Consider the following 576716-nt stretch of genomic DNA (forward strand, 5'->3'; position numbering starts at 1 on the left):
CAAAAAATGACCGACACTTAATATAAAATTTATTCATTTTGAATACCTTGCACAATGACTAAGTCATTCCGAAAGAATCATTCTTTTGTATCCCAGTGTGCTTTGCTGAAAAACATATTTTCACCCTTGGTTGAAGCACCCTGTATTTATTCCAGACTCCTCTTTTTGAGGAGCTTCTTCCCTTCTCTACCGGATTCTCTCTCTTTGTTGACCGACTTCGTATAAAAGAGTATTCTAGTCTGCACATAGAACTTCAATAAATTCGCAGTGGTCAACTTACTGTGCGCAACACAGCCAACGCGGTCAAATGAAAGGTTCTAAAGGATAAAAACGACACTGGAACAGTGCAACTCGTTGCGGCTGAGAAAAACAGTGAAAGCGTTTTTCAACGCAGTCACAAAGTCCGACAAGGTTTCAGCAAGGGTAAAGTAGACCGCCATGGTCAAAAGCTTTTGTGAAGCAAGACCTAGGGTTTTGCTCGGCCTGCAGCGGGAGCACACTGAGTTCTGCAGCACACTCAGAGCATTTTTTTTATCATTTTACGTGCAACAGAGTTAGCAATGTAATAGATCAGCGTACTGTCACTTTTTCCATTCACTAAGCTTCAGTGCTTCCCTATTGATGCTGCTTCTTTTGATGGGGCAGTGCGGGCAGGACATTGATTGTCGTGCCCTGTGGCTGTGATTATCGTGTCAGCGCCTCCCAAGTTGCCGCCATCTAGGAGTTCATCCATAAGACTTGAAATGTGGGTCTTATCTTGGCCTGAGGTCTCAGCCGACCTAAAGTGGCAGTTAACAGCTCTGGGGAAGAGTTCCCTGAGTTTAGGGGCTTTGCCAAGTTGTAAAAACTCTGGCAGTTTACAATCAGCAAAAACTTCTCCGGCGTAGGATGGTCATCGCACCCAGGATTTTCTCACGATAGAAAAAAAATTATTCATTTTCTCTTGACTTATGTTTGCAGTGAGAAGGTAGTCATACCCCAGTACAGACGTCTAGAAGGGAAAGCGTACTGCTTATCGTCAAACGCAGGCCCAAGGCTGTGCTTGCACTAATGAAACCACCGTTGTGCCCCCCCCCCCCCCCCTTGTTGGCATACATTTCCCACTCATTAGGGTAGATTAAAAAATCTGCTAAGAATGCAGCACGCCACTTCTGTGGTTTCAACGTTTTGGAGGGGATTCGAGCCGTCATAGCTAAAATAAGCCTCTCCATTAGCCTCCCAAAGTTCTCTGTTGGTGTGACGGATCTAAATGCCATATTATTCTTGCAAAAAAACAGGCCCTTGAGCACCTCCTTACTGAAAAGCTTGAAGGCCAAGTTGACCTTCGTCTTTTCGAAAGGATTAGGATAAAATTGTGCTTTCGTTTCGGTGGGCATAACCTTGAGTCTCACGTTTGCCTCATAATATTTCCACGCCCCCTCAACATGCTTCATGCGGACATGCCTATCAGGAGTGTGCACACCACTTGACACTGCAGTGCTTCAGATGCATTTGATAAGATGCGGGAAGTAGGAAAGAAAGTGTAAACTTCTCTTTCTGTCGACGAGATGATGCACCGTGCCGCGGATCTCCTTTGCGGATGCTAAAAGAAACATATGTATGTGCTTACACTTATAACAAAAAAGTATGAAGATATATTGAGCACTACTCTTGTCAGATTAAAACATGCATACCTTTTATGCCAAAAAATTTCCGCATACTTTGATTTCAGTAAGCTCCATCGCAGGTAACGAAGTCGACGAAAAGGCCAGCCTGCTCGGCGAGGAGAGTAGCCTCTAGAAGGATCTTTGAGACGGTGCCTGCCTTCACATTGCTCCAAGAAGCAAATGTTCCAAGGCCTTGAGCCCAGTCGCCTACAGAAGCAGTGAATATACATGCATAAAAATGAGGCTTGAATTAAAAATGATATTAATCAAAATAACGTTATGGCCGATCAATATCGTTACCGACCGCGACATCAACCTAGGTCAGTAATAAAGTATTTTTCAAGCGCCCTACTTTAAAAAAAAAAAATATTTTAACATTTAAAGAAAACATTGTATAAAACAAAGGAGGTAAATCCTACCTCCTTCACATCTGAAAAATAGATTAAGCAAATGAAATGCTCACCATCAAAGGGCTGGAACATCACGACCACGCCGTGGTTGCACGTCGTTGTTTTCTGGTCCCCAGGAGTAAATGAACCAAGGTCAACGAAACCTTCCAGTGCTCCCGATGACTTGACGCTCACATGCTCCGACAACTTCATTTCGTCGAACACAATGCCCCTGTGAAGACGGAATTCATCCACTTCTTTTGTTTTCAGTGACAAAGCAGAAAACGCGTTTGGATTGAAACCAAATGCGCTTTTAAAGCCATTTATGTAGGTCTGCAGGCAAGATTTCGAAAGCAACGCGAGAATGTTCTGCTTGCGGATGCGCTCACAGAGTTTTGGGCTTCTCATTCGCATGAGGATACGTTCTAGTATCAAAGACTTGTCGTATTTCATCCCTTGACGTGATTTCCTTGAAGCATCGTCGAAACAGCAAGTGACAGCAGCTCGCTATTTTGGTGGCAAGCCCGCCAACCGCTCTTGGATGATTGTTGAGGGCAGCGAATCGTTTTGAGCCTGAAGCTGTTCAATCGTCTTCCTTGCAACAACTAGCTTTTTTTTCGCCTTGAACACAGCATCTCTTCGTTTCGATTGCTCTTTGGTGGAGCTAGAGGTCTTCTTCCTTTTTCTTGACATCTGGTTTTGGATAATCTTTTTGAGGTACCTGCAACGTAAGCACGGCTGTTCATCCTGTGGACGGCCAGTGCAGTCCTTCGAAAAGTGTATGTTGCCAAAGGTCACATAGTTTTCCCCACAAGTGGCTTGAGTGTTGTTCTTGTGCACATGGCTGAGCTTTGAGTATTCATCAGCTCAGCTTCAGCTTTAGCTGTGGTGTGCACCTCTATGTCGCTGGTTTTCACAGCGCGTAGGTACACGCAGCAGCGCGCTGTACTCTCACCACTCAGGGAAGAGAACGTAACCAACTGTGTAGTCTTCACATGGCTGTTGCTTCCTGGTTTACACCATGCGTAGCGTACCGACAACGGGTCCTCTTCGAATACAATCTTCGAGAAGTAGGAGGTTGGCAAATGCAGGTTGCTGTAGAACTGGGATATACCAGACGGCTGAGTCGCTGTTGAGCTTCTCTCTTCGTCTTGAATATGCAGGGCTCCGTGCGCCCATGTTGAGCTTGTCTCTTCGTCTGGAATATGTACGGCTTCGCAGACTTCTTCCGGCTATTTTCGTTTACGAGGGGCCAACAGTTGGTGGCACAAATCTCTTGTTGTTGTTTTTCTTTGGTAGGAGGCTTCGGGTGAAATAACTTGGCGCGCCCGGAAAAATGGTGGGAACAGCATCGTCCCTCAGAAGAGGTCTGTCGCACTGGATCTGGACGAGCTCACCGTTTGCGATGTGCTTAAACGTCTTTTCGATGTATTGTTCTTCAAAGTGTTTAGCACACACCACAAACGTACTGTCGAGGGTTCTGTCCGCACGCTTGACGTTCCGGGGCCATGCGTCCAAGCGCTCGGCGTCTTTAGTTCGGCACAAAGCAAAATTTGGCCCTTTTAGACGGCATTGCAAGCCAATCTACAGCTTAAAATTAAAAAAAGGAAAACGGCTACGCGCCCCGCGGTTGTCGAAGCTCGGCCGCACAGAAAAGCGACCGGCGGCACGTTGTTGCCAGCGGCGGTAGCAGGACTCCTGGATCGAGCGCCCCCCTAGGACTCGTCATGCGCTTGCGTCGCTTCCGTGCCCATAGAAGATACCTCCGCTCATAACACTAGTCAGTATTTCAGCCTCTGTACTTCCGGTGTGTCTCTTCTATTTGGCTTGAATTGGGCATTTTGGCGCCGAAACATATTGCCACGCTCGTCAGCGAGCGACCGCGCGCGTGCCCGAGTTGTTACCGTGCTTGACTGTTGTGCAGAAAGTCTGGGTTCGATTCCAGTCAGTGGAATGCTCTTTTACTTGTTCTTTCATTGCGTTCTCGTGAGTTCGAGAACATTCTCGTCAGATCAAGTTCTGAATGTTCCAGTCGCCGAACAATCTAGGCCGATTGTTCCAGAACCCAACGCGCGTACATAAGGGACTCCGCGTGCTGATCTGCAGTCAGTTTTCGCCCAGCGATCGCCGTGATCTCAGAAGACGCCTCTCCGACGCAAAACAAAACAAAATAAAAAAGAACGATAAACTAAAGAGTCTTTTGGAGCACATAAGGTCCACAGACCTATCGAGCGTAGTACGGCTTCAGGCGCACGACGTGGACGACCTCAGGTCGTGGTGGGCGGCGTGACGATGTTCGTGTTCCGTCGGGCATCACCTCGTAGTTCAGCTCGCCGAGGCGACGAAGTACCTTGTATGGTCCAAAGTACCGTTTCAGCAGTTTCTCACTGAGGTCGCGGCGACGGATGGGCGTCCAAACCCACACCCGGTCTCCGGGTTGAAAGTGGGCGTCACGCCGGCGAAGATTGTAGCGGCCGGCGTCGACACGTTGCTGGTCTTGAATTCGTAGTCTGGCTAGCTGGCGGACCTCTTCTCCCGTTGAGCAACCACCTGGGCGTCATCGCTCCCGTCGTCGACTGACTCGTGCGGCAACATAGAGTCCAGCATAGTCGTCACCGCCCGGCCGTACACCAGCTGGAAGGGTATCACTCCTGTGGTCTCTTGCACTGCTGTGTTGTAGGCGAACGTGACGTAGGGCAGCACTTCGTCCCAGGTCTTGTGCTCCACGTCGACGTACATAGAGACCATGTCGGCGATTGTTTTGTTGAGCCGCTCCGTCAACCCATTGGTCTGCGGATGGTATGCCGTTGTTCGACGGTGTTCCGTGTGGCTTAGACGAAGGATCTCTTGGGTCAACTGTGCCATGAACGATGACCCTCGGTCTGTGATCAGTACTTCGGGGGCGCCATGCCGGAGGACGATGGACTCGATGAAGAACTTGGCGACTTCGACCGCAGTCCCCGACGGAAGGGCTTTCGTCTCGGCGTAACGAGTAAGATAATCGGTGGCGACGATTATCCAGCGGTTCCCTATCGTTGACGGTGGAAAAGGACCCAGCAAATCCATTCCAATTTGCTGGAAGGGCTTGGTTGGCGGGGTAATCGGCTGGAGGAGACCTGCTGGCTTTGACGGCGGTTTCTTGCGTCGCTGGCACTCATGGCACGATCGTGTGTAGAGATGGACGGTCTTCGGAAGCTTTGGCCAGTAGTACTTGTCACGAATCCGGGCAAGGGTCCTGCTGTAGCCGAGATGTCCGGCCGTTGGGTCGTCGTGGCACGCTTGAAAAATTTCTTCTCGGAGGTTGGCGGGGACAACCAGTAGCCAAGGAGTTTCGCTGGTTCCGAAATTCTTTCTGAAGAGCACGCCTCCCCGTAGGACAAAGCTTCCGAAGACCGTCCATCTCTACACACGATCGTGCCATGAGTGCCAGCGACGCCAGAAACCGCCGTCAAAGCCAGCAGGTCTCCTCCAGCCGATTACCCCGCCAAACAAGCCCTTCCAGCAAATTGGAATGGATTTGCTGGGTCCTTTTCCACCGTCAACGATAGGGAACCGCTGGATAATCGTCGCCACCGATTATCTTACTCGTTACGCCGAGACGAAAGCCCTTCCGTCGGGGACTGCGGTCGAAGTCGCCAAGTTCTTCATCGAGTCCATCGTCCTCCGGCATGGCGACCCCGAAGTACTGATCACAGACCGAGGGTCATCGTTCATGGCACAGTTGACCCAAGAGATCCTTCGTCTAAGCCACACGGAACACCGTCGAACAACGGCATACCATCCGCAGACCAATGGGTTGACGGAGCGGCTCAACAAAACAATCGCCGACATGGTCTCTATGTACGTCGACGTGGAGCACAAGACCTGGGACGAAGTGCTGCCCTACGTCACGTTCGCCTACAACACAGCAGTGCAAGAGACCACAGGAGTGACACCCTTCCAGCTGGTGTACGGCCGGGCGGTGACGACTATGCTGGACTCTATGTTGCCGCACGAGTCAGTCGACGACGGGAGCGATGACGCCCAGGTGGTTGCTCAACGGGCAGAAGAGGTCCGCCAGCTAGCCAGACTACGAATTCAAGACCAGCAACGTGTCGACGCCGGCCGCTACAATCTTCGCCGGCGTGACGCCGACTTTCAACCCGGAGACCGGGTGTGGGTTTGGACGCCCATCCGTCGCCGCGGCCTCAGTGAGAAACTGCTGAAACGGTACTTTGGACCATACAAGGTACTTCGTCGCCTCGGCGAGCTGAACTACGAGGTGATGCCCGACGGAACACGAACATCGTCACGCCGCCCACCACGACCTGAGGTCGTCCACGTCGTGCGCCTGAAGCCGTACTACGCTCAATAGGACTGTGGACCTTATGTGCTCCAAAAGACTCTTTAGTTTATCGTTCTTTTTTATTTTGTTTTGTTTTACACTGCATCGGGGCGATGCACTTTTAAAGAGGGGAGGAATGCCGCGCGCAGGGCTGAGAAAGCAACGCTCGGTCACGGACCTCCAGAAAGTTCCCGTTTATTCATGTAGCGCACGTAACTTCTATTATTTATATCCATGTATCTTCTGCTTTTGTTTTCTAGAAAGTGCGTGTTCATTCTCGCCCGATCGCACGACGCTCGAGCCGCTTTCGCCGAATCTTCGAGATAGCGACGCACTCTAGATAAGAGGCCGCCCGCGACCTTGTCGAGTCAGTCTCGCCTCAGCGTGTGATCGTGCTGCTTCGCCGCCTTCGACGCCCGCGACGCTCTGTTGTTATCTTTCTTTCTGCTTTTACTTCTTGGGCACAAGTTCGCCCGATTAAACGTTCAGTTTACTCCGTTATTCGCCGCCTCATCACTTGTCCTTCGTGACAATATACGGTGCAAGGGGTTTGAAGGTTACCAACCCCCGCCTCTCAAGGGGACGTGCCGCGAATTATACCGAAGTTAGGACGCACCCAAGTCGGGACGCACTACCTTAAATCACAGTTAAGACATGGTTGTATAAAAACAATATTAATTGTGCCCCGAAACCTTGTAAACTAGAAATTTGAGAAACCATCACGCGCTTGTCACTTTGTACTAATCTCCAATTAAACCCTTTCGTTGTTTACCCTGAGACTGGGGTTTTTTTTTGAAGAGCAGAAGTAACAGAAAAAAACAGACAGGTCTCAGAGACCTGTCTGTTTTTTTTCTGTTACTTCTGCTCTTCAAAAAAAAACCCAGTCTCAGGGTAAACGACGAAATGGTTGACTTCCACCAGCTAGCCTGTACTTTCACTCTTTTCTCCAATTAAAGTTCTTAAAAAAAAAAGCTTCTGTTTCTTTTTACGCAAAAGCATGGTTTATAAAAGCTCATGGTGACCGCAGTAAAGAAACAAGATTGAGCCGCCATCTTGGCACCTCGAGCCTGGGAGTTTCGGTACTTTGGGAACATTCAGTGACTGTAGCAGTAGCCACATAAAGCAACTGCCAAGTTTCAACTCGTCGCTAAAGGGTGGCGCTGTTTTCATATTTAGCTCGTTCTCGGTAGACGGACGCCAGCGACTCGGGTTTCAAAGGTTAGTCTCCCAACTGAGTTTTTTAGTAACGTTTGTGGGAACCTCCCAGGGAAATCGTTTTTCGTCGTCGTTCTCAAGGTGACGTCATCAATGACATGATGGCAACCAGCCGTTGCCGCCACCCCTGATGTTCTAAGAAACGAATATTACCCCCCGTCTAGCCGCGTTCAAAAAAAGCGACCTATGAGTGGAACAAATTGTTTTCTTTTTAGTCAATTTTTCTACTAATTGCAGTGTTGGGAAATACTTTAAGTACACTGTACTTAAAGTACTACTTCAAGTAGGTTTAGGAAACTTGTACCTTACTTGAAGTACATTCTCTGAGTATGTACTTGTACTTTACTTTAAAAAAAATTTTTTGGTACTTTCCGAGGAAAGTACAACTCCCGACTTCAGAGTACATTATCCAAATTTGGTTTTGTTAAATTAGTATCACGAAATGATGCTTCGTTAACTCCAAAGATGTACTGGGAGAAATATTCTACCCTTACCAGAAACCTGAGTAGACGACGCATCGCTCCGTTTGTTCTGGGGGCGGCTCTCCCGCAGCTTTTTGAACTCTCGCTACTTCTCGGTCGGTCAGTGCGAGCGAGAAGGTTTAAAATATTAGGCGAGCAAAGTAAGCATAATGTAACACCTGAGACGGTGGTGCGGAAAAATTAAACTTTCGAGTCGAAGAAAAAGACAACCGAGGAGAAGCTCGGAATGTTTTGAGACATTCTCCTTTGTCTTTTCCTTCGATTTGAAAGTTCATTAACTTTTTTCGCACCCCAATCTCAGGTGTCACATTATGATTAATTATCACCAGCTCGCTCGCACACTCGCCTTTTTTTCAACACTCCTCTACGAGGGGATTGCTTGCGGAAGCTACAGGGCTGACGCGATGCTCTCTCCTAGTACATTCAACCTTCTTGGGTGGAACAATTCAGTGAAAGAAAATGACTATACAATGATTTTCAGGAATTTGATTGACTTCCTGAAAATAAGTTCTCTGTGGCCACTTTATCAAATATTCGCCGCTGTTTTTGAAAATAGGTCATGCAGCCCTGATTTCCCCTGGGCAATACATACCAGTTGAAAAATAACACTGTAGGGGAATTAAGGCCTGTTCCCACATGCAGCGGAGCGCTACAAGCATAGCGCTTACCTCGCGCTAAGCGCGTGCTGATGGGAGCGTACACCAGCTTTGTATCGCACCGTCAAAACTGTTGCACATCCCTTACAAAAAATTTATATCTGGCCAGATCTGAAGATTTCAGATATGGCCATATAAAAAATTGGCCACATATAACCTGATATGGTATATCTGCCAGATATAGCCTCATAACGCCAGATATAACCTGATACCCCTGGCCAGATATGGAAATCCCAGATCTGGCTAAGTAAGGAAATTCCAGATCTGGCCAGGCATTTCAAAAGTACAAAAGCCTGAAATCAGCACTTTATATATTTTTATTTTCTACAATTCTCCCAAGTGCCCCGGCCCGCACTCGAGGAGTTATGGAAACGATGGTCCTTCAGCTCCTTAGTGATCGCTACTTTTGACCAATTCCATGATTACACAGTTTCGAGTGTAATTCGTAGTCACCGTGAACAAGCGTCCCATAGGGCTCAAGTACCTATCATATCACTTTTAAGTTTTTCGTCAATGGCAGCGTTCAGGATATTGTGCATTTTGGCCAAACTTCAACCAGGCTGAGCCGCCGAAATCTCTTAACATATTATCATTCTCGTGATTGTTGTTTTAGCAGGAATTACTTAAAAGCTGAAAAATCACAACAACCAAAACCGGGATTTAGCTCGGATTCCGCGGAGCTGTTTATGAGATTTTTAGCGTTTCTAACTTAATATCAGCGTTTTTGAAGTTGTACGAGAATGATAATAATGTAAGAGATATGTCTGCAGCTCACCCAGCTTGAAGGTTGGACGGAATGCACAGTACTGACACTGGCGGGACATTTTAAAAGTGGTATGGCAGGTATTTGGGTTCTGTACAGCACGTGTTCAGGGCGACTCCGAATTACACTCAAATCTGTGTAACCATAGAATTGCTCAAAATTTTCGATCACTAGGCAGCTGAAGAAACACCGTCCCCATGATTCCTCGAGTACAGGCCGAGGCACTTACGGGATTTAGCAAATTGTCTATTCGGGCGTAATGTTAACACTTTGAAATAATTAAGCTACATTGAAATCCTTCGAAAACTAGCACAAATAATCTTAAACTTAAGCTTGTCGAAGCTGAAGTTTGGAATTATTCGTGCTAACATTTAGGTCGCGAACAATAAGTCATTCAGAGTTTTCTAACAAAGAATTTTTTTTACTTGTTTTAACTTTTTAATATATTGAAAACCGACCGCCAGATAAGTCTGTATATACGCCAGATAAGTCTATATATACGCCATATCAGGCTGTATATATGCCAGATAAGACTTTATATACGCCAGATAAGTCTGTATATACGCCATATCAGGCTGTATATACGCCAGATAAGTCTGTACATACGCCAGATAAGACTGTATATAGGCCGTATATAATCATATAATATTTGATATGGTCAGATATGGCCCAGATATAAGATTTCCATACGGGATGGCAGACGATAAGTAGCTGACGGCACGTGAGGAGCGCTACATCAGCGCTTCGCTGCATGTGAGAACCGGCCTTTAAAGGGCATCATGAACAATGCGGGCTTTTAGCTCCGATTCCCTTCCACACAGCGTCATAGGGACGTCGTCGTACAGGGTCGTCGTCCGGTCCGTTAGTCGAGTCCACAGCTCAACGTCTTGCCCGCACTTTCCCCGCGCCATCGTCCGTCTCCCGCCGCGTCTTCCTCTACTCTCACCGCTGCACGCCTCCTTCGTTCCGTTCGAGAGAGCCGCCGTCCGAGAGACCTCTCTTCGCCCCGCATCCCCTTTTCAAGCCTTGGCTCCTTTGTCCTGGGAACCCAGTCGGGTGACGTCAGTCGGCCTAGGGGAGCGCCGCACCCGGATCTTGTGGTACGCGAGGCCATGGCCGCTCCCCCGAGGCATGACGGATCTTGCAAGCACCTTTTTACTGGTTTTGAATTTGCACCGAACCTGAGCGCACTGAAAGTAGTAACTTAGTGAAACATTTCTTTTCCAGAATTTCGCTTCATTTTAAAAGTTATAGGCAAATTAAAATTACAAAAAGAAGCAAAAACTAACCTCCTTCATGACGTCCTTCGTTGCTTGAGTGGCCGTGAACTAGAGGAGGGGTAGTGAGCTCAGCGAGCACTCACGGCTGCCGCACTCCGTGCCGACGGCGCGTGAGGGCGCCACTAAAGCATGTTCTGGATAGGCTGTATTAGCCCCGAGAGCGAACACAAGCGTCGCTGCGGTCGCCGCGCCCTGATTGAATGTGCCGTGACGTCAGGGCGAAGACTCGGCTTCGCGATCTCGCATCGGCTCGCTTCCCAGCACCGGTTTCCTGGTTTGGCGTTGTGTGCCGCAAGCTCTTCGAGGATCTCGACTTTGTTTACCCGGTGTACAAGACGTTGGGTTAAGGGCCGCCCACACTAGCGAGAAAACGTGCGCGGCGCGCCGATCGCGTTGAAAACGTGTTCCACAAAATCGGTTGAGCGGGAAGATTTTCCTGCCGCGAGGTTTCCATCCGCGAACCATACTTTCGCTCGAATGCTTCAAGAGCGCGCGAGGCCTCCTGTGCTGTCACGTGACATTCGCGGCGGCAGAACTCTATCTAGTGTGGTCTTCAGGATGCGGGACGCGTCTTCCCGCGATCGGCGTGCCACGCGCGTTTTCTCGCTAGTGGGGGCGGCCCTATAGGCCGATATTGACGTGTTTCCGTACATTTTGTAAGCATACTTGTCTATTTTACTTTTAAGATTGGGTTACAAATCCCGAAAGCTATCGGCGGAGGCAATTCTGGCGATGAACCTCTCCGTCCGTCCACACGTACGACACAAGGCAATTTCGCGAGGGATCGGTGAAGCGGTGGCGCAAGTGTTTCAGACGCTGGAATTCTGTTCCTTGCATGTTCATGATTTAGGACGATATTACATCCAGCTTTCAAGGCATTTGAAGTGGCATTTATATCATGGGCCTTTGGCATGGTCGGCAAATTAGCTCGCTACCCCGACTTTGCGCTGCCACTCTGCATGCGCTGGTTCGCTGATGTTTTAAAGCTCTGTGTCTGATTATCTTTGAGGTGCCCGTGGAACAGGGTTGTTTTACATAAATGTAGCTTCTTCGTGAATTAATTATATAACTTATACACGTATGCAGGCATATTTCTTAGAAGATGCACAATTACTGGAAATTAGTTTGTATGGTAGCAGCAAAAACGGCCGAATTGCCCCCAGTTGCCTATATGTATTGAACTGCCTAAAATGTGCACAGCAATAGTGCCGTAATTTGGAATGTTTATACTTTTTCCTGGCATTTTTATTCCAGCCTTGGGTATTCGCAAAATACACCGTTTAGTCTGAATTGTCATTTCCAAATAAAAGGGACACTGCTGCAGGTCTCCAAAAGCTTCCTCAGCCTCCAAACTCCCTACAACTGGACGATCTGACAACAGAGGAAAACAGGAGTAAAAGCAAGCATCCGAACGTCTGTCCAGCGGTAAATGCAGTGCTAGTAGCAGAAAATATGGAACCTGTGAAGGGCGACGGTCTGCGTGAGAAAAGGTTTTGGTATTTTAGCTTCACAGTTCGATTTAAGTAAAATCTCAATTTTAGGGCTTAAGAGACTAATAACGAGCTAGACACCTTCGTTTACGGTTGTTATACATTACTTGAGTTGATATAAACAAGTCCACAGATACCACCCGTGTAGTCCATTGAAATACTATCCGAATCCAGCAAAGGACAAATGCGAGCAATGTATATAACAAATGTTCCTTGTTTTTTTACTTTGCCCCTGCACTTGGGCTGTCTTACTTGTGATTCTCTCCCAATGGCCCAGACTGTATTTAGCATGTTGCTCGACCAGCATGCAGCTGTTCTGCTTCGGTGATGTTTGTTTAAAAAGAAAGGTACAAAACAAATAGTATACATAACCTGCCAATTCATTCAGACCATCAGCAGCATTTATTGTGCGAGATGTAAATCTATAGTGATGCTCCTGCAATTGTGGCCATATTTCTTTATTTTCATATACCAGCTGCGACTCATGCGTTGCCTGCCCTGTCAACCATGCTTGAAATGTTGCTTATTTTCCCACGATGTACCAACTGGCCCATCTAAGCATTTTATTGAAGATTCGCCTGTAGCTACAGGCCATAGCTCAATAAAGGCACATATAAAAATTTACACTTCCTACGAAAAACAAGCCAAAAAAAATTAAATAGAAACGAGCGCGCCGACAGCTAGTGTCGTCACAGCCTCCACAGGGCGAACGGGCTGAGTCGGGGGAAAATTCTCTCCTCGCCGTGACGTCACCCCGGTTTGCCGTAAGGGGGCGCCACGCGAACTTCTCGGGGCTAATACAGCGAGCAATCAAAGCGGCTCACATTGCACTTGCTGCGCGATCGCGCAGCAAGTGCAATGTGAGCCGCTCTGGCTGCCGACGAAGCGGCCGACGAAGTTTTCGAATACATGGGCCTCTGCGGCACCAGAAACCGAAAACGGGAAAAAGTGGGCTCCATTTTCCCATTGAAATTTTGAGAAAATCAGTTATAACTTTTGAATAACGTATCGGATCAGGCTGAAACTTTGGCATCTGGTTGTGACTTCTAATGCTACCTTTGGGCGGATAATGGGCGTTCGGCGATGCCTAGTTTTGTGTTTGCGGTAAAAAAACCTGTAATTTTTTTTATACGCATTCTGAAGTTTTATTTAGAGTCCACTGTCGTAGAATTTGATGGTTCTATTTTTATTCATAAAGAGGGAGTCTGTACCGGGTCGTAAATTGCTCCAGTGGTGTCCGAGATCTTTTTAAGCGAAATTGATGTTCACGTTGACAGGATTGTGCGGTCCTTGTCGAGTGTACCGCACAACCGTGCGGTCGCAACAGTCGAATTCAGTACTTAGACCTCTTGCTGCACACAAAAAAAGGGCCTGTGCAGGAGGTACGGCAAGGAATCAGTAAAGCCTCTGTTGGCAGCTGACAGCTGTCACTTGAAAATAGTTAAGAGTGGTGTAATTGCGTCTGTGATTATAACGCATGTAAAGAATCCCGTATGCTTTGGGTTGGAGACGTAGTTGAGTTGCAAAAGATGCGTCGTTTGGAAGAGGGCCATCACCACGATGTAATTTCTAGAGTTGTGCTCAAAGTGCTAGGAAGGTTTAATTCGGCTCCTGTGGAAAAACCGGTTGTGAAGAATGTTTTGTGTGTGTGCCTTACTACAATGGAATCTCTCATGATTTTATATCAGTGGCAAAGAGGTTCGGTGTAAATTTAGTCTTCAAAGCTCAGCACAAATTAGAAAGGTTAACCCCCTACCTGGTGGTCCTCTGGGGTGCCAGAGAAAAAAAACATAAGAACCTAGATATAACTTGTCAGACAGGAGTGGTGTACGGGACCCTCTCATATCGTTCAAACTCGTTTCGTGGAATTACGTATCGTGGACAACTTTTCATGGACACACGTTTCACGGAAACACGTTTAGTCGATACAGTCGTTTCATCGACACCCGTTACGCGAACTGCACGCTGTAGGGACATCTTGGACATCTCGTCACGCGTGCATCATTAAAGTGCACGTTAACTACCCCCCTCCCCCCCCCCCCCCCCCCCCCGGCTTACGTTCACGCCACTCTGCGGCGACAGTCTGCGGAGGCTCATTAGAAAAATGTTAACTCGCTTGATCGACGCGTAGAAGCCGCTTCGCGGCAACACTCTCATGCAGCTTATTACAGAAAAAAAAAAACTAATTTGTAAACGTCGTTTGATAGACTGACTGCCGCCGGTAATGCACGACATTCCGTTGCGGTGTGGATTGTCTTATGTTGGGCAAACTGTTCGTTGAATAAATAAAAGGCTCTGGAACATAAAAGGGAAATAGAAGCCTGTCAGCGGATAGCGAGGTTTTGCACAAAGAGAAAGAAAATGGTACGAGAGTTCTGAGGGAGACCGTGCGTATTTTGACCTCTGGCTTGTGTATAGCGCTGTCCTTTGCATTAGACAGTGATATGAAGCGTTTTTTTCTGCCTGTAAGATCTTGTTTTGTGGGTTTTCCAAGAATAGTAAGGGTTGTGATGGAGTTGCCTGTTATCGCATCTGGCTGGTCCGTCATCAAGTGAGGTCGTCTGGGTGGATGGTGGGTGTGACCATGATTCATTTGGATCTGTCTGAGCGTCCGGCTTTCAGTGACCTAGTGGAGTGATTCTTTTTTGGTGGTGAGTGTCTTGACGTATATATAAGAGCGTTCGTTGTTCAAATAAACTATACCCGTTTTCTGAAGAAAATAGCAAGTTTTGTGCCATGTTCATACGCGACGCGAAGTAGTTCTTACGAGATTTAGTTGTTGGAGGAAAAAGGGATGATTTTATTTTTTTTATTTTCAAAATACTGCCAATCCCCATTGAGAGATTATAGCAGGTATGGTACAAATAAAAACAACACACAAGATTTTTGAGGCGCGCGAAAAACAGCAATTTTTAGAAATCGTCACTTCCTTTTATATTGAAACAACAAAACAAAATTTAACAGAAAGAACTAATTCATGAACTTGTTAAGAAGGTCTTGTTCAAGAGCTTGAATGAGTGCATACACATTTGTGCTGTTAAATATAGCGGATCAAGGCTGTTCCAATCTCTTACAGCTGAAGGAAAGAAACAGTACCTAAAAGTATTATTATTGAAAGAGTATTCGGTTAATGTATTGCAGTGTTTATGTCTTGTTGTTCTTGCCTGGGAAAAAATCACATACTTGTTCTTGCTTCTTTTAAAGGCGTCGTTTAAAAGGAGATACAAAAATTTGAGTCTTCCTAATTTTGCGCTATCAGGAATGGTCAGTAGGCTGGAACTTTTCAGCAATTTTGTAGGGGAATCAAAGCGACCATACTTGTGGTGAACAAATTTTATCGCTTTGCTCTGAACACTTTCTAAGATGTTGGCATTGGTTTGTGTAAGCGGGAACCAGGCAATGAGTGCGTGTTCTAATACCGGGCGAACGAGTGTGGTGTATGCGAACAACTTGGTTTCACGACTAGGATTTTAGCGTTCTTTTTAGAAAAAATAATTTGACGAGCGCTTTACTAGATACGTATTTGACATGCGCATTCCAGTTTAAGTTAGACGTTAACACGACACCTAGATATTTGTATTCAGAGACTCTGCGCAAAATTTTACCGTCTAAGCTGCAAGGAAATTCAAGAAAAATATTTTTTTCTTATTGGTCAAGCAAATGCAAACCGTATTTTCAGTGTTTAAAACCATCTGCCATTCACTGCACCAGTCTGCTGCCTTTTTTAGAGATCTGTTTAATATTGCTTAAACATCTTGGCATGAGATATCGCGATAAATAATGCAGTCATCTGCAAATAACATTATGTTTGCGTCAGTGCCATCAACCGAGAAATAAGAGTGGGGCTAGGACAGAGCCCTGTGGAACTCCCGACTCCACTGCAACTGGTTTTGAAACCTGTGCTTCGTAATAAACAAACTGAAAACGATTTCTTAAGTACGCCTCTATCCACTTTATTATCGGTCCCTCCCCCATAATGTGTTTAACTTTTTCACAAGTTTGACGTGCGAAACACGGTCGAAGGCTTTGATAAGTCTAAGTAAATTACGTCAATTTGTCTTCTATTGTTTATACCCACCGAAAAGTCATGGAGTGTCTCGATCAGCTGTGAAGTCGTTGACAAACCTCTCCTAAAGCCGTGCTGGTGTGAATTTAGTATTGGCCTCGAGATCGACCTAGAGGTAGCGCTACGGTCGCGCTATCATCATCATCAAAGCGGGGATAGGAGAACGGCCGCCCCATAGGCTCTCCACGTTCGCGCGCCAGGCGGTGTAGATTCTTGCGTTTATTTTGTCGCATACTATCGGTGGGAAAACAATTCTAGCGGAAAAGGATGCGGTACTGTTCGGTGCTTCAGTGAAGATCGAATTGTGTTGCCAGCGTGCGGCCTAAATTTATATAATCGCTTCTGTGGGTGCGTCGTCTGCTCTAAGCAGACGTTGGAAATCATGGATCACCACGACTGATGCCTGTCTCCGGCTGAACTTAAATATTTATGTTAAATATTTGTTTCTTTTAAAATAGATGTATCGGTTGATCAACGTGGGAATAAAAAAAAAAAAAAAAAAACAATAAATTCCAACTCAGATAACATAATACTGGTACTGTGGGCTGTGAAATCGCAGCTTCTATGTTTTTTTTGTTTGTTTTTTTTTTTTTTTACTTTTGGCTTTTGCAGTAATATAAATATTTAGAATGAAGATAAGTTAGCGCTGTATTGGAAATCACCATGCTATTGAGTTCCTCTGCCGTTTACTGTGCCATAGTGTGGGTAAGTTTTTTGGAGTCTGAAACAGTGGTCTGAACAAATCTACTGCGTTGCGATGAGGAGATTGTGTCTTTTCTAGTTAAGATCTGCAAACCGCACGGTTGGTAGGACAACTGAAGCAAGTAAAACAAACTGTTCTAATATATCTGCCGTGACTGTAATAAACAAGTGTAACCAAACAGCGCAGCAATGTTCCTGTTATTAAATGCTTTTCTCGGGAGTGTGGGTTCACCCGCTTCAATTTTCTTGGTGAGGGCCGCGGATGTCAAGAGGCTAATACTACAAATTTCTGGCTAAATAATCTTGTATTCAAACACAGTAGACTCTGCAACCCCAACAAACGACGCGCACCACGACACAGACAGCATCGGCCGCAGTGATACTCTTTTACTGATGAGGGCTAGCGACCTTCACGAGACTTTCCGATCACCCTCCGCCCTCACCTAACGTATATCGGGACTGGGCAGTTCATCGATTAACTTTCAGAGTATTCAAGGAATGCTTTAATTGCATTTTTTTTTGCCGGTTAATTGGAGTCTTGTGCTGGAGAAAGTCAACAAGGAGTAAAAAATGCCTGCTTTGATATTTTTGACGTCTTTATTTCTTTTGTGACACAGGCTTGCACGGTAAACCACTTCAGCGTGCTTGTCATTTCACCGAGGGTGATTATACTGTTTAAATGCAAACTTAAAAAATACTTCATTTTAAAAGGCTTCCCGTGCGTGTTCCTACTTATAAAGGACTCACAACGTGAAGTTTAGAATGGGAATGCAATATGCCATTTATGGCATAGTAGAACCAGTAAAAATGTGCAGTTTTAGCGTCTTTCACGCAAGATGACCGGCGAAAAATCAACATACGGATTTATTGATTGATTAGTCTATTAAATGATAGCGATCAGTCGGGTTAATTTTCTAATCAAACTACAGACCCACTCAACACTCAATGCTTTATGAAAGCCACGGATTTTGCGAGATAACAAAAATACGCGGGACCAGCGATTGTATACAAACCAACACACTAAGATTATGGAAGCTTCCGACTTAATAATAATCGCTTTGCTGAATTTCTACGCATGGGAAACAATACAACACAACCCTTAGTAAGAAGAAACGGCAACAAAAACATAAAACATTTAATAAGAATGTCAAGCTCAGCCTGAAACGGGCTTGCGTCGTCGAGATCCAAGCTTCTGAGCCTGCGCCCGTAGCAGACGACGCACGGCGGTATCCCCGCTTTCGCGCGTTTCCAATTTCGGCCGCACGGTGGCGACACGGTTCGATCTCGAGGCGAATATTATGTTTCTCAGTGAATACCACTGATCTCTATGTCTATTTGCTGGATCGCGTTTGACCAGCTCCGCCTATGGACCGAAATGCGGTCACTGGCGGCCATCTTTAGGTAGAGTTATATCATCTCTAGCCATCATAGTAATATGGCGGACAGCGCAATGGCGGCCGGGTGCCATAAAATAGCCGTGGATCTAGTACACTGTACCGTGGGAGATATTTCGTGCTTGATTCAAGTTGTTCGACGACGCAGACTCTTGAAACCCGGCGTGAACGGTAGCCCGATCTTTGAGGACCCGGAGAAAGTTCTACGAAAGCGCAGCACCGGGGGAAAGCAGCGCAGCTCGCATCAAAAGCAGACTCCGTAAAGGCGTCTGCTTTTGATGCTAATTTTGATGCGACTTTCGATGCGAGCTGTGCTGCTTTTCCCCCGGTGCTGCGATTTCGTGAAACTTTCACCAGGTCCTCAAAGATCGGGCTACCGTTCACGCTGGGTTTCAAAAACATGTTTCGTCAAACAATTTCAATCAAGCACGAAATATCATTCACCCTATTTTGACGGCAGCCTGCCACCACACCTGCCAAAACGCTGCCTGCCATGAATGGATTACAGTGACTGCAGGAGCTGTACCTTGGCTAGAGGTAATATAACTCTACCTAAAGATGACCGCCAGTGACCGCATTCGCAGAGCGGGCAAACGCGATCCAGCAATTGTCATTGAGATCAGTGGTGACTACTGTCATAAATTTCAAAATTATGTGTTCCATTATCTTGCAGCAAGTACACGTTAGGGATATAGGTCTGTAGTTGGAAGTTAAGAGGGCATAGTACCTCCAAGCGCCATAGAGAATGCATGTAGATTTTTGACGTTTTCAAAACATTCCTACATGAGAACCGCTCTTTGTATTTGCTTGAAACTTTTACGATAAAGAGATTAATACTTAATTGTTTCATTGGCGTAAATCATATCTTTCAGTATTTAGTACAAATATATATTTTTAAATCATGAAATTGACTCAAAACGGTACTTTTGACACTTTTGGGTTTAATGACGTTTTACATAATCTACCAATTTTTAGAAAACAGTTGTGTTTGCGTAAGTGCCTCTAAATTTTAATACGAAATCGATTGGTATCGAAATAATTAGTGTAGGTTAATCCGTTTCGGAACCACAGCGATATTTCCGAAAACGAGTTTCTTTCTTTCGGAAAAGAAAACAAAAAAAATTTTGGTGTGTTTTGCATTTTGTTCTTCTCCCGCTAGATGGCGGTCTCTGTCCGTAGTTTGCGTAGTTCGGTGCACACACTTTTCTGTATTCATACGCGATATTCTTTCGTTCGAGCGATAGCGAACAGGGTTGCCAGGTTGGGCTATAAATAACCAAATTGGGCTAGTTTTATTTGCAGTTGGCGGGAAAAAATGGTAGTTGGCTATTTGGCTAGTATTGGGCTATTTCTAACTTGAGCATTGGGCTATTTCTGACCAGTGCACTGGGCAATTTCTGACCTGTGCTGGAACCAAAATGCCTGAAAGCACTTGGGTTTATAAGCTCGAATGTATTTTTAGCAGTGTGTCGAACCGAAAAAAAAAAAAAAACGGGTTCGGTTACGGTTCAGGTTCAGGTAAATTTATTTTGTTCCGGTTCAGTTCCGGTTCGATTAATTCGATCCGCGAACCGGTTCGCGAACCGGTTCGGAAATTATAAATGACAAATTGCAACATCAAAATAAATTACAAATAAAACATCTGAAATCAGCACATACGAAACGGGATACATCGTAGTGTAAGGCTCAGGTATTTCTACCAGAAATGGTTTCTTTATGTGCACTCAAAGGTTACCTCACCGACGTTTACGCATTCGGACTTCATCTAATTGGGTCCGACGCAGTAGCTGTAAAATCCGCGACCTCCTTACAAACCCACTTACAAGTAGAACTCGCTAACTATACCGCCACCTCGGCGTGTAAGCAATTGAAGGAACAGTGGGGAGAAAATACAGCTTTCTTTATTTGAACTAGCCTTCGGTAACTCAAATTAGACCCTTAAAGAAGTTTTCATTAAAGGAGCTGTGCAACGATTTTAACGTTGAAAGAATTGGCATTTTCTGCTTTTGATATTGTTCACTGTGTCACAAATGGCAGAAAACACACCTCCTTTCATCGCAATGTTGCGATTCCGCCGCGTAATAGCGAGGCAAAACTTGGAATATTTCCCGACCTGCAGCCACGAGCGGCGGCCATGAGAAACAAGCGGCGTGACGTCACTTGGGTCGTTGTAAGAAAGATAGCAAGTTGTGCGAATACCTGCTCGATAAAAGGTAACTTTTTTATAAATCTTGTCGTTCCAACATATATATAAATGCGTCAACACCCTGGTATCATCCACAAAACTTTTATTATACGGAGTTTTAGTGGCGCCATCTATCCTAGGTCCACAAAACCGCGAACAGCCGCCAGAAGCCGGAGGGGGAGGGGGACAGCGCCGGACGGGCAAGGACGGGTGGTCACGCGGTCGGCAGCGGATGAGTTCTCGCTGCTCGCTGATGGTCTAAAGAGAGAACTTTTCCGGAACTCCGCGCCTACTCTAGTGACGTCACTGTGCACGTGACCCGGAAGACGATGCACGAGTTGAGAGGCGGCGAAAACCTGGATCTTTTTCATTTTTTTAAGTAAAAACTAGGGTATCCAGGCAAAATCTGTTTTCTGTAGTTCACTGCAGAAGTGTCAGGCATCAACTTCCACAATTATTTAAGCAAAGCCCTGAAATTGTTGCACAGCTCCTTTAAACAAGATACGGAATATAAAAAACACTTCACCGAACGCAACGCCAGAAGGACGTAATAGGATAAATATTAAAATAGAAGAGTTCGCTGTCTCTCAAATATGTTAGCTTCTAAATGCCTATACGAAACCGGATGCATTATTATCAAACTCCACAGCCTTTTCTTTTCTCATTCCGATGGAAGCAAGCTTTAAGAACTCGCGCGTTCTAGAAACGTGTTATGAAATGAGCACACAGCAGCATTTAGGATTTACGAGATTGTAGGAAAATAAAATCCCGTGACGCGATTTTTTTTTTTTTTTGCACAGCCTTTCAATTATTTTGCTTCCGTGCAAGCCGCGACCAGCGCAATACTGGTTCCTCTGTCAAGATTCATGGATGCAGCGTTTGTCAAGATTCATGGATGCAGCGTTTATATTCCTAAGACTGAGTGGAGAAGAAAAATATGTAAGCGAGGTGTGTGTCAGTTAACGGCACTTAAAAAACAAATGGCATTGATAGCACATTCATTGTCAACAGCGCGTGGCCGAACCGTTTTGACATGAGCCGGTAACCGTTATTTTTTTTTTCCGGTTCAGTTCCGGTTCGGGTTCATCGCGATAACAATATAACGGTTCGGGTTCGGGTTCAGTTCCGGAAAAAATACCGATTCGGTTCCGGTTTTCGGTTCGGTTCGGTTCCGGTTCGACACCCTGTTTTTTAGAGTAAGTTACGTGAACATTTGGTGCTTCAGTCCCTAAACCCTGATAAGTTTGCGACAGCAAACAAATTCTTCTTTTTGCGCGCCTTGTGTAATTGTTTACCTCCGAATGCAAGCATGTGCTGTTATTCCTCCATCTCAACAAGTGACGGCGCGATTCCTTGCGGCCTTAACAACACCTGTTCTGCGCATTCTTTAGGTTGTCTGAATTCTGCATAGTTCTCCCTGGACGTCATTCTGGTCACCAAGCACAGTGTTCTAGAGGGTGTAGTGGCAAGAGCGGCGCCCGCTTACAATGAAGCGCGTGAAGACGGTCGACGTAGATACCGCGAGTGGCGCTGGAGTTGTGCCCTAGGAGAATTAATGGCACGTGTGCGATGAACGAAGAAGACGACGAGGGTGACGTGGTACGCCTCTCCAAAATGTAGCACCGTAGAACTTCTTTCGCAGCTATTAAGCCTGCAGCCCAAGTGATAGCGTTGCTGAACGATGTGTCAGTACTGGGAAGGGGGGCGAGTCGATATTAATTAAATAATCTCCCTCAAAACACGCGAATATTTCAAGTAAGCACACACTCTAAGGCATTGGTCCAAAGGCAGAACTACAATTTACTATACTTCGTTTCACCTTATGTTGTACCGCAGCGAAGGCTAGAAGCGCGAGCTCAAAGCGTTGGCAGCTGCTCTTAATTCACGAGAGCTTGTGCCGCCGAGATGTGCCCCAGAGCAAGGAGCTCGCGCTTGTAGCCTTTCCTGCAGTACATCATAAGGTGAAGCAGAGTATACAGAGCAACATTAGCAGTTGTTTCGCACCGCGAAAAGCTCCAGTCAAACCACAGTAGTAAGCGCCGAACAGCGCTGATGATGGGGGTGACGGGGGCGCGCTCCTAGGGCACAGAACAGCAGCGCCATGGTGCCGTCTACGCGCAAAATCTTCACAAAGCGGCCGGCGCTCTTGCCACTACAACCCCCTCTAGAACAAATGGAAGGTATGTTGTCATGCGCTTGTACGAGCGTTTGAGGAAGTTCGCCGAACGTGCAAGGGACGCCATTTCTGGGGCATTTGATGGATAAAAATGTATTATGTGTCTTTTCTGCTCAAAATAAACGTTTCAAATGATAAGTTTTTTTGGGGCTATTTTTGGGCTATTTTTCTGGATCGACATTCGGCTATTTTTGGGCTAGATCTCGTAGACGTTTGGCGGGTTGGAGTTCAAACACCTGGCAACCCTGATAGCGAACGCGATTCAGTCGTTCAGTTCAACGCTGCGGCGCTTGGCGTTCGTTGCGTTCGGATTTTTGCCGTTCGGAAGTGTTGCGTTCGCCTCTGGCGTCATGGGTCGAAAGCAGGCTTCCTACGGCAAGCGAAAGCTAAAGAAGTCCCTGATTGAGAATACCCGTAAGCGACAGTGTGTGGAAGCTTCGCACGTTGAGGTTCTTGGTGAGATCAAGCCATCGTGTTCCAGCCCGGATGGTTTTGTTAGCGAGAGGAGTGAAGGTGGTCCTCAAGCCGCGACCGTGCGAGGCTCGCCGTAAGGTTTTCTTCTGCGGCCGTACTCCGCGCCCGTATCCTGTTTCATTGTGCACGCCGCGGCGTCAGTGTGCGTGTCTCGCTTTCCTGGTTCTCAGTGGATAGGTCTCCGTGTTTTCGCACGTGGCAAATTCACCTTGGAGCTATGGCAAGCGGACCGCGAGGTGTTCCACAGCCTCCTGGTCCGTCAATGCGTTCTGCTTGTTTCTACTTTTTTTTTCTGACGCAAAGTTTTATTTTGTTGTTATCTTTCATTGAAACGTCCTTCCGCCTTGGGGTCGTGGAATTCGGGGATGAAACGCGCACAGAGTAGATCGTTCTTTGCCTCCTTTATATTTTTCACGGACGTTCTGTGAGCTCCGTACGGTTCGTGTCCACCGCAATCTGACGCGGGGAAAAGCGGGTCGCCTGCTCTGTAGTCAGGGTATTCCTAGGGGAGGGTGATAACTCGCTTTTCTTCTGGAAATTCACATATCACCCAAAAAGGTGACATGGGTAATGATTACGGCATGTTTTTTCCGGTGTTCATTTTTGAGCAAAAAGTCGGTGCATGTTTTTCGGTGCTTATTTTTTTAAACACCAGTTTATTATGATTGAACGTCTCGTGATGACGCTAAAAAGCGTTGATAACTGAGGAAGAAAAATGCGATTGCACAAGAACATTTCAAATTTCCAATTTTATTCACATATCTCATACGCTCTTCGTCTCGTGGGAGCATCTATCCCGACGAAAAACGCCTAAGTCATGTAGCTGTGAACGCATAATCAGTGTACAATCTTTTGGCCTAGAGAGCTGTAGGCAACCTGCAATGCTGTTTGGTTTGGCGCCATCTAGCGACTGAAGCAAGAAATATTGGGTACCCCTTTTTCTTCTATGCTGAAAGCAGTCCGAACAGGGGTACCTCAAGGTAGTGTCTTGGGGCCACTGCTTTTTAATTTATTTATAAATGATGTAGTCGCTATTGCCCCGCAGGGGGCACCTGTGAAAGCAGGTGTTTGGAGAGTGGCGTCTCCACGGACCCCGAGCCATGCGGGTTCGCCCGCCCACGTATGGCTGTGCGTGGCTTTCCCGTGTCTGGGGAAAAGGGCATCCTGGTGGTTGAGCCGAGCCCGGGGTAGATTTGGACCCTTCGGGGCCCCCCGGGCGAGGCAATACACCACTTCGGCCCCCGCTTCTCATAGACGGGAGTCCTGGTAAGGCCCGGCCAGGATGATTCAGTCTAGTCGCCACTTCTACTATCCCCTCCCTTCCTTCACCCTTGTCTTCTCCTTCTTTTCACTCTTCTCATTTCTCTTCTTTCCTTTTTCAACTCTTTTGGCGGCAAGGGCTAACCCTGGGTGGCTACAGACACCTTGTCTAGAACCACACTTGGTTATAGAAACTGGGCAGCACTAATAGAGTAACGTCTTCAGCCAAGCCATTCTTGTTATGGAGCGTTACCTATTCCCTTGTTGGGCTCGGTGGTGGGCGGTGCACCACAGTTTCCGAAAACCCTCCCCCTTCATATGGGTTCCAAACTTAAACCTTTTGATCGACCCCCCAAAAGGGGCCGCACCGAAGCAGTGAACACGATGAAAGAATCTTTCGTACTGCAGAAATTCCCGAAATTCCTTGTAATACACTCGGAAGGTGACAAGCCACTTGGCAAACTTTCTCCCTTTCTGGTCTCCAAAGTTCTTGAAGGTGTTATTGGCGCCAATTACAGTGCAAAAAAGATGGCTTCTGATGATCTCCTTGTCGAGGTCAACACAAAGCAGCAGAGTGATGCCCTTCTCAAACTCAACCTTGTCTCCGACTACAAGGTAAGCGTCAGTCCTCACCGCAAACTGAACAGTGTTCAAGGAGTCATCTCTGAGGATGACTTGCTTGACTCACCTGAGCCAGAGATAATTGAGGGCCTCTCTAGTCAAGGAGTTACAGATGCACGACGAATCACTATCCGCCGTGATGGTGTGGAACGGAAGACAAAACACATCATTTTGACTTTCAATTCAACCACTCTGCCACAGACTGTAAAAGCAGGTTACCTTCAGCGCCATGTCCGACCTTATGTGCCGAACCCTCAACGGTGCTTTAAGTGCCAGAGGTTCGGCCATGGGTCACGGAACTGTCGGGGAAGGGACACCTGTGCAAAGTGCTCCAGCAAGGAGCACGTCGCAGATGCGTGCAATAATGAGCTCCATTGCGCAAACTGTGGTGGCAACCACCCGGCATACTCCCGCTCTTGCCCTGTGTGGAAAGACGAGAAAGAAGTTGTTACATTAAAAGTCACTGAAAACATCACGTATACTGAGGCAAAGAAGCGTTTTGCCTTTGTTTCAAAAGGCACTTATGCCGAGGCCGTGCTGAGGGGACCAGCTCGGCCAATGGTTTCGATGGGAACGCAGACGTCTCCGGACGACCTGCATCTCCCATCACGGTCCCCCTCGAAACCCCCGGGAGCGGCGCCAGTGGCACCGCCTCCGAACCGCAAGGTGAATGCTGCCTTGCCAGCATCCACCCCAGAACAGGAGATGACGTCTCCTGCTCAACCAGCTGCTTCGACCTCTCGGGGTCGGGGCCTACCTCCCCACACCTCTGCTCCCCAGAGGAAGCCTGGGGAAGTGCCAAAGCAGTCGACCTCCAAGGGCCAGCTGCCAGCAACTGCAGACGAGCCCATGGATGAGGGTGGGTCGAGATCTGATGAGGAGGCTCTCCTCTCAAGATCAGAGTCCACCCCCTCTGCCTCCGGTGACTCTAATCGGAGGCAGAATAACCCCCCCCCCCCCCCCAAAAAAAAACAAAGTGCACCGCGTGTAAAAATAGATTTAAACCGTAAGGAATATAGCTTTTTAGTAGAATTTGTATGTTATACTTATTTTGTTTTAAATGGTTAAAAATATAGGTATAATGCAGTGGAACTGCCGCGGCTTTTTTCGAAATATTGACGATGTCAACTTTTTTCTCGATGAGCTCCAGCCTGTTGCCATCTGTTTACAAGAGACTCATCTTAATGAAACACATACACAGGTACTACAGCGACATCAGGTTTTTAGAAAGGACCGTGTTTCTTGCAACAGCTCTTCTGGTGGAGTAGCTGTGGTTGTGCAGAGTGGTATTGCCTGTGCTCCTGTCCCTCTCGCGACCCACTTAGAGGCAGTAGCAGTTCGTGTTCTGCTTGACCGCCTAATTACAATTGTCTCGCTTTACCTTCCACCAAACCTTCCAGTGCATGTACATGACCTGCAAGGACTTGTGGGCTAACTCCCGCAACCTTTTTTAATCTTAGGAGATTTTAATGCACACCACCCCATGTGGGGCAGTGGTCGTCAAGACTCCCGTGGTGGTGTCGTAGAACGTTTTTTACTGTCATCTGGCCTTTGCCTTTTAAACAAGAGACAACCGACTTTTTTTAGTGCACCTCATAATACTTTTACTTCCATTGATCTTTCCATATCATCACCTGCTTTACTTCCTTGTTTTTCTTGGAAGGTTTTAGAAAATCCTTTTGGTAGTGACCATTTTCCTGTAATTTTAGAAAGTTCAGTATCCCTTCCTTCTCTTCGAGCTTGTGCTCCCAAGTGGAAATTAGATAAAGCCGATTGGGCTTTATTTTCTTTGGAGGCAGCCGTCGATCCCGCTGTTTTTTTTAGCTATGTCTCCTGAGGAAGCGACTCTTTACCTTACTGAAAAAATTATAAATGCTGCTTCTCTGTCAGTTCCCCGAACTTCTGGAAATATTCCCAAGAAATGCAAGCCTTGGTGGAACAAGGACTGTACGACCACCATAAAAGCTCAGAATAAGGCTTGGAGAAGGTTTCGGCGGTACCCGACTGTTCAGAACAAGATTAAATTCAAACAGTGCAAAGCAAAAGCTCGTTGGACACGAAAACAAGCCAAGAGGACCTCATGGGTAAAATATGTATCCTCTCTGAACAGTTTTGTTCCTGCAAAAGAGGTATGGGATCGTGTTCGGAAAATTCGGGGTACTTACCACTCCTTCAGTATTCCCCTTTTTCCTTCATCATCCCCATCACTAAAAGATCAGGCTGACATTCTTGCTGATCATTTTCGAGAGGTCTCCAGTTCTTCAAATTACAGTACTAAATTTAAAAAGTTCAGGTCTTTGGCAGAAAAACAGCCAATTGATTTCTCTGGAAGTGATACTGGTTACAACCGGCCGTTCACAATGTATGAACTTGAAATAGCCCTTGTAGTAAGGAAGCAGTCAGCACCTGGTTCAGATATGATGCATTATGAACTGCTGAGGCACTTGTCGGCTGAATCCTTGATGAATTTGTTGTCTTTCTTTAATCATTTATGGGCAGCTTCTTGTTTTCCACAGTGCTGGAAGCAAGCACACATCATTCCCATCTTGAAGCCTGGCAAAGACCCTTCCCTACCAGCAAGTTATCGGCCTATCGCTTTGACTAGTTGTCTAGGAAAAACTTATGAACGGCTTATAAACAGAAGGCTAGTATACATTCTAGAACAAAAGAAAATTTTTGATAAAAACCAGTGTGGTTTTAGAAGAGGTCGCTCAACCTTGGATCACCTTGTCCGGTTGGAGACTTTTGTTCGTGAGGCTTTTGTGAACCGGCAGCATTGCCTTTCTGTCTTTTTTGATTTACAGAAAGCTTATGATACGGCATGGCGGTACGGAATACTTCAGGACCTGTATAGGTGCGGTGTTCGAGGTCGCATGCTGCGTTGCATAAAGGACTTCTTGACAGACCGTTGTTTTCAGGTCCGCCTGGGATCCACGCTCTCGGATGTTTTTACACAGGAAAACGGCGTCCCACAGGGAGGTGTCTTGAGTGTTACCTTGTTCGCAATTAAGATCAACAGCCTCGCTGCAGTTATACCATCATCAGTTTTTTATTCATTGTACGTAGACGATGTCCAGATTGCTTTCTCCTCATGCAACTTGTCAATTTGTGAGCGCCAATTGCAGATAGCAATAAATAGGATGAGTAAGTGGGCTGATGAAAATGGTTTTCGGTTTGCACCAGAAAAAACAGTGTGCGTGCCTTTTTCATTACGTCGGGGGTTGTCGCTAGATCCCAGCTTGCAGATGAACGGCACTGACATAACCGTTAGGCATGAACACAAGTTTTTGGGTGTTATTTTTGATAAGAAGCTCACTTTTCAGCCCCGTCTAAAGGAACTGAAGCGAAAGTGTCTTAAATCTGCCAATGTTCTCAAGGTACTTGCACACGTGTCCTGGGGTTCTGACAGGAGATGCCTCCTGCGACTCTACAACTCGCTGGTTCGTTCCCGTCTCGATTATGGTGCAGTTGTATATGGCTCGGCACGACCGTCATCTTTAAAAATGCTGGATCCTGTGCATCACCTTGGGCTTCGACTTGCCACGGGGGCCTTCCGAACGTCGCCTGTTCCGAGTTTGTATGCAGAGACGCACCAAATGCCACTAGAAAAGCGAAGACAGTTCCTCAGCCTATGCTATAGTTATAAAGTCAAATCTGATCCTGAACACCCATCCTATCGTTGCTTGCAGGTATCTCCTTTTTCACGTCTTTTTGAGAACAAGCCGAGTATAGTACGGCCTTTAAGCCTCCGCATTCAATGCATGTCTACATCCCTGCAACTTGCGCTCCCTGAGCGTAGCTTGATGACGAGAGTTCGAAGCATTGCTCCTTGGAAGGCGGTTCACTATACCTGTGACTGGTAGCTAGCGAAATACAATAAGCGATCTGTTGCACCACTAGTTCTTCAGCAAGAGTTTATGGCCTTGCAAGCTAAGTATAAGGACTATGCACAATTCTTCACTGATGGTGCAAAAACTCCACACTTTGTCGGTTCAGCTGTATATTCAGAACACTTTGTAAAAGCTCGACGGCTTCACTCTGTTGCCAGCATTTTTACTGCAGAACTTTATGGTGTACTCATGGTTATTGAATATATATTAGGCAACAACATTAAAAAAGCTATTTTGTTTGTGGACTCCCAGAGTGCTATCCTCTCTCTCTGTTCCCTCAATGATTCTAAGAATCTGCTCGTGCAACAAGTACAGGCAGAGTTAAACCTGGCTTCCCAAATGGGATAGAATATCAAGCTGTGCTGGGTACCAAGCCATGTGGGAATTTCAGGTAATGAAAAGGCGGATAGGCTAGCAGCCTCCGTTAAGGATGCTCTGGAAACACCTGTTCAGCTGCCTCAAGAAGATTTTAAACCGGTTCTCAAAAAAGCAGTTTATTATGCCTGGCAGCAAGACTGGGACAAAGAAATAAATAATAAGCTACATGTTATCAAACCACGTTTGGAGTTATGGGAGAGTTCGCACCATAGAGACCGTCGCCATGAAGTCTTAATGTTTCGCTTGAGAATTGGACATTCACGTATCACCCATCGACATCTTCTTTGTGGTGAGGACACCCCAGTCTATGAGCATTGCGGTGAATCGCTAACTATACTGCATATTCTATGGCACTGCAAATTCTTTGATCAGGAACGCCGGACGAGTTTTCCTTTACTTTCTGGATATCTTCCATTTCATCCAGTCTTCTTACTGGGAGATGAACCTTTAGTTCCTTTTGGTCACATTTTAGATTTTCTTAAAAAAACTGGCTACCTGCACCAGTTATAGATCCTCTGCATAGTGCATTGCATAGTAATTCCTTCCTTCTACTATAGAGTCTTTTAATTATCTCTTTGGCGCAGCATGGCCTATGTTGCTTTTTGCGCCATTAAACACCTAATAATCAATCAATCAATGTAGTCGCTATTGCAAGTAACGCCTCATTTGTCATGTATGCCGACGATACTAGTATATTTTTTTCAGGGAACAATATTGATATAATGATAGCCGATGCAAACATATGTCTGCAAAAGCTTAGTTCGTGGACTGTCTCAAATTCCCTAAAAATAAATGAAACCAAAACAAAAGCCGTTATCTTTAAATCAAAAGGTAGAGTGTGCAATCCTAATGTAAAGTTAATGTTGAATTCTTCGGAAATTGAATTTGCAAGCACTGTTAAAACTTTAGGCATAATGTTTCATGAACACATGTTATGGGACTCCTATATTCAAAATCTTACACTTAAGCTTTCAAATATCGTTGGAACGCTATATAAGCATCGCCATACATTACCATCTAGTATTAAACTCTTAATTTATAATGCATTGTTCAATTCTTGTATATCCTACTGTAACCTGGTGTGGGCAACCACGACCAGTACAAACCTAAATAAACTTTTTTTATTGCAGAAGAGAGCAATTCGAGTCGTAGCCAATGCGTCGTATTACGCACACACCGATCCACTTTTCTATAAACATAAAGTAATAAAAATACAAGAATATTACAAATATAAGCTTGGGACAGTATACGCGGCATCCCTTAAGTATTTTAATCACCCATTACTGCGGTTTTCTAGACTAAGTGTTAAAAATACGGTATACGGAGTACGTAGCGCCGGGTCCCTGAGAGTACCTCGTCCTAGAACAAATTATGGGCTTCAAATGTTACAGCATACATTGCCAACATTACTGAACTTTTTAAGAGACCACCATGTCTCTCTTGATGCACTAAATAAGAAAACAATACGCACAATATTCACTTCTAACTTTTAAACTTTTTTCTCCTGCATAGAACTGCCTGTTTTGTTTTTTCGCCTTTAAAATGTTTCTGTTAACGTTTCCTGTCTGCCGATCTGCCGATGGGGGCAGGGGCTTTGTCAAGCTGCACATTTTGCAGCTTTTTTCCCTGTCTCCGTCACCCATATGTACAAATGGGAGTAAATAAATGAATTGAATTGAACTGAGTGGCGGCTGCATTGTTCAAACGTGAGCTATTACTCTGGTGGCGCTGCTGAGCCTAGTGTCTGAAGCAAGAAATACTGGGTATCCCAGGAAGCCGTGATCGCGTAACGTGCCAGTAGAGCGGAAGCTACGGCCCTGGTGGGCCAATCGGAACGTGTCTGCGTATCACCGGAGGGGGCCTCAACTCCGAAGAAGTATCAGTCTTTTCGCTGCGTCATGTTGCAATATGTGTGCGTTGCGCTCGTATACGCCGCGCATTTCGAAGCCTTCGGCACGCAATGTGGGGCTTATCGTTCACCCTTTGCCAAGTAACAGTGAGACAGGGTATAACCGTGCGCTCTCACCCTGCTGGCGCCACTTGGCCGTTGCCGGCTGGCTATTGCACACGCTCGAACGCGCTTTACAGCCCAGTTGACGAAGTTGGTGGCACCCAGAAGGCGAGTTTTTGAATGGTCTGTTGCAGGTAAAAGAAACAAATAACAATCAACGCATCTCAGTTCCCCAAGCGAAGAGGCGCGTTTCTAAGGTCAATGATTCCGGACGACATTAATGTTGTTGACGTTGTCTTCCAAGAACCACACCGACCTATGAATAGGCACTGGAAGCAGTGTTGCCAGATGGTCCCACCAAAAAACTGCCAAACGACTGGAAGGTATAGCCCAAATATAGCCAAAGCCGTAAAAAAAATATAGCCCAAAATAGCCAAGACTAAAAACAATGATTTGAAGCCCTATATAGACGATTTCTCACACTCATACAATACACGTTATAATCTCTGTTTCAACCCTCAGATGCATTTCCTTTTGTGTACATTATGTTACTTGTGGATTTTTCAAAAAAAGCTTCAATAGAATGAAAATCCGTACAAAAGTGGACCTTCCTTCGTGGGTTTTCAGAAGAAAAAAACAGACAGACAGCTTTATTGTGAAGCCCGGGAGACATGATCGTACAGTAAAAGAACACAATATAGACGCAGAACAGTCAGAGCACTATGTATTTCAAACCAGAACCCCAATATCTGAGGTCCTTACTGATATCCCACCCGTCTCTTTTTCTTTGTGAAGAATATTAGTGTCACCCATTCATGTTCACGCTATTTTTGATTGTGTTGTCCTTTGTTTGGGTGGACAACGACTGGAAGGTAGTCAATTGTTTCGCAGTAAAACTGCGGACTTCTCATTTTTACAAACTTGGGTGCCTAAAAATTCTCACAATGGGCACCAAAGCAGCTTGGAGAGTTCAGTCTACGTTCGGGCAGAGCCATATGCGTCCGGGTTGAAGGCACGCTACCGGGCCTAAGGTAATAGTGCAATCTGTTTAGTTTGCTCCACTGCACTGTAGGGAGGTCGCATGAACTCAGCAAGCATTGCTTCACTGCGCATTGTGAAAACCCCGAAGTTTGTAGAAGTTTGAAGCCTTTCTCCTTCCTCTCTTTCCTCTCGACTAGACGAAAGAGAAACAATTTTTTTTCTAAACTGATTAAAAGTTCGAAAATTAACTAGCCGAACAAAAAAGTTCGGCGTCGAACTTGAGGTTCGACAAAAGTTCGCCGCATTCTTAGAAATAGCCCGAAATAGCCACATAGCCAACTACAAAATTTTGACGCCAACTAGAAATATTTAGCCCAATTTGGCTATATATTGCCCAATCTGGCAACACTGAAGTCTGGAAGGATGGAGGATTGACGAGATAAAATGTTTTACAAACTTCTACAGAGGGGGCGTTTCGAAGAAACTAGCCGTCGCTAGGGCGGGAACAGTCACCGACTGGAGTGTTTTGGTTTTACCCAGGCCGAATAGAATATTTCGAATTACCTGAGTTTTTCGGTTGTAACCAATTTAGTATTTTCGTCACCGGCGGATGTTTATCAACTCAGAATAATAAAGTTTGTCCTGAAAATTTTGTGGTTTTTTTTTTTTCTTGGTGAATAGAGGTGATTTGTTGAGTTCAAAACTTCGCATTATCAAAATTACAAACATCGAAACGCTGAACACCGGATAATGAAGTTGCTAATTGTTTCAATCGTTTTCACTGTGCAGAGAAAATAGAAGAGGGGGCGGAATACTTATGTTTGTTAAAAGTTCTTGGTTCTGTGAACCAGTAACCACATCTCTCACTCAAGCTGAAGTGCTGGTCACTGCTATCTCAAGACAGGACATTTCATTCGTCATTGGCGCTTTTTACAGGCCGCCAAGTTCGAATATTACCTTATTTTTTGACGAGTTAGCAGGATTACTAAACACGTTTGGCAATGATAGCCAGCTAGTGTTCGCGGGCGATTTTAACATCGATGTAATGAAAGTTGCGAACAATGGAGTTGCAAATTATCTGAACCTGTTATCAGGTTTTGGATTAGAAAACTTGACCACGAATTTCACAAGAGAAGAGTTTCTTGGTAATCGGTTTACACGTACGGCGATTGATCATGTAGTTGTGAGACTAAATAAAGCAAAATTTGCCTCTGGAGTAATTAAGCAAAAAATTGCAGACCACTATTTTGTATCCTTTATAGCATTTTGTGGCGCGCCGCAAGATGACATGGTTGATCAATACAGCGTGATTCTAGACAGAAGAAAAATAGATAATTTTATTAAGCAATTTGACTGGAGTAGTTTACTCACCATGGATCATATCACTGCATATCAAACAATGGTGGCTCAATTTGAATATATATATAACAACAGTAAGAAAAAAATAAAAATAAAACAAAGAAAAAGCAGAAATGCGTGGATTACTGTGGAAATAATGGAATTGTGCCATGAAAAGAATATACTATGGAATCGAGTGAAAGCTAACCCAGCAAACAGCGCACTGAAAGCGGAGTTTAGAACCTTACGGAATAAAATAACTGCTGAAATAAGGCTAGCAAAGAAAAGGCACTATAGCACTCGTTTGCAGCAAAACCAAAAAAATCAGAAGAAAACGTGGCAAACTGTGCAGGAACTAACTGGCCACAAGAAAAAAGAAAGCATAGATGAAACAATTAAGAAAGCGTTTAGTGATACTGATTTGAATTCACTAAGTAACAAATTTAATACTGCTTTTGTGCGTAGCGTGTCAGATCTTCACTCCCAAATGAGGGGTGTTCCGGACTTTGCATCCAGCCCCGTTAGTAAGTGCGGAGACTCGGCTTATTTAACACAGATGACAGAGGATGACTTCGTGAAGATTATCAAGAATATGGTTCCAGGCAAATCACCAGGAGCTGATAGGATTCGCCTAAGAGATATATCGGCAAATTTTGAGCACCTAAAGCACGTACTTCTGAAGATAATCAATTCGTGCCTTTCTACTGGTCAGATCCCCAACGGCCTGAAGATCGCGGTCGTGCGGCCCATCTATAAGAAAGGTAGCCGTACAGTCATATCGAACTACAGAACAATTTCTATCCTGCCCGTGATTTCATTGATACTGGAAAAGTTCGTTTTCAACATAATGACTTCATTCTGTGAGAAATACTCCCTGTTATACCCGTCCCAGTATGGGTTTCGAAAAAATAGAGGAACAATTACGTTATTGGAAGATCTCTCTGACCATATCCACAAGAACACAGATAACAACAACTTTGTGTTAGCTCTCTTTCTGGATCTAACAAAGGCATTTGATTCAATTAACCACAAAATACTGATAAAGAAATTACTACGCATTGGCTTTAGGGGCCCTTTTATTGAATTTTTAACTGACTACCTCTCGGCCCGTCACCAAATGGTAAGCATTTGTGACGTTAAAAGCGATTTATTGCCAATTAGTACGGGCGTCCCTCAAGGTTCCATTCTCGGTCCTCTTCTTTTTAATATTTATGTAAATGACCTCGGCAGTCTACCATTTTCTTCGACGGTATATCAGTACGCGGATGACACTGTTCTGGTTTTTGCAAGTAATGACGAAGCCACAGCGTTATCGTATTTTCAACGCGATATACATGGGTTGATGGCTTGGTTCAGAGCTAACCAAATCTTAGTTAACGCGGACAAAACGAAACTAATGCATTTTCATAATCCTCACAAAGTATTAAATTTGTCTACGCCGTTAATGCTACATGAGTCTGACTCCAGAGACTGTGAATGCACACCTTTAGAATATGTGTCATCTGTAAAGTATTTAGGTCTTTTTTTCGACAAATTTTTAAACTGGGGCACTCACATAGACTACCTTGCGAAGCGTCTTCGCGTGGTTTCCGCATACTTGTTTCATCTGCGTATGGTATCTGACGTAAGTTTACGGATGAAGGTGTACCAAGCGTTAGGTGAATCGGTGCTCCGTTATGGTATAACGATATATGGAGCATGTTCAAATTACAAGAAAACAAAATTAGATAATATTCTACACAATGTGTCCAAAAATATTGCGTACAGAACAAGGTGGAGCGGTGTAGATCCTGATTTAAGAATGAGGTCTCTTCTAATTCTTTCCATTGAACGACTGTACATCTATGTAGTTTGTCTAAAACATTATTATAACGACACATTCAAGGTACCATTAAAAAAGCAAAGAACACTAAGGAAAACAGAGCGGTTTGTTCAGCCTAGGATTTTTACGAATTACGGAAAAAGAGTAAGATCATTTTATGTCCCATACTTTTTTAATAAATTACCTGACGATCTATTTTGTTTACAGTCATTCAGTGTTGTTAAAAGATGCCTAAAATATTGGTGTCATACTCATACTAACTAGCTCAGTGCGTGCGTCTCAGTGCAGACTTTGTTATGTTTTAATATGTGTGCGGTTGCATGTGCAGTTGCATTTTGATATTGTATAATTTTGACTTCTGTTGGCTGTCGGGACCCGCCCACAAGCACCCTCGTGCTTTTGCGGGCCCGTACGTATCTGTATGTTTTTGTTCAGAAATAAATAAATAATAATAATAAAAAAAAGGCCCGAAGCGCCGGAAGGCAACCCTGAACTGCAACAATATCTATTTACTTCGACTTCGAAACGAATTTTTGTAAGGCAAACTGGACGAGGGCAAGAAAGAAGGGAGAATGAAAGGGCCGGGAAGGGAAAGGTAGTTCGGAAGAATAGAGTGAGGAGAATAGGGAGTTTCAGCAGATCGTTTCCGCAACCCGCTAAGTGCCAGTTTAGCTCTGCGTCATCCGCCACGAGACCTTGAACTATGCAGAAAACACTGAAGGCGTGCATGCTCAGTTGCGGCGCCTTCTTTGAGGATACCGATACGGAGGAGAAAAACGGCCAGCTAAATCTCGCTATCTCCAAAGCTGACTGGTAACGTCACGCAAAGGAAACGGCGGCCAAACGTTCCGGGCGTTGAAAATCAACCTACCTTCGAGATATGCTCATGAAGGTGGTGCATATGCGCATAGTAAACGCCTCAACGATCGCGATTCCTTTCAAAGCCTGGACCACGCAAATGATAATCTACAACACGGTCAAAAGCGATTTCTTGGGCACCCCGATAAGTCGTTTTTGTTCGCACTGCGGATTATCAGTTTCCCGAAGTTAGCACAAAGAAGTTCAAAGTGGGGAGTTCCAGTGTGCCTAACAGAAAACGAAGCACCCTAAACATTCCATAGCTTCGCTTAGTGAAGTGGCCTACTAATCCTTGGGGTCTCGTGCCTGTTCTAAAAACGGGGGGGGGGGGGGGGGGGGGGGGGGAGAGAAACTCTTGAACGCTTTTGTTTAGACCAGGGGTCTCAAACACGCGGCCCGCAGGTAACCGCGCTACGAGTCCCGGTTCCCATGTCCCGAGCACTAAAAATGGCATGCGCCATAGTGACTTCATCTCGTCGATTCATTTTCGCTCGAAAAGTAGCTCTGCTTTTTCCACATTCACATCTGCGAATATGTGAAGAGGTGATCAGTGATATTTTTCTCTTTGTTTCGATTTATTTTTGGCTTCCCAGCTTTTTGTAATGCACAACAGTTCCGCTACTGGGCCGCAAGCCCGAGCTATTCGTTGAAGGATGCATCTCGACTGCGCAAACTCTCGATCAGCACGAGCACTCCCAAATATAAATGTAATAAAAATCGTCAGGAAAGTAAGAACTGTCAAATTAAGTCATTGTTTTTAGGGACATGTTGTTGGTTAATTCGTAAGTGAATTGAGAAACGAACGACGGTGTATTTGCTTGTTCTATTAATATCGCCAGCACGTTGGCGGTGCGTGTCATCTAATTCATGTTATCACATCTGGCCAGGGCCCAAAGTAGTCATATAAACAAATCAAATCTGAAGACGTCACTGGCAAACCACAGCGAGTTTCCAAAAAGCATAATGCACGAGGTCTGCTCTCTTTAAAAATCTTCTGAAGGACCCCTCCCCCTCCTTCCTCTCATGCCTTTCAGGCGCGGGATATCTGGCCCCCACGCTCAAATGAGTTTGAGACCACTGGTTTAGACCTAAGTGACACACCCAACCCCTCTCGTAACAAGAGTCGTAGCAAGTTTCTACCTCTCTCTAGACCGTTCCATTAGGGTCATAGCAGAGAGGGTAAAAGAGAAAAAAATGCACTCCCCCTCTCACCCCGTATGTCTTCCGCTCCGCCGAGTGGGCTGTAGCTAGCGTCCGGCTGGCGTGCAAACTCTGTTTAAAATCGCGTCATTTTGGAACTTTCAAGCGCAGATGCGCAGATTTTGGTATGCCAGTTGTCGTGTTATACTATGCTAGACAAAAAGACTCACAGGGTTCAATTGCGCTGTTACCTGCGTGCAAATAACAAAAAAAAATAGGAAAAACTGTGTCAGCTTGGCCGGTCTCTTTGGCGAAAAGTAAATTCGGTTGCTGTACCATTTTTACTATACAAAGTTCGTACTTGTGTAGGCCTTTAGCGACTATGAGTGGAAGTCTGAAATAATAAATAAAACGTGCTCTCCTGCCGCAATACACGCAGTAGTTGAGGGTAGTACTGCCGGCTGACTCAACTGCTATTTAAGTAACAGAAAAAAGATATGCTAGTTGATCATTTAGCAAAATAGAACAACAGAGAGCTATAGGCTGATTTTGGAGTAGCCACAACTATTCTAAGAACGCGAACCACTTCATAAAGGCAGCCACGAACGAGAGTTCGATGTTCGGTAGAGCCCGCCGATACAGCCCAAAGATGGAGAACGGCAACCTCCCGGCTTGTCGTCTGCTAGCGGAGTCGGGCGCGTGCCCTCTCTCTCGTTTTACCCCGCCGAACCCGCTGAACTTCCCGGATGTGTGGAGAGGGCGCTGCGGTTGAACAAAATGGTGCCGCCCAGAGAGCACAAAATGGAATGGTCCGCTTCACGTTTCACTAGGAGGAGCGGAGAGAGAAAAAAATGCCCTCCCCCTCTCACCCCGCACATCGTCTGCTCCGCCGCGTGGAGTGTACCTAGCATCCAGCTGGCGCTCAAACTCGGTTTAAAATCGCGTCATTTTGGAAATTTGAAGCTCGAATACGCGGATTTTTATGTGTAATGTGTAATGCTATGCTCGATAAAAAGACTAGCCGAGCCTAATTGCAACGAAGAGTAAATCCGGCTGCTGTAGCGATACGAAGTTCGTACTGGCGTAGGCGTTTAGCGACAATGAGTGGAAGTCTGGAATAATAGATAAAAACGTGCTCTCCTGGCGCAATAGACCATTCCATTTAGCGCTTTCTGGGCGGCACCCTTTTATTCGACAGCAGCGCCCTCTCCATACATCCGGGAAATTCAGCGGGTTCGGCGGGGTAAAACGAGAAAGAGGGCACGCGCCCGACTCCGCTAGCAGACGACAAACCGGGAGGATCGTTTTCGCCGTCCCGCAAGGCCCTCCGCAACCCGCTACGATAGGGGGAACTCCACAGTCAGGGCTATCGGCGCACAGGCGCAGTTTCAACTTCTTCGTTGCGGAACGCTTAGCGGAAGGGGCAGCGCGGTCTACGAAAACTCCCTATTCTCCATCTTTGTGCTGTACCGGCGGGCTGTACGGAACATCGAACTCTCGCACGTGGCTGCCGTCGTGAAGTGGTTCGCGTTCTTAGAATAGTTATGGCTACTCCAAAATCAGCCTAGAGCTCTCTGTTGTTCTATTTCGGTCTCAACTACTGCGTGTATTGCGGCAGGAGAGCACGTTTTATTTATTATTTCAGACTTCCACTCATGGTCGCTAAAGGCCTACACCAGTACGAACTTGGTATTCGCAACTCCAGCGCGCCGCTCGCCCTCCCGCGGACGAACGGAGAACCAGAGGAACGGGGACGGTAGCGGCGGCGGCGGTGCGGAAACGGTGGCAGGGACTGTCGGCCTTCATGCGTGAAGCCGTTTTAACGGAAAAAGTGAGCGCGTTAAAAAAAGAATTCTTGTACTCCGCCATGCAACAGCATTGCACGAAGGACCGGTATGTCTAATTTCATTAGGGACTTTTCGTGTATCGCATACGCTGCAGATTTCAGGTCTTGTGCATGGCCGCCAGCTCAATCTGTGCTCAACGTGCGGAAAACGCTCCCGCTAATAATGAAGGACTATATAGTACGGTCCACGGAAAGTCTATTCTTTGCCATAAGTAGGAGAAAACTCGTCGCGCAACGGTATGTCGACCAATAAAAATCGGGAATGGGTTCGCGTTTTAAGGCCGTTAAAGGAACATGACCATTTATTCCAAGCAAATTAAAAAGACAGAATACCCGTACTCGTTTTCAGGGAATTACGAAGCAAATAAAGAAATGCTCGAAGCATTTTAAGAGCGTCTGTGTTAGCCAGCCGTTCGTGACGAGAGCTTAGAACACGCAGTTTTGGCCAGAGCGACCGCAATGTTGCAAATAACACGGCACAAAAATATACGGTATATTAAACTTCAGCTGGACATGACTGACGTTCAACCGGCGCTACCAACGTTCACGAGCGGCTTGATAGCCGAGTTGTGCAACTTATTAAAATAGCTTAGGTAAGTGTAAATGACTGTAAAGAAAAAAGTAATACGGTCTTTTTTAATCCTACTGCAAAACCTGTGCGTTTTTTTTTTCTTTATGGTACGTACTTCAGCTGTTTAATATCTTATTGCGCCGTCATCAAGCCTCTCGTAAAAGTTGGGGCCGTCAGTTTGACGTCAGTGGGCTGCACGGCGAACTGAAGTTTTGTAGTGTCGTATATGTGACAAGAAATGTAAAAACTACATTTTTTTTTTTTTTAGAGAAGAGCACGGTAACGCTCCTGGCGCGCACTGAACACTAGGGAATTGTAGTAGATCGTTTTTCTCCTCCGCTACGGTTATCCCCGAAGAAAACGGCGCAGCTGCGCATGTGCGCTGCCAGCCTTCTCTTCATAGTTCAAGGTCTTGTGGCGGATTACGGAGCGCTATCCGGGTGCTTTGCGGGCTGCGGGAACGGTCTACTACAATTCCCTATTGTGCTTCAAATGCACAGCGCGAGCTTGCAGTTGTAATGCTACACCGCACGCTAGCCTGCGGTAACGGACTTTCTATCAGTAACCATAGAGCAGTTTGATTACGTGTTGCAATACACTAAAACCGAGACGGTCAGCAGCGAGTTGTGAGACTGTGACGCGAAGACGCCAATACTGTGAACGCCGCTCTTCCGAAGCTTGACGGTCACCGTTCGCGGCTCTCTTTTTAGAGCACTAATGGCCAGGCAAAGCGCAAACATATCTTCATCACCCTCAAAAATATTCTGCCACAAACAGTAACGTGGCCGGTGCCTAAAACGCGCTTACCTTTTTCAGAGTTTGGCCACGATCGTGGCGCGCCCTCGCGGGAATCGCTGGAAACACTTTTGGTGGCTCCGGGAACGTTTCTCCGTCATCCGCGCCAGGCCAGCCTTGTCTCCCGGTCCATGTGTTTGCGTGTGTTCTGTGGCGGTGTTGTTCCGTCCTTCACCAATCTGAAAATATGAACGCTTCGCGTGCATATTTTCTTCGAAATGGCTGAGAACGACCCGGAGGATTAACAAAAGTCAATGTCTAGGATACAAAGGACCTGGTTCGTTTTTATACCTTCAGGGATGGATAGGCCGCCGACGCCGCATCGGTTCTTACCATCGACTCGGAGTCACTTCATCGTCACTTCGGTGTCGCGTCTTGCAAGCAACTAAAAAAGGGGTCTGCTTTCAAAGCAGAGTCGCAGAGTGTTATGTATGAAAAGTAATGGTGACCAGCTTGAATACCGACCCAACCATCCACCTTGTGCGGAGCTTGTCAGCTCTGTTTATGAGGCCCGGCCACTACGAACAGCTGATTTTACTTTCCTTGATCGCTGAAGTAATTCAAGCTTATCGCATCCGTCACTTCGCCGTCCTGTGTACCGCGAGAGGGCACGGGACATTGCCGTATTCGGAAATGTCTAAACACGGATGGGGCGAAATCCGGGCCGTCTTTATATCGCGAAGGATTGCTTGCACCGTCAAAAAGTAAGGAACGGTATGTTAGAAACAATCCATCTTTGAATTTGGCACGTTCACGAACCTTCGACAAAGTGGGCCCAGCGAACAGGGGGGTTCACGGTTGGTTGCCAAGAAATTTCATCAAGAGTCTGTCTCCGTAAGGCTTAAATTCGTTTCGCTCGCTTTAAATGTTTTGTCAGTTTTCTTTTTTTTCTTTTTTTTTTTTTTTTAACGTGGCAAGACGCGAATGTGTATAGCGCACGCCTGAAAAACGGAAAGCGTTATGCTGTTATTTTTAATTGAATACCGGATACGGCATGATTACGTCACACAACTTCGTTTGCACGTTTACTGTTAACAAAAAATGGTATGAGTGCAGACGAGCTGGAGTAAGTTTAATATGATAGAAAACTTGATATATGAATACATGAAAGCTTGATGGAACCTCGTGGACAGGGACGGAAAGAGTACTTTTTTCAAGAAGTCTTGTATCCGTACCCGTCCTTGGTGTTTTATACTTTCATGTATTCGTATCTATTCACCAACACGCTCATTTTCAATTATTAAAACTGGGACTGAGGAAAGGAAAGGAAAACGCAAAGCAAAAACGGGCAACGTCTCAAGCGACGTTGCCTGTTCTTTTTCTGTGTCCTTTTGCATTTTCCTTTTCCTACCCCAATTTCAGGTATATCATCATGTTCACATTTACTGTATTTTAGTTAAAAGCAGAATGTTCCGCCGTCACATTGATGATCCAGCCACCTGACACGGGGGACTCTCGTCATAGGCTTTTGAAAGCAGGGCAAAAAGGGCGGGGTGTTTGACATCGGGTGCTTTCGTGGACCACCCGCCAAAGGCTACAAGAACTTTATAAAATTTGGCATTTTAACAATGTTTGCTTCTATTTGTGCAACCTTCTGCTGCGCGCTGGTGAGGCATGACGACTATGAAGCAAAGCCGCGAGAATACCGGAGGAGTCAAGCATAACCAGCACTGTCTGAGCGACCGAGCGGGCGAGAGAGCCACCAAAAATGGCGCCTTTCCCTTTCCTGTCCTCTCTCAAAGTCGGCGCATGCGCCCAGCGATCTCTGAAAAAGGTCAATTTAAGGTTTCTGCAACTTCTAAATAACAGCATGCTCGTTTTCCTAACGTGCATCAGCATCTCCGTCACCCGTGATATGATCCCTCGCTAACCGCTTCGCATTTGTAGACAAATAAATTATTTTTAGTGCGCTGAACAGCGTCAGCGAGCAGGTACACGGGATATCCTGGAGAATCTATCCCCGTCTCCTCCGCCATCTTGGAACTATCGCCCCGCCACCTATAGGGCGTTGGAGTTGCAAATAGTAAAAAAGGTACAGCAGCAAAGTAAATAAAAATAAAAAAAAAAACGGATTTACTTTTCGCCGGAGAGACTTGCCAATCTGACGCAGTTTCCCCTATTTTTTTTTTTTTTATTTGCACGCAGATAACAGCGCAATTGGACCCTGTTAGTTTTTTTTATCTAGCATAGTATTACACGATAACTGGAATACCAAAATCTGCGCATCTGCGCTTGAAATTTTTAAAATGACGCGATTTTAAACAGAGTTTGCACGCCAGCCGGATGCTAGGTACAGCCCACTCGGCGGAGCGGACGACGTGGGGGTGAGAGGGAAAGGGCATTTTGTTTTCTCTTTTTTACCCTCTCTGCTATGACCCTAATGCTGAAAGAGGGCGAGAGAGAAAAAGAGAAAGGGCTACCGGCGCTTTCCCCCTTTCTGATTGTGTAGAAAGAGTGAAAGTCCCGGATGAGAGGCTTCGCCGGAGTTGGGTGTCTGCTGTGCCCCAACTTCGTTCGCGCTTTCTTTCCTGTTTTAAACTCGCAGACTTAATTAGAGTAACGGGCTTCGATGGCAACAGTTCCCCGGTCATCGGGACACCATTGCTGGGTCATAGGGTGCACGAATAAAAACAGAAAGCATAGAATAGACTTTTGTCCGGAAGTGCTCTTTTTAGCCTCGACCGCAAGGAGCAAAAGCGAACAATAATCTCGAACCCAGACGCTCACGGGGAGGGGGGGCTGCGTCGGCCTGCGCCGCCGCTTCCCGTTGAGGGCTTCTTCGCTTGTGTGCCGACTGCCGTTTCGCCGGCATCGGTCCTGTTTACCGCGGTATGTGAGTATAGTGCCCGTAATGTGAGAGCCGTGTGTCCATACGCCACTTTGCCGTTGTTGGTTTTCATCTAGCCGAGCCAGAAAACATCTCGCGACGAACTGACCGCGCCGCGAGTGACGAAGAAGAAGCAAACATGGCGACGGTTTGTGCGATTGCTTTGGTGGCTCCGGTGTTGAGTGTCTTCAACGTCCTCGTGAGAAGGTTCCCCTGCCCTTCGCAGTTATTGCAAGCACCACGAAAGATGTGGAATCATCGTCTCAACTACAAATAAGCAGGCCTTCACGAGCAACGGTGCCGAGCAGGCGCTCGGCACATTTGTGTCAGGCTCACGCAGCCAGCGGCACAGTTGTGTTGGTTGTGTCGTCAGATGTTCGACAACGCCGAGGTATTTTCATTTATCATTTGGAATGGCTTCAAGACTGGGAAATTAACCTATTTCGCGGATTGTTAACGCCGAGGCGAGTGCCCTCCGTTGCAGTGCCGTCGTCGCGCAAAGTGCAGAGAAAACCGGGTGGCGATGGCGGCGGTGCTCTTTGATCTTGCGCCGTCGGGTTCATGAAGTCCGGAGTAAACGTACGTACGTGCGTCTGCTGGATCGGTGTTTTGGACTTCCTCAAAACTCTTTCTCACGCGCATTTTCCTTGTGAAGCTTAGTAGCTCATTACACCTCATCGTCGACTGCGCTCATTTGACTACGACGGACGAGCCTGCGTGATGTGAATTTCACTGCCTCAGATCCTTGGTGTGCTCTAACGAGGGCTAATAAAATATCACCGCGGACTTCTGAACAAACGAGTAGAAGTTTCGTCTGCTATCATAACTGATCGCCTGTTACAATATTAATCAGTAGCGTTCCTAGACTCCGCCCCCACAGGCACCGTGCTTCGTTGTCCGATAGTAAGTGTCTCCTGGTACCTCGTAGAATTCCAGCTCCCACTTCAAGTAAGTACCATCCTTTAGAACTGGCATTTAATAGTTTCGAACCCAGACGCTCGCAGTGTGTGTTTGTGTGTGTGTGTGTGGGGGGGGGGGGGGGGGCGGGCATTCGCTAGTTATTCGATGAAACGTCGTGGTCTCGTTTTCATTCGCTAAAACGGCGTTCGATCAAGTGAACGCCTCCCACTTATTTCGGCTCGGCAGAGCCGCGCTGCCGCAGAAAGGCAAGCAGATCGCGAAAATCGGTCTCAAACGTGTCACGAATGTAATGTCGTATACCAGAAGCTCACAATCAAGCATTTGAAAGCTACAAGAAAGCGGTAGCGAAATATTTACTACGCAATGAACCCGGACTGAAACGCGGATGTCAAGGGTCAGCAGACACCGAGAACATTTAAGACAAGAAAGGTTTTCTCTTGTTTTTTTTGATCGAGATGGGTTCTCGAATGTTCACGACATCTTATCTGTTGAAGAACGGGTCGCGGAGGCTTCTGGTGAAGACATCGTTCACGATGTGCCGGTGCATTCGGACAGCCTGCCGCATCCAGCTCCCCAAAGCAACGCCGCCGACGCAGCCCCCCCCTCCTGCCTGCCAGTTCTCTCCGCGTGGTGGCGCGAGCGTAGATAAACATGGCGGCGCCCTGGAATTGACGCGGACACTGGTCTATACTGTCCGAGGACATATGTAGCTTGCAAGGAACCCGGCAAGGCGAGAGCGGCTGCAATGTCTTTGAGTTCCATCGCTTTCCACATGACCCCTGTCTCCGGCGGCAGTGGATTGCGTCCGTAAACCGAAAAGGCGTTTCCTCAACGCCATCCTCTCGACTTCGCTCGGAACATTTCGTGAACGGAGCGCGCACCGAACGCTGTACCGCCGATGAACATGGGGTACGCTCGCAATGCGCGTGCGAGTTTTCTCATGATAACTGCTGCTTCAGCTTGTAAAATTCCGTAGCTGAATTTATCTTAATAGTGATAATTTGCAGTGCTGACTGACTCGATTTTATCATCTACAGCACTTAGTTGAAGGCTCATTTCCGCCGCCGGGTGAGGCTGGAAATTGTTGAAAACGTAGTTCTATTGTTTGTTTGTTTGTTTTTCAATCGCGATCTCCTGCGCGATACCAGAGAGCCGGCAAAAGTGCTCCTTGAAGTGCCGCTGGTGGGTTGTTTCCGTTGACTAAGGCGCTTTGAGGCGCTAGATAGTCGCTGCAGGAACGTTTCGTGTGTTGCGATCTGCGTTTTCGAGCCCAGTGTGCACGTTTCTTTGTTTGAGTCGTGGCATCCGCCAGTGTGGCGACGGGGGGAACAGCGGCAGCGAACGTGCCAGCGATAAAAATTGGAGGTGAGAACTCAAAATATTGCATCAAATAGTAAAATAATTCGTGGCTGCTTCGAGGCTTTCTGCGGTTCGATAAAAGTACGTCTAGAGCGCCTTCGTCGTTCATTCACAAGGAGATATAAGAACAGGGACACGAAGATAAAAACAGCACAGCAAGACGATATGTAGCAGCTCCGGGCGTTTACAAAGGTAATTGAGGTTCCCGTTTCGTGTATCGCTTGCTGATTACAACTAAAAGCGGCTACGTTAGCAAAAATGTATAAATGGTTCATCATTTCCAGTCATGCGGAAAGCAATGGAGCTTAAAAACATTCCAGCCGTACTTGCCTTGCCGGATTCCATACAAGCTACATAGGTCCTCGGACAGTATTCGACGCTTTCTGTCGTTATTCGTGCACCCTGTCACTTAGCAATGGTGTCCCGATGACCGGGGGACTGTCGCCATCGAAGACCATTGCTCTGATTAAGTTTGGGAGTTTGAAACGTAGAAGAAAGCGCGAACGAAGTTGGGGCACTGCACACGCCCAACACCGGCCAAGCCTCTCATCCGGGACTTTCACTCTTTCTACACAATCAGAAAGGGGGAAAGCGCCGGTAGCCCTTTCCCCTTTTCTCTCTCGCTCTCAAAATGGCGCTACCCACGATAAAATTCCATTTATCGCTCTCTGGGCGGCACCATTTTGTTCGGCCGCAGCGCCCTCTCCACACATCCGGGAAGTTCCGCAGGGTTCGGCGGGGTAAAACGAGAGAGAGGGCACGCGCCGACTTCGCTAGCAGACGACAAACCGGGACGTTGCCGTTCTCCATCTTTGGGCTGTATCGGCGGGCAGTACGGAACATCGAACTCTCGCTCGTGGCTGCCGTTGTGAAGTGGTTTGCGTTCTTAGAATAGTTGTGGCTACTCCAAAATCAGCCTATAGCTCTCTGTTGTTCTATTTCGCTAAATGATCAACCAGCATATCTTTTTTCCGTTACTTAAATAGCAGTTGAGTCAGCCGGCAGTACTACCCTCAACTACTGCGTGTATTGCGGCAGGAGAGCACGTTTTATTTATTATTTCAGACTTCCACTCATAGTCGCTAAAGGCCTACACAAGTACGAACTTTGTATAGTAAAAATGGTACAGCAACCGAATTTACTTTTTGCCAAAGAGACCGGCCAAGCTGACACAGTTTTTCCTATTTTTTTTTTTTTGTTATTTGCACGCAGGTAACAGCGCAATTGGACCCTGTGAGTCTTTTTGTCTAGCATAGTATAACACGACAACTGGCATACCAAAATCTGCGCATCTGCGCTTGAAAGTTCCAAAATGACGCGATTTTAAACAGAGTTTGCTCGCCAGCCGGACGCTAGCTACAGCCCACTCGGCGGAGCGGCGACGCGCGGGGTGAGAGGGGCAGTGCATTTTTTTTCTCTTTTAGCCTCTCTGCTATGACCCTACAAAACGGAGCGCCCGGAGCGCCCCTAGCGGACGCCACCGGCGCCGCGCATGCGCGATGGGGGTGTGAGCAAGAAGCTCGCCGTCGCCCATAAACAAACCATTGAAATGCGATGTTGTCGGCGTCGGTGTGGGTCCCCGCGCTCTTTTTCACGTTCGAATTGTTGATTCTACGTCCTCCTAACGATCTCTGACTACTTGAGCGGCGTCAGCGAAATTAACGATGCTCGTTACACCGCAAAACGGATGTGTGGAGAGGGTGCTGCGGTCTAACAAAATGGCGCCGTCCTGAGAGCTCTAAATTGAATGGTCTATATATATGGCCTCGGAGGACCGCCGAGCTCGTCAAATAACCCCAGCGAAGCACAAGAGATCGCTCTCTTGCGGCACCACAAAAATATTCCGTAATATAATTAGTACATTCGTTACTTTCACAACACCATGGTGCCTTGTATTTTATCTTTTCCTCGTTCATATTTCTTTCTGCGCATTATGGTTGTTATGGCGACAGGTGCGACTTCACTCTTGATTTTGAACGTTAGCTGAGAGCAGATACCCATAAATTGGGGTGGGTAATGACTCAGGATATTGCAGTGCGTCCGAGATTTATGTTTTTATATAGTAAATAGATTTGTTTTGTGGAGTTAGCAACGCACCGCAGTTCTCCAGCCGTGATGTATTTGGAAGGCTGCGATGCAGTGAGGGAAAAATTTGACTTCGGTTACCGCGTCTAGTTCGAGGTCAGCGGGGGTGCGGGGCCAAGACAGCAGCGGAGAGTGGGGAATGGGCTACTTCCAAAACCGACGCGCCCCATCGCGGCGAAATACCACGCAATGCACTCTGGGAACTAGTTGGCCATTTAGTTTCGGTTTCGACTGAGCAGCTTCATCTCATGCTATCACGCCGCGACCGAACGCGCTGCTTGCGTTTTCGATTATCTGACTTTTCGCGAACACTCATTCTGGAGCGATACAAAACGAAGACCAGGGCACTTTCCTTGGTTCCTGAAACACCGGATATTGTGCGTTCGTATGCGAACGTAGTAAGTCGTGTCTTAAGTCACTTCACCCCACGAGAGCATGTTTGAGCTCGATTTCAATAATCTCGTCTACTACCAGTGAACTAGAACTGAAATTTGTTCATCTGGAGCCTTACACGTATTTTGTTTGCCAAACGTCCGTTTCTTGTTACTTCATTGGGCGAAAAGCAAGCCGCATCCTCACAGGGTATCAAAGTTGAGCCCAGCATTTATGCATGAACTTTTAAGCAAACGCAATAAATTCGACCTCACTACTGCACCAAAGTTACTATGATGTCTTCCTCGTGTCATCATATATCTCCCACTCAAATTTCATGCTGATAAATAATTAACTTATCGCAAACGCTGAGATCGGCTAGCTACGACGGAGGCCCTAACAAGCGTCCCCTACTCCTCGCTAAGCCTTTTTGCACGAGTTTTTACTGACGCCCAAGATCTCTGCCTGAACGGTGTGTCTGAAATTATCTCGGCATACTCAGGCAGGAAGAAAACAAACACATAACAAATATTATGGCTATTAGCAACCGTCAAACGCGCTTTGAATTCGTTCAAGCACTTGTGTGAAGAATGTCGCACCGTGCGCCGGACGGGCATGAACCCCTATGAGGTGCGCATAGGGGTTCATGCCCGTCCGGCGCATTTCCGGCGAATGGTGCGACATTCTTCACACAAGTGCTCGACTTTTGCTTTCTTAAAACGGTCTGTATGTGCGAATTTGCCTATATGATTGCAGGATAACTTTATGCGCATACGCGATGTTGAATATTAGTGGAATGCAAGCAGGTGGGGACTTCACTTCGTGCAGTGCTGCGGGTCAGTACAGATAAGAGATAAGAAGTGTGTTAAAACTGAGCTTTTCAATGACGCCTCCGAGTTTTACCTCGCATACTCAGGATTATTAAGTAAAACAGTAATAGCGAAAAGTAATATTTCGTCTATGGACGCACGAAACAAAGTTAATAATCAACAACACTAATGTAAATGTGCAAGCTCGATGTACGTGTACTTATTGGTTGCAACAGTTTGTTGATTCGTACACGAACAAGATCCCCGAGCTTCGCAGCGTCGAGATTCCCAGCACTGGCTCGTCCACATACCTCGATTGGAAAGCTAACAGGAAGGCTCAAGTACAAAAATACAACAAGCATGTGTTAAGACAAGTTATACGTCTCAGGCTTGTGCTAAAGCTTCAAGGCCTGCCCATTTAGGTTAGTTTAGAGACCACAAATGACGCTCTCGTGACCAGAAAACAATCTCTTGTCGACGTGCCGATCGAAACCGAAACCATGCCACCCTCCTCCCTGGCCAACTAGTTCCCAGAGTGCAACGCGCGCCGTGTTGCATGCAGGGCTTTATGGAAGTAGTCTATTGCGGGCGCTGACATCGTCCGTCCCGAGATACAGAACGAGGCGATCGAAGCGCGTTCCCTTTGCATCTACGCTTTGCCTTTGTTCAACTGGTCGTCAGGGTGAGTTGTTTCTGATGCAGTGACTTTCGCCGGTTGTTTCTGCGGAAATAAAGCAAAAGAACACTAAATATTGTCATTGCAAATGATGTTTACCAGCTTTTGTGTTTATGACAGAGAAAACTTGCTATTTTGTCTCACCGGGACCGGCAATGTCTGCTTCTGTGCATTGCCATTTCGAGGCGACTGCAAAGCATGGGAAGATGCTGGACCTTTTCCTCCATATTATTATATTATCTCTATGTTCCATGTAGACCATCGCGATGCTCGTAAGAGCCATCCATGCAAAGTCCTACTTTTGTCTCCCGCCCGACTCTGTACAACCACAGAGCTCGTCAAACACCACAAACAAATTGGGAGCGTTCGCGCTTTTGCAGCAGCATCAGTTCTTCCGAAAAAGCTCCTTCAATAGATCTAGAAGGCTTGTCTATGCTTTATTATTTTCAACCGCATATAAACGCGACGTTCTACTTGTAAAACGTCCAACAAGTGAAAAATGTTCGATGGCATCCGTCGTATATTCATTACTTCCACAACATCGTGGCACCTCGTATCCTAATCTTCCCCTGACATCACGGTACACCTCACCCAATCAGGGCGCGGCGACCGCAGCGACGCTTGTGTTCAGTTTTGCAACTTTGGAAAGCATCGGAATGACTCAGGATAACTGCGGAGTTGATACTCGGGGAAGATAAGACGGGGACTTTGGTACCTGGGGGAAACAGACCGTGGCATTTCAGACAAGGGAACAGCCGGGGAACAAACGTGCTACAATCGCATACCCTTCCAAGGTCATCGCTTGGGCGACCACAGGCGCCCAAAAAACCTTTTTTTTCTTCTTTTTTTTTAGGGGGGGGGGGGGGGGAGAAGGGGGTTGTTTAGGCGCTGATTGTCTTCCTCCTTTGTGGCTTTTGACAGACGCACAACGAGACTGGCAGAAGAAGCGCATGATTCATTTATTTTGATGGAGGCGTTCTGTCTGTGTATGCGAACATGATTTTTTTTTTTTTTTTTTCATTTTAGTAGTTAGTTGTTCTTGCCCTGACTCGGGTCCCAGTGGGTGCGTTGTCGTTGTATGTCCACTATCTTTTTTTTCAGTTTATGTTAGCTTTTGCGTTGATGGGGTGGGGTATCAAGGTAGACGAAAAGAAAAAAAAATTATGCCTTGACAAAAAAAAAAAACTAAGAAGTTGTTGTTGCGATTATGAGCGTTTTCAAAGCCCGGAGCACCTCGCCTTCGTTCCTGTGACGTACGTGTCGCTGGCTTTCGCGTAGCACCCCTCAATGGACCTCTTGGCGAATATGTGCTGCCACCTAGACACGCGACTGGGGTCGAGGCTAAGTGGCGAGAAAACAACGCGCGCGCGAGGCCTCTCCCACCCGTTGCACTCCCAAAACGTCAGCTACATCCTGTTCACCCATTGAGACGCTGTGACCTAGATACGGCTCTCCCAAACTCGCCTTTGTCCCCATCGTGCGTAATCTTCCGCCCCGAAGTCGACACAACGAAACCATCTTCCCTCTCTGCTCGGCCAGAAGGAAGAGAGAGAGGGTACTGGAACCAGTTACTCTCGAACCGATGTTTCTGCAAAAGGTCCATTCTGAAAGCCACTGTGTCCTTCAGGGAAGACGATTTTAGGAGCCTGCAGTGTTACCACAGGTGCAGGATTGAGAGCGTAACCCATGCACTTGAAGAGAAGGGGAAGCTCTCTTCTTATCGGGACTCTCTTTTATGGGTTTCCACGTCGCGATTGTCCTACGAAATAAACTGTCACTTATTTCTCGCTCGTGGCTTCCAAGCACTGCGCGCAACTAGTGAGATAGGGTATAGTCATAGCTGATTAACACGATGCATATCTCTAACGCACAATAGTTTTGCGAAATCAAGGTTTCGCTGAAATGGATAACTCACACGTACAGTTCGACGCGCAATACCTTTGACGTATTGACTCGCGAGAGATGCCCCCGACACGGCTAAGTCTGGCGGTGTTTGAGACCTAACATCTAAATTTTGTTGCCTTACCTGTTATTATTTCGCGCGCATTTTGCACCATATCGAAATTAAAGCGCATGATGAAAGTGACGCTCGTTTTCCGCTCGATGGGAATTTCATGCCAGCTCGTTGCCTTTGCTGGTACGTTGAGCGTTTTCCAGCGATGAGGAGCGTTCATCAAGAAAAAAAAAACGTACGATTTTATCCTTCGTGCACTCATCACTTCTATAACACCGAGCCGCCTCGTACTCTTTTGTTTTTCTTTCATGGTACTAATTTCTTTCTGCGCATTATGGCTGTTACGACGCTAAGTCTGTCTGTACCTTTGAATTTCAACTTAGGCTCAGATCAGGGACGAACCAGTTTAAATCAGGAAAATATAATTAACACGGTAGCAAACTAAATCCATCATATCGATCGGAAATACGATTTGGCACATTCTACCTGAACACATATTGTGCACAGCGAACGCAATAGCAAGTCAGCGTGCAAAACGCCGCCACACTACGCTACCATAACATCTAAGCGATTTTTGCATAGCACCGAGCACGGAAAAGAAAAAAAAAACAGTTATTAATTCAGATAAACGATGCAAATTTATTTAAAGCCCGTACACTCCGCACGTTCAGTCTGCCTAAGATTATCAATAGACTCGACCATGTCATTTGTCGAAACAAATAAAAGACGTTGGCAGAAATGATTACACTGAATAAGTGAATCTAACGCACGTATTTTCCCAATCGACGGTCGCGCGCCTTCAATACCCTTTCCAATTGTCACTGCGCACCTTGGACACACTTTGGGGAGCAACACATATTTACATCGCCGCCCGAGGTCTTTATTGAACGTGTAGTGCTGACAAAAATAAAATGCTAACCTGTCTCTCAATCGCTCACGGCAAAATGCGATTTCGAAAACACGGTATTGCCCATCACTCGAGATAAAAACCCAAGCTATAGAAACGAGCGTCGTAAAAAAGGGGACCTACATTTTTATTCCTACCTCAGAACAGAAACGAGCGCCACCCACTGCATCACCCAGCGCAGAGGCCGGACTCAGCCACCGCGCGTATTATCACTGACGTCCGATGCAACGCACACCGCATCCTGAGCTGACTGACCAGAGACGACATACCAAGCGCGCGCGCGCGAGGGAGGGAGAAACGTCCTCCGCCGAGAGAACACGGCACATTTCGGGGATCTATTTCACGCAGCAGATAACGCAGGCCTTTTCACACTTCGATACTGGCGCCATCTAGAAGTCGAGCGTTCAACCACTTCACGAGCCGCGCGCCACCTGGTGTCTGAAACGGACGAAAAAATAGAGGTACCGCGCCCTCCAATGTTTTACCTATGGATCCAATTTGTATTGATTACGAGGGTATTGTTAGTATTATTAAGTCACTGAAAATGTCCTCTTCCTGTGGTGTCGACGGCATAAATTCTAAGGTTTTACAAAGCACTAAATATTCCTCAAGCCTAATTCTAACAAAAATGTTTCAACAATCATTAGATGCGGCGGCGGTTCCTGACGATTGGAGAATTGGCAAGGTCATCCCAGTCCACAAGCGGTGATAAATCTTCTCCTTTAAATTATAGGCCAATATCTCTAACTTCTGTACTTTCTAAAATACTGGAGCACGTAATCCACAAGCAACTATCTATTCACCTTGATTCTATCTCCTTCTTTAACAACGCTCAGCACGGCTTCCGTCGAAACTACTCCTGCGAAACCCAACTTTTCTGCTTAACAAACGACCTGTTCGCAAACCTTGATTCTGGCTACCCCACTGACGCTGTATTTCTCGACTTCGCTAAAGCTTTTCACAAAGTTCCGCATAACAGACTGCTTCTAAAACTATCGTCGTGAAACCTTGATAATAATGTTCTCTCCTGGATTCAATCTTTTCACTCTCAGCGTCATCAGTTTGTTCATGTTAATAATTGTCCTTCTACTTTAGCCCCCGTAACATCTGGCGTGCCTCAGGGAACGGTGCTTGGTCCGTTACTTTTCCTCATCTACATCAACGATCTTCCTCTTCAGGTATCTTCACCCATGTGCCTATTTCCCGACGACTGTGTCCTTTACCGAAAAATAACATCCCCTCATGGCTCTTCAACCCTACAAAACGACCTCGACCTAGTTCAGAGCTGGTGTACTAACTGGCAGACGACGCTTAACGTCAGTAAATGTAAATGCATGCGCTTCTCTCGTTCCTTTTTTCAAACCTCTCCTGCTCATTTTCTCAATGGCATCCCTCTTCAACCCACGGATATGTATAAATACCCTCGGCGTTCTTCTAACTTTAAACCTCTCCTGGGAAAACCATATTAATTCAGTTGTGAGTTCCGCTAACAAAAGCTTGGGTTTCCTTTGTCGCAATTTCAGATCCGCCCCTTCTCAACTAAAACGTCTCCTCTATCTTGCCCTAGTCCGGTCTAAATTAAAATACGCAATCTGGCACCCTCATCAAGCTACATTAACAGAGTACATTGAATCTGTTCAAAACCGTGCTGCGCGTTTTATTCAGTCTGATACTCCAGTTTTTCTAGTGTTTCCCTCATTAAATCAAATCTCTCTCTCCCATTGCTTTTCATCCGTCGAAAAATATCCCGTCTCTGCCTTCTGCATAAAGTTTTTTATTCACCACTTTTAAATCAGTCTCTTCTTTCCCCACCAGCTTGTTTATCTTTCCTCCAGACTCGATCATTGCAATAAAATAGCCCGGCCAAAGTGTTTTTTTCCACAGCACATCAGCACGCCCCTCTTCCTGATGCAATTGTGGACTGTAATGACCTTCCCGAAGACATCGTCACCATTCAGGATCCCATCAGATTCCGAGAAGCTCTATCAACCATTGTACTAAACACTCACTCCCCTCTCTAACGCCTTATGGCCCTGAGGGTATTGTAAATAAATAAATAAGTAAATAAATAAATAAATCCAGCACGTCCTTGTCGAGTGCTCGAACGCCTACTTGTTCTGGGACGAGATGAGGACGTGCTTCCGCCTTAGGTCGGTTTTTGACGTTGAGTGGGGTACTTTCAAGTACCTCCTTCTCGGCGACGGAGAAGGGACGGAGGTGACGAGCATGTTGGTGTTGCTGGGACTACACGCCATCTGGCAGTCGCGCACAGCAATGGTGCAGTGCCACTTGGATGCGCGTCCAACCTGGGACTACTTCCTGGCTAAACTGGACTGGGTGGTCCCGGTGACCGGCAGGGGGGGCAACGGGAGGGGCGGACGAGTGGCAGCATGGAGAATAGAAGGGTAGGAGAGGGCATGACGTCAGCCACGTAGCCTCCACAAGCCATGCTCCCTTGACGCCTCGCCTCTTTCTCATTTTCCTCCTTACTCTCACCACATCACGTGACCGTAGCTAGCCTTCGTCTAGCCTTCGATCTGATACAACCTACCGGACGGAGCGCGCGCAAGCCTGCAAGGATTCCTCCTACAATCAACCACCCATCTCGCACGTGACATGTCACGCGCACCAATCGCCAGACAGATCTGCGGTCACGCTGGGCACAAAATCGTTTAAACTTTTTATGTCTAGGCTTCACCAATATTACAACGTGCCCCCTCCTAGTACTTCTAACCTCCTTGAGTGGCAGGGCCTGAGGAGGCAGCTCGAGTCCGGAGGTTATGGACAACGATAACACTACGTGCGACGCGACTGGCGCGCCGCCGCGCGGCCGGTACCGAAGGTAGGCTGTGAGAACCCCAGAGAAAACGAAACCGAAACCACGCCGCGTACGTTGGTACGCATTGAAGTCGGAGTGGTGCGGTTGCGCTGGGTTCACAGCATGAAGTGCTGCCCGTGCTGCGTCATTAAGTGCTTCAATAGTTATGCGTCGTATCTCGTGGAGACAAAGTTTCACAGTTCTTCACCTCGCCGATGTTTTGTGGGACAGCGACAACGATGGAGCCGTGCCGTACGACGCGAGAAATTTGGTCTCCCGATTATGTCTGCCACTGTGTCGGCATGGCTGACATATTCTACACTGCCGCTTTGCGCTCTGCGTTTGTTTTCCTACCAGTAACGCCTACATGTGTCAGCGCCGATGGGACGAACTGAAATGCCATCCCACACTCGCGGGTATGCAGTGCCAATTTCGTTGGAGGAATGCCCTCCAAAGAAGTTTCGTCCCCATCGTACGTGTCGATGATATTTCCAGACAAGGAACGATTCAGGAATTCTAGTTCGGAAAAAGTTGGGCGTCGATTGTCACGACTGTTTTCGGAAAGTCGCCAACGGCAAATGAAGACAAGCGGAAGCTTTAAACAAGGAATAAAGTAATTGTCTCCACTTTCACCGTGTTTGTCGGCGCGTTTGATGCCCAAAGAGCAAAACAAGAAAACCGTGTCGAAATACTCTGTTTGTCTCTGTATTTTGAAGTGTTTTGTTGACAACTCCAGTTCCACTAGGAAACAAGTTTCCTTGTCCCCGTGTTCTGCGTCGTGTCTGCCAGGTGGGACAGCGGACTCCGCTAAACAGGCTGTTTGTCGGTGTCGTATGTCGCTCATTGTAGTCTGTCGCTGTCGTTTGTTGCTGTTGCTCTAGTGGGACACGGCTATTAGGGACTCGGCCTGGGGCATGTAAGGGGTGTGTGCATACAAGTCGCTGGTCGCAAGAACCAGCAGCATTGCATTCGTTGTGGTCAGTGTCCTGGATCTTGTCTGGATCTGCCTGTAATTTATGGGGCCTTTAGAACTTCAGCATTACACAGTGATAACATCAGCAGCTGGAAATTGATGGGACCGAAATAAAGATGACAAAACTAGACTGTAGCTGGAGTCTATCGCTAGCATGGAGAAGCTATCAATAGCATGGACTTCAGATTCACACAAGAATGTCCCGTGGGTAACAGGATTTGATGCACAAGTAATTTTGAAGTTGGCTCTAATGCTTCCGTTCTAATCCCCATGGACCTCCACAGGCTGAAAGGGCAGGTGAGATTTTATGTAACTGAACAGGTCACATACCTGTGTATCAAGTGCAGAGAAGGGAACAGTGAACAAAAAGGCACTGCAGGACAAGGTCCCAATATTTTTAAACCAAGTTCTGCATGGGTTTTTATATCATACTTCATTCTCTGCTCCTTGGAGTTAAAGAGACATATTGGAGCAGTCTTAGCTCACCTCCAGTGCTGATCAAAGTAACACAATGTGAAAATATGATAGGCGTAAGAAACACACAGCTTGAAACCAATTCGCGTCCTTTTATATTTCACAAAACTTGGTATGCGCAAAATAGCCTAAAGCTGGTACAAATCGAAGGAGTCTGTGCGATAAAACGTGAAAATACGGCAGAAAAAGTGAACACTTGCGGGGCGTAAAACCGCGGAAGAAAATCCGTTCATGGCAATCTTGTTCAGCGACAAACAAGTGTTTATTCAGCTGCGAAGCATTGAAGTGGATTTAAAGTCTGCATTGCGTTTCAGAGCAAGAAAAACAGCCAAATAATTGAGCATGAGCAGTACGATTGACAGCATTGCGGACGGTACGCGGGCGCGTAGGAAGGCGACAAGCCTTACTTTGACAAGAGCCACACGGAAACCGTAGACACAATCCACACACGCTGTGCAGGGCTGTGGACATCGGCATGCTGCGTAACTTCTGCTACCGACTTTTATGCGCGTGATATGCGGAATAACTCAGTGGGTATGCACTGGCAGATGAAACAATGCGTAATCTACACAACAACGCGTCCACCAAGTCACCACGGCACCGAAGCATCCGCCGGACTGTAGCAGACGCTCCTGCCGGCGACCGGCACCGCATGTGCGTCGCCGTCAAAATTTTGTGCGGCGGTGATCTGGCCAATCAGAGCACGCCGCTCCGCGGCAGATCTGGAATGGCCAGGTTTTGGAAATACGCTCACACCACTGGAGAGCGCGCGGAAATTTTAATGTTTGTTTCAGCATCACCTTTATTTACGGTTTTCTTAATAGCTACTTTGAATTTCGAGACAATAAATAGCGTACCGTGAAGACTAAAGTCCGGGTATCCAGAAATTGTAATTTAGTCAAGTGCAACGTTGAGTTCCACGGCTCCAGGGGTTCAACTGTGTTGTGACACACTGAAGTGGGAGAGCTAACATTCCTGCAGATGCTCTTAGCAGGAGTCCTGCCTCACCCGTGGCCGATGCTCCTGCGGGGGCGGAAGGAGGGGGAAATGCTTCCCGATCGACGTCCAGAAGCCGAACCACCAGATCCGCTTTAAAAAAACAGCTTTGGTACAGGACTTGAACCTCACCCAGCAGAACAGCATCACCAAGCTGGTCAAGAAACAGTGCAGAGACCCACAGCTGGCCAAAGTGATTTGCTACCTAGGAGATGGAACACTTGCACCAAATCGAACAAAAGCCCGCCAGGTGCAGTGCTCGGCTGAGGGAAGTGAACTTTACCCAGAGGGACTGCAGCACCACATGGCGGGGAAGAGACCACAGGCATGAATTCTACTGCAACCTGGGGCAGGCAGTGCTCCAACTGTGCCATAACCATTTCCTAAGCGGTCACTTGGGCTACTTCAAAACACTGAGACAAATACAGGAGTGTTATAACTAACTTGGCATACGCTCGGATATCTCTCGTTATGTTCGCTCGTGCAAGTCCCGTCAGCTGCTGAAGCCACGTCGCCGGAAACATGGAGGTGTTATGGACAGCACATGGGCTGGGGAGCCCATGGCCGAACTGAGTGTGGAATAAGGTGAGCTGGCGGGCTAGTTGGTCGTTCTTCATCAGTAAAATAGCGCAAAACAACAAGGAAAGGAAGGACGAGGTAGACAGAAAGGGCGCTGAACTGACAACTGACATTTAATAGACTTTAAAGGAGGAGAAGAAAGAAGCAAGAAGTTACTGATGTTGTTGCTTAAAAGAAAAGAAACGTACACCCTCAAAGTTGTTATACATAAAAGTTTAAAATAAAATGTATGAAAAAAGGTGAGTTGCTGATGATATCTGCGACTGAAAAAACCCCATCTATCGCCTTATCTCCAAAGGAACTTTACTACCTTAATCGTATGACTTGACGACAAGTATTCAGCCTGCAACCTCAGGTTCCTTTTTGGTCTCAAACTTCATCTTTTTTTATCATCTACGATTTCCGATGGTGTACCTCGGAAATTTTCTAATTTTGTTTCAAAATTATTGTTTCCTTCTCTCTTATTTTTTACGGTTTTTTCAGTCACAGATATCATCAGCAACTCACCTTTTTCATACATTTTAATTTAAAATTTTTACGTATACCAACTTTGAGGGTGTAGAGAGAGAAAATGCTTTATTTGTGGAACCGAGTGTGGGGGATGCCTGTCGCCCTTGAAACTAGACATTGGTGACAGGAGGAAGGGGAGGAAGGTGAAGGGAGTTATATACAATGTACAAGCCCTGCCGACTTTATGTAGTCGATCAGGGAATCTAATATTGCCTTCCGGCGTTCGGGGCAGCCGACCGGGAGGATCCATTCTAGCAGGCAGCTTGGTCTCACAGGCTGGGAGAGCGACTCCAAAGCATTCTTTCTTTCTTCTGCACTACTTGGACAATCCCAGAATATATGCTGTGTATCCGCGGGCACAAGGCATTCTTCGCATAATCCGGCTTGTGGGTCTTCTTCGTTGTCTTTCCATTTAAACTTGTTTATTCTGGCTGGGGTCATGGCTGTTCCCGTGCGTAGTCTTCGCAGGCACACCCTCTCCCATCGGCTGTACGACGTCGAGGGAAGCGGGTGTTCGTCTTGTTGCAGCTGTTCGTTGAGACGTCTTCTTCTCTCTTCGCGTTCTTGTGCTTTCAGATCAGCCGGATCGGTCTCTTCGATTGTGTCATTTCTGTCGACGAGGCGAATCGAGCCTTGGCCGGGCAGGGATGCCTGTAGCTGTTCCCGTGCGGCTGCATGCGCCTCGTCGTTCCCTTGGATACTTTGGTGACCAGGGATCCATCGAATTTTAATGTAATGTCCTTGGATTCGAAGTTGTTTGGCCGTCGTCTTGATTGTTCGGACGGTCTTGCTGCGACTGTCGTGTTTGCTGCATTCTTGAACAGCTTCTTTGCAGTCTGTGTAGATATAAAGTTTACGTTTTAGTTTGACGTCTTTGAATTCTATGATGGCCTTCTCAATAGCTTGAAGTTCAGCTTCCTTGACGTTGGTTTCGCTGCATAGTGTAGCGGCGAAGCGTTTGTGGGTGTTAGCACAGTAGTACGCGATGGCTGTGCCGCTTTCGTCTTTTGTTGCGTCCGTGTATATAATAGCGTTCTCGTCGTCTTCGAGAAGTGCTAGCACCTCGTCTAGGTGTTTACTTGCAGCGTGCTTTCTTCTCTTCATTTCATTCTTTCCTTGATTTTGTGGAGTGGGTCTAGTGTCAACCACTATTTCGTCTACCCAGGGTGGGGGAGGTTCCGTAAACACCGGGTAGGTTTCTTTACAGCAGGGTGTCGAACCGGAACCGAACCGAACCGAAAACCGGAACAGAACCGTTATTTTTAGCCGAACCGGAACTGAACCGAAACGAAAGCTTCGGCGCCATCTTGGAACTGAACCGGAACCTAACCGAAAAAAAAAATATAACGGTAACCGGTTCAAAACGGTTCAAGGTAATTTATTTTTTTATTTTTTGTTAGTATCACAATATGAACATATCAGAATAAAAAATTGGCGGCTGTATTTCTATCTATTGATGAAATTGTCATATAAATAATTGCAACGTGGGGTAGATTGTGGGTTCTCGTGGTGCTTTTGTATTGGCGCTATGATTAACCATGTGTCACGTTGTCACGTGATCTCATGGTGTCAATACATACTGGCAAGTAATGTCACGTGACCTCGTGACGTCACGTGACTCGCTGCATCAACTCGATTTAATTTGAGGAAGTCACTAGATTTATTAGCCTTGTTGACAGCATGATGTAACATGACATCACGATTTTGCACCGAGAGTCACGTGACACCGTGACGTAAGCGATTTTCATAACCCCTAGTCGAGTGCTCGGGTTCATGACAATCAGCATCGGAAATATTCGGATAACGGCTCATGTCAAATAAATATGATAATTAATAGCCCAACTCTAACAATATCTGAAGCTCAGCCCAAGCCTTTGCTTTCCAAACCCTAGCCGCCTAGGGCATGACTATGATGAACACTGACGGCATATAATTAGTGTCAGATCACGTAGTCGCTTGTTCAAATTGCGAGTTGAGGAGGGGACAGACAGCTGTCTCTTTCCTTTAATTTTTCTGCATCTGCTATTGCGCGGAGGGGAAAACTAATGGATGTTTTCGCAAGCTATCAACGTCAGTGGTTACTTCTTAACAGTATTTATTGAAAGTACAAAAAAATGTTGCAAGACCAATTTTACATCGTTGACCTAGGCAGCCAAAAATGTGTTTGTTGTTGCTGAACTGCATCCGAAAGATGTCACCGAGAATAGAAGTATTTAAATGACTAAATGCGACTTATCAACATGACGTTACATATAACTACACGTGTGTACGGAAGGAATACCTAAAAAAAAAGAAAGAAGATTTTAGTGACCTCAGAGGGACAGCCGAACGTTGGCAGTCGCTGTAAGTCTCACACGAGCGTGGTTCTCAAGTTATTGCCCAAGTTTCGATCCCCATTATATTCTGCTTAAAGAAGCTATAAAAAAGATTTATATGCATCACTAAATTCTACTCAGGATCACTCCCTAACATTAATAACTGATTGAACTTGGCTTCGCTCTTTTTTCTAAGAAATGGCAGTCGCCAAAAAATTAGAGAAATATGAGCATCATTCATTCCCTCAACTCAGACTAGAAGCGGCCACGTGGCCTGGTGCCTGTCATATGCCGCCAACGTTAATCATACCCCCGCGCTGGGGTTGGAAAGGAAGAAAATACGTGTTGAGCTCCAGGCATTGTTAGTGTTCGGCCATTCTCATTACCGCTGTGGTTGGACACGAGCCACTACCCAAGTGTCGGCCGAGGCATTGCTTGTTACGAGCCGATGCACAGTGCTCACACAGTTCTATCCAATCCATGAGCCGCGCTCGCCTGTCGTCAGGCGGGTGGGTTAGATCCCACAATTACGACATCAATCTTTGCGAAGGCAAGACTAAAAGACATAGTCTGATTTTAGCCTCGCGATTTCACCGCGACAAAGAAGCTTCTGAATCAGTGGCGGCCTGTGCGAGTATACTTGGGTCAGACTAGGACCAGTACGCCTAGGAAAAGTCATGAACATTCCAACCCGATATCGCTTTATGACCCCTTTAAACCTTCACAGAGTGCAAAATAAAAGCAATGAAGTGACCAATAAAATTGTCGAATTAGCACACACAAACAGAGGAGGCAATCCCTCAGGAATACTTTCAGCCTTTTCACTCTGGTGATGAAGGAAGACCAGCGAAGCTGTACTATGGTGGGAATGAAGTAATGGCTGGCCGCAAGTCGGCAAGACAGAGTGGAAAGGCTGGAGAGGTTGCAGCAATCTATGCGCGACGGCGGCAACCAGACAATCGGCAAGTCGGTTGTCTGGTTGCCGTCGTCCCTTATAGATGGCGGTAGCTGTCCAGAGTTTAGTGTCATCATTTGTTTGTTAACGGACACGATACCGGGGAAGCGATCCCTTAACAGCTCCGCCGTAAAAAGAAGTGTGTGTGCGTGTGTGTGTGGGGGGGGGGGGGGAGGGGTTTTAATTTTAAAAACCTGCTGTGTTGTAAAGGTTTCTCTTCCCCGCATCTTTGGCACAGACCAAAAAGCGTGACTCCGGAAACTACGTTGTGTGCAAAAACGCTCTTGCCAAATAGCACGTTTTGTCGTTCCAGACGCTCGCGCCGTTCCTCACGACTATGCACTAAGAATGGCAATATGTGCGTTTCAAATACTTGGCTTTCACTCAGGTTGAACCTCCTGCAGCTTCATTTTGCACCATTGAATTTGATTTTCTCAGCAAGAAGCGATCGCAGTGACCACCACCATATAGTGTGATGATGTCACGTGCATACCATGCTAAACAGTTGAGCTTTCTGGTGAAATGCGATGTTCGCAACACTGGCAATAGATGTCCTAATTGTAAAGTTGTGCAGTATTCATAGAAGTCTCGCGATGATATATGGCAGCCCAGAAAAAGTTTAGAGCGCATGACTATTCAAGCATATAGTGTTGTAAAGTGAGGGCCCAAAACAAGTGCAGGTAAAACCGAATATAACATTAGCCTCCCGAGGCAGTATTTCGCGAAGTTTCGAGCTCATGCAAGCTGATGAAATTCGATTTATACTGAGATTTTAAGAATCTTTGTTTGTCCTTCGCCCTTTTTATGTAAAATTATGAATTTCATTTCATGCATCTTTACGCATCTCTTTTTGCGGTAAGGCGTTCTGTAAGGGGTTATTTAGAAAAGTAACATGACTTATCTCTCTCTTTTTGCCACATTTCGTGTATTTGACTTCCAATATATCATGTAAGCACAGAGTCCTTTTTGGCATACCCTGCAACTCGATGTTTCACACTGCCAATCAGCCAAACAGAAAAACACTTTTACGCAGACTCCACAGCTCGCGTAGTTGCAAGTATCGTCCTTCCGCGTCGGTCTCATGCGGTCATGTGAACTTTGTGAAGTAAAATTTATTTATCATTATAAAAATATATTTAATTACTAACTGAATATTTGACAACATAAATAAAGGGCCGACCACCCTAAAGCAATGCCCCCCAAATTATCTGAAAGGTGTTGTGCCAATCTTTTCCGGCGTTTTTATCCTCGACAGGCACGTTGTAAGTGACATGGGACAGCCTTATACATATTTCGGATTTTGAAGCTAATTTAAATAACTATGTGTTCCTCACACATATAACTTCTCAGAAATGTAGAAGTCTTTTATTGACTCTTTTATGCGGTGAACATTACTTTTATGCGTCTACAGGCTGGACGAAAACAAAGTAAACAAGGGCGCGCGGCGGAACTATGAATTACGCACGCAAACCGTCAGAAAGTGTCTAATTAAGTCGCTGACATGTCGAGTAGAACGTGAAATACTACTTCGTTTTATTTAACAAAAAAAAAGAATCTTGGAGGACGCTCAAGCTTCGCCTTTAAAAGTGGAACGCGATAGCGTTAACGGGCCTCGTTTGCATCGCATTCTCATTTGCCGCGCAAGCGTGCCTCGCGTGGCCTAGTAAAAAGCGTCTGACTCGATACCGAGAGGTCGTGGGTTCAAATCCCGCCTAAAACTCTTAATTTTCTTTTCCTTTAAGGCAAAGGAAGTACTTTGAAAAGTGAAATCATTTGAGACATACGGCGACCTTTAATTTGCATTACATGTCATGTTTTAATCACTCTCATTCCACGCGTGATATCACGTTTCCCGTGAGCATTCTGGGTTGTTTGAAATTCTTGCGGGAGGGCATGTAGCTCTGACGTCATAACCCTATCGACCAATCAGGATTTTGCAGTCACGCCACCGACATCGGCTTTTTTGCGACATTAGCTCCTTAACGCTGACGCGTTGAAATCATCAATTAGCAAGGGTGATGCTCATTTGCAAATCAAACTGACCGGCATCTTGTCAAAAACAAACCTCAACAGCTATTCTATGCCGGCTTATCCTGTATAAGAAAATGTTCACTTGGGCAAGCGCTATCTTAGGCCAGGTTCGATCTGAGTGTGAAGTTGTTTATTGATTAGAGTGAGCAATTGCGATTACTTGCTGCATGATTAGTCGCATGCATGCGGTGCTCACTGTAAAGAATGTTTGGTTTGAACAACAAGCATCTTGATTTGCCACTCTGTGTTTCTTTAAAAATAGACTGAAAAGAATTATCCTAAAACTTTTGTGACATTTTGCGAATTTCATTGCTTTTAGCTCAGTCGTGTCGTCGTCATATACATATATATATTGTGAAGCGTATTTCGTAAACCATATTTCATGATATATATGGCCACCGAGGTACTCATTTCATAATTTTATGTGTTTTAATTATTTCCCTAGTTTAAGGACACAATCACGATTTCACTTTTAATACTGCGACACAAAGTTTTACCAATCAAGCGTATTTTAGCCCACCTACCAGACTTCGCGACAACATTTTATACCGTGTAGATCGATCAACTTGAACTTTAGAATTTTGCTTTAGCATGAAGAAAGGACAAGCAAATGCAAAAAGTTCTCAATTTCAAGCCGATCTATTTACTGGTATGTACCAACAAGCTCAACGCTTTACTGTTGTACTTAAACATTTGGATTCAGGTAAAATATATGTTACTCGTAAACAAAGGGATATTGAGTCGTATGAACACGACGTTATGTACGTTAATGTGGATTTTCCTCTACTCCTGCGTCGAAATTAAATAACTGAATTTCACAATTTTCGTACCTAAAAACAAAAGTAAATTGCACGGACGATCGAAGAAATTATATAGTTTATCGTTGTGCGGCGTAGATAGTGTATACTGCCTGAGCAACGCGAAAAATATATTCTCAGTTTATCGGTTCAAACCGGTTCGAACCGGTTTGAACCGTTATTTTTTGCTCCCCGGAACTGAACCGGAACCGAACCGAAAGCCGTGAACCCGAGCCAGAACCGAACCGGTAACAATTTCGGTTCGACACTCTGCTTTACAGTACCCGAGATCTTTGAGGATCTCCCGTCCCGGTTTGGTTTTCTGGAGCCTAAGCACTTGGCCTGTTTTGTTTTCTTTCGCGATCTCCTCGATGGTGTTGAGACCTGCTATTTGGTAAAGTGTTTCGATTTTGGTGCACTTGGGAAGTCCGGTGATAACTCTTAAGGCTTCCCTGTTTAGTGCCTCTAGTCCGTTCTTCTGTGCTTGGGTGAGATTAAGGTAATTGATCCCATAAGTTGCTTTAGGCACAAGGAGGGCCTTGACCATGGTCTTGAGGGTCTGATTTTGGGCTCCCCAAGCTTTTCCGGTGGTGCGTTTGATTAGGTTAAGCGCCTCTTTTCATTGGCTTCTAACTTGCTTATACCAACTTCCCGCTTTCCCGTTCTCATCGATCGGGATACCAAGAATCTTGATGGTCGGTTGTTGACGAATTTGTGTGCCGTTGACAAAAAGTTTGATTTTACTTCCCACATTTTCTTTTCGCCCCCTTCGGTCAGAAATGGCGATGTAATTCGTTTTTTCGGGTGAGAGTTGAAGTCCTGTTCGTTCGGAAAAATCTTGTATGTCGTCGAGTGCTTTTTGCAGCGTGACACTTTGTTTGGAAACGCTGCCGCCCTTCATCCAGATGGTAATGTCGTCAGCGTAAATTGTGTATCCCAAATCTGGGAATAGCTCGAGTGAGAGTGCAAGATCCGCCATCACCATATTAAAAAGTGTCGGCGAGATCACGGCTCCTAGCGGGACTCCGTCCTCGGTCCTCGGGATTGTCCAATGGCCGTCTCGAATTTCCTTTCATCCAAGAAGGACCGAATAAACTTCAAAGTTTTCCCCTTGATTCCTCTCTTTACTGCGCCACGTAAGACTGCGTCGTGTGGTACGGAATCAAAGGCTTTCTTAATGTCGATCGCGACGATCAGCCGGGGATTGTAGCAGGGTCGTTTTGAGGTGACGTCTTTGTGAATCATTGCCAAACTGTCTTGCGTTGAAAGACCCGGCCTGAAGCCGGTCTGTCTGGCGCAATATGCCTGGCTGTTGATTTCGAGGAGCCACGTGATTCTCGCCAGAACCATTCTCTCCATAGTCTTACATAGATTCGAAGTGAGAGAGATGGGTCGTAGGTTCTGAATCGAGTCAGTGAGCTTGCCTGGTTTGGGAATAGGAATTACGGTGGAGAGCTTCCACGCTTCTGGTAGCTGTCCTCTTTCCCACACTTCGTTGAACCACTTTAGTAGTTCTGTCTTCTTTTCCTCCGGTAAATTCTTGAGGGCTGTAATTGTGATCCTGTCCGGCCCCGGCGCGGTGTTGTTTGCCGAAGCCAGAGCTGCCATTAGTTCCCCCATGTTAAATGGCGCGTCAGCTGGTGACGGATGGTCGAGTTCAGGGATCACTTCTGTGTAGCGGTGTTGCAGCTGTTGCGGTGTTGGTTGCGGAAAGAAGTGTTCGCCTGCCCTTACGGCAAGTTCTTCCTCCGCGATTCCTAGTCTGATGGCGAGGTTTTGAGCAGTGCACTTGTTTCGTTTCTTGCCGGACATACCTTTGTATGTCCGCCACATTCTCCTCAAGCCAGTCTTTTCGTTGAACGAGTTGCAGTGCCGTCTCCAGATTTGCCGCTTGAGCTCCTTTGTGTAATATTTGGCTTTGGCCGTGGCGATGTTGAGTTTAATCTTGAAACGAATGTTATGTTTTGCCTTTCTGTATCGCTGTTGAGCCTGGAGTCTAGCAGCCCAAAGGTTGAGCAAATGTAGGTCAGGGTTAGGGGTGCCTTCTTTAACTTTGTAGGTCTTTGTTGCCGCTTTAATTGCTAATTGGATTTGTTGGTCTAGGGGGAGTGAGGAAGTGGCCGTCTGGATAGTTTCGCGAAACTTATCCCATCTGATGAAGGGTGCGTCTCGTTTGTACCGATCTTTGGTCGGTAGCTCGATTTTGATGGGCAGGTGATCGCTGCCCATTGCGTCTTGCATAGTTCTCCAGTTCGCCTTAACATTCTTGGTTGCCCACGTGAGGTCTGGCGTGGTATCTGCTTGCTTCGCGTGAAGTCCGATTCTCGTGGGCGTGCCGGGTTCGTTGATTAAAACGAAACCTAGCTCCTTTGACTTGCTCTTCAGCGCCTCGCCTCGAAGGTGTGAGCGTTTGTAGCCCCATTGCTCGTGTGGAGCGTTGAAATCTCCTCCTATTATTATGGCTTCCTTTTTATGTCGAGGTTTCATTTGTGCAAGCCAGCTCATATCATCTCCTCTTTTGACGGCGGGCCTTATATAGGTCGAAGCCACCGTAAGAGTCGTTTTGTTGTGTTTGATCTATACTACGACTACCTCTCTCGCTTCGTTGCACAGGTCTGTCGATTCCCTTTGCGCGTGCGGAACGTGCTCGTCGAATAAAATGGCCACCTGTCCTAAGATCACAGTTTCTTCTCTATCCGTGCCCTTTTTGTGCGGGATCGCTCTCGGTATGGATGGTGCGCTGTATGTCTTGTAGCCACTAAGCTTAACACTTTCGGAGTTGGTCTCTTGGAGGAGAATGACCGCCGGTCTTTTCTTGCCCATTCTTTGAAGTCGTAGTTGCAGCTCCGCTGCTTTGTTTGCGAATCCTCTACAATTCCATTGAAGAATCCAGGGGCGAGGGCTTGCGTCTTTGCTTTGCGAATCGTCCGGTTTCACATTTCTTTTCTGGCTATCATTCATTGGTGGGTACCGGGTATCTGTCTATTTTTTCCCCGATGGATTTCATTCTGGTGAGGATCTCAGTTGCTAGATACTCGAATCTTTCAATTCTTCTAGTGTTGGATTGAATAGAGGCCAGGCCTTCCTCAACCTTTTGGCACATGGCAGAAAGCTTTGCTTCCCAAGCGGAGGGGTCTCTCGGTAGGATGTCTGCAGGTTGTTCTGCTGGAATCTGTTGCCCCAGTCTCAATTGTTGCTTGTCCGCGGCTGTCGTTGAAGCCATAGGGTGGCGTGGACGTACGGGGTTGAATGCTCCTTGATTCATTCTTACTCTATCTGCCCATGAAACGTCCGGCCGAGCCGACAAAGGCAGGAAAGGCGACGGCGTCAAAACAATTATATCATCTTGGAGGTCTTCGTCAACTCGCGGTGCGGGCTTCTTTTGTCGCTTCTGGTGCGAGTCGCTTCTCGGCGGAATTTTCCTTTTAGGGCACTCGTTGCTTGTGGCGACGTGTGCTCCGTTGCAGTTGACGCACTTTGGTGCAGCCTGGCAATCCTCCACCTCTCCGTGTTCTTGTCCGCATGATCCGCACCTCCGGATGTTATTGGGGCACACATCAGCCTTGTGACCAATTTGGTGACATCCGAAACAAACCAGCGGCCTTGGTCTGTATTCTGCGACCCTGTAGACTTCGAAAACGTAGCGAACGTGCCGGGGCAACGTTCGTCCCTCGAATGTAATTAGAATGGTCCTTTTCTTGATGCCCAGGGCTCTGGCCGCGATGATCTTGTGTGTGTTGCAGCTAAGTTCATTTACGAGAGTTTCGGGTTCTTCATGTGGAGAGTGAAGGTAGATGACACCTCTCACCTCGTTGGAGCCTAGTGCCTTGTAGGGCTGCACTTCTTGTGGGCCTTGTCGCTCGGTAGGAATTTCCCTGATTTGGAGAAATTTTTCCGCGAGCAAGCTGTTCCTGGTTGTAATGGCGATGGTATTCGCTTTTTCGTGTCTATGCACGGTGAAGTCACTCATGTGTCTTTACGCCGGTTTTCTCGATGGCGGCGCGAATCTCCTTGGTTGAGAAGTCCTCGACGTTCATTTTACACACTGGTCGGAGAACAACCGTCTGCGTGAGGGGCTTCTGGGTCCTTTCATCAGAAGACTCACGTTGCTGCGTTGAAATCAGGTCGTATTTACGTTTCCCTCGTACCGCCTGTCGGCCATCCTCGTTACTGTCCATCATGACAGGGCTGTGTTGTTCGTCAAGTTTAGGGTTTTTTTCATAGGTTGTCATCGGCAGATCTCTGGGCGAGCTACTCGCGAGCATGGGAAAGTCTTCGTACACAGCAGAAACTTGACTGCAGGGTGGTGATCTTGCGTCGATGTTTTCTCTGGAACCGTCGTCGCATTTCAGAGCTGACAGAAAGGGTTGAAGTCTCTCTCGCTGGTCTATGCATTGCTGAATAAATGCTTGATTCGCCATGCAGGTGCTTACCCATTTCTTGTTGGCGGTGCACGTCCGGAAGTAGTCAAAGTCAATTACGAGGCTGCGTTGTGGAGCTGCGGCCGGTATTGCAGCGTTGCCGCTGTTCATTTGAACTGCCTGCGCGAGAGCGGCGTTAGGCTTCGGCGTTCCGCTTCCATTGTTTATCCTCGGACCCTTGAAAATCCCCTTTCGAGGAGGTCCAAGGATTCCTTGGCTTGTCGGTTGGTTAGGCGAGGTCTCCGCGTCGGTCCTCGGTGTCCAGGGCGGCAACGAGGGGGTGCTGAGACCCCCTCGGATTGGGGCAATGGTTAAGCCTGAAGCGGGAGCTCAGGAACGTGCGTCTGGTCTCCTCGAGAGCTGAGGCCAGAATCCTTGAGGGTGTACGTTTCTTATCTTTTAAGTAACAACATCAGTAACTTCTTGCTTCTTTCTTCTCCTCCTTTAAAGTCTATTAAATGTCAGTTGTCAGTTTAGCGCCCTTTCTGTCTACCTCGTCCTTCCTTTCCTTGTTGTTTTGCACTATTTTACTAATGATGAGTGTGGAACTAACCGGACCCTTGCCCTGCCCCCCCCCCCTCCCCCCCCCCCCCCCCGACAGCATAGACGCCTGCTGGTGGTGGTGGACAAGTTCACCAAGATTGTTGAGCTTTTATCCTTGCGCACTCTCACCAACAAGGTTATCGTGGAACACACAATGGAGGTGTTCTGTCGACACGGGTTCCCCAGAAGCATTTCGAGCGACAACGGCAGCGTCTTCGTCAGCAAACTGTGGAAGTCAGTCATGGCGCACATAAGGATCAAGGACAGGCACACTGTGCCATACCGACCAGCGGGAAACTGGTTGAGCGCCACAATGCCACGGTGAAGCAATGCCTCATGGCATACTGCTCGGCTACCAGGGATTGGGACAGGAGGGCGGACGTGCAAGAGTGTCAGCACAGGCCATACCCCAGCACTAATGCACGTGCTATGGATGGGAACTCTGGATGCCAGGGGAGTCAGACGTCTAAAGGAGTGGTGTCGCCATGCACTGCAGCGCTGCCCCTGCCTCTGTGGCCGACTTGACTCAGAGGATGCAAGATGCTCGAGATTTGCAATGGAGCACCAGGAGAAAACCAAGGAGCTTCAGTGCAAGCGCTACAACCAGCTTCGGCAACCTGTGGAGTATTGTATAGGGGACATGGTGCTCAATGGACCTCGACACCCTGAGCGATGCATAGGCATAGCCCCAAATCAGCAGCTCGAAGGTCGGGGCCATACGGGATCACAGAGAAGGTCGGCCGGGACGACTACAAGCTCAAGGACTGCCAAACCGTAAAGCCAGCAGGGATAGCGCATGTGGACCAGCTGATGAGGTACCATGACTGGACGGGAAGAGAGGGGGAGAAGCCATCGATTGCGAGGGTCACGCATGATTTTTTGTTGAAGTTGAAGTCCTGGGTTGAAGTCGCGCATGATTTTTCTGAAGTACTGAACTGTAAAGGCCAGGTTGATGTTATTTTTTAGATTAAAAAAAAAGCATTTAAGATTAACCACAGGAAATTATTACTGAAATTAAAATATATTCTGAAAAACCCAGGTCTCATCAGATGGATAGAGATGTTTTTGTACAGAAGACAATTTGTAGAAATTAAAGATAAACATTCCGATTTGATCGATGTAAAATCAGGTGTACCTCAAGGAGCAGTGCTCAGTCCTTTGTTTTTTTAAAATATTTATTAATGATATACTCTTCAATTTAACTGTTAAGGCTAGGTAGACTCTTTGCCGACAACTGTATCTTATATACAGAGGTTAAGGAGCCCACCGATCAAATTAATCTTAACACGTGTTGGTCAGTGGTGAAATACTTGGCAAATGTCACTGAACTTAGATAAAACCGTTTGTATGACTATTGCACATAAAACAAAGCCCATTGAATTCGCGTTTGCCATCGAAGGGTATCCACTAGTAAGGATAAGCAGTTACAAATATCTGGGTGTCATTATTTCTCATGAACTCCGTTGGAGTTGATAGTATTGTAAAAAAAGCAAATTATAAATTGTGGTATTTAAGGCGGTCTTTGAAACTAAGTTCAATTAACACAAAACTTTTGGCTTATCAAGCACTCGTTCGTCCATTGATGGAATACGCATGCGAAATTTGGGATCCTCATATTGTTAAAGATGTGCTAAAGCTAGAAAAGGTGCAACGACTTGCTTTGCGTTTTATTTTTTCCAAATATCGTCGACTGGATTCACCTACGGCACTGTATTCAAAAGCCAACATTCCATTACATAAGGCCACGGTCCCACTGAATGTGGCAGTTTAGGTACTTTTTCGCAGGTCATTACTCATCCCCTTTTAAATACTGTTTTCTGGGATTGATGTCATTCGAAAAACAATGCACTCCTCTTTCTTTTTATATTATGTATGTGTTGGTTTTTACTGTACATGCGCATTTGTAGTATTGAGAATATGATGGCGTGGACCCTCACTTGCTCCGCTAGTTCATGTTTTATGAATGATCCATTAAAGGTAGCACGGTTCCAATATAGCAGTTTTGTTAAGATGATGTCGGAGCAGAATGTAACGATACACGTTTTTGATATTTGCACTACTTTGTTTTTTTCATCCCTCCAAATATTGCCCTAAAATTGACATTTTACAGCACAAATATGTTTTTAATCACAAGCGCTAGGGTAATGAAATTAGCTACAGATGTAGTGCTTATTAATTGGTAATATGCAGAAAAAAATTTAATGTTGTGTAAAATTTTTTTGTTTAGATATTTTATATCAAACGTAGCACTTTTTTGTGCTTCGAGTCATGGTACTTCAGATGCCGCTGAGCAAATAATTAAACTATGATAAAATCTTTTATAACGTTTAGAGCTACAATGGTTGCCCAAGAGGTGGACGATGGCTTTTTTTTTTTTCATTTTCAAAGTCATAACGCTCCAGAAGCACTTCAAACTTACCTGTTTTTGACGCATATCTTGTTTGGACATCGAACAGATTTATTGGCATCTAATAACATTTATTGGTTGGAATAGATATGCATTGCGATGTATTACATTTTCACACTGATCTTGCTTTGGTTTCTTAATAGGTGTAGAGCTTAGCTAATTTTAAAAGCATTAAAACACTGTTCGGGTGTTTTGTTGCGCGACCTGGCGGATGGCAGACAAACTGCTGATTTCTAATGTTCAAAAAATTTCCTAGGGCGGCGTTGGCGTCTGTATAGGAACCGTGCGCATCTAATTCAAGCCCCGACCAGGGCGCCCCTAGCGGCAAACGGGTCCATTGCACCGGGAAGCATCTGCCAGTCGCTGCGTTGGTTGTGCGTTGTAGTGGGTTAGCGCTGTTATTTCTGAGGTGGCTATTCCGCACCAAGAAAGCCGTAACAATTGCTGCGGAAAGTGCTTCCTCCGACGGGCGTCGGAGGAGTGGGCCCTGTGTGCAAATCGTTCCTCCGACGCCGGAAGTGACGTAGTCGCGTCGGAGGAAAGACGGCTGTGTGGAAATCGTTCCTTCGACGCCGGAAGTAACGTATCATCCCCGGCCCCGGATGTTGCCTTTGTTATGACATGTGGCCGACCATGTGCGTCTGCCGCTGTAGTCTTCTGTGGTCGGGTCCTGGCCGCGCTGCTGTCGGCTCCGGTCACGCAAGCTATTTTGACTGATTTTTCGCACTCTTTGAAGCGTTTTGTTTAGCATTGTCTTGTTCTTTTTAGCAATACATTTTTCCGTATCTAGTGCTACTCTTTGTATTTTGGCTTTGATCGCACCCCCAACGTGCCTCGAGTTTTGGTAGCCGGCGATTCGATGGTGAAGTACTTGCCATTGAATAGTCGGTTGGCTGTTGAGGTTGCGCCGTTTAGTGGTATTAGAATCGAGCACTTGTTTTCCCAGGTGTCTGAGAAGCTACCCGATTTTGATGTCATCCTACACGTTGGCACTAATAATTCCCATATTAGTGCCAGCGTGTACATCGACAAATATCGTCGTCTAGCTGCCCAGATCTGTGAACGCAATCCAATGATGCAGATCGCCTTTTCTGCCGTTCTTCCGAGACGGGAGAATAGGTTCTGCTCATTGGAATGGCAGCGTAGTCACGCTGCAGAGATCGAGGCTTCGAATGACCGTTACCGAGAGGTGAACTCGCTGCTGCGAGAGTTGTGTCGCAGGGAAGGGTTCACGTTCCTTGACGGGCTAGCTGACGAGTGGCACCAGTGGATCCACCGCGACGGCGTCCACCCAAACCGGATCGGCAACAAGGTATGCACACGTGCGTTAAGTCGCTGCACTAAAGAGCGCGAATATAGGGCGGCTACGATTGCAAGGCTCACCGTAAAAAAGGGGAACTGAAAATTGACCTGCGCACGTGGCGAGCTAAATTACTGGTTGGATTCAACTGGTTGACAGAACGGTGCCAACTCCAGCAACGAAACACGGCACAACTTGGAAGGTTGACCAGTCTTTATTGTCAAAAACCGAGAATGAAAATAAATAGGTTCGGTGACGTTCACGTTTCCGGATTGAAGGAAGCACAGCGTAGCTCTAAGGACCGCTTCAGTTGCCTCGTTAGCTAATTGCGACGATTGAATCGCCCTTTCAGAGCGAGTATTTGTGCGAGGTGAAAGATTAGCCGCTGGCGTCTGTCAGCATCCGTGACGACGTCCCTAGCTTCTCTCCATCGCGTGAAGAAAGGTGCTCACCCGTGTTTCCGCGTTGCGCAGGTGAAGTCCTGATAGGATGCGGTTGCGCTCCCACCTTACAATCAAACAATTCCAATTGCTTGTGTCACAACAGCTGCCAGTTCGGGTAGACTTTCCGCCATTTTTACCATTGTGCTCTCCGCGGCTGTTTTCTCTTCCGTCTGGTTTCTCCCTGGGTGCCCTCCGGTCGTTGAACTGCATCTTTCTGCCCTCGAAGTTCACCGTTGGGTCGCAAGAAGCGCAGATATGGTTTTGACATTTTCATAACGACACGTTTATCAATACACCAACTTTGGCGATGGTTTCCCTTCTCTACCGACCACTGGATGGACGGATGGATGAATCCGGCTGAGCCCTTTGGATCGGGCGGTAGCTTACGCCAGCTAGCCATTCTGTTTTACCATTTAAGCTTAGAATATTTAAAGGTGAAAGCTATATTCACTCCGCACTGCAAAGAAAGTGAGGCTATAAAACACCCTTGCCATCAGTTAATAAGAAAATACCTAGTTTTCTCTTGCCTTCTGCCACCATTCACTTAATATTTGCTTGGTAATCTCTACTGTCTTGAAATCCACTGTTCCTTCGCTGTTTCTAAAACCCAATGACTTTATTAAATCTATGTTCTCTTCGTATCAAGTATCAAGTGCTCAGCCGTCTCGTCCTCCTCTCCACAAGCAGTGCACACTGTATCCATTTCCTGGTACTTCGCTCTGTGTGTTCTGGTTTGCAGTACACCCGTCCTCGCCTCGAACAACAATGAGCTTCCCCTAGATTGGTCATAAATGCTTTCTTTGGCAATAACTGTTTTGTTTAATTTATAGTTTTCCAGAGCCGTCTTTGTCTGCATTCTCTCTAGCCACCAATCTCTTTCTGTGGCCTTAACTGACACCTGCTCTTCCTAAGTCCACTTAGCCTTAAAAACTGTCCTCCTAACTCCCTAGTGCACTGTCTCCAGTTTGTATCTATACTCCTCATGTATAAATAGCTGAAAACCTTTTGTGCCCATTGCCACCCATCCATTTGCCTCAACCAATCCTCAAATTCTATCTTGCTCACCGCTTCCCTGCTCTCAGATGACGCCCATCCCATGTCTCCTTGTACTAGCTCCCTGGTTTGGTGTTTTGCAATGTGTCCCCAAAGCCAGCCTACCTACTCTGCACTGTTTTATTTCTAGTCTCGCATGCACTTCGGATTTCACACATAGCACTGCATTTCCAAAAGTCAAGCCAGGCACCATGACCCCTTTCCAAATCTCTCTCACCACCTCATACCTGTTGTAATTTCAAAGTGCTCTATTTTTCATTACAGCTGCATTTCTGTTGCCCTTACCTATTATATACTTTTCATGCTCACTGAGATATTCTGCACCATCACATATCCATGCTCCTAGGTACTTGTATTTACTAGCTTTCTCAACTGTAATATTCTGTACCTTCAGCCTCTCAACTTCATCATCGTTAAAAATCATGATTGGTGATTTTTCACTGCGTCACATGTGCCATCTGTCGACAACACGCAAAACTAATCCGTATGCGTGTCACAACGGCCTGCTGGGTCCGATATAAAAAAAAAAGGGAGTAGGTCTTTGCTTCAATGTTTAATACATTTTATACATGTACATAAATGTTGATTTAAGTAAATATTTTTTATGCCACTAATTATATTGCAATTTATAAAAGGATATGTACATTAAAATTTGGCATATTTTTTTAAATACATAAATGTATACCTAGTAATTAAAGGTTTATCCATTTCTGTAAATCTATATATTTAAGTTTTTTTTCCTTCACTAGCAAAGATCAATACACCCCCATCTTGTCGAAATGGACACGGCATGTGAACCCTAACAGGGAATGGGAAAACAATTGAAACTTCCCCTGGGAATCCCTCCAACCAGTTAACTCCTTAACTGGTCCCAGTTACCCCTACCCGTTCCCCATCTGGGCATAGTCAAGCCAGTTGACCCCCTCAGCTAGTCCCAGTTGCACTCCTATTGATAACAGCCAATTCCAACTTGGGACCAGTTAGTTCCAGTTGTAACCAGTCGAGATGCCAACCGGTCCCAGTTAGACATTTTGGCATAGGTGCCTTGTATGTAAAGCTAAAGCTTTCTGTGAAATCTTCAAGGCAACATCTTTAACAATTTGAACGAGTGAGGTGACTGCAGCTGACAATCAGCTTTGGTGCTAATGTCAAGTAGCGTGTGCAGGTCCTCGCTGGGTTCATGGGCCAGCAAGTATGGAGCATCCTGGAGAAGATGGCCAGGGCCAAGATCCAGCAGGACCACAAGGAGGCAATGCCAGGGACCCTCTCGTGGGACGGCTGGACCATCAAGGGTGCCCTATTGACCGCGCCATGTTGTCTCTTCAGAATTCTCCGACTTTTCCAGCAAAGTTTTGTTAATCTGACGACATAGTCTTTCTAAGAGGCTGGGGAAATTATAGCAAAAAGTTTGTGGGCCTCACATCTGGTAACAAGAAGGCTCCAAAAACAAGGCCCCTTGAAAACTGAGCAAGTTGCTACTTGTGTAAATTGGCTCTGAAGAAACCAACAACTAGGCGCTGCACAGTCCGATGATTCTTTCCGAGTCTGAAGTGCTTCGAGGGAATCGGAATTTTGTGTTATAATGTGAATAAACTGTTCTGCATTGCAAATCGAGTTTGATGTTGTTTACTTACATTTGGGGGGGTGCCGATTTGTCTTATACCTTAGTAGTTACATCAACACACTGCATTTGATATCAATCCTGCCCCAACAATAGCTAGTGCACATGGGCCCCTTTTTTCCTTTCTGATCACTCCACAAATAATGCCCGGTGCTTCTCTGCGTGCACCAGAGCAACGTACGAAAGCTAACTGCGAGAGCACTGGCTTTTCTCCGCAGCGTGGAGAAGGTTACCAAAAAAGAGCTGGTGCTTTTCACATGCACCGGTGCGATGTGGGAAAACTTACAGCGAGAGCACGAGTGCTTCTCCGCGTGTACTGGTGCAACAAGGAAAAGCTTAACACGAGAGCATTGTCGCAAAGTATTAAGCTTGATACTAGCATTGTATTGAGAACACCACAGTTTGCAGAGACGTGGTTCATTACTCCGACAAGCTGGAAGTGTGCTGCGGAGGCATTTGTTTACAGCATTTTCAAAAAAATTTGTTTTACTGTCGAAGGATGTATGGCCATATCAGTAGATTATACAAAAACTTTCCAACACAAAGAATGGAAAGAAACTACAGTGGACTGCTTCCTTCAACCAGCAATGACAGTGATGAATTTTGTTGCTGGTTGAAATAAGTAGTAGTCGTCTGGAGTTAGTATTCTATTCCTTTTATGTCCAAAAGTTTGAAACCAACACTTTATTCTTATTTTCCTGCTAATCCTTAAATGAATGCTTTTCAGAGGCTGCTGGCCCAGATAGCTAACAATTTCTTTGTTTGCATTGTTCGGCCAAGCATCACAGCTACCAGATAACTGGGTTCTAGTTGCCTGGTAGAAAAGCTGTTTTTCTACCAGGCAACTGCAAGTGCCGTCTCAATTTTCTTTCTTGAATGGCATGGGATTGGGCCTGGGTGCCATACTGCAGGAAACAAATGATCCGGAGCCCAGGTACCACTTCCACAAGATGCAAGGAAATTCCTTTTATTGGGAGTGACAATAATAAGACATTAATATTTGGCTCACAAATTCATTGCCTTGGTCGACACGGGAGCCACAAATTCCTGCACATCACATGCAGAGTAATTACTACGGGCAACGAACACCTATTGCACATGGGTAATAGCAAATAGTTACAGCCTATGCGATGTGGAATGATGTTACTGCTTCTTGCAGGCATGTCCACCCTATTTAAAGAAGGAGTCTGTGAAGATGTCCACCGATGCCTTTCTAAACAACTACAGGCAAACTAGAGCAGAACTGTTTCATGTTCCTTCATGTGTAACCAGACATTTTGTATGCTTTTATGTGTGCTCACTGTGAATACCTCACGTCTCTCGGATTCAGTCATTGATGCCATCGCTCCACCTCGCCTTTATATATCTGCATCTGTTGCAATGTACCGTCGCCATTTGGATAATCTTACATTTATTTGTTTGTTAACTTTATAAGTGTGTTTAGGATTTTTTTTGTTTGCTGGTTTTATTGTTTGTTTTGGTGCACCACGGGGCATCCAAGATAAAGACTGATGACACCAAAATAAAGATGATTATTATAATAAACCTGTTGCTGACCCTCCTAATTCGAGGGCCACAAATGACAGCCCTTTTTTGCCAGCACTATCTACTATCGCTGTAGCGCTGCCAAATCATTATTTGCAAAGAAAAGTGGTGTAAGATAATTCCTTGTGTCTCTGCGGTACAAGGCAGCGTTTGCCTTTGCCTGATTGACACCTACACAGAGTCGCAAATACTTTTCCAGAAGCTCTTGTCTCCGCTATAATCAACTATATAAAGAACATGACATTGCCACTCTTTCTGAGCATTTGTGCTACCCACTTATCTACACACTTGAAGCATAAAAGCAGCAATATTACAATATTAGTAAGTTAGCAATAAAAAAATTAAACAGTTTGGTTCCTGCATGGGACATCCTGATTCAATCGACTTATAGATTCAGTGTCCATCCGATCGATTCCAGAAAAGCAGACCGTACCGAATTTCACCTGCAGGATGCAAAGTTATCTAATAGTATATCAACAAAATGTTGGAAAAAAATTGTTCAGCCCATCTTCATCCCTTGGCCATCCCCCATTGCCCTCGTATAAAGAATTGAGGGCTCAGTGTCGCATGCTGCAAATGAAATGATTGGCAGTGGTCATGCACTGACACACGTATACACAGGGTGGAGGATAAAAATCAAGTTGATTTAAATCGAAATCATGATTTAGACCACAGCTTTAATCATACAGGTAAATTACTTTTAAAATGTAATTTAATTACAATTACTTTGCTCCAAAAGTAGTTTAACTACAGTTACAATTAGTACTACCTGAGAAATAACTCATTGCAATTACAAATTACTTTGCTGATGACATCATCAGTGATGATGACAATGCTAATGTCGGTGACGTCATCAGTGACGTCACTGATGTTATCATCAGTGTTGATGATGCAAGGATTTCCGGTTGGCACCGGAAATCCTTGCAAAAGTAGTTGTAAATGTGCCTCAAAGTTTGTAATTACTGATGCTAAAAAGCAAATAAAGTACAATTGCAGCTCCCTTTAGCAGGAAGTGATGAATTACAAATTACCAGAAAAGTATTTAAATTACAGTAATTTAATTACTGTAATTAAATGACTACCCAAGTATGATTTGAATACCGATGTTTCAAATCAAACATTTTGATATATTAAAAAAAAAAACATTAATTTTACCACTGGAACCTCAACTATTTTATTGTTTTCAGGTGTATTTATATTTTCATTCCATGTAAAATAATTATCAAGTAATATTGATATGGGGATAACGAGCAAATATAAGACTTCTTCGAGGCACAAGTAAATTGTAGGATTGAACGCTCTCTCTACTTTTCAGCTCGTTCTTCAGGTATAGCAAGACAAGGGAAAGGGTAGAGTCAACAAAAGAACTGCGTGCGTGAACAAGCATACAAACTCAAATACCAGCAGAGAGAGGTATACAATCAGGCAGACAGACTAAAGTATATGTCTCTGGTTGATCTTGCATATTCTAGTGTATTTATTATTTTCAGAGAAATTATATTTCAAAAAATTATTTTGAGAAAACAGTTTAAATCTAATCAATGATTTTTTTCTTTTTTTAATTTCGCCAGTGAGAAATTTGTAATTTGGTTATTTGTAAAGTCATGTTCAGTCAATCAATGTGGCCTATTGCCATAAGTGCTCTTCGGAGGATGAGATTCGCGCATGGATTTCTTGCAATAAATGAGAAGTATTTCTAGGTCGCTTTTTCGCAGTACACAACTTCGTAAGGTGAAGCGCACTTGCGGGTTTTTTGCTTTCCTGCAAAACTCGGTGTTTAAGGGAGAAGCACGCTTATGGAACGTTAGGTCTACTGCTTTCCCATCTTACTGCAACTGACAAGTACATTTGCTGGTTCTGCGCTTTCCCACAAGGAAAATACGTGCAAGGGGAAGCGCACTTGCGAGTTACTTGGTCCGCCGCTTTCCCGCCGTACAGCAAATAGAAGGGGGAAACCCTCCTTCCAGGGTACAAGCTCTTTTCTGAGTTTCAAACTGTTCCACAAGGCACATTCTCGTAGGAAGAACCGCTTTTGCGGGTCGCGCTATTCTGGATAGCGTGCGTTTTTAATTAGAAGCACGCTTGTGGGCTTTTTACTGCACAGATGTCATAGAAAAATGTCCTTCCACTGGCAAGCAGACTTCCAAGTTAATTGTATTTGTTCCTTGAAACCTCTACTTCAGCAATGTTGCTATTGTGAGGAAGCACATGTTTCCTCCCAATTATAAGGTTAGTACAAATAAATGGTGTACAAAACACGTCTTAGCTTCAGCCAAAACTCTGTACTCAGCATACAATGTGTATGTAAAAGAAAGCACATGGTGGTATAGATTTGAATGATTAAATCAATATAAAACAGTAATAATAATAAAACTTTGTGGTGGAGGAACACTTCAAATGTTAAAATGTAAAGTTGCATAAGTAACGATGTACTAGAATAATGCTTTCTTTTTATTTCTTGCCTGTTTAATAGTTCCTACACTTGGAGAGTTCCTTTAATAATTAATAATCGCCACAATTCAGTACCATCTAACCTCTGAAACAATAATTACATTCAGGAAGTCATCTCCAGCTATCCCATACTCACCAGTTCAATCGATCATTCCCTTCCACAGACACATAAGCTACCCTAGCCTCGCATAGGACTCCAGCTCGACTGACTCAGGCTTTGCCCTTTCATACATAATTTTTTCTGAATAATCATACAAAATTTAAGGTTTCATCAGCAAATTTTAATGAGAAGGAGATGGTGGTCTTTGTGTGAAATATGATCAATAAATGAAAGATTGTGGAGGGAAGGTAAAAAGAAAGGATCAACCAATCTATGGGGGGATAGAAGTAAAAGAGATGGAAGAATAAGCAGAGAAGGTGCTTGGCCCCACAGCTTCATGAATTCTTTCAGAGGGGTCAAATGATGGTGTTCCCTTCGGTCATAATCTCAGACATAATCTCCTACACCCGCTGTAAATGGTTTGGCTCTTTGCCTATCATCTGTGTATTGCTTGCTGTGCTTCTGGTAATCAGCAATGCATTGGCGGAGTTGCTGCATCTCGATGTGAACGGGCTCGTCAAAACTTGGGAAGCCTCAGATGTCCATACGGGTACGCATTTTACGTCCGTGGATGAGCTCAGCGGGGGAGAGCTTCGTCGCTGCATGTGGTGTACTTCGGTAGACACCCGGAAACTCAAGGCCTGTACGAACGTTGGTTTGTTCCTGCAGGATAGTTTGGACGTACTGCTTAAGCACTCGGTTGAAGCGCTCAACCTGACCATTGGCTTGTGGATGGTATGTCGGAGACCGATGGTGGTAAATCCCTCTGGACTTCAGGAACTCCTGGAATATGCGGGATTCAAACTATGGGCCATGATCAGAAACAATCACCTTTGCATACCATTCTCGGTTGAAGATTCTAATGAGGAATTCACATACAGCTTCAGCAGTAACTTGGTTACAAAGAGCTACCTCTGGCCACTTACTGAAGTAGCCGACTAGGGCGACTGCAAATCTGAATTGCGATGGAAGTTTGTAAAAAGGTCCGATAATGTCTATTCCTATTTGTTTCCATGCACCCGATAGGAATGGAACTGGTTGTAGGGGTGCCGCTGCCGTTACAGCTGTCTTGTCGTTCGTCTGACAGGTGTTGCAGTCTCTAATGTAGGTGTCGACCTCGATGTCGACTCTGGGCCAACAGAAGTGCTCATGTAGACGCTGCTTCGTCCGCACAATTCCAGGGCGTGACTCATGAGCTAGATCAATGAGTCTATGCCGTAGCCAAATAGGTGGAACCAACACTTCACCACGTAGTAGTAAGTCATCCACGGAGGAAAGCTCTTCTTGCAACTTGTAGTATGTAGATAGTACTTTATCACATTGTTCCTCGTGACCCCATTCAGTGCAGATACACTGGATTACTCGAGGCAAATTAGGGTCTTGCCTGGTTTCTTTCTTGATCTCTTCTTGATCGATTGTGCATAGATTGCGTACCGGCAAATGAATTCTTCCTTGTCGTCACTAAACTTGCTGCAATCCAAAGGATTCGGAGTAGGCAGGCGTGACAGTGCGTCTGCTACGACACTCTTGTTTCCTTTCTGGTAATGTACCTCGTAGTCATACCTGAGGAGTCTCATAGTCCACCTGGTTATCCTCATTGGTTGTCGACCGGATCCTCGTGTAGAAAGCAAAGTAACGAGAGCCTGATGATCTGTCTTGAGCGTGAAATGGCGCCCGAAGAGAAAAAAGCGCCATTTCTCGCAGGCCCAAAGGCACGCCAATGCCTCTTTCTCCCCTGCAGAGTAGTTGCGTTCGACGCTTGAAAGTTTTCACGATGCGAACGACACCGTTCGAATTCCTTCCGGATGTACTTGCTGCAGAACCACGCTTAATCCGTAATTAGATGCATCGGTTGTGACGACGGTGGGCAGCACCACGTCAAAGTCAGTGGATTGCTGTTTCGTATCAGATCCTTTACAGCAGTGAATGCCTCTTTTTGTGCCTTTTTTCATTAAAAGGGAACATCCTTCCGCAGGAGCACGTGCAGAGGCTCCACGATGGTCGCAAAGTTTGGTACAAACTTGACGTAATATGCGAGCAGGCTGAGTAATGATAGTAGTGATGTTATGTTTGTGGGGGGTGAAGCCTGCATGATAGCCTCAATATTATCTTCGCATTGCTTGATTCCCTGCGGTGTCAGCTCGTGTCCTAGGAATTGAAGCTGCTGGACTGCAAAAAAAAACATTTGTGCTAGTTTAGTTTCAAGCCTGCATCTTGAAGGCGTGAAAGAACTTGCCTCAGGCGGGCATCATGCTCTTCTCTTGTGCGCCCGAAAATAAGTACATCATCCAGGTAGACGATGGTACCTGGAGTACCTCAGAGTATGCAGTCCATCATTTTTGAAAGGCAGGGGCGGCGGATGCCAGCCTGAAACATACTCTGGTGAACCTGAAGAGACATTTATGTGCCACAAATGCCGTTAGGTCTCTGCTTTCCTCTGCCAGGTCCAACTGGTGATATGCCAATGAGAGGTCTAGCTTGCTGAAGATGTGGGCACCGCAAAGCTGATGAAAAAGTTTGTCGGGGCACGGTAGAGGGTGGGAATCCAAAACTATTGCAGTGTTCGGCTTGCATAGGCCTACACAGAGCCGGATCTGCCCATTCTTTTTGCGGGCCACTACGATGGGAGACACCCACTCCGAAGCATCGATGCGCTCGATAACCCCGGAGTGTTCCAGCTTCACCAGTTCCTCAGAAACTTTCTCCCGCACTGCGAAAGGTAGTCTTGGTAGCTTTTGTTGGAAAGGAGCGACGGAATCTTTTGTCTTTACCTTATGTACAAATCCTTTCGCATGACCTAATCCCTCGGAGAACAGATGGGGGAAGTCTTGTGTGATCTCTGGAAGGTTTCTCGCGGAGACCGTTGCCACCTGTCCTCCGGTGGGAGGAGCAAAGTTTAGTTGGATGTCCAATGCACAAAAGGCGTTTAGGCCCATGACAGCCACACCTGTTCGTACGACGTGAAATGTGCAGGTGCTGCGTCTTTGAGCAAACTGTACCGGTGCGTCGAATTTCCCCAGAACGGGAATGTCTTTTCCGGAGTAGTCCAGAAGTGTTGTACTCAAACATTCCAACTTGTAAGAGTGGAAGTGTCTTCGGTAGACGTCTTTTGGCAGGATTGAAACGGATGAACTTGTGTCGACTAAACGTTTGGTGGGAACATGTGCCAGATGTATCTCGCACGTAACCGATTGTTTGGTAAAGCTGGTAGTTAGCACCTGGACTTGGTCGTGCGCTTGTTCCACTCTTCGTACATGGGATTTTGCTTGTGAAACACCCTGCTTGCAAACGGAGGCGAAGTGTCCCTTCTTGTTGCATTTTCTGCAAGCTTCATTCTTTGCCAACACTTAGGATGGTCCGCCATGTGGTGCGGTGATCCACATCTGTAACAAGTGCCGGACGACTTGCTGGGACTTGCCCTCGAATTTTTGGCTTTTATTTTTGCCACTTGTGAACTGGATCCCTCTTCCGTCAAGAGCTTGGCCTCCTTCATCGCTTGCTCAACTGGAGAGGCGATGGCAAGAGCAGATTTTAGGGAAAGTTCAGACTCATGTAGGAGTCCTAGAGTCCTGTCGACTGCACCAATTGTGTTTTTAATACGAACGCCTATGTCAGACAGTACAGAAAAACCAGCTGCTCCATCTCGTGCTCCGTTCGTAGCCCCCTTCCTCTTCGTCCTCGTCTACCAGCAGCCAGGATCAGCTTGTAGACACAACAGAGAGTATACGCTGCTATTTAATAGAGTTGCAGGACGGTGAGGGCGACGCGCTCACTGAATGAGTCGAGTATCACATTCATACATTCGTCCCCTTCTGTGTTCCTGGGTCTCGGGTTTTATTACCATGTATCACATTCTACTCTGATAACACTCTACGCATTCTACTGCAGTGACAGGGCCAGGCAACATATGTGACCGAGTGGTCCGGTCAGCTTTAACCGTGAGTGTGTCATATGGTGGGCACACCTTTTCAGTACTGCTCGGTTTGATCGAAGGCGCAAGTGTCAACACCTACACAAAAATCAGCCTCAGAAGAAAAAACTAAATCTGGTTCTATATAAAAACAAACACAAAGAACAAATGCATAATATGTAAAATTAATATGCATGATTACAAATTGAGTTAAATCTGCAGTTACAATTCTTTGCTTCAAGTTGATTCCCAGTTAGGTCTCCATTGGTTCCCAACTGGAACCGGCATATCTCAGTAGTAGTGAATCCAAGTGGACCCAGTTTTAAATCTAACTGGCGTACCCGCAACGACCCCCCTCCCACCCCCGTTCCCTCCCGGGGTTCCGCGGGAGGTCCCGGGGGTCGCTCCTATCCGTTCAACCTTTTTGCAGCTGGGTTACGCACACTTACCACCTGTAGCTGAGAACCTTAACGTAACTCAGCTGTTGGCTCGTTGAAAACTACTCATTAGGTGCGATAATCAATGATAAGGTCTTTGCAACAGCGAACACCCATCTAAGCGCGCGGGCGCACTCGGCCGGCCGTCACTACCGCCGGTCACGCCGGTGCAAGAAAGCATTGAGCGTCGTGCTATGTTCCGCTCGCTGGCAGTGTAACGAAGGCTACGGGCACGAGATCAGCTGCGAGACGTTTTTTTCACAGGACGAGCGCCCGGGCTGGAGGAGCGTGCAATGTACAATGCAAGGGACAGCCGATTCGGAGCACACTACCGCACGCGACGCACGCGCTAGGGCCACGGCAGCCACGCCCACGATAATAACGTCACGTGACACAAAGAGAATAAAAATGTATTTATATGCATTAATACTATTTTTATAACTCACAACTTTTGTCAGGCTGCGTTTAAAAAGTTGTAAATAAACAAATGTTGTGACAAAAATGTTTAGTCACGTGACCTTTTACTGTAAAGCTACATTGAAATCGAACGGGTTTATTTTTATTTGTACTTATTTTCAAAGGCGCATTATATTCTGTATGTAGTAATGATTTATATTAGTTATTAATAATTAACAAGGTGACGTCACTTCCGTTACGTCACTTTCGGCGTCGGAGGAGTGATTTGCACACAGATGTCACTCCTTCGACGGGCGTCGGAGGAAGTGCGGCCATTGCTGCGTGGTCGGCTGCAACAGTAGGTCGAAGATCGCGCACGGCACGTAGTACTACATCGTCCCTTCGAAGCCGTACGAGGCGGAGTACTGCGCGACCTGGGTGCGACTTGTGCATCCATTCAGATTAGTGGCGTTTCTTACCTTCCAGTTCACGCTTTGTTTAAGCTGCTGACGAATAATACAATTAACTCTTTTTCTATTCTAGCGACGATGGAACAGCATCGACACCGACGGCAAACTCTAAAGTATGCAGCTAATACTTCACCGGAATCGAGAAGCGGAGCGGTCGCCCACCTAAGCCTACCCTTGGATTTTTCCATCAGCCTACAGTGGGAATCGCGGAACGGCGCGAAAAATATCGCCCTGTTATGGTCAAGCTGATTCAGAAATAAACGTACAGAATTATCACAGTCCACTCAACGCCTACTACATTTTTTGAGGGCGCGCTTAATTTTGTTAGAGGAGTACGGCGCTCCGTGACATCCACTTGTCCGTCGAAACGGACCTCCTTCACGTCGTACACGCGGCCAGATTCACGAAGGAGTTTTCCCTTCTTCATATTGGTACCACGGAAGAAGCTTTCTGGATTCGTAACCGCTTTAAACCCCGTCGTAATCACCCCGGGAACACTGTCCGCTGTGCTGCTCATCGCCATTGCTTCCCCCCGATGATTCTGCACCGGCTACCGAAGAAGCTTTCCGAATTCGTAATCGCCCACTGTCCTCTGTGGTGTTCCTTGCTATTACTTCCCGATGATTCTGCGCCGACGGCACCGGCTACCGAAGGAACTTTCCGAATTCGTAACTGCCTTGAATTCCTTCGTAATCACGACGGGGACACTGCCCGCGTGCTGTTCGTCGCCATTGCTCCCCGATGCTCCTGCGGCGGCTACCGCTAGGTTGACTTAGTGCCACTAAATAAGCTACGCTTCAGAGTGACGACTAGGGGTGTCGCGAACTTTTGTCGAACCAGATTTTTCGGTCGAACTTCCGGGGTTCGACTGAGTCGAACCGGTTCGACGAACCTTCGAACTTTTCACCAGATTCGACCGGTTCGACTTTATGGACAGTGTGGCCAGACCTTAATACAAGCATGTCTAGGTTTGGAGAATTTTTTTTTTATGCAAGGGGTTATTTTATTTTGTGAACAGCTGCAATTAAAAGAAACTAATTATAATCACTGAAGAAGTTAATAACTTAATTTTTAGTACTGTATTGACTGAAATAGCCAATCAGCTCTGCACTTAATTCATCTCTTAGCCATTATCATCCAATCCGAAGCCAATCGGCCTGCATGTGGCGCATGCGCACACGAGTCGAACCTCAATACAAGGTTCGTCGAATTTTTCATTAAAAGTTCGAAAAAGTCGAACCTGGTCGAACTCGAACCGCGACCGGTTCGCGACACCCCTAGTAACGACACTTGGTCATATTGTGGCTTAAAATCATGGTTGCCAGTTATCTGAAGCTTTATCTGAAATCACGGGAAATGCTTTTCCGCCCTCCACAAATGTTTAAACCGTTCGCGACAGAGCAAAGCAATATTACATGACCTTCCTAACACCGAATCTAATGCTGAGGAAGTCGCACTTTTGAATCATGACGATCGGCCGTTGCGTCTGTTCTGCATACGAGCCAAAATGGCGGCGCCCACAACAATGTCGGGGAACAGAGTGCCGATACTCCAAGCGCAGCTTATTTAGTGGCTCTAGGTTGACTAGGTCGCGGCGAACAATAGGCGACCGCCGCGACACGGCCGGCTTGCTCGCTTCCTATCATCATCAATCTCCGTGTCTTTTTACCTTCACATTTAAAAAATATATTGAAAGATTTAATATCGATAAATGAATGGTTTAAGTACTGGGTCAGGTTAATAAATCTAAAAAAAATAATTACACAAGCGTAGCATGACATAATGTGTTCAATATTCGATATGGTTGAAATCAATAAACAATAAAGACGAAGAGGAAAAGAATACACCCACTGATAATACACCCGAGTTAACTTCATGCCTAGAGTCAATGAATGAGCTTTAAAGTATCGGCACTCCGTTCCCCAAAATTGTTTTGGGCGCCGCCATTTTGGGTCTTGTTCAGAGCAAGCACAACTGCCAATCGTCATGATCCAAAAGTACGACTTCCTCAGCATTAGATGCGGTGCTAGGAAGCTGATGCACTAGTGCAATGCTCTGTCGTGGGTTGTTTAAACATTTGTGGGAGACGGAAAAGCATTTCCTGTGATTTTAGATAAAGCTTCAGATAACTGGTAACCATGATTTTAAGCCACAATATGGCCAAGTGTCGTTATTCTGAACCGTAGCTAATTTACTGGCACAAGCGGGAACAATGAGGAAGAGGCAGGTGTCAAAAGGTAGTGGCTTGTGGAATCCACGGGGCTTACTTCATGGCCCCTACAGGTTATACAAGGCTTTTGAACAAGAGCATGAATAGAGTCATTAAATAAGCTACGCTTCAGAGTAGCGACACTTGGCCATATTGTGGCTTAAAATCATGGTTGCCAGTTATTTGAAGCTTTATCTGAAATCACAAGAAACGCTTTTCCGTCCTCCAATTTAAACAGTTTGCGACAAAGCAAAGCAACATTACATGAGCTTCCTAACACCGACTCTAATGCTGAGGATGCCGCACTTTTGAATCATGACGATCGGCAGTTGCACCTGCTCTGCACAAGCACCAAAATGGCGGCGTTCACAACCCTGTCGGGGAAGAGAGTGCCGATACTCTAAGCGCAGCTCATTTATTGGCTCTAGTTCCCGCGAAACTCCTTTTCCCTGACTGAAACTAAAAGTAAATATGAATAATACACCATTATTATAGCTTATTTAGTTATAACGGTTATAACCAATTCCACATAATGAGACGAGGAAGCGGCCGGGTAGGAGAAACGCGGGTTTTATGTGCGACCGTTCTAACTTCTAACCAGGGTGTCGAACCGGAACCGAACCGAACCGAAAACCGGAACAGAACCGTTATTTTTAGCCGAACCGGAACTGAACCGAACCGAAATCTTCGCCGCCATCTTGGAACTGAACCGGAACCGAACCGAAAAAAATATAACGGTAACCGGTTCAGAACGGTTCAAGGTAATATTTTTTTTTTTGTTTTTTGTTAGTATCACAAAATGAACATATGGGAATAGAAAATTGGCGGCTGTATTTCTATCTATTGATCAAATCGTCATATACAGAATTGCAATGTATGATAAATTGTAGGTTTTTGTGGCACCTTTGTATTGGCACTATAATTAACCAAGTGTCACGTGGTCACGTGACGTCATGGTGTCACTACACGTTGTCGAGTAATGTCACGTGGCCTCGTGACATCACGTGACTCACTGCGTCAACTCGATTTAATTTAAGAAAGTCATTAGATGTATTGACCTTGTTGACAGCATGACGTAAATTGACATTACGATTTCGCACAGAGAGTCACGTGACACCGTGACGTAAGCGAGTTTCATAACCCCTACTCGAGTGCTCGGGCTCATGACAATCAGCATCGCCAAACATTCGGGTAACGGCTCATGTCAATTAAATATGATAATTAATAGCCCAACTCTAAGAATATCTGAAGCTCAGAACAAGCTTTTGCTTTCCAAACCCTATCCGCCTAGGGCATGACTGTGATGAACACTGGCGGCATATAATTAGCGTCAGATCACGTGGTCGCTTGTTAAATTGCGAGTTGGGGAGATATCGACAGCTGTCTCTGTCCTTTATTTTTTCTGCATCTGTTGTTAGGGAAAACTAATGAATGTTTCCGGAAGCTATCAATGTCAGGGGTTATGTCTGAACACTATTTATTGAAAGTACAAAAAAAAAAGTTGCAAGACCAATTTTACATTATTGAGGCACCGAAACATTTTTTCGTTGTTGCTGAACTGCATCTGAAAGATGTCTCTGAGAATCGTTCTTAAATGACTAAATGCGACTTAATATTATGACGTTACGTAGAACACGTGTTTACGGAAGGAATACATAAAAAACAATGTTTTAGTGACCTCAGAGGAACAGCCGAACGTTGGCAGTCGCTGTAAGTCTCACACGAGCATCGTTGTCAATTTATTGCCTAAGTTTCGACCCCCTCTGTACTTTGCTGAAATGAGCTATAAAAATACTTGTATAAATTACTAAATACTACTCAGGACCACTCTCTAACGTTAATAACTGATTGAACTTGACTTTGCTCTATTTTTCTAGGCGGTCGCCAAAAAATTAGAGAAATATGAGCATTGTTCATCCCCTCAGCTCGGAGCCAGAAGCGGCCACGTGGCCTGGTGCCTGTCTTATGCCGCCAACTTTAATCATACCCCCGCGCTGGGGTTTTAAAGGAAGAAAACGCGTGCTGGAGCCAGACATGTACAAATTACTCAAAAAAGGTAGTTAAGTTACTGAGTATCGACGCAAAAAGTAATTGGAGTAGAGTAGAAATTATGCATTTGTAATAGTAATTGAGTAAACTACTAACTACTCTAAAAAGTAGCGAGTTACTTTGAAGTTACTCTCGAAGTTACTTTTTTATATTTTTGTGGTAGAAAAATGAACAGCAGTTTTGATCCGTGAAAAACACTGCGAGCCTAAAATAAGTGCAGTCATTTTAAGGCTTACGTTTTCACCAAAATAGCTAATTCGTTCGCAGAAGCAATTGACTTTTAAAGTTCTTGATAGGAGAATTTTTCATTTTTCCTCCTAAAGACGTCCCCCAGTCAAGCTAAAAAGACGCTCCACCGACGCGCTGGACGGAATGGCAGCGTTGAATTTGAGAAAGAAGCTGTGCAGGGTCGGGTAATCGATTGTCGGCATCTTAGGTGTCCATGACGAAACATGTGAGGTTTGCCTCGGGTAGGGGGTCTTTTATAACAAACTCCTCCTTTTTTGTTTCTTTTTTTGGCAAGTTGAGATTGTTATGACTGGCCCCTCTTCATTCCTTCGACGTTCTGAGAGTAGGCTGAGCGAGTGCACCTGACCGTCAAGGGTTCAAGTCTCGCGCCACCACGATGAGAGCATCCGGACGACTGCGCGTCTCGTTGCAATGCTAGTGCTACGCTACTAAAAAAAAAATTGTTTTGGTCTAACAGAAGATGAACCGAAATATACTTCGCCGCTGACGTCGGGTCCAACAAAAGGATCTCCCAAGGGCAGCTCACAATCCTCGCCGTCGACTATGGTATCCTGACGCGCCTGACAAGTAAATCGTTTTCGACAAAGAGGAGGTCTCCCTGGCATGGAAGGTCGGACGCGAAGGATTACGTCAACAAGCATCGTCGCTCGTACAGTTGCAGCTGGAAGCGAGAACGTGCACCCATGAACGGATTATCCGTGTCTGGATTTGTGTGCGGGGGAGTCCGGCTTTGCAAAGGCATATGCACTGACGACGAGGCGACCATGGGAACAGGCGCCCAGCTGCGAGGTCATTCCAGTGATGCCTCCCGTGGAATCCCCAAACCGCTTGAGGCAGATCGCACTAAAGGCAGACAACATAAAAACAACAACGACGCTCGGAATGTCCCCGTCTTTCATGGTTGCAGCAGGAGGCGCTACACCTGCATGCATTACCGGATTAGGTCAATACCCGTCCAGGGCTTGTTAAGCATTTCTTTCTGCGTTCATGCGCGCCGGTGTTATGTTTTGGCTGCTCGTCACCACCTTGGCGCAACGACGCCTGTGATGAAGTTCCTACAGCTGCCGAATATAACTGCGTGGGAACGGAATGTGAGGGGGCCCCTTGTTCAGGAATGCCACTATATCTGCCAGCGTCTTATTTATTTCTGCGCTCAAACTTTCGTCATGAGCAAAATTAGCACTAGATTTCGAAAGTAGTTAGTAATTTGAGTAGAAGTTACCTGAAAAAGGTATTTAAATTAAACTACTAATTACCCAAATCAAGTTGTAATTGAAAGTCACCAAGTTAGTCGGAAAAGTAGTTAAACTACAGTAGTTTGAGTAGAGTAGTTAAAGGGACACTGACACCCCCCAAAATTTTTTTTTTATTTTTTCCCAGGCGCTTCATTATGGTGTCGGAGGACTACCCAATTAATATTTTGCAACAGAGTAGCGTATTTTTTTAATAAAGCCAAAAGACGCAACTGCTCGAAACCGAAACCGAAACCCGACGGAGGTCGGAGAAGTGGAGAGAAGAGTGTGAGTGGCGGAAGTCACGTGGCTACACGCGACTGTGTTTTTTTTTTTTTTTTTTCCTTCTTCCCGTAGCAGACGACATGCGGCGTACCGGAACTGTTCACCGAGCGATTCTTTTGCAGTTATGTATGTTCCGCTCGTTGTTCTGTACTCCAAGATGAGTTGTTTTGTACATTGAGGAGTTGGAGATGAGTAGTGAGTGCCCGTGGTGAATTTTGATCGGCTCCGAAAAGAATACACCCAAGATGTTGCGTGAAGAGCTGGCTCACATGCCCTGCGTCCGAAACAGAAGTGGCATTGTGCGACAGAGTGTCCGAAAGATCAAAGAGGTCGGGACCAATGGCTGGCTGCAATTCCTGTAGACCATTTACGGGCACCTCGGAAAGCGGACGCTACCTGATTTATATGCTCCTTGCATTTTGTGGAAAGTGATTACATTGAGTTCGCAGGTGTCAAAAAGGAAATCCCGTACCATTTAATTCAGCGACGTGTCGTCCACAACATTTGTTTCTTATTTTTTGTTTCTTCAGTGATAATTGTTTAAAAAGAAAAAGAAATGTAGACATCAAAAAATATTTTAAAAAAAGAAAAAAAAAAAAAGGCTTCACGGGGGATCGAACCCGGTCCTACCGCGTGTGAAGCGGACGTCTTTCCCACTGAGCTACTGGGCCTTTTTTTTTTTTTTTTTTTTTTTTTTTTTTTGTATTTATTGCATGGAAAGGTGACAGGACAAACGGCAAACATACAGTTCGACAAAGTTATTACTTATAAGAATAACAATACAAACAATTAAACGGTTCTTGATCACATCAAAATATTGTTATCTGTTTACGCTCGGGAAACGAAGAAAGGATTCAAAATAAATGACATAACTAAAAATCAGGAAGATGGAGACATCGATGAATGAGAGCATACCAGTCTGGGCGTTCCTTAAGATGATCTAACACATTTCTCACGTGAGATACAGTTTCTATGAAGTTTGATTTTGTAGTCCGGGGTGGATCGGCGTTTCTGTCGATCATTCTCGTCTTCCAGAGACTATGCAAACCCATGAGCGTGAACAAATCATAAGGAAAACTATCGTTGGGTTTTAAAGGTAAAAACCGGATTGTGTAGGCGTTGACGTCCAAATCTTTTTTCAGTGTTCTCTGTAGGACGTCCCAGAAGAGGTAGGCATCAGTGCAGAAGATAAAACAATGTTCTATAGTTTCTGGTTGGTTACAAAGACGGCAATTCACTGACCAGGGTACAAAAATTCCTCGTTCGCGAAGCCAGGGTTTCACGGGCAACGTTGAAGTGTGAAGTTTAAAGAAAAATGACTTCGCGGTAGGTGAGACGCACAATTTTCGGACACGCGTTAGAACATCTTGTCCTGGTCCATGGTTGAATATACTTCGATACAAAGGTACAGGAAAAGTTATGTCAAGAAGATCGGCATATAATGCTTTGCGTGATATTGTAAATAAATATTCCAAAGAAAAACGGGCTCTTAGAAACTCTATTGCGCTTACTACTTCTCTGAGGAATCCCAAGGGACGTGATGTTCCCGCCGATACCGATGAAACCACCAAATAAGGTAAAGCATCTGAGAGTTCTGCCTGTAGGTAAGTACGAAGGAAGTGATGTGATGTTGTTCTGAAGAATAGAAAACGAGTTATTATTTGTTTTAAAAAGATGTGTAATAGACCGAGACCACCGACATCAACAGGGCGAAAAAGATTGTCTCGTCGCATAGGTTCCCAGGTGGAGTTCCACACGAAAGTAGCAAAAACCCTGTGAAACTTTTGAATGTGGGTTCTGGCACAGCAAATAACCTGAAGAACATACCAAAGTTTCGCTGCAAGAAAAATATTACACGCTTTTGTTCGCCCAAAAACGGACCACTGATTTGTTTTCATAATGTTAGCTTGACTTTTGATCTTTGCCACTCGTTCTGTCCAGTAGTGGCCATTGTTCCGAATACAATTGAGGGGCACACCTAAGTACTGGGGAGCAACGCAAGTCCACGATATGCCAGCATATTCTGAGGGTGTTGTGGCCCATTGCCCGCACCAGAAGCCAACGCATTTCGTCTTATTGATGAGAGCACCGGTAGCATCACAGAAGTTTTGAGCTAAAGTGAAGACATTGTCTATGCTTCGCTTATCAGCGCAAAAAAAGGCAATATCGTCGGCGTATGCTAACACCTTAACCTCTGTGGAGTAGAAATGATAACCTTCCACGGTAGGGTTTCTGAGCACGCTTAAGCACAAAGGTTCCAGATATAGAGAAAATAAAAGAGGGGATAAGGGGCATCCTTGTTTGACCGATGATTCTAGTCGAATTGGACTTGAAAGCGATCCATTGATTATAAGCCTCGTGGCACAGTTGCGGTAACACATCTCAATGCCCTTCAAGATTGTGGATCCTGGGTTTACATGACGAAGAATATTGAAGAGGAAAGCGTGGGAGACCCGGTCGAATGCCTTCGCCAAGTCTACTTGCACCATGGCAACTTGTCCAGCATGCAAAACGCAGGTTTCTATTACCGCACGTGCCACGTGTATGTTGGTTTGTATGCATCGCCGCTTAATTCCGCAGGTCTGGTGATCCCCAACGAGACTGGACGTAACAAACTGAAGTCTTTTGGTCAGAATTTTTGCAAAAATCTTATAGTCTACATTGCATAAAGTAATTGGCCGGTAGCTTTCAGCGTGAATGAGCTTATCTGGATCTTTACTTTTTGGAATCAGGACCGTGTGGCTGTTATAAAATGTAGGCGGCAAGGCTCCCACTTCATAAGCCTCCAAGAAGACCTCGAGTAGAAAAGGGCATAGCTGCTCTTTGTACTTTTTGTAAAACTCGGATGGGAGTCCATCAGGTCCTGGTGTTTTAGAGTTTGGTAGATGATCTACCGCCCATCGAACCTCTTCTAGCGTTATTGGTCCGCTAAGCAGGTCGCGTTGAAGCTGATCAACCTGGGGCATCAAAGAAACCAAGGGCTTGGCTAATTGATTGTCTACGGGTTGTTTGTGCCCAAAGAGGTTTTGGTAATGAAATTCAAACGTTTTCATAATGTCGTCTTCGTCTGTTGAGAGCGTCCCATTACAATTTAAAAGTTTAATTTTCTTTGAAAGTCCGTTTCGCATCTCGTCGTCGATTGCGCGGCGCGAAGGTGTTTCAGAGGATAGAAAACGCTTGCACCTAGACCGTACTAGTGCACCATGGTAACGGTTTTGTTCATAACGCTGTATCTGACATTTAACGCGTGTAATTTCTTCCTGAAACAAGCCGGGTGTTTCACACTCCAGCTCATAAAGAATGTGTAAATTTTTCAAAAGGGTAGATTCTTCTTTCTTTGCATGAAACGATGCAATGCACGCGCATTCAATTGCCTCGTTTTTAACCTCCTGCTTGAAAGAGTCCCATTGAGCAAAAATGCCGATATTATGATTTGTTGCTGCTTTGTTGAAGCATTCGCGCACACGCTCTTCGAAATCTGTGTTCTCTAAAAGTCTCGTGTTAAATTTCCACAAAGCCCATTTTGGTTTTGCCTTACGTTGCGTGTCTGTTCCGATACGGACGCTTACAAGACAATGATCTGAAAACGAAACTGGTTTCACGTCATATGCAGTCACACGTGAAAAAAGTGAACTTGAAACGTAAATACGATCAAGCCTGGCATTACATGAAGCTTGGAGGTGGGTGTATCGGAAAGTTGTACTTCGAGAAGCTCCAACATCAAATAGGTGATACTCATATGTGAGAGTGTTGAGAGCGTCAGCACTTCTATCAGGTCGAGAAGGGGGTGTTGACCTATCGTTTATATTACACACACAGTTAAAGTCGCCGAATAAAATTATTTGTTTGTCGGTATCTAAGTATGGGGCAAGGTTTTCAAAGAAAGAGCATCGCTGTCGAACGTCGTTATGAGCATAAATACAAATTAATCGCCAGTATGTGCCATGCAACGAGAAATCGCAACATATCAACCTTCCGTCGTCATCGACGGCGTGTGAGAGTGACGTATATCCTAGCCTTTTCCTTAAAAACAAAAGGCACCCTCCCGACAACCCATCAGCATGACTAACACATACCTCATAATTTGAGAGGAAAGGGTCCAGTGCACGAGCCGTGTCCTCATCAGACGATATTTTTGTCTCCTGGACGGCAACAAAATCGATCTGTTCTTTTGAGAAGAGCCTATACAATTGCGATTGTCGTGCACGAGAACACAGTCCTCTAACGTTCATGGTAGCGAAGCTGAGGGGAGGAAATGCCAGAGAGATGTTAGTTAGGGTGGCAGTGCATCGCCGTCTTTCACCAGGTGGTCAGGCTGTGGGGTCTTGCTGTGCGGCTGTTCCCGCACCGTGGTCGGCTTGCGTTTCACGTCACCTCTCTCGTCGTTCTTGTCTTCTGAGTCACCTGCTGTAGATGACTGGGACGTAGTCGCTGTTGAAGGAGCGGGTCGCTTGACGGGTGCTCCGCTGTATGGGGTGGGACGTTCTCGTCGTGGTAGCAGCTGTTGGAGAGAAAGCTCCGGAGTCGTGTTTAAGGGAGGAAATTCGCTATTTGGCCAATCTTCCTTTGTTGCCTTGATTGTGTTCCCTTGCGTTACCGGGCCTAGCCCTGCGTTAGGTGTCGTCTTCTCAGGGCTGACGGACTGTGACTGCTGTGTCAAAATTTCCAGCTCAGTTTTCGCTGTCGAGGAAGTGGGAGCGATCACCTCTCCTGTGGCGTCGACAACCTCGCTGATGTCCATGAGGTGTTCCTGGACAATGTCGTCCGTCGGGCTTCTTGATTGGCCTAGCTTGTCTGCGTAGGTCATCACACACTCACTCGTAGCGTGGCCATAACGGCGGCACTCCCCGCATCGTGGGGTTCTACACTCACGACGGATGTGACCTATGCGATTACATCGAAGGCATAGTGGAGGACGGCCCGGCACGAGCACCAAGCTTCGGCAGCCAAAGACTGTGAGCTGGTGCGGAATTTGGCTCGCGTTCATCCCTTCTCGAAGCGTCAAGGTCACCTCTTTGTTGAGCGTCTCCATCTGTTCCATTCCGGCGCATCTCCACTTTTCCTTCACGATGGAACGAACTGTACCGAATGGTGCCAGTGCTTCCTCGATACGTTGACTTTCCATGTGGACGGGAAGCCATAGTAGCTTCAGTTTTACATCTCTGGTGTCCGGGTCGATAATCAGGCACCTGCGTCCCTTTACGCGTAGTTCAGCTTTGTTGACGAGTTTGGCCTTCGCGTGTGCACTTGCGCAAGTCACCATCCATACGTGACTCATCTGGAATTGGCCTATCCCGATGATTTCCTGGCTATCGACCACGTCTCGTAAGGCGTCTCGGAAGTCCGGTGCTCTGTATGGCCTCGCTGCCAGATCTCCGTGCAAAAATACCGAATTGAGGCTCAAATTACCTGTAGGTAGGCGGGGTAGGACGGTCCGGTACTCTTCAGTCGTCATGTCAGTGGTTCTGGCCGAAGCCTCAGCAATTCCCCGGCCTGTGGCCGGTGTATTTTCACTGGAGAGCATCGAAAAGCGACCGTTTCGAACGGCGTCTTCTTCTTTCTCCAGCTACTGGGCCTTACCGAAGTTGCGCAATCTCTTTCCTTAGTAATAATTCAGCCAATAAACTGTAAGTTGGAAAGTTTGCTGCCGATTTTCCTCTAGCAAAAGCACTCCCGGGTCGAAGTCGGGATGCACCGCGCATTGGCGACATTCTCACGTAGTAAAGAAATCGTACGCGTGCATACTCAACTCGAAGTAGACACGTCGTGCTTGACGTTTGCGCGAGCGATGTCTTCAGCCACGAGAAGGGAGCGACGGCTCGGCGACGTCTTCGTGCAAATCGGCTTGGTGATCGGGCGTGTCGTACGGGATGAATACCAGTTCTTTTGATCAGTCCCAAATTTCTCTTTTAAAGGCAGACAAAATTCGCCGGTACCGCGAACGACAGTTCTGAAATAGAGGTCCCACGCCCGTCGTCCGCTGCCATCGCCGTCCCTGCGAGTCCCACGATACGCGAAACGACGCACGCACAGATTGCTTCCGGTTGTCTGTGGAACTTTTTTTTCAATCAACGTATTTGCAGCTTTTTAGAAGCCACAAAAAATGGGTTTCATATTTTTTTTCTATTTTTAATATTGAGTGTGTGCCTTCAGTGACCCACGACTTTGATTAAATTTGGTGGTCGCATCGATACCTTAGACAACGGCCCGTGACCGCGGAAAAGAGAGTGAGCGAGACTCGAACCGGCCAGTTCTTGATCGGCGGTTTTCGGGCGGTAAGAAACCGAATTTCGAGCCGTAAATTCTGTTCTGGGTAGTTGAGCTCTCATATGTCACGTACAACTAAAAACCTCGGCGAGCATAAATACCCTGTCAGTGTCCCTTTAAACTACGTCCAAGTCTGGCTGGAGCTCCAGGCATTGTTAAAGTTCGACTGTTCTCATCACCGCAGTGATGAGAATAGTCGAACTTGGGTAGTGGCACACGCAGTGATGAGATTAGTCGAACTTGGGTAGTGGCACACGCAGTGATGAGATTAGTCGAACTTGGGTAGTGGCACACGAGCCGCTACCCAAGTGTCCGCCGAGGCATTGATTGTTACGATCCGATGTACGGTGCTCACGCAGTTCTCCTGTCCAATCTATGAGCCGCGCTCGACTGTCGACAGGCGGGTGGTTTTGATCCCACAAATACGATATCAATCTTTGGGAAGGCAAGACTAAAAGAAATAGTCTCGTTTAATACTCGCCATTTCAACGCGACAAAGAAGCTTCTGAGCCAGTGGCGGCCTATGCGAGTACACTTGAGCCAGAGGACCAGTACGCCTCGAAAAAGTCATGAACATTCGAACCCGATATCGTTTCATGACCCCTTTAAACTTCACGGGGTGTAAAATAAAAGCACTGAAGGGTTGCGGTTAACAAGTGTCAAATAAAATTGTCGAATTAACAGACACAAAATGAAGGAGGCAATCCCTCAGAAATACGTTCAGCCTTTCCACTCTGGTGAAGAAGGAAGACCAGAAAAGCTGTACTATGGTGGGAATGAAGTAATGGCCGGCCGCAAGTCGGCAAGTCAGAGTGGAAAGGCTGGATAGGTTGCCGCCATCTATGAGCGACGGCGGCAACCAGACAACCGGCAAGCCGGTTGTCTGGTTGCTGTCGTCATTTATAGATGGCGGTAGCTCTTCGGGGTTTAGTGTCATCATTTGTTTTCTGACGGACACGACACTGGGGAAACTTTATCCCTTAAAGGGGTACTCCACCGATTTTTTGAGCTACCTCAACTAACTATATTTTCCGACTCCCCGGCCTTTACTCTCTCCGGTATGCTATTTAGAATCGCGAAATTCATAATAGTTATTGCGAAATCGGCAAATGAAAATGATGAAAAAACCAACATTCAAATATACGCGCGCTTTTCAGGGCCGTGACGTCAGTGGCAGGCAGGCTTGCCAGTCGAGCAAGCAGCCAAAAAATAGAATCATAGAGATCATACATACTAACTCTAGAGGAAAAGGTCCGCCATTTTCCCATGCATTCTGGCTGCCGCAAGCGGCGGAGCATGCAGGCAGACCCTCTGGGTCCCACATGGTTACCAACTGCCTTCGATTTCACAAATATATCATCAGAGCAGTGTCTTGAACTTCAACAATCCACGAACTTACGGTGGAAAGATATTCGCGCTCCTTTGGAAGCTTTCTTTTTGCATAGTACGCAGATTTACGGCCTCCCGTCAACACTAAACTAAACCAGAGAACCGGCTCCGGTTATCTGGTTTAGTTTCGTATTTCCGGGCGTGGTTGGCCGCGCCCGGAAATAAGAAACCGGGCAACTACCACATTATCGAGATTTTAACAGAAGGGAAGTTAATGCAGCGTAATGAGTATGCTGCTTTTTATAAACCTTAGAATAGCTCAGAATTTAGTTTGAAACGTTAAATCATCACTGTTTATATTGCTGAGAGTTTTCAGTCTTCGCGATTACCATTGCGACTGTCGTCCTTCAGCTGGCAACATTGGTTTCTTTCTCTCGTGTTCTGTCGCTCTCTTTCGCGATCTTTCATTCGGGACCCAGGATGTCGGCGCGCAAGATTAGCCACTCCTCCTCACCCACCTTTACCCCCCTGAATAGAATATGCCAATCATTTGTTCCGTGCTGGAGCGCGGGTACTGCAGCGAGCTTCCCAAGCATTCATTTGACACCATGAAACTGCTTCGAATCAGTTTAAAACAAAATCTACAGCCCAAAGAGTGAACCCCTGCCTTCCACTGACGCCACTTTTTCATTGTTGCCAGTAGAGACTTCGAGCTTGAAAAACACAGTGAGGACCAAAATTGTAAATTCAATAACTTCGCGAAAAAACAATATTTTGGCCTAATATTTGGGATACTATTTTCGCGATGTTTGTTATTTAGCTTAGCAAAATTTCAAGCAAATCGGAGACAATGAAAAAATCGGTGGAGTAGCCCTTTAACAGCACCGCTGTATAAAGGAGTGTGTCTGTGTGTGTGTGTGGGGGGGGGGGGGGAGGGGGGAGTTTTAAAAACATTTTGTGTTGTAAAGGTTCCTCTTCCCTGCATCTTTGGCGCAGACCAAAAAGCGTCACCCCGGAAACTACTTTGGTTGCAAAAAGGCTCTTGCCAAAAAGCACGTTTTTGTCGTGCCAGACGCTCGCGCCGTTCCTCACGACGATGCACTAAGAATAATAATACGTGCCTTTCAAATACTTGGCTTTCACCCCCCATTCACACTGGAAGCGGATCCGCGTTCGCGAAGCGGTTGCGAACGCGGTTGTATAAAGATCCAGTGCAATTGCACGCGCATTTGATGTCATCAAATGCGCGTGCAATTGTACTGAATTCTTATACAACCGCGTTCGCAACCGCTTTGCGAACGCGGATCCGCTTCCAGTGTGAATGAGCCCTCACTGAGCTTAAACCTCCTGCAGCGTGCCTTTTGCACCGGCGAATTCGATTTTCTCAGCAAGAAGGCAGTATGACCCCCAGCCTATAGTGTGATGACGTCACGTGCATACCGTGCTAAATAGTTCAGCTTTCAGGTGAAATGTGATGTTCGCAACACTAGCAATAGATGTCCTAATTGTAAAGTTGTGCAGTATTTGTAGCAGTCTCGCGATGAAATATCGCAGCCTTGAGAAATGTTAGAGCGCATGACTACTTTAGCATAGTGTTGTAAAATGAGGGCCCAAAACGAGTGCAGGTAAAACCGATTATAACATTAGCCTCCCGAGGCAGTATTTCGCGAAGTTTCGAGCTCACGCAAGCTGATGAAATGTAATTTATACTACGATTTTAAGAATCTGTGTCTGTCTTTCGCACTATTTATGTAAAATCATGAATTTCCTTTCGTGCATCTTTACGCATCTCTTTTTGCAGTAAGGCGTTCTGCAAGGGATTATTTGAAAAAGTAACATTAATTATCTCTCTCTATTTGAACATTTCGTGTATTTGACTTCCAGTCCATCATGTGAGCACAGAGTCTTTTGAGCGTACCCTGCAACCCGATGTTTCACACTGCCAATCAGCAAACAGAGAAACACTTTTACGCAGACTCTACAGCTCGTGTAGTTTCGAGTATCGTCCTTCCGCGTCGGTCTCAAGTGGTTATGCGAACTTTGTAAAGTAAAATTTATTGATAAATATAAAATATATTTAATAACCCTTAGCAAAAAGAGACCGTACTTCAAACGAAGTTGAAATATATTGAATACGGATATTCATTTTGTATTTATTCTGTATTATTTTGGCCGCATCGAAATACGCGCGTAAGGTATTCCAAATACATTATAAATATGAATAAAAATATTTTAGATATACCAAAAATATTATCCCTTCACACTCAAGGTGCCATTTGTGCATTAAAAACCGGTTACACAATTTTTTTTTATTTTCGATTTTGTCAGCTAATGGTGTCCCTGTGGTATTTAAAGGCACTACTAAATACATCCCACAAAGCTACATTAGAAACGAACACAAACACAAACACCATGACGCACTGAACAGCTCATTCACAGTCCCGTTGACTGCTCTAGAGCCTTATATAGCCTACATACTGAAGGTAATCATTTTTTCGGTGACCGCCTCTGCGCTTAAGGTTCCAAGTATTCGATCTTCTCCTCGGGAGTCTGTCAAAGGGGAAACAGTGTTTTGAAGTTCGTGGACGATATCTCTTACTAAAAAGCATTGGTACAACTAATAACAATTCGGCGCAGTCCCTAAAACAATACCCACACAAACGGCTCATAAAATACATGTTATTGCTTCTCTGCGTAGCACCACTCAGGACGAAGCGAATCAAGGCAGTTTCTTCACTTTAAAATACTGTAAACGACTTTATTTTCGTGAGGACCTAATTCTCGCAAAGTTCGCGAATCGCCTGCAATTCCGAAAAATAGGTCCCGTGAACAATTCCGGCAAAATGTAAAAACATTAATATCTATATTGCGATCCCAGCGCGTCGCGAAAATTAGAATTTACGAATTATTCCAAAACTCCAGCTTAGACCTAGATCGCAAAATATTGAGCCCGCGAAAAATAAGTATTTTACAGTAGTTATTTTGCCTTTCCTTTTTAGTAGTAGACTATTTAATATGGTAGTTAATGCCACTATATTAAAGTCACTATTCACATCACGTACAATGGTGAGTATACACGTTCAGTGAACTAACATTGTGCTAACAAAACCACGCCAAACGTACCTGTTCACAGCACCTGCTGAAGCTTTCCAGCATCAGCAAATGTTGTGGTTGTATTTCCCGAACCCCGTTTGTGATTGGAGTGCAAGGAACTGATCAGGCGTGTTCTTGATAGAAAAAAGGAAACAATAACATAAACTGGGCTGATTTATCAGTGCGATGCTGCGCAATTCAGTTGACAAACTAATCAAATGTTGTATTTAGGCGCTTCAGTGTACTCCATATCTGCTTGAAGTGAACTTCTAGAAGGGGAGCTTTTCAATATTTTGGTAGTTTAAGTCAAATTACCAAAGTATTGCAGTCAAAAGGTATTTTGAGTATAACACAACAGTATTTACGATTTTTATGTATTTTAAGAGTATTCTGCACGTATTTTTGATTGCTCCATTTTTTTAGGGTTGGAGTATATTTTGCACGAATTAAAGAAATATTTCAAAAAATATATGTGAAAGGTATTTTGTTCCTATTAATTTAGTATTTACATATTTCAAAACGCATGAAGGGGACTTCAAATGTAATTTAAGTGAAGGTATCTTAAAATGATTTTTATCAGTAGATTTTAGTACTAAGTAAAAAAAAAAGAAGTTTATATTTTCGGTCTATTTTTCATGTACTTACAATTATGAACTGCATTTCAAATACATTCAAATTAGAATGTGGTATATTTCAAACGTATTAGTTTTCGCTAAGGGATAGTAACTGAATAATTCACAACATTAATAGAGGGCCGACCACCCTAAAGCAATGCCCCCCCCCCCCCCAAATTATTTGAAAGGTGTTCTGCCAATCTTTTCCGGCGTTTTTACCCGGACAGGCACGTTGTAAGTGATATCGGACGGCCTTACATACATTTCTGATTTTGAAGCTAATTTAAATAACTATGTGTTCCTCACACATATAACTTCTCAAACATACAGAAGTCTGTTATTGCCTCTTTTATGTGGTGAACATTACTTTCATGTGTCTGTGGGCTGGACAAATACAAAGCAAACAGGGGCGCGCGGCGGAACTATGACGACTACGCATGCAAACCGTCAGAAAGTGTACAATTAAATAGCTGCCATGTGGAGTAGAACCTGAAATACTACTTCGTTTTACTTAACAAAAAAGAACCTTGAAGGACGCTTAAGCTTCGCCTTTAAATGTGGAACGCGATAGCGTCAACGGGCCTCGTTTGCATCGCATTCTCATTTGCCGCTCAGGCGTGCCTCGCGTGGCCTAGTGAAAAGCGTCTGACTCGCAACTAAAGGGTTGTGGGTTCGAATCCCGCCTAAACTTTAAGGCGAAGAAATCACTTTCCAAAGTGAAATAATTTGAAACATACGGCGACCTATAATTCGCATTACATGTCATGTTTTAATCACTCTCATTCCTTGCGTGATGTCACGTATCAGGTAAGCATTGTGGGTTGTTTGAAATTCTTGCGCAAGGGTATATAGCTCTGACGTCATGAACCTATCGACCAATCAGGATTTTCCAGTCACGCCACCGACATCGGCTTTTGTGCGACATGAGCTCCTTAACGCTATCGTGTTAAAATCATCAATTAGCAAGGGTGATGCTCATTTGCAAATTAAACTGTCCGGCGTCTTGTCAAGCACAAACCTCAAGAGCCAGGCTGTGCCAGTTTATTTTGTATAAGAAAATGGTCACTTGGGCAAGCACTATTTTGGGCCAGATTCGATCTGAGTCCGAAGGCGCGTATATATTAGAGTGGACAATTGCGATTACTCCTTGCTCCATGATTAGTCGCATGCATGCGGTGCTCAGCGTAAACAATATTTGGTTATAACAACAGACACTTGGATTGGCACTCGGTGTTTCTATAAAAAATAGTCTGAAAGGAATTATCCTAAAACTTTTGTTACATTTTGAAATTTTCATGGCTTTTAGCTCAGTTGGGTCGTTATCATATACATATATATTGTGAAGTGTATTTCGCAAACCTTATTTCATGATATATATGGCCACGAGGTGCTCACTTGATAATTTTATGAGATGTAATTAATTCTTCAGTTCAAGGACACCATTTCACTTTTAATACTGCGACACAAAGTTGTACCGATCACGGGTATTTCAGACGACCTATCACACTTCGTTACAAAATTTTTTACCGTATAAATAGATCAGCTTGAACTTTAGAATTTTACTTAAACACGAAGAAAGAACAAGGAAATACAGTATAGTTCTAAATTAGAAGCTGATCTATTTACAGGTATGTACCAACAAGCTCAACTCTTTACTCTTGTACTTAGGTAGAATATATTTTATTGGTAAACAAAGGGATGTTGAGTCGTATGAACACGACGTTATGTATGTTAATGTAGATCTTCTACTCTTGCGTTGAAATTAAATAACTAAATTTAATAGTTTTGGTACCTAAAAACAAAAGTAAATTGCACGGACGGTCGAAGAAATTATAAAGTTAATTGTTTCACGGCGTAAATAGCGTATATTGCCAGAACAACGCGGAAAATATATTCTTAATCGAGCGGTTCAAACCGGTTCGAACCGGTTTGAACCGTTATTTTTTGCTCCCCGGAACTGAACCGGAACCGAACCGAAAGCCGTGAACCCGAACCGGAACCGAACCGATAAAAATTTCGGTTCGACACCCTGGTTCTAACCGTCTCAAAAGAGAGAACGCGCGAGCTTGAGCTGGTTTAAAAAAAAAGGCATCCAAAGAAAAGAGGCGGCACGCTGTGTTCTTTGTTATTATGCGTCTAATTTAAAGTGACCATATTCCTTGGGCCCCAAAGCGGGACGCGTATCGGGGGGGGGGGGGGGGAAGGGGGGGTTATTGTAATCATACCTTTCATTATTTCGTATACACCGTGTGCATTTCTTTTTCTTGCTATTTGCGTACTTTGTGGCTTGCAGCTATCTAATACATTTGGTTGGAATATTCCTTTGGTATTAATGTATTTATTTTTATGTACTATGTCCATAGTACTGTTCACATGTCATACGCCAATTAATCTTCAGCATCTTCTCTGTCGAGCATATCTTGTTCCTTGATCAGAGGAAGCACCCTCTCACCGGTGCGATCCTTTCGTTTAACCGAATCTTTCACCTATCCGCGGTTCGAGGAGCAAAAGCGGGACAAACGGCGTCCCACAAGCACGCTGGTGGGACAGCGGGACCCCGGCCGGAAAAGCGAGACCTGTCCCGCCTAAATCGGGACGTCTGGTCACTTTAGTCTAATTGCAAATTGTTGTGCGTATGTTTATACAGCCGGAAGTTAGTCTGCCTTAGTGGGCGTTTGGTGTCTCAGCTGTAGATGATCAATTTAGCAAGTGCGGTACAACAGCAAAGCTGGGGTCTTTAACGTGCACCACGCGGTAGTTATACACGACCGCACGCCGGTACGATGCTCTTCCAGATCGAAACGGGCAGGGGCGGGATGGTTTCTGCAGCGCGAGCTTTCGCTCCACGTGCTCCAAGCTGGTGTGTGCTAGACCATGCACGCGGCCACCGACCTCTCCCCCCCCCCTTGTGCGCCTAATTTATATACAGGTATAAGTATTTGAAGATCGACGATGGACGTCGATCTTCAAATACTCGAGGTAATGTAACGTAATAACATTATATAAATAATAAACTTGTTGAAGCACTGAAAGACTCAATTTTTCAAATCTTGGATGGTAATATGGCGGTAGCCTATTACATTTACTGTTGGATTGTAATATGGCGGTAGCCTATTGTACTTACTGTTGATGAAGAGCAATATCAGGTGACGAGGTAATGATTAAATGATGAGGCTCTATAAGGACGACGACATTAGTGGGTGTCGAACCACAACATACAGTGCCAGACTTGTTTCAAGTCTCGTGTACCCAAAGACTTTCCTCACCCGCAACAGAATACGGTAGAATCAATGAGGATGCTGCTTTACAACTGTACGTGGAACAGGAAAACTACACTGTGCAGAAGTGCGGCTTATTCGTTAGTATGAGGGACGAATTTCTAGCAGCATTCCCTGATTGACTACTTGGAATATGGCCTCGTTGACGTAAAGTGTCCCCGTTCCAAAAGATTCTTGAAGCATACTTAAACCACAAAGGAGTATGAGGCGAAAAATAAGAAAAAGGAGCCTAGTGTGAAAGGTCCAAATCACCACCATAGCTTCTACTATCAAATACAAGGGCAGTTACACAATACACAAAGAGAGTTTTGTGATTTAGTTATAATTACACTCAAGGGCATTGATATCCAACGTATTCAGAGGGATGACACCTTTTGGTCAACCAACATAGAAGCCTTTTCTACTCAAGTTTTACATGGAAGGCCCGACTTTCGCTGAAATTCCTCACGTAGACAAGTTGTCTGACCGAATAAACTGCCATTACTCCCGATCTGGGAATCTCTCGATCTTCGTTCGTAGGCCATAGTATCATGAGATTGAGTGGTGCGGCTCTTCGTCCGCCGAATATTGCTTCGGCGGGTGTTTTTGGCGAGTAAAACGAGACCGTTGCGTGCTGCTGGAACAAGAACCTGGCGATTCTTCACTAAACTGCTCCTTCCATAAGCTTCAAAAGGGCTTTTTTCCGTTTCGCACACCATCTGTTCTGCTAGCCCGTTAGCTGCAGGATGCTATAGTGCACTAATTTGATGCCTGATGCCGGTTTTTTTTCTTCAAACACTTGTTTATTTTATTTGAAGCAAGATTTGGCGCGTTTTCAGAGAAAAGTATTTTTGGTAGGGCAAAAGTAGGCAAGAGAGACCGTAGAACGTCAATACGTGTTTGGACATCGTGGCAGGCATCGTGTAAACTTCCAGCCACTTAGAGTACGTAACAACCATGACTCCGCAGATGCGGATACGTTTCGCCACCCGTCGACTGTATAGTGGATAGTTTTCAGTTATTGTTCATGATGGCGTTGGACTCAAGGAAGTCTTCGAGTCTTTCCACAAAGTTAGCCCAGGTGCCAGGACTTTTGTCGAAAGCGGTAAGTGTTCGAAACGTCGACAACGTCAGTAGCCACGTGTTGTGCTTGACAGTGGACACTTACCATTCCCTGAGAAGAAACTTGCTTGTTCGTCTGCCACGAGTCGTTCGATATCAGGTCATCACCGCAACACCATCTCCCGACAAAACTGGTCTTCATTGTCCGCATGTCCATAGTTAGCAATCACGTGAACTTTAAATTCCCGAACGCTCATAACTTGCCGTCGCTAAACGCCATTCATTCATAGCATCTTCATTGCAAATACACGTCTTCCAATTTCTTCTGATGGTTTTCATCATATTCCTCATAACCTGTACTTACAACATTATGTGTGTGGTACTTCCGAAAATATTTCAACGGCGTTTGTTTTCTGGGAACTATAATGTAACAACCTTTACAACATCTTCCGGACCTCGCGAAACACAATATTTCGTGACGTTATTTTAGTCTTCATTAAAATGGTGAGGTAAGTACCGTAAATCGCGAAGCAGTTTACGTGACGTTTGCTTCCACTGGTGTCTTGGAAGGTTGAGTCTACTGAGCGTGCATTCCTGCAGAAGAAATTTTCATTGATATAGTATTAACACGTCAATCAACATTTGATTCCTTCTTGGTAAGGTTTATTGCAAAAACCTGTTTCAACTGCGGAATCGCATCTCCCTATATCAGAGAACAATTTATACCCAGCCTGACATTCTCGCATACATCTGTTCGCTGGGCCGCTACTTGAGCCAGCTGAGCACAGCTGGCGGCGGCGCGAGCAAGGCCACGAGGGGAACGTGATGGTGCTCGAGCCATCCCACTGTGAACCAATGTCTCGGCCACCCCACGGGTGCGTATCGCCATCTATTGGTTGAACTAACGCCTTGTTCAAGATGGCTGCCTTGGGACCGCAGCCTTAAGATGAGGCGTAAAGAAAAAAGATTGAAATTTTTATATATGATTAATAATGGCTCATTGCAGATAGATAAAGCAGCCTACCTAGTTCCTGACGAGTCGAGAATAACTCGGAACAAACACAGTCGCGCACTTCATCAGCCCCAGTTCTTCAAGGACTGTTTCAGATACTCATTCTTTCCACAAACCATAAGTGACTGGAATCCTCTTTCGGAGCAAGCCGTGGTATGCCAATCACTTGAAGCTTTTTCTTCTTGTATAGCATCTTGCAAAATGTGAAATAAAATGAGTTTTTTTTTATCGTTTCCCACCAACGCATCATAGCCCATGACGGATCTAATTTTTTATCTTTCATTGTCAAAGCATTTTTTGTGATTATTTGGTGATATCTTTTATAGTACCTTTTCAAGTGTGTGCTGCTCTTGTTGTTGTTATTTTCTTTGTACACTTGTATACCCACCCTATCATAGTCTCAATAGAGACTGGGGGGGGGGAAGGAATCTGGAGAGCCTGGAGCTAGGGAAGTGCAGTGGCTAGGGAAAAGAGGGAATTGAAGAAGCAGGACCAAGAGATGGGAAAACGCGGGACTGTGTGTATGTGGAGGATAGCGATTAGATGTGGCTTTGGATGTGGTGACCAATAAACGGAGTGTTAACCCTAACAGTCTTCAATATTAGAGTTGGTCACAACACTTCTACGGATCTTATAGTGCATTTATTAGAATTCTCTATATCAAAAAACAAATATTCACACACAAGTACACTGTAGCTCGTCATACCACAGGCAAGCAATGGTCATACACGCATGGTGTCAATAAATGCAGAAGGAAACACATCTCAGATACCAAGAAAAAATGACTCGCATATCACAGATCCTGACATACAGAAAAAAAAAATCCAACTCGTAACACATAGACAGTGTGCTAACTAATAAGTGCTAAAAAATAAGCTCTCTATATAAAAAGGTTTTTCACTCCAACAAATAAAAATTTCCCGAGCAATAAAAAGAAACTGCACCACCATATCCCTCCCAGTAAACATCTGCAAGTTAGTATCCGCTGATATAGGAGAATCAAATAATGCCGAGATAAAAATGTACAGAACATCTAAAAGACAACAGCATCAATAGGATGCTCCTCACCACTAAAACAATGAAGATTCGAACCTGCAATGACGTTAACAAAGAAAAAATCCCCAATACTTCAAAATAAAATCAAACCAGCTCGGATCACTTCTTTTCTACCATGCTGGTGCTGCTGAAAGCAGTATACAATTCTGAATGTACCACCGCAAAACATGAAATGACACACGATAATTGATGCATGCACGCAAACACACTCCAGTGTAAAAATGTACATACACATGGCATCCCTGTGCAGAATCAACATGGGAATGAGCAGATCAGAACAGTCATACAGCCTATAGCAACATGAACTTGCATGAGCCGGGCACTTGGCGTTGCTGGAGGCTGCGCACACCTTTGTACTCGAGGGAAACAATCACCAGCCTGGTTTAGAGCCATGTCAGTCCGCCAATGCACAAATTGACCTTTCATTCCATGAGCTTTTGTAACAGCATGGTCTTCAATGAACGAAGGGTCAATTCTTCCCTCATATGCATGTTTTACCCAAATTGCACGCGTTTCTGAACAAGGATTTCAAACCTGCCATTCAATTTTAGTTACCTCTTCCGGCACAAAGGAGGCTAAATGATTAGTGGCCCAGTTCTTCCGGGTCATTAGGATGGTCCTCACTGAAAAAGGCCTTCCACCTATCTGAGGATTTCTCAAGATTCACAATATTTCCAAAAGCTAATGGAATGCTTAGAAAACTAGCTGTTAATCAGCAACTGGAAAAAGAAAAAAAACAAAACAATATGGGAGTATAATAAACCGAGGTACAGCTAATTAAAATTATTTTTCATAGACCTAGTTTAGAGGAAGCTTTAACCCCTTGCCTACTCATTTTTTTTCTTTAAAGATTGTACAGAAAGCTTTATTTAAATCAAGCGATTTGCGTCAAAATAAAGAAAAACGTTTCCTTGGCTTTCAGGCGTAGTCCCGTGCTCTATACCAGGACTTCTGGTCGTCTCCTCTTCTTCAGTAGTTCTTCACAGTATGATAGAAATCGAGAGATTAGCAGAAACCTCACATAGGACATCGTTTTGCCGAAAATTGGGGTCTCCACTATGGACCTCTTGGACCAGTTCATTTTTACTGTGTGTTTTTTCACTTGCGTCATAATGATGCTCAAGGCAAAGTATGCCTTTATCTCATTCGGAGTGGTGTCAAACCATTGCTCCTCATAGCATTTCTTGGGACGATCCTCGTCACCCATCTTTTGTTCAGCGTAGCGATTTGTCTCAGCAGAGACAGACGCCCAAAAATCATGACTTGCAAACACTGAAAAGGTCGACAAGGCGCTTGTCTTCTCACCAAGACTGCGTTGAACCCTTGCTGACACACCTGCGGTTTCTACAAAGGTGAACTGAGCAGGCTGGTTGTCCCTCTACTCCCAGTTCCACTGACGTGCAGACGCCGAAGTCGATGAAATGCTTCCAGGATTCGCATCGTTTTCAACACTTTTCTCACTGTCCGTTGAACTCTCATCGGATTCCGAGTAATCGGAAAGGCAGCAGGATTCGTCATCAGAAATACTGGCGCATTCATCACTTTCAAAAAGAAGTCTTTGTATATCTTCGTCCGCCAAAGCAGACCTCCGCGCCGAAGACATGTTTTTGGCGCGCTTGCTTACATTAGCGCACTTTTTTTTTGTCAATGGAGCGTCCTCTCTCTGTCAAAAGGCAAAGCAAACAAGAAAAGAACCCAAGGTAAACAGGAGCAACAGGGGTAGTGCTGCCATCTGCCGCAGAGCTCACAAAACAAGCTCTGAAACCGAAACACGAGTCGCACTCGTGGTCGGGTCTTATGGTCCGTAAATGGCGGCACGAGTGACACTCGCTATTAGTAGGCAAGGGGTTAATGGGGGACGTGGCCTTGGAAATCAGAATTTTCAGAAAAAGCTTTTTTTTCAAAAATGATATGTTTATTAACTTCAAAAGAATGGTTTCAAAAACTTTTATTTATAAACATGCAGGATTTATCTCGCAATAAATTGTTGGGAATGCCGGCAGCCCTCTGAGTCGGCAGGAAACAAGTTTTTTATGTTTTTGATATACCGTTCTGCTCCATACTCGTAGCCAGAACATCTCACCCCCATTGGAAACACCATTTACTCTAGATTTAGCCTGTAGAAGCTTTCCAAGGTTAAAAGTATTAATGAGAACATAAAAGAATGCGGAAAATTTGGCATGAGCTATCTTATTGGTTGAGAAGGGATTGATCCTGCTCAATGACGTGATATTGTGCCACCTTCACTAACACGCTTTTGACACTATCTTCAGATCATATTACTGCTTTGCTCTTCTTCCTTAGAATGACGTGCATCTTAGTTGTCAGCAGTTTATTTGTCGAGGAAAGCCTGCTACCAAACTTAGCGCGCCTACGAACGACACAAACTGGTAGCCATTTCCAGGGGAACACCAAAGTCTTAAAGAGGAAAGTGCTAACAATGCTTCAGGTGAATTTTGTGTATCTGGGACTTGAAATGCATTTTTTTCAGTTTCACTTTTTGGCTAAAAAGGTGGTATGAGGAAATATACAATTTGACATTTTGAAAGTTTAAAGACATCTATTAGTGGGGTCCTGGACTCAACTTTCTAGGAACAAGTTAAGCTACTCATCATCTGAAAGAGCTGACTTTTCCGTGATGAAAAATAAATGTTTTAAAATACCAAAACTTGCAAAACATTTTTTCTTTTGGATGGTATTGTTTTTCTAGAGAATTGCATTTTCCACAATTAAATTTTACCTTAACTTGCACTATGGGTATTCTACTTTACATTAGAACAAAAATCTTGCGAATTGCTATTATTTATTTATTTTAATACATTTTACAACAAAGTAATTTTTTACTGAAGCTTATTAAGCATAGCATGTTGTAGAATTGGCCTACAAGACTAAAAGTTTAGATGTCATCATTCCTAATGGGGGTTCAATTCACCCTGAAAGTTTGAATCAATTTGCAGGAACAATTCAAAAGTTGACCCTCCCAGGCCATGTCCCCCCTTAAGGTGTCGTACAGTTTCTGTTAAAACACAATATCAAGTTTGTTGAAATCCATGCCACGACTTACACTTTTAACGCACATCGGGAGACCAAATTCTATTCTGTGAAGAGGGTTAACTTCAAAATAATAGTTTTCAAAAAGATCCGCCTTACATTTCCTAATCCCGAGAAAAATACCAAAGACCCAGTTGCCATGCCAAAACTGCTCAACCCATCGACGAGACAGAGGAATACAGGGGCTTCTGAAATACACAGTCAAACCTGAGGTTTTCAAAGCGTCCACTAGCATACCGTGCACTTTTACCACAATAAAATAACGCAACATAATAACAGCATCCCCATGTCGTGCACATGCTCCTCACTTTCGCAGCACAAAACTTTGTAAGGACACCCAACCAGACAGCAAAGCCTCTCCCATCAAAACACATTGCACGGGTTCTTGCTTCTCAAGATGAAACAAACAAGCGACCATAGCGTAGAAAGGCAGAATCATCAAAATACTGGCTACTCTAGAGCATCCACAACTAAATGACTTGCATCAAATAAAAATCAGCTAGAAAGAGCCGTAGAAACCAACTAGACTAGAAAATCAAAATGCTACAACCAGCCCGAGGAGCCGGTTTCCATGAGCACGGCGAGCGGAGCTCCAGCCAAAACCTCCATGGTTTGGCTGGAGGCGTGCAGGCTCCGAGCAGCTGGAGGAGCGCAGAGAACCCTGGCACCGCCCCACCAAAAGTGCCCCACAAGTGTCCAGTGGAAAAGTTCTCTACCGCGACTACAACCGACGTGCATAGAGTGCGTGCCCCGAGGTCCATATGGGACCGGGGACGGTACGTGTCCAAACTTGGCCCACTGAGCATCCTCCGAATAAGAGAAAAACAACATCTCCCCGCATTTCCTCGCAAGCTCAATACCCGAGAACGAAAACACTATGTGTCTCCTAGTTTCTTAAAGCTCAGGAATCACTGACTAATGCTACGAGCCCTCTTCGGAGGGCCGTTCTGTCCAGATGCGGGTTCGGTGGAAGCTCCACAGAGCCCTGGCGAGGCAAACGAGGTTTGGTGCTTGCGAGGTGTCCAACGAAGAATGGAATTGGAGGAGACGGGACAAACTGCACCTTTCAAATGGCATTCCAGTTCACCTTCGGCCCTCGCGAGAAGGAATGTTTAGTTGGCATCCCAAGAAGCGTCAGGTCCGAGGTCCCATTGTCTCCCAGTCCCCAGTTTGGGTATGCCTGCTCCCCTTCTCTTCCGAGCGCTTTGTCTCCTCGGAGGCAGGAGCGTCCGTTTGTCCCATATCTCAACGACAGTCAATCGTCAGATCTGCGCCAACGTGCGGCGGCAAACAACACGGCGATGGCGGCAAACAATCAGAATTGCCGCTAAGGCTCTCGAGGTCGCACAATCGCCTAGGAGATGAAACCCTCAAAAATCAAACAATTTGTAAAAAGGAACACAAAAACAGCCATTCAATTTTAGTGTGTTCCTTCTAAAAAGAAGCCATATACGAAACAAAAAAGGCCAATTTTCCGCGATTGATTTCCATTTTGGTCAACAAAGCAAACGCGAGGTTTCGAATGCTCGTAGCATAGACACAAGGACGACGGATGAGTGCGGAGTCGACTCGAGCGAAATGCACCGAGAAGGAATGCAGTGTCCAAAGCCTCGCTTCCGCGACCCACAATTTGTGGTCGTTGCGGGAGATGGACCTTGGCCGTACCCGACTTTGCCCCCCTTCCCCGCTATGAAACAGTTGCCACCGACGCCGGCGGCACGTGCATGGTGCGACCCGCTGAGCGGACGTGCGGGCCCCAAACCCTTCGGAGCGGGAAGGAAGGGTGCGGGAGCGCCGCGGAGGTCTCAGGCGACGACGAGCGGTTCGTCATCCGAGAAGCCCCGGATGATGGGGTCGTCGTCGTCCTCGTCATCCGCCAGCCCCCCGTTGTCTGCACCCGTGCTGAAGGTGGTAGCTCCTGACCGGGTGTCGTAGTGGGTGTTGGCAAATGAGACGAAGCTGCGCTGCAGCCGCCGGTGGCGCACCACCAGAAATGCTAGGACCAGGCCCAGGGCCACCAGCACTGCCAGTGCACCGACCACCGCCCCCACCAGGCCACCTGTGCCCACGGACAGCGGCCCTGTGGACAGCCAGGACGGCACATGGTTCGCACGCAGCTCCTCCAAGGTAAAGTTGACGCGTCTCCGGGGGGCCATTTTCGCAAAGGCATTGAAAGCCCGCATACTACTAGCTCCAAAAGTGCAGATGGGACCACCAGCAATGGAAGTGGCATTTGACTTTTTCTAGCATGCAACACGTTGATTTAAAGCAGCCAGTGACTCTTTTGAAGCAGATCCCAACACGCGTTAGCGCATCGCTCAAAAATTTAACGATTGCATCGCTAAATGAGTCAATTTTGGATAAAAATTGACGGTTCATCTTTGATTTTGAAGTTTATTAGTTTTTATCTTCCGCAGTTACAATACATATAAATAATCGTAATCGTACATATAAATAATTGGAATGCAGCCACGGGCATCGTCCGCTTAGCCGACCAAGGTTAACATTCCTCATTTATAATTTATTGTGTATCCAGTTATAAATATTGGATATACAAAAATATGTTAAATTTAGCTCGAGTTGAAATTTCCTGGCAGCTCTACTAATTGCGAAGTTGCGACAAATGGGAGCCCGCCAAATAGAACACCCTAGAGCTGCTAAATACAGCATAGTTGGCGGAGACCGCAATCACCGCCGCACTTACAGACGCGCCTGCATGGGACCTCTACACAGCATAAGCGATACAACACAAAAATAAAAAAGAAGAAATGAAAAAAAAAACCCAGAAATGTGAGATGCATAAAAAAAATCATAAAAAAGTTAAGCAAGCAACAAAAAAAAAAAAGCTCACTAAATTCAGACAACAAAAAAGAAAGGCAAAAAAAAAAAACGAAAAGAAAAAACGGGCAAAGCAATAACGGCAAAAGAAAAAGGTAAACAAACATAAAGCATTCGAAGTAAGATTGCACAACCGTTGTCGACGCACTCAACTTGCTGAAGACTTTTTTTTTAAACTTTATTTTGGGGCAAGGAGTCGCGCAGCATCAGCAGTGTTCAGGGAAAGGGCGCAGGCTACCATTCTGACAGCGAGCACTCCCTCCTCTCTCTACGCGTGCCCACGTGCCCTTCACTTGCTTTTGCTATCTTCCACTTTTTAGGGGCGAAGCTCCTTAGGGTCTAGCCTTGTCCATTTGTCCGGCATCCGTGCTCACATCGATTGCACTGCAACCAAGATCGGCCCACTTTAAAAAAAAAAAAAAAAGTATGCCCGCACGGCGGTTTGAACTCAGGACCGCTTGCTTACAAGGCAGACGTCTTAACCACTACGCTACACTCCAACGTTGCATGTAGCCGCTCAGCGTCTATACAGGAGAGGGTGCTGCGACCACGATCCATACCACACATTCTCTTTCTGACATGGACCGTTGACTTAGGCGGTTCAGATGCGTTCCCACGGCTTCTAGCGGATCCAAGATGATCTGTTAGAAGAACCACTGGCTCTGCATTTCACCGACCATAAAGCAGCAATAATGAAGTCGAAACGCAACCCGGAACTCAGCACTACCTATGAGCAATAAAAAAAAAAAATCAGCACCATCAGCACTACCTATGAACAATAAAATCAGTACCATCAGTACCCACCAGAGCTTCGCCCCAATCAACATCATTCACCACGTGGAGATGCGGCCCCTTTCTTTTTTTGACGGTTCATTGTATTTTTTTTTCCACAACTGCTCTTTCGTTGTGTATCTTCCAGCCTGGATGCTGGTTTGGAGGTCTGCTAGCCATGTAAGGCAAGCGATGTGATGTGCTTGCCACTGGCGCAATCGGATCGTGGGAAAAGCAACGGGCGGCCGGGCTTCGTTCGCTATATCGAGTGTCCCTGCCACGAGAGTTGGATACAAAAAGACAACGCTCCTGTACTATTACACTTGATTTTCAAGGGGATGTTTGGACTGTTCGATATAAACAATATTTTGAAATGCCCGAGTGTGATATAACCGGACTCAACTGTATATTGCTAATATGCCCGTCCTGTCACCATATGAAAATGACCCCATCGTGCATCCTTACGAGGCTAAAAACATTCTACACTTAAAGAATAAAGTATGTGGGCTATGAAAGGTGTTTTTTCTATTATATTTTCTACGCGGGCAGCTTTTATCGGGCACTTGTTCTCTGGCGTCTCCTTATTTTCAAAGGTTTCGAGCCTTTGGGTGATGTATTGAACGCAGAACAAGGATCTTCGCACATATTTATGAGCACAAAGAATAAAGCGGTACTTATCCCAGCTCAAAATTCTCATTAGATCCAATTGAATTTTTAACTTTTTTTAACTGGAACAAATGGGTTTTATTGGGTTCCAATTGGAAGATGCACTAGCCAATGGGTCTCACCAATTGGAATAATTTTTCTAGTTGGAACCTGAAGGGGTTCCGATTGGTTCCTATTGGTTTCCATTGGCAGTGACTAATTGGTTGTCCGAAAACCTAATTGGTGCCAATTGGAAATTCCAATTGGAATCTAACAGGAATTTTTAACAGGGATTTATTGCAAATTGGATTATATAACGTGGCTTTCAATTTATTTTGATTGTCTATATGCACAGGGAGTTACTGATCCAGTGTTACTGCATAGTTCTTGCCATCTCTCTTGGTTTTCCACATATCCTTCGTTCGTTTGGCATGAATATCCCTCACGCTAAAAAGCGCCGGCGTCGTATTCGCGCTAACAATGTCCGACAGTGCACATAGACACATGTGCAAAGTCGTTTTAGAACTGTTTTTAATAAAATGAATTTGAAAAAAGGACGCTGTCACTGACCAATTACCTTGTCTGCGTGATTGAGAAACATTCCAAGCTACCTAGTATGTACAAACTGTTAGCGATATTTGCTCTTATAACCAAGCGCAGGGGGAAACTACAATAACTTTTTACCATAGAAATATATTACTGGAAGTAAATTTTTGACTGGTTGCTGTCCACTTCAATTTGTAACAGTATACTAGCACCAGATGAACCTCTAGCATACATTATGATAACTCTACGAAGTCAACCACCAGGGTGTGAACATATTACCTGAGAGATATACAGTAATCCCTCGTCCTAACAAACTCTTTCTTTCAAATTATCGCTTTTATCGAAGTACAACGTTGTCTTGACCGAAATGCAGGCATTTTGAACACGATTATTCGAAGTGTATCGGCGGCCAACCACGAAAGCACGCAAGCGTACACGGAGGTGCATGCAGAGCTTTTCGTTCCCTTCTCCGCCGAGGTAAAGGGCAAACTGGGAAAATGGCAAACAAGCAAGGGGCTCACCGGCCAGAACTCCCACCGACAGCTGGGCAGACAGGGCACTCTGGAAGCCGTGCTCGTCCGTCATTCGCACGGCCACGTGGTAGGTGTGGCCCCCGGGCACGCTGGGGATCGTCAGGGGCGGCTGCGACGCATTGTACGCCTCCGCCTCGGCCATGTCCTCCCGCCTTGACAGCAGCACCATGTAAGCCACCCTGCACGGGAGGGGCCCCGACTCCTCCGCACACTCGCCGGTACCCTTGCACTACAACTATAGGCAGTTCTTGCCCCCGTTACGATGCAGACGAGCTACAATAAGACTCACTCTTATATTTCTACGCCGCCGATATTCGGCTCATATTTGAGCCCCCCAAAAGGCGGCTCAAAGTTATCTTTTATCCCCTTAAAGACCGACGACCAGTTCGGGCTTTCCATGTTTCCCCGCTTCCCCCTCTCCCCCTTCTACACTGTCCACCATTACCTGTTTCCTCCTCCCCCATAGTGAGGGGGATCTCAAATCTGGTGGTTGGCCTTAAAAGGGGTTAGACCAAACATAAAATGTGAGATAACTATACTGCTAGGACCCATTGTACGTTCCTATATATTTTCGCTAAAATTTGTTCAGTAAATGGCACGAAAGTTTCGCAGATAAATCGATTCATGTGCGGAGCCCTCGGATCCACCGCATTTGCAGAGGCGGCAACGTTTGCCGGGTTGGTGACGCACCTCGCCCAGTGCGCGGCATCCCCTCACACTCCCAGACGAGGCTCTCTTGGCGCCTCACGCCTCAGCTTTCTCGTTAGCGTAGCAGCTTGGGCGTGTTGGTTGCACATGATTACACACACCACAGCGCACTATAACAAACAACACTCGCACCTTACGCACGAAAAATAAAGCAAAATTCAAACAAACCGCGCTGACTGACAACTCTTTTTATATAACTTTGTCTTCTTCAACCTCTAGCACCACCGATTTTCCCAAATCACGCGGCTTGTTTGAATTTTGCTTCATTTTTCGTGCGTAAGGTGCGAGCGTTGTTTGTTATAGTGCGCTGTGGTGTGTGTAATCAGCTTTCTCGTTTGCCTTTTGCGTTTCGAGCGTGCGCTTTTGAGAAGACGACGTATTCGGTATTGCCCGCTTCGTTGGAGTCTTAGAGACCGATTGCAGCGGCAACGAGTGATTGTCATCGAGAGATGCTGAAAGCTGGTCATTTTGACTTGGACCCCGCAGGCAATCAGCTCCAACGACAACGAGATTGTAACGGACAAACTAGCTGTCATCCGCGACAATTTCGCACATGCATGCAGGGTGGAAGGGGGCAAGAGCAGCGTTGGAGTAGCCGAGTTGCGTGAGAGGGCGCTATCCTACCCTAATGAAAAAGCCTTCTACTACAGATCACCATGGATGGATGTTAATGGCCCTTTGTAACGGGCGCAGTAGCCTGTGCCACCTAGAATGAGTCTAAAGAGACAAACATGCGATGGTGTGACCAACTTGGGCAGTGTTGCCTGGTCGCCAGATAAAAATGATCGACATTAGTGAACTGATTATTGCAATTACTAATTTACTAGAGCTCTAACAATCGCGAAGCTTTGTGCATATCTAAGTGGCCAATACCACCTAGAAGAGACAAGGCCCGCGCATGACGTTAGTAGATCCCGCCCCAAGCGGCAAACAGCCCTGACGAGAGGAGGGGCGGAGCACGGGAGAAAAGGGATCGCAGCGTGGCGAGCTCGGAGCCTCCGCTAGCAGACCAATTCCCCGCAACGCATTCCTTTTGCCTATTTCCGTGCGAGGTGACCAATGAAATGTCACAGGCTGATTGGAATGTTCATAAATAGGTGCCACCTCACAAGTGAAGGACATTTTCTTCGCATGGGAAAGATGTTAGAGCTTTCAGGTTGCAATTTCGGGGCTCTCCTGAAGAAAACACCCTGTCACAACTTATGTAAGCGAGACAAAACGCGAATGTATCTTTGCATTGTCTTTTGAAAAAAGGGCAATGTACCAAAATTTTAGAACGTAGCTACATTTCAACTTTACTGTTATTATCAGTCAATTTGTTTCGTTGTTGCAGTTCCCATTTCTCCTTGCTTATAACCGTTTTGTCAAATAGACGAAGAGGATGAAGAAGCAAAACAATTTCGAACCACGTACGTTATTGCGATCTCAGTATGCTCTGGAAGAAGTTGATTGTGCACATGCAAATTTGACGCTATCACTGAAATTAATAAAAACGGAGTCACAAAAACAGCAGACTTCTTGCGCGTCCAAAAAAAGAAAAAAACAAGAACAGCGTCGTAGTGCAAAAAAACAACAAAAGGATTGTCAGCGCCCGGGCGACTAACGTCTTCATCGCCTTCTACGCTAAGAGTTGGCACCCTCTGGACCGCCGTCAGCAACTCTTTCCATTTTTCAGTCCACTTTCTTTTTTATTTTTGAGGAGCAGCTTCGACGTGTTCGACATCGCATTCTTTCTTCCTCCTGTTTTTTTTTTCTATTTTTTATTGTGTGTGTGTATGTTTTTGTTTACTTGACGTTCGGACCATCGCGCATTTTGTTTTGCCCTGTTTGGACCTAGTTTTTGCTCTCTTCACTTGGGGGCGCTTCCTACCGCCAGTCCGTCTGCTACGCTGCTCCCGGACATTTTGAGGGCCGTCTGCAACTTTGTTGTTGTTTTCTTCTACTCTCGTCTGCGATAACCTCCTATTTTCGCCTTCGATGGAGTTTCTAATCCAAAATCTACATACATGCTTTTTGGCATTTATTATATATATTAAAAAGTGCAAGCTCATTATACATTTATATTTGAATTTTATTTGTCTACGCCGGAACGTCTGCTATGGGTCATCGTTTGTTGATCAACCGGCCGCCTTCGGGCATACACCAGCGCATACTTGGAGATGGCAGGCATGTCATGTGCGATGTGTTAGAAAATCCTTCTTCCGCTTCCCGAAGCTCGAAAAAACGTGAGTAATTAAGCTGCTGCAACATTAAAATAAAGCTAAAACAAACCACTAAAAAAAATAAAGAGTTTTTTTTTTTTATGCTGCTCCTTTCTATTTTTTTTCTTTTTTCCCTAAGCGCCGCTATGATCGTCGTCGTTGAAGGAGTTTTTTGCTGGGTGATTTGTATCTTTCTATCGTCTGCTAACGTTTTGTTTTATTCGCCGTTGTTTGCTACTTGTTCCACATTTCTCTTTATTTTCGCCTGAGAAGGGGACCCCATCTTTCCTGCAAAGTTTGGAAAGCGTTTGCACGGTCATTTTTTCGCTACTTTTTTTGTTTTTGTCATGCTGCAGCGGCTGGTTCACTTACTCTGGTAATCTTAACATGTTGTTTGTGTACGTTGTAATGATCACCTATTTAGTTAAGAAGCTGTGACAACAAAGTCTGTAATGGATCAACAGTGTAACCTCTAATGACGTAGTTCGAGTAGCTAAACGCCTTTCTTCCGCTTCCCAGATGCACTCCAAACTCTTGTGATCCCCTGAGTGGCGTTTGAGACCTCTAAATAGACTGCTTTATCTTTGTTTATACGTGCGTTGTTATTTGATTGTCATTGCAGTTCCGATCAGTGAATTCCGCTTCGCAAGCAAAGTGACCGTAATGAATTGTTTCAGCTGTTAGTGTTACGAAACGGGGATTGCAAAGCGTCTGCTTACGTAGACTCCGAGTCCTCAAGAGGCGTTCGCCGCTGCGCTCCCGTGGGTTTTCGGAGGAACTACGCCGCATTTTCTGGCCGCCACAGCTAAGTGCACGACTGCTTAGCGCGAGCTAATAGCGAGCTACCACAGTTCACTAGCAACGTGCATGCGACACCATTAAGATTGCCGATCTTAGCAATGTAAGCTCGTTCTGAGCACGACCACTGAAGCAGGCGATGGAGTAGACGATGTAGCAGACGATGGTGCTCATCCGGGCTACCTAGGGGGTGCTGAGGGGATCTACTAGTGATGACGTTTAGAGGAGGAAATGCGCAGGCCTTGTGTTCTAGGTGGTATTGAAGCAGCCTATGAGCATTTCATTTCAAGCATAATCTACCCATTTATTTTTGTGTCTTAACCCTTTAATACAGTTTGCAATACCTAATTGCCGAGTTTAATAACGAATTTAATTTTTATATTACAAAAACCAAATAACGAATTTATCTTTAATCCAAAGTAAATATCTTGAGATGCCCCACCCCGGTAAAGGTAACCCGCCCCCTATGTTTGGCCTGATTTGCTATTTTTTCAAAAACACCAAAAGAGAACCCACTTTTAGTGATTGCAGGTCTTTGCCCAATGATAACCTCGGCAGAAATGGTGCTACTTAACCATGGCGGGAGATATGCGAACACTGCTCACTGGGCAGTCGTCTTTGGTTCGTTGCCCCTCCCTGCAATCGCAAGTTGCGCAGGTCACAAAATCTAAAACCGAGTCTCATTTTTACAGCAGAGCTGTTAAGGGCTAGTTTCCCCAGTATCGTGTCTGCGGGCAAACAATTGTCAGCACAAAACTCTGGACAACTACCGCCACTTATGAGCGACAGTGGAAACCAGACAACCAGCTTGCCGGTTGTCCGATTACCGCCATCGCTCATAGATGGCGGCAACCTTTCGAGCCTTTCCACTCTGGCTTGCCGACTTGTGGCCGTCCATTACTTCATTCCCAGCATAGTACAGCTTCGCTGGTCTTCCTTCTTCACCAGAGTGGAAGGGCTGGAAGTTTTTTCAACTTTTTTCATTGCACACCTAAAGTTAGCATACTCTTTATTTTCAGCCAATTTGCTCTCGATTTTAGGTGAGTAACCTCTTGCGATATTGCAGTAATCATATTCTCACGAAGACGTCCTCCGAAGGATAGCATTTCTCTCTGGAAATTGTGAATTTTCAAACAACAAACAAATACGCTAAAGAGTGATTGGTGCAAAAATTGAAAAAAGAATCGGGGCCCAGGGGCCCAAGATTTTGAGCCCAATGTTCAACCGCTGTGCCGAGAGGCATCAAGCGACGGGTGTTCAATGCTATAGCGTTTCTTTTGCTGCACCGCGAAACGTGCTTCGACTTTTGCTCCTACCACTCAAGGGCTCGTACAGTCGAGGCACCAACGAATGCAAGGAGCTTGTGTCTGCCATTGTGCAAGGATTCCTTTCAACAGAGAGCGAGCCTTCGAAAGTTGTCTAGGAGAGAAGTCATACGCTTGCTCGAACTCGCCAGAATGCCCCGCAAGCGAAAGGAGCGCAGTGACGAGGACATCGCTGGAAAGGAGTAGGGGGCTGCGCGGGACGAGACGGCGGAAAAAAACGCCTAAGGTATAGACATTTTCTGTTTCCCGTCGTTTTCAGTCATATGGGTTCTGTATCTGGTAGGTAAGACGAAAAAATAAAATATTTCAACCCGGAATGTGTGAGAAAACATAGGTGAGACAAAACAAGAATGCGCAACAATCGCACAATTTTCGTAAACACATTCCAGCGGTGTGGAGAGATCAAAACAATGTTGTACCGCACTGACATTCAAGATGGCTGCGCCCTCGCGGAAAAAGTGTAAACTCACGTTCCGCTACGAACGAGTGCCCATCAGCGGACTATGGCCGAAGGGCCGAGCCTTTTTTAAATACCGCGGGCTTTTTTCGGGTTTCGGCGAGATATACGAGGAACAAGGCTCCGTTTCTGTGGTGCTTCGATGCAGGCTGGGTCAAAATGCAATATTATTTGGACCCATCTTGTACGAAGGCCGTATTCCTCCGATCAAAGTGAAATGAAATTAAGGTGGCCGAGCGTGTTAGCGCACTGCAGAAGCCAATCCTTGCTCATTTCCATTTAAACGAGCACTACCGCATGCTGCACCATAAAAAGATCCCAGGCTAGCGGTTGTACTTCTACAGCCGAGTCGCCAGATGCCCATTGGCGTTGCGTAAATGTATGCACGCCCCAATTATTCGTCAATAACTGGGTTCCCTCACTCCCCCTCAGTCCTAGTGGAACGAACCCACCTCGATTCCCTGCCCCGAGCGCCGTTCACTTTTCTCTGGTATCTCAATGGCACGGCAAGCAGATTGAGCCTCGAAGCATCGACGGTTCTGTTCGGCGATGTCCTCGTCGCTCCTTTCTCTTACGAGGCATTCCGAAGAGTTCCCCTTTGACTTCTATCCTAGACAACTTTAGAAGGCATGCCCTCTGTTGGAAGAATCCCCGCACGACGAAGGACGTAAGCTCGCATTCGATTACCCCCCTGCTCCTCGAGTCCTCGTGTGGCGGGAGAAGTAGTCCCAGCTACTTGCTCGCGCCACTTGCACCCTCTGCCGTGTCCTTTTGCGAAAGATGCGTCGATGCATCCAGAAACCGCCGCTTCGACCCTCGACTTGATGGATCGGCGTTGAGCTCGCTGCCTTCGGGTTTCATTTCCCTCGGAGGATGTTCGGAATTTTCCTCTTTCTTCTTGTGCACTCGTCACTGTCCTGTGCATGCGCATTCGTTTTGTCTTACAAATCCCGATTTTCTCGAGGGAGGAAAAGGGAGCGACATGGTGGGAATAGAGAAACGTCTAAGTAAAGGTGTCGACCGGTTAGCCCAGAAACAGTGAGGGGGAGCTTCCAGACACGTAGACAGGATTCTAGGACCCAGAGAAAGATCCGAACCTGTGGCCGGCCAGGGTCGGGGGCAGGCGGGGTTCCTTCCAGTGGACGAAAAGGCTGCCGTTCATCTCGGGCACCACGGCCAGCTGGAGGGGCGCCGGCATCTCGGGGCCCGCAAACTCGGCCGGGGCGCTGAGCAGAGCCCCCGGCCGGTCCGTCGACACCCGCACCGAGTAGGCGCCCCCAGGGTGGACCCCCAGGGTGGCCGACAGCACGGCCGAGGAGGTGGGGGGCACTGCCGTCACCGTCCTCGACCCCGTCTGCTTCTCCTCCACAAAGACCTGCGAGCCGGTCCCCGCCCGAGCATGTTCTTGACCGGACGTTACTTAAAGTGGCCTTCTCAGGCTTGCCCTCATTGGCAAGCCTCCAGCCGTGACAGTCGGCCTAGTTGCTAGGCCTTCCGTTGCAGGACGTACAATACCGTTTCGTTTCAATTAGAGGTGCAAGTTTCGTTACTAAGCAGGTATGTTAAGTTCTGCACTCATATATCACCTTCTTAAATGACATTCCTAGGGACACTCAACTACAGCTCTGCACAGGCCGGGCCAAACCAAAAGAGGCCCGTCCCGGCTCGCGGGCCGGACCTGGGCTGGGTGGCACGGATTGCTCTGGGCCCAGGCCAGGCTCGGGAAATGGTGCAGCATTTCTGAAATGTTGAGAAGAAAATGCTAACACATCGATCATTTAGATTTGAAAGAAATGAAAAAGCCGAAATGAAATATACTAAGACGCCACTAAAAAAATCTTAAAAAGCTGTCTTGGACTAAGAGAGCCCACTAATGGCTTGCATCCCAGCCAGAAGCACCAGCAGTGAAAAAAAATTCAGCACAGCTAGTAGATTTGTCCCGAATGAAAGAAGCTTGAAGCAAGAGGCTCTGGACGATCTCTTGTTTCTACGTAAAAACACATAAATACTAAAAATTTGTAAGCCATCGCGGCTCGAGTTCATACTGGACTGTGTAGAATCTGCGAGTCTTATATGCTAAGGAATGTCTCGAAACTTTCCTACATCTTTTAATTGAGTGCTATTAAAATCTCTACATTGACGTTCACATTTTTATGCCAACACGTAACCTCTCGACAGCTTCTTTTCCATAAATTAGGCTAAATGAATCAAATGCACCAACATCATCCCTAGGCAGCATTAAATTTAAGAGACTAGGCACGGTTCCTGACTGGCAAGCAATCGGCTCGCAAAAGCTGTCGGACGTCGTCATCCCGCTCGTGGAACATAAGAGGAAAGCAGCGCGAGTAATTCGAGCGTCCTTGCGTCGTCCCGACTCCTGGCTGCCCAAGCTTCCTTGTCAAGCTGGACAGCAATCTGCAGTAGAACGGGCCCTTTTCATCACCGCCGCTGCGACGCCGCCAGACTCATGGTCGGCGATAGCGCGACACTCGCACCACGTGTCAACAGGTGAAAATTGACTTTAAAAGGAGACGAGGAATGTGGTGGTCGGAAATGCGCACCTCGGCAGAGCGAGACGGCAGAGCCTCACCTTGTAGCCCGTGGGGCGGGGCAGGCGGGGGCAGGAGGCCTCCCAGCGCACCAGGGCATGGTCCTCTTGCAGCGCGGCGGAGACTGCCCTGGGAGCCGCCACAGGGCTGAACTCCGTCCGGGCCGTCGCGGGCTCGCTCGGCGGGCCTGGCAGGGGCCCCCCAGGGGAAGCCACTGCCACGCGCACCTGCACGCCAAGCGCAGGCTCACTCCTTCCGGCCAGACTCGGGCACCACGAGTGCCGGGGGCGAGCGAATGCTCGTACCATCCACCTCAAACAAAGTTTACCCGACCGCAAATGTTTTTGTGAATCCGCGAAAGAGAACCTTTACGGCCTCGAGTAATCTGTCCCGTCGAGCACGCTCGTTACTTATCGCGAATAATACCGCATCGTTCCCGGTCGACCTCGACCCCGCTTTCTAGATAATTAAAGCCGATTTCCTAAAACCCCGGAGAAATTGCCCGTCTCTACAAAAGTCCAGACTGTGGACCTTGCAATCTGCAACAACAATCTGCGACAGAAAAAAACGAAGGAGGTAACAAATTAGTGGACGATTGTTGCGCGTGACTCTCACTCGGTGGTCATGTCGACTCACTCGCATTGCAGTGTCACGTGACATCGCGTGACATCACCAGATGTCAGTTTCGAGTGACAATGATATTGTGGCGTCATCCAAGTTATGTGGTCGATAAAGAGTTACATAATCACATGACACTGAAGTTGAGTTATCTGGTATTGTCACAACGGTACGTCGCACGATCATATAACCCACAGCTGCACCATCCATCTGACCATGTGCCCCATAGTGGCGCCAATCGCAGCATCAATCGAGTCATCCACACGCGTCCTTACGCGCCACTGCACTGCTCCGCGACAGCGTGTGAGTACACCTGCCGAAGATGCTTCGAGCCCACTTATGGAAGGCGGCAGTTTCTTTTCTGTTCGTTGGCCTGCAAGTGCAGACTTCGTGCAAATGTGTTTCAATCCTAACAAAAAATGTTACTGGCATGTTCATTCTAGCAAATGCGATAAAATGTGGTAGCTTTACAGGAACCTAGTTAGTAAAAACAATTAGGAAAGGAAAGGAAAAGGATAAGATGTCCTTAGTAAGTGTGAGACGTAGAAGACAATAAAAAAGCTGACCAAAAAATGAAGTCGCTACATCTTTCTTCACAAGGATAAGATGGTTGTAATGTGCCGTGCACACATCGAAGACAATCTCAAGAACGATGTCAATGACGACGTCAAGGACTGCGTTTAGAACGACCTCTACAACAACCTGTAGGACGACCTTGAAGATGACATCAAGGACGTCAGCCTCAGTACCGACGCTTATGCAACCGGCACATCCGCGAACAGAGCTCACGCAACTGGCACTTACATGACTTTATGTACGCAACCTTGCACTTCAGCCACGGGCATTACGTAACCTTGATTAAGCGACCTTGAGGACATGACCTTCAGGACATGACCTTGTGGACAAGGACATGGCTTTGAGTGTGGTTGGGCCTAGGAAGCGACCACTTTAAAATAAATTTAGGTTATATGCTTTGGTCATGCCTCACGCACCGGCCATGCTTCGGCTTCGGACATGAGTGGGCGAGGCAGCTTTTCAACCATGCGGACGTCGTCTAATCCTGTCGTTTTCATACTGCAGATCTTCGCCTTGTTCACGCTGTCAGTGAACTATACCGGCCCGCCTGGATTACAGGGATACAAGCAACACCAGCAAACGCAGATTGTGTCCGCCCCCAGTGAAGTCGGTGGACATTCCGTGCCTCACCAAGAATTTCTTCTGGTTTCGCCTACGTTTCATCGTGCCACCGGATCGACATCGTCATCATCGGAATCTTCACAAACCGCCCCCCTGCTTGGCGCGGAATTCGTCAGTGGGCGAGGCAGCTTTTCAACCATGCGGACGTCGTCTAATCCTGTCGTTTTCATACTGCAGATCTTCGCCTTGTTCACGCTGTCAGTGAACTATACCGGCCCGCCTGGATTACAGGGATACAAGCAACACCAGCAAACGCAGATTGTGTCCGCCCCCAGTGAAGTCGGTGGACATTCCGTGCCTCACCAAGAATTTCTTCTGGTTTCGCCTACGTTTCATCGTGCCACCGGATCGACATCGTCATCATCGGAATCTTCACAAACCGCCCCCCTGCTTGGCGCGGAATTCGTCAGTGGGCGAGGCAGCTTTTCAACCATGCGGACGTCGTCTAATCCTGTCGTTTTCATACTGCAGGTGGGTAGTCGTAATTACTATTCGAAAGTGAAAAGCGACTATTTGTGTCTCGTAGTGCTGCCTCGCCCGGAAGCATTGTGTCTTTGTGTTTCCGACTGTGTTGATGCATTGTGTTCTTTGATTCTTCTTTTGAGCGGGGATATTGAGTCCAACCCGGGACCTAGGACTGAGAGCCAAGGCAAGCAGCTTGACGAAATGCTGAAGCTTCTTCATGAAGTGAATGCTCGTACCCTTAAGTTTGAGGAGGGCCAGAATGGTCTTATGGCATCCGTTAACGAGATAAAAAGCAACCAACAATCGATTGAAAAACAACTCGTTGAAGTAAACAATAGACTAACTGTGGTTGAAAACAAGGCCTTAATGTCCGACGAGTGGCAGAATGAACTGCGGGTAGCACAGCTGATCGCCAATGACACAAAGAAAGAAAATACGCTCCTACGCGCCCGAGTGGATGAAATGGAGGACAGGTCGAGACGGGACAACTTAATTTTCCATGGAATCGTTGACACTCCATCTGAGACATGGGCCCTCTCCCAAGAGAAAGTACGGGAGGTGCTCCATCGGGAAGCTAACATGCAGATTGCTGAAGACGGCATAGCTCGGGCTCATAGACTCGGCGCCTTTGTCGCGGGAAAATGTCGCCCAATAGTCGTTAAGTTTGCGTCTTACAAGCTTCGAGAAAACGTGCTGGTGGGTAGATCAAAATTAAAGGGCAGCAGTGTGTCTGTCAGCGAGGACTTTTCGCCAGCTACGCGTCACGCGCGAAAGGTTTTGATTGAATTTGCGAAGGCGAGAAGCCCGGACAAGTACTTTAGCTTACGGTACAATAAACTTCACCTTGATAAAAAGATTTTTATGTACTGCTCAGACAGTGACAATGTGATTGAAGTTGGTGATCGTTTTGTACCACGCCGCGCAAATCCTGATAATAGCGCGGCTGCTGAGTCAGTGCCTTCTGCTAGCTCCTCGTAGCAACCCATAAATAAGCAAAGTCGGCAAAGGCCTTGTCAATCATTTGCTAATCTTTCAATGTTTTTCGCCAATGTAAGAAGTGTCATGAACAAGCGTGATGAATTGTGTGCGATTATTGACTCTTCATCATCTGATATCGTAGTACTAACAGAAACTTGGCTTTCGTCTCGAATCCGTGACAGTGAAATATTTGCCTGCGAAAAAAAGTTTAATATCTATCGATACGACAGGGAGTATAGATCAGGGGGAGGAGTATTGATTGGAATTAACGAGACAATTGAATCATTTTATGTAAATATTGTAACTGAGCTTGAGTTTATCTGTGTTTGCTTCCACGCGGGAAATAGGCGAATTGTACTTTGTGCTTGTTATAGACCACCTAACTGTTCCACTGGCTTTGTCAATGACTTACATGATGCGCTAAATATGGTTACTGCAAGATTCCCAGATTCTCCGATATTTTTATTAGGCGATTTTAATTATCCGAATATTGATTGGTCAGATACGTGCCCTTCTCTCAGTTGTCATTCCTCTGAGTGTTCCAATTTCTTAAGCTTGTGTGCTGATTTCAATCTTTTACAACTCGTCACTGAACCCACACGAGTCGCAGCTACGTCAGCCAATATCCTTGATCTTGTTTTAACTAATACGCCGGATCTTGTTTCTTTAGTGTCTCATTTACCAGGTGTCAGTGATCATAGTTCATTATACATATCTCTGACGGTTCCTAAGCACAACTCCTCTAAAGTGACTAAATGCATTCGCGACTATAGCAAAGCGAACTTTGAAGCTATTAATGACCACTTAGCCCTTTTTCTAGATGTATTTATAATTAACTTTTCTGAACGCACCATTCAGGAAAACTGGACCCTGTTTAAGAATCAAGTGGCGCTGCTCACGGATAAATTCATTCCTCTCCGTTCGATAAGATCATACACTCATTCACCCTGGTTTAATGTGACACTAAAAAGGCTTTCTAATAAAAAGAAAAGATTGTTTCGCTCTGCAAATGAAACAGGCTGTTCAAAACGTTGGGAGACTTATCAGAACGCGTATGAGGCTTACAAATCTGCTATTCACGATGCGAAGCTTGTGTATTTTAATCAGACTTTGCCGAATATGTTGTCTACTAATCCTAAGCAGTTCTGGAACATTATTGGTGATAACAATTCGAACGAAATCTCAATCAGGGTGGATGATTCTGTTATACCTAGTGAAGACTGTGCTGAAATTTTAAACGCGGCTTTTGTTAAATCTTTTTCCAGTGCATGTAACATGTTACCTTTTTCATTACCTCAGTGCAGCTTCATGCCTATGGAACATTTCGAAATTGATCCCATTGGCATTGTTCGAATAATCGATAATCTTAAACTATCATCCAGTGCTGGTGTCGATAATATTAACTCCAAATTTTTAAAAAACACAAGTGTATATTCTTCCATCATACTGTCAAAAATATTCACCCAATCGCTAGATCTCGGAGTCCTCCCAGACGATTGGAAAGTTGGGAAGGTGGTTCCATTGCACAAAGGAGGTGATAAACATTCCCCTAACAACTATAGACCAATTTCTCTCACTAGCATACCATGTAAGATACTTGAACATGTCATTTATTCTCAGCTTGTTAATTTTTTGGAGTCTAACATGTTTTTCAACGCCTCTCAACATGGATTCCGAAAATCATTTTCCTGCGAGACCCAGCTTTTATTATTTACTAACGACTTGCATTCTGTTCTTGATAGAGGGTCCCAGATCGACTGCGTATTTTTGGATTTCTCGAAGGCGTTCGATAAAGTCTCACACGAGTTGCTTTTGTTGAAACTAAATAACCTTCGCATTGATGCTAACGTTATGGCTTGGGTCCAGTGCTTTCTTACTAACCGATTCCAGTTTGTTACGGCAAATAACCATACATCTCCTCTCGCGTCAGTGACCTCCGGCGTGCCTCAGGGTTCTGTACTAGGCCCACTTCTGTTTTTAATCTTCATTAATGACCTGCCGAATAACATTTCTTCCTCAATCAACCTTTTTGCGGATGATTGTGTCATTCACCGTGAAATTATTGATGATTCAGATGTTATCAAACTCCAGACAGACATTGACGTTATTCTTCATTGGTGTGAAACTTGGCATATGGCGCTTAACACAACTAAGTGCAAAGTAATGAGAGTGTCTCGTAATCATTCTGTTTCTCCCTGCTACTGTCTTAACAATGTTCCTTTACTTTCTGTATCGTCTTACAAGTACCTGGGTGTACACATAACATCTGATCTTTCCTGGAAAATACATATTGGTTACGTTATTAGTAATGCTAATCGCATGCTTGGCTATTTAAGACGTAATTTTTCCTTAGCTCCCTCCTCTCTGAAATTAACTCTTTATAAAACACTTGTGCGCTCAAAGCTTGAATACGCGTCGTCTATCTGGGACCCGAGCCTTTTAAATTTGGTTAACCCCCTAGAAGCTGTTCAAAATCGTTCCGCTCGTTTTATCCTCAGTAATTATCAACGCACTGCAAGTGTCACCTCTATGAAGTCTAACTTATCCTTGCCTAGTCTTGCCTCACGCCGAAAGGTAGCCCGTTTGTCTCTCTTCCATAAAGTATTTCACACTAACTCATTCCTCCGTCAACGTCTCCTCACACCACCTTTCTATGTTTCATCCCGTCTTGATCATCCTCATAAAGTAGGTGTACCACTATGTAGCACAAACACATTTCAACAATCTTTCATTCCCAAAACGTCTTTGGATTGGAACCGCCTTCCCACCTCCATCGCCATAATCCAGGCGGATGATTTGTTTAAAACTGCTATTTCTAACTTGTATTGTTCATAACTAATTTGTGCTTTGCCTTTAAGCTATTCATTGTATAATATTTCTTGTTGAATACAACCCACTCCCCTCTGTAATGCCGTTGGCCCTGAGGGTATTGAAATAAATAAATAAATAAATAAATAAATAAATTAGTCATTTGACGTGACAGACGTCAAGAACGTCAGTTCACGTCAGTTTCAGCTGCCGGCGCTCATGAGCTTACGCGAACGGCGCTTACACGAACGAAGCTTATGCCTCACTATATCCACGGGCGGTATGACCTTGATAACGCGACCCTGAGCGTCATTGGTCTCTCTCTCCCTTCCTTTCTCTCTCTCCTTTTTTCGCCCTCTTTCTCTCGTGCTTGCACGAGCGATCGAGCGGAGCTTGTGCAACCGGCGCTCCCTACCTGCCTTCCTCTTTCTCTCTCGTGCGCGCATGAAGCTGGTGCAACTGGCGCTAACGCTACAGCCACCATCGCTTCAGCCACAGGCGTTATGTAGCCTTTCAAAAGGCAACCTTGAGCTTCAGTCACGGGCAATACACAACCTCGAGGACGAGGACGTGACATTGGGCGTGGTTGGGCCTCTAAAGCTACTGCTTTAAAAACAGTGCAACAGAATGTGTGCATTGCAAATGATGACTACTGACTCACTCGTGGTTAATGAAGCCAGCAAGTTCAAGTGCCCTTCGTGCATGTAACGCCGGGACTTGTCCGAAGCTAATGTTGGCTCGCCCATTTCCACCTAAGGAATGGCACAGACTGGTCCACCCAACAGCCAGTCGTGAGTCGTCTGTCATGGAGGCTGACCTTTGTGGGGCCGCTGCCCTATTGTGCAGCAAAATTGAAGAGTTGGCGACGGTCGGAAAAAACATTAGAACGGATGACAGATCTATCGGCGTTCATCTTTCACGAAATTTAGACAGCACCGCAAAGTGCGCACACCGTTAAAAGTGCCCGGAATGCTGCCAACAAGCCCGTCGAAAACTCTGCAGCTGCTCTGAAGCCCACAACAAAAGGTTCTGCGACGTAGACACTGCCAACGGCAGGAATTGAGCACCTGAAACTCTTAGAATTGAAAATGAGCGTGCTGGTGAATAGTTACGAATACTTGAAAGGATAAAACATCTAGGACAGGGATGAAAACAGAACTTCTTCGAGTGAAAGAACTTCTGTTTACGTCCCCGTCCTAGATGTTTTATCCTTTCAAGTATTTGAACCCCTTCCTCTCTGGGCAAGTTTGCGTTTGGCAACTTCTGCCCAACCAGAGTTAACAGGGCCGTTTTGAACGACAGTTTACCTTCCGTCCCAAGGAAAACAAGAACTAAACCTGCCAAGCGAAAGAACACTGACAAATCAACTGAAGAGCGTGTTGGTAAAATTGACTGACCACAGAAAAAATAAAACTCAAGACGAAGGACGACCAACATTTGTTTCAACTAGTAATGACATGAATGAGCTTAAAAGCACTCCCTGTAATTCAGGCCCGTCAAAGAAAAGGAGAAAAAGGGAAGCAGAAAGAGAGAAAGGAAAGTGTAAAGATAAAATTGTAAAGAAACAAGAAAAAAAGGGAAGTAACAGCATGAGCAGCACGAAATTTGGATGTTGAATGAGAACAGTTTTGACAGAAATCCGTCTGGTTGGGGAAAGATTAGGTTTCGACGGAAGAGCTCCAACCAAAAACCAAAGAAGGGTTCAGCCCAACGTACGCAAGGACATACGCAAGCTCGACTGCGAGCGCAGCGCTGTCGCGCAACACTGCGATGTCCACGACCATCCAATTGACTTCACGAATGTGCAAGTGATTGAAACTGAGCCACAATTTCGAAAAAGACTCTTCCTAGAGTCGTGGCACATACAAAAAACACCGGGAAACATAAACAGGTCCCTGGGTGCTTTGCCAACGGTGTATGTCCATGGATTGCACCAGCTGACCACAGCAAAGAACAAGAAACCATCTGTATAAAAGAAGAAGAAAACTCGAGTTGAAAACAACTAAGAAGAAGATGAAAACTGCTGCTGCTCCTCGCGATTTAGTCACCCCTGATGAACAAACCGGGCAGGTTTTGAAACGTCGGGCTGAACCCTTTTTTTGCTGTTGGTTGGAGCTCTTCCGTCTAAACAAAATTTGGATGGGGTGGGGAGCGGTTATAAGGTACGCTAATTCCGGAGTCAAGTAGGTTATCTCTTCGTTGGAAAGAAAAAAGAGAAGGTGCTGACCCATTATTGTCAACGGTGTTTACGGAGAATGATTCAATGATTTCCCTTCCAAATCTGTTATGCCCTCTGTTAGTCGTGGATGAGCTCAAGAATAAGCAATATTAATTGAAACTCAACGATTTAATGCGGATTAAAATGGATTACAATTCGTCGTGACGACATGACGTGCGCGAGTTCTCCCCGCGATGCTCCTCCTCTCTCTCTGCCCCTCCACAGACGCCGCTAGGTGTCCGTCGTTGTGGAGCTCTCTCCGCTAACACACCCGCACTCAAAATCAAAATACTGCGTCCTTGCAGTCTGTCCCAAAGCCTTTGAGCCATGCGGGGCGTCCACGCTGCCTCTGTGAAGATCTTGTTGGAAGTTCGATGCCGTCTCGGCTAAAGTAACGTTGGGCTCGGCCATGGTCACTCTGTCCTCATTGTCGTTTGAGATGCTAGATAGGACTGTTGCTTCTGCTTCCTCATCCGCAGCGTCCTGGCCAGCTGAATCGATCGTGGATGTGCTTCAGTTGGCGTACGGTTGCTGTCCGGGATTGTTTGATTTTGAAGGTTGCGAGATATGGTGTACGTTTGTTTGTCGTAGTCAATGATCGTGTACGGCCCTTCGTACACAGGCGCAAATTTTTCCTTGTCTGATGCCTTGTTATACCAGACCTTTTCTCCGATATCGTAGGTGGCTGGCGGATGTTTTCTGTCGTGTGTCCGCTTCATGCCTTGAAGGTATTCGGTTAGGCTCTCAAATGCCTCTTGTCGGAGAGCATTGATGTCTGCTTGTTCAATGTCTGGGTCGATAGATGGTTGGTTGTCGATGACTCTTCGCGGCGTGAACTTGAATAAGAGATCGAACGGTGACATTTTAAGTCTGGCAAGAAACTGCGTGTTCACTTCGAAGGTAGCCTTTTGAAGATAGTCGCCCCAGTGATCCACGTCTCCATTCACATTCTTGCGTAGTGGTGGGAGAATCCTGCCGTTGGCTCTTTCGACTAGTCCAGGGGTGGAAGCAAGCTTCAGCCTTTTAGAGCAGGTCTGGGAGCCCCTTTGGAGCAGCTTTGGAGCAGGAAAAGTTCAGCTTTGGAGCAGCTCAGGAGCAACAAAATCGAGTTTCGTAGCAGTATAAGCAAATCGTGGAGCTGGTAACCCGAGTCAAACTTGGTGCTATAAGCCCAGATGTGCTTTTCGAAATACAAAAAGAAATATAAATAAAAAAGCCGCTCCATGCGGTGGTGCTTTTCGGCTTGATGTCAACTTGGGCGTCATTTGAGCGTTCTCGCTGTTATGTCAGTCGATGACATAACTGTCGAGGTGACCTGGTGCGTTGTATCGTAGTGCCGTCGTCAGGTCGTCCGTGGGCCACTTGCACGTGTCTTTTTTAGGTAGTCGTCGGTCGCTTCATACCAAATTTTCGCTGCTTGCCCGTCCGCGTAGTCTTCGTTAGTGAGTCCTTGCCGCCATGTTAGTCGTGGATGAGCTCAAGAATAAGCGATATTAATTGAAACAACGATTTAATGCGGATTAAAATGGATAACAATTCGTCGTGACGACATGACGTGCGCGAGTTCTCCCCGCGATGGTCCTCCTCTCTCTCCACCCTCCACAGGCGCCGCTAGGTGTCCGTCGTTGTGGAGCTCTCTCCGCTAACACCTCCCAAAACTTGCGTATTCTTGAAACGGGAACGCAGTCAGCGCATCTGCGGGCATACACGACAATGGGGTGAAAGCATCCGCTGACGACCGTGACCTTCCAGATGATGCTCTACGAGTCTGTGGTTAACACACCTCCCTGTCGGCCTAATACAGTAAACTCTCACATGAGCAAACGTCAGTTTAACAAAGATTTCAGAATAATGAACTTTAAAAAAATCGCCGGCGGTTTTCCTATGCATTCTACACAAAGATATTTCAGTTAAACGAAAAACAAATTTCGGAAGAGCGAGTATTTCAGTTCAACGAACTTGATCGGTGGACCCAGGATACATGGTGCGTCTGTTTTTTCTTTGTCATCGGTCCCATTCGGCCATCTTAGTTTTAGGTAACAATGGCAGGACGGCAGTTTATGGGCCCACTTTCGTAATAAGTACAACGAAACGGAAGCAGTTGTCTCTATCAGACAAGCTCAAAAGCTTTGAGCGTCTGGACAACGATCAAAGGCAAGTGGATGTTGAGAAGGACTATGGGACTCCACCGTCAACATTGTCAATGATAGTGAAGCAAAATTTGAAGCTCAAAGGGGAAATTGCATTCAATCCCAACAGGAAACGACTCTGCATGGGATATTTCCAGCCAGTGGACGATGCCATTGCGGTATGGCTTCATTACAGCAACAAGCTATGCCAGAAAAAGTGCAAAAATGACCGCATCTCCACGTGGTGAATGATGTTGATTGGGGCGAAGCTCCGGTGGTGCTGATGATACTGATATTGTTCATAGGTAGTGCTGATGGTGCTGAGCTTTTTTATCGCTCAAAGGCAGGGCTCCGTATTTTCGGATAAATCCGAAAAACTCAGAAAAACACTCGCCGGTAAAGTTTTTGACAATTCAGATTTATTCGATAACCCCCCCCCCCCCCCCCCCCCACCCAACAAAAAAAAAAAAAGTATTTTTTTTTTTTTTTTTACAATTTGGGCAATGCAGGATTAATGGTTCTGGGAAATTATACCATAATTATCTTTCAAGCCTCGAACCATTGTCAAAAGAGGTCTTACGGCTTGTGTCATCAAGTTTGGTTCAGGGAAACGGGTCATCGCACCATCCATGTCACGACCAAAGCCACTCTTTTGGTTTCCAGTTTGGGCCATGGGATTTGGGATTTAGAGAAAGGAGAGGGTATGTTTCTGGGGGTAACAGTGAAGGCTATGGACCAGAGTGATTGTACAAAATAGGGAAGAGGGGCAGTTGAAACTTCTCTATTACATCCTTAAGCACTCCACCTCGCGTGGCCCCGGGACAGATCGATGGGATGACTACGAGCTTCCTTGCGACTACCTCCGGCAGTTCGTTAATTTTAAGGTAACGACGTTTATCGAAGCTACACTTGTGTGCGACTTTTATCGCGGGAAAAATTAGCAGCGCCAATGACACCAACGCTAAATTCAACTGAAGAAATCTTAATTGATACAAGCGCGTTTTAAGTTCCGAATAATACACTATTCGATATTCGCTTCGAGAAGAACTGCACTATTTGCGTTTTTCGAAGTGTTGATTGCCGCCGGTTGGCCCCGTTGAGGGCGCTTCTTACCACAGCACCGGTGCGCTGAGGAGAAGCAATACTCGCGAAAGCGAGCTTCACGGGTGTTGCTTCTCCGCAGCGCACCGGTGCTTGGTAAGAAGCGCACTCAACGGGGTAACCAGCCGCGATAAACTTTGAAAAGTATGAATATCGTAATTGTGTGCTTGGAAGTAAAGTAAACATTCAAAGCGGAATGGTGCACCTGTGCCGACTGTATTTGAAAATAAATGAAAACTTTGTGAATGTGTATATCTACATTGCAGTAAAAATTTTATAATTAAACTGCTATGCAAGAGTATACTATGTTAGGCAGAGATGCCCTTACAACCTGCGTTCATCATGCGCGATTCATTCGTTTTTAACTCGAGATTAAAGAAAGAATATTTTATATAGCAAGATTTGTAACTTAACTCCATTGGGTATAGTCGGACATCTCTACAGGATTCATTTTATATAAGATCCGTCATTTACTTGCCATCCCAAGACACCAGACCTTCTGAGGTCACAGTTCATAAATATAGATAGATTAAACTTAGCTTATAAATGAACAAGTGGAACAACCTTCACAAGTTTAGCTGGGTTTTCCTCTAAGCATTATGCAATGGTAGTGAAAGGCGTGGAAAAACTATTCGATATTCGAATCGAAAATATTCGGCTAAAACCACTATTCGCTTCGAACTCAAACTCCACTATTCGCACAAGACTAAAATTCTGATAAACACCGAAATTTTGCTAAAAAATAAGCTCCGAAAAACACCCTCCGAATTTCACGAAAAATAAACTCTGAAAACACTGAGCCCTACTCATAGGTAGTGCGGAGTTCCGAATTGCGTTTCGACTTCATTATTACTGCTTTATGGTCGGTGAAATGCAGAGCCAGTGGTTCTTCTAGCGGATCAGCTTGGATCCGCTAGAAGCCGTAGGAATGCATCTCTACCGCTTAAGTCAACGGTCCATGTCAGAAAGAGAATGTGTGGTATGGATTGTGGTTATATACGCAGTTGAGCATTTGACCGCAGCGCCCTCTCGTCTATAAACGTTGAGTCAATGCATGCAAAGTTTAACGCGATTATATACGCATTTGACAGCAGCGCCCTCTCCTGTATAGACGTTGAGCGGCTACATGCAACGTTTCATCCATGACATCCCCAGCTCTTCAGTTACTACCACATCTCGGAGCCCCCTACTCGTTCCGCAGTCGTAGCCGAGTGGTTAAGGCGATGGACTAGAAATCCACTGGGGTCTCCCCGCACAGGTTCGAATCCTGTCGACTGCGCAAACATTTTTTTCTTTTTTTAAGAAGACAGATCAGATAGCAATCGACGTGACCCCGGACGCCAGACAAGGCTAGACCCTAAGGAACTTCACCCCTAAAAACATAAACGCTCTGGACAGCTTTGTTACTGTATGCGCTTTAAAGGGGTAGTGAAACGAAATTTTAGCGCCAATCTTTTTGCATAAATATGGGCTAGGGACAAGCACCACCTCGGAAATATAAATATAGCGCTGTAAAACACAGGAGAACTAATTTTAAACATAATTAAACGATTTCAAATTCTCATCTGGTGGATGGGGGGAAGTTCTCGTGACATCACTTGTGCCAAAATAGCAGCGCCGTTCTGCGGCAATACGGCGTGCCGGCAGAATTCGCCTAGGCCTGAACGCGTTTGCAAAGCCTTGGCGGGGAAAGCCAAAGCGTAGTTGGCCACAGTGAGCTCGTTCTTGTTGAGGCTCTTTGCACGACACGGCCCGAGCATGCTTCTGGCACGGCCGGTATTAGTTGCTGCGAGTCGCGAGCTGCAAGCCGACGTTAAAAAGGATATGTTTGAACTACGAGGCTGTCAGCAAGAGCCACGCAAATGCCAAATACCTGTTCACACTCGGAGCGGACACGCGCGTTTGATCGAAGTGCTGGATTCGCTCTGTTAGACCACGTTTCGGTAAGCGCTTCTGGACCGATCTTTTACGATTGCAACTCGATACTGACATGACACTCGGCAAAGAAAGGTTAGACCGACATCGCGTAGCTCCCACAAACTGCTATAGCTTGACACTGACGTAGCGTCGAGTCAGAATAAAAATGGCATACTAATAACATAGTGTACATACCGAGTTGCCAAGGTAATCCGTATGGCGTTTATTTGAGCTCTATATCACACAAAACAAGGAGATAGAATCAATGAGAGTCCCTTTTCGACGACAGCGTTCGTCACCGCTGTCTCGGAAAACAAGGAGATCGAGAAGACAAGGGGAAAATATTGACCTCTGAAATTTAGTTCAGGGATCAAACTACTCATCCGGTAAGGGTCCACAAGGGTCGAGCGGGCATATTCCATTCAGCAGGCCAGCCGGTCATGGACAGACGGTCTTGGCCAAGGACCGCCGGAGCAACGGTGCGCCGAGTCGATGTTGCTGCTCCTACTATATTCTGCCGAGCTCGCTCGGTCGGCAGAATCGTGGCTGTTGTAGCTCTTCTCGTGTGTTTGTGGATCCTGCGTTCTTGATCGTCGTGGTCTGTTTTAAGTATTCCTTCCTTTTTTCTTGCTGGTTGAAGTCGGGACGCACGAGAAGAGCACAAAGAAAAATAAATGTCCGTTGGTGGCCGATACCAAGTAACTGAGCGACGCTGTCGGCCTTGTTGATTTGATCGTAAAAAGTGCGTAAGACAGCTTCGGAGCTGTCGTAGGATTCTGTCGTAACCTGCGCAAAGGTTACGGCAATTTCGTTTCGAGAGCACGGGTTTTCTCTCAAATTTGTCGTACGCACTTTTTTCGTCGTGAATTCGCTTCGAGAATCCGGCCTCAGAGCTGGTTTTGTCAGTGCTGCCGTGGTTGCCGACTTGCCGTGGTCCCGTGGTGCAACGTGCGTGCAGCCCTTGCACATCTCAAACGGCCACGTTGTCACAGGTCGTAAATCGTCAACGCGCCACCAAGTGGCAACGCTCGTAACCACAACATTCACGCCGTAGCCTTTCCCGACTGGCACAAGTGACGTCACGAATGCGCCCAATATCCCAAGACGCATCGCGCTCTCCGATGGCCGATTTTTGAGCGCGCGCCCAATCGGGCCAATTAGGGTGAAAAATATAGCCATCCGTTCAAAATACAAACGCGCGATTATGATTTATGAATATCATTGATCATATTGAACCTATTTCTGACCATAATAGGTGTATTTCAAGTTTCACTTCAGTATCCCTTTAAGAGCACCGGTGCAAATAAAAATTACAGATTTTTGTTTCAAGATGAGAAAGGCAGCAAAATAACTGTTATGCACTTTGTACATATCTATGTATGTGACGCCATAGATTGGATTTCACACTTTTGACTTGATATATGCTGTGCTTTATGCTGTTCCATGTTCTAGTGAATATATTCAGTTTAGTGAACTTTCAGCTAAGTGAACCACAGTCAAAACTCGATTTAACGAACCCGGTCCTAACAAACAAATCATGTTTCCCCCCATGTTTCCCACAGGGCTTAAGAACTCGAAATAACGAAGTAAATTGACCCTCAAACCCAAATTATTGAAGTATTAAAAACCAAATATATGCAAAAAGATAATTATTCTCCACTTATTTGGCCAAGTGCACACGGCACCAGCTGGAGTTCTCCACTGTTGTATGGAATTCTATGGGCACATGCACCGAGAGATGATTAAAAATGTCCAGAAGCGTTTCTTCTGAATTTTGTATGATCAATATTTCGGTTGCACAGTTTACTAGAACGTACAAGACTCTTAGAACAATGTTCTGCCATGAGCGCTAAACGCCGTGAAAGAGATCTTATATTTCTTGTTTTAATGCCTTCATAAAGAAACTCGGGGGTTCTCAAACTCGGTTCCGCGAGCTGGTCTCACGGGTTCCGCGAATGCCCAAATTGCACCTCCCCTCCACTCCACTCCACTCCCCCACCCCCTCCCCTCCCCCCTCCCCCTCCTCCTCCTCCCCTCCCCCTCCCCCCCTCCCCCCCCCCCCCCCCGCTGTGGGCTGCATAGCAGGACCCTGCAAAGTGCCTTTATCTCACTTTGTTCTGACATCGCAATTGATATGGTGGGGATATATGAGAAGCAACGCAAGCAAAATTGCCTGCGATTGTACTTATGTCGCCTCTTGACCGGCAAATATGGGGTGGGGGGGTTCCACAGCAATATTTCAGGCTTCCTGGGGTTCTGTGGGAGCAGAAAGTTTGAGAACCCTTGAAGTAACTGATTGCCCTGACCTAACTTCAGCGAGTAATATTCATCTGCCGAGACGATTTTGTAAATTTTTCTTACATTTTATGTCACCAATCTTCCAAACTTGCCCCATGACGCACATTCAGAACTTGTATAATACCATAGACTTAAGCATCATTTATCGCATTCAAGTTTTTTCTCAATAAACTCTGCAAGTATTATTCCCCCTTTTTGCTGTACTGTATTTACAAAGGCAAAGCTGTTCATGAGCACAAAAAATAAGCAAATGAATGGTGATTGCCCGAGTGGTGCGTGATCTGGGAATTTTCGTTGAAACTAAAAGTGCACAATCCCCCACCCTCGAATTTTTGTTGACTCAGCATTGAACTTTAATCACCATGTACCAACAATTTGTAACACCTCACTTAAGACTCTTGGTGCAATATCTAATTTTACGAGGCAATTTTCTTTGCCTGCATGTTTCGAGGGTTTATTTCGTTGCTTCGTGCGCATCAAACTAGGAATTACATTTGCCATATTGTGTCATTCTCTATCGAACATGTTTAAACGTGTTTCGTAAGTGTTATTTACAGCAGGTCCTCTTCTTCGCTAGTAGATGACATTTACTCGATTTATTGTTTTTATGCAAGAAAAGTTTGATTCCATTCTTCCTTCCAGCTCAGTCATTCTCAGTGCCCTTTTTACCCGGTGGTTTTTTACCACAGTATATCGACAATCACAAGAATACAACTCGAATATAATAAGCTAATAGACATTTTTTGTGACACAAGCACTTTTCAACGAAGAATCGAGCCAATCATGTGCGTATAATTGTAACTTGTCCCGTTTTTTCTTGCTTTGTACGAGATTCCTTTCTTTTCCTAGTGTACACACACTTTTACAGCGAAGCTGTCTATGGCCAGGGTTCCGTGGATTTTTCGTGTGCGAGATGAAAAACCCTACACTCGAATTGCTGGACGCGCATGTGTTCCCAGTGTGGGGATTGTGATCCCTGAACATTCTGTTGCGTCAGCGGTTTGGTACGCCGTGGCGGCCGCGCTGACGTAGCGAGAGGTGGCGCGGCTTACCACTGTGAGTGGCTTCCTTCTCTCCCCCTTTGGGGCGATTTTTCGTAACGAACCCCCGCAGAGAGGAGATCGACGTGTCGCTCCTTGATTGGCCACTTCGCCCCCGCCGTTATCTTAAAACCAGCGAACAGCAGTATCTCGCTCTCTCTTCTCCCTGGGATTCGGCGGCGGCAACAACGGGGAACCGTCCGGCGCACCGGTAAGCGTTTACCCCGTCCTTTGTAGCTTTGTGAACGACCGTTCGGCGGTGGGCGATCTCCACACCGACGGCGTTCACCAGCTTATAGCCGCTGTTTTCTTCTTTATGTTTCATTGTAAATAAACAGTTTATCACCGTTACCAACGTGACTGGTGTCTGTTTTCGCTCAACGAGCACCATAACACGCGAGTACGAACCCGCTTCGCGGTAGAGCGTCTCGCCGCGAACGTGGTACTCCCAAAGGCAGTGGCCCCAAGGAGAACCACACCGTATAAATGATTCGAAGTAAATAACCAACATAAAGCGTTGATGAACGTGCGTGCAAGATGTTTGCACGTGCGTTCCTAAACATATTTTGATTCAGAACAGTTAATGCTGCAAACGCTGGCACGTGCGGCGCAAGGAACACCATTCCCTGCATTCTCCTCGATGCTTGGGTATTCGCAATAGGTCTATTTCTCTTCTCTCGTCGTGATGGGCCGCGTACAGTCCGGGCTCCCGAAGAGCAACGCGCCTATGGAGAGCAGTGGCGGGAACGGCACGAGAATGTCATTGGCGGCGGCGGGCGGCAAACACCTCCGACGAAGATTGCGCCGAAAACGCCAAGTGCAAGTGGCAAACCACACAAGACGACGAAAGTCGTAGGGCGGAGAAGGCATAAAAAATATGCTGGTACCATGCTGTGAAATTAGACAACTTTAATGGAGCATAAGCTAAATTCTGCGTCACGTCTGTGTAGTGTACTAAACAGCTTTGCTGGTCATCCACCTTTGCAGAGTGGAATGGCTCATGATTATTTTTTGGCTTAGGTTGAGTGCAGAAAGAGGCAAGAGGCCTGAAGAGGGAACCAGCTAAGTTGTATGGTTATGAGGCGGAGGTCTCCCCTATGATCATTGCCAGGACCCGACAGGTTGAAGAAACGTTGCAAGGTGTGAGGCACTCCCCAGCGAGCCCTCCCAGAGACCCACCTGGAAGCTGTAGGACCGACAGGGCTCCAGGGGCTGCTCCACGACGTAGGACGGAGTCTCCGTGTCACCCAGGCGGTCTGGTCGGTCGCGAGCAAAACAAGGCAAGTTAGCCACTGCTGCCAGACACTTCTCAGTCTCCAGTCTCGACACCTCGGCCAGTAAAGACACAATGTTCCAACTTCGTCTACTGGCAGTTAGAACCGATTCTACTTGAGACTGACCCTGCCTAGTGGTACACTGGGATTCTAAAAACACCACTTCTTAAAGTAGCTTCAAATTGTCCCTAAAAGACAAAAAATATACAGTCGAGCCTGGTTATATCACAGACCAAACATCCCCTTGAAAATCACATGTAATAGTATAGGAGCGTTGTCTTTATGTATCCAACGCCCATGGCGGGGACACTCGATATAGCGAACGAATCCCAGCTGCCTGTTTGTTTTTCCGCAATCCAACAGACAATATGTAGATGTTAGGGCGGGTGCCCTAACATGCACCTGATGCTCGCTAAATAAAGATTTATTCATCATCATCCCAAGCGCCCCGGCCTGCGAGCGAGGAGTTGTGGGAGAGACTGTCCCTCGCCTGGCCATCCTGCCTTGAGATCGCATTGCCTTGTCGCTTGCCTCCTCTTAATCCTCTATTTTTCGATTCCATTACCTATTTTTATCTAATCTAGTGTATTTTTTATTGCTTTTAAGTGTTTCTATTCTCTTCTGCGCACAATATTTCTTGTATATATATGTTATCTATGTCTTTATTTCGTCTTTTTCAATGGGAGTGCCGACGGACAACACTCCGCTTCGCGCGTCGTTCCCCAGGTGAGAACTACCGTTGCTACCGATTCCTATCATGCTGTTAGCTGTTCATTTTGGTTCATTTGACCTGTGTGCAGTCGAGAGGAGCCGTTTATGAACACCCGCGCACATGTCATAGGGAGGCAGAGTTCCGAATCAACAATCGCAACGCGAGAGCTGAGTGCGCTGCAAACACCCTTGGAAAAGGGTGTTTGCAACTGACAACTGCTTAGCAGATAGATTAAGAAGGCATACCATAACCGCATACAAGTTGCGACGTTGGGCCACCGGTGCTTGCAAAGGGCTCGCGCCGCTGCGCGCAGTTTGTCAGGCACCGCAGCGTTAGATATGACGAACGGTGTTACGGCTTCACGGGCATTAGGACAAATGATTCGCGGCAACACATCTCTGCACTTGAAAAAGGGCGTTGGCAACTGACAACCGCTTAGCAGATAGATTACGAAGGCATGCCATAGGCGCATTCAAGCCGAGACATTGAGCGATCAGCGTTTGCGAAGGGATTGCGCCGCAGATCGCAGTTGTCAGGCGCCGCAGCGTTGCATATGCCTCAGCTTCGGAAACATTCGGACAAATGGTTCGCGGCGACAAAATGGAGTGCTTTATCTTGGTCAAGTTAGCGGCACTCGAAGGCATACGCTACAGCGCGAGTCAACGAAGCGAGCACGGGCGGCCAAATCACAGCGCACTCGGCTATCGCGTCGCGATTATTGATTCAGAGCTCTGCCTACCCCTATGACATGTGCGCAGATGTTCATAAACGGCTCCTCTCGACTGCACGCGGGTCAAATTGAAGCAAAATGAACAGCTAACAGCGCGATAGGAATCAGTAGCAACGATAGTACTCACCCGGGGAACGACGCCCGAAGTGGCGTGTTGTCCGTCGGAACTCCCGTCGAAAAAGGCGAAATAAAGACACAAATACAATATATATACAAGAAATATTGCGCGCAGAAGAGAATGGAAACACTTAGAAGCAATAGAAAATACAGTGGAATAGATTAAAATAGACAATGAAATCGAAAAACAGGATTAAGAGGAGGCAAGCGACAAGGCAATGCGATCTCAAGGCAGGGCGGCCAGGCGAGGGACAATCTCTACCACAATTCCTCGTGCGGGGCGGGGCGCTTAGGGAATTTCGCAAAAGGTCTATTGCGCAGGTGGCAGGCACATCGCTTGCATTGCGTTGCGGGGCTGGCAGACCACCAAGCCAGCATCAAGGCTGGAAGATACACAACACAACAAAAAGGAAGTGTAAAACAAACAAACAATGAAGCTTAAAAAAAAAAAGTGGAGGATGGCAATAGCAAAGGGAAGGGCACGCGCGTGCAAGTAGGGAGAGCAGGGAGTGCCCGCTGTCAGAAATATTAGCCTGCGCCTTTTTCCCGAACACTGCTGATACTGCGTAACTCCCTAGCCCCAAAATAAAATAAGAAAAAAGTCTTTGGCAAGTTGAGTGTGTAGACAACAACGGTTGTGCAATCACACTTTGAATGCCTTATCATTGTTTACCTTTTTCATTTGCCGTTTTGCTTTGGCCGTTTGTTTTTACAGCGCAGCTCTTAGGCGCTTGTTTCCGGCTTCAGCGTTACCGTTGGCGTAACCGGGCGGTGCATTATGAAACGCATGACATCACTGGTGACGATGACGTCACCAGTGACATCATTGTGATGACGTGATCACGATGACGTCATCGTCATAGCGATGACGATGAGGGAGGGGTAGCACGCAGGATGAGGAGGTGAGGAGAAGGGAGGAGCGGTGTACCCTCCCCTCAGTACCCTTCCCCTCCTCTTCCTCAAGAGCTGCACTCTAATTCGGTGTTAAAGGGGGTTGTAAGCGACTTTCATCTTTTCTTGAGTTTCTTTTTTTGTTACTTGAATTTAAAGAGTTTTCTTTTTTGCTCGCTTAACTTTTTCTATGAATAAAAATATTTTTTTTATGCGTCTCGCTTTTCCTGTTTTCTTTCATTTTTTTTAAATTATTTTTGTGCTTTGTTGCTTATGCTGTGTGGAGGCCCCGCCAGGTGCGCGTGTAACCGCGGCGGTGTTTGCAGTCTGCGCCAACTATGCTCCACTGTATTTAGCGGCTCTTAAATGCTCTATTTGGAAAACTCCTGTTTGTCACGACCTTCGGTATACATGGCTTGCATTGACATCACGTCAGCCGCCATTGCTCCATACCATGTTCGAGTGCCCATACCTTCTGCGGCATACATTTGGTACCATTGATTCTGTTCTTCTCCCCAAGGCTTGGCAAGAAGAACAAACTCGATTTCATTTGCAAAGTGGATTATTTCATTGGATGACGCTGCCGACGTGCTTCTAGAATGTAGCAGTGATGACGATGGGACTGACATCACCAGTGCGGGTGAGTCGTAGTCTAGTCGCAGACGGAGCGAGAGCGACAGGGAGCAGCTTCAGTTGTCCTGCCTCCAGCGTGATCTTCCTAATTCCGACAACGCCTCGGCACCTCATGCACCTTGCACGTGCATGCGCAGCCAAAGCATGCCAGAAGGCATCGATCGCGCGTTGGAGGCTGGGCTTTCGAAACAGATACTTTGCTATTCTCACGGATTTGCAATAAAATGTGCATCTAAACATTTTTTTTTTGCTGATGTGCAATGTGGGGAGTCGACTTGCAATCGAGTTGACTTACAATCACATACATATGGCACAGTCGCCAACCGATTTTTAGGACGCCGATTTTCTGGACATGTTCCATTATTCGCACGTTTTCGCCGAACCGTCACTCACCCCATAGAGTTAATGTATAACATTGACCGAAATTTTGAACGCCATAAAGCTTATTCCTCGAAATTTCCGATATAATATGCGCGATTTCCTCAGTTTACAGCCACAAAACAGCCACCGCGATAGCGCCGCAAGCTTAGTCGCCGTCATTCTGGTTGTTTCGATTTTGCCGTCTAGCCTCGATGCCACGTCCTACGCAACAAACAAGCTGGGCTGAGGCTATAGATGGGTTTTCCGGTTCCACTAAAGCCAACCCAGCCACTGTCTTCCCATTCTTATGGTTCTTCCAGTTGTTCTCGTGGTCTGTGTTTTTCGGGTCCAACCGCGAGAAGAGCAGCCGTCTGCCGTCTTTGTGGTCTTTGAGCGAGAAGGTTTTTTGCCAATAGGCTTAGTATTGAAGCGAGCTTGGTGGTCTAAACGTTGTCTTCAAATAGTGCCAAATGGTGCCAACTTCAACTTCGCTGTTTGTGCCGACAAAGGCGCCGACGAAGTGCGGCACCAAGAACAAACAGATAAACAAACAAGCAAAAAGTTAACAATAAAAAGTGGAAGTTGCACGAGAACTTAAACTTGACATTGAGCAAGTGGGAAGTGGCCAATATGCAGCAGAATATGTGCGGAAATTTGATAATTTGGCGCTGAAATCGATTTTTCGGAGCGATTGATTATTTAGACAATTTCGGGGTCCCCTCAGAATCCGAAAAATCAATTGGCGACTGTATATTGCCTTTAATCCACTCAAATTTGCTCCATCGATAGCTCGATTGATAGAGCGATTCACTGCTCTCATCCACAGGCGGCTAATCGAAATCTGGCTCAACACATTGAAATTTTTGTTGTCTCATAAACTCTACGGCGGCGGCGAGTGCAGCCCAAAGTCCCAGGCGTCGCAACTGAGACCGAATGATGACGTAGCTGACAACGTCGCCAGGAGCTTGTGCGGCGGACGACCGTGCAATTCCCCGGGCAGGTTCCCACTGCAGTGGACTCTCAATAATTTAAACTCGGATATTTCGTCAAGATTACTAATTGGGGGGGGGGGCTACTAGTTGGTTGAACATCTAGACGGAGATTTAAAAAGCGCAAATGACTAAGAAGAGAAGAAGGGGACAGGACAGAGCATGTCAGGGACTGCAAATGCTCACCATCATTCAACCACACCAAAGTTCTGAACCGGTTCCGAGACAAAAACACTAGAGAAGTGTACGAGGCTCAAGTCATCCTCACCAGTGGTGAAAAGTGCATAAGTGCTCCATCAGTAACCCTAACACAAAAATAACTTCAGTTTTTTCGGTGTTTTCCTAGAAGACTTGAAACACAAAAAGAACTTCAGTTCCAGCGGTGTTTACCTTGAAATGTTTTATAGTAGTTTGCTCAATGTCCTTTTTTTTTTATTCTTCTTTTCTTCTTGTATTATAGACAACGTTTTTGTGACAAGTACTCTGTCTTTAGGTGAAGTTGAAGTAATTTTTATATCGATTTCTAAAACTAAATATGTTGTCTTAGTAGCAGCAGTGAGCTTATTTCAATCTTTCTCTTCTCCTTTTTCACTTCCACCTTGTCTTTCTCTAGATGCTCTACTAAATTGACAGTTGTAAGTAAGTACTCCTGTCCTGTCCTCTTCTTCTTAGTAATTTGCGCTCTCTAAATCAGCGTCTACAGTGTAGACCGCATATAACGCATGTCACAGGAGTCGCGAAAATCCGCACTATAAGCGGTACCGCGTTATAACCAAAACATCAATTTTTCAGGCCAAAATACATGCCATGAGACAACTTACCTTTGTAAAACAATTTATTTTATGTTAGACGAAGAGGAGTCTTTATTTCACCAGACTAGTACACTTCTCTTTTAAGTGTGTCAATTTTGAAAGAAATGAGCGACTTTTGCCTGGCGCAGCCTTTTAACGGCATCGCTGGTTGCGGACGGACATTGCGAGCGTTCAGGATTGCTAACCCTAATCACTTTTCTCCGGTGATGAAGACGCGTGAAAATTCGCATCCTTTATACGGTACGCGCCAGTAATACCTTTAACTTTAGCACAGGCGTGAAATGCTCCAAATAAGAAATCCGGGCGATGTTCGAAAACACAAATGCTTCGAAAGCACCACTGTAGTCGAAGTAAACAAACACGACGACACGGGTGTTTCTGCCATCTTGAGAGTGCCGCCACGACATTGCCGCACGAGTAGGTGGATCTCCCCTTCTCCACCGAGGCAAACAGCAAACTGAAAACGGAGTAAATAGATGACGGAGCGCGCACAGATGGCAGAGCGCTGCTTCTGATGCGCCGACGCCTAACGCGAGCAGGGAGCAGCATCAACGTTCCAATGCTACGTACGGTGCACGCGGTCAACGCTGCCCAACTCCTGTCGGCATCGGGTCAAGAGAGCGATGGAGCCCGGAGTAGATCATCCCTTTGGGAGCCCCCGACGTGCGTGCCTGTGGCGTACCACACGCACATGTGCGTTGTACGGGAGGAGTGTTTACCGAAAGTTGCTGGAGGTTAAAAAAAGCAACTGGCCCAAGTGCGAAATCGCTAAAAAATTTGACATTCCGGCATCGGCTGTTCGACAGCCGATGCGGAAAAAGCGAGGCATATTGGACGGGTTCGAGAAGTCTACCGTGCAGGAGAAAGTGCGCTCGCAACTTGGAGACGAAAGGTTGCCAACTACTTAGCGCACGTCAGATTTTCTCTCGCGAGCATGCTTGCTGAGCCAGTGCACGATTCCCAGAGCTGCAATGGTCTCTACAAGAGTGTGTGAAAACATGTTGGCCGAGCCACCAAGCACAACTTTGATTCGTTTGCGCTTGTCGATGCGGATGTTCCCGTCGTTGCCACGAATGCTGCGACCGTAGACCATGCGTGTGGCCAGGGTAAACACAAGGCGGCGTCGGAAAGGTACTTTGAGAAACGCCGACGACTGCGGAGACGTGAAACATCCCACCGCTGCTTCGGAGCAAAGTGGAGTGCAGGGGTGGCGACAGTGTTCTTGCGATGCCTGGAGCAGTTCAAGGAGAACTGATGCTCGGATGAAATTATCGGAAAACTCCAGCGTTCCGCAGTGTTCCCATCCCCCCTTCAGGCTGCTGGCACTGTTTTTCGGGCTCTATCACTTTTATCGAATTACCCCTTGTATCAAATTTTTTACTGTCCTGTTGACTTTGTTAAAATGAGGGATTACTTATATTCAAACTAACTGGCCTTAGAAGTGGACAAGAGGATGGTTGAGAACAAGTTTAGCTGAATTTTTGTGTAAGCACGGTTCAACGGAAATAAGAGGCCCGGAGAAACTATTCGATATTTGAATAGAAAATATTCAGCCGAAACCCCTATTCCCTTTGAACTTCACCAATGTTTTATACCTCTGCCTGCTTAAGATATCCCTGTGTAAGGGAAACTGTAAAAAATCTGCTTGGTATGTGTGGCTATTCCTATTGCAAATCGCTACTTTGTCTCACATCACATTTAGATAAATATCTGATAAGTGAAACTTGCGATATTTCCAACTATTGTATTTACTCGCAGAATGAACACACTTTTTTCCCGAAAAATCAATGCAAAGTTGGGGGTTCATTACGCGAAGTAAAATTTTTGCGTCCGTATTTACTCGCATAATGAACGGACCTTTTATCCCGAAAAATCGACGTAACTTCTTATCTCTTTGCATGCGGCGCGCAACTCAAAAACCAAACTGCGATGTGCAAAAAAAAAATGCTCCTCTCCATGTTTTTTTTCTTGCTTCCGTTTTTTTTTGTTATTTTTTACCACCTTTCGCAAGTTGTTTTGTTTGCCCACGCTGCCCATGCATTCGCGACCTCGCTGCACTAGGATAGAAAAGTGCGTTCATTTCGAGGGCTCCTCGCTTCTCTTTCCAAAGTGTGAGGGCAGGATGCCTTCATTATGCATGCTTTGCTTAGGCGAGGGCTTCTCCGCTTCTCTTTCTTATCTCTTTCCGCGCGGCGTGCGACCCAAAATCCGGACTGCGCTGTGCACAAAAAAAAAAAAAAGAAGCTCCTCTCAATGTTTTTTTTTTTGCTTCGGTTGGATATTTTCTTATTTTTTTAACGCCTTTCGCGAGGCATTTTGTTCGCCCACGCTGTTCATGCATTCGGGACCTCGCTGCACCAGGATAGAAAAGTGTGTTCATTTCGCGCGCGTAGGGAAAGGGGGGGGGGTCAAAATTTTGACTTCCCAGTTGGGGTGCATTTAATACGAGAGTCAAAAAAAAAGTTGAAATTTTGAGAGCCGACTTGGGGGGTGCGTTCATTATGCAAGTAAATACGGTAAAGTCTTTGGCTTCCCCGAGTTTGAATTAATGAGAGTCATCCGCAACAGCTGTTGGCATAAAGAAATGGGCAGTCTTTGGCATTTCCCGAAGGTCTTTGTAGGGCCTCTCCACGCTCCTCCTTTAGCAGGCACAGTAAGGAGGCCGCCAAAGGGCACGCGGGGCTTTGACGGACATAGAAAGCCACTGCAGCGCACCGCGACGCCCCAACGTCACGTCACGGTGTCGCGCCACGTCGCGTGACATCACATCACGTGACAGCGCGATGCCATAGAGGCTTTTACGTCCCAGTGAGGACGTAAAAGCCCCGAGCGATGGCCCCATTAATGCCGGGCATATAAGACTGCAAATGGCTCCCGGGGCACTCGTTAGAGGCGGCGTCTTTCCCAAATGGCTCGTGCCGAGCAACTCCAAGGGCGGCCCCCGAGAGAACAAAGGCGGAGCTCACGGGGTGCGGAGTGTGTCCCGATCATGTAGACTGCGTAGGCCCACCGGGGGCCCAGGGACGCGTCGGGGGTCACGGCGTTCCAGCTCAGGAAGATCCTCGTGCCGTTGACGGAAGACGCCAGCTTCTGCGGCTTTGGCAGAGGCTTGCCTGCAGGGAGGGGAAGGCGGTCGACGCACATTCTTTTCCAAGCCGGACTCTATGCACCACAATGAGAGGGACCGTCCCACAAAGGAGGAGGACTCGCCCGTTCGCTGCAACACCGGCCACGCGACGAGACATCTCCCGGCGACATCGCGAGTGACGCCTACACTCGCCGGTGCGGAAATAGCAAGCGCAACGGGCGAGCCGGTCTCGCTGTCCCAGAGACGTGGAGAGACTTCCGTTACCTTGTGTGACAAAGTAGACCATCTCGTCGGGGCTGTGGAACTCGTCCTTGAAAGCAAACACCTTGGCAGTACATTTTGCACCCGGTGGAAGCCACGTCACTGAAAAGATATTACGGGAGGACACTCGAGACTGCTTACGTGTAGGAGGGCGAAAGCATTATAGCCACGCAGGAAAAAAGTTTTCGATTAATGTTTCAACGTGTATTAAAGTTTAAGACGACGTATAGGACGTTGCCTAGAGATAGACGCCAAGTACGACCTCTAGGACAACGTCCAAGACGACGTCAAGGATGGCGCCTACGACAACGCCGAGGAGAATCTCTCGGAACATCTCAAAGACGACGCCGAGGACGACATCTATGACGACGTTGCCTAGAGGAGGACACTTAAGGATCTATGGAGCCAAAACATTCTAAAATTTCATTCTTTTGCAAATGGCAATTTTGACCTCTAGAGCTGCTGCTGTTCCTCTGAATTAGCCAGGTTACAATTTTATAAATGAATATTTGACCTATAAATCAATTTACAATGTCCATGCGGGCTGAATGTGCATTGAAAATGACTCTAAAACACCGTTTTCAAAAAATACAATTTGTTGACTCATTGAAAATTTGCAGGTGGGACATCCCAGCATTTAGGGAAGATATAACAATGAACGTTCCTCAAATGTGTAGCTAAATCTCTGAAGCATACAGTGTTGAGAGCAGACTTCTTAGTATAGCTGTCATTTTTCAATTGATCTTTTGTTTCATTACTTGTTAGCCAGATATTGAGCAGTTAACTTCAATGAGTGATAAAATCACTAATAATGGGTTAACCTTAGAAGTAGAGGTGTGCAAATATCAAAACCTTTCGAAGCGAATCAAATCGAATAATAAAGGTTACGAATCAAATCAAATCAATTATTTTCAAATACGAATAGTATTATGCTACCCCAAAAACGCTCTTGTCTGTTTACTTCCTCGTCCTTGTGTTTTTTTGTGGTTCTTTAGGTGTGCGAATAGTAGTTTCAAATAAGGACATTTTTAAAAACAAATAGCAGTTTCTTTTTGATGTGAATTAAACAAGAATGCTCAATCAAAACACAACTGTAATTTCTTTTTTTTTTTCGACAAACACTCATTAAATGGTTACTTTTATTGTAATACAGTTGAACCTTGATTTAGCGAAGTCTCTGGGACCCCCTAATAGACCCTTTTAGAAATTCAGCGCCATCTATTGGAACGGTGGCGAAGCTTGGCAGATGGGCGTGGCGCGGCGTGCATCCGCCATAAGCATGTATGGCCGCGTCGGCGCTTGCTCAAGGTGCGCTACACCACCGACACCACTGCGGCCACAGAAGGTGTTGCGTGGCTGATACTTCGCCACACGCTGCTTCTGCGATGCCTTTTCATTGCCGTGTGCCGCTGTGTAAGCAAAAAGGACTCAAGGATGCCTCTGGCTCGCGGTTGGGCGGTGCACGCACGCGACCGCTGCGACAATCGAAACTGAAGAGACCCCGCCAGATTAGAAGCATGGAATGATATAAGCCGTCTCGTGCTGCTTCTCAAGCGCTAGCGTGACGGAAGGGAGCATGCACCTGCACCCTTTTCTTTTTGTAAACAGAAGCGACGTTGCTAGGCGAGATAACGTTAACATTCGGGCATTTCGTGTGACCTCTCGCGAATTTGTATACTTTTTTCTGTACGGGTGTCTTTGTTCGCCATCCCATCCGACCCCGAAAAAAATGGGTTGCTGCAATAAAACGTGACGAAGGCAAGCACTTCTCTATTACGAAGTACACTAAGATTTGCTCAGGGCACTTTCGAGAGGGCGACTACATTCCGAACGTCGCTAGTAAACGTCGCTACCTCAGACAGGAAGCAGTGCCAAGCATCTTCGCTTCCAACGTCGCGAAAAGGCCGCCCAGAAAGAAACCACGAGTACGACAGGCGCCGCCGTCAACGCCGAAGTTTTCCGCCGCTGATGCCGGTGTGACGAATGACGCAATCGCCGATCCGAGCAGTCAAGACGCGGTGAGCGAACCCACTAGTGAAGAGGCAAGCTACGCATTCGCCGATCTGACCGGTGGACACGCTGCACCTGGGGCGTCGAGCCAGAAGAATGCAAGCGGCGAAATCGTCCCTATCAATGCTATGGAAGACTTCACCGCTGACTTCATGTGCCACGCAGTCGCAACTGAGGACAGCGTAGTGAACGATTGTAACATCGACGACTGCGTTAATGCTGCCACAGGCGCAGTCCTCGATTGGGCTGAAAGTCTGAAATGGGCGACAAACGTGTAATCCACGATACTGTTAGACTGCCAGCAGCAGCAGTGCTCGTACTCGCGATGCCGTACATGCTCATGGCGGCGTTGGCGCCGTCTCCCTCGTACAATGAGGCCAGCCGCACTTTTGAGCACCGTCAAGATGACAATGATGATAGCTATTGAAGTGGCCAGACTGAATTTCGGAAAGGGTCTATTATTTCGTTAAATTGGGAACTTCGTAAAGTCGAGAAAGACATTCTTCGGGATAGGCTGCGCGGGGAATCCAAATTTGTTCGTTAAATCGGGAAACTCGTAAAATCGGGTTTCGTTAAGTTGAGGTTCAACTGTACAAAAAACGTCACACGAGACTGATAGAAAAACAGACGAAATAAAAGATCAGTTAGTAAAACGGGTGGTTCCCGTTTCGACCCATTCCCAATACAACCTTCCCGTTTGAACCTTCCCGTTTCGACCCGGCTCAAAACGACCTTCTCGTTTCATCCTTTCCCGTTTCGCCCTTACCCGAAACAACCTTCCCGCTTCGGCCATCGTTCGGTTAGTTTATATTGTTCGTTAACAGTTGATTAGGTTCAAGTGTCCAGTGTCTGTTCTCCTTGCTCACATCACTTCTCCCTCTCGCGAAACAACCTCGGAGACATGGCACCGTAAGATAAACGCTGTGTCAGGGAGGGCTCACCTGAACATTTACAAGTTCATTGACCTGCAAACGAGATGAGGCCTTGACAAGGATATCGCTGCAGCAGCTTGCAAATGGTGGTGCCGTGCGGGCCAGGTGACCACCGCGAACTATCACAATTGGAGTGTCGCTTTTCTGATGGCGCGACTTTCCTGCTCGACTTTATCAACCAAGGCGATAGCATTTTGTGGTTTATGATTTTTGCCTGTGTACGCGACGGTTCTGTGTTTGAACTTGTAAAAAATGAAGTCGCAATCATACGCCCGTCAGCCTGTCTGATTTATCACTTTTAAAAATATCCCGTCCGCTATAAGGAAGTTTTAGAATAAAGTACGCAAGCGCTTTGGGTAACCTAAAAATAGCGTCGCGATATAAAAACTTAGGCAACGCTAATTTTTGCTTACTCAAAGTGCTTGCCTGCGTTACTCTAAGACCTTATTGGGGAGTTTTCGTAGACCGCGTTTTCCCCTCCGCTAAGCCCTCCGCAACGAAGACGCAGCTATACTGTGCCTGCGCGCCGATGGCCTTGACTGTAGAGTTCTGGGTATCGTAGCGAATTGCGGAGAGCGTCGCGTTACGTCGAAAACGGTCTACGAAAGCTCCCTGTTATTGTACAGAGCGCGAAACCGTTAGCGCGAACAAGCGATTGTTGGTTTTAGCTGTTTGTGTCAAAAAAATCAGAAGACTGCCATCAATATTATTAGTGTGTTTGAAAGCGCTCATCTGGTCCACTAACCTAAGCGGCAAAATGTGGTAACTTCTATTACTAGTAATAACAGTAAGAAAGCACAAAACAAACAGAGGGACAAAAACAGACATGTTTTGTGCTTTCTTACTGTTACATCTGTCCCAACACGCTCGTCAAAGTCTTCTATTACTATTTCGAGGTAAAATTCGAAAAAACGCCAACATTGTGTTCGTGATAACGTTGTCGCGCAGTGTACATAGTCCATTTCGCAGTAACACATTTTGGGGGCCATCTTCAAAGAAACATGTGGTTCAAGTAGAAATATATTTCGTTGAAGCTCGTCTGAAAGTATTGCATATTTTAAGAATACGTTTACAAGCAAAAATATTTCACAACATAACAGGATTGCTCGCCTGCACCTTTGCATTAATTGCATTAACATGATTTCGGGACATATTCTTAAGCAGAAAAACTGCACAAACCCGGATTAGAACGATGGACACTTTTCGCGAAGAGGTTGAGATGTGTAGGGCTTTATACCAACGGGTTCAAACGCGACGAATTCAAACGTAAAATATGTCTTGGCTACGGGTTCAAATATGAAGGGCGTTTTGGGAACGGGTTGAAACGGGACAGGTTCAAACGGGAAGGTTATTTCGGGAATGGGTCGAAACTGGACGGGTTCAAACGGGAAGGTCGTTTCGGGAATGGGTCGAAACGGGACGGGTTCAAACGGGAATGGGTTGTTTCGGGCTACACCCAGTAAAACACCATTGAAGGTGTGAAGTTACAGGATGTAAGTGAAGCACACAACCTGAGGGAGGTCGACAAGCCACAACACAGTCAGAAATTTTGCGATCGCGCCACGCAGCTGCACTGACTTTGTGCTATCTCTTTCCGTGTACAATAGTTTTGTTGATAGAGGGCGCCACGAGGAAGCAATAAATTAAAAATACGCCGGGTTTTTTTTTTGGTGGAGGGAGCAAGTCACGCTTTTACCAGTGAAAACAGGTAGAAATAAGTAACAAAAGGAATATTGTAACTGATGAACCGGAAAATCAAGCAGAAAATAACACGAGCCGAATATCGCCGATAGCTGAGGTCAGCCGTGAATCCATATCCGAATCCATAGCACCTTGGCTGCTGTAGGGACTAGGGGTGTCGCGAACTTTTGTCGAACCAGATTTTTAGGTCGAACTTTTGGGGTTCGACTGGGTCGAACCGGTTCGACGAACCTTCGAAACTTTTCACCAGGTTCGACCGGTTCGACTTTGCGGACAGTGTGGCCAGACTTTGATAGACGCATGTCTAGGTTTGGAGAATTTATTTTTATGCAAAGGGTTATTTTATTTTATGAACAGTTGGAATTAAAAGAAACCACTTATAATCATTGAAGACGTTAATAACTTAATTTTTGTTGTACTGTATTAACTGAAATAACCAATCAGCGGTGCCCTTAATTCATCCCTTAGCCATTACCATCCAATCCGAAGCCAACTGGCCAGCCTGTTGCGCATGCGCACACGAGTCGAACCTCAATCCAAGGTTCGTCGAATTTCCACGGAAAGTTCGAAAAAGTCGAACCTGGTCGAACTCGAACCTCGGCCGGTTCGCGACACCCCTAGTAGGGACTGTAGGAAGGACTGTAACGAGTGTGGTCCATTGCATTTGTGCTCACGACGATGCATGTGCCATTGCAAATCGAAGTCCATCAAATCTATCGCTGCGTTTGCGCCACGACCACTTCGCCAACTCCGCAATCCAGATATCATGGCAAGCAAAGGACAGATTGCGCTACTGCATGCAAATAACTTTCCTGCATTAAGACAGAGGCTCCCCACGCTTGTTTTGGGCAAGTTGAGGTGGCAGTTTGCATATCTGTGGCAGAACGCGGTCGGAATGGGGACCTCCCCAAGGGGCTCACGATTGAAGGCGGCCCGAGGGGTGTCCGCCCTTTCCCAAGGCAGGGGGTAGGCATCTTCCGTGTGCAGGCCCCAGGACACCCGGTAGCCGTCCACGCCCGGGAGGGCGTCCCAGGACAAGGCCACGGCCGAGAGCCCCAGGGGGGTCGCCCGCAGGTGTCCCAGCGCAGGCAGCACATCCGTCTTGGCAAACGGCAGCACGGCCGGAGCCGAAGGAGGGCTTTCCAGCTGGCCACGGGCGCACGACGCCACCTGCCGTACAGTTCTCACCTAGAGGGTCCCGCTCGTTCCTGTAGTCACGGTGGGGGGTCCCGACGGGCCCATATCGCCGGTCACGCCTTCATTTATGCCAAAAGGCAGCCACCCATAAGGTCCGGCTTTTTTTCTAGCTTGCTTCGCAAGAAAACACAGCATCGCACATTGTATAAAATTATACAGGCTCCATCATACTGACAAACAACAGGGCGCACAGGATGCGTCCTGCACAGACCACACTCTGCGTGTGGTTACTACATTTTTCATTCTTTTACAGCTGAGCTGTTAAGGGCTAGGTTCCCCAGGATCGTGTCCGGTATGTCGACACAAGCCTACCTGGACAGCTACCGCCATCTACAAGCGACGGCGGCAAGCACACAACCAGTCTGGTTTCCGCCCTCGCTCATAGATGGCGGCAACCTTTCGAGCTATCATAGAAGAATTTATAGTTGGGCGCGTTGGTGGGAATTCATCGTAGGAAACAGCGTGAAAAACAGACGACGACGAAGAAGAAGCACACAGTGTATCAAGTACAGGTCCGCTGGTCTTCCTTCTTCACGAGAGTGGAAAGACTGAATGATTTTTTATTATTTATTTACAGTAAAACCTGGGAAATTCAACCCCCACTAATTCGGAAATTCAGATAATTTTAAGTGCCGATCCGGTCCCGTCAATGCGTGTATTAGTCAATGGCACCAAACGCTCATTAATTCGGAAGTAACAGGGCATTCTACGGTTAATTTGGACGAATTTGGCAGGTGGCGAGAGCTACCGTCCGTTCCAAAGGGTATGACCGCTATCCATCCGAGGTGCATACGTGGTTTTTCAGGTTTTCCCATGGTTCTTCGCTCTTCCGGTTCTTCGTGTTCAGCACCAGTTTTGCTCTGGATTGCCGTGCGTTAGTGCGCTACTCTCCTGGCATGGAAACGGCAGAGGCATAGCTGCGGAAAAAGAGTAGCACAAGCGACCGATAACCGGAGCGGCAAAATCGCGACACACGGTGCTATTGTTATCGAGCACGCCGATAGCGAGAGTGACAGTCATGTTCATGCCTCAACGCGGGGTGGCCGGCAGAAATCAGCCCATCCTAAAGCCCGCAATTTTAACAGCTATCTTATCTCTCAATATTTCACCGGCCACCTCCGCTTTGAAACTTGAGGACGAGATCCTACAGGCTTTCGAGAGCGAGAAGTTCAACGCGAGAAGAAGGCGACTGTGGAAGGTGGTGCACCCGAAACTAGATGAGGCGTTGCTGCGCTAAATCGTCGGCGCACGGGATGCGTAGCTCCGACAGTGCGAGTGCGGTGGAGCACTCGACTGCACAAAGGAAAGTTGCCGTCTCCGCCGAAATGTCGTCTAGAAAGCAGGCGGCAATAACAGATTTCTTCTCAAAATAAAGGTATGTCACAGGGAAACATTTTCGCGCTGTTTTCCTCGTCCTTTCGATATTTCGAGTCGCGGATAATTCTGACATTTTTGCCGGTCCCATGAGATCCGAATTAACGAGGTTTTACTGTATTACAAGTACCCTCAGGGCCTTTGGCATTGAAAAGAGGAGTGGCTGCAAAAATAAACGATCAAGTAAAAGAAAGCGGTTAGTAGAAGTACAAAAAAATGGCACCTATTTATACGATATTGGTCAAGGCGTTCTTGAACAGTTGGAGGTCTCGTATCGAAGCTGCTGGTACGGGAAGGCGATTCCACTCTTCTAATGTGCTGGGGACAAACGACTCAAAAAAAAAAGCATTAGTCCTGCACATGGGGACACCGACCTTATGGACATGTCTAATCGAGATGAAATGTACTGGGGAGGAAAAATAAGTCTGGCACGGAGATGGAGCTGATAAACAACTTGTGCAAGAGGCAAAGACAAAACTCTTTACGACGAGATGCCAAAGACGGTGAGTCGAGGCTGGATTTCATTGTGGTAATGTTTGCAGTTTTGTTATAGTTGGACAAAATAAAATGAACAAAGTTATTCTGAATTATTTCGAGTGAGTGAATTCAATTTTCGTGACAAGGATCCTCGACTGAAATGACATATTCAATTTTTGGACGAATTAGTGCTTTGCAAAGTAGAAGTTTTAGAGATGAGGGAACTTTTGCAAAATTACGTCCAAGATATCCCAACATGGGGTTAGCGTTATTAATCATATATGTTATATGAACTGCCCAAGTGAGATTTGATGTGATGTGAATACCAAGATATTTATAACTGGTCACAGTGTCCAGGGGCAAGTTATGAAGATGGTAAACAGGTAGATTATGAACTGTCCTGGACACGCATATAAATTTGCATTTGTCAATACGTATTCAATTCCATGCACATGTTTGCACCAAACAGCAATAGCGTTAGGATCAGACTGGAGTGTGTTAGTGTCATCTTCACAAGTTATTTCCCTGAATACAACACAATCATCGGCAAACAAATGAATATGGGAAGGGAGGGTAGATCATTAATATACGTAAGAAAAAGAGGAGCTCCGAGCACAGAGGCTTGCGGCACGTCAGAGTGAATGCAACTCGGCTAAGAGAGGTGATAATTAGCTACAATGAACTGCAAGCGGTTAACCAAAAAACACTGAAACCAGATAAGAAGTTTTGGATTCAGGTTGAGTAGGTGCAATTTATAAAGAGGAATAGCTTATGGCATACCTTGTCAAAGGCTTTCAAAAAGTCTAAAAAGATGCAATCGGATAATCAGGAATGGTCAAGAATGACATCTAGCTTATGAAGGACTGATACCAACTGTGTTTTACACAAGTAGGTTTTTCGAAAGTCATGTTGTGACGAAGTGAAAAAATTGACCGCATCTCCACGTGGTGAATGATGTTGATTGGGCGAAGCTCTGGTGGTGCTTGTCTGCGTAGACGCTGAGCCACAGCATGCCGAGCCTTTAGTTAGTTTCCATCCATGTCAGAAAGAGAATGTGTGGTATGGAACGTGGTTATATACGCATTTGAGCATTTGACCGCAGCGCCCTCTCGTCTATAAACGTTGAGCCAATGCATGCAAAGTTTAACGCGATTATATATGCATTTGACCGCAGCGCCCTCTCGTGTATAGACGTTGAGCGGCTACATTTAACGTTTCATCCATGACATCCCCAGCTCTTGAGTTGCTATCACATCTCAGAGCCCCCTACTCGTTCCGCAGTTGTGGCCGAGTGGTTAAAGCGGCCCAAACTGTCGCCATGGTACCGCATTTTCCCAAATGCGCAATGCAATTCAAAATGGCGAGGTCACTATGGGAGGGGCTGCAATGATTCCTCGATGGTGCGCAGCAAGTTGGTGACATCTCTAATAAGAGGTTCTCCCTTACCCCAGAGGCAATATTCACCGGTAAGCATCTAAACTTTCAGGAAAGACATTTGCAAGTATGATCATAGAGCCTACCATGACCATATTATCTTCTCTCGCACTCCTAGGAAACTTGTTCACTCTGCACACCATGCATCAGTGTGAAGATTTCCATGTCTGAGTGTCTGAGCGATACGAATCCAAAGAGCCCGGTCCCAAAAGTCGCTCTGCAGAGGGGAGGAGTGGGTGGGCGGCCACTCACCGTGAAGGTGTAGGTGACGCCCGGCTGGAAGGGGAAGTCCACCACCGCTGAGCTGACCGACCCGGCCAGGGTGACCACAAAGGCCGGGTAGGGTGGGCTGAAGCGCACCTGGGCGGGCACGGCACCGGTCAGGAAAGGCCACAAACCCACATCTAACAGTTCGCACACAGAACAACTTACATTGTAAAGGTCCAGCGAAAATGCTTAGAAAAATGTATGGTTACATCGAACGAAAATTGCAGCTGCACCGGTACAGGAAATATTGGGTAGCATCCCATTAAAGGGGGACGCAGAAAAAAAAAAATTCTGCAAAAAAAGTTGATATTAAAAAATGCCATATTTACATTCACCAAAGTTCCCCTTGTTCACACTGCATAGTTATCCTTTTAGATATTATTTTTTTGCCACCGATGCTAAAAAAAAGGTTGTGGTTTGAGCACTTTGAATGCATTCTTCTCAGTTCCAGTTTCTGGCATAAATTTCAATTTAGGAGAACTATTGTTTGGTAGCGGAACAAAAGGAAAGGCTCACTCACTGTTTTTCCTATCTGGAATTTAATGACCACTGCAACATTGGCATTGCTTTTATTACTTTGAGGATGTCCTTAATGAAACATATTAGGATTTTGCCAACAAAAAAAGCAAAAAATTTATTGAAATTGTAAGCGTCGTGTTAGCATAAAATTAATTACTTTTGTTTAAAAATTTTGTTTTCAGTTGCACTTGCCAGGCATTCTGCTGTGTATCTAGTGTAGAAAAATGTTGGGTATTAGATTAGTTTTCAAACAATAGTTTTCTTAAACAATGTCAGTGTGTTCCTGATAAAAACAACTATAATTTCATTCACAATTCATGTACACAGATAAAACTCTGCCTTACATTCTGCCTCCCAACTGCCAGTATATACTGTCGCAATTGTTTGTAACAATGTCGCTTATAACGAAATGGCGGCTTTAGCGAAGCAATCTCGATTTTCCATTCCCATTTAAACTTTTTCAATGTGCTTCTGTCTGTTTTTAGCGAAGAAAATTCAGCAGCTCCTGCAGATATAGCGTAAAGAAATTGTTCGATGATTTAAAAAAATGATCAAATTCTGGAAGTTTACAGAATTGCAGACCTCCGCACTTTGCTGCTGAGCAGGCGCCCAGAGCGAGCCGCAGATGCGCTGCAAAAACAGCCCGCGGCAGCCTCCGCATCATCGTCCGCTCACTGCTTCTTATCTGGGAAGCGGCTTTTAAGCATTGCACGCGGAGAAGCCGTCGTGGCATGCCGATAGGAGCGTTCGGAGCACCAGTGACAACGTGCCTATGAATATACCGACGGAGACGATGCAAAGAACCTAGATTTGAGAGGGGGATCAACTCCAATTTAATAGAGGACGCCTCCTGGGCGGATGGGCTCAAGTGTGCCTGCATTTGGTTGTCTCGTGGCCAGAGTGGCAAGAAAACCGGGTGGAGAGGCAGATACGTTCGCAGATGATGAACGCTTTTGACTCCTTGAGGCTGCAGCTCGTTGTGCAAACGCGGCCCACAAACCATGCGACTCCGATCGAGCAGTTGCCCCCTCTTTTAAATCTAGGCTCTTTATACCGACGAAACACAAACTTGAGTGCGAACTCGGAGTGGGCGCGCTTTGTTTGCTTTGTGCTTCCTGTGGGCATCACTAGTCGGTGTGGTCGCTCTCTACGCGAAAGTCTAGCTTCACTCAAGCACCATTTCGGCGAATCATCGCCACTGAACAATGGCGAGTCCCGGCACCGCCGGCACCTTGACAGGGACGACAAAGGCAATCTTTTCGAAACAAAAGCATGCTGCCATCCTCGATAAAGTGCGCATCGACGTAAAAAATGCCGTCCACCGTCGGCGTCCGCCGCGGCTGTCGACAGGACTCTGGACGAGGTCAATATGTAGCTCGCAGTATTTTCTTTCCATCGGAGCTTCTCACAGTTGGCGAGAAGCGGCTAAGATCTAGCAGAGAAAGTGTGCAGGGAAGCCTCAACCGCTTTCTGTACGCATGATAAACATGTGCCCCTGACAGCCTGTATTTATTTTTTGTTGGTTTTTTGCACGTTGCTTCTATGGAGGCCAGGCATAATGAAGAAGCGGATATAGCGAAGCAATTTCAGTCTTGTAGACTTCATTATAACCGGTCTGGACTGTACTGTAAATTTTATTCGTACGAAGCTAAGGGTATAAAAGTTGACCTTATGAATGGTGTCCTTCCTTAACACAAGGTTTCACCTACCGAAAGGAGTCGTCGTCTCTTTTCCCGCCGACGTAAGATGCACCATGAGCAAATGCGAGGGACCAACGTCCTTATGACGTAGATCGCCAAAGAGCCCACAAATGCTCTCCCACTTGAACATGGTTCCAGTTGTAAGCAACTGCAACTACGTTCAACGTATACCCAACTCGCCCAACCGTCTTCATTACTACTCTCCTATTTCCTCGCCTCTTTCCTGGGCGTGGAGCGCTGGCACTCGGCAGTTCCGAGGCAGCCCACCCATCGTGGTGACCGCGTCGCAACGTCCCAGTATCGCGACCACATCACCACGCGACTCCGTGGAAACTCACGTTATGCTTTTGTGCCAACTTTTCACGAAGCTCCAGACTCATAAGCTAGAGAGTCAAAGCGTCAAGCTGGAAACCTGCGAGCGAGCCCTTGGATGAATGTACCTTGAAGAAGTCGACGGGCGGAAGGGCTGCGGACACGGGCAGCCTCCAGCTGAGTTCCACCTTGCGCCCCACCAGCTGCCTCGCCACAACGTCCTCGGGGGCAGGGGGAGCTGCACCAAGCGAGGGATAAAAAAATTTTTAACCGATATAAAACATCCGGTCATTTTCTCAGTCGGGGTAATTAATGACAACGAATTCGGGTAAAAAATTGAATATGTGGCTACCAAGCAATAGCTATCGAGCAAAACTACCAAGTTCAGTTAAAATATTTTTAAGATCCAGATTGAAGAATTCGCTCTCAACATTGTACGCTTTGCGCATTTAGCTACAAATTGCAAAAAAAGTCATATTTCAATTTTCCCTAAGCGCCGAGACATCCCTCCCGAAAATAAGCAAAGTCTGAAATTTGTGTTTTCAGAAAATGCCGCTTAAGAACTTGAATGCAATTTTAGCCCGCACACATATTATAACTCGATAATATACTCGAATATAGACCCACAATATTAGGAACTTGACAGATGAGGAGAGCTTTAGATTGCAAAAGCCCAAATTCCGAAACAACAATTTGTCCAGACTATCTAGCACCCAAGAACCCTGTCTCCAGCCATCCCTTCCGGTCTGGAGTCCACCAAGCACTCTTACGGACCGCAAGAAGCTACTAACCAGTAGTGTTGACGATTGGGCTAGTTGGTCATTCATATTAGCGGAAAACAAACAGCGCAAGGACAAGGACAGAGTAGAAGGCGGTAGAAGGCAGCGCTGTGTGTGTCTACCGCCTTCTACTCTGTCCTTGTCCTTGCGCTGTTTGTTTTCCGCTACTACTAACCAGTGTTGCGGAGTTGCCACTCTGGAGTTGGTATAATTCCGGAATCATTCCGCATTTTCGCGACCCCGGAATAGAATGGGAATGGAATGGCGGCAACATTGAGGGGAATGGAATGGGAATGGAATTAGATGCCTTTTGCCCGGAATAGAATGGGAATGGAATGGCGGCAACATTGAGGGGAATGGAATGGGAATGGAATTAGATGCCTTTTGCCCGGAATGATATGGGAATGGAATGGGCCCTGGTTCTTTATATTTTTTTTATTTATTTATTTATTATTATTTATTTATTTATTTATGTGTGTGTGGGGGGGGGGGGTTACGTTCAGCTATACCAAGCCAGTCAGCGAGTCAGTTGTTCAGAAATAAAATGAATACAAAAAAAGTGAAGGCCGTTTACAATTCCCTGTAACGCTGAATTGGAGCGCAGCTCTTGAGGAGGAGGAGTGAAGTGTACTGAGGGGAGGGTAGACCCCTCCTCCTTCCCTCATTCTTTAATATGCTCCGGGGGGTCACGTGACCTCGGGAAGGGGGAGTCACGTGACTTCGGGGAGGGGGAGTCACGCGACCTCGGGGAGGCGTGATCTAGAAGTCACGTGACCTTGGGAGGGGTTATGTGACCTCGGGGGGTCACATCACCTGGGGTGGCCTTGGGGGTCACGTGACCTTGGGAGGGGTCACATGACCTCGGGGAGTCACGTGACCTCGGGGGGTCACGTGACCTTGGGGAGGGGGCCACGTGACCTCGGGTCACGTGACCTTGGAGGGGTCACATGACCTTGGGGTGACCTCGGGGTCATGTGACCTTCAGGGGGTCACGTGGGGGTCACCTTGGCGGCCACGTGACCTTGAGGGGTCACGCCACCTTGGGGGTCACGTGACCTTGGGAGGGGTCACGTGACCTCGGGGGGTCACGTGACCTTGAGGTGACCTTGGGAGGGGTCACGTGACCTTGGGGAGTCACGTGGCCTGGAGCTTGGAGGGGTCACGTGACCCCTCCAGGTCACGTGAATTTGGGAGGGGTCACGTGACTTCGGGGGGTCACGTGACCTTGGGGAGCGGGCCACGTGATCTCGGGGTCACGTGACCTTGGAGGGGTCACCTGACCTGAGGGTCCCGTGACCTTGGGGTGACCTCGGGGTCACGTGCCCTTCAGGGGGTCACGTGACCTTGAGGTGACCTTAGGAGGGGTCACATGACCTTGGGGGTCACGTGATCTGGAGGTCACGTGACCTTGAGGGTCCCGTGACCTTGAGATGACCTTGGTTACGCTGACGGCGACAACGACGCCGCTCAAGCCGGAAACGGGCCCCTAAGAGCTGCGCTCTAAAAGCAAGCGTCAAAGCAAAGAGCAGAGGGGGAAGGGGGGGGGGTGGCAGTGGCACCTTTCACGGACGCGCTGGCGACGGACTTCATTGGTGTTACACGAAAGCGAAACAAGAAACCAAACAAAGCAAAAAAAACGAAGGGTGCAGCAAAGAAAGAATCCGCCATGCACGGCTGCTCATCGCCCTTCTTGTCTTGCTTTTTATTTTATTTTTGCGACGGCATGGAAAAGCGCGCGCGCGCAAAGACTGAGATTTGGGAGCGAAGAATGACTCATAACTCGCAGAGCTCTGATAACTCGTTGACTCGCGCGCCACTGAAAGATGATCAGTTCTTGTTTTCTTATAGTTCAAGGAGCATTGTTTAGCAGATGGCCAACCCTGCCGCCTTCCACGTTCATTCGCGCGCACTCCTTTGAAGTGCAAAATCTGGGTTTGTTTCGGCATTAAAAAAAAAGTGAGATTCACTTCACTCTTCCTCTTGCGCTTTGCTCTGATGCTTGTTTTTTATACTGCATTTTTACATGTAAGTCCGCCTTTTACTTGGTCTTCATTCCGACGCTTGTTTTCCGTGTTATATGTTTTACATTCAGGTGGGTTAGGATTACAAGCAAGCTAGCGGATTCCCGCTCATTTCCTCTGACTATAGTCTCTACATACTTTGTTTCACCTTGCGATGGACCACTGTAGACGCTACGAGTCACCCCAGGCAATGCAGCACCCTGAGCTTAGTAAGATCAGTGCTTTTTTGAGGAATTCAGCATTTTTTTTGCAATTGTCTATGCGTTTGATACTGTCAGCTTTCAGCTGCTTATGCCGGCAACACAACAAGGTTGGGCAGTATTGTATTTCAGCAATACATTTCGTATCTGTAATTCAGTATCGCAATACATTTTTTTTACCAGTATCTCTATTCCCGTATCAAACACATGTGGAGTTGAACATGATTGTAAACCTGAGACTGGGGCAGAAAAGAGAACACAACAGAAGGTAGAAAAAGGGGAGGCAACGTCTCAAAGACGTTGCCTCCTCTTTTTCAGTGTTTTTAGTGTTTTTTTTTTTATCGCGATACAATTAGGGTGAAATGTATTTGGTTACATTTTCTGAGAAATAACCCTCCCCCTTCCCCCCCCTCCCCTCTCTCTCTCTCCCTCCCTCCCTCCCTCCCTCCCTCCCTCCCCCTCCCCATCCCCTTCCCCCCTTTTTGCGTAATGAGTCGCCACGAACTGACTTATAAAAAGGACTTGGTTTAATATTTACATGACCGCGGTGAGATCCATCCCGACAATTGCCCTGCTTTTTCGTCGCCCCAAAAACCAGAATGTCTCTTCACGCGCCATCCTTTCTTCCTCGTCCTCAGTCCCAGACACGATCTCGTTCACCAAAAAATGTCACAGGCGCGAGACAGAATCGCCCTCCACTAGTCAATTTCCAACACATTCCCCCCAAAATGAGCGCGAGGGAATCGCTCATTCACTATGCAGTTCTAATGGGTATCTAATGGGTGCAAAAGCTGAAGTGGTCTTTTCAATACTTGTCCCCTCGGCATGTTCACAGCACAGGATCGCACAATTCCATCCCGGCCGTGGTAAACTTCTCGGATCCGACCAGTCCGACATAGATGCCTTGGAGTCTTGTTGTCCTCGACGAGAACGAGGTCTCCTTCCTTAACTTGACTGTCTTTACGACAATGCATTTCATGTGCTGACCGGAGTTGAAGTAAGTAGTCTTTACGCCACCTCTGCCAAAAGTGGTCTAGTAGCCGCTGCCGATGCCTCCAGCGCCGAGTGACTTCACTCCTAGTAGGTGGCTGAAGGTCCTCCATAGCTGAGGTTGGAAGAGCTGTCAGCCGTTTTCCTGTCAGAAAATGTGCCGGAGTTAACGCTTCTGGTTCGTCGGGAGACACATGTAGGAATGAGAGAGGTCTTGAATTAACGACCGCCTCGATTCCGTGGAGAATGGTGGTAAGTTCTTCAAATTCGTAGCTGTTCCTTCCTAGAACCTTTCGAAGACTTGTTTTCACGGTGCGCACTAGGCGTTCCCAAAATCCGCCCCACCAGGCGGCTCGCTCTACGATAAATTTCCACTGTATCCTATGCTCGGAGTAGTGTTCGTGCACTTTCTTGTCATTGAGCACGTACCAGATGTCGCAAATTTCCTTGGAGGCTTTCTTGAAAGTTAAGGCGTTGTCACTGTACACCACCCGAGGTATTCCTCGCCTGGCTGTGAACCTCTGGAAGGCCATGAGGAAGGCTGGAGTAGCCAGGCATGTGACCAACTCTAGATGTACGGCGCGCGTAACTGCACAGGTAAATAGTGCGATGTACGCCTTTTCCATGCCGTGTCCAGACTTGACCAAGAGGGGCCCGGCAAAGTCCACTCCTACTATTTCAAACGGTCCTGCTTCATTTACGCGCTCTGCTGGAAGCGGAGCAGTTGGTGCTGATGCCTTTTGGGCTCTTGACCGAGCACAGACGTTGCAGCGGTTAATAACCCTCTTCACCGTCTGCCGAGCTCTGGGAACCCAATAACGTTCTCTTAACTGGGTTACAGTGTCTTGTATTCCTCCATGGAATGTAAGTCGATGCATGCTGTCTATCAGAAGTTCTGTGAAGCGATGCCCAGAGGGTAACAGTAGTGGGTGCTTGACTTCTACTGGTTCGTGTCTGTTTTGGAGTCGTCCTCCGAGTCGCAGTTGCCGGTTGGCATCGAGGTAAGGACTGAGAGCAATAATGCTGGATTGCGCGTTCAAACTTCTGTCTTCTACTAGTTCGTTGATCTCATTGGTGTAGGATTCCTCTTGGGTTCGTTTAGTCCAAAACAGTTCTGCTTTCTCAAGTTCATCTGTGGCCAGAGGACCCCCCGTTTTACTTGGTGGTGTTCTGCAGTTCTTACAGAACCTCATGATCCACGCTGAAACTCGAAGAACACGTTCTAGTTTGCTGTATCGCTCTAACTCCAAGAGCGGTGTCGTTTCCTCGGTTAGTATATGTAGCACGTGAGGTTTACACCTTCGTTCTTCTGCTACTTCGGTCGACATCTTTTCGGTTGTATTTGTACTTGGCCAAGTTGTTCGGTCTTCTGAGAACCAACTAGGGCCCTTTCACCATAGTTGTTTCGTTTTTAGGCCCTCTACCGTGGTTCCTCGTGTTGTTAAATCAGCTGGGTTTTCTGGTCCAGGGCAGTGGTTCCAACTTGTTGGTTCCCCTCCTGATTGAATTTCAGTCACCCTATTAGCAACGAAAGGTTTCCACTTGGAGGCCGAGCCCTTGATCCAATGGAAAGCGATTGTGCTGTCGGTCCAGAAGAATGTCTCCTGAAACTCCAGTATCCTTCTAAGGAATTTGCCAATTCGATTACCGATCACGGCCGCCATAAGCTCGAGACGAGGAAGTGTCAACCGCTTTATAGGAGCTACTCGTGTTTTGGCGAACACCAGACTGACGTTTATGTTTCCATCCATGTAGTCAACCCTCAGGTATGCACAGGTTCCATAAGCGAGAGGGCTAGCGTCACAGAAGACATGGAGTTGAACAGTATTGGGATGCTGTTTTCGTGTGCTCATGATGCACCGGTTCGTCACTATGTCTTCTATCTGTGGAAGCTCCTTACACCATTTTTGCCAGTCCCCCGAGAGGTCTTCAGGAAGTTCACTGTCCCAATCGAGTCCGCGTTCCCATAGGCGCTGGAACAAAATCTTCACTCTTATCACAAAGGGTGCTACGAGCCCGAGTGGGTCGAAAACCCTTGCTGCAGCCCGTAGCATTCCCCGCTTCCATTTCAAACCAAGGACCCCTCTTGGTCAAGTCTGGACACGGCATGGAAAAGGCGTACATCGCACTATTTACCTGTGCAGTTACGCGCGCCGTACATCTAGAGTTGGTCACATGCCTGGCTACTCCAGCCTTCCTCATGGCCTTCCAGAGGTTCACAGCCAGGCGAGGAATACCTCGGGTGGTGTACAGTGACAACGCCTTAACTTTCAAGAAAGCCTCTTTCTTCGTTGTGGGAGCCAATTGCTGATGCTGATGGGCATGGCGGTTCATTTGAGCGAAGTTGCGTCGCTCGACTCCGAAGCAGACTCAAAACGGAAGTTGTCTGTTCTTCGTGTTAGGTGCAAGCCCACGTACGAGGTCTTCGAGGGCTTGGAGTCGCACCTAACACGTATTCGACCATGCTGACAGATATTGTCATAAGTGCACTCCCGTCCGACATCGTGGTCGACTATTACCGACGTGCTGGTCACTCCGAAAGGAAGGCGGTCTTCCAGGATGGAGGAAACATGGCCTCGACACTATTTCTGCCAACGTCACTGGAAGAAGGGTCTTCCTCATCCGGTACTGCAAGCACTGCGGCGCCGGCCGCGACACCAACATTACGAGCTGAAGATATTCCAACAGGACGACGTCTTCCGGAAGGCGAATTAGAAACCCTGCTGGAATACCTACTCATCGAGATCGAGAGCAGAGAACGATCGGGAGTCATCGATGATCGCCCGCAGAAGAGGAATAGCAGAGAGCAACAGAAACGAGCTTTCTTACCATCCTCTTCGGTTCTGCATGCCAAGGCACATGACACAAAGAAGTGCTTCTTTTGCGGAGCCACGAACCACGATACAGAGCTCTGTTCCAGTGACATCTTTCTGAAGGAGAAGAAAGCGAAGCTTTCTGGAGAAATGCGATGTTTCCGGTGCACACTAAGAGGACACAGATCAAAAAATGTCACAGGCGCGAGACAGAATCGCCCTCCACTAGTCAATTTCCAACACCCCTTCCCCCCTCCCTCCCTCCTTCCCTCCCTCCCTCCCTTCCCGAAAAACCAAAGGCAGTTTGATACTTTAGACCCATGTTACGGATAAAAAAAACAGGACGCGGGATGGCCAAAAAAACACGTTTTTCGTCAGGAACAAAGCAGCATAGAAAGAGTGCCCTGCAAACGACAATACTAATAATTATTAAAAACTGCCGGACCTTCGCTGGAAAATCTGAGGCATGGTGGAGTAGTGGTTGCGATAAAAGTCTAAAGAAACAAAATAAACAGCCCAACGGTCGTCGGCGGCGTCCTGAGGCCTTGCCGAGTGCGGAGTATAACTGTCTTGCAATACGGTATATACTGTGCATTCTTACTTTTCTTTTCTTTTCAAGAATTCTGACACCAAGACTCCCTCCCTCCTTCGTTCCAATGCGTTGTTTGTTATTGAATTAACAAATCAGCTTCAAATAAGGGTCGTGGCATCCTCTAGGGTAAAAGAACAAAAAAGAAAACAAACAAGTAACATTGCGAGCAACACCTCTCATCAAAGAACACGCCGCCCGAGAACGGCTCCCTTCTTATTTTTTTTAAAATTCACTTTGTTACTTTATTTTGTTGTTGGGTCCGACTGTTCTCCTCTTTGTTTCGATGCCGACCGTGGCAACAGTTCTGGTCATATGACTGGCATTTGTTTTGTCGCGCGCTGACATGCTCTGACCAATTAACCAATGAGTTTGTTAGAATAGTGTCACAAGGTATAAAATGGCGGATCAAATAAAAATAACAAGTAAATGCAAAGAAGCGCGCAGTTCTGCTTTTTTATCCTTCTCGGCGCTTTATTCTTCCAGAGGCGAGCGTCACAGTGCCATGGCATTTAACTTGTGCTGTCTTCATGACGCCATGAAAGACCCTCTTGAAGCAATTAACTTGCTTCAAGGCATGGGCCTGCTCCTTGTTCTCTTGCGTTCCCAGAGTGCGCAGCTGCGATGACGCTGCAAGTCCGCGCTAGATCTGCGGATAGCTATTCGTGCAGATGCAGTGTGTAGATGACTCGTGAGGTGCCCAAGAGGAAGCGGGTCTAGGTTCAGTGCCGGGGCGAGGTCTCGGTACAGAGCAGTTCCTTTTTCGAGGGATCGCACCTGACGCTTCCCCAACTCATGAAGATCATCTACCTCTGGTGCCAGAACCTACCGTGCGCCGTCATTCAACAAGAGACTGATGTCGCAAGAGACAATAACTGATTGGACGAGCCTTTGTCGGGAGGTTGTGGTAAATGCCGTCTTTACGCATTCAGAGGTGATTGACGGCGAAGGCGTGACTGTAGAACTAGACGAGAGTATGTTCGGGCGGCGCAAGTACCATCGCGGGTATTTAAGGCCTGGCCAGTGGGTTTTCGGCGGTGTGGAGCGTGGCAGCGGGTGCTGCTTTCTTGTTCCCGTGGAGACCCATGACGCTAAAACCCTGCTAGGGCTAATAGCCGAGTGGGTCCGCCCTGGAACAAGAATAATCACCGATTGTTGGGCTGGCTATCGCAAGCTTGCAGATGACACTCGCTTCACGCACCTCACCATTAACTGCATGCTGCACTTTGTCGACCCGAACACTGGTGCGCACACCAATACGGTGGAGGGCACTTGGGCCCACGTGAAAAACTATCTTCCATCTGGATGGCGCGAGAGCCACCATTTCACTGGTCACCTTGCAAAGTTCATGTTTTGGAGGAGAGAGAAGGCGCGCGGAAACACTGGCAGATTCCAGTCGTTCATCGCCACGGCCGCCAAAATCTACAGCCCCGACGCAGACAGGAGCCTTCCCTATAGTGCGGAGGACGAGGATTCTGACGGCCCCGGTGACTTCGAGTGACCCACTGCACTGCGCCCGTCGCCCCCCTGCGTGCATAAAGACGACTTATACGCCAACCGCTTGTCAAGTGCTCGTTTCGTCAGTTATAAGTTCTGGCAGTGGTCTAAACGGCCCTTTTCAGGGCCCCCATATTTTGCAAACGGAGCTGTATTTTGAATGCGGCACCCCGTGTCTCTGTAAAAAGTTCACAGGAAAGACCCAGCAAAGGTATGTGGTCCCCAACTTGGATATCGCATGTTTTGATTGAAATGAAAATTGCTCTGGCTTATTTCGCGCCTTTAATCCCAATAAATGCTGCCGTTGCAGTCGTCCCGCGGTGCTGTTGCTCGCCCATTCGCCGTCGGCGTGCCTCAGCTTCGTCGTCTTTGCTAGCGGCGCACCGGCGGAGGCGGTTGATCTGACAAACTGCGTTCGGCTTTGGCTAGCAGACGGCATTCGTGAAATGGCGTCAGCTGTTGCTGGCTTCACGCGGTGGTACCGTGCGTGCTTCTATCCATTCGGCATTCGTTGCCATGGTGACAGCGAGGAAAGCAGACAAACTTTATGTTGCGGAAGAACGCTGCGGCGCAGCGGTACCAGGCACATTCTAAGACCCTTCCCGCAAGCTTTTCAATGGGCGGAAGGCGAACAAAAAGAGTTTGAAATAAGGACTTAACGCAGAAGGCTGCATTTCTCCAGCGCCTCATAATTTGACGAGCCTTGCACGAAAAGCATGCTTTTAGACCGGAGTTTGGAGATAGTTTTTTTTACAACAACATCGGTCTAAAGTATCAATGTGCGAAACAAAATACAAGTTTAAACACCTTTTTTTTTTTTTCTGAGGTCATTAGGGTCAAGGAGAAGTTGGCGCATTGTTACTATGCTGAGCGAGGTTCTTTCCGATTTTCCAAATTATTTTTCTCTTCCGAGAAATGTTGCATAGTCGGGACTCGAAACAGGAAGCGTGCCAGAAGTTGAGTCGGAGCATCTTCTACTGCAAGTCCCTAGGTAGGGGTTTTATGAGTCATTGTTTACTGGCATCCAATGCTCGCTGCTAGTTAGAGCCTTGAGAAACAGGAAATCAAAGGAAGTGTTGCTTGGCCTGTGGCCGAGTAGCTCAGTCACAGTCCGTTGCAGCACGAGTCTGGCAGAGGTTGACTTGAAACAGTAGGATGACCGATGCAGTGAAATTCAACACATATTCGAATGCGTCTGCACCTGTAATATTGAACTGCTCATGGGTACGTCATCACTCATCAGTCGACACGAACGTGACCCGCTGCTCTGGTGATCCGATAACCAGGAAGGAGGCCAGACTTGGCCTCGCTGTGCCGACCAAGACTTCGTACCCCTGCGACTCGTCTCGAGCGTGCTGTTTCTCGGAGAGCTCGCACCTGTGCCGGGGTTTACTACGGTTGATCGAATGCCATTTCATCGAAGCATGTTTTAGAGAATGGGCATGTTTTATCGCAGCATGGTTTCGAGAAAGCAGAGCCTCAGTTTAGAGAAACGCCGTTTATCGAAAAGGGGCTTTTCCTACTTCTCGTGTGTAACACTGGTGCACCTGTTAAGCCATATCCCTCGCTGCGCTACCGCCCTTTTGCGGCGGCAGTCTGCGGCGGCTCATTACAAGAAAAGACTGCATCTCCACGTGGTGAATGATGTCGACTGGGGCGAAGCTCTGCTAGTACTGATGATACTAATTTTATTGTTCATAGGTAGTGCTGATGGTGCTGATTTTTTTATTGCTCATAGGTAGTGCTGAGTTCTGGGTTGCGTTTTGACTTCAATATTACTGCTTTATGGTCAATGAAATGCAAAGCCAGTGGTTCTTCTAATGGATCAGCTTGGATCCGCTAGAAGCCGTGGGAACGCATCTCCACGTCTTAAGACAACGGTCCATGTCAGAAAGAGAATGTGTGGCATGGATCGTGGTTATATACGCATTTGAGCATTTGACCGCAGCGCCCTCTCGTCTATAAACGTTGAGCCAATGCATGCAAAGTTTAACGCGATTATATACGCATTTGACTGCAGCGCCCTCTCCTGTATAGACGTTGAGTGCTACATGCAAGAAGACGTCTGCCTCGTAAGCAAGCAATCCTGAGTTCAAACCCCCGTGCGGGCGTACATTTTTTTTTTTTTTTTGAAGTGGGCCGATCTCGGAGGCAGTGCAATCGGTGTGAGCACGGACGCCGGACGGATGGACAAGGCTAGAACCTAAGGAGCTTCGCCCCTAAAATGTTCACTCACCTGATTTACCCGTACACGCCGCTTTGTGGCGGCCGAATTCGCTAAAAGGAGGCTCATCGCCATTTTCTCTAAACTGGGTTCTCTATAAAGGCATTCAATAAACCGGGGTCGGTAAAACAGCGTTCACTAAAATGAGCTTCCCTAAACCGCATGTGGGTCGGCCATCTCAGGTCGCAATCCACAAGGTCTCTGTTTGGATGATGCTAGGCGAAACTTGAGGACTGCCATTCATGCGTTGGAGGTGGAGGGTCGGCAGGAAGGACAGTCACAACAGGGATGCCACCGTATCGATTTTTCAACCGTAACCGAAGATAACATGTGCTCCTGGATGCTCCAGGTGGTCCACTATTCTCAAAAATTCCAAATGCAACTGCCTGCATGATCTTCAACGAGGTCACCTACATCGAAAGTATGTATTGTCCTTTCGTACAGCAGCGTGGAGAGAGTTTCATGTTCAAAGCAACACCTACAGATACAAGAATACTAGGTCATTCCACCGTGACGTCATGTGATCAGAGTTCATAGGGGTGCCCTTATTGGGCAGGGGAGTGGTGACGTTATGATGGAATGTATTCAGAGGTCAAAGTCTTTTCGCATCCCTCGTCAGACAGGCCAAGGAAGGGACCGCGGTCAATCCATGATGAAACGTTTTCTTGAACCCATTGAAGACTCTCTCCGTCTGGAATTAATACCTTCAAGGCGAAGTGCCATGCCTGCGGGATAGTAATTTTGGGATAAAAAAACTGCCATTTCATACTTAAAGCCTCATCTCAGTTGGCGTCTCAAATAAATTTGAAAAATGTATTGCATTATCAGTATTCATACTTCTGCCCTCCCTAATATTCTTCTTGTATTTGTATTTCCAAAGACTTTTTGCTTCTTTTTAAAATGTATTTCCGATACGTATCGCAATGCATTTTTACAGATATATTTGAGAATTTGTATTTTTGCTACTATTTCCAGCTGTCCCAGTATTTGTATTTCCAAATACATTTTTGAGTATTTCCGCCCAACTCTGCAACCCAATGTAGCTGTCAAGAGCCTTTTTTATGTTTAAGAATTAGAGGAATGAAACGGAACGATTCAGCTATTCCAGGAGTGGGAATGGGCCCACTGTTCCTAGGAGTTGAAAGGAATTGAATAATCGAAAACTCTAAATCCCTGGAATGGAATTGGAATGGAACGGGGGTGCCCATTCCGCAACACTGCTACTAACTAGGGAGGGGTCATAGTTATGCTCAACCCTGCTCAAAGACTTGTCAAACCATCCAGGGAGCAGATGCTCTGGGGCACCCCTGACAAACTGTTTTCTAAGCAACAATCTACCAGGTGTCTCAAGCAGCGGACAGGCTCTTTCAATCAACCGCAAATTTCGGTTTCTTAAATTATCGCGCTACGATTTTGTGCAGCGTTGCCCACAGGTGGTGCATTTTTTACAGCGGAGCTGTTAAGGGCTAGGTTACCCAGGATCGTGTCCGGTATGTCGACACAAACCTACCTGAACAGCTACCGCCACCTATAAGCGACGGCGGCAAGCACACAACCAGTCTGGTTTCCACCGTGGCTCGTAGATGGCGGCAACCTTTCCAGCTATCGTAGGAGAATGAATAGTTGGGCGCGTTGGTGGGAATTCATCATAGAAAACAGCGCGAAAAACAGACGACGACAAACAGGAAAGACACGTAACGAGCGCAGCACTCGTCACGTGTGTTTCTTCGTCCTCGTCTGTTTTGCGCGCTGTCTCCTACGCTCTTATCAGTTTCGGTTTGGACTTAGGACGGGTCGGCCGCGCGCCCTTTCGGGAAAAGAAGACTGGGGAGCGGCGACGTACGCAGCAGCACGAATGGGGCCACAACCGCCGCAAAGCCGCTCTCGCCTCGACTTCTACTGCGTCGAGCGCTTCAGATTCTCTTGCCAAGGAAGAGCACATCGCTCGCCTGGAAAGCCTCCGCCGAGAACAGGACCAGCAATGTAAACGGCGCCGGCAAGCCAAAGCCACGAACAACGATCGTGCCACAGAGGCCAAATGCAAGCGCGAGGCCCGGCGACGACTGCACTCCATGCCGGCTGAACAGTTCCCGGGCGCGACGGCGAGGACCCGGAGGGAGTTTGTGGATTACCCGTTTAGCATCACGTGCACTGTGTGCGCTTCATGGGACTCTGGTTCGCCGGAGACGTATCCACGATCGGCGGCGTGTCGGACGAGGAGAAACGAGAAACGGGCGCGTGCCCGTTGCGGCAGTGTATCGAGTACAGCTCCGCTGATCCTCCTTCTTCACGAGAGTGGAAAGGCTGAACGTTTTTTCTATAAAATTTGCAAAGAGCCAACTTACCTGAGGAAAAAGTAAACAAAGAAAAAGGCTTAACTCCTATGTAAATGCAGTGAAGCCAGCGGTCTTAATAGGCTGCCCTATTGTTTGAAGACCAGTGGCTTGGCCGCATTTTGCAATTTTGAAAAGAAGAAGAATCTAGTCGCGTTGTGACGGTCAACATCGGTTCACGGCTCTCTGGCATCACGCAGGAGATCGCGATTCAGGAAAACCGATCAAACTACCTTTTCAACAATTTCCAGCCACACCTGGTGGCAGAAATGAGCCAACTAAATGTTGTAGATGATAAAAAAGAGTCAGTGTCACCACTTCAAAATATTAATATTAAAATAAGTTCAGTTACAAAAATGTTACAAGCTGAAACAGCACTTATCACAAGACGACTTGCACGCACCTTGTGAGCGTACCCCATGTTCATCGACGGTAGAGCATTAAGTGCGGTGCACACTCCATTCACAAAATGTTCCGAGCACAGTCGAGAGGATGGTGTTGGGGAAAAGTCTTTTCGGTTACGGACACAACCCACTGCCGCCTGAGATTGGGGTCATGTGGAAAGCGATGAAGCTTGAAGACACTGCGGCCGAACTCGCCCTGCCAGATTCCGTGCAACCTACATAGGTCTTCAGACAGTATTCGACGCTTTCTGTCGTTACTCGTGCACCGTACAACCAAGCAATGGTGTCCCAATGACCGAGGGACTGTCGCCATCCAAGCCCGTGGCTCTAACTAAGTTTGGGAGTTTAAAACAAAGAAAGCGCAAACGAAGTTCGAGCAATGCATACACCCAACACCCGCGAAGCCTCTCATCTGGGAGTTCCAATTTCTAACGTTCCAGCAAGGGGAAAGCGCTACCGGCGCTTTTCCCCTTTTCTCTCACCCTCTTTCAGTAGGACGGTCTATATTCAACCCATTCCTGATGCAAGAATCACATTTCATTAAAGTTTTGAGGGAGAGTGCAGCGCCATTTCGGCGGATGCTGTACATCTGCGAAGCGCCCCATCCCCTGCGGCAAGCGAGCGGGTCGGCTGGAACTTACCGGCACTCAGGGTGGCAGCCACGACGTACTCCAGGGGCCTGGACACGTGGCTGTGGTTGCGTGCCAGGCGCACGTAGACGCCGAAGCGGTAGCGCGAACCGGGGCTCAGCCGGGCAAAGACCCAACTCAGGCCGGGGGTCCAGCTCTCGTTGCGCCAGCTCTGGTCCTTCAGCATCCTTCGGCGCAAGCAGAACACACTCCCTTCATTGCCAGGCCAGCTTTCTATTTGCTCCCTCCCAACTGGGCTGCCAATTTTTACACAATCTTTTGTCTCGTAATAGCACCCGTTGTCAGCACGTCAAAGGATTTTTTTCTTCAGGGACTTCTGTCTCAGTTTGATCTTTTCCCTGTTCCAGAAGGACAAATCTATGCCATTTAAGCTCGCGCTTTATGGCCAACACTGAAATCTAGAAATTGGTAATAAAAAGTGAAAGCCGTTTACAACTCCCTGTAACGCCGAATTAGAGCGCAGCTCTTGAGGAGGAGGAGGGAAGGGTACTGGGGGGGTCAAGTGGCCTTGGGGGCGGGGTCACGTGACCTGGGGGGTCACGTGACCTGGGGGGTCACGTGACGATGGCGTCATCAGTAACGATGACGATGCGGATACCGATGACGTTATCAGTGACGTCACTGATGATGACGTCATCAGTGATGATGACGATGACGATGCCGGTGACGTCATCAGTGATGATGACGATGACGATGCCGGTGACATCATCAGTGATGAAGGCGTCATCGCATCGTCATCGTCATCAGTGATGATGACGATAACGATGCAGATGCCGGTGACGTCATCAGTGACGTCACTGATGAGTCACGTGACTTCGGGTGTCACGTGACCTCGGGAAGTCACGTGGCCTTGGGGTGACCTTGGGGGGTCACATGACGACCTCAGGAAGTCACGTGACCTTGGGGTGACCTTGGTTACGTTGACGCAGACGTTGCAACGGTTTTTGTAAGATGCAACAGGTTGCATGCAACTTGTTGCATCTTCTCCGAGCTGCATGCAACAAGTTGCACAGAATGCAACAGGTTGCACGCAATATGTTGCATGCATCCTCTTGCATCTTCTCTGAGCTGCATGCAACAGATTGCACAGGATGCAACAGGTTGCATGCAACCTGTTGCATGCAACGCACAGTAACGCCGACGGCGACGGCGACGCCGCTCAGGCTGGAAACGGGCCCCTAAGAGCTGCGCTCTAAAACAAATTTAGTAGGGTTGCGCGAATATTCCAATTTTCGAGTAGTAATTTCATATAACACTCTATTCAATGTTCGGATCGAAATGAACTGCGATATTCCTATTTTTCCAAGTCCTGATGCGACGGGTGAGCCCCGCTGAGTGTGCTTCTCACCGGTGCACTGTGAAGACGCAATTCACCCACGAAACTGAGCTTTGCGGGTGTCTTTGGAGCGCACCGGTGCTTGGTAAGCACGCTCAGCAGGGCTAAGCCACCGTGATCAACACTTACAACAGTAAAATATTGCAGTCATATGCTTAGAATAACACTTGCCAAGCAGGATGGTACACATGCACCAAGTGTATCTAGAAACAAACAAAAACTTTGTAAGTGTTCATATCTAGACTACTGTAAACTTCTCAAAATTAAAATGTTGCTATTATGTGAGAGTATATCCCAAGAGAAAATCAGTCCCCTTGCAGATGGAACTTATCCTAGTTGGATCCAGCTGGAAATGAGACGATTCAGCTGGATCCAGCTGGACTGTCTACCCTCCAGCTGGATCCAACTGCGATAAGTTCCATCCGCAAGTGGACTGATTTTCTCCTGGGATGTTAGGCAGAATAACAACTGGGGTTGTGTGGATATTTAAAGAGCGTGTAGTTGGTCAGCCAATGTTAGGCAGGGATGTCCCGGTAACCTGTGTTTATCACTTAATGGTTGTCTTTCTTTTTCTGTTTTCTTAAATTTGAGATTTAAAAAAGGATATTTGCATATAGTGAGAAGATTTATAAATCCCCTAGATTTTGTATAGCTGTTTCTCTCTATAGGTTTAAAGGTACGTCAAATGTGTCGTTTATGTACTTGCCACACTAATGTAGGCCTTCATCTTTCTCAGGCCACAGTTCATAAATATTGTTAGAGTAAAACTACCTAGCTTAGCTCAGAAATGGACAGGCGGAACCTCAGGAACAACCGTCACGAGTTCAGCTGGATTTATGCTCGATGCAGTAGTGAAACACTGATGAACTTTTCTATATTCAATAAGAAATATTCAAACAAAGCTGCTATTCACTTCGAACTCAAAATCCATTATTCGCGTCCCGAAAAGCAGAATTGAAGGAAAATATCCTTGCTCCGAGGCATGCCCACAGATCAGTGTGCCTTTTCATAAATAAATATACCTCATAAAGCACGCTACCGTTTTTCTGTGGCAGGACCAAAATTTGAGTTCAATTTGCGGAAAAAAACCTGGCACTCAAAGGTTTAAACCTTTGAGTGCCAGGTTTTTTGTCCAAGACAAACTTGGAAATCTAAAAAAAAAAAAATTCGCAAATCTATTGTAACAATTTGTACATGTGGTGTACTTTTAAAAAAAAAACAATTTCGGGCTTCAGAAAGGGGGTGAGTAAATTATAATCAAATTTCTGGGGAAAAAAAAAATTGAGGCCGTGTTCATGTTTTGAGGTTTCTTTTCTGAAAGCCGTATTGCCCCGATTGGGTGATAGGAGCCCAGCTTGCTTGTCTGCCTCTAGCCAAATGCTTGCCTTTACGCCCTCTCATTTGCATGACGCCCTAAAAGCCCCGAGGCAATCTGAACCATCGTTCCTGCTAGGGAGCATACATGGGTAAATTACTTTCAAAATGTAATTTAATTACAATTACAATTACTTAGCCCCCAAAGTAGTTTAACTACAATTACAATTACTACTACGCGAAAGTAGTTCATTGCAATTACAAATTACTTTTTAAAAGTAATGCAATTACTTTACAATTACTTATTTCTGAGAGTTACCCACCTTGGGCCATATAACTGTAAACGAGTTATATGGCCGCTGTATAAATGTCACGCATTGTACTTTTCTTTTATGAAATTTGTTAAATGGATTATAGAACTTAATAGTTTGGAGTAATGAACTTCTGATTTCTTATATTCTCAAAAAATAAAAATAAATGGCGACAAAATTCACAGGTGCGAGGTGAATCTCTTTAGAGCTTGTGCAAATGGTATCCAAGTCAAACCAACAAAAAATAAACTTAAAAATAATACAAGGAAACAAATATGCGACAGTACTGGTATCATAAAACTCGGTGATTCGCTGCCTCTCCCTGTCTGTGGACTTGTAACATGTCAGATGTGGGTAACCGTAGCACGCGAACTGCGGTCGCTTCCACAAAACTAGTGTCACAATAGCAGCAACTCTCTTGCCAGGATTCTGGGTTAATTCAGTGCACGGTAACACCAAAAAAAAAAAAAGCTCCTGAGATATATAATAAATTTAGGATCGTCATGTCAGGCGAAGAAGCAAAGCAGCAGGTCTAATTAACACGACTCACCCTGCCTTACTTCCAACTGTTGTTGCTAAACTGCGCTTCTTCGCCTCGATATTAGAGTAGCACGACCCTCTGTTAGTGGTACCAACATACGAGATAGAGGAGAAAGACGTGAAAACTCATAAAGAAAAGAGAATAATTACATGAACAAAAAAGTCCCCAAACTTGACTGAAATATGTAAGCGAATATGCTAGCGGCGAAGACGCGTAAGGAAAACTTCGAACCTCCCCGCCTCGACCGGATGATGTGATCGGAGCCAACCAGCTCGACTTCGACCCCCATACCCCCGTGTGGGAATGAGAAATAAGAAAGACCCCTAGAAACAGGAGCAACAGGAAGCGAACGAGACGAAGAGTCAGATTCAACTACGACAGGAACGAAAACGGACGCGAATGAAGCCCTCATTTATCAAATTATTTCTGAAATTCTTCATTAAATCGTTTTGCAGTCTACAAAATCCTTCATTCCGTTCTATCCCAGCCTCCCTTTTCCCTTTTTTTGAGCAGGTTGGGAGACTCTCTCTTTTATTGCTTCGGTTGTGCTCTCGTCGCCGTGGCCAGGGGGGAAAAGCGCCACCGCCGCAAAATCTTGCAAAAGTAATTGTAATTGTGCCTGAAATTTAGCAATTACTGATGCTAGAAAGTAATTAAATTACAATTACAATTCCTTTCAGCCAAAAGTAAATATTACAATTACAAATTACTAGGAAAAGTAATTAAATTACAGTAATTTAATTACTGTAATTGAATTACTACCCAAGTATGCTAGGGAGCAACTCCTTTCTCTCGCGAGGCATTCTAAAAAATGACCGGAGCAATTCCAGGATGCTGCTATCAGACTCCTCTGAATGGAAGCGTGCTCCTTGCCTTCCACTGCGCCTCGGCTACACAACCCCTTGTGCAGCAAAACCTGAAGCTACTTGCTCGCGCCGTTTGCACCTTCCACAATGCCAGTTGGCCAAAGAAATATTCCATTTAAAGTGATGCGATGGGTCCGAGTTGTCTCGGAGCAGCTCTTGACGCAGTCGAAAGTTAATTTCAGACAAGCAATAATAATTTAATTTTCATTCCTACCACTGCAAAGATTACGTTAAGATGCATGTTTCGACCTGCCCAACTAGGCAACTCTACTTTGCCTCGTTACTTATGTGCAACCTTTTGTTAGCATCAATTGCGCAGCAGGAGCAATTCCCTCAAACATGCAACTAGCTGTTTAGTTGCATCTAGAACCACCACACACGGCAAAAAGACAATGACTGACAAAGGACAGCACGAACTGCGGGGAATGGTTGCTCTAGGTATGAAATCCGAGTGAAGTAATGTTTGAATGCAATAATTTTTGACTACCTATATCTATAATTCCTTCCAGCTCTAGGCACAATAAAACTGCAGTTCTTAATTCACGTAAAAAAACAAAGCTCTCGTTATTTCCTGATGAAATGTCAATTACATTTTATACGTTGAACTTAATAACAAACATTGGCTCATCAACGATTAAAACGCTTCTTAAAGAGACACTGACCCCCCCCCCCCCCCCAAAAAGTTTTTTTAATTTTTTTCCAGGCGATTTAATATGGTGCCAGGAAACTACCCAATCAATATTTTGCTGCAGTCACGTATATTTTTGATTAAGTAAAACAACTCCAACTACTCAAAACTGAAACACAAGCACGGTAGCTCACGGCCAGAAGTCACGTGGCTACACCCGACCGAGTTTTTTTCCTTTCCTACGCTTCTCCAGCCTCTGAAGCAGACGACAACAAAATTGCGTCAACGGTTTGTTGCGCGACTGTCTTACACTTGAAGCTTTTCCGCTCCATCTTCCGCACTTGAAGATTGATTGGCCACACAAGATGGTTTCAAAGTGGCAGCCCCAGGTCCGTCGCAACGTTAGTCAATCGCGTGCCACCATCGCGTCGTCCAGCCACATCGCGATATTGACAATGATGTGCACATATAATCAATGTGATCCGTGCAACATTTCTTTGTCAATCAAAGCATTTGCAGCATCATGGATGCCACAAAAAATGGGGTTTGTATTATTTTTTACTTCTAGCGAATGTGCGTCTTAGATAACCCACGACTGTGAATACATTTGGTAAGCATCGTTTAAATGCCACGTGACCATAGAAACGAGAGTGAGTGCGACTGGAGCCAGCCAATTCTCAAACGGCTGTTTTCGGGTGGAAAGAAAATTGATTTCGAGCAGCCGATTGTGTTCTGGTTAGTTGGGCTCTTATAGGTCCCATTAAAATTAAAACCTTCCACGAGCATAAATACCTCGTCACTGTCCTCCTAAAAACAATCCCGCCAAACTCATTAAGGTTCTTCCCAAGCTTCCATCCACTACTCCCGCTAATTTAGTTAGGATTTACTTGGACGTAAATAAAACTGACAACGAAACAAAAAGTTGGCATAAAACATAAACCCTAAGAAAGAATTCATATAAATCTTCTCGCAATACCAAAGTATCCTCGTTAAAATCTAGAATTGTGAAAAGATACTGCCAGGATATCGCAGTCAGTCTATTATATATACGAGCCGAAGGTTTGTTCAAAAATTACCTCGTCTCGCTCTGGAGGAGTGCTTTCCCTTTAGCACGCATCTGCACTGTGGCAAAGCAGGACATGAAAATCGCGACGCTTACTTGGCAGTTGTCGGGTCACCAGAGTACGCTGGTGTGCGGTGAGAGGCACACTCGACAAAACTAATAGCGAGTTGGTTTAACCGCACTCGCACCCACGCGTGACCATTCGCACCGTAGAGTGGGCTCGTTTTAGCCACCACTGCACGAGTGGCTGCACTTTCCGAGCTTGTTTCGGCGCTCCACGCGTGCATGCACTCGCTGCACCGAGAAAATCCAGTGTGCACCAAAATTAAATTCCCTCATGCCTCGCTCAGGCGAGGAGCGACAGCACGGGGTTTGTCGGCTACAATGCGTCATTCGCACGGCAAAACCAAAAGAAAAAAAAAAGTTAATTTTCCGCTGGAAATTGCGCCTTGCGGGCAAGGGGATCAAACGCCCAGAGTTTGAATTGTGAGCGTCTGCTATTTCATGAAGGAAGCAATCCAGAACCCGCGCTCTATTTGCAAGTTTTGAATTGCTCTGTTACCGTACAGACGCTGAAATCTACCAGTGTGTAAAAAGAGGCTCAGGGCAAACATATCGGTGGTCGCGAGATCGCTCTCACCATCCGCGTGAGGGTGAAAAGTTGAATGTTTGTTGACAAAGCTCCCCTCGTAGAAACCTGCGATGCATCCAGTCAGCATCCGAGAAAGCTCGTGTTGACTTTACGAGACGCTCACACGAAATCATCACGTTTAACACTTACCTACGTCAACTCTCTTGTCTCGTCGTATTTTGTTTGAGGAAGCTCTCATTCTTGACGCTCTCATTAGGGCTAAAATTTGATCCACCTGTATACGACGATCGAAATCAAAAGTTTCACGAAACATATTGCAGGATGTTCTAACGGACTAGCTTTAAGTCGTATCCTTTCATTTGTTCACGCATTATAGTGTGCTTAAAACGGATCAGGCTTCTGCGCGGACAGTATTTTCTCTAGTGCTAACAGTTATAAAAATTGAAAAATTTTAACCAGTTTCCTTTGTAGCAAGCTGGCTGCGAGAACTTACGCCGTCCGTAAATACCTCTACGACTGCCGAGTTGCTTAAAGTCATTGCAAATATAACACGTTTGCTTTCCCACCCATCAAGTTGAACAGAAAGACTCTAGTTTCGGTTGAGGTCGATACTCTTACTACAACATAAATGGCGACAGTATCAGTTCATTCGGCGAATCCGTTCGCGGCTGGTTCCCCCTTTTGGGACTCCACGAGTGCGATGCATTCTGGCAGAGAACTCGCCAGTGCGTGTGAAACCAACATGTGAGAATTATTGTGCAACTTCCAAGTACTGTCAGTGTTTGGCACAAAATCAGATCGACTAGTGCGTTACTCGAGGCAATAATTTAAAGTTCGGAAAACTTGCAAAACCCCATCGAAGCGATCCGACCGAGTTCCGAGGCCCAAGATATTATATTTTTGGGGTTTTTAAAGCAAAATTAAGGTGCAATGTTGCCACAAATTTCTCACATTTCGGTAAAATGTAGCAAGATGTAGTAGTCAGGTGTGCGCAGCTATCGCATCACCACATTTAACAACTATCGCAGGTCTGTAGTGGTTGAGCGTCGGGATCTTGGGATGTGGGATATTTTATTCTCAATCACCTATCGCTCTCCCCCGCAGGTGCATTAACTTTGCGTTACAAATCCTAACTTTCCTGGGCGGATGGCTAAAAAAAACAGACTTAAAACTCGCGCATTTGGGCACCGTCCTGCTCCGCAGAGCGAGAAGGATGCCGCTGCCAAAGCTGCCGAGTTGCTCGAGAGACGTACTGCGGGTGCAAATACTCCTACGAGAGCTGCATGAAGAGAAGGAGGGCACGCACTGCACAGTGGGCAGGTACTCGAAGCTCCGGTTCCCGCCGGGAGGCTGCCAGAAGATGCGCACGCTCGTCCAGTTCAGGTGTTTGCTGTCCACCAGCAGGGTGTGCACCGAGTAGAGCTCTGCAGGGACCAGAGGCAGAGGGGGCATCCTCACGGCGTCTGTGACTCCCACCGTTAAGCGGGGGTTGCCCTCCAGCTCCCCTCGCATTATTTATTTATTTATTGATACTGTCAGCCCTAGATAGGGCTTTTACAGGAGTGGGTAATACAATGCAGTAAATCACATACATGCAAACAACAATGCACAATAAGAAAAAACAAAAAAAGAAGAACGGCGGCAGAGAATACTAAAACCTGCTGCGACAAAAAGCGCAAGGAGAGAGAAAAAAAAAAAAGACGCTTCTATTATATCACTTGCTGACTAGACAGGCAATGATACAGCATTCGAAGTGCTCAAGTACTTATACAGATTAACGCCAACGCAACAAGTGAAAAAAAAAAAAATGATGTGAATGGGCTCTGAGGGTAAGAGTAGAACACTAGATAGGCATCGTGATTCCATCCTTCTTTCTGCCAGCAAAACTAACCATCTGTTGCTACTCAAGGACCACTTTTGACGTACGGAGAAAAAGGCTTTCTTCAACTTGGGTGGCACGATACCTTCTGCATGTTGACTCTGCGCATCTCTGATCCCTCGTGCCCTCCAACCCCGGCCCACTGTAGGTACTGGGTGGAGCTTTTGCAACGTTTTTTATCACCTTCCAAAACAAAACATTAGGCACTTACTAGTAGAAAGTACTACGTTGTTCTCAAATATCATACTCGGTGAGGCAAGCAAATTCCTCGCTCAAAAAAATTAGGTCCAATGTCCCTTTGTTTTAGAGGTATTGGCTGCAGTCAAAATGACAGGTTCACGCAACTCAAGTCAGGTTATGCTTAAAAAGTTTACTTCGTATACACAAACTCATCTCTGTTACGTCACGGCGCGGTGGTGGCGCGTCGGACGCACTTCCAGTCTGGGGATGTGGGCGGAAGTGCCCATTTGAGACGTGTATTCCTGCATTGTTTTGAAAGGAACCAGTCAAAAACCTGCCTTCTCGTCAAAATGCTGCGATTGGGGCTGTACCAAGAGAGTCGAGAAAGATTTGAAGGTCAGTTTTCATGCGCTCGGTTCGTCCGAGAACGCGGATATGTGCCGTGAAAAGGGAAAACCAGACGCCGTCGGACCACGATTGCTTGGGCGGGAAGCATTTTGGGTTAAATTCACGGATCCTACTGGCCATCAAATTTATTTGTTTGGTTCAAAATGAACGCCGGAAAACCGCAAAGTTGTACGGACCACCTGCGGACTACGTTTAGTGCGTCTTCAAGTTCAAACGGTCGCCTGATCGTTCTTACTGTCGTCTGCTCTTTCAAACGTTTCTGCTTGTCGTCTGCTCTTTTAGAGGACCCCGACCCGTAGACCAAACGTGGGCCCGGTACTTGCGATAAGAATTAAGTGCAGGTCTTAAAAGACTTAAGTTTGAAGGTTGGTAAGCAGGCTCGACGTAAACAGTAGATACAAGGAGATGTTGATCATTGTTACCAGTGGCCATCACCGACTTGTTATGCCTGATTCACTTGGTTAGATTCTGCTTGCGATTTTCAGTATCGACGTCGACCATCTCAGCTACGGTTCACGTTTTTGTAGTCCGAGCGACGTCGCTACTGAAAATTGCGAGCGAAATCTCATCATGTGAATCAGGCTTTAGCGTACGTTCTGCGGCGTCCACGCGGAATGAATCGCCGCATGTCACATTATTCACGCGAAGTTTTGCGGTGTAACGAGACTCGTTAATTTCGCTGACGCTGCTCAAGTAGTCAGTCATCGTTAGGAGAACGTAGAATCAACAGTTCCAACGCGAAAAAGAGCGCGGGGACTCACACCGGCGCCGACAACATCGCATTTCAATGGTTTGTTTATGGGCGACGGCGAGCTTTTTGCCCACACCCCCATCGCGCATGCGCGGCGCCGGTGGCGTCCGCTAGGGGCACTCCGGTTTGTTTGTAAACATGAGTTGGTGTATAGGTAACCGCTAAAAAGCGCGCGAAAAATATTGCGCCTCTCTAGGAGGCGACGATGCCGAGATATTATTTTATGGCGCAATATTGTTTATGCGCGAGAATAAAAAAACAAGAGAGGGTGTTTTTTTTCTAGAGGATTCGGTATTTTTCAACGAGGAAGCTCCCGTTTTTTGTTTTTTTTAGCCCTTGGGCTAAGTTGGGGATCCTGTGGGCCACTAGACGAGATATTGGATAATTAGCTAATGAACTCGAATGTAATCTTTTAGATCTGTGGCAACATTCAAATTTTTTAAGAGCAGTTTCGATAATAGGTTATTTGCTTCCAGATGACACAAAGTGTTAATCGCGGTGGGTTAGTCCCGTTCAGCCCACTTCTTACCGAGTACTGGTGCACTGCTGAGAAGCGACGCCTGCAGAGCTCCCTTCCGCAGGTGCTGCTTTCCCACAGTGCACAAGCCGTAGGTAACAAGCGCGCTCAACGGGCCTAACACGTGGAAAAATATTGCAGTAGGAAGAAAGCAATCTTTCAAAGGAGGGATGGTGCCCGCACGCACATTTCAAAAGAAGCTGGGTGAATGTTGATATCTAGGTTACGGTAAAATTTTCAACATTAAGACCATGCTACATAGAGATGTCCCAACAACCTGCATTTATTGTAAGTGATTGTCTTTTTTAGGGGCGAAGCTCCTTAGGGTCTAGCATTGTCCGTCCGTCCGTCCGTCCGTGCTCACATAAAAATAAAAAAAATGTTTGCGCAGTCGACAGGATTCGAACCTGTGTGGGGAGACCCCAGTGGATTTCTAGTCCATCGCCTTAACCACTCGGCCACGACTGCGGGACGAGTAGGGGGCTCTGAGATGTGGTAGTAACTGAAGAGCTGGGGATGTCAGGGATGAAACGCTGCAGGTAGCCGCTCAACGTCTATACAGGAGAGGGCGCTGCGGTCAAATGCGTATATAATCGCGTTAAACATTGCATGCATTGGCTCAACATTTATAGACGAGAGGGTGCTGCGGTCAAATGCTCAACTGCGTATATAACCACGATTCATACCACACATTCTCTTTCTGACATGAATTGTTGACTTAAGCGGTGGAGGTGCGTTCCCATGGCTTCTAGCAGATCCAAGGTGATCCGCTAGAAGAACCACTGGCTCTGCGTCTCACCGACCATAAAGCAGTAATAATGAAGTCGAAACGCAACCCGGAACTCAGCACTACCTATGAACAATAAAATCAGTATCATCAGCACCATCAGAGCTTTGCCCCAATCAACATCATTCACCACGTGGAGGTGCATCCATTTTTTTTTTTAACAAGACAGATGGGATGGCAATCGATGTGAGCACGGACGCCGGACAAGGCTAGACCTTACGCAAAGCTCCTAAAACTTACTTTCAGGAGTTTCGCCTCTAAAAGTAAGTTTTACAAGCCAAAGTTGGCTCGGCGACAAAAAAAGAAAGCTACAGAGAAGCGCTTTGAGAGCATGCGCTGAGAAAGCTTCGAGCCGATTTTGGTACCGGGTGGCCAGACCGTTGGCGACTAAGAAAAATAACAACAACAACAAAAAGAAAAAAAAAAAGGAAAAGAGAACTTATGTTTTCTGGTGCGCAAGATGGAGCGTGCACGATGCTACAGAAAAACTCTCCGAGAGCGCGCGCTGGCTCGTGCGTGCCCAACCACCATGCTATGTTCTCTGCGCTACTCCACGCCAGGTTGGTTGCGCTGGCACGTGTCATTTGCTACGGTCCATCTCAACGGCGTAGACGAGCAGGCGCATATTTGAGCACGTTCGGCCATGCAGCAAAGGGCCCATGTTTCGCCGTACGTTGGTGGTTTTTCTGCCGCGGTGCCGTGCAATGTGAGCCCGCGCACATTCGCTCGAGACGAATTATCCGATGCAGGGTCTTCCCGAGTTCGAACTATCGAACGTTTCCTTCCATAGAAATGCATGGGCGCTCGCCGGGACTTTTGAACACGATCAAATTAAACGAAAAGTCGAATTAGCCGAGGTCGATTTAACGGAACTTTACTGTAATGCAGCCAAGGGACCAAGGTGTGACTCAGAACCTGAAAGTGTACTACCGCCACCAGCTACTCCACAGAATGCTTCTTTGTGCAGACAGTGGGAAAGACTATAGTGTGAACTTGCTTTCGGCACTTCACATGCTGACCTATGCCTGGGAGCGAGTTAACGTGTTGGATGTGCAAAGATGCTTTCACCACGCAGGCTTCGCGAGACAAGAAGTCATTCCTGACGAGGATGGGATACTGCTAACGCTGATGCGGCTGATGCTGACATCCTTTTTGGTCAGCTGGTCCCTTCCACTTCTTTCAAGCAACAAGATTATGAAATGTTAGATGCAAACGTCGCCACATGCCGTGAAGAGAGCATTGAAGAGCTGGTAGCTGAAGTTCGAGGTGAGGAGGCCTCGAGCTCCAGTGAAGAAGACATGGAATGCAGTGGTCCTGCTGCAGTGCCAGACTACACAGCAAGAGAGGCTGTTGATCTTTTGCAGAGCTACTTTGAGTCTGAAGGCTGTGCGGAGTTTCTGCTCAACCTCCAAGGCATGCACACCTACTTCGTCAAAAAGCGATCACAAATTGCAAAACAAACTCCCATTACCTCTTTTTTCTAGTCAGCTAGGTTAGCTGAACATCATGCTTGTGAAATAAAGTCATATTTCACTCATTTTATGTGCTTTGCTTAAATGAAACTTCTGATAAACGAAACAAATATTTCTGTCCCTTCGAGTTCCGTTTAAAAGAAGTCCACTGTACTGAAATCTGGGTTCTACTACAGATTCGTGTTCCTTGTCTCGTAAATTCTAGCTGTGTATTCTGCTCAGAAAATGCATGTACACGTGGCAAGATGATGAAAGGGTAAGAGAAGGACATACTCTACTCAGTTCCTCGCGCAATAAGAGAAAGGAACCACATTGATATGCACACCTGACTTGCAGCTGGCCTCGTCGCTGGAGTCTGCACAGTCCCCGATGCCGTCGCAGCGACGGCTGGCCGGAATGCAGCGGTTGTTGCCACGGCAGCGGAACTCGTCTTGGCTGCACTGCTTCCAAGGGTCTGCGAGGCAGAGGTGCGCTGTAATGCGTGTTCCATGCCCGACAGCCAAACCGAGCAACTCCCACAAGTTGGGACACCGTCCAGCTAGCCTCCAAGAAAACAAGAAACAGAAGAGCAAATCCCAAGCCAAGCAACCACTCTACAGAAAATTCTGATAGACCAGGCAGAACGAGAGACGTGGCCCTCTCGTGTTCAACCTCAGTTGCAACAAACAACAGCGATAAGCTGAAGCCCAAGTGACGTCGAGGACGGAACTCGCGGTTACCACTCCGCACTTGTGTTTCGCGGAAGCTGACAAATTGATTGTCAAGCAAAGTATTAGCTCGCGCACCATCTTACGCTTCAAGCGTCAAATTTACCGGGGTGCGTGACAAAATGACCTGTTGAAGTTCCCCGACGTCTCCAGGTTTTCCCCGACTATCTTACCGAAATTCACAGACACACTCCTAAGGCAATGTATATGAAGTGGCGTTCTTACGCGAAAACACTGGCATATCTGTCGGCCACTGGGGCAGTGGCCAAATACTAGATCGCCTTACCAGGTCGGTCAATTCTTTTGCACCTTTTCGGCAAATAAATGTCCCACATTAAATAAACCACAGGGCAAGCTCGCGTCCCTAACTCTTTCGTTATCACACATATTCAAATCAATCAATTTTATCGATGGATTTCAACCAGTCCAACACCGTCTTTACACATGATGCCCCATAACTGAAAGTAACGGGAAAACTCTATCTTGAGTTTCAGTTTCGGCTTTTGCTTTTTCACAAGGGGGCGATTTTTCGCGTGACATTAAAGTGCCAGGATTGTGAGCGATCGCATCAATCCTCGTCACGTGCCTCCTCAGAAACATCATCTCACTCACAATTCTGGTGCATGGGCAACCATTTTTGTGGAAGAAAGTGCCAGCAGTGAGTCAGAAAATGACGTTCATTCGTTGGATTTTAATTTCGAGCATGGCAGTGCGTCGAACCCAGTCAGGATTATCCGTGGATGCCTGTCGGTATGTTTTGTTTCGTGTGCCAAGCGCATTTATTGCCCCTACGAATTTCTGAGGACATGCTGGGCGTGTTTCCAGTGCATTATTTTTCATCTACATGGTGTCAACCTCACAGTGTCAAGACCGGCTATAACCAATATTAGATAACACTCTCGAGATAGGTTTATTTTATCGCATCAATTTATAGAATGTGCAATTACATCACATATTGCTATAAAGGTGCCACACAATAAAGGGCTTGGTGAAAAAAAAAACATTGATCCTGTTGTGCTGCCATCGGACAGATAGAAGCGGAGCAGATCGAGAACGCACGCATCATACGCATTTCTCAGTGAATAAACATATTCATAGGAGAATGCATGGCAGGCAGATTATTTGTTACTCGCTCCAATATTCGCAGTTTGTGCAAATATTTGCCATTTTTTCCGAATATGCAATTTTTAAAGCGAATACGCTTCGAATAAAGAAAATATTCTATTCATATTTAAAATTTCAAATATTTACACACCCCTACTAGAAGCTCTAAAAGTGTGCATTGACTACCAAAGTGCTACGCGCTACTGTGCAGTCGTAGAATTATAGCTTCCTCGGAGAGCATCAGTGGTGCTGAGGTCGCTCGCGATTGTTTTTATTCTTTGGGCCCACAATTGTCCGCCATGTGAAAACAACAGGCCTAACGAAGGCAAAGAAGGTGCCACATTTTTTTTGGGTGTTTGGGAGTGAACTGCACATCACAAATGATCCGCATCGTAAGTGAACTACGCTTGTTCAAAAAGCAAGTACGACCGATACGGAATTGTGTTCCCTGCCAGTCGTTACCGGTAAGAAACACAGTTGGGGACAGTTTCCTACCAGTAACAGGCAGGCTGCAGGGAACTGGGTTGATTTTCATCAGAAGCCTGGCAACGTAAGGGCAAGTTCTTGCGCGACCGTTGAATAATGGACCGAACAAGTGCTGCCTAGAGGAAGAACGTGAATGCACCCCTACAAGACGTAAACTCTTGTTGGCTTTGGACAAGTTGGGGGGCTCTAAATGCAGCAGATGCTAATGAGCAACACCGTGCCCACACGACAAGCTTCGAGAGCTTCCTTGTGAAGTATGAAGCACCTACAAAACAAACTGATGTAACTGATTTCTTTACTGCAACGTAAGTGGTATTTTTTATAGTTGTGGTGTTTGTTTTTGGACACTGCCTTTTTAAAGCTTCAATAACAGATTTTTTAAATATACAGTAAAACTCCCGACGTAGTCTCGACAGGTTTACTAAAAAGTGGTTCTACTGTATATAGAAACTGAAACTAGAGTGTCTAATCTAAACACCAGTTGCACTGACGACAAGCACAAACCGTGCGAGACCAGTAAAGAACATAAAAACCAAAACAAGCCTTACTGACGGGCAGTTGTCGATGTTACTTGACAAATCATCGCTGTCAGAACTAAAATCTGATGACGACTCACTCGTGCTACTATCAGCAACAAAATGAACTGCAGACGCTTCCGAGGAAGCCACCATGTTCGCAGCATCTGGAGCACCCTTCTCCGGCTGCGTGTTTGGTGATGATGAATCGCCATCTCATGGGGAAATACAGAGCAATATAGAAACTGAAACTAGAGTGTCTATTCCAACCACCGGATACTGTAACTTATCCAGAAACACATCGGAGGCTTTGCTACGGGGCTTGCAAACTGTCTATCACGGTTGATCAAGTTGGACGGGAATGAGCAACACAAACTTTTTTTGAAGTTACAAGCTTGTGGTGGCATAATTCACGCACAAAATAGAGTCAAGCGGTGTTCACCTTTTTGTGCGTATTCTGAGCCAAACTCGACTAAATTGCAAATAAAAATAAAATATTTTTATGGAAGCCCCGCAACTCATCTCTGACCACGGCGGAGGCTGCGCCACAAGCTGCTGTATTTTGACAGACAAAAGAGGAAAATCAGAAACTCGTCGAGTACTCTTTGCATATTAAAAAGCGTGTCAATCAACCATGGAGCTCACACAGAAAAGTTTCATTTGTCTGCAAGTTCCCACATCCTTTCAGTCTCAAGGAATGGACCTTTGTCCAGTAAGCCTCTGCACGTTCACTTTGGAGGGCCAAGATTTCCAGCAGCCATCTTGGCCCGCATTTCGTCTTCATTGACAATCGTTTCTATTATCGGTAGTATGGGGCATAAAAGCCACAAAAACCGACACAAATGCACAATTCCAATGTGTTCCAACGGTCAGAAGCACATGCCCTTTGTGTGTAGTCGGCAGGCTACCCACGAAAGGTCACCACCAACCCACTCTCCTAAGCTAAGCAGTCATAGCTGCCAAAACCAACCTCTATGTACTCGGTTCTTCTTAACAAGGTGCCAACAATGTGCAATTACAGCAAAAACAAAACAAAGTGTGGCGAAACGTGAGCCCCCATCCAAAGAGGCAAAGTACGTGGCCTGTCAAAGTGCAGTCCGAAGCAGCTGGGGTCTCACCGTGGTTCTGGTCGCAGCCCCACTCGTCGCTGCCATCCGCGCAGTCCGGGTGGGAGTTGCAGACGTCGGCCAGCGGGACGCAGCCGGCACTCTCGGCACACCGGAAGTGGTCCGACGTGCAGCCGCCCGTCCCTGCAAGGCAGCACCCTTAGCCGGACAATCCAGTGTGGCCCATGTCTGCCCGCACACAAGGATGCACGTGCACCCAGAAGACAATGCCCTGTCGGAGCAAGCTGAGAGCAGTTCGTGCCGGTAGCCAAATACACCGCCAAATTTCATTTTGGAGAGCTCCAAAGTTTCCTTCCCATCGTGCACAGGCACGGAGAAAGTTGGAGGGAGTGAATTCCCGCCGCCAGCACGGATGGGGGTCGAGTGCCAAAGTTTCACTTTCACTTAAAGAAGGCCCGAGAAAGGCCAATGAATGCCTAGAAAGGAGGGGAATGCCCCAAGCTGATGGCTGAAAAGGCTCGACATGTTTGATTATTCTGGCAGGGAGGTAATTTCCCCTCAAAAGAACACTGTTCAAAAAAAATTTGCAGAGCCCTTCCGCCTTGCGTGAAGATGGAGAACCAGTGAAGCTGTTATTTTTACAATGTCTAGGATGATGCCTCGAGGACTTCTAGGGTGACCTCAAGGACGACTTCTAGGATGACCTCGAGGACACCTTCTCGTCCTAGGACGACCTCAGGGACGACTCCTAGGACGACCTCAAAGGGGCACCGACACCCCAAAGGTCGTATCTTTTTATTGTCTAAAACGATGCAAGTTGTAGTGATAAACACGCAAAAAAATACCGCATCACAAAAAAAAATTTCCCCATGTAATTTCCCCTTTTTATTTTTGCCGTTTTTCTTTCCCGCTCCTCACCTCCTCGCTTCTTTTGATTTGTGACATCAAATATCATAAAATTGAGAAGCTTTGTAGGTAACATTTCTATAACATTTAGTAACAGCAATCGTAAAACATGTTTTTTAACGGAATTGCAAACGCACTACGGCCCTTCTTTTTGAAATTTCAGAATTCGGAGTCCGGTGTGATGTTGCAACCTGGATTTTTATCTTCCCTCAGAAAACATGGCGGCGCTCAACGCATGTAGCAGAGGGTGATCGGTGAGTAGCAGAGGGTGATCGGTGATAGGTGCCCGACGACCTCTCAGACTTCGAAAAGGAAATTGTCAAATGGTCAAAACAACTGGGTTCGCTGTCTGCGTATCAAAGTTTCGGCTGATACTCTGCCGGGGCAGTGTCATCTGCTCGAAGCGATAGGCAGCACGGCACGCAACGCAGGAATCTGGTTTCCCGGTATGCCGGTACCCTTCCCTCCCGCTCCTCACCTTGCTTCGGATCGCGGCGACATTGGGTGGCAACGGCCTTCAGGAGCGGAGGTGCGAAAGAAACTTGACTCGCAGGACCTCTCAATATTCAATGTCACTCCACTGGCGCGGATCGCACGGGAACTTCAAACTCTGCATTTAGAAATTGTTTTTTTACTTCACAAATACTGAATTCCCAAGCTTTGAATGGTGTGGGCAGTCTCCAGGCATCATTTTCAATCACTTCGGATAACACAAAAAAAAGATGACTTTGACGTGCCAGTGCCCCTTTAAGGACGACCTCAAGGACGACTTCTAGAACAACCTCAAAAATGACCTCGAGGACGACCTCGAGGAGTACCTCGAGGATGACTTCTAGGACAATTTCGAGGACAACCTCGAGAACGACGCCTAGGACGACCTGAGGACGACTTCTAGGACGACCTCGAGGACAAGTTCTGGAACAACCTCGAGGACAATGTCTCGGACGAACTCAAAAACGACTTCTAGGACGATTTCTAGGACAACCTCAAGGACGATGTTTAGGACGACCTGAGGGAGGACATCTAGGACGACCTCTCGGACAACCTCAAGAACGACCTTGAGGACGACATCTAAGACAATCTCGAGGACGACGCCTAGGACGACCTCGAGGACGATGCCTAGAGATGATAACAAGGGATGAGGACCTCACTATCTAATAATGGCAAGGAATGTTGTTTCACGCTGGTTGCCCCCTCTTTTTATTTATTCATACTTACCACGACCAATGAGGAGTTTTCCGTCAACATTTTTTCTCAGATCCTAGCGCATAACAGCTTCGCTGTAAAACATCTCTTTTGACACGAGCAGAAAAGAGAAAGCTTACATCGATACTTGGCATAAAGCCGACCGAAGCAGAATGTGTTGTTCTTTGAATCTGTTTTGCCCGTTGGGCTTTTGGTGTAATCCGTTAAGGAGTGGGTTCTCGAGCATCTCTTGACTGATGGCCAAGGAACCTTTCCTAGTCTCAGCAATGATGCATGCCGGAAAAGCCTACGGGCCCTCCGAACAGTAATTCACATACTGGAACTCGCATTAATTTCATCTCGGTTAATTTATCATTTAATGCGATTGCATTCTAAAGTCCCGGCAGCTGCCAATACGTTTCTATGGAAGAAGAAATGCAATATTACTAAAAAGCAAGGACTGCATCGTTTAAAGGGTAACTGCAAAGAAAAAAAAGTTTTTTTTTAAATAGCCTAATTGGGACAAGCATGTCAAAAAACAATTTTTCCGCGAGAAAAAACATTTTTTACAGCAATATTTATTGCGTGAGACTCATTTTAGTTTGCGGCTATTTCGTCCGTTTTAAATCGCGCGCCACGAAGTTGTGATTATGTGACGTCAATCCCAAAAGGTTCTCATTGGCTAAGAGTTTGATTGACAGCTTAGATCTTGGTTGTTAAACCTTTGTTATATGTTGCAATTTCCTTTTGAGCCGCATATTTTTACGTTTAAAGAATAAGCCATGTGATGAGAGTTATTATTCTTTACAAAAGGTTTACAAGACGGGCACTTCCGTTTGGATTCATACAAACGAAAGCTTCGCCATTCTTTCATGGCCGCCGAAGTCTCTGCTCCCGCAAGTCTCGCCTACCTCGACTAATCGTTTCGCCGAAGTGATCAGTGTTTCGTCGTTTCGTGCTGACCCAGGTGCTTGAGTGAGACTTCTGTCGCAGGTGTTAGTGATAGGAAGCGACGCGGGGTTTTGGCTTTCATAGCGCGGTTCTTTCGTTTTCCTCTTTGCTTGCTCAGCGTGCTTTTTTTCTTTTTTTTTTTGTTTGTTTTGCTTGTTTGCGCGTGCAAATGCTGCTTTTTCGGAGATGTCAGATGCGTGATCCCGACAGTGAGCCTTCCAGCAGCCACGTCGCCCCGAAAGGAATGCTATTTGGCTGGAGGCAATCGGGCGTTCGCGTAGCGACCAACGTGTCTAGTTACGTTCTCGTCATATCGCTCTGGAGGCCGTAGAGATTCGCCCCGTGTGCACCTAACATCAGCGACTAGACAGAAAATAAAAAAGCACTATGTCCACTACGTAAAAAGTGGCCTCAGTTCATGCATCTGTAGGCAGGTACGAAATCGTGCCCAAATTTATTCACACCGCACGATGCAACACGTCGCTGTGCAAACGCAGTCCAACATGAAGCATAAAAACGGCAGATTTAGGACAACAATTCGGAGTCCATTGTTCAATTAAAAGGACGTAATTTTGTAGAAAACGCCCGCAGCTTTTTACTCACGGTATGCGTCGGGAAACTTCCACATTTTGAAACAGAACGAGGCAGATTTACTTTTAAAAACGCTCCCAGCGTCCTCCCGGACCAGTTTGACTGGATCAGCTGACGACGACGGGACTGAACTGGTTGAACGTCAACCCCACAACAACCAATTTGCGCTCCGTGTTAGCACCGCATTACACACACCACGCACGTTTCAGCTCTGTCGCATCGCCGTGTTGCACCAAACAGTTTGAGATCGCCGAAACCAATGCAGAGCTGTCGTGAACCTTGGCTTGTGGTTGCGCACTCGTGGATTCTGTGACTCCCTTCGCTTTCAAAGCGCGCACGACGATTACGAACGATACTTTCCGTCTTCCGGGAACATCACAGGGGCACTTCTCCGGTCACGTCTTCGCTACATGTGCTCGCAAACCGCGTCAAACCAAAACAATACCGCGGCCTGGCGTAGTTGCCAGATCTTGCCGGAAGTCGAGACGCTGCGTCGTTCAACTCCGCAACGCAAGGAGAGTGAGGGGCGGGGCGTACTCCTCTTCCGCGGGGGTCGAAAGAGCGGGAGTTTCAAATGTGGAGAGGTTCTGACTCTACTAAATTACGTCCTGTGGCGTAAATATTGATAAAAAAAATCATTTTTTTTTGCGGAACATTTGTTTTGTGACATGCTTGTCCCAATTAGGCTGTTTAAAAAAAAACTTTTTTTCTTTGCAGTTACCCTTTAACTGGACCCAAGCGAAAACGCGCGGACGCACGACGAGCACCGCCAGACCGAAGATCTCCTTGTTTACTTTTGCCTAGAGAGCGTACATTTCAGAGTTTCCCATTGTTCAATCCAGACCGCGTGGCACCGTGTTAGCAAAATGGGCTGCAAGGAGACGAAAGCGTGTGTGTCTGCCTCTCCATCCGCTTTTGTCCTCGCCTTACAACGATGCAGCACACATTTACTTCCGATGAAATGGCGCAGGAGGCGTCCACCATTATATTGCAGATGCTCTCCATGGTTTGAACTGTTCCCTCTCTCTAGGCCCTCAACTTTTGTCAGGTATCTTTTTATCCCTTTTTCAGAACGTCTCTCTAACTTGCTCTTTTCTTTTTATTGTTATTTTCGGGAGGCGGTGGACCAATAACAATGTATGCAACAATGATTTTTCTTTTTCTTACTTCGAGGCGCGATTTTTTAGGGTTGTTGTGCACAGGACCACTTTCGTTCGCAGCTGCGCAATTGCGGTGGAGCTTGTTCACCCCCTTCATTGCCCACGGCGAGGAGTAAAAATGGCGGGAGTATGGATTAGTGTGTACTGCTAAGCTCAGTTGTGCAGTGTTCTGCAGGGAAGTGCCGTCCATCTTTGGAAGCAGATTTGTGGGCATTGTACAAAAAGTGCAAAGGCTGCACAAAAGTGCGTGGGAGCAGTGCCTGCATTTTTGACTGGAAGAGCCACAGTCTGCAGCACTGTCCCTGCGAACTTTGAATTACTGAGAGTCGACCTAAGTAACCTATGGCAAGTCTCCACAGCTCGTCAGACGCCACGGCCTGTGATCGCCTATGTCGGGTGATCTCCAAAGTCATCGTTGACAATGGGCCCCAGGATTGTGTGACTAGTGAAACGTGGTACCGTCCAAAGTCAAATTTCGGGGTTTTACAAGCTAAACCATTGACAGGCGTCTGGCGCGCCCCAGCGGAGAACTGAGAAGTAATTTGGACCACCTGGAGATCTTTTGGCGCCCAACCAAAAGCTCGGTTCCATGGCTTTCTCCGTAATAAGCCTCCCCCAAATTGCGGGCACCTCGGCCGGGACTCGAACCCGCCACCTGAGGATCCGTAGGCCGGCGCTCTGCCTCGGAGCCACATGGTACCATGCCACATGGTACCATGGGTCTAAATACGTGAAATGACACGCGCGTGACATCAGTCGACAAGACGGCATTACGTCTCGTCATTAGAGCTTATGTAATCACATAGCCCATATTTATTACACAACGACACAACCTATAGTGATTACGTGATTATGTAACTTGGGGCGATCATGTGATCAACATACCAAAAAGATCCTGCTTAAGCATTTACTTAGTTCAAGCACCAACTATTCATGTGTTCCATACTCGGGAATTCTGCAAGTTATACGTTAAGGGTGGACACTACTTTGAATTGCACCTTTTTTCCAAAAAATGTATATTCAGAACTGCAGAGTTTTGGCATGTATGAATAACAAGGAACACTCACAAAGACTTGTCCATGTGCACTGACAGACAATGTCAAAAGTAATTAATCTCTATATGTTGGTGAGGTGTGCTGCACAGCATAGCACTCGTCATCCACAAGTGAAAATAGCTGAAAACATTGTTAGTATATGTGAAGAAGTTTGACGAAGACATCACCTACACTGCTGGGAAGAATTTCTGAAATTTAAGACGCAAAAAGAAAATTTTAAAACGCCATCTCGAAACTTCAAGTCCATTTATGTCAGCTTCACTTATTGGCAGCAAATCCCACCTTAATAAAACTATCCTTTCAGTATGAAACTACTGACAGACTTAATATTTGAGGATTATATGCCGAAACCTTATAGAGTCGGTTACTATGAACTTACATATTACAATTGCATGTTCCTTTATTATGAAAAATTGTAATCGGCACAACTTGGCAAATGTAAAAAAAAACAAAAACTTTCATAAACTTTTTTTTATTTAAAAAATGCACATTTTCTGAAATTTCTTTCGTATAGTAACCGGCAACAAGCATTCCAGTATGCTGTCCATCAGAAAAATATCTGGTAATCAACACCATTTCTCAACGATAGATTCATTGAGCAGATTCCATACAAAGCTACGTTTTGGGGGCATAGTACCACAAAATTGGTTCACAGGGCTGAAACATTGCATGCCCTCCTTCTGTATGGCTACAAACACCACCTGCAAATTTCACGCCGATTGAGTGAGCAGTTCAAAAGTGGACGTGGCCAGGTAGTGTCCCCCCTTAAGGGACGCGGATCCTTAAATTGCAAAAAATCGCAAAAAAAATTATTTTCAAAAATCTAGTATTTGGTTGCCTTACATATCCAAGCACCTCCCTCCAAGATATTATAGCGTAATTCAAACTCAAAGTATTCCAAAAACGATAATTATGTTGCGCGGAACGCGCCCAAAATCTGCCCAAAAGAGAAAGCCGACGTCGAACGCGCGCTCTCTGCGCTCCGCTGGTGCACGTCCGTTCGCGGCCATTTTGGTGTCGTTCAAAAGCTTGCTTCTTTGTCTACATTTTTGGTGGCATTAAAAATGGCGTCCATCCAAGGAAAGCACAGAATACCGCGTTTCCCTGGAGAAAGAAATTGAGCTACCGACTGGCTAAGAAGCACGGGCCGCAGCGAGCGCTGTCGCTATTGGCCGAAGCGCATGCCTCCTCTCCTGAAATATGTCATCCTCCTCTCGGCGCGGAGGAGTCGAGAGCAGCCGAGAACGTTGTTTGTTGTCTGCTAGCGGTTGCGTTTTGGCTTCAAGCACATTATTTTTCGGCGTTCGCCCGCTTCGTTTAGCTCGACGTCCTTAGGAGACAAGGATAGTGATTGTGATGCCTAGCGTGAAGCTTTCAACGCAGCGTGCGCACGGCAAGCGGAAGCGTTGGGCATAGAACAAGAGGACTTTGGCTCGCACCGCCAGCTGCGTTGCTTGCAGCGGACATGCGGCAAGTTCAGCTGCCAGCAGCTGCATCGTCTTCCGAGGTGCCCATCCCGGATGCGAGCAATAAGAAGACCACGGCTTCGGCCCAGTTGTGTCACGACTCGCATTTCTACACGGCAAGCGAACATGCTCAACGTGCGGCGCGGGCTGACGAGTTGAAGCAGGATTTGGCCGCAAAGTCTGCCACACAACGGAAGTTTGGCCTCCTCATTGTCACTGTCGAGGATGAAGAGACAGATTCCGGCACGCAGTTCATGATGGTGGATTTGAACGTGTTCAACATGCTCTTCGCGACCACCAAATGTGGGCAGTGCGGATTGGCCACGCCCATTCACGCGCTGGTGCTTTGAAAACGTCCCCTAAGAAAGCCCTTCTTAGTGCTAACCAATTGTTGCATATGGGGCTGCTTTCCCTACCCGTGTCTGCCATAGTATGAAAATCAAACCAAAGGCATTTCACACATCTAAAGTTTCAATATTGTTAGTTATGCATACCCAAATTTCAAGGTCCATTTTCTCAGCTTTGGTTTTTTCGGCCTCTTTTCCGGCCAGGAAGGCTTTTTAAATCACCTGCGCTCAACCGATTTTAATAAACTTGATACTATTTTCTTTGGAATGAACTAGACTGCAAGCTAAAGCTATTTTATTATGATATTTTGTGGTATATAAAACTTGCATTTTATTACTAGACAATGTTATACCACTATTGTATGTCTTTTGTTCACTTGAATTTTTTTACACGATTAAATGGAACTAAAAACATAAAAATAGCTTTAGCTTGTATGGCATTTCTTTGGGAAGCAATTGATACATTTTTTCATTAAAATTTTAATAAGGTTTTTTAAAACCCTTCCTGAAATTAGCTAATTAATATTTTATTTTGTTGATAACTTTTCACAAAGTAGAGATATCTGAAATCTGATTGCAGTTATGAAAAATCAGCACAGTAAACTGCATTCCTGTGCAAAAAAATCAATGAGATAAACCAATAAACAAAAAATATCTTTTGAGAACCCACTTCCTCCCATGCGCATGCTTTGACCGGACAAGCACCACGTCTAGATTAATGCAGTTCTCACTGAAGGTGGGGTAGGCACTCCCCCGGTATTTTACGGTATACTGATTACGTGATCTTGTGATGTCACCTTCATCAGTGCGGCAGTTTTTGCAACCACAGGAATACAAGCAAGAGCCAAATAATAAATACAGTCGAGACCGGTTATATCACACCCGGTGATTTCGAATGATTGTTTATATCAGATAGTCCAAACATCCTCTTGAAAACCCTATGTATACTATAGGAGCGTTGTTTTTCTGTATAAAACTCGCAGGGCGGGACACTCAATATAACGAAGCAGGGCAGCTTGTCACTTCTCCTGCGGTCAGATGCAAGGGCGGCCTGAAGCACATAGCTCCCGTTGCAGGGCTGGCAGACCGCCAAGCCGGCAGACGTGCAAGGGGATACCCAACCAAAAAGCAGGTGCAAAAAAAAAAAAAAAAAAAGTGGAGGATGGTAAAAGCAAGGAAAAGGGCACGTGTAGAGAGGGCAGGAATTGCCCGCTGGGAGTGCCTGCGCAACTCCTTAGCCCAAAAATAAACTAAGCAAAAAAAAAAAAAAAAAAAATCTTCGTGGAGTGTGTCCACAACGGTTGAGCAACTGCACTTTGAACGCCTTATCTTTGTTTACCTTTCAGAGCGCAGCTCTTAAGCGCCCGTTTCCGGCTTGAGCGGCGTCCCCGGCGGCGTAACCAAGGTCACCCCAAGGTCACGTGACCCCCTCTTCCGAGGTCACGTGACCCCCTCCTCCGAGGTCACGTGACCCCCTCCCCCCGAGGTCAGGTGACCCCCCCCCCCCCCCCCCCCCCCCCCCCGGAGCATATTAAAGAATGAGGGGAGGAGTCTACCCTCCCCTCAGTACCCTTCCCTCCTCCTCTTCAAGAGCTGCGCTCCAATTTGGCGCTCCAATTTGGCGTTACAGGGAGTTGTAAATGGCTTTCACTTTTTCTGTGTTATTGCTTTGCCCATTTTTTCTATTTTTGCCTTCCTTTTTTTTTTGTTTGCTGCCTGATTTTAGTGAGCTTTCTTTTCTGTTGCTTGCTTAACTTTATTCTATGGAGAGAGTGTTTTTTATGCCCTTTTTCCATTTTTTCTTTTTTAAAATGAAAGATTGGAAGTTGTGGCCAGGGGTAAACAATCACAAACACCGAAGGGTAAACTCAGCGGTGTTTGTGACCTTCACCAACTAAGCTCTACTGTGTTCAGCTTAGAGGCTCTATTTGGCAAGGTCCCGTTTGTCGCGGCCTTCGGTATAAGCAAAGACGCGCGGAAATTTCAGCTGGAGCTTAAGTTAACATATTTTTGTACATCACATTATCGATATATCAAACTATTTTACGATCCCCTTTGAATTCATCCAAGTTCGACTATAATCAGACTGCCTCTCTTTGCAAGAAGGGACACGGGCAATACCGCTGTTCGTGAAGGTTAGACACGTTGGAATTGGCAGTTGAACCACACTGGCATTCTGTCACAGTGAGCCGTGAAAATGTGCCACAAGTGTGCCATTTCCCTTTTTGAAGAGAAGGGCTTTTTCCATATACCCCCGACGCATGATTTTTGGCCATTCCCACTACTGAAAAAAAGAACTGGACAAAAATTTTCTTGAGAACATCATTTGAACGACCGAGTGAAAAAAGTTGCGTCTGCAAAGCTAAGACGAATGTCACAAAGCGGTATTACATTTCATTATATAACTTAGAACGACTCGTTACTTTTTAATCAGCCCTCGTAATGGAGGATGAGACGTGACATTTCTAAGCCGCTCTAGCAGCGTAGGAGTAGAGATTCTGACCACTGAGCGAGAGTCAGGTGGTGTAATTCCTGACAAGGGGCAAGGTGATTTGTGCAAGGACACCCGGTCGAGTCATCGTATTTTCTTTCCAGCCTTTTGTTACGCCCTGGATCACAGCCTACAGAAAAAGAGAACCGCAAACGTTGTCTTAGGAATCCAGGGCAAGATAAAAACCCATTGGGTTTTTGCAACTGGCAGTCTCCAAATTCAGTTTTTCAAATATAGCAAATTTATTCAAATATAAGGCGATGTTTTTTCCAAAATCCGTAGTCTCAAAGTCATACCCCGCCTTACATTCAAAGCTCAGTATAGCAATATGGCTATTTTTTTTATTTTTCTCGGGTCCTTCAACTGCCCCCTCGCCTTATAATCGTGACCGCCTTACATTCAAATAAATACGGTAAATCTGCATCCGGACTATTTTTACTGGCAAGCATTTCCTGGATTTCTGAAAACACAGGAGCCTAGTAATAAAGTTGCTCTATTGTATGCAGGATAATGAGGAAGTAAACTCCGAGCCTCAGTGCTCACTTTCGGGTCGCAAAAGACCTCCTCTTGAGAACCCTTTAGACAGGGTGTAATGAACAACCCTCACAAAGCCTGGAACCCTAACAGGTTCAGCTGAGTAATAAAAGTGAAAATGAATCAAAGTCAACTGGCATGCGTCTTGGACCGGTGAATTAAAAGACTGGCCCTTGCATCAAAAATGGCCCTTAAAGGGCGCGGTACCTCTATTTATTCGTCCGTTTCAGCCACCAGATGGCGCGCGGCTCGAAACGTGGTTGAACGCGCAACTTCTAGATGGCGCCAGTATCGAGGTGTGAAAAGGCCCGCGTTATCCGCTGCGTGAAATAGATCCCGAAATGTGCCGTGTTCTCCCGGCGGAGGAAGTGTCTCCCTCCCTCGCGCACGCTTGGTATGTACGCGCGGTGGCCGAGTCCGGCCTCTGCGCTGTGTGATGCAGTGGGTGGCGCTCGTTTCTGTTCGGAGGTAGGAATAAAAAAAGTGAAAGCTGCTTACAACTCCCTGTAACGCCGAATTAGAGCGCAGCTCTTGAGGAGGAGGAGGGAAGGGCACTGGGGGGGGGGGTTAAACTAACCAGGGGGGGTCACGTGACCTTGGGGGTCACGTGACCCCCAATGCCGATGATGTCATCACTGACGTCACTGATGACGTCATCAGTGACGATGACGATGCGGGTACCGATGGCGTCATTAGTGACGTCACTGATGACTTCACCAGTGATGATGACGATGACGATGCGAATGTTGGTGACGTCATCAGTGACGTCACTGATGACGTCATCAGTGATGATGACGATGACGATGCGGATGTCGGTAACGTCATCAGTGATGATGACGATGACGATGCTGATGCCGGTGACGTCATCAGTGATGATGACGATGACGATGCGGATGCCGGTGACGTCATCAGTGACGATGACGATGACGATGTGGATGCCGGTGACGACATCAGTGACGTCACTGATGACGTCATCGGTGACGATGACGATGCGGATGTCGGTAACGTCATCAGTGATGATGACGATGACGATGCGGATGCCGGTGACGTCATCAGTGATGATGACGATGACGATGTGGATGCCGGTGACGTCATCAGTGATGATGACGATGACGATGTGGATGCCGGTGACGTCATCAGTGATGATGACGATGACGATGTGGATGCCGGTGACGTCATCAGTGACGATGGCGTCATTGGGGGTCACGCGACATCGGCGGGGGTCACGTGACCTCAGGGGAGTCACGTGACTTCGGGGGGTCACGTGACCTCGGGGGGGGGGTCACGTGCCCCCCACGAGGTCACGTGACCCCGGTGGGGGGCTCGCGCGGTGCATTATGGGACATTTCCCATGATGCACCGGGGTCACGTGACCTCGGGGGGGTCACGTGCCCCCCACGAGGTCACGTGACCCCGGTGGGGGGCTCGCGCGGTGCATTATGGGACATTTCCCATGATGCACCGCGCGGTTACGCCGACGCCGACGGCGACGCCGACGCCGACGGCGACGCCGCTCAAGCCGGAAACGGGCCCCTAAGAGCTGCGCTCTAAAAAAGTGGAAGCCGTTTACAAATCCCTGTAACGCCGAATTGGAGCGCAGCTCTTGAGGAGGAGGAGTGAAGGGTACTGAGGGGAGGGTAGACCCCTCCTCCTTCTCCTCCTCCTCCCCTCATTCTTTAATATGCTCCGGGGGGGGGGGTCACGTGACTTCGGGGAGGGGGTAACGTGACCTCGGGGAGGCGTGACCTGGGGGTCACGTGACCTTGGGTGTTACATGGGGGTCACCTCAAGGTCACGTGACCCCCAAGGTGACCCCCACGTGACCTTGGGGGTCACGTGACCTGGAGGGGTCACGTGACCTGGGGGGTCACGTGGGGATCACCCTGGGGTCACGTGACCTTGAGATGACCTTGGGAGGGGTCACGTGACCTTGGGGAGGAGACCACGTGACCTCGGGGGTCACGTGACCTCGGGGGTCACGTGACCTTCAAAGGGTCACGTGGGGTCATCTTGGGATCACGTGACCCCCAAGGTCACGTGACCCCTCGAGGTCACGTGACCCCTCCCAAGGTCATCTCAAGGTCACGTGACCTTGAGATGACCCCCAAGGTCACGTGACCTTGAGATGACCTTGGGAGGGGTCACGTGACCTGGAGGGTCACGTGACCTTGGGATGACCTTGGTTACGCCGACGGCGACGGCGACGGCGACGCCGCTCAAGCCGGGAACGGGCCCCTAAGAGCTGCGCTCTAAAATGCCGGTCCCCTTTTTTACGACGCTCGTTTCTATAGCTTGTTTTTCTTCTCTTTTTTTTTATCTCAAGTGACCTACAGTACCGCCTGTTCGAAATCGTCCTTTGCGGTGAGCGATTGAGAGTCAGGTTAGCATTTTATTTGGGTCAGCACTACACGTTCAATGGAGACCTCGGGCGGCGATGTAAATATGCATTGCTCCCCAAAGTGTGTCCAAGGTGCGCAATGACAATTGGAAAGGGTATTGAAGGCGCGCGACCGTCGGTTGGTAAAATACGTGCGTTAGATTCACTTATTCAGTCTAATCATTTTTGCCAACGTCTTTTATCTGTTTCGACAAAAGTCTATTAATAACCTTAGCTAGATTGGACGTACGGAGTGTCCGCGCTTTAAATAAATTTGCTTCGTTTATGTGAATGAATAACTGTTTTCTCTTTTCCGTGCTCGGTGCTATGCAAAAATCACTGAGATGTTATGGTAGCTCAGTGTGGCGGCGTTTTGCACGCTGACTCGCTATTGCATTCGCTGTGCACAATATGTGTTCAGATGGAATGTGCCAAATCGTATTTCCGATCGATATGATAGATTTACTTTGCTACAGTGTTAATTATATTTTCCTGATTTAAACTGGTTCGTCCCTGATCTGAGCCTAAGTTCAAATTCGAAGGGCAGACAGACTTAGCGTCGTAACAGCCGTAATGCGCAGAAAGAAATTAGTACCATGAAAGAAAAACAAAAGGATACGAGGTGGCTCAGTGTTATAGAAGTAATGAGTGTGCAAAAAATGCCATCGTACGTGTTGTTTTTTTTTTTTTTTTAACTCTCCGCATCGCTGGGAAACGCTCAAGGTACCAGCAAAGACAGCGAGCTGGCGTGAATTTCCATCGAGCGGAAAACGAGTGTCATTTTTATTTCATCATGCGCTTTCATTTTGATATGGCTCAAAATGGGCGCGAAATAGTAAGAGGTAAGGCAACAAAATTTAGATGTTAGGTCTGAAGCTACGCCATACCCAGCCGTGTTGGGGGCATCTCTCGCGAGTCAATACGGCAAAGGTATTGCGCGTCGAACTGTACGTGAGAGTTATCCATTTCAGCGAAACCTTGATTTCGCAAAACTATTGTGGCTCGAGTCGTGGCTTCCAGTACTTGGAAGCCACGAGCGAGAAATAAATGACAGTTGATTTTGAAGGACAATCGCGACGTGGAAACCCATAAAAGAGAGTTCCAATAAGACGAGAGCTTCCCCTTCTCTTCAAGTGCGTGGGTTACGCTCTCAATCCTGCACCTGTGGTAACAATGCAGGCTCCTAAAATCGCTTTGAAAACGTTCCTGATCGCAACAACTTTTTTTTTTTTTTTGTCGAGGCGCTATTTCATTTTTTTTTTCTTTTTGTCTACCTTGATACACCATCAGCAAAAGAGCTACCAATAACTAAAAAAAAAAAAATAGTGGGCATACAACGACAACGCACCCACTGGGACCCGAGTCAAGGCAAGAACAACTAACTACTAAAAGGGGAAAAAAATCATGTTCGCATACACGGACAGAACGCCTCCATCGAAAGAAATGAATCATGCGCTTGTTCTGCCAGTCTCGTTGTGCGTCTGTCAAAAGCCACAAAGAAGGAAGACAATCAGAGCCTACACCACTCCCCTCCCCCCCCACCACCCCTAAAAAGAAGAAAAAAAAAGGTTTCTTGGGCGCGCGCGCGGTCGCCCAAGCGATGACCTTGGAAGGGTATGCGATTGTAGCACGTTTGTCCCCCGGTTGTGCCCCTGTCTCAAATGCCACGGTCCGTTTCTCCCAAGTGCCCGTCTTATCTTCCCGAGTATCAACTCCGCAGTGATTCTGAATCATTCCGATGCTTTCCAACGTTGCAAAACTGTTAGACGAATATTTGCACAGAAGTATACACTGTTCGCAGAACTATCTACGGCGCTAAAATTCAAAAGCGCCGTGTTGGATTCGGGAACTCGTGAAGGTTTAGCTCATTGTTGGAACATTCTTATTCGCTCGATGAACTCCACAAAACGTGTAAATATTAGAATGAACTTTCCAGAGAACGATAGTTGTTGTCGGGGTTCCAGGCGACCGGACAGGTCGCAATTATTGGCTGATTAAAAATTTTATTTCATAATCACAATCGTATCATCAAGGGCACGCCATTTCCTCATCACTTCTACTACGAAAAGAGTTGCTGTATTTGTAGCACACACAGACGGAAACGGTTGAGACTGTGCCCAAATAATATCTTCTTTTGGCAGGTACTGCGCAGCGATTACACACAATACCTCTAACATAAACATTCTGCTCCACATGTCTGTTCACAAGATGCAATACATCGTTCTCCCAACTTTGTTGAAATGGCCATGAAAGCGCGTAACCGTCACTTTTTTGAAGTTCTACTTAGAAGTGAAGTGTTTACCGTAAAAAGTCGTTAATTATTTATTTTTTTCCGTTCCACTACAAAGCTCGATTCCCTTAAATTTTTGTTTTTATATCGTCTCTACAGCGCTTTTACGTCGTTACTTTCATGCATCACATAATGTGCGAAAAAAAAAAAAACGGTAGGATCGATGCTGCATAGCCTTTTTTTTTTGTGGACATCAAGAAAAAAAAAAAGATAGTAGTTGTCTTCACTTCGCACTGCATGTTTTAGCACGGAAGTTCCTATTTGGTTTGATGTCTTTACTTTCTTAAAAATTGTATACAGTAATTTAAATTACCGAATTACAAAAACGTCGAAATTGTATAATTGCTTTTCGTTGGGACGCCATGACGACAGCGACACTCGTGTTCCCTCGTGGCTTTCGCCAGCCTTTCTACGATGAATTGCCAGGATCGCGAGATGCAAAAGCGTGACACTCCGTCTTCTGTGACGTTATTTGTTGCACTTCGGAACCACTTTTGATGTATGGCCAGCATAAGACGCTAACCACGCCAGTCGGAGACGCGCTGCAGGTGCCATAGTACTGCTCCTAAAAGTAGCTGTCACGTGCTTTGCTCCGCGACCGTGATTCCCTCACAGCAGCCCTGACTGAGGGTTGCCAAATTACGGTGAAACGGAGTATAGACAAAACAAACCGGAAACGAGCTGCCAGCATACGATAGTCAAACTCCAACAAAAAGAATTAGTTTCTTCCCAAGCTGGACGACATTTACCGGGCATCTTTAGAGCTGCGAAGCTCAAAATCACGCGTACTCATAAGATTTTTTTTTTCTCGCGTGTTTGGGATTTTTATGATGTCCTGCAAGCAAGAAAAAAATATATATGGTGAAGTCACTCCGAGGGGGTACCGATAACTGCGAGCCACGAACATGAAGGATTCGCTAGCATCCGTCAGGAGTGTGAACGGTAAATCGTCACGCAAACATATTCTCACAAGCTGCAAATATTTATTTGGCTTAGCAAGTAGAATACTAGTATACTAACGACATGTGATTATTGTACACAAGATACCATTTCTCGGTTCTTCAAAACCATTTCCCTAGTCTGAACGGTCGCGCTACGGGCCGCGGCTAGTGGAGCTGCGTTGTGTCGTCTGCTACTGTACCGCCAACAGGAGAGCGATAGCTCTGTGTGCTCCACAGATGCGTGTTGCGGTATAACTCTGTACGTCTGTCCTAGAGGAAGACAAAAAGATAGGCTCTGTGACCCCCTCCTAAGCTAACAAAAACAAACAGAAGTATACTCGTTTGGACTGAAAGGTTTACAAAATAGTGACCAGACATTGGAAAAGCATATGTCACAGAACTTGGTTTATGAAATGGCATCATTGTTTCGAGCAAGAAATCACCTGCTCACCACTGGGACGATGAAATCGTCACTATTTATTGCGTCAGGTATATTTGCGCTCATGAAGAAAAATCTGAACACATCCTTCTCCCAAAGTCCTATGTCGAATAATAAACACTTTTTTAAACATCTATGCACAAATAACTCATTTTTTTCTACACTTGTATATACACGTTAATTAAACGACGTCAAACCGCATTTTTGATTAGATCTTGATGTCTACACCAACTACATTCATATTTTTTAGGGCTTTATTGAACGATAACTTCAACTATAGTTAATGGAACACGATGGCTCGATCTCAACAAAAACCTCAACGTGCGAAGCTTCCACAGACGGTCGCTTGCGAGTATTCTCAATGTGAGACTTCAGAAGCTTTCGCTTGCCATATGGAGCTTGCTTTCGACTACAGCACTGCACGGGCCCGGAAAGCGCGGAGCGCGCTGCTGTAGGGAGAGGTTGACTTACAAGATGACGTGTTACGTGGTCACGTAAGATGGCGTCATTTCGCGCAGCGTGATCACGTAAGATGACGTCATTTCGTGTAACGAGATCATGTAAGATGACGTGTTTGTGTCACGTGATCACGTAAGATGACGTCAGTTCGTATGAACTGACGTCATCTTACGACAACGCCAACAACATTAGTGCCGTCCGGAACCATTGACCTTAGAAACGCGCCTCTTCGCTTGAAGAGCTGATATGCGTTGATTGTTATTTGTTTCTTTTGCCTACTACAGACCATTCAAAAACTCGCCTTCTGGGTGCCACCAACTTCGTCTACTGGGCTGTGAAGCGCGTTCGAGCGTGCGCAATACCTCTCTAGGCCGAAAGATTGTACACTGAGTATGCGTTCACAGCTCAATGACTTAGGCATTTTTCGTCAGGATAGATGCTCCCACGAGAAGAGCGTAATGGATATGTGATTAGAATTGGAAATTTGAAATGTTCTTGTCCAATCGCATTTTTCTTTGGTTATCAACGCTTTTTAGCATCATCACAAGACGTTCAACCCATAATACACTGGTGATTAAAAAATAAGCACCGAAAAACATGCACCGGTTTTCGCTCAAAAATAAACACCGGAAAAAACATACCGTTATCATTACCCATGTCACCTTTTTGGGTGATATGTGAATTTCCAGAAGAACAGCGAGTTATCACCCTCCCCTAGGAATACCCTGACTACAGAGCAGGCGACCCGTTTTTCCCCGCGTTAGATTGCGGTGACCACGAACCATACGGAGGTCACAGGACGTCCGTGAAAAATAAAAAGGAGGCAAACAACGATCTACTCTGTGCACGCTTCATCCCCGATTTCCACGACCCCAAGGCCGAAGGACGTTTGTGTGAAGGATAACGATAAAATAAAACTTTCCGTAAAAAAAAAAAAAAAAAAAAAAAGCCCGTTTTTAAAAGAAAAAAAAAAGTAGAAACAAGCACAACGCGTTGACGGACCGCGAGGTTGTGGAACACCTCGCGGTCCGCTTGCCACAGGACGGTTGTCTTCGACCCATAGCTCCAAGGTGAATTTGCCACTTGCGAAAACACGGAGACCTACCCAGCGAGAACCAGGAAAGCAAGACACGCACACTGACGCCTCGGCGTGCAGAATGAAACAGGATACGGGCGCGGAATACGGCCGCGGAAGAACACCTCGCACAGTGCCGATCCGGCCGATCTCCGAACGGACGATTTCGCATTTCGTGGACAGCGAGCGCCACCGCACGGGAGAGAGAGGTACCTTAAAAACGACGAAAACAAGCACCGGCACCTTGGTTCTTTATATTTGCTGTAGTTACGGAACAAATCGACTTACATGAATAATTTGAATATTATTCGATTCCGTAATAAATTTAGAAGACGTTAAGCGCAATATTTCTTATGTTTGAATTTAGATAATTTTGTAAATTCGCTCCGAACGCAAGAGTGCCGAATTAGCCGATTTTGACCATTTTCATGATTTTTTAAAGAATATAATTAAATTTATGATGAAACATTTGTTGCGCTTAGTGACTCGATAATGACTCACTGTCTTTAAAGCCGAAATTTTCAAGAAGATCCGCGCAGCCGTTATTATGTGAGAATTTTTTTAATTTGGTGAAAAACCTCATGTATTCTCTATGGGGCTCTGAGGTGGCCACGTATTACCTACATCGCAGGATCCATCCTGGCAGATGGTCGTACAAGTTTCGACAAAAAACATTATACAGGTCCGATTGTACACCAGGGAACACGGAATGCGTCCCGTACTAACCACATACCGTGTGTCGTTTGTGCTACACTTTTTTATTTCTCTTATATTTTTCTCGATTGTTTTCTTTTCTTACTTCATTTGCATTCAAAAAAAAGTATTTTAACCTCCCGGACTAGTTTTGCCAGTAGCTTGGTGGCGTATCCAACTGCCGCCGACCCGGGTTCGAGCCCCACTGGGCCCTTACATGATGCTCCCAGCGTGGCACTTGTTCGCCACGCTCATTACAACCATTCTCTCGTAGAAAACAAAACAGATTCTGCGTCAAACGTGAGAATCTCCGTCATCCTAGCATCCCAAATCGTGGATCCCCAAATCCCAGTAAGCCGTGAAACCGAGAGCGGCGCGGAGGAGAATGCCACTGCCAGCATCGCGATGCCGTGGGACAGAAATGGGCGAACCCCGAACAAAGAAGCACGGTGAACGCACTGGTCCGAGATGCGTTTCAGGCACCAGGGTACGCTGGGCCCATTTGTATCAGAAATAGATGCAAAGAGACCAAAGCAAACCAAGCGAGTCTGCCCAGATCCCAAGTGCAGAAGGGCCACTTGCCTGGGCAGAGCCTCTCGTCCTCTCCCTGGCTGCAGTCGTGGGTGCCGTCGCAGACCCACGAGTTCCAGATGCACTTCCCTGCAAGGAGAGCGCTTCAGGTCACCTCAAGAGACATCAGATGGACGCTCAAGCTAGTGTATCCACACTTCCGCTTTCAAATCCAAGCAGACAGCAACCAGTTTACTTTTGTGCTGCTCCCGCGCATTCCTACGGGAAAAGGCGCCTGCATTTAGTCTCTTCGCCGGAGAACAGCAGATGTCAACTTTTTCAATTGGATCGTACCAAACACAGTTGTATCCCGTAAATTCAAACTCTCTTAGTTCAAACTTCTGGATAATTCAGACTAAAATGCAAATGGACGTGTTAGTCTGATTTATTCGGAAGTTTGAATTAAGAGAGTTTGAATAAACGAGATTCGACTGTAGTATGTAACCTGATTAACATTATAAAAGTGTATTTTTCCTTAGTTCTAGTATTTTATCTGATCAGTGACCAATGTTTTACTTTACACTGTTTCAGGCCCAGACCTACGTTCCAGAGCGGAAGCATAGACGAGCGACAAATACCGACGTTACGACGACGCGCTGACATTGGTAATCTGCTAGATTTACGCGCGACGTATGAAAATGCAGCTTTACGTGTCTCGATCGCCACTCTATGAGCGGTGAAAGAAAACACCTAAACCAGTAGAGGTATGCCCACTATAAAAGGTCTTTATCTTTTTATTATTTCATATACTACCGGGTCGCTTTTGCTGGCTTTCCCCGTTTTCAAATTTGTTTTAATTGCTCTGGAACGTGAGCAGGAAAAATAAACAAATATTGCGCACAAATTAGCTGGCCTACCCTTTATTTGGATCGTCTGCATACCCAAGTAAACTGATACAGACGTTAAAGCGTATTTCTTGACGTCTCAATTTTTCAGACGCCCTTCGTCGGTTTGGCACGTAGATCTCCCTCATAGAACAGTGCCGACACCGCATTTGCGTAAACAGCGTCGAACATTATACAAAAACGCACATACAAAGTTATTCTAGCACTGCATTTACAGTAATAACAGAATTATGAAAAAAAAAAAAAAAAATAAATCGTAACTGGGCAATATTTTTGCCTACCGTAAAGTTTTGAGAGAACGCTCCCGAGATATCGCCCATCCCGTTTTTGTGGCTAAACATCTACCTCATAAAAATTCCGAAACATCACACACTCTTGATTCCTGTGAGACGTCGAGCGATGTCAGACGGGAATCGCATCGATTGCGCAATTTGATGTACCGGCACGTCTGACAAGCGAGTTCATAGCACGCTCAAAAACACGCATCAACAGCTTTTTTTGTCCGTTATCTGCGCGCACAATATCGGCTTCCGTACCACACGAGTTGGTCCTGAGTGTATACTGCATCGTGAAATATGATTCCGCTGCATCCGTGATATGCGGCATTGTAGTGAATTCCCGCGCATTTATAGCATTGTGAAAAAGGAATTTGCAGTGTTCGCGATCTAGAGTATCAGTTCTCGCGTCACGTGGTTTGTAGCGGGTGCCCCGGTCTTTATCATCAATTTTTTTTATAAAGTTTCGCCGTGGCATTTCCAAAAGATAGCCCACCCAATGTCTTTCACCATTTATCCGTTCGTTTTGGAAAGGGTGTTGTGACGTACCTAGTCACTGGTTGCCTCGGTCGTACTCACATGCAAGAAATCTCTTAAACACTTTATTCTTTCGCGTACCCGCGCGCAGCGGTATCGCTCCTGTCACTAAGCCTCGCGTTCCGCCCGACGACTCCGTCTTCCTCATCCTGCATCACCGCTCCCGCCCGCGGCCACTGCGCCATCTCTCGGGCTCGGCGCGAAACGGTAAAAGTGGTCGCCCATGCCATTCGAGAGGTGCAGCCCATGTTACGTGCATGCATGTGTGCACTTCCCCTAAAGCGCGGTTCAAACAGACTCTGAATACGGAACCCGGGAGCCGGAACCCGTACTGACGTAATCACTTCCAGCTCCCGTTTACGGGAGTGACGTCACGGTTTGATTTGAACGGCGCGCGGCGCGGGTCTCCGTATACGGGAACTGACGTCACGGCGGCTCCCCAGGCAACCAATCAGCGGCTGTCGTCAAGCCGGGTCGTCGCCCGGGCAGCCCGAGCGCGCGGCCAGGCGCGGCTGGCGCGGCGCGCTCCGTCTCTCGCTTTGTTTCTTGATGGCGTCGTCTCGGCAGGATCCCGACTACGAAGCTCGAATTGCCCCACTTATGAACCTTTGTGTAGTGAGGTGCGTCACAAATGCGAGAACTATCACCTGGCGTCGGCCGACTACTTTCGCGGCTGCGTGTGAGCAGTACCTACGGAGCGTGAAGAAAAAGAAGAAGCGAAAGACTGTCCGCGAGCTCCTGAAGCCTCGAAAAATGCTCGACAAGTATGCCACCATCGTGAGACTACAGTGTTGTGAGACAGATGTTCGAAGATCCCGACGGCCGGGAATTCTTTCAGTGCTTCCGAATGTCACCAGCCAGGTAGGGTGTGCTGCTTTTTATTTTGGATTATTATCATGTTATATATCAAGTGGCGTTCCACATGGGCCCGCACGTCGCTCGCAGGAACACTCACCTGGAGCGTGTGCTCCCGCAGTGAAAGCACGTTTGTTAAAGACCCTAGGCTAGCGGTCGTACAGTACTGCCTAAAAACTGGTCTACAGCGCGTACCAGTGTCGTTGACCTTTTTAACATCTTAAGTGTCGGATGTAGCTCGCACGCACAATGGTTGCAGCTAGGCACATAGCCAGGATTTTGTTTCGGGGGGGAGGAGATTTTGTCGGTCGCAGAGTGCCCGAGGCTAATAAAACATTGTGTATAAAAAAAAAAAAAAAAATGAACAAATGAATTGCTTTATTACAATTATAGTGAACGAGCATGCCCTCAAAGCTTGAAGCTTAGCACATTTGCTTATTAATAACATCCCACTGCCTTTTCGGTCTCTTTGCAGCCAGCAAGCCAACCACTGCCTGCCTCTACAAACGGCCTTTCTAAAGGCCACTCATATTTGCATTGAAGATGCCGTTTCATCGGGTTGCAACCACCTCCCGTGTCTCCGAAACCGTGTCAATAAATTATTAGAAGCAGTACCGAGTTCTTTCACTTGTCCTGGTCCTTGTGGTCACTACGATACCTGTCGTAGATCGAGGGGTACCGCTGAACTAGCTAACTAATCCATAGGCTTTCTCGGGTACGTCAAACGCAGCGGTACTCTTCTTTGCAGCTTGAGCTGCTTTCCTCGCGTCGGAGGCGGGCGAGAAGTTCATCGCCGGAGCTTTCCTTGCAAGCAAGCACGGAGCGACTGAGGCATTCGCATCGTGCATGCGGAACCACGTGAACGCTGGTGGCAAGAAGGGCAGAGGAGGGAAGCGCGCCGCACTGATTGGCCGCGGAGAAAATACGGAAACCTACGTCACGACCCGGGCAGGAGAAAGTTGAAAAAATTTCAACTCTTCAACCGGGAGCCATATTTACGTCACCACCCGTACGGAGGGAGCGCTGACGTCACTACGGGTTTCGGCGCCCGGGTTTGCAGTGCGGGTCTGTTTGAACCGGGCTTAACAGCATTCTTTCTGAAATTTACGGTATACCACTGAGAAACGTTTCCAGCCATTTATTCGCGACTCCAGCAAAACGGACGCCGCTAAGCGGGAAAACCGGGAACCAGCCGGTCCAGGTCGCTCCGCGCCCCTCCGCGTCTCTGGTGGCTTTCGCGGAGACGTGTTGTCGGCGCGGTGGCGAACAATGTAATTTGACGAAGGTCCGAATATTTCTTAAGTTTGTTTGAGTGATCATTAGTGTAGTGAAGCCTCAGTAGATTGTTTTCTTCTATTACGTGTTTGAAAGCCCGTTTACTCCACAGCACACGGTCGCGTGCTTTCGATTTCTTGGATGGGGAGGAATCACGGAAAAACTTTTTGATTTCTTGTCTGTCTTGAATCACATTCAAAGTGACGACTGCTTGGTAACTGATACTGGAGGGAACATCAATGTTGCAGTCAAGTGAATGGGAAGGTTCGATAGCTGCTTTTCTTGAGTTTGGTTGTGTTCGGTTAGCTTCAAGTTTGAGCAACCCACGCCGGTCGGTGCGTTGGCTATTCATCTTGGCTGCCTTTCACCGAAAAAGCCTCTGGACCACACTGAAGGAGTTGGGCTGATTTCGCAATTACTTGATTCAGGAAAACTTGCTCGCTGCAAATGATGAATGAGGGAAATTATCTGTTTTCAAAGGTGGGAGACAAGTCTCGCAACGTTAGATGCTGTCACGGCATTTTTGACCTATCGCGCCTCCAATATTTATATTACAAGGACGTCGAAGCCAGCAGCAATATACGTCTACATTGGTCAGGTTGACCGGCCACAAAAAAAATACTAATTTTCTCCGTTCAGGATTCGAAGCAAAGTTCAATGCGGGGAGGTTCTGCGCAGATCTTCAATGAAGGCTCTCTTCAGTTTGTCTCCGTGCTGCCGGCTATAGAACCATTTGGCTAAGTTTAAGTAATATGTCTCCGTCTGTCAAATATACTTTTATTCAGCTGCTCACCTAATAGCTAGTCAACTAAGCTCATATTTCAACCCGAAGGATGTACTAATATCGCTTTAGTGGGACCCCCATAGTACGTAATATAATACATAACCCGCTCGTCAAAATGACGTCTCGATTGCTACTGAAACCTGAATCGAAATACGAGTATCAGCTGCTTAGTGGGGCGCCGGCGGGTTAACACGGTCCTTGGCTCAAGAAGCGGTTGCTTAATTTTCGTAATTTTCCTGCAGCCTGTGTTGTTGGCCGAGCAGACGACTGGAGCTGTTTTGTAAACGCGGATACCCACAAAAGCTCGATTTCGCGGACAGATAAGTCGCATGGTCGAGGCATGCGAGTTAGCTGAAAAGTTACTCTCTGTGGAACAATTCTATTGTCATCTCCGCTTTCCTTAGATGATCAAAACTGATTAGGATATTACCGTCTCTCCGGAGCCCATAGTTTCGGTTTTGAGCGAAATCTTCGAAACGAAAGTTTGACACGAAAAGAACAAAAAAACACCGGCAAAACAAAACTATGCTTTGCAAGTTTATCTGCACCGGCTACACTTAACCGCCTCAGTTCAAATACCTACAAAATTGGGCATTAAACAAAAGAAAATCAGTTAAATTGAACGCGCCACCTGTTCAGGAGGCCCGGCCGAGCCGCCGCAACCTGGACTCAGCCGCCATGTTTGTTTGGTGGTGGCGCCCCCTATAGGTCGCTGGAGTCGCGAATTGCCTAAGAATTCTCCGGAACATCTGCTCTTCGAATCGAGAAAATGTAGCCCCCTCTGCCCATACAAATATATTACCGGAACCCAATTCCAAACTGGTTGCTGTCCGCTTCATTTTGAAACACCAATGTGAATTGCAGCCCCCGCATAGATCCTGTTAACTCTGTGCCAGGAATGGCGCAGGACAGAGAGCAAAGGGGCAGACCCGAGTCGCAGGTGAACCTCTCGGGGCCGCAGGAGGCAGGGGCGGCCGTGCTGACCGCCGTGGTTCCGGGGCTGGACGTGCCGGGACCTGCATGCAGGAGCGGAGACGTGTGTCCTGCAGAGGTGCTGCCGCCACACTCGAGGCTTCCTCCTCCTCGCTCCTGCCCGTGGCGTCGATCGACTTAGGCGACCGTCTACCCTCCCTTCTTCTGGGCAGAAGATCTTTTCCCCTACCCTATTGAACCATAGCAGTGGGCATGGGGCCCGGCCCCATGCCCACTGCTATGGTTCAAAGGAAATCTCTATGGGCTTCATCAGCTGCTGACCAGGGAGCAGAGGGTGCCCCCACTAGGTCACTTTTTATTCTCTAGTTTTTGGTATTTTTCTTTAATTTATTAACATTCATTTTTTTTTTAAGTTTACTTTATTATTCTATTTCCCATTTCATTTCTTACTTATTTGTTGATTTTGTTTATTTATTATATTTTTTCTTACTTATTTGTTTATTGTATTTTTATTTCTTATGTGTTTATTTTATTGTATTTTTATTTCTCACTTATATATTGGTTCTACTTATTTCTTTCTTTATTTTTAATTTATTGATATTTTTTTTTTCGTTTATTTATTTTGATTTAAAACATGCCACCGTCGCTGGCACTTCCTTATTCAAATAAAAACTTCCCAGGACACCTAGCATTTCATGCGAGTTGTGAATGAGAATGTGACTTGGCCGTGACGTGTCGCAGCTACCGCTCCGATCGTACTGTGAAATAATGCTGGACTGCTCTTTTTTTTCTCCTCTCTCATCTTATTTATATTAAACTTTCGCCGCTGCTTTAAGTTCTTGTACAGAGCACAAGCATAAGCTCATTCTTTTCCTATTATAGTTTACGAGAAAACCTCAACTTTACCACAAATGTTTGTGCCCAGATAGTTTGCAAAACTCCCATAAAAGAAATGGGCGCAAAGTTTGTCCGAATGTTCTACAAAGAGTAGAGACTGTAACAAAACCATTCTTATAATCTTACCGCCGAATTCAGAAACCTCACTCAAACTACACTCAAACTGAAGGGCCCCTCCACTTCCTCGGGGAAGGCGCGAGGGCCGGCGCTGGCCAATCGCGAGATCCGCCGTCGTGATTGGCCAGCGCCGGCCCTCGCGCCTTCCTCGAGAAAGTGGAGGGGCCCTTCAGTTTGAGTGTACTTTGAGTGAGGTTTCTGAATTCGGCGGTTAGCATATAATTCCCGAAAAAGTTGCACGAGTTTAAATTTTTTTAATGATAATTAGAAATTAAGTATTAAAGTCTTCGCAAATTACAAAATATTATAGTTAACATTTTGCAAAAGTCTCGTTGCAGTCTTTTATTTACAAGGTATTAAGAGAGAAGTTGGGATTGGAGACTAACTCTTAATGCGAAAGCATTAACTGTCACACGGAGCGGAGCCAACCGCATCTGTAACCGCGAAAAACGGCAGAGAAATACCCGTTCTCCCATTGGCTGAGCGAAACGGCACCTAAATGCCCATTGGTTGCGAAGCGTCATAGTTGCAAGGAACGCCCCCCACAGAAAAGCCCTCTCTCTCCTCCCTCTCGGGTCATGTGTCAGGCGTGGCCGGAGGGGGACCGGGAAGTCTCCCGTGTTCTACGTCCTGCGCTCAATCATGCCGCACTGCCCGCTGTCCTCCATACCGCGGAGGACGATGGGGCGCACTGCTTGTAGGAATGCGTAAGTAGTCTTAATGTCCTCCTGTGGTATTTCAGAAGAGATGCAGGGCGAAAAAGCGAGACTTTTTCGAAAATTTCAAATTTTTGGTTTGTGCTTTTCCCTCAGTGTTCTCCTCACCGCCATTCAAGATGGCCGCTGCTCGAACTTGACAAGCCCACCAACGCCTCAGCTGACCGATCTTTCCGACGCAAAAATAACACGCGACACAGGCCGGGCGAAATTATACGTACCACGGTGCCCATGTCGCAAATAATGAAGACGTCCCATTCCATCACATACTTTTCGGCCGCCTCGAAGCGGCGGGGCACGGACAGCGATTGCCAGCGGTGGAGTTCAGATTTCTGGTACGACTTTAATAAACACAGAGGTAACAAACCATCACTTGCACGGTCGTTGTCTAATCTCTTCTTGCTTTATTGCAAGGGAAAACGCCGGCGGAATGCAGTGTAAAAAGGCAAACAATCATTGGCTGCAGAATGAACGGGCCTAACCTTGCGTCTGCCTCCGGCTTTTCTGTCGTTCTTTTTCTCGTTCTTCGTCTCACAATCACAGATGTCAGCGCTTACAATTTACCGCGCTTCACAGTCCCGGCTTTGTACCCCTGATCTATACGAGGTAGAAGCGTTCCAGCCGTAACAATGCCACGCAAGCAACCGACGCACCCGAACAGATCCAACTCGATGCACCCGAACAGATCTACCTCGACGACCCGACCGTGGCCCAACCGGCCCGCCGACCTCACCAACCTCGCTGCGCATGGACACTGCGGATTTAGAACAAAATGACGTAGGGCGCTCTGTCAACTTCCGGAAAAATCTGTGAAGTCCTGCAGAGCAAGTTCGGCTGGGTTTGAGGCGCTCCGTGGAGCGGGTGCTGCCTGAGATCTACGAGGGAAAGATGACCAGCTCGAGCCAGATTTGTGAGCAAAATATGCGAGCTCCAAATGGAGTGCTTTTGGAACGCTCGAGATCTGCGAGCGGAATTCACCATTAATGGAAAGTGTGTCTAACTGCCTCGGGGTGGCTCAAGAAATCGCAAATTTATGCGAATGTTCGCTATCTTTGAGTGCCTATCTCTCAGGACGGCGGCGCTGCCCGCCATTGCGATCGCTTGTTGCGATAGTCAAGGCCTTATTCTTCCTCGCTGAACTCCATCGGTTTCGTACTTTCCCAGCCAATAGTAAACGGTGCGTTTTACCGCATCTTTCAAGCGTCTCTACTGTACTTTTAAATCATGTGACGGTATCGCGAGACCGCCATTGGCTAACGCAGCTTGGAGTATGTGGTGAAGCCTACATACTGCTTCGGCATCGTTGCGCCTCGAACCAGGACTACCGCCATTTCTTTGTTTATACAATCATTTTCGCTATGGACAATCCGAAGAAGTGCGATTTCCGTGCTCGGAAGTACTGGACGAAGAATAAGTATGAGGGAAGTCGACGCAAAGTCAAGCGGAGAACGACAGCGGAAGATCGTGTTCCGCAGCCGACAGGGCCAGCTAGGCCTAACGACGGCATCGGCGACTCGGAGGAGATCGATGCTGCATTGACATTTGTGAGCGCTTCCGAAAAGAAACTTGGATTCTTCGAGAACGAACAGAGGACGTGCGGCGATGGGTCTGCGAGAGCAGTGATATGCGACATCGACGCGCTGACGATGCTTGTTTGCAGTGCGACGTGCCCGACATGTCAGCAGGGCAAGCTCTTCGTCCGGGAGTCTGCTGAATAATGGAAGACTTGCAACGTTCCTCGAACTGCTGTGCAAAAATAGTGAGTGTCCTGCGTCGATTTGGATACTTCCTGGACAGCCTGCCTGTGTTTTCGCCAAGTTTCATGCAATTACAGCTGCTTTTTGATGAGAATATAACTTTTGAACTTTCAGATGCATTTTTTTCTTATTGTGATTTTCGGCAGTCTTCACAGTTTGTGCACTCCTTTTCTGATACTTACAATACTCGCATCATAACGAAATTTCGCACACATATTTACAGTTGAGCTGTTAAGGGCTAGGTTCCCCAGAATCGTGTCCGGTATGTCGACACAAACCTACCTGGACAGCTACCGCCATCTTTAAGCGACGGCGGCAAGCACACAACCAGTCTGGTTTCCACCGTCGCTCGTAGATGGCGGCAACCTTTCCAACTATTGTAGAACAATGGATAGTTGGGCACCAACTGGTGGGAATTCATCGTAGGAAACAGCGCGAAAAACAGATGACGACAAAGAAGAAGCACACGTAACGAGCGCAGCACTCGTCACGTGTTTCTTCGTCCTCGTCTGTTTTGCGCGCTGTTTCCTACGCTCTTGTCAGTTTCGGTTTGGACTTAGGATGGGTCGGCCACGCGCCCTTTCGGGGAAAGAAGACTGGGGAGCGGCAACGTACGCAGCAGCACGAATGGGGCCGCAACCGCCCCAAAGCCACTGTCCCCTGTACTTCCACTGCGTCGAGCGCTTCAGATTCCCTTGCCAAAGAAGAGCACATCGCTCGCCTGGAAAGCCTCCGCCGAGAACAGGACCAGCGATGTAAACGGCGCCAGCAAGCCAACGCCACGGACGACGATCGTGCCACGGAGGCCAAGCGCAAGCGCGAGGCCCGGTGACGACTGCACTCCACGCCGGCTGAACAGTTCCCGGGCGCGACGGCGAGGACCCGGAGGGAGTTTGTGGATTACCCGTTTGGCATCACGTGCGCCGTGTGCGCTTCATGGGACTCTGGTTCGCCGGAGACGTATCCACGATCGGCGGCGTGTCGGACAAGAAGAAACGGGAAACGGGCACGTGCGCGTTGTGGTAGTGTATCGAGTACAGCTCCGCTGATCCTCCTTCTTCACGAGAGTGGAAAGGCTGAACGTTTTCTTGAAGGTGTATAGATTGCTGATATCTATTTGGACCTGTAATTTTCTGATATATGTTTATGCAAATTGATATGAACTTCTAGATGGCTTCTGAAATTACAACATTACAGCATCTTTATTTTTTTTTATAGATAGAAACATTTTGCAGAACTTTTGAATAGTTATCAGCATCCTACAACTGACAAGGAACAAAATAAGCTGTTGCAATATATTTCTGGTGAAAAGTTAGTACAGTGTAGACCGCATATAACGTATGTCGCGGGAGTCGCGAAAATCCGCACTATAAGCGGTACCGCACTATAACCAAAACATCAATTTTTCAGGCCAAAATGCATGCCATCAGACAACTTACCTTTGGAAAAGAATTTATTTTATGTTAGATGAAGAATAAAGCTTAGTTTGAGGAAAGTCTTTATTTCACCAGACTAGTACAGTTCTGTCTCAAGTGCGTCACACATTTTGAAAGAAATGAGTGACTTTTGCCTGGTGCAGCCTTTTAACGGCGTCGCGGGTTGCGGACGGACGTTGCGAGCGTTCAGGATTGCTAACCTTAATCACTTTTCTCCGGCAATGAAAACGCGTGAAAATTCGCATCCTTCATATGGTATGCGCCAGTAATACCTTCAACTTGAGCACAGGCATGAAATGTTCCAAATAAGGAATCCGGGCGATGTTCGAAAACACAAATGCTTAGAAAGCACCACTGTAGTCGTAGTAAACAAACACGACGACACGGGCGTTTCTGCCGTCTTGAGAGTGCCGCCACGACATCGCCGCACGAGTAGGTGGATCTTCCCTTCTAGTACGTGCTGGGTTATCATGGTGACACACAACGAAACTTCACAGTCAAGGATAGCGCTTTTACGCGAAACGATGAGCTTCCGCCACGCCGTCTACGTCGACGATAACAACCGACGCCATGTTTGCGGATAAAAGCAGCCGGCCGGCCGGCCCGCGACCGGCATGCAACGCGCGCGAACACTTCTCCTCAACCTGCGATTGGTCTGTCCTTGCGACTGTTTCCGTTCCCAACGCAACGGAGGGACGCACGCACGTGAACGACACGTGCATGCGTCTCTCCGTCGCTATGGCAGCTGAAGCCTCTCTCTTCGCTTCTCCCCGCTTCTCCGAGCAACCTCCTTGCCCCGCGAGTGCCGCTTGCGGCTCGCACCGTTATGTAGTGTCGCACAGGGAAGCGTGTTCGCTGCATCGGTCAGTCGGCGCGGTCGCCGGGCTGTTCCGAAAACCGCACTAAACCGGTATTTCCCTTCGCGCGCCTACATTTTAAGCGGTATGTAATTACATGAAGTCCTATGGGAGCCGAACCGGTGGTTTAAAAAAGCCACGTTATACCCGGTCCTGCACTATAAGCGGTTACGTTGTAAGTGGTCTATACTGTATGAAAAAAGTTGTGCACAAAAACACCTATTTTTTGTAATTGTATGGGGTGTGGACGCAAAGTATAGGAGCTATGTCAGAACTAATGACTGTTTTGAAAAGAGGAGAAAAAACCCTATAAGCATGTAAAGTTTCATTATCCTAGGATTTATATTAAATAAAAAGGGTCTTCAGGTAGCATCTTCCCTTAAGTACTATGCAGCACAAGGCTAATGAAATTTACAGCCACTTTTTGTTAAGGAAGTACCAAGTTTGAAGCCTTTCCAATCATGTTTGTAAGTTAGAAGGTTTTGCATGTCGCTGGTTTATGCAAGCTCCTCAAATCCAATAACATACTGCATCGTGATAAAACTTGATGTATAATGCCCCAAGATACGCCAGGGGGTGAAACTACCGGTTTATTTTCTAGCCTCATTAAGTTTTGACGCAAAATGGTTTTGTGCAACTTAGATCTTAATTTTCACAAAGCTCTTATGTCAGTGTGGCAAAAGCTATGAGTCATATATTGATAATCCAATAGTTTACCCACCGTTATTTCTCTTTTTAGAATATATTACAGCAAACAGAGGTGAAATCAGATTAATAGCTTTCAAGATATCCCCTGCACGAGCGAGCCATGTGACAAGAAATGTCTTCTGAGAAAAATCATGAGCCATCTCACTCTGGGAAGGTGGATGACCAGCGAAGCTGCTTAGCAGACGACACAGACATGACACAGAATTTTGAACAAAGGTACGAACACGTTTACTGTCTCGATTGGTGGTCATCGGGACGAAAGGTATGCGGACACATTTATTGTTGTCTCGATCACTGGTCATTATTTCGCGTGGGCGACTATGGCCACCCGGAGGAGCCGGAGGAAACTAAACAAGCCCCTTGGGACCGCCACTCGGGAGAGCGGAAGGAAACTGGGCACGCAAGCGCTTGGAACGACGACAAAGAGGGGGCGGTGCGAGCGTAGACATGGCCGACGCGGGTTGCACAGCGGCAAATCTACGAGAAACCTTTATTATCTACCTGAGGGTCTATTGATCTTGAAAGTGGTGCCTACTGATAACTAATCTACTGAAAAAACTAACTGCTAAATTAACCAAGCATCAAGGAGAATGCAGGGAATTGTGCTCCATGTACCGCACCAGGGTGTCTACCAAGTTGACATTTTCAAATTCCTCGAGTTTTCCAGGTTTTCCCTGAGTACTTTTGTGAAATTCCCCGAGTGACACAGAACTTTGTTTTAGGTCAAGATGGGCTGACACCATGTTGCCAGATGCTGTCACTCTCTAAAAAGCATGTTATAAAATAAAAAAAGCAACATGATACAGTTTTAATGGTAACGAGTAACTTTTATCAGGTTCAAAAAGAAAACAGAACGGAGTGGTTAGTAAAATTCATAGCGAATAAAATATAAAAGGTAAACTAAGGTTTACGTGACCCCCCGTGAGGTCATGTGACCTCAGGGGGGGGTCAGGTGACAGGGGAGTCAAGTGACCTCAGGGGGGCCACGTAACCTCAGGGGGGTCACGTGACCTGAGGGGGGGTCACGTGAAGTCACAGTTACGCCAACGGTGACGCCGCTCAAGCTGGAAACAGTCGCACAGCGACAGTGGTGTTCGGGGAAAAGATTGCATGTGACTGCTCCAACAGCAGGCACTCCCTGCCCTCCCTACACGCATGGGTGCCCTTCCCCTTGCTATCCTCCACTTTTTTGTTTTCACTGGTTGTTTTTATATTAGGGGCGAAGCTCCATAGGCTCTAGCCTTGTCCGTCCGTCCTTCCGGCGTCCGTGCCAATATAAAAACAAAAATGTTTGCGCAGTCGACAGGATTCGAACCTGTGCGGGGAGATCCTAATGAATTTCTAGTCCATCGCCTTAACCACTCGGCCACGACTGCGGGACGGGTAGGGGGCTCTGAGATGTGGTAGTAACTCAAGAGCTGGGGTTTCTGTCATGGATGAAACGTCGCATGTAGCCGCTCAACATCTATACAAGAGAGGGCGCTGCGGTCAAATGCGTATATAATCGCGTTAAACTTTGCATGCATTGGCTCAACGTTTATAGACGAGAGGGCACTGCGGTCAAATGCTCAACTGCGTATATAACCACGATCCATACCACACATTCTCTTTCTGACATGGACCGTTGACTTAAAGGGATACTTCAACGAAATTTGAAATATTCCCGTCGTGTTCAAAAGTAGGTTGAATATGATCCACAATATCCGGAAATGACAATCGCACGTTTGTATTTTGAGCCTGGTGGCTGTATTTTTCGTTATAAACGGCCCACTCTGGCAAGCGCTCGGAGAAGGCCCAGCGGAGACCACGTGACATCCAACGCAATCGTGATGTAGGTCGTCTCAAGACGAGCAAAGCTACAGCGAGGCTGACGTCGAGAGGATGGCCTAGTCGTTCCAGCCACCGAAGCGGCTGCTTTTGTACGAATTTTGAGTGACGGGTTAATCTTCTATAATCTTGTAGGGGGACAATAGCGACTTCTGCGACACACAAAAGGCCTTCTCGGGAAGAGGGGAGTTCCTCCTTCCCCTCTTCTCTCGTCTTGGCCGGAGGCGAGACAACCTCCGTCACTAGCTTTCAAGGTTCCTAGACGGGCATTACAAGCGAGGCGTTAGCGACATCCACCAGGTGCTCTTTACTAATCGTTTAATTCGTTTTAAAATTCCTTTTCGTGACCTTTTTAACAAGATATTGGCATGTTCGATGTGATGTTGCTTTTTTGAACACATATAGACCAAAAAATGAGCGCCGAAATTTCGTTGTAGTATCCCTTTAAAGGGATACTCCACTGGTTTTTTCATTGTCTCCAATTTGCTTGAAATTTTGCTAAACTAACCAACAAACATTGTGAAAATAGTATCCCAAATATTAGGTCAAAATATTGTTTTTTTGCAAAGTTATTGAATTTACAGTTTTGGTTCTCACCGTGTTTTTCAAGCTCGAAGTCTCTACTGGCAACAATGAAAAAGTGACGTCAGTGGAAGGCAGGGGTTCACTCTTTGGGCTGTAGATTTTGTTTTAAACTGATTCGAAGCAGTTTCATGGTGTCAAATAAATTCTTGGGAAGCTCGCTGCAGTACCCGCGCTCCAGCACGGAACAAATGATTGGCATATTCTATTTCTTAAACTGCTTGGTCGACTGGCAAGCCTGCCTGCCACTGACGTCACGGCACTGAAAAGTGCGCGTATATTTAAATGTTGGTTTTTGCATCATTTTCATTTGCCGATTTCGCAATACCTATTATGAATTTCGCGATTCTAAATAGCATACCGGAGAGAGTAAAGGCCGGGGAGTCAGAAAATATAGTTAGTTAAGGTAGCTCAAAAAATCGGTGGAGTACCCCTTTAAGCAGTGGAGATGCGGATCCAAGCTGATCCGCTAGAAGAACCACTGGCTCTGCATTTCACCGACCATGAAGCAGTAATAATGAAGTCGAAACGCAATTCGGAACTCAGCACTACCTATGAGCAATAAGAAAAAATCAGAATCATCAGCACCACCAGAGCTTCGCCCCAATCAACATCATTCACCACGTGGAGATGCGGTAATTTTTTTTTATACAATTGCTTTTTCGCTGCGTATCCCCATATCCCCTGCCAGCCCCGCGACCGAGCTATGTGCTCCCCGCCAGCACAATCCGACCCCGGGAGAAGCGAAGGACGGCCGTGCTTCATCTTCGTTCGTTAGTTATGGGCACGTTCGATACAGAAAAACAATGTGATTTTCTAGGGGATGTTTGGACTGTTTCATATAAACAATACAGTATAGACCACTTACAACGTAACCGCTTATAGTGCAGGACCGGGTATAACGCGGCTTTTTTAAACCACCGGTTCGCCTCTCACAGAACTCCATGTAATTACATACCGCTTAAAATGCAGGCGCGCGAAGGGAAATACCGGTTATAGTGCGGTTTCTGCGGTCAGTCGGTGCGACCGCGCCAACTGACCGGCGCAGCGAGCACGCTTCCCTGTGCGACAATAGATAACGGCACGAGCCGCAAGCGGCACTCGCGGGACAAGAAGGTTGCTCGAAGAAGTGAGGAGAAACGAAGAGAGAGGCTTCAGGTGCCATAGCGACGGAGAGACGCACGCACATGTCGTTCACGTGCGTGCGTCCCTTCGCTGCGTTGGAAACAACGACAGACCAATCGCAAGTCGAGAAGTGTTCGCGCGCGTTGCATGCCGGTCGCGGGCCGGCTGCTTCTATCCGCAAACATGGCGTCGGTTGTTACCGTCAACGTAGACGGCGTGGCGGAAGCTCATCGTTTCGCGTAAAAGCGCTATCCTTGACTGTGAAGTTTCGTTGTGTGTCACCATGATAACCCAGCACGTACTAGAAGGGAAGATCCACCTACTCGTGCGGCGATGTCGTGGCGGCACTCTCAAGACGGCAGAAACGCCCATGTCGTCGTGTTTGTTTACTTCGACCACAGTGGTGCTTTCGAAGCATTTGTGTTTTCGAGCATCTCCCAGATTTCTTATTTGGAGCATTTCATGCGTGTGCTCAAGTTGAAGGGATTACTGGCGCGTACCGTATAAAGGATGCGAATTTTCACGCGTTTTCATCACCGGAGAAAAGTGATTAGGGTTAGCAATCCTGAACGCTCGCAACGTCCGTCCGCAACCCGCGACGCCGTTAAAAGGCTGCGCCAGGCAAAAGTCACTCATTTCTTTCAAAATGTGTGACACACTTGAGAGAGAAGTGCACTAGTCTGGTGAAATAAAGACTTTCCTCAAACTAAGCTTTATTTTTCGTCTAATATAAAATAAATTGTTTTACAAAGGTAAGTTGTCTCATGGCATGTATTTTGGCCTGAAAAATTGATGTTCTCGTTATAGCGCGGTACCGCTTATAGTGCGGATTTTTGCGACTCCCGCGACATACGTTATATGCGGTCTACACTGTAATTAGAACGGTTTTTGATTTGGGCTAGTTGGTTGAACATGTTTAGGGGTTAAAAGCGCTAAAAACGACAGACGAGTAGGAGAAACACACACCACAGAGCGCTCTGTAGTGTGTGTTTCTCTTACTCGTCCGTCGTTTTTAGCGCTTTTACCCCCTAAACTGTAATTAGAAATACACGGGTGTGATATAACCGGGCTCAACTGTATGTTTGGCCCATTCCATTGATATCTGGAGAATTTTGGACTGTGAGAGTCCATGTGTGCCACATTTAAACTAAAACAAAAAAAAAAAAATTCCCTGATAGAAGCACAAATTCCCCGAGTTTTTCCAGACTATTCAAAATCCCTGAGAATTCCCGGTTGGCAGACACCCTGATGTGCCGGTTATTTACTTTGAATCTTTTATACGGGGAAGGCCTACGCGTGCAGCGGTGAGAGCGTAGAGCTTTTGTTGACGCACACGAAAAATCCACAGAACCCAAGCCATAAACATCTTCGCTGTAAAACGAGAAAGATAAAAGACGGTGGCCATGCTTTTTATTATACGTAGTACTGCCCTAAAAGATAGAGTTGATGTTCAGGAATCATATCTGTATAAGGAAACAGTGTAAAAGTAATTTAGGTACAATTATAAAAGTTTGAACAAATTTGGTTTTGTGCACTTTTGGTTGCGTTTGTGAGTGGAATAATTATTTTGTTGCTAATTTTGCGTCAATTAGAAACCGAGTACAGTAAAAAAGTTTTATGGTAGCTTTATTATAACAGAAAAGAACAAAAAAAAAACTTTCAGAAACTCAAAATATTTTTTTGGTTTTTCCTATCTTAAAATTTGTATGAAACCCTGAAAAAGTATTGGGATGAAAATTTTAGCTTAAAAGATACCGTGGGCAAAGCTCCGTTTGTGAGAAAACAATTAATTCTGAAAAAAACAAACAAAAAAAAACAGCAAGTGTTTTTCAAATCATGCTTGCAAACAACCTGAATATGAAACTTTGAATCAATGTAACTATAAAATATGCACTCGCTGTTGTTTCTTAGAAAAAAGAAACGATTATAGAAAATAACTGTTTCATACTTTGTGTTAATCAAGACCAGGGTCTCCCCTTAATAAACACTGCCTCACGAGCTTTCCCTTTGGTGCAGTACATAAAAATATAAAAAGCGTAAGGATCTCGAGGTAGTGGGTTCCAGTGCCCTCCAATGGAATTTTTTCCAAAATACAAGATGTTAATTCTGGGGCAAATTTGATTTCAGCTTAATTCAGGCTCCGAGATGCAGCGAGTGCTCACAAACCGGTTTAAAAACAAAATCTCGTATTCTAGATGAAGCTTCTTTTAATGCATTACCTGTCTCATGAAACGAGCTGACGTCATCAGTTCGAAGCGCGAAAACGGCCCCTAGTTTCCGCGATCGCCCTCGGTTCCATTGGTTGGCGCGCGTTGACGGGGATCCCATTGGCCGCTGCGCTTCTCAGTTTCTACAACTGCTCACCCCATGGTGCTGCGTGTCCATCAGCGCGCCAATAACATAAAAAGTCCAAGGTCAGCGTGTCCAGGCGAGCAATCGCGCTGACCAGTGATGAAAGGAACGCAGGAGACAAGGGGAGTGGACGAGCGGCTTGCATGCTTTCCCATTCACAACTCATAAGAAGTGCTTAGGTGTGCCTCGAGCTTTTTTTTTTGTTCTTCGTACACACTAAGGACTGCGTGACAACATCCAAAATAATGTTTTGATCACAATGTATCTCCGGGTCCGCATTGCAGCCCCGCCGAAATGCATTCCTGCATTTGTCTTTCCCAAAGCTGGAAACACACCAGTCGGAGCTTGTCTTTGGAGGACAGAGGAAGGGAGGCTCACTGCACTGGGCCTCGTCGGAGCCGTCCAGGCAGTCGGGGACCCCGTCGCACTGCCAGCCCGCCAGGATGCAGGCGCCGTCCCCGCACTGGAACCGCTCGGCCCCGCAGGCATGGGGGGACGTGGGGGGCGTGCTGCTGCTGCTGCTCGGGGCGCCAGGGGTGGACGTCGCTGCTGCATGGACGCGCCTCTCAGCCCTCCGTCGAGCACCTCGAGCGACGGCCCCATCGTGCCCTCGCCCCGACCGGCCGTACCTAAGTCTCGGGTTTTCCGGACGCCAAACGTTTCCGAGCAACCACTCGTCCGTCGTTTTTGTCGTCGCGATAGATTCAACTCGGCTAAAATGGACCGTACCTTAGGACTTAACCAAAGTGGCGAAGCGGGTGAGTTGGTTCATGATAACAAATTTAAAAGTACTAACAAAGACGAGGACAAAAAAGGAAGGCGAACAGGACGAGCGCACTGGAAGCGCTCGTCCTGTTCGCCTTCCTTTTTTGTCCTCGTCTTTGTTAGCGCTTTTAAATTTTATACTTAGGACTTACTTTATGGCGTCGGTCATTCCAAAAGTTTGCCCCACGATGACGACTATACTTTTGCGACTGATTTGTAATAGTGGAGCTGTCCAGAGCGGCCTCAAGACGAAACAGCTCCACCTTAATTGCCCCTCCACCCACCAGTGGCGACCGCCTTTTGCTAAACTTTGCCTTCTGATTCCAATTTCCACAACTAAAACGATCCCGCAAAATCTCGGTGGTGAACGAAATGATAAACCGCGGATGCCGGCACACTGTGGTACTCTCGACTTGGCTGCCCGTCCAAAATCACTCGGGAAAACAAAGACTCTGTATGAGACGAGTGCAAAATGCTGTGTAAGGAATTCTCAAAAAATATTCTAGGAGACGAACAGATACGAGAGCCGTTCAAATACAAAAATGTTCTAAAACGAATATGATTAATGCAAAAAAGCGATTTAGAATATTGGGTAAATATTAGGGGTGTGCGAATACCGAATAGTAGTTTTCGAATCGAATACCGAATCGAATCAAGAAAAAAAAGCCGAATATCGAATCGAATATCGAATAGTGATTTTATTTGTGGGAATTCTTCAAAGTGTGCTGCGAATGAGATTATTATATGTGCAGAGTATGCACCTGTTGCAGAATATGCATCTTGTGGAGAACAAAAGCTAAAATGTAAAAAAATTCTGGTGAAAAAAAAAAAATTAAATAAAAGCAGTTGCTGTTGGATGTTGGCCACTAAAGATCCAATTTTATGGCACAAATATAATCTATCTTCCCTAAACGTCACAAAAAACCCAAAGTTACAGCCACGCATGCCTTTTTTAAGCCCAACCTAACACCGCAACTTTTTTTATAAATGTTTGCATATCTCAGAAAGGGTTTTGGTTTTTATTTTTGGTATTTGGTTTTCATTTTAAGGAAAAAAAAGGGCACCCGGGATTTTATTTCACGTAAATAAACAGATAGGTGTTAAATCTTAGTAAACAGGCTTAAACAATATAGTCTCAAGTAAGAAAAAAAAAAGGCGTGGTTAGGTGGCGCAAGACACCGTCCAACTGCCGCTATGCATCCATTTTTCCGTCTATCTATCCTGTTTTAGAGAGCCTTGATTTAAAAGAGGGAGCAAGCGAAACTGAAACCACGGAGCCGGCTCCAGTGCAGATTGGTCGTAAGTGCGCATGTGTTGTGTTGTCGCGAGGAAAAAGGTGAGCAAGCAGAAGGGCGACGACGCCTACTCTCCCTGCCCTGCCTGCGTGCCCGATCCCGATCGACGCTTTCGTTTTTTCGTCACCTTCTCGCAGTTCGTAATTCAAACGCGGCTATCGAACGGTTGGAAACCCTCTCAAATCTAGGCACAGTATTTTCCCGTTCCGTTTCCTTCCGAATAAGAATTTGTGGCTTGAGGTTCCAAAAGAACGACGACGATAAGACGATAACTCGGCTGGTTTTATCGGCGTGTTTAACGTGGTTTTCCTTCTGTGATCGTGCAGTCGCCGATTTCTGTGAGTGCAGCAGGTGTGTTTTACATCGCTGCTTCAATTTGAAACGAAGGGCTTTACTCGTGAAAAGAATTAGGCATGGCGCGGGATTTCGGCCTCCCAACAATTCCTCTCTGGAAGCGGCGCAAACGGGATGTTTCGGTTGTGATTCAAGGGTAGGTTGTATCACGATCGTGAGTAAATCTTCGTGCTATAAAGTTTGTGGCGCTCGTTACTTTTCTTTTTACTAACCTGTGCGTTAGATTTTTGTGGAATGGTAGGACCAAGAGCTGTTTTTCGCATGGTTTGTCTAACATCACGGCGCTTACATCGGGGGGAAAAATGGCTTTTTTTTGTCAGCTCCGCGGCGACCGCGTGTCTTTGGCCGAATATATTGAATATTCGAGTGACCGAATACTAGGAATTCGATTCGCGAATCGAATTATTCGGGAACTTTCTATTCAATTCAAATTCGTATATTCGAGTATTCGCACACCCCTAGTAAATATTTAACAAACAAAGCGGCAATAATTTTAGAGACCATTATGAAACTTTCGCATCGTTGGAGCTACTGTTGTGCCTTTGGTCTAAAAGAACCTAGTAGAATCGTGCAAGGTTCAAAAGCTTGTCCAAAGCTAAATGACACGAGCACTAGACTTTAATTTCAAAGTGGTTTATGAATGGAAGTGAGAAACCTTAGAAAGTACTTTTACATTAAAACTAAGTAACGCAGGAACTACCTTTATTAGGCACCAAAATAGTATTCTAGGGAGCCAATAAGCTGCAACCCCCGAAAACAGACTTCTCTCAAAGTCCATAAATAAAAAAAAAATCATTCGTTGACAGTTGAGTCGCCTCTCTCCGCCCAAAATGCTTTTCTATCCCAGGAAGGATGTGTCGCTTAACTGCAAATATAAAAATTTAAAAAAAAGCAAAACGTTCCTGGTTGAGCGAGCATGTCCACAACGGAATTAACGCTATGCCATGAATTTGTACAGCAGCGCTGTTAAGGGCTAGTTTCTCCAGTATTGTGACCATCAGCAAACAAATGATAACACGAAACTCTGGACAGCTACCGCCATCTATAAGCAATGGCGGCAACCACGCAACTGGCTTGCCGGTTGTCCGGTTGCCACCATCGCTCATAGATGGCGACAACCTTTCCAGCCTTTCCACTCTGGCTTGCCGACCTGTGGCCGGCCATTACTTCATTCCCACCATAGTACAGCTTCGCTGGTCTTCCTTCTTCCCCAGAGTGGAAAGGCTGAAAGTTTTTAGGGGCGAAGCTCCTAAGGGTCTAGCCTTGTCCGTCCGGCGTCTGTGCTCACATCGATCTTGCTGCTGCTCGTGATCGTGCTCATGAGCTCACGAGCACGTGCTCACGTGCTCGTGTAAGGCAAAAAAAAAAATGATGAAAAAAAAGAAAAGAAATGTTTGTGCGGTTGACAGGGTTCGAACCTGTGCGGGGAGACCCCAATGGATTTCTAGTCCATCGCCTTAACCACTCGGCCACGACTGCGGGACGAGTAGGGGGCCCTGAGATGTGGTAGGAACTCAAGAGCTGGGGATGTCAGGGATGAAACGTTGCATGTGGCCGCTCAACATCTATACAGGAGAGGGCGCTGCGGTCAAATGCGTATATAATCGCGTTAAACTTTGCATGCATTGGCTCAACATTTATAGACGAGAGGGCACTCGGTCAAATTCCATACCACACATTCCACACGTTTCATACCACACATTCTCTTTCTGACATGGATGAAAACGAACTAAAGGCTCGGCATGCTGCGGCTCAGCGTCTACGCAGACAAGCACCACCAGAGCTTCGCCCCAATCAACATCATTCAGCACAGGAAGATGTGGTCATTTTTTTTTTCTTTTTTTTCTCTGCCGTTGTTTGTTTTTGCCTTTTTTTGCTGCAATTTTCTTTCGCTATTTTTTATGAATGAAAAAGGAAAGACTATTTTTTACGCATCCTATGTTTTCTTAAACCACACAGTGGACCCAGGTTCGATTCCTGTGCAAACAGAACATTCGACTGCGGACGAATATCCACAAAGCGCCCAATAAGAAATTTTTAAATCAAATAATAAAAATGTTCCATTCATATTTGAAACTGAATATTCGCACACCCCTAACAAATGCATTTCATTGCACGAAAATGTTGTCAAATGATTTATGCTCCAGTCAAGTGGCAAAAGTATTTCCATTGCTTTCTAGAAGCGATAGCCAATTTTAATTAGGTTGCAGGCGGTACTAATGTTAAGCATAATGAACGTTTCCACTTGGTTTGAAGTGGGAGAGTACGCAAGAATAAGGACGGGCGGGCACGCACTGCAGTTGGCCTCATCGCTGCCGTCAGGGCAGTCGCGGTCCCCGTCGCAGCGCCACGAGGGAAAGATGCAGCGGCCGCTGGGACAGCGCAGCTGCCACGGGGCGCAGGTGGTCGCACTGCAGGCCGCCTCGTCGCTGCCGTCCTGACAGTCCGACTCGCCGTCGCAGCGCCACGACGCCGGGAGGCAGCGCCGCTGGTCCGAGCACTTAAACTCCGTCGGGCGGCACTCCCGTGTCGTTGGGGCTGCGTGCAAGTTTCCCAAAGGGTCAGGCCTCTCCAAAAGCCGATTCGACGCGGCCCGGTTCCACCGCAGAGGCCTCGATCAACAGCTTGCCGTACAGACCCCAATGTAGGTCAACCATTTCTGTTTGCAAAGGTCGTTTCAGATCATTTTTTTACACAATTACCCAAACAACGAGCAGAATTTCATTCATTCATTTGTTTATTTTCTGTGCTCACGGACATCTTGATGCCTTGATAATGATGCACAACAAAATGTTCACAGGTTAGTTACAAAAGTCTTAAAAGCTATGAAATATCGGTTAAAAACATCAATATCTGCTCCACCGACGGTATTGCAAAAGTGTAATATGGGTCACCGGACTGGATTCGATGATGTGATTAACATGTAAAGTCGGAGAAACCCGCAAAGCTCGACTCAGAACGTGAATATTAATAGTCGATGTGAGATCTGGGCAATTAATCAATTAATCCACGAATAGATTTATACAGGAAAACGAGATTGCGCTCACGCCGTCTAGAACTCAAAGTAGGGCATTTACATCTTTCCAAGAGTCTCGCATAAGAATAATAAACAGTACGACCAATGTAACGATCATAAACAATTAGAAAAAAAAAAACACTTCTGAACATTTTCAATCACCTCTTGGCTCGTAAAACTAATACAATTCCAGACTGCAGAGAAAAACTCCAACTTGGCCCGGATTAACGAGAAATATAACCGTAGAATACAGGTTGATGTGGAGAACTCAGGCGTGATTCTAGAAATTACTCCCAGCTTGCGCAAAGAGTCCTTTATAAGGCAGTTGATTAACATGTACAGTAAAGTATAACGAAGAGTCTATGTATACACCAAGATAGCGCGTGCACTCGACTCTTCGCAGAGGATCATTGCCAATCTGGTAACAAAAGTTTATTGTATTCTACCTTTCTAGACAAAGACATAATCGTGGTTTCAGAAAGACTGAGCGTTAGCATGTTCTGACGACACAAATTGCACACACGCCTAACATCCTCCGTAAGTTTTTGACAGTCTTCCAAGGATGTGATCCGGCTAAACAACTTTACATCATCTGCAAGATGACCGAATTGCACACAATTGAGCTCAAATCATAAAAAAATCATTAAAAAATACATTAAAAAAGATTGGCCCAAAGTAAGGAGCCTTGCGGCACACCCGAAGAAGAAACATAAGGCCGGGAATGATGTTAATGCCCGAAACGTAGCTACACGCACAACCGACAGGTGGCCCCCACTGTAAAAACAATTTGTAGAAAATAACAAAAAGTCAGAGGAAATAATGATTAAAAAGCACGACAAGACGGCGGACACAGTGCTACTCACAACTACTTACGCCGTCCTATCAGGACACCACGGTGTGCATTGCCGGGATTGTGGTTGTACTCCAATTTTTACAGATTGTACAGTACTAAACAAAAACAGAAACAAAACCACAAGGGAAATACTCGAGGCTCGAGAAATTCCTAGATTAGGGCTGCAATGTGTCAGCACACCTTCCATATCATTATCCGAAAAAGAATTGCAGTTTTTTGACCAAGCATGACTAGTTTCGGGTTTGTGCCGATGAGTGATGCAGGAATTTTAGCCTTTTTATGTTGCTCCTAAGATTTTTACGATGTGTATTTTATATCTCCCTAATTTGTTTGTGTTGTTGCCGGTAATATATACCGAGCTGCAGCGGAAATAAAGTTCAGTTGTAAGTAGCTCTGTGTCTGTCGTCTTCTGTATCCGTTATCTTGTCGCGCTTTTTAATCATTATGAATCACGAACTTGCCCAACTTTCTACCCTCGTCAGAGAAAAACTAAGCACTTCTTATGAGTTGTGAATGCGAAAGCATTAATGTCCAATTCAACGCCACCAGAAGCAGCCGCAACGCCGGCAGGGAGTGCAGCAGTGTGCTGCGCAGACCGCCCTGGTTCGCTGGTGACTGCTGCGCCGCTGCGCGAGGCAGCAGCGGGAGTGCGAAGGTCGGCGTGGCGCCGTGCTCCGGCAGTGACATCACGCACCCGCACTGCACAGCACCCCCGCCGGCCCCACGGCAAAAGAAAAGCGCAGCAACTGTGTTGCTGCGCTTTTCTTTGTGTTTTATTTCTGGAGCGCGTCCACTTTGACCTTGAGCGACCCCGCCGGCTTTTGTGACGAAGCATCTGATATGACGCGTCGCAGCCAATGGGACTTAAGATGCCGTTTTGCACAGCCAATGGGAATTTAGCTGCCGGTTTTCCCTGCTACAGACGGAATTTAGGTGCCCCTTTTCGCTGCTACAGACAACGCCGGCTTCGCTCTATGGGACAGTTAAGGCTTTCCCATTAAAATGAGGTGTCGCACTTGCAACGCACACATAACATGCTTGCAATGTGTCATTTGCTTTGGTCTACCTTTACTTCGGAACGATTGCTTGGACCATGCGGTGCGAGTAGCTACCCTTGGAGCGTGCTCCTTGCTCCCAGGGTAATTTAGCGTCCATTAGGATTACACCTAAAATCGTGACCGAAGAAGGACCACGTATAATAGTGAGCTGAATTTTCGTCCTCGCTGGGCAAACAAGCCGAGCTAAGAACGAGAGCACCGGCGCAAAGCAGTGAAGCTAGACACGAGCAACGCTAGTGCTGCAGCCTGGAGGCACGTAAATCCAGAAGCTCGACCTTGAGGTAACTGGTGCCACGGAAAAGCGAGCTTTCACTGGGGCGATTAAGCCCACCGCAAAATAAATGCTCGTAGGAATTGCTTTTGCTCAACCTTCTTCAAAAATATCCGCGAACCAATATTAAAATATTTTGTTTTCATTTCTCTAGTATAGAGGTTAACTTATGTTTGTAATCGGTATGTGTTGGAGTAAGTATGACAAATTTATATTGAGACGTGGAATAAGGTTCTTGCACGAGACTGTGATGCAAACTACTTCCAGTTCGGAATTCATGCTTAAAGCATTCGTCTCTGCAATGCTACACTTTGTGCACTTTGGGGCTGTGCTGCCGTATTCACGCAGTAGTTTCTCCGCTCACTCAAGTTTTAAAATAGTCAGCTGCGCCGTAATTTATAGCTTTAGCCCTAAAATTTGGCTACAAAATGAAGCTATAATCAGCAGTATTGATTTTTTTCTAGAATTCTGGCAATCGGCTCGCCGGCGTCATCAACAAATACGTTGGCATAATCTTGACAGAAACACTTCGTACCGACTAAGGTTCGTGGACTGCACTTTGTGTCAGGTCTTTGGGACCGGCTACAGGACAACTGAACCAAGTAAAATGGATAAAATTACTTGTGCGGCGGCTCCAGTCACCATTTGTGTAGCAAATCAAAAGGGTGAAGGACCAGCTACAGAGCTGATGAGTTTTGCACAATATATTCTAATGATTTCATGCATAGGTAGCAGCAGTCAGCGCAAATGATTACCAGACGATGCATTTTTCGCCATCCGACGGCACTCTTGCCAGGCATTCAAGTGCCAAGCAACGGCACTGCACGCAGACACTAAAGTGCCGTCGGAGCGATTTTTTATTGTCGCTGATTTGCCTCAAAAATGGCTTAGCACACCGACAGACACGGCTGTACCATTCCCCCAAGTATTCTGGGAAAAGAAATTCGAAAGTTATTAATTTTGTTCTCATCCTGTTTTTCAAACCGAGAGCCCGGAGACTCCTTCACTGAGAAACACGAAAAAACTGCTCAACATACAGGAATCCCTCGTTATAATGAAATCACTTTTTACAAATTATCGCATTTTTTTAAGTCTGACGCAGTCCCGATCTCAATGCATGCATTTTGTACCGGATTCTTCCAAGTGTATCGACGGCCGGAGGTGCTTGATACGAAGGACGATCCGCCGAATGTACAGTCTGTGAGCCAGCGCAACCGTTCCAAGATGTGTGCAAAAAGCCATTAGCTGCAAAAGGCATATCACATTTCGCCGCTATAAATGCGCGAGTAGCGCGGAGCACGAGCCTTGCATGCGTCTGTCGCGCCCACATCTTAGGAGCTGCAACGCACCTGCCCTTCGATTTCGACTTGTCAAGTCAAGGGAGCAAAGAAGGCGGGAGATTGCCACTTCGGGAGCTCTGTGCGCGCAGAGGAATGCGGCAGCGCGTTGAGTGACAGTTCCGACACTTCAAAGCTCACACAATCCCTGTGGCCCGGTTCTTGTCGGAATCAAGTCAGGGAAGCGCATCCCCTGCCGGCACCCACCTCTTTGGAAACCACCGTCCCAAGTTATCTATAAAAACAAAAAAGAAAAACTCCGTCTCACTAACCGTTTAGTACAGCCAAAGCTACAGGGGAGAGAGCGTATGCCAACCAAGAGAAAGGAGGAACGAGGGAGAAGTGCTGGAATTCTCTCGTTCCTCCTTTCCTTCCTATTCAACAGGTCGGGATACACTCTTTCTTCTGTAGCTTTGGCTGTACTGTGGTCGACCTGGTCACGACGCACGCGATGCACGTGTTTCCCAGCTTGAGTCTACGCTGCATTTACGGATCGCATGCTCGTCGAGGCAGCGTCTTTGATATTGTGTTCTGCGTTGCGAAGGCAGCACAGCCCGTCTGCTGCGTGTACAGTAGCTGCGTGCAACCTGCTTCACTGCTGATGGCGCCGCCAAAGCCCATGCGGAAGTGTTTGACCCTGGAACAGAAAGTCAAGCTGATCCGAGAAGTGGAAAGAGGTGGTCGACGGAAGTTGGAAATTGCGAAAGAATTCAACATCCCGGCATCAACGCTGTCAACGGCTTTTCTTCCGCGTGCATACTCGATGTGCCAGCGGATGACACATAGATCTGTGACGACCTTTACAGAACCGTGCACGACATTTTCAATGCAACTCCCGAAAACGACTTTGACTCGTTTGCGCTTGTGGATGAGGACATCTCGGTTGTCGCTCCCGTCACGGATAAGAGATCGTGGACCTTGTGTGTGGCCAGGGCGAAGACGAAGAGCCGTCAGATCAGGAACCCCGACAGGTACCCACGACTTGTGGGAATTTGCGTACCGCCACTGATTCGCTTTCCCACGTAGTACGTTAAAGGAGCTGCGCAACAATTTCAGGGCTTTGCTTAAATTATTGTGGAAGTTGATGCCTGACAATTCTGAAGTGAACTACAAAAACAGATTTTGCCTGGATACCCTAGTTTTTATTAAAAAAAATGAAAACGATCCAGGCTTTTGCCGCCTCTCAACTTGTACGTTGTCTTCCGGGTCACGTGCGCAGTGACGTTGAGGGGGTAGGCGTGGGGTTCCGGAAAAGTTCTCTCTTTAGAGCCATCAGTGAACAGCGAGAACTCCTCCACTCGCGACCGCGTGACGACGCGCTGGCGGGCGCAGCGCGAACAATGTGGTGAAAGGAGGAAAGTCTCCTGCGGGTCCGGCCATACCCGTCCGGCTCTCTCAAGGAGGTTAGGCTCTCTTCCCCTCCGGCTTCTGGCGGCTGTTCACAGTAGCAGATGGAGCTGATAGTTTTGTGGACCTAGGATAGATGGCGCCATTAAAACTCCGTATAATCAGTTTTGTCGATGATACCAGAGTTTTGAAGCATTTATATCTATGCTGGAACGACAAGATTTATAGAAAAGTTACCTTTTATCGAGCAGGTATTCGCACAACTTGCTATCTTTCTACAAGATTCCCCAGTGACGTCACGCCGCGTGTTTCTCATGGCCGCCGCTCGCGGCTGCAGGTGGGGGAATATTCTAAGTTTTGTCCCGCTATTAAGTGGCGGAATCGCAACATTTCGATGAAAGGAGGTGTGCTTTCTGTCATTTGTGACAAGGTGAACAATATCGAAAGCAGAAGACGCCAATTCTTTCAACGTTAAAATCGTTGCACAGCTCCTTTAACAACCCGAGTCCAGCCTGGTTGTTTCACGGGAGCGGGATTCCACTCCCCGCTTATTGGTACATAAAACACAACGCTACAAAACACTTAATCTAAACTACAAATACCCGCGACATTACATAAATATTTAAACGCCCGTAAAGTCAGAGTTAAACACAAGGAGGGCCCCAGGCCTCGTGTCTTGTGATTACCCTCATTAATTGGAATGGAAAAAAAAATTGTCGAAGAGTCAGGTGGGAAACAAGATGATTACATGTAAGAAATATTGTTAAAACACGGCCTTGATCAAATAGTCCGGGAACCCATAAGAACGAGTGGGCCACGAAATTCCATTTTAGATCTCTGCTTTCTTTTGACGTGCTTTCGTGAAAACGAGGTGTCTGTTGTAGACGGGATTTCAGATCATAAGCTCGTACGTGTGACGGTCACACAAAATAGCCCACCTCAAAAAAAGTGAAAGCTGCTTACAACTCCCTGTAACGCCGAATTAGAGCGCAGCTCTTGAGGAAAAGGAGGGAAGGGCACTGGGGGGGGGGGGGGGGGGGGGGGGGGGGCTAAACTAACCAAGGGGGGGGGTCACGTGACCTTGGGGGGTCACGTGACCTTGGGGGTCACGTGACCCCCAATGCCGATGATGTCATCACTGAGGTCACTTATGACGTCATCATTGACGATCACGATGCGGGTACCGACGACGTCATAGTGACGTCACTGATGACTTCACCAATGATGATGACGATGACGACGCGAATGTCGGTGACGTCATCAGTGATGATGACGATGACGATGCGGATGTCGGTAACGTCATCAGTGATGATGACGATGACGATGCGGATGACGGTGACGTCATCAGTGATGATGACGATGACGATGCGGGTGCCGGTGACGTCATCAGTGACGATGACGATGACGATGTGGATGCCGGTGACGACATCAGTGACGTCACTGATGACGTCATCAGTGATGATGACGATGACGATGCGGATGTCGGTAACGTCATCAGTGATGATGACGATGACGATGCGGATGCCGGTGACGTCATCAGTGATGATGACGATGACGATGTGGATGCCGGTGACGTCATCAGTGATGATGACGATGACGATGTGGATGCCGGTGACGTCATCAGTGATGATGACGATGTGGATGCCGGTGACGTCATCAGTGACGATGACGTCATTGGGGGTCACGCGACATCGGCGGGGGTCACGTGACCTCAGGGGAGTCACGTGACCTCAGGGGAGTCACGTGACTTCGGAGGGTCACGTGACCTCGGGGGGGGTCACGTGCCCCCCACGAGGTCACGTGACCCCGGTGGGGGGCTCGCGCGGTGCATTATGGGACATTTCCCATGATGCACCGGGGTCACGTGACCTCGGGGGGGTCACGTGCCCCCCCACGAAGTCACGTGACCCCGGTGGGGGGCTCGCGCGGTGCATTATGGGACATTTCCCATGATGCACCGCGCGGTTACGCCGACGGCGACGCCGACGGCGACGCCACCGGCGACGGCGACGCCGCTCAAGCCGGAAACGGGCCCCTAAGAGCTGCGCTCTAAAACAGAAAAAGAATACGGCACTCGTTTACAACTTTGAAAAAGCTGAGGACACAACTGTCTTAAGATTATTTGGATTATTCTCTCGATTCTTTTCGCCAGGATGCTAAGGTTGAAAGCCTCTGGAATCACTTTAAGGAAGCAGTAAACTACTGTCTAACAGCGTATGTTCCTCAGAGAATAAAAAAAATTAATAAGACAAATCCTTGGGTCACACGTGAGATCATCCACTTAAAGCGCAGATTAAAACGCAAGACTGTGTAAGCACCGGAACTTATTAGTAATTAGTTCTTTAAGCCGTGATGTGAAAAGGAAACTCAAAGATTCCAAAACTAGCTTCTTTGCAAATACGATGAATATGATTTTAAAAACGTCGCCCCATAAGTTTTGGCAACAACTGCCCCCTAAGCAGAAAGTTATAAAAGAAGTTTATGTGGATGGTGCTATATGCGATAATCCGCTTACCGTAGCAAATGAATTCAATAGCTACTTTCACTCGGTTTTTTCAGCGGGCACATCTGTAAATGACCTGACTGACAACGAACGCAGTCTGCAAACACAGCCTATTTAAGTTACTTACGAGGGAGTGAGGGCCTTACTACTAAATATTGACATAAAAAAATCACCGGGACCAGATAAAATCCCAAATGAATTCCTGAGGCGTTACTGCAAACCGGTTTCACGTTTTTTGACCATTATCTTTCAACAGTCGCTAAATACATGTTGCTTACCAAAGGATTGGTTAATTTCCAAAGTTGTACTCATTCACAAATCGGGCAACCACCTTGAAGTTCAAAACTACCGGCCAATATCGTTGACATCAACAACCTGCAAAATGCTCGAACACATCATTTATAAACATCTCGTTGATTTTCTAGAAGACAGAAACCTTTTTTATGATAAACAACACGGTTTTCGCAGGAAGCTATCGACTATCACCCAGTTGTTTGAATCAACTCATCAGTTTGGAAAAGTGCTAAATGTTTGTGGCCAAGTAGATGTTGTATCTATCGACTTATCTAAAGCATTTGACTGAGTCACGCGTACAAAGTTACCTGAAAAGTTATTGCTTCTCGGTGTTGATAAGAACTTGGTTCTCTGGATTAAATCATACTTATCCGATAGGACATAGTACGTTGAAATTGACGGTCATGCGTCATCTGCTTTACCGGTCATGTCTGGCGTACCCCGAGGATCTGTTTTGGGGCCAGTTTTGTTTTTAGTTTATGTTAACGATATCGCTCGAGATATCGACCCAGCTGCAGAAGTGCGTTTGTTTGCTGATGATTGTTTGGTTTACATCCCCGTAGTAACTGTACATGATCGAGAATTATTGAATGACTCCTCGACGACTATATTTCACTGGTGCGAAAAATGGGATATGCGAATCAATTTTGATAAAACTAGTGTCTTAAGCATAACCAAAAAGAAGTCTCCGTTGACGCTCTCGTATGAAATAGATGGTGTAGTTTTGCAACGTTCTAACACTATTAAGTATCTTGGTATTACTATCTCGGGGGATCTCAGCTGGAATACGCACATTACAAACGTATGTAATTCAGCATATGGGAAACTTTGTTCTATGAGGCGATCTCTAAGACGGACAAACTCCGATATCCGGACCAACGTTTAGAAAACTCTTGTGCGCTTGACATTGGAATATGCATCGGTAATATGGGACCCCTACGCACAAACTCAAAGAGATAAAGTGGAGCGCACTCAAAGGCTAGCAGCAAGGTTTATCTTTTCTAAATACGATAGACACGAGTCTGTTTCGGCATTGTTGAGGGAAGCCCAATTATCCTCCTTGGCGTCAAGATGAAGAATTGCCCGGCTGAAGTTTTTTTATTTGTTGCATTTTAAATATCTTCATATTGACACGCAAACTTATATCAGATCTCCTAGAAGACGGTCTCGACGACTAAACAATCAATTGTCAGTTGACCCATTTATGCCCAATATTGACATTTTTAAATATTCATTTCTTGTCAAAACAATAGAACAATGGAACAGATTACCCCCGAGTGTTTTTTCGGACGTCACGTCTGTTTGAAGAATTTGAAGAAAAGTTGATCAACTGGTTTGCTGACGAGCAGTTGCACCGTGAGAATGACTGTTCTATGTATAATTTCTTGTGTCACCTGTATTTTGTTTGATGTATTACTGTATCCACTCCTGCTATAAACCGCAAGGGTTGGCAGTATTTGAAATCAATAAATAAATAAATAAAATAATACCCTAGATCCGGTCGCACACACTTGCCTGTTTTTGGTTCCGTTCGGGGAACTAAGAGGCTTTTGTCTCCCGGTCCCCCGACTATATCGATCGATGGGCGAGGAGCCTTTTACTCGCCCGAACTGGGCAGAGCCGTTTATCGAGAGAGTTTGGCCATACATTGGTTTGAATAGGCGAGCATCTCGGGGCCAACCACAGGCCGCGAAATAGCCCCTAGCGGTGGTCGTGAGCTCTAAATTTGTGACACGAGTAATTCAAGCCGTTTTAGCGTCGCTAGAGTTAAAAGGTGTAACTCTCAGTGACTGAAAACTTTGTGCGTGCGAGTTTTCGTCACGCCAATATTCAAGTGTAGAATAAACGAACGTGCGCTCCAAACCAGGGCCAGCTTGCTAGAAACAGCGTCTCAGATGAGACGGTGAAAGAAAGCACTGCCAAAGCCAGCGCACGAGCCGAGCGGGACACCGCGTCTCCAGACGCTCACGCGCCCCACCTTTTGCGCTGTTTTCTTTCTGCCAGTCACAGGACGCTGTTCTAACAAGCCAACATCAGCAGTGCAGAGAAAGGCGTGGGCACGAGCGCGTGGCTTTGGAAAGTGGCTCCTATGCACGAGTTCACGTACAAACAAAAGCGTTTTGCTGAGCTAGGTTCACGCGCCTGTACCTTTGTCTTCACTGCCGACATTTGTGAGATGGAGCAGAGAGGCCGAGATTGAACGCCTCCATTTCACACTTTGAATGTCGTTTGCAATATTCTGACGTCGCGGTCTCCTGATTGGTCGACGCTGTGTCACAAATTTTGTTTACGCTCTAAGCGCGGGGGGAATATTCGGCGCTGGCGGCGGCCTTTGCTCCGCCTGTTGGCCAAACTCTCCCCATACACGGCTCTGGGACTGGGGCGCCTGCAGCGCCATCCAGTGGCTAGGAGAGAAAGCGGCACGTCGGGAGCCGAATTCGAGATCCCAATCGACCCCGCCGCGACACGACAATGTGATCCTGTCTGAGGCAAAGCAACTGCATAGCCGCCTCACGGCCAAGATGCCAGAGTAGTTTGATGGGCACCCTCGTGAATGCATGGGGCGCCACAGACTGGAGAAACGCAAAACATACTTCGCCTTCGCAACAAGGTGGAGTGTGGCGGCGGTGATGACAGCCTCATGCGGGGCTTGAGGCAGTTGGAGGAGGCTTTTTTAATGCCTGGCAAAAACACCCGGCAAACTGATCGCCGTTAAGCCTGGCTCATCAGCAAAGTTTGTTTCATTGAATATGAAACGCACTGTTCCTGTGCACTTTCAAGGTTACTCTTACTCTTTTTGTGGCTCTCACGTTTTTATCGAATTACTGCTTTTATCAAATATTTTTGCCGTCCCGTTGACTTCGTTATAACGAGGGATTACTGTATTCTGTTTAAGACTACCTGTGCGACCTGAAAGTCTGTACTTACATTCAACGGCAGAAGGTGGCACCCACAAGTAAGACATCCACGGAGTGCCATCCAGTCTCCACTGCCTCTGCCACGCTAGTACGGCGACTTCTACGAGATGCAGCGTTTTAACACTTACCGTATAAACCAGAATTAAATTAATTTTTGAAAATGGACCTGAAAAAGTTGACCCTCATCTTATATAATGGTCATTAGTGGAAAAACAAAAATAATCTCGCAACACTGGGTGGCTAAAGCCGCCATCTTGTTTTTCTTTGCAATCGCCTAGCATTCGTCCACTTGCCACGACGGTCACAATCCACATCTACCGTTGCCGCTCCCGGAGTGATAATGAGCGGAAGTAGAAGACAGTTCCTGGTAGCCTTCCAGAAGAAGGCAATCGCCTATGCAGAGATCTACGGGAACCTTGCAGCGCAGCGAGGTTCGGTGTATCGGACAAAAGCATACGCTCCTGACGAGGCCAGAGACAAAAACTGGTGGCGTGCAGCAAAGCGAAGAAAACTTCATTTCGTGGAAGGACAGCAGTGTACAGTGAAACCTGTTTAGAACGAACCCGCACACAGCGAATTATTGTCGATATAAAACTCGCGGAAAATTTAAATAAAAATGTGCATAAAAGGTTCTTTTTATAACGAACAACACATTGGCTATATCAAACTTTTTTCCCCCCGGGAAGGCTTCCAAAAACGCGCAAACAATCGTCTTCTAGCCTGTCCCTTCCCCAAAAAAAGAAGTAGGAAAGAAAGAAAATTCAAAAAGCTCAAGTTGCGAACAAAGTTGAGCGAAAAGAAGCGGTTCAGAAAAAAAAAGGGGGGGGGAGAGAAAGGTAAAAAAAACACACTCTGCACACACGCAAAAAAAAAATATATTCACTTCAAAGTGTTTGCCCACGAGGAGAAGCGATGCAGAAAGCTAAAAAGAAAAAACTCTGCACAAAAAAAAAAAAAAACCCTTTTTAGCGAGTTGTTCCGAGGCAAAAGGGAAGGGATGAGAAAGAGAGTCTCTTGCCTTACAACGAACTCACTGTGGAAGTTCGTTGTAAATGTTTTTTGCTATATCAAACTACTTGCTATCACGAACTAATCGTAGCGTTTCCTGCTGTTCCTTATAAACGGGTTTGACTGTACCCCGAATTGCAAACAAAGGTGGCAGATTTCATTTGGAATCTGCGCACCAGATCGCTACCTGTGACGTTGGAATGCATCCGTACGAAAGCCGTCGAGGTTGCTCGTGCCTCGGGACTCCGAAGGTGCAATTCAAAAGGATGTCAGCGTCCCTTTGAATTGCGTAAGTGAACTCGTTGTCGGGCGAAGGTTCTGGAGAATCTGAGTAGTAACGCTGGCGCACGTCCCGTTTTATTACGTGGGAAGCGATTAAATAAATGTGCCGTGTTTTCTCGTCCTTCCGTATGCTTGGCCAAATTTGTTACCGAGGTAAGGTTGTATTTTCTTGCCATAAAAGCTTTTTTTTGCTTTTTGTAACTTGTAAATTAGGGAGTAGACCTTCTTCCGGTTCAACCTATATTCAAGTTTACACAGTATCTCCTCTAGTCAAAATTTAAAAAATGTGTCGTCCTCGTCCCGCACGTCTCATTCTCAGCCTGCAAGTAGTTTTTTTCGCTTCGAGTTACTAACATTTTATCCGCGGCATTTCGCGCGCAAGTGGCCTCTTACAGACAACTTAGAACAAGGCCAATGTGATGCGCACAGTGTAGGAAGTAACTTTTTGTCCCAAAACTGCGTCGAGACGTATCAAAATTGAGTCGGCGCCGAAACTGGATAGATGATAGGAACACGCCTAGTGCGGGGCAAGCGGCACAAAAACAAGAGCAGCACTAACAGTCACTTGGAATGCCTAGCAGTTATCGGTCATCCGCAACGTCACGCGAACAGGCGATGTTGGGGTTACGTCCCACGCACAGACACAAAAGAGCCGAGGCATGCTGCCCAAAGAGGAGGACTCACTGGTGCAGTTGACCTCGTCCGAAGCGTCACCGCAGTCGTCCTCCATGTCGCATGCCAGAGAGCGCCGTATGCAGCGGCCGTTGCGGCAGCCAAACTCCTCGGGTGCGCAGGTGGCAAAGGCTGGCACAGACAAGGACGCACTCTCACCACCGCCGTTTTACGCCCAGGCTGTGCACAGATGCATTTCCTACTCCGCAAATCCCCGGTGGCGACTTCCCAATGGAAGGACCTCGTATGCAATAACACGCCAATTGGGGAGAGTCCGGCACTTTTTTTATCGGTAACGGAGCTTCTCTAGCGCAGGGGTTCTCAAACTGGGTTCCAGGGAACACAGGGGTTCCACGAGCTGGTCTCATGGGTTCCACGAACAACCAAATTGCAACCCCCCCCTCCACCCCTCCCCCCTCCCCTCCCCTCTCCTCTCCCTCTCCCCCCCACGCCGCAGGCTGCGCGGAAGGACCATGCAAAGCACCTTCATCTCACTTTGTACTGAGATCGCGATTGATATGGTGGGGATATATGGGAAGCAACCCAAGCAAAATTGCCTACAATTGAGCATCTGTTGCATCTCAGTCAGCAAATATGGAGGGGGGGGGGGAGGGTTCCCTGGGGTTCCGCGAGATCAAAAAGTTTGAGAACCCCTGCTCCAGCGGGTCTTGCAGCAGGCAAAACGTTGCTTCGGAGCAGCCACTGGTGCAGTTTGAGCAGGTGCCAATACATATACAGGGTCTTTCCGAAAACATGGGCAAAAAAGCTATGCAAATACTCGAATATAGATATTCGAATCGAATAGGAAGTTCCCAAATAATGCGATTCGCGAATCGAATCAAACAATCATCAATAATCAATAAATCAATAATTAACGATGGAACCCCCCAAAAGTCATTATTTACCCAATTACAGTCGCCAAACGATTTTTCGAACTTTGCAGGAACTGAAGAAATGTCCGAGTAATAAAGGAGTCCGAAAAATCAGCAGATTAAAAAACTTGTCTTTATCACACCTAAGTGGGCTTAAAAAAGCCGTAAAGAGTGCCCTGCTTCAGGTTACGCCTGCATGCCTTGTTTCAGGTTATGCCTCCGTTTGCGTTTGGCCACTTTCTGTCCGCTTGAGAATTGCTGCCTTCTTTTCTAGCGTTATAATCGAGTATTTTCTGCGCTTCTTAGCGACACATCGCGGCGGCGAAGGAACAGGTGGGGCAATGACCAGGCCAGCTTAGTCCGAAAACACGATTCACTGATATGACATCCAGACGAGAGGCGCAAGCAAGGAGGTTAAAAGTACTAGGAGAGGGCACGTTGCAATATCGGTGAAGCCTAGTCATAAAAAGTTTAAACGATGTCGTGGCCAACGTGACCGTAGATCTCTCTGGCTATTGGTGTGCGTGACATGTCACGTGTGAGATGGATGGTTGATTGTAGAAGGACTCCTCGCAGGCTTGCGCGCGCTCCGTCCGGTAGGTTTTATCAGATCGAAGGCTAGCCTGTGGTGCATTCTAGTACCCCATAGCTAGACGAAGGCTAGCTACGGTCACGTGATGTGGTCACGTTGGCGTGGTAAGTGAGGAGAGTAAGGAGGAAAATGAGAAAGAGGCGAGGCGTCAAGGGAGCATGGCTCGTGGAGGCTACCTGGCTGCCGTCATGCCCTCTCCTACGCTTCTATCCTCCTTGGGCGCAAGTCTATGACTGCAATGGCGAATCAATAAAGCGAAATGGAAACAACAATGATGATGATAATGATGCGCAGCTAGAGAAGAAAAAAAAGCCGTACAGCATTACCTAGCAGTAGGACTTAGCAGTATTTAAGCAGCGCAGCCGTCGTCCAAACCAAGCCAATCCATGTGCAGCCAACATAGAATCCAAAATGGCCGCTTCTTGGCGGTGTTTCCCGCTGATCGCTCGCGACGACTTTGACCGAAAAATTTAACTTTCGGACTTGAAGCTGTTCGAAATATTGGTCGTGAATATGCACTATTTCTATCGGGTCGGTCACGGTTCCTCCTTTAGGTAGGAAATATCGAACAAGTCCGAATTATCGGCATCCGAAAAATCGGTCGGCGACTGTATATTGAACGCTAATCGTTCTTTAACGGGCCCTTTGACACAGACCAGCACGGCGTCAACTGTAATTTCTGCGCGATGCATAGTTTTTGCAGGAGTAATTTTGCCGCGTTTCAGGAAACAGCCTGTATGCTAGCGCGTTACTCGTCATAGAGGATCCATCTTTGGGTCCTCGGTGACGCCACATTGTCATTGGGCATCATGACGGATGAAAATACATTCACCTAGTGTATGTAGCTATACTGCGGGAACAACCAGCCACAAAAAGTGGGAAAGCATAGATATGTGCTTTGAAACTAACACTGCACATTACTCTGCACCATTAGCAGCCTTGGAGCCAAGTTAAGTCAGAGTTTGGCGACCTGTCAGATGACTGATGCGTGCAAACTAAGCTATTGTATTTATTACGATACAGCTCCGAATGTTTTTGTTGGATTTCGTTTCATCTATTGCTCGACCGATATTACTAGAGTCGGTTACAGGCTAAGAGTCCAGCGGAGGTCCGCCACAAGCTTTTTGTCTTCGATAACACTTGGTCGCGTGCAGTCAAGGCCCAACGGAAGGCGGCTCGGAAATGGGGCTTCTATCGAATTCTTAGTCTGTCATCGACTATAATATGCATAATTTCGGCCCATCCAGGTAAAGCATATGCACTCCACATCAGCCGTTGGTGCTAGCATGCCAGTGCGAAGCAGTGAAGCCCAAAGCAAATGCTCCGGTGCAAAACGGTGAAGCTTGGAGCACGTACGCCACTTCGAAATGGTGAAGATTAGAGCAAGTGGCACGAGTCTCTCTGAAACGTCTCAAGCACCCGCGCGTACCAATTGATTTGATCAGTCTGCTTACTTTCAGACTGAAGGGAAACATTTAAATTTTAGGCTATGCACAGTATTGTGCAATTGCCTCCATAAGAACCTTCCCTCTTACAGCGCAGCCCTTAGGCACCCGTTTCCAGGTTTTGCGGCATCGCCGTCGACGTAACCGGCCCGCTAAATTTAGCGGGCCGATTACGCCGGCCCACTAATTCAATTCCCCGCTAAATTTAGCGGGAAAATTCAGTTTCTGCGCTACATTTAGCGGACAATTTCGGTTTCTCTGCTAGATTTGGTGGGAAAATTGACGTCACGTGACCTCAGCACCAATTCAGTTCCCCTCCAAATTTAGCGGGGAATTGAATTGGTGTAGAGGTCACGTGATGTCAATTAGTGATATCATAGTGCAGCATTTCCATTACCTATCACTGAATTACTCCGATATTTCTAAATTAAACTGGAAGAAAGTTTTTTAAACGCAAGATTTTGCCTTCACACAAAAAACTTGGAGGACACTTAAACTTCGCCTTTAAGAGTGGAACACGACAGCTAAACATATAAACTCCCACTCATCCCCAAGCCGTGCAACCGTCTCTGCGTCAGTAGAGTGTCCGGCTCGCAACCGAAGGGTCGTGGGTTCGAATCCCGCCTAAAGTTCTTTAAATTTTTGCTTTAAGGCAAATGAATTACTTTATACAGTGAAATCATTCGAGACATTCGGCGACCTTTAATTCACATTACACATCATGTTTTGGTCGCTTGCATTCCCCACGTGACGTCGCGTTTCATGCGTGCATTGTTCGAAAGTCCTGCGCGAGGTCACGTGGCTGCGACGTCGTGACCCTGTCAACCAATCAGGATTTTCCCGTCACGATGCCACCGATGCCGCCTTTTCTGCGACACGAGCTCCTTAACACTATTGCATTATTATTCTGACGCGGCAATTTACGTATGCCCTCCCAGAGATTTTCTGGCAAAGTTGATACTCCAATGACAAGGTGCACACTGCAAAGAACCCTCCAGTGAATTTGTGGCCCAACGGGCAGTGAGGAAAGCAGTGAAGCCGAAAAGGGGAGGAGCTTCCTCACTGCAGTTGGACTCGTCCGAGTTGTCGCCGCAGTCGTCCTCCGTGTCGCACTTCCAGGGGGATGGGATGCATTGGCCGTTGGCGCAGGCAAACTGGCTCGCAGGGCACTTCGACTGGCCTGCAACAGGGGGTGCCCATTAGAAAAGGAAGCGCTCGTAACTGGGCTCTTGTCTGCTTCCCCTCCCAGGGACCAATTCTGTCCCAAGTATTGGTAAACTAGAAGAGCCAGTCATAGGGTACACAAGTGCAAATATGGAAACAAACTTTTATCACGCCAGACTCTCGATCGACGAGACTGCGAGAAAGAGGTTCTTAAAATTAGGGGTGTCGTAAACCTGCCAGGTTTCAAATCCAACGAGGTTAAACTTTTTCAAACATTTTGAGCCAAGTTCGGTGAACAAATGGTTAAATGACGCTGATGTCTAGTGGAAGCAGACGATAGAACCGTGGCTCGGATGAATATAACCATGTGCATCCCACGGCCGTCGGAATGGCCCACTGTGGCTGTTGCTGCGGACGGTTCCGTTGCTCCGACTCTCCAAGGTCCCACCACGAAGTTCCTTATGTTGTCTTTGTGTCGTTGTGCCTCGCTCTGTCTCGACGACCCAGCAACGGGACTTAAGTGTCCGAACGCCTGGACCACTCGAACCGTGTCCTTTCTCGTCAACGTTGGCACTGTCCGGTTGTTCTGGGTGGCAGCTTGGTTGCTTGATACATAAAAACATGGCGCAAAGCTGGCCAAACCGACGGGCATCTGGCACGCCCCAGCGGAGGATTAATTTGGACCACCTGGGGATCCTTTGACGTGCGACCGAAAGCTCGGTTACACGGCGCCTCCTCCACTATAAGAAGAGCGGAGAAGCTTAACTCATCGGATCCCGAAGTAGTCACATAATGCGTATATCGTGTGTGTGTCATTAAGGCAGCAGTAAGCATGATAATCAAGCTAATCCTAGACAACCAGGGAAGCTAAGAACAACCAGCTGGACCTAAGCTTACACTACGTATATCCTGGCATAGCCGAGCTAAGCCACTGTTTGGTTTTTTTGACTCGTGATTAAGGAGAATATTTGATATACAGTGTAGACCGCATATAACGTATGTCTCGGGAGTCGCGAAAATCCGCACTATAAGCGGTACCGCGCTATAACCAAAACATCAATTTTTCAGGCCAAAATACATGCCATGAAACAACTTACCTTTGTAAAAGAATTTATTTTTATGTTAGATGAAAAATAAAGCTTAGTTTGAGGAAAGTCTTTATTTCACCAGACTAGTACAGTTCTGTCTCAAGTGTGTCACACATTTTGAAAGAGAGCGGCTTTTGCCTGGCGCAGCCTTTTAACGGCGTCGCGAGTTGCGGACGGACATTGCGAGCATTCAGGATTGCTAACCCTAACCACTTTTCTCCGGAGATGAAAACGCGTGAAAATTCGCATCCTTCATACGTACGCGCCAGTAATACCTTGAACTTGAGCACACGCATGAAATGCGCCAAATAAGAAATCCGGGCGATGTTCGAGGACACAAATGCTTAGAAATCACCACTGTAGTCGAAGTAAACAAACACGACGACACGGGCGTTTTTGCCGTCTTGAGAGCGCCGCCACGACATCGCCGCACGAGTAGGTGGATCTTCCCTTCTAGTACTACGTGCTGGGTTATCACAGCGACACACAACGAAAATTCACAGTCAAGGATAGCGCTTTTACGCAGAACGATGAGATGAACGCCGTCTACGACGACGATCACAACCGACGCCATGTTTACGGATAGAAGCAGCCGGCCTGGCCGGCCCGCGACCGGAGAGGAGGAGGAAGAGGAGAAGCGTTGCAAGAGAGGTTGGGGGGGAAAGGAGAGAGCATGCAACGCGCGTGAACACTTCTCCTCGACCTGCGATTGGTCTGTCGTTGCGGTTGTTTGTTTCTTTGTTTCCAACGCAGCGGAGGGACGCACGCACGTGAACGACACGTGCGTGCGTCCCTCCGTCGCTAAGGCAACTGAAGCCTCTCTCTTCACTTCTGCCCGCTTTTTCGAGCAACATCCTTGCCCCGCTAGTGCAGCGTGCGGCTCGCGCCGTCAGCGCCGTTATCTAGTGTCGCACAGGGAAGCAAGCTCGCTGCTCCGGTCGTCGGCGCGGTCGGCGGGCTCTGCCAAAAACCGCACTATAACCGGTATTTCCCTTCGCGCGCCTGCATTTTAAGCGGTATGTAATTACATGGAGTTCTATGGGAGGTGAACCGGTGGTTTAAAAAAACCGCGTTATACCCGGTCCTGCACTATAACCGGTTACGTTGTAAGTGGTCTATACTGTAGTAAGATTCATAAATTCAGTCAATTGGGTATACGTAATATCCCGAGTCATCGCCCACCCCCCTACCACCTGAAATTCATTAAAAAAGTGGGGTGGGCCATGTCTCGGTGGGTGAGCACAAACACTTGAAAAAAAACGGAAAAAACCACCTATTTTTCTCTGCGTATCTAACGCTGATGCACAAGAGATACATCAAACTCAAAACTCGATTTAGTTTCGTTGTTTTATAGAAAAAAATGCTCACGAAAGAATATTTTACTATAGCGAAGTCCGTTGCTTGCATACGCGCTAGAAACACCGCCGATCTGCATATAGCGCAAACGTTTGTTCCGTGAAAGAATGTCACCACTATGTTTTCCTAGTTAGTAAAAAAAAAAAGAAATAAAAGTCTACAAGAAAATAGAAAAACCGACCAGGCGCAACGAGCGAGCGAGCGGACCAAAGAAGCGACCAAGAGCAATGCTGGGAAAGCGGGAAAGCCGGCGGTCGCGTTGGCAAATACTTTGGCGTCAGGCCAAGTCGGGCGCCTTGTCAATTGCAAGCTCTTGCACAACTTTCTTGTTTGGTGCGTACATACGTGTGTCCGTGCACGGCGGGCTATCAATGCACGGTTCGGACGCTCTGCAAACGTCTGTGTAGGGCGTTCCAGCAAAGCTTTATTTACGCGTTGGCTCTGCCTAAAATATTGCTCAACCGCGGTCGCGAAGGGCAGGAAGGAGGAGCAGGTTCACGGTGACCTTACTTCAGCGGAGACAGACTTTGACCTAACACTCCGCGGTTACATTAACAAACTCTTAGTTTGTTATCTCCATCGTTTTCTTTTCGCACGGATACACGACCACTTTGGGGTCGCTCACGGAGGTAAACAAAAAGAAGTGTCTTTCCCTCCTTCGTTTTACTTTGTCACGGACGTCCTCCAACTGTAAGGTCCGCGGCCGCGTCATTCGGGTAGGATGAGTATTTGCGGATCGCAGAGTCCGCGCTGGGGTATTTGAGGGGGTGGGCGATGACTCGGTGTTTTTTCGGAAATCGATATTGGCCCAAAAAATGGGGTGGGCGATGGCTCGGGGATGGGCGATGACTCGGGATATTACGGTAGTTGGCCATTTCTATCGGATTCATTTTATGTCAAATCCGTTGTTTACTTGCCATCCCAAAAGATTAGACCTCCTGAGGTCACAGTTCATAAATATAGATAGATTAAACTCAGCTTTTTGAAATGAACAAGTGGAACAAACTCCACAAGTTTAGCTAGGTTTTCCTCTAAGCATTATGCAATGGTAGTGTAAGGTGGGAAAAAACTATTCGATATTCGAATCGAAAATATTCAGCCAAAACCACTATGCGCTTTGAATTCGCTTCAAACTCAAAATCCACTATTTGCACAAGACTACCATTTGGCATAAAAGGCATTCCAGGTGCAGTCTGATAGGGGTATAAGTATTCACAATAAAACGAGCCGCTCTGTCTCGAACACATTCTACTTTTGCCGACAAGCTTTCAAAATATGGGTTCCGCATGGGACATGCATACTTTAAAATCGGTCGAGCGTTCGTTATGTACGACAGTTCCTCAATATTTGTAGGAGCCATCTTAGAATTATATTCAATAAGATTTAAAACCCAGTTTACTTTCATTGTTAGTGTGTCCATGTGCTTTGTCCAGGAAGATCACCACTGAAATAAACCCCCAGATATTTTACACCAGGCACCCGCCTCGAGGCAACACTGTCGTTAACCTCACGGTTCTACAGGAACCGTCGACGTTTCTTAGTAAATCTAACGTAATCGCATTTACTAATATTAAGTAACACCCATATTCCATCGAACACACTCCACTGTTGCTTTTTTGAGGTCTCATACGAGTAAGAAGCAATCGTCCTCATTTTTTACTTCTCCGTACATGACACAATCGTCCGCATACATACTGCGTGCAACTTTGTGTTGTTATTATATCTTTTATACTACCATATTTGCACGATTGTAAGTCGACCCCCCCATATTGCACATCAAAAGAAAAAAACAAAAAAAACTTTAGATGCGCATTTAATTGCAAACACGTGAGAACGGCAAAGTATCTGTTTCGAAAGCCAAGCTAGCAACACGCGATTGATGCCTTCAGGCGTGCTTGGGCTGCACATGCACGTGCGAGGTGCATGAGATGGCCAGGCATTATTGAAACTAGGAAGTTCACGCTGGAGGCGGGACAACTGAAGCTGCTTCCTGTCACTCTCACTCTGTCCGGGACTAGACTAAAATTCGTCTGCACTGGTGATGTCCGTCCCATCTTCATCACTGCTACGTTCTCGAAGCACGTCCTCGGCGTCGTCCAACGAAGTCTCGCACTTCGCAAATGACACGTGCTTGCTCGGCGATGACGATGAACGTCACGGGGTAGGGACCGATTCCACACTTTTGTGGCATACGTTGCAACTCCGGAAGGCACCCCCACCTATCCAGACTGGCCTACGGAAGCCTCTTCGTTTGCCATCACAGTTTAAGATCCCACGCCACTGCAGACTCCACTGCAGCATCACCCGCTCTGACAGGTCAAACTGGCATCCAATAGCGCAGTTGCTGCTTGCTTCCGAGTGAAGAATGGCCATAAACGAGCACCGAAAACCTAAACTGCCCGGATCATGCGTGTCAATACAAAGAAACATAGTTAGCGTTTTAGCATGATCTCGTCACTCGATCGAACGATGTGCGACCGTGAATCGTGCCAAAAACTGCGAAGCGAATGTGGATGGTTGAGCGTGTTGGTTTCTATCTTACAATAAGGAAAGAGGGACATTTTTTATCATAACATGCGAAGAGAAGCCGTGGCGTGAGTGAGCCATGAGGCTGTGGTGAGGCTGTTCCAGCGGCCTTCGGAGTGGCTTTTACAAGAAGTGCCGCCACCCCCCCAGGAATCGGGCGCGCCGTGCCCTGTTTACCGCCGTATATTCGGGTTAATTTGCGAATCGCTATCAATAGTACTCGTTCGCGCAAATAAAAAAAATATTTAATTTGTAAAATGAGCGCACAGAATAGTGCTATGCTAGAGGTACAGCTGGCTAAACTCGTAACAAGCCAAGGTCTTCATGATATCGAATTGTTTCGTTTTTGCCGGCGGTGGAATGCTTTGGTTCAATTATAAATCAACCCCCCCACTTCAGATTTTCAAAAATTGAAAAAAGGGTCGGCCTACATTCATGTAAATATGCTAAGTGGTAAGAAAAAGGTTTTCCAAGCATCCCCAGCCTAAATGGTGGAGCCACACACAAATGCAGCCACCGTCAAAGGTGGGCAAAGGGGGAAGACAGAGCATGCAGGCAGCACCACAGAAAGCAACGCACCGCACAGGGACTCGTCGCTGCCGTCCACGCAGTCCTTTTCGCCATCACACTTCCACGTGAGCGGGATGCACTGACCCTTGAGGCACTGGAACTGGCGGGACGAGCAGGTCGAGCGAGCTGCACCACAAGCAGGGCGCGTCAGCGGGTTACTTTCCTCCACAACTCAGAGGGGCAAGCATACTTTGAATTAACGCAGTTTTCTTTTTTTTTCGGTACTTACTGGGAGAAGTTCATTTCTGCTCGCCTCTACTAACGCAGTCGCGCATTATTTAGCTAAAGGAGTGGTGCGGCATTCCGAGAACAAGGACGCGAGTATTGAGTATGCTCTGCAAATAGCGAACCTTTCTTAAGGCACCTTCGGCAGTTGCCAAAGAAAGCGCAAAATCACACTCCGGCAGTTTCTGCGTGGCATGTAGCACGGAAAGCGACTGTTCGTAGGCCTAATTTCTTGCACAATTTCATGGCCCGAAAACAAACTACAGGATGAGTCAAAGGAATCAATAGGTGTTTGAAGGGACTGCATGATCTGTTTCTGAAAGTATCGAGCAAAGATTTTACGCAGAGGTGGCCAAAGAATGTGATTAAGGGTATAAAAGTTTCACCGAGAATCCTACTGGAGCAAGAAATTAGAAATGAAAAACTTTAAACCTCTACCTACGGCGGCTGCCGGCTAATTAAAGGCGCCTGCTTGGTGCAACCGCCGACAAATGGCGGCACGTAAGAGCGCAGGTGGCCACGACAGGTGCTTCCCTCGGCAATGGCAGACACTTCCAAGCTAGAAGCACTCTTTTTCTGCCCGACTCAGTTAGCTAAATAACTCGGACAGCCACTGCTATTAGATCCCCATCGCTCATCCCGTTGTCTCTTTAACCTCCTTAGTGTACGTCGCATCCCTGGTTCCACTGTCAGCGTCAACCACTCATTTCTTCCCCTCGCTAGAATAGAGTGGAATAATCTGCCGGATCATATTGTGTATATCAGTGACCCCCATCTTTTTAGAAAAGTGGTGTCATCCATAGTTAGTGCCTAACCAGACATCGTATTCCTCTTTTCGTTTTTTACATTGTATAAAAGTTCCACATGTGTGCCTCCCGGTACTGTCCCACCCCTTATGTAATGCCCCAATGGGGCCTTTAAGGGTCAATAAATGAATGAATGAATGAATTGTCGGTGCATGATTATTTTATTCTACCAATAAAACGAGAAAAACAAAAAGATGCGTTCTAGTCTTGCTGGTTGTTACTGCGTCTCTTCTCTGCAAACTTTCGTTTATGCTGTATCCTGGTGCACTTAGGTCCCAGCGAGAGAGTCAAGTTTGCTCTCTGGTCTGGGGAGAGGAGAAAAGAGGTGTGCCGAGCTTTTCAGGAGTTTGGGCAGCAATCTCTCTTGCCATTTTACGCTGGGTGAGGTCCCTTAATGAGGAGGGAAATATCCGAAAGAAGCCACCGACAAAAGTGGCCTCATCACCGAAGCTGCTGCTAAAATATTTGCTACTCAGCAATCGGTACAAAAGCCTAATGAATAAAAATATTCTGGGTTCCCTAATGCACCGACGTTTTAACGAAAAGGACGATTGAGGATTCGCATCATTGGACACGAAAAAAAAAAAGACAACTCGTAACAAAGCGTTTTCGACTGTGCATGCTGGCAAACTGGGAACTGTGCGCAAGCACATTTTCATCGGAAAAAAAATTATGCTTCTTGACATGTGCCCGTTCATCTTTAGTAGAATGTTACGAAAAGCCACAAACTGACTAAACTGCACCGTGTTAGGGCTACGGGTAAAAATCGTGCAAAAAAATGCTGTGGAGCCGGAAACCTGGATCGAATGGGATTGTGATGCTAAACCCCACTGGGTTCCCATAGCTGCCGGAAGAAAATGACAACTCTTCCCAATACGTTCACCAATAAACGGTTTGGTACAGTTGGGTGCAATACTTTCCTTCAGGTGCAGGCGTGTGCACGCAAGTGGGAATTTATTAAAATGGCGCAACTGGACACCCCCCCTTGGTAAAAGCAACCTGAGGCATAGAATGAGAAAAGATGAAAACATGCACCCCCTCTTGGCTTTAAACTATATGATTCAAACTTCTAGCGGTAAATACGAGAAGTGATTTGGTCAGAAAGAACCGCGACTAAACTACCTACAGAAACAGAAAATGAATGTAGAAGAGTAGTATGCTGGGCAAGTTGGTAAACGTTGAACATGATTCAAAATCGCGCACAAAGAGATGAGGACAAACGAGGAAGGAACACAGTGGTGTTCCTTCCTCGTTGGTGGGTGACTACAGGTGGGGTGACAAGTGGGGTGACTACAGGCAGTTTTCTTGAACTACTGCAATTTTATTTGAATTCCACACTCGTCGGATGGTAAAACGGGGTATTTTTGACGAAAATCGGGGGTGTCTATTGGCTCTTGTGCCTCGCCAATCTTAAGTGATATTTTTCTTGCGAGAATCTACCGTGCTATTGCTTAAGCTATTAAGTTCACGCCTGTTACCAACGTGTTCAGATATGTAGATGATTTTCTTCTACTGTACAAAAAAACTGCAGATCAAGATTTAGTTACTACGATTATGGACATTTTTCATACATGCAGTTTTGAGCACACTTCTTTTTTTGAGAAGCCTAAGGAAGGGGCCGTTGCAATTCTTAGACCTCTTCCTCTCATTGCACACCGATCACTTGTGCTGGTCCTTCTCACCACGTTCCAAAAAAGGTATTCTTCACTACACATCCTCGCACTCCAAGGTAGTGAAGAGAGACATTGCTATCTCTTGCCCGCCTCAGCCCTAAAAAAGTCATGTTTCCATGCCATTCATCGGAGTTTCTGGGGCCAAATCGATAGACTGAAATCTTTCCCGAATCAGGTCTTAATTGAAGTGATAGAACGCTGGTAAAGAATGTAAAAGGGGGTGAAAAACCTGGGCGCCCCATTGACGAAAACCGGGGTAGTATGCCATACATACACAAAATACCGTATCACATAATCTAAAACAAGTGGCCAGTAGGTATGTTGTGCCCGTAGTACTATCAGCCCCTAAACAAATGCGACAAATTTGTTCTAAGGTTCGTGAAAAGGCGGAAAAATTGTCAAAAAACACGTGCCACAAAAAACATGTGTGGCCTTTTGTTCCCTGTTCATCGCGCATTATATATAGCATTCCTCTTTCGTGTGGAAGATGCTATGTCGGACAGGCGGACGGTGTCTGAATGACCGGCTACAAGGGCACAAACTTTCTTTAACATCCACTGTAGGAGGTCACCATTCGGTGCACTGCAAGACCTGTAAGTGCACACCATCTCCAGAAAAAACATTGATCACTGGCCGCTTTAAAGAAAAACAAACGCGCAAGATGCTCGAGGCGTTCGCCATCTTGAGCCTGACCGATTGCTGTGTTAGTCAGCCGTCGGTAGCTTTGAGTGAAAAAGAAGCTGCCTTCTTGCATCATTTGACTGCGACTGATCTGTTTACCCCCTCGTACCGTTGTCCCCTGTAAAAAAATTGTGCTTCATCTTTTTTTTCTTCACTCGATATACCAGAGTTGTGAGTGCGTGCATGTCTGTGTTCTGTGTTCCATCCTCGTTTGTCCTTGTCTCTTTCTGCGCGATTTTTAACCATGTTCAATGAATGTCGAACCAAACTCGGAATACGAAGCGGCAATTTGGAGCCCACGTCTCGTTTACTTTCTCAAGCCCCTCCTGAAGGTTTGCCGCTAGCAATTGCCTTCGAGCAACCGGCATCCACACACCCGAGAGCAAACTAGGTCCATTTCAAAGAGAACTAGGGAGGAATGTGAAAACTCCGTTGCAACAGGCGGAGACTCACCGGGTCCGCAGGTGCCGTCCGCCAGGAGCATCTCTCCCCGGTCGCAGAGGCAGCGCTCGCCCACTCCCACCTTCTGCACCTGGAAGCCCGCCGGGCAGAGGCAGGTGTGGCCGCCCCCGGGCACGGCAAAGCAGAAGTGGCTGCAGTTGGGGGCGCCACTGCACCCGTTGGAGCCTGCACCGACGCGGGGTCTCGGTGGGCGGGACTGGCATTGCGCACCGGCGTGCAACGAGACTCGTCAAGCGCGTCAGAAACGCCGTGCGCGTCTCATTTATTTCTAAGCGTCCATAGATGGTCGTTCGTGGCACTCGATAAGTGCCGATCCAATCGCGCAACTCGTGTACGAAATTGAAATCCCGGTTACTTTGGGTATTCACGTGTACATGGATACGGGTCGTTTCAGGCATGGTTGAATCCCACTACAACGAAATTGATGGGACACGCAAAAAAGTTTGTTGTTGTAAAAACTTGCTTGCCACGAAATGGGCAAACGGAAATGGTGCCGCACAAACGAGCTTTGATTTCAGAAATCAGCCAGCCTGCTTGCTTCTTTTTCTTTTTCGCTATTCTGTTCATAAACCATTGCATCCGTGTCAGCGCCAACGTCGACGAAGATGCGCCGAAATTGTACGCAACGTCCGCCTTCTTTTTTTCGCTCGACGCCTCAGCTACAAAGTTTGCGTTTTTTCCTTTGAAAACAAATTTCTCTTCCGCCACCACGGCACCATTGCTGTTGCCTCTGGTGGCGTTCGCTATTGCAAACCATCTATTTCTGTCGCAAATGGCGCCAAATCGTCGTACAAAATAATAAGCCGACCGCAAAGTATCGACCGGCAATGACGCGCCACCAACACGCAATCTTGATTTGCCTTGGCTCGGTTTGGGCCCAAACTCGCTTCTTACGTTCCTCGTCTTTGAGGGAAGTTTGGAGACTTTGGAAACGTCGCAGAACAATCCGCTACCCCACCTTCACCGTCAAACAATGTTTCTAGCCTCAAGGCCGCAGTTTGCGTGGCACCTACGGCTTCTTTGGCCGTTTGGCCCCACAGCGAGCTGCAATATCAGGAGGAAAGACAATTGCATACAGTCGATATCACACTCGGGTATTTCGAATTATTGTTTATGTCGAACAGTCCAAACATCGCCTTGAAAATCACATGTAATAGCACAGGAGCGTTGTCTTTTTGTATCCAACTCTCATGGCGGAGACACTAAATATAGCGAACCAAGCCCAGCGATCCGTTGCTTTTCCCGCGATCCAACTGCACTGGTGGCGAGCACATCACTTGCATTGCATGGCTGGCAAACCGCCAAGCCAGCATACATGCAGTAAGATACGCAGCGAAAGAACAGTTAAAAAAAAATAAACAGCACAAAAAAAAAAAGAAAGAGTGGAGGATGGCAAAGCAAGGGGAAGGGCACGCACGTGCACGTAGGAGAACAGGGAGTGCCCGCTGTCTGCATGGTAGGCCCTTTCAGCGAACAATGTGGATGCTATGCGGGTTCTCAAACGTTTTGGCCTCACGGAACCCCAGGAAGCCTCAAAAACTGCCGCGGAGCCCCCCCCCCCCCCTTTATTGCCAACCGAGAGGCAATAGGTGCGCAATTGTAGGCAACCACCATATCCATCGCAATGTCAGTACAAAGTGAGATGAAGGCGACCTACATGGTCCTGCCGCGCAGTCTGCGGCATGGGGGGGGGGGGGGGGGTGCAATTTGGGTGTTTGCGGAACCCATGAGACCGGCTCGTGGAACCCCCGTGTTCCCCGGAACCCAGTTTGAGAACCCCTGCCCTATCCCAAGGGTGGCCAGGCTGACCTGGCCTAAAAGCCGCAGGCAAAACCACAAAATTTCCAAGAGCCGCAGGGGGTCGGGGGGGGGGGGGGGGGGGGGGGGGGGCAAATTTTTAATTAGAGCAATTAACAAAACTCTAACTACTTTCAATCTATCCAAGTCAAAAGCAATTGAACTGTACAAAAGGTAGCAGTAGCACGAGACTACCAAACCGCAACCTGTTTAAAACGCGTTCCGTTTCTCTTTGGAGGTTTGGGGTGGGGGGGAGGAACCACAAGCTGCACTTTAACACACCAAGAGCCGCAGCTTGGCCACCCCTGCCCTAGCCCAAAATAAAATTAAAACAAAAAAAAAACGTCTTAGGCAAGTTCAGTGTGTCGACAACGACAGTTGTGCAATCACACTTTGAGCACCTTATCTTTGTTTACCTTTTTCATCTGCTGTTATTGCTTTGCCCCTTTTTTTCTTTTCTTTTTTTGCTTTTCTTTATTTGCTGCCAGATTTTAGTGAGCTTTCTTTTTCGTTTCTTGCTTTACTTTTTTCTCCGCAACTCTCTTTTCCATTTTTCTTTCATTTTGTATACACTGGCCAAGGTTGAGCAGTTTCGCATGGCTTGCATAATGAGTTGTGCTCCGTGCTGCGCATGCGCGAGGAGCAGTGACGTCACACGGCGCACCTCGCCGGTCTGAGCATTCCAGAGGAGTGACGTCATAGCCGCGGCAGACGCACTGGCGCCGCCGCGTGCCCAGCCGTGCGCCTCCGTTGCGCAGTAGCCAAGTCTGACGCTGCACCGGTGCCGCTCGATAGCGCCTCTCATTTTGTGCGCATAAGCTCACGTATCCGAGCTAAGCCACCGTAATTTTTTTTTACTACTTTTCTGTTTTGTCACTTACACTGTGTGGAGGTCCCGGCCAGGCGCGCGTGGAAGTATGGAGGTGTTTGCAGCCTCCGGCAACTACTTAAAAACCCGCATATAATACGAACCTGCATATACCACGAGGCATGATTTGAGGACCGCAGAAAAGAAAAGAAGTTTTATCCGCGTATAATACGAAACAATTTAAGGAACACAAAAATTTGCCGCATATGTGACCGAGGACGTCTTAAGAACGCTTATTTGCGTCGTAATTGAACCTTAATCGCTGTCATCACTTCCATCAGACTCCTTGTCCGACGCCTCCTTCCAAAGGCAGTCGTCTTCTGTGACGTCGAGCACATTTGAAATCCTGCACTTCTTGAAAGAGTGAGCGACGAGCGTGAGCCGAAGCAGTGAAAACCGGGCGCGGCACAGGAAGCGAGCAACCCAATGGTGGCTAAGTTCTCTCGCCTTCTCTTGCAGCAGCTGGATGTTCACGGCCAGGTGCCGACGCCGAGGCAAGTCGCTGAGATTTCCCTCGACGTCGGCAAACACGCCATTCTTTGGGCCTCTAAAGCTCCTCGTTCCGTTGCACGCAAACAGAGCTTGCTTTTGTCGTCTCCACCGATGGATGCTGAATTTATTTAAGGCAAAAAGTGGTCCGGCAGCACCGTTGCTAATGTCTTTCGCAACTAAAATGACTTTTTCTGAAGGCGTCCGAGTTCTGTTTTCGCGCCGACGCCATTGCCTAGCCTGACTGTGGATGGATGGTGGCGCCTCGAGCATTGTGATTTTAATGGTGATGATAGCTGTTTGGAACGCCATATTGCTTCGAAACCGAAACTATGTCAAACTGTGTTAGATTGCACCTCATTGAAGCTGAAAATTGTTCAGACCCGCATATAACCCGAGCCACAAATTTTATATGGAAAAATTTGAAAAGAACCTCGTATTATATGCGGGTTTTTACGATACGCTCTACTGCACTGTACTGTACAAACGGCAGCGACGCGCTCTGCTCCCAGCACGTACTAAATGAGCCGGCTCTGGGATTTCAGTGTTCCCACCGCGTGAGCGATTCTTTTTTTCGTTTATTTATTTTTTCTTCATTTTGGTGCGCCTTCTGGATAGGGCCATTCACGAAGAGGGCACCTTCATTGTTTCGGGGTCTCGCTCCCGGAGTTAGGGCGTGGGAGTTGCCCCAGAAACAGCGGTACTGCGACCGCATCTAGCTTGGTGCCATCCCGCGTTACCGCTGCCTCTGCCCCAGTAGTTAACCAAAGGTGCCATTCTTTTCCTTCCTAAATAGCCGGCCGAAGCGGCATTTCGGAGCCTCTTTACGAGTCGCCGACGGGGGACCGGAAATCCTCGGTCGTTGGGGAAATGGGGTCGAAGTGGCTCTGGTGGGATACGACTGCACGAGACTTTGGATCTAGGAAGGCAATGCCCGGAGCCTCACCCTGCTGGCTGGAGGGGCCGTACACCTTGAGCGCAGAGATGTCCGCCAAGTCCCTGCCCAGAACCTCCAGGCCCGAGCCGTCCTGCTTGCTCGCCATCAGCAGCTGCTTACGGTGAGCATCCGCCACGTACATCCAGTCCTGGCGGACAAAAGGAGGAGCCAGATGCGCGTCTCCCACCCAAGGGCCCCGCTCTGCTTGCCCGCTCTACTCGCCCAGCGTCGTGAGATTCAGAGAAGCAGGTCCTCCAGAACTATTTATCTTTGATTATAATGCAATTCAATGCAAAGGTGCAAGTGGACAAGGATGACTGAAACAATCCCTGGAGAAGGGCCACAAAGGGCAAACAGAAATCTCCAAACACAGCTAGGTGACTAAAGCACAACCGAAAAAATCTGCCTGGTCCTTTATCTCCTCCTCTGTTGCTCTTTCTATGGCTCGCAGCACACAGTATAAAATGTGTGGCCTGGCTCGGGACAGCGTAGAAAGTTAAAACAAAGCTTTTAAACCGTTCGATATTCCGCATCTTGGAGCTTGGTCTGCTGGGCAAGTTGGTAATAGACATTCCTATTAAAAATAGAGCAAAAGAGACGGGACAAAAAAGAAGCACACAGGACAAGCGCTTGTCCTGTCTGCTTCTTCGTCTTTTTGTCCCGTCTTTTTGCGCTATTTTTAATATGAACGCACCTCGCAACTCTGTAGGAGCTCATATCAAACGATCCGGCATCGTCCCCGGTCCTGACTGCTGCTGCCATCCAAGAAAAACAAGCAGCAAAAGCAGTTAAATTGTGCAACTGCCGCCATCCTTATAGCAGTGCCCAATGCCCGGAGGACGCCTCGTTTGAAAAGGTCCACGGCAGCCAAGAGATTTATTTTCAATAGCTGGGCAGCTTGGGCCAAAACGCAAAAGCGCAACGTGTTTCTGTGTGCCAAAATCAACTGGCGGCGCATAGAAACCATGGATCAAGGGTGATCAACGGCCTACGGATCTGGTATGGAAAGAGTTAATTAACTCAAAGCGAAAGTAAACATTTCTTTCGGCAAAGCCTCCCAGCTGAAAATTCCCATTAGATTCAATTGGAATTCTAACTGGTTTTAATTGGAACCAATTGGTGTTAGTGGGTTCCAATTGGAAGCACACTGGCCAATGGGTCTCACCAATTGGAAAAAAATTTCCAGTTGGAATCTTAATGGGTTCCAATTGGTTCCTATTGCAGTCACCAATTGGTTGTCCCAATACCTAGCTGGTACCAATTGGAAATTCCAATTGGAATCTAATGGGAATTTTCAACAGGGCTGGGTTCTTTCTTAAGGGGGAACACTACTCCTGGGCCTGTTTGCTCGAAGCACTAACCGCGGCTAAAGTTAGCCGCAGTACCTAGGAGAGGGATTTTGAGATCACGTGACTGGCTCGGTAGGGATGCGGGGAAACATGGCGGCGCCCCAGCGAGTGAGCGCCGCTCGCTTTGGAAATAATATGTCGTTGTAGCTGCAATATCGAGCGCGTTAGTCAGCAACGAATGGTGCAGGAGGCTTTCGCTTTGCCTTCCCTCAATTAAACTGCAAAGCATGGGCAATGACATCGGCGCATTTTTTAGATAGTGTTTCGATTCTGGGCATTCCTAAGCCTAAATGAACGCGATAGCGGATTGCCTTGACTCAATCGGCCGGGTTATTGATAGCACACAAAAGCAGACAGCGTCCCAACAGACTTTCTCCTAAATTATCCAAGCATCGCGAGGACAACGCTGGAAGTGTAATTCTACGGTCCACGCGTGCTGGCCTTCATCTTATAAAAGATTCGAAGTAAAAAATCATAAGGCTTTAACGAACGCGCGTGCAAGGCAAAATTTGTTTCATACTTTTTGCTTTAGAACGGTTACTACTGCGGACGCCAGCACATGCGACGCGTGCAACTACAGTCGTAGCATGCACCTCGGTGCTTGGATAATTTAGAAAGAAGGTCTGTTGGGACGCTGTCTGCTTTTGTGTGCTATCAACAATCCGCTTTCCAAAGACGTTGCCATGCCGACAATTATCGCGTTCATTTAGGCTTAGGAATGCCCAGAATCGAAAGACTATCTAAAAAATGCGGCGATGTCATTGCCCATGCTTTGCGGTTTAAGTGAGGTAAAGCAAAGCGAAAGCCTCCTGCACCATTCGTTGCTGACTAACGCGCCCGATATTGCAGCTACAACGACATCTTATTTGCAAAGCGAGCGGCGCTCACTCACTGGGGCACCGCCATGTTTCCCCGCATCCCTACCGAGCCAGTCACGTGATTTCAAAATCCCTCTCCTAGGTACTGCGGCTAACTTTAGCCGCGGTTAGCGCTTCGAACAAACAGGCCCTGAAGGCTAACTTTTGAACCGTCTGCCTTATTTGCATGAAATTTTCAGGGTGTACTCATAGCACTGGACAAGGATGCTGTGGAAATTTTCAACCCTATAAATTTATCCCACGATGAGTTACATAAAAGTTCATAATAAAAAAAGTGTATCTGCTGAGGAAAACTATCGTTTAGAAAGGGTAATGAAAATGGCCAGTTTTTTTGCTGGAACATACACCAGAATACTTGCTTCAAACAACTATGAAAAGAAATTTCAAAAATTATAGAAATTTATTCACAAAAAAAGTTTCTTTTTTGTGTACATTTGATTTAAAAGAAATATAAACTTTTCATAACAAAAGAGCATAAAAATGAAGAAAGTACGGTAAGTTTACAGTCGTGTTCTCCAGAAAATTTCAATATAGAGAAACCAAAATACATCTGCACGCATAATTTGATTATGAAATGATAGCTTCCCTGAACTGATATTTGACACTAAAAAGTGAAGCTGAGATAAATGCACTTGAAGTTTCATGATGAAGTTTTAAAAATTTATTTTTGTGTCTTAAATGTCAAAAATTCTTTCCACCAGTGTAGGTGATGTCTTCCTCAAACTTCTTCACATATACTAACATTGCTTTCAGCTATTTTCACTCTGGATGACGAGTGCTACGCAGTGCAGCACTCCTCACCAACATATAAAGAATAATTATTTTTGACATTGTTTGTCAGTGCACATTGACAAGACTTGGTGAGGGTGTTCCTTGTTATCCATACATGCCAAAACTGCCTAAACTTTGCAGTTCTGAATATGCATTTTTTTTAAAAAAAGGTGCAATTCAAGGTAGTGTCCCCCTTAATAAGAACCGGTCCAATTGGGATTTCTTTCGGCTTTTCCCCCAATTAAGGCGAAATCAGCTCGAGGGTTACCTTTCGGTGTTGGTCGGCAGACGGCAAAAAGGCAGAGGCGTAGTCACCGTTCTACCACATTTCACATGGTACAAACTCCAACACGGCCGTGGGGAGGTGCGTCAGAGACACTGGCGCAGGGGCGACGGAGGAAATATGACCGAAATCGGGGGTTTCGCGTGCCACACTGGCAGAGGGCATTGAGGGAGGCACCTTGTAGACGGCCACCAGGACCGGGTTGGGCAGCACGGCCTCCCCTCGCAGCACGGTGCGGCGGTCCGTCCCGTCCAGGGCAGCCGACACCACGCTGCGGGCCCCGCCGTCCACCCAGAAGAGGCGGCCCCCGTCCAGGCACAGGCCCCTGGGGCGCACCACGTCCGGCCCCGAGGCCAGCACCAGAGGGTGGCTCCCGTCCAGGAAGGTGCGCAACACCCGCGGCGCCTCGCCCCAGTCAGCCACAAACAGGTACCTTCCGGAAAATGACACCCCATTGGCGTCGAAAGCGGTCCCCAGGAAGGGGTAGGAAGCTTCCGGAGGCGACACCACCAGAGCTGAGGGAGACCTCCGGCTTGGAGGGCCCCAACCATATCCAAAACGGAGGCATTCCCAGAAACCTCTACCATATTTTCCCGTGTACCAGTTTTTTGTTTTTAGGGGCGAAGCTCGTTAGGATTTCGCCTTGTCCATCCGTTCGGCATCTGTGCTCACATCGATTGCACTGCCTCCGGGATCGGCCCACTTTTTAAAAAAAAACGTACGCCCGCACGGGGGTTCGAACTCAGGACCAGTGTGCTTTGATGGGCTAGTTGGTTCATGACTAAATGGAACAGCGCGGAACATAGGACAGAAAGAACAGGACAACACGAGCGCTGACTTACAACTGACTGTTTAATGAGAAGCGAAGGAAGAAGAAGAAATAAGAAGCGAAGGAAGAAGGAATAAACTGAAAATAAGGATTAAAACAAAATACTTGCAATGAAAATAACTAAAAGATGAGGGAAAAGCAAAACAAAAACAAAAGTGAAGAAAAGAAAATAACTTTTTAGAAAAAGCAAGGTTCATTAAGTGCTCTCGAGATATGCGATTTCCTTCCTCAACAGGGTCACGGAAGGCATGCTGACTGCGCTTGTGTCTTTCTTAATGATGGAGAATGCTTCGATGATCTCGCGCGTGCGACAGTCTCTATGGTGTTTGATAATCTCGCATCTGTCAAATGCTGGGACGCAGGCACACGCTGCACAATGCCTGGCTAGGTTGCTGCCAGTGGTCGTTCCCAATGAGGCACGGTGTTCTCTCAGACGATCGTTGATGCACCGCCCGGTCTGGCCAACATACGACCGACCGCACGATAGCGGAACGTCGTACACGACGCCTTCGACACACTCGACGAAAGGATTTGCATGGCTCTTCTGGCATTGCCTGATGGAGGTGGCAGAGGGGTTGGTAGAGTTTACTTTTTTGCACAGACGACCCAGTTTGTTAGGTGCAGAGAAAAGTACCTGAACGCCTGCCTTGGCTCCAACCTTTTTCAGGTTGTGGGACAGGCCATGGATGTAGGGTATGACTGTCCAAGGAGATAGATCTCTTGCGTGTATCTTGAGGCTTGCTAGTGGAGCAACGCGACTCAAGAAGGAGCTTTTCTGCCAGGCTACTCAGCAGAGGTTGCGGGAAGCCTGCGGATAGCAGTCTGACCACTTGGGCGTTGAAGCCTCTCTCAACCTGGTGATGGCAGGATCTTTGCGTGGCATTTTTCATAGCCGCTAGTGCTATTCCTCGCTTCACAAGCTTGGAGTGAGCGGACGAGAACGGCAAGAGCGCCTTTTGCGAACGAGGGGAATACCTCCAACAGACGTGCTCCGCTCCAAACACCAGGATCAGGTCTAGGAACCGCAACTGATTGTCCTCGGTCAGTTCCTTGGTGAGAGTGAAAACACGGAGGTTCGACTTGAAAATTTCAAAGATGTTTTCAACTTGACGGTGGGTGTCAGCTCCAGAGGTTTGGAACAGCACCAAGAAATCATCGACATACCGGAACACTCTAGCTACCTTGAAGTCCCGCAGAGATATTTCGAGCAGTCTGTCATAGTAGGCCAACAGCAGATCGCTGAGGACTGGCGCAAGGCACGATCCTATGCACACACCCTTGCGTTGTATATAAAACTGGTCGCAGTACACCACTGATGTAGAGCGCAGATAAAAAAGGAGGAGATCTACAAAGTCGGCGACACTGACGCCGCCTGAGTTCTGAAACTTTATAGTTCCAAACCTGTCGATGCAGTCACTCACGACCTCGCAGAGAAGGTCGTGGGGCAAAGAGTAATAAAGGTCTTTGACGTCAACTGAAAAGCCCTGCAGGTTCCCATCGTGCAGTTGTTCAAGGTAGTCGGAAACTGCAGACGGCCTCCTGACCAAGAAGGGATCATCTAATTCTAATACAGAAAGCGACTTTTGGAGGAAAGATCCTACCGAGTGCTGCCACTTGCCTCGTTCAGAAACGATAACTCTGAAGGGACATTCGGTCTTGTGGGTCTTAAACGTGAAAAAGCATTCCAGACTAAGACCTCGGCTGTTCCGTACCGACGTCGCCAGTGTGGTGAGGCCTAATTGCTGGCACTTCCTGATCGCTTCTGCCTTCACCTTTTTTGGGCAATGGTCTTTCAGTGGGCGAAAATTCCCAGTGATTGCTTCTAGGGATTTCTGACTGTAGATCTTGTCCGGTATGACGACAAAGCCTCCTTCTTTGTCGGAAAGGAGTAGTTTCAAATTTGCCTCGCGGAGCAGGGCAACCACTTCACCTGTGCGAGCCGGGCAAGGGCTCCTGGGGGAAACTTGCAAGTGCTCTACGCCTTCGAGAATGCATCTGTGCGCTTCCTCACCTTCTGCTTTGGCGGCCGTTCTTCTCACCAAAGACAATAGTTCGGGCTTGTCTAATTTGATAGGGTTGCAATACTTGGGACCCAGTTGCAGTACGCTGAGCGCCTTGTCAGGAATCTGGGTGTTGCCAAGGACACGAACATCTTGAGCTGGAGGAAAGTGGGGTCTCTTCTTGGGGAGTGAGGCGAGGATAGTGGACCAGAGGAAGTCGGTTGCCTGTGAGGCAGTTCGGAGTTCGAACTGCAGGCGCCTGGAAGCTTGATCTGGTGGTCCGTCTCGAAAACAGGCGAATCGAATGCACTCCTTAAAGAGGCGAACCTGATGCCAAGCTTCTGATCTGAGGATTCGGTAGATCCTCAGATCTGCCGAATCCTCAGATTCGGCAGATCTGAGGAGCCAAGGCAGGCGTTCAGGTACTTTTCTCTGCACCTAACAAACTGGGTCGTCTGTGCAAAAAAGTAAACTCTACCAACCCCTCTGCCACCTCCATCAGGCAATGCCAGAAGAGCCATGCAAATCCTTTCGTCGAGTGTGTCGAAGGCGTCGTGTACGACGTTCCGCTATCGTGCGGTCGGTCGTATGTTGGCCAGACCGGGCGGTGCATCAACGATCGTCTGAGAGAACACCGCGCCTCATTGGGAACGACCACTGGCAGCAACCTCGCCAGGCATTGTGCAGCGTGTGCCTGCGTCCCAGCATTTGACAGATGCGAGATTATCAAACACCATAGAGACTGTCGCACGCGCGAGATCATCGAAGCGTTCTCCATCATTAAGAAAGACACAAGCGCAGTCAGCATGCCTTCCGTGACCCTGTTGAGGAAGGAAATCGCATATCTCGAGAGCACTTAATGAACCTTGCTTTTTCTAAAAAGTTATTTTCTTTTCTTCACTTTTGTTTTTGTTTTGCTTTTCCTTCATCTTTTAGTTATTTTCATTGCAAGTATTTTGTTTTAATCCCTATTTTCAGTTTATTTCTTCTTCTTCCTTCGCTTCTTATTTCTTCTTTTTCCTTCGCTTCTCATTAAACAGTCAGTTGTAAGTCAGCGCTCGTGTTGTCCTGTTCTTTCTGTCCTATGTTCCGCGCTGTTCCATTTACTCAGGACCACTTTCTTACGAGGCAGACGTCCTAACCACTACACTACACTCCAACGTTGCATGTTGCCGCTCAACGTCTATACAGGAGAGGGCCACTGCGGTCAATTGCGTATATAATCGTGTTAAACTTTGCACGCATTGGCTCGACGTTTATAGACGAGAGGGCGCTGCGGTCAAAATGCTCAACTGCGTATATAACCACAATCCATACCACACATTCTCTTTGTGACATGGACCGTTGACTTAAGCGGTGGAGACGCATTCCCACGGCTTTTAGCAGATCCAAGCTGCTCCGCTAGAAGAACCACTGGCTCTGCATTTCATCGACCATAAAGCAGTAATAATGAAGTCGAAACGCAACCCGGAACTCAGCACTACTTATGAGCAATAAAAAAGATCAGCACCATCCGCACTATCTATGAACAATAAAATCAGTATCATCAGCACCACCAGAGCTTCGCCCCAATCAACATCATTCACCACGTGGAGATGCGGCGTCTTTTTCTTTTTTTACATTTTTCTTGGTGCATTTTATACAATGATGAGATGTGGGGTTTTGTTTATATTCGCTGCGCAACGCCATTTTTTTTCATGCGCCATCTTTGGTAGAGCAATGTAGCCATAGGTAATGTTGCCTCTTTCACGAGGCGCTGCTGTTGCCACACTTTTTCACAGTTTTCATAACTGACTCAAAATGCGAGAAATTTTACGGTTTCCCCAAAGGGGCTCAATGTGGATGGGCGAGACAGTGAGAATAGAGCTTTTACAGCGTGCGATCAACATTGCCTAATTCAGCCATGGTTCCGTGTTCTTTTTTGCTTCAGTCCAGTAACACTGAAAGGTAAGTGGGCTGGGATACACGTATTGCAGAAACTATTCTTGCGTGTTTCTTAGTTCTCATTTGATGAGCAATTTTTATCTGCCATGCTCCAGCCGTGTTGCTACATGTAAAAGGAAGGATTGTGGCTAGCCGACCTTTTAGCGGCACCGGAATAAGAGTGTCAAGAATTATCTATCTGCTTGCGCGTCGATGCTCGCGTTGTCTCCATGACTTGGCCTAGGGTAGGCCTAGGGCTCCACAGATTGGTTCAAGAGTGTCTAGCACATTAAATTTTCGCTTGCTCAGGATTGTACGCTCGAATAAAGCCGACTACCTTCTCATTTTGCATATTTTAGGCGCTTATGCTGCAAAAATTCGATTGCTCCCGACAGACATCGCCACGCTACGGCCATTTGTTGCGAGTCGAAACGCCAAAGTTGTCGGGCATCGAATGGCACGTGTGAACTAGCCAATTGTGCGACACTCCGATTTTGCAATACTGATGCGCGTAAAACGAAAAAACTCGTCGCGTGAACCGTGCAAAGAGGTGCGACTCATACAAGGGTGCGACTTATATTCCGAAAAATACACGGCACTTCCGGCTTCTCTCGGGATTTTCTTGTTTTGCAGGTTCGAGCCGGTACACCGCCTCCACTTGTTCCGACCTCTGTGCCGAATGGCAACAAATTACCTCACGAAAGTTCGAGGGTCAGTCGCACCGATGGACGTGGAAATCCTGCCAATTGGTCGTACGAGTTGTGGAAAACAAACGCGAGGGAATGCTAGTGTCGCCGTCTCGACTGCCAAGCTTCTGTGGACAGTCAAGCTGGAGAGGGACATGCAGTAGACCGGGCGCATGCCGCCACCACAACACTGTCGGGGTCTCCAACGGCCACGATGCAACGCTCGTACGACTTTGCCGGGCACAAATCCAGGTACCGCTTTTTAGGACTCGATGAACGGACGGGGACAGTTTGCAGGCATCGTCAGCGGCTCCGGCTGCTCGCCAGTCCCTTGTTTTACCATGACCAAAATGGCGAACTGACGTAATTAGAAACTATAATGTCGAGAGGAAAGACAGCACGAGAGAAAACGATAAGGCTCCTAGAGAAAACAGAAAGGCGAAGGCAGAAAAGGTATTCCACAAAATCGACTAAGTCATAGGAGAGGCGACAAACCTGCTGGGGGGGGGGCGACCATCTGCGGTTGCACCGTCAAAGCCCCGAGCAATCATGCACACGCAAGTGCCGACCACACGGCTGTGCAAGCATGCTCGTTTGTGCAGCGTGTCGGTCTGTCTCTCCAATGAACAAAATGTCAGGGCAGCTCGTGCCATTGGCCGAGTTGCAGGTCTGGTTGTCGGGAAATTTGAGTTCAAGCTGTTGTGGGCAACCAAGGTGCTTGCAAGCCAGGCATTTGGGAGCATTCCAGGGCGTGATGCCAGGTATGATGCCAACCGGGTCTGTGTTGGTTTTTGCCTTCAGGCTACTTTTCACAAGAAGGTGTGGAGGTTCGGTGGACGGCGGTAAGCGACGGTACGAGGCTTGGAAATCAGTTGGGAGATGTGCAGAAGAGATGTTGCAGAGAAGAGTTTGTGTGCTAGGTGTAGGCTATCTTTCAGTGTTTTTAAAAAAAAAAGTATCAAATCAGGTCAAAAATAGGGGGCGGGTTATCTTTCGGAGATATCTCCTAAGATATTACGGTAGTCTCAGGTTTTTTCATAATTACGTTAGTTCCATTTTTTTTTAAATACACTAGAACCTCGTTGATACCTTCTCGGTTGATACGTTTTCCCGGCTGTTATGTTAAAAAACGCCGGTCCCATTTTACTTTCATAGAGATGCATGTATTAGTTTCCTGTCTCTTATGTTTGCTTTCCCGGTTTTTACGCCCACAAGTGTCGGCATCACAGCACCATGGTGCGCCGGGCGCCAGGGTGGCTTCAAACTGAAGCTAGCGGAGCAAAGCTGAACCATGCAATGTGGGTTGTGCGGCAGCGTGGGCATGCAGACGCCCGTTTTCCCTTCCCTCCTTTCCCCCTCTTTTCCATCTCTCCTCGCTGGGGTTTACTGAGCTCTGCCACAGCTTTCCATCTTGCCCGGGTGTGACCTTGGAGCGCTGCTCGGACGGCGAGCGAGGCTGGTGAGGCGGCAAACGCTCATTCTCTCTCTTTCATCTCTTCTTCTCTTTCTCTGAAACGATGTGCATGCATGCTGCGCTTCTAGTTTCTGTTCTGCTCGATTGTGTGAACCGTGGTGTTTCAGAGTATGTGCGCTTTCTGCCCAGTGACGAGGGTCATGGCATCGCAGAAAAGGAAGGCATTCTCTTTTAAAGAGAAGTTTGACATATTTCAGACGGCGGATCGCAATCCCAGCCGGAAGAGATCTGACATCGCAAGAGGCCTCGGACTCAACTTTGACCAGCATCGTCGTTAAACGAAAGTAGATTGAGGTGAAAGCTCCTTTTTATCAACCAGGCTTTAAACAGGCTCCGAGGGCAAAACACGCAAAGTTGGAGTGTCCGAGTCCTCAAAAGTTCTGTAATTACACATAAAGTAAACCATCATATAAGAGCTCCTTTCTATCTCATGTAGAGCCCCCCTAAGGGCGTTATCGGTTGTTATGTTGTCCCGGATGATAAATATTTTTTTCTGCGGTCCACTGAAGAAAGTATCAAGGAGGTTCTACTGTACACCAACCAGTTTTGAAAGTGTGCTTTTCAACTCAGTTGTGGAACTGTTAGCAAGCACCGGTGCACTGTGGGTGAAAAGCAACATCCGTGGAAGCAAGCTTCATGGCTGTTGCTTCTCCGCCGTGCGCCAGTGCTCAGCAAGAAACGCACTCAATGGGGCTAACCCGCAGTGATCAACAATTTGAAAAGCATGAATGTTGCAGTTCACCTCCGAGCAAAAATTGAATAGAGTATTATTCTAAACTACTATACGAAAATTTGGATATTCCCAGAATCCTACAGTTTTCAAGAGCAGCCTAAAAATGGCATTTCAAATGACGGGCGGTGGGCTCGAGGGGGGGCAAGCCCCCTCCGCGGGAGTTCCACAACCGAGTGGATCTAATAACATTGGCCACCGTTTGCACTATCAAGCAAGGAGTGGTAACGAACTTGCAAGTTTGGGCATTTTGCAAACGAGTGGCAGTCGACGGGGCGCTACGAATCAAGAGACTCGGTGTGAAACGAGCCGGACAGATTGGTTCCCGGACGTACCCGAGAAAAATTGCGACAACAGCCCGGGCATTTCCCCGACAAGTGTGGCAAGGATGCAGATGACAGTTAATAAAGACCGCCTCTCAAGACTCACCCCGCCGTGGGGTGCACGGCCAGGCTCTGGGGGGCGGCCAAGGCGTCGTGTGCCAGCAGCACTCTGCGGTGCCGGCCCCGGCCCTCCACGGCCAGCGCCTCCACCCGGGAGGCCCCCGCGTCCGCCACGTACAGCACCCCCGACAGCCAGTCCAGGGCCAGGTCGCTCACCCGCTGCCAGTGCAACGCATCCAGGGGCTCCAGCAGCTGCTCTTGCCCCGGGCACCACTTCTGCGAGAGAGAGGGCAACTGGCACCTGGGACATTCGAGCACATGCACGCCGGTCCGGCACAGACAATTAGGAGCGCCCACATCTGCGGTCTCCAAAAGTGCGGGAAGAAGGCAGACAAAAGGCTCCTTTTGCCGCAACGAGTTCGAGTTGTTCGAGTGCTTGTCATATTCCTTTTTACGCAAGTTTTTATTATTCTGAAGGAACCAACCGGCCAGACCCCCCTCAAGGTGTGCCATTCCAAATGTGCTACCCTTTCGTTGAAAAACCTTTCTTTAGTCTCCTTTATCACTTATTAAAAATTGAAGAATCGTTTCAAGAATGCCAAAAGACAGCCCACTTTTAGTAAGGGCAGTGCCCGGGGCCATCTGTGACACTGCCGAAAACGGGATTAGTTAGCTACAGCAAGAGATAAGCGTTAATCAATCACTTTTTTGCCCTTTTTGGTTTTGTTTACTTCTGGTAGTCGGTCTTGTTTTTGCTTCCAAATTTTTCTCTTTTTTCCACGAGGCACAGCTTGCAGCACTGACAGCCAGACTCTGAACAATTAATTATTGTAATAACAATAGACCGCAAAACAAAAGTAGAAGACAACCGGAAGTGCACGGGGGGGTTATCTAGAAGAGGGAGCAGGTTTAAAAAAAAACAAAACATGGATTTTGTATATTTTAACCAACTTGCGGCTGTTGTTTTCAAGGAACCAATGGAAAACGGACGCCTGCTCGTGCTGATCCACGAGATTGATGCCACCCAAAAGGCCTTCACGTCGAAGGATGGCGCGTGTGTGCTGTACGCCCATTCCTGCGGATGCAAGCTGGATCTAAAGACAGCCTCCGTGAGACATGGGCTATTTTCATCCGCGCTGGGGCAGTAATGCCCACCCAGGCAGCGAGACGTCTCTGTGCACGAGGAGGAAGTTGTAGCCCTATCGTTCAAGCACCCTCGGATATCTGCTGCCCCCAATAGGTTCAATCGGCCGTTGCCCCTTCCCTGCTGACCATGTCTCACCATGTGCCTGATCAGATCATTTTCTTCCCCAGTGATAGTGTGACTCTTCTTTTGAGGAAGTCAACAAAGCCACAAAAAGAAACCTTCCCAACCTTTGGATGTTTTTTTTCTTCTTTCCATTGTACAACAAAAGTTAGCCATATTTTCACCTGATTTGCTCTAGATTTTACCTGGGTTATCTCTGGGGGGGTATCGTAATACCCCAAGTCATCGCCACAGAATCTTACAGTCCCTGGGTGAGAGTGAGGGTCACGAGCTATTTTCGAAGGGGTGGGCAATGACTTTGTTTCTTGGGAAATTGATTTTTTGCCCAGAGAGTACTCAGGATATCACGGCAGGTAATAACATTGCCTATAGTGATTACGTGATCATGTAACTCAGTGCTTCTCAAAAGGGCTTTCACGCACCCCCGGGGGTCTGCCGAGATATTTGGGCTCCATGAAGTCTCAAACCCCCTTTCTTGAAAAAAAAAAAAAGGTTTTTGTTGATCTTGGCTAGGTGGAGCAAGCTACCACCCATTATAAAGGCTACAGCCGCTAGCATCTACCCATCCATTCACCCTTTCACATGCTGCTTCTGGCTTTCCAGTCTGTAACAGTAGAGGATGCCCTTTTCACACTGCAATTAATTGTCTTATTTTATACGCGGGTACATCGGGTACCCTGGAGCAACTAAATAAACTACCGTATTTATTCGAATATAAGGCGAGGTTTTTTTCCAAAATCCGTAGTCTCAAAGTCATACCCCGCCTTATATTCGAAGCTCAGTATAGCAATATGGCGATTTTTTTTCTTTTTCTTGGGTCCTTCAACTGCCCCCTCGCCTTATAATCGTGACCGCCTTATATTTGAATAAATACGGCATGCTTTACTACACTTCAGCTATCTTGCTGCACAAAATCCTGGTTGCCAACGATCTGAAGCTTTATCTGAAATTGCAGGAAATGCTTTTCTCTCTTCTAGAAATGTTAAAACAGTAGCAAAACGATTTTCCCTGAGCTTCCTAACACCGCATCTAAAGCTGAGGAAGTCACATTTTTTAATTGGGACAATCGACAGTTGTGCCTGCTCTGCACATAGCACCAAGATGGCGGCAACAACTAGCCGATCGGAGAACAAAGTGTCAAAACTCTAAGCGTAGCTCGTTTAGTGGCTCTAGGGTCCCCCGTCACTCTAGTGGGTCCCCAAGGGTCCCCGACACGTCATGCTTGAGAACGACAAATGTAACTGATGGTGAATGCTATGTGATCATCTGCCACTATTTGTTATATGATCGTGTAGCCTATAGCAACTATGATCATGTAACTTAGAGTGATTACATGATCAGATGACATCACGTCAATCTCCCGAAAATGGTGCGAATAACGTATACGGCCAGACCCGCAATACAGTATAGACCACTTACAACGTAACCGCTTATAGTGCAGGACCGGGTATAACGCGTTTTTTTTAAACCACCGGTTCGCCTCCCATAGAACTCCATGTAATTACATACCCCTTAAAACGCAGGCGCGCGAAGGGAAATACCGGTTATAGTGCGGTTTCTGGCACAGCCCGCCGACCGCGCCGACGACCGGAGCAGCGAGCACGCTTGCCTGTGCGACACTAGATAACGGCGCTGACGGCGCGAGCCGCAAGTTGGCCGCAAGCGGCACTCGCGGGGCAAAGAGGGTGCTCGAAGAAGCGGGAGAAGCGAAGAGAGAGGCTTCAGTTGCCCTAGCGACGCAGGGACGCACGCACGTGTCGTTCACGTGCGTGCGTCCCTCCGCTGCGTTGGAAGTGTTCGCGCGCGTTGCATGCCCATCGCGGGCCGGCTCCTTCTATCCGCGAACATGGCGTCGGTTGTGATCAACGTTGTGATCGTCGTCGTAGACGGCGTTCATCTCATCGTTCCGCGTAAAAGCGCTATCCTTGACTGTGAATTTTCGCTGTGTGTCGCTATGATAACCCAGCACGTACTGGAAGGGAAGATCCACCTACCCGAGCGGGTAAAGATGCGGCGATGTCGTGGCGGCGCTCTCAAGACGGCAGAAACGCCCGCGTCGTCGTGTTTGTTTACTTCGACTACAGTGGTGATTTCTAAGCATTTGTGTCCTCGAACATCGCCCGGATTTCTTATTTGGCGCATTTCATGCGTGTGCTCAAGTTCAAGGTATTACTGGCGCGTACCGTATGAAGGATCCGAATTTTCACGCGTTTTCATCTCCGGAGAAAAGTGATTAGGGTTAGCAATCCTGAACGCTCGCAACATCCGTCCGCAACCCGCGACGCCGCTAAGAGGCTGCGCCAGGCAAAAGCCGCTCATTTCTTTCAAAATGTGTGACACACTTGAGAGAGAAGTGTACTAATCTGGTGAAATAAAGACTTTCCTCAAACTAAGCTTTCTTTTTCATCTAACATAAAATAAATTCTTTTACAAAGGTAAGTTGTCACATGGCATGTATTTTGGCCTGAAAAATTGATGTTTCGGTTATAACGTGGTACCGCTTATAGTGCGGATTTTCGCGACTCCCGCGACATACGTTGTATGCGGTCTACACTGTATACAGCAGCTAAAACACTTCGGCAGCGCAGGGATGAGGCATCAGACTGCCGACCGAGCTAGTCGTTCGATTCCTGCAGTGGGACAAAGTGACCTCGCTGAAGAATGTGTTGGTAACATTGACTGGCAACAGAAAGAAAAAAACAAACTGGGGACGCAGTCCCTCGTCTCCAGTTCGTTTTATCTTTCCTGTAGCCGGACAAAGTGACTTTCACAAAAGAGTCTGGCCATGTTATCCTGTTTTCTGTTACAAGCTTTCATGATGATCGAGACTTAGCAGTGAGCCTTAAAATGCTGCGCTAAAATCTGTCGTAAACACCAACGAAGCCCTTGTCGTAGGCAGCATGTTACCACTGCTTTTGCCCGCATAGTCTGGGAAAGGGGCAGAGGAAAGCAGATGATCTGTACAAGAAAGGTGAGAGGTGAAAAGGCCCGCTCACAAAGATGATGCCCTGGTGGTAGAGGAAGATGCACTGCGAGTGGTAGTCGTAGTCGAGCAGCACGGCAGCCCACTGGTCTTGGGCCTGCCGGGGATGCCTGGCCAGCCGCTCCCACTGACTCTGCTGAGGCTCCGACAGCAACACCCGGCTCAGCGACCCGTTGAAGCCCAGCAGCAGGAACTCCTCGTCATCTGCACCCCGAGGGACCGGGTCAGCGGGGCTTGCAAAGCGAGCCTTGGACGGAGGCGTTGCCAGGATCCTCGAGAACGGCCACTCTTGCCGACGCATTTGCGGCTACGGGATGCAGCAGGCATTCGGACGCCTTTGGGGCGGCCAATATTGCGGGAATGTGTGGGGATCGGAACATGTTTCAGAAAAATTCAATCCCCTTCCCAGAAGCCCGGTTTACTGCAAGTGTTGTCATTGGCGATGTCGACTCTTGCTCTCATCTGTTTTAGGCATTTTCTATTCTTTCCCATAACAAAAAAAAAAAAAGCGTATTGTATCTCATTTCATACATTCGTCGATGATCAAAAGTGCATCCGTAATCAATTATGCGGCACCATGAGCTTCCTCGGCACAGGCCCTGTCCCAAACCAAAATATATTCAAATGCAATTCACCTCCCCGTTTAGAAAGACAGTGTGACATCAGGCGTGGTTTCTTATTGGCTTCAACTAGGATCGAAATAGCTGTGCTCCAGCAGCCTCTTGGTTCCCTCGAGTGGATTTCCAATTGAGGCCGCTAACTGCCGTGGGCCCAAAGGCAGATAAAGCGACCCTTGTAACCAGGGTACAAGATATGGCACGAGCATTGAGCCGGAATAAATTGACCCTGCACATCTCAGAATACAAGAGCTTGGGAGAGCTAGAAATGACAACAAGAGAGTGGGCAGAGATGATTGTAGGAAAAAGAAGTTTGCGAGAAAAAAGAAGCTATCGTGAATTGAACATTTTACATTTTTTTCTCCAAAACTCCGCACCACTTTAAGACCGAGCGTATCCTTTCTTGCAGATCATGCAGGAAAGGGGATGCCGAGCCCAGCCAAAACGGGGGCCGTGGAAATGTTTCCTATATGGGTAGTCTCAACCTAGCAACAGCCGTTTTCCAAATGCAAACTGCTATTGTCAACGTGGCAATGCTAACCTGAGGCTCCGACCTAGGTTTCAAAACAAACTGCGCTTCGTGCGATCAACCTTGGCTTCGCTCGGGGAAGAGGAATTTTTATCGTCTCGGGCCCAAGTTTGCACCGAGCCTCGTCAGGACCGAGGCTCAGTGCAAGATCAGTCATCCGCATCATGTTCTTATTCCAAACTCCTTTTGCCGACGTTCTACCCATCGAGGGTTTGCCAGGCGACTGCTTTCCGCTCTCAGCGTTTCGCACCGAGGCATCCAGTTTTGGGTAGCAGTGTTGCGTTAACTTAAGCAGACACTACAGTATTTGCAAAATAGCACTGGCTGTTGCTGGCTTCAGATGCCGCACTCACATCCATTTGGGACACATTTCGGTGCCAAGCCGGCAGTGACCACAGTGGATGGACTTGTGTGCGGATGGGGATGGCAACGGAGTGCGAAGAGGCTGGGCACATGCTTGGACTCTTTCACCGAGCTTTTCAATGGGTGGAATGCCAATAAAAAGAGTTTATGGATGACCAATTTTCTCCAGCGTCTAATATTGGACGAGCTTTACGCGAAAAGCGCCTTTTCAGCTGGGCATTCCAACAATGTGGTTTGTTTTTTTACAGCAGCACGGGGCGAAACTACACACATGGCCGACCCTTGTGCTGGCCTGCGTTGTGCAATGCATTGTCCAACTCGCGTCACGCACGTGAGCCGAGTCGGGTGCCAAGGTCTGGTGCCAAACTTTCCACTGCCGTCCGTCTTTTATCGAAAGATCCGGACGGCTTATTTGGAAAGCTCGAAAGCTACCTACTTTAGCTACAAAAGGGAGGAACGTCAAAACCGATAGAATCACCCGGTCGGCACCTCGCCCAGTCAGTGCTGTGGGCAGGTAAAGATAACCCACGGGCAAGTTTGTCACCAACAACACCCCAACTTATAAAGCGGTGGCCATCCGGCGAATTTAGGGCCCGTTGAATTTACGGACAGTGGCTCTCTATGGAAACTCATGGCTAACTCGCATCGGCGGTCCCCTTCCCGGGTGCCAAGGTCCGGTGCCGAGCTTTCCACTGCCCACCCCCGGTGCAGGACACCCTCGTCAGATGCCCCCGTCGTGACAGGTGCACTCACTCCGGAGGGGGCAGGAGATCTCGTCCGGGGCGTACTCGAGCAGGCGCCCCCCCTCGCACGTGTCCCCAGAGACCCTGCGGTAGCCCTTGGTCCTCCGGTAGAAGGCGCCCTCCGTACAGTTGGTCGGCACGGCGTAGGGGTCCACCTCGCCCTCCCGCACGCACTGCCGGCTGGCCTCGTCCTCCCGGAAGCCCACGTCGCTGCAAGAGGGCCTCGGGGTCAGGGCCACCTGTCTGGCCGTCTCCATTTCCCTCTCTCGTCCCACTTTCCCAGCAAACTCTCCCGATTAAGGGGAGACACCCCCGGGAGGGTCAACTTTTGAACCCTTAGGTTAAAATTAATTAAATTTACAGGGTAGGCTGGTGGTCATGCTAGAGGGTGCATAACAAAATTTAAGGTCTGTCGGTTAAGTAGGAAGGAAATTAGGGCGGCTTCTATCAGCAACACCCCTACACGGTTTAGTTAATCTATCGCCAGAAAACTATCACAATATTAAAGATATTTATTCGCTAGATATGTAGCAGAATGCCTAGGAGGTGCGCCTATGGAAAGGTTTTTGTGAAAAGTAATTGATTTCTATCAAGTTTCTCTTCTGCGAAATTGGTCAACTTTTTGGTCTTCTGTATCTCCGACAAAATGTCATAATTTTTTATAAAAGACGTCCGTAAAGTGACAAACAAACTCCATAGGCGCATTCCTTATTAAATTTCAGTCAGAAAAAGTGAAGAACGAGCCTTGCCAGTATTTCCATTCTCAAACGATAGATTGACTAAAATGGAATTTATATAAAAAAAGTGGAACGGAGAAAAATGTGTTCAAAGTGCTCCAAACCCTACCTTTCCTTTAGCTTTGGTGGACAGAAAATAATTTATAAAAAATTAACTATGCAGTGTAAACTAGTGAAAATTTCTGGGAACACTCTCTGGATGTGGATGGATGTAAATATGTAATTTTTCAAAATCAATGTTTTTTGAAGAATCTTTTTTTCTCCGGGTAGTGTCCCCCCTTAATCTGGCGGTCTAAAATGCCTCGCAGCGTGGACGACGAGGAGGATAACAAACCAGACTCAACTGCTTGCGGCTCAAGAAGCTAATCCTTTGGTCAAACTAACTTACGACAAACCTAGAAATAGCAGGATATAACCTCCCTGGTTTCCTCTTTGTATATGTTACAGTTTGAGCCCACAGTTCGAGGGGAAACTGATTTCTGACTTTGGCCACTGTGTCATCCATGGAACCAAGAACAAAAAACCCGCTCGTTTTTATTTTAAAAAATGAAACAAATCGACAGTGCCTCTCAACTCTCGGGTCGTCCTTCGAGCAGCATACTCTGGGGGACCACCTGGTTTTACGTCGAGTTCTTTCTTCAGATCTCCCAGCCGCCTTCTCTTTTCTTTTCAAGGATTAGCATCGCCGTCACGGCAAGCAACTGACACAAAAGACGGCTCGCCACAGGTCTGACTGGAAGTGTAGCAATGCAGGGGTTTTGTTCACTTTTGCCCGTCTCCCAGAGACATGTCACCGTAGTTCCCGTAACCGCCACACACGGCTGCAGATTGGCAAACAATTGTTTTTAACGCATTAACTGTCCCATGGAGCAAACCAACGCCATTAGCTTCTGAAGCCCTGCCAACCGGCAACTTCCCCTGTCCCAATAGAGGGAAGCCGTGATCTGATGGATAGGCTCCCATTAGCTTTCGTGCAGCGTAGTTCCAAAAAACGCCACCAGTGAAGCCTTCACCATGGCGGCGCAGTGCATGCAGCGGCCGCCGGTAAGAAATGCAACGGTGCAAGCCTGGCCACACAGCCCGCCCGGGCGAATTCCCGAGAGGCTGCGCGGCCGAGCTCAGTGCGGCGCGACCACTTCATGAGAGCGTGCGCTCCACCGTCGGCCGCTACCTCGGCGGTAGCAAACGTGGCCATCCACGCCAGTACGCCGCAGACGAACTAAGGAAGTGGAAAAACGACATTCATGCTTTTGCATTCACAACTCATAAGAAGAGATTAGGTGTGCTCAAACTTTTTTTCTTTTGCGATTAGGAAGCGGAATAGCAGTTCTTCAGGGCAAGGTGATGCGTTTTTTGTTACTTGTACCTACATAAACAATATAAAAACTATGAACTCTTTCAACATTAAAATTGTTGGGCTACTCCTTTAGCCTAGAAACAACAAGTGGGGCTGCGGTACAACCAAAAACAAAAAACTCGAAATGCAGGGACATCTGACAAAAAAAATGGTCAAAGACGGAAATGCCGGGTGTTCGGGAGAAAATAAAACGGCCTTGCCTCCCGACATTTTGGTGCCAGGTGGCTACGGGCGATGACGGGCCATTTTTATATTTTTTTTAGAGTGCAGCTCTTAGGCGCCCGTTCCTGGCTTGAGCGGCGACCGTCACCGTAACCGCACGCAGCATTATGGGAATAATGCAAGCGGGCCTAAGTGTGCATTACATTATAGGAAAATTTCTCCGCTGAATTTAGCGAGAATATTTTCGCAAAATTTCTTCGCTAAATTTAGCGGGAAATGTTCCCGCTAAATTTACCAGAAAAATTCCACCGCTAAATTTAGCCAGAAAATTTCCCCTCTAAATTTAGTGGGGAAATGTTAGTGCTAAATTTAGCGAAAAGATTTTCCGCTAAATTTAGTGGGAAATTTTCACTAAATTTAGCGGGAAATATAGAGAAATTTTCACGCTAAACGGGAGGGGAGCAGGAGAGGAGGAGGGGAGGGAGAGGAGGGGCATACCCTCCCCTCCGTGCCATCCCCTCTATGGCGCACCGTGAATTCACGAGGGCGCCCATCAAACCATTCGGCCAATCTTGGCCGCGACACGATCAGATGGTCGTGTTGCCGCGGGGTCAATTGGGATCTCGAATTCGGCTCCCGACGCGCCACTTTCTCTCCTAGCCACTAGAGGGCGCTGCAGGCGCTCCCGTGGCAGGCGAGGAGAAACCTCCTCGCCCATCGAGAGATATACTCGGTGGGGCAGGGGGCGAGAGGCTCTCTAAGAACTTCGGACGAGACCGAGACGCAGGCACTGGCAGGCAAGTGGGTGGCGACCGGATTTAGGATATTGCGGGACGCAAGGCCTAAGCTCCTTCTTTGTGTTTGGCGTTGGTCTTAACGTGCGTTTGTAAATATTTGTATAATGTCGCGTGTATTTGTAGTTTAGATTAAGTGTTTTGTAGAGTTGTATTTTATTGTACGAATAAACGGGGAGCGGAATCCCGCTCCCGTGAAAGAACCAGGCTGGACTCGGTTTGTTGATGGACCATGTGGGAAATGGCGAATCGGCGGCGGTACGCGATTTCCTACACCTCCCAGGGATGGAACTGGGAAAAGCAGCTTTGGAGCAATCTTGGGAGCACAAAAAACTACAGTTTGGAGCAGGCTGGGAGCAGCAAAAACAAGGTTTTGGAGCAAGTTGGGAGCAGCATACGAGTGAATGTTAAAATAGAGGCTACATGTCATCTGGTCTTCAAAACTCAAGGAAATATGGCATGCAGATAACTTCATGTGAACAGTAGTTCCCATTAACATTTTATGAGAAACATTTTTCACGAAATTACATGAAAATTACAGAAAACACATAAAGCAAAACTGCAAGACAGTGTGACACGCACTGGAACTGACTCGCAAAGAGGTAAATATAAACAGTTTGAAATCACTTTCAGCTCGTAACTTGCTCCATCATACGCCGCACTGCCCACCTGCCTTTGTTATGTTCCCAAGTTTTACGTGCGAAGCCTCAGGGCAAGCCAATGCAGGCTGAGTTGAGGGCTTGCAATAATCTTTTCTATAAAAGCGTAGAACAGCACGTTCATTGCTGTGTTTGCATGTTACACGCGCAGTTTCTGCTTGGTCGCAATTGCGAGCGACCGTTGGCTAGACTGTGATTTTGCATGTGTGGACTGGGATTTTTGTAAACAGTGGTAACGTCTATAGTCACGCAAGTACAGCCTAGAGTTACTGGATCCTGAGAAAGTAGCACTATTGCATTCCCTACCTGCTAGACGGGCACAAACAGATACTAACATGCAGACGACCAAAACCTCGCAAGACGCTTGGTTAATGTGTCTACGTTCCCATAGAAATCGCCATCTTGGTTCATTCAAATCTTCAAGGCTTCCGAGGGTCTTTCTAAACCAGTCGCGCCAAGATCACCACGGAGCATCATCATACTGGAAATGTTTTTTGCCAATCTAAGCGTCTTTGGCACTGTGTATGCAATCAACTTATCCTCATGCCCATCTTTGCGGATCTCTTACAATTATATTGTTGACCTTGCGTATTTAAAAACAGTAAACTTATTTTTCAGTGCCTCCAAGCACCGACACAGCATGTGGTGGAGGTACAAAGATGTGCGCTTGTTTCGCCGCTGTGTGGATAGCATCTCTATAAAGTTACCTGTCATCAGTGCATTTAGGTTGGCTCACCAAGAACAAAGGGGCTAAGGAGAAATTTCTCATTTCATAGACCAAAATGGCGACCATACGGGGAGCTTGGCGCTACTTTCCCAGAATTCAGGGACTTTCGCCATAAACAGTGCTAGCGCTGCACGACTGCGCATTCTTGGCAGGGACGCTCAAAGTCCAAAGCTCGCGCTTATAGTATCATCTGCGTGTGGACATGGACGAAGCAGAGCAACAGCGGCTTTAAAGAGGTTTGGTAGCACAAGCGTTGCAATGAGGGATGCTGTAACAACTGTTTTAAGCTTAAGTGAGGTATAACCATGGCAGCGATCTCCGGATATAGAGCTTCAGATTCGGATCCATCAGCGTTACCTTTGGGCCGAAAGTTCCGATGTCAATGTCGCCAGGAACTGCGGACGGCTAATTTTGACGAGTCTTGCTTAATAATAGATCTTTATTTTACGTGCCCACAAACAACTTTACAGTCTATGATCTGGTGCACACAAAGAAAATTAAAACAGCACTCCATCAAACATTAAAATACTTGTCACAATGAAAATATAAACAGATAACAGAAACTGAAAAACTATACAGAACCCGCCTTACAATAGGTAATTCAAGGACATCCACTTTCGCACATAGAACATAAACTGGTTTGAACACAGAAAAATGTCAAGATAATTTCAATAATAATTTCTTAATTTCAGTTGGCCACACCTTGGCGCAATTTTGTCCTTATTTACCGTATTTACTCGCACAATGAACACACTCACATAATGAATGCACCCCCCCAGTCGGCTCTCAAAATTTTGACTTTTTTTTTTTCACTCGCGTATTAAACGCACCCAAACTAGGACGTTAGAATTTTGATCGCCTCCCCCCACGCGCATGAAATGAGCGCACTTTTCTATCCTGGTGCAGCGAGGTCGCGAATGCATGGGCAGCGTGGGCGAACAAAACGCCTTGGAAAAGGCGTTAAAAAAATAGAAAAAAGATCCAAAGGAAGCAAGAAAAAAAAAAAACATGGAGAGGAGCTTTTTATTTTTGCACAGCGCAGTCTGGACTTCCGGGTCGCACGCCGCGCGCAAGGAGATAAGAAAGATAAGCGGAGAAGCCCTCGCATAAGCAACGCCTAAGCAAACGAAACAGCTTGTGAAAATGATGAAAATAAACCCTGGAGAAGGGGAACAAGAGGGACAAAGGACAAACACAAATCTCCAAACACAGCTAGGTGACTGGTGCGCGACCGAAAAAATCCGCCTGGTCCGGGTATCGAACCCGGGACCTCTCCATTACAGGTGGAGCGCTCTACCAACTGAGCTAACCAGGGGTTAGACGTCAGTAGAGCAAACGGGTTTGCTCTACTGACCTGCAATGTACCTGTAATGGAGAGGTCCCGGGTTCGATACCCGGACCAGGCGGATTTTTCGGTCGCGCACCAGTCACCTAGCTGTGTTTGGAGATTTGTGTTTGTCCTTTGTCCCTCTTGTTCCCCTTCTCCAGGGTTTATTTTCATCGTTACTGTCCAGCTCGCTTGCACCTTTGCATTTAATTGCATTATAATCATAGCTTGTGAAAGGCGGCAAAAAAAAAAACAAAAAAAGAAACCCACAAAACTAAGAAAAAAAAAAAAGAGGAGCTTTCTTTTTTTTTTTTGCACAGTGCAGTTTACGGGGTGCCCATCGTGCACCGCGCCCAAGGAGGTAAGAAAGAGAAGAGGAGAAGCCCTCGCCTAAGTAACGCCTAAGCAAACAAAACAGCTTGCGAAAGGCAGCAAAAAAAAAACAAACAAAAAAAAAACCACGTAACTAATAGCGAGTTCGTTTCACACGCACTGGCACCGTTCGAGTTCTCTCCCAGAATGCATCGCACTCACAGAGTGTTGCACGGAAAACTGAACTCAAACGAACTCTCCAAATGCACCGAGGCAGAAGACTGATGCTGCCGCCATCTATGTTGTAGAAAAGGTACCGACTTCAAACCGAAACTAGTGCCTTTCTGTTCGGAATGATGCGTGGGAATGCGAGAATGCAGTCGCTACCAACGTTTATCTACAAACGTTGGTCGCTGCAACCTGTAGTTTAAAGTTGCGATGACTTCAAGCAGCTAGTCTGCCGTAGAGATAATTACAGACGGCGTAAATTTCCGCAACCAGCTGTCTACAAAGCAGCTGGCTGCGATCTTTCAATTCTTATAACCGTTTACACTGAAAAAAACTGATGATGCTGTCCGAGCAGAAGCTTGATCCGTTTGAGCATGGTATTATACGTGAACCACGGAAAGGGTACGGCTTAAAACTATCCTGTTGGAATATCCAGCAAAACTGGGACTTTCGATTTGGATCGTCATTATAGGTGGATTAGATATTAGCCTTGGTGAGGGCGTCGAGAACGAGAGCTTTCTCGAACAAAATACGACGGGGCAAGTTAGCTGACGTAGGTAAATGTTAAACATGATGATGTTGCCCAATCCTCGGGTAAAGTCTCCATCTTTAGCTTTCTCTGATGCTTATTGGGCAGTCAGAGGTTTCCGCTGGGGGAGTTTTGTCGACAAATGTTAAATTTTTCACCCGCACACGTATGGTGATAGATATCTCGGGGGCCGCTGTTGCGTTTGTTCTGAGAATTTCTTTACACACTGGTATATTTCAGCGTTTGTACGGCAACAGAGCGATTTAAAACCTGCAAATAAATCACGGGTTGTCAATTGCTTCCTTCGTGAAATAGCAGACGCTCACAATTAAAGCTCGCGTTTGATTTCGTTGCCCGCGGGACGCGATTTCTATCAGAAAATCTACCTTTTTTTCTCGTTCCGTTCCGCGACACATCGTAGCAGACAAACCCTCGTCGTCTGCTCCCGCTCCTTGCCGGCCCCACCGGAGCGAGGCATGACGGGATTGCATTTTGGCGCACTCCCGATTTTCTCGGTGCAGCGAGTGCATGCACGCGTGGGGTGTCAGCGCTGAAACGAACTCGGAGAGTGCAACCACTCGTGGAGTGCCGGCCGAAACGAACCCGTTCCACGCGGCGAGTGGGCACGCGTGGGCACGAGTGCCGTGAAACAAACTCGCTATAAGAGAAAAAAACAAAAAGGAGCTTTTTTTCTGCTTGTTTTTGCACAGCGCAGTTTCGCAGTTTCGTTACTGGGCGTCGCTCGCATGCGAGGAGATAAGAAAGATAAGCGGAGAAGCCCTTGCCTAAGCAACACCTAAGCAAACAAAACAGCTTGCGAAAGGCGGCAAAAAAAAACAACAAAAAAACCACAGAACTAAAAAAAACAAAAAAAACAAAGGAAAGCTTTTTTTTTATTTTTTTTTTTGCACAGTGCAGTTTTGTTACGGTGTCGCGTCGCGAGCAAGGAGATAAGAAAGCTAAGCAGAGAAGCCCTTGCCTAAGCAACACCTAAGCAAACAAAACAGCTTGCGAAAGCCGGCAAAAAAAAAAAAAAAAAACCACAGAACTAAAAAAAAAAAAAAAAAAACAAAGGAAAGCTTTTTTTTTATTTTTTTTTTTGCACAGTGCAGTTTTGTTACGGTGTCGCGTCGCGAGCAAGGAGATAAGAAAGCTAAGCAGAGAAGCCCTTGCCTAAGCAACACCTAAGCAAACAAAACAGCTTGCGAAAGGCGGCAAAAAAAAAAAAAAAAAAAAACCACAGAACTAAAAAAAAAAAAAAAGGAAAGCTTTTTTTTATTTTTTTTTTTGCACAGTGCAGTTTCGTTACGGTGTCGCGTCGCGAGCAAGGAGATAAGAAAGCTAAGCAGAGAAGCCCTTGCCTAAGCAACACCTAAGCAAACAAAACAGCTTGCGAAAGGCGGCAAAAGACAAAACAAAAAAACCACAGAACTAAAAAAACAAAAAACAAACAAAGGAAAGCTTTTTTTTTATTTTTTTTTTGCACAGTGCAGTTTTGTTACGGTGTCGCGTCGCGAGCAAGGAGATAAGAAAGCTAAGCAGAGAAGCCCTTGCCTAAGCAACACCTAAGCAAACAAAACAGCTTGCGAAAGCCGGCAAAAAAAAACCAAAAAAAACCACAGAACTAAAAAAAAAAAAACAAAGGAAAGCTTTTTTTTATTTTTTTTTTTGCACAGTGCAGTTTTGTTACGGTGTCGCGTCGCGAGCAAGGAGATAAGAAAGCTAAGCAGAGAAGCCCTTGCTTAAGCAACACCTAAGCAAACAAAACAGCTTGCGAAAGGCGGCAAAAAACAAAACAAAAAAACCACAGAACTAAAAAAACAAAAAAAAACAAAGGAAAGCTTTTTTTTTATTTTTTTTTTTTTGCACAGTGCAGTTTTGTTACGGTGTCGCGTCGCGAGCAAGGAGATAAGAAAGCTAAGCAGAGAAGCCCTTGCCTAAGCAACACCTAAGCAAACAAAACAGCTTGCGAAAGCCGGCAAAAAAAAACAACAACAGAACTAAAAAAAAAAAAAAAAAAAGGAAAGCTTTTTTTTTTTTTTTTTTTTTGCACAGTGCAGTTTTGTTACCGTGTCGCGTCGCGAGCAAGGAGATAAGAAAGCTAAGCAGAGAAGCCCTTGCCTAAGCAACACCTAAGCAAACAAAACAGCTTGCGAAAGCCGGCAAAAAAAAAACAAAAAAAACACAGAACTAAAAAAAAAAAAAAAACAAAGGAAAGCTTTTTTTTTATTTTTTTTTTTTTGCACAGTGCAGTTTTGTTACGGTGTCGCGTCGCGAGCAAGGAGATAAGAAAGCTAAGCAGTGAAGCCCTTGCCTAAGCAACACCTAAGCAAACAAAACAGCTTGCGAAAGCCGGCAAAAAAAAAAAAAAAAAAACCACAGAACTAAAAAAAAAAAAAAAACAAAGGAAAGCTTTTTTTTATTTTTTTTTTTGCACAGTGCAGTTTTGTTACGGTGTCGCGTCGCGAGCAAGGAGATAAGAAAGCTAAGCAGAGAAGCCCTTGCCTAAGCAACACCTAAGCAAACAAAACAGCTTGCGAAAGCCGCCAAAAAAACAAAACAAAAAAAACACAGAACTAAAAAAAAAAAAAAAACAAAGGAAAGCTTTTTTTTTTTTTTTTGCACAGTGCAGTTTTGTTACGGTGTCGCGTCGCGAGCAAGGAGATAAGAAAGCTAAGCAGAGAAGCCCTTGCCTAAGCAACACCTAAGCAAACAAAACAGCTTGTGAAAGCCGGCAAAAAAAAAACAAAAAAAAACCACAGAACTAAAAAAAAAAAAAAAAAAAGGAAAGCTTTTTTTTATTTTTTTTTTTTTGCACAGTGCAGTTTTGTTACGGTGTCGCGTCGCGAGCAAGGAGATAAGAAAGCTAAGCAGAGAAGCCCTTGCTTAAGCAACACCTAAGCAAACAAAACAGCTTGCGAAAGGCGGCAAAAAACAAAACAAAAAAACCACAGAACTAAAAAAACAAAAAAAAACAACAAAGGAAAGCTTTTTTTTTATTTTTTTTTTTGCACAGTGCAGTTTTGTTACGGTGTCGCGTCGCGAGCAAGGAGATAAGAAAGCTAAGCAGAGAAGCCCTTGCCTAAGCAACACCTAAGCAAACAAAACAGCTTGCGAAAGCCGGCAAAAAAAAACAAAAAAACCACAGAACTAAAAAAAAAAACAAAGGAAAGCTTTTTTTTATTTTTTTTTTTTTGCACAGAGCAGTTTTGTTACGGTGTCGCGTCGCGAGCAAGGAGATAAGAAAGCTAAGCAGAGAAGCCCTTGCCTAAGCAACACCTAAGCAAACAAAACAGCTTGCGAAAGCCGGCAAAAAAAAAAAAAACCATAGAACTAAAAAAAAAAAAAAAGGAAAGCTTTTTTTTATTTTTTTTTTTTTGCACAGTGCAGTTTTGTTACGGTGTCGCGTCGCGAGCAAGGAGATAAGAAAGCTAAGCAGAGAAGCCCTTGCCTAAGCAACACCTAAGCAAACAAAACAGCTTGCGAAAGCCGGCAAAAAACAAACAAAAAAAACACAGAACTAAAAAAAAAACAAAAAAAACAAAGGAAAGCTTTTTTTTATTTTTTTTTTTTTGCACAGTGCAGTTTTGTTACGGTGTCGCGTCGCGAGCAAGGAGATAAGAAAGCTAAGCAGAGAAGCCCTTGCCTAAGCAACACCTAAGCAAACAAAACAGCTTGCGAAAGGCGGCAAAAAACAAAACAAAAAAACCACAGAACTAAAAAAACAAAAAAAAACAAAGGAAAGCTTTTTTTTTATTTTTTTTTTGCACAGTGCAGTTTTGTTACGGTGTCGCGTCGCGAGCAAGGAGATAAGAAAGCTAAGCAGAGAAGCCCTTGCCTAAGCAACACCTAAGCAAACAAAACAGCTTGCGAAAGCCGGCAAAAAAAAAAAAAAAAAAACCACAGAACTAAAAAAAAAAAAAAAAAGGAAAGCTTTTTTTTTTTTTTTTGCACAGTGCAGTTTTGTTACGGTGTCGCGTCGCGAGCAAGGAGATAAGAAAGCTAAGCAGAGAAGCCCTTGCCTAAGCAACACCTAAGCAAACAAAACAGCTTGCGAAAGCCGGCAAAAAAAACCAAAAAACCACAGAACTAAAAAAAAAAAAAAGGAAAGCTTTTTTTTTATTTTTGCACAGTGCAGTTTTGTTACGGTGTCGCGTCGCGAGCAAGGAGATAAGAAAGCTAAGCAGAGAAGCCCTTGCTTAAGCAACACCTAAGCAAACAAAACAGCTTGCGAAAGGCGGCAAAAAACAACAAAAAAACCACAGAACTAAAAAAACAAAAAAAACAAAGGAAAGCTTTCTTTTTATTTTTTTTTTTTTGCACAGTGCAGTTTTGTTACGGTGTCGCGTCGCGAGCAAGGAGATAAGAAAGCTAAGCAGAGAAGCCCTTGCCTAAGCAACACCTAAGCAAACAAAACAGCTTGCGAAAGCCGGCAAAAAAAAAAACAAAAAAACCACAGAACTAAAAAAAAAAAAAAAGGAAAGCTTTTTTTTATTTTTTTTTTTTTGCACAGTGCAGTTTTGTTACGGTGTCGCGTCGCGAGCAAGGAGATAAGAAAGCTAAGCAGAGAAGCCCTTGCCTAAGCAACACCTAAGCAAACAAAACAGCTTGCGAAAGCCGGCAAAAAAAAAACAAAAAAACCACAGAACTAAAAAAAAAAAAAAAGGAAAGCTTTTTTTTTATTTTTTTTTTGCACAGTGCAGTTTTGTTACGGTGTCGCGTCGCGAGCAAGGAGATAAGAAAGCTAAGCAGAGAAGCCCTTGCTTAAGCAACACCTAAGCAAACAAAACAGCTTGCGAAAGGCGGCAAAAAACAAAACAAAAAACCACAGAACTAAAAAAACAAAAAAAAAACAAAGGAAAGCTTTTTTTTTATTTTTTTTTTTTGCACAGTGCAGTTTTGTTACGGTGTCGCGTCGCGAGCAAGGAGATAAGAAAGCTAAGCAGAGAAGCCCTTGCCTAAGCAACACCTAAGCAAACAAAACAGCTTGCGAAAGCCGGCAAAAAAAAAAAACAAAAAACCACAGAACTAAAAAAAAAAAAAAAAAACAAAGGAAAGCTTTTTTTTATTTTTTTTTTTTGCACAGTGCAGTTTTGTTACGGTGTCGCGTCGCGAGCAAGGAGATAAGAAAGCTAAGCAGAGAAGCCCTTGCCTAAGCAACACCTAAGCAAACAAAACAGCTTGCGAAAGCCGGCAAAAAAAAAAAAAAAAAACCACAGAACAAAAAAAAAAAAAAAAAAAAGGAAAGCTTTTTTTATTTTTTTTTTTTTTTGCACAGTGCAGTTTTGTTACGGTGTCGCGTCGCGAGCAAGGAGATAAGAAAGCTAAGCAGAGAAGCCCTTGCCTAAGCAACACCTAAGCAAACAAAACAGCTTGCGAAAGCCGGCAAAAAAAACCAAAAAAACCACAGAACTAAAAAAAAAAAAAAAACAAAGGAAACCTTTTTTTTTTTTTTTTGCACAGTGCAGTTTTGTTACGGTGTCGCGTCGCGAGCAAGGAGATAAGAAAGCTAAGCAGAGAAGCCCTTGCCTAAGCAACACCTAAGCAAACAAAACAGCTTGCGAAAGCCGGCAAAAAAAAAAAAAAACCACAAAACTAAAAAAAAAAAAGGAAAGCTTTTTTTTTTTTTTTTTTGCACAGTGCAGTTTTGTTACGGTGTCGCGTCGCGAGCAAGGAGATAAGAAAGCTAAGCAGAGAAGCCCTTGCCTAAGCAACACCTAAGCAAACAAAACAGCTTGCGAAAGCCGGCAAAAAAAAAACAAAAAAACCACAGAACTAAAAAAAAACAAAAAAAAAACAAAGGAAAGCTTTTTTTTATTTTTTTTTTGCACAGTGCAGTTTTGTTACGGTGTCGCGTCGCGAGCAAGGAGATAAGAAAGCTAAGCAGAGAAGCCCTTGCCTAAGCAACACCTAAGCAAACAAAACAGCTTGCGAAAGCCGGCAAAAAAAAAACAAAAAAACCACAGAACTAAAAAAAAAAAAAACAAAGGAAAGCTTTTTGTTTATTTTTTTTTTTGCACAGTGCAGTTTTGTTACGGTGTCGCGTCGCGAGCAAGGAGATAAGAAAGCTAAGCAGAGAAGCCCTTGCCTAAGCAACACCTAAGCAAACAAAACAGCTTGCGAAAGCCGGCAAAAAAAAACAAAAAAAAACCACAGAACTAAAAAAACAAAAAAAAACAAAGGAAAGTTTTTTTTTATTTTTTTTTTTTGCACAGTGCAGTTTTGTTACGGTGTCGCGTCGCGAGCAAGGAGATAAGAAAGCTAAGCAGAGAAGCCCTTGCCTAAGCAACACCTAAGCAAACAAAACAGCTTGCGAAAGGCGGCAAAAGACAAAACAAAAAAAAAACACAGAACTAAAAAAACAAAAAAAAAACAAAAAAAGCTTTTTTTTATTTTATTTTTTTGCACAGTGCAGTTTACCGGGTTGCGCATCGCACACCGCGCCCAAGGAGGTAAGAAAGAGAACCGGAGAAGCCCTGAGAAGCCCTCGCTTAAGCAACGCCTAAGCAAACAAAACAGCTTGCGAAAGGCGGCAAAAAAAAAAAAAAAACCACGGAACTAAGAGAAAAAAACAAAGAGCTTTTTTTTTATCTTTTTTTGCACAGTGCAGTTTACCGGGTTGCGCATCGCACACCGCGCCCAAGGAGGTAAGAAAGAGAACCGGAGAAGCCCTGAGAAGCCCTCGCTTAAGCAACGCCTAAGCAAACAAAACAGCTTGCGAAAGGCGGCAAAAAAAAAACCCACGGAACTAAGAGAAAAAAACAAAGAGCTTTTTTTTATCTTTTTTTGCACAGTGCAGTTTACCGGGTTGCGCATCGCACACCGCGCCCAAGGAGGTAAGAAAGAGAACCGGAGAAGCCCTGAGAAGCCCTCGCTTAAGCAACGCCTAAGCAAACAAAACAGCTTGCGAAAGCCGGCAAAAAAAAAAACCCACGGAACTAAGAGAAAAAAACAAAGAGCTTTTTTTATCTTTTTTTGCACAGTGCAGTTTACCGGGTTGCGCATCGCACACCGCGCCCAAGGAGGTAAGAAAGAGAACCGGAGAAGCCCTGAGAAGCCCTCGCTTAAGCAACGCCTAAGCAAACAAAACAGCTTGCGAAAGGCGGCAAAAAAAAAAAAACCACGGAACTAAGAGAAAAAAACAAAGAGCTTTTTTTATCTTTTTTTGCACAGTGCAGTTTACCGGGTTGCGCATCGCACACCGCGCCCAAGGAGGTAAGAAAGAGAACCGGAGAAGCCCTGAGAAGCCCTCGCTTAAGCAACGCCTAAGCAAACAAAACAGCTTGCGAAAGGCGGCAAAAAAAAAACCCACGGAACTAAGAGAAAAAAACAAAGAGCTTTTTTTTATCTTTTTTTTTGCACAGTGCAGTTTACCGGGTTGCGCATCGCACACCGCGCCCAAGGAGGTAAGAAAGAGAACCGGAGAAGCCCTGAGAAGCCCTCGCTTAAGCAACGCCTAAGCAAACAAAACAGCTTGCGAAAGGCGGCAAAAAAAAAAAAACCACGGAACTAAGAGAAAAAAACAAAGAGCTTTTTTTTCTTTTTTTGCACAGTGCAGTTTACCGGGTTGCGCATCGCACACCGCGCCCAAGGAGGTAAGAAAGAGAACCGGAGAAGCCCTGAGAAGCCCTCGCTTAAGCAACGCCTAAGCAAACAAAACAGCTTGCGAAAGCCGGCAAAAAAAAAAACCCACGGAACTAAGAAAAAAAAACAAAGAGCTTTTTTTAATCTTTTTTTGCACAGTGCAGTTTACCGGGTTGCGCATCGCACACCGCGCCCAAGGAGGTAAGAAAGAGAACCGGAGAAGCCCTGAGAAGCCCTCGCTTAAGCAACGCCTAAGCAAACAAAACAGCTTGCGAAAGGCGGCAAAAAAAAAAAAACCACGGAACTAAGAGAAAAAAACAAAGAGCTTTTTTTATCTTTTTTTGCACAGTGCAGTTTACCGGGTTGCGCATCGCACACCGCGCCCAAGGAGGTAAGAAAGAGAACCGGAGAAGCCCTGAGAAGCCCTCGCTTAAGCAACGCCTAAGCAAACAAAACAGCTTGCGAAAGGCGGCAAAAAAAAAACCCACGGAACTAAGAGAAAAAAACAAAGAGCTTTTTTTTATCTTTTTTTTTGCACAGTGCAGTTTACCGGGTTGCGCATCGCACACCGCGCCCAAGGAGGTAAGAAAGAGAACCGGAGAAGCCCTGAGAAGCCCTCGCTTAAGCAACGCCTAAGCAAACAAAACAGCTTGCGAAAGCCGGCAAAAAAAAACAACAAAAAAACACGGAACTAAGAAAAAAAAAACAGAGGAGCTTTTTTTTTCTTTTTGCACAGCGCAGTTTCGTTATGGGGTCGCGCGCGCAAGGAGATAAGAAAGATAAGCGAAGAAGCTCTCGCCTAAGAAACGCCTAAGCAGAAAAAAAACAGCGTGCAAAAGGCGGCAAGAAAAAAAAACCCACGGAATTAAGAGAAAAAAACAACAAAAAGCTTTTTTTCTTTTTTTTTTTTTGCACAGCGCAGTTTGGTTAGGGGGTCGCGCGTCGCGCGCAAGAAGATAAGAAAGATAAGCGGAGAAGCCCTGGCCTAAGCAACGCCTAAGCAAACAAAACAGCTTGCGAAAGGCGACAAAAAAAAAAAAGAAGAAACCCACGGAACTAAGGGAAATAAAACAAAAACAAAGAGGAGCTTTTTTTTGCACAGCCCAGTTTGGTTAGGGGGGCGCGCCGCACGCGAAGAGAAGAATTTACGGCAATTTTTCAGGATAAAAGAACCGTTCATCTTGCGAGTAAATACAGACGCCAAAATTTTACTTCGCGTAATGAACGCCCCCCCCAACTTTGCATCAATTTTTCCGGAAAAAAAAGTCCGTTCATTCTGCGAGTAAATATGGTATACCTACTTTTGTATCAGTGTAGCGCACAAAAAGTCGTAAGGGGCCACAATGGTGCAATTGGCGCAGCAGTTCCATCCTCCTCAAAAGCTGCGCTCTAATTCAGCCTTGCAGAGAATTGTAAAGATCTTTCATTTTTAATGCGGAACCACCAACTACCCCATAGAGAGGAGCCGGCAGCGTCTGCAACCGTAAAAATATGTGAAAGAAATGCCCATTCTCCCATTGGCTGAGCAAAACGGCTCGTAGATAGCCATTGGCGGCTGCTTCGCAAGAGTGCGCGCTCGGCCACCGCTCTCGTGTCAGGCGTTGCTGGAGGGGGGAGGAGAGGGGGGCTGCGGCCACCCCTGCTCCTCTCAGCGCCGAGAAACATGGCAGCACCCGAGGCATCTATGCCGTCGGCGGCCCCAACCAAAGCAATACGCCTCGCAAGTGTGCTCATTTTCGTCTTCTGCGCATGAGAAAGGAAGTAGCGGTGACGTCAGAACGCCGAGCCCTGATTGGCGGATCGCGACCCCCTATCTCAGCGTCGTCTGCTCCTTTGCAACGTCGTCTGCTCGCAACGTCGTCTGCATCTGTCTTACCTTTCCTGCGACTTTCGGAAGTGCAGGTCTTTACGAGCGAGCTCGACTTCGCCTTTCAGAGAGGGCAGACAAAATAACTCGAGCGGTACGTTGTTTTTGTCTAACAACTAGCAGACGCGCATCAAGGAGGGAAGTCAAAGGACTCACTGGCGAGGTGTTCCGAGGCGCCGAAATTTGTTTGCTCAGAACTGAGAGTGAGCGTGTTAGTGTTCGCAAGTTCCCTCCCAAATACTTTTTCCCTCCTTTCGTGTGCGGCGAGACCCCTCATTCTTCAACGGCGTCGGCGGGTTGGCGCAGTTAACGTCGTCTGCTAGTCAAAGCGATGGCTGCTTTACCTTTCCTGCGTCTGTCGGAGATTCACCGCTTTTTCACCGGCGAGAGTCACCGTTGCCTCGGGAAACAAGGAGGTAACAAGAGGAAGAAAAATCTAAAACTGAGGTCAGCGATCAAAGTAAAATACGGGAAGGGTTCACAAGGGTCGCGCGGGCATATTCCATTCAGCACACCAGCCGGTCATGGGCAGACGGTCGCCGAGTCGCGGAGTGCCTGCTAGGCCTAACTGCCGTGCCCGCTTGGTCGCGTTCGGTGGAATCATGGCCGTTGGAGCTTTTGCCGGGTGTTTGTGGATCCAGCGTTTTTGTTCGCCGTGGTCTGTTTCAAGTACTTTTTTCTTGCTGCTTGAAGTCGGGACGTTTGAGAAGGGCACGAAGAAAAATAAACGTTCGTGGGTCGTCGCGAACGCGACGCTGTCGGCCATGGGATTTGATCGTAAGAAGTGCGTAAAACAGCTTGGGAGATGTCGTAGGATTTCGTCGTAACCTGCGCAAAACGTACGAAAATTTCGTTTCGTGAGTACGAATTTGTTCTTAAGTTATGTCTTATGCACATTTTTAGCAGAAGATCGTCGCCTGCACTTCCGAAAGTCACCGGAAAGGTAAGACAGACGCAGACGACGTTGCGAGCAGACGACGTTGCAAAGGAGCAAACGACGCTCAGATAGGGGGTCGCGATCAGCCAATCAGGGCTCGGCGTTCTGACGTCACCGCTACCCCCGCGCAAGAAGCAGACGAACTTGCCCTCCGCATAGCGATACGTGGCCGTCCACGCCAGTACGCCGCAGACGAACTAAGGGAGCGGAAGAACGACATTCATGCACTCGCATTCACAACTCATAAGAAGTGCTTAAGTGTCCTCGGAATTTTCTCTCTCGGCTGTTCCTACTACAATAATCTATACTCCGTGTCACTATAGTCCATTGCAAGTCAAGGTAGGGCGAGGCAAAGGAAGACTGGGCAGGAGGAAGCAGACGGAACGCTGGAGAGGAGAGGGGGAAACCTCTCTCCAGCGTTCTGCCTGCTTCCACTCCCCAGACCACCTTTCCCTCGCCCTACCTTCTTCAGTTGCAACGGACTATAGACCTTTTCATTTCAGTAGTTGCCTGACCGGCGGGTAGAGGGCGCTGGCGCACTCGCCGCCATTAGGTTGCTTCAATTTTGTCGGTTTCGGTTTCAACGTGCACGCGATTGTGATGCTGTTTCATGTCACTTTCGATTAATTTTGCGATATGAATTCCTTTCCAGTAGCCCGCAGCGAATGAAACAATAGTATTGAGCCACTTGGTAAACCACGAAGTGGTTTCGAGCCTAAATTGCTATCTTTTTTTACGAACACTATATGCGTCTGATTCCGTCCATCGTTAATTTCGACCAGGTTCGGCGGTGAAACAACTCTGCTGATGCACATGGAGGAGCACCATTGTCCACATCCGTACCCGGGGACACCAATTTTAAGAAAAGAAAAAAAGCAGGACAAGCTTCGCCTGAAGCGTGCGCTAGTTGCCTGCAGCCGTGCTTTGGCTGTGCGTGCACCGAGCGGTGCGGAAGATAGATAGCTCGCGCTCAAGTCAGATATCGAACTGATCATCTTATATTGCAACAGACTATATTGCATGAGTGCTTAGCGAAAAAGCTGGTCGACAACATGATTAACAATCTGCTGAATCACCAAGAACAGATGAACTGACAAGTTTACTGTTCGATGTTTGGTTTCCGTACACCAACCTTTTCTAACTTCGAGACTCGAAACGTCTTTTACAATAACTAGAAAAGTTTCATATAATCACGTACACAATATAAAAAAGTGATATTGTCTCGGCCTGTTTTATTTAAAGAAATTAAGCGCTCGAGACATATATTGATAGACCAGCCTAGGCTGACTGGAAAATTTCTTTAACTAAAGTACTCATTTACAGCATTTCAAGATATTGGCCTTATGAAATAAACTTTTTGTTATATGAACATTTGCTTACGACGTTCTCAAGGTATGAGAATCGTAAGATAAGTGAATGCCAGACTTCAAATAATGTCTGACATTCATCTTCCGTAAAATTTGCCGAATGAAATTGAAGAACGCAAAAGAAATGATCTCCGATAAGCTTGGCTCAAGTCGAATGCCAGGCGCCACTCAATGGACTTAGTAAACAGGATAACTGGGCGAGTTGGTATGGATTCATAATGGAACAGCGCGAATTATTGCAAGGACAGGAGAAGGAACTGGACAGGACGAGCGCTGACTAACAACTGAAAGGTTTATTCTCAGGAAACCACGAAGAAAAACACATAACACGACTCTCTAATCACGATGGAAGTGCGCATGCGCCTCACAAAATTGGGTGCTATCAGTTACACAATGTTACATGCGTCATCCCCGATCTAAAAATTCGACCTCATTGTCCAGCAAAATCAAGGAAGCCTGACTCACGCAGGCTGACCCCTCCTTCTTTATTCTATGAGCTTCAACAATCTCTCGAGCTTTTTGGTCTCGGTGTTTATACAAAACAACGGCTTTTTCCAGTAACGGGGTGCAGGCGCAGTCCCTGCAGTGTAACGCCAAGTGGGAGCTTGCCGTACCTGTTAAAGAACTACGGTGTTCCCGCAGGCGAATGTTGAGGCACCGCCCCGTTTGTCCGATGTATACCTTCCCGCAGGTGAAGGGTATCTTGTATACTACACCCAAGGTGCATGGCACGAACTCAATGCGGTGTTTTATGCCGCACGGGCTCTCCCCCTGTTTCTCTACCTTGTTAACCCGCTTTTCCACTGCAGAGCAAATACTGCTTAGCTTGTTACGTGCCGAGAACACAACATCTACCCCGAACTTCGAGGCTGCTCTCTTAAAGCCGTGTGACATGTGGTGCACATACGGGATGACTGTGACCTGCTTTTTTACTTTTGTGGCAACTTTTCCCCGCGCCTCACCCTTAATGTTTTTCACTGTTGCTTCCGCCGCCGAGGCGATAACCGATTCCGGGAAACCGGAGTCTTCTAGTCTACCTACCTGGGCGGCAAGGCTTTGTCCCACTCTGTGGTAGCAAGACTTTGTTACTGCGGACAGGATACATGATTTTGCAATGCCTCTTTTGACGAGCTTGGAATGCCCCGATCTAAAATCAAGGAGATTCTTGGTGGTCCTGGGATGATGCCACCAACAAACGTGGTTCTGGCTCACATCTACGCTCAGATCCAAAAACTGGATTGTCTGGTCTTTTGGGGTCTCAAAAGTGAACCTCAGGCCCAAACCCTGCTCCTTGAACGTTTTTAGCGCGAAATCAAGGGTCCGACTAAAGTTACCTTTGTCGACGAAAACTAAATAATCGTCGACATACCTAAAAATCTTTTTAGCGGGGGCCTTCAACAGACCGTCAAGTGCCCTGTCAACCTTTGCAAGGAAGATGTTACTCAGCACGGGTGCTACCCTGGACCCTATGCACACCCCAGACTTTTGCACATACACCTTGTCATGCCACCCGATAAAGGTAGCCCTCAAAAGACCAGACAATCCAGTTTTTGGATCTGAGCGTAGATGTGAGCCAGAACCACGTTTGTTGGTGGCATCATCCCAGGACCACCAAGAATCTCCTTGATTTTAGATCGGGGCATTCCAAGCTCGTCAAAAGAGGCATTGCAAAATCATGTATCCTGTCCGCAGTAACAAAGTCTTGCTACCACAGAGTGGGACAAAGCCTTGCCGCCCAGGTAGGTAGACTAGAAGACGCCGGTTTCCCGGAATCGGTTATCGCCTCGGCGGCGGAAGCAACAGTGAAAAACATTAAGGGTGAGGCGCGGGGAAAAGTTGCCACAAAAGTAAAAAAGCAGGTCACAGTCATCCCGTATGTGCACCACATGTCACACGGCTTTAAGAGAGCAGCCTCGAAGTTCGGGGTAGATGTTGTGTTCTCGGCACGTAACAAGCTAAGCAGTATTTGCTCTGCAGTGGAAAAGCGGGTTAACAAGGTAGAGAAACAGGGGGAGAGCCCGTGCGGCATAAAACACCGCATTGAGTTCGTGCCATGCACCTTGGGTGTAGTATACAAGATACCCTTCACCTGCGGGAAGGTATACATCGGACAAACGGGGCGGTGCCTCAACATTCGCCTGCGGGAACACCGTAGTTCTTTAACAGGTACGGCAAGCTCCCACTTGGCGTTACACTGCAGGGACTGCGCCTGCACCCCGTTACTGGAAAAAGCCGTTGTTTTGTATAAACACCGAGACCAAAAAGCTCGAGAGATTGTTGAAGCTCATAGAATAAAGAAGGAGGGGTCAGCCTGCGTGAGTCAGGCTTCCTTGATTTTGCTGGACAATGAGGTCGAATTTTTAGATCGGGGATGACGCATGTAACATTGTGTAACTGATAGCACCCAATTTTGTGAGGCGCATGCGCACTTCCATCGTGATTAGAGAGTCGTGTTATGTGTTTTTCTTCGTGGTTTCCTGAGAATAAACCTTTCAGTTGTTAGTCAGCGCTCGTCCTGTCCAGTTCCTTCTCCTGTCCTTGCAATAATTCGCGCTGTTCCATTATGACTCAATGGACCTGTGTAGAAAGCTGTTCACTGATTTGAGGCGATGCGCTTTGCACATTCTGACGTAGCCAGCTGCTGAAAGTAAATCCCTATTCGCCGTCGACAACCGGCTGCACTCGGGTGATTTTCATGCAAAACGATTCTTTTCGGCTTAGCACTTTGTGAATCATAGGCACTATCAAGCTGTTTGTGACAGTTTCTTACGGGGGAAGTTCAAATATTTGTGGTGAAATAAATTAGTTGAAACTGCATGGTTATATTAAAAAAAAATGACTCAAGCAACTGAAAGACTATGAACATGGGACCAAGCACGATATACAATTCCGTGGAATTCCTAAATAAACCGATAAAGCGAATGCTTATATCACACATGCGATTAAGAACGTGAAACAGATATAGGTGTGATATTGCGAAAAAACAAGTTGCCTAATGTTAAGGAGCCATTATTCCTAGCATAAAAAATAATTCAAACTAAATGTCTGTTCCCGCGTCTTGTCCACAAGTTCCCTAGTGTAATCAAAAGAAACTGTTTTCGATCTGTTGTAACTACAAAACACCATGTTTTGAGGAAAAACACGTGGCTAATTACGCTGAGTGTTTTTATTTCCTTCTTTGACGCCAATGCGCACTCATATATACAAGAACAATGGGTTTCCTATTGCAAATGTTCGGCCCTTATTGGTAACCAAACCTCAGTTCTCATAAGTTATTGGTATTTGAACCCTCGAGCCTCTCTTCAAGTCATATATGTATTCAATGTGCACAAGTGCTAACGCTGACTCCTGTACCTATAAAACCTTTTCACACGTATCCCGCACGCCGACGGTAAAAAGAAATATTCAAAACGTGTAACAAAATCAACTACAGAAGTTGCGCGGATAATGATGTAATGCAATTGCATGGTACGTATAAGCATCGGAAGACACTTTACGGAGTAAGGCAACTTGCAAGAGACGCGGCGAAACGCGACGAAAAACACGAATTCCACGCATCCGCCAAGGCGCGGACGGGAGAGCGGAGCAACAAGTTGAAGCAACCTAATGGCGGCCGCATCACGTGATTCCAAGATGGCAGCGCCCATGCGGCGGAGGGTGAAAAGGTCTATAGTTGTGTGCGGTACAGGCAAAGGCAACATCAGGCGAGGGGAGGCAGGGCAAGCACTAGAAAGGCTGGGGAGAGAGAGAGAAACCTTCTCTCCTTTTTAACGTTCCTAGCACTCTCCCTCTCTCCCCTCGCCCTCCATTGCCAGCTTCCCCCGTCCCACCTTCCCCGTGCTCCCTTTTCTCTCGTTGCTTGCGCTGCACACGACTAGTGATTTGTAGTATGGCCAATCATAGTGTGAGGCGGAGTATAGGAAGGCGGGATGGGACAGGACAAAAGGCTTCTCTCCTCCTCCCCAGCCTTCCTAGTGCTTGTCCTACCTCCCCTCTTCTGGCGTTGCCTTCGCCTGTGCTGCACGCAACTAGTGACAAGGAGTATAGACCCCTCCATTTTTCTACTCATCAGATGCGCAAGCGGGTGACTCGCTGGTTCCGCCGAGGGCATCCCCCTTGTTAAGGAGGTTAGAGGACATCATTCGTTTGAAGCCTAGTCATAGAAGACGTAAACAACAAGAATGTAAACGTCAACATTTTGCAAACACCGAGGGGACTCGAGTGACACAGATCACATCTACGAGTCTTTTTACAGCGGAGCTGTTAAGGGCTAGCTTCCTCAGGATCAGGTTCAGTATGTCGACGTAAACCTACCTGGACAGCTACCGCCATCTATAAGAGATGGCGGCAAGCACACAACCAGTATGGTTTCTACCGTCGCTCGTAGATGGCAGCAACTTTTCCAGCTATCATAGAAGAATTGATAGTTGGGTGTGTTGGTGGGAATTTATTGTAGGAAACAGCGCGAAAAACAGACGACGAAGAAGCACGCGGAACGAGCGCAGCGCTCGTCACGTTTGTTTCTTCGTCCTCGTCTGTTTTGCGCGCTGTTTCCTACGCTCCTACGCTCTTATCAGTTTCGGTTTGGACTCATGATGGGTCGGCCGCACGCCGTTTCGGTGAAAGGAGACAGGCTGCGGAAGGAGCGGCGACGCACGCAGCAGCGCGAATGGGTCCGCAACCGCTGCAAAGTCGCTGCCGCCTCAACTTCCACTGTGTCCAGCACTTCAGATTCCCTTGCCAAAGAGCACATCGCTCGCCTGGAAAGCCGCCGCCGAGAACAGAACCAGCATTGTAAAGGGCGCCGGCGGGCCAACGCAACGGACGATGATCGTGTCACGGAGGCCAAGCGCAAGCGCGAGGCCTGGCGACGACTGCGTTACACGCCAGCTGAACAGTTCCCGGGCGCGATGGCGATGTTCCGGAGGAAGTTCAAGGAGAACCCGTTTGGTGTCACGTGCGCTGTGTGAGACTGAATCTGGTTCGCCGGAGACGTATCCACGATCGGCGGCGTTTCGGACGAGAAGCGGGAATCGGGCGCTTTGCAGCAGTGTATCGAGTACAGCTCCGCTGGTCTTCCTCCTTCACAAAAGTAAAAAGGCTAAACTTTTTTTTTTTTTTTTTTTTTTCAATGTTTCCACCGCTTTGTTTGCGACAGGTTCGGCCATAATGCATGGCAGGTGTGCGACTCGTCTTCTGAAGCCAAGGGCTGCCGTGCCAACCTCGGCATTATCGCGTGGAAGACAGCAGAGAGGGGGGGAGGCACAAACAATGTAGGAGAAGTAAGTTTGCCACCATGCTCCAAATAACCAGCCCAGCAGAGAGCTGAAAGCATAACGCTTAGAAAGTCTGTATGCCCCAAGAAGACCTCACTCTTGCTGGCCACTGGCTTTGTAAATTTCTTTTTGCAACCAATAAGAAAATTGCTGCAAGGAAGGCAGACGAAGCACTCATTTCAATCAAGGCCCGAGGGGTACCAAAGCGAGAGCAACCGTGAGAGAAGAACCCTGACCAAGCTGTTGCGGCTGTTGTTGATGGAATTCTCACTTTGCAGATACCATTGTCGTACATGGGCCTTTTCCTCCGTTGGTCGCGATCAAAGCCGAGAAGTGGCTTTTGACATGAAAAGCGTATGTCAAACAAACCCGGTTATTACTGCTGTATAAAGTTCGCCAGCTGTTATGCCCACAACTGCTGGTCCCCTTCAACTTCCATAGGGACATGAGTACAATCGGCCTGTCAAACCGGTCCTTTTTCCAGTTTGGTTCAGGTTATGTATAGATTGTACGCTCCAGCAGGGAAGCAGCTGGCACCCCCCCCGGCCTCCCATATATGTACAGCACTCAAGTCGAGTAGACACTGGTACATGTCCACCGGGAGCACACTGGGTCTCACTGCGCCCCTCCATCCTCCATCCCTTGTGGGTCCCAGCACGGGGCTCAGACAGCAGCCACGTCGACCACACTAGGCTGGCTAGCCTTAGTAGCTAAGCCCACAGGCTACACCTTATTTTTTTTGCGCATTACCCGCATCAAAATTTAGATGAAATCAGAGGCAAAGAAGGAGAGCGGGTTATGCAAAAATTTTGGCAGGCGGTGCGGCTTCACGTCACTGCATGTAAGGTCGTAGGGTCAGATTCCCTAGGATGCCTCCTCTTCCGTCTCTCCTAGGGAGATTCTTCTCCCCAAGGTAGCCATCTTCGCATCATTTGCGGCCCGAGCATCTAAACCGAGCTCTTAAACCACGGGGGCAAGGGGGAGGGGCAGTCTTGGGTAGTAACGCGTTACTACTAACGCGTTACTGTAATTTTGTTACTTTTTTGGTAACTTGTAACTGTAACGAGTTACTTTTTTTAAAATGTAACTTGTAATTGTAGTTCTATTACTTTTTTCTGAGGTAATGATGAAAGTAACGACAGTACTTTTTTCGTTACTTTCCAGTGTTTTATGAATAATATATCACTGAACAAGTGCAATTTAAATTTTCCTTGCACTTTTCAAAACGTCTATTCCGACATTTCGAGTGTCAAGTTGGCCTTGCACAAACTTGTGAATACATTCTTTCTCATGAGCCCCGACCCGAATATAGCCACGTGTAGACTTCATGAAAACAAAATCTAGTTACCATTACGCACGCGTTTGTACTTTGTAACTGAACACTTAAGGCTCACTCACACAGACCCGTTTTCTTATGTTACGTTACGAAAAGTCACCAGGAAATCTGTGCTTCGTATTAAGTGTGGCAACCAATTCAAGGAGATAGCCTGGCACGCGACATTCGAGACACCAATGTTTCGGTGACTTAGACGTAACGTAAGAAAACGATGCTGTGTGAAACGTTGAACCGAGCTCAACTCCCTACGTTACGTTACGATGAGCCTTGTGTCCTTCGTTGCCACGGTAACTCACAGTGTTAGCTCGTCGTCATCGAAACATTCGTGTCTCGAATGTCGCGTGCCTGGCTATCTCCTTGAATTGGGTGCCCCACTTAATACGAAGCACAGATTTCCCGGTGACTTTTCGTAACATAACGTAAGAAAACGGGTCTGTGTGAACGAGCCTTTACATCTTAGTACCGTAATATCCCGAGTCATCGCCCACCCCATTTTTTGGGCCAATATCGATTTCCGAAAAAACACCGAGTCATCGCCCACCCCTTCAAATACCCCAGGGCGGACTCTGCGATCCGCGAACACTCATCCTACCCGAATGACGCGGCCGCGGACCTTACAGTTGGAGAACGTCCGTGACAAAGTAAAACGAAGGAGGGAAAGGCACTTCTTTTTGTTTACGCATTTCCTCCGTGAGCGACCCCAAAGTGGTCGTGTATCCGTGCGAAAAGAAAGCGATGGAGATAACAAAATAAGAGTTTGTTAATGTAACCGCGGAGTGTTAGGTCAAAGTCTGTCTCCGCGGAAGTAAGGTCACCGCGAACCCGCTCCTTCTTCGCGACCGCGGTTGTGCAATATTTTAGGCAAAGCCAACGCGTAAATAAAGCTTTGCTGGAACGCCCTACACAGACGTTTGCAGAGCGTCCCAACCGTGCATTGATAGCCCGCCGTGCACGGACGCACGTATGTACGCACCAAACAAGAAAGTTGCGCAAGAGCTTGCAATTGAAAAGGCGCCCGACTTGGCCCGACGCCAAAGTATTTGCCAACGCGACCGCCGGCTTTCCCGCTTTCCCAGCATTGCTCTTGGTCGCTTCTTTGGTCCGCTCGCTCGCTCGCTCGCTTGTTGCGCCTGGTTGGTTTTTCTATTTTCTTGTAGACTTTTCTTTCTTTTTTTTTACTAACTAGGAGAACATAATGGTGACATTCTTTCACGGATCAAACGTTCGCGCTATATGCAAATCGGCGGTGTTTCTAGCACGTATGCAAGCAACGGACTTCGCTATAGGGTGATTTCAGACAAGATCGACCAAAGGATGGCTAGTCGACATTTTCAAATCAACTGATGTTTTTATATGTTATTGTCTAGTGTCTGGTATGAACGAATCCAAACTTAGTTTTGACTAGAAAAAATACTTGGGGACAGGAAAAATCGTAATGCATGAGGTGGTGGACAGTTGCATTAACGCGCACTGATGGAGGGGGCCCGTTTGAGAGTGAATAACTAAAGCGATAACATTAGGAGAACTCTAATACGTTTTAGGCGCAAACTATGGGTATAGCTTGCTTGTAATATAAAGTAATCATATTTATTTAAAATTTATTTATTTTTCTAAAAATTGACAAACATGCCTGCTCGAACGACAAATGGCAAACTTTGGAGGTCTGTAACTCATGAAATAATTTAATCATTATGATATAATTTGCAGATATTATTCTACTAATATATAGCTAATATTTAAAAAATAACTAAGGTATCTGTGTGATACAATAGTTAGGATATATTTAGTCAAACATGGAAAAAAAATCAAACAAAGAAAAATTCCGATGCGAATAAAAAAAAACACCACCCTCGATTTTTTTTAAATTTAGGTAACCTGTTATACTCTATTTCGGCATTCATTTCCATTAAAAACATGTTGCATCATTTTATTGAGAAAGAAGATACAACTCCCCAAAGTAGGGTCCTTTTTCAAAGCCTACACTTAGCAGTGTTTTATACAAGAACTGACTCTGAGTTCCAGTTTCATGAAACCAACACACATCTTTTATATATTTTTATTCAGATGAGGCCAATGATAACTAAAGAAATCGTTCACACACTTAAATTAAGGAGAAACTACTGTGTACAAAGAGGTATCATATTACGGACTAGTGATCCGAGAAAAGATCATGCAGCCATCGGCCACTAGGAACTTTGTTTACTTTATTCTCCTGCGACGTTTGCAAGTCCGGTCTCAGGTCGCCGCCATCTTCCTCAGTGGGGTGCGCTCTTGGACGCGGCCATAATCCGATTACGACGCCTTCGCAAGGCTTCGGTAATCGGATTATAACTGGTCCAAGCGCACCCCAGCCAAGCAAGATGGCAGCGCCCTGAAGCCGGACTTGCAAACGTGTGTATGCTATTCCCTCTTCCGCTCTACCTTCATCTCTCTCTCTCTCTCTCATATATATCCCTGATATATATCCAGAACAAAAACAAATACTTTACTATACTCCGTTTCACCTTCAGTCCGAGCGCAGTGGACGCCACGAGCCATCCCAGCCGATGCAGCGCCGGGAGAAAGTCGCGTGACCTGCCGGTAAGGCGGGGCGACGCAGGGAGCTCAAGGTCGCATGACACTCCCTCAACGCCGCATTGGCTGGGATGGCTCCTAGCGTCCGCTGTGCTCGGACGGAAGGTGGAATACAGGACACTCCGCTCATTTGCATTAGACGGAGCGATGGCCGCGCCCGATTCCTCCCCTGGTGGCGCGGGATAATTTGGGTGTGTCCCTTTCCCTATTTTCTCCTCCCGCCAGAACACGTGACCGATATGCGTCACCGACGATGCCAAACGCAGGCGGGCGAACACGCGGGGGCTAGGCGTGTTGGCTAGGCCGGGCGCGACGACTGTCAGCGGCCACCATTGCGCGACCTGTCACCGCATGCCAGCGTCCTTTTCGACGGATGGCACGCTACAGTGTCCTTTTGTAGTGAACTTAGTAAGACGCGTTCGCCGCTGTAAAAAATCCGTGAAAATGGCATGAGGGACGGTGTGCTCCGTTCTCCGCAGCAAGAACCGGACCTTGCAGGGCAAAAACCTGCCATTTTTTTCGGTTCCCTCCAGATCAAATCACGTAAGTAAACAACTTCGGCGTCGCGTTTCTCATGCTGTGCTTATTCAAAATATGTGTGTAAAACATATATATGATTCGTGTTTGTTGAATGCTGAGCTGTATATATTTGTTCAAGGCGTTTTTATCTGTGTTTGCTGAATGCAAAGCTGTACGCATTTGTTCAATGTGCAATAAATATTGTTTCAACAAATAATTAATCGAATGACATTTATAAGTGGAACCTGAGTTCGCACCTTCAATTATCATTGTAGAAATACTAAAATAATCCAAACCAACTTTGTTCAAGGCCAGCATGGTCTATTAGGAAAAATGCTGACTATCCACGAAGTAATAAAAAATTATTCCCAACTTTCTCAACATTTTTTTTTTCTGTTGCCTTGAGCTGCTGCAAAGCACCACCTACTCGCGTTTTGAAAATAGCGAGAAAAGGATCACACGATTAAATCGTCTCATATCTAATACACAGAACCCCACTCCTGATATCAGAATTTTGCGCCAGCCGGGCATTCCCGAAACCAGTACTTTGAAAAATTCTCTACATACCGAGCTCGTGAAAATAGGGTCGTTTACTCAAAGTGCCTTCTCGGGCGCATTTAGCGATAATCATAGTAGCCAATACTTTGCTGTGAAATATATGACAATACATTGCTGTGCCTGCTAAACGTGCTTGTCGTGTCGACATAGTTCCTTAATATTAGTTGCTCCCTACTGCTTTGAAGTGCGATTACGACTAACCACACTTATTAGAACATCTTTCAAAACCGCCCGTACCAATTTCGATACTCGCTGATCGAGCTACATGCGTGCGGGTTATATAACACAACGTAGACATTGAGCTCATCCTACGTATACGCGCTCTTTAAATGAGTCACCAATAAAGTGTCCGCTGGTTTTTAAATTCAACAGACAACCCACGCCGCCACGACCGAAGAGCGTGCACACACCGCAGGAAGTTCGGCCGGTAGTAAAATATCCCGCACCGAGAGACGGCGCTAGTCACCATCCGATCCTGAAGGGGAAAGCATCAATACCGTGCCACATCCACCCATTCAAAGCGCGCAAAACCTGTCGTCCCCGAGGCCATTGTATTCGCGGGGAGTGTCCTGTATTCCCCCTCGTAAAGTATTTGACAAAAACATGTTCAAGCATTCCCTTTCTGCGTGGTAGTGTTCTGTGGCTAGCAAAAATCATTTCCTCGCTAAGCTCACGATTATGGCAAAATAGTTGCCGGAAACCGCAGACGACACTCGTCGCTAGTTCTGGCAAAACGGCCGATACAATCTTTTTTTCGCATTTCCCCGCTCGCTGTCAAGGACAAGGGGGTTCGCTTCAACCAGCAAAACATGGCCGCCGACGCCTGTTTACTGAGCAGTCATGCCTGTCGCCATCTCACTCGCTGGCGTCACGGGCGATAATATCAGGCACAAAGGGGCACACCAACCGGCAGCATTATCCCCAAATACTCGAGCCTCGCGTAAATACATAGAGTGTAAACGCTGTCGCCATGTTATCGTAGTAAGACCGCCCCCCCCCCCCCCCCTCCCCCAACGGGGACTGCAGTACGCGACAGCGTACTAACACAACGGCGACGATATCGACATCGCGGGCTCCGAATTTTCCCATAGTTCTACTCCACGGGCATTTCTCGAAACGCTTGATATTGTGTACGCCCGCCTGGAAGGATTTCAGGCGCGTAGTTAAGATAAGGCGGTTCTCCGCGGCAAAAGAAAGCAATTTCACAAAAGCTTAAAAGCGGCGGCGACGCGTGTGCGGTGAACGCTTGTAGTTTTGGTGTAGACAGGGTGTGTGTGTTCTCGTTGTTGACACCAGCCGGCGATAAGGCACTGCAGGCGGTAGCTCAGTACAGCAAGGGCTAATCCGAGTGACCATCAACGTAACCCCACCGCCAACCCCTCGCGAACCGGTCGCCGACATGGCTCAGGCTGTGTCATGAACCACGTGGTAGAAGCTCGGGTGCTTTCATATCAGCGCGTGGAGGGACGACAGTGCGATTCCAGAAAGTCTTTTTCGAAGGCCGCTGACCACAATTTTTTGTCTGGAGACTTTCCCTCTTTCTTCCTTTGACATGGATCAAGCTTTGCCGACAGCCTCAGTTGTGACCTCTCTTTTCAAATGTATGTTTGCAGTGAGTGAGCTCCTCAGCCTCGGACTTGTCACTTGTGCACCCAGTAGTTCTTTCACTTGGCAATTATATGCCATCAGTTGGGGTTTAATTTCTATTATTTATGTATACATTATGAAGACGTCCTGGAGCTCCGAACGAGTGTTTTGTGCAGATTACTTTTGCGAACACAAAAAGACTATACCAAAGCAGCGGAATTTTCGAAGTGTTGGCGAGTTGGACCTAAACCCGTTGAAGCAAATTCTTCCGCCTGACAGTTCCACCAAAGTGAGTGCGACGGACTACCTGTGCTACCATTGCTTCATGCACATCACTAAGGAGATCTCGATGCGAAGCTCAGAGCAGTGCCCTGACATATTTGTGCCAGCTGAAGAAGCAATTGAAGATCTAAATCGCAGCATACTACCTACAGATGTGTCGCCGCTGAGACAACCAAGCGTCGTAAGAAGTCGGGACAGGCCTGCCTATGTCAAGAGAAAGCAGACAGAACTGGAGCAGGTTGCTGTCAAGAATATACGCTCAAGGCTACGTATTGCGTACGACAGGGACGCACCATCGGGGTCGTCCGAACCAACATGCTCCACATGCACTGAGTGGGTGGACAACTTTCGGCAGGCCTTTGAAACCGCCACCTCTCTCCGGGAACGTTGTCAACTGCTTACACTCCTGCCGTCAACACTGACGAAGAATGAGGTTCAAAAGATGATTCCACAGGCCTCAATGTACCTCATCAGTAAATCCCGAAAACTCAAGGAAAAGCATGGCGTGTGGTATGAGCCGGATCCTTACACGAGGTGCAAGGTGAGCCCTGAGAACCTGTCTGCTGCCCTAGAGTACTTCACGAAAGACGAGCTACAATGTTTGCGCCAAAGTCCCAACCAGAAGGAAGTCATCTCTGTCATGCTCAACGGAGAGAAAACGTTCGTGCCAAAGTGCTTCATGACACGCTCAATACGAGAGGCCTTCCGTATATACAAAGACAAGCATCCCGATTCCGGCGTTGGGCTAACGAAATTTTATTCGATGCGCCCTAGATGGGTCCAATGTATTCCACACCAGGAAGTGTGCGTTTGTGTGCGCTGCGCCAATTATTATCTTTGTATTGCCGCTCTAGAGAACGTTACAGGCTCAACATTCAACACTGGTGAAATGAACTCGGCATTTCTGTGCGACCCAGCAACAGAACTGTGCCTTCAAGGAGACTGTGATCACTGCCCAAAAGGCCAGTTTCTTACACTCCAGGAACTTGATATCCCGGAGGATGAAGAGATTGTGCTTGCAACATGGGAGTCCGACAACCTTGTGAAAAAAACTTTGGAACCTGAGACTTTCCTAAAAGTCATCCAAGTGACGGTTGGAAGTTGGTTACTTCACAACCATATCCGGCAAACGCAAGGTAAAGCGATCTACGATGAAAAACAGTGCATGCAACGCGGGAGCATTGTCTTTCATTTTGACTTTGCTGAAAACTGGACCATCGTGTTTCCTGACGAAGTGCAAGCATATCACTGGAAAAGAAAACAAGTTTCGATATTTACATGTGTAGTGACGACAAGAAAATCTACAAACAGCTTTGCCATCATCAGTGAGGACCTGTGTCACGACGCCGCTCACGCTTGCTTGGCTCTAGAAAAAGTGAAGGAGTGGGTTGAAGACAACGTGGCGGTATACTCGTACGTGACGTACGTAAGTGACGGCGCCGCCAGTCATTTCAAGAATCGCTACCAGCTTCACCAATTTGCAAAGGACGATTGCCCACAAGCCCAGTGGTTATTTTCTGCATCTGGACATGGGAAAAATGCATGTGACGGAGTTGGCGGACTCGTGAAGCACCAGGCCACGCTGAACAACCTGAGAGAACGTTCAGTAAGCGCAATTCAGACGGCCAGGACAATGGTGAGCGTTCTATCAAAGAAACTGAAAGGCGTGCATCTTGTATATCTGGACGAAAATGAGGTTGTTCGGTATCGTGAACAAAAAAAAAGAAGAGTGGCTGACGGTGCGCGCCTTCCCTGGCATTCAGTCTTGGCACGCGTGGCGGCTCAGCAAGTCATCAACAGAAGGGACCTGTGACGTATATGTAGCACGGACAGTCGGATCTGCTTGGAAGCAACTTTATTAAATGGGTACAGCGAGGAAAACCTTAGCGTAAAGTGCCGAATTTGATTTCCCAAGGACTGCTCATTTTGAATGCAGGGACATCTTATTTATCACATTTTTCTTCACGGGGTATTTAACCTACTGTTTTTGTTGGTGGTTACTAATAATTTTTATCTGATCACTATAAAAAAATCCCAAAATGTTATCCTCGAGCAGGATAAAATATATCGGCTTGCCACGATTCATTCATACACCGAGAGCATCGAAGCTGCTCCAGTTAGGCACTATGGCATCCGTCACCTGAAATTGTTTGTAATCGTAAATACACAGCCAACCTAAATATCTTACTATTATATCTTTGTTTTTGTGTGTGGAAGTAAAGTTATTTATTTTACTCTAGATGTAAAATATACCGGAAGGTACAACTTCACACTGCATCATCTTTTCTCAAATCATTAGTCTCTAATATGATACCACTTTGTACGCTTATGTAAAATGCTGTATATAGTTTCTCCTCCCTTTTACTGTGAGACCGATCGCTCTTTTTATCAATGACCTCATCTGAATAAATGTATATAAAAGATTTGTGCAAGTTTCATGAAACTGGAACTCAGAGTCACTTCTTGTATAGGACACTGCTAAGTGTAGGCTTTGAAAAAGGACCCTACTTTGGGGAGTTGTTTCTTCTTTCACAGTGCAATGATGCAACATGTTTTTAATAGAAATGAATGCCGAAATAGAGTATAACAGGGTACCCAAATTTTAAAAAAATCGAAGGTGGTGTTTTTTTTTTTATTCGCATTGGAATTTTTCTTTGTTTGATTTTTTTCCCATGTTTGCCTAAATATATTGTAACTATTGTGTCACTCAGATACCTTATTTATTTTTTCAATAATAGCCATATATTAGTAAAATAATGTCTGCAAGTTATGTAATAATGATTAAATTATTTCATGAGATACAGATTTCCAAAGTTTGCCATTTGTCGTTCGAGCAGGCATGTTTGGCAATTTTTAGAAAACTAAATAAATTTTTAATAAATATTATTACCTTATATTACAAGCAAGTTGTACCCATAGTTTGTTTGTAAAAAGTTTTAAAATTCTCCTAATTTTATTGTTTTAATTATTCACTTTCAAACTTGCCCCCTCCATCAGTGCGCGTTATTGCAACTGTCCACCTCTCCCTGCCTTACGATTTTTCTTGTCTCCAAATTTTTTTCTGGTCAAAACTAAGCGTGGATTCGTTTATACCAGACACTAGACAATGTCATATAAAAACATCAGTTGATTTAAAAATGTCGACCAGCCACCCTTTGGTCGATCTTATCTGAAATCACCCTATAGTAAAATATTCTTTCGTGAGCATTTTTTTCTATAAAACAACGAAACTAAATCGAGTTTTGAGTTTGATGTATCTCTTGTGCATCAGCGTTAGATACGCAGAGAAAAATAGGCGGTTTTTTCCGTTTTTTTTTCAAGTGTTTGTGCTCACCCACCGAGACATGGCCCACCCCACTTTTTTAATGAATTTCAGGCGGTAGGGGGGGGTGGGCGATGACTCGGGATATTACGGTATCTTGAAGCACTATCTACGTTGTGGTTTTTCTTTTTTTCTTTGAAAACACTTTTTAATTCGGTGATTCAACTGTGAAACAACAATACACGCGGAGGGCACTGCGCATGTTTCGTATTTTGATTAGCGCCAGTACTCTGGCGTGGAAATTTTCAAACACTAATTTTGAGAAGCAACTTCTGCTAAGTTACAATATGAAGTAAAAAGTCTACTTTTTAATTTTATCCAATAAAACTTGGTGAAGGGCATTTTCTAGTTTGTCATTCTTTTTTTTTATGTTATAGAAAAGTAACTGAAAACCAACGTGGTTACTTTACTTTTTAAAAGTAACTGTAACGAGTTACTCTTTTGTTGCGGTAACTGTAACGGTAACTTTGCTACTTTTTTCTGAAAGTAACTGTAACTGTAACGAATTACTTTTTAAAAGTATCTTCCCAATACTGGGGAGGGGCATCACTCAACATTTTTGATGCCCGGCCATAAAAAGTTTGTACGATATCTGCACCCTGTGGGGTACACTAACCCTGTCACGTGCGAATTGGGTGGTTGGTTATGTAGTATGTGGACCGTAGCATTGCGTTCACTCCTGTCCAGTATGGTTTACGCGAGCAAAGTGAAAACGAGGCTGGTGAGGCCGAGGCTGGTGAGGCAGAGGCTGCGAGGCCGCGAGGTTCCGAGGAGCAGACAGCGGACTGCGATCGGCTCGTCACAGTCTGTTGTGTGTCAGGAAAGTTTTACCAGACAAAACTCGAGGAGGGGACGCGCTGTGCGATGTGCCAGCTGTGCATGCCAGAGAACTGGAGCCGCTCCGTCAGGTAGGTGGAACGAGAGCAACGTGAAAGCCAGATCGGCGAGACATGCCAGACCCTGATGGGTGGACAAAGGACCATGACAAGAGGACGAGCCGATCCGCTGAGCAAATGAAAGTGTGTGGCATTGCCGAGACCAAGATGGGGCTTTGCAGCGTGAATCGCTACAGAAGCCTTCTACGGGGACTTTCGTTTACCGGCGTGCCCCTGTTGGATTACGTCCTGAACTTTGCAGTAACACGAACTTACAAGCGGTTTTCTTAGATTTCCGAAAACCACCGAACAGCTCAAACAATGTACCTATTTCGGCCCTTTGTTGCACCAGCGAATGGACTTGATCAAAGTGAAGTTTCGTTCGCTTCAAATCGGATGACTTGGGCAGTTGTGCAGAGTGCCCCTGGAAAGTCGCATATAGTTGGTCCAACGTTGGTCACGATACCTATTAATGAAACAGCATAGACAACCTCAAGGTTCAATGTTGGTTCCGATGCACACAGAGAACAGTCCCCAACATATTGCGAGGTTGTGGTCCACAAAACCTTCCCACGGGCATGCACAAAGGAATCGCAGTCAAAATCCTCAAGAACTTCTATCGATGCAAAACACATCTCTCAAACTGAAAGAAGTTACACACATCGTTAGAGCGCTGATATCCACCTGCACGATGGAGACCGAGTTTGATAGAATTCATTTTTGTTACACGACAACATAAAAGGCAGCAGGCGCAGTGAGCTGCCGCAATCATGAGCAGAACCTGGTGCCACTGAGTTGGTAGAAGCAACTATGTATCACCCGATGGCCATGTGTGGTTCATATGTGAGAGAGGAATTGGCGAGGAAGAGGAGTGCTGAACCGCAGCGAATGTCGTTAGATCCAGTCAGATCACGTCAACCTCGTCATCTCGTTTGCTCCCAACCATTCACCACATGTTGCGCTAGGTGGAAGTCATTTACAGCCCAGTAAAAGCAAAAAGCTATTGCCGAAGAGATCGGACTGGGAAGCGAGAACTACGACATTGGCAAGTTGTGCGTGCGAGAATGGAGGGAGAAGGAGAGCCTACACTTTGGAAGCCGCGACCGCAGATCATTTTACGGTCCCAAGACTGCTGCAAACCCCCAAACTCGAAAACACGCTCGCAAAGTTTGTCGAGGAGAGGAAAGCTCAAACACAGTGATGTGATTGGCCTAAACCATTTTGGAGCACCTTTCGCAGCAGCCAAAACAGTGTTTTAGAGCAGCTAATGTGGCCTTTGGTGGTGGTGAACAACTTTTATTTGGAACCAGCAGTTGGTGGTAGCCCCTCCACACGCAGGTGGTGGTGACTACGCGCCATGCAGTACGACCCCCTCGGCTATTCCCCTCCCACCAGCCCTCGGCCCCGGGCGCGCCCCTTTTCTATCCGGGGCCGAGAGGGGGGAGCCCATGGGACCTCCGCGAGCTCCCTCACCTCCCCCATCATCCCTTGCCCGTTGCCTATCTAGAGCGGTTGTGATCAGCCGGACGGCCCTACGCTGAACCTCTAATTCACAGCTCCGCGCCGCGTTTTCGAACTGCGGGGGAATCGTAGTCTTCTCGCTTGCCTCTCTTGGGTTGAGTTCACAGTCCCACAACAGGTGCGGCGCGGTGGCCCTCGCCTTCTTGCAAAGTCCACACGTGTCGTCCGCGTTCTGGATAGATGTGTTTAGCTAGCACCGGTGTTAATAGCGACCCTGTCTGTAATTGTCTAAAAATCACAGCCTCCTCACGTTTTAGCTCGGAATGAGGGGGAGCTCTCCTTCCTAACCTATACCACTATTTCGTTATACGTAGTCATCATGCGGTCCTTCGTACTAAACCACTCTCCACCACGTGAGACTGTCCCGTTTGTCGCCGCCCGGTTGGTGAGTCCTCGCGCTGCGACGTTGGCTGTCTCGTGGTTGGGATTACCGTTCACCGACACTTCACTGCCCATGTGGGCCGGGATCCACTCGATCACCACTGCACCATCATGATCACGTCCTGTCGTTGTGGCCGCTCGCAAAATGCGAGCCGCCGCACCACACACCCTACCCTTTGCGAAGCGAGCAACAAAAAAAAAGTGTTTTGGATCAGGAAAAGTGGCTTTTGGAGCAGCCAAGATAATGTTTAGGAGCAGCAAAAGTGGCATTTGGAGCAGATATTCTTAGAAAAGAAAAATATTTGGTTTAAATGCTGTACAAACGAAAGGCACTTTGTGCTGTGTTTTGATGTGACTAGTTGTGACAGAACTCGCTGCTTGTGCTTTTACTACTGAGACATCCCACAAGTGTACAGTGCTGTAGGCATTGCCGAGCAATTCCGAAAAACCACTTGCCGCCGTTTTACTGGTTCCCGACGTGCCAGATTTTCGTCAAAAGTAAGCAAACGTGAAACAATGGATTGCAAGCATACAGGCTGGTGACTCTGTCGTGCTATCATGTTCGCATGCACGTGAGGGCAACTTCGGCAGGCTTGTAGTTGCGCATGCTTCGTTGCGCGAGCGGAGACAATGGCTGTTCGATCGAAACCGAAACCATGCCACTCCGCTCCGTCACCAACCGATTCCCAAAACTGTATGCAAAATGTAACTGTCAAGCATACGACAAAAAACAGTCCAGCGCGCGTGCTTGCCAGGCCGGCAAACAAGGTACTTACAAGCTAAACACACACACACAAACACAAAAATCCTGGGCGCATCGATGCAAGGCATTGCAAGCCAGGGTCAAAAAGTTTTTTGAGCACTTTGTGCAACGACTGAACTCGACACAAACAAGTGCGCTGTGCGGGTTCAGCATGTAACATTGCCTTTTTTGCTTTAGCTCACTTCTCTTCACCAACGTTTTTCGTGGCAAATTTTTCACGTACCGGGGTCCCTCTCGAAACAAAGCCCACCGAGAGAAACCTAGGTAATCAATACTTCGACACAGAAGTCATTGCGTTAAAGAGGGATTTTTATAGTAACGTATGATTTGAACAAGAAGAGGAATGTTGATGAACATGCGGCAGTACTTAGTTTCATTTTAGAAAGTGCCATATCTACAGTGACGTGGGGACGGCAACACCCGACGTCGTGCAATCACGGTGATTGGAAGGCACGGACTAAATATAGTTTTCCCATGGCCACTGCTTTCAGGAGCGAGTGCTTCAGCTCATAAGGTAACTTCCACAGCGCAAAAACATGGTTTCGTTTCACAGCATGACGGCATGACCGGTACCCGGCACGCTAGCATCGGACCGTCCGCACACACCCACATCTGTTGTTGAAAATATTTTAAAAAAAGACGCGAGACGAGACCCACGAGACGACGAGAGCGTGAAACGTGAGACGGCGGGAAAACCATGCAAGACCGGATGGACAATTGATGCAGGGTATTTTGTGTCGGGCGGCCGCATGCGCCACATAACACAGGCAAGCTCAATTACGGTACTCAGTTTAGTTTCGTTTTGAAAGGCGACCGAAATTGGGTTTCTGGCACAGGCTTGGTGCAGATTACCCATATTTTGGCAAAATGTAGCATGATGAAGCAGGGTTAGCCCCTTGGTGCAGTTTGGCGCAATTGGCCCAGCAATCACAGCACTGCAAACACCATCGAGAGAGATACGGCATGACCACGACATTCACAAACGAGATGATGTGGAGGTTTAAAAAATGGCTGCGTCAGCAACTGCTTAGATGGTACAGATGACGCTGTCTGTGGCAGCGAAGGTGACTCGGACGATAGCTGCAATGACTGCAGTGAAAAGTGAATAGTTACAAAGTAGAGGTAGGATTTCAATAAGATCTGGGTGTTGGTTTGCGAAGTTAATTGTGCGTGTAATACGTGAGGTATTCTTCGCTTTTACTGAGAGCAGTAAGTTGGGGTGTGGATTATTTGCAGGAGCGAGTAATAAACGCAAAAATATGCAACATCATATTTTTCTTCAGTTAAGCTGAAGAAATATTTTGCTCCAAGATTTAGAAATACAATACAGGCTCGATTATGCCGACAAAGGCCAGGGAGCACAGACCACATGCACTCTGTGTGACGTTTGTGCTAGATAATCTCTTTACTACCCATTTTTTTTTTCTTCTTTTTTGTAATTTTAATTTTCTTTTATTGTCATTTATTTTCCATTTTATTATCTTTTTTTATTCACTCGGTAATTTTTTTTACATTTATTTTATTTTTATTTAATTACTTAATTGTCATATATTTATATTATTTTACGTTTATTTACCTTATCTGAATTACTTTCTTCGTTATTTATTTATTTATTATTTTCACGCGAAACAGGCCGCTGTTGCTGTCACCTTTGCATTTAGATTAAAAAAAGTTCCTAATCCGCACCAGCTGCGCTAGTAGCTCAGCAGATCCGACTACCACCGTACCAACCCAGGTTCGGTCCCCGCTGGGGGCTCTGACTTTATCTATAACCTTTATATAGAAGCTCAACGTCCGTAATGCTCCCAGGACGTCACTAGTTCACGACGTTCCCTAGAACGCTCGTTACGACGCTCGTTCATGTTCTGCATGAATATCGATTGGGTTACCGGTCGTACCCAGCTCCAGTCTGTGGAAACGGGATACGATTCCATTCGCGACCGTGGCTTCGTGCGCACCCGCATACCAGCACAACTGCGGTTCTCCGCTAATGCCACGCGCAGTTGAATCCCACAGCAACAAAATTAATGGGACGTGCGAAAAATACAGTCGAATCTCATTAATTCAAGCTAACATGCAGGTTCCATCCTATGTCTCTCTGTAAGAGGAAACTCCCGGTAATTCGAACTTTGCTTTATACAAACAAATTTTCAGCACCCTTCGAGTTTGAATTAACGAGATTCGAGCATATGCAGCTTTTTGCCACAAGGTGTGAAGAAACGAGAGTTGCTATTGCGCACAGTAACACACTTGTCCACGTCTCGTGGTCGGCCAAGGACGTAGAAAAGCGAAGAGAGCTTCTGCCTGGGACGAGGCGAGAGGGACTCACCACTCGAAGTCGCTCCTCTCGCAGGGACAGTTGACGAGGGACACCGGGCGCACGTAGTCGCGTCCGTTGTAGCACAGGGAGTGCGGCACTCGCACCTGGAACTCCTCCCGGCGGCCCAGCAGGCAGCTCGACGACGGCCCGTGAGGGGACCACGTCTTGTAGTCGTCCGCACTGCACACGTACCCTGGGCATCCCATAGTCCCGCTTGGAGCACAAACAAAGATTACACCGGCTTCATCGTGCCACACAAACCACGCTCCAGCCTGTATTTTCACCGCAGACGTTGGCCGGGGCTAGAGCACTATATCAGAGCAGAGTCACACAACCCTTTGATCCACATGTTTTGCCGACAACATGGCCGATTGAGCAGCTTGCCGCGAGTCACGTGGTTTCTCAGGGTTTGCAGCACCTCTAGTAGTAACGCAGCACCGCCGTTTGTTGCTACAGCGGCAACTCTGGGAACGAGAAATAGCACAAGAGAGAAGATGGAACAGTCGCGGGGAAGGACCATATTCTAAGCTGTTACAGTAGGTGCCATGTATCGGCCACCGAATGCAAGTATCGAACATGTGTATGCACTTGATAGCTTTCTCTGCGAGCGAACACTTTTCAAACATTTATCTCGGTGGGGATTTTAACCTATCAAACATCGATTGGGATACCGTGTGCTCAACAACCGACTGCTGTCATTCCGAGGCACTCCTTGGCACATCGTTTGCTTACAATCTCACACAAATAATACACGGACCCACTAGAGTGACTAAGCAAGTCAGTTCAATTCTTGATCATATTTTTGTATCCCAGGAAATAACTCTGTCTGGAAATCTTTGTGAGATTGTACCGGGAATATCAGGCCATCATATGATTTGGCTAAAGTGTTCCTCCATTCCGCGCCCAAACGTGCATGCGTCTGTTAGAGAGTTTCGAGATTTTAGCACGGCACAGGACGGGGACATTCTGGACTCACTAGGCCAATCTTACAATGAATTTGTTAACATGGAGTGTCGTGCTACAAAAGAGAAATGGAGCAGAAGAGGAAAACGTCGAGGAAGCAGGTCCGAGGAGAAGTGGGCGAAAGGGAGGAAGGGTTCTTGTTCGGCGGTAACCTGACCAGGTGGAAGCACACTTGGCGACGTCCCAAGGGTGCTACTGTCGGGTGAAACATCAGCTTGGCGGTGTGCAACCAAAGCTTCAAAATCCGGCATGAACGAGGCATTCGGCAGTGACCCGAAGTAGCCGCTGGTGGGAACGATTAACGACTTTGGCGGTGTCCCGGAGCAGAGCATCCCAGACCATCATCAAGGAACACAAGGAACATCACTCATCAACAACCAAGCTCTGCTGGAAACCAGACAGCACCAAGACCCTCAGCCACACGAGGACAGACTGAAAGTGAGACAGCTTTTGACTTGTACATTTATGTATAACTAGAATGTTTCTTAATTTTCTTCTTTTTTTTTTTTAATAATAAGATTTTTTTAAGCAATTAGCACTAACCTGCATCAACAAATTTGTGCCCCTCCGCAAAGGGACAATACCCAAGGAGAGTCCGTGGATAAGTAGAGAAATACTGCAGTTATAACGTCGAGTTAAGCGTAAGTGTAAAAACAAATTGTCCACATCTCCACGTGGTGAATGATGTTGATTGGGGCGAAGCTCTGGTGGTGCTTCTGTGCATAGACGCTGAGCCGCAGCATGCCGAGCTTTTCGTTCGTTTCCATCCATGTCAGAAAGAGAATGTGTGGTATGGAACGTGGTTATATACGCATTTGAGCATTTGACCGCAGTGCCCTCATGTCTATAAACGTTGAGCCAATGCATACAAAGTTTAACGCCATTATACACGCATTTGACCGCAGCGCCCTCTCCTGTATAGACGTTGAGCGGCTACATGCAACGTTTCATCCATGACATCCCCAACTCTTGAGTTACTACCACATCTCAGAGCCCCCTACACGTCCCGCAGTCATGGCCGAGTGGTTAAGGCGATGGACTAGAAATTCATTGGGGTCTCCCTGCACAGGTTTGAATCCTGTCGACTGCGCAAACAATTTTTCTTTTTTATTTTATAATTTTTTTATTTTTTTCCCTACACAAGCACTTAAGCACGTGCTCCTGAGCACGTGAGCTCACGAGCACGATCACGAGCACCAGCAAGATCGATGTGAGCATGGACGCCGGACGGACAAAACTAGACCGTAAGAAGTTTCGCCCCTAAAAAAAAACAAAAAACTTTCAGGCTTTCCACTCTGGTGAAGAAGGAAGAGCAGCGGAGCTGTACTATGGTGGGACGACTTCTTGGACTATCTCAAGGACGACTTCCTGGACGACCTCAAGGACGACGCCTAGAGGACGACGTCTTGGACGACCTCAAGGACGACGTCTAGGACGATTTCAAAGACGACATCTAGGACGACGCCTAGGACAACCTCAAGGACAACCTCTCTGACGACTTCTAGGACGACCTCAAAGGACAACTTGTAGGACGACCTCTCTCAAAGACGACTTCTAGAACGACTTCTAGAACGACCTCGAGGACGACCTCAAGCACGACGTCTAGGACGACCTCAAGGATGACTGTTAGGACGACATCTAGGACGATGCCTGGAAAAATTCAGCCTTCCACTCTGATGAAAACCAGAGTGGAAAGGCTGTAAAGGTCGCTGCCACCTAAGGGCAAGGCCGCAAGACGGTTTTCTGGTTGCTGCCGTCGCTCATAGATGGTGGTAGCTGTCCAGAGTTTTGTGTCGACATCTGTTTGGTACCAGACACAATCCTGAGGAACCTAGCCCTTAACAGCTCCGCTGTAAAAAACCAAGTGTAAAAGTGCCGGTTTTGACACCTAGAAGAGACAGCTGCGGTTGATGATAAAAAATGCAAGATACCGTTTTTTCAATGTGACAATGGACAGCTTTTTATGAAGCGACCCTCAGAAATTTTGGCGCTCTCTCTCTCGTGGGAAACATATCGTGAAAAATATAAAGATAAACGACAGGGAAATATCTGATAATTACTCTATCTCGAAGGCATTCAATGATTATTTTAGTTCGGTATTTACGAAACACACCACACAGGGAAGCGTGCTCGCTGCGTTGGACGGTTGGCGTGGTCGGCGGGCTGTTCCAGAAACCGCACTATAACCGGTATTTCCCTTCGCGTGCCTGCATTTTAAGCGGTATGTAATTACATGGAGTTCTATGGGAGGCGAACCGGTGGTTTAAAAAAGCCGCGTTATACCCGGTCCTGCACTATAAGCGGTTACGTTGTAAGTGGTCTATAGTGTATGTAGTATGCTGCCTCTAGGCACTAACCGAGTCCCCGCAGCAAGAGCCTAGCGCATGCTTTGCCCGCAATTTGCAACTGCACGCTTCACATCGCACGCTTGGCACGCTCCACGCAGCACGCTATCGAGGCTAGATCCTAGGCTCAGACACAAAAGCGCTGAGAGTTGGCCTTAGAAATGTAACTTGATAGAATGGACGCTTGGGCGAGTTGGTGAACCATACTTGACGGTGACAGCGCAGGGAAAACCAATCTCATACCAGACACTCAGGAAGACAAGCACACGCGCTCAACTTACAACTCTTGTGTGTACGAAATACAAGAATTTTCCTCGTATTTCGTGCTACTTCTTCTACTTATCACGTTCTGAAAAGTCAACCCATACGTTGAAGAGAAAAATGAAGTAGTCGAATACACAAGAGCTGTAAGTTCAGCGCGTGTGCTTGTCTTCCGGAGTGTCTGGTGTGAGATTGGTTTTCCCTGCGCTGTCAGCGTCAAGTATGGCCTTAGAAATGCATTTAGGACGGGGCAGGGGAAACACTTGAGGGACTCTTAAAGTTCGCCTTTAAGAGCAGAATGCAATGGCGTTACTGGGACCCGTTCGCATCGCCTTCTCATTCGCCGTGCAAGCGTGCGATGCGATAGCGGCCGATAGTCCATTGCAACTCAAGAAGGTAGCGTAAGAGAAAGGAAGGCTGGGGAGGAGGAAGCTGAAAAAATGCTGGAGAGAGGTTTCCCCCTCTCCTCTCCAGCATTCCGTCTACTTCCTCCACCCCAACCTTCCTTTCCCTCGCCCTACCTTCTTGAGCTGTAGCTTACTATAGTCGGTAGCGTGTCTGGCGCGCAACCAAAGGGTCGAGGATTCGAATCCCGCCTAAAATACTTTAAAAAAATTTTCTTTCAGGCAAATGAATTTCTTTATAAAGTGAAATCATTTGAGATGTGCGGCGACCTCTAAAGTACATTATATGTCACATTTCAATCGCTTTCATTCCACGTGTGACGTCACGTCTCACGTGACGTCGCGCGTGAAACGTGTGATTACACGTGACGTCACACGCAAGGTCACGAGGCTGCTACGTCCCAACCTTATCGACCAATCGGGGTTTCCCCATCACAACGCCGCCGCCGACTTTTCTGCGACACAAGCTCCTTAACGCTATCGCGTTAAAAGAAAGAGGCAGTTTTCCGACGTAACAGCCAGGAAGGCAAACGGCATAAAGGGAATGCACATGTCCTTCTGGGAGTGCCTCGACGTAGCAGCGGGGGAATCTATAATCCGAGTCAAGTGGCATTGCAAGTCAGACTCTGGGGATGATCCCGGAGAATAAATGAGAGCGTATTTTTCTAGACAGAAACGTGGCTCAACTGCGAGAGCGGAAGTCGGAGATGAGAGAAAGGGGGCTCACGGAAGACGTTGCGCATGTCGATCTTGACCAGGAGCCACTCGTGCCTGGCGGTCTTGGAGCCGAAAAGGTTGAAGACAGTCGTCTTCTCGCCGGGCTCCGTGAGGAGGCCGTACACGCGGATCTTTTCCCCCTCCAGCAGCTGCAGCGTCGACCACTTCTCGCCCATGTCCAGTGAGTAACTGCGGCCAAGAAACGCCAGTCCTGAGGACACACCGGGGAACGCTTCCCGCTCGGGATTTAGATCCACCCACGCCCATCGCCGACACAATGCACCAAAAGCACCCATAGTTCAACTGTATAAATCATACGTTTATTTTTGCTCGTTAAAAAGTCAATTAGTCAAATTTAGTTCATTATTCGGCTCATTCGCATGTTTTCTGCAATCCTTGACGTCCGTCGTGGCTGGCAGTTAGTTCCTGAGAAGTTTTTTTTTTTTTTTTTGATAGCCCATCTTTAGTAATTTTCGAAAGCCTTCACCAAAACACCCAGTATACGGCCTTTGTCCGCCCTCCTTTTTCTTGATGAACACCCAACAACTTGAATGGTGTTTCTGCCCAAAGGTACGGCTGGGACGTGAAATAGCGCAGCCGAGCAGCACTGTTGGCTTGCGTTAAGCTCCATATGGAGGCTCGCACGTTGATCAATGTCCCGCATGGTGAAAGTAGGTTCCTTTGGCAGCGTTCCTCTGAAAGTATTGTTTCGAAGGCAGCTGCAAGCAACTGGCCCAGCAGATCTCGCTTGGGAGCCTCCAGTTGTTTCCTTTCAACAGGCCGCTTTACGGGCCGCTCCTCAACTGCACAAAGGCAATTCAAGCCTGTTCAAAAGCAACGTTGCGAGCGAGGACCGACTTACGGCTGCTTGTGCGCCATAGTCGAGAGTCCCCCAACGCTGTCCGGGCTATTTGCTCCAGTGGGTCGTTTGGCGTCTCCCCCGCACAAGTGCCGAGCTGCAGCACAGCGGGAGCTACGCCAGCTTCGACAACGCAGCAGAAAATACTCCATGCGGAGTTATGGGTATCCTGTGTCCGCAAAGCCAGTCATCCCTCTTGCGGGGATTCTAGCCGCCGGGAGAGATGGCCCAATTCCCCGGCAAACCGCCTTCGACGTGCGAGGAGGTTAACAGAGTCCTAGCCATGATGCAGTCCAAAGCTCACTACGATAATCGTTTAGGAAATTACGCTTTATACCTGGTCAATCTCTCGTTAGATGAATAGTAGTGTCCAACCTTTTCCCTCACTAGATAAAGAACAGACTGCCCGGCAAAGGGCGCGCATTATTTGACCCAATTCATTCCCATAAAAATTCTCCAAAATTAAACAAATTTACAGCCTTCTGTATCTTGACAGTCTCGACATTTTCGAACAAAGACCGAAATATAAAGCAACTTCCCTGGGTGCATTCAGTTTCAGTGGGGAGCAATGAAGCCTTTTCTTTAGTCCCATTATCAAACGACAGATTGACTCAAATAAAATGTCTACCTACACATTCAAAGTGTTCAGTTCTCTAGGTACTTGTAAGTTTGAACGGGGGTCACCAAAAATAATTGATCAACTATGTGGTAGAAACTACCGAACGAAAATTGGTAAAAATATTCTTCAGGTGCTGGACCAATCTGATCTTTCAAAACTTCTTTTGGAAAAGAAATTATTAATGTGAAACATTTAGCTAGGTGTTCGGCATTTCATGAAGCCCAGATAAAAGCGTGGCTGCAAGGCTGGACTTGGATTGGTTGACGGGTGGGAGAGGAGGAGTAAGGGGCTTGACACCGATCGGTCATTGGTAAGATTCTGTGTTTTCGGCGTTTATTTCTCGTGAAATTCGGAGGGGGTTTTTCAGAGTTTATTTTTTGCCGGCGATTAAGGGTTTATCGGAGTTTATTTTTGCTAGATTCCCAATTCTTTGAAATTCAAAGTTTATTTTAAAGCGTAAGATTTAAAAAAAACATTCAAAAACAAAATAAATAAGGTTTGGGTACCGCCACTCGTTGTCCCGATGGAAGCTCGATGCGCCAAAAGGCAAGCCCCTTTCGTAAGTAGTTCTAGATTTCAAAGGAAACTGAAATGAAATCTCCTCGGGGCCACTGACCTTGTGCTCTTATAAAGTTTACTTGTAAAACTCCGTCTTTTTGCTGTTTATTTTGTCGCTGTGACCCCGAAATTCAGAGTTCTTTCGATAAATCCGCATTGACCGAACATTTACCGGCAAGTGTTTTTTGGATTTTTTTTTGTTTATCCGAAAACACGGAACTCTAGTTTTTAGGGAGGTCTTGTGACCAGATGGGTGGGCAAGAAGGCGAGGAGGAGCCTGACCACCTGAGTGCACCGAAAAAGACGAGAGTATGGAAGGCTCTGGATGCTTGCCAGAGTTATATTAACGGTAGTGTTGCTTCATTCTAGGGACAACTATCCCGTGCAGACATGGTACGCGTTAAACTACCCGATGAACAGCGCTGTGAACGTAGGCGTCTGAAAACTAAGAGTATCCCTAAACTTTTGTGACGCTAGAAAGCTTCACGTATGCAACACAGTTGCCTAGTAATTTGCCATACATTTTTTTCTGAACCAAGTCCCCCGAGGGAATATTGCCACCTGTGTGGCCGAATGGTTATTGCGCTTGACTGTCGCACGGCAGGGCTAGGTTCGATTCCAGCCAGGCGGACTGTCCTTTTATTTATTCTTTCAACTTGGCCTTCTCGTAAGTTCGAGAACATTGTCGTCTAATCGAGTTCCGAACGTTCTACACGTCGAGTGTTCTACGTCGAATGTTCCAAGAACCCACGAGGGCACATAAGGGACTCCGCATGGCGAGTGGAGTCAGTCTCGGCCCCAGCGTTCGATTCTGCTGTTTCGCCGCCTGCGACGCTAGCCTCTATTTATTGTGTCTTGGGCAGAACCCCATTAAATGTTTGCTTCAGTTTCCGTTGCCTTATCAATCGTCATACGTGACAATATTGCAAATCACCGAGGTTTCTAAAAGCAATTCGGAACCCATAAAGTCATAAAAGTAATTGAACGAGAGAGCGAACCTGGGGACTTACTATGTCTAAAATCCAGGCGTGTGCGAATAGTAGATTTTGAGTTGGAAGTAAATTGAGTAGTCTTGGCAGAGAATTTTCTAATCAAATATCTAATTGTTTCTCAAAGCCTTTCTCAAACGAAAAGCTCGCCGAACTTGCGAAGGTTGTTCCCGAGCTTCCATTTGTTCATTTCTATGCCGAGTTAATTTTAATCTAAACAATATTTATGGACATTTGACATCAGACTGGACGTACAAAAATGACAGATTGGACCTACAAACGACACATTTGACATTAAATTGGACCTATAAAAATGCCCAGCTATACTTAATCAAGGCGACCTAGGAATATTCATTCTGTATGCAAATACTTTTTTTACAATGACAAATGATCGATGCAGGTTGTATCTATAAGGCAATTTTGAAAATTTCATTGCGATGTAGATATCAACATTTACAAAGTCCTTGCAAATACACCATCCCACTTTGAAAGTCTGCTTTTCTCGCAAGCATGCGACTGCAATATTTATACTTTTCGATGCCTGCGGGGGTTAGCCCCGTTGAGCACGCTTCTCACCGAGCATTGGCGCGTTGCGGAGAAGCAACACGGCGGAGGCAGGCTCCACGGGTGTTGCTTTTCCGCACTGAACCGGTGCTCCGTGAGAAGAGCACTAAACGGGTCTAAGCTGCCACCATCAACGCTTGAAAAAATATGTTGGAGTTGAACTGGAAGCGAATATCAAAAAGCGTATCATTCTAAACTGGTATTCGAAGATGTTAATATTTGCGCAACCCTACAGTAAAAACTGTCCAATTTATTTCAACCCAGTTGCAACTCGGAACAAAACAGAAAGTGGAAGTTTCTCACAAAATTCGGTCCGTCTCTCCCCCGAAGACATAGAACTCGGCGGCGACAATGACTCCACCAAAGTCGGCAAACGAGTAGAGGTGGTTTCCGTAGCGGGCCTGCAAATAGAAACGGCTTGAGCAGAGGACGGCAACATCTCCAATGATGCTGTGGACACAGCAGAGGCTGCCCATGTGTATTTCCTCAGAGTACAACCTCCTTCGTGTACGAAAAAACCCCAAGTGAGCGGGCAAGCTGGTGATAACTAATCATTGTGTCTCTGCAATAGTCTCGGGTGTTGGTTTCCCTAGCCGTCACAATCCCAGACGCCATTTCGGCCGAACATCCATACTCCCGTTTGTTGTGCTGGCCTTTGCAACTGTTCCCCTCTTTCCCGCCCTTGAGCACTGCGCTTCTTGCTCGGACAGACCACGGGCTCCGAAGCATGAGAGAAACACACCCTTTCGTCGTGGACGGCTTGCCCAATTCCATTTCATGTCGCGACGTGCGACATCAAGCTTCACCACTTTGCACCGGCTGGCCTTGGATCTAGCAGCACAAACCGGATTTAGAGATTATTCAGCTCCCAATTAAAACAGGATAACCAGTCATTCGAATGACCAATAAAATTATCTAAGCAGCCGTTGTTTTGGAAAAGACAGGAATCTTAAAAACAAAGTAAAAAACAATTGTGAAACCATTTTCAGAAAACCACTTTTTGGGAAAAAAACATTAAGTGTGCAGGTGAGCTGGTGGATGTTGATCGTGATGTAAAACACCCGAGACTCTGGTAAAAGCTGGGAAACTTGGTCGAAGAGAAAAGACAGGAAGAAAGAATGTCTCGAAAAAAATCTTTTTTCTTTAGCAATATTGACGGCGTGAGAGGCAATTTAATTGACAGTCACCTCCTTTGCACTTGTTTTCTCTCTCGGCATTTCGGGTGCGTGGAGGAGAGGTGCATCGGCTTGGCCATCACATTGAGGTGGAGAGAGGCTGTGACCGGAGAGAGGTTGTGACCCTCTCGTTGAGGTGGAAAGAGCGAACGACCATTCCGTGGCGTCATGGACTTTGCGCGCAGAATTTAAAATGAATTTCGCGCCGTCAATATTGTTAAAAAATGTTTTTGTTTTTTTTTTCGCGTAAAAATTATTTTTTGACACACATGTCCCCACTTTAAAATTTTTTTTTCTTTCTTTTCAGTGGTTCTTTTTAAGGCTTGATAGTTTTGTGCCATAAGAGGCCATCTCAAAATCCACTTTAATTAAGATCATGTAGTGCCAAACTTTACACGATCACCATTCCTGCTCCAACCGCCATTCTGGAGCTGTTCAGTTCGGCAACTCCTTCTGGGACCTACCGCAGTCGAGCCAGCTGAACGAGTGCTGAATGAGTGCATAGAAAGGCCTCATCATGCTGACCAGAGAACACACAATGTGTCTTTGATCAGCATGATCAACTACCAGAATCCATCTGTGCTTTGTTTTTTTCTATCTTTCTACTCTCCATTTCTTTTTTTTTTTTCTCTCTTCCAAGTATTCCTAATGTATTGTTTTGTTTTTATTTTTTTATTTTATATGTATAATTTTTTTATTATTTCATTTTGTTATTTCATATTTATTATTTTTACAAGTTTATTTCTTATCAGTGATGTGATTAGCCTAAGTCATTTTGGAGCACCTTTCGAAGCAGCCAAAACAGTGTTTTAAAGCAGCAAAAGTGGCTTTTGGAGCAAATATTTTTAGAAAAATAAAAATATTTGTTTTTCTAATCACATCAGAATGTCACATCAGAACACAACACAAACGAAGGGCACTTTGTGTTGTGTTCTGATGTGACGTGTTGTGACAGAACTTGCTGCTTGCGTTTTTACTGCCTAAACATCCCACAAGTGTACAGTGCTGTAGGCGTTGCCGAGAAATTCCAAAAAACCGCTTGCCACCGTTTTGCTGGTTCCCGACGTGCCAGATTTTCGTCAAAAGTAAGCAAACGTAAAACAATGGATTGCAAGCGTCCTGGCAGGTGCCTTTGTCGTGTAATCATGTTCACATGCTCGTGAGGGCAACTTCGGCAGGCTTGCAGTTGCGTGTACTTCGTCGCGTGAGCGGAGACAATGGCTGTTCGATCGATACCGAAACCATGCCACTCCGCTCCGTCGCCAATTGATTCCCAAAATTGTGTCCAGCAGCACGTGCTTACCAGGCCGGCAAACAAGGTACAAGCTAAACACAAAAAAATAAAAGAACCTGAACACATCGATGTAAGACATCCCGAGCCAGGGTCAAAAAGTCCTCGGAGTACTTTGTGCAACGACTGAACTTGAGACAAACAAGCGCGCTGTGCGGGTTCAGAGTGTAACATTGCCTTCTTTGCTTTGGCTCACTTCTCTTCAACTTTCTTTCGCGGCAGATTTTTCCCGTACTGGGGTCCCTGTCGGGAGAAAGCCCACCGAGAGAAACCGAGGTTGTGAATTTGCATTCCACACTCGCATATTTTTTTTCTCCCCATATTATTGATGTCAGATTTTCCCAACCACAAACAATATGTTGACCTACTGAGAGAATCTGAAGATCAAGCTTTTGCCAAAAATCTGAACATTAAGCTTTTGCCAAACTGGTGTTTCCTACGCGATTTACAGAGTCATTGTTCCGAGTCTTGTGCGTAGGATTTGGGAGCGCAGATTGGTGGCAATGTTTCGACGATTTCCAGAAATGGTCACACTACCCGTTTACGCACACTAGGGTGCCACCAACTGCGTGGCAACCGCTTACACACTGTCCACGTCCAATCTGCTCCTTCTTCGATGACGAGCTCCAAATAATTAGGACAAGGACAGCCATTTCTCGCGTTTCGAGCACGCAGACACCCGTCTAGTTCCTACCTGTTCCCGGGCTACCCGACGGGCAGCCTTCCCGACGGAGGGCACTCACCTCGTGCCAGGTCAGGCCGCCGTCGTTGGAGACAAAGAGGCTGGGGTGGCCCTTGAGAGACGTCCCTATGACGCCTGCAAGGAGGGGTCCACAGTAAGGCAGATTAAACCTAAGAACCTGCAACGCTACAGAAAAAGCAACCCATTTCTGTGGTCATTGAGAGGAGGATGACGGCAGCAGATATATACTTTAGCTGCTTCTTCAAATCCCACTCACTCCGATCCCGGCCAAAACCTTGGTTTCCTTCCTAGGATGGCCCTCACAATGCATTCCTCTCGGAAGAGGGAAATTCCGCTCCATAACACCAAACTAGCGTGCATTTGTAGGAGAGTGATGAGCGGATAAATTGAGGAGGAATACCGAGAGAAATACCCAGAGACTGTAAGCCCGACGACGCTCAAATGCTACGCCACGTCGTTGTCGAGCTACATTTCCAGCCTCCAAGCGGCACGCTTGGAGGCTGGAAATTTTCAGCTTGCACGCGCCCTATGCTTTCGCTGGCTGCTTGAGAAAGTTGCGGGCCACAATATCAAACCCGAGTACGATTTTATGTTACAGCCATAGCTGCTACGGGCCGCATTTACGGCGTTGGCATTGCGCTGGGCCGAAAACTTTAGCTTTTTGCCTGGTTTGATGAGAACTGGCACGGCCACGAGTCAATTTTCTCTAACCACAGTAGTTCAACCCTCAACCGAGAAGTTGCACCAAGCGGGCCAGTGCGTGACACGCACTCATTCTGTGTGCGTTCAAATGGCGTCTAAGCGTTAGCCAAGGCTACGTGCTGGATAGGAGTCACGCCTGTTTGCGCACACTTCAAAAGACAAAAAAACAATTGGGTACAAAAAATGGCCGAGATGTCGCCACTCGAGCAAAACCGGGCGTTTTTACAAAGGCACTTGGCTTTGAGACCCCTCTGCCCGCCGTCTCCGTGCCAATGGAGGGCCAAGAAGAATGTCGACCGAGAGAAAGCAGAAAATTTGCTGGTTCCAGCCAAGGGGATTTCACAGGCACTGTGGGACCACCTGATTTCAAGGGACGAGCCGCAAATCATCATTAAACGTCGCCGACGGCGCCTGCCTTGGGATGTTTCTAAGGGGTCACGCCACTTCTATGGATTTCAGCATGGACAGACGGATAGGCCGCCTGAAGGTAGGGAGAATTTTGAGTATGTTGTTTGCATGATTGTAACGCACACTTTTTTTCGCCAAAATCGGTGCCTAAAACTAGATGCGCGTTACAATCGGAACCTAAAACTGAAACTCAAAAGAAAAACATAATACAAGGTGGCTAGCCCCACTGCCATTGTGACCGTTTATTTACATTTGGCATTTTTGCACCCGTATTCACGTGGATTTCCTACCTGCACAAAATCAACCGGGGAGGATCATGTGATACTCCAGTGGTGCCTAGAGAGCCTCAGGTAAGAGTGTTCTCAACTCAAATCATGAAGAGCATTTGCAATTTAATGGAGGTACAAGAGATGGTAGATTATACACCCGTTTAAAAAACACTTATCCTGTCAAAACAAAAATAATGTCTAAAGAAAACTATTCTTCGCGTAAAATATTCTAGCTTCTCCAGGACTGTTCATAACCGGAGTTCCATTGAAAAACCACCCGTAGCACCACAGACCAACAGCAAAATTTTTGCAATGTAATGGCACCCATAAACGCGTACACTGGGTGAGCAGTTGAACACACTCTTGTTTGAGAATCGCTAGTGAAACCAGCTCTCAACGTCCCGCATCTCTGCTCGTGAGGGCCACATGACCTTCCCTTTCTTCGTGTTTTGTATATTGCGTCATCCTAGAAGTCGTCCTCGACGTCGTACGAGGTCAACCTGGGTGTCGTTCTCTAGGTGTCGTCCTCGAGGTTGTCCTGGAAGTCGTCCTAGACGTCGTCCTAGAAGTCGTCCTAGAAGTCGTCCTAGAGGTCATCTGAGAGGTCGTCCTAGAAGTCGTCCTAGAGGTCATCTGAAAGGTCGCCCTAGGCATCGTCTTCTAGGTGTCGTCCTAGAAGTCGTCCTAGACGTCTTCCTCGAGGTAGTCCTAGAAATCATCCTTGAGGTTGTCCTAGACGTCGTCCTAGAAGTCATCCTCGAGGTCGTCCCTAAGGTCGTTCGAGAGGTCATCCTCGAGGTCGTCCTAGAAATCGTCCTTGAGGTCGTCCTAGACGTTGTCCTCGAGGTCGTCCTAAAAGTCGTCCTTGAGGTCGTACTAGATGTCGCCTTCTAGGCGACGTCCTTGGGGTCGTCCAAGAGGTCGCCTTTGAGGTCGTCCCACCATAGTACAGCTCCGCTGGTCTTCCTTCTTCACCAGAGGGGAAAGGTTGGAAGTTTTACTTCTTATTGTTCTTTGTTTGATCTTCTTTTCTCTGGTCTTTCTCTTCATCCTCCTCTGCTTTTTCTACATGGTAAAGTCGCGTTTGAGACATCCTCAGTGATGTGATTGGACTAAGCCATTTTGGAGCACCTTTGGAGCAGCCAAAACAGTGTTTGGGAGCAGCAAATGTAGCCTTTGGAGCAACCAAAACAGTGTTTTGGAGCAGCAAAAGTGGGTTTTCGAGTAGCCAAGACAGTGTTTTGGAGCAGCAGAAGTAGCTTTTGGAGCAGATATTCTTAGAAAAATAAAAGTATTTGTTTTATGTGCTGTACAAACGTACAACTTTGCGTTGTGTTCTGATGCGACGTGTTGTAACGGAGCTCGCTGCCTGTGTTTTTACTGCTGAGACATTCCACAAGTGTAAGGTGCTGTAGGCATTACCTAGCAATTATGAAAGACCGCTTGTCACCGTTTTACTGATTCCAGACAAGCCAGATTTTCGTAAAAAGTAAGCAAACGTAAAATGGATTGCAAGCGTCCTGGCTGTTGCCTCTGTCGTGCAATCATGTTTGCGTGCACGTGAGGGCAACTTCGGCAGACTTGTAGTTGCTTGCGCGTGCTTCGTCGCGCGAGCGGACATAATGGCTGTTCGATCGAAACCGCAACTAGCCACTCTGCTCTGTCACCAACTGATTCCCAAAATTGTATGCAAAATGTAACTGTCGAACATACAAAAAAAAAAAAGTCCGACGGTGTGTGTTTGCCAGGCCGGCAAACAAGATGCAAGCTAAACACACAAACACACACACACACAAAAAAAAACCTTAGCGCATTGATGCAAGACATTGCGAGCCAGGGTCAAAACGTTGTTGGAGCGCTTTGTGCAACGACTGAACTCGAGACAAACAAGCGCGCTGAGCGGGTTCAGACATTGCCTTCTTTGTTTTAACTCACTTCTCTCCCCCAACTTTCTTTTCCGGCAGATTTTTCACGTACCGAGGTCCCTTTCAAAAGAAAGCCCACCGAGAGGAATTTAGGTAATCAATACTTCGACAGAGCAGTCTTTGAGTTAAAGAAAGATTTTTGTAGCAACGTATGATTTAAACAACAAAAGGAATGTTGATGAACATGCGGCGGTACTTAGTTTCATTTTAGAAAGTGCAATATCTGCAGCGACGTGGGACGGCAACACCCGACGTCGGGCGACCACGGTGACTGGAAGGCAGGGACCAAATATTGTTTTCTTACGGCTGTTGCTTTCAGAAGTGAGTGATTCAGCTCACAAAGTAACACCCGCTGCGCACAAACATGGTTTCGTTTCACAGCATGACGGCATGGCTGGTATCTGGCACGCTAGCGTTGGAGTGTCTGCACACACCCGCGTCTATCGTCGAAAATATAAAAAAAAAAAAAAACGCGAGACGGCGGGAAAACCATGCAAGACCGGATGGACAATTGGTGCGGGGTACTTTGTGTCGGGCGGCCGCTTGCGCCACCTAGCTCACGCATACTCAATTACGGTTCTCAGTGTAGTTGTTTTTTTGGCGCAGGCTTGGCGCAGATTACCCCATATTTTTGCGAAATGTAGCAGGATGTAGCAGGGTAGCCCCTAGGCGCAGTTTGGCGCAATTGGCACAGCAATCACACCACTGCATCCTCTTTCCAGGTGCCACAGTGCAGTGACGAGCCGCCGCAGCTGATTAGAGCTGGAGCCCCTGACTGTTTGCGCCTAGTAAAACAATTTTTTTCGGTCACACGGGCACATATACGGCAGCTGAAATAGCACTTTTCTTAACCACTCTGGTAGCACACAGGTACGGCGTTGGTCTACTGACCGGGAGTTTGTTGGTTCCATTCCCACCGAGAGACAAGGCAATTTTAATCTAAGAAACCTGGTCTTGTTATTTATGCGATTCATTGCAACCTTTGGTGGCACTTCAGAGTTAGAAGCTAGCCCCCAAAACACATTCTGCATAAAAATAATGGCCTTGTCGGTAGTTTAGTCTCGTGATGTAGTAAAAAGAAACTTTGTCCAAACTCTGAGCTAAAAATGTTCGTGTAAAGCTAATCAAAACATTGGAAGCTGAAGAAAATCAGCCATCTGCATCGAGCCTTTATTTCAAACTTTTTGTTCACGTTCCCCACATGGAGCGAGAGTCCAAGTACGCACCATGGACTCTTTCCGCACGATAAACTCTCATCAAACGTGAATACACGAGCACGCGGGTGCAGCAACCGAAGCCAGCAGTAGCCAACTAAACTTCCCAATACTGTCTGCTGAAGTTAACGCAGGCTGAAACCGGACGTGCCGGTTTGAGGGTTGCAGTGATGTGATTGGCCTAAGCCGTTTTGGAGCACCTTTTGGAGCAGCCAAAACAGTGTTTTGGAGCAGCAGAAGTGGCTTTTGGAACAGCCAAAACAGTGTTTTGGAGCAGTAAACGTGATGTTTGGAGCAACCAAAACAGTGTTTCGGAAACCCCTAAGGTGGATTTTGGAGCAGATATTCTTAGAAAAATAAAGATATTTGTTTTAAGTGCTGGACAAATGAGGGACACTTTGGTCGCCACAATAAACAAATTATGATCAAGTTAGGCTACCTAGGACCCTTTCAACATGCTAGCTGAAATATCAATGATATGACATGTTGCGATGCTTCAGTTAAATGATACATATATATCTACCCACTATAGAGAAATAAGAACCAAACTGCGCATATTAAATTTATTTGAAAATGACCAGCTTATTAGTAAATATGAAAGCATAAAGTTAACTAGGTATATAATAAATTGAGGCAGTCTCCGACTGATGAAACGTGTAACTACTCCAGTGCATTGCGAAACTGTACACAAGAAAAAGGTGTTGTACGACTAGCGGGTGTTTCTCCTTTTGCTTTTCGAAACTTTCTGCAAAGCTGCTGCAAGCCTCGCTTTGCCTTCGGCAAGTAATGAATGTCCACTTTCAATGTCTCCAAAGAGACATTCAGATAAGCCTCGCTTTGCCTTCGGCAAGTAATGAATATCCACTTTCAATGTCTCCAAAGAGACATTCAGATATCCCACAAGTGTTCAGTGCTGTAGGCGTTGCCGAGCAATTCCAAAAAACCGCTTGCCACCGTTTTACTGGTTCCCGACGTGCCAGATTTTTGTCAAAAGCAATCAAATGTAAAGCAATAGATTGCAAGCGTCCCGGCTGGTGCCTCTGTCATGCAATCATGTTCGCATGCACGTGAGGACAACTTCAGCAGCTTGCAGTTGCACGCGCATCGTCGTGCGAGCAGAGACTGCTGTTCGATCAAAACCGAAACCATGCCACTCCGCTCCGTCGCGAACTGGTTCCCAAAATTGTATGCCAAATGTAATGGTCCAGCATACGACAGAAAACAGTCCAGTGGTGCGTGTTTGCCAGGCCGGCAGCCAAGGTACAAGCTAAACACACAGAAAAAAAAAACCTGAGCGTATCGATGCAAGACACTGTGAGTCAGAGTCAAGAAGTTCTTGGAGCGCTTTGTGCAACAACTGAGCTTGAGACAAACAAGCGTGTTGTCCGGGTTCAGCGTGCAGACATTGACTTTTTCGCTTTAGATAACTTCTGTTCACCCACTTTATTTCACGGCAAACTTTTCATGTACAACGGTCCCTCTCAAAAGAAAGCCCACCGAGAGAAACCTAGATAATCACTACTTCGACACAACACTCTGATTTAAAGAGGAATTTTTGCAGCAGCGTTTGATTTAAACAAGAGGAATGTTGATGACCTTGCGGCAGTTCTTACGTTTCAGTTTAGAAAGCGCAATATCTGCAGCGACGTGGGGACGGCAACACCCGACGCCATGCAAACACGGTGACTGGCATACGCAGGGACCAAATATGGTTTTCTCACGGCCGTTGCTTTCAGGAGTGTGTTTCAGCTCACAAAATAACTTCCGCCGCGCAAAAACGTGGTTTCATTTCACAACACGACGGCATGGCTGGTACTCGGCACGCTAGCGCCGGAGCGTCCGCACACGCTTGCATCTATCGTTGCAAAAATTTAAAAAAAGATGCTAGACGACACCCACGAGATGACGAGAGTGTGAAACGAGAGACGGCGGGAAAAACCGCTGCCATGCAGGACCAGATGGACGACTAACGAAAGGTAGTTTGTGTTAGGTTCAGTGCCGGGTGGTTGCTTGCACCACCTAGCTCACGGTACTCAACTTAGTTTCGGTTTTGAAAGTTGACCAAAATTGGTCCTTTGGCGCAGGCTTGGCGCAGATTACCCATATTTCGGCAAAATGTAGCAGGATGTATCAGGGTTAGCTTTTTGGCGCAGTTTGGCGCAATTGGTGCAGCAATCACATCACTGGGTTTGACGCCAAGAACGAGAAGCAGTCGCCCGCCGAACTCTCGGCAGTTCCGAGCTGGAAACCGAGATTATAATCCGCCCCCGTCTACTCTCTTGTCCCCGTGTCTTACCAGCTGTTTTATTTTGTACCTAAATGTGCACCAACTATCAACATACTTTACAAGATTACAATTAGGGTAAATAGGGATAAACCCCAAAAATTAACCCCCGAGGCAATTTTATCGAAACCGAGAAAAACCGAATAAGAAAAATCTCACGGGGAGGAAATATTTGTCCCCATGCAGCTTTCTTCCCGCTTAGGCCAACTCCTTTTTGGGCCAGCTCACAGCATTTGTAAGCAATAAATTTTTGAAAACTTTCAAGATAAGCACGGACAAGTTACAAAAACACGAGGCTGTGTTTTCGAGGTGTTAGTCGACGTCACCTTTCAAAGTTGCTTCTTTCCCTTACTCGGCATCCAGTGGTAGCAGAACGAGTACAGCTCGCCTCCCTAGAAAAATGCATCTCTTCCTTGGCTTCTCATTGGCCCCTTCAGTGCACTCCTCTCGCGAGGCATTCTGAAAATCCCCAAGCCCTTACGGCATACCTTCCAAAGCGCTCTGGAAGCTGCGAAATTCCTTTACGGCGGCGGGACCGTGAAGTGTCGGTGGACAAAGTAAATCCTGCGCAATTCAATACCCGTCGCTTCACGAGTCTCCTTTGGGCGCACTAGTTGAGCGTGGGCTCGCAATCTTTTGATCCCAAGTTGTCAATTCGTTTGCTCGTTTATCGCTCGTTCGTTTCGTCCCACAAATCTGCATTATAGTCCTCTTTCACCCTCAAAACTACCCGTGACGGAGGAGCTTCTGAGCCGGCAACGTTGCGTGCAAGCGTATAACCGGGTGGCGGCGATGGCCGTCCACTCGCTGAGAGTGGCAGACGTCCCTTGAACGCTCACCCGAGGCCAAGATGAGGCCGACAGCCGACTCCTTGGAGAAGATGGTGGGGCTGCGGGTGCCTCCGTACAGCAGGCCGAACTTCTGGCTCAGGTGCAGGGAGCAGCCCTGGCCCTGCACACAAAGGGGTCTCCCTGGTTGGCCCCACCCTTCCCACGTCCCTCCCGCAACTAGAAGGCAATGGAGCAAAACTTTTTCCTAAAATGATACCCCGAAAGTGGGTTCCGGAAAATTTCAGAAGGACGGCCAAACTTCGGCGGACAGGTTCAATATAGTTTCGGACCGTTGCAAGAGTGGCCAGACCATTTTATTGAGAGTTGCAACTTTTTCTCACAAAATAATCTTATAAACCACATTAAATAAATAAAATTTTAAGTAAAAATACTGAATTTAACGAAATAGGCTCATTAAAATAAAATATGAGATATGGAGAAAAACAACCACATCTCCACGTGGTGAATGATGTTGATTGGGGCGAAGCTCTGGTGGTGCTTATCTGCGTAGGCGGTGAGCCGCAGCATGCCGAGCCTTTCATTCGTTTTCATCCATGTCACGCTGCGGTCAAATGCTCAACTGCGTATACAACCACGTTCCATACCACACATTCTCTTTCTGACATGGACGAAAACGAACGAAAGGCTCGGCATGCTGCGGCTCAGCGTCTACGCAGACAAGCACCACCAGAGCTTCGCCCCATTCAACATCATTCACCACGCGGAGATGCGGTTTTTTTTTTTTGCCCTGCACGTTTTTTGCCCTACCGCGCTTGCACGATTGTAACGCACACTTTTTTTCGCCAAAATCGGTAGCCAAGGTTAAATGTGCGTTACAATCGAAACCAAAAATAAAAACTAAAAAGAAAAATGACCGCATCTCCACGAGGTGAATGATGTTGACTGGGGCGAAGCTCTGTTGGTGCTGATGACACTGATTTTGTTCATAGGTAGTGCTGATGGTGCTGATTTTTTTTTTATCCTCTCCGGAGTAGTTTGCTGTCTGCGAAGACGCTGAGCCGCAGCATGCCGAGGTTTTCGTTCGTTTTCATCCATGTCAGAAAGAGAATGTGTGGTATGAAACGTGGTTATATATACGCATTTGAGCATTTGACCGCAGCGCCCTCTCGTCTATAAATGTTGAGCCAATGCATGCAAAGTTTAACGCAATTATATACGCATTTGACCGCAGCGCCCTCTCCTCTATAGACGTTGAGCGGAAACATGCAGCGTTTCACCCATGACATCCCCAGCTCTTGAGTTACTACCACATCTCAGAGCCCCCTACTCGTCCCGCAGTCATGGCCGAGTGGTTAAGGCGATGGACTAGAAATCCATTGGGGTCTCCCCCCACAGGTTCGAGTCCTGTCGACTGCGAAAACATTTCTTTTTTTTTTTAAGAAGACAGATGGGATGGCAATCGATGTGAGCACGGACGCCAAACAAGGCTAGACCCTAAGGAGCTTCGCCCCTAAAAAACACACAATACTCACATACGGTGGCTAGCCCCATCGCCATTGTGTCCATTCGTTTACATTCACCATTTTGGTATCCATATCATGTGCATTAGGAAAGAAATTTGACTAGGAGGCATTATTTAAACGAAAGGCCATCTTGCTGGCGGGAAAAGATAACAGCAGAGCAGCACTGCATGGCCTAGCAATCCCAACGACCCGACGAGCTTGCAAAGTTGTTTGGAAGACGACCTTCTCAGAGGTGACGGTCGCGCGCTCGTACACGCACGAGAAGTGCCGCACCTAGGATGCTTTAGACGGAAGACAGGATTGCCTTTGCGGACAGGGAAGAACCATCGTCAGACTCCAACAACGGCGACTACCGTATTTATTCGCACAATGAACGCACTCGCGTATTAAACGCACCCCCAACTCGACAACAAAATTTTGACCCCTTTCCCCCACGCGCGCGAAATGAACGCACTTTTCTATCCGGGTGCAGCGAGGTCGCGAATGCACGGGCAGTGTGGGCAAACAAAACGCCTTGCAAAAGGCGTTAAAAAAATAAAAAAAGATCCAACGGAAGCAAGGAAAAAAAAAACATGGAGGATGTTTTTTTTGTTTTTTTTTTTCGTAGAGCAGTTTGGACTTTGGGATCGCGCACGCAAGGAGATGAGAAAGATAAGCGGAGAAGCCCTCGCCTAAGCAACGACTCAGCAAACGAAACAGCTTGCGAAAGGCAGCAAAAAAAAAACAGCCCACGGAACTAAGAAAAAAAAAACAAAGAGGAGCTTTTCTTTTTTTTTTTTGCACAGCGCAGTTTGGTTATTCGCGTCGGGCGCAGCATGCAAGGAGGTAAGAAAGAGAAGCAGGGAAGCTCTCGCCTAAGCAAACAAAACAATTTGCGAAAGGTGGCAAAAAAAAAAAAAAGACAACCCAAGGAAGTAAGAAAAAAAAAATGGAGCCTTTTTTTTTTTGCTTTATTTTTTGCACAGCCCAGATTGGTTACCGGGTCGCGCGCCACGCGCAAAGAGATAATACGTCGATTTTTCAGGATAAAAGATCCGTTCATTATGCGAGTAAATACGGACGCTAAAATTTTACTTCGCGTAAAGAACGCCCCCCCAACTTTGCATCAATTTTTCGGAAAAAAAAGTGTGTTCATTCTGCGAGTAGTTAACGGTAGTGCACGGTATTTATTTTTGCTCTGGTGCGAATTTGGTAAATTCTATTACATGAGGTACCTGTTCAGCCTTCCATTTTTTTACCTGCGCGGTACAATCGGCATAGAGTTATTTTTCTAATGTTTGAGCGCTAAATATATTTGCGAGTTCCAATAGGAGGGCTACAATTGTGCAAACAGGGTAAAACACGAGAGCCAAGGGCAGCCTCATTCCTTGATGACGCATGCCAGCGTATGAGAGCATAATTCACCAGAAATTGGCTTCCCTTTGCTCCGTTGGGAAAGGGGATTGTACAGTCGAACCTCGATATATTGAACTGTGCGGTGATGCCGAAATAGTTCGATACAGCCAGAATTCGATATATTAAATCACATCAAAAACGCGTCAAAAACTTGTTAAAAGCGCGTGGCTGTCGCGCTAAGCGAAGCGCCGACAGGCGGCACATGCGCGCCGACCGACCGCAGAGGCGGATGCAGCCGCATTAAATATCTGGTGCGGCTCGTACTTGGCGAGAACCTGGGGCCACTCTGGATCAAGCCACTTCTTGATTTCCTCTTCATTGAGGTTCGACTGTACAATCCCCTTTCCCCGAGACTTTGCCCCGAGACTGTCTTCCCGACAATGTTAAAGCGGGCCTTAAGACCGTTGCAGCCAACCGCTACTGGCGTTGAAGTTCTCGGCGCCGAGAATGAATGCAAAGGTCTTGGCCACCTGTTGTAACATCGGTCCGGATACAGGAATATTCCGGGCCCTTGCGTCGATGAACCATTTGTGCAGCGACTTCTCAATATCTGCAAAGGCAGCTTTGCGTACACGCTGCGCGCCTGAGTGCTGGTTCTGTTCTGCCTTGGCCTTTATGTCACTCTTGTTTTTCAGTAGAGTACTCAAAGTGCTTTTGGTAGGCCTAAAGCTTCGGCGACGCTCGACTTTTTTTCTCCATTCTCAACCCTCTGGATAGCTTCCAGTTTTGCAGCAAATGTCAGGGATGTCCGGTTTTAGCGTTTGGAGCCATCATTCACGCAAGGCAACACGACACACGAAAGAACTACGATCACATGCGTAGCACTACCGACACTACCGATAATACCGAGGACGAGGAGTCGGTGCAGCAAATGCGTTGCGTCGTTGACGTTGCGACAAACTATCCATGCAGCGGCGTGCGCGCGCCGCTGCGTTCAAATGGCACCCTCGGCGTGTGTGTAGGTCGGAAGCGCCCATTGCGCCACCGCTATCTTCGAGGGTGTTGCGGGAAAGCTCGCCGCCTGTCAAAAGAGTGCGGGCTGCTTGGGGTGGCAGAGTTTGGTATATCCATTTTATGCCCTGTTCGAAATAAAAAATAAAAAATGCACGCGATTTTCCGCGTGATATAGAAAGCGTTCGATATAGGCAATAATTCTACATATCCCTGTTCGATATATTGAGGTTTGACTGTAAATGCCGTTTGGCCGACGTTTGGCCTGGTTTCTAAGCTGATGACGTCGGTTCTCTCCGTGGGATGCTTTCACATTAACCACTAAAGTTCTAAAACATGAAAGAGATGGCAGCACCTCCCGGGTCGCAAGCAGTCTCGTGTTTAGGCAGGAAGTGGCAAACTTGTCATCGTGCACGCTTGGTGGCAAGCCTGGGAAGAATAAACTCTCCAGGGCAGTTCCCAACTGTCAGACACTTTAAAAGCAAGGTGATAAAACGCTTTTGCCCGCCAAGCACTAGACCATGTGACGGGATGCGACGGAAGGCAGGGATGGCGTCCGTCATGCCACGTTGAACAATTAAGCGTTACAAAAGGTCAGTATAAGGTTGACGCGACAACGCGCGAGACGAGACTTTATGCGGCTATGATGTCAGGCGTCCCAAAATGTGACAAATATACGGCAAGTTGGGCTTTCTCAGTTGGGGGATGATGCATTAAATTTAGCGAGGGAATTTTCCCACTGAGCCATTGAAACAAATGCTCACCGTCTGGTGGCTCTAAAACCGACAGTCCAAGACAGTGCCTGAAAGGCATCCCCCAAGTGGCAGGGGGCAGTGAGGCTTAGAGGGTCCACCTACCGGGTCACAGTGGACAGGCGTGCCGTCGTGGTGGACGCTGGGCGGCACCAAGGGCTGCCAGGAGCCGCCGTTGTCGAAGCTGATGACGGACACCTGGCCCTCCAGGTCCGTGGGGCGGCTTTTCACCCGGGTGGCGATGTAGACGCCCCGCACCCCTTGCACTCGGTGCAGGTCCAGCAGCGCCTCCTCCCTGCCCCCAAACACCCTCCCTCGTCTCTCTGGCGCAACCCCATTCGGGTTGGGAATCCCGCAGCACTATTTCGTACCATCGACTCTCGATAATTCCAAGCTCACTGGGGCACTTAGAATTACACCAACTTCGAATTTAAAAAAAAAAAATGCGCGAACCGCAAGTTTTTTTTCTTTGTTCGGCAGTTTCTTTGCCAAACGAAGCGAGAGAAACTATTCCGTGGCACTGCGTCAATTTCTGCAACGGCGGCGCTCGGCTTCTCGAAAAAAAGAGCAATGCCAAACTGCACAATTTCAATGTCCAAAAGTGGGCCACGGCACGTTTCTTGTTAGCATTCGATGGACCTCGTAGACCTGGGCAACGCCTCTAACCAAGTTTTGTTGACCCTACGCACGTACGGCACATAAAAGTAGTTGCAACTTCTGCGGGGACGACACCATAATGCGTGCGCCTGCAACCACGCTGGCACGGCTAGGCTCGGCCCCATAGCCGACTAGGCCTGCTAACTTGGCTGCCGCCGGCTTAGTGCTGCTCCACGCTCCTTTTCCTGATGGCGCACAGGGTAGATAAAAAAAGACAACCTCAGCGTGCGTGTAATTTAAGCTCGTCAGCATAATCGCCAGGCTTTTTCATGCTGCCGGAATTACCGGACTTGTTCTCCAGCAAATAAAAAAATTATTCCAATTAACCAGCCCCGAAGATTCCGTAATATTCCGAGTCGTCGCCCACCCCCCCGCCACCTGAAATTCCTAGAAAAGGTCTCGGTGGGTAGCTACAAAAAGTTCTAAAAAAGGGATAAAAGTGCCCATTTTTCTGTACATACCTAGCGCGGCTGCACGAGAGATGCATTCAACTCAAAACTCAATTTAGTTGTATCGTTTTATGCGAGAAATGCTCATGAAAAGATGTTTAACTATCGCAAAGTCCGTTGCTTGCATACGCACATACGCCGATCGGCATAGGACGTTTGTTCTGTGAAAGCGCATTTCTAACACTGCTATGCTCCCTTCGTTAGAAAAAAGTCATGGAGAAAAAAAATATTTTTAAAACCTAAAGAATAATACACGGAGGACAAGCACAGGGCAACCACATTCTTTCATTTAATGAAAAAATGTGGTTGACCTCAGCTTGACCTATGTGTTTTATTCTTTCGATTTTCACGTTGAACTCGCTCGCTTCTACCAGAGAAAAAAACACTTTAGCTTTTCCACTCTGGTGAAGAAGGAAGAGCAGCGGAGATGTAGCTTCTGTTCTCGGCGGTGGTTTTCCAGGCGAGCGATCTGCTCTTCTTTTGCAAGAGAATCTGAAGCGCTCGACGCAGTGTAACTTGAGGCGATAGCAGCTTTGCAGCAATTGCAGAACCATTTGCGCGCACATCACTGCTCCTTCCGCTCTTCTTCCTCCGAAAAAAGGGCACGTGGCCAACCCATTGCGAGTCCAAACGGCAACTCGTAAAAACGTAGGAAAAAAAACAGGCGAGGACCAAGAAAGTAATGACCAGCCGCAAGTTGGCAAGCCAAAGTGGAAAGACTGGAAAGGTTGCTGCCATCTATGAGCGACGGCGCCAACCAGACAGCCCGCAAGCCGGTTTTCTGGTTGCCGCCATTGCTCACAGATGGCGGTAGCTGTCCAAAGTTTTCTGTCATCATTTGTTTGCTGGCGGACACGATCCTGGGGAAACTAGCCCTTAACAGCTGCTCTCTAAAAACAAAAATATCCAGGCACAAGCAGCGAGCGAAAGAAGCGATGACGAGCAATGCTGGGGAAGCAAGGAATTCACCAATCGCATTGGCAAAAACTTTGCCGTCGGGCCAAGTCCTAGTCAATCACTAGAAGCAGGCTCTATATAACCGGTTTGAGTTGAGCTAGTTAGTCTATGAGGAAACGGCTTCAACACTTACACATATACACGAAGAAGAGGAGGAGGAAGAAGTATTAAAGATTTGATAGTCAGCTCTGTGAATGTCCTGTCCTGTGTGTGCAAGTGTTTACTGTTCAAGCTGTTCCCTAGAGCAGGCTCTTGTGCCACTTTCTTGTTTGGTGCTGTGGTAACACAGATCCAAACAGAAACAACAATCAAAAGAAATAAAAGATGACGTTCTCGGGGCGCGAGCTAGTATACGCACGCCTCGAGACAGAGAATGCTTGAGGATTCAAACAGGTCGGATGCCTTGGCTCTTTCTTCCCCACAAGTGGTGACGCGGACACGATTTGAACCCGCAACCTTCTGATTTGACCCAAGCTCCACAAGAGGCTATTGCGGTTCGGCTTCCCTCTGCAAGTTCAGCCGCACTACTCTTCAGGACTATATGACGGATTACGGAGTAGGTGTTGAGGTATTTCTAAGGGTGGGCAATCACTCTATTTTCTTTAAAAAATCGAAATTTGCCCAAAGAGTGGGATGGACGATGACTCGGGGATGGGCGATGACTTGGCATATTATGGTAATGCCTCTCGTAACATAGACTCGTACGTGCCTATGTTACAAACTGACCGAATATTCTAATAAAACGACTTGGAATTACAAAGTAATCACGAAGACATTTCGTGATTACTCTGTAATTACACATTTTTTTCTCATTGGTGAGCATGCCAGCATAGTCAGGGTGCCAGCCTGTGCCAGGGAGCCACCAAGAAAGCGTGCCAGAACATGCCGATTGTGGGGCCGCCACAGGTTGCCCGCTTGAACCCTCCCTCACCAGAGTCGTCCAGACGACCGAGGATTTCCTCGCAAAGAAGAATCGCAAAGTTGTCTGCTTACAAAGGAAATCCCGAGACTGCTTAATAAGCTTTCCAAGAAGGTGTAAAATGCACTGTTATTGCCCCTTCCACTCTCCACATTTTTGAAGGATCGCTAACCCTCAGAGAGGGGGAAGGGTCACCTGGCCTCGTCCGTCTTGAGGTACAGCACATTCTCCAGGGACAGGGAGAACTTGAGGCCCCGCTGGTCCGAGATGTACAGGTGGCTGAAGTTGCCGTGCATCACGCAGGCAAACAGCTGGTCCTCCGACGCCTCGGCAATGAAGTAGTCCTGGACCAGCAATTGCCGGGAGGTTACAAACAAGCTCCCCAACAGAGCATTTTCCTTTTATTCACCTTTGCCACTGTTCTTGAGGCCAGAAAGTCGCTAAAATACGCGGCAACAAATAAAACGCAAAAGTTGCACATTTTGGTTATCTTAAATACAGAGATATCCAGCTACACGGTGTGACAAAAAAGTAAAATTTACAGCGTCTTTTTACCGCAAAAATAAACTAGGCATCGCCAAATGCTCATTCTCCGCCCAAAGGTAGCGCTAGAGGTCACGACTAGATGCCAAAGTTTCAACCTGATCCGATACCTGAATCAAAAGTTATAAGTGATTTTCTGAAATTTTCAATCGGAAAAGAGCAGCCGACAGAGTTTTCAAATACATGGGGCTCTATGGCACCAGAAACCGAAGAAAGGCAACAATGGGCTCCATTTTCCCATTGAAATTTTCAGAAAATCGCCAATAACTTTTAAATAAGGTATTGGGTCGGGCTGAAACTTTGGCATCTGGCTGTGACTCCTAGAGCTACCTTTGGGCGAAGAATGAGCGTTCAGCGATGCCTAGTTTATTTTTGCGGTGAAAGGTACCCTTTAAATTTTTATTTGTGACACCCTGTAAAAATCCCGAAGACTGGCTCGAATTGGAAAAGGTAATACCTTGGTTCCACTCCCAAGCGCCGCCCCCATTTCCAAGTCCGCGTTAGTACAGCGTTTCTAGGTTATGGCTTCCCATAAATTTCTTCTTAAAGTTTCTTCGGTAACCAAACTTATGCATACTATTAGTACGTACAAAAAGATGCCCCGCTGTTTCACATTACTTTTTCTTTCTTTATTAATACAGTTAATCTCTTTCGTGATTGCTACAGCAGTTGATAAAACATAATATCAGGCAGGTTGGACTTGCTGCGATAACTTGGATCAAAAATCTAAGTTAGTAGTATTTACGCCACCAGGTGGCAAACTATTCCAATCAATAATTCTTCGAGTTGCTCGAAATTACTCGAAAGCAAATAGATTTCAGCCAAAATGTTGGTTTACAATCGCATTGCAGAAACGCAAGAACCACTCTATAGAGCGAATAGACTGAACGATCCAATGAACATGGTTTGTATTCCATTTTCGTATATATGAATGTGTATTGGGAATGCAATACGAATTTCTTACGATCAATAAAACAAGAAATTCATATTTCAAAGCTCACGACAAGCAGCTCTTCACCGCCTCCTCTGGTTTTTAATACAAAACTGCTTAAGGGGGGACATTACCCAAAAAAGTGAATGGCAAATTTTGTTAACCTGAATGAAGTACAAAAAAAATTGCAAATGTACAAAGAGGAAAGTGGGCGGGTCTACGTAGAAAAACGATCGTTTTGAAATTACTTATAAATTTGTCGTTTTTGTGTGTTAAATTGCTTTAGGACAGTTCAGAAAAGATAGCTGTGGAGCTATATTTCTATATTATACCATCTTTCATGACAAGAAAGCCACATAAACACAAATAGTTTTTAGATTCCCATCCTTTGTCCAAAATTTTAGTTCTTCAGCATAAAAAATGACAAAAATAAAAAATACAAGCTCATAGCTATCTTCCCTTACAATTTCACCCCAGAAAAACTAATAAAAATGAATCCAAGGTATGTAATAACAAAACTACAGTTTTCCTAAAGTGAAGTTTATGCCAAAAAGTGAAATGGAGAAAAATGTGTTCAAAGTGCTCCAACCTCTAACTTTTCTTTAGCATCAAAGGAGCAAAAGCAATTTATAAAAAGAGGCCACATCTCCACGTGGTGAATGATGTTGTTTGGGGCGAAGCTCCTGGTGGTGCTGATAATACTGATTTTATTGTTCATAGGTAATGCTGATGGTGCTGATTTTCTTTTTTTTTATTCCTCATAGGAAGGGCTGAGTTCCGGGTTGCATTTCGACTTCATTATTGCTGCTTTATGGTCGGTGAAATGCAGAGCCAGTGGTTCTTCTAGCGGATCAGCTTGGGTCCGCTAGAAGCCGTGGGAACGAATCTTCACGGCTTAAGTCAACGGTTCATGTCAGAAAGAGAATGTGCGATATGGATTGTGGTTACATACGCAGTTAAGCATTTGACCGCAGCGCCCTCTCCTGCATAGATGTTGAGCGGCTACTTGCAACGTTGGAGTGTAGCGTAGTGGTAAAAACGTCTGCCTCGTAAGCAAACGGTCCCGAGTTGGAACCCCCCGGGCATACGTTTTTTTTTTTTAAAGTGGGCCGATCCCGGAGGCAGTGCAATCGATGTGAGCACGAACGCCGGACAGATGGACAAGGCTAGACCCTAAGGAGCTTCGCCCCTACAAATTAACTATACAGTGTAAGCTAATGAAACTTTCTGGGAACACTCTCTAGATCATGGGTTCTCAAACTGGGTTCCACGGAACACAGGGGTTCTGCGGAGTGCTCGCTTGGGTTTCGCGAGCACCCAAGGCAGTCAGTCTGCCTTTTATCTTCTTTGTATACAGACAAGGGTCTTACATCGGTCTCTGTTTCAGAAGACTTAATTAAGGCTCTAGTCAAAGTAGGTTTCATTTACAATGGGCATTAAAAAAATGCTTGACAAGTAAACCACTTCATTGGGATAAATCCTCTTTCCTGTCTCCATTCTACACTAAGTAGTGTGAAATGCTGAATGGCTGGCATTTCTGAAGAATGCCAGCAAAAACCAGCATATCCGCTTCTGTGTCTACCAATAAAAATGTGTCCCGTAAGTTTAGTGAACCTACCAAGCCCAAAACTCTCATGTCATAAACGTCAAAAACAACCACCTAAAAATATTATAAGAGCCTACACTCGCGCTTTAAAAGTGACACTGCTCTTTAGCATAGTAGGAACCAGAGTTGCATCAAAGTTTGCCGCTCTTTTGATCGACAGCTGCACAGGAACTACAATGACTACAGTGTTTATTCAAATATACATAGGCCCCCCGTTTTCTGTCGGTTTTTTTTTTACAGTGGAGCTGTTAAGGGCTAGGTTCCCGAGGATCGTGTCCGGTACAGAACTTTGTCGACAAAAACGCCTCTGGAAAGCTACCGCCATCTATAAATGATAGCGCCAAGCACACAACCAGTATGGTTGCCCCGTCGCTCGTAGATGGCGCCAACCTTTCCAGCTATCATAGAAGAATGGATAGTTGGGCGGCGCGTTGGTGGGAATTCATCGTAGAAAATAGCACGAAAAAAGTGAAAGCCGTTTACAACTCCCTGTAACACAGAATTAGAGCGCAGCTCTTGAGGAGGAGGAGGGAAGGGTACTGGGGGGGGGGGGGGGGGTGAAGTGTCCTTGGTGGTCACGAGACGATGCCGATGATGTCATCAGTGACGTCACTGATGACGTCAACAGTGACGATGACGATGCGGACTCCGATGACGTCATCAGCGATGATGATGATGACGATGCGGATGTCGGTGATGTCATCAGTGACGTCACTGATGACGTCATCAGTGATGATGACGATGCGGATGCCGGTGACATCATCAGTGACGATGACGTCATCGGGGAAATCGCGTGGCGGGGGTTACGTGACCCTGGGGGTGGTCACGTGACTTTGGGCGTCACGTGACCTTGGGGGTCACGTGACCCTGGGGTAGGGGTCACGTGATTCTGGGGTAGGGGCCACGTGACCTCTGGGGGCCACGTGACCTTGGGGGTCACGTGACCTTGGGATGACCTTGGGGGTCGCGTGACCTTGGGGTGACCTTGGTTACGCCGACGGCGACGCCGGCGCCGCTCAAGCCGGGAACGGGCCCCTAAGAGCTGCGCTCTAAAACTGTGTGAGCGGCACTACCATCGTTGTACTGGCTCCATGTCCCATCGGAACAGTGACTGTTGCCGCCTTTTGTAGGCCGCAGATGATCTCGATGCCACGCCAGTGTTCGTAGGCCGTCATCGGGAATCGACCGAAATCAGCCGCGGCGCACACCGGAAACCGTTCTTCGTTGCCAAGTGCCGCGTCACTCAGTTGTTGCACTGTGAAGAATCAAAGGGAGTCATTGCCGATGTGTTGTTGTCGAGGTGCAGCGCAAGAAATAACCTGCATGAACAAAAAAAAGTGAAAGCCGTTTACAACTCCCTGTAATGCCGAATTAGAGCGCAGCTCTTGAGGAGAAGGAGGGAAGGGTACTGGGGGGGATCAAGTGACCTTGGGTGGGGGTCACGTGACCTAGGGGGGTCACGTGACGATGCCGATGACGTCATCAGTAACGATGACGATGCGGATACCGATGACGTCATCAATGATGATGACAATGACGATGCGGATACCGATGACGTCACCAGTGATGATGACGATGACGATGCGGATGCCGGTGACGTCATCAGTGACGTCACATATCACGTCATCAGCGATGATGACGATGCGGATGCCGGTGACGTCATCAGTGACGTCACTGATGACGTCATCAGTGATGATGACAATGACGATGCGGATGCCGGTGACATCATCAGTGATGATGACGATGACGATGCGGATGCCGGTGACGTCATCAGGGACGCCACCGATGACGTCATCAGTGATGATGACAATGACGATGCGGATGCCGGTGACGTCATCAGTGATGATGACGATGACGATGGGGATGCCGGTGACGTCATCAGTGACGTCACTGATGACGTCATCAGTGATGATGACGATGACGGTGCGGATGCCGGTGACGTCATCAGTGACGTCATCAGCGATGATGACGATGACGATGCGAATGTCGGTGACGTCATCAGTGATGATGACGATGACGATGCAGATGATGTCATCAGTGACGTCACTGATGACGTCATCAGTGATGATGACAATGACGATGCGGATGCCGGTGACGTCATCAGTGATGATGACGATGACGATGCGGATGCCGGTGACGTTATCAGTGATGTCACTGATGACGTCATCGGGGGTCACGTGACCCCGGGAGTCACGTGACTTTGGGAGCCACGTGACTTTGGGTGTCACGTGACCTTGGGGAAGGGGTCACGTGACCTTGGGGTGACCTTGGGATGACCTTGGTTACGCCGACGGCGACGCCGCTCAAGCCGGGAACGGGCCCCTAAGAGCTGCGCTCTAAAACAGACGACGACAAAGAAGAAGCACACGTAACGAGCGCAGCGCTCGTCGTGAATTTCTTTGTCCTCGTCTGTTTTGCAAGCTGTTTCCTACGCTCTTGTCGGTTTCGGTTTGGACTTAGGATGGGTTAGCCGCGCGCCCTTTCGGGGAAAGAAGACTGGCTGCAGAAGGAGCGGCGATGTAAGCAGCAGCGTGAATGGGTCCGTAACCGCCGCAAATCCGCTGTCACCTCGACTTCCACTGCGTCGAGCGTTTCAGATTCCCTTGCCAAAGAAGAGCACATCGCTCGCCTGGAAAGCCACCGCCGAGAACAAAACCAGCGATGTAAAGGGCGCCGGCGGGCCAACGCCACGGACGACGATCGTGCCACGGAGGTCAAGCGCAGGAGTGAGGCCCGGCGACAACTGCACTCCACGCCGGCTGAACAGTTCCCGGGCGCGACGGCGATGCACCGGAGGGAGTTCGTGGAGAATCCGTTTGGCGTCACGTGCGCCGTGTGTGACCGACTCTGGTTTGCCAGAGACGTATCCACGATCGGCGGCGTGTCGGACGAGAAGCGGGAATCGGGTGCGTGCGCGTTGCAGCAGTGTATCGACTACAGCTCCGCTGGTCTTCCTTCTTCACGAGAGTGGAAAGGCTGAACGTTTTTTATTAAAGACCATCTCGCAATTACGACCAAGAATTAAAAGGTTAAAAGCGCAAAACGAGACAAGGCCGAAGAAGAAAACGCACACGACGCAGACTGGCGCCAGTCTGTGCGTTTGTGTTTTCTTCTTGGTCCTTGTCTCGTTTTGCGCTTTTAAGTAGGATTGTGTGAATATTCGAAATTTTGAATAGTAGTTTCGAATAATACACTATTTGATATTCGCTTCAAGAAGAACTGCACTATTCGCGTTTTTCGAAGTGTTGATTGCGGCGGGTTAGCCCCGTTGAGTGCGCTTCTTACCAAGCACTGGTGCACTGCGGAGGAGCAATACCTGCGGAAGCGAACTCCGCAGGTGTTGCTTCTCCGCATTACATCAGTTCTCGGTAAGAAACGCAGTCAACGGGGTAGCCTGCCGCGATAAACACTTGAAAAAGTATGAATATCGCAATTGCATGCTTGGAAGAAAACTGTACATTCAAAGTAGGATGGTGCGTGCGTGCCGGCTGTACATGAAAATAAATGGAAACTTTGTGAATGTGTATACTGTAATACCTTTCATTTTCACGGCCCCTATTCTTCGCGAATCAATCAAAGAGGACATAGTCGCGGCCACAAAATTTCGCGAGTTCCAGAGACCTGCACTGACATTCTTAAAGGGCAACTCCGGTCCATACTTCTGATTTTGGGATTATGACTGTTTTTAGCGCAGTCAGCGACCCTGAACTGCAAGGTGTCATTTTTTTCTCGTTATTGTGCGTAGTTTTAAAGATATCAACACCTCAAAGTTGTGTTTGGGGCGCGGCAAACAAAACCGAAACTAGCCGCTCGAGGCCCCGGCAACACTGGAAATCAGCTGCTATGCGAATTTGACGTCAGGATCGTTCTTGTTCAAGAAGTATGCAGGCCGAGCGGCACCTATCTCTGTTGCGCTAGCCGTCTAGAGATAGGAGGTAAGCTGATTTTGTTTTAATTCTGTATACGTGGTAGTTATCCAGCACATGTAGGACGAGTTAGTGCGTATTCCCAAAAGCTAGCGACTGGAAACTCGTTCGGTGCCGTACTTGGCGGCCGCTGCCGTGCGGGCGCTATGCCGTTCTCGTCGCTTGTATACCCAAAGGCTAGCGACTGGAAAACAAGTGTACTCGTTCGGTGCCATACTCAGCGGCTGTCGCCGTGCGTCCGGTCTTCTGTACTCGTCGGCCTAAATTGTAATCGGGGCTCCGTGGATGCAGCAGCGTTGCTCTGCGCCGCGCTGTCAGTGACGTACAGTACTGGGTGCTCTCTCGCTTTCGCGCTGCAGGTCAGACAGACACGAAGCTTTGAGGCTCTCCAGCGCGGGTCGCGGCACCCGAACACACGTGCGCTGGGTTGTACACGTCTGTTTTGTCGTTCTTTTTTCCTCGGGCACGTAAAAGCCGAAGTCCAAAGTCGAACAGCGTTCACCCACACCTTCTCCAATTTCCGGTTCATTGGAAATTCGTGAAAAAGTACCTCCGGGTTGTGCAGCGGGTTGTTTGAGCAGCCCACAGCGCTACAAGTTGTACTCGGCATCTTTCGAGGAACAGCTGGGCAGTCTTGCGCGCACCAGGTTGCTCGCTAAAACGAGTCTTGGAGTCCTCCCAAGCATATAAAACAAAAGGCTATACCCGAAGCTACACGGGCTACAGATAACGGCTAAACACGCCAATCACAACCCGGAGTAGCAAAGAAGCACACTCCGCGCAACGCCCGGACCGGAGAAAAAAAAAGAGAATGATACTGATGTCACGGCCCAATGTTGCTTTAGCGATCGGCAACCCGCTGGCCGCCCGCTAAGGAGCAGCGGCTCGCGGCGGGTCGCATTTTCATTATCAGCATTAGTTGAGAAAGCGGAGTCTCACGGACGTGATATTTTAACTGAGGTTGTATTTTGTGTCACTACAGCGACACCAGTAATTTATTTCATTTTGAGTTTTGGCCGGAGTTGCCCTTTAAGGACCGAAATTTTCACGTGCCCTTAAGCTTTGCGAATTTTTCAATTCGCAATATTCGCGAAAATTAAGGGCTCGCGAACATTAAGGGTTTTACAGTATCTACATTTTAGTAAAAGTTTCAAAATTAAACTGACTGTTTTGCAAGAGTATATGTTAGGGAGAGATGCCCTTATAACCAGCGTTCATCATGCGCGATTCATTCTTTTTTAACTCGAAATTAAAGACAGAATATTTAAGATTTGTAAATTCACTCAGTTGGGTATAGTTGGCCATTTCTATAGGATTCATTTTATGTCAAAGTTGTCATTTACTTACCATCCCAAGCCATCAGACCTTCCAAGGTCACAGCTGATAAATATATATAGATTAAACTTAGCTTATAAATGAACAAGTGGAACAACCTTTACAAGTTTAGCTGGGTTTTCGTCTAAGCATTGTGCAATGGTAGTGAAAGGCGTGGAAAAACTATTCGATATTCAAATCGAAAATATTCGGACAAAACCACTATTCGCTTTGAACTCAAAATCCACTATTCGCACAAGACTACTTTTAACCTTTTAAATCATCATGAACCAATTAGCTCAAACCAAAGTCTTAGAACAAAGACCCGTAATAATCCTGAGCACAATTTGTGTGCCAAGCCAGCTCATTCGCCGAAGCTCGATGCACAGGTTGACGCGAGTGGCACAAGTGCCAGGGTACTCTGCAGCCACGGAACAAACAAATGCGACAGACATGATAATCGAGTAAGCTTACGAGGAGTACAAGACCCCGGTTCTGTTTTATCGCAGTAGCCCCAATTAGCCATCCCACTATTTTGCAAAGTTTTCTCGGGACCCTTAGTTCCCAACGTCGACAACATCGTCTAGAAATTTAGACCATGTCGGCAGTCAACCAGCCAGTGCATCAACCGGCCAGAGCGGTTGATGCCCGGCATCGACGGCTCTGGCCGCTTGATCCGCAGCAGCAAAGCACGACGTCGTGGCATTCACCATCTCCTCGTACCAGTTCTTTCGTCAGCTCAACCAATCCAGTATGGCGAATGTACTGTGACTTGCACTTTTAGTATGTGTATCTCTGGTTGTATGTGTTTGAGTCTTGGACTGTGCTCTGACCCAAGACAAAACAAACCATACAGTGAGTAGACGCGCCATGAAATTCACATTTGTTAACATTTTTCTTTCCTTCTACTTTTCCGAATACTAGGGTCAACCGACTTTAATTTTTTTGCTTACAGCTCATTTTGGCGCAAGTGTTTTGCCGCAAGTGCAAGAGTCTAAGCAAAATTGGCACTTTGGTGCAAGATGTAGCAGACTTGCGTTTCTGGCCTAATGTGGCACAAATGGCCGTGATGGGAGCAAGGGCAGACAAAGGAGGGCAAAGTGGAGCTGACCATGTGGTCCAGGCGGTTGGGAAACAGGGCCCTCCTGAAGTCGCCCCGCTGGTAGGAGACCCACAGCTGGAGCGTCCCGTTCCGGCTGCCCAGCAGACGCTGCAAGGGAGGCAGGTCGGTCAGCCCTTTGGAGGAACCTTCCCAAACGCCCACCCAGCCTCCAACATGCGAGGGGTAGAGACTAAAGAGAACATTTGAATAAAGCAAAACGAGTAGACCAAGGAAAAGTAGGGCACACAACTGGCTGATTCTTAATGTAATCCAACTCTAAGAGACAAAGGAATACGGTAGACTGGAGATAATTCAAACGCGGATATTTCATACTTCCGGTTATTTCGAACAAAATTCATAATTTTGGTTTTCCCGCTATGTTTTAAAGCCGCTTAACTCGAACGGCGTTTCCGTGTACTTCATACTTTCGTTCGTGCGGCTTCGTTGAGTGCGCTTCTTTCCGAGCACCGGTGCACCGCAGAGAAACAACCCCAGCGAAGCTTGCTTCCGCGGGTGTTGCTTTTCCGCAGTGCACAAAAGCCCACATGAGCCGTGAAAACGGGCACCACGTGGAAATTTCTGGAGCAACTTGCACGGACACCGACGTGGTGGCATTGCATGGGTCCATGTCACAGCGTCCATGCTAGTTGCTACAAAAACTGCCGTGCGGTGACCGTTTTCATCGCTCCCGTGTCCCCCGCTTAATAGTTCATAAGACAACTTCTTTGTCCGATGAACAAACTCAATTTTGTTTCGAGTTGTCGCGTGCTGTCCAAACAGTCCACAGGAAGCAACATTTTTTAGTAATACAAAAAGCTAAGTCGTACATTTCACGAATGTTTGATGCGTGGCATACCTGCTTCTGATCAGTGGGCCTATGCAAAGGGAACCATCGAATACCTCCTTTGTACGTGTAATTATTGACGTGGCAGATCAAAATTTGATCTCTCATCATATTTAGATGAATTTCTGATAATTCAAACAAAATTCGTGGCTTCCTGGACTTTGAATTAATGAGTGTCTACGAGCGAATCTGTTTGCTGTATAGATGGCTAGAGTTCTACGAAGAAAAAGGGTAATTTCGGTAATGTGTTTTCACTGTCACTCCTATTTTTAGTAATCAAAGAGTGTGCAGGTTTCTTTTTGAGCACACTGTGTTACGTTTAACTCGATTAAGGAGGCTAGGACATGAAAATTAAACGGGTAAATTATTCTTGAAATGAAATGCTCATAGGCTACTTAATGCACATAAACCTTAGTGATTTTTAGAGCTCTAGTACTGTCAATATTCAATTTACGAATGTCGATCCTTTTCATCTAGCGACCAGGCAGCACTGCCCAAGCTAGTCCCGCCAAGGTGCCCATAAACCATGTGATCATTCTAGGTGTCCCCATGATCAAACAAGCTTGCCTTGCCAATCAAAACCTACCACTCACACAACTCGGTTATTCCAACGCTATCTCGCACCAGCCTTTTGACCTTCCCCCTCGCATGCAGCAGCAAGATCGCCCCAGACGACGGCAACCGTGGCGAGTTGGTCCGGGACCATCTCGTCATTGCTGGAGCTGGACACCAGCTTGCAACATCTTTTGATAACAATCACTCTAATTGCTGCTAAGGAAACAAATAAAGGAAAAAAACTAAGCGAGCAGTGCCGTAGACAGAATTGTCACAAACCGCATGCTCTAAATGCAGAAGGTAAAAGCGGAAGCTGAAGCTCGAGATGCCGAGAGAGCTAAGTTTGCGAGTGCGTGCGACAGACGACACCACCGACCCAACAACCAAAGCAGGCTTTTCCAATGGGGCGGATCCGAGGGTTTTGCCTCGAAATTCATTTGTCCACCAAACTACTATTGCGCTTTTTTCAAAATAAATTTATTGCAACTCTAGGAACATACAATGGGTCCTAGCAGTATATAGTTATCTCATTTTATTTCTGGCACATCCTAACCCCTTCAAAGAGCTACTAACTTGTATTTTAGAAACAATCTTAGCTAATGTCTCATGAGATACTTTGAATGCAAGTTACTATTGTTCCATCGATGGCAAGTGCCTTTCACCATTTTCTGAAAATGTTTCTAATTCCCTTCATGAAACAGAATAACTGCTTAATATTTTCTAACTGGAGCAAAATGATGATGTTTCTGTTTAGTTCAATCACGATCACCACATCAAACAAACATCAAAAGTAAAGTGAGCAAGGATCTTGGCGATGTTGCGGTAGCACTAGCTAGCTTTTCTTGTCTGGCCAGTTTGTAGCACCTTAAAACTATTTGCTGCAGTATCTTTAGAATCTTACAAAGCCACACAAAACTATGTCTTCTCTCTGGCCAAACGTGCTGTAATGAATAGCATTTGGGATTCTGCGATTTTCGTGCAGACTTCCATCAAGGTGCCCCTCACCTCACAACGTGCACTCTCCTCCCGCCCCAGGTATCCACCAATCAGTCCATTCCTCCGTGCAATGCCACAGTGTCACGCGGCATAAGATCACGAGGCACTGTCTCGACCTATGCAACGTCCCACGATGCAATGTCGCGCGACGGATTGCGATGTTCACGTGGCATCAGCGACGTACGTTATGCAGTTTCACATTGCCGCATCAGTGAAGGGACATTGTGCGACTGTGACATCACGCGACGCAATGCCACATTACCTCAGCTTTACCAGTAGGACTAAGATGCATTTAAATTTATTTCCGACGTCTTCTCGATTATTGTGCCATACTTCAATTTCATTCTCTTCGTCTTCATTCTCTGCCAGGTATGTTTCTGTTTTCTGCCACTTTTTGCGCGTACTCTCTGGATTGGGCAGTTTATGTAGAAGCCCCAGCATGGCACCAAAGTACCATGTCTCACATAGTGGAACGTCTAACGTCTCGGCAGCGAAGCAGATTAAGTACCAGTTGGAGCCGCTTCTCCAGTGCAGGCCTCTACGGTAGTTTCCCGACCGAGCTGTTGTAGTAATGTTGGGCCCAAGCAATACCACTTCCAGTCACCAGCTTTTCCGTGCTTCCTGGACTGTGTGGCCAAACTTGATGCAAGCACGAATGTCCCGGTGACTCGCGGTCCTAACTCAACAGGAGTCCTCACAAGTCCTAACGTAGTCAAATAGTAACGGTTCAATCAGCCTTTACCGTATTCCCAACTCGAACCAACTGTTTTATATGCACCGACGAAATGGCAGCAAAGGCTAGTCGCCATTGGTGGTACAGTCCATTCGTTGAAAATCTCATCTGGCAGCGTCTGACAGTCAATGCTTTACTTGGGTCAAAACTCCGAGCAAGCTACGAGCATAACGGCTACGAACCGGCGTTCATTTCAACCCGGAGCAGAGAGTCGAGGCCACCCGAGCGCACCTCGACTGCTCGAGCGGGCATCGGAGCTACAAGCATGAGCCTCTAGCCCAGGCAACCAAGCATAAGGTGCTCGCAAAATTCCTGTCGTCGAGGGCAGTCTTGTATTGGGGGGGGGGGGCGACCCACCGGGCGTTTGGTGGCGAAGACAAACTTCCCCTTGACCTCGAAGTCCTCGACATCCGTGAGGAGCAGCCTGGGCCTGGAGTCCCTGAAGTAGCAGGTGGTGGAGAGCACGGCCAGGCTCCCGTCCGGGTGCTCCCGGCCCACAAACAGGCTGTTGGCCGGGTCCACCTGGGGGTCGCCCCTGCGTAGCCGCGCCGCTCAGCCCGGGAACCTCCCCCGGGACGGCCGACGCCTCACCAGAAGAACGTCTTGACGCCCCGCTGAATCTCCGTCCAGCTGACGCCAAAGTCTTCCGACAGCCAGAGCTGCGCCAAGTTCCACTCTTAGCCCCCCGCGACACACTCCACAACGTGAGGCCGACGCGAGTGCCGCGTCGGCGTTCGGCGGTGACTGGCGTCCTCTTCGACCGAGTACCCACCATGCGCCGACGTAGCATTCGTGTCTGCCGCTACGTAGAAAATTTACAGGCTTTAGGGTAGGGGCCATTCCACCGTGTGGGCCAGATCCCCCCAAAGGGCCAAGGGGGATGGGGGAGGGGCAATGTTTTGTTAGTTTGGGGGAAAAAAAATGCAAGCAGTGGCCGTGTTTCACGTTGCAAAGCAGCCGACTGTCCCAGAGACACCGCAGAGATTTTCTAGAGAAAGAACCTTGTGCTCTCTGCTTCTTGTGATACGCACCATTTTACTACCTTCACCTTTCATCTGCATATATGAATACTTTGGGCCCCACTCGATATTATGATGCCATTTAAAACACCAACGTACTGGCAGTTTTCAATAAAACGAGACCAATCGCACCGTCCTTGCCCTGTTCCACAATTCACTAGATTCGACGGATGTAGAAAAAAAAGGAAATCTCTTCGTACGGCACTTTTTGCTTTCCTGGCGATTTTTACAACGGCATTATAAGAAAATAATCGTATTTGAAAGGTACAATCAGACAGTTAGGCGCCCGAGATTGTAGCTTTAACTCTACCAGTTGCTCCTGTTGAGCGAGAGTTCTTGCAGCTAAGGTTATGGTTGGAACGGCTCTCCAACTGGTGTGTTTACCGCGTTTTAAAAAGTGGTCGCTCGATTTACGCCCGGAGATGTCATAAAAGTGTCACGCTGTCGCCAGTCGCAACCCTGGCGGTGTTCCTGCACCGGTGTTGGATGTAGCAGACATTTGTTCTGCTGCAGGTCGCTCCCTGGTGTGACAGTCTGCGAAAGCTTCGGCAGCCAGAAGTTGGGACGCCATGACGACACTCGCGTTTGCTCGTGCTATTCGCCAGCATTTCTACGACGAGCCGCCAGGTTCGCGACGTCCGACAGCGTGACCCCTCGGTTTCTGCGGCGTCATGTGCTGCCACTTGGGGACCCCCTTTGATGTACGGGCAGGATAGGACGCTAAACACATCAGTTGGAGACTTCTTGTTTGTTCAGGACCGCTTCTTCATGTGCCACTCTGCGTGTGCGACACATTCTGGGAGAGAGCACATGGTGCCAGCGCATGTGAAACAAACTCGCTACTAGATATTTGTGCCGCACATTGTCTTCAACTAGTTTTCATTCCTCCATTGCTTGGTTTGCCTTTTGTAACTTTTCAATGCCAATATGCCAATGACAAGAGATTCTTCATGTACGTAAAGGAAACAACTTAAATTAACTCAAAGCATATTATATACCGATCACACCTCGGTCACGGCTAAAGCGAGCAATCGAGGCTAGAAACCCCAAATGTTAATACTACGCCCGGACGGCTCGAACAGTTCTGGTACGCGAGACTGAAAGTGGAAAAGGAAAATGAGAAAAAGAGGTCAAGGAGAAATGCAGCAAACGGGGGACCCAACTTCTCCAAGGTGAGTGCCTTGGCAGCTGGCAGAAAGAGCACTAAATGCCTGCCGTACTAGACACTGACGCAACTCTTGAGATACAAAGCTCGAAAATGCGTGAAACAAGGTCTCGTTAGACACCCCCGGTCAATTTGATCCCTTTAGTCCATTGAACCAGGCAGCAAGAAATCACAGGAGATGTGCAATGGATACCCACTGCTTGCTTGCATCCTCTCGTGAACTTTCGGGACATACTTTTGATAAGCCGTTCAAACGGTTCCGCTTTAGTAAGGTATGTTGCTGGGCTAGTAGGTATAAAATAGCGCAAAAAAAGAGCCCAAGTTAACACAACCGCTTTCACATAGAGCAAAATTAGTGACCAACAGGAAAAGCAGGGTTCCACTCCTTGGATTCTTAGGCGGCCAGTGGCTGCGCACAAAAGCCCACCTTCTTGTCGGGGTCCTCCCTGGCCATGGCAAGAATGACCTCCACGTTGGTCGGGTGCATCGCGACCACGTCTGGCACAAAGCCCACCGCCTGGCCCCGGAAACTCTGGCCCAGGTCCGTTGAGGTGAACAGGTGCTTGTGCACCACGTCGACAAACACCATCTGCGAGGGGAAGCGTCTGGGGGCTTCCCACCGTTCCGCGTGCACTCTCCTCGTCTTAACACCACGTGCTCAATCCCCTGGGCCTGCCTCGGCCATTCGTCTAGGAGCGTTTGTGGGCCCGGAAGACAAGTCCCCTGTCCCTCAAGTTTGTCCGCGTCGGTCAAATTTATTCTGATGCCCAAGTTCAAATTTTTGCTACCGACCAACGAGGAGCAGCCACAGTTGCTCTTAAACTCTGGCCAATTTTTCAGCTACCCCTAGCTAACTTCAGAATCACCGGCCCTTTCTGGCATGCTATTTAGTATCGCGAAATTCAGAATAGTTATTGTGAAATGGGCAAGCGAAAATGATACCAAAACTAACATTCAAATTTTAGGGCCGTGACCTCAGTGGAAGGCAGGCTTGGAGGTTGAGTCTAAACATGAACTATGCCGAGCCTTTGTTTCGTGCTGCTGCGCAAGTGCAAGCTTCCAATGCATTCATTTGACGCCATGACACTGCTTGCAATCAGTTGAGAACAAAGTCTACAGCCCAAAACCCTGCCTTCCACTGACATCACTTTTTCATTGTTGCCAGTAGACTTTCACTTTAAAAAACATGGTGAGGACCAAAATTGTAAATTCAACAAGTTCGCCCCCAAAAAATTAATTTTGGCCCAATATTCGGGTTAGTGATGTTTGTTGCTGTGTTTAGCAAATTTTGAAGCAAATTGGGACTGTAAAGAAAATGCCGGAGTACCCCTTTAAGGGATGCTGAACCGAAATTTGGATTTCGCAACACCGCAGAAGCATTGAACGGGACGCTACACTTTCCAAAACATCAGTTTTGCGTCGATATCTCAAACGGATGGCCGTATTTTTGGAAAAGATGGGCATGATCAAATGACGACATCACAATCATTCTGGAACGCTCGAGAATGAAAGGCCTTGCTCGTCTCCTCCTCATTTCGCTTCCCGAGCTCAAGGCGACGAAGCCAAGAGGAGAAGGAATGAGAATCGTGACGTCGCCTGTCTCGTCCGCTTCATCGGCCGTCTTCGATCACGCACTTCTTTTACAAAAAATGCGGCCAACCATTAGAGATATCGCTGTATGAGTGATGTTTTGGGGTTTTGCAGCATCCCACCTATCGCTCCAGCCTTGTTTTGTGAGCTCCAAATTTCGGTTGAGCATCCTTTTAAAAGCACAATGAAGCAAAGAAATCAATTTTTTAAAAGAGCCTAATTGGAACACATAAATAAAAAAAATATTTCCCACAAAAAAAAACGAAAAAAAGTTTAGCACTATAACGAGAGAGACTCAAAAGAAACCGAAGTTTATTTTTACAAAATGGCATATTATTTTTACGCACTCAAATGTGAATCTTCTTCAAAGTAGTTGCCAGCTAATGCAATGCAATTGCCCAGACATTTCTTCCATCACTCAGAATAGCCTTTAAACTCGTCCATCTTGGTGCCTTTCAGTGCTTCTGCCACTTTTCGTGCAACCCTTTCCACGTCGGGAAACTCTTTCCTTTAAAGAACTTTCTTTCATCTTGGGACCCAAAAAACACGGACAGGGCGGCAAGGTCAGGTGAATAGGCAGGGTGAAGCACAGGGGCAATGCCATTTTTGATCGAAAACTGCCCAATGTTCAGCTCGTTAGTTATAAGTGTCAGCTAGAACATAAGCACAAACACAAAGGATAGAAAGGGACAAAAACAGCACTGTCCCTTTCTAACCTATCTAACATGTACCAACTAGCTGACCTTGAGACTGTAACTCAACGCTCTACATGTGTGGGCAGAATAACAACCCGAGTTGTGGCGAGACTGGTTTCGCCTGCCAGACCACAACAAGTGTTTGGCAGTTTTTGGCCAAAAACGGCAGGATTCCCACCTTCCCCACACACCTGTCGTCTCCCCGTCTGACTTTTTTCTGTTCCCACCGATGACACTTTGGAAAAATGAAAGTTTGCCCATGTGGAAGAGGCAAAACAAGAAGTGGCAGAAGCACTCAACGGTAGCAAAAGCAACAAGTTTAAAGGAAGGAGCGGGTCGAAAAACGGCAATATTTTGCAAAAAATGTGTTTTTGGGTTTTATGATGTTTTATTATTTTTGAATTTTTATATTCGATAAAAAAAAATAATTAATGCCGGTTATGATCATGAATTAAGTCAAATAGGCATTCGAAGGCCTCCAGGCAACCCAGGATGGCATGAATTGGAGCCATTTTTCTCCGCCTGGTTCTCCAAGTTGACGTCGCCCGCCGTCGCATTTACATTGACAAGTAGGCCAGATGTATTTTCTCCATTGCAGTCTTCTGTAGCCTGAATTTCTCACAGAAATTTATTACCAAAATAATTTTTTCCGCACTGCAAAAGAGTATAGCTACACATCTACGGTAACATTCCTACGCTTTTTTTTTCTTCTTTTTTTGCAACTTTGGGGCATCACAGTTTGTACACAAGAACATCTGTTCTTAATATTGTCCTATCATAACCAAATTTTGCACGGATATACCTTAGAATATTGTAGAATGCAACCATATTTATAAAAATTTTAAAAACGCATGTTAGCCCCATGAAATGGCATTTTCACTATTATTTTTTTATTATGTTAAAATGAAAGAAGCGTCGCACAAATTATTTTAGTTGTTCATTGCACTCGGTGGTTTAAAAGAAGCAAATTAGTTTATTTTACTAGGCTTTTAGGTGTGCACAACAACATGGTTTTTTCTGCATGTACATTGCACCGAGAACCTTAAAAAACAAGCTATATCCAATCTGACACCATATTTATCGAGAGAAGATGAAGCACCATAAAGTGTAAAAATATCATTTCGATATCATAAATGATAATCAAAAAACGTTTCCCCGGCGCACATCGTCTTGAATGCTATTTTGAGAATTTGAGCATTGGGACTTTGAAGGTGACGGAAGCGTGTCAAAATAAATAAACGACTTTGTAAGAACAAATTTCGACTTCTTTTGAGGTATTTAAGCTGAGAAGCACTGTATCTGAGCTTTCATTAGACGGTTGTCAAGTGATATGCTTGCGTTTTGTGCCTTGCGTTCCTCTTTGAGGGATCATTTGAACCCTTTGAGCCCTGGGTAATCAAGCCCTGAGTGTTGTCCCCTAAAAGCAGCGCTGCCATGTATGGCAACAGGCCCCACTGGATCTCCCTTCTCCCCTGCGGCAGGGGGAAGGAAGGTGAGTCGCTTCCCTGCCAGTCCTCGGACATCCTCAATGGCTGGCTTCTAATGCATCTATGCCACCATGTGGCAGAGCTGAGAAACTGGCCCTGTGCCCAAGGCACCCAGTCCCCCGAAAAGCATTGCCCTTTCCAATGATTGCTCTTCGAGGGCTTGCCAGAACTGGCCCAATGGGAAAGACCAAATAGCCCTCTGTTCAAAATACAAACGTATCATCTTTGACTTATTTCTCAACGTGTGAGATACATCTAAATTTTTATTTCAGCACCTCTTACTCCGGCATTTTCTTCGTGGTCCCCGAAAGTTTGTTAAACACAACGAGAAACATTGCTGAAATAGTATTTCAAATATTAGGTCTAAATAATTTTTTTTTTCACTAAGTTATTGAATTTGCAATTTCGGTCCTCACCGTGTTTTTCAAACTGAAAATCTCTGCCAGCGACAATGAAAAAGTGACATCAGCGGCTGGCAGAGGTTCACTCCTTCAACTGTAGAATTTGTTCCCAATTGATTCCAAGCAGTTTCATGCAGTCCTTCGCAGTAACTATAGTCCGTTGCAACCTAAGAACAAAGGGCAAGGGTAAGACGGGCCGGGGAGGAGGAAGCAGACGGAACGCTAAAGAGAGAAGGAGGTTTCCCCCTCTCTTCTCCAGCGTTCCGTCTGCTTCCTCCTCCCCGGCCCGTCTTACCCTCGCCCTTCGTTCTTAGGTTGCAAAGGACTATACTTACTAGTAACATGTTACTGTGTAACTACTAGTTTCTAGTAACATGCACATTAGGAGTCACAACTTGAACAACCACACACGAAAAAATGGCTCAAATTCAGACCGTTCTTGTGTTGCCACGAGGTCTTCAAATGCATATATGACTAATTTTGCCATCATAACTTTTTATACATAAAATAATGAAGATTTAAGGATAATAAAATGCCGTAAATCCCAAGATAAATTTTTTTTTTATTTTTTTTCTGCCACATTTGCTCTAAAGGGAACAAAACATTTAACCAAGCATCTTTATCTTGCACTTATATGTCCAGTGTGTAGCCTATACTAACCTGGAATATGCATGCATCATATGGAATCAAATACACATCATGAACCTACTTGAAGCTGTCCAGAATCGTGCATTATTGAATCCCGGAGAAAAGCTCACCGGAGAAAGGGTCACCGGGAAAAAGCTCGCCACGAAACCGGCAGATGTGGAGCAAAAATCACTAGCCATTGAGCGTACGCGGAGAAAAACTCAGACTTTTTTCTTCTTTTTATATGAAGGCTGTTGGATCATGGGCAACATATATCCAATTTATTATCATTAAAATTCGTCAACTTTGTAAAAAGAAAATGTCAATTTTTGTTATATCAGTTAAGCTTATTGGGTATATTGCTCCCAAATTAATAATTGTGGGCGAGTGTTTTCTGTGGTTTACTCTCTAGGCATCGAAAGCCTATCTACGAACTTCATGAACTTGAAAAACAGGAAAAAGTTTGAAAACTTAATAATGTCTGCCTAAAACCTAAAAAGCAAAACTTTAAATGCCGGAAATCCGAAAGTGCACGCGTAACGCCGTGCCTGAAATTTTCTTTGAATCTTTTGTTAACCTTTGAAAACAGCATAGAACGGTGAGTAGGATATTGAGGTTTCTTTCTTCTACGGACATGCACGTTTTCTAGCCGTTCGTGCTGGTGCTTCCACATGTTGCTGTGTGATAGCGCAGCCTTCTACGGCGAGCCACCCATGACCTTCAGAGCTGCACACTGTTACCGTTGTTACTCATGATCTATATAAGAACTAGTCTTCTGTAAGGAAGCGAATTGGGCCAGTTGGTAAACGTGATGAAAACCGCTCAAACGACGAAGACGGAGTGAAGACAACAAACAAGACAGGATGAAGCTGTTCTCGCAACTAAAGTTTGAATAGTGAAAATAACAGAAAGAAACCAGCGTAACCGACACTGATTACATCAACGAACACCTAGATATCTATCAGGCACCACGCAACCTCGGAGCTGAAACGGTTCAAACACCACTATTCATATTAGCTCGCAAAAAAAAAAAACTTCTTTATCTGACAGAGATACCGACGGTGCACTGTCAAGCTGTCAATAAATTGTTCCTTCTTACAGGTGTCCGATGTTCTGATTTTATGCTTGCGGCGTTATAAGATACAGAATGGGTGATTACTAATTTCTCAGGAATTACGGTAGTAAATATCCCCAATGAACTACAAGAATATTACCAAAAAGAGGACAATTATTTTTAACAAAGTGACGAATTCTAATTGTGTTAAATTGCCACGTGTGACACATAATGCGTTAAAAAAAAATTTAAAAGAATCTGTGAGCTTTTTTTTGCATTTGCTCAAAGGCCGGTGAGCTTTTCTCTGCACCTGCTGGTTTTGCAGTGAGCTTTTCTCGGGTGAGCTATTTTCCGGTGAGCTTTTTTCCGGTGAGCTTTTTTCCGGTGAGCTTTTCTCCGCTGCCCTGCTTTATTACCCGCCATTATTCCCGGCATTTCTTCTCTGAAACATTCCATATCTCTGCAAACTCTCGACAATCGCAGAAAAATTTATCGGCTCTCTTTCATGGCCCTTTCGTGCCTTTCAAAGCCATGGTCAGCTAACCATTTCCCACGATGATATTTCCTCTTGCCCCAATCATCCTCGTAACGGTGGACCTATTTCCTTCAGAACGCCTACAAATACTCACCCTTCCCACTACGCAAGTCGGGTTGGAACAGTCACGCTCGGTGGCAACAAACGACCTGAACGTTTTTACCTAGGGGGTTGTTAGGCTGTTAGAATGCCCGTATAATTATTTGTTTTCTTCTTGTTTTCACTCTGTCTGTTTTCCCAATTTTATTATAGGAAAAGTTGTACCCCCTTTATGCAATGCCTTGCAAAGTTAATTTGATGTATGCAACGAGTGAAATCAAATTTACCACATTTCTGGTAACAAAAACTTGCTCCAAGACCAGCCCTGGCGCTTTAATATGGTGCGGCAAAAGTTAAAGCCACAAGGTGCATCGGCTCGGAGATATTTCTAAAGACTCGGTTGGAGCCCAAAATGTAAGAAAGGGGTAGAAAAGAGCCGTAAAGAAGGGCCCCCTGGATGCAGAGACCGACTCACGTGGCTGTTGAGCACAGGTGAGATGTAGAAGGTGTGGATGGTGGAGGGCTGGCCCGAAGTGAGCCGCATGAGTGCCGCCTGCTTCTCCTCAAAGGAGGAGCCGTAGTCCCCGGACACGTACACCTCCGAGCCCGAGGGCTGGGCCCGGTCCCGGGCCAGGCACACCACCACGGGGCTCTTGCGGCCCGCCCAGTGCACCGTCAGCTGCTCCCGGCTCGAGTTGAGCGAGAACTGCACCGGGAAAACACATCTTGCTTCAATCTACAACTTCCCACTGCTCTACTCTTCCTGCAGCCTATCTTCCCAATAGGTATGCTGGTATCCTCTAGCAGCAGCTAGAGGAATTTCACAAAGTCCCAATAATAGTGGGATTTTTATTTCATTTCAGCTTTCATCATTACAGCACACCACTGACATTTCCATGTGGAAGGCTTCTAGGCTATGGAAAATCTGTATGCAAGCATAAGCCTGTTTACTTAAACAAAATCCGTTAGATTTCGTTTAGTATACAAGCAAGCTTCCATTTGTCCGTAGCCAAAGCTAGTCTAATTTTATTTTAAACTAATTATTGATTGATCGTGACTTGGAAGAGTCAAACCCCTACAGAGAGGTGAAAAAATTAGGGATTTCGGATAAAAAATAAACCTAAAATGATATATGTCAAGCCTCTTGGTATACTCAAATCCTGTTTCTTAAATCTCAAACCTCAAGAAACAATCACGACCCGGCCAATGACGTCTGCAGCTCACTGCAGTCGTGCGTAACAACCGTGGCTTTCTTTTGACAACTTTGCTGCAGTGTTGCATAATCACAACACGCACCACGGTTCAAATTTCTATTCATGCTTCAGCATTAGCACCCACACGGCAGGGAAAAGCTGATGGCATCCGTCTGCAAGCCAAACAGTGTAAAGGGAAGCGTGCTGCGTAGAGAGGAAGAGAGGAGTGAAGGACAAAGGCGAGAGCGAGGCGACGTCACGGGGCGCAAGTCAATGCGCGCGCAGAAGCTGGGACAAGTTTGAACTTGCAGGTGTGCGTACGCCTTGGTTTGTGCTACAAAATGGAGTGTGAACCAAGTACTAGCGCTCGTTCAAGCATGCGGCAAAAGAAGACGGGCTGTGAACGAAGGAGACGGGCTGCCGAAACCGGTGAGCAGTGAAAAAAGCGTCAGGCAGCGAATGTTTCTGCTAAGCGTGCAAGGCGGGCCAATGAGACAGAGGAAGCAGCGCCTCACTCGGCTGTTCGAAAGGCAGCGCAAAGAGCGGCAAGCCAACCGTCAGCGTTTCCAAAACGGGGACATGCAAAGAGTTTCCCAAGGGTCACACTAACGTATTCCCTCAGGCTCCACCCATGTTGTTTTAACTGCCCCATGGAGCGAGCTGACGTCATCAGCTTTGAAACCGCGCCAAACCTGAAATCCTTTCTCCAAGTGAAGCCAGCTACCAGCTATGGAACCACGCGAAAAGCCTACACAACGGCACCTAGTTTCCCTGATCCCAAACGAGTGGCGTAAAGCTGATGGATTTCGGCTTCACTCCTATTGGCTGGCACGCGTCGACGAGGCTCCCATTGGCCGCTGCACGTCAGTTTCAACGACCGCCACCCCATGGCGCTGCATGTCCGCGAGATAGTAGCTCCACCGCTCCACGCCCAAGGTCAGCATGCACGCTCGACCGTCAACGAAAAAAGGAAGCGGAAGAGTGGCGTGCATACTTTCGCATTCACAACTCATAAGAAGTGCTTAGGTGTACCTTGAGCCTTCTAAATACCACAATCAAGTGGTGCGACGACTGTCGTATTTGAGCCAAAGGTCCAATCGTACAGTATGTGATCCAAACAGTCCAAAATAAGCACCATCTGTCAATGTAACAGTCTGGCAATGTTCAGAGACCCGAATTATAAGAAGGCGGTCAAGAACCAGAATGAGCCAAATCATTGGCAGAAATTTGTCAAATTTTGGTGATTTGTAGCAGCATGTAGCAAGGTGACCCCATTGCAATCGCAGCACTGCGAGCCATGCCTGAAGAGCCCCAAAGAATTTAGCCACTAATTGCTGCTACCCACCAAAAGATGGGCCACTCGTAGATATGGTGCTGCCCAGCTGACCTAGGCAGTAACGCGGCAGCTTTCTTGACTGTCGTTACCTACCTCCATGTTGTTGGTACCATTTGGAACTGCCCGGAGACACCGCTCAGCCGACCGAGATCGCTTCACAACTGGGCCTCTCAGCATAAAGCAAACAAAACCCAAACACAAAAAGAATGGCAGCCGTGCCACGCTCAAAACCAACGGTGCCCACGGTGGCCAAGCTCCAAGTGGAAGAGGTAGATGCAAAGCGTAGTTGCCATTGTCTCTGCGCTATCTCCTCCAAATCAGAGTCAGTAAGACTGCCGTCTGCTCCTTGCATGGAGCAAGCGTCTGGCGTCTAATGTTCCAAAGCCAACGTCGTCCACTACGCCTAGCAATGGCTGTCTTACTTTTTCTCTTACGAACGAAGCCTCCGAGAAAGGGGAGAGGAAATAACCCGAAGGGCCGTTGCTTGTGTCAACTAACAACTTCCAGACGCGTTCTAACGAACACGGAACCCACGGCCGAGAAGCCAATGGTTACTTGTCTGCTCCAGACCGAGAAGCTAACCACTGTGAAGGCTGAGCTTCGTCGCATCTGTGATCACCTCTTTTCACTGCACCTTATCACCACCTCTCCTAGGCAAGGTTCCCCCTCTCGTGCGCTAAGAGACCATTTTGGAACGACAGGCTCGGCGAGTCAAGAAACCATAACATCTTACATGCCTACTGTTTCAACTATTCATAACTAATTTTGTTCTTCTGCTACTTCAATGTTATGTGACCTTGATTTATTTTTCTTATCATCCTGGTAAAGTGTTCTATATGTTTGTTGTCCGAGCTGCTGCCATGTATAAGGGGAACCCAGGCCCAGTCAAGCTGCTCTTAGCAGCACTTTTTGTCTGGAGACCGCTCCAGTACTTCTGGAAAAATAAAGTTGATTTTATTGTATTGTATTGTATCTGGCAGCAGCCCAAATTCAAATTCTCTATTGCATCGATGATGATTAGGCGTTTAATGGCACAAAGTGCAACATTGGCCATGCTGTGTATGGAAATTTTAAAAAGGTCTATTGTAAAAGAAAGAAATTACAGTGCAGAAGATCTATAACTGGTGTAGATAGCCGGTTTTCTTTCTCAAGAAAATCTAAAACATGACCAAAAGGGACTAAATGTTCATCTCCCAATAAAGGCTGGATGAAATAGAAGATATCCAGAAAGTTATAGATGAAAATACTTTCAGTGTCACAGAATGTGCAGTACAGTAGACCACAATGCTCACAAAGTGGAGTGTCTTCACCAAGGAGCAGGTATCGACGGGTAGGAATATCCAATTGTCAAGCGAGAACTCTCCCACACCTCCAAACAAGGTTGGATAACACTTAGCTTGCAATCTATTTCCACGTCCCCTTCCCATTTTAAAACTGGTTGGAAATCTTCTTAAAGGCCGACGACCAGTTGGCGCTTTCCACTATTCCCACGCTTCCTCCTCTCCCCCCTTCTACACTGCCCACCGTTGCCCGTTTCCTCCTCCCCCATGCTGAGGAGGGTATTCTGCCTTGCAGAATCTCAAGTCTGGTTGTCGGCCTTTAAGGAGGCCCACTGGGTGTTTTCAGAGCAACCTTAGTAGAAACTGCTTATCTACCTTTCCGTTACCTGAAATCCCCACATGGCTTGGCATCCAGTAAAGCTTGGTATCATACCTCATTTGGAAAGACAGATTCATACTTGTAGCACGAGTCAATTCCTTGAATGAGCGAGGGAACAGAAAAAGGATAGTGCTCTGGGATCCCTACTGCATAGAATGTAGGATGTACTATTGAGACCGCGACAGAAAAGCAAAAAGGCACCGTCGCGAATCACGGCGAAGGTCTCGTAGGCAGACGGTGCGAATAAGTACAAAAAATCTAGCAATGAACTGAACGGCTTCAGCTATATTTTGAAACTTTTGAAGAGATAGTGAAACACAACCTAAAAGAGTTTTGTATTCTTTCAACTTATAAAAATAAAGTCAAACTACCGAATACTTCCTTTTATTCTGCGTTTTATCAGTTTGCGCAATGGGACATTATATTCGGAGCTCCAGCAGCGACCAATGAGATGCCGTCCATCGCCTTCAAAGTAGAGGGGATCAGGAAACCTTTAAAGGGGCGGTGCAACGATATTCAATTGGAATGTTTTTCACTTTACACGAGCTTACTGGCACTAGTGGGACTCAAGGATATTCGCACGCAACGCCACTGACCAAGAGAACTCCTTTGTTGTGCTGTAATTTCGAGGACAAAACCGAGCATTTTCATTCAATCTCTCCTTCGCAAAACCTGATGACGTAGCTCGGCGGTAGCAGTACCGCCCAGTAACGATATTTGAATGCGGCTTATAGATTGGACCCGAGCATTGTGTGGCCACTCGATTTGGGCTCGTGATAATCAACAGCTCGAGAAGCATTCGGGTAGTGTCCTGTGTCCAATCACTGCAATGACGACAACAGCCGAACCATAACAATGTCTGGAACGCAGCGCGTGTCCTGTGCCTTGCCAACCCCAGCGCGTGGCTATGATCAACATTGGCGGCATATACTCGGCTCCAGATCACGTGGCCGCTTGTCCTGACTGCGAGTTGAGGGGATGACCTCTGCTCGTTTTCCTTTATTTTTTTTCTGTGACTTCGATTGCGCGTGGTAAAAAACAAACGGGTATTTCACATGTCATTAACGTCAGGGATCCGCTCTAAGCGGTATTAGCGCAAAATACTAAAATTGCTGCATCGCCCCTTTAAATGAAGTGGTTGTAAGCAAGGCAACTGGTCCCAACAAGATTCCTCCTTGTATTCCAATTTATTGCTCCAGTAGGGTGTGTCTGCATTTCTACCTGTTTAAAAAATTCTCTATCACAACGTAAGCTTGGTAGGGTAGCCCTGACACACAAAGCTGGTCCCAGAAACATAGCCACAAATTATATTTTATATGCAAGCATCATTGACTATGTAAAGGCCCTTGGAACATTCATCTAAACATGGTTTTCATCAAGGTTAATCGTGTCTGACTCGGCTAACCCAATTCATATATCAACTTCTGACTGTATTTTCCTCGCATTTAGTAAAGTGTTGGATGATTTCCCCTACCGTTTGTTAATAGCAAAACTTCATGGTTATAGAACTGATAGTAAGGTATTGGATATATGTCCTTCTAAAAACATTGTGCTCAATGGTTGTGCATCTAAATGTACCGCCGCAAGATTTCAATCCTTGGGCCACTGTTGTTGACATTACGACATCATCCATGTTGCGACATCTAGTGTCTCTCTTTCTGCAGACGTCGTTTATAAAAAAGTATGAATGTGTGACGACGTCAGCATTCCTCAGCTGGTTATTAATGAAATCGCTAATTGGTGCATAATGTGGGAAATGAATATTAACCTTAAATTGTTATGTTTCACTTACGAGATTACTTGTTCCATCCCGCAGCAGATACACCAATAATGGTAAATATTATCCACGAGTATAAATATCTTGGTGTATTCCTAACTTCAAGCTTAAATTGAAACAAGCACATTATGCAAATGATGATAAAAATGAATCAGATTTGGCAGATTGCGGATTGAATGCGCAAGCCAGGGGTTGCGGATGTGGATCGGATGTGGATATCCGCGGGTCCAGATCTTCATTTTTGCCAGCCCAGAAACGTGTACAACTGCAAAGTGAATAGGTGAATGATGCAGCAACTTGCGCCAGCATGAGTTTCCGTACCTCCGCCATGCAGCGCAGTTCGTACATGCCATTCCCCAGCCTCAAATACACCAGCGGAAAGAGACTTCTCATTAGCGGATCTTAATTTAAAAGAGGCAAACCAGTCCGAATCCTCTCATGCTGACAATATTCTATTTCTTCTATGCAGCAACCTCGACAAGTAAAACGCTGGATGTGTGTGCATTTTTTTTTTTTTTTTTCTTTTCTTCACAGTTGTTAAGTTTTTTCTAAGTATATGGTTCCGAGCATGTAATTGAGGGTTTGTGTTTAAAACTTAAGAGGCGTTGAAATGATTACAGGGCTTAGGAGAAAGTGCTTAAGATGGTGCTGTTGATTAGGTAGCTACGTGTGGTCGACTTCTCAAGAAACGTATATGGTTACATTTATTTAGATTTAAGCACATTTTCCACTGGCTACACTAAGTAGGTAAAATGCATCGGGTTGTAATATATCGAAGTCGTCTGACGAGTTTATCGCCTTAGCAGTATCGGCAAATAGTTAAACCCATTCACTACCAAAGCTGGCGAATCGCTAGGCATGCCGTGAGGGGCCATATTGCCAAAGCCGGCGATTCGCCAGGCTGCATGAATTTCTGTTCTACAGAGCCATTCATTGATGGTGCGCTATGTAGACTTGACGTAGTGTAGTTGGATACATTTCCTACAGATGGTGAGGGTCGTTCTGTTCGTTGTGTTTGTTTCAGCTTGTTCTTTTGTGTTTCGTCTTTCCCGCTCAATCGCTGCCTGCCTGGAGAAGATGGCAACGTCCAGTGTACGATGTGGCCTTTCTCCCGATGAAATTATAGATATCCTCTTCGACAGAGATGATGACAGGACTTCTGGTGAGGATAGTGAGTTTTCGGAGCCTTTTGCCGACGATGGGAGCGATTCCAACAGCAGTTCCGAGTCCAAATAACGACAAGAGCGCACTGGTTATGCGATGCCTAAGCAACTGAGGATGGAGTGCTTCAAGATCTTTCATACGAGGAAGAATCTGTGAGGGCCTTGTGATTTGTAGGCTTGAACGAACCACTTAAGCATGTAAATAAGCATGTTTTCTTGTTTTCTGGACTGAGGTTTACTGTAAAAGCTATTATACAAGCAAAACAGTCACGCCTAGTGTGGCCCCATTTTAGGGGAAAAACATGTAATATGGACAGCCCTGCAGCGGTAGCGAATGGGTTAATTAATACGAGACTATATTTTCGGTCACATCATTTATTTATACAAGAAAAAGTAAAGGTCTTAAGACACTTCCTTGTGGCACTCCCAAAGTAAACAGAGTTGGTGTGGATGTACTACCATTTTGAACAATACGCTGTTCACGACCTTCTAAATAATTTTGTATCCAGTACAGAAATTTGCAAACTATGTTTAGCGTGGCCGATTTGTGCAATAATAGCTGATGTGGAACCATGTTGAAAGCATTTGCGAAAATCGAACAACACACAGTCAACATATTTTCTGTTATCTAATGATAAAATTCTACCAACTGCATATTGCAAGAATTATACACGCTACGAAAACCAAGCTGTGAGAAGGTAAAGAAATGCCTCGAATTAAAGAAAGTCACTATAAATAATATGTTCAAACAATTTGCATGAGATAGATGTTAATCAAATAGGGCGATCATTTTCAACACTGGTTTTAGATCCAGATTTAAGAACAGGTGTGACGTTTGCCACCTCCAATCCATTGGAGCAATCCCAGTCTTCAAAGATTCACTGAGTGCAACAAAAAGATGCCACACTACAGAAACTTAAGGGAGACATGGGTCTTTGGAGTCAAAAAAGCAAACGTAAAGCTGAAAACGGCCAACTTTGCTCATCACAGCAGTTAGCAACACCGGTTTCTCTTCCCGCATTATGAATGAAAACAGCCTTACTATTTAGTTGCATTCAAGTAAGGTGCTAGAAATGTGAGTCCAAATACAAGAAAGCCAGATTTAACTTGCGAAAGAAAGAAGCTCATAGACAACGACCTCACTTCTCGTCAGGCATCCCAGCAATGCTGTCGGGACAGCCAAGGCCCGCCAACACCGCTCAGGCGTGTCGATGCATAACCGGAGGGGACCGGCAAACTCCTATTGTTTCGGAGGGGCTTCCAGGGTGCACAAAGCACTTCCCACCTGTCAAGGTGCCCCGCACATCCAGGCAAATTGGGAAAGCCGAGTTTTCCTCGGGTTCCCCAGCGAGAGACTGGTTGCCCTCGTCTCTGACAAGACAAGGTTGTGTCCCGTTATTATCAACATCTCTCTATACAGACGTTTCAGGGGACAAATTTGTTTCCGCACAATTCTGCCTCCTTAAAGGGAAATTCTCTATAGTATCACCTATAGACCACACGCCAAATATTTTAACTAATTCTGCCTAAAAGTTGATCAAACTGGCAAACAAAGTTGGAAGTGCGCGAAATTACCAAAATCTGCTAACCTTAATGAGCGAGGCGTGGCCAGGCCAACAGCGCAGTCATTATCACCGTGTCAGCACGGCCCACCCTTCCCAAGTCATGCTCAGGGCTCCTAGGGAGATTTGTTTGCTTGTTTTGCACGTTCTCAAGCAAAGCCTACAGGCGGTGCTAGCAGCGCGCTTATCATTGACCATCTAATTCGGAAACACACAGGCACCTGCATGCTCTCATGCAAGCACACGGATCACATTATGATATGATATGTAGAAGTGTGTTACGCCTAGCACTGGTCTTCTCGGGACTGCCATGGGCTGCTGACTCTTAGCAAGCCGGTCTCAAGCGCCAGGCGAGGGCTCCCTGCATGCCTGGCTTGCAGTCAAGAGCCTAATTTTTGTTCCCCAGCTCATCTGTAAGCCCTCGCCAGGCGCTCGAGACCGGCCTGCTAGAAGTCAGCAGCCCATGGTGGCTCTGAGAAGATTACCGTCGCAAAGACCACTGCTAGGCTTAATGCACTTCTACATATCATATCACAATCATCATCACTAGATGCGGCACTGCAGTCCTTCATGGTATGGACTGTGGCTTTTCTGTGGCGCCGTGGCTGTCCTGAGCCAATGATGATGATGATGATTATTGTAATGGTGGTAATGATGACGATGATGGTAGTGTTGATGATCATGATGATTATCAACCATTAGCTCAAATTTCTTGGAATAAACCATCGTTGCCCTTTAATAGAGAAGTCCAGACTATAGGGATAGTTGTACGGCAAACTGGGCAAATACCTGGATTTTTTTTAATGCGAAAGCATTAACTGATCCCATAGAGCGAGCCGACGTAATCAGTTTGAAGCGCGAAAACGGCACCTAGTTTTCCTGATCCCAAAGGTCCTATTGGCTAGGCGCAACGACGAGGCTCTCATTGGCTGCTGAGCACATCAGTTTCAGCGACCGCCGCCAGATGACGCTGCGTGTCCGTGCCGCCAGCACGTCGATAAAACTAACCACCGCAACCCCATGCCACTACGGGCCCCGCGCCGGTTAAAACAGACACGTTGGCGCGCTCGGAGACTTCTGCTCGTCTCGCCGACGAACAACATGCCGTCGTCTCCTTCATCCACATCGTCGGCGGTGCTTCTGCTTGTCTCGCCGCCGACGAACATGGCGCCGCATCTAGCATCTACTTTGTCGGAGGGGCTTCTGTGCATTTGCATTCACAACTCATAAGAAGTGCTTAGGTGTACCTCGAGCTTTTTGTTCTCGTCAATAAGGACATAAGTTATCCAAAGGCCCCACACACACACAAAAGGATTAGTGAAGACCACGGATCAGAGTGGGACCCAAACATAGCCTCTTATCGGTGTACAGGAAGCTATGAGCTTCAATATAATGTGCAGTCTGCTGCCGGTCTAGATAAGGAGACGAGAACCGAACGACAGTTTTGTTTTTGGGGGCTCACTACTACAGTCTATTATCATGAATGGCCATCCTGCAAAACATTTATGTGCACCCCTTGCCTGTAGAAGCATCCTACAAATGCCAAATGGTATTATGCTTTTCAGAAAATCAATCTTGCCAATATTTTTATATATATACCGTAATATCCTGAGCCTACCTAAAGCCAATTGAGTGAAAATAAGGACTGGGCTAACTTTTGAAAAAACGCTAATTTTAGATCATGTGTGCCTGTCAAACTTGTTATTGTGACCAGGGGAAAGGGAGCAAAGATGACGGCTTTCCAGTCAGAAATGAGCTGATCTCCTGCTATAGCTATCTAGCTGCATTTATGCAGGGGCCATCCCTTATCCAAACACTATGATTACTAAAAATAAACTATCCTTAGGTGTTCAAAAAAAAAAAGAAGCAAATCAAGCCAAAAATAAAAGTGGGCTATCTTTCGGGGGCGGGACTCTTTGAAGATAATACAGTACTATTTTTTTTAATGAACTGATTTTTCGGGGACTACACTGGCGTTTTATTATTTGTTCTTGGCCTTAATTCGTTATCACAGATGACTTGCATTATGCGAAATTTGTAAACAAGCAAAAACATGTATGGCTTCGAGTTGAATAAAAATGTTGCAGATATCACCGGAAAAAAAAAATTTTTTTCACACGTATAACGATTTATTGAAAAAGACCGAAAATTTACTTCCTCGATAAAAACGAAAAAATTATGCAGAGACAGCAAATCTGAAAAGAATCAAAAGTGAAAAACCCTACTTAGAGGCCTACACTTCTTGAAAAATGCCAGAGGTGCAACATTTTTGTTGCCACTTGACCAAGAAATGTAGTTAAGAAAAACAAGAGCTGCAACATTTTTGTTTTAATATGAACTACAATGCCCATAGTACAGGTTAAAGTAAATAACAATGGCCACAGATGCACTTCTAAAAAGATAAAACACCCACAAAGAAAAAAAAGTATTTCAGAATTTTTTGCTCCTTCAAATATTTAAATCCCATCATAAAAAGTGCAGATATATATATATATATATATATATATATATATATGTGTGTATTCTTTTTAGATTATAAGCACTTTTATTTGTTCCTCAGTAAATTCCAGTACAGGACGCCACAAGTCGTTTCATGTTCAGAACAGCAAACAATACATTTCCCCAAATATTATCTGTGAAAAAGTAAAAACGAGAAAACTTTAGTTTTTTTTCTTTTTTTTTTTTTTGCGGTTGGCGAGCAAATCTCGATAGCGGGCATTCGTCGCCAATCAAACTGCAGAGAACAAAGAGGCAAATGAAGCTAGTGCAGAGCGTCGCAGTGGACAGCGCCGCCAAAAGAAGGAGACGTCACCTGGCTGGGCCTGTGACGCAGCACAGACCCAGCAAGCTTCTCTAGACGGCACACACAACGACGCTCAGATGTTTTGGCCACATTCAACAAGCATGGAGAAGCCCAAACTTCAAGGATGCAAAACATTTGCAGTCCACAACCTTAGTTGGCTATCGGCAAGCCGAAAAAATTTATTTTATGAAATAAAAACTGCCTGTTCATAAATTAAACTTCCTGAAACCATTCTTTCAAAGTTAATGAACCTGACTGCAATGTATCTGCCTGCACATAAAATTAAAATGTGGTACAAAAAGAAACTAGGTTCAAAAGCTGCTACATTTCAGTTTGGCATTTAGTATTTATAATATTAGGACACTTCTGTTTTAACCGAGCCAAGAAAATGTTGCGGATAAACGAACCTGGTACCTCAGCCGAAAAAGTGTTTTCAAAGGTACAACTTTAGCCGATAAAAAGGCGCTGCCTCACTTGCCAGACTGCAAATGCTCCCAGACTGACCGTGGCTATTGGTTGAACGTCACCTGCTTCTAATAAAACTAGCCACGACCCAGTGGGAAAGGTGACCGGCGCATTCAACACTTGCCAGGGCGTTCTGCACACGTGCGAGACTAGGCCACAGCAGGGACGTCTGCATCTTCATTCCACCACAACCGCAAATCAAGCAGTGAGGAGCGGGTAGGCCATGTTTTGCAGCAATGCATAAAAACGGGGGAACTTAATTAAAGTGACATCATTCCCATCAAATCTTGCAGGGTCTCTTTGTCTGACCCCAGGAACAACCAGCATCAACGACACCGGCCAAGTCGAAGCTTTGACTGGTGCGGGGAAGGCGCAGCATTGTTACGGGCCTTCCCGTCTGTTTCCAGATAACGAGCTAAGGGGAGACACACAGGATGTCGCCGGGGGTGGGGGGTGGGGGGGGGCGGCCCTATCATAGGACGCCAGCCAGAGGTCCCAACTCACTAACAGTTCTCAGAACCGGCGCCAACGAGGACGCCCTACGTTTAACCATATCTCAACTCCGAGACTCCATCCACTGGCCGTCTCGAAATGCCAAAAGAAAACAAAAATTAAGCAACCAACAATGAGGTGGAGAACATGCTAGATTCGCTTCAACCAAAGACAAAGAGCGGAATTCGGCAGACGTCTGAGACGCCCCTCGAAGAACAGTCGCCCTTGGAGAAGGTAACTGGGTGTGTGCCACTCAAAACCAAGACTTCTTAGGATCCAATCTCACAAAACGGCAACTTTCGCCAAGGTGTATCCTAACATGTCCCGATTTTGTGTACCAGTTGCGTTGCCTGGCAAACCCTCCCCTTACTTGAGCAATGGGGAAGTAATGCAAGTAAAGACTGGACCTTTCCCAAGGAGTTGTGCACATGCGCTCCTCAAGAAGCTGGAGTTACGGTCGGCGGACGGATATGGTGCGGCTTCCACGAGGAAATGCGCTACCTCTCTCACCCCCTCTGTATCTAGGAGGTTGGCATGCTTCTTCGAATGACCACTTTGCCACGGAATGACCACTTTGCTACGATAAAAAGAACCTTAAAAAAACCTCTCCACAGCTTTTGCGACCCCGATACAATTGGACCGAGACCCGGTATTACTGCCAGACGACGGTCCACCGTCCCTCACGTCAATTCTATCATAAAATTGTCCTTCTGCCGGCAGAGAAAGCGTAAAATTATGGCGAAACAAGTAGACTATCGACACATAGTCTCAGATTGTCCCCACAAATCTAGTCAGTGGTGCAAGCCGCTGCCCGACTAAAACAACTCAGTCGTATGCCTTTAACTATTCATTCATGTGACTCCACCAAACGTAGCTTACGTGCCAGTTGTATGGTGGTGCCTTTGTATGCGAAAGGTCCACCGAGATTTACTATGACACTTCCCCTTTACCACAGCTTTGTCTACAAATTTGAAAACTACCGTAGAATACCGTGCATCCGCCCATTCCACGTTAAGCGCCCAATATCCAAATTTCTACGATATGAAAAAATATGCACATTACATTGATATGTAAAATTGATGACCGGACAAGCGCCCATCCCCTATTTTTTCGCGACTATCTCTAAATTTTGAGTGGGCGCTTGCCCGGTATTTTACGGCAGTTGATTCCCCAATGTAAGGTGCATTCTTTTACGGCAAAACCAAATTTTATGTGACAGTTGGGAATCTTTTTCATGCCAAATCTCAGTGTTACTAGCCTCTCTACTTTTTTCTTTATCACTTACACCCAGCACAATTTGATTGAAGGTAGACATGAGCGGACAAGTTTTCGTGAACATAAAACCTCGTGACAACTAGGTACAAAATACTGATATCTGATTGTACAAATCATATTCACTGGTAACGAAGCATAGAAGATAAAGAAAAAGCTCCCAATGCTTTAAAATTGTGGTAAAGAATTCCAAACTGCTGGATCCTCAGCATACATAGCAACTGCCAACCTTTGCCCCACAAAGTCTGCAAAGTAAAAATCCCCAAAACTCCGAACCTTGCAGAGACTGCCCGTTTTGGGACCGGAAGCCTCGACATCTTGGAGGCACAAAATTTTGTCTCGTCGGCTGGTGCAGTTAGCCAAACAAAAACATTCCTTCGATCATTAGCAATATGAGGGTGCTTAATTTTAGGCAGAACCAGTGTTGTGCCAATTACCGAAAATAAGCAACGAAATAGCGTTACTCGTTAGCCTGGAAAAAAGCTAACGCGTTACAGAGCTCCGTTACCATTTTGCAAATCTAACGAAATATCGGCGTCGTTACTCGCCATGACAACAGAGATTAATTTTATATTAGTTTGTTGTTACTTTGTTTTACTGTTAGTATATGACAGCTGTTTATAATAAACCACCTTTATAAACTTCGGCAACAATGCAATTATTCAGTAATTATTTATTTATTATTTGTACTCTGCAGCACCAGAGCATTACAGCAGAGCAGTGGGGTACAGATCACATTTATACCTTGGAAACTCGCACAAACAGCACCATAGCAGCAGGGATTCTAAAAGATGGTGACGTCTTTCTGGTGACGGTCGCCATTACCAGAAACGTGAAGCGTCACCAACACGTGACGCTTCGGGAGCACGATTCGAACAACTGTAATGTATATCCTCAACACATTTAGCAAGCCCAATTTGTTTGCCTGGCCTCGGCACGATGTGTGATGTACATAATCGGACACATGACGCTTTGCAAGCGTGATTCGGAGAATTGAACCTTGCCCATAGCACCTAGATGGAAAAAAGAAGCCGCTCCGAAAGGAATGTAGCAGCCGCAAACATAGCAGATGCAAAATAGCCCTCTTCATATAATCAAACCTAATCCGGTAAAATAAACATAATTTTATTCCTCACGAACCATCGTTGCATTCCAATAAACGACACATCAGCACCCGGCCACCGCTGACACACTTGTTTTGGTTAAAAGCGTGAGAACGCCAACGCTTTCAAACTTTGAGTTTATCCTTTCTGTTGTTGACAGAAGGAGAATTTATTTGTTTTAAAGAGAAGGATGTGACCAACTGGAATAGCTAGGGACGCTGAGGCAAAATCCTTCGAGCGGCGGTAGACTGTTGCCTTCTGAATGAATGTCTCTTTCCAGAAAGGCGACTGCTCAGGGTACGGCGATGGTGATCTCAGCAGCTTTTATACAAACACTGCACCAAGAGCACTTAGGGCTTCCGCACAGCGATAATCTCGCTCCTTTTGGGCCAGGTCGTGGAAACGTTAAAAGAGTCTTCCAAAGGAGTTTGAAATGACGTCGCTTATGCATAGCTTTGTTGGTTTTTTTTTGCCAGAATAAAAATTATTTTGTTTTCAAACAACTATGCGGCCATTTTTAATAACAAGTAACGAGTAACGGGTGACGTAATTTGATAGCAGATGCCATAAATGATCGTTAGTCATTTGGGATTCTAACGAGTATGTTAGTATGCTAGTCAAAAAATTAATGCATTACCAGTAACGTCGTTACTTCTAATCTGTTAGTTCCAACACTGGTCGGAGCAAAGTTATTTAAAAAAGCCGCAAAGGTACATTAATGTGGTCTCTGCAGGAGATCTTTACGGCCAGAGGGCAGAATATAGGGGCAAGACCTCACAATAAGTCGGATAATTCGCTAAATTTGTTAATTAACCCTTTAATTCGTGACAATAAAAAATTAGAAACTTGTTGAGCATCATCGAAAACCGCTAAATCTATTGAAAGATTTGGTGCATGTGCTTGGCTGTTCTACGTCCATGGTGGACGCGGCTCCAGAGCGCAAAGCTACGAGTGCCATCAGCTCCATGTGTCCACGGGTGTTCCCAGAGAGCCTCACCTCTTCCAACTCTGCTACTGCGCAGCTGGGTCCGAGTCGCCCATATCTGCTTTTTCTTTCCTCGGTGTCGCACATGCTTGGCTAAAAGATGGGCTTGAGACGACACCATAGTAGTGCGAAAATCTTGGTCATATCCGCTTTCTCCGAGAGTTGTTTAAGGGGGGACACTACCTGGGCATGTCTATTTTTGAACTGCTCAATCAATCGGCATGAAATTTGCCGGTGGTGTTTGTAGCCATATAGAAGGAGGGCATGAAAAGTTTCAGCCCTGTGAACCAATTTTATGAGGTACTATACTCCCACAATATAGCTTTTTATGGAATCTGCTCAATGAATCTATCGTTGAGAAATGGTGTTGATCACCACATATTCTTCTGGGGGATGCATACTGGAATACTTGTTGCTGGTTACTATACGAAAGAAATTTCAGAAAATATGCAATTTTCAGGTAAAAAAAATTTCATGAATTTAATATCTTTTTCTACATTGGCCAAGTTTTGAAAGTCTGTCGGTAGTTTCATACTGAAAAGATAGTTTTATTAAGGTGGGATTTGCTGCCAAAACGTGAAGCTTAAATAAATGCACTTGAAGTTTGAAGATGACATTTTAAAATTTTCTTTTTGCGTCTTAAATTTCAGAAATTCTTTCCAGCAGTGTAGGTGATGTCTTCGTCAAACTTCTTCAGATATACTAACATTGCTTTCAGCTATTTTCACTTGTGGATGACGAATGCTACACAGTGCAGCACACCTCACCAACATATAAAGAATAATTATTTTTGACATTGTCAGTGCACATTGACATGACTTGGTGAGGGTGTTCCTTGTTATCCATACATGCCAAAACTCTGCAGTCCTGAATATAATCTTTTTTTTTTTAAAAAAGGTGCAGTTCAAGGTACCTTAAGCATGTCCATGTTCCAGGAACGAGGGCTCCTCAACCGAGCAGGACCACTGCCCTCTCTCCCATTTCTCAAACAGTCGGCTGAAATTCACTGCCCTCTGGGAGCGCTACCTTTTCCATTGGTTTTAGTTTCAGACGTATTTTAGAGTGTCCCACTCGTCCAAGTAAAAATAGGAATTAGTAAATAACTTGGGGGTCTCCCCCAAGTATAGGGGCCAGATAATGTAGCCCCCAAAGGTGGAGGGCCAACGTAAGGCGGGGTCCAGACCCTTCATAGAGAACGTACCTCGTGCTTCCTGCTCTTTGTAAACTCATATTTTTTAGATTTGATTTGTCTCGTGTCCTTACGTGATGTGACAGCAAAACTTAAACGTCTCGCCAACCTGCTGGCATTCTTTAATAGAACGAGAGAGCAAGTACACTGTTTGCTCAATTCACTCAAAAATTAATTAAACTCGACGCAAAAAAAAATCTGTTCAAACGACTGTTCTTGTTTCCCTGGCGATTTTTATAGCAGCAGTACGAGATTATATTTTACGGTGATATTTTCAGAAGGCGAGAATCCCGAGCTCGTAACTTTAGCTTCGGCAGTTGCGGAGCGACAGTTTGTGCAGCCGACGTGCGTCCTTGAGCAAAGAGCTCATAGCCCAGTAGCAGAATTCTTGTACAGGTGATTAATGTGACAAAAAGATGGGAAGCAAAGATTAATATGACACACAAGGCAAATGAAAACAGAACAGTGTAAACTATGTGAATATGTTAAAAGAGCAGAACAATATTTCGAGCGGAAATGTGTGGGCAACATGAGATCATTATGGCGCACACCCTTTCTAGCGTTTGACACGTGGTGACGGGGGGCTCGCAGCTGATTGACTGTGGGCTGCATGTTTGAGACCCCTGAAATGTGTCTGAAACAATCATACAATATAAAAATTATCGAAAAGTAATAGTTTCTCTTAAAGTGATTTTTAATTATTTTTTAAGTCAAGTAATCGAGCGATATAGGAAAGTACATTCTGAGCTCCAGCACTTGACTTAGTGTAACAGCATTCAGCTCCTTTGTCTATATAAATCATGAAAAGCAGCGGCACCGCATTCTGTAATGTTTAGCACAATCAAGCGATTGTTACAGGTGGCCTGATAACTGACATACATTGAGAAGCGTTTTTTTTTTTTTTTGGCATTCCACATCACGGTGGGTTTTGACCCCGAAGCTTAGTTGGAGATGTCAAAATAATTACAAAAATATTTTGACAGGAGACGTCAAAATGTTTTTGGGAATATTTTCACGTTTTCCGGAAGTGGCCTCAGGAACTTCAACATAATATTCAAAATTATTTTGAAAGTTGACGTCAAAATAATTTGTATCCTGTGAAACTTGCGATCGCAGCTAGGGGTGATGAAGCAAAGATTCCTGTCCTTTTAAGTTAGCAATGTTCGCATGTCTCCCGTCATAGGTAAGAACACCATTTCCACCGAGGTCACCATAGGCCGGGGCTCTGCAAGTGCTAAAAGTGGGCTATCTTTCAGTGCTTCTGAAAAAGTAGAAAATCATGCCAAAAACAGGGGTGGGCTATCTCTTGGGGGCGGGCCATCTCTCAAGATAATTTGGGTGACAGCTTCTTAATTCTGAAAGAAAAAGGAAACGGGAATTCCTCATTCGCACGGACAATGTAACACTAGCCACGTAACATTAAATAATTGGATTATGGGTCATTAGCAAATTTTCAGGAATATCGAAGCAGCCGAAGTTAATCGACGCAACCGTGAGCATCGTCCACCATTTTAGATGGCTGATATCGATCCTTTAGACTCACTGGAGTCAGCACTGACTACGCCGTTTCGTGTTAATTGATTGCTTCTATCCCGATTCTTTTGTGGATACTTCAACCCCCCCCCCCCCTTTTGTGTTCATTGATTGCTTCTATGCTGATTCTTTCGTGAATACTTTAACCCCACCCCCGGTTGGAAGGGAAAAACACCAACCGTCGGAAGGCCAAAATAATATGGTTTTCATAAATATAAGGCACTGGAAAAAATCAGCCATCTGCGTGAAGTCTCCATTTCAAACTCTTTTTGTTTACATCATTAAAATGCATGGCGAAAAAGCCGAAGTATCCCCTGATCTATGCACCGAGCCTTGTCGGAACTGCCCAGGGGCTTTCAGTGTAGACCCCTACCAGGTGCGCCCGACTCTTTGCGGCTGTCACATTAGCAAACAACATTTAGAAGATGGCGTTGCTGGCTTCAGACGCTGCTCCTCCATAAAGAAGACGCTCCGTTGCGACGGTGACACTGACTATAGCAGACATACTTTATTGTGCGAAAGGAGACGGCAAGGCGGTGAGATCACATACGTGCTTGGAATGTTTCGCTGTGCTTTTCAATGGGCAGAACATGAACACAGATTTTCTCCAGCGCCAAATATTTTTACGAGCTTTACACGAAAAGTTTCTTTTTAACCAGCAATTTGGACAAAGCTCCTTGTACGGCAACATGGGGCTAAAGTACTGATGTGCTGGCCATATGTTATACCATTGACTCCACGTTTTCTTTCCGTATCGGGTATGCATCAAGGCAACCCTTGCCAAAGTATGCGGAGAGCAAGCCGTCTGCTTCTTGCGCAAGAGTTGGGGTGACGTCAGAATGACGCCGAGCTCCGATTGGCTGTGAATAAAGGATAGTGGCTAGACCTCGAAGCAAGCTGCCTCAAGGTCTATCCAACGTCTTTCATTCAGAGCCAATCATAGCTCCGCGTTCTGACGTCACCACAACCCCTGCAAAAGAAGCAGACAACTTGCGCTCCACATAACGACTGTCTCGGAGTTCTATTAAAACGACACTAGTATGGGGTTAATGACAAAAAAGTGGTCCGCACGAAGACATTCTGCCGCACCTATATTCCATTTGAAGAAATAAGGAGCCTCTGAAAGCCATCTCAGCTCAACAACCCCTGGAACATTAGATGCACCCAACGGATGCCCAACAGAAAGATGGGCCTCCCTCATCCGAAATTACTAAACCAAGGTCCTCGCTGCAGATGACGTGAACTCAATTCCAACCTGAGGTGAAAACATTAAAAACCAAGGGGAGGTTTGAAGCATTTGAAATATCTATATTTTTATATAAAAAAATTTTACAATTTTCAAACAACTGTATTTTACACGCTAAAAATTCAATTATTTTTTTCACTTTCAAATTTGTTGTCATAAGAAATTTAACATTTTTTAACTATATTAGGATATGCAACAATTTTCTAACTTTTGAACCTGGAAAGATCAAAATTTCAACGAAATTGGAACTTCCAAAGAAAAGTTTGAACCAACGTTACCCTCAAAAGGTTTACACCGGGGAGTGGGAATTCCACCGAAGCTTCACTTAGCCCATCTTAGGTGGTGCCACCAACGACTCACTTTGGGGGGTAGCCTGGTGCACTGCAGAGATGCAATAACCGCCTACTTCTGCGGATATTGCTTCTCTGCAGTGCACCAGTGCTCGGTAAAAAGCGCACTCAACGGGACTAACCCGCTGCAACAATCATTTCGAAAAACGAGCATAGTGCAGTTCTTCTCGAAGCAAAAAGTGTAATATTCGAAACTACTATTTGAAATTCCGAATACTCGCACAACCCTACTATCCTAGGCTATTTCATACTCGAGATTCAAGCAATTTTAAAGGACCTAGTTTCCAAGCCACTTCGTTTCAAAGCATGGCATTTTCAGCCAGGAAGGAAACAACAATCAACTCAAGAAAGTAGAAAAGGAAAATACCAAATCACAAGCATGAAAATACAATGGGTGGACCCTCATTAATCATTAGTCCCAAAGGTATGATTTTTTTTTTTTTTTTAAGTTTTTAAGTGTTTTGTTTGACGTGTTTTGGTGTGATTCAATACCGCAGCCAGGGACGGATGCAGGTGTTTCCGGGAGATCAGCGTATAAGATGTTTGAAAAAAGACCTCCACCCCCCTTCCTTTTGAATGCTACATGTGTAAAATGTTAGGGTTGAGAAAAGAGGTGGGGAGGGGGGTTCAGGGCATTTGGATTCCCCTCCGATTCCGCCACTGCGCCACCGAAGTGATGTACCCGTGCTCCGCCATTGGTTCAGGAATCAGGTAATGTTTCATCTCTTTGCATTTTTTTTTTTGTGCATACGTGTTATGTGTTATATCATCAGTGTTCCAAAAATATGTTTTAAATACCTTGTATGAAGTCTTACATTTTGGGCTATTTTTATATCCCGTCATTTGGCTATTCTTGGGCTATAGCTCACAAAAATTTGGCGGGTTACTCTGCAAGTACCTGGCAACCCTGGTTAAAGAGAATCCTCATAGAAGACCAGTCACAGTCTGCCAAAAGGAAAATGTGAGGTGAAGAGTAGCCAAGACACACGAAGAACACATCTTGGCTTTCGGGAAACTGGAACCGTCCAGCTGGTCTCTCTACCGTTCCATGACTTCTGCGGCCTTATAGCTGCAGAACGATACACCGCTGATCGTGCGCACCATCCATCATGGGCAAACAAACTTGGCCCATCTCAAGGCGACAGAAAACGACCTTTCATTCGTCACACCATCACGGCCGTCGAGGCAATAACTGCACGAATCAAACTTCCGCTGCCGAGTTAGGACCAGATGTCGAACCATCGGGGAACGTCGAGGGGGTCAGGAGCAGCCCCGATGGCCGTCACCGTGGCGACAACCCGTTCCTCCGAGCCCTCTGAGGACCCCGGACAGCCAGTCGGACGATGCGGGGGAAAGCAAAGTCGGCCTTTTTATCGCGGTGCCCGCATCCGGCCGGCTGCAGACGTCGTCGGGTGAGCCCCGCGCCGGCGCTCGAATAGGGGCCCCAGCTTAGGTGCGCACTGCGCGCCTGCATCAGCTACCATGGCACCGAGCCCGGCAACAGGAGACAATACATCGTCACTTGGGAGCAGAGCTCCGCAGGCCGCGGCCGTAAACACTGCGCAAGCGGGCGACGCGGGTTGTGTCATGTTACGCCAACACTGGGAACAAAAAGGGGTAGACGCTTACGATGGACATCATGCCCGTGGTGTTCATCGGAGTGTCCGAGACGGTGACCGAGCGCTTCAGACGCCGGGCAGCCAGGGAGCTCGACGAACTTTCCGCTCCGACAGGGTCCGAGAAGAAGGTGTACATCGAGCCCGTTTCCGTGCTCGGGGCAAGGCGTAGCGTGTCACCGTGGAGTCCGTAGCTGCTGCATGCCGCAATGCTGAGGCTCAACACGAATTTTATCAGCAGCAGGCGACGCACGAGGTCAGAAACACAGCTTCTCTCCATCACGCAAATCTCGTTGCTTCGGTTGCTTCCATCAACTCTCGGAATCCCGGAATCGCCCTAAATCTTCGGGCGATTTCCGGTTGGTGTGTGGATGGATGCTAATGGCCGTGCCCTTCATAACGGGCGGCAGCTTGCGCCACCTATCCTAAGAAGCATGGGGGAGAGGGTAGAAATTTGAAATATTCCCGTCGTGTTCAAAAATAGGTTGAATATGATCCACATTATCCGTAAATGACAATCACACGTTTGTATTTTGAGCCTGGTGGCTGTATTTTTCGTTATAAACGGCCCACTTTGGCAAGCGCTCGGAGAAGGCCCAGCGGAGACCACGTGACATCCAACGCAATCGTGACGTAGGTCGTCTCAAGACGACCAAAGCTACGGCGAGGCTGACGTCGAGAGGATGGCCTAGTCGTTCCAGCCACCGACGCGGCTGCTTTTGTACAAATTTAGAGTGACGGGTTAATCTTCTATAATCTTGTAGGGGGGACAATAGCGACTTCTGCGACACACAAAAGGCATTCTCGGGAAGAGGGGAGTTCCTCCTGCCCCTCTCCTCTCGTCGTGGCCGGATTCGGGACAACCTCCGTCACTAGCTGCCAAGGTTGCTAGACGGGCATTACAAGCGAGGCGTTAGCGACATCCACCAGGTGCTCTTTGCTAATCGTTTAATTCGTTTTAAAATTCCTTTTCGTGACTTTTTTAACGAGATATTGGTATGTTCGATTTGATGGTGCTTTTTTGAACAGATATAGACCAAAAAATGAGCGGCGAAATTTCGTTGTAGTATTTAAGAGGGAGGAAGCGAGCAAGCCGGCCGTGTCGCGGCGGTCGCCTATTGTTCGCCGCGACCTGGCGGTAGTCACCGCAGAAGCATCGGGCAGCAATGGCGACGAACAGCACGGCGGACAGTGTCCCCGTCGTGATTACGACGGAATTTAAGGCAGTTACGAGTTCGGAAAGTTCCTTCGGAAGCCGGTGCCGCCGGCTCAGTATCATCGCGAAGTAATAGCAACGAACAGCACAGAGGACAGTGGGCGACTAAGAATCCGGAAAGCTTCTTCGGTATCCGGTGCAGAATCATCAGGGGGAAGAAGTGGCGATTAGCAGCACAGCGGACAGTGATCCCGGGGTGATTACGACGGGGTTTAACGCGGTTACGAATCCAGAAAGCTTCTTCCGTGGTGCCAATATGACTAAGAGAAAACTGTTTCATGAATCTGGCCGCGTGTGCGACGTGAAGGAGGTCCGTTTCGACGGACATCTGGATGTCACGGAGCGTCGTACTCTGCAAACAAAATTAAGCGCGCCCGCAAAAATTTTTTGTTGGCGTTGAGTGGACACTGTTAGCTATAGGAAGCGAGCAAGCCGGCCGTGTCGCGGCGGTCGCCGATTGTTCGCCGCGACCTGGCTGACCTGGCGGTAGCCGCCGCAGGAGCATCGGGCAGCAATGGCGACGAACAGCACGGCGGACAGCGTCCCCGTCGTGATTACGACGGAATTTAAGGCAGTTACGAGTTCGGAAAGTTCCTTCGGAAGCCGGTGCCGCCGGCTCAGAATCATCGCGAAGTAATAGTAACGAACAGCACAGAGGACAGGGGGCGACTACGAATCCGGAAAGCTTCTTCGGTAGCCGGTGCAGAATCATCGGGGGGAAACAGTGGCGATTAGCAGCACAGCGGATAGTGTTCCCGGGGTGATTACGACGGGGTTTAAGGCCGTTACGAATCCAGAAAGCTTCTTCCGTGGTGCCAATATGACGAAGAGAAAACTTTTTCATGAATCTGGCCGCGTGTACGACGTGAAGGAGGTCCGTTTCGACGGACAAGTGGATGTCACGGAGCGCCGTACTCTGCAAACAAAATTAAGCGCGCCCGCAAAAAAATTTAGTTGGCGTTGAGGGGACTGCGGTAATTATGTACGTTTATTTCTGAATCAGCTTGACAATAACTGGGCGATTTTTTTTTCGCGCCGCTCCGCGATTCTCTTTACTATCTTCCTGTAGGCTGATGGAAACATCCAAGGGTAGGCTTAGGAGGGCGACCGCATTCCGCTTCTCGATTCCGGTGAAGTATTTGCTGCATAGAGTTTGCCGTCGGTGTCGATGCTGTTCTATCGTCGCTAGAAGAGAAAAGAAGGTAACTGTATTATACGTCAGCAGCTTAAACAAAGCACGAACTGGAAGGTAAGAAACACCACTAACCTGTATGGACGCACAAGTCGTACCCAGGCAGAGGCTCTGACCCAGGTCGCGCAGTACTCCGCCTCGTACGGCTTCGAAGGGACGATTTAGTACTACGTGCCGTGCGCGATCTTCGACGTACTGTTTCAGCCGACCAGGCAGCACTTGTTGCGGCTTTCTTGGTGCGGAATAGTCATCTCAGAAATTACAGCGCTAACCGGCTAACCCACTACAAGAACGCACAACCAACGCAGCGCCTGGCAGAAGATGCCCGATGCAACGGACCCGTTTGCCGCTAGGGGCGCCCTGGTCGGGGCTTGAATTAGATCCGCACGGTTGTGCGGATCTAATACGGGACGGCCGCAGCGGCGGCCGTCCCTAGAGTTCCTGTATAGCTACCTACGGTATAGGCTCCCGTAGGGAGCCTATACAGGAACTCTAGCCGTCCCGTACCCCCAGCGCCTCATAGCAGGCGCCGTCCGAAACCCCGCGCATGCGCCGTGTGGCGGACTCGCTCTTCCCGCCTGCGAGCACACCCTCGCTTTGTCGTCTGCTAGGCACAGAGCAGACGACGCCACAGCGCTTGCCGATTTCCCCTGAACACGGTTCAGCAAACCACGGCGTAAGAGGTGTCCACGGTTGATTCCCTGACTCCGCTGGCTAAGGATGATCATCGCCACTAATTGTAATACCACAATAGATTACTTTTTTTCTTTTTTATGGGACGAACTTGCAGTTATACTCCGTTTCACTTTAGGTCTAGGCGCAGCGGACGCTACGAGACGATAGGGCCAACCAAAAGCGACAAAAGCTCACTCTTTGCACCTTATTGTGTCCCCCGGTGATGCACTCCGTGACATTGCACCTTTGCCGCTATTTGATTGGCTATGTTGTTTTGTAGCGTACGCTGCATTCGGACTTTAGGTGAAACGGAGTATAAGTCTATTTTTGTATCACACCTGCTGCGCTCATACTGGTTTGCGAGCGCATATTGTGAAAGATGCATTGCGAAATCCTGTTCCTAAAAAACAAAAAAAAAAACAAAAAAAAAAAAACGTAGACAGGGTTAATGCTTCAATGACTCTGCAATCTCCCCCAATCAAAATCGCCGGTTTAAAATGAGTTTCAGACCAGTTCGCTAGGGCCTGGGTACCAGACGAGCAGCACCGTGGCATCGCCTGCTCTGCGCCTAGCAGACGACAAAGCGAGGGTGTGCTCGCAAACGGGAAGAGCGAGATCGCCACACGGCGCATGCGCGGAGTTTCGGACGGCGCCTGCTATGAGGCGCTAGGGGTGCGGGACGGCCGCCGCTGCGGTGAGTTCGTTTCACGGCACTCGTGCCCACGCGTGCCCACTCGCAGCGTGGAACGGGTTCGTTTCGGCCGGCACTCCACGAGTGGTTGCACTTTCCGTGTTCGTTTCAGCGCTGACACCCCACGCGTGCATGCACTCGCTGCACCGAGAAAATCGGGAGTGCGCCAAAATGCAATCCCGTCATGCCTCACTCCGGTGGGGCCGGCGAGGAGCGGGAGCAGACGACGAGGGTTCGTCTGCTACGATGTGTCGCGGAACCGAACGGGAAAAAAAACTAGATTTTCTGATAGAAATCGCGTCCTGCGGGAAACAAAATCAAACGCGAGCTTGAATTGTGAGCGTCTGCTATTTCACGGAGGAAGCAATTGGCAACCCCTGATTTATTTGCAGGTTTTAAATCGCTCTGTTGCCGTACAACGCTGAAATATACCAGTGTGTAAAGAAATGCTCAGAACAAACGCAACAGTGGCCCCCGAGATGTCGATCACCATCCGTGTGCGGGTGAAAAATTTAACATTTCTCGATAAACCTCCCCCAGCAGAAACCTCTGACTGCCCAATAAGCATCAGAGAAAGCTAAAGATGGTGACTGTACCCGAGGATTGGGCAACATCATCATGTTTAACATTTACCTACGCAGCTAACTTGCCTTGTCGTATTTTGTTTGAGAAAGCTCTCGTTCTCGACGCCCTCACCAAGGCTAATATCTAATCCACCTATAATGACGATCCAAATCGAAAGTCCCAGTTTTGCTGGATATTCCAACAGGCTAGTTTTAAGCTGTACCCTTTCAGTGGTTCACGCATAATACCATGCTCAAACGGATCAAGCTTCTGCTCGGACACCATCATCACTTTTCTTCAGTGTAAACGGTTATAAGGATTGAAAGATCGCAACCAGCTGCTTTGTAGACAGCTGGTTGCGGAAATTTACGCCGTCTGTAACTATCTCTACGGCAGCCGAGCTGCTTGAAGACATCGCAACTATAAACTACAGGTTGCAGTTGCCAACGTTTGTAGATAAACGGTGGTAGCGACTGCATTCTCGCGTCCCCACGCATCACTCGGAACAGAAAGGCGCTAGTTTCGGTTTGAAGTCGGTACCTTTTCTACAACATAGATGGCGGCAGCATCAGTCTTCTGCACTCGGTGCATTTGGCGAGTTCGTTTCAGTCCAGTTTTCCGTGCAACACTCTGTGAGTGCGATGTATTCTGGGAGAGAACTCGAACGGTGCCAGTGCGTGTGAAACGAACTCGCTATAACAGTGTCCATGATAGTACGTTTATTTCTGAATCAGCTTGACAATAACTGGGCGATTTTTTTTCGCGCCGTTCCGCAATTCTCTTTACTATCTTCCTGTAGGCTGATGGAAACATCCAACGGTGGTAGGCTTAGGAGGGCGACCGCATTCCGCTTCTCGATTCCGGTGATGTATTTGTTGCATACTTTAGAGTTTGCCGTCGGTGTCGATGCTGTTCCATCGTCGCTAGAAGAGAAAAAAGTTAATTGTATTATTCGTCAGCAGCTTAAACAAAGCGCGAACTGGAAGGTAAGAAACACCACTAACCTGTATGGACGCACAAGTCGTACCCAGGTCGCGCAGTACTCCGCCTCGTACGGCTTCGAAGGGACGATGTAGTACGTCGTGCCGTGCGCGATCTTGCCGACCACGCAGCAATTGTTGCGGCTTTCTTGGTGCGGAATAGCCATCTCAGAAATTACAGCGCTAACCCACTACAACGCAGAACCAATGCAGCGACTGGCAGAAGATGCCCGATGCAACGGACCCGTTTGCCGCTAGGGGCGCCCTGGTCGGGGCTTGAATTAGATCCGCACGGTTCCTATAGAGAATACATGAGGTTTTTCACCAACCTAAAAACATTCTCACATAATAACGGCTGCGCGGATCTTCTTGAAAATTTCGGCTTTAAAGATATTGAGTCATTATCGAGACACTAAGCACAACAAATGTTTCATTATAAATTTAATTATATTCTTAAAAAAATCATGAAAATGGTCAAAATCGGCTAATTCGGCACTCTTGCGTTCGGAGCGAATTTACAAAATTATCTAAATTCAAACATAAGAAGTATTGCGCTTAATGCCTTCTAAATTTATTACGGAATCGAATAATATTCAAATTATTCATGTAAGTCGATTTGTTCCGTAACTACAGCAAATATAAAGAACCAAGGTGTCGGTGCTTGTTTTCGTCGCTTTTAAGGTACCTCTCACTCCCGTGCGGTGGCGCTCGCTGTCCACGAAATGCGAAATCGTTCGTTCGGAGATCGGCCGGATCGGCACTGTGTGAGGTGTTCTTCCGCGGCCGTATTCCGCGCCCGTATCCTGTTTCACTCTGCACGCCGAGGCGTCAGTGTGCGTGTCTTGTTTTCCTGGTTCTCGGTGGGTAGGTCTCCGTGTTTTCGCAAGCGGAAAATTCACCTTGGAGCTATGGGTCGAAGGCAACCGTCCTGTGGCAAGCGGACCGCGACGTGTTCCACAACCACGCGGTCCGTCAACGCGTTGTGCTTGTTTCTACTTTTTTTTTTTTTAAACGGGCTTTTTTTTTTGACGCAAAGTTTTATTTTATTGTTATCCTTCACACAAACGTCCTTCGGCCTTGGGGTCGTGGAAATCGGGGAAGAAGCGTGCACAGAGTAGATCGTTCTTTGCCTCCTTTTTATTTTTCACGGACGTCCTGTGACCTCCGTACGGTTCGTGGTCCGCGCAATCTAACGCGGGGAAAAACGGGTCGCCCGCTCTGTAGTCAGGGTATTCCTAGGGGAGGGTGATAACTCGCTGTTCTTCTGGAAATTCACATATCACCCAAAAAGGTGACATGGGTAATGATTACGGTATGTTTTTTCCAGTGTTTATTTTTGAGCGAAAATCGGTGCATGTTTTTCGGTGCTTATTTTTTAATCACTAGTGTATGTATTATGGGTTGAACGTCTTGTGATGACGCTAAAAAGTGTCGATAACCAAAGAAAAATGCGATTGGACAAGAACATTTCAAATTTCCAATTTTCTTCACATATCTCATACGCTCTTCTCGTGGGAGCATCTATCCTAACGAAAAATGCCTAAGTCAGTGAGCTGTGAAAGCATACTCAGTGTACAATCTTTCGGCCTAGATAGGTATTGCGCACGCTCGAACACGCTTCACAGCCCAGTAGACGAAGTTGGTGGCACCCAGAAGGCGAGTTTTTGAATGGTCTGTAGTAGGCAAAAGAAACAAATAACAATCAACGCATATCAGTTCTTCAAGCGAAGAGGTGCGTTTCTAAGGTCAATGGTTCCGGACGGCACTAATGTTGGCGTTGTCGTAAGATGACGTCAGTTCATACGAACTGACGTCATCTTACGTGATCACGTGACACAAACACGTCACCTTACATGATCTCGTTACACGAAATGACGTCATCTTAGGTGATCAAGCTGCACGAAATGACGCCATCTTACATGATCACGTAACACGTCATCTTGTAAGTCAACCTCTCCCCACAGCAGCGCGCTCCGCGCTTCCCGGGCCCGTGCAGTGCTGTAGTCGAAAGCAAGCTCCCTATGGCAAGCGAAAGCTTCTGAAGTCTCACATTGAGAATACTCGCAAGCGGCCGTCTGTGGAAGCTTCGCACGTTGAGGTTTTTGGTGAGATCATGCCATCGTGTTCCATTAACTATTGTTGAAGTTATCGTTCAATAAAGCCCTAAAAATATGAATGTAGTTGGTGTAGACATCAAGATCTAATCACAAATGCGGTTTGACGTCGTTTAATTAACGTGTATATACAAGTGTAGAAATAAATGAGTTATTTGTGCATAGATGTTTAAAAAAGTGTTTATTATTCGACATAGGACTTTGGGGAGAAGGATGTGTTCAGATTTTTCTTCATGAGCGCAAATACACCTGACGCAATAAATAGTGACGATTTCGTCGTCCCAGTGGTGAGCAGGTGATTTCTTGCTCGAAACAATGATGCCATTTCATAAACCAAGTTCTGTGACATATGCTTTTCCAATGTCTGGTCACTATTTTGTAAATTAACCTTTCAGTCCAAACGAGTATACTTCTGTTTGTTTTTGTTAGCTTAGGAGGGGGTCACAGAGCCTATCTTTTTGTCTTCTTCTAGGACAGACGTACAGAGTTATACCGCAACACGCATCTGTGGAGCACACAGAGCTATCGCTCTCCTGTTGGCGGTACAGTAGCAGACGACACAACGCAGCTCCATAGTCTATCGAGGGCACGGCTAGCCGCGGCCCGTAGCGCGACCGTTCAGACTAGGGAAATGGTTTTGAAGAACCGAGAAATTGTATCTTGTGTACAATAATCACATGTCGTTAGTATACTAGTATTCTACTTGCTAAGCCAAATAAATATTTGCAGCTTGTGAGAATATGTTTGCGTGACGATTTACCGTTCACACTCCTGACGGATGTTAGCGAATCCTTCATGTTCGTGGCTCGCAGTTATCGGCATCCCCTCGGAGTGACTTCGCCATATATTCTTTTTTTGCTTGCAGGACATTAGAAAATCACAAACACGCGAGAGAAAAAAATCTTATGAGTACGCGTCATTTTGAGCTTCGTAGCTCTAAAGATGCCCGGTAAATGTCGTCCAGCTTGGGAAGAAACTTCCTTTTTGTTGGAGTTTGACTAACGTATGCTGGCAGCTCGTTTCCTGTCTGTTTTGTCTATACTCCGTTTCACCGTAATTTGGCAACCCTCAGTCAGAGCTGCTGTAAGGGAATCACAGTCGCGGAGCAAAGCACGTGACAGCTACTTTTAGGAGCAGTACTATAACGCCTGGAGCGCGTCTCCGACTGGTGTGTTTAGCGTCTTATGCTGGCCATACATCAATAGTGGTCCCGAAGTGCAACAAATGACGTCACAGAAGACGGAGTGTGACGCTGTTGCATCTCGCGATCCTGGCAATTCATCGTAGAAATGCTGGCGAAAACCTCGAGCGAACACGAGTGTCGCTGTCGTCATGGCGTCCCAACGAAAACCAATTATACAATTTCGACGTTTTTGTAATTCGGTAATTTAAATTACTGTATACAATTTTTAAGAAAGTAAAGACATCATAACCAAATAGGAACTTCCGCGCTAAAACATGCAGTGCGAAATAAAGACAACTACTATCTTTTTTTTTTTTTTTCTCTTGATGTCCACAAAAAAAGAGGCTATGCAACATCGATCCTACCAGTTTTTTTTTTTTTTTCGCACATTATGTGATGTCCTTTAACACGAAAGTACCGACGTAAAAGCGCTGTAGAGACGACATAAAAACAAAAATTTAGGTGAATCGAGCTTTGTAGTGGAACGGAAAAAAATAAATAATTAACGACTTTTTACAGTAAATACTTCACCTCTAAGTAGAACTTCAAAAAAGTGACGGTTACGCGCTTTCATGCCCATTTCAACAAAGTTGGGAGAACGATGTATTGCATCTTGTGAATACACATGTGGAGCAGCATGTTTATGTTAGAGGTATTGTGTGTAATCGCTGCGCAGTACCTGCCAAAAGATATTATTTGGGCACAGTCTCAACCGTTTCCGTCTGTGTGTGCTACGAATACAGCAACTCTTTTCGTAGAAGTGATGAGGAAATGGCGTGCCCTTGATGATACGATTGTGATTATGAAATAAAATTTTTAATCAACCAATAATTTCGACCTGTCCGGTCGCCTGGAACCCTGACAACAACTATCGCTTTCTAAAAAGTTCATTCTAATATTTACACGTTTTGTGGAGTTCATCGAGCGAATAAGAATGTTCCAACAATGAGCTAAACCTACACGAGTTACCCAATCCAACACGGCGCTTTTGAATTTTAGCTCCGTAGATAGTTCTGCAAATATTCGTCTAACAGTTTTGCAACGTTGGAAAGCATCGGAATGATTCAGAATCACTGCGGAGTTGATACTCGGGAAGATAAGACGGGCACTTGGGAGAAACGGACCGTGGCATTTGAGACAGGGGCAAACGTGCTACAATCGCATAGGCTTCTTGCACTGACGTCACATCGCACACTTTTGAACACCAAGTAAGAGGAGGAGAGGGAAGCTGCTTTTGTAAGAATTTTGAGTGACGGGTTAATCTTCTATAATCTTCTGGGGGGAGAATAGCGACGCCTGTACATATCCGGGAGGCACAAAGGAGGATCCTGATAAGAGGGGAGCTCCTTCTTCCCCTCTTCTTTGGAGGGCAACGGAAGTGACGTCCTGTGGTCATCGCTTGGGCGACCGCGCGCGCGCCCAAAAAACCTTTCGTTTCTTCTTTTTAGGGTTGGGGGGGGGGGGGGGGGGCGGGTCCTCCTTTGTGGCTTTTGACAGACGCACAACGAGACTGGCAGAACAAGCGCATGATTCATTTCTTTCCATGGAGGCGTTCTGTCTGTGTACGCGAAGGGTGGTGCACGAAATAACCCAATCCCGATTCCCCCGTGTCAATATCCCCGCAGCAAATTCCCCGCGTTATCTTTCCTGACCTCATTTCCCCCGGGTTCCAAACACCCCGTGCCCCCATCCCCTTATCAGTTCCCCCCGTCCTCTGCCCCCAATTCTCGTTACGGGACGAAAGAAAAAGTGCATACCGAGGGTCAACAAGAACAAAGAAACCTCGAACGCGACCCAGGTGAGTTCTATTTAATTAAGGGACTTTCAACATTGGATGCTTCCCAGACGAGGTTGAGATGCAGGAGATGGAGGTCGAATTTTTGAAAACGGAAAAAGGGAAAGAGGCCTTAATACTAGACGAATTTAAGTATTGCTTTCAGCGGAAGAACCTAGATGAGAAAACTGCCTGGAGATGTGCTAAATACTGGACAAATAACTGCAAAGCAGCAGTTTTCACGAAGCACGGAAAAGTCGTCAAGACAACACAAGGTGAGCTAACGACTTTCTTTTTTTACTTTCGCAAACTCTCAGATTGCTGTTCAACTTGAAGGGCACTGAATGAATGAGGCTAAAATCTGCTGCGGCGTTACATCATCATCACGTCGATGTGTTTCAGAGCACAACCATCCACCTGATAGCAGCCAACTTCGGGAAGCGCGACTGAAGAACGCATTGAAGCAAAGGGTTAGGTCGGAGCCGCATTTGCCAGCACCGCAGGTGTACAGCAGAGAGATCTTGAGCCTTGTGGGTCAAGTAAGCAAAAACATTGTCTCGTCTTTACATACTATGTTTTATTACACGCGTATACATGTTCATGGTGTCCGCGATTGAACCTTGTTTGTGACGGGACCAATTTGTTCTAGGTTGACGACACGGTGATGGCTGAGCTGCCGACTTTTGAGAGCGTGAGGAGCACCATGTACAGGGAGAAGAGAAAGCAGCAACCGAGCCTACCAAGGGACATGGCCGAGATTAACCTTGGAAGACTACATACGGAGACACTCGACAAGCGAGACTTCCTGCTGTTCGACGTCAGCATAAGTGCAGGCCGTGTTCTTTGCTTCTGCACGCAGGAGCTGCTTTCTCATTTTTCGGAAATGGTTGAAGTGTTCATCGATGGCACGTTTTTCTCCTGCCCGTCATTGTTTTATCAACTAGTCACAATAAGCGCCGTCAAAGAGGGTTTGAGCTTCAACGTCGCCTACTTTCTTCTACCTGGGAAGTCTCGAGAAGTATATGTGTCGGCCTTCACGAACTTCAAGACGGCGTTGGACGCTCTTCGTGCACCTCTGTCACTCAGCGTTGTCCGTACGCACTTTGAACTGGCCCTTATCCAGGCTTTTCTTTTCGTTTTTCCTGGAATCCGGCACCAGGGTTGCCATTTTCACTTCGCTCAAGCAATCTGGAGGAAGGTTCAAGAACTCGGACTTGCCAAGGCTTACCAGGAAGATTCTTCGGTAACGATGTTTGTACGCCAGACAATCAGTTTGGCCTTTGTCCCGCCAGCGTTCGTACGTATTGCTTGGCGGGGTTTGAAGGCAACTGCACCACCAGCCCTTGGAGTCCCACAACTTATCCTGTACTTCGAGGATACTTGGCTCTTAGGAAACTACGACACCCAGCAGTGGAACCACCACCAAAACAGCGGAGCCCGGACAAACAACCTAAAGGAGGCCTGGCACCGGTCAGTTCATTTTTCAGTATGGTATAAATTTGCTATCGAAAAATCAGAATGCTTATTTACCAGGAGTTGTAATCCTTGTGCTTTTTATTTACAGAAAAATTAACAACGCCATCGGGAAAGCGCACCCCAATGTCTACACTTTCGTGGAGCACATCAAGCGGGACGAGGCCACTAGCAGAGTCACCCTCCTCCAGGTATCCAACGGCGGCCAAGCCCGAAAGCGACAAAAGAAGTGGGAAATGAAGGACGCAGCCATCAGGAAGCTCGAGCAGCGTCTGTCCAATGGAGAGCTCAACATTCAAGAGTTTCTGAGGCTCGTGCAGCGATATTGCGGTATCTAAGTAGTGGACATTGCTTCAACAAGACTGTATACATTAACATGTTAATAAATCTGCCATCATTTTCAATATTGTCGAGCACTGAACTGACACAGGATCACGGAATAACAGTGTGCGTTGGTTTCAAAGAACATCGGAGGTGATCAACGGGCGTCCGTATCGTTTCATCGACACTCGTTTCATCGACACCATGTTTCGTGAAAAAACTAGCTTCGTCGCACGTGCATCACAGGGACCCATGTTAATCCAGGCGGACCACCCGTCCACGCCGCCTCGCGGCGACAGACACAGGCGACTTATTACAAAAGGAAGCTAATTCGAGCTGTCGGTGTAATAAACTTTTGATGAAACGATATGTCGATGAAACGTCCTTCGATCAACTGATTGCCATTGGATAGAGAGGCACACAAAAGTTACAATATGGGGGAATTGGATACGGGGGTGCCGGCACTCGGGGCAGGCAAGACGGGGAATTTGACAACGGGGATCTTGACACTCGGGGGAAATGGCACGGGGCATTTGGAACGGGGGAACTGCCACCGGGAGAATCGTGCTACAACCGTATGCGAACATGATTTTTTTCCCCTTTTAGTAGTTAGTTGTTCTTGCCTTGACTCGGGTCCCAGTGGGTGCGTTGTCGTTGTATGCCCACTATTTTTTTTTTTTTTTTTAGTTTATGGTATTTTTTGCGCTGATGGGGTATCAAGGTAGACGAAAAAAAAAAAATGAAATAGCACCTCGACAAAAAGAAAAAACTTGTTGCGATCAGGAACGTTTTCAAAGCGATTTTAGGAGCCTGCAGTGTTACCGCAGGTGCAGGAATGAGGGCGTAACCCAGGCACTTGAAGAGAAGGGGAAGCTCTCGTCTTATTGGGACTCTCTTTTATGGGTTTCCACGTCGCGATTGTCCTTCGAAATCAACTGTCATTTATTTCTCGCTCGTGGCTTCTAAATACTGGAAGCCAGGAATCGAGCCACAATAGTTTTGCGAAATCAAGGTTTCCCTGAAATGGATAAATTTCACGTACAGTTCGACGCGCAATACCTTTGCCGTATTGACTCGCGAGAAATGCCCCCAACACGGCTGAGTATGGCGGTGCTCCAAACGTTACATCTAAATTTTGTTGCCTTACCTGTTACTATTTCGCGCCCATTTTGAGCCACGTCAAAATGAAAGCGCATGATGAAATAAAAGTGACACTCGTTTTCCGCTCGATGGAAATTTCACGCCAGCTCGCTGTCTTTGCTGGTACCTTGAGCGTTTCCCAGCGATGCGGAGAGTTAGAAAAAAAACAAAAAAAAAAAAAAAACACGTGCGATGGCATCTTTTGCACACTCATTACTTCTATAACACCGAGCCACCTCGTATCCTTTTGTTTTTCTTTCATGGTACTAATTTCTTTCTGCGCATTACGGCTGTTACGACGCTAAGTCTGTCTGCACCTTCGCATTTGAACTAGGCTCAGATCAGGGACGAACCAGTTTAAATCAGGAAAATATAATTAACACTGTAGCAAAGTAAATCTATCATATCGATCGGAAATACGATTCGGCACATTCCATCAGAACACATATTGTGCAGAGCAAATGCAATAGCGAGTCAGCGTGCAAAACGCCGCCACACTGCGCTACCATAACATCTGAGCGATTTTTGCATAGCACCGAGCACGGAAAAGAGAAAACAGTTATTCATTCACATAAACGAAGCAAATTTATTTAAAGCCCGGACACTCCGTACGTCCAATCTAGCTAAGGTTATCAATAGACTCGACCATGTCATTTGTTGAAACAGATGAAAGACGTTGGCAAAAATGATTAAACTGAATAAGTGAATCTAACGCACGTATTTTACCAACCGACGGTCGCGCGCCTTCAATACCCATTGCGCACCTTGGACACACTTTGGAGAGCAATGCATATTTACATCGCCGCCCGAGGTCTCCATTGAACGTGTAGTGCTGACCAAAATAAAATGCTAACCTGACTCTCAATCGCTCACCGCAAAGGACGATTTCCAAGAGGCGGTACTGTAAATCACTCAAAAAAAAAAAAAAAGAACTCAAGCTATAGAAACGAGCGTCGTAAAAAAGGGGACCGACATTTTTATTCCTACCTCCGAACAGAAACGAGCGCCACCCACTGCATCACACAGCGCAGAGGCCGGACTCGGCCACCGCGCGTATTACCACTGACGTCCGATGCTATGCACTCTGAGCTGACTGACCGCAGACATACCAAGCGCGCGCGAGGGAGGGAGAAACTTCCTCCGCCGGGAGAACACAACACATTTGGGGATCTATTTCACGCAGCGGATAACGCGGGCCTTTTCACACTTCGATACTGGCGCCATCTAGAAGTCGCGCGTTCAACCACGTTACGAGCCGCGCGCCATCTGGTGGCTGAGACGGACGAATAAATAGAGGTACCGCGCCCTCTTAAACCCCTCCTTATTCAAACCACAGTGTCGAACCCAATTTTTTATCCGTTCGCTTTAGGTTCGGGTTCACTAACTTCACTAGGGTGTCGCGTGATGTCGACACCGGCGCGTTATCCAAATGATGTGCGCATGCGCGGCTGCACGCGCGAAAGTATGAATCTTTGGTGCCGCTTTAGTTGAGTGCACATAGGATTTCTGATACAGGTACGACCTGCCAGCGGTCGTACCGCGGCATCAATTATGCTGCGGCACGATCGTTAGCAACATGATGCTTCAATGTATTGGACGGTACAAGTTACATTACCCTTCCTTTACAAAAACAATTGCGACTTTAAAGAAGCGGATTGCAAGTTGTTTCAGCGTAGAATTAGCTGCGACTTTCGGTTTGTCGGATGGTGAGCATTTTAAATGAAATGCCCCTTTCCTTGATCGCAAATGCCGAACATTAGTTATTTGAAAGGGATATCTAAAACTCAAAAGCAGTTTTTCTTTTTTTCTTTTTTTTTCTTATTTTATAATGGAACGAAACGGCACATACTAAAGTCCGAGACTGTTTTAGCATGCTTTTAATACCCCAGGTTAACTTTTGTGCCTTCGTTTCTGCCCGTCTTCTTTTTCATGACCTTAATCAGCTCGCTTCACTTGTCACTCATTCTTGTGTTTAAGCGACGAACCACCCAAGCGACGGTCGCAAAGGGGTGAGAATCTTTTATTTCTTCATGGCTGCCACGACCATCCGAGGACCACCCGACGTTCACTTGGCTAATAAGCCGTGACAATTTTTATCACGCGTTTTAACATTGAACTTAAGTCCAAAAACTGAGACAACACGTGGGCTGAACAAGTAATGCTTTATAAGATTCAAAGAAAACAAGCAACTATTTCACATCATTTTGAGCAGAAAACATGAGCACACGTAGATCAGGCAAGGAAAAAGTTGTAATAGTTCACAGCACGGCATTGAAATAGCGGTTACAGTGTGCAGCGCATACATGGTTAAAACATGCAGCGCATTATCCTCTTGAGGGTAAACTATTTGAGACCCACAGGCTCATAACAATACATTTAACCGACAGCTGCTTTCTGTCAACCAGGTAAGTCTCGCCTGAGCTGGGTGTTTGAAGGGAAAGAAGACCCATGGTTCCACAGGGGACGTACGTATCTGGTTCACGCTAACGTCCCTGGATATTTTTTGGTGAAAAAACATCGAGGGACTTTAGTTCACGCAGACACACAGGGTGTTTTTGTTTTATTCTTTACGGGACTTTACATATCTTATAAAAAAGGATGTAGCAGATATGTGGATGCCGTCTTTCGTTATATCTGTAGGGCTCGGCGGACAATGGGTGAATAACCGTTGCAATGTTTAATGATTAACTAAAATCTGTTAGTTAACTTGTTTATTAACGGCTTAATTGGCCATGGAGCAATTGCAGTTTTAAAAGGAGTCATTATTAAAGGCCAACACAATTTCGTCAATTCGCGAAAAGGCAACGAGGTTCGCGAAATTTATCGTTAAAGTTTACCTTTCTTCGCTTGATTCAGAAACCGCGTTATGAAAATAATACGTAGAATAGTGACTTCGTCGTCTTGATGTGTGGCGCTGGCGAGTCCACCGAAGACACGCTGTCGAGTTAGTGACGAAGGGACAGAAACAACTGTGTCGTTCTTCTACGCATCAATATCAGCACAACCTCAATCGCGCTTTCAGCGCGCGGTTTTTTAATCAAGCGAAGAAGGGCAAAATTTTAGCGATGAATATCTCAAGGCTCGTTGTTTGTTCGCCAACTTTCTAAAATGGGTTGGTCTTTAATAATGGCTCCATTTAAAGCTGCAATTGCAACATGGCCCATTAAACCGTTCATTAAAAAGTTAGTTACCATATTCGGTTAAGTAATCAAAATATTGCAACGGTTATTCATCCATGTAGGGTCCGCCGAGATCTACGGATGTACAGTGCAGACGACATACACGTACGAGGACGGTCCGATGAGTACTTAGCCTCACCGCCCAATATGACGCCACTATCGCAAGAAAAATTTACTATCGTGTAGTACATTCTCGTAGACAGCTACTATCGAAATTTCAACCAAATCGAACTCATAGTTTTGTTTTGACCGCATGGGGAAGCGGGCGTGTCCGCGAATTTTAGAGAAATGGAAAAAGAGCAATATCGGTCGGTGATTCAATTCTTGTTTTTGGAAGGGAAATCGTGCAGTGAAATCAAAGAGCGCTTGGATGCTGTGTACGGTGACTCTTCTCCTTCGATGGCGACCGTCAAAAATTGGTTTAACAAGTTTCAACATGGTCGCACGTCGGTTTTTGATGAGTCACGCTCAGCTGCCCTGAAAACGGCTACCATGGAGGATAATGTGACAAAAATCCATGATCTGCTATTGGCAGACCGCCGATTGAAGGTGCGTGAGATAGCTGAGACAGTAGGCATCTCAAAAAACCTCTTGGGTCATATCCTGCATGAAATGTTGGGCATGAGAAAGCTGTCGGCGCAATGGGTGCCGCGTTCGCTCACTCCGGACAACAAGCGCAACCGTGAGACCACTTCAGAGCAGTGTTTGACGCTGTTTAAGCGCAATTCGAAGGAGTTTCTGCGTCGTTTCGTGACCGTCGACGAAACATGGGTTCACTGGTACACACTACAGACCAAAAACAGTCGCAACAGTGGCCTTCACCCGGCGAACGCGCTCCGAAGAAGGCGAAGACTGTCCTATCGGCCGGAAAGGTGATGGCCACCGTTTTCTGGGATTCACAAGGTGTGATCTGCATCAACTACCTGGAGAAGGGCAAAACGGTCACATGGCTGTACTATGCCGAATTATTGGGCCGATTCGACACCGAATCGCAGAAAAAACGGCCCCATTTGGCGAAGAAAAAGTGCTCTTCCACCATGACAACGCACCGGCACACACTTCCGCCCTCGCCACGGCCAAATTGGTCGAATTGGGCTACGAACTGCCGCCCCATCCACTGTATTCTCCAGATTTGGCCCGGTGCGACTTCTTTTTGTTTCCAAACTTGAAAAAGTCACTCGCCGCCCAAGCGAAAATTTCTAACTGGGACCAGTTGGCACCTCAGCTGGTTTGAACTGGGACTAACTGGTCCCAACTGGGAATCAACTGGGACTAACTGGTCCCAACTGGGAATCAACTGGGACCAATAGGAGTCCAACTGGGAGCAGCTGAGGGGTCAACTGGTTTGAACCATTCCCAGTTGGGAGTCAACTGGTTTGAACCATTCCCAGTTGGGAGTTAACTGGTTTGACTCGTTCGACTCCCAGTTGGGAATGGAGTGAACTGGGACCAGTTAGGAAGATAATTGGTTGGAGCGATTCCCAGTCGGACTTCAAATGCCTTTCCCGTTCCCAGTTCACACGGGGCAACAATTTTGATAAGTTGGGGGTGCATTGACCTTTGCCAATGAAGAAAACTAAAAACACTAACATTTTTAGACTTATACAAATAGGCACATTTTTAATTAGTGGGGTACATTTATATATTTATAAAAATAATATAAACATTTTAATTAACTAAATATTTTTTAATTGGAAAATATAATTAGTGACAAAATGTGTTCAATTAAATGAACATTTAGTGCATTATTAAAATATATTAAAACATTTATTTAAATACCTACAGTATTTTTCTTTTTTTTAATAAATAAATGTATCTTTTGGCCAATCAGAGCTAGCGGGCCGCCGTGGCACGCGGGTGCGGATTAGTGGTACGCGTTGGCGACAGATGGCGCTGCCTATGCTGACACCGGAGTCGGTCGGGGTAGAGAAGGGTCGCCATCGCCGAAGTTGGCGTCGTTATGAAAATGTCAAAACTACAGCTGCGCTTCTTTGGACCTAACTTTACACACACCATGGTGGCGGCGGTGAACTTCGAGCATGGAAAGATGCAGTTCAGCGATCGGAGGGCACCCAGGAAAGACCGGACGGAAGAGAAAACGCCGCGGAGAGCACAATGGCGAAAATGGCGGGAGGTCTACCTCGAAAATGTTCGACTGTTGTGACAGAGATTGCAAGGTGGGAGCGCTACCGCATCTTATCAGGACTTCACCTGCGCAACGCGGGATCACGGATGAGCGCCTTTCTTCGCGCGATTGGAAGAGAAGCTGAGGACGTCTTCACTAACAGACGCCAGCGGCCGATCTTCCTTCATCTCATGAATACCACCTCTGAAAAAGCGATTTAACCGTCGCAAGCAAGTGACTAAACCCGGAGCGTGTACGTCACCGAACCTATTGTTTAGCTTCATTCTTCAAGTTTTTGACAATAAAGTCTTGTCAACCTTCCATTTTGTGCCGTGTTTCATTTTTGCTGGAGTTGGTACCAGCCATGGGCGTATCAACCGGGGGGGCAAGGGGGGCGCTTGCCCCCCCACTTCTCAGAGTGGGGGGCAAGGTATGTGTTTTGCCCCCCCCTGAAATAGCGGAGGTCCTTTCTGAGAAAAATGTAAAAGTAACTAGGAAAAGTGGTAAGGCTGTTTTTTTTCGTCGGTCCCGTACTCAGGGACACATTTCTTGCCATATTAAAAGAACCAAACAGAGCACACACATATGTTTGATCGCTCCTCTACTCCATTCACTACTAAGCACGAGATCGCAGCTTCGAGACGTGTACGCCCGGTTCACGCTTTTTGCCTCCGCTGCGCTGTACGGGTAAACGGGGTATAGCAACGTTGGATATGATCGGCGCCAGGCACGTATCCAGGGGGTGGCGGGGGGAAGGGGGGGGGGGGGGGCATGGGGCCTGCCCTTCGCCCCCCCCCCCCCCCCCCGCCGAAATTTTCCATTTTGATGGGGCCTCCTCTCTCCCTCCCCATCATACAGCATTTTGCCATGGCCGCCCCCCCCCCCCCCCCCCCGAAACAAAATCCTGGCTACGTGCCTGATCGGCGCCCTGGGCGCGCGCTCATGGTCGTCTGTAGCTTGGAGTGCATTGCCAAGGAAAAGCAGCTGCCATTATTGTCAAGGGGGGGGGGGGGGGGGGGCGAAACTGACAGTGTTCAAGAAAGGGGGGGGGGGCGGGATATGAGAATATCATCACTTTCACATGCTTTCGGAGCTACCTTGTGGTTCGTACCTGATTGGTGCCTATATACTTTCAATTCTTGCCACCCAGACGTTTTTATCAAGCGGAATAAAAAGGATGCGATATGCCGCTAGATGCAACTTTCAACTTTACAGTCCTTGTTTCATAAGGCAGCTGCATTGCATTTTACGAAAAATGACGATTAACAAAAGTAGCTCAGAGTCAGAGACCAATTTGAGCAAAATTTTCCGCTCAGAAACTAACCCTGCCTGAACCTAGCAGGCCGAGAGGCTTGAAAAACCAACCAATATTAAAAACTGACCATTAAATATTATTTTGATATGCTTACCAGCAACGGAAACCACGGCTTCAGCCCAGTCATTTTGTATGTCATATTTTGTACCTGTTTCTTATTGTGATGTTTTTAAGACAAGCTTAGAGTTTGGCTCCAACTATTGTAATTTGAGAGCCATCATATCATTAGACCCGCGCAGCGGGAGAATTAAGAGCCCTACGCGGCTCGCGAGCTGAAGTTTGACCACTTCTGATACATGGCTTGCACGTGACGTCATACCGTAGTGTGGGCCTGTGCATAGATGTCACGTTAATACCGGATACTGACAAAGAGTATGTATTGAACTTATTAACTCGAACCCTATACGTAATGCCGCGACAAGGAGGCTTGCTGCTGAAAATCTATTGGTGCACCACACGGCATCATGTTGGTCTTTCGCTGAGGATTGCCGACCGCTTTTATCCCCCCCCCCCCCCCCGGACAAGGTGAGCGTGCGCTTTTCCCAAATTTCGACGGCATCGGGGAACCACGCGTCCTTGACGCATCTACTTGCCTGCGCCTGCGAGAGTGTATTTTCGGAAGTGATGGGGGCGGAGCCTGACTGCTCTAAGCTGTACTCTTGCCCACATAGGCTGTCGATTGGCTCCCCTAAAGTCCCTAGCTGGTGACCTGGGTTAAGTAGACTGATTAAAAAGGAGCAACGAGCTCCGTCGAAATGTGCTCTTCGATGTTGACGTTACCACTGTACACATGTAATTAAGCAGTGTCTATATCGAGACGCGGGGCTCTCCAGAAGTACTGCTTCTATATGCTGCTCCCATTCCGAGCCGTCTTCCACCAACGGGGCCAACCTCTCGGTCCCAACGCCTAGATCATCGCGTCGGCGCTGCTGTCTCGGAACCTGATTGCTCCAAGTAAGTGTTGTTTATAGCTGGTAACTTCTGATTTTTGTCTTTTCGTGATTCCTTTACCTTGCTTATGTTCTGTCGTCAGTAATATGGTTGTTTGAGCTCAAAGGAAAACATTGGATGCCTTTTGTAAGAGTGTATGAAGAATGGCTGACGGCTACCGGAGCTGCTCAGTATGGGTGCACACTCATTACACAACGCTCCAGGGGCGGCACGTTAAACGGCTATCTTTGTGCCGGCGGAAACAGGGCGACGCATCAGGTGTGGAGGGTTGTCTTGTCCTCTTTCTGTTTCGCGAAAGGAGGCAAAACTTCACCTCAGTGCTTAGAAAAACGTTGGTAGATAGAAACTACCTCCCTAATAGAAACTAAGTTCAGTGTCCGCCGGCCCCGACGGGCGGGGGGGGGGGGGGGGGGGGGGGGGTAGCAGGGTGCCTGGTTTGCCCCCCCACTCAAAAACAAGTTGGTACGCCACTGGTACCAGCGGTAACTGGGACCAACTCCAACTGGGACCAGTTGTAACTGGGACCAATTCTAGCTGGGACCAACTCCATCTGGGACCAGTTGGACGACTCCAACTGGGACCAGTTGCAACTGGGAATTGTTCCATAAACCAGGTGGTCAGGTGGGTTTCAACTGGGACCAATTGGTCCCAGTTGAAAAAACTCACTTTGGGGGGTAGCCTGGTGCACTGCAGAGATGCAATAACCGCCTACTTCTGCGGATATTGCTTCTCTGCAGTGCACCAGTGCTCGGTAAAAAGCGCACTCAACGGGACTAACCCGCTGCAACAATCATTTCGAAAAACGAGCATAGTGCAGTTCTTCTCGAAGCAAAAAGTGTAATATTCGAAACTACTATTTGAAATTCCGAATACTCGCACAACCCTACTATCCTAGGCTATTTCATACTCGAGATTCAAGCAATTTTAAAGGACCTAGTTTCCAAGCCACTTCGTTTCAAAGCATGGCATTTTCAGCCAGGAAGGAAACAACAATCAACTCAAGAAAGTAGAAAAGGAAAATACCAAATCACAAGCATGAAAATACAATGGGTGGACCCTCATTAATCATTAGTCCCAAAGGTATGATTTTTTTTTTTTTTTTAAGTGTTTTGTTTGACGTGTTTTGGTGTGATTCAATACCGCAGCCAGGGACGGATGCAGGTGTTTCCGGGAGATCAGCGTATAAGATGTTTGAAAAAAGACCTCCACCCCCCTTCCTTTTGAATGCTACATGTGTAAAATGTTAGGGTTGAGAAAAGAGGTGGGGAGGGGGGTTCAGGGCATTTGGATTCCCCTCCGATTCCGCCACTGCGCCACCGAAGTGATGTACCCGTGCTCCGCCATTGGTTCAGGAATCAGGTAATGTTTCATCTCTTTGCATTTTTTTTTTTTGTGCATACGTGTTATGTGTTATATCATCAGTGTTCCAAAAATATGTTTTAAATACCTTGTATGAAGTCTTACATTTTGGGCTATTTTTATATCCCGTCATTTGGCTATTCTTGGGCTATAGCTCACAAAAATTTGGCGGGTTACTCTGCAAGTACCTGGCAACCCTGGTTAAAGAGAATCCTCATAGAAGACCAGTCACAGTCTGCCAAAAGGAAAATGTGAGGTGAAGAGTAGCCAAGACACACGAAGAACACATCTTGGCTTTCGGGAAACTGGAACCGTCCAGCTGGTCTCTCTACCGTTCCATGACTTCTGCGGCCTTATAGCTGCAGAACGATACACCGCTGATCGTGCGCACCATCCATCATGGGCAAACAAACTTGGCCCATCTCAAGGCGACAGAAAACGACCTTTCATTCGTCACACCATCACGGCCGTCGAGGCAATAACTGCACGAATCAAACTTCCGCTGCCGAGTTAGGACCAGATGTCGAACCATCGGGGAACGTCGAGGGGGTCAGGAGCAGCCCCGATGGCCGTCACCGTGGCGACAACCCGTTCCTCCGAGCCCTCTGAGGACCCCGGACAGCCAGTCGGACGATGCGGGGGAAAGCAAAGTCGGCCTTTTTATCGCGGTGCCCGCATCCGGCCGGCTGCAGACGTCGTCGGGTGAGCCCCGCGCCGGCGCTCGAATAGGGGCCCCAGCTTAGGTGCGCACTGCGCGCCTGCATCAGCTACCATGGCACCGAGCCCGGCAACAGGAGACAATACATCGTCACTTGGGAGCAGAGCTCCGCAGGCCGCGGCCGTAAACACTGCGCAAGCGGGCGACGCGGGTTGTGTCATGTTACGCCAACACTGGGAACAAAAAGGGGTAGACGCTTACGATGGACATCATGCCCGTGGTGTTCATCGGAGTGTCCGAGACGGTGACCGAGCGCTTCAGACGCCGGGCAGCCAGGGAGCTCGACGAACTTTCCGCTCCGACAGGGTCCGAGAAGAAGGTGTACATCGAGCCCGTTTCCGTGCTCGGGGCAAGGCGTAGCGTGTCACCGTGGAGTCCGTAGCTGCTGCATGCCGCAATGCTGAGGCTCAACACGAATTTTATCAGCAGCAGGCGACGCACGAGGTCAGAAACACAGCTTCTCTCCATCACGCAAATCTCGTTGCTTCGGTTGCTTCCATCAACTCTCGGAATCCCGGAATCGCCCTAAATCTTCGGGCGATTTCCGGTTGGTGTGTGGATGGATGCTAATGGCCGTGCCCTTCATAACGGGCGGCAGCTTGCGCCACCTATCCTAAGAAGCATGGGGGAGAGGGTAGAAATTTGAAATATTCCCGTCGTGTTCAAAAATAGGTTGAATATGATCCACATTATCCGTAAATGACAATCACACGTTTGTATTTTGAGCCTGGTGGCTGTATTTTTCGTTATAAACGGCCCACTTTGGCAAGCGCTCGGAGAAGGCCCAGCGGAGACCACGTGACATCCAACGCAATCGTGACGTAGGTCGTCTCAAGACGACCAAAGCTACGGCGAGGCTGACGTCGAGAGGATGGCCTAGTCGTTCCAGCCACCGACGCGGCTGCTTTTGTACAAATTTAGAGTGACGGGTTAATCTTCTATAATCTTGTAGGGGGGACAATAGCGACTTCTGCGACACACAAAAGGCATTCTCGGGAAGAGGGGAGTTCCTCCTGCCCCTCTCCTCTCGTCGTGGCCGGATTCGGGACAACCTCCGTCACTAGCTGCCAAGGTTGCTAGACGGGCATTACAAGCGAGGCGTTAGCGACATCCACCAGGTGCTCTTTGCTAATCGTTTAATTCGTTTTAAAATTCCTTTTCGTGACTTTTTTAACGAGATATTGGTATGTTCGATTTGATGGTGCTTTTTTGAACAGATATAGACCAAAAAATGAGCGGCGAAATTTCGTTGTAGTATTTAAGAGGGAGGAAGCGAGCAAGCCGGCCGTGTCGCGGCGGTCGCCTATTGTTCGCCGCGACCTGGCGGTAGTCACCGCAGAAGCATCGGGCAGCAATGGCGACGAACAGCACGGCGGACAGTGTCCCCGTCGTGATTACGACGGAATTTAAGGCAGTTACGAGTTCGGAAAGTTCCTTCGGAAGCCGGTGCCGCCGGCTCAGTATCATCGCGAAGTAATAGCAACGAACAGCACAGAGGACAGTGGGCGACTAAGAATCCGGAAAGCTTCTTCGGTATCCGGTGCAGAATCATCAGGGGGAAGAAGTGGCGATTAGCAGCACAGCGGACAGTGATCCCGGGGTGATTACGACGGGGTTTAACGCGGTTACGAATCCAGAAAGCTTCTTCCGTGGTGCCAATATGACTAAGAGAAAACTGTTTCATGAATCTGGCCGCGTGTGCGACGTGAAGGAGGTCCGTTTCGACGGACATCTGGATGTCACGGAGCGTCGTACTCTGCAAACAAAATTAAGCGCGCCCGCAAAAATTTTTTGTTGGCGTTGAGTGGACACTGTTAGCTATAGGAAGCGAGCAAGCCGGCCGTGTCGCGGCGGTCGCCGATTGTTCGCCGCGACCTGGCTGACCTGGCGGTAGCCGCCGCAGGAGCATCGGGCAGCAATGGCGACGAACAGCACGGCGGACAGCGTCCCCGTCGTGATTACGACGGAATTTAAGGCAGTTACGAGTTCGGAAAGTTCCTTCGGAAGCCGGTGCCGCCGGCTCAGAATCATCGCGAAGTAATAGTAACGAACAGCACAGAGGACAGGAGGCGACTACGAATCCGGAAAGCTTCTTCGGTAGCCGGTGCAGAATCATCGGGGGGAAACAGTGGCGATTAGCAGCACAGCGGATAGTGTTCCCGGGGTGATTACGACGGGGTTTAAGGCCGTTACGAATCCAGAAAGCTTCTTCCGTGGTGCCAATATGACGAAGAGAAAACTTTTTCATGAATCTGGCCGCGTGTACGACGTGAAGGAGGTCCGTTTCGACGGACAAGTGGATGTCACGGAGCGCCGTACTCTGCAAACAAAATTAAGCGCGCCCGCAAAAAAATTTAGTTGGCGTTGAGGGGACTGCGGTAATTATGTACGTTTATTTCTGAATCAGCTTGACAATAACTGGGCGATTTTTTTTTCGCGCCGCTCCGCGATTCTCTTTACTATCTTCCTGTAGGCTGATGGAAACATCCAAGGGTAGGCTTAGGAGGGCGACCGCATTCCGCTTCTCGATTCCGGTGAAGTATTTGCTGCATAGAGTTTGCCGTCGGTGTCGATGCTGTTCTATCGTCGCTAGAAGAGAAAAGAAGGTAACTGTATTATACGTCAGCAGCTTAAACAAAGCACGAACTGGAAGGTAAGAAACACCACTAACCTGTATGGACGCACAAGTCGTACCCAGGCAGAGGCTCTGACCCAGGTCGCGCAGTACTCCGCCTCGTACGGCTTCGAAGGGACGATTTAGTACTACGTGCCGTGCGCGATCTTCGACGTACTGTTTCAGCCGACCAGGCAGCACTTGTTGCGGCTTTCTTGGTGCGGAATAGTCATCTCAGAAATTACAGCGCTAACCGGCTAACCCACTACAAGAACGCACAACCAACGCAGCGCCTGGCAGAAGATGCCCGATGCAACGGACCCGTTTGCCGCTAGGGGCGCCCTGGTCGGGGCTTGAATTAGATCCGCACGGTTGTGCGGATCTAATACGGGACGGCCGCAGCGGCGGCCGTCCCTAGAGTTCCTGTATAGCTACCTACGGTATAGGCTCCCGTAGGGAGCCTATACAGGAACTCTAGCCGTCCCGTACCCCCAGCGCCTCATAGCAGGCGCCGTCCGAAACCCCGCGCATGCGCCGTGTGGCGGACTCGCTCTTCCCGCCTGCGAGCACACCCTCGCTTTGTCGTCTGCTAGGCACAGAGCAGACGACGCCACAGCGCTTGCCGATTTCCCCTGAACACGGTTCAGCAAACCACGGCGTAAGAGGTGTCCACGGTTGATTCCCTGACTCCGCTGGCTAAGGATGATCATCGCCACTAATTGTAATACCACAATAGATTACTTTTTTTCTTTTTTATGGGACGAACTTGCAGTTATACTCCGTTTCACTTTAGGTCTAGGCGCAGCGGACGCTACGAGACGATAGGGCCAACCAAAAGCGACAAAAGCTCACTCTTTGCACCTTATTGTGTCCCCCGGTGATGCACTCCGTGACATTGCACCTTTGCCGCTATTTGATTGGCTATGTTGTTTTGTAGCGTACGCTGCATTCGGACTTTAGGTGAAACGGAGTATAAGTCTATTTTTGTATCACACCTGCTGCGCTCATACTGGTTTGCGAGCGCATATTGTGAAAGATGCATTGCGAAATCCTGTTTCTAAAAAACAAAAAAAAAACAAAAAAAAAAAACGTAGACAGGGTTAATGCTTCAATGACTCTGCAATCTCCCCCAATCAAAATCGCCGGTTTAAAATGAGTTTCAGACCAGTTCGCTAGGGCCTGGGTACCAGACGAGCAGCACCGTGGCATCGCCTGCTCTGCGCCTAGCAGACGACAAAGCGAGGGTGTGCTCGCAAACGGGAAGAGCGAGATCGCCACACGGCGCATGCGCGGAGTTTCGGACGGCGCCTGCTATGAGGCGCTAGGGGTGCGGGACGGCCGCCGCTGCGGTGAGTTCGTTTCACGGCACTCGTGCCCACGCGTGCCCACTCGCAGCGTGGAACGGGTTCGTTTCGGCCGGCACTCCACGAGTGGTTGCACTTTCCGTGTTCGTTTCAGCGCTGACACCCCACGCGTGCATGCACTCGCTGCACCGAGAAAATCGGGAGTGCGCCAAAATGCAATCCCGTCATGCCTCACTCCGGTGGGGCCGGCGAGGAGCGGGAGCAGACGACGAGGGTTCGTCTGCTACGATGTGTCGCGGAACCGAACGGGAAAAAAAACTAGATTTTCTGATAGAAATCGCGTCCTGCGGGAAACAAAATCAAACGCGAGCTTGAATTGTGAGCGTCTGCTATTTCACGGAGGAAGCAATTGGCAACCCCTGATTTATTTGCAGGTTTTAAATCGCTCTGTTGCCGTACAACGCTGAAATATACCAGTGTGTAAAGAAATGCTCAGAACAAACGCAACAGTGGCCCCCGAGATGTCGATCACCATCCGTGTGCGGGTGAAAAATTTAACATTTCTCGATAAACCTCCCCCAGCAGAAACCTCTGACTGCCCAATAAGCATCAGAGAAAGCTAAAGATGGTGACTGTACCCGAGGATTGGGCAACATCATCATGTTTAACATTTACCTACGCAGCTAACTTGCCTTGTCGTATTTTGTTTGAGAAAGCTCTCGTTCTCGACGCCCTCACCAAGGCTAATATCTAATCCACCTATAATGACGATCCAAATCGAAAGTCCCAGTTTTGCTGGATATTCCAACAGGCTAGTTTTAAGCTGTACCCTTTCAGTGGTTCACGCATAATACCATGCTCAAACGGATCAAGCTTCTGCTCGGACACCATCATCACTTTTCTTCAGTGTAAACGGTTATAAGGATTGAAAGATCGCAACCAGCTGCTTTGTAGACAGCTGGTTGCGGAAATTTACGCCGTCTGTAACTATCTCTACGGCAGCCGAGCTGCTTGAAGACATCGCAACTATAAACTACAGGTTGCAGTTGCCAACGTTTGTAGATAAACGGTGGTAGCGACTGCATTCTCGCGTCCCCACGCATCACTCGGAACAGAAAGGCGCTAGTTTCGGTTTGAAGTCGGTACCTTTTCTACAACATAGATGGCGGCAGCATCAGTCTTCTGCACTCGGTGCATTTGGCGAGTTCGTTTCAGTCCAGTTTTCCGTGCAACACTCTGTGAGTGCGATGTATTCTGGGAGAGAACTCGAACGGTGCCAGTGCGTGTGAAACGAACTCGCTATAACAGTGTCCATGATAGTACGTTTATTTCTGAATCAGCTTGACAATAACTGGGCGATTTTTTTTCGCGCCGTTCCGCAATTCTCTTTACTATCTTCCTGTAGGCTGATGGAAACATCCAACGGTGGTAGGCTTAGGAGGGCGACCGCATTCCGCTTCTCGATTCCGGTGATGTATTTGTTGCATACTTTAGAGTTTGCCGTCGGTGTCGATGCTGTTCCATCGTCGCTAGAAGAGAAAAAAGTTAATTGTATTATTCGTCAGCAGCTTAAACAAAGCGCGAACTGGAAGGTAAGAAACACCACTAACCTGTATGGACGCACAAGTCGTACCCAGGTCGCGCAGTACTCCGCCTCGTACGGCTTCGAAGGGACGATGTAGTACGTCGTGCCGTGCGCGATCTTGCCGACCACGCAGCAATTGTTGCGGCTTTCTTGGTGCGGAATAGCCATCTCAGAAATTACAGCGCTAACCCACTACAACGCAGAACCAATGCAGCGACTGGCAGAAGATGCCCGATGCAACGGACCCGTTTGCCGCTAGGGGCGCCCTGGTCGGGGCTTGAATTAGATCCGCACGGTTCCTATAGAGAATACATGAGGTTTTTCACCAACCTAAAAACATTCTCACATAATAACGGCTGCGCGGATCTTCTTGAAAATTTCGGCTTTAAAGATATTGAGTCATTATCGAGACACTAAGCACAACAAATGTTTCATTATAAATTTAATTATATTCTTAAAAAAATCATGAAAATGGTCAAAATCGGCTAATTCGGCACTCTTGCGTTCGGAGCGAATTTACAAAATTATCTAAATTCAAACATAAGAAGTATTGCGCTTAATGCCTTCTAAATTTATTACGGAATCGAATAATATTCAAATTATTCATGTAAGTCGATTTGTTCCGTAACTACAGCAAATATAAAGAACCAAGGTGTCGGTGCTTGTTTTCGTCGCTTTTAAGGTACCTCTCACTCCCGTGCGGTGGCGCTCGCTGTCCACGAAATGCGAAATCGTTCGTTCGGAGATCGGCCGGATCGGCACTGTGTGAGGTGTTCTTCCGCGGCCGTATTCCGCGCCCGTATCCTGTTTCACTCTGCACGCCGAGGCGTCAGTGTGCGTGTCTTGTTTTCCTGGTTCTCGGTGGGTAGGTCTCCGTGTTTTCGCAAGCGGAAAATTCACCTTGGAGCTATGGGTCGAAGGCAACCGTCCTGTGGCAAGCGGACCGCGACGTGTTCCACAACCACGCGGTCCGTCAACGCGTTGTGCTTGTTTCTACTTTTTTTTTTTTTAAACGGGCTTTTTTTTTGACGCAAAGTTTTATTTTATTGTTATCCTTCACACAAACGTCCTTCGGCCTTGGGGTCGTGGAAATCGGGGAAGAAGCGTGCACAGAGTAGATCGTTCTTTGCCTCCTTTTTATTTTTCACGGACGTCCTGTGACCTCCGTACGGTTCGTGGTCCGCGCAATCTAACGCGGGGAAAAACGGGTCGCCCGCTCTGTAGTCAGGGTATTCCTAGGGGAGGGTGATAACTCGCTGTTCTTCTGGAAATTCACATATCACCCAAAAAGGTGACATGGGTAATGATTACGGTATGTTTTTTCCAGTGTTTATTTTTGAGCGAAAATCGGTGCATGTTTTTCGGTGCTTATTTTTTAATCACTAGTGTATGTATTATGGGTTGAACGTCTTGTGATGACGCTAAAAAGTGTCGATAACCAAAGAAAAATGCGATTGGACAAGAACATTTCAAATTTCCAATTTTCTTCACATATCTCATACGCTCTTCTCGTGGGAGCATCTATCCTGACGAAAAATGCCTAAGTCAGTGAGCTGTGAAAGCATACTCAGTGTACAATCTTTCGGCCTAGATAGGTATTGCGCACGCTCGAACACGCTTCACAGCCCAGTAGACGAAGTTGGTGGCACCCAGAAGGCGAGTTTTTGAATGGTCTGTAGTAGGCAAAAGAAACAAATAACAATCAACGCATATCAGTTCTTCAAGCGAAGAGGTGCGTTTCTAAGGTCAATGGTTCCGGACGGCACTAATGTTGGCGTTGTCGTAAGATGACGTCAGTTCATACGAACTGACGTCATCTTACGTGATCACGTGACACAAACACGTCACCTTACATGATCTCGTTACACGAAATGACGTCATCTTAGGTGATCAAGCTGCACGAAATGACGCCATCTTACATGATCACGTAACACGTCATCTTGTAAGTCAACCTCTCCCCACAGCAGCGCGCTCCGCGCTTCCCGGGCCCGTGCAGTGCTGTAGTCGAAAGCAAGCTCCCTATGGCAAGCGAAAGCTTCTGAAGTCTCACATTGAGAATACTCGCAAGCGGCCGTCTGTGGAAGCTTCGCACGTTGAGGTTTTTGGTGAGATCATGCCATCGTGTTCCATTAACTATTGTTGAAGTTATCGTTCAATAAAGCCCTAAAAATATGAATGTAGTTGGTGTAGACATCAAGATCTAATCACAAATGCGGTTTGACGTCGTTTAATTAACGTGTATATACAAGTGTAGAAATAAATGAGTTATTTGTGCATAGATGTTTAAAAAAGTGTTTATTATTCGACATAGGACTTTGGGGAGAAGGATGTGTTCAGATTTTTCTTCATGAGCGCAAATACACCTGACGCAATAAATAGTGACGATTTCGTCGTCCCAGTGGTGAGCAGGTGATTTCTTGCTCGAAACAATGATGCCATTTCATAAACCAAGTTCTGTGACATATGCTTTTCCAATGTCTGGTCACTATTTTGTAAATTAACCTTTCAGTCCAAACGAGTATACTTCTGTTTGTTTTTGTTAGCTTAGGAGGGGGTCACAGAGCCTATCTTTTTGTCTTCTTCTAGGACAGACGTACAGAGTTATACCGCAACACGCATCTGTGGAGCACACAGAGCTATCGCTCTCCTGTTGGCGGTACAGTAGCAGACGACACAACGCAGCTCCATAGTCTATCGAGGGCACGGCTAGCCGCGGCCCGTAGCGCGACCGTTCAGACTAGGGAAATGGTTTTGAAGAACCGAGAAATTGTATCTTGTGTACAATAATCACATGTCGTTAGTATACTAGTATTCTACTTGCTAAGCCAAATAAATATTTGCAGCTTGTGAGAATATGTTTGCGTGACGATTTACCGTTCACACTCCTGACGGATGTTAGCGAATCCTTCATGTTCGTGGCTCGCAGTTATCGGCATCCCCTCGGAGTGACTTCGCCATATATTCTTTTTTTGCTTGCAGGACATTAGAAAATCACAAACACGCGAGAGAAAAAAATCTTATGAGTACGCGTCATTTTGAGCTTCGTAGCTCTAAAGATGCCCGGTAAATGTCGTCCAGCTTGGGAAGAAACTTCCTTTTTGTTGGAGTTTGACTAACGTATGCTGGCAGCTCGTTTCCTGTCTGTTTTGTCTATACTCCGTTTCACCGTAATTTGGCAACCCTCAGTCAGAGCTGCTGTAAGGGAATCACAGTCGCGGAGCAAAGCACGTGACAGCTACTTTTAGGAGCAGTACTATAACGCCTGGAGCGCGTCTCCGACTGGTGTGTTTAGCGTCTTATGCTGGCCATACATCAATAGTGGTCCCGAAGTGCAACAAATGACGTCACAGAAGACGGAGTGTGACGCTGTTGCATCTCGCGATCCTGGCAATTCATCGTAGAAATGCTGGCGAAAACCTCGAGCGAACACGAGTGTCGCTGTCGTCATGGCGTCCCAACGAAAACCAATTATACAATTTCGACGTTTTTGTAATTCGGTAATTTAAATTACTGTATACAATTTTTAAGAAAGTAAAGACATCATAACCAAATAGGAACTTCCGCGCTAAAACATGCAGTGCGAAATAAAGACAACTACTATCTTTTTTTTTTTTTTTCTCTTGATGTCCACAAAAAAAGAGGCTATGCAACATCGATCCTACCAGTTTTTTTTTTTTTTTCGCACATTATGTGATGTCCTTTAACACGAAAGTACCGACGTAAAAGCGCTGTAGAGACGACATAAAAACAAAAATTTAGGTGAATCGAGCTTTGTAGTGGAACGGAAAAAAATAAATAATTAACGACTTTTTACAGTAAATACTTCACCTCTAAGTAGAACTTCAAAAAAGTGACGGTTACGCGCTTTCATGCCCATTTCAACAAAGTTGGGAGAACGATGTATTGCATCTTGTGAATACACATGTGGAGCAGCATGTTTATGTTAGAGGTATTGTGTGTAATCGCTGCGCAGTACCTGCCAAAAGATATTATTTGGGCACAGTCTCAACCGTTTCCGTCTGTGTGTGCTACGAATACAGCAACTCTTTTCGTAGAAGTGATGAGGAAATGGCGTGCCCTTGATGATACGATTGTGATTATGAAATAAAATTTTTAATCAACCAATAATTTCGACCTGTCCGGTCGCCTGGAACCCTGACAACAACTATCGCTTTCTAAAAAGTTCATTCTAATATTTACACGTTTTGTGGAGTTCATCGAGCGAATAAGAATGTTCCAACAATGAGCTAAACCTACACGAGTTACCCAATCCAACACGGCGCTTTTGAATTTTAGCTCCGTAGATAGTTCTGCAAATATTCGTCTAACAGTTTTGCAACGTTGGAAAGCATCGGAATGATTCAGAATCACTGCGGAGTTGATACTCGGGAAGATAAGACGGGCACTTGGGAGAAACGGACCGTGGCATTTGAGACAGGGGCAAACGTGCTACAATCGCATAGGCTTCTTGCACTGACGTCACATCGCACACTTTTGAACACCAAGTAAGAGGAGGAGAGGGAAGCTGCTTTTGTAAGAATTTTGAGTGACGGGTTAATCTTCTATAATCTTCTGGGGGGAGAATAGCGACGCCTGTACATATCCGGGAGGCACAAAGGAGGATCCTGATAAGAGGGGAGCTCCTTCTTCCCCTCTTCTTTGGAGGGCAACGGAAGTGACGTCCTGTGGTCATCGCTTGGGCGACCGCGCGCGCGCCCAAAAAACCTTTCGTTTCTTCTTTTTAGGGTTGGGGGGGGGGGGGGGGGGGCGGGTCCTCCTTTGTGGCTTTTGACAGACGCACAACGAGACTGGCAGAACAAGCGCATGATTCATTTCTTTCCATGGAGGCGTTCTGTCTGTGTACGCGAAGGGTGGTGCACGAAATAACCCAATCCCGATTCCCCCGTGTCAATATCCCCGCAGCAAATTCCCCGCGTTATCTTTCCTGACCTCATTTCCCCCGGGTTCCAAACACCCCGTGCCCCCATCCCCTTATCAGTTCCCCCCGTCCTCTGCCCCCAATTCTCGTTACGGGACGAAAGAAAAAGTGCATACCGAGGGTCAACAAGAACAAAGAAACCTCGAACGCGACCCAGGTGAGTTCTATTTAATTAAGGGACTTTCAACATTGGATGCTTCCCAGACGAGGTTGAGATGCAGGAGATGGAGGTCGAATTTTTGAAAACGGAAAAAGGGAAAGAGGCCTTAATACTAGACGAATTTAAGTATTGCTTTCAGCGGAAGAACCTAGATGAGAAAACTGCCTGGAGATGTGCTAAATACTGGACAAATAACTGCAAAGCAGCAGTTTTCACGAAGCACGGAAAAGTCGTCAAGACAACACAAGGTGAGCTAACGACTTTCTTTTTTTACTTTCGCAAACTCTCAGATTGCTGTTCAACTTGAAGGGCACTGAATGAATGAGGCTAAAATCTGCTGCGGCGTTACATCATCATCACGTCGATGTGTTTCAGAGCACAACCATCCACCTGATAGCAGCCAACTTCGGGAAGCGCGACTGAAGAACGCATTGAAGCAAAGGGTTAGGTCGGAGCCGCATTTGCCAGCACCGCAGGTGTACAGCAGAGAGATCTTGAGCCTTGTGGGTCAAGTAAGCAAAAACATTGTCTCGTCTTTACATACTATGTTTTATTACACGCGTATACATGTTCATGGTGTCCGCGATTGAACCTTGTTTGTGACGGGACCAATTTGTTCTTGGTTGACGACACGGTGATGGCTGAGCTGCCGACTTTTGAGAGCGTGAGGAGCACCATGTACAGGGAGAAGAGAAAGCAGCAACCGAGCCTACCAAGGGACATGGCCGAGATTAACCTTGGAAGACTACATACGGAGACACTCGACAAGCGAGACTTCCTGCTGTTCGACGTCAGCATAAGTGAAGGCCGTGTTCTTTGCTTCTGCACGCAGGAGCTGCTTTCTCATTTTTCGGAAATGGTTGAAGTGTTCATCGATGGCACGTTTTTCTCCTGCCCGTCATTGTTTTATCAACTAGTCACAATAAGCGCCGTCAAAGAGGGTTTGAGCTTCAACGTCGCCTACTTTCTTCTACCTGGGAAGTCTCGAGAAGTATATGTGTCGGCCTTCACGAACTTCAAGACGGCGTTGGACGCTCTTCGTGCACCTCTGTCACTCAGCGTTGTCCGTACGCACTTTGAACTGGCCCTTATCCAGGCTTTTCTTTTCGTTTTTCCTGGAATCCGGCACCAGGGTTGCCATTTTCACTTCGCTCAAGCAATCTGGAGGAAGGTTCAAGAACTCGGACTTGCCAAGGCTTACCAGGAAGATTCTTCGGTAACGATGTTTGTACGCCAGACAATCAGTTTGGCCTTTGTCCCGCCAGCGTTCGTACGTATTGCTTGGCGGGGTTTGAAGGCAACTGCACCACCAGCCCTTGGAGTCCCACAACTTATCCTGTACTTCGAGGATACTTGGCTCTTAGGAAACTACGACACCCAGCAGTGGAACCACCACCAAAACAGCGGAGCCCGGACAAACAACCTAAAGGAGGCCTGGCACCGGTCAGTTCATTTTTCAGTATGGTATAAATTTGCTATCGAAAAATCAGAATGCTTATTTACCAGGAGTTGTAATCCTTGTGCTTTTTATTTACAGAAAAATTAACAACGCCATCGGGAAAGCGCACCCCAATGTCTACACTTTCGTGGAGCACATCAAGCGGGACGAGGCCACTAGCAGAGTCACCCTCCTCCAGGTATCCAACGGCGGCCAAGCCCGAAAGCGACAAAAGAAGTGGGAAATGAAGGACGCAGCCATCAGGAAGCTCGAGCAGCGTCTGTCCAATGGAGAGCTCAACATTCAAGAGTTTCTGAGGCTCGTGCAGCGATATTGCGGTATCTAAGTAGTGGACATTGCTTCAACAAGACTGTATACATTAACATGTTAATAAATCTGCCATCATTTTCAATATTGTCGAGCACTGAACTGACACAGGATCACGGAATAACAGTGTGCGTTGGTTTCAAAGAACATCGGAGGTGATCAACGGGCGTCCGTATCGTTTCATCGACACTCGTTTCATCGACACCATGTTTCGTGAAAAAACTAGCTTCGTCGCACGTGCATCACAGGGACCCATGTTAATCCAGGCGGACCACCCGTCCACGCCGCCTCGCGGCGACAGACACAGGCGACTTATTACAAAAGGAAGCTAATTCGAGCTGTCGGTGTAATAAACTTTTGATGAAACGATATGTCGATGAAACGTCCTTCGATCAACTGATTGCCATTGGATAGAGAGGCACACAAAAGTTACAATATGGGGGAATTGGATACGGGGGTGCCGGCACTCGGGGCAGGCAAGACGGGGAATTTGACAACGGGGATCTTGACACTCGGGGGAAATGGCACGGGGCATTTGGAACGGGGGAACTGCCACCGGGAGAATCGTGCTACAACCGTATGCGAACATGATTTTTTTCCCCTTTTAGTAGTTAGTTGTTCTTGCCTTGACTCGGGTCCCAGTGGGTGCGTTGTCGTTGTATGCCCACTATTTTTTTTTTTTTTTTTAGTTTATGGTATTTTTTGCGCTGATGGGGTATCAAGGTAGACGAAAAAAAAAAAATGAAATAGCACCTCGACAAAAAGAAAAAACTTGTTGCGATCAGGAACGTTTTCAAAGCGATTTTAGGAGCCTGCAGTGTTACCGCAGGTGCAGGAATGAGGGCGTAACCCAGGCACTTGAAGAGAAGGGGAAGCTCTCGTCTTATTGGGACTCTCTTTTATGGGTTTCCACGTCGCGATTGTCCTTCGAAATCAACTGTCATTTATTTCTCGCTCGTGGCTTCTAAATACTGGAAGCCAGGAATCGAGCCACAATAGTTTTGCGAAATCAAGGTTTCCCTGAAATGGATAAATTTCACGTACAGTTCGACGCGCAATACCTTTGCCGTATTGACTCGCGAGAAATGCCCCCAACACGGCTGAGTATGGCGGTGCTCCAAACGTTACATCTAAATTTTGTTGCCTTACCTGTTACTATTTCGCGCCCATTTTGAGCCACGTCAAAATGAAAGCGCATGATGAAATAAAAGTGACACTCGTTTTCCGCTCGATGGAAATTTCACGCCAGCTCGCTGTCTTTGCTGGTACCTTGAGCGTTTCCCAGCGATGCGGAGAGTTAGAAAAAAAACAAAAAAAAAAAAAAAAACACGTGCGATGGCATCTTTTGCACACTCATTACTTCTATAACACCGAGCCACCTCGTATCCTTTTGTTTTTCTTTCATGGTACTAATTTCTTTCTGCGCATTACGGCTGTTACGACGCTAAGTCTGTCTGCACCTTCGCATTTGAACTAGGCTCAGATCAGGGACGAACCAGTTTAAATCAGGAAAATATAATTAACACTGTAGCAAAGTAAATCTATCATATCGATCGGAAATACGATTCGGCACATTCCATCAGAACACATATTGTGCAGAGCAAATGCAATAGCGAGTCAGCGTGCAAAACGCCGCCACACTGCGCTACCATAACATCTGAGCGATTTTTGCATAGCACCGAGCACGGAAAAGAGAAAACAGTTATTCATTCACATAAACGAAGCAAATTTATTTAAAGCCCGGACACTCCGTACGTCCAATCTAGCTAAGGTTATCAATAGACTCGACCATGTCATTTGTTGAAACAGATGAAAGACGTTGGCAAAAATGATTAAACTGAATAAGTGAATCTAACGCACGTATTTTACCAACCGACGGTCGCGCGCCTTCAATACCCATTGCGCACCTTGGACACACTTTGGAGAGCAATGCATATTTACATCGCCGCCCGAGGTCTCCATTGAACGTGTAGTGCTGACCAAAATAAAATGCTAACCTGACTCTCAATCGCTCACCGCAAAGGACGATTTCCAAGAGGCGGTACTGTAAATCACTCAAAAAAAAAAAAAAAGAACTCAAGCTATAGAAACGAGCGTCGTAAAAAAGGGGACCGACATTTTTATTCCTACCTCCGAACAGAAACGAGCGCCACCCACTGCATCACACAGCGCAGAGGCCGGACTCGGCCACCGCGCGTATTACCACTGACGTCCGATGCTATGCACTCTGAGCTGACTGACCGCAGACATACCAAGCGCGCGCGAGGGAGGGAGAAACTTCCTCCGCCGGGAGAACACAACACATTTGGGGATCTATTTCACGCAGCGGATAACGCGGGCCTTTTCACACTTCGATACTGGCGCCATCTAGAAGTCGCGCGTTCAACCACGTTACGAGCCGCGCGCCATCTGGTGGCTGAGACGGACGAATAAATAGAGGTACCGCGCCCTCTTAAACCCCTCCTTATTCAAACCACAGTGTCGAACCCAATTTTTTATCCGTTCGCTTTAGGTTCGGGTTCACTAACTTCACTAGGGTGTCGCGTGATGTCGACACCGGCGCGTTATCCAAATGATGTGCGCATGCGCGGCTGCACGCGCGAAAGTATGAATCTTTGGTGCCGCTTTAGTTGAGTGCACATAGGATTTCTGATACAGGTACGACCTGCCAGCGGTCGTACCGCGGCATCAATTATGCTGCGGCACGATCGTTAGCAACATGATGCTTCAATGTATTGGACGGTACAAGTTACATTACCCTTCCTTTACAAAAACAATTGCGACTTTAAAGAAGCGGATTGCAAGTTGTTTCAGCGTAGAATTAGCTGCGACTTTCGGTTTGTCGGATGGTGAGCATTTTAAATGAAATGCCCCTTTCCTTGATCGCAAATGCCGAACATTAGTTATTTGAAAGGGATATCTAAAACTCAAAAGCAGTTTTTCTTTTTTTCTTTTTTTTTCTTATTTTATAATGGAACGAAACGGCACATACTAAAGTCCGAGACTGTTTTAGCATGCTTTTAATACCCCAGGTTAACTTTTGTGCCTTCGTTTCTGCCCGTCTTCTTTTTCATGACCTTAATCAGCTCGCTTCACTTGTCACTCATTCTTGTGTTTAAGCGACGAACCACCCAAGCGACGGTCGCAAAGGGGTGAGAATCTTTTATTTCTTCATGGCTGCCACGACCATCCGAGGACCACCCGACGTTCACTTGGCTAATAAGCCGTGACAATTTTTATCACGCGTTTTAACATTGAACTTAAGTCCAAAAACTGAGACAACACGTGGGCTGAACAAGTAATGCTTTATAAGATTCAAAGAAAACAAGCAACTATTTCACATCATTTTGAGCAGAAAACATGAGCACACGTAGATCAGGCAAGGAAAAAGTTGTAATAGTTCACAGCACGGCATTGAAATAGCGGTTACAGTGTGCAGCGCATACATGGTTAAAACATGCAGCGCATTATCCTCTTGAGGGTAAACTATTTGAGACCCACAGGCTCATAACAATACATTTAACCGACAGCTGCTTTCTGTCAACCAGGTAAGTCTCGCCTGAGCTGGGTGTTTGAAGGGAAAGAAGACCCATGGTTCCACAGGGGACGTACGTATCTGGTTCACGCTAACGTCCCTGGATATTTTTTGGTGAAAAAACATCGAGGGACTTTAGTTCACGCAGACACACAGGGTGTTTTTGTTTTATTCTTTACGGGACTTTACATATCTTATAAAAAAGGATGTAGCAGATATGTGGATGCCGTCTTTCGTTATATCTGTAGGGCTCGGCGGACAATGGGTGAATAACCGTTGCAATGTTTAATGATTAACTAAAATCTGTTAGTTAACTTGTTTATTAACGGCTTAATTGGCCATGGAGCAATTGCAGTTTTAAAAGGAGTCATTATTAAAGGCCAACACAATTTCGTCAATTCGCGAAAAGGCAACGAGGTTCGCGAAATTTATCGTTAAAGTTTACCTTTCTTCGCTTGATTCAGAAACCGCGTTATGAAAATAATACGTAGAATAGTGACTTCGTCGTCTTGATGTGTGGCGCTGGCGAGTCCACCGAAGACACGCTGTCGAGTTAGTGACGAAGGGACAGAAACAACTGTGTCGTTCTTCTACGCATCAATATCAGCACAACCTCAATCGCGCTTTCAGCGCGCGGTTTTTTAATCAAGCGAAGAAGGGCAAAATTTTAGCGATGAATATCTCAAGGCTCGTTGTTTGTTCGCCAACTTTCTAAAATGGGTTGGTCTTTAATAATGGCTCCATTTAAAGCTGCAATTGCAACATGGCCCATTAAACCGTTCATTAAAAAGTTAGTTACCATATTCGGTTAAGTAATCAAAATATTGCAACGGTTATTCATCCATGTAGGGTCCGCCGAGATCTACGGATGTACAGTGCAGACGACATACACGTACGAGGACGGTCCGATGAGTACTTAGCCTCACCGCCCAATATGACGCCACTATCGCAAGAAAAATTTACTATCGTGTAGTACATTCTCGTAGACAGCTACTATCGAAATTTCAACCAAATCGAACTCATAGTTTTGTTTTGACCGCATGGGGAAGCGGGCGTGTCCGCGAATTTTAGAAAAATGGAAAAAGAGCAATATCGGTCGGTGATTCAATTCTTGTTTTTGGAAGGGAAATCGTGCAGTGAAATCAAAGAGCGCTTGGATGCTGTGTACGGTGACTCTTCTCCTTCGATGGCGACCGTCAAAAATTGGTTTAACAAGTTTCAACATGGTCGCACGTCGGTTTTTGATGAGTCACGCTCAGCTGCCCTGAAAACGGCTACCATGGAGGATAATGTGACAAAAATCCATGATCTGCTATTGGCAGACCGCCGATTGAAGGTGCGTGAGATAGCTGAGACAGTAGGCATCTCAAAAAACCTCTTGGGTCATATCCTGCATGAAATTTTGGGCATGAGAAAGCTGTCGGCGCAATGGGTGCCGCGTTCGCTCACTCCGGACAACAAGCGCAACCGTGAGACCACTTCAGAGCAGTGTTTGACGCTGTTTAAGCGCAATTCGAAGGAGTTTCTGCGTCGTTTCGTGACCGTCGACGAAACATGGGTTCACTGGTACACACTACAGACCAAAAACAGTCGCAACAGTGGCCTTCACCCGGCGAACGCGCTCCGAAGAAGGCGAAGACTGTCCTATCGGCCGGAAAGGTGATGGCCACCGTTTTCTGGGATTCACAAGGTGTGATCTGCATCAACTACCTGGAGAAGGGCAAAACGGTCACATGGCTGTACTATGCCGAATTATTGGGCCGATTCGACACCGAATCGCAGAAAAAACGGCCCCATTTGGCGAAGAAAAAGTGCTCTTCCACCATGACAACGCACCGGCACACACCTCCGCCCTCGCCACGGCCAAATTGGTCGAATTGGGCTACGAACTGCCGCCCCATCCACTGTATTCTCCAGATTTGGCCCGGTGCGACTTCTTTTTGTTTCCAAACTTGAAAAAGTCACTCGCCGCCCAAGCGAAAATTTCTAACTGGGACCAGTTGGCACCTCAGCTGGTTTGAACTGGGACTAACTGGTCCCAACTGGGAATCAACTGGGACTAACTGGTCCCAACTGGGAATCAACTGGGACCAATAGGAGTCCAACTGGGAGCAGCTGAGGGGTCAACTGGTTTGAACCATTCCCAGTTGGGAGTCAACTGGTTTGAACCATTCCCAGTTGGGAGTTAACTGGTTTGACTCGTTCGACTCCCAGTTGGGAATGGAGTGAACTGGGACCAGTTAGGAAGATAATTGGTTGGAGCGATTCCCAGTCGGACTTCAAATGCCTTTCCCGTTCCCAGTTCACACGGGGCAACAATTTTGATAAGTTGGGGGTGCATTGACCTTTGCCAATGAAGAAAACTAAAAACACTAACATTTTTAGACTTATACAAATAGGCACATTTTTAATTAGTGGGGTACATTTATATATTTATAAAAATAATATAAACATTTTAATTAACTAAATATTTTTTAATTGGAAAATATAATTAGTGACAAAATGTGTTCAATTAAATGAACATTTAGTGCATTATTAAAATATATTAAAACATTTATTTAAATACCTACAGTATTTTTCTTTTTTTTAATAAATAAATGTATCTTTTGGCCAATCAGAGCTAGCGGGCCGCCGTGGCACGCGGGTGCGGATTAGTGGTACGCGTTGGCGACAGATGGCGCTGCCTATGCTGACACCGGAGTCGGTCGGGGTAGAGAAGGGTCGCCATCGCCGAAGTTGGCGTCGTTATGAAAATGTCAAAACTACAGCTGCGCTTCTTTGGACCTAACTTTACACACACCATGGTGGCGGCGGTGAACTTCGAGCATGGAAAGATGCAGTTCAGCGATCGGAGGGCACCCAGGAAAGACCGGACGGAAGAGAAAACGCCGCGGAGAGCACAATGGCGAAAATGGCGGGAGGTCTACCTCGAAAATGTTCGACTGTTGTGACAGAGATTGCAAGGTGGGAGCGCTACCGCATCTTATCAGGACTTCACCTGCGCAACGCGGGATCACGGATGAGCGCCTTTCTTCGCGCGATTGGAAGAGAAGCTGAGGACGTCTTCACTAACAGACGCCAGCGGCCGATCTTCCTTCATCTCATGAATACCACCTCTGAAAAAGCGATTTAACCGTCGCAAGCAAGTGACTAAACCCGGAGCGTGTACGTCACCGAACCTATTGTTTAGCTTCATTCTTCAAGTTTTTGACAATAAAGTCTTGTCAACCTTCCATTTTGTGCCGTGTTTCATTTTTGCTGGAGTTGGTACCAGCCATGGGCGTATCAACCGGGGGGGCAAGGGGGGCGCTTGCCCCCCCACTTCTCAGAGTGGGGGGCAAGGTATGTGTTTTGCCCCCCCCTGAAATAGCGGAGGTCCTTTCTGAGAAAAATGTAAAAGTAACTAGGAAAAGTGGTAAGGCTGTTTTTTTTCGTCGGTCCCGTACTCAGGGACACATTTCTTGCCATATTAAAAGAACCAAACAGAGCACACACATATGTTTGATCGCTCCTCTACTCCATTCACTACTAAGCACGAGATCGCAGCTTCGAGACGTGTACGCCCGGTTCACGCTTTTTGCCTCCGCTGCGCTGTACGGGTAAACGGGGTATAGCAACGTTGGATATGATCGGCGCCAGGCACGTATCCAGGGGGTGGCGGGGGGAAGGGGGGGGGGGGGGGCATGGGGCCTGCCCTTCGCCCCCCCCCCCCCCCCCCCCCCGCCGAAATTTTCCATTTTGATGGGGCCTCCTCTCTCCCTCCCCATCATACAGCATTTTGCCATGGCCGCCCCCCCCCCCCCCCCCCGAAACAAAATCCTGGCTACGTGCCTGATCGGCGCCCTGGGCGCGCGCTCATGGTCGTCTGTAGCTTGGAGTGCATTGCCAAGGAAAAGCAGCTGCCATTATTGTCAAGGGGGGGGGGGGGGGGGGCGAAACTGACAGTGTTCAAGAAAGGGGGGGGGGGGGCGGGATATGAGAATATCATCACTTTCACATGCTTTCGGAGCTACCTTGTGGTTCGTACCTGATTGGTGCCTATATACTTTCAATTCTTGCCACCCAGACGTTTTTATCAAGCGGAATAAAAAGGATGCGATATGCCGCTAGATGCAACTTTCAACTTTACAGTCCTTGTTTCATAAGGCAGCTGCATTGCATTTTACGAAAAATGACGATTAACAAAAGTAGCTCAGAGTCAGAGACCAATTTGAGCAAAATTTTCCGCTCAGAAACTAACCCTGCCTGAACCTAGCAGGCCGAGAGGCTTGAAAAACCAACCAATATTAAAAACTGACCATTAAATATTATTTTGATATGCTTACCAGCAACGGAAACCACGGCTTCAGCCCAGTCATTTTGTATGTCATATTTTGTACCTGTTTCTTATTGTGATGTTTTTAAGACAAGCTTAGAGTTTGGCTCCAACTATTGTAATTTGAGAGCCATTATATCATTAGACCCGCGCAGCGGGAGAATTAAGAGCCCTACGCGGCTCGCGAGCTGAAGTTTGACCACTTCTGATACATGGCTTGCACGTGACGTCATACCGTAGTGTGGGCCTGTGCATAGATGTCACGTTAATACCGGATACTGACAAAGAGTATGTATTGAACTTATTAACTCGAACCCTATACGTAATGCCGCGACAAGGAGGCTTGCTGCTGAAAATCTATTGGTGCACCACACGGCATCATGTTGGTCTTTCGCTGAGGATTGCCGACCGCTTTTATCCCCCCCCCCCCCCGGACAAGGTGAGCGTGCGCTTTTCCCAAATTTCGACGGCATCGGGGAACCACGCGTCCTTGACGCATCTACTTGCCTGCGCCTGCGAGAGTGTATTTTCGGAAGTGATGGGGGCGGAGCCTGACTGCTCTAAGCTGTACTCTTGCCCACATAGGCTGTCGATTGGCTCCCCTAAAGTCCCTAGCTGGTGACCTGGGTTAAGTAGACTGATTAAAAAGGAGCAACGAGCTCCGTCGAAATGTGCTCTTCGATGTTGACGTTACCACTGTACACATGTAATTAAGCAGTGTCTATATCGAGACGCGGGGCTCTCCAGAAGTACTGCTTCTATATGCTGCTCCCATTCCGAGCCGTCTTCCACCAACGGGGCCAACCTCTCGGTCCCAACGCCTAGATCATCGCGTCGGCGCTGCTGTCTCGGAACCTGATTGCTCCAAGTAAGTGTTGTTTATAGCTGGTAACTTCTGATTTTTGTCTTTTCGTGATTCCTTTACCTTGCTTATGTTCTGTCGTCAGTAATATGGTTGTTTGAGCTCAAAGGAAAACATTGGATGCCTTTTGTAAGAGTGTATGAAGAATGGCTGACGGCTACCGGAGCTGCTCAGTATGGGTGCACACTCATTACACAACGCTCCAGGGGCGGCACGTTAAACGGCTATCTTTGTGCCGGCGGAAACAGGGCGACGCATCAGGTGTGGAGGGTTGTCTTGTCCTCTTTCTGTTTCGCGAAAGGAGGCAAAACTTCACCTCAGTGCTTAGAAAAACGTTGGTAGATAGAAACTACCTCCCTAATAGAAACTAAGTTCAGTGTCCGCCGGCCCCGACGGGCGGGGGGGGGGGGGGGGGGGGGGGTAGCAGGGTGCCTGGTTTGCCCCCCCACTCAAAAACAAGTTGGTACGCCACTGGTACCAGCGGTAACTGGGACCAACTCCAACTGGGACCAGTTGTAACTGGGACCAATTCTAGCTGGGACCAACTCCATCTGGGACCAGTTGGACGACTCCAACTGGGACCAGTTGCAACTGGGAATTGTTCCATAAACCAGGTGGTCAGGTGGGTTTCAACTGGGACCAATTGGTCCCAGTTGAAAATTTTCGCCTGGGCGGGAAGAAATATTTGAGTCGAATGAGGAGGTCATCGCCGCCACGGAAGAATACTTTGCAGACCTCGAGAAAACCTATTTTTCAGATGGGTTAAAAAAGTTGGAGCATCGCTGGGTCAAGTGTATTGAACTAAAAGGAGACTATATTGAAAAGTAAATCGCCGCTTTTTTAAAATGTTTGTTTTTCTTTTGTAGGCTAAGTACTTATCGGACCACACTCGTATGTACTACCTCCCTTTAAATAATTCTGTAAAGTTATGTTAAGAATAAAAAAAAAAATATCCTGCATAAGCATGAACTCACAACATTGGACATGCCTGGGGCGCCATTTCCTCTTTTTGATTATAGGAGTAAGAAGCTTTTAAGTTGGTTGTTACAAAACTCAGATGACAAAATCTGATATTCCGCTCGCACCCTTGGGCTTGCAACGTACTGATATACGTTATCGTTCAGGGTACAAAAACTTTCTACAAAAGCTTCCCGATAAAACAAGTGTAAAATGACAAGACTTCAAGGCATCTTAATGCATAATCAGCAAACAGGAGCAAGCCAAGAACAAAGACTATTCTTCGTATGCTTTGCTTTAACGCACATATACCTACACTGAGTTTATTCTCTTGGTAAAACTTTGGATCATAGTCACTGGAAGGCTCGAAACGGCACGAGCTAGTAGTTACCACTAGTCGTGCGACCTTCGTGAGCTTCGAGTGTGCATACTCAGCCAAAGTAGCAGGAAAAGTCACATGCGTGTGCTGGATACGCACCCAAGCTCTCCGACGGCGTTTCGGCACTACCAAAGCGTGTTTCACACGTAGCAGTTTTGGCCCTAGAGCGGCGCGATTTCTGCCGTCGCGGCGCTCTGGCCAGCACCAGCGGTTGAGCGGCACGAGCGCCGCGACGGCAGAAATCGCCAAAATCGCTGCATGGGCCAAAATCGCTGCATGTGAAACACGCTTTACGCGTTCACCATCCGCAAAATCAGAACACAAGGTTCAAAGCATATTACGATCGAACACACGGAACTATGAAATCGTGGTCCCGACACGCGCACCGCTCGAAGTGAAAAACACACAAAACTATACACTCTTTCACCTTGTGTCGTACCGCAGCAAAGGCTACAAGCGCGAGCTCCTTGCTCTAGGGCACATCTCGGCGGCACAAGCTCTCGTGCACCGAGGGCAGCTGCCAACGCTATGAGCTCGCGCTTCTAGCCTTCGCTGCGGTACAACATAAGGTGAAACGGAGTGTATAAAATCCAGGTACCGACACGTGCACCGCTAAAATTAAAAAAAAACGAGAAAACAAACAAAACAGGTGGGCTGCGCGATTTTTTTTTTTTTTTGGATAACTCGACTACATCGCCTTCACGAACTGTCAATACACGCGCCCTCACTACACTGTACTCTCACGAGCTCCCGTTGCCGAGCCGCTTCGGTCCCAACGCTACCCAAGTATTCTAGTACACAGTATTTATGCGCACTGTCGGACACTGTTAGCGCGAACACGGCGTCGACGCTTTCCAGCAACCCACGTAGCACCCAATGTCGTGCGAAACATACCCTGGGTATTCTGAATGTTGAAGGAACGTTAAAACACCATTCAGAACGTTCTAGGAACGTTTGTATGCGGACATTCCCCACAAGGTAAGCTGCTCAACATTCTAGGAACGTTCGTTGGCGAACATTTGTATGCCTAATGTTCTCGGAACATTCGCCTTCGAATATTCATATGTGCAACATTCTTTGAACGTTCGCTTGTGAACATTCCTCAAATTTTCGCAGGTAAAGGCAACTTTACGGAGCTCTCACGCAACCTGTGGTTCGAAACACCATCCACTATATGCCACTTTGTGCCAAAAATATGCAAATTAAGTGGATGTTTCTGGAAACTTAGCATAAGGAATCAGTTTTATCTTATATGAATCTACCGAGGAATGTAATATAAAATGTAGGAGAAAAACAATGGTTTTCAAAACTTCATAATAAACTTGGCGCTCACTGCGTATGTAGAGGTGCAGTATTTAATAGACCCGATTTTTCGCACGTCGAAAAAGAGTATCTTCTTTTTCCTGCAGTGGAGTACGGGATGCCATGTGTATGTGTTCTAAGCTCGGAGTGAGTAATCGATCATGTATGCAGCACATTTTGAGTGACAAGTGATAGGTAGGAGTAAACTGTCGTTAGTACATGCTCGGGCTGGTGAGCTGGGAAAACGGTCATCTTGTGCCTCCGCTTCCTAAAAATATCCTTCGATTAAAAAATATCCATCGCCCTGTGAGCAGCTTTACCATCATCCATGTATGTAGTGCGGCTGATTATTACTGTTTCCTAATCAAACCGTAATAGTCAAATCTTTGTACATAAGCCTCGGAAAATGCTCCCTGAATGTAGGCAAGTACCCACGCACGTTCCGGGGAGATTGAAAGGATGTCCCTGCATAAATTTGCAACATTTCAAGAAAGTTGCAGAAGTTCTTTGGATGGTTCTGAGAACGTTCTTAGAACGTTCTTAGAACCTTTTTAGGATATTTGAATGGTGATTGAATATCCTGGTAATGTTTTATGTCGTTCTCAGAACGTTTTAAGAATATCCCTTTGAAAACATTCCCCGAATGTAGCGATAAGTGCCTGCGCCACATTCTGACAACGTTGATAAAATGTTCTTACGTAAATTTCCAACGTTTTAACAATGTTCTCTATGTTCTCTTGAACATTCCCGGAATGTTCCCAGAGCGTTCTCGTGCTACGTGGGATGGGGGATATACGTGCCAAACGAACGAATTCGGACATGTGGAAAACCAAGAGAGACGGCAAGAACTACGCAGTAACACTGGATAAGTAACTCCTTGTGCATGCAGACGATCAAAATAAATTGAAAGCGACGTAATATAGTCAGATTTGCAATAAATAAGTACTGCTTTATTCTTTCTGCTCATGAATATGTGCGGCTTGTTCTGTGTTCAAATCATCACCCGCACGCTCCACATCTTTGCAAATAGGGGGAGCCAGAGAGCAGGTGCCCGATAAAAACTGCCCGACATAGGAAATAATAAAAAGACACACCTTTCGTAGCTCACGTGCTTTATTTCTTGCGTTCGAATGTTTTTTAACCGATCGTTAAAATGCACGACGGAGGCATTTTTATCCAATGATAGGACGGGCATATTATAAATATATAAGCACCACCGAAATGTTAGCAAACCTGGAACACACTCTACCGTCCTTTATATCGCTAGTTTGCTTAGAATCGTCGCTCGCTTTTACATGCTTTCCTTGCAAAAGAGGTTTGGGCATGAGATAGAGCGAAGTTTAACATTGTTCAGTAGTAAAGAAAAATGCTGTGACTAAAGCAGTTGCACTTTCACAATTCCCAATAAGGGTACATACTATCCGGTACAGCCGAAATGACAAAAGTTATTCATGTCATTTTCCGGCCAAGAGACTAAATTCACGCGCGTTTTCCTATAGGAATACACAGGGAGGCTGGAAATGTAGACTGCATGCTGACTGCTTCAATTTGCAACCGAAGTCCCGTAGACGCTAGCGCCAGCTGAGCCTCGAGCGTTTATTGTAATAACTCAATGATACCGCCAAATGGCCAAACCGCAAGCAAAACCGTATGCCAAACCTTCTCGCCGAAGGCCTTGGGAACGCTCGGGACCGGCCGGATCCCCGAGTACATACACCCGCAGCGCCGCCGCGTACATCCGGGACTTTTCCGCGTCGGCGCCTGATCATAGTATGCGCCGCCTTTTCCACCGCTTGGTGGCGGGTATGTCGACGGGTCATTTCTAGTTTCCGTACTTTATAATTATAAACTACAATTGTTTCTTTTCTGATCTAAAATACTGAACAAAAACTACGTTTATAATTAATTGAAACGGTTCGCGCCGCTTATATTTGGTATTTCGACTAAAAAGAAGTTTTAAGCGGCTCTGACCAATAGTAAGCCCGGGACCAAAAACTTCACATATCGCGCGCTCTTCGGGCACCGCGGGTCGCCAGCGTAGGTGGAGGAAATTTCCGCGTCGTCCGGTTAAAATATGACGCACTGATACTTAGTTACTCTCTCCGTGCCCGCTGGCTTGCCCGAGCCCCAAGGGACGTGGAAACCGCAAAAAAGGTAGACGCTTAAATATGATTGCAGAGCCCCTTGAAATAGGACAATGAAGGCAACTTCGGATATTTTTTTGGCAATTGAACTGGGTTCCTGATAAGTCTCAGGCAACGATGCCCAAATTTCAGCCGAAACCGGCACTTGTGTGCCGCGCAAATCAATTAAACAGTCACGGTAATCATCGTACCGGGATCGATTGCAGCGACGCCCCGAGAGTTGCGGGAGAAGCCAGGAGAAGCGGAGTTCGCGCGGTGCTGCGGTTCCTCACAAGAGAGGCGTCAGCGATCGGTCGAAACGAGAGACGTGCCCTTGGTCACGTTTTGGTTCGCGATTCTTATGAACACTGTTCCAATTTCCACTTGAATAACCATGAAAACTATAAATCAGACCGGAAATGATTACAGAACCGTAAATAAAACAAAATAAAACAGCATACTTATTTTTCTCGTTGCTACGCTGGACGCGAAACGGGCAACAAGCAACTTTGGGCAAAAAAAAAAAAAAAAAAAAGAACACTGCGCGGAGCACGCGAGAGACGTCTGGTTTTGGTTTCATATGTCAATGTCGTGTTTACTTTGGGAATACGGTACTCGAAGGGTTCTGCAAAGTGGTAGTCATGCCAAATTTGTGCACTGCAGATGGCATGTTCAAACGGTCGACTGAAGACCAGTAATCGTTCGCGCGACAGATAAGAAAGTCTCACCAAGATTATGTTTTGGACATGGCACAACGGGCTCTAAGGGATTCAAAGATATTTTGGGCCTATGTAAGGCGTAACAAGCAGAACACGTTTGCTCTAATGCTCGTGTCCCACTAGAGCGACAGACAGAGACAAAAGACGGCGACAAGCCTCAAACCCATGCAGCATGCTCGCGATGGTACCTTTGGCAGGTGTTTATAGACGCTTTGCAGCAGCTGTGCATGGACGCCGCCATAACTGACCTTCAGTTTTTGTTTCCTCTTATTTTGTTTATTTGACTTCATCATTACCATAGCAGGCCAGGTTATTGCTACATTAGATTCAACTGTGTCCTTTTCTAAAGCATTGGCCTTTGTAGAGGATCGTCAACTACCGTTTCAGTTGCTCGGCCTCTCGGTAAGACAAGAGAAGGTCAGCAATGGCGGCTCTAATTTGGCGCGTGTGTAAAGCGTCTATACTTCGTTTCACCTTATCTGCGAGCGAAGCCAAAACTAAAAGCGCGAGACCAGCGCTTTTTGCGTTTCTCCCCAGCTCGCGCGCTCGAGCAAAGCCTGAACGCACGGAGCTTTCGTGCTCGCGCTTCCAGCTTTGCCTTCGCTCGCACACAAGCTGAAACGAAGTATAGTCATTCGGTGCTCGTGAAGTAAGCATGAGCAATCGCAAGCTTGCTAAAGATACCCTCGGGTGCATGATGCTCGTGTTTGAGCATAGCCTCTTTTATTCTACAAAGCCTCTCAAATTGCGAAAGACTCTGGCTTGAGGCTTGTCGTTGTCTTTTGTTTCTGTATGTCGCTCTAGTGGGACACGGGCAGGGACACGGCAAGGCTCTGAGCGTCTTGGAGACTGCGGAGCTTCTTAGCAAGCCGTTCGCTGCAGCATGGACACCACCCTGCAGCCTCTTATCACAACCAAAAGTTTGCCCAATATCTTCGCAGCTGGCAACCTCGCCCCGCTTAACCAGTATCCTTATCACCGAGGATGATGTCAAGGAGGCTCTCACCCGACTGAGTCCTTCACAGTCGCCCGGTCCTGACGGCATCCACCCTGCGCTCCTTAAAGCATCTGGTCAACAACTATAGCACCATTACTGGACCGACTGTCCAGCAGCTCTTGGACACTGGGTGCGTCCCTGCCCCATTGGAAGCAGGCTTATTTCACTCCCATCTACAAACGAAATGGATCCCCAGCAGACAAGCCAGAATCCTACAGACCAATCTCAACAACATCAGTCGTCTGCCGTACTATGGAGCGAGTGTTATATTCTGCCGAACACAGACACTTAAAGGGACCATGCAGGCAATTTAATTATTTTTTTTAAAGAAGGTGTTGTCAGAAGCATTGGGGTCCTGGCATGCCACAAATATATTTTCTAGAACGTTGTGACTCTTATTTCTGTACCTGCAAATAAATTTGCGAAACCGAAAAAAACATTCAGATTTCTTCCCTTTTTCGCCCCTGGAAAGAGAAGTGACGTCAGGGAGCACTGTCGGCATAGGATTTAGTGCACATTCAGTGCGGTTCCCCGGGTTCGCTCTAGTGCACGGCGGTTTTTGAAGAAAACCTGGAAGAAATGGACGACAACGCCACGCTCGCAAACGAGTTTGAGCTCCCGTTCAGCGACCTCACGCCGAGTGAACGGGAGATGCTGCTAAGGACGCAGAACTCTGGATTGGCGACCGATGCAGCAATGCTGCGCATTGCTGCATCGGTCGGCAGTTTATGCAAACTAACGTCGCCCGATCGACCGCACGTCTTTAGCCGACCTTTCGTGCAACCTACTACTGCACATAAACGCGGCATGATTGGTGAGACAACAGTTCGCAAAGCGAACACGAGATGACGCACGAAACCAAAACCAAAAGTCCGCCGGCCCCGGCGCTCGTACCTCTTTTTCTTTTTTTTTTGTCCATGGTTGCTCGATGCTTGTTACGCGCCCGAGGTAGCAGTGCGGGATGCGTTTAACCAGTGACAAACGGAGGGATCGCTTCAGATTATGCTTTTATACACGGTATGAAACCTATTAATTCCCAACTACAACTTCAAAAGATTATCCAACGTTCAAATAAAATTTTTTCATCACATCTCACCACCGAAATCGAAACCAAGAGCGCGTCTATCGTTTGAACCAATCACCAGACGAGGAGCCGGTTGTCGTCACGCTTCGGCGCACTTTAGTTCACCTTTCTGCCGCCGCCTCGGTGGGGTCTCAGGCATCGTTTCCGGCGCTATTATTACCGCGCCTGTTTGCTCGATTGGTGCGGCACCCAAATTTCTGTTCGGGCTAGAACTTGGTCAACAGTATCTGAGACGTGCCTGACATCCATTTCAATCGTCGAATAAAGCTTCGAAACTGCCTTCATGGTCCTTTTAAACGCCCACGCTCTTCTGTCTCCAGCGCAACATGGCTTTCGCCCCGGTCGAAGCTGTGAGACTGCCCCTCTCACTGCTGTTCACCAGATCAGTGACAGCCTGGACAATTCCACGCCATGCGAACTGGAACAGCTTGACTTTACCAAAGCGTTCGATAAAGTAGACGGCAAGCTCCTGATAACCAGACTAGAAAGCACCGGCATCGGGGGCCACGGGGCCTCCTTCGCTGCCTATCCAACTTCATCCTGCAGAGACAACAAAGTGTGATGTTCAATGGGTCAAGGTCCCAATCTCGAACCGTTCAATCATTAATCCCCCCAAGGCACAGTACTTGGTCCGACCCTCTTTTCAATTTGTATCAACGATATCGTCCGGGTTAGAGACTCCGCCTCCGTCATGTATGCTATGATCTCACCCTCCTTCAACCGATCAGGCGCGGATCCAAGGGGCGGGGGGGGGGGGGGGGGGGGGGGCGACGGGGGCGCCCCCCCCCGCCCCCACAAACGAAGTCGACACACCCCCCCCCCCCCCTTCTCGGAAGGCAATTTGATATGGGTGAACCCTACCCGAAATAACCCCGACTGGGAGGCACTCACTTGATCGAATGACGTTTTAGCGAACGCCCACGTTTCACCGAATGACACTTTAGCGAATAGTCGGACGCCGCGAAGCGGCGTTTTCGGGCGGGCCAAATGGGTTCACATTTTTGTAATGAGCCGCCGCAGACTGTCGCCGCGAAGCGGCGTAAAGCGCAGCGCGGCGGATGGGTTAACGCACGCCCCCGAATCTACGTTCGCTAAAACGTAGATTCGCTCAAACGTGGCGGTTCGTTAAAACGTCGATTCGCTCAAACGTGGCTGTTCGTTAAAATGTCATTCGCTCATGCGATATGGACCCAGACGTATACTCTGAACTTGGAGAACCACTCCGTCGCTTCAACCGAGACTGAAGTCCGCGGCGGCGGCTTCAAAGCACGGTTTGGAACCAATAAGTCAGCGCAGCGGCGCACATCGAGGGGCCGTCGGCGCAATGTGGTTCTGCGACGGGTAAAACAAAAGCGCAACCGGGGTCCTGTTTATGCTACTTTAGAAGAGTATACTAGTTAGATACGGTTAAAATGACTGTAAAAAAAAAAAAAAAAAAAAAAAAAAAAAAAAGGAAAATTTGCAAAGGAGACATCGAGGCTAGCCCGCCAGACTCCGAGCAGACTTCGAGCAAAGATGAACCTTGCTCCGGAGACGCGGTGAACCTTGTGTATCGGCCATTGGCCTAACTAGAGTGCCTCAATGTTCTTCTGTTTAGGGTGATGCCATCGTTTGTAGTACCCGATGCCGACAGCACGCGCTCACAGGGAAAATACAAAGAAATCGCAGGAAACAAAATGTCGCCATAGCACAGTCAGCGCCACGAGCGCGTGCAGGGACACGCTCTTTCACGTGCTTCAGAACAAAAAATAAAAATAAGCGTTAGAAACAAAATGGCCAGATGTCATCACCCCAAGCAAAGCGCACATGAAGGCACCCTAGGCCTAACACGACCAAACAGCACGGGGGGCTTGCTTCACGTGCCAATAAAAAAGGGCACGCGCTGTTCCAACCGACGGCAGCAGCCATGGCCACACCGATTTGCTTCTCTGTCCTTTTTATCTAAACGATACATGGTGTCAGAAGTGTCAGAACTTTCCACCTAAAGGTGAGAGTTGAGATTCCGCATGGCTGAGCTGAAGCCACCAGAAGGACTGCGGCTATCTGAAAATGCTGCCGAGAACTGGAAGCGGTTCAAGCAACGGATGGAGCTTTACTTCATAGCCACAGAGACCAAGGAGCCAAGAACGCAATACCAAAAGGCTGCAACCTTCCTACACATTGCCGGTCAAGAAGCAATCGACGTGTTCGACACATTCAACTTGACAGAAGAGCAGAAGAAAAACTACGATGTGTTGGTGAATCAGTTCGAAGAATATTGCCTCCCGAGGGTCAACGAAACATACGAGCGATACATCTTTCGAACCATAGTCCAGTTGCCTGGAGAAGGTTTCGAGACTTTCTTCCTTGACCTGAAGACGAAGGCAAGCACCTGCAACTTCGGGGATTTGTCTGATTCCATGCTGCGTGACCAAATTGTATATGGCACATCCAACAAAAAACTTCGGGAAAGGCTTCTCCAAGAAAAGGATCTGACCCTTGTCAAGGCAGTTGATTTCTACAAGTCCGCTGAAATATCCGAACTCCAAAACAAAGCTTTCGAACAGCTGGAACAAAATGTCGAGCCGGTGGCTCGTAACGAAAAGCGCCAAGCGAGAAGAGAGTGCAAGTACTGCAGCTTTGTTCATGAGCCCCGCAGATGCCCAGCAGAACGGCTCTGATGCCCAGCATATGGCAAGATTTGCAAACAGTGTGGAAAGAGGAATCACTTCGCCAAGGTATGCAACAGCTCAAAGAAGTTGGTTGACAACGTGCTGGATCCAGCAACGAGCTCGGACGGGGACACCGATGATTTTGACATTCTAACCGTGGACGGAAAAAAGCAAATAGAACGTGACTGGATCATCACCGCGAAGTTAGGCGGCCACGACGCCCGCTTAAAAGTTGACACCGGTGCCCAAGCTAATTTGCTACCCCTCTCAATGTTCAAAAGACTACGGCTGTCAACAACACCAATGCACAGTTCCACCACCTTACGTTCTTACGGAGGGTCACCACTAGAGCACGTTGGGAAAGTTTCTCTCAAAGTAAAGATTCACGGACGAAGAGGTCGACTTATCTTCTTTGTCATGAAGAAAGGGAAGCAGGCCCTTCTCGGCCTTGAAGCCTATGAACAGTTTGGGCTAGTTAACAGAGTGGACTCGATAAGTGACCACAGCAGCCTCAAGCAGCGAGGGATGTCTGAATTCCCAGGACTGTTCCAGGGCCTCGGAAGAACCAAGAGGGAGTACAAGATGGTGCTCAAAGAAGACTCTCAACCAGTAGTTATACCAGCCCGACGTGTTCCACATGCTCTCAGGGATCCCTTGAAGGCCGAGCTTGAGAGGATGGTCGCAGGCGGTATAATCACCAAGGTCCAGGAGCCCACTGACTGGGTAAGCCCTTTAGTTGTAGTAAGGAAGAAAAACGGGAAGATCCGTGTTTGTATGGACCCCAAGCACGTAAATGCCGCCTTGAAACGAGAACATTTTCAGTTGCCGCGTCGAGAAGATATCGAAGCAGAATTGACAGGCGCAAAATATTTCAGCAAATTAGACGCGAATAACGGGTTTCATCAAATTCCACTTGACAGCTACACGTCCCAAATTTGTACATTCGCGACACCCTTTGGGCGCTATCGTTATTTAAGACTTCCTTTCGGCATTGCTTCAGCACCCGAGGTTTTTCAAAAGGCCATGAGCCAAATATTTGACGATCTTCCAGGTGTCAGAGTTTATATTGACGATGTTCTTGTTTGGGGCTCTTCACGTGAAGAGCACGACTTGCGACTAAGAGCAGCACTGAGAGCTGCAAGATCGGGGGGAATAACACTCAAGGCTGAGAAATGCCAGTTTGGTGTCCAAGCGATACGCTACCTCGGCGACGACATAAGCTGGAGGGGAATCACACCAGACCCTGAACTAGTGCCTTCAGGACCTCCCGCTTCCCAAGAACAAGAAAGAGGTTCAACGCCTTCTGGGAGCAGTTAATTACTTCGGAAAGTTCATTCCTAATTTATCCGATCGAACAACTCTGCTTAGAGCCTTGATCAAGGAAGACTCAGTCTTCGAATGGAGCAGTGCCCATACTGGGGAGTGGTGTGCATTAAAGCGAATGCTGACAGAAGCTCCAATATTGGCTATTTTTGACCCCTCCAAACCAATTAAACTGTCTACAGACGCATCAAAGGCAGCACTAGGGGCTGCCTTGTTCCAGCAGCACGGGAAGGAATGGCGCCCAGTAGGATATGCATCACGTGTACTGACAGACAGTGAAAGCAGATATTCACAAATTGAAAAAGAAAATCTGGGCATAGTCTATGGATGCGAAAAGTTCCACCAGTTTGTGTACGGTCAGTCCGTCACCATCGAAACGGACCATCGTCCGTTACTATAGCAATATAAAAAAAAAAGGTATTGGAGACATGCCGCCACGACTTCAGCGATTTTTTTTACGACTGATGCGATACGATTTCACATTACAGTTTGTCCCCGGCAAGCAACTTGTACTGGCAGATGCGCTGTCCCGTCTAAACATAAGAAGCACAGATTCAACTACAGACGATGTCGAGGTTCACGCAGCAGCTGTACTGGCCACTCTTGTCAATGACAAGACCAGGACACGACTCATCAAGGAAACGGCGCAAGATGGCGAACTGCAAGACGTCATCAACGCTCTTATGAATAAAGCACCACTGCAAGGCAAGTTTAAGCCATTCCTATCGGAACTTTCAGTGATTGATGCCATACTGCTAAAGGGCTCTAAAGTTATTGTCCCGCAAAGTCTAAGACGCGAGATGCTACATCGTGTACATAGCGGACATCTAGGAATAGGGAAATGTAAATCTCGTGCACGACAATTGATGTTTTGGCCAGGAATGACAGCTGACATCGTTGCGTGGATAAGCAAGTGTTCGACCTGTAAATATTTTGCGTATCAACACCCAGATGAACCACTGATGATGCGAGAAACACCTAGGCAGCCATGGGCGAGAGTTGGAGTAGACCTGTGTCAGTACGCAGGTAAGACTTATTTAGTCGTCTACGATTCCTACTCGAATTTTCCGGAAGTTTCTGAGCTGCCGGACACGACGTCTAAAACAGTTATTGACGTTCTGTCAAGCATTTTTTTCAAGACACGGAATACCTATGGAGGTATGTACAGATGGAGGACCACAATTCACTGCACGAGAGTTCACAAATTTTGCTGCGCGTTTTGACTTCGTGCATGTGACCTCTAGTCCTCACTTTCCCAGGTCCAACGGCCTCGCCGAGAAAGGGGTTCAAGTAGTAAAGAGGTTTCTAAAAAAATGTCTACATTCCGGCGAAGATTTTTGACTAGGTTTACTTAACTATAGAGCGACGCCACTCGAGTGTGGAGAAGCGCCTGCAGAGCTACTGATGAAGCGTAGGCCGCGTACTCTTCTTCCAGACTTCACAGCCCGGCCCGCTCGCGCCGTGCGCAAGCATGCTCAGAACTTGCATCAGGGACACCAACTACCTCCACTGGAAGATGGTGACTGCGTTAGAGTCAGAGGCCCCAAATCATGGGACACGAAAGCGCGGGTGGTGGGCAGCGGAGGGCCAAGATCCTACCGAGTTTACACAGAAAGGGGACGAGAAATACGCCGGAATCGTCGACATCTTTTAAAAACTCAACAAAAGGCCTCTTTTTCAGATGAAAGTGGTTCTGACGGGTACGAGACTGCAGACGAAACTGTGCCATCCCAGCTGACTCCTCCAGGAAGCGGCCTTGGTATCACCAGCAGTCAGCATCCGGAAACCCCACCATCGCCGCCGCCGCCCCGAAGATCATCCCGACGAGTCTCTCCTCCGCATCGTCTAACCTATGACGAGAACTTTGAGCAAGAGGGGTAGTTTTCTTTTGTGTGTGTTGTGTGTGTGTAATGTATATATGTGTCGAAGTTTTATTTCACATTTTTTTTTTAAAGAAAGGAAGGCGTATCGGCCATTGGCCTAACACGACCAGGCAGCACGGGGGGCTGGCTTCACGTGCCAATAAAAAAGGGCACGCGCTGTTCCAACCGACGGCAGCAGCCATGGCCACAGCGATTTGCTTCTCTGTCCTTTTTATCTAAACGATACACCTTGCTCGTGCGGTGGCGTCCGCCTCCGCACGAACAAGGTTCACCACGTCTCCGGGAGTCGGCTTTGTCTCTTTGCGGTGACGACGGGTGCGTCGGAAGAAATAAAGTATAGTGGAAAACAAAACGAGGCCTTGTTTCTTTTTAGACGCTCTCGCCCCGTCTTTGCCCATCCCGATCATGTCAAACACCGCCGCCTCCTCTGCGCCTCTGCAAAGCGACACAAACGACGAGCGGTTTGCGTTCAGTGTCAGACGAAGGGACGAGTCTACATTTTTTTTTTTACACGTGCCGCTGCGAAGCACTTGCTGGGAAGCTAGTCTCCAGACTTCCTTTACATAAAACGAGCCGCGGTGCCCGAGTCGATGTCCCTTGCGGCCATCTTTCCTCTCCTAGGGGTCGCGTGCCCACAGTTTGTTTGCCGCGCTCTTTTCTCTTTCTTCTTAATTGATTGATTGAGTGATTGAAACGTTTTTTATTAGCACAAAATGAAATAACCGCCCTGCCGCTTGAAGTATATTCATCTGGAACGGTGGCTTAGAGAGGGAAGATAGGACCAAAGAGGATAGAGAGAAAGGTTAAGGAAGGAAAGACATTATTTGTACAGGGGAAGGTTCGCTGTGCGCACAAAGGCGAGCAGCGAGTCGAGAATGTGTTTTCGGTGATCGGGCGGCTTTGTGGAGTGTGGGCATGTCCATTCCGCGTAACTTGTGGGGCGATAGCTTGCCGGGATTAGATTGAGGTGTTTAGCCCTGTGCATGGAGTGCTTGGGACAGTCCCATATAATGTGAGGGCACTTCGCCAGCACTTTGCACTGGGGGCAGAGTGGGCTAGGGCCAACATCATCCTCGGAAATAGGGCGGTGAAATCTGGCCCTCCACACTGGGGTCAGTGCCGTTTGTGTATGAAGCTTACGGAGGCAAACCCTCTCCCATCTAGTGTATCCAGACGGGAGGGGACATTCCTCCTGAGGAAGGTGAACAGCAAGTCGCGCCTTTCTGGAGAGACGAGCGGCCTGCCTGCGCTTCAATGGGTCCATGGGAACATGGGCGTGATTGGGATCGGAGGGGCGGACACAGCCTTGCGAGGGATCAAAAGTAAGTAATAAATCCCTCGCGGCTGTGTTCGCCTTCTCGTTACCCGGAATGTCGGCGTGGCCGGGTATCCACGTTATTGCTATGTGGCCCCCATTGGAGCGGAATAATTTACATGCGGATCGGAGCTTCCGGACGGTTCCATTGCGGCTGGTCAGGCAGGTGCAGTCTCGCACTGCCTCCTGTGAGTCTGTGAATATGTACATACGCCTAACCGTGGTGGTGTGAGTGTGACTGAATGACCCACAGAATTGCTTGGAGCTCTGCAGTCTTGAAACTTGGTGTGTACGGTGCAATTTTGCTGCATGTTTGCCGGGTGGTGTGTGAGTAATAGGCAACAGTGGTTTCTCCGTCATCCGCTCGGGCAGCATCAGTGTAAATTAATAAATTTTGTTTGTCCGCTTCCAGTATGGTAAGGGCTTTGATGTGCCGAGTTGCAGCCACCCGCTTGGGATTGACAGGACGCGGGCCGTGGGACTGTGGGAGTGGTTTTAGGTTTACAAGTAGCGTGTCCTCCCACGGAGGGTTAGGAGGGGCGTTGCTGGGGACCTGGAATACGGGATCTCCCAGGTGACTCAGTATAAGCCGGCCGGCCTGGGTTCCCTGAAGACGGAGTTTCTGACTGATGAGCATTTCAGCGGCAATCTCTCTAGTGGAGTTGAGCTGTGCTGCCGAGTGGAGTTGGGCTACGGGGGTGATTTTCGGCAAGCCAGTGATGACCCGCATAGCTGCGCGATTAAGAGTTTCAACTGTACGCGCCTGCGTACGCGTCAATTGGAGATAGTTGTATCCGTACACAGCTTTAGAAATAAGGAGTGAACGGATCAACTGACGCAGGATCTTTTCCTGAGCACCCCAGGTTTTGCCTGTGGTACGACGGATAATGTATAAGCCGTGCTTCCAATGGGCTTTAATGGAGCGCACCGAGCTTTGGGCCCCTCCATTTTGATCAATGGTGAGGCCCAGGATGGTGAGGCTGGGCTGCTGTTCGAGTGTAATCCCTTGAAGATACAGCTTGAATAGGTCGCTGTAGTTGTTACGCCGCCCTTGGCGGCGGGCTACAATCATGTAATTAGTTTTAGTGAGGGACAGGGCCATGCCGTTGTCCTCGAAGAACTGTGATGTCACGTCCAGGGCATGCAGAAGTGTATTCTGTTGTGTACCTAGTGGGGTACCGGCCGTCCAGAAAGTGATATCGTCAGCGTATATTGTAAATCCGAGGCCTTCCACTTCGTCAAGTCAGAAGGCGAGCTCGGCCATAGAAATATTAAAGAGGGTGGGCGAGAGAACTGCCCCTTGAGGCACTCCCGTTGCATTGTGTGTGATGGGCCCTGAGGTGGCGCCTACCATGACTTGAAATTGGCGGTCTTTTAAGAATGACTTCACGAAATTTAGAATGCGACCGGTGAAGCCGAGGCGTTCAGCGGCGCGGATTACGGTGTGATGAGGAATTGTGTCGAATGCTTTCTGCACGTCGGCCGCAACGATCGTGCGGGGACCGGAAGTAAGGGGTGCGATAATGTCGTGATGTATGAGCGCGAGACTATCTTGCGTGGAGAGGTTAGGGCGGAATCCGGTTAGGATAGGATGCAATTTGTTGTGAGTCTCTAAAATCCACGTAATTCGAGTGAGGACCATGCGCTCCATCACCTTACAAAGGTTAGATGTTAAGGAGATGGGACGCAGGTATTTATGTTAGTAAGCGACTTGCCCGGTTTGGGGATGGGTATGACGGTCGAGAGCTTCCAATCGTTGGGGAGCAGCCCTGTTTGCCACACGTCATTAAACCAGTTCAGCAGATCCTGCATATCGGCCTCCGGGAGATTCTGTAAAGCATTAATGGTTATGCAGTCTGGGCCAGGGGCGGTATTGCACTTGGCCGTGTTCAGTGCAAACACCAGTTCCCCCATAGTGAAGAGGGAGTCTTCGGGAAGATGCGCATTTTCTGTTTGGATCTGGTAGCAGTCAGAAGGCGATGGAGTAGAAGGTTAAGGGAAGAATGTTTCTGCTGCCAGTGTTGCCAACTCATCATCGGAAATGTTCAGATGCAGGGCCAAGTTGCTGCCCGTGTTCTTGTTCCTAGTTTTCCCGGCCATTCCCTTGTAGGTTCGCCAGACCTTCTTGAGCCCTGTCCTTTCGTTGAATGAATTGCAGTGTTTCTGCCACGTGGATCTGTCGAGCGCCAGGGTGTATCGTTTGGCTTTGGCGGTAGCGAGGTTGAGTTTAATTTTGAGGATTTGGCTGCGCTTGTTCTTACGGTATTGTTGGAGTGCCTGGAGTCGGCTCGCCCGCAGGTTTAGGAGATGAAGGTCCAGATATGGGGAGTCTTCCTTGACCTGATATGTAGATTGAGCCTTGCGCATGGCTTCTTGGATGCGCAGGGTAAGGTCAGTGTTGTTAAGAGTAGAGAGTGCTTCACGGAAAGTGTCCCATTTAATGAAACGTATTTCCTTGTGTGGGCTGCAACCAATGTAGAGTGTGGTACAGAGCTAAAGTTGAGGCTTGGGCGAGTTGGTACATACTTCGGAAATTCGGAACCAGCTTACTCGGGAAATTCTAGAGGCTGTTGAGATAGCGAGGCTGGGTGCAGCATGTGTAAGCAGTCCTTCTGTGGCCCTATCAGGCAAAGAGATGAATTTTCTAGTTCCGTGACTTGCTCGATTTTTGGCACATACTCTGTACGGCTGTGTCATGGCGCATTTCATTATTATTTTTTTCAATGTTTTTTTCAATGTTTTTTTCATTGTTTTATTTTTATTGGTGATGCATCACATGGGCTGAATTTTTTATGTTCTTTTGTTCGTGACACCGCAAATAAATATTGCGAGTTTGCGTTCAATAAACTCAGTTGTAAGTCAGCGCTACGTCCGTGTCACTTCTTTGTCTGGTCCTCGTCTTTCCGCGCTGTTTTTAATTTCCGAAGTGGTACAGAGAGGGACGTGATCACTCCCCATAGTGTCCGTATAGACACTCCACCTGGTTCTGAGGCCCGGGGATTCCCATGTCAGATCCGGGGACATGTCATCCTGTTGTGCTGAAGCGCCAAAGCGAGTTGGGGTGTTGGCGTCATTGAGAAGTTCGAGATTGTGCTTCTTGCAGAGTGATGCCATGATACGCCCCCTACGAAGGGTTTTCTTGTGGCCCCATTGGTTATGGGGTGCGTTGAAGTCACCCGAAGGATGACCGATTCTTTTGTGTGATTCATTATTTCATTAATGCACGCACAGCCACCAGAATCTGACTGATTGGGGCGGAGATACACATTGTAGATGAGGAAAGTCTTATTTCCTAGCCGAATTCGGACACCAACAATTTCTCTTTCCTCATTGTTGAGAGAGGAGGTGTCTATTTGGGACTGGGGAATGTGTTTTCTTACCAGGGTGAGGACCATGCCAGGAGTGTCCAGAGAGCCACCGCGTTCATTGCTGGATCGTGGAATGGAGGGTGCGGTGAGGGTGAAGTATCCAGGAATCGTGGGCGTTGTCCCTACTGTCTCTTGCAGTAGTATAACAACGAGCGCATCGTCTTTCATACGCTCTATACGCAGTTTTAATTCGGCTGCCTTGGTGCGGAAACCTTGGCAGTTCCACTGAAAGATCCAGGGAGGGCGTTGTTTCTGTTTCTTTGGAGAACTTGCATTGGATAGAGGAAGAGGATTATCTATTGAATCGGTTGATGATGTTGGACAACATGATCTTTGTAATGTAGTGACAAGTTTCACTGTTTTAGCTATGTTTAGCGGACTTCGTGTTTTGGTAATCAACCTTGTTATCTGTTTGTTACCGGATCAGCAAAGTAAAACCTACCAGTCGTAACCAAGACCGCGATGTGTTCGGCTCAAGTCATTAAAATGAACCTTTTGGCGAATATGTGCTGCCACCTATGGGACGAACCTGAGGCGCACTGGGTTGGAGAGTATTTGTAGAGAAAACAACGTCCACGTTAGGCTTCTTGTGTGCTACCGGTTCGCTTTCTTTTTGCTGCTCTTAGTTTTCTTTCGCTGCTCGCATTTATACATCGGCCAAACTGGCCGATGTATAAATGATAGAGCAAGGGAGCACGCAGCCTCGGTGAGAAGCACATCAGCAGGACATTTGTCAGCTCATTGCCGGACCTGTGGATGCGATGCCGAGCTCACCAGCATAACCGTCCTCCATAGGAACAAGAACTCCTTCGCGCGTGAAGTGCTGGAGGCCTTGGCCATCGAAGAAAAAGGAGAAGATTGCGGTCTGCCACACAACCGGAAATATCTCTCAGAGGAAAATGTAATCCTACGCCGAGAAACGCCAGCCAATTGTTTTCATGACGTCACGATTCTGTGGACCAATCGCGATCCTTTTGAAAAAAAAAAAAAAGCTCAACATGGCTGCTGGCCTTAGCAACGCGATGCTATAGTTTCTCGTGACAATTATTCTGCTTTTTTGCACCGTGTTTTACGTGCCCGAGGTTACGCCACGAAATTTTGATGGTATCGGCTTGCGTTTGCAGCAGTTTTTGCGCGACAACGTGAGAATCCAGCGACGCTATCGCCAACGAAAATTTCGAAGCGGGCGCGAGGCTTAGCACTGCTGAGATGTATGTTAGACGGTATGTTGGACAGTATCTTGGACAGAAAATGAATTGGGAAGACGGTACATTGGACATGAATTTCTTTCTTTCTTTACTAAACAGCTATTTCGTTGACAAAAACGTATTCTAACTTATTTAAATGTCCTGAATGAATTAAATAAATATTGTAGTAGTTTAAGACAGGTTTCCTGGAGGAAGAAAAAGCAACGTTGCTAGCGAACTACTTTCTCGACGGCGGAGGCACTTCAGATGGGCGCAATGCGCTTGTGGGTGGAGCTAAAAGATTGTTCTTAGGTTGCATCCGACTATAGGCTAAAAGGTTTTTATAAGTGTTTATTCTGCCGGTAGACGAAGAAAAATAAATAAATAAAAGGGCCTAGGCCGGAAGAAGACAAGGTAAAATTCAGTTGATAGTCAGCGTTGTCTTTGTCCAGTTCTTTCCTTCGTGTCCTTGTTTCTTCGTGTTCAGCTGACCTGATTGCCTTGGGTTGATGATCTGGAGGACCAGCGTTGAAACCGACCGAGGGCTGACGGGCGTGGACGCGAGTAGCTAAACAGTGTAGGGACATGGTCCGGGTGTGCCTTGTCTAACGCCGGCTGTGATCATCACCGCACTTCGCAAAGCTCTCTCTTGCAAAAATTACAAGTCAACTTACCTGTAATAAAATGGGCGCTACATACAGGGTGTCACAAAAGAAAATTTACACGGTCTTTTTTACCGCAAAAATGAACTAGGCATCGCCGAACGCTCATTCTCCGCCCAAAGGTAGAGCTAGAGGTCACAACCAGATGCCAAAGCTTCAGCCCGATCCGATAACTTAATCAAAAGTTATGAGTGGTTTTCTGAAAATTTCAATGGGAAAATGGCGGCCGACGGAGTTTTCAAATACATGGGGCTCTATGGCGCCAGAAACCGAAAACAGGCAAAAATGGGCTCCATTTTCCCATTGAACTTTTCCGAAAATCACTTATAACTTTTGATTAAGTCATCGGATCGGGCTGAAACTTTGGCACCTGGTTGTGACCTCTAGCTCTACCTTTGGGCGGAGAATGAGCGTTCGGCGATGCATAGTTTATTTTTGCGGTAAAAAAGACGGTGTAAATTTTCTTTTGTGACACCCTGTAGTCTGGACAGCTGACTCGGCTTCCAGTTCTTCGAGGGGTCGGACTTGTCAACTTTCCTGACGGCACGAATCCAGGCTGCCCGCTTAACGGGATGAAGCTTAGCACACGGGGTGCGAAAAAAAGCTAGTTCCACAACCCGGGCGATAATAGTTCCGACAGCCGAAGGTGTAGAGTTGCAGTCGCGGTGCATAAGCGGTGTGCTACTACTGCGTGTAGAATGAACGAGGAGCAGCCATTTCCATTCCCTGGATTTCTTCTTCCACTTTCTCCTTTTCCCCGCTGCTATATGTGTTGCACGCGCACACATAAAATCCACATCACTACATCACTTCCCCCCAAGAAGCAGACAAATGACCAGAACGAAAGGCCCATTAAGAGCAGACGTAGTCCTTGAGTCGAGCAGGAGGGCACCTGGTACGGATCGGTCGCGATGTTCCTGGTGGATCAGGGCAGATCGGTCTCTTTCGTCCTCCCCCCGAACGAGGCGTTGCTCGGTTTCTCGATCAGTCGGGTCTGGAAGCGTTCCCCTGCAGCCATCTTGAGAGAGGTGGACATTGAACCACGCGTTGTCCGAGTCACAGTCACCTTCGGATCCTTTGCTCGTGGTGGGGGGCATGGGTTTAAAAAAAACTAGCGTTTCTCGTTATTATGCCGTGATCCCGCCGTGCCGTAATTTGCGTCCCCTTGACATCGATGACCTGGTATGGCTTGGGATCATAGGCAGGGGTCAGCTTGTTTCTTTGGTTTTGTTTGGAGAGAACTCGGTCTCTCACAGTGAGGTTGTGAGGCCGGGCGTGGCTACGTTTGTCAGCGTATATCTTGTGTTTTGTGCGATTTTGGAGATCTGTGTCTTGCCACTTCTGAGGTGGGTTGTCATTGGAGCAGCTTGGGAGAAGATATCCCATGGACCTGCCGAAAAGCACATCAAAAAGTGGGGTTTCAATTGCTGACTGGGGTGTTGCCCTGTAGGCCATCAAGAATTCGCCCAGCTTGGAGGTCCAGCTATTGTTTGCCAGTGTTGTCGCTTGTATGAACCGTTTCAATGTTCGCATGAATCTCTCCACTTCCCCATTCGCTTGCGGCCAGTGCGGTGTAATATGCTGATGGTGGAATCCTAGCGTGTGGGCGAATTGCTTGAAGTCGTGGCTCTGGAATGGGGGTCCGTTGTCCGTTTTGATCACCTTTTGAATTCCGAAGATGCTGAAGATCTTGGTGATGCTATTGATGACGGATTGGCTGGTGAGCGATGACAATGTCTTTACGACAGGATAGCGGGACGTGTCATCCATAAGGACCATCAGGTATTTGCCGTTTGGAAATGGACCGGCGAAGTCAAGTGAGAGGGCTTCCCAAGGCCGACTGGGCTTCTCTGGAATGGCGATGAGGTCGGCATGTTGGTACTGAATGGTCGCTTGGCACGGCATACAGGTTTTCAGGGCTGTTTGCACTTTAGTATCGAGATGAGGAAACCAGACCTTCTGCTTCATGAGCTTGGTTGTCTTGGTTATCCCTTGGTGCCCCACATGTGCAAGAGATATGGCTCGTTGCTGGAGAGCGGCGGGTAGAACGAGACGAGCACCTTTCAGCAGCAGGCCATTGTCTGCCACAGAGAGCTCGTGTTGTATTGACACAAAGTCCTTGAGAGCTGGATTGCGCCATCTGGCAGGGCTCTTGAGGGCAGCGATTACTTCCTGTAGATGTTGGTCACTAGCCGTGGCCTCAACTACTTCTGCGCTAGTCATAGCTTTTGGAAGGTGGCATTGAGCAATAAGGTTGACATACGCATCAGTGGCATGAGCCAGGTTGGCATCAGCGGGAAGGTTTGGCAAGGGATGGCGAGACAAGTAGTCCGAAGGGTTGCTGCTTCCACGCGTACGTAGTTCCACTCTGAAGTTATATTGCTGAATTCTCAGAGCGAGACGCTCAAGGCGTGCCGAGGGAGAGGCTCTTAGATTGGTAAGGATTGACACGAGTGGTTTGTGGTCTGTGTGGAGAAGAAATGTGTTGCCATATAGGTACAGGTGAAAATGCTCAACTCCCCATACCACAGCAAGTAGTTCACGTTCAATTTGGGAGTATCGTGATTCCGTGGGGGTCAAAGCACGGCTAGCGTACGCGACAGTTTCAATGATATTGTCTGTCTTCTGTGCTAATATGGCACCGAGTCCAACAGGGGATGCGTCAACTGTAAGAATGATCGCCTTTGTGCCATCGAAAAATGCGAGATTATGTACTTCAGAGAGTTTTCTCTTGAAGTTGTCCAGGGAAGCCTGCTCTGTTGGTCCCCAGACCCACTTGGCAGTTTTCTTGGTGAGAAGCCGAAGGGGGTGTGTAAGGTCCGCGAGATTAGGAAGGAAGCGTCCGCTGTAGTTTACAGTGCCAAGCAGACTTCGAACCTCATGCGCGTTAGTAGGAGCTTCCATTTCCCTAAGTGCTGCAATCTTTTGGGGATCCGCAGTAATGCCAGAAGCGGAGAAGATGTGTCAAAAGAAGCACAGGCTCGTCTGTGCGAAGAGGCATTTCTTTGAGTTAACTGTGAGGCCCCATTCTTTCAACCTTACAAGTGTGGCCTCTACGGCCTGGTCGTGTTCTTGTTTTGTTTTACCAAACACTAGTATGTCGTCACTGATGTTGAGGACGTGAGGTATTCCATTAAGGACTTGGCGAATAGTTTCCTGAAAGACTTCGGCGGCCGCGTTAATGCCAAACATTAGGCGCTTGTATCGGTAGAGCTTGGTGTGAGTCGCAAATGTCGTTATTATTCTTGATTCTTCGTCAAGTTCTAGTTGATGGTATCCACCCTTAGGTCAAGTTTTGTAAATAACGTTGACCCATTCAGTGCGATGACCAAGTCGTCGAAGGCAGGGAAGACATGCCTCTCACGAAGGATGGCTCTGTTTGCGCATCTCATGTCGATGCATAATCGAATCTCGTCTGGGTTTTGCGGTTTTGGCACGATTACAACTGCAGAAACCCACGGGGTGGGTCCTGTTGCTTCTTCAATGATGTCCAAGGATAGAAGCTGGCTGATTTTTTCTTCCACTTTGCTTCGCAGCGCAAAGGGTATTCTTCGGTGAGGTTGAGAGACTGGAACGACTCCCCTGTCAACGTGAAGATGTACTTGGATGTTTTTTAGTTTGCCAATACCGGCACATAGCTCAGGAAAGGCCTTGAGTGGTGTCCCAAAGGAGCTCGACGTAGCTTCAGCGCTCGGGCTCAGAGGTGCAGCTTGCTGGGACGAATCCAAGGCGTACGTGATTTTGATGAGGCCCAGTCTGTTCGCAGCAGCGAAGCTTAACAATGACCTCATTGAACCCTCCATCACGAAAATGTCTTCTCTTATGCTGCTGTCCTTGTATGTCAGCGTGGCGCTTAGTTTGCCAAGGATGGGTAGAGGCGTGCTTGACCCATATGCGTAAATCCGAACTCCTGCTTGTTGTAGCTCAGCAGGTGTTCTTAGAGTTTCTAAGGTGTGAGTCCCGATGACTGACACTGAAGCACCTGTGTCGATTAGAAAGTGCACGAGGGTGTCGTTGATATCTACACAAGCTTGTGGAAGGCTACGGTTAGATATCTTCGAAACGGTTCCAATGGCGTAGATGTTCTCGTCAGAGTCAGAGTCACGTGACAGATGAAGTATGGGCTTGTGGGCTGACTGACAGACTTTTCTGAAATGGCCTTTTCTGCCACAAGCTCTGCAGGAGGACTACTTGGCAGGACAGTTTGCTTGTCCTCCCTCATGGGGCCAACTGCCACCACAGTGGAAGCACTGAGGAGATGAGTCTTGACAGTGTTGTGCTCGGAGTTCTGGCTTCCGCCGAGGTGATGAAGTGTTTCTTGGTGTATAGCCTGCACAGTCTTGGCGAGGTTCTTTATCGAGATTGTGGACAGCGGCATCAGTTGATGTCTCCATGGCTGTTGTTGAGCGTTCGACATCTTCGAGGAGCCGAGCTTGTTTCAGAAGCGATGCAAGGTCGAGGTCCTGTCTCAAAGCTGTCCGTCTCAGACGCGATGATGTTGTCGCAAATATGATTTGATTCTTGATTTCGAGATCGGGGTTAGCAAATCCGCAATTCCGAGCAAGAAGCCGAAGTCGGATTGAAAATTGACTCATGGACTCGCCATCGAGTTGCTTCGCCTGTCGAAATTGAAAGATTTCAAATGTACTGTTCATGTGTGGGTTGAAGTAGGCGTCGAGCTTGTCTTTAAGATTCTTATACGTGCTCACGGTTGTAGTGGTGCCTGATGAGGAATCAGCCACGACAGTCGCTGGCGTTTGGCCGGATGTTAAGTTACTCGGCAAGTCAGGGAGAGTCTCGGAGATTTCGTGAATTCGCTCCCCCGCATAGTGAAGTAGAAGGGCGCGTTTGCGTGCGTCATCTTTCACGTCAAAAGCAATGATAAAGTTTTCGAATCTGGTTACCCACCGTCGCCATTCGGAGCCGATGTTAGCGGCGTCGGTGGCGTCCAAGTCGAACATGAGCAGAGGAGCCGGGATCAACGCCATTGTTGGTGGGAATGTAGGCCTAGCTTCGGAGCCGACACAGTCTGGTAGATCACTGGCTGGCTGTGAGTTCGTGCAAGGGAGTTACCTGTCAGAACTGTAGCCGGAGACAGTCTGAAGCATCCTCGTCGCCATTGTAGAGTTGCAGTCGCGGTGCATAAGCGGTGTGCTACTACTGCGTGTAGAATGAACGAGGGGCAGCCATTTCCATTCCCTGGATTTATTCTTCCTCTTTCTCCTTTTCCCCGCTGCTATATGTGTTGCACGCGCACACATAAAATCCACATCACTACAGAAGGCTACACAGTTCACCGGCATGATTGCGGTGCACGTAGTAATCTAGAACGGGCGTCGTCAGTACGATGACTCGCGTTCTCCTTGTTCGCAACATCAAAACTTGAGTCTCGATGGTCTCCAAGGCGCGCAAAGGCGAGAAAAGCAAGATGGCGGATTGTTTAGAACTAGATACTCTCGAACCCAGGCGCGTAAAATACTCCGCGCAAGCGCACCGCGTATTTCTACAAAAGGTCCATTGGCGACGAGAAACTAAGCCTAAAAGGCGACGTCAGTTAGAGAACAAAGAAACCCCCCCGGCGGCAGAAGCAGCCACAGCGGCGGCACAGCAGCGGCAGTATGACAACCAACGGCATCGGAGAATACCAGCTCGGAACAGGGAGCGCATGGGAAGAGTATGTCGAAAGGTTGGAGATGTACTCAGGGCCGGCCTTAGAGCAGCAAGCGCCCTGGGCAAACTGCGGCCGTGCGCCCCCCCATTCCCCCTATTTTCGCACCCAACAGCACGTTGTAAGCAAACATGCCAGTGGGACCCCGCGCGAATGGTCGCGATTTTGTCGTTGTCAGTAGAGAACCACATCCTAAAAACAAACAACGTTTGCGAGTATTGAGAGTTTTGTCGGCACCGTGATCAAATGGTTCAAAATACATTTATTTCTCAGATTAACCAAATTTCAGCTGTGGGTATCCCATAGAAATTTTCTGAATGAAAGAGAAAACAAAAGCAGAAGTTAATTACAGCAACCGTCCGAGCCTTCAACTTGCGACATATCCAGGCCAGTATAAACGGCTCTGATCCAGGCTAGACGCTATCCTGTTTTCAATGGACGAAATTGCCAGTGACGATAACCAGTCATCTCCCATGGTTGATCTTAGGCATGTCTTAATAAGCCTTAATTTTGAGAAACTCCTCTCAGTGGTGTACACTGAATTAAAATTAACTGTTGGGCTAGTTGGTTACGCATCTTAATTACAAAAGCGTTTTGTAATTAAGGTGGCCACTGACACTGGCAAAGCGAGGAGGATCCTCATTGACACCGACGTATAAGGGAAGTTGTCACGTAGATGGTTGTGCAGAATGAACTAGAGGATGTCCTGGGGACCACTGCATCCAGTGGGCAGCAGGCTGCATGAGTTGATCAGCTCTTCGCAGAGATCTGTACCGTCGATGTCTGCACTTTCTAGGTGTCTCAGTGCATGGTCAAGCCCTTGGTACAGTTTCGGAAGTTCTGCTTTGTCGGGAAGTCGGGTGAGGTCCTAAAGGGACCTCCAGAGGCCCACGTGCTGCTGCATCTGCGTGAAGCGTTCTTGAAAATATATCTTTACGGTGCCAATCATCTAGTAGAAGAACTCTTGCATGAATTTTGTCTCGATATCATCAACCTCGTATTGACACTCATAACTGAATTGGCGCTTTTTACGCCGCAGTCGAGAGGCAGGTTTCATTACTCTATCAACACCCATACTCTCGGCGAGACCGTTCGCAGTTGCCAGTGCAGTTTCGTACCCGACTTCGCGATAATTGTCGATGAAATCACTGTATGCTTTCAGCAGCTGGGTGGTTGCTACGAAAGGTCCGTGAACTGCCCTGCAAGAGTTCGAGCTTCATGGCGGACGCCAGGGTCTGCCTGCGGTGATTCGGCCACTCCTGTGCAACGTTATAAATTTAGCGATTTTTAGCGGTTTTCGGGATTCTTGCGGCGTGTTTCTGAATTTTGAGTTGGCAAGACTAATCGGCATTGCGAATCCGGAGTTGTCCCTGGTCGCTCACACACACAAAACGAAGAGCTGCGGATCCAAAAGTTCTTTGCACATATTATTTTCAGTCGGGTTGAAGCCTCTGGGCACAAAGGCTCACCAGATGCCGAGGAGGCATTGGTTCATTTAGCCTACTTCTAGAGATTCCAGAGGGAGCGTTGCCGAAAGCGCAGCTCGAATGCCGGGAGAAATCGGTTTCAATTTACCCCCGGTCAGACCTCCTGAGCGAAGGCATGCTTCAGCTCAGGATAACTTGGCAAAAGGGCGAAGCTTACATTTTCTGCGAGTCAATCAGAGCCTCTGAGCGAAGCACGTGATAACTAAGAGCAAATATCCGTTCCAAGAGTATTCTGTCACGTGACACGTGATGTAATTGACCCTCAAAAATGAGGGCCAATTACGGTCCTCATTCTTTTATATTTTATAGTGGATTTAACCTGCTATAGCGTCAGGAGGTGCAGGTAGAGAGAAACAGTTTATTTCCTCTTTTTTAGCTCTCACTTAGAAATCGATTATTTTGTCACGTGACTCGCTCCGACACACTGATTTGCTCGCCGATGAGCTTGGCGCCACCATTTGGTAAGTATCGCTAAGGGAGCGGCATGCTGACTCCATCGCGTTTTGCAAGCCAGGTTTTGCTCCGCTCGTAATTTGAGGGCTGTGTGGAGCTGATCGCTTGCCAAGTCGTTCATGAATCATTCCATGACGCTTTGAATCTCACGGAGGAGAGGTTCTCTATAGTAAAACATATCCGCAGGTGGCTGTGAGTCGATGGACGAGAGTTATAACAATAGCCTATACTTGGTTTAAGCCTCAGCTTAGGTCCGTGCGTGGCCATTGTATTGAGCCGAAGGTCCAATCAAAGAGCGCAAAAAGTGCAACGTCATGGCGTTCTCCGCTCTTGATAGGACAAGCCGGCGGAGGAGCACGATCTGAAAGACCGCGAACACCACTGGTCCTTTCAACTGCGGAGAGCACGCCATGACGGTGTGCCTTTTTTGCCGTTAGATTGGCCCTTCGGTTCGTAACATCGGCCACGCTTGGACCTAAGGGGAAACAAAGTATAGTCGCTGGTTTTGCGGCCGAAATGCCAAAGAGCGAGCGCCATCAACTTTTTCTACATGTTAGGGAAGGAGGGGGGGGGGGGGGCGCCCTCAGCGATCCGATCGTTTTTTGTTTTTGTTTTTATCCCCTCGTGATATGAGTCCTGCATGACCTGGCGGCCCTATCGGCGCCCCCCTATGAATGGCGCCCTGTGCGGCTGCACAGGTCGCCCACCCCAAAGGCCGGCACTGGATGTACTGCGTGTGTCACAAGCTGGCTAGCGAAGAACAAAAGCGCGCGGTTTTACTCAGTTGCTGCGGCGCCGAAACGTACTCGCTCATAGTTACGCTGGTAAAGCCTAGTCGTCCGACGACAGTGAACTATGCAGACATTGTGGCAGCAGTGAAGTCGCACATGCACCCGCGGCCTTCCGAGCTCTACGCAAGATTCAAGTTTCACAAACGGAACCAAGCGGCGGGGAAAGCATCGCTGACTACGTGACAGCTCTCCGCAAGCTAGCGGGCGACTGTGAGTTCGGGGACAAACAGTTGCCGCTCGATGTCATGCTCCGTGATCGTTTTGTGTGTGGAATTCGCAGCGAGGCGATACAACAGAGGCTGCTCGCCGAACACAAGTTGACGTTCGACGCGGCGTATGACTTGGCGCTCACGGCGGAAGCCGCAGCCAGGCAGCTCAACGAGGATCGAAAGACGGTCGCGGACGGGGACGCCAGCGTGCATGCAACCGCAGAGAAGAGCTCGCCTCGCGAAAAGAAAGAGAGTTGCTACCGTTGTAACGGTAAGCATCTTCCAACTTCATGCAAGTTCAAGACCTCGACATGTTATAAGTGTCAGAAGCTAGGGCACATCGCGGCAGCGTGTCGTTCGAAGAAACAGGCGGTGAGGCCAGCGACGGGAAGCAAGCGTGGAAACGCAAAACAGGTGCACGAAGTGGATGAGTTATTCTCCATCTGCGAGCTAACCGAGGTACCAAAGAAGTACATGGTCGAGGTTTCCATTGCAAATGAGCAAGTCACCATGGAAGTGGACTCTGGTGCATCCTGTTCGATAGTCAGCGAAGACGCGTTCAGGAAAATTGAAGCAAGCTCAAGAAAAAAGATTCCTATCGTGGAACCGAGCACCAAGCTGGTCACATGGTCCAGTGAAACGCTGCCGACCCTCGGTAAAGCGATGGTGGACGTCATGTTCAGAGATCACGTTGCAACATTACCGTTGCTAGTGGTCGGAAGGCAAGGCAACAGTTTGTTGGGCAGGAACTGGTTTCCAGCGTTGGGGATTGGAGTGCAAGGCATCCAACAGCTGAGTAGCTCCGAAGAGGACCTAACGGAAGCTTTTCAGGAGATTTTCGGCAGCGACTTGCCAGGATTCACAGGAGCGCCCCTTCACATTGAACTGAAAGACACCGCTGAGCCGAAGTTCCTCAAGTGTCGTCCAGTGCCATTTGCCCTTCGTGAAGACGTCAACAACGAGCTGGACCGCCTCCAAAAGCAAGGTATCTTGGAGCCTACCCAGTATGCCAGCTGGGCGACGCCACTGGTAGTGGTAAGAAAAAAAGAGGGGTCCCTTAGACTGTGTGGGGATTATCGAAGTACGGTGAACAAGGCAGTGAAAAGCAATGTTTACCCTCTACCGACCACCACCGAAGTGTTTGCGGCAATAGGCACCAGCTGCATCTTCACGAAACTCGACCTCACGCAGGCCTACCAGCAGCTGACGCTGGACGATGAGTCTGCAGAGCTCCTCACGATCAACACCTTGAAAGGACTGTACGGAGTCCGACGACTGCCTTTCGGTGTTTCGGCAGCGCCGGGACTGTTTCAGCGTATCATCGACAGTCTGATCTCTGGAATCCCTGGTGTTGTGGCGTACCTGGATGATATCATCATCTCGGGAAAACGAAACAAGAGCACAACGAGCGTGTGGAGGCTGTGTTGCGACGGTTACAAGACGCCAGACTGAGGGTCAACAAGGACAAGTGCCAGTTTGGCAAGACAAGCATAGAGTACCTTGGACACAAGATCGATGCTTCGGGGATTTACCCAAGGGCCAGCAAGGTTGCAGCAATCCACAGCGCTCCAGCTCCAGCTAACAAAAAAGAACTACAGGCCTTCTTGGGCATGGTGAACTTCTACAGTCGATTCCTGGAAGGGAAGGCAGAGGTTGCAGAGATTTTGCATCGCCTGCTAGACGACGGACGTAAGTGGACCTGGACAAGGGAACACCAGAACACTTTTGAGATCCTCAAGAAACTCCTGACTTCCGAGTCACTTCTGGTGAAGTACGACACCAGTCGTCCTCTGGTGCTATGCTGTGACGCGTCACCAGTGGGGGTCGGAGCAGTGTTGGCACACCAAGACGACGACGGGAATGAGCTTCCTATCGCATATGCCTCACGTACTCTTGGCAAGAGCGAGCGGAATTATGCACAAATCGACCGAGAAGGTCTTGCCGTTGTCTACGGGGTTAGACACTTTCACCGGTATCTGGCAGGAAGAAGTTTTACGATCATAACAGATCATATGCCGCTACTGGGATTGTTTGGCACAGACAAGCGCATGCCTGAGGTACTTTCACCTCGAATGCTACGGTGGACACTCCTGTTGAGTGCCTATAACTACCAGATCAAGTACCGGAAGGGTCAACACAACTCTAACGCGGATGGTCTAAGCCCGCTGCCGCTGCCTGGAGATGTTGACGAACCAGCACCACCCGGTGACATCCTGTTGCTTGAAGCCGTTCAGTACCCCCCACTTCTGGCTACTGACCTTGCGGCCTTGACCGGAAAGGACACCGTGCTCTCAAGGGTGAAGCAGTGGGTGCTCAGCGGATGGCCCGATGACAGTTCTGGTCGAGATTTCGCACCATTCAAAGTGAGGCAAACAGAATTGTCAGTGCATCGAGACTGTTTGTTATGGGGTAACCGTGTCGTGATCCCCAAGGCGGCAAGGAGCCAAGTCCTACAGCTCTTGCACGCAAATCATCCTGGAATGACGGCGATGAAGGCAATGGCTCGTAGCCTAATCTGGTGACCGAAACTCGATGAAGAGATAGAGGAGTTTGTGCGCTACTGCGACAAGTGCCAAACCAACCGTCAGAGCGACCCCAATGCACCAGTACACTTCTGGATTAAACCAGAGCAGCCCTGGAGCAGGTTGCACGTCGACTTCGCAGGTCCAGTTAAGGGCGAGGTCTTCTTGGTGATCGTCGATGCATATTCCAACTGGGTGGAAGTAGAGATCATACCATCGATGATTTCTATTGCCGTAATCAGGAGCCTGCGCAAGTGTTTTGCAACACATGGGTTGCCGGACGTCATTGTGTCTGATAATGGAACTGCATTCACCAGCCAAGAGATGCAAGACTTCCTCAGGCTCAATGCTGTCCGCTTTGTGTACACAGCTCCATACCACCCTGCAAGTAATGGCAGGGCAGAGCGGATGGTGAGGGAGGTGAAGGCGACACTCAAGAAGCAGTCGGAAGGAGATACCCAGTGCAGATTCTTGCGATTTCTGTTTAAACAGCACACCACCCCCCACTCAGTGACCGGCAAGACACCAGCTGAGCTCATGATGGGACGGAAGTTGCGTTTGCCACTGGACAGGCTTCATCCGGATCGCATTAGAGAACCGGAGAGCAGACCTAAAGGTGAAGAAGTTCCAACTAGGGGATGCGGTCTACATGAGAAGTTTCATCCCTGGCCCGCGATGGAAAGCAGCAAAGGTGGTTGCCATAATGGGCCCAGTCTCGTACAGAGTGCAGCAGGAGAACGGCGAGACTCATCAACGCCACCGTGACCAGCTGCGCAAGGCTTGGCTAGACGTGAGCGTCAACCCAACGAGCCGGGACAATGCTGTTCAGCTGCCACCCATCACCTGTCGTCAAGAGCCAAGAAAACAAGTGTCTTCACCAAATGCAGAGGTCCATGACCAGCCGACAAGTCCTCCTCCTCGAAGGTCATCAAGACTGCGTCGACCAGTCTCCAGGTTGGGACCTTATGTGTATTAACTAACGAGACTGTGCTCCTTACTAAGGGCTCATTCACACTGGAAGCAGATCCGCGTTCGCAAAGCGGTTGCGAACGCGGTTGTATAAGGATTCAGTACAATTGCACGCGTACACGATGACATCAAATGCGCGTGCAATTGCACTGGATCTTTATACAACCGCTTTCGCAACCGCTTCGCGAACGCGGATCCGCTTCCAGTGTGAATGGGGGGTAAGAGGGGAGGGATGTAATGTAGTGACAAGTTTCACTGTTTTAGCTATGTTTAGCGGACTTCCTGTTTTGGTTGTCAACCTTGTTATCTGTTTGTTACCGGTTCAGCAAAGTAAAACCTACCAGTCGTAACCAAGACCGCGATGTGTTCGGCTGAAGTCATTACACTCTTAATCTCGTGAAGGGCACTTTCCATGGCATTGTGCTTCACCTCTAGGCATGTCATTCGGGCTTCGTTGAACTTCATCCAATCGACGTCTCCAGGGAAGTTCCCGGGGGAAACCATCGTATGCTTCATAGATGATGGGGTTTCCTCTTGGGTGCGTCCAAAGACCATCGGTGGCGTACCTGTGGCAAACCTGAAAGGTGCACTCCATGCGTTTCCTTGGAGGGGAGGCCATGATTCCTCCGTTTTAATTGCATTCCCTGAGGAGCGTCGGTTAGGAGGAAGCCTCCTGGTCGGTTTCCTTCTAAGTGGAATCTGCCGCTTTGGGCAATCATTACTTGTAGCGATGTGTGGGCCACCGCAGTTGTTACACTTAGGCTCGAGTTCACAGTCATCGATGTCCCCATGTGTGTGTCTACATTTGTCGCACCTCTTGTTGGTGCTGGGGCACACGTCCGACTTATGCCCGAGCTTGTGGCATGTAAAACATACCGAAGGCCGGGGCCTGTACTCTGCCACACTGAGCACTTCGCAAAGAAAACGGACTTTCTTCGGGATAACTTTTCCTTCAAAGGTGACAAGAATTGTCTTTCGGATTTACTAATGGGCCTGGCTGCGATTATATCGTGAGTGTGGCAGTCTAGCCCCTCCATGAGCGATTCAGATGTCTCATTCACATCTTTTCCATGGAGATAGATCACCCCTCGTACTTCATTGCTTGAAATTGCCATATAGGGTGTGACCTCATTGCTTTTTTGGCCCTTTTCGATTTGGGCGATGCTCAATATTTTGCTCTTGATTAGCGGGTTTTTGGTAGTTATGGCTATTGTGTTAGACTTTTCGTTCATGTGAACCGAGTAGCCATCTTTGTTTCGAATTCGTGTTTTCTCTATCGCTGAATATATGTCTCTTCCTGTAAAAGTATGTACGCTCTGCTTGCATGTTGGTTTGAGCACAATGGTTTGAGTTGGGGGTTTCCCTTTGGCTGACTTACTTGGTTGAGATTGATTCATCTTGATATCGTGACCTTTGTTCGGATATTTCACTCCTTGCCATGCTCCCTCATTACTCTCGGAGGTTGGTGTTGTCGTATGCACTGGCCTAACCGGAGTTGTGCCGCTCTCTGTCAGCATCTCATCTTCCGGTAGGTCACGTTGGGAACGCTGCAATGTTTGCATCAGTATGTCGTTTTTTTAATTAAATTACAAATAGCGCTAGGACGAGGACAGACGAAGAAGTGGACAGGACAGGCGCTATTACAAATTACTAAATTACAAATAGCGCCTGTCCTGTCCACATCTTCGCCTGTCCTCGTCCTAGCGCTATTTGTAATTTAATTATGTATAACCATGCTAGCCCGCCAGAATATTTTAATGTCGTTTTCATTTTTCTTTTCCATGTACGCTTCAAAAGCGCTCTTGTTTTTGAGGAAGGCCTCAATCTCTGTCTTGTTCGTGAGGTATTCCTCTATCCCCTGCCGGTTGTTCTTGAATGCCAGGTATAGCTGGGCCTCATGCTGTGGGACTATCGTGAAGGTGGTGGCAGCCTGTCTTGCTATTATTGGGTGGGTGGAGTTTCCCGCACCGCTGCTTCCGGTCGGGTAAGGGCTCGTTGTTGTCATGGCGCGGTTCTTCAATCCTACTCGGAGAGTGCCTGCTGGGGTCTTCAGAACTGTCCCCGAAAAAGCTTGGGGATCCTTATCTGGGCCGGCTTGGTGACCAGGGGTGCTATGTTGCGCTTTTTGCACTCCCAGGAGACTTGGAAGAGGGAAGTGACGTCAACGACACAGCAAACGCAGATTGGATGTTGACAGAAGAAAACGAAATCAACACCCAATCTGCGTTTGCTGTGTCGTTGACGTCACTTCCCTCTCCTTAGTCTCCTGGGAGTGCAAAAAGCGCAACATAGCTCCCGGGTGTTCCATTTTCCGCGTCCTCCAGGCTGCTCAGGTTCGGGACGAACACCGCTGACGCGGGCAAGAATCTTTCGCTTGGGCTTGTTAGGCATAAAGAACCGAGGCGAGAAAAACACGTCTGCACTCATCAGAGGCGGAAGAGAAAGTCCTTTGTTCTTAATGAGTGAGTCAGTCAGTAAAACGTTTATTATTTGGCCGAAAAAAAGAAAGAGAAAGGATAGAATGCAGCGGTGGCCGGACGCCTGGCTGCTAGGCCGTGAGGGAAGTCAGATATGCGCTTGCAGTCCCGCCTCGAACAAGAAGTCGGGGATGGTCCGCAGCACACGCTTACGTGCACCCTCTGTTCCTGGAGGGTGCGTCCAGCTTTCGAGCTGAATGATTTCGAGTGGCCGGTGGCGGGATCGTATTGCTGCCAGGTCCGGGCAGGACCAGGCAAGGTGGGCGAAGGTAGCCCGGGCTCCGAGTTTGCAGCGCTGGCACAAGCCCGAGGACTTGTTTTGGCTCCATGTTGCTATTCGTGCTGGATCGACCGTTGTGTCCGTTCTGATGCGCAGAAGGAGGCCTCTCGCTCGACGACCCAACCCCGACGGAAGAGGGTCCGGGTCCTCGGGCAGAAGTTCCTCGAGCCGAATGCGACATTCGTTTCTGATGAGAGTGCGGTGCTCGTCCGGGTCCAGTTCCGCGTGATCGTTGAGGGTGGTGGACTGGCGGTTGTAGGTTCGGAGACAAGAAGCGCGATCACGCTGCGTCGCGTATCCGTGTTCTGATTGATGTGAGTGACTAGTCTCCTCACCCGAGAGGAAGAGTGCGGCACGGGCGATTCGATGAGCCTCTTCATTTCCAGGAATCCCGGCGTGGCCAGGTACCCATTCGATCTTGACGTGAACTCCCTGGCCACGAAGTTGCGAAGCGAGGTTTTTAATTTTTCGCACTAGCTTGGAAGGGCTGGTTCTAGCCTTGCATTCTTTGATTGCTTCCTCTGAATCTGAAAAGATGCGAAGGTTCGCAGGGAGGGCGGACGTCGAGGAGGACATAGCTTCCTGGGCTGATGTTAAAGCCAGGCAAATGGCGTGGAGTTCTCCGTGTTTGGTCGAGGAGGAGGGAGGGATGACATCGTGGTATGCAGCCTTGCTCATGGGGAAGAACGCCGCAATTGTCTTCCTTGGTTGTGGACCTTCGAGACAGGCGACGTCAGTGTATACGGCAGCGAAAAGGCGGGGTCCCAGCTGTTGACCGTTTTTATGTGTGCGCGACCTCGACGGGCGAGCTGTTCAGCATCACCCTTTCGGGGCAGTGGGCGGGTGGTGGTTATGTCAGCCAGATCTTCCCATGGAGGGAGTGTGGCTGGATAGCGCGGAAGTTTGGTGGTCGTCTTGTCCAAAAGGGACAAAATGCCTCGGCCTGAGGGGGTGAGTTGTAGTCGCTTTTCGTGAGCGCTCATTCTCGTCTCGACGACATCCCGAAGGTCGTTTATTCCAGATGTTGCTCTCAGAGTGCTGAGGGGGGTGAAGCGTGGAAGTCCGGTGATTACGCACCGAGCACGGTTGTTGAGAGTTTCTAATTTGGTCCAATGTGCCTTAGAGAGCCAAAAATGACGTGCTCCATAGCAAACTCGCGACGCCACGAGTGCTTTGTACAGTCGTTTGGTGACGGTATCGAAAGCACCCCCTCCAGAGCTGCAAATTCGGCGGATGACGTTGAGTGCCTTGTTACAAGTTTCTATTGTCTCTTCAAGCCAGGAATCGGCAGCAGGGTCCTCTCGAATTTCTATGCCGAGCACTCACACAGAAGGGGGGGCGGGGGGGGGGGGGGGCTAATGCGTCGTCTGGCCAAGACGAGATGAAGTCGCTCCGCTACTTGAGCATCACGATACTTTTTGGACGTGACACAGACATAAGTGGTCTTCTCGGTGGAGGCACGAAGTCCCACCCGGAAAAGATGTGCCTCGACGACGTCCAGTGCACGTTGTAGTACCTTTTCCTGTTTTTCTAAGCTGCAGGTGTGAGAAGCCCAGATCGTCAGGTCGTCGGCATATAGGGTGCAGCCGATATCGGAAATCTCGGCTAAGGCGTGTGGCAGGGCGGCCATCACGATATTAAAAAGTGTCGGGGATAGAACGGAGCCTTGAGGCACTCCGAGCCGATTCGGTTTGGGCTGGGTTTGTTCTGCTTCTCGGCCAGTGGCTACTGAAAACGTGCGGTTGGCCAAAAAGCTACGAATAAAATTGAGTCCTCGGCCAGAGATGCCAAGACTGACCGCAGCTGTCATGATGGAGGAGTGCGGGACGGAGTCGAAAGCTCGACTGACATCTACGGCGACGAAGGTGCAGGCGTGATTCTGCCGTCGACCTTTGGTGCGGATGATATGGTGGGAAATGAGAGCCATTTCCCACCATTTTCCACCGCGTACCTAGGCCGGTCCGAAAGCCGGTCTGTGCAGGGTGAAATGCGTTGCTGTTTTCGAGGTACCAATCTAGTCTGGTGAGAACCATTCGCTCCATGGCCTTGCACACGCAGGAAGTGAGCGAGATTGGGCGGAAGTTTTTAATGGTGTTGCGGGCCTTGTTCCCCTTGGGGATGGGCACGACGATCGAGTGCTTCCATGCTGGGGGGTGCTCTCCAGATACCCAGATTGCGTTAATCCAGTCAAGGAGCTGCAAGCGGGTCTCGTCAGGGAGGTTCCGAAGCGTGGCAGGGGTGACGTTGTCCGGCCCGGGTGCGGATCGCGTCTTGCTTTTGTGAATCGCCCAATTTAATTCCTGTTGCGTACCTAGCAACCAAGCTGTCGCCCACACAAACCGGGCAGCGCGAGCCATGCCCTCGAGCAAGGGCATGCGCGATCGAGGCAGCGAGCCACTGGGAACTGATCTGGGCGCCATACCGGTCCTGCCCGTTCCGTAGCAATAAAGAACGTGATGAACATAACAATTGGCGACGAGGAAACGGCACTAACTCTACGACGGTAAAGCCAGGGAAGCATGGCGACTCACGGCTCCGTGGAGGAATTCTCCGGCAAAGGATGGTCGTCTTGGGCAGAGCGACTGGATTTCTATTTCCAAGCCAACGGTATCGCCGACGGCGGCAAGAAGCGCGCTATCTTGCTGACGCTATGTGGACCGAACACATTCGAAGCCGTCAAGGCATTAGTGGCACCGGGGACACCGAGCGACCACTCATTCGAAGAAATCGTAAGTCTGCTGCGTGCCCACTACGATCCCCGCCCGTCGGAGCTGTTCAGTCGCTGCAAGTTTCAGCGCCGGGACCAACTGCCGCACGAAACAGTAGCCGCCTACGTAGCAGCGTTAAAAGCTCTCGCGGTAGATTGCAACTTCGGCACGTTACCGGCCCAGCCTCCTAGGGTTCCAGCGTCGGAATCCACAGGGGTGAGTGCGACTGCAACTCCTACCGTTCGGCCCGATCTGAGATCAACGATGCTACCCATCGACGTAATGCTACGTGATCGTTTTGTCTGCGGACTGCAAGACGACAATCTGCAACAAAGATTGTTTGCCGAACAAGACGTCACGTTCATCAAGGCATTCGATATCGCTGTGCGGGCGGAAAACGCGAAAGACTATCAAAAGAAAATCAAAGCTGACTTCAGCGAAGTCAACAAGACCGCGCGCGCACAGACAGCTCCACCAGAGCAGCGCACACCCTGTTACCGCTGCGAAGAACTCCACAATCCCGAAACGTGCGAGTCACGCACCTCGAGGTGCAGGTTTTGCAAGAAAGTCGGTCACGTTGAAAAAGCCTGCTTCAAGAAGAAAAACAGCAACAGCTTATCGAAGGCAACTAGACGATTGCACGTTTTTGACTCCTCAGAAGAGCCACGAGATGTCGCGATTACGGAAGAGAGCATTTTGCATGACCTAAATGCAATGACAGGGGTGAGGAGAGCACCCCAGAAACATATAGTATCGTTGGATGTACAAGGCGTGCCACTGCTATTCGAGGTGGATTCAGGGGCAGCCTATTATATCATCAATGAAGACACGTATCGGGAATCATGGCCCCGTGATCTGCCACCGCTTCACCCCGCCAGCATCGCGCTGCGAACATGGTCAGGAGAAGGGTTGCAGCCGCTGGGGACAATTAATGTCAGCGTGCGCTTCAAGCAGCGCAGTGAAAAACTTCCTCTATTGATAATGAGCAACCCAGGATGCAACCTCCTTGGTCGTAATTGGTTCGCCCCACTAGGCATTAGCCTCAGCGGCATTCACCAAGTACTTCACGAACAGAGCCTGGTAGTCATACTTGAACGTCACTCAGCAGTGTTTGATGGCAACCTAAATGGCTTCAAGGGACCAGCGGTTACACTAGAGTTGCACGAAGGAGCACAACCTAAGTTCCTAAAATCACGAACGGTGCCATTCGCACTCCGGCCAGCCGTTGAAGCTGAACTACAACGTCTGACGGACCAGGAGGTGATTGAGCCCGCTCAACATTCGGAATGGGCCACTCCGGTCGTCGTCGTGCGCAAAAAAGACGGTAGTATTCGACTCTGTGGCGATTACCGCAGCACTGTGAATGCTGTAGCCCAAGCAGCATCTTACCCGTTGCCGACTGTCACAGAGGTCTTGGCGAAACTACGTGGCGGAAGAATTTTTTCAACAATAGACCTGACACAAGCATATCAACAGCTCAAGGTCACTGACGATACAGCCGAGACTCTGACTATTAACACAGTCAAGGGGCTTTACGGTGTCAACCGACTGCCCTTCGGTGTTTCCGCCGCTCCAGCAATATTTCAAAGGTGCCTGGACACGACTCTTGCGGGGATATCAGGTATCAGTGCATACCTGGATGATATCATCGTCGCTGGGTCCACACAGGAGGAGCACAATCATCGACTAGACATCGTTCTCTCAAGACTTGAAAATATTGGTCTTCGTGCCAACAGAAAAAAATGTTTCTTTGGAGTCCCGGAAGTAACCTTCCTCGGTTTCAAGATCAACTCAGCAGGCATCCATCCAACGGATGACAAGTTGAAGGCGATTCGTGATCTGCCAGGAGCGACTTCAAAGACGACGCTCCAGTCTTTTCTCGGGATGCTCGCCTTCTATGACAGGTTTCTGGAAAACCGAGCAACAGTAGCGAAAAACCTGTATACCCTTCTATAGAAGAACAGGCCGTGGAGCTGGGAGGCTCCTCACAAGACAGCATTCAGAAAGCTCAAGGAACTCATCTTGCAGCGGACCACCTTGGTCCATTATGATGAGTCTAGACCTCTTCAACTCTCCTGTGATGCCTCACCGTACGGTGTTGGTGCCGTTTTGGCACAGCTTGATAGCGCAGGGCGAGAAGCTCCAATAGCGTTTGCCTCAAGGACTTTGGGAGACGCTGAGAGGAACTACTCGCAGCTGGATGAGGAGGGCCTCGCCATTATATACCGGGCAATCCATTTTCATCAGTACATTGCCGGACGACACATAATCATCGCCACGGATCATCAGCCACTCCTCGGCATCCTGGGACCACAGAAGCCAGTACCTCAAGTGCTGTCTCCACGCATGATGCGATGGTGTGTCAAGCTAACTGCCTACGACTATGAGCTAGTGTATCGGCCGGGAAGGAGACACCAGAACGCCGACGCGTTAAGTCGCCTTCCCTTACATGATAGGGAGGACGAACCTTGCCCGCCCGGAGACGTGTTGATGATCGAGGCGCTGCCGGTCTCGCCGCTCACGGCGAAAAGAATCGCAAAAATGACACTTCAAGACCCCACCTTGTCTCATATCTTCAAGGCGTTGCAACAAGGAACGCTTGACCGCCTCAGGGGTGAAGAGTTTGCTCCCTACAAGAAGAAAGTGACAGAGCTGTCCACTCAACGAGGATGCGTTATTTGGGGCTCGAGGGTGGTCATTCCCACACAGGCACGTACCGAAGCAATGGATTTGCTCCATGCTGGACGCAAGGGCATCGTTTCGATGAAGACGTCAGCCAGGAGCTACTTATGGTGGCCAGCTATCGATAGGGACATTGAACATGCAGTCGAAGCATGCCGAATCTGCCAGGAATCCAGGCGTATTCCGATGAGAGCCGCTCTGCCAAACTGGGAACATGCATCTCAACCATGGCACACCATACACCTTGATTTTGCCGGCCCGATGGAAGGACACATGTTCCTCGTAGTTGTGGACTCACGCACAAAATGGCTGGAGGTGAGAGCGATGACCTCAGCCACGTCCACAGCTGTTATTAGAGAACTACGTGCTATCTTCGCGACATTCGGATTGCCACGGAAGGTGGTGTCGGACAATGGGAGCGTGTTTGTGTCAAGGGAGGTACTCGATTTCTACCAACGAAACAGTGTGGAGCCTGTGACAAGCGCACCATATCATCCGGCTACCAACGGCCAGGCGGAGCGGATGGTCTTTGAATTGAAGCAAGCACTTCAAAAAGACAAAGTCGGCAGCTTGTTAGTGAGACTGGCAAGATTCCTCTACAAGCAGCACACCACTGTCACATCCTCCACCGGGAAAACACCCGCGTTGCTAATGTTCGGCCGTGAACTGGCATCAAACATAAGCCGAGTTACACCAGAACCAGAAACATGCAACAAAAGAGAAGGCGAGGAAGGAAGAGAGGTGATGACCCCTTCACGCCGCTTTGTTGAAGGGCAACCTGTGTTTGCTATCAATTTTTGCGGAAAACCGAGGTGGCTAGAAGGAACACTGCTCAAGCAGCTCGGTCTTCGATCTTGGCATCTCCAAACGCCGTTTGGAGAAATCCGCAGACACGTCGACCACATTCGAAGACGACTATCTGGAGTTACGCCTCCAACATCAAGGCCCCATGGTCTCTTGGCAAGAGGCTTATGCGAAACGATGCCGCCAGCACCGTGGTTCACAGCAGCAGCAGCTGAGGCCAGTCCTGCCACTCCGACTGTTGCTGCGTAGGAGCCGCCTGCAAGACTACCGGTACAGCATCCAACCGTTGCTGCTGAAGAGCTGCCTCCGTTTCTACCAGTACAGTCTCCAGAAGGAGCTGCACCGGATGTTCCCGTCCAAGTTGATCGGCGCACCAGTTCTCGGGCTAGGCGCCCACCTTCAAGATATGGACACTCCATCTAAGGGGGAAGATGTGTTGCGTACCTAGCAACCAAGCTGTCGCCCACACAAACCGGGCAGCGCGAGCCATGCCCTCGAGCAAGGGCATGCGCGAGGCAGCGAGCCACTGGGAACTGATCTGGGCGCCATACCGTTCCTGCCCGTTCCGTAGCAATAAAGAACGTGATGAACATAACAATTCCCCAAGGGAAAACGGCCGGTTCATACCGTGGTTGGGCACAACGATTTCGGGGGAGTAGACGGGGTCTTTTAATACGGGCTGAGTGGCTGGCTGTGGGAAGAACGCGTCTCCGGCCAAATTCGCAAGTTCAGGTCCCGTCAGGCCCAGCTGGAGGGCGAGAGTTTGGGATGCCGTCTTGCTTTTCTTTTTGCCCATGAGAGCTCGACTTGTGGCCCAAAGCTGCCTAATTGACGTTCTCTCGGATAGCGACGAACTGTAATCGAGCCATCGGGTCGTTTCAAGGCGTTTCGCGTATTCCTTGGCCACGACGGTGGCTCGGGTGACGGCTTGTCGAGCCGCAGGGGTTTTCCGGCCTCTGCGATAACGTTGAAGTAGTTGAAGGCGTTTTGCCCAGAGGCAAGCCAGCTGAAGATCGGGTGTGGGAGTGTCCTCGTCCGTGTTGACGGAAAGAGTGGCAGTTTTTAGTGCGTTCTGGATTGAGGATGTAAAGTCGATTTCTTCAGAGTTTGGTCTGTTGACCAGCTTTCGGCGAAATCGATCCCAGTGAGTAATGTGAACCTTGCGTTTGGCACCGAGTGTGTGGCAGGGCTTTCGGGTGGGGGAAAATCGTATTTCGATTGGAAAGTGGTCGCTGCCCCGGGTATCGGGCAGACATTTCCAGACGTGATGTTGGTAGAAGACGTTGGAGGTTCACGTAAGATCGGGAGGTGTCCCCATGGCCTACGCAGGCTGCCATGCGGGTCTTAGTCCCGGCCACGTTCACGAGATTGAGATTACACATCGTCATTCTTTCCATTAGCTGCTCCGCCTCTTTTGTTTGTCGTGTATATCCCCAGGCTGGATGATGCAGGTTGAAATCGCCTCCATACAACTTCTGTTCTTGGGGGTAGGTTTGATGAATGTAAGAGATCCAATCGTGATCGATTGCCCGCTTTGCCCCAGGACGAAGATATGCCGAGACGAAGATCACATTATTGTTCTTAATGGTCGTGGTACGAACCGCGACTATTTCTTGACTGTCGTTGCAGTGTTGGGCGAGATCAATTTGATGTTGCGGCCAGTCGGTACGAACGTACACTAGCGCGTAGCCTGGTTTCACGCAAAGGGTAGAACGAGGGCCACTTAGATGTTTTGGAATAGAGGGGCACGCATAGGAGGTAAAGCCTCGAATTTTAATGGCAACAGAATTGGCCTCTTGGATTAGAAGTACGTCAGGGCGTTGATCAGGACGTTCGAGGAATCGGGTGCGGAGCTCCGCCGCACGTTGACCGAGTCCGCGGCAATTCCATTGAAGGATCCTGATCATTTGGCGACGGGCTGGGGGAGATTAATGACGGACCGGATTTGGTTGAAAAAACTTTGGTGTTGCTGCTGTTGCTGCTATTGCTGCTGTTGTAACCGTTTGTTAAACTCTTGCTCGGCAAGGAGGGCCGCGTCCATACGAGCGTTCAGAGCTGTCCAAACTCTTTCAATTTCGTCTTTCAGAGCCCTGAACATATTGCGGATTTCTTGCATGTCGGTGACTCTTGAATCCCAAGGTAATTTAGGATTTGTTTGATCGAGACGAGGCTGGGTTGCCCACGTGTTGTGTGCTGCAATGGTTCTTTCCAGGCTCTGCGAAGAAGGGAGCTGCGGGTATTCAAAAAGAGATGTAGGTGGGGGCCGTTTATCCTGTTTCAGTAGCTGTTGATGTTGTTTGTGCTGTTCCTTATACCTTTGTACTTCTTCGCGCATTTTTTTGTTGGTTTGTAGCCAGGTAAAGCATAGACGGTCTGTGCCCAGGTGGCCCGTCTTTGTGCACCCCTGGCAATAGGGTGCCTCAGACGGACAATTAGGGCCTTGGCCAGACGTGGCTGAAGTAGAGTGGGTTGTGCCGCAACGCGGGCAAACGGCTGGGTAAGGACATATGTCCTGCTTGTGTCTGAGGCGGTGACATTTGCCGCAGGCAACCGCTTTTGGCTTGTGTGGGTAAACTCTCATGAAGCGTCGTCCATATAATACGGAGCGCGGGAGCTTCAGGCCGTCGAATGTGAGGACGGCCGTGTTAGATTTCCCTAATCGTCGTGCAGAGACTAGGCGTATTTTGTCACTTTCAAGGTTCGAGTTTAGTGTCTCGTCTTTCGGGTCTTCTTCCAGTGGGAATATGTCGTAAATGACCCCCTTCGTGTATGTGGCGCCGTAGGTCCGGAAGACCTGGGCAGAGACTTGCTGGGAGTTGAGGGAAAAATGAGTAGCTTGCTCCACGGTTTCCGCCACGTTCTTGCAGTTCGTACGAAGCGAGATTATGTTACTCTTCTCGATCAGGTGTAGTGTAAAGCCCTTTGAGATTGGAGTGAGCTGCATTTGGAGCAGATGTAAGACTGGTTTGATAGATGTTTGGGAGTGCGTAGGACGTATTTTGTACTCGAACTCCCAGCGATTGGGTTGCTTTGCTCTCGCCCGCGGGTTGCCCCCGGTGTTGAGGGAGTCAGGGGGAACTAAACATTCCTTCCGCCTTCTTTTCTTTTTGTACGTAACCGTGTGCCAGTCTTCGCCGTTTGTGTCTGGGTCGAGTTGCACCGGCTCTGCGTCATCTGGTGTGGACTTATCTGTGGGGTATGCCTCCATAGAGGTGTCTAGCACTGTTGCCTGGACGAGCGGCACATTTGCTGTCGTTTTGTCGTGCCCGCCAGGGAGGGTGGTCACTCTCTTCTGAGTCTTGCGTTTTTTGTCTAACGATTGTTCGGTCAGACGTTTTGATGGTGTCTCTTTTAGACGAACTTGAATGTAAAATCGTTCTCCAATAGCGGATTGGAGGGCTTGGATTTGCAGATCTTGAGGTAGATCCGCGAGGGCGTTACGCACGAGCTGCGAGGTTTGATTTAGTTGTTCTGTCGAGGGGGGAGAACCACCTCCAAACTTGATGTTGCCCACCTGAAAGCCCGGCGGGCCAGTGAAGTTTAGGGTGGTGATTTCGGGCTGCTTGCTGGGCAGAGCCGGGGTCGCCACGGGGGCGACTATGGGGGTGAGGTGAGCCTGGGTGGTCTCCATGTCCTCCGTTGAGGGCACGGAACCAGAAATGTTGTTCGGATGTAGCATTTTGAACGAAGCTGAGCGGAGCGCTGCGAGGACACGTCTTCCTCAGCGAACCATCATCTTTTGTTCTTAATAGACCCTTCCCGAAATTCAGTGCCATCTGGCGGCTATAATGGCAGTTTAACTTTTGCCGTACTAATGGCGGCAATGAACATGTAGTCTGCCATATTTTATCGGGCGCCGTCACTTTGGCAAGTCAACGGCAAACGACAGTGTGTGCTTCACTGTACATTTCCTTCTCGATCTCTTTCAGTGACGCTAGAAACAAAGATGCAACCAGTCAGAACGAAGCGTCAACCCAAGTACACGGCTTGATCAAGTTCTACAAATCAAGGGGCTTTGGAGCAGCTTGATGCTATCAAGAGATTGACTGGGCCCGAGCTGGAAATGAACGCTTACGGAGATCTTGCTTTCAATTCCTGCTTCGTATCGTGCTAACGTCACAAATGTATGCAAGCTAAGGAGCATTTTCAACTTCTTCCTTCATCAGCAAAGAGAAGGCCGCCATTAGTACGGCACATATGCCATTTTTCAGATGATGATAGTGATCGAGGTGGCCAGACTGAATTTCGGAAAGGGTCTATTGAGTCAAAAAGAAAAACGGAACATCGAGACAATTTTGCACTGTTTTCATTTATTCCTTTCTTCGATCATTTTTTTACATATAACGGTTTTTCCTAGTCCTGTAATGGCCAGTCTTGGCGTGTTGGTCTGTATCTTGCCTCCTTGTCAACTATGGAAGAAAAAGCGCGCGCTTAAAAGAGAAAGAGAGAAAGAGGAGAGACATTACGGGAGGCAGGAGAAATAGTTAGAAATTAAATGCCACCATGATTGGTGCAGTGTCTTCCGTAGTAGAATCTAGCCATAAATCTGGCTTGGTCTGGCAACTGTAACCCTCTCCAAGATGGCTACCAACTAACGAATAAACGCAAGTACGTTGTTGTTTCAATCCAAGGGAATCCTTCCCTTTTTCTGCACCACCAACATTACAAGGGCGACGAGGATGCGTTAGAACAACGCAAGAACCGCCCAGCAGCGATTTTGAACCGCACGGATCCCTCCACACCCAACAACGGACATCTTGTTTGACGGGATGGAGCACAGCACGCTCCCCACGTTTTCCTTCTTCAACGCGCGTGCCACTGACGCTAATAACGTCGGTACCGAGTGGTTGAAGTGGGTAAGACGTTTCGAGAACTTCGTGGTGGCCTGCGGAATCACAAGCGACGCCTGTAAGACCGCTTTGCTGCTACACTACATCGGGGAGGAAGTTCATGACATCTACTGCGCGCTTCCCGAACCTCCTGCGACTGCACCTGCGGCAACATGCGTCAGGTGTCTCAAGCACCACTGGCGAAAGCCCGCTCTACACCGCAGCACGCAAAAAACTGGACGCCCACTTCTTTCCAAGGGTCAATACAACCTTCGAGGTCTACCGTTTCCGGCAAGCCAAGCAAGTAGAAGGAGAGTCCCTTAACTCATTTTACGCCAAACTACGACAGCTTGCGCGACACTGCGCCTTCGCCGATCCAGACACGGAAATCAAAAATCAGATCCTGCTGGCTACAACATCTTCACGCCTTCGCCGCTATGCCATACAGCATGACCTCGATTTGGAGGGAATCCTCAAACAGGGCAGGTTATTTGAGGAAGTGGAGCACAACTTCACCTTGATGGAACAAGGAAGCCAGCAGCAGCCCAGCGAGAACACAGTGGCGGCGATAGCAGCGAAAGCCAAGCCGTCTTCGCTCCACCTACCGCCCAAGCGCCACCAGAAAACCTCATCACAGCCTCGTGATAATTCACGTCGTCAGCACCCGGATGCAATATGCTACAACTCTGGAGAATCGTGGCCGCACGACGGTGGTCGATCCAGCTGCCCAGCCAGAGGCAAGTCCTGCAGGTCATGCCAGAAGGTTGGCCACTTCTGCAAAGTATGTCGGTCGGCTCCAGTCACCGTCCGTGCTATATGCAAGAACGCTGGCTCGGACAGCGACGAGTACACTTTCGCAACTGACACTTCACGCGACATCTCGAGTTCACCGCGAGTGATCGTGGAGGTTAACGGCACTCCAGTATAATTCAACCTCGATGCAGGAGCTACTGTGTCAACCGTGGGATCAAGCGACCTGACGAAACTCGGGCTCCGCCACAGCTTGGAGCAAACAGGTGTAAAACGTTTCGCATACGGTGCAACGTCCCCACTGCCAGTGCTTGGCAAACTGTCCGTGACCATGAAATACAAAGCTCAAGAAGGCACAGAAGAAATCTTCGTTATCAACGGTGACCATCCAGCCCTTCTGAGTTTTTCTGCAGCCTCACGTCTGGGTTTAGTCCAGATCACCTAGAACGTCGAAGACACCCTGACGGAAAACAATATTCAGCAACAGTACCCCCAGCTTTTCAAGGGAGTTGGATGCCTTCGAGACCAACAGGTGCACCTGCATCTTGATGACAGTGTGCCACCAGTCGCACAACCACACCGTCGCATCCCTTTTTCCATGAGGAAACCACTAGAGACAGAGCTGAGTAGACTACTAGCGCTCGACATCATTGAGAAGATAGAAGGGCCAACACCGTAGGTGTCTTCGGTTGTTCTAGTGCCCAAGCCACACGACCAGGAAGCTTTGCGGATGTGCGTAGACATGCGATGCGCCAACAAGGCGATCTGCCGCGAGCGGCACGTCACGCCAACAGTTGACAACATCCTCACAGCACTCAATGGTGCAACGGTGTTCTCCAAACTCGACCTGAAGGAGGGGTACCACCAGCTTGAGTTGCACAAAGACTCCCGGCCAATCACAACTTTCTCGACACACGCCGGACTCTTCAGGTACAAACGTCTGAATTTTGGTATCAACTCAGTAGCAGAAGTATATTAAGACACCATACGACAAGTCCTCGGCAGCATTCCCAACGTGCTTAACGTCAGTGGTGATATCCTGGTTTGCGGCACGACCAATGAAGACCACGACAAAGCCCTTGAGGCAACGTTGGAACGTCTCAGCAAGGGTGTGCTTATGCTAAATCCCAAGAAGTGTAGCCTATTTCAAGAGCAGCTCACTTTTTTGGACACGTCTTCTCGAGTGCTGGAGTAAAACCAGATCTGATGAAGGTGTCGGCTCTCCAGAACGCTGCCTCACCCACAAATGCCAATGAAGTCCGGAGTTTCCTAGGAATGTTCAACTACTGCGGACGTTTCATTCCCAACCTTGCAAACCTGACTCAACCGTTGCGCCAGCTGACCATCAAAGGAACTCCATGGACTTGGACCAGCGTTGAGCAAAGATCATTTGACGAGCTCAAAGGCATGCTCTCGAACTCTACTACTCTAGCCTATTTCGAACCCGAGAAGAGTACAGATCTCATCGTTGATGCTGCACCACATGGTCTAGGTGCAATTCTCGCCCAGTACTCTGCAGCTGGAACTAGGGTAGTTGCCTACGGAAGCCGAGCCTTGACGGCTGTGGAAACGCGGTACAATTAGATAGAACGAGAAATGTTGGCTGTGGTCTGGGGCATCGAGCACTTCCAGATCTACTTGTTCGGCACCAACTTTCGAGTGCTCACCGACCACAAACCGCTCGTCAACATCCTGTCTAACCCACGTTCTTCTCCGTCAGCGAGGATCGAACGTCTGGCACTTCGACTTCAACGATACAGCTTCGACGTCGCACACACCGATGGGTCAACTAATCCCAGTGATTACTTGTCTCGACATCCACCACAGACCCCACCAGAAAAGAAAGAAAAGCTTCGCACCCTTGTAAAAATGTCAGAAGACTACGTGGCCTGCATGATACAGCACAGCTTACCATGCGCACTGACCTTGGAAAATCTCTTAAAGGAAACCAAGGCAGACCCCCAGATGACCAAGGTGACCAAAGCCTTGCAACTGCCGCAACTCGACAAAAATGCCTGGAAGGATGAACTTCTCCGTCCATTTTCCCGAGTAAGGAGTGAACTCAGCGTGGTCCAAAGAAGGACTGATCCTGTGAAGGACGCGGATCATGATACCTACCAACCTACAGCATAAGGCAGTCTACCTTGCACACAAGGGGCACCAAGGAATCGTCAAAACTAAACAACTGCTGCGAAGCAAAGTCTGGTTCCCTGGGATAGACAAGCTCGTGGACAGTATTGTGAAGAGCTGCATTGCCTGCCAGGCGGCAACACCTGAGCACCACCGCGATCCACTGCCTGCGTCCAAACTACCGGAGTGTCCTTGGACTGAGTTGTCTCTAGACTTCGCTGGACCATTTCCTGATGGCAAGTATGCCATGGTCCTCATCGAAGACCACTCAAAATACCCAGTAGTAAACATTCTGCGAACACTTGCCGCACCAGTTGTCATCAGCAAACAACGTACCATTTTCGCCCAGTTCGGCATTCCAACGGTGCTGAAGACTGACAATGGTCCTCCATTTCACAGCGGAGACTTCTCAAGATTCGCTGAAGAATTCGGGTTCAAACACCACCGTGTCACGCCACTTTGGCCCGAGGCAAACGGTGAGGTAGAGAGATTTATGAGAACGCTCAACAAGCTAGTCTTGACAAGCAGAATCGGAGGCAAGGACTGGACGGACGAGTCACAATCCTTCTTGCTAGCCTACTGCTCCACCCTACATGGCTCTACAGGAACTTCACCGGTTGAGCTCCTCTTCAAACGCACAGTGCGCAACCTACTTCCGGTAATCCCCGACCCAGACAACAGTAGCCCTACTCACATCAAGGCACAAAGAAACGACGAATCCAGGAAAAGATACAACAAAGAATTGGCTCGCATTTGTAGATGTTTGAAGCCTCTCATTAACAAGGGCTGACAAAGTCGGAGTTTTTTATATTTGAGAGCGTGATGCCAGCAGTTCAAAGGATCAGCCACCGCGTTAGGGCACTTCTGATATAGCCGTTAGTTTGCACGGCTCGGAGGCAAGGTATGCTGTCAGGCCCATGGAGCATGCATACACTTACACAAATGAACTCGTTTCACATAGCAACGAGGGTGTCTCACGATTCGTGCACTGTTGCCGCGAAGCTGTAGCAGGTAGTGTAAAATAATGTACACCGCACGTTCACACATAAATCTTCAAATATACACACACGAATACACGCTGATCAGCTGATCGGAAGCGATGTCTTGAAATTCTTACCTCTTAGTCACAGGTCTCCGAAATGGCACGCACACGCAAGGGAGCGAAATTGTCACACACGCAAAGTACACACGAGAGGAATAACTGAGTTGTTTTCACCAGTAGCAGGCCTCGACGTAGCCGAATACAAATACAAAAACAGCCCGATTCTTCCGAATGACGAAGACGTCTTCAAGTTGTCGTTCTTTACTAATGCGGCCTTGGTATGTATGCAGCAGACTACGCTTGAACTTGTGACACAAACACAGAACACCAGAAGACGGAAGTTGACAGCATTTTAGTTCGCAGACAACCCAAACACAACGGTCCATCTGCCGGAAACCACGAACGATAGACGTAGCCATTTCTCCGAGCGGCTTGCCTTGGTGCCGAATGTCGGAAAACTGCCAAAGCTAAGAAAGACCGGTGGGCGTAAATTTACCTCAAAAGCCCATAGAAATGTCTCAATCGGGACATTATCACATTGGCAACAGTACAGGGTGTCACAAAAGAAAATTTACACGGTCTTTTTTACCGCAAAAATAAACTAGGCATCGCCGAACGCTCATTCTCCGCCCAAAGCTAGCTCTAGAGGTCACAACCAGATGCCAAAGTTTCAACCCGATCCGATAAGTTAATCAAAAGTTATAAAAGATTTTCTGAAAATTTCAATGGGAAAATGGCGGCCGACGGAGTGTTCGAACACATGGGGCTCTATGGCACCAGAAACCGAAAACAGGCAAAAATGGGCTCCATTTTCCCATTGAACTTTTCAGAAAATCACTGATAACTTTTGATTAAGTTATCGAATCGGGCTGAAACTTTGGCACCTAATTAGGGAGGCTGTAGTGAGGGTGGGCGCAACTCAAAACCTGGAGAGCGTTTGCAATTTAATGGCGGCGCCTGAGGGAGAGGATTCGAGAAAGGATATGCGCCAGTGTTGCCTGGACGAAAGCAGGCGCCCGCTCTGTTGCAACTCTGTTGCTCCATGCGCCTTTCCTCCTCTCGCCTCCCATTGCAAGCAACGAGCGCCTTGGCGCAGCCTCTCTCGCTTCCTTCTCGCTCCGAGAATTGCAAACGTCGAGCGGAGAAAGCAAAGTTGCCAGACAAGCAGCAACATCCAAGATGGCGGAATTTACCATTTTTCGCGTTAAAAAAATACTTAACCTATCGCAACAAAACGGGTGGCTATGGAAAAGTAATCATTTATACCTTGTGTAAATTATTCAAGCACCTTAATGGGCTTTTATGACCCGAGTTAGGAAAGAAAACGACCCTTTGCCCCATAGACTCCCAGCAAAATTTAGCAATTAAATGGCGTCCATGTCCCGTGATCGCCGATCTAGCAGTTGCACCCACCCTCACTTGAGCCTCCCTACCTAATCGCAGTGCCTAATCGTGACCTCTAGCTCTACCTTTCGGCGGAGAATGAGCGTTCGGCGATGCCTAGTTCATTTTTGCGGTAAAAAAGACCGTGTAAATTTTCTTTTGTGACACCCTGTACTTAGTAATACACTTTGTGAACCCAGACGAAAACGATGTTTCACGGTGTATCCAGTCCACGGTACCGAGGCCAGCGAGACCGAACGGGTCGGGCGGGCTTGGACACCAGCGCCGCAATGCAGCAGTGAATGGCAGTGTGTCACTTTTTTTCTCGGAGTTTGTCAACTTCTCCAATCCAGTAACGTTAATCACTGCTGCCCTGTGACGCCATGATCTTCCCAAGGGCTGCAGGTAGCACGTGCCTTGTGCATCGAGGCACATTACTCTACTTTTAAAACTTGAAGAGACTTTATATCAAAATGGCTGTTATCTGATTGATCGTAGTAGTACAGTGTTCTAGAGGATGTAGTTAAAAGAGCGGCGCCCGCTTACAATGGGCCGCGTCAAGGCGATCAACGTAAAGGGCCGCGACTGGCGCTGGAGCTCCGAGCTCATCGCGTGCAAGGCACTACTTTCAGCGCCTATCGTGGGATCCCGTATCGAGCTAGCAGTCGGTTTTACTGAGGAATCCAACCATATAGCCTGCTCTAAGTGGCGACTCGAGAGATGGTGGAAGGCTCATCGGTGACACCAGTGGTTTATTGTTTTGTTTTAGTTTTTGGCGCGTCTATACCATAGACTCTCGTTGCAAAGAGATTGCGCTGCAAATATACATACGAAAGTACTAGGAGAATATGTGGCAGATGGCAGATGTGCTATGAGCGAAGAAGAAGACGAAGCTAAAGCGGTACGCTTCTCCCGGACGTAGCACCGTAGCACTTCTTCGTGGTGTAGTGGTGGGGAATCTTCACCGTTCCGTTGCCGTCTCGGTCATAAATGCAAGGAAAAAGACGGACATCCACTGCTTTGCGCCGGCATGCAAGTCGGGCTATCCGGACAACAAGGGCAGCCGGAGTAAAAGCGATCGTAAGCCGTCACTGTTTCGTGCGCCAAAGGAGGAATCGCGCACACTACAATGGGGAAAAAAAATCTTAATCGAGAAGATAAACGCCTCGCCGAGACATCAGCGGTGTGCGGGAGACATATTGAATCGCGCCTTATCCTTCGATACTATGTGCACATCGTCAATGGCGAAGAGGTTAGGATTCTATGCCGCAATATATTATGACTAGTTTGTGGTCTTTTTGCGTAGCGTGTTGCTGGATATCTGTCATGTGCTTGCTGTGTATGTCGATAAAGTGTATTATCACTTTTGAAAGGTTATAAAGCAGTAAGTGGGGAATTTTTTTGCCATATTAGGGGTTGTTGAAGTTTGTGTTCATAATGCATTTTTAATGCATTATATGCTCCTAATCGAGGTATTTTTTCTTCGTAGACTGCCTTCCACAAAATACAATTTGCTATAAGTTCGCCAGTTGCAGCGACACCTTGGCTGTTCCCAAATGCGCTCGACCTTGCACCTCACACAACGCTGGTCCCCATATCAGCAACACGATGACAAAAAACAATGCACCAGTTTATTACTCCGCTCACCATTAAAAAGTGAGAGGTTTATTGAGATTTATTAGTCTATTTTTTCTTGTTGTATCAGAGTCGCGTGGCTTCTTTCGGTACCTATTAAGCATGCAGCTCATGTGATGCGCTGCTGAACGACCTGTCAGTACTGGGAAGGGGGAAGGGGGGGGGGGGGGAGTCGATATTAATCAGACGATCTCCGTCAAGAACACGCGAAAAATGAAAGCAGAGTACAGCACACACTCTAGAGGCATTAGTTCAAAGGAAAACCTACAATTCTTCACATTAGCAATTGTTCTGCGTAGCAAAAAGCTCCAGTTGAACCACAGTAGTACACACCGAGCAGTGCCGACGACGAGGCTGACGGGGGAACGTTCCTAGGGCTCAGAACAGCAGCGCTACGGTGTCGTTTACGCGCAAAATCTTCACTGGGCGGCCGACGCTCTTGCCACTACAACTCTTTAGAACACTGTGGGCTCAATCCCCACCCCTGCCCGTTTCGATCTGGATGAGCATCGTACAAGCGTGCGGTCGTGTATCACTACTGCATGGTGCACGTTAAAGACACAAGGCTAGCGGTTGTACTGCACTGGATAAATTTCTCATCTACAGCTGGGAGACTCATCGTCCGTTGAGGCAGACCAAGTTCTAGGCTGTATAAACATACAAACAACCCAATTTTTTTACAACTCTGTAATAGTAGAACAACAGTACGAGGCTGGGTCTGCGACGCGTAAATAAACATGGATTTGCCATTACTGATGCTAAAACCATTACTGATGCTAAAACCAAGTTTTATGCTCGCGACCTCCCCAACATTTTAACAAATAAACCCAAAAAGTTTTGGAAAGTGGTCAACCCAGCTCTGCCTCTTCCTTTGCAGTTCCTTAACGACAACGGCATCCCACTTTCAGACGAAGATAGCGCTCTTCACCTTAACAATTTCTTCACATCAATCTTTACTAAAGAATACTTGCTAAACGTTCCCGACTCATGCCCATTATCTCACCCTCAGATGAATACTATCATAATTGACCACGCAGGCGTATTGAAAACAATAGAAAACCTAAAAGTCTCCTCGAGCTCTTTAGACGACCAAATTAATTTGAATGGTAATAATAAACACTAAACACATTTTCTCTATTTTCCTGTGTGACATATTCTCACAATCGCTCATGCTTTCCACAGTTCCACATGACTGGAAAATAGCTAACGTAATACCTGTTCACTAAACTGGTGATCGCCAACTAATAAGTAATTACCGTCCCATCTCTCTCACCAGTGTTCCATTTAAGCTAATGGAGCATAAACTTTACTCAAATAAAATAAACTTTTTTGACTCTCATAACCATTTTTTTGAACATCAGCACGAATTTCGTAAATCTTTCTCTCGTGAAACCCAGCTAACCGCCTTCCTTACTGATATTTATTCAAGCTTCGATTTGAATATTCAGACCGACGCCATTTTTATAAACTTCTCCAAAGCATTCCACAAAGTACCCCACCAACGTCTTTTAACAAAGCTTAAGGATATTAATATTCATCCATCTGTTGTGAAGTGGGTTTCTGGATTCCTAATTAACCGTAAGCCATATTTCTTCGTTAACCAAGTAAAATCACCCACCTCTACCGTAACGTCAGGTGTCCCCTAGGGAACCGTACTTGGCCACCTTCATGTTCCTAATCTATCTTAAGGCCACGGTCCCACTGAATGCGGCAGTTTAGGTACTTTTTGGCAGGTCATTACTCATCTCCTTTTAAATACTGTTTTGTGGGATTTATGTCATTCGAAAGGCAATGGAATCCTATTTCATCTGATATTATGTATGCGTTGGTTTTTACTGCTCATGCGCATTTGTAGCGTTGCGAATATGATGGCGCGGACCCTCACTTGCTCCGCTAGTTCATGTTTTATGAACGATCCATTAAAGATAACACAGTTCCAATATAGCAGTTTTGTTAAGACGATGTCGGAGCAAAATGTACCGATACACTTTTTTGGTATTTGCACTACTTTGTTTTTTTCATCCCTCCAAATATTGCCCTAAAATTGACATTTTTCAGCACAAATATGTTTTTAATGACACGCGCTAGGGTAATAAAATTAGCTACAGATGTAGTGCCTATAATTGGTAACATGCAGAAAAAAAATTTAATGTTGTGTAAAATGTTTTTGTTTAGATATTTTATATCAAACGTAGCACTTTTTTGTGCTTCGAGTCATGGTACTTCAAATGCCGCTAAGGAAATAATTAAACTATGATAAAATCTTTTATAACATTTAGAGCTACAATGGTTGCCCAAGAGGTGGACGATGGTTTTTTTTTCATTTTCAAAGTCATAACTCTCCAGGAACGTTTCAAACTTACCTGTTTTCACGCATATCTTTTTTGGACATCAAACAGATTTATTGGCATCTAATAATATTTATTGTTTGGAATTGATATACATTGCGATGTATTACATTTTCACAATGATCTTGATTTGGTTTCTTAATGGGTGTAGAGCTTAGCTAATTTTAAAAACAACTAAAAACTGTTTGGGTGTTTTGTTGCGCTACCTGGCGGATGGCAGACAAACTGCTGATTTCTAATGTTCAAAAAATTTCCGAGGGCGGCGTTGGCGTCTGTATCATAATCAATCTCCGTGTCTTTTTACCCTCACATTTAAAAAATATATTGGAAGATTTACTATCGATAACTGAATGGTTTAATTACTGGGTCAGGCTAATAAATCTAAGACAAATAATTACACAAACGTAGCGTGATATAATGTGTTCATTATTCGATATGATTGAAATCAATAAACAATGAAGACGAAGAGGAAAAGAATACACCCAAGTTCACTTTATGCCTAGAGTCACTAAATGAGCTTTAAAGTATCGGCACTCCGTTCCCCAAAATTGTTTTGGGCGCCGCCATTTTGGGTCTTGCTCAGAACAAACGCAACTGCCGATCATCATGATCCAAAAGTACGACTTCCTCAGCATTAGATGCGATGCTAGGAAGCTGATGCAATATTGCAATGCTCTGTCGCGGGTTGTTTAAACATTTGTGAGGGACGGAAAAGCGTTTCCTGTGATTTTAGATAAAGCTTCATATAACTGGCAACCATGATTTTAAGCCACAATATGGCCAAGTGTCGTTACTTTGAACCGTAGCTAATTTACTGGCACAAGCGGGAACAATGAAGAAGAGGCAGGTGTCAAAAGGTAGTGGCTTGTGGAATTCACGGGGCTTACGTCATGGCCCCTCCAGGTATTACAAGCCTCTTAAACAAGAGCATGAATAGTGTCATTAAATAAGCTACGCTTCACAGTAGCGACACTTGGCCTTATTGTGGCTTAAAATCATGATTGCCAGTTATTTGAAGCTTTATCTGAAATCACAAGAAACGCTTTTCCGTCCTCCAATTTAAACAGTTAGCGACAAAGCAAAGCAACATTACATGACCTTCCTAACACCGAATCTAATGTTGAGGATGTCGCACTTTTGAATCATGACGATCGGCAGTTGCGCCTGCTCTGCAGAAGCACCAAAATGGCGGCGTTCACAACACTGTCGGGGAAGAGAGTGCCGATACTCTAAGCGCAGCTCATTTATTGGCTCTAGTTCCCGCGAAACTCCTTTTCCCTGACTGAAACTGAAAGTAAATATGAATAATACACCATTATTATAGCTTATTTAGTTATAACCAAATACACATAATGAGAGGAGGAAGCGGGCAGGTAGGAGAAACGCGGGTTTTATGTGCGACCGTTCTAACCGTCTTAAAAAAGAGAACGCACGAGCTTGCGCTGGTTAAAAAAAAAAGGCATCAAAAGAAAAGAGGCGGCACCTGTGTTCTTTGTTATTATGCGTCTAATTGCAAATTGTTGTGTGTATGTTTATACAGCCGGAAGTTCGTGAGCCTTAGTGGGCGTCTGGTGTCTCAGCTGTAGATGAGCAATTTAGCCAGTGCGGTACAACCGCAAACCTGGGGTCTTTAACGTGCACCAGGCAGTAGTGCTACACGACCGCACGCCGGTACGATGCTCTTCCAGATCGAAACGGGCAGGGGCGGGGTGGGTCCTGCAGCGCGAGCTTTCGCTCCAAGTGCTCCGAGCTGGTGTGCGCTAGACCATGCACTCGGCAACCCCCCTTCCCCCCCCCCCCCCCCCCGCTTCTTGTGCGTCTAATTTATATACAGGTATAAATATTTGAAGATCGACGATGGACGTCGATCGTCTCGAGGTAATGTAACGTAATAACATTATATAAATAATAAATTTCTTGAAGGACTGAACGACTAAATTTTTCAATTCTTGGATTGTAATATGCCGGTTGCCGGTAGCCTATTGTACTTACTGTTGATGAAGAGCAATATGAGGTGACGAGGTAATGATTAAATAATGAAGCTCTATAAGGACGACGACATTAGTGGGTGTGGAACCACAACGTACAGCGCCAGACTTGTTTCAAGGATCGTGTACCCAAAGACTTTCTTCACCCGGAACAGTATATGGTAGAATCAAATGAGGATGCTGCTTTACAACTGTACGTGGAACAGGAAAACTGCACTGTGCAGAAGCGCGGCTTATTCGTTAATATGAGGGACGGATTTCTAGCATCATTCCCTGATTGACTACTTGGAACAAATGACCTCGTTGACGTAAAGTGTCCCCGTTCCAAAAGATTCTTGAAGCATACTTAAACCGCAAACGAGTATGAGGCGAAAAATAAGAAAAAGGAGCCTGGTGTGAAAGGTCCAAATCACCACCATAGCTTCTACTATCAAATACAAGGGCAGTTACGCAATACACAAAGAGTTTTGTGATTTAGTTATATTTACACTTAAGGACATTGATATCCAACGTATTCAGAGAGATGACACCTCCTGGTCAACCAACATAGAGCCTTTTCTACTCAAGTTTTACATGGAAGGCCCGACTTCCGCTGAAATTCCTCACGTAGACAAGTTGTCCGACCGAATAAACTGCCATTACTCCCGATTTGGGAATCTCTCGATCTTTGTTCGTAGGCCATAGTATCATGAGATCGAGGGGTGTGGCTCTTCGTCCGCCGAATATTGCTTCGGCGGGTTTTTTCCGTGTAAGATGAGACCGTCGCGTGCTGCCGGAACAAGAGCCTGGCGATTCTTCACTGAACTGCTTCTTCCGTAAGCTTCAAAAGGGCTTTTTTTTTTCGTTTTGCACACCATCTGTTCTGTTTGCCCGTTAGTTGCAGGATGGTATGGTGCACCAATGTGATGCCTGATGCCGGTTTTTCTTTTTTCTTCAAAAATTTGTTTATTTTATTTGAAGCAAGATTTGGCGCGTTATCAGAGAAAAGTATTTTCGGTAGGGCAAAAGTACGTAAAACGTCGTGGCAGGCATCGTGTAAACTTCCAGCCACTTAGAGTACGCATCGCCCATGACTCCGCAGATGTGGATACGTTTCGCCACCCACCTACTGAATAGTGGATCGTTTTCAGTTACTCTTCATGATGGCGTTCGACTCAAGGAAGACTTCGAGTCTTTCCACTAAGTTAGCCCAGGTGCCAGGACTTTTTTTCGAAAGCGGTAAGTGTTCGAAACGTCGACAACGTCGGTAGCCACGTGTTGTGCTTGACACTGGACACTTGCCATTCGCTGAGAAGAAACTTCCTTGTTCGTCTGCCATGAGTCGTCGGATATCAGGTCATCACCGCAACACCATCTCCCGACAAAACTGGTCTTCATTGTCCGCATGTCCATAGTTAGCAATCCATAGTTAGCAATAGTCCATAGTCCATAGTCCATAGCTAGCAATTATAAATTCCCGAACGCTCATAACTTGCCGTCGCTAAACGCCGTTCATTCATAGCGTCTTCATTGCAAATAAACGTCTTCCTATTTCTTCTGATGGTTTTCATCACATTCCTTCTAAGCTGTACTTACAGCATTATGTGTGTCCGTACTTCCGAAAATATTGCAACGGCGTTTGTTTTCTGGGAACCCCTATAATGTAACAACCTTTACAACATCTTACGGACCCCGTAAAACATAATATTTCGAGACCTTTTTTTAGTCGCCATTAAAATGGTGAGGTAAGCACCGTAAATCGCGAAGCAGTTTACTTGACGTCCGCTTCCACTGGTGCCTTGGAAGATTGAGTCTACTGAGCGTGCATTCCTGCAGAGGAAATTTTCATTGATAGAATATTGACACGTCAATCAACATTTGATTCCTTCTTGGTAAGATTTATTGCGAAAGCCCGTTACAACCGCCGAACCGCATCTCCCTATATCAGAGAACAATTTATACCCAGCCTGACATCCTCGCATAGATCCGTTTGCTGGGCCACGCTACTTGAGCTAGCTGAGCACAGCTGGCAGCGGCGCGAGCAAGGCCACGAGGGGAACGTGATGGTGCTCGAGCCATCCCACTGTGAACCAATGTTTCGGCCACCCCACTACAGCCCCTTGATAAAGGTGCTTTTACAAGTACTGCCAACCATTGTTGTGGAATTGCGCAAGACACGTGCCACGAGCGGGTGCTCCGCCGCCATTCGCTTCCAAGGGCCGCTTATTTCAGTGCTGCGCCGCCATTTGCTTCCAAGGGCCGCTCGAGACCTGGGCCACGTGCGCTCGCGCGTTTGGCGCTACTTGCAAAGACAAACGAAAACATATCGAGGGGCTTTACACCCCACGGGTGCGTGTCGCCATCTATTGGTTGAATTAACGCCTTGTTCAAGATGGCTGCCGTGGGACCGCAGCCTTAATGATCTCCACCTTAATATCACTTCTTCTGTGCGCCTGTTCGCTGACGATTGTGTCATTTACCGACCCATTCTTTCATAGCACGATCATCATGCTCTTCAGTCTATCTATGCTGGAACGCAAACTGAATGATGTAGATAACTGCATCAGGCACTGATTGGCTCTTCTCTCGGGTCACGTGACATGACGTTGAAATGTATTTTTTCCCTATGCAGTTCGAGCTATGCTCGTAAAATGATGCAGTTGGCGGTGACGTCAAAATGTCGTCACGATATACTTTGACGATGCAGTTAACTGAGTGGTCGATGCGAAGCCGAAGATCAATCTGCATCGTAAAACATGGCGACCCTAACATATGCATCTCTGCTGTTGGGTTAGCCAGCGGATCGAGTTTTTAGAGATCACCGGGAAGCTTTCGAGCCGAGCGATGTGAGGTTTGTGGGCGAATACCGGTTGACCAAAGGGGTGACTCGCTGGCTGTGTGACCAGCTTCGCGGAAAGCTCCAGCGTTGTCTTGAGGGGTCCCGTGTGCTGACGGTCGAACAACAAGTCATCGCAGCTCTACGCTTTTACGCCGCTGGCGGCTTCCAGGGAACCGTCGGGAGCGACGAAAACATTGGTGTTCACCAGTGCTCTGTGAGTCCCGTACTTGGTGATGGCACCAACGCTATCATCGATTGCCTCGGATCGAAGTGGCTGTGTTTCCAACAAACTCAAGCAGAGAAGGCGTTTACAAAAAGGAAGTTCTTCGAGCGATGCAAGTTCAGCGGCGTTATCGATAAATATTCTAAATACTCTTACACGATTTAACACGATTGTGTTTTCGTTTGAGTGCACCCCATATAAGCGATTTGGCTGAGCGAAAAGCCAAGCAAGCAACGGTAACAGGCTTAAGTTGAGCTAGTTCGTTCATACTTCAGGTAGAGAGAGAGAGAGAGAGATATGCTTTATTTTAAAGCAACTACTTCAGGTCAGGCCAGCTGAACTAGAATAAGCATACACACAAAGAAAAGACCTTACACACCATGGGACTAACAACTGATTTTCTTCTTCCCCCTCTTCTACTATGAACGCAACTTGAGGGAAAAATAAAATAGAGAAGAAGAAGGCCGGCCCGAGCGGAAGCAATTTCTATCGGCTCCGTTGGGTACGGTTTTTTCCACCGGCTCTGGTAACCCTAGGTCTCCACTGCCGGCGGTCACCGACAGCATGGCCTCCCCTTAAGTGATTTAGAGCTCATCGGTACCGGTTTCGCGTTGGTGAGTGCAAGTTCACTGGACTTACGAATATTTTTCGTGGCAGCCGCGTTAAGCCTAACAGAAGCCCGGCGCGCCGCGAGCCGGTTCCATCCCGGAGGCGGCCGTCCTGCTCGGCCTGACGATGATAAGTCCACCCGCCGCGCCGGTGGCTTCACAAGACCAACTTTCGGGGAGGCAGGAGGACCAGAGCCGCAGAAATTCGATAAAAGGGTACGACCCACATCACCCGTAACATCATCCCGCCACCCTCGCCGACAAGCTCCATTTCAACATCGTCAGCACCTCTCTGTCATCTGTACACAATCTCATCCCATCGTCCTTAGATGCGGCGCCGCAGGCCTTCCTGGTATGGGCTACTGGCCTTTCTGCGGCACCGCGGTTCTCCTGAACCAAAATAAATATTATTATTCTCTTTTCTTCTTTTTTGCTTCCTACTTCACCGCAAATTTAACCCCCAAAGGTACATTCTTTCTTTCTGGTGCAGCACGAGAGAAGTTTCACTAACGCAGTCAAATATAGTCAAAAAGTAAAATTTGTCGTTAGTTATTTATACAGCAGGAGGTTAGTCTACCTGAACATGGCGACATTGTTACCCACTGTAGATAAGCAATTTAGCCAGTGCAGTACGACTGCTAGCCCGGGGTCTTTAACGTGCATCGCGCAGTACACGATCGCACGCCGGTACGATGCTCATCCAGCAGATCGAAACGGGCGGGAGCGGGAATTGAACCCACGATCCCGGGGTTCTGCAGCACGAGCTTTCGCTCCGCGTGCTCCGAGCTGGTGTGCGCCAGAGGTGTGCGCCAGAGCCGTATATGTAGAGAGTTTGGCCATTCGTTGGGAAATATAGGACACAAATCAGGAGGCGCCATTGGCCGTAAGCGGCTGGGCGTGTTCCAGGGCGTCTTCAGAAATTTGAATGTGACCAACCAGAAGCCGGAAATAATACCCTGGCGGTGGTCGCGAGAAACAAACCTGATAACTTCATTGGAGTAACTCTCGATGGATGAAAATATGGTACACGTGATGTTTCAATCACGCTCATGCAAAATGAGGGTGGAAGAGTGCGACTACCGGAACGATGAACATAATCCGTACGCCAAGCACCGAGGGCCGGGAATCTGCCGTCCGAGCAGTGACATTTTGTCCGCGCAAAACAGAGTTGAGCGGCGCATTCGTTTCTTACATGTTTCTGCATGATCATGATCAAAACAACACGTGCACCCTATTTTCAACCACGAAGAGTTACTACACTTCACTCTTACGCGCTTATTAAAACAATATACGAACATAGACCTTTGATCAGAACTGTTTCTCGCTACCACCGCTAGGGGATTCTTTTCGGCTTCTGGTTGGTCAAGAGAGCATGCCAAGCCCTCTTTCCGAGTCTGCCGCACGCCCTGGCTCTGCCCGCGCCTCCCATTGACCAAACTCTCTACATATACGGCTCTGGTGTGCGCTAGAGCCACTCTATATGGCAGCGTAGCTGCCAGAGTAGCGACACGACGCAAAATTATCTAGATGCACGTCGTCAGAAGCGCCGATAGAAATCTCCATTTTGGGCCTGGGAGGTTGCCATGGTAACCGTGCTGCTAGCGACGCCGGGCGGCAATTTTTTGCCAGTGTATATCTATATTCGTCCATTGAAAAGTGGTAAAAGACGCTTGGCATGGCGGTACGGCACGGGCCTCTGGAGGTACGGTTGGTACGGTGTCTGTTTTTTTTTCTGAAAAGTGAGACGATTTGCAGCCCGGGGACTGTCGGGCGACGAGAGCTGCTATGGTATCGTACGTGCACGGACAAGGCGAGTGGTTTTCGGCGCCGCCGGGATGGCGGCCGCTTCGTGGGACGAACGTACCGTCCTAGTATTTTTGGACTTCGCTCCGATGGAACAAAATCCGATTACGCCGGCCACGACAGGGCGATTGGCTCGGGACATGACTGCTGCTCGACTGCCCCATAGTGAGCGAGTATATATGTTTAGCATCATACTTCTTCAAGACCCGATCATCCCTTCAAGATGAGATTTTCTCACCGACTGGTGAGGAGCAACGTCGACGGGGTTCAACCAAGAAGGACGGCATGGTGGTCTCTAGAGAATTGTTGACGCCATCAAAAGAGACGGACGCCAGATATGAGGTGTTCTTGCGGACAGGCCAAATAGTCGTCCGGAAGTTTACCGGCATTCAAAAAGTCAATATTTTTATCTGCTGTGGCACACATATCCGTGTTAAAGGGGCCACGAAATTATTTTTATTCTTCTTCTTCTGTACCTGTAATCCTCAACTCAAAAGAGAACTGAAATCACGCAGTCGTGACATGGCACCGGTGCGATGACCCCAAGCTTTCACCGTGCTTTTTAAGCACACCGTAGAACTTAGCATTCGCAAGTGATGATAGGTTTTGTCAAGACACTCATTGGCCAGGAACTCGAATTTAAATATCGATGGACGAATTGATTGCTGACGAGCGCATACATCCGAGCGACGCAGTTTTCGAGTCCAATGCGTGAGTTGGGGTCGCCTGACGTCACTTTGGCCTTTCTAGGCATTGTGAAGAGGATATTTAGAACCACACATGATGATAACGTCATAGCACACTGACAAAGGAGCTGTGCAACGATATTCAATTGGAATGTTTTTCTCTCTACACTAGCTTACTGGCACACCTCGGACTCAAGGATACTCACACGCAACACCATTGGCCAAGAAACTCCTTTGTTGTGGTGTAATTTCAAGGACAAAAGCGATCATTTTCATTCAATCTCTCCTTTGCAAAATTTGATGACGTAACTCGGGGATCCCAGTACACCCAAGTGACGATATTTGAATGCGGTTCATAGATTGGACCCGAGCATTGCGTGGGCACTCGACTTGGGCTCGTGACAATTGCTAGCTCGAGAAGCATTCGGGTTGTGACCCGTGTCCAATCGCTGCAACGACGACAACAGCCGAGCCATAACAATGTCTGGAACTCAGCGCGTGTCCTGCGCTTTGCCAACCCCTGCGCGTGGCTATGATCAACACTGGCGGCATATAATCGGCTCCAGATCACGTGGCCGCTTGTTCTGGCTGCGAGTTGAGGGGGTGAACGCCGCTCGTTTTTCTTAAATTTTTTTCTGGGACTTCTATTGCGTGGGGTGAAAAACGAACGCGTGTTTCATAGGTCATTAACGTTAGGGATCCGATTTAAGCGGTATTTGTGCACAGTACAAAAATTGTTGCATCGCTCCTTTAAGGAGCACAAAACGGGCCCAGCTACAGAAAATAAATATTACACTCGTAAGAAATAAATACGTCTGTAACCTGTTAATTACAAAGGCGAACACACCTCTGATAGTATGTGTTGATGATATGTTATATAGCAGGTCATTTCATATACGTCACTTGAGCAAACTCCAGTTTTTCACTTGAAAAACAATCCAAAAAACACTGCGATCAAATGCAAGCTTTTGCAACGAAAGCAAGTTATATCAAAATCTTCAGAACTGCCAATTCGTGAAATTGGCGATTAGTAAGAAAAGGTTAAAGATCGCAGGAGGTTCCTCGCTAAAAAAATGCTGTGATTATTCGGTGACCCAGTGCTGAAACAATTTCCCCTAGGCCCTACACGCGCCGTATACCTTTCGTTATGATTCTCAGAAATTCAGACTTTCAAAGGAAGCTAGAAAAATGCGAAAATTTTATCCTAAAAGCTACGGGGAGCGCAAGTTCGTCTGCATCTTTTTGCAGGGGTTGTGGTGACGTCAGAACGCCGAGATCTGAGTGGCTTCGATTGAAGGATAGTGGGCAGACCTAAAAGCAAGCTGCCTTGAGGTCTACCCCCTGTCTTTCATTCAGAACCAATCAGAGCTCGGCCTTCTGACGTCACCACAACCCCTACTAAAAGAAGCAGACAAACTTCAATCAATCAATCAATCAATCAATCGTTTTATTTTTCTTTCACAGGAAAGAAGGTAGCTGGGGCAAAAAGCTGCAACATGTGCAGCTTGACGAGGCCCCAGCTCCAAGACAGCAGCGCGCGTACAGGGCTTTGCTCAAAAATCAAATCTAAAATGAAAACACTCATCAAGTTCAGAAAACCAAAAAAAAAAAAAAAATAAATAAATAAAGACATTAACAAGATTCTAATGTAACATATGATATCAATTGACACGGTACACATACAACACGAAGCCTGAAATTCACAACTTCGACAGTATCAACATTAAAGCTTCAAATGGTAAGCTATGGCTAAGATCTGTTTCAACATTCAGCTTATTCAAGAAAGATGGAAGTATGTATGTGAGCGATGTCAGTCCATAATTTGTTCGGGGGGTGGGTACACTCCACTCTTCACTTCGCCGTGTGTTATAAACACTAATATTTTTATTTAAATTTGCTATTTGTAGAAAACAACTATGCTGATTTTTTTGTGCTATTTTATAAGATACAAGAAGGCGGTAGTAATGTAGGTGTGTTATTCTGACAACATTAAAACGGACAAAAAGAGCATCTGTATGGTAAAAGTAGGACACATTTGCAACCACTCTTAGAGATTTTTTTTGCAGAGTTAGAAGTTTGTTTATATTTTGAATGGTAGTGGTACCCCATACCAGGTGACAATATTGAAAATATGACTGCACGAGGCCGTGAAAAATTATTAACTTAACAAATGAGGTGAAAACTGTACGGTACCGGGATAGAGTACCAACAGCTTTTCTGGCTTTTTTATGTATGTATTCTATGTGCTCATTCCATGATAAATTATCTGAAAATATTACACCTAATATCTTGAATGATTTTACTATCTCGACTGCCTCCCCGGCTATGGTGATATTTGGGTTAGAATGAACAGTCACGTTTTTGGCTCGAAACAGCATGCACTTAGTTTTGTTTTTGTTAATACGTAATCTATTTATTTCCGTCCAACTATGAAGCTGCGAGAGCATCTGATTCGCCCTTTTTTCGATGTCATCAAGAGTCGTGCCTTCCAAAAATAATGTAGTGTCATCGGCGTAAGCTATGACTGTGCAATCTGGAACACTGTGCTCAATGTCATTAGAAAATAAAATAAATAATAGAGGACCTAGAACGCTCCCTTGAGGTACTCCTGTATGTACTGTTTTTATAGTTGAGACTGAATTATTGATTTTAACAAATTGTCTCCGTTCAGCCAGATAGGACTTAAATAAATTGAGCACATGACCCCGAATACCATAGCATTGTAACTTTTTCAGAAGTATACTGTGGTTGACTAAGTCAAATGCCTTAGAAAAGTCGATATATATGGCTAATGTCAGTAGTTTATGTTCTATATTATTTATGATTACTTCTTTTTGGGCCAATAGAGCGGATTCAGTGGACCTTCCTCTTCTGAACCCGTGTTGACTGTTCGTTAACAAGGAAAAATGCTCCAAATATAAAGACAGTTTACTATGCAGTATTTTTTCGAATCCCTTAGAAAAATTGGAAAGTATTGATATTGGCCTATAATTCCCCAACAAGTTAATATCGCCACCCTTAAATAACAAAACAACCTTAGCAGTTTGCATAAGCGTAGGAAATACGCCTAAAGACATTGAGAGATTAAATATAAATGTGAGTGGTGTAGCCAAAAGGTCAATAACAAATTTAATTGGCTGAATATTCAAGTCATTTACATCGTCTCCTTTGCTATTTTTTATGCTTCGAAATGCCAACATTACCTCATTTTCATCAGTTGGGCTTAAAAAAAAAGAATGCGCATGTTCCTTAATATGACAGCATGGGTCTTCACTATTTATTATATTAGGGGTGTCGGTGGCTAAGTTTACCAAGTAATCATTGAAGGCATTTGCGAGTGACGTGCCAGATAGCTTTTGCCCACAGTGAACAATTTCGGTTAAAGTTTGTTTGTGATCATGAGGCTTTAATACCCGGTTAATATTTTTCCAAAGTTTATCTGGCTCAGTTTTCCTAATGTTACCAAACAGATTGCAATAATATTCTTGCTTGGCTTTTTTCATCAACGTATTCAGTTTATTTCTATATTTCTTAAATTCAACTAAATCATGATTGTCTTTAGAATTTATAAATTTATGATATGAGCTATTTTTTACACGAATTTTTTTTAATAAATCATCGGAAACCCATGGTTTTTTTGCTCTCTTGCTAGGCTTTATGTACTTATAAGGAAAGCATTTGTTATAAATGTCTTTGAAAGTTTCCAAAAATGCTTCATATGCTGCATCAGGTGAATTATTGGCATAAACAGAGTCCCAATTAACGGTACCAACCGAGTCCCTAAATAACTGCAATCTTTGCGACGTAATGTTACGAGTTCTAAATCCTTCCGATTTCTGTTTGCGAGCAGTGAAGTGCGTGTTAACAAGAAGAAAAATGGGTAAATGATCACTAATGCTGCAGCTAATTAAACCTGATGCATAAATGTCTTCCTTGTTGCAGTTTGTAATGAAGTAATCAAGTAAGGTACAGCTATTTTCTGTTATTCTCGTTGCATCCGTAGTAACACATTCAAAACCATTTGACTCGACTACAGAAAATAGTTCATCACGCATAGTTGATGTTTCTAAGAGATCAATATTAAAATCACCTCCCAAGAAAAGGGTATAATTATTGTCATTAACATAGCCGAATAGTTTATCAAGTGCAGGAAGCAGTATGTTAACATTTCCAGAGGGAGTTCGATATAGCACACTGAAAACGTAATTATCAGAAAGTACTGACAATATTTCAAAAGAGTCATTCAGTTCTGTAAAATCGGGAATAATGCAACAATTCAAAGATGATTCCACAAGCATTGAAACCCCTCCCCCTCTTCTAGCATTTCTTCGTATAGAAAAATGCTTGTAATTAGGCAAGACGAAGTCATTTGAATCAGGAGTATACCATGTTTCAGAGAACATGAGTACGCTAAAAGAAAAACGCAAGGTATCAAGAACTTCAATTTCATCAACTTTGGATAGCATGGAACGTACATTCATGTGAAAAAAGGATAACACAGATTGTTTACGGTTACATATAGCATTTATAAACTCTTCAGGCTGAACGCATAGATTAGATAATGGTGAGCTTTCCATTAAAAATAATATAAGTGTGAAGCTGCACGTTCCTTTCCGCTTTATCGAATCAATTCAAGGTCGTCTTCGCTTTGAATTCTAACTGTACGATCGCCCGCAGCTTTTCGCACGAACATTTTGCCCTCCTTGTGCCACGCAAACCTGTATCCCTTTTCAGTTGCTTTAGTTTTTATCTGCCAGAACAGTCTCTTGTTTTGCGCTGTCAAGTTCTCGTAGATACGTACAGTCGAGTTTTGTTCCTTCAGAGCGGCGTTTTTCTGCAACCACATGTTCCTTGTTACACATGAAGAAAACCGGACCAGAACAACTGGCACTTTCTCAGATTTGGGTGGCAGTCTGTGCACCGATTCAATGTCTTGTTCGGTGAGCTTGGGCAGTTCCAATAGATCAGAGAGCGTGTTTAGTTGGTTAAGCAGGTGTTCGTTTGCGGTTGGAGCTAACCCGTGCACTTCAATATTTCGACGCCTACTGTATTGTTCTAAGTTATTTATTTCTCGCTTGAGCTGCTTCACTTCAACATCTTTACTGGATTCCCCTTCTGCGACACGTTTTTTCAGTTCTACTATCTCTTTTCCTTGTTCTTGAATTTGAGAGAGCAGCTCGTCGTAGTTATCAGACGTGAGCTGAACTGAGCGCTCAATAGCATCAACAGTGGCTTTCATTTCCATTAGTGCGTCAACTTTGGCATGAAGCGTCAAAATCGCAGAGAGTTTTTTGTTAATGTCTGTTAGCGTACAGCCATCATCTTGTACGTTGCTCGGCCCCTGCTCTTGCCTAGCTAGGTTACCTCTCATTTCTGCCTTTTTACACGTTGGGCACTTCCACGTTTTTTAGATTCGGCATTTTTTTTCTTGAAAGAGTTTTCAGAGACACCCGAGCATGCTCCGAGATGATACCTGAAATCGCATACGCTGCAACACAGAACAGTGTTGTTTTGGGGGAGTGGTTCATTGCACGCGACACATATGCTACTTTCATCTTCAGACATATCAAAGAAATATCTTATGAAACCACAAGAGCAGTTTTAGCAGCGACAGCAGCGGCACCAAATTGTTACGTAATTTGTTTAGAAACAAAGTTAGCACCAACCTGCAAGCGTAAAAACGCTGAGTTAGCGTGGGACGATGTTGCCGCTGCCGCCGCTAACTGCCTTTGGTGCCCACGACTCGAAGAGTGCTTTTATAAGTGCGATGATGGCGGCGACTCCTGGTGGGCCAGTGGTGTCGATGACGTTGCTTTCCAGACCAATGGCTGAGGACTTCCGCACTTGCACTTGTCGGAAGCGGCCAGCAACGATGCAGCAGCTGAGATAGTGGCTGCAAGCGTAAAAACGCTGAGTTAGCGTGGGACGATGTTGCCGCTGCCGCCGCTAACTGCCTTTGGTGCCCACGACTCGAAGAGTGCTTTTATAAGTGCGATGATGGCGGCGACTCCTGGTGGGCCAGTGGTGTCGATGACGTTGCTTTCCAGACCAATGGCTGAGGACTTCCGCACTTGCACTTGTCGGAAGCGGCCAGCAACGATGCAGCAGCTGAGATAGTGGCTGCAAGCGTAAAAACGCTGAGTTAGCGTGGGACGATGTTGCCGCTGCCGCCGCTAACTGCCTTTGGTGACCACGACTCGAAGAGTGCTTTTATAAGTGCGATGATGGCGGCGACTCCTGGTGGGCCAGTGGTGTCGATGACGTTGCTTTCCAGACCAATGGCTGAGGACTTCCGCACTTGCACTTGTCGGAAGCGGCCAGCAACGATGCAGCAGCTGAGATAGTGGCTGCAAGCGTAAAAACGCTGAGTTAGCGTGGGACGATGTTGCCGCTGCCGCCGCTAACTGCCTTTGGTGACCACGACTCGAAGAGTGCTTTTATAAGTGCGATGATGGCGGCGACTCCTGGTGGGCCAGTGGTGTCGATGACGTTGCTTTCCAGACCAATGGCTGAGGACTTCCGCACTTGCACTTGTCGGAAGCGGCCAGCAACGATGCAGCAGCTGAGATAGTGGCTGCAAGCGTAAAAACGCTGAGTTAGCGTGGGACGATGTTGCCGCTGCCGCCGCTAACTGCCTTTGGTGCCTACGACTCGAAGAGTGCTTTTATAAGTGCGATGATGGCGGCGACTCCTGGTGGGCCAGTGGTGTCGATGACGTTGCTTTCCAGACCAATGGCTGAGGACTTCCGCACTTGCACTTGTCGGAAGCGGCCAGCAACGATGCAGCAGCTGAGATAGTGGCTGCAAGCGTAAAAACGCTGAGTTAGCGTGGGACGATGTTGCCGCTGCCGCCGCTAACTGCCTTTGGTGACCACGACTCGAAGAGTGCTTTTATAAGTGCGATGATGGCGGCGACTCCTGGTGGGCCAGTGGTGTCGATGACGTTGCTTTCCAGACCAATGGCTGAGGACTTCCGCACTTGCACTTGTCGGAAGCGGCCAGCAACGATGCAGCAGCTGAGATAGTGACTGCAAGCGTAAAAACGCTGAGTTAGCGTGGGACGATGTTGCCGCTGCCGCCGCTAACTGCCTTTGGTGACCACGACTCGAAGAGTGCTTTTATAAGTGCGATGATGGCGGCGACTCCTGGTGGGCCAGTGGTGTCGATGACGTTGCTTTCCAGACAAATGGCTGAGGACTTCCGCACTTGCACTTGTCGGAAGCGGCCAGCAACGATGAAGCAGCTGAGATAGTGGCTGCAAGCGTAAAAACGCTGAGTTAGCGTGGGACGATGTTGCCGCTGCCTCCGCTAACTGCCTTTGGTGACCACGACTCGAAGAGTCGTGGTCACCAAAGGCAGTTAGCGATTTCTTCCACCGCAGTCTCAGGTGCGCTGCGCATATCGTAAAATCGTTGATTAGTATACTTGGGAGTTGTATGAAACTTTATACAGCGTTTAATTGGTCAGCCATTTCAAAGTTGCCACGAGTCGCTCGCTGTAGATGAGCAATTTAGCCAATGCAGTATAACCGCTAGCCTGGGGTCTATAGGTCTTTAACGTGCACCACGCAGTAGTAGTACACAACCGCAGGCCGGTACGATGCTCATCCAGATTGAAACGGGCAGGGGTGGGTACTGAACCCAGGTTCCCTGGTTGATTAGTAGAAAACGTAAACATTGCAGGAGCTTCCTCGCTAAAGGTTTGTGATCATGCGGTTACCTGGGGCAAAAACGAATTCCCCAAGGCCCAACATGCGACGCATAGATTTCGCATCGATTCTCAGACACTCCAACGTTCAAATAAAGCTAAGAGAATGCGAAAATTACATGCTAAATGTCTTATCGATCCTCAAACACATCCGGAAACCCGAGCACCGCTAAGGCGATATTACTGATGCTGTCGCACAGGTGCTAATATCCAGAGCGATCTTGCACAGAAAGGGTATAAAGTATCATTCTTTCAGATCTTCACGTTATACCTACGTTAGAAAGCACGAAGAAGCACTAAATCGTCGGAGAGCTACGGCACATCGCGATTCCGCGCACCGAACAAACTCGCATTCACCAGCTCTGGGCGCTGCCATCTTACCGATGACATCACGGCTCTTGAGAGGTCACGTGACGAGTCGCCACTCGGTTGCTACGGAAACCGAGCCAGCTCAGCTCGTTGCTATGGTACCGCGTGTGACCAATCGCGGTGAGAGGCGGCACAGGGAAAAGCGTGGCTCTACTCTGGCAGGGGGGATCGGTGGCCGAGTGGGCTGAAGCGCACACCCAGCTCGACGCGCGTGGAGCGAAAGCTCGCGCTGCAGAACCCAGGGATCCTGGGTTCGAGCCCCACCCCTGCCCGTTTCGATCTGGATGAGCATCGTACCGGCGTGCGGTCGTGTATCACTACTGCGTGGTGCACGTTAAAGACCCCAGGCTAGCGGTTGTACTGCACTGGCTAAATTGCTCATCTACAGCGTGTGACTCGTCGCAACTTTAATGGCAGACCAACTACACGCTGTATAAATATCCCCACAACCCCCCCCCCCCCCCCCTCCCCCAATTATTACTCTGTGGCTCTAGTGTGCGCTAGCCTACTCGGCGATTCTCCGAAATTCCCGGTAGGGAGAAAAAAAAAAAAGAAACGATGTAGTTTGAACTCAATCGCCACAGTTCGGCGACATCACCGGACACGTCACGGTGCAGTTCTCTTCCGATGTAGTTTGTGGGCGATGGAGATTAGGCTCCTCCCACCGGCGACGTCACGATGCAGTTTCTCCACCGCTTTTTCCAGCATAGACAGACAGGGGTGCCATTCTGGGGTGCTATTCTGGTCGCAAACGGGCACCTTTAGAGTTGTGACGTATTGAGAAAAAAGGGCGGAACCTCAAACTAGAATGATTCTTGTTTGAAGCTCCGCCCCAACGTTCGGGTTCACGCACGCGGTCAGCCAGAATCTGACGATCCCCCTACGTCGCGATGACGTGTCCACGCAGTTGAGGCGCAGAAATCCCCGCATTTCCCCCTGTTCTTTGTCTTATCTTCTTTCTTTCCTCCAAGGTTAGAACGAGCGAATAACGGAAAAAAGGCTACCTTCAGGAAAATGGAAGGAAACAGAGAAAAATAATATTATCTTTTTATAAAATACGAAATATTATTTCAATAATTATGACGTAAAGTAAATTTAGCTAAGATATCTCAGCTTGTTTTCTCGAAGTCTTTCGCTACGGTCTTTGAAAACAAACATGGCGAAAACCGCGGTAACGACCTTGTGATCGTAATCGTAATCGTAATCGTAATCTTTATTGGCTCAGGAGAGCCGTGCCGCGGAAAGGCGACAGCCCGTACCATGGAGGCCCGCGGTGCCACGTCTAGTGGTGATGATTATGAGATGATATATACAAGCGGGGGACGACGCGGTCTTCTCAACATCGCAAGCACCGTTGCTTGAAGGTTCGGGGTTTGCCAAGACACTTTTACCAGCTGTAAGAAGTGCCTGGGCAAAGGGTGCTGTCCGGAGGCTTCACCGTGCGGCTGGGAAAGCCTTGGTGGTTTGATGGTGTTCAGGACGACGTGCTCTTCTGATCCGCCGCACGAGTCTTGGAGGTTCGGCGGCGGTTCAGGCCAGTAGGCAAGCGAGCCAAGGTGACCTTCGGTAGGCTGTTCAATGGACGTTCTGGATGGTAAAGCCCTGGCGGTTGATGGTGCGCTCGCTCGCTTCGTTGAAGGCAGCGGCTCCAGGTGGTGGCCCAGTCAAAGTAGACGGCTGCCACCCCCGATGCATTGACGTCCAGAGCTAGAACATAGCGCCCCGGTCACCCGGAGTAGCTTCCTGGCATCGTCGTCGTCGTCGTCAATGTAGCCTTGTGGTGTTTGTGTCTCCTTTGCGTCGTTGCTTTCCCTGCTTCTGCACGATACAGATGGCATTACGAGAAAAAAATATTACGTGAAGGTGCGCTGCGACACCGATCATCCTTTGCGAAGCCGCCGTGAACATAAGCTGCAAATGAAATTTCCTATTTGCCTGTGGAGGAGACTTCAAATGGATACAGAGCTGACGACGACTCTGTGGTAGTATATGACAAGTCATGAGATCGACGCAGAGTGCAACGGTTGTGAGCATTCTGTGGATGATGCAGGAAAGTTTCTTCGGGCAGTTTTAAGGCCACGGTCCCACTGAATGTGGCAGTTTAGGTACTTTTTGGCAGGTCATTACTCATCTCCTTTTAAATACTGTTTTGTGGGATTGATGTCATTCGAAAGGCAATGCAATCCTCTTTCATTTGATAATATGTGTGTGTTGGTTTTTACTGTACATGCGCATTTGTAGCTTGGCGAATATATGGCGCGGACCCTCACTTGCTCCGATAGTTCATATTTTATGAACGATCCATTAAAGATAACACAGTTCCAATATAGCAGTTTTGTTAAGATGATGTCGGAACAGAATGTAACGATACACTTTTTTAATATTTGCACTACTTTGTTTTTTTCATCCCTCCAAATATTGCCCCAAAATTGACATTTTACAGCACAAATAAGTTTTGAATGACAAGCGCTAGGGCAATGAAATTAGCTACAGATGTAGTGCTTATAATTGGTAATATGCATAAAAAAATTTAATGTTGTGTAAAATTTTTTTGTTTAGATATTTTATATCAAACGTAGCACTTTTTTGTGTTTCGAGTCATGGTACTTCAAATGCTGCTCAGGAAAAAATTAAACTAAGATAAAATATTTTATAACACTTAGGGCCGGTTGCACCAACGCCGCTTATCTTAACCCAAAGCGGCACTTTCCTAAGCCGGCTTAGCGCCCTAAACCGAGCTCAGGTAAGCACGGGTTTAAATTCCGGTTGCACCAACGTTAAGCCGGCTTTACAGACGCGCCCCTAGCTAAACGCTGGATTTGCGTAGGGAATCTAGGGACAAACAGAGCGAACTAGGGAACGCTCAGAGGGACGAATACGATTGGTGGAGAGGAATCGCGTAATGTAAACAAAAAAAAAAAAAAAATCTGCCGTAGTAGTCGTCGTCGGCGTCTGCTTTTCGCTGTATTGCTTCGGTGAGTAACAAATTAAAGGTCTCCAAATTCAATCATTTTTTTCGTTTAACTTTCAATAACAGATGTCAAAGCTTCAAATAAACACGAATGCTCTTTACATCTGTGATTGTGTGTTTAATATCGGTTGATAACAAGTTATTTTGACAGTGGTAGTAGTTTTCGTGCTCACATTTTGAAGCGAAGGAGCCATCGGGGGCCCCAAATCTCACCGAACGCGAGAAGGACACTCTACTCGCTACATCGCTGAAGACAAAACATCATGGATTTAAGTAGGCAGGTAAGATGACTACTAAAATCAAGTCAAACCTGAGACTGATGAAGTTCAAAGCAGTCACGAACTCGCCACGGCAGCTGCGAAAATGCCCGGAAATCGTCGAAGAGAAGTCGTCGAGAGGTCAGGTCACGAGACCTTGCATCGACGGTACTCGTTGCTACCAGCAAGGTGACAGAACTGCACTGTACCGTCGTTGAACATCCGCTGCAGCCTCAAACGGACTTCAGTTTCACACTGTCGAGTTCAGAAAAAAAGCTCCCACTAGTACATCACATCGTGCCGATAAGAACGGTCGTCTCTTCGCATCGCCTGCCCCAGCCTGCCCCGATACAGCAATGAACGAATCTAGCATAGTAGTCGTTACGATTTGTCGTCGCCACGAATGAAAGATAGAAAGCAAACTATTCCAAAAAAATCGCGATCACCAAAAAAGTTACGGTTATGGAACGATACAGTTTTCTGAAGCCAAGATTCTACTCGCGAGGTTAGGAAAATTCACTGAAGATTGTCTCAACACTCAGAAAACGAAAGAAATTGAATTTTCGTTGTTTTATTATTTAAAAGCGCCGCAATCTAATGCGAACGGCAGAGGTGTCGACAATCAGCTGATCGCCGAGATCATGTTTCAACGCGCTGATCGAATTGAAGGATACGCGCTGCAAGTGTAAATAAACAAGGTGGTAAATAACAATACGTTACGGTTATGCGAAAATTAGAAAGTACATACGAATAAGCTCGTTGACAGAAGAACCAACGGGAAGACAGACGTGAGCCCCGTGAGCCCCACAGACACACAGCTCCGTACTTATCTCGGTTAGGGCTAACACGCCCTGAGAGTGGAGAGCCAACTTGAAAACAGGGGTCGATAAACACTTCACGCGACAATATTTTGCATCCTTGTCACAATCGAAGGTCATTTTGTCGAGACTTTCACGCTGATGTAGCCTAAAACACTTTGCACAACCAATTTCGTCCACCGCGTCGACCGCGACAAACCAGCCGCCATGTTTTTAATCCAGGATTAAGAAACAACCAAAAGCAAAGCGCCCAATGTGGAGCGCTTAAGTTAAGCGTAGTTTAGTGCTAGGTTTAGCGATAAGCGAGTTTGGTGCAACCGAACGAAACCGAAACTAAGCTTAGGTTCCCGGCTAAGCTCCGCTTTGCGCTAAGCGGCGTTGGTGCAACCGGCCCTTAGAGCTACAATGGTTGCCCAACAGGTGGACGATGGCTTTTTTTCGTTTTCAAAGTCATAACGCTCCAAGAGCCCTTCAAACTTACCTGTTTTTGAAGCATATCTTTTTTGGACATCAAACAGATTTATTGGCATCTAATAACATTTGTTGTGAAAAGACGGTGACAGTGCAGGCGAGCTGGTGGTAGCTAATCATGTCGTATTACACCTGAGACTGCGGTGGAAGAAATCGGAAGAACTTTCAGTAGAAGGAACAGACACAGAGACGTTCTCTGTGTCTTTTCCTTCTACTGAAAGTTCTTCCAATTTCTTCCACCGCAGTCTCAGGTGTAATACGACATGATTAACATTTGTTGGTTGGAATAGATATACATCGCGATGTATTACATTTTCACAATGATCTTGCTTTGGTTTCTTAATAGGTGTAGAGCTTAGCTAAATTTAAAAACAATTAATAACTGTTTGGTTGTTTTGTTGCGCTACCTGGCGGATGGCATGACAAACTGCTGATTTCTAATGTTCAAAACATTTCCGAGGGCGGCGTTGGCGTCTGTATCATCATCAATCCCCGTGTCTTTTTACCTTCACATTTAAAAAATATATTGAAAGATTTACTATTGATAAATGAATGGTTTAAGTACTGGGTCAGGTTAATAAATCTAAGACAAATAATTACACAAGCGTAGCGTGGTATAATGTGTTCATTATTCGATATGGTTGAAATCAATAAACAATAAAGACGAAGGGGAAAGGATGCACCCGAGTTCACTTCATGCCTAGAGTCAATAAATGAGCTTTAAAGTATCGGCAATCCGCTCCCCAAACTTGTTTTGGGCGCCGCCATTTTGGGTCTTGTTCAGAGCAAACGCAACTGCCAATCGTCATGATCCAAAAGTACGGCTGCCTCAGCATTACATGCGGTGCTAGGAAGCTGATGCACTATTGTGGTACGTGTTGCAAGTATTACATTGTTCACGGGTTAATATTCAATGTATGCATCGCGTGTTTGCTGTTTTTATTTGGAGCTCGAGGTGGGAAAGATCGAGCCGAACAAACCTTTCTCGTAGTGTCAAAGCTGGTGGCCTAGGTCTTTCGCATCTGTTCTTGAGGCAGCTGGTCAAGAGGGGTGCTATTCTAGTCACAAACGGTCACGTTCGTGTTTCTCGAAAACTCCTCCCCCTAGGAACCGCGCGCTCCTATTGGCCACAGCCCGCGTGATAACTCCACGCGGTTCCCATGGGAACGTTCGCGAAACACGAAAGCAACCGTTTGCCGTAACTGTCGCTCTTCGAGTTCGGACTGTGACGACAAAGTGACGTATGACACTACGTCCGACCTACGTAGCACATTGCGGAAGTCGCGTCACTAGATTAACTGCGGTATTACTCGACACACCCTCCTCTCTGTTTCACTTTGAGTGCGAGCTAGTGCGGGTGTAGGAGCTACAAGAACGCGCTCCGGGCTTTCAACGTCCCTGTCGAACAGGCGCGCTTGCGCAGTGCAAGCCAACGTTCGTGGAAGATCGTTCGGGGTGATGCGCTCGTGCTTTTAACCTCTCTTTCTACTGCACGAAGGGGAACAAGCTTTGGGCAGGATTCTAGAGCGTAGAAAATGGCGGCTATGTTTGTTGCTCAACGATGGCTCGACCAACGCGTACAATGACGGGTTTTCCGCGAACACCCGGTTGCCTTCGCGATGCACGACGACTATTTCTGACGACAATACCGCTTGTCGAAAAGCACCGTGTGATCGCAGTGTGACAACGAGAGACGGCGACGATGAGAGATGATGACCGTCGAGCAGCAGCTAATAATTGAATCGCACTGAGATTTTTCGCAACGGGGAACTACAAGGGCGCGGTTGCCCCCGATGATCACATAGCTAATACCCAGTGGATGGTGATCAGAGCCGTGACGGCCGTCGTGACTATCGTTGTCAACCGGCTGGGAAGAGACGGTTGGGTAGACAAAACCCCGGACCGAGGCAGCTGAGGCATGTGCGAAAGAAGGCTTTCGTCGCCACCATGACAAGCACACCGACGTCGTCGGGTGCGTTGACTAAACTAAGACTCTAACTAAACTTTCGTCACCGTCATCGTCGGTCTCAAGGAGACCGTCACCATTCTGAAGGACTCCAACACTTTGCCGCAAACCCCATTTTGCAATTAACAACATGGTGGTAAGTTGACGTTTAAACTTTAGGGTTTCTACCACTTCGAAGTTAGTGCACGCTTAGTACCTAAGTCTTCAGTTTACAATTTGTTGCGGTCTGTAGCTACTGTCAATCACGCAATAAAATCTGGATGGGTTGCTGATGGCATTTTGTTGTATCAGTTAGATATTTTACCTTTTCACGCCAAGCTGCTGGAATTGCAAGTCAGTCATCGGAAAGTCATAAGAACACTTTTCGATGCCCTGCGATAAACTACGAACAGGTCTGTCCTAAAATGAATCGTTACTTGTCTAGACAGCATCAGTTTAGTCTGACAGAGTATGTTAACATTGTTTCCCACTGTAGACGAGAAATTTAGCCAGTGTCTTGTGGATGGTTGTCATCTTCGTGACCAAGAAAAACAATAAAAATAGAATTGTCCTACATTCAACACACGTGTGTTAAATGTGAAGGTTATTATAGCAATTAAATAGATTGTCGTTTCAAAAGTGACAGTAACTCATTGAAATTAAAGAGTAGTGTGAGCTGGATTTTTGAAATTTGCCTGTGATGCAGAGCAAATACTCACTGTTGGCTTATCACCATCAAGCATAAACGACTAGCGGAAGCAGAGTAGATGTGTGAAGGAAAAGCGAGCATATGTACTAAAGAAAGAACTGCTACGTAACGTGAAGAATGTCAGCAACTATCTTGCCATTGTGGTACGAGCTCAGTGGCTATGCACATGCTTATAGCAGCCTGTGAATGTAGGATGCTCCCTTATATGGCAAAGCCCGGGGGGGGGGGGGGGGGGGGTTATGGGGCTTCGCTTCTTCCCTCCCCGAATCCGGCGGGCCCTAGAATATACACAGAAATTCCGACACACCCCCCCCCCGCACCCCGTCATGAACATCCCAGCCACCTCAACCCCCCTCCATCCTCACCCCCTTAGAAGTTCCTGGCTACGTCACTACTATCAACAGCACTCAATAGATAGTCAACATTATCAAGATAAACGAAATTTCTTTTATTTTATGCACCATATAGGCAGTGCTTTTGTCTTTAAATGCATGCAGCCAAAGCACACACTGTAGAGAACACTTGTGTGAAGCCTGCGTTCACAATGCGGTCCCCGTCAAACTTTCAAGGTGTTAACGAATTCCACAAATTAAATTTTCAACGAAACGAATTCGTTTTGCAAAACGCTGGCAAACTTACGTTGCGTTTAGATCATTCACCTTTGTCGTCCGATGAATCAGTAGTCAGCACTACACAAACCTCAATGAGCTTGTCGTTTGTTTTCTTGCCGTTGGGGCGATCGCTGGCGGTCGTGGCGGCGGCACAATTCTTTCTCAGACCGTTGGATAGTGCCTCCGTGCTCGCGGAAAGGTGGTTCCCTTTGCGTCAAGGTGAGGTTTTGAATCTTAATGCACGGCAACGCTGAATAAATGTCTATTACCGTCTTCATAATGTCAGCAACGCTACCGTACGAGCCACAACAACACCACCACTTTCAAGCTTGATAACACCGGCACAAATAGAAGCCAAGTCTTGCATCTCGCCAAGCGTTACATCGGAGACGTTAAACGCCAGCTCACTGTGTTCTTCGACCCGGTCCTGCCGCCGAATGGGTTCATCAAACAGCACGAAAGTATTCGTGTGCGCGTTGATCAAGTGACCGATCGCATGTCAAACCCCAGCCGCGGTCGATCCGACGAGCATCGCGGCCATGTTCTTTCGAGTTTAACTCGCCAAGGGTACGGTTGTCGAGTTAAAACAATGCAAATAGTCCCGTGCATTCTTGTTCTTACGTCATTTTGTCGCCACAACCCGACCTCGAAAAATGACTGTTAGCGGCAAACAGAGGCTTTCTAGTTTCACGAACGTTTCCATGGCAAATGGCGGTGAATCGTCACGCACAATGAAGCCAATGGGAAAGCGAGGTACCTATGTAAGGACGTGTAAAAACGTAAAAGCCGTTTTTTTTTTTTGTTTTTTTTTTTGCACGAGCTATTCTGCAAATAAAAATAAGTAAAAAAGACTGCCCGAGATTATGCCGTCACGTGCATTTCTTCCGCGCCGAAAGAGAAGAGCATGGCTTATGGAGACTATACCGGCATAATCACTGCAGTGAGTAAAGGAGCAAAGCATTATTAAGGCTGCGGTCCTACGGCAGTCATCTTGAACACGGCGTTAGTTCAACCAATAGATGGCGACACGCACCCGTGGAGTGGCCGAAACATTGGTTCACGGTGGGATGGCTCGAGCACCATCACGTTCCCCTCGTGGCCTTTCTCGCGCCGCTGCCAGCTGTGCTCAGCTGGCTCAAGTAGCGGCCCAACAAACGCATGTAATCGAGAATGTCAGGCTGGGTATAAATTTTTCTCGGATATAGGGAGATGCGGTTCCGCAGTTGCACGGCCACTCGATTAGGACTCCCCTTGGGAGCGGCCTGCCGTATGCCTCACTCCTCCGGTGAGAGCGATAGTTCTACTTTACCCCGCAGCGCCAACCGTGGCGCTCGTTATCGGTGAGAGATAGAGTTCCTTTCGGGGGAGCATATCGAGGAACTCTATACTCTATACTTCGTTTCACGTTAGTATGTACTATCGCGGACAATATGAGCTGAAACAGCGCTCCGGCCTGTGCACGGTGTATACAGCGCTCCGGCCTGTGCACGGTATATATACCGTGCACAGGCCGGAGCGCTGTTTCGGCTCATATTGTCCGCGATAGTACATACTAACGTGAAACGAAGTATAGAGTATAGAGTTCCTCGATATGCTTCCCCGAAAGGAACTCTATCTCTCACCGATAACGAGCGCCACGGTTGGCGCTGCGGGGTAAAGTAGAACTATCGCTCTCACCGGAGGAGTGAGGCATACGGCAGGCCGCTCCCAAGGGGAGTCCTAATCGAGTGGCCGTGCAAGTGCGGAACCGCATCTCCCTATATCAGAGAACAATTTATACCCTGCCTGACATTCTCGCATACATGCGTTTGCTGGGCCGCTACTTGAGCCAGCTGAGTACAGCTGGCAGCGGCGCTAGCAAGGCCACGAGGGGGAACGTGATGGTGCTCGAGCCATCCCACCGTGAACCACTGTTTCGGCCACTCCACGGGTGCGTGTCGCCATCTATTGGTTGAACTAACGCCGTGTTCAAGATGACTGCCGTGGGACCGCAGCCTTAAAGGGGTACTCCACCGATTTTTCGAGCTACCTCAACTAACTATATTTTCTGACTCCCCGGCCTTTACTCTCTCCGGTATGCTATTAGAATCGCGAAATTCATTAATAGTTATTGCGAAATCGGCAAATGAAAATGATGCAAAAACCAACATTCAAATATACGCGCGCTTTTCAGGGCCGTGACGTCAGTGGCAGGCAGGCTTGTCAGTCCAGCAAGCAGCCAAAAAATAGAATATGCCAATCATTTGTTCCGTGCTGGAGCGCGGGTACTGCAGCGAGCTTCCCAAGCATTCTTTTGACACCATGAAACTGCTTCGAATCAGTTTAAAACAAAATCTACAGCCCAAAGAGTGAACCCCTGCCTTCCACTGACGTCACTTTTTCATTGTTGCCAGTAGAAACTTCGATCTCGAAAAACACGGTGAGGACCAAAACTGTAAATTCAATAACTTCGCGAAAAAACAATATTTTGACCTAATATTTGGGATACTATTTTTCGCGATGTTTGTTGGTTAGTTTAGCAAAATTTCAAGCAAATCGGAGACAATGAAAAAATCGGTGGAGTAGCCCTTTAATAATGCTTTGCTCCTTTACTCACTGCAGTGATTATGCCGGTATAGTCTCCATAAGCCATGCTCTTCTCTTTCGGCGCGGAAGAAATGCACGTGACGGCATAATCTCGGGCAGTCTTTTTTACTTATTTTTATTTGCAGAATAGCTCGTGCAAAAAAAAAAAAAACGGCTTTTACGTTTTTACACGTCCTTACATAGGTACCTCGCTTTCCCATTGGCTTCATTGTGCGTGACGATTCAACGCCATTTGCCATGGAAACGTTCGTGAAACTAGAAAGCCTCTGTTTGCCGCTAACAGTCATTTTTCGAGTTCGGGTTGTGACGACAAAATAACGTATGAACAAGAATGCACGGGACTATTTGCATTGTTTTAACTCGACAACCGTACCCTTGGCGAGTTAAACTCGAAAGAACATGGCCGCGATGCTCGTCGGATCGACCGCGGCTGGGGTTTGACATGCGATCGGTCACTTGATCAACGCGCACACGAATATCTTTCGTGCCGTTTGATGAACCCATTCGGCGGCAGGACCGGGTCGAAGAGCACAGTGAGCTGGCGTTTAAACGTCTCCGATGTAACGCTTGGCGAGATGCAAGACTTGGCTTCTATTTGTGCCGTGTTATCAAGCTTGAAAGTGGTGGTGTTGTTGTGGCTCGTACGGTAGCGTTGCTGAGATTATGAAGACGGTAATAGACCTATATTCAGCGTTGCCGTGCATTAAGATTCAAAACTTCACCTTGACGCAAAGGGAACCACCTTTCCGCGAGCACGGAGGCACTATCCAACGGTCTGAGAAAGAATTGTGCCGCCGCCACGACCCGCCAGCGATCGCCCCAACGGCAAGAAAACAAACGACAAGCTCATTGAGGTTTGTGTAGTGCTGACTACTGATTCATTGGACGACAAAGGTGAATGATGTAAACGCAACGTAAGTTTGCCAGCGTTTTGCAAAATGATTTCGTTTCGTTGAAAATTTAATTTGTGGAATTCGTTAACACCTTGAAAGTTTGACGGGGACCGCTTTGTGAACGCAGGCTTCACACAAGTGTTTTCTACAGTGTGTGCTTTGGCTGCATGCATTTAAAGACGAAAGCACTGCCTAGATGGTGCATAAAATAAAAGAAATTTCGTTTATCTTGATAATGGTTGACTATCTATTGAGTGCTGTTGATAGTAGTGGCGTAGCCAGGAACTTCTGAGGGGGTGAGGATGGAGGGGGGTTGAGGTGGCTGGGATGTTCATGACGGGGTGCGGGGGGGGGGGGGGGTGTCGGAATTTGTGTGTATATTCTAGGGCCGCCGGATTCGGGGATGGAAGAAGGCGAAGCCCCCCCCCCCCCCCCCCCCCCCCCCGGGCTTTGCCATATAAGGGGAGCATCCTACATTCACAGGCTGCTATAAGCATGTGCATAGCCACTGAGCTCGTACCACAATGGCAAGATAGTTGCTGACATTCTTCACGTTACGTAGCAGTTCTTTCTTTAGTACATATGTTCGCTTTTCCTTCACACATCTACTCTGCTTCCGCTTGTCGTTTATGCTTGATGGTGATAAGCCAACAGTGAGTATTTGCTCTGCATCACAGGCAAATTTCAAAAATCCAGCTCACACTACTCTTTAATTTCAATGAGTTACTGTCACTTCTGAAACGACAATCTATTTAATTGCTATAATAACGTTTACATTTAACACACGTGTGTTGAATGTAGGACAATTCTATTTTTATTGTTTTTCTTGGTCACGAAGATGACAACCATCCACAAGACACTGGCTAAATTTCTCGTCTACAGTGGGAAACAATGTTAACATACTCTGTCAGACTAAACTGATGCTGTCTTGACAAGTAACGATTCATTTTACGACAGACCTGTTCGTAGTTTATCGCAGGGCATCGAAAAGTGTTCTTATGACTTTTCGATGACTGACTTGCAATTCCAGCAGCTTGGCGTGAAAAGGTAAAATATCTAATTGATACAACAAAATGCTATCAGCAACCCATCCAGATTTTATTGCGTAATTGACAGTAGCTACAGACCGCAACAAATTGTCAACTGAAGACATAGGTACTAAGCGTGCACTAACTTCAAAGCCGTAGAAACCCTAAAGTTTAAACGTCAACTCTCCACCATGTTGTTAATGGCAAAATGGTGTTTGCGGCAAGGTGTTGGAGTCCTTCAGAATGGTGACGGTCTCCTTGAGACCGATGATGACGGTGACGAAGGTTTAGTTAGAGTCTTAGTTTAGTCAACGCACCCGACGACGTCGGTGTGCTTGTCATGGTGGCGACGAAAGCCTTCTTTCGCACATGCCTCAGCTGACTCGGTCCGGGGATTTGTCGACCCAACCGTCTCTTCCCAGCCGGTAGACAACGATACTCACGACGGCCGTCACGGCTCTGATCACCATCCACTGGGCATTAGCTATGTGATCATCGGGGGCAACCGCGCCCTTGTATTTCCCCGTTGCGAAAAATCTCAGTGCGATTCAATTAGTAGCTGCTGCTCGACGGTCATGATCTCTCATCGTCGCCGTCTCTCGTTGTCACACTGCGATCACACGGTGCTTTTCGACAAGCGGTATTGTCGTCAGAAACAGTCGTCGTGCATTGCGAAGGCAACCGGGTGCTCGCGGAAAACCCGTCATTGTACGCGTTGGTCGAGCCATCGTTGAGCAACAAACATAGCCGCCATTTTCTACGCTCTAGAATCCTGCCCAAAGCTTGTTCCCCTTCGTGCAATAGAAAGAGAGGTTAAAAGCACGAGCGCATCACCCCGAACGATCTTCCACGAACGTTGGCTTGCACTGCGCAAGCGCGCCTGCTCGACAGGGACGTTGAAAGCCCGGAGCGCGTTCTTGTAGCTCCTACACCCGCACTAGCTCGCACTCAAAGTGAAACAGAGAGGAGGGTGTGTCGACTAATACCGCAGTTAATCTAGTGACGCGACTTCCGCAATGTGCTACGTAGGTCGGACGTAGTGTCATACGTCACTTTGTCGTCACGGTCCGAACTCGAAGAGCGACAGTTACGGCAAACGGTTGCTTTCGTGTTTCGCGAACGTTCCCATGGGAACCGCGTGGAGTTATCACGTGGGCTGTGGCCAATAGGAGCGCGCGGTTCCTAGGGGGAGGAGTTTTCGAGAAACACGAACGTGACCGTTTGTGACCAGAATAGCACCCCTGTTGACCAGCTGCCTCAAGAACAGATGCGAAAGACCTAGGCCACCAGCTTTGACACTACGAAAAAGGTTTGTTCGGCTCGATCTTTCCCACGTCGAGCTCCAAATAAAAACAGCAAACACGCGATGCATACATTGAATATTAACCCGTGAACAATGCAATACTTGCAACACGTACCAGAATAGTGCATCAGCTTCCTAGCACCGCATGTAATGCTGAGGCAGCCGTACTTTTGGATCATGACGATTGGCAGTTGCGTTTGCTCTGAACAAGACCCAAAATGGCGGCGCCCAAAACAATTTTGGGGAGCTGAGTGCCGATACCTTAAAGCTCATTTATTGACTCTGGGCATGAAGTGAACTTGGGTGCATTCTTTTCCTCTTCGTCTTTATTGTTTATTGATTTCAACCATATCGAATAATGAACACATTATATCACGCTACGCTTGTGTAATTATTTGTCTTAGATTTATTAACCTGACCCAGTACTTAAACCATTCATTTATCAATAGTAAATCTTTCAATATATTTTTTAAATGTGAAGGTAAAAAGACACGGGGATTGATGATGATACAGACGCCAACGCCGCCCTCGGAAATGTTTTGAACATTAGAAATCAGCAGTTTGTCTGCCATCCGCAGGTAGCGCAACAAAACACCCATACAATTATTAATTGTTTTTAAATTTATCTAAGCTCTACACCTATTAAGAAACCAAAGCAAGATCATTGTGAAAATGTAATACATCGCGATGTTTATCTATTCCAACCAACAAATGTTAATCATGTCGTATTACACCTGAGACTGCGGTGGAAGAAATCGGAAGAACTTTCAGTAGAAGGAACAGACACAGAGAACGTCTCTGTGTCTGTTCCTTCTACTGAAAGTTCTTCCGATTTCTTCCACCGCAGTCTCAGGTGTAATACGACATGATTAGCTACCACCAGCTCGCCTGCACTCTCACCGTCTTTTCACAACAAATGTTATTAGATGCCAATAAATCTGTTTGATGTCCAAAAAAGATATGCTTCAAAAACAGGTAAGTTTGAAGGGCTCTTGGAGTGTTATGACTTTGAAAATGAAAAAAAGCCATCGTCCACCTCTTGGGCAACCATTGTAGCTCTAAGTGTTATAAGATATTTTATCTTAGTTTAATTTTTTCCTCAGCGGCATTTGAAGTACCATGACTCGAAACACAAAAAAGTGCTACGTTTGATATAAAATATCTAAACAAGAAAATTTTACACAACATTAAATTTTTTTATGCATATTACCAATTATAAGCACTACATCTGTAGCTAATTTCATTGCCCTAGCGCTTGTCATTCAAAACTTATTTGTGCTGTAAAATGTCAATTTTGGGGCAATGTTTGGAGGAATGAAAAAAACAAAGTAGTGCAAACATTAAAAAAGTGTATCGTTACATTTTGCTCCGACATCGTCTTGACAAAACTGATATATTGGAACTGTGTTATCTTTAATGGGTCGTTCATAAAATATGAACTATCGGAGCAAGTGAGGGTCCGCGCCATATATTCGCAAAGCTACAAATGCGCATGTACAGTAAAAACCAACACACACATATTATCAAATGAAAGAGGATTGCATTGCCTTTTGAATGACATCAATCCCACAAAACAGTATTTAAAAGGAGATGAGTAATGACCTGCCAAAAAGTACCTAAACTGCCACATTCAGTGGGACCGTGGCCTTAAAACTGCCCGAAGAAACTTTCCTGCATCATCCACAGAATGCTCACAACCGTTGCACTCTGCGTCGATCTCATGACTTGTCATATACTACCACAGACTCGTCGTCAGCTCTGTATCCATTTGAAGTCTCCTTCACAGGCAAACAGGAACTTTCATTTGCAGCTTATGTTCACGGCGGCTTCACAAAGGATGATCGGTGTCGCAGCGCACCTTCAGGTAATATTTTTTTCTCGTAATGCCATCCGTATCGTGCAGAAGCAGGGAAAGCAACGACGCAAACGAGACACAAACACCACAAGGTCGTTACCGCGGTTTTCGCCATGTTTTTTTTCAAAGACCGTAGCGAAAGACTTCGAGAAAAACAAGCTGAGATATCTTAGCTAAATTTACTTTACGTCATAGTTATTGAAATAATATTTCGTATTTTATAAAAAGGTAATAATATTTTTCTTTGTTTCCTTCCATTTTCCGGAAGGTAGCCTTTTTTTCGTTATTCGCTCGTTCTAACTCTTGGAGGAAAGAAAGAAGATAACAAAAAGAACAGGGGGAAATGCGGGGATTTCTGCGCCTCAACTGCGTGGACACGTCATCGCGACGTAGGGGGATCGTCAGATTCTGGCTGACCGCGTGCGTGAACCCGAACGTTGGGGCGGAGCTTCAAACAAGAATCATTCTAGTTTGAGGCTCCGCTCCTTCTTTCTCAATACGTCACAACTCTAAAGGTACCCGTTTGCGACTAGACTAGCACTCCAGGAAGACCTAAAGTCTGTAATCCGTTGGTATAAAAAATGGCTGATGACGTCAAAGTTCAATAAATGTAGATCCCTATCATTTTCCCGCAGATCGCGTGCCACACCGTTTTCGTATTACTACTCTAACACACAAGTAATATTATGCTCATCTTATAAATACCTAGGTGTTCATCTAACCTCCGACCTATCATGAACTACTCACGTAACTTCTGTTATTTTTGATACTAATCGTTCTCTCGGATATTTGCGCCGTAACCTCAAACTTGCTTCACCTTCCGGAAAACGACTAGCGTATTACTACTCCTATAAGATCGAAGTTAGAATACGCCTCATCTGCATGGTCCTCATGGCAGTCCTACCTTGCAAATAATCTAGAATCCGCGCAAAGCAGAGCTTTTCGTTTCATTTTTTTAACAACCACTCACCATACACCAGCATATCAGGATTACGCCAATCATCTAACCTTCAGTCACTTTCCCTTCGCCGCCGAGTGTCACGCCTTTCTCTCCTCTATCGAATTCTTTTATCACAATAGCCACTTCAAAGAATCACTGCTATCACCTCCCCATCGTATGTTCCCGCGTCTAGATCACCTATGTAAATTACGTCCGATTTGATCATGATCTGTTTTTCACAAGACTTCCACACTACCATTGGCAATCGAGGATTGGAATTCACTACCTCATAACATCGCTTCTATAAATGATATACTAGCAAATTTGTTGAAGTCATTACCCTCTCTTTATCTAACCTACCTAGCTAGCTTACAGTGTTATAATTGTGTTTACTGTTCTATTTGTTTTTGTTCTATTGCCATCCCCTTGTATAATGTCCCACGGGCCCTCAAGGAAAAGAAATGATGATTATTCGGGCCTTTAGTTTTTTTTATGTATGGAAGGTGTAAGCAAGCGCCTTTATCGTGAAGTCGATCATCCAGGAGCTAGGGAGCGCGATTCTTACACCGCGGTACCACCATCGCTGAAAGTTGCGAATAGAAGTCCATAATGTTTCTTGGCTGTTGGCTGCTACGTGCCACTAAATAGCTGCTACTGCAGAGAGCGCGAGTCTTCGTTCTTTTCTGTCGGACTGAATAACGTTAATCGGCAAGCTTTTAAGAAATCTAGCTCTTTCTGCACATTGTTAATATATTGCGGTTTTACATTGGCGGTATCATCTTTATATGGGTCACAAAAACGCGTTTCATCCGTCCAATATTCTGATTTAGTCCACCTGCAGTACACTTTTGGGTGACTGCAAGGATATCAGCATTAGCATTGCAATGCCTTGCTTCACGCGCCAAAGAACGTGCCGTCGATGTTCTGCCGAGGTCACGGTCGCGCACCTCTGGGCTCCTTGTGTGTCTCTGAGGCAAGTCTGAGTTCCAATATTATTGTTATTATAGACCCCTTTCGGACATCCGCGTGCCGACTACTAGAAGGTCGGAGCCCCTGCACAATGGCGGAACAACTGGGATCGCGGAACGTACAAGTCATTTCATAAGATAGCGGACGACGGAGCGCGGCCAACCCTAGCAGCCAACGAGTCAATCAAACGGCGTCGAAACTGCAACGTCAGTGCGCTTATGACGTTTTTTCTGTGGGAGTGTTTTTCCTTCTGCTACAACCACACATAAAATGTGCCGTTACGTTGCGGTTTTAGTCCGCCATTGTGCAGGGATTCCACAGCTGCCAACAGAATGCAGTATTTCGAAAAGGGTCCATTAGGCCCATTAAAGGGATGGTGAACCGAAATTTGGATTTCAGAATACAGTGCAGGAGCTGTAGGCGGGACGTTACAATCCCTACAACACTACTCGTAAGGCGATATCTCGAATGAACGGCCGTATGTTTGGAAAATGAGGTCGAGATTGAACGAGGCCGACGAGGCGCGTGACGTCAAGGTATCTCGTTTCCTCCTCTCTTTGCTTCGTCCCCTCAAGGCGGCGAAGCGGAGGAGACGCGAGGCCGTTCCCACTCCTTCTCGGAGAAACAAGACGGAAACATATCTGTCAAATGCGCCTCCTTCTTTGAAGAACACGGTCATCATTTCGAGATGCTGCTGTATGGGTGATGTTTTGGTGTTTGTAGCATCCCGTTGCATGCTTTAGCCGCCGTGTTTTGTGGAATCCAGATTTCGGTTCAGCATCCCTTTAAGGTGGCGATCTTTATTCAGCGAAATATAGAAAATGTATCGGGTAAGTGGTGTTCACGTAATTTTGATGAAGATTCGATTGACGATAAAAGCGATCATTCCAATAATTTTCGTGCGTGTAGCTTAATGGCATCCAACTGTCAGCAGGTTCTGATAACAGAAGAGAGCACGCGTCATGGCCTGTGCTTTCTTCTTGCCCCGCTCACCGTTGATATAATTTTGAGCAGTAGGCTCAAAATTATATCAACAGAGATGGCGTCATGTATTGTTGAAGAGAGAGGGAGACACCGCCGAAGTAAAAAAGACAACATACTAGTCCTCAACGCCACACTCACACATGAATAAGAGGCCTAGCAGGCCTCGAAACGTTCCTATTTCTTATTCTCTCGGTCCAACAGATTCCTTTCAAATGTTTATATTCCAGTATATACGTTTGGCAGATATGTCGGCAAGATACATTTCCGGGAAGTCAGAACTAAATACGTATTTGCATTCGCACGTGGATAGTTAATGTTGTAGTCTTTAATTGTCACCTTTGAGGTCGGTTCACACATACAGCGGAGGGCTAAGTTAGCGCTACGTGAGCGCTCAAAGGAGCGCTCATGTGGCGCTTCCCAGTTCGTGATGTAGCGCTCGGTTAGCGCTTCAGAAGCGCTCTGTTAGCGCTTCAGGAGCGCTTTGTTAGAGCTCTGTTAGCGCTACAGAAGCGCTTTGTTAGCGCTCTCACGCTCCTTGTGCCGTGCTTGACTGCGGAACAGCGCGTGTACGGCGATTCCTCTGTTGTTGTTTTTCCTTTGGCATTGAAAGAAGAGGAAGTAAAAGAGCCGCTCTCCAAGCAAAGCATCGGGCCGACGATCCGGAGATATGGACTCTGAGCGACTAATTGATTGGATTCGACCTCATCGCTTTTTATTCGATATGCGTGACCCTGGTTTCAAAGACACGCAGTTAAAAAGAATCGCCTTCGAAAGAGCTCTGTGTCTCGATTCCTCAGGCGAGGAGCAAGGTTCGCCGGGAACCCATCGGCATCTCGCCGGCAAAATATTTACCGCACCCAGCCGTCCACACACATATGTACTAATCGCGTATGTAAGGGAATTCGTCGCATTTTTATTTCAGCATCCCACATGTCCGCCATGGTGCTGCTGACGCACACCCAACCACAGGAACCGAAACCACAGTGCACGCGCTAATCCACAGCACCGCGGTACAAGAAGCGCTACTGAAGCGCTAACGCGGCGCTACTGAAGCGCTAACAAGGCGCTATTGGGGCGCTAACAAGGCGCTACTAAAGCGCTTATCACGCGCTATATTAGAACGAGGTCAGGCGCTATAGGAAGCGCCACACGAGCGCTCCTTGGCAAGACCACCTAGACAAAAGGCCTCCGCATGGTTTCCTCTTCCTCTATGAAACGTCATCACAGTCGGATCGCGCTCAGTCGGCTATTGGACCCGAGCCCGACCTTCGAGGCGCTGATTGGCCGCGAGCCGCAGCCGAACACTGAGGCAGCACTCGTGCCCAATCTCTCGCCTCGATCGATCTGACTATGATGACGCGTGTGGAGGCCTTCTGTCCAGGTGGTGTTGTCCTTGGAGCGCTCACGTAGCGCTAACTTAGCACTCTGCTGTATGTGTGAACAGGCCTTTACACTTCTCTATTGCACTTCAAGCCCTAATGTTCCGGGAGGTAACTAATTGCGATGTACAAGTGGGAATTCAAAAACATGGAGGCAGTCTCTATTACAAATGGTACTAGACCGATGTGAATTGCAAGCAGAAGCCCGCTCATTACGCGGTCACTGGTCGATCCCGCCCAGAGCGTCAAACGTGCTCAACGAGAGTAGGCAAAAAAGCGGCTGCTTCTTGACGTCTCTACATGCTAGGGTCAAGCCAGTCGCGAGACACTGCCAGACGAGGCAACGTCTGCGTGGGCTGTGCAAATCCACGGGTGATGAAGTTGGAGGAGGGAAGGGCCTTGACATCAAGAGGGGATCTCTGCTCCATCTTTGTCATCTGGGCCGGCGTTCTCAGCACGCGCAGTATAGTCCGCGCAATGTGAGACGGCACAGCCTAGTAACGCGGCATTTTTGGCCCGGGCGAAAGCTGATGGAGTCTCCGGGCGGCTTTTCCTCGGCTCATTTCCCCTCTCCTGAATGAGTGCACTGTGGCCGCGATTCCTACAGACTGCGGGAGTTCTCAGACCTCTGGCCATGCGCAGATGGCGCGTCGTTGCTGGCTGCCGTTCGTCTGTTGGCTGGCACTCTTCAGCGCTTCAGCCGCGCAGAGCAACGGGGATGCCGACCGTGTGAGTACACGCAGCATATATAGGCTAAATGCTCTTATGCCCAGCTACGCGTACGCATACTGCGTCAAAAGGGCATGCGGAATTTCGTAATGCGTGGCAAAATGAGTGTTTGTGCCTTGCTTTTTATCTCGGTGGTCGTCATCGAGCTTTATTATTCTAAAAAGAAATGGAAGGTCCGCGCGTATTAGTAACATTTTTTCTCGTGGGCCTCGCAGCAGCCCAATAAACGAATAGAGCGATTGCAGCTATCTACACGCTATTTCGCGACATCTTAAGTGGCACCTTAGTTCGACTCTGTTGGATACTGTCGCAGAGTTCACCAAGTCGCGGAATGGCAGTATGAGACTATTAGCGATAACATTTATAGGCAATGGCTCTAGGGTGACCACCCGTCCCGCGACTCGCGGGACTGTCCCGCATTGAGAGCGCGTGTCCCGCGTCCCACAAGAAATACCAAAATCTTTAAAATGTCCCACATTTGACATTGTCGTAGCACTCACTACGCAAATTATGACGCTTCCAAAGAACGGGCCACGGGTAGCGCGGAGGTCGCTGATATACATGTGAATATCGATGGTATGCCATTTTCTATACAAGCACTGCGGTAAGCGACCGTCCTTCTTGCAGGAAAGAGACGCACATGTGCCGCTGTGCCTCTCCGCTTGATGGCAAAATATTGCGAGCAAAAATTGCTCGCCAAAAGTTGAAAAATAAACTATTGTAATTATTTGCAAACCATACTGTGTCATGTGAAAGGGTTGTTTTGGAAAGCTTTTTTTGTTTAGTCTCACAAGGGTCGAAAAAACAGCAACATGAGGTTCTAATTTTGTGTAAGAGCATGTTAGTATAAGAGTAAGTATCGACAGGAAACAATAAGCTGAAAACGATTTACGATTTCTTATTTCCCTTTCATGCATTTTGGTCTGCTGCAGTCAATTTTTATGGTTTCAACTTAGACACCCATAATGAAATATTCACCATAACAATTACACAAAAATATGTCACTGTGAATGAAAATTATTTTAGCTTAATTGCCGCCACACAATTTTCAGGTGTATAATTTGCTTTCGGAGAGCACAGGTTATCGGGGTGCGCGCGATGGTAACTTTTTTAAATATTTTTTTCTTGAGTTATGAAAATACCGCCCTCCTTTTACCTCCCCCGCCCTCACCCCCTGCCTTCCCTCCTCCCCCCGTTCAGGGTGTCCCGCATTTCGCCTGCCGGAAGGTGGTCACCCTAAATGGCTCACCGTCGAGTGTCACTTTACTTGGTCAGTGAAAACCATATATCAGAAGCAGCGTTACTGTTTCCTCTGGCTCATTAAAGCGCCCATCCACTGAAACTTGAGTGTTGAGACAAAATTTGGGCCTCGGCACACAGACCTGTCTCGTAATAATGTAAAACAAACGTAATAAAAAAAAAAACACCAATGAGGGACCCCTTTTCCCTTGCAGCGAAAGCCGGTATGCTCAGTACAATGACTATAGCGTTGGAGAGCGGTCAAGCTGTAACGTGCTCATGTAATCAAGGTAATCTTATCCGTAGACTAAGATTTTCAGACCGATTCTACCGCAGTTGAGATGGAGGCCTGAATCGACGTGGTCGATGTTTTTGCTTAATGGCAGCTGCGCACTTTCCCAAGTGGAACGTGTAGGCCTCAGGTGCAAAATATTCTGGTGGGGCAGCACCGGTCCGGCCCCTCTGAGAGCCCACCGAGAAGACCTTTCCAAAACGTCAGTGGATCCACACAGCGCCAATGAGCCCTCCTCGCCACCGTTTTTCAGCGTCTCTCGACGAGCGTCTTTCTCGCTTGGTACGGATCCACTAACAATGACTCAATGCACGCCTTGGTACTTTATTAGTCACAGCTTACCTGCAAGACTTCCGAGTGCTGCAGCGTTGTGAACACGAGAACACCCTGTCATACGCGTGCTGCCCTCGACCATGGAACGCATGCTCTATATCTGTTTTGCGGAGACGCAGCTTAAGAAAAACTTGATAAGGAACATAGTCTGCTCGCGTGAAAGCGTACCCTAACACAAACATTTATCCACTTTCTACAGAATTTATGTAGGAAATGTGTCCACTTTTCTATCCACTCCCTATGGCTTTTTGGTTTTTTTTTCTGCAAACATTCTGTAGAACTTAGTGTATAGATATTAGATAGAAATCGCATAAAAACAGATTGAGATTCTAACAATGTTTATATTTACTTTCTAACAAAAAGTAATCGAGTTTTTCGCGGAAAAAGATAATTTTGCTTATGTTAGATTTCTCAAAATATGTGCATAAAAACATACACTCCCACTTGCCGTGTGCCCATACGCAAGCATTACAAATAGTAACCGCATGGAGCACTCAAAACACGAGTAATTCAGTGGTGTTGACTGCTCCACCGCTATATAAACCCTACATTTGAAAGACAATCATTTGAACGCGGGACATCGCAGAAAATAAGTATGTTGCTTTTTTTTTTCGCCACTAATTTATACGAAATGGGGTTTTTAAGGGTTAGTGAACTGCATCTCCAACTATAAGACATTGCAAGAGGCGATAGTTATTTGTAAGTCGAAAAAAAGCGGCCTGCACAAGGAGGCTTCAGCTGATGCAGTGTGAGACAAAATACTCGATAAAAGTATTTAAGTTAAGTTACTAAGTATCTGTTCGATAGAGTATTTAAGATATTACTGAAGTTACTTACACTAGGATGCCTTCATGTGCGCTTTGCTTAGGGTGGTGGCATCTCGCCATTTTGTCACACACGTTTATTTTTATTTTTTGTTCAGAAGCGCGTGAAAGAGCGTGTCCCTGCACGCGCTTGTGGCGCTGACTGTGCTATGGCGACATTTTGTTTTCGTCGATTTCTTTGTATTTTCCCCGTGAGCGCGTGATGTCGGCATCTGGTACTACAAAGGGTGGCATCACCCTAAACAGAAGGACATTGAGGCACCCTAACTTACACTATAAAGTATCTTGAGGAGAGTACGAATACATAGAAATTTAATTCAATTACTTTTGAAGATACTTCTGCACTGCGTGATTTGTATCGACGTCAGTGACAAGCATAATTATACAGTTGCGAAAATCTGGTTTACCAGAATGGTTTATATAAAAAAACCGCACAAAACGGGAAAAAATATTGTAGGGCTATTTTATGACGTCCAGCTATAAGGAGCAGGATATATCACTGATACGTGATACTAAACATTTCTGGGACAAAAAAAAAAAGAAACAAGATTTCTTTAGTTATATTGACATCGCTGAATATCACGTTCAGCGGCGCACCTTAGACGCATCGTTTAACTACAATCCATTTTCTCTATATGAGGAGTTCACTATAACCGAACTTGGGATACAGAAATTATTGAATAGATAACAAATACAACCCACATAACAGTCACAGCAATGGTCGCACCTTCTTCAAGTAGGTTGCGTTCAGAAATGCACTAAACTTTGGGGGACGCTTCGTTGGCATTTTAAGAGGTTATCCTGCTCATAGTTCGTTTCCTGACCTGTTCTCTGCTTATCAGAGTTCGCTTATAGATCGTTTCATCGTGGGTAGCGCCATTCTGAGTGCGAAAGAGAAGAGGGGAAGGAGCTACCGGCGCTTTCCCCTTTTCTGGAGCGGTAGAAAGAGTGGAAGTACAGGATGAGAGGCTTCGACGGTGTTGGGTGTATGCATTGGCCGAAATTCGTTTGCGCTTTCGTCTCTGTTTTAAACACCTAAACTTAATCAGAGCCACGGGCTTGAATGGCGACAGTCCCCTGGTTATCGGGGCACCATCGCTCGATCATAGGTTGCACGAATAACGACAGAGAGCGTCGAATACTGTCCGAAGACCTATGTAGCTTGCACGGAATCAGGCAAGTGCGGCTGCAATGTCTTTCAACTCCATCGCTTTCCGCATGACCCCGATCTTCGGGGGCAGTGGGTTGCGTCAATAAACCAAAAATTCGTTACATCAACGCCTTCCTCCCGAACATTGGGAATGGAGCGCGCACCGAACGCTGGTACCGCCGATGTACATGGGGTACGCTTGCAAGGTTCGTGCAAGTTTTCTCGTGATAATTGCTGTTTCCGCTTGTAACTTTTTGTGACTGAATTTATCTTAATATTGATATTTTGAAGTGGGGACGCTGAGTCGATTTTATCATCTGCAACACTTAGTTAGAGGCTCATTTCCGCCACCGGGTGTTGCTGGAAATTGTGGAAAAGTTAGCTCTATCGAATTTCCTGAATCGCGATCCCCTGCGCGATACCAGAGAGCCCCCAACCGATATTGACCTTCACAATGCGACTAAATTCTTATTTTCAAAATTAATAAATAATGTAGCCGGAACAAAACCTAAATTCTTTGTTGCTGAAAGTTCAAACATGCTCATGCATCGATTGCGAATCTTAGAATCATTGATTGACTCGCTCCGGCAATAGGCCCATCTCGATTTCGGTGTTTTCAGTTCTCGACAAAAGGCACACTCGTCCACACGGGATCCTCAAATAAAACGATTATAAAATTGCTCGAAACCATCGAAGACAGCTCACTTCGGCTTGAACTTGTTTGTAAACGTTTTATTTGAGGATCCCGTGTCAACAAGTGTGTCTTTTGTCGAGAACTAAAAACAGCGAAGTCGAGATGGGCCCATTATCGGAGCAAGTCAATCAATGATTCAACGATTACAAATCGATCCATGAGCATGTTTCAACTTTCAGCATCAGAAACTGAAGGTTTCTGTCCAGCTACATTATGCACTAATTTTGAAAATAAGAAGAATCTAGTTGCGTTGTGACGGTCAACAAATGTTCACGCGGCTCTCTGTATCGCGCAGGAGATTGCGATTGAGGAAATCCGATTGAAATAACCTTTCGAAACTTTCCAGTCACATCCGGTGGTGGAAATGAGCCTTCAACTAAGTGATGATGATAATTAAAAAAGAGTCAGCGTCACCACTTCAAAATATCAATATTATGATAAGTTCAGTTGCAAAAAGTTACAAGCTCGAACAGCAATTATCATGTACAGCGTTCGGTGCGCGCTCCACTTACAAAATGTTCTAAGCACAGTCGAGAGGATGGCATTGGGGAAAAGTATTTTCAGTTTATTGACGCAACCCACTGCCCCGAAGATCGGGGGCATGTGGAAAGTGATGGAGCTGAAAGACATTGCAGCCGCACTCGCCTTGTCGGATTCCATGCAAGCTACATAGGTCCTCGGGCAGTATTCGACGCTTTCGGTCGTTATTCGTGGACCCTAGGACCGAGCAATGGTTTCCCAATGACCGGGGGATTGTCGCCACCCAAGCCCCTGGCTCAAATTAAGTTTGCGAGTTTAAAACACAGAAGAAAGCGTGAACAAAGTTCGGGCAATGGATATATCCAACACTGGCGAAGCTAACCATAGTTTTGTTTAACCCGAGACTGGGGTATTTCGGAAAAGGGACGAGAAGAAAAGAGGCCACAAGGAGGCGACGTCTCAATGAGACGTCGCCTCCTTGTGGCCTCTTTTCTTCTCGTCCCTTTTCCGAAATACTCCAGTCTCGGGTGAAACAAAACTATGGTTAACTTCCACCAGCTCGCCTGCACCCTTACAATTTTTTCACTGGCGAAGCCTCTCATCCGGGATTTTCACTCTTTTTACCGCTCCAGCAAGGGTGAAAGCGCCGGTAGCCTTTTCCTCTTTTCTCTCTCGCCCTCTTTCAGTAAAACGGTCTATAGACAGTGTTCGCCAGAGCAATAAGTGCAGGACTGGCAACAAAAAGAAAAGAAACTAAACAAAACAAAACTCGACGTTTTGCCGTAGCGGGGTCAAATATACAAGCAAAAAAAAAGTATTCTTTTTGTGTCCACTTGTCATTTTTTTCTATTTGTTATTTTCTTGACACTGAAGTCTGCATTGCTTTCGTGGGTCGTTTCCCGTTCTCCGTTGCGCATCAGTGTGGCGATCTTCACTTCCGTAAAATCCCCCCTTTTGTTTGAGGATTATTCAGGGGAGACTCTAGGAAACAAAAGCTTCATTGTACAAACTTTGGGATAATATATGAGTCAGAATCGACACAAAAGCGATGTTTTCACGAGCTCAATTTAAGTCACCGTAGTTTATCGGAGCTAGAAACTTGATTTGGTTGCTCGAAAATGTTTTCCCGTTTCCTGGTGCCTCGCTTAGGCTACTTCATACCGAAACCCACGGAAAATGTCGGAATGTGAAAAAGTATTTGAGATAATGTGTAAAAGAAACTCAGAAATGCAATTAAAATAGAATATCAAATACTCTCGATCAAAAGTATTTGCAAGATACTAAGACACTTAAACAAATATTGTAAATACAGTACCTTGAGTAGAGTATTTGAGATAGGCAGAAGTCTGGTCTGATGTCGCTTTTACGCACTGTAACTTAATGTATCGAGTTTAGCCTATAGAACTTACATTGACATATGGTGACAGAAAGTCTATTGACGCGCGAGGATAAAAATGTTATAGCATTTTTATCGGCTGTACTCTACATATAGGCTTCGGTTGAAAGAAATTGGTAGAAAGTCTTTTGAAAATTGTCGATAGGACGTGAATTGATAGGAAGTTGAAAGAATCGTTAAGATGTGGATTTCTATGCGCCGAGAAACCGAGGGAGAGGAGGGGACGTCAGAGCGTTGGTTCGAATTGTTTACTGGGGAGACGTAAAGGAGCGATGCAACAATTTTTGTACTTTGCGCAAATACCGCTTAAAACGGATCCCTAACGTTAATGACCCATAAAACACGCGTTCGTTTTTCACCCCACGCAATAGAAGTCCCAGAAAAAAAAAAAAAAAAATTGGGTTGTGTGTGTGTTTATACAGCCTAGAACTTGGTCTGCCTCACAGGGGCGACGAGACTCCCAGCTGTAGATGAGAAATTTAGCCAGTGCGGTACAGCCGCTAGCCTGGGGTCTTTAACGTGCGTCACGCAGTAGTGATACACGACCGCACGCCGGTACGATGCTCATCCGGATCGAAACGGGCAGGGGTGGGGCTCGAACCCAAGATCCCTGGGTTCTGCAGCAGAAAAAAAAAACTAAATAAAAACGAGCAGCGTTCACCCCCTCAACTAGCAGCCAGAACAAGCGGCCACGTGATCTGGAGCCGATTATAAGCCGCCAGTGTTGATCATAGCCACGCGCTGGGGTTGGCAAAGCGCAGGACACGCGCTGAGTTCCAGACATTGTTATGGCTCGGCTGTTGTCGCCGTTGCAGCAATTAGACACGGGTCACTACCCGAATGCTTCTCGTGCTAGCAATTATCACGAGCCCAAGTCGAGTGCCCACGCAATGCTCGGGTCCAATCAATGAACCGCATTCAAATATCGTCACTTGGGTGTACTGCGATCCCCACGTTACGTCATCAAATTTTGCAAAGGAGAAATTGAATGAAAATGATCGCTTTTGTCCTTGAAATTACACCACAACAAAGGCGTTTCTTGGCCAGTGGCGTTGCGTGTGAGTACCCTTGAGTCCCAGGTGTGCCAGTAAGCTCGTGTCAAGCGAAAAACATTCCAATTGAATATCGCTGCACCGCCCCTTTAAAGCTCTCTTTGTTTCCACTGCATTCAGCACTGGCTTCCGGCATTTGGCTCTTGCATTGGAACGCGTGCCACGAGTGAGTCAGAAGCTACTAGGGTGCCTTCATGTGCGCTTTGCTTAGGGTGGTGGCATCTCGCCATTTCGTCTCACACTTTTATTTTTATTTTTTGTTCAGAAGCGCGTGAAAGAACGTGTCCCAGCACGCGCTCGTGGCACTGACTGTGCTACGGCGACATTTTGTTTTCGTCGATTTCTTTGTATTTTCCCCGTGAGCGCGTGCTGTCGGCATCGGGTACTACAAAGGGTGGCATCACCCTAAACAGAAGGACATTGAGGCACCCTAGAAGCTACAAGAGCGAGCTCCGGGCTTTCAGTGTCCCTGCCAAGCACGCGCACTCGTCCAGTGCAAGCACTGTTCGCGGCCACATGCTCGTGCTTATGGCATCGGCTGCGTCTAGATTTAAGCTGGAACCACGGTTTAAGATACACTATTTAGGTGAGGACACAGCAGGGCTAAACGCGCGGCGCGAGGAATCAGATAGTGTTCGTTCCGACGGGCATGCGAAAGGCTGCATTATTCCGCGGCCACCGTGCCCGCGTTTGACAGTGTCGGCGGCGGCCAAGCGGCGAAACTGTGTGAGAGCGAAAAAAATTATCTCATTGCCACGACACCCCAGTACACCGTGGTCACGGTGGAAGAAATACATTTAGGTGATGACTCTCTGTCTCACGCGGCGACCACATCATGTTCGTCGCGCGAGCGCGCTTCACGCGCACGGGGATAGATGGCGCCCAAGTTTGAGGGGCTCGTGAAGGCTTGTATAGATGGCTGATGAAGGAAATTACGAATTCTTTACTCGGTTCCTGTGTGCTGTGAACTGAAATGATGGATTTATGTTGGCGTACTGGCACAGATTGCCTTTTCCCCCGTGCGGTTCATGTTTTTTTAAACGAGAACATTCCGATGATAACTCAATGTGACAAAAATACTTGTATAAATATAAAACTTCTCGGCATAATCTACTGGGCCTTCAAAAATTTAGAGTAATTTAGAGTAAACAGCTGGGTCGTGCTCGCAAGTTTTGTCAAACAGCATGTTTGGTAACAGTTCCGTAAATTGTTTACACGCATTGCGTGGCTTTATAGGGGGTCGGGTGATTTTTTCCACCCTGCTCCTGCCTTCTTTTTGAAAAAAAAATTCTAGTAATGTTACATAGTGGGGCTAAAATAATTCTTTACATGCGCATAAAGGTTATAGCATTACAAATGGTTTATACATAAAATGTCAACTTCTACTGTGGAACATACAAACCTTATGAGCAGAAAAAAAATTATATTTATGATGACATAGTGACTGAAATGATGACACCGTATGATGACATACTGACTGACATGATGGCAGTGACTGAGAGTCAAACAATAGTAGCGATTTTAGGACATAAATCACTTTTCATATGTAAAAAACTAACTAACCAATATTTGCCCTTTAAAATGTACACAAAAGCTGAATTCACTGCATACTACCAAAGAACGCAATCTCCTACATCCTGTGTTTCTCACCCATGCTCTTACACTAAGACGAGCGCTGCTTTGCTGATTTCTCCTTTTCTTGAGCTTGTTTGTTCATACCATACATGGGTAAATTACTTTTAAAATGTAATTTAATTACAATTACAATTACTTAGCTCCCAAAGTAGTTTAACTACAATTACAATTACTACTACGCAAAAGTAGTTCATTGCAATTACAAATTACTTCTTAAAAGTAATGCAATTACTTTACAATTACTTATTTCTGAGAGTTACCCACCTTGGGCCATATAACTGTAAACGAGTTATATGGCCGCTGTATAAATGTCACGCATTGTACTTTCCTTTTATGAAATTTGTTAAATGGATTATAGAACTTAATAGTTTGGAGTAATGAACTTCTGGTTTATCATATTCTCAAAAAATAAAAATAAATGGCGACAAAATTCACAGGTGCGAGGTGAATCTCTTTAGAGCTTGTGCAAATGGTATCCAAGTCAAACCAACAAAAAATAAACTTAAAAATAATATAAGGAAACAAATATGCGACAGTACTGGTATCATAAAACTCGATGATTCGCTGCCTCTCCCTGTCTGTGGACTTGTAACATGTCGGATGTGGGTAACCGTAGCACGCGAACTGCGGTCGCTTCCACAAAACTAGTGTCACAATAGCAGCAACTCTCTTGCCAGGGATTCTGGGTTAATTCAGTGCACGGTAACACCAAAAAAAAAGCTCCTGAGATATATAATAAATTTAGGATCGTCATGTCAGGCGAAGAAGCAAAGAAGCAGCAGGTCTCATTAACACGACTCACCCTGCCTTACTTCCAACTGTTGTTGCTAAACTGCGCTTCTTCGCCTCGATGTTAGAGTAGCACGACCCTCTGTTAGTGGTACCAACATACGAGATAGAGGAGAAAGACGTGAAAAACTCATAAGGAAAAGAGAATAATTTCATGAACAAAAAAGTCCCCAAACTTGACTGAAATATGTAAGCAAATATGCTAGCGGCGAAGACGCGTAAGGAAAACCTCGAACCTGCCCGCCTCGACCGGATGATGTGATCGGAGCCAACCAGCTCGACTTCGACCCCCATGCCCCCGTGTGGGAATGAGAAATAAGAAAGACCCCTAGAAACAGGAGCAACAGGAAGCGAACGAGACGAAGAGTCAGATTCAAATACGACAGGAACGAAAACGGACGCGAATGAAGCCCTCATTTATCAAATTATTTCTCAAATTCTTCATTAAATCGTTTTGCAGTCTACAAAATCCTTTATTCCGTTCTATCCCATCCCTCTTTTCCCTTTTTTTGAGCAGGTTGGGAGACTTTCTCCCTTTATTGCTTCGGTTGTGCTCTCGTCGCCGTGGCCAGGGGGAAAAGCGCCACCGCCGCAAAATCTTGCAAAAGTAATTGTAATTGTGCCTGAAATTTAGCAATTACTGACGCTAGAAAGTTATTAAATTACAATTACAATTGCTGTCAGCCAAAAGTAATTATTACAATTACAAATTACTAGGAAAAGTAATTAAATTACAGTAATTTAATTACTGTAATTGAATTACTACCCAAGTATGGTTCATACTGATGGTAATATGCTGCCAGAGTTGTCGCATTCGCATGCTGAAGTAGTAGTGGAGCAACTGGACAACTGTTTCTTCTTTGTGTTCAGCGCATGGAAACGGATTGTGCATGTGTTAAGAACACTGTCGATTGTGTCCCAGTAGACAGTCTGGTGGCTTTTATTTTCCACGGAGAACTGTTTCGCTTTCTTCAGTGGCTGGAAAAGGTGCTTGTTGGAGTGTATAAGCTTATCCCAAGCAGCACAGAGTTGGCCAGTCATCGGCCAATGGCTGGTAGTGGTCCTTGGCCAAGTGGCCAGACAGTGGCCAGAGACTGGCCGCTGACTGGCCTTTATCTGGCCATTGGCCAATGGCCACTGGCGATCAGCCATCGGCCAAGCATTGGCCAGTGAACGGCCACTCTCCGGCCACTGGCCAAAGGACCATCGCCAGACATTGGCCATTGCTTGGCCAAAATCCGTGCTGCTTGGGAGGCCTCCTCTGTTCTTCACGTTTGTCAGTGCTGCTTCAGCAAAAGTGTTTTTGGCGATGCTGAAACCGGATCGGCATGCAGGGCAGGGTGTAGCTTTCTTTTTTTTTCATTTTTAAAGTCAAAAGCCCAGTTACACAATATATGCAGTCCACCGCCTTGGTTTCTTCAGCCTTTTCTGTCAGGACATCTTCGCATTCCCAGTCTTCGACAAAAATTAGACTCTGAAGCTTGGTCTTCACTTGGTCAACGAGATGAGGAGACTAGGTTGTAACTTGCGATCGGCCCTCGGGATTCCACGACGCCACTGCACCATGCGAGCGTCATTCGATGGAGCTTTCAACAAGGACACTCGCTCTGCACAGTTCCGGTACCCCGAATTGCAGTTGGGAACGAAGCACGTCGTTCCCATCCTAATAGCATCACTTCGGGTTAAGGCTCACCTTCCTGCACAATAATGGCAAAAAAAAAAAAAAAGACAAGGTTAAAAATTAACTTGCAGGAATAATTTATAAGGATTAATTTAATACGAGTTAAGAGATAAATGCGATGACGCGAGGCTTTGCGATGTGCAAAAGCCTCGCGTTTTTATCCCGAGATGCTCGCGTGCCGGGGAGAAATCCCCAGGATTTCTCACTCGTGTGAATACCACCTGCGAAAGCCCCTTGATAAAGGCGTTTTTACAAGTACCACAAACCATTATTGTTGAAACGCGCGAGACACGTGCCACCAGGGGGTGCTCTGCTGACATTCGCTTTCAAGAGCCAGTCATTTTAGCGCTGCGGCGCCATTTACTTTCAAGGGCCGCTCGAAACACGGGCCTCGCGCACTGGCACATTTGACGTTACTTGAAATACCAACACAAACACAGTCAGGGTATTTAGTACCTACAGGTTCTGCAGCGTATAGCGTGTTTCACATGCAGCGGTTTTGGCCCTAGAGCGGCGCGATTTCTGCCGTCGCGGCGCTCTGGCCAGCACCAGCGGTTCAGCGGCACGAGCGCCGCGACGGCAGAAATCGTGCCGCTCTAGGGCCAAAATCGCTGCATGTCAAACACGCTTAAGCCCTGTGCTTTGAACGGAGCTCGCACTCGCGCATTTCTCCACGTGCTTTGATCTGCGGTGCCACTACACACTTGGCCAACGACCCCCACCACACTTGGCTTAGCCTGTGAGCTAAACCAAATCAGCTACGCTTAGAGTATCGGCACTCTTTCCCTCGATATTGTTGTGGGCGCCGCCATCTTGGTGGTTAGTACAAATCAAACGCGACTGCCGATCGTCATAATTCAAAAGTGCGACTTCCTCAGCAGTGGTTTCCGTGTTAAGACGCTCATGTAATATTGCTTTGTTTTGCCGGGAACTGTTTAAACATTTGTGGGGGACGGAAACGCGTTTCCTGTGATTTCAGATAAAGCTTACAACCATCATTTTAAGCACCAAGATGTGTGCGAAGCGTAGCTTGTTTAGTGGCTCTCGTTTAGCCCGACCGCACAGTCACAGAAAGAGAACGAACTGCTTGACCTCGTGCTCTTGGTGCTGCTTCAGTGGCTTCATCAGCCCGTAGCGTTGGCTGCGCCCTTTATAACCACTATAGGCATGTCTACTGACCACCGTGGTACCAACGCACAGTAGAACGCGCGCAAAAGCAGCAGTGGTGCACCCGCAGCCTCGCGATTGTTGTTCTGACATCTCTGGCTCGCTCACTGCAGGCATCCAGGCACCCGACATCTGGCGCTTTTTCTGTCTTTCACGTGTCGTTCCAGGCGGCACTCGACGGAAAACGCACATCAAGCTATTCTTAAACACGTGTCGCCATCTGTATTTTTTATTAAGAAACTGCAATTTGTCGTTACTGAATGGTTAAAGTTTGAGGTCTGATAACATTCTTAAAGGGGCACCCTAGTGGATTCTGAGATCGTCTATTTATTATCATAACTCAATCTGCGGGCTCTAAGCATCCTAGAAATCCCAAAATTACATTCAAGGGCGGCCGATTTCCCTATTAAAAATCCAATCAAAGATCGCTGTTCTGCGCCTAGGCGCACGCCGTCAGGGGCGCTGTTGGACGGGAAGGCAGCAGGGAAGGGCGTGCGCCATCCAATCACGAGTGACGGCTTCCCGGCGGATTGATCCTTCGAACCGGCGGAGTGATCTTCCGAATGTGCGCGTAGTTGATGGATTCTCGTTGGGACTCATTTTGTTTACTTCGGGTCTTGCGTCGTGCGGAGATGGACCTGCCAAATCTAACACCGTTGGAGGTGGAAATTCTTCGGCGGACGGCAGATATCAGCTCAATCTCTTACGACGCCACTCCTACGCGCGACGCCGATGCCTCGAACGCGACGGACTCGGACGACAGTTCGCGATGCTCAATGTCGACACCGGGGGAAGACGACGAACCCGACGACGCAACCCAGCGGCTTGGGAACACCAACTGGTAGGTGATGAGCTGTTTATTATACCTCTCATATGTATAGCTGATGCTGGTTTTCTGTTTTAAGGTGCCAATGCAGTTGCTGCGTGCCGATGGAAACCGTCGCAGAGTGTGTCTGCCGCCGTGACTACCCGGCCGCCGTTCGCAAGCAGCAGGGCCGGCAGAGCTGCGTGACAAGCCACCCGGATTTCGAAGGGCTGTGCCTCGATCCGGGTGTGCTACAGCTGGCCTTGTTGAACATGCGCCACTATGGTGAAAGAAACATGGGGGCAACCTCGAACGAGTGAGTACAACTTCGTGTTACCGGTCGCGAAACTTGCTGTTCTTCCTCGGCCCCCGTTTTTCTTGCGTACGCATTGAAGCGGCGTGATAGCTTTGAATAGAAATCATCATTAGCGTTCAACTGGTTTTGAATGTTTTTCGCTTTGCGTGTCTGCTTTTTTCTTGTTTGCCGTGCGTTTTTGGTTCCATGCCCATGCCTCCCAAGCCGCGGGCCAAGGATAAGGACGGGTAGCTTTATGACAGCGTCTATTCTCCCGGCAGCTGGGAGAATAATTTTTCGAAATTCTACCGACGATCAAATCCCATTGGTTGTCTGAAATCATACAACTGCCGGTAGAATGCTGATTTTCTTGTTCTTCCAACATCTCATGGAAACACGTTTCATGGACAACTTTTCCTGGACACGTATTGTCGACGCTCATGTTTCATCGACACTCGTTACGCGAATTGCACGCTGTAGAAACACTTCATCGCGCGTGTATCCCTCGGGCCAGTATTAAACCCCCCCTCTTCGCCTCCGCTTTCCCTTGGCGACAGTCAATGGTCCAACAGGAGTCAACTGCCGGTTGAATTTCGGGGAAATTATTCTTCTGGCTGCCGGGAGAATAGATGTTACGTGGCTTTATAGACTGACATGGAGTCAGAGTTGGACTACTGTCTCTCGTCGGTTCTTGAGGCTGCTCAAGTAGTCAGACATTGCAAGGAAAACGTAGTCAACTATTCAAACGCAAAAAAATACAAGGGGAGTCACACAGACGCCGGCAACATCGCATTTCAATGGTTTGTTTATGGGCAAAGGCGAGCTTCTTGCCCACACTCCACTGCGCATGCGCGGCACCGGTGGCGTCTGCTAGCGGCGCTCCAGTTTGTTTATAAACATGAGTTGGTGTATAATTAGTTGTGCCGTTCATTTGTTTGTTTGCAAATACATCACATGCACAGCGAAAGGAAACATAAAAGAGAACCATAATATATGATGGTTTTTCCGGGGAAACAATCACAAGAGAGGTGCAGATTTCAGAGTAGCGAATATTGCTTATTACATCTGAATAGTCTGGTCATTGCCTTACGTGTATGGCTGGTGGGTGTTCCTTACATTCAATAAATGTGGACATTGTTTCAGGCGCTTCCGGTTCGCTGCCTATAGGCAGTGTGTGCTTTGGCTGTGGCGGAGACTTGGACAGAAGAACAGGCGACCACTGCCCTCCTGCATGGTCAAGGCAATTAGAGGTCACTTTGCCAGCGACACCTACTCCGGGTTTCGGTACCCCTCCCTTTAAAAAAATAAAAGCGCTAAACAATGCATTGCCCAGCAGTCGTTCTTCGCCCAAATGTAATGTTAGGCGTTAGAACCAGATGACAACTTATTTTTGTCCAGTTCAATGTCATTATCGATTTTCATGTTTCAGCGAGAACATTGGGAGTTTTCATTGGCTGCCAGTTTCTTGGCGCCTTTGAGCACTTACTGCTATACTCCGTGTCACCTAACAACCGACTGCTGTGGATGCTACGAGCCATTGAGGCGAATCCAAGGCACTTTGAGAGTTTCCCATAACCTTTGAGAAAAAGCACGTTTTTTCAAGATAATTTTTTTTACCGACCTGACGGATTTTGTGAATAACACATTATTTTTGGAACAACGCCACTAGATACAGACGAAGGGAAAGACTGGAGAACACGAGCATGGACAGATTGTTTTCATGTAAAGCCTAGCCAAGTGCTGTGTTCTCGGAGCCAAATTGGCTTGGAAGACTCGAACACTAATTAGGAATTCTTGCTCTTATTCCTGCAATGCACATACAAGTTACCCAGTAAAAAGGCATCTTTACTTGACATTCTTTTCAGCTAAAATTGGATCTTTTTCTAACACACAAAGGGGAGAGGTGGGGATGTAGCCAAGTGTTGAGTGTGCATGTGTTGGCGTTTGCAACTGTTGCAGATGCCACTGTGTGTAACTGCACTTCCAGCGAGCTCCTTGGAGCTTGAATAATCATGCAAAAGGTCGTGATAAAACAAGCCAGAGCATCAATTAGCAAGCTGTGTCAATATAATAGGTTGCTTTGTGAACAAGTCAATGATTGAAAGGAGACAGTGTTGCAGATTGGGGGGGGGGGGGAACCGTGGTATAGACTGGAAACTGTTTTTCCCTTTCCAAGTATGAATAGTGTTGAGGTTAGGTGTCCTTGTGCTGTCATGCACAGTTGCCCAAATTTAATTTTTACAGTTCCAGTCTACCTCCTGGATGAAAACCCCATTTATTAGAAACTAACGGGAGAGCTGCTTTGCCAAGGCGCAGCCTCTTCAGGATGTCAGCGTGGGAGCACATGAAAAGAAAAGTCAATACTGTATTACGTTTGGGGGACATGGAAAAATGTGATGACAGTGAGTGTTTCTAAACTTGTATTGGTGCATTAGAATAAAAGGGTCAGACCAATTAACGGCGACAAAAAGATAGCATAAAGAACGCGCACCAATGAAGCAGCCAAGCCCATGCTGCCATTGGGAGAGTACAAAAGCCTATGGTCGCATGCAGGAAGTGATCAAACGTAGCAAAGAGCAGACGAATTTGTGAGCCATATTGCTTATAGTGCTTGGGGTTTCAGTACCGCAATTAGGAAAACATTGACAGCATACTAAGCTTGTGAATTTAGACTAGGATCCCTTGTAAAGAGCTGCATAAAATTGCAAGAGTTTACTGGTCACTACTTCCTTCGTGTTATTGATGAAACAATGCAGTAATTAGTGCCATGTAGGGAAATATCATCAGGTTCACGATGATCTGCACTGTTTTAACCTATTTTCAAATAGTACATAATAAAGAAAAAGCTGCAGCACTGGCTTTTTCTGTTATGGTTCACGGTATCAAAGTTCCCCTGGCAGGTTTGGCACATCTGACTACATGGCAGCTCCCAGAACTTGAGCCTTCGTGTTGCTTTATCGGCTCGTCGATGATCCTGGAATCGAAACTTCATTATCACAATGGATCTCATCATCTTTGACAAATTACTGCAGTTACAACTGACGTTCTCATTACTGCAGGTCGGGCTCTCGTAACAGGGTAAGGAGCGGGTCTGCAAGATCCCCCCTTCCGTGCGTGTTCGCTTGGCCGAGGCAGGTGTCCTGCGAAACGAAACGTGTTATCTCAGCCTGGAACTTGGCTTCACCTGGCAGGTGAAGGGGCCTTGGAAACTTACCATTGAGTGCATGGGTGACAGGAGGGATTTGAGGGGGTCCCTCACGGGGTAACTTGGCCGAACCGGGACCTCCTTGCCTCCACGAAGGCATCGTGAAGGCGGCATTCATGGGTGCCGGAAAGATGCGTTTCTTGGCTATTGCTGCCTCAGCGAGGGACGGGCACTGCTCGTTGCTGGCCATTGCCTCCTGGACTAGCTTTCCAACGTACTCTGAAATTGAAGCATATGCATGATAACATTCCAAAACGCACGGAGCAAAGCTTCAGCCTGGATTTGGAACCACACTTACCATACGTTGGATCCGTTCTCTTTTCTCGTGCTGTGGCATGTCCCTTCCGTGCCTTCGATGTGTTAACCATGCCTCCTAACGCCCGTTTGGCCGAGGCAGGTGTCCTGCAAAGGGAAACGTGTTGTCTCAGCCTGGAACTTGGCTTCACCTGGCAGGTGAAGGGGCCTTGGAAACTTACCATCGAGTGCACGGGTGACAGGAGGGATTTGAGGAGGTCCCGCACGGGGTAACCTGGCCGAACCGGGACCTCTTTGCCTCCACGAGTTCCCTTTTGGAAGGCCTTGTAAAGGCGGCATTCATGGGTGCCGGAAAGATGCGCTTCTTGGCTATTGCTGCCTCATCGAGGGACGTGCACTGCTCGTTGCTTTCCATCGCCTGATGGACTAGCTTTCCAACGTACTCTGAAATTGAAGCATATGCATGATAACATTCCAATACGTACGGAGCAAAGCTTCAGCCTGGATTTGGAGCCACACTTACCATAAATGAAAAAAAAACAGTTAGGGCGCAGGCGAGCTGGTGTAAGTTTACCATTTTTGACCACCTGAGACTGGGTGGAAGAAACACGACGACGTCTCAAACACAGCTAACAGTTAGCTGTGTTTGAGACGTCGTCGTGTTTCTTCCACCCAGTCTCAGGTGGTCACAAATGGTAAACTTACCATACGTTGGATCCGTTCTCTTTTCTCGTGCTGTGGCATGTCCCTTCCGTGCCTTCGATGTGTTAACCATGCCCCCTAACGCCCGCTTGGCCGAGGCAGGTGTCCTGCAAAGGGAAACGTGTTGTCTCAGCCTGGAACTTGGCTTCACCTGGCAGGTGAAGGGGCCTTGGAAACTTACCTTCGAGTGCACGGGTGACAGGAGGGATTTGAGGAGGTCCCTCACGGGGTAACCTGGCCGAACCGGGACCTCTTTGCCTCCACGAGTTCCCTTTTGGAAGGCCTTGTAAAGGCGGCATTCATGGGTGCCGTAAAGATGCGCTTCTTGTCTATTGCTGCCTCATCGAGGGACGTGCACTGCTCGTTGCTGGCCATCGCCTCCTGGAATAGCTTTCCAACGTACTCTGAGATTGAAGCATATGCATGATAACATTCCAATACGCACGGAACAAAGCTTCAGCCTGGATTTGGAGCCACACTTACCATACGTTGGATCCGTTCTCTTTTCTCGTGCTGTGGCATGTCCCTTCCGTGCCTTCGATGTGTTAACCATGCCCCCTAACGCTAGGGTGACCAGACGTCCCGTTTTGGCCGGGACAGTCCCGTTTTCGAGGTCCGTTTTTGCCGTCCCGTCTTTTTGACCCAATAAAGAATCATGTCCCGTTTTCGCAGGGGCGCATAGTTTCGAAATTGGCACCAAGCGAGCTGAAGCAAACCGAAACTATGCCTGCTCGTTAAAAGGGTATTGTACAAAAATAACCGTAGGTACTTTAAAATATTTACCCAGAGAGTAAGACCTATAACTGTTGTTGCCCACAAACACTTTTTCTCGACGCGTGTGTAGAAATATTCTTTTGAGTTATTGGATATAGCACGCATATAGAATCTCGGTTGGCAACACTACACTATTTTTCAAAAATGGCGAAGAAACGCACGTGTGTTTTCAACGAAGATCTTCGCAATGAGTATACGTTTCTTAGCCCAACATACTGTAACAGCAGAGTTCTTTGTCGAACCTGTGGAACGTGTTTTTCCCTTGCGCATGGAGGCCGTAGCGACATCAGCCAGCACATCAGAAGTCAAAAGCACAAGAACGCGGAGAAGGCCAGATCCGTGAGTGCCAGCGTGTCTTCGTTTTTCCTTCAAAACTCTGATGCTGACAAAGTGGCCGCTGCAGAGGCGTTGTTCGCCTACCACACCATCAGACACGGGCAGACATTTCGGTCTAATGACTGCACGTCGCAACTGATTAAAAAACTCTTCCAGCCCAAGTACTGTAGTGCGCGTACAAAGTGCGAAGTAATAATCTGCAATGTCTTGGCACCCTTGTCGTTGGAAGAACTGACAGCAAGTCTCAACAGCTGTTCCTACGTCACGCTGAGTGTAGATGCGTCGAACAGGAAAGAGCAAAAAATGTTTCCTGTCCTGGTGAGGTACTTTGATCCAAGAAGCGGGGTACAAACCAAAGTGTTGGAGTTCTCTTCTCTCAGTGGCGAAACATCCAACCTCCAAACTTCGTATCTCAATACGGTCATTGAGAAATATTTCCTGCAGACCAAGGTTGTGGGTCTTTGTGCAGACAACACGAACACAAACTTCGGTGGCGCCAAGCGATTGGGGCAGAACAATGTGTGGCGAAAGCTGCAGAAAGCTCTAGGGAGGAACGTTATTGGCATTGGCTGTGGTGCCCACATCGTGCACAACTGCCTGCAGTCAGGAGTCGATTGCTTGCCCTTTGACGTGGAGAGCTTCGCCGTAAAGGTTTACAAGTACTTCCACATATACACAGTGAGAGTGGAAGAGCTCAAGGAGTTTTGTGCGTTTGCTGGCATAGAGTATGCCAAACTTCTGGAACATGGAAGCACGCGTTTTCTGTCACTCGGTCCAGCACTTGAGCGAATTCTGAAAATATTTGAAGGGCTGCGCTCCTATTTTCTCTCGCAAGAAAAGTGCCCGGCGGTGTTGAAAGCACATTTTGAGCACCCATGCACTGAGCTGTGGCTTCTATTTGCAAAGATTCAGACAAACATGTTCCAAAAAACAGTGGCCTTACTTGAAAAAACTGACATCTCTGCAACAGAAGCAGCCTTGCACATAGCCACTCTAAGAGATGTGCTTGTGGCCAGAAAACAAGAGCTGTTCGTGACAACGGATGTTAAACGTCATCTCCAAGAGCTTGTTGAAGCTGGTAGCATCAAAGAATATGATTTCATGAAAGTGGTGTGTGACTTCTATGGAACCTGCATAGAATACCTCGACAAATGGCAAGATAGCTATGGAGCTACTGCAAACCTGAAATGGGTACTGCTGCGAAAAATGCCAGAATGGCAAGAAATTCAAAGCAGCCTCGAAGAATTGCTGTCATTCCTTGAGCTTACAACAAAAGAAGACTTTGAAGAGGCACTATTTTACCAGTGGACCATTGTCAAGAAAAGCATTGAAAAGAAACTAGAAGATTGGAACTCTTCAGGTATTACAGTCTCTGAGAGATGGGTGGAAGTCTTTAAAGAGATGAAAACAAAGAATGTATGCTGCGCCGAGATTTCCCGGGTTGTGGAACTGGCTCTGTGCTTCCCTGGAACGACGGCTCCAGTGGAGCGCGTCTTCTCAATTATGAACTCCATGTGGACAAGCGAGAAGTCTCGTCTTCTTGTCTCAACGTTGCGAGCAATGCTACTTGTGCGGTTGAACTTCCCATATAAGTGCGCAGACTTTTATAACCGAGTCTTGCAGGATAAAGTCCTGCATAGGAAACTTCAGTCGTCGGCAAAATACGCCCACACCAACGAAGGACCCGAAGCAGGACCTTCCAAATGAGTGCATGAGTGCATGCAACTGAACTGTGAGCAGTTATTTCATTAAATGTTTTCTCCCAAACTCAATCTTTGTTACTCACTCCCCCTCCCCCCCCCCCCCCCCCCCCCCCCCCCCCGTTGGGATGTCCCGTTTTCTACCTTGAGAAATATGGTCACCCTACCTAACGCCCGCTTGGCCGAGGCAGGTGTCCTGCAAAGGGAAACGTGTTGTCTGAGCCTGGAACTTGGCTTCACCTGGCAGGTGAAGGGGCATTGGAAACTTACCATTGAATGCACGGGTGACAGGAGGGATTTGAGGAGGTCCCTCACGGGGTAACCTGGCCGAACCGGGAGCTCTTTGCCTCCACGAGTTCCCTTTCGGAAGGCCTTGTAAAGGCGGCATTCATGGGTGCCGGAAAGATGCGCTTCTTGGGTATTGCTGCCTCATCGAGGGACGTGCACTGCTCGTTGATGGCCATCGCCACCTGGACTAGCTTTCCAACGTACTCTGAAATTGAAGCATATGCATGATAACATTCCAATACGCATGGAGCAAAGCCTCTGCCTGGATTTGGAGCCACACTTACCATACGTTGGATCCGTTCTCTTTTCTCGTGCTGTGGCATGTCCCTTCCGTGCCTTCGATGTGTTAACCATGCCCCCTAGCGCCCGCTTGGCCGAGGCAGGTGTCCTGCAAAAGGAAACGTGTTGTCTCAGCCTGGAACTTGGCTTCACCTGGCAGGTGAAGGGGCCTTGGAAACTTACCATTGAGTGCACGGGTGACAGGAGGGATTTGAGGAGGTCCCTCACGGGGTAACTTGACCGAACCGGGACCTCCTTGCCTCCACGAGTTCCCCTTTGGAAGGCCTCGTGAAGGCGGCATTCATGGGTGCCGGAAAGATGCGTTTCTTGGCTATTGCTGCCTCATCAAGGGACGTGCACTGCTCGTTGCTGGCCATCACCTCCCGGACTAGCTTTCCAACGTACTCTGAAATTGAAGCATATGCATGATAACATTCCAATATGCACTGAGCAAAGCTTCTGCCTGGATTAGGAGCCACACTTACCATAAGTTGGATCCGTTTTCTTTTCACGTGCTGTGGCGTGTCCCTTCCGTGCCTTTGATGTGGTCACCGTGAAACATGGATCGCCCTGTTGCGTCACAGCTTGGCAGCGGTCCGAGTTTTCGTTGTAATGCAAGATTGCAAGTCGTATCCTGCAGGATGGTGATATTTCAGTGAAGGTAAAATGTGCCACCAAGAAGCACTGTACATTTTGGCCTATAAGCAGCCCACCCCGCATCATTGAATGGTTTTACAAAAATGTTTGTATATAAATCGCAGCCTGGTAGAAGTCCCCCCTTAGATATTTGTACTTGCGCCAAAACTGCATTGATAAGCCTTAACATACGCATTATGATAGAGATATATGTGCAAGCGGAAGTCAGTTGCAGTACTCCTTATAACAAATTGAAAAGGACACATAACCCCTGTGCTGAATATTTTTTCTTGGAAAAAGAAACATGCATATAGGCCGCAATGTTGTAAAACCAAAAGATTTTGAAAAGGACCAATCTCGAAAAGTTTTGCCATTGTGCAAAACAATGGCAAACCAACTCCTTGCTAATTCGGATGCTGTTATGTTTTGTAAATTTGGACCTTATCAACTTCTTGGTAATTCAGGTGTTGTAATGTTTTGTAAATTTCGACCCTGTTAATATGGGTACCAGAGTTTTCCGAGAAATATTTGAGATGTGGTCATCTGTCAATTTTTCGGGGAGGGGGGGGGGGGCATGTTTGATTTGTGTAATAACCTTTGGTCCTTTTTCACCAATGCAGCAATGTTTTTTTGTTGATTTTTTGTTTTATGCTGAGATTTGTATTTATGCCCTGTGCAATGGCCACCTCACAAATATGACGATGGGGGGCATTGTGTATTTGATAAATCGGTGACATCTCGTCCAGCGTTGGTAAAATATTGAGGTGGATGATACATCATAGAGAAGGGCGGTCTGCTCGACGGGCGGGCAGCGTAACCACTGCTACCCACTGTAAAGAGAACCCTGATTGGATACCCTACTATATAGACAGCATTTTCTGGTATGAATTGGGCAATTACTTGCATTTGTCATTATTATGGAAAACTCTCACCATGAACGATTTTTGGGGGGTATGGGCATGCGAATATCAACGAGACATCACTGCACCTGACTTCCAGACAAAATGTACTTCTGTAATTACCTTGCAAGCATGCCAGCCGGAGAAAATGCCTGGGACTTTGGGGCGAAATTTATGAGGACGCTGTGGAACGCCTCAAGGGCGTACGTCTGGCCATGGGGAGACATCTGGCCGACGTCCTTCAGGAGCCGCTTGTCCCCAGTGTTTTTGTTTAGGTGGTCATAGGCCTGGGAGTCTGCAGATAGGACATGGTTTAGAGTGAGCACCCTCAGTTGGGAGAACAAAAACCTACTAGGATCCATCCACTTTCTTGTGCTGCCTTGTATCTCGTTGTGCAGACACCTGGGATAGCTCCCGCCATGGCCCGTGTGTTCGTTGATGGCATGGTTCTGGAGACTGAGCCACACGTCGACGGTCAGTTTCCTGTCGCCCGCCCCAGCCTTGGCCGAATGGTCGCCTGCACCCACATTTGAAGTTCTTGGCAGCCGGCTCGTTTGCTTGCTGCCGCCATCTTTTTCTTCACACCTAAAAATTAAAAAGCAATTTAATGAAATCCTGCAGCAGCTTCACTAGAAAATGTCACCTACATAAATAGGCTTTGGCAATTGCTTACTTTTGGAGATGTGCCAAATGTCGAAGTAGTGGGCAATTCCGGGCTCCTGGGTCTCCATGTGCTTCCGTATGGCAGGGTGGCGATCAGTCCCCAAGGATCGGATGTGGATACCCGTGCCATTGAATTTCGTAGTACAAAATACTTATTGAGTATACAATGTTGAACAGTATGGAATCACTATGAATGTCGAAGAAAATATGAACATATATTTCTCCTTCAAAAATTCCAGCTGCTTGATGAGGCCTTCCTTTTCCATGTTGACACTGGCCATTGCTCGCTCTGACTAAGAACAGAAGTGAGACACAAATCATTTGAATTGCGCATGACAGTGAAGTCACCAAATTATACTAAATTAAAAAGTATACATAAAGAATCATAAAACCGTTGTGATTGTTTTACTACATGAACCACTCACCTCTCCTAGCTGGACCTGTACAGAGTGGAGAATCTTGTTGATCTGTTGAACGTGAGCCGAGTATGTGAGGTACTTTGCAGAAAACCCAGGAGAATCGAACCGTCCATCGGCAGTAATGTCAACTTCTTGACTGTCCAGCTGACTGATCAGCTCTTCTTGTTCTTGTAGCCATATCTATTCATGGAAATTAATGTTGCATTAGAAATTGTAAAAATGCGCTGACATAATTTATTATTTCCGAGTATGCATAGGGAAAAATAAAATTAATTAGTTCATTTGCCCATAGTATGTGACGGACAAAATTTTTTTCTTTTCCGCTGCACCACAAAAAAATGTTAGGGTTTTTTTAACCCTGGGGCTACATTTGGGGACCATGGGCACCACAAGAAGACTTGAAATGGGTTAATTAGTCAGCTAATAAAGAGACATTCTAATTAACTTATTTAGGTTTTATTTTTGAGGGCATAATGTATTTGGAGAATTGATGCTCTACATCAGAGTACACCCGTGACATACATTTTCACTATAAATTTGTAGTGGTTGTTATGGTAAAACAAAAGTCGTCCTCATGCAGTACTTCAAAACTAAGCGGGCAAAGAGTTCCCATGATAACAATCTCTCCACCCCCTACCGGCCCTGGAAGTGAACATGGTTGCCATGGCATACTCACACATCCGCACTGCAGGCTACACAGGTGATATTTGCCCTCTTAGTTTCGGTTTGAAGTGTGTGCAAGGAATTTGTCGCCCCCAGAACCCATAAATATAAAAAATAAAAGTTTGTTTGAGTGTTTTAGTCAACTAACTTACTAACCCATTTCACTTCATTTATGGTGGCGTCCATGGCCCCCACTTTAGCCCCAGGGTAAAAAGAATGCTAGTTCTCTTTTTTATAATTTGGTGCATCTAGAAACAAACACCTTCTATAGAATTATGAATCCAGAGGCTCGCTCAGAAATCAGCCTGAAAAATTTGTTTCTTCACGTAATGAGCTCGAATTACTACCAAAGCCGTTTTTAGTGGCGAATTTTACCTATAGAAATTTCAAGACATAGCTCTCTTCCTGTGAAAAGTAAGAACACATTCTTTACATTTAGTGCAAAAGCCGTCAACCAAGTTCCCTTACAGTGGTGTTTGTGGCGGCATTTCCTTATTGGTGCAGCAAGCAGACGACACAAGCATATGCTTCCTGGATCTATCATGCGACGATGTATAAGCACAAGCCTCTGCCCACTTGTCAGCACTGAAAATGTAGAGAATGTTTGTTGAATGTTTCACAGGAAGGATGCTACACCTGGTAATGGGCTTGATTTGGGAGTATAAAAATACTATAATGTAGTTCCTTCAGAATGTTCCTCACCTTGTCCACTGCAGGGAACAGGAGGGCGTTCTGGTAGGTGTTGTACATCTGATCGCTCATCACCTCGACGTTCATGTGGCGGAGCATCCGAAGTGTGTTCGTCACTTGGGCTCCAGAGAAGAGCAGGTGGCTTGTCAACAGAATGTTTCCTGCGCCTCTTCCATTGATGATGGGTTGGCTGCTCCACTTCCGCACGTGCTCGAGAGGGCAGATGCTGACCACTGTGATGAGCGTACCCTGGCTTGTGATGTCATTTTGGCAGGGTCTTGAGCACTTCTGGCATGTCCTGAAGAGTTCTCGCAGGCAGCTCTCAAAGACCAGGAACTGGCGTTCTTTTTCTGGTGCTGGTGGACTTGACGCAGTTTGTCCGTCACTGGAATGGGATTATGTAAAGCGTTTTTCATAAATTCTAGGCATACATACGCATAGCTTACCTCTCGAAATCTTCGGCAGAGCGGAATGGAGAGCATGTTGCATCAGACTCTGCCACGCTGCTGTGAGCAGGAGACACACAGTCGTGTGGCACCTCAATGCTGAAGGAGGGGGAGGCAGCGTCGAAAGGGTTCAACTGCAGCGGTTCCTCCATGACCAGGGAAGCTGCCACCCTTCCGGTGATGTTCATTTCGGCAGTGCAGTCCCGCAAGATCCTTCCTGTCTCGCAAGATGCGGACAGTCCAGCTGCTGAGACTTGGGCCTGCAAATAGCACGTTTATACCCCAATGTTTTTCACAATGCTTGAAAGATGCAATTTGGGCTATCGATAGTTTCTAACAGTGCCACGAGCACAGCAAGCATCGAAGGCACTATGCATTCCATTTATAACTCGTGCATTGTTTACTTTTGCTTAGACTATTCTGAATGCAACAAAAACTGACACTGAATAGAAATGTCCCTGCATTTATATCTGCTTTGTACATGTGTAATTCAAGTCGTTACTTGATTAGGTAAAATTCCGAGCAAGTGCCCACTCGAAATTTGGAGATAATCACGTAAAACTTGGAAATGGGCACTTATTAGGTCCACAATAGCTAAGGATATGTCATTTCTGTACTTTCCAGATGTTGCAAAAATGAGGGAAGAGTGCCTGTTGTAGAATGGGCAGATGTTTGGTATTTTACAGTAACTGAATATCTTGTGGCAACCTCCGATACAGTATTGCAAGCAGGGCATCTGGCCGCCGCCATCTCTTTTGGTTCAAGTAAGCACTTGCAATTGCAAGCCTGCAAAACCCGCTTTCATGTGCAGCGCATGTAGTTACGAGTATGGGGCACCGAACTCGGACACTATGCTTGCATTTGTGTGTAGTCTGCTGCAACATAAGGTCTTCAGGGGAGGCTTTGCACGCAGAAAGCAAACCTTCACCTTCACAGAAGAGGGACGTGTCCCCTGGTATAACTAACTATGGTGTGCCTGACATGTCACATATACACACCATCATCCTTGCAGATTCTTTTTTATTTAGTTACCTTGAGGATCCGTTTCCAGGTATTAGACAAGGCAGGGTACGAAGACACTGTTTAAACACATAAGAAAAAATCCAGTCGATAACTGGGGTAAGAACGCAATTTTGATAAATAAAAACAAATTGTGCCTGCCTATTTTTACGGGCCCTTGAAGCATCTCTAACTAACAAAATCGGTTCTGAACTCACTATTTTGAGAACTTCTTGCACATATTATGCTTCCACACAAGTGCCCAATCATAGTCGTAATTTTGTCAAGTGCACAGCTTGAACTTGGTAGCTGGCTGCATGAGTCCTTCATAAAAACCCGCACGGCAGGCACAGGGCATCTCATTTGGATGACCGGTTTTCACATTCGCTAGTTCCACCGTTCTTTGGCTGCGCATGCAGATTTCAAGCTCATGAGACAATAAAGTGTGTTCGAAGTTATAAAGCTCAAGCAAAAAGCGTGACAAGAAAAAATAAAAAAAAAAATAAAAAAAGGCTGATGACATGCTTGAAATTGATGCGACGGTTGTTAGTGAAAGCAGAGAACCGTCCATTTCGGTCTGCATACATAAACTATGCATATCAGGACATTATGTTGCTTGAATCAAACGGGTTCACTACTCCCGAAATTACAGTGAGTGTGCAGGCGAGCTGTTGGATGTTGACCATGTACAAAATAACCCAAGACTGTGATGAAGGATAGGAACTTTTATAATAAAAAGGGCAGGAGAAGAATCGTGAAATAATTAGGCTTTGGTGGACAGCAGCTCGAAGATAAATTCAGTATTTTAATTTTTTTTTTCTTTATCCAGAGAGCAGTATGTTCTCAAACTTTAGAATTCTGTGACCACCACTATACTCTGTTTTACCTTGTGTTGTACCGCAGGAAAGGCTACAAGCACGAGCTCCTTGCTCTAGGGAACATCTCGGTGGCACAAGCTGTCGTGCACTAAGGGCAGCTGCCAACGCTGTGAGCTCGCGCTTCTAGCCTTTGCTGCGGTACAACATAAGGTGAAACGGAGTATAGCGTCACATTCTCAGCGGTATTCAGCTTTTTACGATCCGTAGTTAATTTACGCGAGCCGAAAAGCACGGTTTTCTCGTCTTCCCAACATCCTCACTTCCGAACGCACAGAAAAAAAACTTCCCCACGCCCCCCCCCCCCCCCCCCAAAAAAAAAAATAACGTTTTTTCTTTTTTTTTTTGGGGGGGGGGGGGGGGAGGGGGAGTTGGGGTTGGGGGGGGGTGGTTTGGTTAAATAAACTACGCACCGCAGAAAGCTCGAACTCCCTGATGCGACGCTGGCGATTAGGATAGAGTGCGAAAGATTGAGAAACCTACGTTACCTGAATCAGAAGACAATTTGGAAACAAAAATTTCTTTGTGAGCCGACATCCACCTAAGCGTAATATCTTCAAAACAATATATGAACTTATGAACGCTTGTGGGATTTATATCAATAAGGGACACTTGTCTGCAAGAAATACAAGATCGTCTTCTTTCTTCTACAGGCGCGCAAAATGGCATCTATTGTTTTGAAGACGTTAGACTTAGGGCTAACATCGGCCCATAAAGAACTTTATTTCGAATTATTTTCTGATTCGGGTAACGTCGTGTTTGCAACCTTTCGCGTTCTGTCCTAACCGCTAGCGTCACATTCTCATGGAGTTCCAGCTTTAGGGGATGCATAGTTTACTTACCCAGGTCGAAAGATGCGATTATATCTTTCATCGGAAACTCCCGGTATATGCCACGCGGACTGCTGCACAATGCAAGGCTCATGAATCTTTGACAAGACACTCAGCAGGACTCTCTGGCGCTTTTTCGGGGGCTCCTCGGTCCTGCCGGCGACGGGAAGCAGAAGTGTCGGCAGAGCTGTGCATCGAAGGCGTTTGCAGTCACCGCTGGAAAATGCAGACGTCTCGAAATGCTCGGCACAAAAACGGGGAGTCCGGTTCAAGTCCTCGGTGTCGTCATCTCGCCCGGCGACACGTAACTATTCGTGCCTTCGTGGATCCTTCTGCGGGAGAGCGAAAAACCGGAGACCGTTTCGAATATTTTTTTACCTTTCGATTCGGGCACAACTTTACCACACAAACGTTCGGCATCACACGGAAGCGAAGACGAATAAACGTTTCAACACGTGGATGTCGATCGATTCGGTGAACCTTGCTTTGAGAACGGGAAGTAAGAGCTTCGGGAAGAAGATCCTCTTCCTTATCGTTCTCGCGGCGAGATAAGCTGCGAGCCACGCGCTTTCCACGACGGAGCCGCGTCGCCGCGTGGGCACATCACTCCCGCGTAACAAGGCGAGGAGAAAACGTAGTTCGCTCTTTTTCAAACAATAATAGCTGTATTACGTCACCTACAGCCAAAGATTTGACGTTGTTGTCAAAATATAATGTGCATGTGCCTAAAAAGAGCAATAATAATAACTTTAGCAATCTTTTCGCAGTTCGCTATTTCTATTGGTCGAATTCTATGGAGGTGGTGGAGACACGGGATGGACCCCGCAAGAGGATATAGTGCCTGTGTATTTCTATTGCTGTGAGTTTACTAAGGCGCCTTGCCATTTAGAACTGGTCATTTTTATTGACTGAAGCCCAACAAACAGTATGCTTCCAAAAACAAGCTTCTCCAAAAAGCACTTGAGTGCCCCTTTAATGCGTAATATACTAATAGAGAAGTTCTGGCAAATGTAGTATCCAAGCATGCTTCATAATTTAATGTCTCGTAATTTTGATTAGTTTACGTGATTCCGTTTTTATAGCGCTATAAAATAATACCATTTTAAACTTTATTTTTTATTTTAATTCATACATTATTTGTGTAGTTTGTTGCTTACTTTTTAATTCATTCTATTCAACTGAACACTCACGTAAAATATCGTGGACGATGGGAGGTTATAACTCTAGAAATACTTTTTTTTTCAATATTAGAGATCGTGGTCCATTAAAATCCGAATAAATAAATAGTAACCAAAAATAATCGTAATTTAGAGACATTAACATATTGTTGAAAAACAGCTCTTTAATTTGACAGTAACCTTATAATTGTAGGATACGCAGAAAGAAAGTTATAAAGCGTAAGAAAGCACCAAAACGTCATGCACGGTGGGTTGCACCTTAAGTGCCGGACCTATCCCGAAAGCAGTCGTCAGAGATTGCGAGCTTGACCCACTTCGGCTTTTGTGCTGAGCTGGGCACCGTGCATGCTGCATTGTTCATGCAGGCCGGAGTGGTCCAGAGTGTCGAACCGACAATTTCTGTCGGCTCGGTTTGGGGTCGGGTTCACGACTTTCGGTTGAGTTCCGGTTCAGTTCTCCGGGTCTGGTCCTGGGGAACTGGTTAAGCTTCAGCCTTCGACTCACTAAAGAGGGTGGCAACCAGCGCCAGCGTGGCTCGAAAGAGCCCAGAATATTCAGCAACCGTTTCTGCAGGCACCAGCTCGTACGGCCTGGGCACCGTCCTTCTGCAGGAGCAACATCTGGTGAGCGACGAGCGGTTGCCTTTGTCTACTGACTACTGCCGAAGAGCGGTACAGCAAAATCGAGAAGGAAGCGCTGGGAGTCCTGTGGGCCATCCAGAGGTTCATAAAGCTGCACAACCTGAGCTCTTTTGTCGAAACCGACCACCAGCCGCTGGTCCGGTTGCTGGGCTCCACCGACCTCGACCTCACGCCTCGTCACGTCAAGTGGTTCCACATCCGGCTGCTGCGCTACCGGTTTATGGTGCAGTATGGCAAGTGCCTCGCCACTGCCAACATGTCGTCTAGAGACCCCAAGCCCCCGCTCCAGCTGCGTCTACTGCGTACAGCGTCAAGCTATTTGTGTCGCAGGTTGTGACAGCACACTCTAAGACAAAAGGGAGGAGAAATATAGCAGCCAGTTTGTTTTCCTCCATTTCACTAACGCGCCCCCAAACGGATCTGAGAAGCAGGAAGGAACAAGACGTCTTGCTTCTTTCTGAGGCGGACTGGAGGAAAGTTATTCCACCTTATCTTCGTGAGCTGCTCTAGGCTTTGTGATTTCTTTATTATTTTCATTCAAACACGCGACATGTGCAGTTTGATAAGCAGTATTTGTGCCCCAACACATGCCCACGCAGCACGATAAGTTACCTGATATTGTGAACCCTTGTATGTCCACCACAGGGCATCCATAGTATATTCTGCTAAGAACGCAGAGCAGTATGCTGGTTTCTCCCCTTCATTTCGTCAAATAAGTAAACGAAGCCGTCATGAACCGCCAAGTTCTAAAATGGTGCTACGTACACCGGTCACGGTGTATGCGCAAGGGTTGCCCGAGTCTGCTTGAGCCTATTTGAGCGTCACGACGGTGAGCCTGTGATTATGGTGACCGCGAAATCCACCTTTGCAGCGACTCTGCCTGCTATTAGTCTGTGGGTCTACCATACTACATTTTTACCGAGTGTGTCAACCGATGATCGCCTTGTGTTCTGTTTCTCCACGCATAACCAACATCGCTATGGCTGTACTGTCGGTTGTGAAAGTGGTCATGACCCAAGACGCAAACCGTCGCCGATGGCACCGTGTGTCCCATTGTCAACCGATGATCATCTATGGTCTTGGTGGTTTGGCTCCGCGCTACCAGTATCGTTATGGCAGTGCTCTCTACTGTGAAAGTGTTTGTGCACGAAGACGCCAACAGTCGCCGAGCTCACCTTCTGTTTCACTGGATGTTGACGTATGCTGTTTGCTTGCACTATTCTATTTCCGGTTTCAGCGTTTTAGGGAGCCATATGTGTGGTTACTGTGCAGTCGATGTACCCGTGGATAGTCTGTTGTGAAACTGATCGAAACCATAACTTTGATCGGTCATTCTGTGTACTGTCTTGACAGTTTCTTCCAGCTTGCTTTTTGTAGGCATAAATTGGTTGAGACGTGTGTGATAGTCCGTCTTTTTATTGGTCCCGATCTGGGGATTGTGATGGGAGCTGTACACCAGCTAGCCTGTTTTTTCACCCTTCGATGTTGAAGGAACAAACTGCTCTCTTTTTTTTTTTAATTATCTCTTAATTCCCGTATCCCCCCTAGGCACACTAGCCAACTGGGACAAACAAACCAGGTTAATCTCTGTTTTCCTATTCTGATTTTTCTTCTTCAAAACCTTAAGCAGATTTTTATCGTCTCTACCCTCGTAAACTGCTGGCAGGCAAACTGTGGTGCACCATTGTGCAGCCTTTGGTTTTCCAGTGCCACTGTGGCCACTTGCCCATTGGTTGTAAAGAAGGTTGCCACCATTTTCTTTTCGATACCTCTTGGCATTTTGAGTCTTAGCAGTGGAGTGCCTCCAGACAATATCCAAACGAATGAATGGTGCTTGGTTTCGAGAGCACACTGGATGGTCTTTTTCTCACTTCTTACAATGTCAGATATTTTGTCTTAGGGTTGCCACTTTAGAATCGGTACGGAATTTCATGGCACCCTTCCACCTTTGCCTGGTTTTGTGCTTCCGTCGAATTCTGTGTAACCCAAGAGATGAAGCTTGTCAGACAAAGGTCCCCGTAAGAGTGGCCGAAACGCTCGGGGAACTAATCTTAAGCGACCTTTCGATATCACCATCAGTCAGCCGAGGATCCTCCTTAACAAGCCACTTCACAGCAGCTGCGTTTTCTTCGGTCACAGCTGTTGAAAGTCTACCAGTGCACTTGTGACCTTTGAGAGAGTTGCGGCCACGCCTTTGTTCACCGAACCGACACGAAACTGTTGCACGTCATGGTGCAGCGTCTCCAGAAGCACATCGCAACCGTTCCAGTGATTTGGAATCATATAAACCACTTTTAAAATTGTAAAGCGCCACCGCTCAAATATTTCGTCCCTTGATGTCCAGCACCGAAGTTAAGTGAAGAGAAGGGTCGTAACATGCCTAAGTCCGCAGCTGACACAAGGTGGAACTGTTGCAGACAATGAAGGGAATTTTTTAATCTACCTTAGAATACCGTGCCTCCGCTCATTCCGCACTTATTGCCCGCCCCCAAATTTCAAACATGTGAAGAAATATGCACTGTACATAACAATGTAAAATTGATGACCTCAGATGAGCCCATCCCCTATTTTTTTCGCTATTATCTTCAAATTTTGAAGGGGCGCTTGTTGAATATTTTAAGGTAAAATAGTGAAAGCCGTTTACAACTCCCTGTAACGCCGAATTAGACCGCAGCTCTTGAGGAGGAGGAGGGAAGGGTACTGGGGGGGGTCAAGTGTCCTTGGGTGGGGGTCACGTGACCTAGGGGGGTCACGTGACGATGACGGTGCCGATGACGTCATCAGTAACGATGACGATGCGGATACCGAAGACGTCATCAGTGACGTTCTGATGATGTCATCAGTGATGATGACAATGACGATGCGAATGCCTGTGACGTCATCAGTGATGATGACGATGACGATGCGGATGCCGGTGACGTCACAGTGACGTCACTGATGACGTCATCAGCGATGATGACGATGACGATGCGGATGCCGGTGACATCATCAGTGATGATGACGATGCGGATGCCGGTGACATCATCAGTGACGTCACTGATGACGTCATCAGTGATGATGACAATGACAATGCGGATGCCGGTGACGTCATCAGTGATGATGACGATGACGATGCGGATGCCGGTGACGTCATCAGTGACGTCACTGATGACGTCATCAGTGATGATGACGCTGACGATGAGTGTCGTGTCTTGACGGGGCAACAGACACAGTAGACCGGAGGACCATGGCCCGAGGTTTATTCCATGGAGCGTGGAACTAGAACGAACCTCTCGTGCTATCAAACTGACACGACGATAAAGAAGAAGAGCGAAGGAACTAAAGCGCGCCACTATAGTCCCAGTAGCGCGCGCTTGGCGGTAACTACACAACACTCCTCCCCCTTTAATTACAAAAGTTAGGAGTGAGCTTGGTATCTGTCAGGCGGACGCCGTTCTCTCGGTGGGTAGCGTCCTTCAGAAGTAGATCGGCCTGTAGGAGGTACAGGATCCCGTTGCGGGATGGTGTGAGGCTGCTGTGGCCCATGCTCTTGTACCGTGGCCGGGACACTTGGCTCGCCTGGTGAAAAGGCCAGGAACCCCTCAGCGTCGTCGGTGTCCGAAGGTACCGGCGTTGCCGTTGGCCGTGTTTGGCTCAAAAGTTGATCGAGGTGCCGACGCCAGATGAACTTGCCTTGAGGCGTGGTAACCTGGACTTGGTAAGGTACTGGACCAGTCTTCTTGAGGACGGTACCACGTAGCCACCTCGGCAAACTCCTGTAATTTCGCACTAGGACATTGTCACCAGGGCAGATTTCTTTTCTGCTTGTCCTCCGTTGCTTACTTTGTATAAATTGCTTGTCGATCACTTTCCCCTCTACCGTAGGCTTGATTACATCCAACCTGGAACGCAATCGTCTGCCCATCAACAAGTTTGCTGGCGTCTCTCCTGTTGTTGAATGTGGAGTATTCCGGTACGTCAGCAAAAAGTGTTGCAATGCTTCTTCCAGAGACTCACCAGCGGATGACTTGCGTAGTGCAGACTTCAGTGTCTGCACAAACCGTTCTGCCAGGCCGTTTGTGCTCGGGTGGTATGGGGCGCTCACGATGTGTCTGACCCCGTTGTTCTTCATGAACACCTGGAATTCCTCGGACACCAGCTGCGGCCCGTTGTCTGAAACGATTGTTTCCGGAATTCCGAACCTGCAGAAAAGTTCACGTAGGCACCTCACAGTGCGCTCGGTCGTAGTGCTCTGCATGGTGAACACCTCTGGCCACTTTGAGTGCGCGTCCACCACGACTAGGAACATGGTTCCGCGGAACGGGCTTGCAAAGTCCAGGTGTAGTCGTCTCCACGGTGCTGTCGGCCATGCCCAGAGTGAAGAGGCGCTTTGCATGGATCATTACGCTGTTCCTGGCATGCTTGGCAGCTTCGTACCTTTCTTTCAAGGTCTGAGTCAATTGATGGCCACCAAACATAGCTGCGCGCCAGCTCCTTACTTCGCACGATGCCGGGATGGCCTTGATGCAGTTCGTCGAGCACGGGCTCCTGCAGCTGGGACGGAACAACAACCCTCATGCCGTACATTAGGCACCCTTGATGAACACTCATCTGCAAGCGTCTGTCAAAGAACGGTCTGAGTTGTTGTTCTTGCACGCGCGTCGGCCAACCCATGCTTGTGTATTCAAGTACTTGACAAAGTAACGGGTCGCGCGACGTAGCGCGTGCAATCTCCTGAGAGGACACCGGCATTGACTCTAGCCGCAGTGCATAGAAGGACTCTTCGCCCTCGCAACTATCGTCTTTCCCACTTTCGAGAGGGAACCTAGAGCGATAATCGGCCTCTGCATTGTCACTGGATCTCTTGTACACCAACGAGTACTTGTACGCTGACAAGGTAACAGCCCAGCGCTGCAACCGTGCTGCCGCAATAGACGGAATGCCTGTCTTTGGACCCAAAATAGTCTGCAGCGGTTTGTGATCCGTGACGATAGTGAAAACTCGGCCGTAGATGTATAAGTGGAACTTTTTGACCCCAAAAATAATGGCTAGTGCCTCCTTTTCAAGTTGGCTGTACTTCTTTTCAGCTTCGGTCAGTGTGCGTGATGAATACGCCACAGGACGAGTGTTTCCATCTTCAGTCACATGAGACAAAACAGCGCCTATGCCATACTGGGATGCGTCGCACGCAACTTGCAATGGCTTACTTGGGTCGTAGTGTGCCAGAATCGATGGTGTTGCTAGCGCTGTCTTGATTTTCTCGAACGCTGCTTGACACGCTTTGTCCCAACACCAGCGCTGGTCTTGACGCAGCCGCCTGTAGAGCGGGCTCGCCAGGGTGGATAATCGTGAAACAAACTTCCCGTAGTAATTTACCATACCCAGGAATGCCTGGAGCTGCTGCTTGCTTGAGGGTGCAGCAACCTTCAGCAGAGCCTCGATCTTCTCTGGCGTCGTGCTGACACCTGCAGCACTGATCACGTGGCCCAGATAACGCAGCTCCTTCTGGAAAAACGCGCATTTTTCCTTCTTCACACGAACTCCACGCTCTGACAACCGCTTTAGGTCTGCTTCCAAATTGGCCAAATGCTCTTCCGGCGTCCTACCGGTGATGAGGACGTCATCCAAGTACCAACTGACGCCTTTCAGATCTTTCAGCATTGTGTCCATGATTCTCTGAAAAATGGCTGGTGCTGAGGAGATTCCGAACGGTAACCTGTTTACGGCAAACAGTCCTTTGTGTGTATTTAAAGTTAGGTACTTGCTCGACCTTTCAGCCATCACCACCTGGTGATAAGCCCGGTTTAAATCAATCTTCGAAAATTCCTGGCCTTCTGAAAGCGCTGCGAACAAGTCGTCGACTCTCGGGAGCGGATACTGGTCAGTGTCAAGGCAAGGATTCACGGTGGTCTTGCAGTCGCCGCACAACCTTATTCCACCGTCCTTCTTCACTACTGGCACAACCGGCGTCGCATAATCACTCGTTGTGACTGGTGTTATGACGCCCATGTCTTGCATCTTCTTTAGTTCAGCCTCGACAGCAGGCTGTAGGGCAAACGGCACGTTTCTTGCCTTGAGGAATTTCGGTACGTGACCTTCTTTTAGCGTCAGCTCTGCCCTTTCTTCAGCAATAGTTCCCAGGTCTTTATTGAACAGATTTTGGTACTTGTCCAGAAGCACACTAAGCTTTGTGCGTTGTTCGGAAAGCGCCAAAACATCTGACCTGGCAATGCTGTTGATCCCGAAAATCCGGTTCCAATCCAATCGGATCGCTTGCAGCCACTGCCGGCCGAGCAGAGGTGGTCCCTTTTCCCTTGTGATGTAGAGGGGAAGCTCGGTCCTCTGCTCTCCGTACTGCACGTCGACGTGAGCAACCCCAACGGGCTGAACGATGTCTCCCTTGAACGTGCGCAGCTTGAGCGTCGTCGGCATGATCTTTGTTGAAGGAGATATCTGACGAAACTGTTGCAGTGACATGACAGAAGCAGTTGCTCCTGTGTCCAGTTCCATTTCCAAGGCAACTTCCTGCACGTTTATTGTGAGTTTTATTGGTTCCATACCAGACGTGGTCATTTCCTTCATGCCAACTGGGTCTTGAACCGGAACCAGTTTCTTCATCGCCTTACGTGGCCTCCACTTCGATTTCTTTTCTTTGTCAGCATGACACACTCTTTGGACATGCCCCTTCTTGTTACACTTGAAACAGATATCCGCAATGTGCGGGCATACCCGGCTTTCATGTTTCGCTGAGCCGCAGTGATAGCATTCTCGCTGCGTCACGTTCGCCTCCGCGACGGCCTTCACCTTGTGTACGTCCGAAACTCTAGGTTCTGACGCATGCGTTTCAGCGACGTTCTTTTTTGCTGCTTCCATGGCTAGCGCTTTTTCGACGGCTCTCTGGAAAGTTAGCTTGTTGTCCTCTGTGAACAACACACGCTGAATGTCCTCTCTGCGTAAACCGCAGACGAAACGGTCCCTCAAGGTCTGGTCAAGTGCGGCTTCGAAGTCGCAGGTTTGCGCCAATTTGCGTAATTCTGCAACAAAGGCTGCTACAGATTCGTTCTCGAGCTGCGTTCTTCTGTGAAACTTTGCGCGCTCGCTGATTACCGATGGCTTCGGTGCCAGGTGATCCCCCAAAAGCTTCTTTAGCTCATCGAACGTTTTTCTTGCTGGCAACTCCGGTGCGGTCAATGACTTCAGAAGACTGTACGTTTTCGGGCCTATGAGACTCAAAAATGCGTGTACCTTGTCGTCCTCGGCGATTCGGTTGACCAGAAGAAACGACGTGAGTCGTTGCTCATACGACGGCCAGTCGCTCGTCGATTCGTCAAAGGGCTCGATGTGTCCCAGTCGGCCGAAGACTTGCGGCACTTGACCCGTCGCTGCCGGATCCCCCGTTGCCATGTCGGCTTCCGCGTAGCAGTTCAGCGAAGCCTCCTCGTCGCCAAGTTGTCGTGTCTTGACGGGGCAACAGACACAGTAGACCGGAGGACCATGGCCCGAGGTTTATTCCATGGAGCGTGGAACTAGAACGAACCTCTCGTGCTATCAAACTGACACGACGATAAAGGAGAAGAGCGAAGGAACTAAAGCGCCGCCACTATAGTCCCAGTAGCGCGCGCTTGGCGGTAATTACACAACAATGAGGATGCCGGTGACGTCATCAGTGATGATGACGATGACGATGCGGATGCCGGTGACGTCATCAGTGATGATGACGATGACGATGCGGATGCCGGTGACGTCATCAGTGCTGTCACTGATGACATCATCAGCGATGATGACGATGACGATGCGGATGCCGGTGACATCATAAGTGATGATGACGATGACGATGCGGATGCCGGTGACGTCATCAGTGACGTCACTGATGACGTCATCAGTGATGATGACAATGACGATGCGAATGCCGGTGACGTCATCAGTGATGATGACGATGCGGATGCCGGTGACGTCATTAGTGACGTCACTGATGACGTCCTCAGCGATGATGACGATGACGATGCGGATGCCGGTGATGTCATCAGTGATGATGACGATGACGATGCAGATGCCGGTGACGTCATCAGCGATGATGACGATGCGGATGCCGGTGACATCGTCAGTGATGATGACGATGACGATGCCGGTGACGTCGTCAGTGACGTCACTGATGACGTCATCGGGGTCACGTGACCCCGGGGGTCACGTGACTTGGGAAGCCACGAGACTTTGGGTGTCACGTGACCTTGGGGGTCACGTGACCTAGGGGTGACCTTGGGTAGTCACGTGACCTTGGGTGTCACGTGACGTGACCCTTGGGGAGGGGTCACGTGACCTTGGGGTTACCTTGGGGTCACGTGACCTTGGGATGACCTTGGGGGTCAAGTGACCTTGGGATGACCTTGGTTACGCCGACGGCGACGGCGACGCCGCTCAAGCCGGGAACGGGCCCCTAAGAGCTGCGCTCTAAAACAAATCAAGGCTTCAATTGCACCACACTTAATTTTTGTTTCTGTCTTGTCTGTTTGTCACAATTCCAAACCATTGTAGGGACCTATGCATAGTAATAGTAAATTTTTTTTGCACGACATGTGGTCCGAGAGACGACGACGAAGTGCGAGTAAGTGGACGGGCTTCTCATCGAATCCTACTCTTATGCCAATTAGCGCCGTGTTAATTTACAGTTACCGCGGTATAATTGGTACCAAAGTGTGCGCGAAGGTGTGGGGCATCGACCGGTACCAGTTTTGGCCAAACGGTACGTGATTTTCTCGATTAACGAGGACCTTTCTCTGGTGCGGTGCGGACTTTTCGGTAAGCCTAACGTAGGCCTACCACCAGTACGGCCACCGGTAACGACGCGCCCGGCCGCTAGGCCCAACCCGGCGACGAGTACGACCAAGATGGCGTCCGAAATGGAAGTGGCCACGTCGATGGGTGATAACATGGCGTCAACGCTGAGCATCGGCAGTTTCGGTGGGCGCACGTGCATCGAAGTTCACGGAGAGGACATTACACCGAAAGAAGCCGAAGGCTGGTCTACCTGCGGCAAGCGCATCAAGCAGATTATGGCCGGCAAAGAAAACGGTGAGTCTGCCGCCATTACTCGCCAGTCGAGACCCAAGATCAGGGCCAGCTTTGCCAAGAGAGTTGCAGCTTCGGTAACGAAAGCGGCGAGGATGCCGATAGACATGCCGAAAGAAGACACCAAGATAGTCATGAGACCACGTGGCGGTCTCAACGTAGGGAGAACGGAGGTTTCAGTTATCATGTCGGTCGTCATGACGGCGGCTCGAGTAACGAAGGAAGAAGCCAAAGCAGACACCATCTGCACGAACGCGCAGCAAAACATCATCGTGGTCAGCACCCCGGACGAGAGGCGCGCCACGCTGTACTCTAAGGTCAAAGCCCTTAACATAGGAGGCAGGACATACGAAGTCAGCGCCTACCGAACGGCACCGGACGGCACGGTCAAGGGAGTCATCCGAGGCATAGCCGTAGATGACACCCCGGAGGAGATAGCCGAAAACATCGTGAACCCGTACAACCCCCTAGCGGTGGAGGCGCACAGAATCGGCAATACAACCACGGTGATAGTACTGTTCGCAGGACAGAAAGTACCGAACTACGTCAAGTATGGCTCGATATTAGTCAGATGCGGGCTTTACCGCAAGCACTTTGACGTGTGCAAGCAATGCGGCAAGGTCGGCCATAGAAGAGATGTATGCCCGAATCCCAACACCAGAGTGTGCTTCGGCTACGGAATCGCGATCCCCAGCGAGGCTCACGAACGCGAATGCAAGCCCAAGTGCAGGCTCTGCGGGGGACAGCATCCAACGGGCGAGAGGGAATGCAGAAACAAGTACAAGATACCGTACGTGGTCAAGAAACGGCAATGGGAACGCAAGATGGAAGCCATGCCGCAACAACCAGATCCGGAAAGCTTTCCTGCGCTGCGAGCGCCGTCTGTCGAGAGACCCCGCGGGGAATCGAGGCAGCGCGACAGCGGCCGCAAAAGGGACCACAGCAAGAGAGAGAGGAGCGCCAGCCGCCGCAGACCGTCGCAGTCGAGGGAGAGAGCCGCCTGGGCCGACGCAGTCAAGGTAAACATGGCAGAGAAGAGACAAACACCAGCGCAAAACGCCGAGAAGAAGATCCAAGAAATGAACGGGGTGGTGAAAGCCCTGAGAGACGAGAACGAAAAGCTAAAGCGGAAAATCGCCGAACAGGACGCAACCATCAAGGAAATCAACGAGAAGCTAACGACATTAATCGCAAAACAGCAGCAACAGCAGCAGCAGCTGCCGAAGCCCGCACAAGAGAGGAAACAAGAAGAGATGACCGCGGACGAACCAGAGGTCGAGGTGGACCCGAGAACCACGAAAGCGGCGGGACCGGCTCCCAAGAGGAGAGCCATAGGGGGTGCCAAAGAGCGAAAGATAACGGAGAGAACCGAAAAACAGGACGACAGGCTCGACCATCTTGAAGCGACCAGCAAGGTAACCAACGAACGCCTCACCGCGCTCGAGCAAACGGTTCAGCAGATGACAACGAACGTACAGAGCACGATCCAGAACATGATAGCGCAGATGCAAGCACAGCTGCAGGCGCACATACAGGCAGAAATGCAAAGTATGGAAGCACAGATCATTGCCAAACTGCAGCAATCATGAACGGGGCAGCACGTACAGCAGCAACCACACAGCCAGTGAGAGATCTTTTGGTCTGGCACTGGAACTGTAATGGCTTTACCGGCAAGAGAGCGGTGCTACAGCAACACTTGCAGCAACTAAAGAGGAAACCAGACGTCATAATGATTCAAGAAACACTCAGCGAAGCGACGCCGAGACTCCCGGGCTACCGGTCGCACGACAGCCCGCCGAGCGCAAGGGACACGTCCAAGGGCTAGGGCAGAGGGGTCTGCACCTTCGTTAGGAAAGGGATCACCTTCGTGGAACACGAACTGATCGGCAGAAGCGCCATCGAACACTGCACGGTGGAAGTAATCACGGGCCGGAAGAGGAAGGAGAGCACCTTCCTGGTGAACGTCTACAGCAACCCGTCTCACGGACAACAGAACTTCAAGGCACTATTCCACAAGGCGAGCAGAGTCGCGGGGAGCAATACGCTCGTAGTGTGCGGAGACTTTAACGCTCCGAACCAAGACTGGGGCTACCAAAGAACGACGGTCAAGGGGAGGGAGCTGATACAAGGTGCCACCGACGTGGGACTGAACCTAATCACGGATCCGGCCTTTCCCACCAGAATCGGCACATCGGTTACGAGAGACACCACTCCGGATCTTACCTTCGTCAAAACCGACGGAGGATCGAGAGAAGCGGAATGGAGAAACACGGGCCAAGAGCTGGGCAGTGATCACTACATCGTGGAGGTCGTCGTACCGCTCAAAGGACAAGGCAATACCGGCATAAGGAAGCATCGCATTACGGACTGGGATGCCTTTCGAACGGCACTACCCGCAGTGCAACTGGACATTACGGACATCGAGCAATGGGCGGCTAACGTCGTTGAGACGACGGAGGGAGCCACCAAAGAGCTGGAGACGGACGAACGGATAGACAAGATGGACAGTTGGCTGTCCCACTTGATAGAAGCCAAGCAGTCCATAAAGGCGAGGTGGCAGAAGCAACGAACCAACCGACGTCTAAGAAAGAAGATCGCCGAGCTGAACAGGCAGATCGAGGCCCAGTGCAAGGTGCTATGCACCCAACAATGGAACGAGGCCTGCAACGAAGCCGACGGACAGTTACACAAGGGCAAGACGTGGAACATGCTGCGGCACCTCCTCGACGACACCAAGACCAAGGGCCACCAACACAACAACCTGGCCAGGATCCTACACAGGGCAATCTGCAAACACGGGGAGGACGAGGTCAAGCGGCGCTTAGACGCCGAGTACCTACCGAGCACGCCCACGGAGAGACACTCGGATTACCAAGGCAACGAGAACGAGACGCTAGATCGAGCCATCGAGACGTGGGAAGTCAGAGTTGCCCTGCAGGATCTCAATGGCAGGTCCGCCGCGGGTCCCGACCGAGTGACCAACAGAGCGCTCAAAAACCTCAACGAAGCGGTCATCGAAACGCTCACGAACTTCTACAACAAGTGCTGGCAAGAAGGAAGGCTGCCCAAGCAATGGAAAGCAGCCAAGACGATTCTCATCCCCAAGCCTGGCAGGCCGCCCAACATAGAGAACCTCAGGCCGATCTCGCTGACTTCGTGCGTGGGAAAGGTCCTCGAGCACGTTCTGATGAACAGGTGGCAGCGTTACCTGGAAGAATCGGAGCTCTACCCAAATTCCATCATCGGGTTTCGGAACAAGCTCGGGACGCAAGACGCCATGATCTTACTAAAGAACGAGATCATCGACGATATGACGGGCACCAAGGACAACAGAGCCATGCTCGGACTGGACTTGCAGAGCGCCTTCGATAAAGTGAGGCACTCGGCTATCCTGGCCCAAGTATCCAGGCTAAACATGGGCAGGAGGACATACGAGTATATCAAAGACTTCCTGACGGAACGGACCAACAAAATATGCGCGGGAGACCTGCAGCTCGGTGAGAAGAAGCTGGGCAGCGTCGGAACCCCGCAGGGCTCGGTGATCTCCCCGCTACTCTTCAACCTCGTGATGATTGGGGTGGCCAACCGGCTAGAAAGAGTAGCGGGAGTCCGGCACACCATCTACGCCGACGACGTTACGCTATGGGTACCGGGAGGAAGCGACGGACACATTGAGACAACGCTGCAAGAAGCAGTCAACGCCATCGAGGAGCAACTGGACGGGTCTGGACTCGTCTGCTCTCCGGCCAAGTCAGAGCTGCTGGTGATTCCACCGAAAGGAGCGGGCAGGAAAAGAAAGAATATGGAAATCAAGTACGAGCGTCCCAAGATCATGGTGAAGACGGCAGGACGACAAGAAATACCGGAGGTCGAGAAGATTCGAGTGCTCGGGCTGCTCATCGAGCGAAACCGGGTCAACAGTGAAACGGTGAACAAGCTCGCGGGCAAAGCGGCCGCGGCAATGAGACTCATCAAGAGGGTGTCCAACAGAAGAGCGGGGATGAAGGAGGAGAGCCTGACCAGGCTCATTCAATCCTTCGCAGTCAGCCACATAACGTACGTGGCCGCCTTCCACAACTGGAGGCCAAGTGAACGTAACAAGATAGACGCCACCATACGCAAAACATATAAGGCGGCACTCGGTCTTCTCGGGAGCACGAGCACCGAAAACCTCATGGCGTTGGGAGTCCACAAAACGCTGGACGAAATAGCCGAGGCACAGAGAACGGCGCAACTCGAGCGTCTCACTGAAACGAGAACCGGAAGACAGATTTTGCGGGACCTTGGCCTCGAACCGAGGGAAGGCGAGCAGCAGACCAGCGTACCTATACCGGATAGCATCAACAGAAAGCTCAGGGTCTGCCCGATCCCGAGGAACGTGAACCCCGAGCACAACAAGGAGCGAAGGTTGGCGAGGGCCAGGGCTCTCGTGGACCTCCACGCCAGAGAAGAAGGGGCCGTCTACGTGGACGCGGCGGAGTATCGAGGGAGCAGCAACGCATACGCGGCGGTGGTCGTCGGGGCATCGACGGGTGCAACGAAGACCGCGGCGAGCGTCCGCACTCGAGAAGCGCACCGGGTGGAAGAGGTGGCCATCGCCTTGGCCGTCTCCGACCCCGGATGCACTACAGTGTTGTGCGACTCTAGAACGGCAGTGAAGAACTACGCCAAGGGTAGGGTATGTAGAGAGGCCGCGCGCATACTCCGCAAGGCCGCAGACATCGGACGCAAAAGTGCTGTGGCGATCAAGTGGTTTCCGGCCCACATGGGCAGTGACGTGTCGGAACGCGGGAACGCGAACCACAACGAGACGGCCAACGCGGCCGCGCGAGGACTAACCAACCGCGCAGCTGCAAACACGGCCGACTCGGAGTGTTGGTCGCGGTACAGTGCCAAGGACAAGATGACCTCCTTCAACGAAATAGTGAAGTGGTATAGACTAAACAGACAGACTATGCCGCCACCTCATCCAGGGCTTTCTAGGAAGGAGGCAGTCTTATACAGACAATTACAGACTGGGTCCCTGCTCACCCCGGTGCTAGCAAAGCACGTGTATCCGAGTGTGTACGCGAGTGACGTGTGTAGACTGTGCGCGAAGGAGAGAGCTACCGCGGCTCACATCCTTTGGGACTGTAGAGTAAATCCGCGAGAAGCCAGCGAGAAGACGAATCTCCCGCCGCAGCTAGAGGCTGCAACGAGGAGCTATGATCAAGGCACACAACTCAAGGCCGTCCAGCAGGTCTCGGCAGCTCTAGAGAGGCAGCGACCGAGCGAAACCGGGGAGAAGGGGAGCAGCACCCCCAAAAAGGGGGCGGCGGCCCTCTCGGACCCGCGGAAGTAGCGAGGAAGCAAACCTCGAGGAGCAGAACGCACGAGACAGACGTAGTGGCCGCGTCGCGGTGAAAGTTCGTCCTCCCTGCGTGGAGGGAGCCTAACCGATTCTGCAGGCATTTTCAGTAAAGTTGTTCTCTCTCTCCCCACATGTGG

The 576716-nt window shown here is 47.1% G+C and overlaps 10 protein-coding genes and 3 pseudogenes across 10 annotated transcripts; 6 read left to right on the plus strand and 7 right to left on the minus strand.

Annotated features, from left to right (window-relative positions):
- Positions 1 to 146: 146 nt before the first annotated feature.
- LOC115312520 lies at positions 147 to 1595 on the minus strand (annotated as a pseudogene).
- Positions 1596 to 68004: 66409 nt separating this feature from the next.
- Positions 68005 to 69021, minus strand: LOC120842680. The gene has a single exon (XM_040213835.1). The coding sequence runs from the start codon at positions 69019 to 69021 to the stop codon at positions 68005 to 68007; it is 1017 nt and encodes a 338-aa protein (XP_040069769.1).
- A 3896-nt stretch (positions 69022 to 72917) lies between these two features.
- Positions 72918 to 76828, plus strand: LOC120842669 (GDSL esterase/lipase CPRD49-like). The gene is made up of 2 exons (XM_040213828.3): positions 72918 to 73734; positions 76384 to 76828. The coding sequence occupies exons 1-2, from the start codon at positions 73282 to 73284 to the stop codon at positions 76588 to 76590; spliced, it is 660 nt and encodes a 219-aa protein (XP_040069762.1). The 5' UTR covers positions 72918 to 73281; the 3' UTR covers positions 76591 to 76828.
- A 16216-nt stretch (positions 76829 to 93044) lies between these two features.
- Positions 93045 to 94003, minus strand: LOC115329299. Its single transcript, XM_029990854.4, has one exon. The coding sequence runs from the start codon at positions 93903 to 93905 to the stop codon at positions 93045 to 93047; it is 861 nt and encodes a 286-aa protein (XP_029846714.4). The 5' UTR covers positions 93906 to 94003.
- A 15426-nt stretch (positions 94004 to 109429) lies between these two features.
- On the minus strand, positions 109430 to 396391 carry LOC8025626 (sortilin-related receptor). The gene is made up of 40 exons (XM_029971324.3): positions 396072 to 396391; positions 374790 to 375020; positions 368314 to 368475; positions 366294 to 366361; positions 366060 to 366237; positions 362584 to 362682; positions 353348 to 353496; positions 350276 to 350465; positions 345598 to 345709; positions 337997 to 338070; positions 335091 to 335188; positions 331209 to 331387; positions 326518 to 326701; positions 286618 to 286817; positions 284369 to 284559; positions 280152 to 280381; positions 272258 to 272513; positions 268809 to 268947; positions 264700 to 264873; positions 260871 to 260987; positions 255221 to 255337; positions 251261 to 251380; positions 237985 to 238227; positions 233654 to 233824; positions 220898 to 220984; positions 215410 to 215487; positions 195919 to 196050; positions 192314 to 192442; positions 187301 to 187418; positions 179335 to 179510; positions 164972 to 165081; positions 162298 to 162405; positions 158484 to 158733; positions 152924 to 153022; positions 152538 to 152684; positions 144233 to 144309; positions 126326 to 126511; positions 124833 to 125110; positions 118235 to 118425; positions 109430 to 114993 (listed from the first exon to the last, which is right to left on the minus strand). The coding sequence occupies exons 1-40, from the start codon at positions 396336 to 396338 to the stop codon at positions 114719 to 114721; spliced, it is 6390 nt and encodes a 2129-aa protein (XP_029827184.2). The 5' UTR covers positions 396339 to 396391; the 3' UTR covers positions 109430 to 114718.
- Positions 396392 to 406529: 10138 nt separating this feature from the next.
- LOC115333179 lies at positions 406530 to 408407 on the plus strand. Its single transcript, XM_040213836.3, has 4 exons — positions 406530 to 406722; positions 406850 to 406986; positions 407097 to 407917; positions 408012 to 408407. Exons 1-4 carry the CDS (start codon positions 406530 to 406532, stop codon positions 408256 to 408258), a joined length of 1398 nt encoding a protein of 465 aa, XP_040069770.1. The 3' UTR covers positions 408259 to 408407.
- A 21278-nt stretch (positions 408408 to 429685) lies between these two features.
- Positions 429686 to 431563, plus strand: LOC120842681. The gene is made up of 4 exons (XM_040213837.3): positions 429686 to 429878; positions 430006 to 430142; positions 430253 to 431073; positions 431168 to 431563. The coding sequence occupies exons 1-4, from the start codon at positions 429686 to 429688 to the stop codon at positions 431412 to 431414; spliced, it is 1398 nt and encodes a 465-aa protein (XP_040069771.2). The 3' UTR covers positions 431415 to 431563.
- A 29595-nt stretch (positions 431564 to 461158) lies between these two features.
- Positions 461159 to 462280, minus strand: LOC120842682 (uncharacterized protein K02A2.6-like). The gene has a single exon (XM_040213838.1). It carries the CDS (start codon positions 462278 to 462280, stop codon positions 461159 to 461161), a length of 1122 nt encoding a protein of 373 aa, XP_040069772.1.
- Positions 462281 to 485876: 23596 nt separating this feature from the next.
- On the plus strand, positions 485877 to 486864 carry LOC120842683 (annotated as a pseudogene).
- Positions 486865 to 488566: 1702 nt separating this feature from the next.
- On the minus strand, positions 488567 to 489243 carry LOC115311385 (annotated as a pseudogene).
- Positions 489244 to 565581: 76338 nt separating this feature from the next.
- On the minus strand, positions 565582 to 566479 carry LOC121047769 (uncharacterized protein K02A2.6-like). The gene has a single exon (XM_040503301.2). It carries the CDS (start codon positions 566470 to 566472, stop codon positions 565582 to 565584), a length of 891 nt encoding a protein of 296 aa, XP_040359235.2. The 5' UTR covers positions 566473 to 566479.
- A 4569-nt stretch (positions 566480 to 571048) lies between these two features.
- Positions 571049 to 572818, plus strand: LOC115311389. The gene has a single exon (XM_040216868.2). It carries the CDS (start codon positions 571049 to 571051, stop codon positions 572816 to 572818), a length of 1770 nt encoding a protein of 589 aa, XP_040072802.2.
- A 1598-nt stretch (positions 572819 to 574416) lies between these two features.
- Positions 574417 to 576570, plus strand: LOC115317871. The gene has a single exon (XM_040216869.3). The coding sequence runs from the start codon at positions 574417 to 574419 to the stop codon at positions 576568 to 576570; it is 2154 nt and encodes a 717-aa protein (XP_040072803.3).
- The last annotated feature ends 146 nt before the right edge of the window (positions 576571 to 576716 follow it).

Source organism: Ixodes scapularis, unplaced genomic scaffold (assembly GCF_016920785.2).
Source record: "Ixodes scapularis isolate PalLabHiFi unplaced genomic scaffold, ASM1692078v2 PGA_scaffold0__279_contigs__length_252992795, whole genome shotgun sequence".
In the NCBI taxonomy this organism is placed as follows: Eukaryota; Metazoa; Arthropoda; class Arachnida; order Ixodida; family Ixodidae; genus Ixodes; species Ixodes scapularis.

What these genes read in the sequence shown, in the direction of transcription:
- LOC8025626 (XM_029971324.3), bottom strand. Translation starts at nt 396,338, where the DNA reads ATGGAGAGAAGCTGTGTTTCTGACCTCGTGCGTCGCCTGCTGCTGATA. An exon ending in GCCGTGCACCCCACGGCGGG is followed by an intron (nt 272,514 to 280,151) that starts GTGAGTCTTGAG and finishes ATTTTCCGGAAG; the next exon opens with GTACCTGTTTGTGGCTGACT. An exon ending in GGACGAGAGGCTCTGCCCAG is followed by an intron (nt 196,051 to 215,409) that starts GCAAGTGGCCCT and finishes GCTGCCTTGCAG; the next exon opens with GGACGGGCGGCTGCACGTCG.
- LOC120842680 (XM_040213835.1), bottom strand. Translation starts at nt 69,021, where the DNA reads ATGAGTGACTTCACCGTGCATAGACACGAAAAAGCGAATACCATCGCC.
- LOC115311389 (XM_040216868.2), top strand. Translation starts at nt 571,049, where the DNA reads ATGGCGTCCGAAATGGAAGTGGCCACGTCGATGGGTGATAACATGGCG.
- LOC120842682 (XM_040213838.1), bottom strand. Translation starts at nt 462,280, where the DNA reads ATGACTAGCGCAGAAGTAGTTGAGGCCACGGCTAGTGACCAACATCTA.
- LOC120842681 (XM_040213837.3), top strand. Translation starts at nt 429,686, where the DNA reads ATGCAGGAGATGGAGGTCGAATTTTTGAAAACGGAAAAAGGGAAAGAG. An exon ending in TCTTGAGCCTTGTGGGTCAA is followed by an intron (nt 430,143 to 430,252) that starts GTAAGCAAAAAC and finishes AATTTGTTCTTG; the next exon opens with GTTGACGACACGGTGATGGC. An exon ending in CTAAAGGAGGCCTGGCACCG is followed by an intron (nt 431,074 to 431,167) that starts GTCAGTTCATTT and finishes TTTTATTTACAG; the next exon opens with AAAAATTAACAACGCCATCG.
- LOC121047769 (XM_040503301.2), bottom strand. Translation starts at nt 566,472, where the DNA reads ATGTTCCTAGTCGTGGTGGACGCGCACTCAAAGTGGCCAGAGGTGTTC.
- LOC120842669 (XM_040213828.3), top strand. Translation starts at nt 73,282, where the DNA reads ATGGTGAAGTACTTGCCATTGAATAGTCGGTTGGCTGTTGAGGTTGCG. An exon ending in CAAACCGGATCGGCAACAAG is followed by an intron (nt 73,735 to 76,383) that starts GTATGCACACGT and finishes TAGCGTGTGCAG; the next exon opens with GTCCTCGCTGGGTTCATGGG.
- LOC115333179 (XM_040213836.3), top strand. Translation starts at nt 406,530, where the DNA reads ATGCAGGAGATGGAGGTCGAATTTTTGAAAACGGAAAAAGGGAAAGAG. An exon ending in AGTCGTCAAGACAACACAAG is followed by an intron (nt 406,723 to 406,849) that starts GTGAGCTAACGA and finishes GATGTGTTTCAG; the next exon opens with AGCACAACCATCCACCTGAT. An exon ending in CTAAAGGAGGCCTGGCACCG is followed by an intron (nt 407,918 to 408,011) that starts GTCAGTTCATTT and finishes TTTTATTTACAG; the next exon opens with AAAAATTAACAACGCCATCG.
- LOC115329299 (XM_029990854.4), bottom strand. Translation starts at nt 93,905, where the DNA reads ATGCGACGAGACAATCTTTTTCGCCCTGTTGATGTCGGTGGTCTCGGT.
- LOC115317871 (XM_040216869.3), top strand. Translation starts at nt 574,417, where the DNA reads ATGAACAGGTGGCAGCGTTACCTGGAAGAATCGGAGCTCTACCCAAAT.